This window comes from Arabidopsis lyrata, assembly GCF_000004255.2.
Source record: "Arabidopsis lyrata subsp. lyrata unplaced genomic scaffold ARALYscaffold_6, whole genome shotgun sequence".
Lineage (NCBI taxonomy): Eukaryota > Viridiplantae > Streptophyta > Magnoliopsida > Brassicales > Brassicaceae > Arabidopsis > Arabidopsis lyrata.
Genome location: NW_003302550.1, coordinates 7405242 through 7935038, shown reverse-complemented (window position 1 = coordinate 7935038; position 529797 = coordinate 7405242). Strand labels below are relative to the sequence as shown.

Genomic DNA, 529797 nt, shown 5'->3' with positions numbered 1-529797 from the left:
AAGATCATGACAACTGTGGAAAACTCGGCAACACGAGGGGTCTTCTCCCGAAGATAATTGATTTCACACACGCAGATGAAAATCTGTTGAGGGATGAGAACGCAGACATCGCGAGGTCATGTGTTCTGACACTGAAACGGTCACTTCAGCTTGTGAAAATGTTAGCCAGCACAACAGGGAACACAGGGAAGTGCCTCCGGAGAGAGATCTCTGAGATTGTATTCACAGTTAGCAACGTGAGGGATGTACTGAGACACGGGGCGAGATACCCAAAGCTGCAGAAGCTCGGGATCGGGATATTGACCAACCTTGCGCTTGAGGCCGAAGCTCGGGAGAGAATTGGCGGAACTGGTGGTGTTCTGAAAGAGTTGTTCAACATTTTCTTTAAACGGGAAACACACGGGGATGAGGGGAATGAAGGATGTGTGAGGATCGCTGCAGGAGAAGCGATAGCGATGCTTGTGTTGGAGAGCAAGAGCAATTGCCTCCATGTTCTTAGGCTTGGGGTTATTGGAAGACTCGTGGAAGCACTTGAAGTTCCTCCGATCCGTGTGAACGCTGCAAGAGTGTTGAGAAACTTGTGCTTGTACTCCGGGGATGAATGCTTTCATGACCTGAAGTTCGTTAAAGCAGCAGCACCAACAGTTAGTATTCTGATATACAATTTCGATTGGAAAACTTACGGACAACTCGAATCTACTAATCTAGTATAACTATATTGAGTAACAAGTCCGGAAACTTATTTTCATTTTGTTGCAGGTCTTGAAGTCAATAACATCAGAAGACAACAAATTACAGGAAGTGATGGTGGGATTAGCAGCCCAAGTGTTTAGATTCATGAGTTCAAAAGAATCGAGCTATGTTTTCTTGGATTCAGGCATCAAGAGACGAGAACTGGCAAACTCGTTGGTCTCAATTCTGAAAAAGAACGACAAGCCCGCGATTAAGGTTCCAAGAATCAGGAGGTTTGTAATTGAGCTGGCGATTTGGATGATGGAAGATGATTTGGAGGATAATGTAGCATTGTTTAGAGAGATGGGTCTAGAGAAAGAGCTTGAGAAGGTTCTAGAAACTACGGCTGAGCTCGAGAACTTTGATGTTTTCTCCGGTACTGTTGGACTAAGCCGTCATAGCAGAACTGTGCATTCGCTAGCCGAGCTAGCCTTGGAAATTCTTAGAGGATAAATGAACCATACACCTCATCCTGCAAGATATCTTCAAAGCTCTGCATTAGAGCTGCAAATATGACTCAATTGTTTTGTAAGAAGAATGAATAAACAATGTACAAATGTGATGGTTATTGAATATATTCTTTAATTTATTGGTTTCAAGTAGAGCAAGCTTTTTTTCTCTGCCTCTCTGTTTTCCGGGAAAAGTTCCAACCTGACAGATTTTCCCGGGAAAAGGGTTTATAATATTAATATTTTTTTTTTTTTTCTCAGTCTCTATCTCTAACTATTCTTTTCTTCTTCTTCTGCGCAAAAGACAGCAAATAAACAAAACGAAAATTGAAGCTTAGGATTTGATTCTTTGTCCAAAGTTAAGGACAAAGTAAAGAATTGAAAAATGAAAACATTGCTTTTAGCTGAAGAAACATCTATTCCTATGAACTGGATAAATATAAATTACAAACATGACAAACACAGAGATCTTGTGATTATCCCAAGACAGAACCAGAGTAAAAGACCTGTCTGGTTTATTTAAGAAGTCTTTATATTTTTTTTGTCGGAAAATCTTATAGACATGGCTTCAGGAGGATCAAAGTCGGCAGCTTTCATGCTTCTGATGCTGAATCTTGGTCTTTATTTCGTCGTCACTGTCATCGCTTCATGGGCTGTTAATCACGGCATCGAGAGAACTCACGAGTCCGGTAATTAACACCTTAATTAACAAGATTAACACTTCTTAAATTATAATAATAAATCAATGTTTTAGAATCGAAAATGTCATCAATCTTTTTTGTGGTTTTTTGCAGCGTCGACACTGTCACTTCCGGCGAAGATCTTCCCGATATACTTCCCAGTGGGGAACATGGCGACTGGTTTTTTCGTAATATTCACGTTGATCGCCGGCGTCGTCGGAATGGCCACATCACTCACCGGAATCCTCAACGTTCTTCAGTGGGACTCTCCGAATCTCCACTCCGCCGCGGCTTCCTCTCTCATCTCCTGGTCTCTCACTCTCCTCGCCATGGGGTAAACAAAACTCACCATCCGGTTTATATTTTAAATCAAACCGGGTTTTTATCCGGTTCAATTTCTTTTCACTCTTCTAAGACCAAATCTAAACCGATATGATGTTGGTACAGATTGGCCTGCAAGGAGATCAACATTGGCTGGACCGAAGCCAATCTAGTGAGCTTTTTACTCTCTGTTTTTAAATTAAATTCTAACAAAATGAATTTGTAATATGTTTTTTGTGTTTTATTTTGTTGATACTTAGTTTTTCTGTTTTGTTGATTCTTTTTTGCAGAGAACTCTTGAAGTTCTGACAATAATTGTGAGTGCTACTCAGTTGGTGTGCACCGGAGCTATTCACGCTGGAGTCGGAGAAACAGTCGCCGCCGGTGAAAGGCCTCATCTTGGGAGAGTTTGAGTTTCAAGATTCTTCTTAAAAGCGGTTTTTCATTTGCTTAAGATCGTGTAATTTGTGTGCTGTGTCTTGCGTGTGTGTTTATTCTTTTGTTTTGTACTGTTTGATTATTATGATCATGTAAAATGATTAGTTGATGTGACGAAAAAAAAAAAAAAGAGACTGATAATAATATTACACATTACATTCTTTGCTGTCGCATCAAACGATTTGATTCTCTAAACATGCATGATCTGCATCTTCTCCGCCCATTCCCAAAAAAAAAAAAAAAAAAAAATCCTAATTCTGATCTGTTCTCACTTTCTCAGATCTTTTGGAACAACATAAACAAACACACAAGAGAACAAACATGCCACCGGAAGCGTCGTCACTACAATGATGATTATCATTAGGAACCACAAAACTCCCACCTCCACTACCACCACCACCTCTTGCAGCGACAATGATATCAAAACGGTTAAGACGGCGACCAAGACTTCATCTTCTTCAAGGGTAAAGCAAAAACACCTACAGCAACGATAACAACCTCTTAAATCTTCCATTTCTCACACAGGAAACTTCAACCTGTACAGACTTCAACAACTTTCAGACATGACACGGATGATCTTTAATTTCAGACATCAATGAAGATAATTGGTCTTACATGGTCAAGCCGAGTTCATCACCTCTGCCAACAAAGTTTCTTACCACCCTCACGCATGATTTCATAAGCAAGCTTATACTTCTCCAGAGACGATGTCCCAAACTCTATGTACTTAGAAGCAGCTTCCCTCAAACTCCAAACCATCAAGGCCTTAAGATCCTGAGCACTCACGCCTGATTCCATATCACGCACAAACCCAAACTCTGCGTTCTTGGTCCATCGGTGCAGTATATATCGAGATGGGAGCTCTCTTATGTCCAGCAGATTAAACACTTTTAAGATATGTCGACACAGAAGTCCTTCGTGCTCAAACAGTTGACAGCTGCAACTCGAATTGAGATTCGACGCACTGAAAGTCACGGCATGTTTCTCACTCTCGTTCCCGCATTTCCTCACCAGGAATCTACTGACTGCTCCTTCTTCATAAGTCTTTAAACAGAGGTAATTGTACGATTGGACGAGTTCATTCTGGAAGATTCTGAAGACAGTTAGCGTGTAGAGTCTTCTGCATTGTTCTTCCACGGGTTCTTTTGTCTGCAGAAACGGCTGCAAGTTGTAAGAATTGAAATCCTCCTTTCTTTCCTCTTCCCGTCTCTGCTCGAGTGCTTGTTCATATCGGGAAATGAATTCTCTGAGAGGCGTTAGAGCGTCAAGTGAAGCACCAAAGAAGGGCTCGATGGTTCCGTTTATTGGGATTCCAGCGAAGAAACTTGCTCTTAGATACGCGGGAACCCAATTCTCACGTTGTTCGTAGATTTCTCTGAGCCAAACATCGTCTCTAAGACCGTATTTGTTGATGAGAGCGTTCCAAACTGAGTCAAACTCGACTGTTGTCTGAGTCTGGTATATACATTTCTCATATTCATACTTAAATTCGCTTGGGAACGGTATGAGATTTTCCCGCTCTTTTTCCCTAATTTGCCAAGCTGAGTACCGATGATGTGCCCCGGGAAAGACTTGGACTAAAGCTTGCTGGATAGGCAAATCTTGATCAGCTACAATGGATCTAGGACGACGACCCGACATGGCACGAAGCCATGTCTGGAACAACCATAAGAAAGCCTCTTTAGATTCATCAGCAACCATGGCGCACCCAAGAAGTACGGGTTGCCTGTGATGGTTAAAACCGATGATAGTAGCAAACGGAACAGAGTAGCTTCCTTTTCTATATGAAGTATCGAAAACAACAGAATCACCAAACTGACTGCAAGCAAATCTTGCTCGGCTATCCGCCCAGAAAATGCTCATGCAGCTTCCATTATTGACATCCAATTCGACGGCATAAAAGAATCCCATGTCTTCGGTTTGTCGAGACTGAAAATAGTCGAGAAGCAGCGGATACCATTCTTTACCAATTCTATTTTCTCGGGTTTTCTTGATATGGTTGTTGCCGAAATCGTTTAGTTCAATAAGATCAACAGAATCCAATCCTCCTGTCCCATCGTCTGGTATCTTTTTCATACCAGCGTCATTCTTCTTCCCTGGTTCGAGGTCATGATTATGATCTTTATTGAGACGGTCGACAATCCAACCACCAGAGTCTTGTCTTTTGATCCTCATGTAAGCTCCACAACCCATTCTTGAAGGATGCTGAAACCCTTCTCTTGAACAAACAAACCGTCTTGATGTGATCGAACCGTCAACTTTGGATCGAAACAACTGACCTATACGAACTCTAAACCCAACAACTTCCGCATATGCCTGATAAAACTGGCACGCTTCATTAGCTGAACCAAACTCCAACCCTGCATACGGCTCAGTACCAGTAACCGCCTTAGGCTGCTGCGTTTGATGATGATCATCACTCACTTCTCCTTCACCACCACCTTTAAATCGTTTGAAACCACCCGGGCAGGACCGTGTTTCTCTATCAGACTCATCAACAACTTTCATCTTTGGTCTATGTGGATTAACAGTAACACCTAGCTTTGTAGGAGCTGGAGCTCTCGAAGGTCGCGGAGTCGTTTCCTCAACACTACCTTCACCTCCAAGCTCATGGTTATGCTCTTTCTGGATTTGGTCAAGAACCCATTTCCCCGTATCCCGTCTCTGCACACGGATAAACGCAGTACATCCAGTTCTCGAATTCAGCTGAAAACCTTCTTTTGAACAAACAAACCTCCTCGACGAAACCGTACCATCAGTTCTTGATCTATACAACTGACCAGTCCTAACCTTAAACCCCGTCCGAGCAGCATAAGCGTTGTAGAACTCACGAGCTTCCTCTGCAGTATCGAATTCTAGACCCACATAAGGTTCAACACCTGAACCTCCTTCTTCATCTTCACTTATACCATTGTTGTGATGCAAAATCCGTACAGGATATGCTTTAGCAACCATGTTGTTGAAACTAGTAAGCTCAGTATCTGCACTGCAATTGAAAAAAAACACACACAAAAGAGTGAATCAAAATCCAACCAATTCACAGTAACAAACAATACAATAATCAAAAATTGGAGCTTTATCCAAAACCAGAGAAGATTCGGTATCTAAGTACACTCATCATCTAATTCAGGGGAAATATAGAAACAAAAATAAGCCATAGTTTTTTCTCCCAGAAAATTACCTCTCCATTCTCGTCGAAGCGACCCAAAGACCAACCGAATCGGTAAAGGACGGAGATTGCGAGAAAGCTTGAAACTTTCAGCTATGTGTCGTCGATTGGAATTTACGAAGAAGCTTCATTTCACGACCATCCACATTCTCTTTGCGCGGGAAATTGATGGTTGTAGGAACAAATTAATTAGGGATTTCGGCGAAGACGATAGATAGATAGATAGATACAGATACAGAGAGAGAGAGAGAGAAGAAGAAGACGAAGCAAAAGCAAAGCAAGCCCCTTTTTTTATCCGTCAATTTGACCTTTTTTTTCCTTTTTTTCCTTTTTTTTTGAACTAAGACCAATCTAAAATCGATGTCGTCATAACATTATTGACAAATTATATTTGATGCTGTAATAAACTTATGTTTATTTACTCCAAAGTCCAAACCTTTTTCATCATCTCCTGGAATGACACAGAAATGAAATTGGGGATCAAAGTCTAGGGTTCCGGTGAAAGTATTCGACTTTCTTCTCCCGGAATAACTATCAAACCACCTTTCTTCTACGATTTGAGTCTGGCTCGATTTCGAGTTTGCCCACGAGTTACGAGTTAGCGATACGCCATGAGTAGGGGTCAGTCGTATTTGATCAACTTCTTCAGAAACAGAACTCGACAGAACCCTAATGCCCAGATACGGAGTCTAACTGTCGAGTCTCGTGATAGTGAATCCAAGCCCGATGAGCAAAAATCGGCTGTGAGTTATACGGAGATGGCTAAAACTGTGTCTACGATCATGAGACAGAGACAGAGATGGCAACAAACTCTGGTATCTGATTTTCCCTCGTTCGATTTCGCAGATCCTTTGTTTTTCCGACAACTGTTGAAATCTCAGAACAATGTTATGTTTTCTTTGTGGTTCTTCCGGTGGTTGTGTTCCAATTATGATTACACACCTGATTCTGTTTCTTTAAATCTTCTGTTTGGTGCTCTTTTGGATGGAAAAGCCGTGAAAGCTGCGAAAAGTTTCCTTGATACCACTGGTTTTAAACCTGAGCCCACTTTATTAGAGCAATACGTGAAGTGTCTTAGTGAAGAAGGGTTGGTAGAGGAAGCTATTGAAGTGTATAATGTACTGAAAGAGATGGGAATTAGTTCTTCGGTTGTGACTTGCAATTCTGTTTTATTAGGTTGCTTGAAAGCGAGGAAACTCGATCGGTTTTGGGAACTTCATAAGGAAATGATAGAATCTGAGTTTGATTTAGAGAGAATTCGGTGTTTGATTCAAGCTTTGTGTGATGGTGGGGAGGTTTCAGAAGGCTATGAGCTTTTGAAGCAGGGATTGAAACAAGGGCTTGATCCAGGACATGATGTGTATGCCAAACTGATATCTGGATTCTGTGAGATTGAGAACTATGCTTGTATATCGGAGATTCTTCATACGATGATAGCGTGGAACCATTTCCCGAGTATATATACATACCAGAGGATTATAAAGGGGTTGTGTATGAATAAGAAGGAGCTTGAGGCTTATTGTATATTCAAGAATCTGAAAGAGAAAGGCTATGCACCTGACAGAGTTGTGTATACTACAATGATCCATGGATTCTGCGAGAAGGGATGGTTAGGGAGCGCGAGGAAGCTGTGGTTTGAGATGATAAAAAAAGGGATGCGACCAAACGAGTTCGCTTACAATGTGATGATGCACGGGCATTTTAAAAGAGGCGAAATTTCGCTTGGTGAAGCATTCTACAATGAGATGTTGAGAAATGGCTATGGAGAAACAACGTTAAGCTGCAATACGGTGATAAGGGGTTTATGCTCACATGGAAAATCAGACGAGGCCTTCGAGATTTTCAAGAAAATGTCTGAAACAGGGGTTACACCCAACGCAATCACGTATAATGCTTTGATAAAAGGACTTTGCAAAGAAAACAAGGTTGAGAAAGGCATGAAACTATACAAGGAGCTTAAGGCCTTAGGGCTGAAGCCTTCTGGTGCGGCATATGCTGCACTAGTGAGAAATCTGAAGATGTCTGATTCTGTTGGAACTTCTTTAAATCTAAAGATTGCCTGACAGAAACTAATTTTTGTTGGGAGTCTTGTCTGACTCTAGAACTGTAACATTAGGTTGATTCATATCCACAAAAAGGTCAATTCCCTTTTTTTGCAGATCTTTATTTTTTTGTTTCTCATTTAGGAAATAAAACAAAAATGGTTTCATACTTTCATTGAATGATTTGTTAAGCGGGTAGGTCTTATCCATTTCGAAGATTACATGCAAAAGCACAATCTTCATGTAAAAGATATTAAAAGGCAACAAAATGTTATGGTCTTTAAATATGGGACAAGTCATGAATCTGAACAACTCAGCGACAACACAGAATATCAAAAGTTACATTACTACACTCACTAGAAAAAGCACCAGTTTCATGTTAAGACGAGCAGTTATGAAACTTTGAACACACAGAGTTCTCTAGAGACTTCATTTGCAGGCTCGGGATCACCGAATGGAACAGAGAGAGATGAGCAGGCAAAAGAATGTTTAATGTTCGAGGTTTTTCAAGCCAGACATTTTTTGAATCTCCTCGATGATCAGCTCCTTTTCCTCTTCGAATTGATCATCTTCGGAACCTAAGCAAGATTTTTAAGTAACGGAATGAGTCTAGTTTAGAAGGTAAGATTTATAGAATTTAGTATTGAAATAGTTTAAATCATACCTTTACCAGGGGACAAATTGTTGAGGAGTTCGAGTAATTTCTCATGGTTTCTTGCCAATATGATTTTCACTTCTTGCGGCTTATTAGGATTCGCAACAAAGATCTGTAAGCACACAAATATATAAGGTTTAAAAGGCTTCAAAATCTAATAATAACTTCATCCTCAGTTGTTACCAAATTAACTGCACTTTTAAGAAAGCGATCTGTTACCTTAAATATATGGAAGGCTGATACTTGAATGTTCTTGCTCGAATCCTACTCAAAAGAACATGAACCATTAACATGAAATAACGTATGAGTTTGTGAAAAATTAATCGAAAAATAAGAAAGATGAGACCACAAATTCATCGCCCACCTTCAAAAGTGTCATTATGACTTTCAAATAACGAACTTCTAAGATGAATTTCTTCATTATGTGGGAATTTGGAGGCTCCAACAGGAAATCCGAGAGAAGCTAAATCAACCACGAATAGTTCATTGTTAACTACACTATTTCAGAGATAAACATAGCACCAAAAAAATGATTTGTAGGGAAGAGAACCTTCAGTGATTGTCTTCTCGTCACATAATTTGAAGATGTCAAAAGTCTTTCATAAACATCAAAGAACTGAAATAACGATAAATAAATAGTCTGTCAGCTAAAGGAGAAGAAGCAAGTGTTCATGATGTATATTACATTTCACTATAACATTAAATGCTTCTCATGTTTTCATCTAAACTTGAAAAAGATGCTGAAACAAACCTCACTGTAATGAGAGGTGAGAAACTCAGAGACGACAGAGTCATGTTTTGTAAGAAGATCCTGCGAGAGAGGTAAGCAAGTACAATGAATAAATAGGCAAAATCTGAAACAATCCCAAGTCAATAATAATAGTGATAAATATCACCTTGAATGTTGAAAATGCATCAGAAGCAACATCAAAGTTTGGCAATTCCACAAACTTGAAGAATAACTCAAAGCAGGCAGACTCTAAAATGTACCTGAAAAGGCACTACGTAAAACTTAACCGTCTGAAAGAAAAATCTCGACCATTGCACGTCAGTGAACTCATTAAACAGTGTTCAAATCACATTACAAAGAGAAAGCAAGATATTGGGTTTGTCTTACTTAGCAAGACTTGGGAATTTAATGCACTCCCGAAGCATACTTCCACAATGCAGAGCTATCTCCTTGTTGTCATAGCTGCTCATAAACAGTGAATTATCAGTATTGAGTCAAAAGGTACAGATCAACTCAACTATAGAAAATTTTAGCCAGCTAAGAAAAAAAGAAAAACAAATCTTTACAGTATTTACCATACAACCAAAGAGTCGAGCAACTCGAAATGCTCTTCAAAGTATTGCACACAGCAATAAGTCTCGCCGACTTTTTGCTTCAACAAGATAGACCAGCAATGCAGTAAATCTTTTCTTGCCTGCATCATTACTCAACGGGTTCATAACAGATTCTATTAAACACACACACAAAGGGAAACAAATCTAAACATCTCACTTACTTCCCATCCCAAAATGTGTAGCTTATGAATAACAAGAGAAATGACATCTTCTTTGCAAAACTCTAATGCTAATTGTACAGCTTGATCAGCATTTGGTTCAACTTCACCATCTCCAGAAAGCATTCCTCTCAGAGAAGAAATATTCTTCTCAACTTCTTCCAAAGCCTAAAAAGACAAGAAGATAATACATTTCTCAATTCTTCAATAAAAATCCCACATAACCAAAACGCAAGCAAACACGAATCAAACAAATCAGTAAAACCCATATCGAAAATTGGCATAAAGGTACAAACTTTTTGTAGAGAATTAAGAAAGAGAGGAAACCTTCTCGAGGGCTTTAACTTCGACGACGGTCTTGGTGTCGAGAGCCATAAGACTATCTTTGATCGCTTTAACGACCTCTTGAGGCGTTTTAGGCCTAGAGGGCTTGAAGAAGGAGAAGGACATGAGATCAGATTCGGATTCCGCGTTTATGATGATTCTGAGCTCAAAGTCGGAATCGTGGATCGGAGGAAACTCATTCAATAGCTCTACGAACACAAGAGAAAGGGTAACACTTTCGCTTCTCTCTTCTTCCTCCGAGATCGTCAAATCATATGCACATTATTTTTTCTTTTTCCTAATTACGATTTTCTGACAAATTTGACCAAACGAAAATGGATAAATACCATTCCCTTTACTGTTTACAGGCAAACATCTTCTCTAATCTTATCTAAAAATCAATTGTGAGGATTTTTAGTCCACTAATTAGCAAGGATTATAGATAATTTTATCCTGTTGTAATATTTTGGATAATTCGAATTTGGGGATATTTATAATCATAAGTTATCTATGAGAATTGGTGTATTAGAATAATAAAGAAAATATTTCATAGAATGACATCTTTTAAGTTTTAACCACACATAATTAATGACACTCTTATGGATTATAAAATGTAGAATTACTCTTACTTAAAAATAGTGTTTTTGTGTAGGTAGGTATACGTTGTACTTGTACTAATATCGACGCATATAAACATAAACATAGTTTAGTATTCAATTTCATAATGCGTAAATCACATGTATTAAAAGGTTAAGATCTAAAGCACTTTCATTATACCGTAAAAGTAAAACTAGAATTCCTTAAATTTTAGGTTTAGTTTTAAATCACATGTTTATATTTCTTAGATTAGAGATTTTTTCATCTTTTTCTTTTTTAACATCTAAAGCACTCTCATTATACCGTGAAAGGTTGATACACATATGGAAGCAGCCAAAGCCAAACAGGAGGAATAGAGAAGGTTTGGTACAATGAATTAATAGCATGAGCTTTCCGAGTTAGAGCATCCACTACTGCATTCTGTTCGCTGTTAACATGTTCAAGAGAAGCATGAGGAAGCTTCAACATCCAATGACGAATATCATACGTGAGAGTATCTTAATATAAATGATCATTGGTTCGCTCTTAGAGATCCAATGGACGGACGCAACGCAATAGACGTATATCTTTATTCAATTCAATGTCGGCCCAACAAAGCCCAACTATTTGTCATTACAAAAACATTAGACCTTCCTGTTTCGTGTATACTACACGTCGCAAGCAACCTTCTTTTTATTTATTCTAGAAACCGATACACTTACCAATTCCTACAATACATTCAGTGGATACATGTCTATAAGTTCCCTATATTGCTTAGACTATATGGTTATGATTTGTCTACCTTAGAGAGTTAAAAAGTGGAACCCTAAAACCCAAACATATGTGTTTATTGCATAGGAGTTAGGGCTTTTGATTTGGAGACACTGTCATATCAATGTGCCCCTTCTCTATCAAACTCTTCATATCCCCAGCAACATCATCATCATCATCATATAAATTCCTCCTTTATCCCTTCCAAAAATTCCTCATTGCTCTTAAAGTAATGTTTTCAATATACGCAAATTATATGGTGTTCAGAGAGAGGACATATATATAGAGTAAATATATGCAAATGAATATTTCAACAAGATTACTGACGGATATTTATCCAGTTTTTCTAATAAATCTAATAATGTGTTTTTCAGTAACAAATTTACCTCCTTTTTTTTGGTGTTTCTGAAAAACTAGTAAAACCGAAACCTAATTGAGAAAATTAAATATGAAATCATTTGTATCCTGTAAAATTATATATATAATATATCAAACCCTAAAAACTCATATGAGGTAACCGATTGTTAATTAATAAATAAAATACATAATTAAGTTTATTTAGCGTTCCTTCAAACTCTCAAGTTTGAGTCGATATTCACATGCATGACAATTTGATTGTCGTTACTATATAGGGGCGTAGTAGGATAATCATAAACTATATATATTAGTTAGAATAAACATATAAAGGAGTATGAGCCATGGTTTATAAGCAAATGAATGAGCCCACAAGCCAAAGCTTAGATGAATATTCTAAAACATTGCACAAAATAAGTAATTATGAGGTATACATGCATAGGTTTATACTCTAATTATATGCATCAACGGATCCAGATTCTTTTTGAGCAAAAAATAAAAGATTACTACTTAATAACTGGTTATTAGTCAGTGCATCATATATATAATTTAAGAGTTCCAAGATGATGTCCATAATCCTCCCGTTAGGAGCACATCTCAATGCGAAATTCAAAGTGGATTTTCTTTTTGGCAAACAATACTTTTTTGGACAAAAACCCAAGATTAACATTTCGAATAACTATTTTCATTTCCCAATTGAATAACTAAAATAATTTTGAAAAAGTTATTATACGTAAATTATTGAAGAGGCTATGGAAGATATAGTGTGTGGGGTAAAATGAATCTAATGTACAAAACTGTACAATATGTTTTTTTTTTTAACGAGAGAATCATATACCTTTTGAAGAGGACAAAGGGTTCGGTGAAGAGGGAACATGATGGCCTCCATGCCTCACCCTTCTCTCATCATCAGCTATCTTATTAAAAAGTAATATATAGAAGAGAAAATAAGATAGACGACTGAACCAAATCTCTTGTGAAAGTCTCTCCATTACAAAAGTGTAGCGTATAATAATGTCTTGTTGGATTTGCATAATATGACAAAGAGATGACGCATGCTTACGCCAGCACGTCTCATTATTGTGGAAACTGTTCAACTTTATATAAACAAAACTATGCTCAAGAGATGACGACGATGTACTTGTGTTTCTAGCTAGAGTCTACGGCTTGTTATGGTTGAGGCATGTTATTACCAGAAATTTTTAAAATATATATGTAATGATTGTAGTTATTATGTTTAATTTGTTTTACTGATTTCCGATCAAATAATGGTGGTCCTAGAAATTTCATTAGCATAACAAAGTCTAATCGTTTAAATTTAATTTACAGACTTAAATCATAAAGCAAGTGTTGGTCCAGGAGTCGAAAGTATAATGCATGCATGTATTAGCCCTTTCAGTGGTATGATTCTTGCGTGGAGAAACCACAAGGGTCCATCAGATTCTTTCCTCTTCTTATTATTATTATTTTAAATTCTCAACATAATCAAAATTTCAAAATAATTATTCTGATGTTTATTATAAAGAAAAACACAGCATAAGAGGCACGGGGAATGATTTGCATCGAATAATAAATTGCCTCATATGTACCAAACAACCTCATAAGAATAAAAATACTCTTCATATGATTATATATTAAAATAGCAATAACACTATCGAGTGTCGAGATTGATTCTAGATTTGGTTTTTGGGCTCGAGGCACATCTTAATCTTATACGCATCGTCTGCTTTCTCCACATGCGCTTCTCTTTATTCATCTTCCTTGAAGATTAATATAATTACTGCAAGAATACTTCTTTTAAAACCCTAATAGCTGGAATCGATTGAAGTTATATTAGTGTCTGAGCGAAGTTTCTGTTTTTGGTGTAATTTCAAAGTTTGATCCTAGCGTTGCAGCGGAGACTTATCAAAAAATGAAAAATGATCCGGAGTGGTCATGATTTCCGACTAAAGAGGAATGAGATATATGTTCACAATATCTATAATATGTACGTTTGATAAAATAAAATAAAAACAAAAAAAAAGACATAAATATGTATAGACAAAAAAGGATAATGAGAAAGATTATTAGGAACACAACATGAGATAGTGATGAATTACCATATGGTGTGTGTGAAGGAGAGTGGGCCTCTTTCGCTAATTAATTTTGGATATAAACTTGTGTGCGCATGATACAGTAGCACTCAATTTATCCTCATTAGCCTGATAGTCTCATCTTCCCCTACTCCCATTTTAGTTTATGCTCCATCTACTAAAAAAGATTTAAACTAGAGAACTTAATTAAGTATATAGCTAACGTTGTTGTTTTTCAGTGAAAATGTTAGATTGAAATATATATGCATGTCCGAATTTTATTCTAATAATTATCTTTTGTATACATCATCATATTTGACGGTTTGAATCATGGTCATTTTTGGTAACTTGTTAATGTGTATTTTTTTTTAGATACCATTTTATATATAATAAACACTATATCTACAGAGGTGCCTTTCTGCACAGATAAGGACATTTGTCGTTCAATAAAAACAATGCTCATAAAAAGGAGAAGAAAACACAACTTGTTAATGTTTTGTAGCTCTTAATTATCTTTGTAAGCAAAGCTATGTTACACTTACATACAGATGATTAGATTAGAGTACGTATTAGTAGTTGTAGTTTATTAAACCCATAAATTTAATTATTTCTTTGAATTGGATTAATGAAGCCCGCACTACAAAAATGTTCATCCTACCCTTTTTTTCTTTTGTTTTTTCAGTTTGGTAAAGTAACATCAGATTTTGAAAACACAAGAGAGTAAACACTAGTGGAAAAAAGGACCTTATGATTTGATGTGACTTAAATCCACCTTGAACAACGTTAGAACTGAAATTTTGCCCGGTGTTGGTAAGTTATATAAAATTAAATACAAAAATTTATTCTATTTTTTTGCCAAATATGAAAAACAGTTAACTATATTTGAATAAATCGTAATACATAAAATGACCATATACTAACCAATTCACAATTTTTTTTTTTTCTTGGCTTCCGCCAGAGGTTCAGAAACTCGAAATCTATGTTTTACAATATTTTTGGGGTTGAAAAATTAATGTTTACGATTTCTTTGTAGTCTAAAATATAAAGAAAAAAACGTTTGCTTCAATATTTTTTCAGCAATCAACTAATTTTTTATTTTGTAAATAAAACAAACATCAATCAGTTTTTGCAACTCGATGTTAGTTTGGGGTTGAGTTTTTTGGTATTATTTTGTAGTATTAAGCTTTGGTTGGCTTCAATACTTGTTAGTTATGGCGTTGAAAGGTCTTGCGGTTCTCGATTATCTTACGGTTCATCCGGAGACCCGTGACAAGGCATTATTTGAAAAAAATGTATCATTTTTCGGAGAAAACCAAGTTCCACTATCTTGTTATCGCTTTAAGTGTTGAAGGCGTCTTCATCGATTGTTGTGCGGAAAGTCTTTTTGGTGAGCTTAGTTAGTCTTGAGACAAGATTAGTTTGGTTTTTGCAATGTATTATCGAAATCTCCCTTCCTCTTATTGTAGGTTATGGATCGAGCATTGTATCTCTTTGTAATTTAATCTCTTCTTTTCTCATGTATCGTAAATTTTCTGAATCTAATATCAATATCATTTAGTGAAAAAAAAATCAGTTTTTGCAACTAGTTATATTTCTTTATCTTAAGAAAATACAATACAAAAAAATAAAAATACAATACAGAAAAGAAAAAAAAGAAATATGCCAAACATGCATAAGCGTAGTTGTCATCCAGAGGAGTGACTTATGTAGGGTCACCATGTTCACATGTCACTGTCTTAAGAAATCAGACTTGTTAGTTGTGGGACCTAACTTTCCTCTTTTGCCCTCGATTCAGGGCGCACTTCCAATGATACTGTAAGATTCTCACACTTCTGTTCTGTGTGTGGCTGTGGCCGTTTTCCACGTCGGCGGTTCCATCCAAATTGCTGGCTCCACAACATATGTATTGAGTAGACGACTCGTATCTAGGCGATAGTATGTCATGCTAATTTTCACAATCTTTGCGATAATTTTTTTTTCTTTTTTTCCATTGATCAAAAAATTTCTAACAACGTAAAAAAAAAAGCTACGAAAATAAAAATGATGGAAGAAGAATTTGATTATATAGGTCTCCATCGCCGAAAGAGATCTTTAAAATAAACAAAACAATCTTAGTTTTTATTTTTCCTTAAATAGTTTCTATTCGAGGTCATTGGAGTTAAGACTTTGGATGAAAGAATACCTACCAGGTAAATACGGCACGCGGCTTTAAAAGGGGAGAAGAAAAGAAGATAGATTTTGTGGAGAATGGCTTTTTCGGTATCGCAGACATTTTTTAAAAGAGAAATCGTAGTCTTATTTTTTATTATATTGTAATGTAAGGTTTAATTGAGTCACGTGGTACAACTATGTACTGGATATGCGTGGTTGACCTTTTAGAGCCATGTAGATACAATGTCTTCGAAGTTTAAATCCATTGCTCCAAGGACTTTCACTAGCTCAATTTTCAAAAGCTAACATGATGGGTTTACCCAAAACAACCATAAGCCTTTGATGCCAGAATAAAGAAACTATCTTTAGTGTAATTATTTAACTTTGTATACTCTATATGTTTGAGATGAAACCTTTAACAGAAATATAATGTTCAAAAAGACTTTCAAATCAAAGTTTACTGCAAAAAAAGCCTATAAAAATATGTTTTATAGTTTGTAATTTAGTTCACACCATTAATAAAGGAAATTCTATATATAGACGAAGGATTTTCGTCTCAAAATACATGTTTCTTCTTTGTTTTACGTCATAAAGTTCATTTAAGGATCACCCGAATTCACCAATATCATAGAATTGACTATTGAGGGTTTGCATGTTGAACAAGTATAGATTTAATGTTAAAAGGTAAGTTTTTATATAATTGGGTCTTGTTTACAAACAAACTAGTTGGTCTTTTGTTCGGAAGTACTTTTGGACAATCCTAGAAACTTAGTAATGAATTATTCCAAATAAAAACTGTCATGAAGATGACATGGGCACGCTTGGAGTGATCCACTATATCCTTGGTTCCATGTTACATAGCTAATTAGGATAAGTGGTGAAAGTGATATGTCTAATCTTATGAAATTCAAATTTTGTTTATTGGCTAACTAAGATATGGGTGTGGAATATTCTCTTTTTGGTATATAAAATTGTAAACTAACTAATTAATTAATTGATTGATTAATAAATAAGGATGTGTGGGTGATGGGGTGATGGAGTGATGGAAGAGACAAGTGAGAGAGAAGATTGGTGGGTGCGCGTGCAGCTCTCTATTTGTGGGATTGTGGTCATAATGCTTACTGCTCTCCTACCAGTAAACCTTTCCTCTCTTTTTTTTTTTGTCTATTTAGATTAATCCATTCTATGAAATCTTAACCATGAACATATGGTTTTATTTGAAGATATATATATATATATATATATATATATATATATATATATATATATATTTGATGTTTATTCTTCCTCCAAAGTTAAAATAGTTAACTTGTAGTTTGTTGCTATTTTATTCAGATTAGTCCACACTATATGTTGATTTCATTATCTTTGCTTTGGCCTGATCAATTTGACTGAAAGTTGGCTCTAACCCAAAGTAAACCAAACTGTTTTTGGGTATGTTTTAATTTATTTAGTTTAATTTGAATCAATTTTTGTTTATTTCAGTTTAGAGGCTACACCTATATATGTCTGTAATTCTAATCTTTCAAAACATATATCGTGTACATGCTATTACAACTAAATTTTAATGAATCCATGGTAAAAAAAAAAAGGATGAGACATGAGAGATTGTTTTCTAGCGAGAAGCTACCTAGTCCAAAGGATTTGGTTAATAATACATCACAACCAGTCATGGATAAAACTTCATTGAATGCAAAGAGTCTTAAAGGGATATTGAATATAATTGCTGTGTTTTATATATGTCAACCATATGTTAAGAATGGTAAGAATAGTTCTAGTTTTTTTTTTTAAAACTATCTTAAATTAAAAGCTAAGAATAATACTATCTATAGTAATGAAGAAGAAATTTTAAGCATTAGATCAATCGATTATTTTTTCCTTTTTAGTATATAAAGTTATTGACAGATTATCTGGTCCCAATTCCCAAACCCTTTCACCTATAGACTTGTATATTGGTGACTATGTAATAATCGTAATAATTTAGTCTAAATTAAATGGAAACATTGATTATAATAACATCTAACAAATTGAATGGAAGAATTGATCAAAAGGGTATTGTCGGCTCAATTCAACGGATTCATGCATTAACCGAATATATCCAGGGCCGGTCCTTAACTTTAAGTGGCCTAAAGCAGAATTAAGTACATGTGGCCTTCCGTGTATACTGCTAATATTATAAATAAAAAATTTATACTATAAATTTAGAAAGGTATTAAAATGATAAAATATAGCTGATAAAAAATCATTAAATATTTTAACAAAGTAAAACAATTTATGAAAATTAATTTTTCTAACTTTTTTCAACTAATAAGTGAACTAAGGAAAAATAAACCACCAACTAAAAATAGAAAAGTATAAGAAAAAAAGGATGAAAAAGAATGCCAGGAAAAAATAAAAGCAAATAAAGTCAATAGAATGGATCGAACCTGTGTAATGGAACTAAATGTTGGGATAACTAACCACTGCCCTACTTAATACTTTTTAAAATGTGGCCTTATAATTTACATAATATTGTGTGGCCTAAAGCAGGTGTTTTACCTGCTTTATGGACGGGCCGGGCCTGAATATATCCCCCCTTCTTTTTGGTTATATTAAACCAAAACGGATACATAGCTCAACGCCTAAGCGATCGATTTGTTCTATAGTATAGTTTTTTCTTCCACTTACCAAATTAAAGAAAAACCTTCATGCTTTTTAATCATCCGAAAGGATAATTCGGTGTTAACCCATATTTTATCCATTGGAATAAATTACCAATAATTCTAGAATAATTTTGATTATTTTTACTCCAAGAGTATGAATAATTTGGATTAGGTAAAGAAAGTTTAGAGACCAGACCCAAAATACATGTCTAATGAAAACCTCTGAAAACATATTTCATGAATGGAGCTAGGGGCAGTAATATTTGCTTACAAATCAACAACGAGTCGGTCATACTTTTGCTTGTATGTACAGACATGTATAATGAGAAGTATTTTCGTTTGTCAATATGACAGATTATATATATGTAACAGAATTATGTAATAAAAATGGATAATGATCATGCCGGAATTCAGAGTTAGACATAACACTGCATGGAGAATAGAAATGATGTTGAAAGGGCACTTTTGGTATCACGTAACGAAGCATTCATTTCATTCAGTCCTAACTAAAATTGAAAAAAGGAAAAATATATAATTATCAAGTTGCCACGCCTGATCATCTTTTATTTCGTAATTTCCCGCTCGATAATTTTGTTAAACTAGAGATCTAACAACATGTGTTTTTTTTTGTCACGTAACCACATACCACGTTTTGTCGATTTACTTCAATTTTTGCTCTCAGTTAAATAAACATACATACGACAAAATATTAGTATTGTTTTAATGAAGAGTTGACTACTGCTTTAGCCGTGGTCGTCGGCAAATGTTATCAATTTTTATTACGGTTACACCTGCTAAATTTGTACCAAGTTCTTAATCAATCAACACATTTGTTGACATTAACTTGCATGAAAAAAGAAAAAAAGTTCATCTTCTTTCTCAAAATGAATTAAAACTTACAGGTAAAAGAGTTACGTATAGTGATTTTGTAATCTCGATTTGATATAATTAAATTTAGTTGGAAAAAGAAATATAAAAAAAAACACAAAAATGAATATATTAACATATAGCTGTGTACTAAAGAAAGTCTACATTACAAGAGTAAATTCTAGAGTTTAGTACAAAGGGATTCTATATAGTTGCAATGATATTTTTTGTGAGTAGCTCCATAGATTTACTGGATGAATAAGTTGACTTTAAGCATAATCTTACTTGATCTCGATTTCTTAACAAGACTATACTTAGTCTATACAGTATATTTGACGACAAAAACAACAAGAGTATATATTATTTATTTTTATATTACGATTCACAATAATTAATTATGTGCATATCACATGGTTAATGTGTAATGTTGCAGTGATCAGGGTTATTTAGGAATGTAGCATAATTTAACCTAAAAACTAATTTAAGAGTTAAAGATTGTCACATCCTATATATATTGCCCAAAGATCTTAATCTTAGCAATGTGAGACATTCTAATAGGCCTTCTCGAGATGTGGGTGGGAAACAGTCCAACGGAAAACAGTCCAAGCCCAACATTTCGGAAATTCAACAAAACATGCCACTTGTATGAGCCACATAGGTGAAAAACCATTTTTGTGGGAAATTTGCTTGTTTGGCCAACCTGGCTCTGATACCATATTAGGAAGGTGGCCTAACTTAATCCAAAAGCTAGTTCAAGAGTTAAAGGATTGTCACATCCTATATATATTGCCCAAATATCTTAATCTCAAGAAATATGGGACATTCTAATAGTGGCCTAACTTAACCCAAAAGCTAGCTCAAGAGTTAATGATTGTCACATCCTATATATATTGCCAAAAGATCTTAATTCCAAGCAATGTGGGACATTCTAATAGTCATTGGTAGTGGACAATTATAAGAGTGTTTAATTTTGATAAACTGTTTTCAACTGGTTGAATACAATCCCAAGTAACAAATTTCAATGTAATATATTTATTTTCTATATCTGAAAAATTGAAACGCTGAACCAAACTGAAAAGAATACTAATATTTTTAACATTGAATTTATTTGAAAAAAAATATTCATTAGATTAAAACCGCATTCGATGTAAAACTAAAACCGATAAATATTTTAAATTAATTATATTTTGGTATACGATTATTAATCGAAATTCCGAAAAATCAAATAATTTAAAGAGAAGAAAATCGAAATCTGTATAAAACATACCAAGAAGTGTGGTGATGATGGACTAGCGACTATTGATAAATACTGGTCCGTCTCGATTAAAATTTATCTCTCAACCTATAGCTATACCCATTTTCTCTTTTGGTGATCACTAAATTATGTATGATTATATATCTTTTGTTTCAACTTTATTTATTAAGTTTTAGCAGTCTCGATCCCTTTCTGGATATGACCAAACTAGTTGTGGTCAAATGAATTGAGGGGTAAATGGTGAATGATTCTTATTAAGGCAACAAAATGGAGTCTACTTATGATTCAAACTTTAATAAGGTCTCTCTAAAGTTAGCCCCCCAACAAAATCATCTTCAAATTAGCACACGATTTATCATTTCTCTTTCCAACAAAAAAAAAAAAAGAGCTTCAATTCCAAATTTTTATCTTATTGTCGGAAAAATATCTCAGGCCGTTATTCTTATTAATTTAACTAGTATACCATGATTTTCCTACAACTTGAATAATAGTATATATTTTGTTGTATAAACACGAACTTTTTAAAAAATCAACAAAAAAGGGGAACTTTTGCGGGTTCTGTCCATCCGCACTCCAATGAGACAGAGTAAACCTTAAAATTTAGATCAAGAAAGCCCATAAACAAAAAAGAAAAAAATTATAGTATAAAAAAAAAATGCGACCCATTTTTTCAAGATACAAGGCATGCTCACCAACTAGTAGGGGGAAAATAATGCTCCGTCTAATTATGTACTTTGTTAAAATGAAAGTTATATACTAGTTTACGTGCATATATGTCTTTATATATGTATATATTGAAGAGATTAATTTAACCTTTTATGTGCATTAGCGATTGTTTGATACGCAAGCCACTAAACTTGATGTTTCTTGCAGACACTTGTTCCATTGCCTTCCCAGGTCTTTTGTGTCTTGTCCACGATATAGTGTGTGTGTGGCTAATCAGATATATTATTTAATATGAGCAACGTAAAGAAAGATGGGTCCTTTATTTTTGGAATGATGAGTGTAGTGATACGTAACGGGTGATTGGAAGTTTGGAACCAATGTAGGAGAGGCTGATTACCTATTTTTTTTTTATATAATAAAATGTCGAATTTATTGGAAAAGAATAACGTTTTTACATTAAGTGTATCGTTTGGTAAAAATATTACATAGAAATTTCTAATAAAACTACTTTTCTTTATGTTTATTTTGAATCAAACCAAGTTTCCATACATCCATCGTTTTTTTTTTTTTTTACCCATAATATTTTATATCTCTTTATTCGCATATAAAGAAGATCCGGGTTCCAAACTTGTTTGTCGAGATCTCAAAGCAACTGTGTTGGTGGCAATGGTGTTTCTCCATGTTTCATGTTGTTCTGTCCTCTCTATATTGTAAACACGGTTTTTATTTTCGTAATATTTTTTTTGCTGAATATATTTTTATAGGTCAAGTTCGATAGTATTTGTTTGTGTTGTATTTTCGTTTGCTAAAATATTTTTGAACTTTCCTTTAGGTTTGTTTTATGTATCAGATCGTTCACAAATATTGACATCCATGAAATAACAAAGAAAATGATATTACATTTGAGAATTTTATGGACAAGCTCATTTGATCAATAAACCTGCGCAATGATCGTTTACTTGAGAAAGTATATTAACTCTTTGAAATTTCTTTCTTCAAAACATATCGATTCCAATAATTTTTTAAAAATCCGTTTCCACGTTTACAACCAAAACAGCTTCCGATTTCATGCAATTTAGGCAAAAAAATATACATTTAATATATTTATTAAACCGATTTAATTAATTACTCATATATATTTTATCAACTTCAAACCCTAGTATTCATTAGGAGAAATAAACTCTCCCCTTTAAATTTTTGGATGGCATAAACCACCTCTAAAAAACTGTTAATGAATGACATCAATTAATGTCATCAATCTTTTAATAACATGATTGGTAGCTTTTGTAGCGAGACATTTTATGGCTAACATTTGGAATGACTAAATATAATCCATTTCGTAATTCAGTAAGTTCAATGATCCAAAATAAATGATTTTCACAATTTCATAGTTCTTTTTTTTTTTTTTTTTTTTCGAAGGAGTTAAACCATGTTTCTTGGTATAATTATTATGTAGTCTATTCTACATTTTGTTTCTTTTCATGTTTTTGCATTTCTGCAATATTATCAACTAGAACTAACAAATCAGTCCTGCAGTATTATCAACTAGACCTAATGGAAGATGAAGATAAAGAAAGATTTAATATTTAAAAATAGAAGAAAAAACATCCAAATTTGCATGCGCATACATAATCCATAAATCTCCTTCTGATTACAGAACACAAGAAAACAGAACAGAATCAGACGCACACTAACTAGATCTCTCACATACACAGATACATACATACATACATACACACAAACTCTCATCATCTTTCTCGTTCATTATGCTTACAATCATGATTCTTGGTCTCTTAACCCGCATGCTCCTTCTTCTCTATCCTCCAAAAACTCTCCTATAAATACCACTTCTCTCCCACTAATCACCACTACCTCTCACTTCTCTCTATACACACACACAAACACATTTCCCCTGCTCTGTTCTTGCAACTTCCTCTGTTCTAATCGTAACATCTTCTTCTGATCTTTGCAATGGCAGTGTCTGGGTTCGAGGGTTTCGAGAAAAGACTCGAACTTCGGTTCTTCGACGATGACAAACCAATCACCAATAACCCTATGGGACTCCGTCTAATAGACTTCGAATCTTTAGACCAAGTCTTAAACGAAGTACAGTGTACGGTTGTCTCCGCCGTAGCGAATCGTAGCTTCGACGCTTACGTTCTCTCTGAGTCAAGCCTCTTTGTCTACCCAACAAAAATCATCATCAAAACATGTGGTACCACGCAACTCCTCAAATCAATCCGACCGTTGATCCATCTCGCACGTAACCTTGGCCTCACGTTACGCGCGTGTCGCTACTCGCGCGGCAGCTTCATCTTCCCTAAAGCTCAGCCTTTCCCTTACACAAGCTTCAAAGACGAAGTCATCGTCGTCGAAGAAAGCCTTCCCAAATCTCTCTGTTACCGTAAAGCCTCTGTTATGACGCCTTCTAATAACCCCTCACGTGCTTGGCACGTGTTCACAGCCAGCGCTGACGTGGAATCCGACGAGTCAGTCGTTGTCGTTGAAGTATGTATGACGGAGCTCGACAGAGTCAACGCTCGGAGCTTCTTTAAACGGAAAGGCGACGAGAAAAACAATAGTGATTCCGCAGGGAAAGAGATGACGCGGCTGAGCGGTATCGATAACATAAACGCAAACGCGTTTATATGCGATTTCGCTTTTGATCCTTGCGGTTACTCGATGAACGGCGTCGACGGAGACCGTTACTCAACTATCCACGTAACGCCTGAAGACGGTTTTAGCTACGCCAGCTTCGAGTGTGGTTTGTCTCTCTACGACGACGGTCACGAAGATATCTCTGAGGTTTTAAGCCGGGCCATTGATGTTTTCCGGCCAAGTGACGTCTCGATCGCCACCACTTACGGCGGCGAGGATTACAACCACGAGGTGACGAAGCGCGTGGAGCGCTTGTTGGCTAAGAAGCTTGGTCTTAAGTGCCGAAGCCGTATTATGGATGAGTTTCCAGGCTCCGGAACAGTCGTTTATCAGTCGTTCACGCCTCGCCGGAAATAGTCTTCGCCGGCGGAGTAAAAAACGAAAAAAAAAGGTTTTAATTAGGTTTAAATTAGCTGAGAGGAGAAAAAAAAAACAGGTGATGACGTGGATGGAGATGATTGGTTGATTTGGGTTTAAGGAGGGATATAAGTGGGAACATATATGATCATGCACCCCACTTTGCGCTTGTGGCAATGTCACGCCTAAGCATTTTTGAGGTTCAGTGTTGTAGAATTTTAGTGGGGGAGGGTAAAAATGGTTTGGTCTGTTTTTTTGTTTCTTTCTTTTATTTTCTTTCTTTTCTTCTAATGTTTGTTTTTATATTTTCCATTTAAATTATCCTAAATCTCTATATCAGACTGTTGATATACGGTTTTAAACTTTTAATCGGTCTTACTTTATATGGTTACAAATTCATTCACCACCCTAATTAGTCATAAGAAGTATTTTTACGTAAAAGTAAACTAATCATGCTGTCAAAATATGTTGTAAAACAACTTCGATAGATCCTTCTTAACTACTGTTCGATATGTTTTGTCGTTACCAAACATATCTTAAGTCAGGATTAGCACCACAATAATATTACCGACACTAATATTTGACGTTACAAATTCGTTCAAGTTATTGTTAGCATCGTTGTTTACTTTTACAAATTTGTAGTATTGACGGCTGTATAATTTTGTTGCTTGTCTCCGACTCCGACGTTTGTCATTTTAATTTGTCACTGATTCTAGCGCAAAACTTCTACTATACCGAACCCGGTCACGTATTCAGGTTCAACTAATGAACTGAATCAAAAACTTATGCACAAATTTTTGGGGTCCAAAATTTACATAATATTGTAGGATTAGCCGTTGGCGGCCTAAGGCAAATGTCTTTTTTTTTTTTTTTTTTCTTAATGCGTTTGACATTTAACATTACGAAAAGTCAAAAGAATGAAATAAAAAATTGCCACACTACAAAAATTAAAATGCAATAAATAAAAAACTCATAGTTAACAAAAGAAAAGGCAAGAAAAGTAAGGTTACACTTTTTGTTGCTGACCATTTAAAAACACAATAAATATTGTTTAATACTCCTCATATATGTTGGGGAGGAGTAGTAGTATGTAATTACTTTTAATAATCGCGCATGTAAATTTTCCCACCCCAACATATCAAAATCCAGTTTGCACGTGACAATAATGGGCTAAAAAGTAAACCAGAATTTTTATTATTTCCACTGTCAAAACATACTTATCTCCAGTTCATAAGCAGTAACCAAACTCAATCTTTCAAAAAGCTTCTTTGCTCTTCTTCAGTCACCAGTCAATTCGTATAATTTCGTACCATCAGACGGTTTCATGCTCTAATCAATAACAAAGAGAAGCAGCATGGAACTATAAGAATATAGCTTTTGGGAGAGTGATGCACAAAGGTTCTTTCTTTGCAAAGGAGTCATATGTAATAAAAACCAAATTTAACTAGGAAGACAACAAACCAAGCTGTCTGAAGTCTGAACAACACCACCATTGCTGTTTTCTTCTGTGAAATAATAAGCCTATGACACTTTAAGTTAAGTCTCAAGAGAAAGATTCTGTGCAATGAACCAAAATCAACGAGCAACAAAACAAAACCAAGATTACATAGTATGAAAGCTTGTACATTTTGGAACACAATCAGAGGAAACCGTTCTTTTATTCAATTTTTGCAAGACCGTGAACATATAAATGTCATACTTATATGGTTTCTCTATAAGAAGAAAGTAACTAATCAGGTATTGGCTCATCTCTATCATTTCTTCATTCTCCTTTCATGACATTCCTTCAAAGCTTGAACATCTTTAACCAAATTACAACAACAACAAAAGCTAATCAACAACATTGTCAATAAAACTGCCCTCACCTAAGTAAAATCCAATCAATCCATCAGTTCTTTGATCAATCAACTAGTTCCTCACTCAGATTAACTAGTCAACAATAATCCCAATTTCATTCGAATAGGTAAAAAACCCTCTAAAACACTCAGATTTCAGAATTTAAAAATTGAGATAGAGAGAGTGACGTACGTTTTTGGCAAGACTTCCAGTCCCTGTTGCTATCAACAAGACAATCCTACAAAATTAGGAGAAAACAAATCGAAATCAACGATTTAAGGAATTCGATTGGGGGAAATCAAAGAGGTGAGAAACACAAACCTGTAAAGACAAATAGAGAGAAGAACACTCCTTGAGCTGTTTCACATTCTCGTCGTCGTCGTCTGCATCCATTTGATGATTCGGCGGAGGAGGAGGTTGCGTCTCGGAATTGGGATTCTCCGTCACTCTCTTCTCCATTTTGGTGTTCTTCAGCAGACAAGAAGATTCAGAAATCCAAAGTCTCCGTTTTAAATTAAGGGCATCTTATTCTTTTGGGCTTTTATTGAACCTAAAGCCCAGGCCCGTTTAGTTGTTGTATTGTTTATTTTTTCACTTTTTATTATAAGAAGAAGCTTTCTTCATAAGTGGTCAACATGTAGATAAGTCGAAGACTCGAAGTTGAACAAAAGACAAGATTGTTGTCTCAAAATGACTTCAGCTCCACTAACCTTTGTCGGGTTACTGTGCCACGTGGCGTTAACCCACCAACGTGGGAGCTATCACAATCAATTGTGATTAAACTATCACTCAAACAATTTTTTTCCATTCTTGAATATCGAAGAAAATGTCATTGTTTTTGTTGCAAACCAATTTGACAACTAAAAGTCTAAAACGACATTTATATTTCGTCTAAAATTAGGATTTTTAACGTTTATCAAACTATGGAGAATATTCTCTGGCAATTTTCTGTCTAAAATGCAAAAATGGATTTTATATTAGATCTAAAATTAAGAAAGAGAGAAGAGGCGGATTTTCAGTTAATAACAGAAGAGAAGATGAGGTGGTGTAAGAGAAAACCAATGATCATGGTTACTTTCTCTCTCTTTCCTTAGTCTTTGATCTCTTCTCTCTTTCTCTCTCTTTCCCTTTTTTGTCTCATTTTTTGTCTTCAATCCATGGAAGGCCTTCGAGACTCATCCTCACAAACTCTCTCTTCCACGACGTCGTCTTCTTCGTCTCCCTCCTGGTAATTTTTCTTTCATTTTTTTCTACAGATATACTGTTTGATTGTTTCAGAAACATCTTCAAGATTTGCAAATGATTTTGTACCGTGTCTCACAAGTCATTTCATATGAAAATATACAACCTCAGCGATGTAGACGTTGAGAATCGTGGAAAAAAATTAACTCCTCCATCTACAAGAAGATCTCGAGCCGGTTTCTCTGATTCTTTCTCTTCTCATGGTAATTAATAATAAATGCATCATTAGGTACTTTTACAAAGATCTCATTGACTTGAGATTGTCCTTGTCCTTGTCCTTGGCATGAATTTCGTTTTCTGTGCAACAGATTTATCATCATTCTGTCGAGATGAAGAAATAACAACATTCTGCCCCATCAAATCGGAATCAGACGATGACTTATTAAGGAGCATAGAATCCGAAACTTCATCTTCCGTGGTGAGCACGTCAGACTCATCATCATCAGAAGCTCATCACCATCACCGTCATCATCATTCGTCTGGAGGTCCCAACAACGGTCACTGGAGAAGAGGTTTCTTCCGATTACTTAAGAAAGGATCATCCGCAATGCCATTCAACACGTTCACACCTCTCAAAGGAGTTCCGAAACTGACCAGACGGAAGAGCAAACGCATAAGGGACAACATGGTTCCCGTTATACCTGCTCTTGACACTGATGACTTGTTCTACTTCAAACCCTCCTGGAGGAACTTCTCTCTCCAAGATATTCAAACTGCCACAAATGACTACAGCCGTGGTCCGGAAACCTCTAAAGAACCCTTTGTTACATTTTCACTAGATAAATGCTTGTTTATGAAGTGATGTAACATGAACACATGTGGATATTATGGCAGAAAATCTGATCGGAGAAGGAGGATATGCAGAGGTGTATAAGGGACAAATGCCAGATGGGCAAATAGTAGCTATAAAGAAGTTGACTAGAGGTTCTGCAGAAGAGATGACGATGGATTATCTGTCCGAACTTGGGATCATAGTTCATGTAGATCATCCAAACATTGCTAAGCTTATTGGTTATTGTGTTGAAGGAGGAATGCATCTTGTTCTTGAGCTATCTCCTAATGGAAGCCTTGCTTCTTTGCTCTACGGTGATAGTTCCTTTTGTTTTGATGTTTTCCAATGTCATCTCAAACTATAATTTGGATCAAAAACCTAACAAAGATCCTTGTAACATTTTGTAGAGGCGAAGGGGAAATTGAATTGGAGCATGAGATACAAAGTGGCCATGGGAACAGCAGAGGGACTGTACTATCTCCATGAAGGTTGTCAGAGAAGGATCATTCATAAAGACATTAAAGCTTCTAACATCCTTCTCACTCAGAACTTTGAGGCTCAGGTAATGTATTAATTAAGGAAAACCTAAGATCTTCATATATACCTAATACCCTAATTAATAGTCTTTTAAAGATATGATTATGAAACAAGCATGAACTCAAAATCGCCTCTATTTTTTTTTGCGAACAAATGATGACTGTAGATATCTGATTTCGGGCTAGCGAAATGGCTACCGGACCAATGGACTCACCATACTGTATCGAAAGTCGAAGGAACATTCGGGTTTGGAATCTCTCTCTTTGTTATATTAGATCATATATGCGGATTGAATAATCTTTTGTGTTTCATAATATATCTCTATCTCGTATATATATGTTCATCGAGCAGTTACCTTCCACCGGAGTTCTTCATGCATGGGATAGTAGACGAAAAAACAGACGTATATGCTTATGGTGTCCTGCTTCTAGAGCTCATTACCGGTAGACAAGCTCTCGACAGCTCACAACATAGCATTGTCATGTGGGTATGTGATGTAGCCCTCTCTTATACCCTAGCTAGATAGAATCCTGATCTCGTATACTTTCTTTAAAAGCGATTGATTTTGTTTCCATTGTGAAATCAGTAACATGGGTCATCTATGTTTTTGTAGGCCAAGCCATTAATCAAAGAGAACAAGATCAAACAACTTGTTGATCCGATTCTGGAAGATGACTACGACGTAGAAGAGTTGGACCGTCTTGTCTTCATAGCTTCCTTGTGCATACACCAAACCTCCATGAACCGGCCTCAGATGAGCCAGGCATGCATAACAAAACATTTAATACCATCATTTAGTAACCAAGTTTCTTTTACTATGAAGTGATTAATTAATTTGATCACATATATAATGATGTTTGTTTATGATTATACAGGTTGTGGAGATTCTGAGGGGAGACAAGTGCAGCTTAGATAAGCTAAGAGAGCGAGAAAACTCCAAACTCCAGAGGACTTACTCTGAAGAACTATTGGATAACGAAGAATACAACTCGACACGATATTTAAACGATATTCATCGACACATGGAGACCGTTCTCGGAACATCTAAGGATTCTTGAAATGTCCTAGTTGCTAAATGCAAGACAAAAATTTCATTGAGTCCATATTTGTTCACTATAGAATTTCTATGATTGCTGAGGATTGCGAGATGAATCCGATCAGGATTGGATATTAAGTTAGAAGAGAAAGGACTGAAAAAGTTCAATATTGCTAAAAATACGTTGTACCTTGGTGTATGTATTTGGTCATGGTCATGATCTTGATGTATTGATGTTGTGTTCTTTCCTTTTTCCCATATTTGACTTCAACTATTGTTTGTTATTGTTTTTTTGTATGAATTTTTGTTCCTCGTTTCGTATTCACCTACTATTTAGGAAAAGACGCGGATTAGATATCTTGAATATTTATGGTCCGTTTTACTAGTTCGTTTTCAACAAGTATTCGATCCACTCTACTCTAGAAATAACTAAAAAATGTACCAAAAATTACAATTTCATAAAAACCTGGAAAAAAAGTACAAACATAAAATAAATTCCGCCATTTTTGAAAGTTTCTTTAGTTAATTATTTTTCAAATGTTTCCACAATTTTATTATACAATCTTTTTTTTTTTCTTTTCTCAACCACAATTTTAGGTCTCCGTAATCGGAAGGAGCCGGTTCGGTTCATAACCATTTCCCATCGAGTGATAAAAAAAATAAAATCTCAAAAAACCGAAACGCAAGCGACGTGTGCGTTTTGTCATATCGTTAGGCAGAGCTTAAACTTGTCATCACCGTTGAACACTTTCCCGAGAAAAAGCTTCTCTCATCGTCTTTTATTTTCCCGGAAAAAAAAAATCAAAATTTTTACTCTCTTCCGATCTCCTTTCCTTCTACCGACTCTCCAACATCTAGATCCAAGCGATTTCGATGGCTCACCGTGGATTATTGTTGTTGTTCTTTGCTATCTTCTCCGTCCTGCTTCAATCTTCCACTTCCCTGATTAGTTCCTCTAGCGTCTTCATCAATCCTTCCAAAGTCAAGCAGGTTTCATCGAAACCCAGGTTTCCTCAAAAACCCTTAACTGATTTTGGGAATTTCAAAACTTTGAATGTTAACAATTCTGAAAAATTCGATTTTTTATTTTCTTGTGTTCAGGGCGTTTGTGTATGAAGGGTTTCTCACGGAATTGGAATGTGATCATATGGTTTCTCTTGTGAGTTTTTTTTTTCTTGATTCATCTTCGGTTTTGAGCTTAATTTGGAAACTTCTCTTTGTTAAGATTCTAAATTTCGATGTGTTGAAAAGGCAAAAGCTAGCCTGAAGAGATCTGCTGTTGCTGATAATGATAGTGGAGAGAGCAAATTCAGCGAGGTTCGAACCAGCTCTGGCACGTTTATCCCCAAAGGAAAGGTTCGATTTTTCCTTTGTTTGCTTCCCTAATTCCAAGTTGAAAACTGGATCTCTCTCTCAGACATGTTCAATTTTGGAATAGATCGTGTTTCTTAGCTTTTGCAAATGACAGATTTGATAGTTCAAACTTTAATGTGTGACCAGCTTATGCTCCTTAAGCAATCTGTGACATTTATCCTTTGAATAATTGGATCATGGGCTTTGGAAGATTGTCCTCATGATATTGTTAGATTGTTACTTAGCTAACAAATTAATCCCGGACTTACTTAAGTTTTTGTGTCTAAATGGTAATCAATTATGAAATTTTCTGGATTCAGATCTGTAAATGTTGTGTCATTGTTATGATTACCTTGATCTGTTGCTCTATCACCTGAAGTTTTCTCTGGTGAATTACAGGATCCCATTGTTTCTGGTATAGAAGACAAGATCTCCACTTGGACATTTCTTCCAAAAGGTACAATACACTCTGAATTTTTTAAAAAGGTCACAACTAAGAGTATTGAAAAATCTTGAAAGCTCAATATGTTGAGTTCTTGAAAGATTTCAGAAGATATTCTTCATTAAGTTCTTTACTTTTCGTGGTGACAGAAAACGGGGAAGACATTCAGGTATTGAGATACGAGCACGGTCAAAAATACGACGCTCACTTTGACTACTTTCATGATAAAGTCAACATTGTCCGTGGTGGACATCGCATAGCAACGGTTCTTATGTATCTATCCAATGTGACGAAAGGTGGAGAAACCGTATTCCCTGATGCGGAGGTTAGTGCTATCGATGAGTTTTTGCTTAACATTTTCCCCAAAAGATCACTCTTGGGTCATTCTCTCTTATAAAGATCTGATTCTTATAGGTACCTTCTTGCCGAGTACTCTCTGAAAACAAAGAAGATCTTTCTGATTGTGCTAAGAGAGGAATCGCCGGTGAGAAACAAAACCGATAATAATACTACTTCTTTTCCTGGAAAGAAAGAAAAAGGTATAAGTAGAAAATTTACATCTTTTGTGGCTGTATGGGTATCAGTGAAACCAAGGAAAGGGGATGCTTTGTTGTTCTTCAACCTCCACCCAGACGCAATTCCAGACCCATTGAGCCTTCACGGTGGATGTCCCGTGATCGAAGGAGAGAAATGGTCGGCAACAAAGTGGATCCACGTGGACTCATTCGACAAGATTGTGACACCAAGCGGAAACTGTACGAATATGCACGAGAGCTGTGAGAGATGGGCAGTTCTTGGGGAATGCACAAAGAATCCAGAGTACATGGTTGGAACTACAGAGCTTCCTGGCTATTGCAGGCATAGCTGTAAGGCTTGTTAGACTTGATTTTACCTCTTCTTCTTCTTGTTCTGTGCCATAAAACTCTCAAAGTTTTCTGTTTTTTTTCGGAGTTTCTTTTGTTGTTGTTTCTTGTAGAGTTGTTGTCGTTAATGAACTTTGTTCTAAGGGGAGTTTTGTAAAACTATAACTGTTCCTGAAAAGAATATAATGTAAACACATAGATTCAGTCAAATACTTTATAGGTTATGTAATATGTGTGTTTTTCTTGGTATTGTCAACTAAGTACCATGTCTGGCCAGTGGCGTCAACTAAGTACCATGTCTGGCCAGTGGCACAAACCGTTTAAGGTATCACTCTTTTCTCGTATTGTTGCAATTTCTGTGGAGTATTATTGTCGTTGATAAACGTCTCTGGAAAAGAGCTCTGTACTAACTCGGTTTTTGTCTAATCAAGCATTGATGTTTCTGAACTTGGTGGTGTGTTCCATTTCTTTCCCTGTTCTTCAAAGCTTCCTATGACTGCAGATTGTTTCTTATCATCGAGTCTAGAAGCAAAACTCACATAGCAGCCTCTGAGATCTACTCTTTCGAGTATCTTTATTTGTTTTCCACGCAGTTTATCAATCAATATCTGACCATCTTTTGATTCATCCCCTTCAGCGATTACTTTTATGTGCTCAACTCGCAGTTTCGGCTTCAATGAAGCGTGATCTCCTCCCAAGAAAACTGCTCCAAGAATTTCCCCTAAGAACATGTCCTGCAACAACATTGTAGGGTTAGTTTGAAAACTAGACGAGAAATCTTGATAGTTTTTTTGCCTTTGCGTGTTTGAAAACAATCAAAGCCAAAATCATTTTTGTCTAAGATGAAACAGAATGAGAAGAGAGGCTTTACTATGTGCGTGTATCTCCTGTGATTCTGATGAAGAGCTTGCAATCTTGCAAGCAGCCGTTTCACAAACCGAGCTTCCGGTGTTTTCGCCGAGGAATAGAGTTTATTAAGCATTGGTTGAAAAGAAAACTTGCGTTGGGTTGCTAGAGGGATGAGTATGATGTTTAGACCTGATTCAAGAATGGTCTTAGCTGCTAAAGGATCAAGAAACATATTGAATTCAGCATATGCATTCGAAGGAACTGTGAATACGTTCCCTTTGTCAGATTTTTCACGGCTTATATGTCCACCGACGATGTAAACTTCCTGCAATTTACAACAGAAGCCATCTATTACATCTCGGATCTTGATGGAATTCATCAGAGAGAGTATCAGAAGTTCTTGCCTTGATTAGCGAGGGTGATTTTTTAACTGATGAGATAATCTTGGCTAAGCTAGTCAACGGTCCATTGGTTAGTACAGTGATCTTTGACACTTCATTAACAGATTTGGTCAGATTTTGCCAAACTTCAAGTGCCAGAGGTTGTCGGATTTCAGTCCGATCAGTGTCCCTCGGAGCTCCATTTGCCACTGAGTTCTCTGCAGTGTTTCTGAAGTGACATTACCAACACTGTTTTGCTGCATGGTGTATATTGCTACATGGTGTATATATAGGTACCTGCGAGGGCTTCTTGGGAGGTCACGAGCAAGACCATAGAGAGTGTCGGAATCAAGAAAACCACCACAGCCTTGGGGAACCGCTTTGGCGTACTTGCAGTCTCCAGCAGATGGAAAACCCGGTTCAGATTGGTTCAAGGCGAACATATCTCCTAGACCGATCGGAATGTCATCGCGTCCCATCATATGAAGAAGATCGTAGACCACATCAATTGTCGCTGCATTAGCCCAACCAGTTGGGCTCACGATAACCGCCTGGAGAATTCAGACTGATGAGAGAGCTGAAGTGTTACTTGTGTAAAAAGCAATAGTTATTTTATTAGGGTTACTTTTTCACCTAGTAACTTATGTAGCAAGAAATGATTTTAACCCCTTACCTTCAAATCTATAATTTCCACTGGAACTTTAAGGAGATAGAAGAGAGAGAGGAAATCTCCGGCGCTCATGTCCATATCGAAAATAACAGGCTTTCCTCCGAGCTGTGTGTTACTAAGATTTGCTATGAACAATTCTTCTCTATAGTACAGAAACTGAGTTGAAAAGTTAAACCTCCCTGTTTCTCCAGGCCTGTTCAAAACCTGTTCATTATATAAGTGACTCGGTTAACATAAAAGAAACATTTTTGATCTCTCATATATTTTTAGGGCAGATTAGATTATATTGGCCTCATGAGAACATAAAAAACTTACTTCCAAAAAGTCGTCATAGAACTCTCTATCCAGTTCACTGTTGAAGTTCTTGCTCGGTTTAGCTCGTGTTGCGACAAGTACACGAACTGAATCAGGCCCGAAGGTCTCTTTTGTGTAACCATCCTAATTTGAGCATAAATAAAAGAGAGATTGATTGCATTTTGTACTCTAAAACTGAAAAAGGTTTAGGGAAACACGTGTATACCTTGCAGTTTCCTTTTCCGCTTCTCGATATGCAGATTGGGTCGCGCAAACCCCTCTGAACATGACCACTGTGAACTCCTCCAAGGGTTAGGTTAAACTTTGGAGTTCTTTTTTTATAAAAGAATGGATTTGAACTGTCGGGTATTCCATAAGGTTCGTTTGAAGTAACAATGGTTATGTTCATATACTCCATCTCCGCGAAATCATTCTCACCTTTATTGTTGTTCTTATTACTATTACCAGAGTTTCTCATGATCGAAACTGCAATGCCAGCCGTGAAAGAATCCCACATGAAGTACCGCTGAAAACAATCCAAATCAACTTAGACAACTTTCAAACATCTTGATGGATTCTAAAGGAAACAAAAATGATAATTAAGTAACAAAGTGTCACCGTATAGAATTTTTCGGGTAACAAAGTGTCCCTGATGATTTTCAGAGACGAGAAAATGTATTGAGCTTCGTATGTTCTTTGATTCTTCTCGAATGTCTCAAAGAACTTTTTGTTAATTGGTATTGTATTGGTCGCATCTAAAGGAACCATAGTAATCGGAACACCTGAATGAAACACCTGTAATGAACACATAACACATGACATTAAACAACATTGAAGAAACACAAAACACATGCATTACTATAATATCTTTGACTGATCTTAAAACCTGGTAAGCAGCGAAAGGATCAGTGAAGATGTTGAATTCAGCGTAAGGATTACTTGTGAAATCTGTGAACAAGTTCCCACAGAATCCGGTGGGGTTTGGACAGCGTACACTACCACCCATAACGTAAATGTGTTGGATGTTATGTTTGAGGTAAGGAGTTGACATCATGAAGAGAGCGAGATTGGTGTGAGAACCGATCACGAAGATGCTTATTGGACCTTGAGAAACTTTGTCGAAGATTACTTTTTGTGCCGTTGGTTGCTCGAGAGGAGTGTATCTTCTGTTCCCCTGTTTTATGTACAACTTTTCGTTACATAATAGCATTAACTTTCCTTTTTTGGTGATTTATTTGTTGACATCATATTTTAATTATTGCACACAAAAAAAAAACATATTATAATTATTTATCAGTAAAGAAATTCAGTGAGGAAAACAAATTAAAACAGAGTGATCAATGGCAAAACATATCATGAACCACATGACTAAAAAACATCTTTGAAATAGAAATATATGTCAGAAGATCAACAGTTATCTCCAGTCTCCACCAATATGTGGTCTAATTGGACAATTTAATTTTGGGAGACTCACAAAAATGCCCCTTTTTCAATACCCCTTTTCAAAAATGCCCCCTATGGATGTCCATTTTTAAAAATACCCCTTTTATGTATAAAATGACTAAATTACCCTTCTTTTAATAAAAGATATCATAAATATATAAGGAAATATAACAAAATTAGGTCCACAAAATACAAAATATTTTTTGGCGGGAAAAGTGATCCCCCAATTTTTCCCGCCAAAACACTTGTAAAAATTTGTAAAACCTTTAAAATACCTTGTAAAATTTTCCCGTAAAATTTTTTCCCGCAAAATTCCGCAATTTTTTTGGCGTTAAATTTTTGGCGGGAAAAATTTTCTCGCCAAAAATTTACAAGGTATTTTAAAGGTTTTTTACAAGGTATTTATAAGGTTTTACAATGTATTTTAAAAGGTTTTACAACGTATTTACAAGGTATTTATAAGATATTATAAGATTTTACAAGCTATTTTATAAGGTTTTTACAAGTTATAAGGTTTTACAAGTTTTTTATAAGGTTTTACAAGTTATAAATACCTTATAAAACCTTAAAAGTCCCTTGTAAAACCTTTTAAAATACATTGTAAAACCTTACAAAACACTTGTAAATACCTTGTAAAAAACCTTTAAAATACCTTGTAAATTTTTCCCGCCAAAAATTTTCCCGCCAAAAAAATTTTGCAAAAAAAATTGCGGAATCACTTTTCCCGCAAAAAAAATTTTTTGGCGGGAAAATTTTTTGGCGGGAAAAATTTTTACGGGAAAATTTTACAAGGTTTTTTAAAGGTTTTTACAAGTGTTTGGCGAGAAAATTGCGGGATCACTTTTTCCGCCAAAAAATATTTTGTATTTTGTGGACCTAATTTTGTTTCAAATAAGGGTAAAATAGTCATTAAAAATTAAAAGAGGGCAAACTTAAAAATAAACTCTCAAAGGGGGCATTTTTGAAAAGGGGTATTGAAAAAGGGACATTTTTAACAATTTCTCTTTAATTTTTATTGTTCTAAACTAACAAAAAGAAAGACGCATCTAGAATTCTAGACCTAAATTATCTTATTGAGAGAATAAAATACCAGAGGAAGAAAATGTTTACGAAATCCATAATTGGAGTCAACGTCGAGTAGGCCTTTATGACCTTTTGGAATGGATTGTCTGTATCTGCATCCTCCTGCTGTTGTCATCCCCTGAAATCAAAAATAAATTTAATATAGTTTATCATAAAAATATGAAACTTTTGAAAAGATTATACAATATATTTTTATATGTATATATAGAGTAAATTTTTGATATAATTAATTTTAACATATAGAAATATATTTTTGTTTGTTTATCAGCCCTATAGAGAGAAAAGGACCAAGTATTCATAAATAAAAAAAAAATTTCTATGGATCATATTGATTACCATTCATTCGAAATTTTTATTCTATTCCTCTTCTACAATTTTTGTCTCTTAATTTTTTTTCAAATTTTTGTATATATTAATCATACTCGATTCATATTGTTACTGTGGTGAACACCACAAACTAATTTGTATTGGATACCACTATTTAGGAACGTGTTCAAAATCTTCACTTGAAGCATAACCAATTGTGTATGCAAAAATGTTAGAAACTTAGAGAATCATGAAGAAAACCTGCTCGATGATCGGAAGATAACCACCGACGTCAGGAAGAATAGTACCTATTAACTAGAGAGAGAGTGTAAAAATATGATATTAATCTCCTTGATTAGAATGTTGATACACATGTTCCTTATATACACTTAGAGTAAGCTAAAGGAAACTTTACTCCAACAATAACCATTATACATATATGTTAATAGCCCCCCTCAAGCCGAATTACTTATGAGGAAGGAAGAGGCTTGAAACACCAAGACGACCAAGTATGGATTTGAAAGGACCCGGATGTAATGGCTTGGTGAGTATATCCGCAAGCTGATTCTCAGTATCAACATGATGCACTTGTAAGAACCCAAACTTCACTTGATCTCTAGTTGTATGACAATCAATCTCAACATGTTTTGTTCTCTCATGGAAGACTGGATTATTCGCAATGTGCATTGCAGATTTATTGTCACAGAATAACTTGGCCTTTGTTTCAACCTCAATATGTAAATCTTTCAACATGTAACTGAACCAGAGAAGATCCTTTGTAGCTTGAGCCATGCTGCGATACTCAGCCTCTGTACTACTACCACTGCAAACCTCTTGTTTCTTAGACTTCCATGAAATCAAAGAAGTTCCAAGAAATATACAAACTCCAGATACTGAGCGTCTTGAATCCAAACAGGTTCCCCAGTCAGCATCAGCAAAGCCATTGAGGCAAATATCTGTTTTAGCAGAGTAGAATAGTCCTTGACCAGGATTACCTTTAAGGTACTTCAAAACATTCTGAGCTGCATGCATATGCACATCAGTAGCACATGAGAGAAAACGACTCAGCTTATGTACCGCAAAGGTAATGTCTGGCCGAGTTACACAAAGGTATAGAAGGCGGCCTATCAATTCCCTGTATGATGTTGCATTCTCAAGTAATGTACCAGTCTCTGTTGTTAGAGAAACTTTTGGATCCATAGGTACAGAACGAGGTTTACAGCCCAATAATCCTGCATCAGTAAGAAGGTCCAGGCAATATTTCCTTTGACAAACAGAGATGCCTTCTGAATTCCTAGCAATCTCAAGACCAAGAAAGAATCTAGCCTGACCTAGATCTTTTATCTTAAAATGATCTGCAAGATGTGCTTTGACTGAAGTAACATGCTCATTATCATTACTGACAATGAGAATGTCATCAACATACACAAGAATGGCAATGAATGATGTACCTTGCAGCCTGACAAACAGTGTTTCATCTGAGTGAGATTGAACGAATCCTGCATCCAAAAGTGCTTTAGAAAGACACTTATACCATTGACGAGACGCCTGTTTCAATCCATAGATGGACTTATGAAGCTTGCAGACTGGATTAGGAGGAAGAGAACCAGAAACTGGTGTATAACCCTGCGGCAAACTCATATAAATTTCTTCATCAAGCTCACTATGCAGGAAAGCGTTAGTAACATCCATCTGAGTTAAGCTCCAAGCCTTCTTAGCAGCTAAACCAAGTATTAATTTGACACTGGCCAATTTAGCAACTGGTGAGAAAGTGTCAAAATAATCCACTCCTTCTTGCTGAGTGAATCCCTTTGCTACTAAACGCGCCTTGTACCTTTCAACAGTACCATCAGGATTGTATTTAATCGTGTAAACCCACTTACACCCAACAACATTCTTCCCTGGAGGCAAAGACACAAAACTCCAAGTTTTATTCAATTCTATAGCCTCAAGTTCCACATCCATCGCTTTAGTCCATTGCACAGATACAATAGCTTGTTTAAAGGTTTTGGGTTCTGTTTCAATGGAGTAAGAAAGAGTAAAAGCCTGATATGGGGATTTTAAGGCAGAGTAGGATAAAACAGAAGAAATGGGATATGGTGTGGTAAAGACTTTGAGTGGAGGGAAAGATTTTTTAGGTGGAGAAGAAATTTGTGTGAAAGAACAGTGATAGTCAGTTAAGTAGCTAGGAGCCTTACCTGTGCGTTTTGGCCGAGCAACAGGAAGTGAAACAACAGCAGTCTCTGTTGTAACTGTTTCTTGTGAAATAGGTGTGACACTAGAGTGTGTAAGTGATGATGGTAATGTAGATGATGCAGCTGAATGATCATTAGGCAATGATGATTGACTAGATGAAGCATGCATATTATCTTGCAAATCATTATGAAGATGAATAGGTAATGGTAAAATAGTGTTACTAAAAATCTCAGAATTTGAAGATGCTGGATTATCATGAAAAGGGAAAATAGTTTCATGGAATATAACATTTCTAGACACCGAAACAATGTTAGATTCAAGATGAAGTACTTTATACCCTTTATATCCAGAAGAGTAACCTAAGAAAACACATTTTTCTGAACGAGGAGTAAACTTTGTTCTATCTTTTTGTAAAGTGGAAACATAACAGAGACAACCAAAACATTTTAAAAAATCATAAGTAGGTTTTCTTTTTGTAAGAAGTTCATATGGTGATAAATTTTTGAGTAAAACAGATGGTAAACGATTTATAAGGAAAACAGCAGTTAACAAGCAATCACTCCAATATGCAATAGGAACATTCGATTGAAACAACAATGATCTTGCAACATTTAGTAAATGTTGATGCTTGCGTTCTACTACAGAATTTTGTTGAGGTGTGTATGCACAAGAGAATTGATGTATCATTCCATGTTCTTTAACAATAGAAGTAAATGCAAGCTCAAGAGCATTATCAGTTCTAATCATTTTAATGACAGCTTTATATTGTGTAAGAACATGCTTAATAAAAGATAAGAAATGTTGTGTAACTTCACTTTTATTCTTCATCATATAAACCCATGTTACACGTGTACAATCATCAACTATTGTAAGAAAGTATTTATATCCTTCTACAGACTCTATAGAGAAAGGACCCCACACATCTAAATGAATTAGATCAAATGGAAGTGAAGACAAATGATTATGAGACTCATAAGACAATCTTTTTTGTTTTGCTAAGTGACAGATGGAACAATGAGATGGATGTTTAAAAACAGACTTAGACAAAGAAAGAGTACCAGAAATGCATTGTAACTTGTCAGCAGATGGGTGTCCAAGGCGTTGGTGCCAAAGAATTCCATCAGCCATCAAGGATCCAGAGAATTCATCATGAGTAGAAGGTGGATCAAGTTGTAATATGTAGAGATTATGCAGAAGTATGCCTCTACCAATCGTCAAGCCCTGAATAAACTCCTGAATTATACAAGAATCAACATAAAAATGAGCAGAGCAATGATTTGTTTTTAAAAGACTACTCACAGAAATCAAATTGAATTTGAATGAAGGAACATGTAAAACATCATGAAGAATGAGTGAATGAGATAGTGATATTGTGCCCGTGTGTGTGATATTTACTCTAGTGTCATTAGGAAGTGAAACAGTTACTCCAGAAACTGTAGTAGTTTCACCAAACATTGCTAAGTCAGAACACACATGTGTAGTAGCACCACTATCTATAATCCAACTACCATGAGGAAGATTAGAGTATAAAGATGAGAGACATTGATGTTGGAATGTTAATTGATCATTTTCATATCGAAGAGATGAAGAAGGAAAAGGAATTATACCCGATGATGATTGAACAGCCATTATACCATGTTCTGTGACTTTTGATGTGGATGGGGAAGGTGCCAAAGGCTCTGAAACTTGAATATGACTTGAGAGTTGTTGAATCAATGTCTGAATTTGATCTCCATTCAGCTTGCTAATATCCAAATTCATAGCATCTATTGCTGATGGTGGAGTATAGGGAATAGGACTAGTCATCACATTGGCAACTGAATGAGGTCTAGAGACAGTGTTTGGAGAATATCCTCTAGGCTGGAAATTAGATGGAGCAGATGATCTCTGAGGTTGATAGTTAGAGAAAGTGCTCTTAAATCCTGGAATGTAGCCGGGAGGATATCCATGAAGCTTAAAGCATTTTTGTATAACGTGACCAGTTTGACCACAGTGAGTACAGATAGGTCGTGGTGCACGAGGACGATATCCATTCTGAATAGCAAAAGCTGTATTATCCAGCTGACCTTGATATGAAGAAACATCTTGAGAATAATGGTTGGATGATCCAGATGCTTGATTTGGTCCTGAAGTTTGAAAAACTACAGGTTCTGATGTAGAAGGCTTAATACTTCTCTGTCTTTCATCCTGAGTCACCATATTAAAAGCATCCTCAATAGTTGGAATCGGTTTTAACATCAAGATGTGTCTCCTTGTAGACTCATATGACTCATTCAGTCCCATAAGGAATTTGGTTACACGGCTCCTCTGCTGCAGTTTTTCCCATAACAATGCAGCATTACACTCGCACCTACCACAAGTGCAAACAGGTAGCTCTACATAATTTCTATATTCTTCCCATAACGTCACAAGTTCAGTATAATAAGCACTTACATCCATAGCACCCTGTTGAATAATACTCAGACGCTGTTCAATCTCATAAACCCTAGGTGCATCATCTTGTTTAAATCTAGCTAAGAGATTATTCCAGATTCCCTCCGCAGTAGATATAAACAACAAGCTTTGACCAATCTTTTTACACACAGAATTCATCAACCACGTTGCAACCATGTCATTGCAACGTGACCATGAGCCAAAATCACGATGATCAGATGATGGTTTAGTGATAGTACCGTCAATGAATCCAAGTTTATTGCGCACATTGAGTGCCATTCGAACAGATCTTCTCCAAGAATGAAAGTCAGCTCCAGTAGTGAGACGATCGGATACAAGATTCAGTCCCGCATGATCTGAGCTGTGCAAGTAGAAAGGATTCTCATATTGATCAATCGATGGACGCGAGCAATCCAAATCGGAGCCTGATATCGCCATTAGACAAATTCAAGAATCGATGAAAAATTGATGTTAGAAATGAAATCGTGTTGAATATACGATCTTTCGTGATGAATCAGATAAACGAATCGATCAGAAAGATGAAAGAGATTTAGAGCAATTGCTTCTGTGATGAATGGAAAAATGATTCGCGAAATCGATTGCGATTATGATGAAATCGAGATCTCCATTGATGAAATTGGAGCTCGACGAAACAAGAAATGGAAGATTTAGGATGATAACGATGGTGATTTCATTGATTTGAGCTGAAATCGAAGAAGAAGAAGAAGAAGATGATGATATTGCGGAAGAAGCTTTGAGATTTCTGTTATAGAGAGAGAAAATCTCAATTTTGCTCTGATACCATATTAACTAGAGAGAGAGTGTAAAAATATGATATTAATCTCCTTGATTAGAATGTTGATACACATGTTCCTTATATACACTTAGAGTAAGCTAAAGGAAACTTTACTCCAACAATAACCATTATACATATATGTTAATAGTACCATCATCGAGAATCCCACCTTCACCTCCAATACCAACGGGGATATCGTCACGACCCATCATGTAAAGAATGTCGTATATATGATTCACTCCATGTCCTGCGTTTGTCCAAGCGTTGGCACTTAATGTAATCCCCTGTTTCAAAAAACAGAGCATTAACAGAATTAAAGAAACGTTCAAGAATAGAGTGTAAGAATGACGGCGAAGTGATGTGCTAAGGCTCACGACTAGATCGAATTCTGTTTTATTGAGCTTCAAGAGGTACAACAGAGCGATGAAGTCGTCTGTGTCGACATCTGTGTCCAATAGAATACGGTGTGGGCTAGACAGAACACATGTGAGGTCATGACCTAAGAGTCCAATAATGGTGACGACTAGAACAAACCTTTGTGGGTTAACCATCGCAAAGAAGAAGAAGAAGAAACTCAGAGAATTCTGTTTCTTGTCTGTATTTAAAATCAAAACACTAAGAAAAAGGACAAAAAGGTTAACAACAAGGTTACCATTTTAAGAAAACATCATCTTACCTTACACTTTTTAAGTAACTAATCTTAATATTATGATTATATATTTTTATTGTTGATAATTCTTATATATTTAGAACTAATTAATGGATAGCTAATGCGGGTTGAGGACTAGTCCTCAAACTTTGAATTATAAAATACGCATTAGTATAGAATCTAGACAATCAGATTATCTATGTTTTTTCCATATATATTTTGCAACATTTTAATATTTTATAGATTGAACACGGAAACAAATATATATAGAGTACCAGAAATAAATTTGATGAACCCTAGAAAAGGAATACACTAGTTAAAAGAAAACAGTCTAAAAACAAAATTGAATAGAAAATAATCTGGTTTATTCTTGTACATAAATCTATGCCAACATGTTTAGTCAGCTTGGTGGTGTGCTCCATTTTTTCTTTTGTTCTTCAAAGCTTCCTATGACTGCTGATTGTTTCTTATCATCGAGTCTAGAAGTAAAACTCTCAGAGAAGCTTCTCAGATCTACTATTTCAAGTATCTTTATTTGTTTGCCGCGCAGTTTATCAATCAATATCTTACCATCTATCGATTCGTCCCCTTCAGCGATCACTTTTAAGTGCTCAGCTCTCAGTTTCGGCTTCAATGAAGCGTGATCGCCTCCCAAGAAAACTGCTCCAATAATTTCCCCTAAGAACATGTCCTGCAACAACAGTTTCCGGTTAGGTAGAAAACCAGACGAGGGTCTTGATTGTTTTTTGCCTTGGCGTGTTTGAAAACAATCAAGGCCAGAATAATAGTTTTCTTATAATGACAAGAGAGGCTTTACCATGTGCGTGTATCTCCTGTGTTTCTGATGAAGAGCTTGCAATCTTGCAAGCAGCCGTCTCACAAACCGAGCTTCGGGTGTTTTCGCTGAGGGATTGAGTCTATTAAGCATTGGTTGGAAAGAAAACTTGCGTTGGGTTGCTAGAGGGATGAGTGTGATGTTTAGACCGGATTCAAGAACGGTCTTAGCTGCTAAAGGATCAAGAAACATATTGAATTCAGCATATGCATTCGAAGGAACCGTGAATATATTCCCTTTGTCTGATTTCTCAGGGTTTATATGTCCACCCACGATGTAAACTTCCTGCAATTTACAACAGAAGCCATCTATTAGATCTCGGATCTTGATGGAATTCATTAGAGAAAGTATCAGAAGTTCTTGCCTTGATTATTGAGGATGATTTTTTATCTGATGAGATAATCTTGGCTAAGCTAGTCAACGGTCCATTGGTTAGTACAGTGATATTAGACACTCCGTTACCAGATTTGGTTAGATTTTGCCAAACTTCAAGAGCCAGAGGTTGTCGGAGTTCAGGCCGATCAGTGTCCCTTGGAGCTCCATCTGCTACTGAATTCTCCGCAGTGTATCTGCATAAATATGTAGATATATTATCTTGCTTAAATGATATTATTATAGCATTGTATAAATATTAACAAACTTAGGAGTTTTTCACATCACTCATTATCAATTGGTTTTTTGATATACATATACATACATACCTGCGTGGGCTTCTCGGAAGGTCACGAGCAAGACCGTAGAGAGTGTCGGAATCCAGAAATCCGCCACAGCCTCGTGGAACAGCCTTAACGTACTTGCAATCTCCAACCGGTGGGAAAATCGGGTCGGATTGGTTCAATGCCAACATGTCTCCCAGACCGACTGGGATGTCGTCCCGACCCATCATATGAAGCAGATCATAGACCACGTCGATTGTTGCTGCATTAGCCCAACCAGTTGGGCTCACAATAATAGCCTTGCGAGTCAAGAGAGAGTGGGTGTTAGGATATTGAAGAAAACAGCATACTCACCAAGTTACTTGTTTAACAAGCCTAGTGACTTGTGTAATAAGAAACTGTTGTAATTGAGCTATTTGTTACACAATAGTTCCGCAACACGGATAAGCTAGATCTCTGTAAAATAGACCTTCAAATCGATTTCTTCCACCGGAACTTTGAGGAGGTAGAAGAGGGAAAGGAAATCTCCGGCGCTCATATCCATATCGAAAACAACAGGCTTTCCGAGACGTGTTTTGCTAAGATCTGGTCTAAACAGTTCTTCTTTGTAGTATGGAAACTGAGATGAAAAGTTAAATCTCCCCGTTTCTTCAGGTCTATTCAAAACCTGTTCATTATGTAAGAAACTCTGTTATATCAGTGTACCACAAAAAAAAAAATTCATCTAAATTTTTCCAGGTTAGATTTGTCTTAACATATGAAAACTTACTTCCAGGAAATCAACATAGAACTCTCTGTCAAGTTTACTTTTGATGTTTATGTTGGGTTTAGCTCGTGTCGCGACAAGAACACGAACAGAATCAGGTCCAGAGATCTCTTGTGTGTAACCATCCTAATGTTAATCATTAAAGAGGTTAAAATTGTATTGTTTACTCTGAAACAAAACCAAATAAGAGAACTAAAAAAAAACGAAGAGTATATTAAGGAAACACAAACCTTACACTTTCCTCTTCCTTTTCCGCTTTTCGGTAAGCAAGCTGGATCTCGCAAACCCATCTGAACATGACCACTATGAACTCCTCCAACGGTTAGGTTAAACTTTGGAGTTCTTCTTTTATCAAAGAATGGATTTGAGCCATCGGATCTTCCATAAGGTTTGTTTGAAGTAACAACGGTTATGTTCATATACTCCATCTCCGCGAAATCGTTCTCACCATTTTTGTTGTTACCAGAGTTTCTCATAATTGAGACTGCAACACCAGCCGTGAAAGAATCCCACATGAAGTAGCTCTGGAGAATATCACAAATAAAATTCAGAAAAAAAGAAGAAGAGAGAAACATTCTTGATATAATTTAGTTTGGTGAAATGGATTCACAAATGTAACCTTATAGAATTCATCGTCGAACCAAGTGTCTCTGGCGATTTTCAGAGATAAGAAAACGTATTGAGCTTCGTATGTTCTCTGGTTCTTCTCGAATGTCTCGAAGAACTTCTGGTTGATCGGAATAGTGTTGGTTGCATCTAGAGGAACCAGAGTCACTGGAACACCTGAATGAAACACCTGTAATAAACCAAAGACAAATGTTACGTCTAGTTTTGAAAGACCTAAGACAAATATCATATTTATTTATAAAACGTTACAGACTTAAGAAAATTAGTAGTTTATAAACCAAACAAATCCTTGTGAGAAGATTAAAGAGTAGGAGAATGAACCTGGTAAGAAGCGAAAGGATCAGCGAAGATGTTGAATTCAGCGTAAGGATTACTTGTATAATCTGTGAACAAGTTTCCACGGTTCCCACACTGTCGAGGTTGACATTCCGCAGCAGTGGAGTTCGCCGGACAGCAGCCGGTGGGGTTTTGTGACCGGACACCACCGCCCATGATGTAGATGTGTTGGATGTTGTGTTTCAAGTGAGGGTTTGACATCAAGAAAAGTGCGAAATTGGTGTGGGATCCGATCAGGATCACAGTGGTTGGACCTTCGGAAATTTTGTCGGCGATCACTTTTTGTGCCGTTGGTTGCCGGAGAGGAGTGTATCTTCTGTTCCCCTGTTTCCCCACAATTACATAACCAACCAAAAAAACCGTCTTTTTAATATTTAGTTAGATACTCGTTCTGTTTCACAAAGAGTGTTATTCTACCATTTTGCAAACAAATTAAGAAAAACATTTAATTTTTTTTTACCCTTTATTAATACACTAAAATCGTTTCTCTCTCTAATTAATAAGTTGAAAAAACAGATATAAAAATGAGATTTGATTTAAAAATCTGTATTGAAAACACAAAACGATACTCTTTATGAAACAAAAATAAAACCTCAAAACGACACTCTTTGTGAAACAGAGGGAGTATAAAACAACTTACAATTACTAAAATTTAAACAAATGGCTACTACCGATATTTTGAGCTTTTTTACTCTTATTTAAGACAGATTTTTGAACTAACACGAATTTTATCAAAAATATAATAATTCTGATATGAAAAATATCACTAGACAGTATATATAAAATACAGATTCTTAAACGTTCAAGTAGGCGTCTAAGATAATTTAGGAAAGGTTCGTAATATTTTGTACAGTATATTACTAAAAGTTTTAAGAAATTGCGATATCATTAAAAAAAGTGAATAAGGGAAACTTTAAATATTTACAAAGAAACCAATTATTAATCTTATATTTTTGTGTATGGATATCACGACACGACCAATCCTAAACATCCAATTATATGTGTCACTACTATATCGAAATCTTATTAGTTGCCGACAAGGCGACAAGTGTTTGGATGTACAAAGTCAGCTACTTCAATTGGAATCCCACCATTACTATGATTCTAATTTCTAACGACACGTGTAGCCGAAGAGATACCAACACAAATGTCCACACAAAACCCTCCACAAAGTTTGACAAAGTATAAAAAGATTCTAATGGTGGTTGCAATTAAAAGTAGCTTAGTTGGTGCGATGGGATCATGCGATCTATATGATATAAAATATAGCTAATATAGTTCTTTAGATAACCGACGCTATTATAGTTATAGTGTATACTTAATACGATCAGTGTAGTTAAAACTTAAAAATAGTGCGGTGAAGACGTTTATGTTTCACAGCTCAATTTTTGCAGTTAAGTAATTTATATATGAAGTTAATTAAGAAAATCACTAATTTTCTAGAAACAGGAAATTTTCAAATTCATTGTTTTCGTTTTTTGAAATTTTGTCAAAATATAATTACTGTAATTGGATTTTTCTAGGGTCTTTGAATAGTGACGAAAAGTGTCTGTTTTTGTAAATTTCTATTTATGTATACAAAGTCAAAATTTAATAAAATACCTGAGGAAGAAACTGTTTACGAAATCCATAATTGGAGTCAATGTCGAGAAGGCCTCCAAGACCTTTAGGAATGGCTTGTCTGTATCTACATTCTCCTGTTGTCGTCATCCCCTAAACACACCGATTTTTACATTTTCAAAACCAAACTAATACCAAATCTTATTCAAGAAAACAAATAAGAAGAAGAAGAGACCTGTTCGATGATCGGAAAATAACCACCGACGTCAGAGTGAATAGTACCGTCGTCGCGAATCCCACCTTCCCCGCCGACACCAACGGGGATATCGTCACGACCCATCATGTGCAATAAATCATACACTTGATTCACGGCGTGTCCTGCGTTTGTCCATGCATTCGCACTCAATGTAATCCCCTGTTTCAAAAACAGAGCATTATTAACAGCACAAGTTAAACAAAGCTGGTGTGGGGGATTAATAAAGTAGCAACGGGCTTACGACTAGATCGAATTCTGATTTGTTGAGTTTCAGGAGGTAGAGTATAGCGAATAAATCGTCTGTGTCGACATCTGTATCCACTAGAATACGGTGTGGAGTAGACAAAACACAAGGGAGGTTTTGTCCTAAGATTCCAAGAATAGTGACTACTGTGGTGAACAAGAACCATAAACTCTTCAAAGTTGGGCTCGTCAACATCATTAGAAGAAGATGAAAGAAAGTTTGGTGTTTCTATTCCTTGTCTGAATCTGAAACAAACCCAAGATCTGTTTCACCAAATGGCAAGAGAAGCAAAAGATTCAGATCAAGAAATCATTACATGAACTAAAATCAATGAGAGGTAAAAAGAATGAGGAAGGTGGTTCTTCAAAGCCTTACAAATTAGAAATTCATCAAGCTAAGTGACGAATCAGCTCAAATCAAAGGAGAGAGACTGTTACATCAACAGTTCTGTGACAAGTTAACAAGCCTAGCCTTACAGAAACAGTTCTGTGACAAGTTAACAGGAAAACAAAGATCAAGAAAAGATAAACAGACGTGCAGATGCAGAGAGAGAGAGACGAAAAAAGGAAAGGAGATATGGTTGGCAACGAGGGACCATAATCGATAGTATTAAAAAAGAGAAAAAAAAACGTTATTGACATCTAAATTAGGTAATACAGTATAAAAAGAAAAGTACGGAAAAACTTGTAGTCAACTTCCTTCAATGTGTCTGAAGGTTCCCCCGGTTTTTTTAGTGTGACTAGTGAGGTCTTTTTTTCCCCTTACTTCTTTTAATTTTCCGGTCAATATTCTTTCTGCTCCTCAATAATACGTGCATAAATATATATTTTTCATGGAAAATATTTGGGTTCGGGTGAACCTCTCTATTCACCTTTTCTTTTTTTTTAACCAATAAAATTATGACATGTGATATTATATTTAAATAAAATAATAAACTAAATCTAAAATCAGAAAAACAAGGAAACAAAACTTTTACATAAACTAACGTCAATGTTGACGTCTTATTTTGACGTTAAGTACCTTTTTTAATATAATAGAGAGATATAGATTAAGGTTGGATGTATATCTTTGTATAAAATAAAAAAATATTTGGGTTTATTATTAGAGATGAGTCTTTTTATTTATCTCTTTTTTCTAACCAATTAAAATACTGATATTTTATTTAATTATTTGTAAAATTTAGTCTGCTACCAAAACGCAGTTACATATCAGTTCGGATTTATAAAGAAGAGTTAGGATATATATTTTATGATTAAACAAAGTCAAATATTGGTTTAGGTTTATAAACGCATTTAGATTTTACAATTAAACAAGTTTAAATATTGGTTTAGGTTTATACAAACGGTTAGGGTTTAAATTTTATAATTAAACGAGGTTAAATATCGGTTTGGGTTTATAAAGAACGGTTAGGGTTTAGATTTTATAATTAAATGAGGTAAATATCGGTTTGGATTTATAAAGGAGGATTAGGGTTTATATTTTGTAGTTAGACGTGATTATATGTCGGTTTGGGTTTATAAAAGATGATTAGGGTTTAGATTTTATAATTAGACTTGATTATATATCGGTTTAGATTTATAAAAGAGGAGTTAGGGTTTAGATTTTATAAATAAATGAGTTTAATTTTTTATTTTAAATGACATATTATGATTGGTTAGAACATCCTCATTGGTAAGTCTCTTAATTTGGAATCCTAAACTAATAAATATTAATATTTTAATATAATTCAATTATCTATTTAAAATTAAATATGTAAAAGAAAATTATACCATTCAAGAGTTGGCATATGTCCATGAAAACTCTTAAAGAAGGATTTATGGGTCCTTAAAGAAGGATTCTTCACCTTCTTTCTCCAAATTTTTAATATTTTATTATTATTTTTGAGAGAAACCCACGTTTAAATCCTTCCGGGATGGTCTTAGAACCTTAAGGTGAATAAAAACCCAAAATTGTTCATAAAATAAATTGTATTAAAAAAAGATGTTTGTAACGTCAACGTTGACGTTAAGTACATATAGATTTTGTTTCATTTCTTTTTTTTCCTGATTTTAAATTTATTTGTTTATTTTGTTTAAATGTGTCATATTTTTATTGGTTAAAGAAAGAAGAGGTGAATAAAGAGATTCATCCCTAGGGGTGAACCCAAGTTTTATAATTATATTTTCATACCAAGAAAAGTTTGAATTTCAAAACACAAAAAAAAAACCAACCACGAGACTACCACCCTTTTAGTTACGTACATAAAATTCTGTTTAATTTTTTTTTTTTTAATCACGTCATTAGCGACATCATCTATGTGATTCTTGTTTATGAAAAAGGTTAAAAGTACATGAATTTATGTACCTAAAACGGGAAAAGGGGATTTTCACATTGTATCAAGTATAGGGTATGAGATTCAAATTTTATTAAAGTTTAGGTTGTAAAATACCCTACAAAATTGTTCAGGTATGAAAATCCACAGCTCAGACAGTACGGGTATGAAAACGACATCGTTTTGATACACGTCAGCGTACACGTGTACGATGACTCAGCACCGTAACGGAGTTGACTAACACCCGTTAGATTGACTCCGATTTTTGCCCGTTGTATCAAGTATAGGTATGAGATTCAAATTTTATTGAAGTTTAGGTTGTAAAATACCCTACGAAATTGTCCAGGTATAAAAATCAACGGTGCAGATAATACGGGTATGAAAATCCCCTTTTTCCTACCTAAAACTTAATATTCACAAATTGAATTTTGGTTCCACGTACATCCGACCATAAATGAAAATTTTGAAGAGTAAAAAAAAATTAACATGATTTACGTGCGTGTATTTATATATTTCTTATGTTTCATACATTTAGATATTTATTTTGGTCACCAAAAGAGATCAATATCTCTAAATTTCCTTGGTCACATGATATATAGCTTTGTGATGTGTTTACCAAGTTCTATTTTCGTTTAATTTTCTGGGATGTGATCGTATTTGTTACAAATAGACAAATAGTACATGAGATCGGATATTCATCAACGATAGTTTTTTTAATTGATATTTTTCCAACTTGTGATAACGTTTTCTTCTAAGTATTAGTCAAAAGAAAAAGATTCGGATCCGTCATCCAAGAGAGTGGCCATCAACAAAAGGAACAGATCACACAACTTGTGATTAAAAGATGTATACAAACTTTGAAATAGAATTCAGTGAGAGAGAAAATTCGGGAAATGTGTAACCACGAAACTCGTTATGGGGGTGTGTGTTTATTTTAATTTAAAAGATTTTCTCCGACATATTTTTTTGTTTGACTTGATTTTTTCAAACAGTTTACAGAAAAATAAAAGTGTTGACTTCAATAATCACGTGGAAAATACGACGTCTAGATCACGTGACGTGATCGGTTCTTGTTGGAAAGTCCACCGATGGAAGATGTCCACATATCCCAAGTTTTATTTTAGTTTAATGGAGTATAATTAGCTCTCCTTTTTTTGTATTTTTGTTTGTAATTAAATCGGTAAAATTATGCTTTTCTGTGACCCCTTTCTTCTAATTTTTTTGTTTGCTCAATTTTTTAAAAAATAAAGCAGTCAAAGTCGTTTTCGTAATGTGATGCGTGATATTTATTTGTAGGAAATGAAATGATGAACGGACCATTTACATAGGGAAATTGTTAAAAATGCCTTTTTTGGTGTGCTCTTTTTCAAAAATGCTCTTTTTAGATGTCTATTTTAAAAAATGCCCATTTTTAAATCTAAAATTTTTATAAAGTTTTATTAGGTTTATAAGGTACTTATGAATTGTAACTACTACTTGAAGACTCGATCCAAGTATTTATAAGGTTTTATAAGGTGTTTTAAAAGGTTTTACAAGTTATTTTAAAGGATTTTTAAGGTTTTTCAAAGGTTTTACAAGATATTTTAAAGGTTTTTAAAGGTATTTAAAATGTATTTATAAGGTATTTATAAAGTATTTATAAGATTTTAGATACATAGAAATGTAGTTTGTGTATGTTTTAATAATGTTACATACATATTTGGGTAAATCTTATATTTTTAAGAGTATTTTTTATAAAGTTTTATAGAAAGGGCATTTTTGAAAAGCGGCATTAAAAAATGGGCAATTTTGCAAAAGCTCCAAATTACTCCATTAATATGTATATATGGAAGACTAAATGAATAGAAGACTTAACCACAAAATATAGGCATGCCTAACCATTAGCTTATTGAATATAATTTTTTTTTTTGGTTAACAACATGTGTAGGATATAAATTTAGATTTGGATAATAACACATTGATGGTATATAGTAGTACAAACTATTAAATTATAAACTCTAATAGTGCCTTACCAAAAAAAAAAAAAACTCTAATAGTACGGAATACCATTTCCATTAGCTGTATTCAAACTTTAATCCTCTACAATCGTAATTATACATGATCGATATTGATGTTAATTTCAAAGTTTTGTTGATTAAACTTGAAAAGGCTTAAAGCCCACGTAACATAAACAAGTCGGTTTATGTTTAGGAAGCTTCTAGATAGATTTTAAAGACCTAATCCTAAGTGTGTTAGGATTATCTCTCTATATAAGGAGTGCCAAAGATGTGGTTAACCCTAAGAGCGTTTTAAGAGTTTTGAGAGATTAGAGAGATTGTGAAAGCTTGGTTTTGAGTTAGTTTCCAAAGCAATAAAGAAAGTTGTTCTTTATAAGTCATAATCCTTAAATCTCAAAGTGTTTGATTCAATAATTGGTATCATAGCATATTGAATCAAGACACAAGTTGTGATACGAAAACATGGGAGACATAATCCCTGTTGATAAGCCGAAAGAAATCGGTTCTTCCTCTATACGATGTCCAATGCTCACATCCACACATTATACGGTTTGAGTCATGAGGATGAAACCGATGCTTAGGGTAAACAAGGTTTGGGATGCTATTGATCCCGGATCAACTGATGCAGACAAGAATGATATGGCGAAAGACCTTCTCTTCCAATCCATACCAGAAACCTTGATTCTACAAGTTGGTGAGTATGAAACTGCTAAAGAAGTATGGGAGGCCAGCAAGTCAAGACATCTAGGTGCAGATCGAGTCAGAGAAGCCAGACTTCAAACCCTCATGTCAGATTTTGATCGTATCAAGATGAAAGAAACAGAGACTATTGATGAGTTCTCCGGAAAACTCTCTGAAATAGCCACCAAATCCGCAGCTTTAGGAGAAAAGATTGAGGAGATCAAGCTAGTCAAGAAATTTCTTAGCTCCGTACCAAGGAAAAAGTTCATACACATCGTAGCCTCGCTTGAGCAAGTACTTGATCTCAAGAAAACAAGCTTTGAAGACATTGTAGGGAGACTAAAAGCTTATGAAGATAGAGTCGTGGATGAAGAAGAAGATCAACCGAATGATCAAGGGAAACTCATGTATGCAAATCATGAGTCTCAGACATACCAAGGTAACTATGGAGGAGGAAGAGGCAGAGGAGGTAGATATCCTCAAACAGGAAGAGGACGAGGCCGTTTTGGGAATCAACAAAACGGAGGATTTAGACAAGAGAGAGATAAATCCAAAGTAGTGTGTTATCGTTGTGACAAGCTAGGTCACTTCGCTTCTAATTGCCCGGACAGAATGCTTAAGCTCCAAGAAGCACAAGAAAACAGGGAGGATGACACTCAACAAGCTGAAGAATTGATGGTACACGAGGTAGTCTACTTGAATGAAAGGAATGTAAAGCCGAGTAACTTTGAAACACAAGCTGATGGAAGCAACGTGTGGTATCTAGATAATGGTGCAAGTAATCACATGTCCAAAAATAGAGAATATTTCTCCAAAATAGACGAGACAGTCACTGGAAAAGTGAGATTTGGTGACGACTCTCGAATAGATATAAAGGGAAAGGGCTCTGTTTTGTTTGTAAGCAAGAACAATAAAAGAAAAATACTAGCAGATGTGTATTTTATACCGGACTTAAAGAGCAACATCATTAGCTTAGGTCAAGCAACTGAAGCAGGGTGTGATGTGAGGATGAGAGATGATTTTCTCACAGTTCATGACAAAGATGGAAAACTGTTAGTAAGAGCTAAAAGATCAAAGAATCGACTTTACAAAGTTTTTATGGAACTTGAACCAAAGAACTGTCTACAAGTAATAAGGCTGAGTGAATCGACAAGATGGCATGCAAGATTTGGGCATATTGGATTGGAAACCATGAAAACAATGATGAAGAAAGAATTGGTCACTGGCTTACCACCAATAAAAATTGAGAAAGAAACTTGTGCCTCCTGTTTACTTGGTAAGCAAGTAAGAAAAGTCTTCCCTCAAGCAACCTCATACCGTGCAGGGGAGAAACTTGAGCTCATACATGGGGATCTTTGTGGACCCATTGCACCTTCAACAATCGCTCGTAACCGGTACGTGTTTGTGCTAATTGACGATCATTCCCGATACATGTGGACTATACTCTTAAAGGAGAAAAGCGAAGCTTTTGAAAAATTCAAGAAATTCAAAAGTTTAGTTGAGCAAGAAACCGGAGCTACCATCAAGACGTTTAGAACAGACAGGGGTGGAGAATTCATGTCTCAAGAGTTCCAAACTTTCTGTGATAATGCTGGAATACAGAGACATTTCACTGCACCTTATTCTCCACAACAGAATGGTGTTGTTGAAAGAAGAAACCGGACACTCATGGAGATGACAAGAAGTATTCTCAAACACATGAATATGCCAAACTACTTGTGGGGTGAAGCTGTAAGACACGCCACTTACTTAATAAACCGAGTTGGAACAAGAGTCTTGAGTACAAAAACTCCATATGAAGCTTTCAAGGGAAGAAAACCAAATGTTGAACACTTGCGTGTATTTGGTTGCATTGGATATGCAAAAACAGAGTCTCCACATCTGAGAAAGTTAGATGATCGATCTAGGGTTTTAGTTCATCTTGGCACTGAACCAGGTTCAAAAGCTTATAGATTGTTGGATCCGACTACTCAAAAGGTCACCGTGAGTAGGGATGTAGTGTTTGATGAGAATAAGAGCTGGAAGTGGAACCATTCAAGAAAAGAACCCGATACAGAGTTTCAAACATTTACAGTGAGCATTGGAGAATTTGGAAATAATGGACTACAAGAGGATCAAAACATAGAAAACCAAACAGTTGGAGAAAACATCATCACTGAGGAACGTGATGAGGAGGGAAGTGAGTCTGAGGATATAGAGAAAGAAGATGATCCTAGTGCGGAAGAAACAGAGGAGGTAGCTGAGAGTCAGGAGCAGAGTCCTCAACAAATACAGCCTCAAATTTTGAGAGCCTCACAGAGACAAATTACAAAACCTAAGTACCTAAATGACTATGTTCTTCTGGCTGAGATTGAAGGTGAACTTCTCCTAATGGCTTTAGATGAAGAACCATGGAACTATGAGGAAGCAAAACATATGAAAGAGTGGAGAGAAGCATGCAAGGATGAAATCTCGTCGATTACAAAGAACAAAACATGGGATCTTGTTGATCTCCCTGCCGGAGCTAAAGCGATTGGACTTAAGTGGGTATTCAAAATCAAACGAAATTCAGACGGGAGTATAAACAAATATAAAGCTAGACTAGTCGCTAAAGGATATGTGCAGAAACATGGAGTTGACTTTGACGAAGTATTTGCACCAGTAGCACGAATAGAGACTATCAAATTCATCATTGCTTAAGCAGCTTCAAATGGTTGGGAAGTGCATCATTTGGATGTAAAAATGACATTCCTACACGGAGAGTTAAAGGAGATAGTGTTTGTTTCACAACCAGAGGGTTTCATAACTGAAGGAAATAAAGATAAAGTGTACATGTTGAATAAGGCACTTTACGGGCTTAGGCAAGCACCAAGAGCGTGGAACAACAAGTTAAACAAGATACTTCAAGAATTGAGTTTCATAAAATGTTCAAAGGAACCCTCCTTGTATCGGAAGCAAGAGAATGAGCATCTTCTTGTTGTGGCTGTTTATGTTGATGATCTACTTGTCACAGGATCTAGCTTGGATCAAATCAGTGAGTTCAAGAAAGGAATGTCTTCAAAATTTGAGATGAGTGATCTTGGCCTATTGACTTACTATCTAGGCATTGAAGTGATTCAGCATGAGAAGGGTATTATTATGAAACAGGGAAGATATGCAGAGAAAATTCTTGAAGAAGCCAAGATGAGAGAGTGCAATCCGGTTCACATACCAATGGACTTTGGTTTGAAGTTGTCAAAAGCAGAAAAGGAGAAAAGTATCGACGAAAAGGAGTTTAGGAGGAACATTGGATGTCTTAGGTATTTGCTCCACACACGACCAGACCTCTCTTACTATGTTGGTGTGTTAAGTAGATACATGCAAGATCCAAAAGAGTCTCATGGTGCTGCGTTAAAACAAATCCTTAGATACTTGCGTGGTACTCTTTCTTATGGACTTTCTTTTTCTCGGGGAACAAAGCAAGGATTGATAGGGTATAGTAACAGCAGTCACAACGTGGATGAAGACGATGGTAAAAGCACTACTGGTCACATCTTTTACCTTGGAGACTGCCCAATTACTTGGTGTACGAAGAAGCAAGATACGGTAGCTTTGTCCTCCTGCGAGGCAGAGTTTATGGCCGCAACTGAGGCAGCTAAACAAGCCATTTGGCTTCAAGATCTTTTGGGAGAAGTCACTGGTGAAACTATTGAACGAGTAATGCTTCAGATCGACAACAAATCTGCAATTGCTCTTGCTAAGAATCCCGTGTTCCATGGGCGAAGCAAGCACATACATAAGAGATATCATTTTATACGAGAATGCGTTGAGAACGAGTTAGTGGATGTGGAGCATGTTCCGGGAGAAGAACAAAAGGCTGATATACTAACTAAAGCACTAGGAAGAATCAAGTTTAAAGAGATGAGAGAACTTGTTGGGATTCAAGATGTGTCAAGATGTGACTTCAAGTTTAAGCGGGAAAATGTTGATTAAACTTGAAAAGGCTTAAAGCCCACGTAACATAAACAAGTCGGTTTATGTTTAGGAAGCTTCTAGATAGATTTTAAAGACCTAATCCTAAGTGTGTTAGGATTATCTCTCTATATAAGGTGTGCCAAAGATGTGGTTAACCCTAAGAGCGTTTTAAGAGTTTTGAGAGATTAGAGAGATTGTGAAAGCTTGGTTTTGAGTTAGTTTCCAAAGCAATAAAGAAAGTTGTTCTTTATAAGTCATAATCCTTAAATCTCAAAGTGTTTGATTCAATAAGTTTAAGAAACCTATGCCTTTTTTATTTATTTTTTGCGCTTTGATATGCAAGAGTGTACACTGACGGGAACTTTCCACCGTGACCAGCAAAAAAGGTTTTAAAAATACATCACATGATACATTTAAATATTCATAGCATAAAACTATAAAATATTCATAGCGTGTAACCATGTAATTATGAATAAGAAGATTCGACTTCAATAAGCAAATAAATTTAAAGAAGATAAGTCGCAACATAGAAAAGAAAAGAAGAAGCGAGAAGTCAAAATCGGAAGATCCAAACTTTACGATTCTTTTGGAATTTCCATTATGGTTTCAAGGAGATACGCCAATGAAGGAGTTTGTCCAAAGGGTGGTAGTTTTTATATAAAAGGATAAAACGATATATTGGTGTTATTCATACGATAATTTCCAACATCTACGTTTTGGACAATATATCATGTAACCTGTTAAACGAGAATCGATATTATTTGTAATTACTCTTAAATCTTAATTATGTGGATCGAAATAAGCTTAACAAATAACAAAGCAGGAACCCGCAAAATTATACTCCCTCTGTATTTGAAAAAATGTCGTTTCAACTGTTTTTGGGTAAATTAAGAAAGGGCACAAAATTACAAAACTAACCTTATGAGAAACGATTATTTATAATTATATTTTTGGTATATGTAGTTTTGGTAATTTAGACTGATTAATTATGATCAATTAATTAGGGGTAATTTAGGAAATTTTATGCAAAAGTTGTTAAAATGACAACTAATTAAAAACACAGAAAAAAGGCTAGAACGACATTTATTCAAATACGGAGGGAGTAGTTCTCTAAGTCGAATGGAGGTCCCACATTATCTCTTTCAGTCTTTCATCAATAATGGATAATTTATACAAAAGACTTTATAATATGTATAGAAAAATGTCGAGTTGGTTTGGTCATAGGCTCATAGCTATGCATGCTTCGTTCTCACCAAAAAAAAAAAATAGCTATGCATGCTTCGCATCACTACAAAGTACTCTCTCTTTCATTATATAGGATATTTTAGAGTTTTTATTATGTTTCATTATATAAGATATTTTACAAGTTTTAATGCAAATTTTAAATGTATTTAATAGTTTTTATTATATAGATTATGCAGTCTTTTTTTATAATTAGTTGAATTTTTAAAAGTCAAATATTAAATGATAACTTTAAAAAGAAAATTAAATTTCTTAAACAATGTGCTTTTAGCTAAAACATCATATAATTTGAAACAGAGGGAATACAAACTAAAGGTGAGAACTGATATAAAAAGGGTGAATTATAGCTTTAAATTAATATTTTGCTTGATCTGACTTCTGTTTGGAGATCACTTACACTTTGAAGCATACACAAAATACAACGCAATGTTACAGTGATCTTGTTGAAGACCGGTAGAAAAGCATCACGGGCATTTTATAGGTTTTGAGACAAATTTCTAAAACAAGTTTATTATGCCCATAAATTTAAAAATAGATCTCTTTTGCTCATAACATTTTCTTTTGGGCTTTTTTTTTTTCTATAAATAGATATCTTTTTAGGCCCCTGTTGCTTATAATTTTGTTCCTTTAATTTTTTTGGTCAGAAATCATTATTTAAAACTGTTTTTGTTAAAATAAAGAAAATAATATTTCTTATGTTTCACAAAAAATTATCATTCTACCATTTTTCACATAAATTAAGAAAAGTAAACAAATTTCATTTTTACTTCATATTATCTATCTAATTAATAAGCTGAAATAGTAAAGATAAAAAAAAATTTAGCCTTAAAAACTGCATTGAAAACACAAAACGATATTTTTGTGAAACAAGATTAAAACTTTAAAACGACACTCTTTGTAAAACGGAGGGAATAGATCTATATTAATAGACTTGGAGTTATTGCACTACTAGAGCCCTATACTTAACCCAGCTCTGGTTACATTATGTAATTGATGTACATACAGCCCCGGCTTAGAGGGGGGGCGGAGGTGCGACGGCCCGGAGTTTTTTTTTCAAAAAAAAAATTACATATAAAAAAGGCCCAAATATATTTTTAAAAATATTATTAATATAAAATTTATATTTTAAAAGGTCTAATTTTTTATAAGAAAATATATAAAAAAGCACAAAATTTTTAAAATAACAAGTTTTACTAAAAAAAATTATATAAATTTTTTCTTTATATATAATAATAGGCCAAAAATTTTTTTTTTGCCCTAAAGCTCCCAAATATATTGGACCGGAGTTGTGTACATACTCTCCAATACAAATACGGATATTATCGACCACCGCTACTGCAAACATATCAATTCATGAGGTAAAATAGTAAATCAACATATCGAAGATACAACTTGATATATATATATATATATATATATATATTGGGCAAACTTCATAAAAGAATTTTCTCGTGTGCACCAAAAGGTGCCGTGCTTTGTTTTGTTGGAGTTTGATGATTCAGTTTGGTCAAAACCCACTTGAGTTTTTGGCCCATAATGATAATAAGTGTAAGAAAGACTCTTTTTTTGCTTGACCTAAGTTGTTTAATGGAAAGAAATACTTGAATAACCAAAGTGCTTACGTCTATATCATCACTAAACAACTTACATTTGTCTCCACCAAGATGAAAATCATACATATACATCTATCCTTTTGCATACAGCCATACATTATTAGTATTTTTTTTTTCTCTTTTTTTTTGCTTCCATCATCATTGGATAAGATCTATCCCGCACAAAAACATCAAAATATATCCCTGCTGAAAAAACAAAACATCACAGAAGCAAAGAACAAACCAAATGAGTAAAATCTCAAAACTTAATAGCAAAAAGCTCACAAATCTGCAAAAGTATAAGCCAAACAAAATCCATAACTTTTTTGTTTCTTTTCAAAATCCATAACTTTTTTGATTAAATCTAACATATAACAACATATCACCACAAAACGATACACGAAAATGTTGACCTAAAAAACATTACACAACACTAGTACAAATTATTTTCGAAAACTTGAGAAAGCAAAGGAGAAAATTTCTCACTGATCTCCAACAAAGAGAAGCCTCCTAGATACGGCGACTCCTGATTTCTTGTGGTGACCTTCCCGGAACCCTGAATCTGACTCGTCGTGATACCATCCGACCGATCTCTGCGCTTCGTGTACGATCTGCGATATACCTGTATCCAAAAAACACATCGCATCGGGAAAGTTGAAGAATCCATCGAGAGATAGAAAGTGATTGTGTTTTACCTTCTCTGACCGATTGTTTGTTGTGGCGGATATCGTGGATTGTGGCGGAGATCTTCCAGTAAAGAGGACGACCAACATAGAAGAGAACCACCATTAAAGAGATCAGGATCACTGTACGGAACCAGATTCTCGTTTTCGGTGACGATGATGGAGATGCCATTAACCTTCTTCGAGTAATCCAAATCCAGAGAACAGAGAAAACTCAAATTCCAAACAACAAAAATAAATATATCAATAAATGTTTGCCACGTCATCAACTTAATAAAATTCGAGAAAAGAGGGGTATTATGGTAATTTCGAGTCTTTTGATAACATTCCCATGCCTCAGTGTATTAATTTCCACGAACGATTACACAATACCGACATACACCAATCAAAAACCTAAATGATGAAAACTTTAACGTGAACAGATAGACAAATATAAATTAAACCTATCCCTAAAACATTCATGCAAAACCCTTGTCGTCCGACATTCATGAGCTCACCACCGGGAATAGTTCGAGTCATTTGATAACATTCCCATATAAATCGATTGTATCATTCCGCCTTATGTTTCTCTTCGAATACAAGCTTGGATCTCTTCCAGTGTCTTCCCTTTCGTCTCTGGCACCATCTTCGCCACAAAGATTATCGTTGCGGCTGCAAAAGCAGAGTAAATATAGAATGTACCTACACAAACAAAAAACTCAATTAAGAATTTCTGGAACGCGGTTTTCTTGCGGTTAGATCACATTTTTCTAGCAAACATGCCCTTAAGAGTGTTACCTGGAGAGCTCCAGCTCATGAGGAAGTTGAAAGTGTAAGAAATAGCCCAAGCACCCGACCAATTCACTAGTACCACTAAGCTTCCTGCGATCCCCTTAATGTTTATCGGAAATATCTGCGTTTTTTTCATCCCCAAAAAACAGAGCACCACTTAAGTACACTCTTCTAAAAGCATTGACTCTGTTTTTAAATAAAGTTACTTGCTTCAAAAGTAACAAATCTGTTTCAAAATAAGGTTGCTTTCTACACAAGGAAACATACCTCAGACATTATCACCCAAGGAACAGGTCCCATTCCGATAGAGAAAGCAGCTACATAGATCTAAAATAGTGAAGAAGAGACGAGATTGTTAATAGTATCATCACGAACAACACTATTTCTTTAACGCAGAGCTCCGTTCTTGAATTCTGTTTTTAGTAAAAAGTAAGAACTAACTAAGTTTTACTTACAAGTACACCTCCAACTGCTAAGGTAGGTACCCATTCAAGCAACAAGCTTTGTCCCTGAATCCAAAGTAAAACAGAGTTGATGTGGCGAACGTTAACGCACAGGTTAATAGATTTCAAAGTGAAAACAGGGTTTAGCTAGGGTTGATGATATGTACCTTGAGTAAGAAAGATGTGCCTGTGAGTATACACCCCAAGAAGATACCACCAGCTGAAATCTGTAGCAACATTTGTATATATATATTTAACATTGAACTTTCGACTCGGAAAACAGATGTCGTAGATTAAAAGATTGTACCATAATTAGTGGTCTTCGTCCAGATTTATCTATCAAGATTGTCCCAAGAACAGTTATGGGAACCTGATAAAAACGATTCAACCTGTGTTAAACAGTAGTGAATATACAATCATTATAGAGAAGAATATAGAGTGAAGCAAAAACGTCTATGCACCTGAATACAAGCGATTGCGATTGTTCCGAGTTTCCCAGACGAAAATCCTGAAAGTGTTTTAAACATATATGTTAGAATCTAAAATGAATTTGGTTCTGATACAAGAAAAGATATTGAGGTCTATCTTATATACCGGCTTTTACAAACGTTTCGCTTGCGTAGAATCCGATCCCATTGATTCCAACAAACTGTTGGAATACCATCAGGGAAACACCAATCTGAAGAATATACAGTCACAAGTGAGAAATAATACATTTAATCTTCTGAAAGATTTGAGTTGAATGAATCAAATATACACAAAAGATTGATAAGTTCTTGTGTTTTGGCTTCTAAATTACACTTACAATGACAGATCGAGCATATTTCTTGGACACAAGATCTTGAATTCTTGCTTGTGGGAGAATCTCTAGAGCTTGAATCGAGACTTGAATACCTTCTGCTTCATTTGTGATATCTGCATCTTTTCCTCGTAGCTTTTGCAGGGCTAAGCGAAACTCTTTCTCACGGCCTGCTTTTGCCTGGAAAAGCAAGCGAATGAAAGATTTAGATCTTTTTTTTGGAAACTTATATTTAAAAAAGACCCATGAAAATCATGAATTGGATAGAGAAAATTACCAGCCATCGAGGAGATTCAGGTATGAAGCACAAACCAAAGAACAAAACAATGCAGGGAGCAAGTCCTTTAAGACCAAAAACATATATTGATCAGTTTTCAAAGGGAATTTCTATAAAGAGTAACCAAGAAACAGAGAGAAATTTACCGGTTAGGGCAAGAGCTTTCCAAGAAATGAGAGATCCGATCAAGAAAGAAACCGATGAGCCGATCACAATCATGAGTTGGTTCAGTGTTGTGAGTCCACCTCGGAGATTCTTGGGAGATATCTCAGCAATGTACACAGGGACCTGTTTTTGTTGATTTAGTTACTTTGGAGACTGAGAGTTTTATAAACATTGGTTCATAAATATCAACATGTAATTTTCCCAAAAAAAAACAGTAGAATTAGAATCACACCGATTTACATTTGACTACTACATAAAAAGTTGATTTCAAGAGTTATTATACAAGATTTACTTGGTGAAAAAAAGAGAGTAAATTACCACATAAGAAAAAACTCCAATTCCAAATCCTGTAAAGAACCTTCCTACATCAAGTAACAATGCACCCTGCACCACATTTTAACATCATATTAAGATCAAAATCCATACTAATTTCAGCATATGTAGTTTCGGTGTTGCAAATAGGTATTTATTTATATGTGTAAAGTTAAATACCTTGGAGAAGAAGACAGCGAGCCAACCTGTAATGCAGAAGCAAGCTGACGTTCTCATAGCCTGAAATGAGTTTTACCATATATAAGCATTGATCTTTTTTGGAATTTGTATTTTTGGCCTGGCCCCTTAAGTTTAGGATTTGCAAGATTTACCCCTTTTCGGCCGGAAAAATCTGAAATTTTCCCACTCATAACAGCACCAAGCATTGCACCGATTGTTAAGATGGATCCAAACATTGAGAACTGCATATTTTTACACAACACACAAAAATGATCTCACATATACTGTGATCTGTAATTAAAAATATATAGTTAAATTAATGGCTTGGTGGAATATAATCTCGATTGAGATCTTGTCTTATAGATGATTGCTGTAGTCCTAGTTGATACAAACCTCTGCAAGGGAGAGATTGAGATCTTGTCTTATAGATGACTGAGTAGGCGCTGAGTATCCAACCTTTAACAAATAATTGATTACAAAAGAAAATCTGAGAAAATAGTTTGGTGAACTAAATAAGACAGAGGTTGGCAATCATTATAAAGGAAACCTCTGATGGAAAGAGAGTGTTCTCTCTAAAGGCAAAAACTTACACAAGAGCCAAACTCAAAGGAGCCACAGACAGCAACAAAAGTGCTGAAGAGAACCATCAAATAGGATTCATTATTCTCACTCTCTTTTTCATCATCTTGATGAGTCAAAAATGGTTTCCCTAGACCCTCCTCTACCTTATGTACTATCTCACCCCTCTCTTCGTCTTTGATTTCCCTAATTGCCATCTTCTCTCTCTCCAACTCTTTACTCTTTGAGAGCAGAAAATTTGCAAGGAAAGAGAGAGGTGATGTGAAGAGTTTGGTTTGTGAATTGGGTATTTATAGGTAATAGATGTAAGTAAAGTCTCGACATGGGACGAAGATTTTTAAGATATTTGTCCTTAGGCGGCAAAATAGATAAATAAAATATTAAATGCGATAATGATTGAGATTAGTACTGACAAAAATAGTTCATGTGGATGAAGCTGTCACTGACTTGGCTCTGATGTTTCCCCTAGAGTTAGTCATCTCCACTTCATTCTCTTCTTTTTTTACTACCTAATAAGTTTTTTTTTTTTTTTTTTTTTTTTTTTTTGGTAAAAGAACCTAATAAGTTTTCTTTTTGTTCTTTCACATTACTACTATTACTATTTAGATCTAATCTTTAAAGTAATGCAATCTCATATAGTCATATTACTACAATTTTCCTTTCTTGTGAGATTCAATGTAATATGTAACTGTATACATCGAACAAAACATATAATGTTTTTTTTTTCACGTTTTAACTCATTCATTATTATATTACACAAAAACTAAAACAATGGTATCGAAAAGATCCAAAAGTCTAATATTCATGACATGGAAAGAATTCATATTAAAAAGAAATGATCATAAAATTTTAACTTTTACTCTACAATAAACCTTTGTCATTCTCTATCAAATTGTTTTGAAAATAATTTCGGATTTCATGTTGATATCTTACCATGTGGGTCTTTGTTTTCTAAACTAGCCATCGTGATTGCGACCACATACGCCTGTCAGCTACATTTGTCCACATATATACTTATATAGCTAGATATGTTTTTATATTAGCTTTGTTTGCGTTTATTGGCTTCTTAAGCTTTATTACGTAATTTTGTATATTGTAATATCTTACCTTTTGTCAGCTTTCAACCTCTCGATTGTTCTCAATAAAGAAAAAATCTTATCAAAAATCGTCTTTCCACAGATATTTGTGTCTGCGTTCTGTTTATGCCGTAGATATGGGATTTCATGCATGGACTTTTCTAATCCAATGGTTTATCTTACTTCTAGATAATTTTATTATCATTAAATTAATAAACATGACCTAAATTAAAGCACTTTTTTTTTTGTAATTTCAAACGAAATTTGATATAACTGTTTTGCTTATTTAAAAAAAAAAAAAAATGAAATCTTAAGACAGTGATTTTAGGCTATCATACAACTCATTTGGTCATGGCATATCATTTAGTTCACTGAATCATGTGATGTGTTGTTGGGCACAAGTTCTGGATTTTCCAATAATATAGGTACACGTACGGTCGGACATAATTTTGATGTACCAAATCATATGTTTGAACGCCTGAAGTCACTAGTTTGGTGTGCGGAATAAGATGAGTTCAGCATTATATTTTTCTCTTTCGAAAATATATAAGGTGTTATTTAATTTCTTTTTTCTTATAATAACATAATTATTCATTGCAAAACTGAAATGAATTTATACAAATATCTCCAATCAATGAGACAAATTTAAAGTACAATTTCTTTACGTTAGTTGTTGAACAAACGCAGCAACCACGCAAAAATGAAATGAACTTATACAAACATCTCTGGTCAAATTGTATCTTTTGCAGACGTCCAAGTAATCAATCTCTAATAGTTTTCTTTTGTTAGAGAGAAAGGCTTCTTAGTTTAAGCAAACTTTAAAAGGCAAAATAGATTAGTATATTTGTTCAAATCAGCACGTTAAAGCTAGCGTTTGATATGTTTAAAGAAAGGTGAATACTATTTAGCCAATTAATAAAATGTTAGAATGTTGTCGTTTACCAAAATATATGACTCGAAACTGACGCATTTCCATTTATGTGTGTCTCTTCATTGTTTTCAAATCTCATCTCCTTTGTCTTTTTCTACCCATTTGCCTTCTATGTTGCAATCAATCTCAGTGCCGATTTCTCAATCCAACATGCTTCTTATTACCTTAATACAGTTGGTACTTCAAAAAAGGAAAAAAAAAAAAGAAAAGAGAGTCAAATTATTATCTTTCCACAAATCAAATTATTATGTTACTTGTTAATCTATTGGACTGACAATAATAATAAAAATTCAAAGTTAAAACTTGATCATAGAGGTGATCAAACAGTTTAGAGAGATCTCAAGAGCCAAGACAAGACATTGCTTGAAGTAGTAGAAAATTACGATTAGGGTTTGTTGAAGAATCATTTCTAAGACCAAGAAAAAAATAAACAAGTTCCATTGCGCAAAAGTAAACCCTAATATACAGTAAAAGTTATTCGATGAGGCATAATCAATCATTAATCAGACCATTTCTTGTTATTACAGTTGCAGCATCACCAGTATTAAAGAAATTGGGAAGAAGAACACACAGAAAGAGCAAGAACTAATCTGATCATTAACCATCTTGTCTCTTTCTGAAGGGAATCTCTCTGAGAAGCTGTTGTAGCTGAGCTCTGTTGAAACCTGAGACAAGCTTTTCATACAGCTCTCTTCAAGCTTTTTGATGAACACACGTTAATGAGAGTCTCTGCTATTGAACTTTTATTCAAATTTTGTGTACCAATCTCATTCGGATTGCCACTGCAAGCTGTGTGACCTTGTTTGGATGGTAGAGAACCGCACAGACCGCAAAACAGACAGCAAACGTAGCGATTAAGAACACGGTTTGACGGGACCTGAATGTTAGAGCTGAGTGTGCTGTTATACAGGACTTCTTCCTTGACCAGTCTCCTATGTCATTTACGTTCATGACAACCTCGTTGTTTAAAAGAGGATCAGTCTCTTTTCCACCACTATCTGGTGAACAGTCCGCCTGTATTCTCTCTTTACAATCTAATCCTGCTTCAGGATCCTGTCAACATGATGAATGGCAAACATTAATAAAGGAAATTATGCAAAAAAAAAAATAAACCACGAAACAGACACAAGATTGTGCGCAGACTCCAGGACTATCGTCATAACGTGCCAAAGATACCATGAAACAAATTTATCAGCAGTGGAGCAAGAAACCAAATGTGCAAGACAAGTGAAGATTGTAGGCAGAGTCCAGTATAGATCAAACAGGAAAATGGGTTATCAGTTATAGTGAAAAACCTGATTAAAGTTTAATATTCTTGATGGTATGTCCTTCTGGAAACTGCTCACACAACAGCAACCTGAAGAAGGAAGAACATTCCCTGGATTCATCTTTGACTCTTTATGGCTTTGATGCTTTCTGTGAACGTCACTAGCCAAATCCATATTTTCATGTAGAAGCCTCACATCGCAGTCACAGGTACAATGAATTAGGCTGTCTGGCTCCATTTTTTTCACCAAAGTTTCCAGATTGTGCAGTACGCTTCCTAAGATTGACGCTGAGTTATTCTGTATCAGATAATTCAACACTCTGTTGTATCTTTTTATCTGACATCGGTTCACAGGTTGCTCAGTGCGTTCTGCAGAGGGCACCTTCACTGACCATGCAATATCTAACAAGAGGCCACTAAAGGTGCTCTGTCTCTCCCCAAAATCCCTGCAACAGCAAGTCAAAGAAGAGCAAACGGTAACTCCTTGTTCTTCTGGAAAGAGTGTAGCATTGAATTTCTGCTCTATTAGTTTCATTTCTGAGCATATAGCTTCATCTCCAATAATTAGAGGTATGAAATTTGATAGTCCAGATTCATTTTCAACCTACAAAAGGATTAGATGAGGACCATATTAAAAAGAGCTACCAGTAAAAATGTATATCCGCAAAAAAAATGGGTACCTCAACAAAGGCAGGGCCAAAGAGATTTGGGTCAGAATTCACAACATTGATCTTATAGAACTTGTTATTACAAGAACGCTTCCCATCCTGGTCCGGTGCAGGTATAACAGAATAGTTATGTGGTAAGTACTTCCCAGAAAAAGACACGAGAAACCTACAATGAAACCATTATCTGTAAGCAGCATGTTGTTCTTTCCTATCTAGAACATTATAGTGGTCACAAGTGAAAATAATCAAACCAAAAAATGATGGGTGGTAATCGAAATGCAACATTTTGAAAGTTCTTGCAATATCAGCTTTCTCATATGAGAAATAAGACAGAACTAAAAATGCGAGAGATGTCCGAAGCATAGATCAAAATAAGGGTTGACATTCATACCGGCATTTGGGTTGCAGAAGGTTTTGTCCACAAACAACGAGTTCAATTGGTTTTCCAGCTTCAAAACATGTAGGATACACAAACTGAAGTTTCGGTGACTCTAATTTTACATCGACTCTCTTTAAAGTTGTTCCACCTGTCAAAACCAAAACAAATAAGTATTAGTTCACATTAATTGTAAGCTCACGAGATTATGGTTATCCAATAAGATAGGGAGTGAAATAAAGCACACCAACTTGCCTTTAATAAGACGGAAAATCATGTTGTTCAAATAGACCGTCATCGAGCCTCTTCCAAATAGCATCTTTCCAGGTTTAAGAATAAATTCATCCAGATATGCCACAGGATCTTTAGACAACTGTTTAAAGGAACAAATTGGAAAAGTTTAGTACAGTGCAAAGTCAAAAGAGAGCTCACAGGAAGAAGATACTAAGTTTGTATTTTCTCCCTCCAGGACACAAGCTTCCAAATAATACACAATTTTTAGAAACAAAAGAACTTTAGGCCACACAAAAACGTAAGAGCTTTAATGTGTATAAGGTACTTATGAGGGTAAGGTGTATAGAGACATAGAGCACATCTCGAGACTACACCCTACTGAAAAGAAACAATTTCTTATGTTGTGTCGCAGCAGCAAGAACATGGAAATGATGAGTAAAAGATAACAGAATGTACCTTCGCCCACATAATCTCTGGCATTGCTATAAAGACGGTCAAAATTGTACATCCAGGACGGATATAGCCCTCCAGCTCAACAGGCATGTTGGCCAACCATTGGAATATCTGCAAATTCAATTAATCACATGCTATTAGTTCTTTGAGATTTTGAAAACGGTAAACATAGTCTCTGAACACTAAACTGTAATATATAATTCTTGAGAATACTTGATGACGTAGTCTCCGTGGGAACTCCGCTGGATTCCAATCGTAGAGCTTGAAAGAGATCCGACCAGTTGGGCACTACAATGAAATGAAAAATTAGTTCATAAAGCGCACAAACGTTTTTGATGTTAGAGTGGCTGAAGAGAAACTCACAACAGTTGAGTAAGCACTTTTGTTGTCGCCATTGGAAGGTGAACGTTCAAATTTTGTGTCATTCATTCCTTCATCTGGTTGAGCTTCACCCGAACCTGTAACAGAGACAAAGTTGTCTGCGTTGATGCTTTGGGTAAAAGGTACAGAACCCTGAGTGGGAATATGCCGATCTTCAAAAATCAACGAAGGCTCTTGTTCTGCTCTCTGGTCACTAGAGCATGCATTATCTGCTTCAAAATGATAGCATGGACAAGCGAATCAGCTTGAATTTCCAAGAGAACTCAAAACATTGGTAACTAGGATAGTATGCAAAGCAAACAACTAAAATAAAGAAACCACATGGTGATATGATTTGTGCTGTTCACTTATACCTTTTCCATCCTCAACATCAATGACGCTGTTATCATTCTGTGATAGCACTTGCTGTTGTTTTGCAGCAACGCCTCCTTTATCTACAGGTTTCCTTTTCCGTCTGTTGTTGTGACGCTCTAGCTTTCTCCGACAGCTGCGCTTTCCTTCATCAAAGTCCGGGAGCACATGAAACCTGCCAGATAGTCCTCAATGATGGATACAGCATAGATAGGAAAAAATAAATACATAAACAATAATACTGACTACTAAACAGTTGGTAACGGCGAAAAAAACCAGTTAAGCTCATTTAATGATTCATGTGAATTCCGTGGAATCATTCAAATCTCTCCCCAAGTTATCCAATTTCCTAACGAATAGATTCAGAGTTTCTATCCCAATCAAACAGACAACAGAAAACCATCCCGATCTTCGATGATTTTGTGCTGCAAATCAAATCTCAGGAACAATTCTGAACAACACCTAAGTCAACCACAGATAAAAAAGCCCAGGAGATGCATAGGAGATTAACTAAGACAGTTGCCGCTGGATTCAGCTATCAAATCCAATTCTAAATTCCATGATCAAATCTCAAAGCCAAGTTAAGAAGCAAGAAAAGAAACATACTTTCCACACTGTTGACAGTATCTCTTATTCTCTCCATCAAGGACAACGGAGCTGGCGTTAGCACACCGGAGACAAACCCTATGCCTCTTATGGTACCCTTTGAGCTCGCTAATATCCGCTTCACAATCCGGAACCTGACATCGAGCCACCCCCGACCCGCCGCGAACCCGCTTCTTCTTCGGCAGCTCGGCGTCCTCCAATTTCTGATCAAGCTCAGGACACGAACACGGAAGCATACCTTCAATGAAATTGGAACAAATCAACCTCGGGTCTCGCTTTCTAACCCGATCCGAACCAGAACCCGATTCTTCCGGAGAAGGATACAATTCAGATTCCGCCGGAGTTTGCGTCGGAATCAGCGGCGGAAGAGGAGGAGAAGGAACGGGAGGGAAAGGAGTTTGATCGGAGTCTAAAGAGAGAAGGCGTTCATCGGCGGCGAAGTCAAGGAGATCTCCCCAATCCCACAAAGCGGAGGAATAAGTGGAAGGATCATCGTTAACCAATGCCGGCGGTTGGACATCCATCTCCGGCGGGGTTGGCGATTGCGACAGAGAAGACATCTGAGTCTTTCAATTCAGAGAAATATTGAAAGGTCCATCGGTTGTTAAGGAAGTTGGTGATTTTGGTTGAAAGATTTTAGCTTTTAGGTAAAATTGCAGAAAGTCGTCAAATTCTGGGAACATAGCTTTTTTACCAAAACTTTTATTTTACTTTATTTTTTATATATGAATATATTGTAATAACAAAAAATAAAATAAATTATCTAAAATAGTCTACATTTTTATTTTATGAAATGACTCAATCAAACATGAACTCGTTGAATTAATAAACACAATCATTTTTTTTGGTAAGCAAAGGGAGGCTCCCATATTATTAAAAAAGAAAATACAAACTACAAACGGACATTTCGCGGATGCGATAGTCCTATAGAATCCTCAAACAGAATCGAACTAACACACTCTGGTGGAGCTTCCAACAAATGGAATCCAAACGGTAAAGAGAACGCATAGTTAGCTAATCCATCTGCAAGACGATTAGCCTCCCTATACACATGCGAAATACGGACAATCCAGTCCTTCGCGATGAAGCCGTAGCACAAACACAATCATGATTATTACTTTAATCGTGCTTTAATAGTTTATTCACATATTCTTTCCTTCTTTTGCCTAGATTATAATTCACATTCTTTGTCACAAAAGACAAAATCCGAATATTCATTATATAGGACTACTATTTTCAAAATCATAAATTTTCAAGTCAAAATTGATTCATAAAAATTAGAATGATCCATTTTATTTTCAATGTGAAAAATGATTTTTGGGTAACATTATAAATTTTCTACTATTTAAAGATTTTTTTACTGCATATACAATACAACGAAAATATATAAAATACCGAAATCTACGAAACAAACAACATTACGCAAATACTACATATATAAATAAAATCAGTGAAAAAAGCATGTTTTGGAAGAATGCATAAAAAATCATTTGTATTGCAAAGAGTGAACCGCGATCCAAGGCTAGTCTTTAATACATCGGATCAAGCGGTGCTAACATTTTTTCCTAGCAAACTATCAAATGCATTAACCACGACCATGAACGCCACCACCTTATCATCAATTCACATCGACGAGAAAAAAAAATCTCAAGATGTAGAGTAAGAAGCGATGGCCAATGAATGCCAACTCCACGACCACCGAAGAAAAGAACAATGCAAACCCGCCATAAAGTAAAACACCGAAATTTCACCACCACAATGTAAAATATTTTGACATAGAACAACTTAATACAAACCCAAAATAGTTTCATAACACAATCGTTTTCGAATGGGATAACTGCATAATGGTTGGACTTAATACTACATCTTGTTATAATATCCAAAAAGTTTTACAATCATAATGGCATTATATGTTTCATAAATCAATCTTTAATACGAAGTAGATGCATTAAGTTTTTAGTTAATATCTTTTATCAGAAAAAAAGAAGAAGTTAGTACTAATTAAACGGGAAAAATGTCATTTAAATCATCAGTTTACAATTTTCGTTGGTTTAAATCATGAACACTAGATCTGATGATTTAAATCCTTAATTTTATATTGATTTTCAATTTAATCATGAATTCTCATTGACAAAGCCAATTGAGTATATTGCTAACTGGCTAAACAGATCAATAAGACGATGTCATTGCATAACTGGCACTTCGAAGCCATCACATAATTTTTCTTCTACATCAACATGGTTTCTATCTTCCCTTTCGTCTGATTGCTCCGTTTAGCCAGTTAACAATGTGTTTCAATTGGCTTAATCAATGAGAATTCGTGATTAAATTGAAAGTCAACAGAAAATTGAGAATTTTAAATCACTAAATCCATATAAAATTGAGGATTTAAATCATCAGATCTAGAATTCATTGTAATCTCATGATTTAAATGACAATTTCACCCTAATTAAACCAGAATTAGGCAGCTTGCACTTTTGCTGGGCATATCTCTCTCTGTGTTGTAGGGAGGGAGTGTCGGGGCGTGAGAGACACGAGCTATACGGTGGCAGCACGTGATTGGTTGAAAGGATAGTCGCGTGTAAGCTACGTGAGTTTGAGGAAATCAACGGTTCATCCATCGTTATCGAAAACGACGTCGGATCAGTGTTACTTGGGAGGTGAGCGACCCCAAAGTGCTCTCTCTCTCTCTCGCTTTTTTTTTTTTTTTTTCTCCAATAATAACGGTGGAATTGTGGTCTTCTCCTTCCAAGTCATTTAGACATTTACCAGCAGAATATAGACACGTCTCTCATCTGCCATGTGATGTATATTATAACCTTCGGTACTACTAAAACATTACTTTATTTTGTTGTCTTCTTATAGAAATAACATTTTTGCATGACATGGTTAAATTAAATGATTGGGGAATAAGAATATTGGAGATAAGCCCACTTTTCAGATGGGCCAGTACGGGCCCAAGAATAAATGATGACACCATGAATGATTGAATCACCAATATAAAGTTGAATCCGGGGAGAACAGAAGGGTCAGGTGAGATTGAGAAGTCTCTATATATAGTCCAACGCCCAACGGGAGAGCAAATTACGAAGTACTGATGGATGGCTTATTGGAATAGACTTTCGAGTACCATTGAAATTTGAAAATGCTTATTTGACTTAATCGTTGGCTTATTGGATGGATGATGAAAGATTACGTAAAGACATAGTAATAAAAGACAATGATATAAACGATATCTGTATAATGTCTATCATAATAAAAAATTTTTAGGGTTTTACAACATAGGAATCTTGCATTACAAGGCAATCTTCTTGCTTTGTCGGATAATTTTGAGGCTTACAACAAGCTTGGCTTCAATAGTAAGCAACAATGATTCCAATAATCTTTTGTCACACTCTGCACATATCATTGCATCACAGATTTTGATGTTTTAGCTAAAAACAACAAAATCAACCACCATTTTTGAGCAAAGGTTTCGATTCAGACAAAATCGGCTGAAAGAGTTTGGTTTTTCTGCTTGTCACCTTTGGTGGTGTTCATGAGGTGGGTATGCCAGGAACTTGAGGAACGGCAGGTTTAGGCTGCTTGATCTTCTCCACAAGCACTGCTTGAGTCGTGAGAACAATGCCGGCAACAGAAACCGCGTTTTGGAGGGCGAATCTTGAAACCCGACAAGGATCTGCGATTCCAGCGTTTAGAAGATCCTCATACTTTCCAGACATTGCGTTGTAACCACTTCTCCATTCAAGTTCTCTGGTTTTCTGCACCACAACTGATCCATCAACCCCGGCATTGGTTGCTATGGCCATTGTAGGTGCCGTGAGTGCCTGCAAATAATAAGTGATTTTAACTTTTGAAGGTGTTTTAGCAAAACCTGAAATGGTTAAAAAAAAAAAACCCAGGTTTCACTTCATCATTACCATTGCTACTATATCTGCTCCTATTTGTTCGTATGAATCTTCCATTAGATTCTTCTTGATTCTTGGTATCTCATCTAAAAGATGGATATAAGTGGCACCACCACCTGGAACTATACCTTCTCTCATGGCTGCAAATGTAGCGTTCTTCGCGTCCTCTATTCTTAGTTTTCTGTCCTCAAGTTCTGTTTCAGTGTGACCTCCCACCTAAATTAAGACAGGGTTAAGCTGATATCTTCAAGAGGACTCAAAAGAATCGAGGGCTGAAACAGTTTTTTTGTGTCTTACTTAGGTAGAAATTAATTTCTGATGAAAGCCCAAGTTGTTGCAGCATATTACAGAGAAAGAAAGGTTATTGTAAAATCGGACCTTTATCACAGCCACACCTCCAGTGAGCTTAGCAATTCTCTCTGCGATTTTTTTTGAAAGATATGAATTATCTGTCTCAGCTAAATCCTTCTTCATCTGAGCAATTCTTGCCTGAATCTCCGGTTTAGTTGAAGCGTCTGCGACTATAGTTGTTGAATTAGCTGTAATTAATACTCTCCGAGAAACACCCAGCTGATCTGAAGTTGCACCCATGAGAGTCATGCCTAAATCTCCGGAAAGATAATCAGCTCCTGAATTATATGATTTGTCATGTTAGAACTGAAAATTGTTGGTGAAAATCCACTTGGAAAGTACAAATGATTGAGAAAAACCTGTCATGAGTGCAATGTCTTGTAGCAGAGCCTTTTTCCCATCCAACATCCCAGGACATTTCACAACAGCGACATTGATCAAACCTTGCTTCTTGTTCACCACCAGTATCTCAAGCACTTCTGCTGAGATATCTTCAGCAATTATAAGGAGCGGAACACTCAGTTGTGAGGTTTTCTCCAGTAACGGAACTAGTTCTTTGGCTGAAGTGATTTTTTGATCCGTCACAAGGATTTTAGCCTTGTTGAATTCCACAGTAGATTTCTCCTGATTTGTGATGAAATGAGGCGACATATAGCCCTTGTCAAACTGTACAAAAGAAATATTCCTCATGAGACTGCAGAAAACTCAATGGTTTGATAATCTTAAAGAAGGTAAATGTGAAACTGCCATTGTGAAGCTTTTAAAACATCCAACTAAAGTTTGAAACTAACCTTCATTCCTTCCTCAACTATAACAGACGTTTCTGAAGTGGAAGATGATTCAATGGAGATGACGCCATCAGGGCCAATCTTTTCCACAGTTTCAGCAATCAAGTTCCCCACAAATTCATCGTTACCAGCAGAGATTGAAGCCACGGCTACAGAACATAAAAATCCCTTTTGAAAATTATTTCAAAACTAAGACAGGAGTTGGATCAAAACTTAGCTATGGTAATAAGTATAAAGCAACCTTTAACATCATTCTTCCCTTTGACAGGAATACTTTTCATCTGCAACACTCTGACCAACTCTTTAACAGTCTTATGCATTCCATTCTTCACAGCAACAGCATTAGCTCCAAAAGCAATAGCCAAAGAACCAGCTTTGATCATTTCTCTAGCCAAAATGATTGCAGTCGTTGTCCCATCACCCGCTGAGTCGTTCATTTTAATCGCAACCTACACAAGAAATAAAACTCGCAGGGTTCAGGTTACTACTAATTCATATCATGTAGAGCTCAAACAATGAAGTAACGAGGAGAAGAAGGGGAATATTTAGCCACCATGAATGAATAACCTCTTGGATTAATGTTGCTCCAGCGTTCTCAATCGTGTCAGGAAGCTCAATAGATTTAGCAATGGTGACACCATCGTTAATCACTTTGATTGTATCTTTTTCAGCAAGCACTACATTACGCCCTGCATCGTGAATTCCACAATCAAAACAAAATCAATTCAAGAATCGGTAACCAAATTCGAAATCAATTGACTCACCTCTGGGCCCTAAGGTGATGGAAACAGCATCAGCTAACTTATCGATTCCGGCTTGGAGTGCCTCTCTGCTATATTTTCCGTACAGTATTCTCTTAGCGCCTGCTCTCACCACCGAGAATTTTCGAGGTTTGTTCATCTGTCCACTGCGGCGCTACAAGAGCGAGAGAAATTGTTCAGTCAGAATAAGAAAACTCTAAAGGGGGATAAAATGGGGGTGAGGGGAAGAATTGAAACTCACCGGAGAAATGATTGTCGGCGAGAAGGACGACGGTGAAACGGCGAACATTTCGTCTCCTCCGGGTTGTTATGGAAACGATGCGAGGGAGGTTTATCGAAGGGTTTTGATTTTTAATTTGGGTGACCGAGTTTAGGAAATTCCATGACCCGGACGAGTCAGAAGGGACGAGTCCGTAATATTATTATTTTCCAAGCCGGCCCTTTTAAACTTTTTTTTTTCACAAAAAGTTGATTTTATTAATTACAAAGTAAACCACAGTACAGTATTACATCATATTAGTAGGAGCATTATTACAAAGCTAGCTTCAGAGAATGTTAAAACCTTTGTAACTTCTGCTTCAAAGAAACTAATATGAGGGATCATACTTCTTAAGCGTACAGCTTATGAGTATCTTCCAAAAAAACCCTTGGCAGTTTAACTGTGACTTCATCAAGCAAGCACCTATGTCCAAAGCTACCAAACAGTATGCTACACACATCAGTCGTTTATCCAGACCTATACTACACCCATCAACCTTTATTTCCATTTCTATACTACAACCATTTTCCGTTCAAACTAAACTAAGGACTGTAATTAAAGGTAACCGTAAAATCTGCAATCCATTGCAGAGCCAAAAAGTGTGACCGAATTTTTCTTGAGTGGAGTGATCATTTATCCCAAGTACTTAACGTTTCTTGGGTGGCAGCTGGCTTTCTGTTATTATGATACCTGGATACTTCTTCTTCATTCTTTGGTCAGACACCGGAGGTGATACACTTGAGCCCTTTCTTTTGGAAGACTCCCCTGGCTCTAAATTTGTAAATCCCATTGAAGGAACACATCCATCAGAATGGAGACTACTATGAGAGTGCTCTGAAAGATGTCGCCTTCTATGACAAGAACGTGGTCCAGGGACTGTAAAGACGTCAGTATCATCAGCACTAGAACCATGGAAAGAGGGGAGAGCCTCTGACATATCATCATAATCCGCCGGTGGAGTAGACATCTGAGGAGGCTGGGAAATTGGACTGGCCAAAGAGCTATCAGAGAGTTGGGATTGTGAGTTCAAATCTGATCTATTCATCTCATCCATAACCTCATGGCGTCCATTCACAGAGCGATCAGGACCTTCAGGACTGTGTCTTGGAATAAGAAGGTATGGACAGTAGCTCCGGTGGTGAGTTAGCCTAAAACAGTGACTACAAATCCTACGTAGTCTCTCATACTGAAAACTAACCAAGGCTCTTTCACCAGATTCAAACCTTATCCTTCTGAAAAACCTAAGACTATCCGTAACTTTTTAACTTTTAAAGTAAAAACGTGGCAAAATATAAAGAAAAATCTTTTTTTTTTTAATACGATAACACATTTAAATATAGCGATTCTTTTTGAACGATCAAAAATATTATGTTTAAATTTGCGGAAAATGTGATGATGCATAGTAAAATACGGCAAATGCTTAAAGAACCACAAGGCTCATATGGGCGGTCATTGTTCACTAGATGGTTGTGGCGAGTTCATGGCAGCCGGCGAAGAAGGAACCCCAGAAGCTCTCTCTTGTGCCGCATGTTGCCAAGTGCCACCGCAGCTTTCATATGGTAAAAAGAAAATTACATTCGGGTATTCTGTCCTAACTGTTTTGGAGACGATTGTAGGGGACGATAACCGAGGAATTGCGTTCCAAAGTATACCCGAATGTCATTTTCTCTTTAGTTTCTGAATAAATTGTGGGGAGACAAGACTCGTACCGCACTCAGAAAAAAGAAAGAAAGAAAGAAATGCGATCATGTCATGTTTTTTTTTTTTAAATCCATACAAATGATAACAAAATATAGAATGAGCTGAACATAAATTAAAATAATGATATGTCATATTTATATATACATTTTTGGAGTACATTTAGCAAATAAATCCTAGCTTTCACTACTATTTACAATGGAATGTCACTGAAGTTAATTCTTAAGATTTGCAAAATTAAATAAAAGATATTAATAAACAATTTTCGATCCTAAAATCTTGCTTAAGTCTGATGTTTCCTTTTTTTTGTTAACGATTTTAAAACTACGTTCCTATAATCTCATATTTTTGGTTATGGTTTTAAGGAATTATAATTAGTTTAAGAAATTTCTATAAAAAAAATCTAAATAGTTTCCTACATTTTCGTTTTAGTACTAATTTAATAGTATATACATATATAATAAATATAAAAAAATCTAAATAGTATCCTACATTTCTGTTTTAGTACCGATTTAATAGTATACACATATATACATATATAATAAATACTATCCAAATGTAAATATAATTAATGAAATTCGGCTTTAACACCAACAAATCTTTTGTTGGAAAGATTTTTTTTAGATTCTCTAATTTGTTATCAAAAAGAAATATAACAAAATGATGTTCAATTTCACGGGACGGGGTTATATGGTGGGACGGGTTTTGGTCGATATTAATATGGAACGGTATACGACGGGTGAAATCCTAGAATTAACAATCAAATACAATTATATAATCTTAAACACTAAATAAAACAAATAATATTAACAAAACAAATGCAATTTAATATTTAAAAATTTTAGTTATAAAAAATAGATCCAAGGTGTACAGCGGATAATATAATAATATTAATATATAAATATATTTAATCAAACAAAACAATAGGTTATATCTATAGATAATCTTAAAAAAAAAATCAAACTTTTGTTTAAAATATAGTCCCACGGTATACCGCGGGTTAAAATCTAGTGTAGATATATAAATTGCTACAAATCAATTAAACGATTAGAATTTGATAGTCGTTAATTATACAAACGATTAGTTACTTTAATTTTTTGCGGCATTTTGAATTCAATCAAATGGTTGATTTCATTACATATCCAATAATATTCAATTAAATACTCAAATCTGTAAATTTTGATTAGATTAAGCCCATAATATTTAAAATCTGCAAGCCCATAATATTTATAAATCTATAAGCCCATAAACAAGCCAGACCATAGCAGCTTCCGACAACTGTTGTTTTGAAACTTTCAGACAGTCGTCGATTCCTTCCTCTCTCCCTCCAAATTTCACTCTCTAACTCGTTTCCCGATAGGGTTAGGGTTTCGCGATTCAATTACTCCGAAGACCTAAAGCAGAGGAAACTGTGAAATCTTCGATGGCTAGAGCTAGGAGCCGGAGCAGAAGCTATAGTCCCCGTCCTCTTGACAGGTCACCACCACCGCGTGCGCGGAAAAGCTACGACGATTATCGCCACCGTGAACGCCCATCTTCTCGCGACCACGAATCCTCTGGTCCTTCTGGTTTGCTCATCCGTAATCTCCCTCTCGATGCTAGGTCTTCCTCTTTCTCTATTGTTCATCGACATGTGTTGATTTTCAACGAATTGTTGATTAATTGGTACAATTTCTGCCATGTCTGTTCTTTTTTTTTTTTTTTTTTTTTTTGTTTTCAGGCCAAACGATCTTAGGGATTCGTTTGAACGGTTTGGTCCACTCAAGGACATATACCTGCCAAGAAATTATTATACTGGGTATGTCTCAAGCTTTGTCTTTTATAATCAGATGCTTATATACATTTCCTAGATCGATAGAGCTAGTTGGTGTTGTTTGAGCAGGTACCTATAATTTCGATTTGATGATGTTTTTGTGGTACAGAGAGCCGAGAGGGTTTGGATTTGTTAAGTACTGTAATGCTGAAGATGCAGCTGAGGCGATGAAACGAATGAATCACAAAGTTATTGGTGGACGTGAGATAACCATTGTTTTCGCTGAGGAGAACCGCAAAACTCCACAAGAAATGCGTACTACTAACCATACAAGGTGGAAATTCCGTTTTTTCTTGTATCTATATCAATTTTTCATTTTAAATGTGATTGACTTGTATGTAATTTCTTCAGTTACTTCCTACTTCTATTTGGTTTAATATAGTGGTCGACATGGGGATTACAAGAGGACTTCACACAGATCACCAAGGCGCAGATATCGTTGTAAGTAGCTTTGTCTGCTTTTAACTTTTTGATATGTCTAAGGACAACTACAGTTTATGGTTAGAACAATACCTATGTACCCTGTGATGTTTACTAACTGAGTCGGTGAGTCCTTCCTTTCTTGTTAATCAGCTCATTCACGTTCACGTTCTCCTCCAAGGCGAGACTCAAGGTTTGATTCTCATCTATTAGTCATATGTTATTGTTTATGCTCACTTTCTATTTGATAAAATGTTTTTTTCGTGGAACTCGTTAATGTGAATCCAAATGGCAATCATTCGGTCATTCCTAGCCACTTAGATTGTCTACCACTTGTGTGGATGCTACAAGAAGAAGGCACATATTGGAGACTTCTAAGTTTATAAGTCTTGTAGAAAAATGTTTATTTTGGGTGTTAGTTCCTCCTAAAACCTAAACCTGGAGAGTTATTTCACCAAGAAATCATCTTCACTAGCTTTAGTTAGCTAGAGCTCGAATATCACCTGGTCAAATGGTTATCTATAAGTTTAGCAAGAGAATTCGTAGGTACTATCCTTACTGAAATGAGCTTGACTTGTGTTTTGTTTTACATATGCCATATTATCATCTAGTCAAATAATAAATATATAGACTTACAGTGGCCAAATAAAGAATGATATTTGGAGAAATGGAGCCATTCAATGTTGTGGACAGTAGAGAAATTTTACAAGAGTAAAGATAGGTTTTTTTTTTCCATAAAGTCGGAGAAATGAGAGATTTTGGAGCGCTTTTGCTCCATAAAACTTTTATGGCAAAAGTTGGAGAAAAGAGATCTTTCAAGTCTTTCAGTGATGGCATTGTAGATCCTAGAACAGGTTGGAATACCACTAGTTATTTCGATGTTATCTTCCAGAAATGTGGAGAATGTACATGTTAGGTAATGTAACAATTTGTTTTAATCAGTAAGTGAAGTGGAAGAGTGTGAGAAGAATCATAAACCATCTGAATAACTTTCGTAATATGTTTGCATTTCTATCTGTGTATGTTTAGGGAAAAAAGTTAATTGTCTCAGCATGTAAAGTGTTTTTTTCCTTTTTTTTTCACATTTTCACAGGCACAGACACAAAAAAGTACGAGAGGATGATTTGTACTCTCCTCGAAGGTCGAGATCTATTTCCCGTTCCCCTTTGCCCCGAAATGAGAGGGAATACAAGTCTAGCAATGTGTCTCGAAGCCCAAGGAGAAACTGTAGAAGTCCTGGAGAGGAGAGTGTGCTTACTCCAATTAAGTCTCGAAGTCTGTCAAGATCACGCTCTCGATCCTTGAGGTAAAGAGCTGCATTGTTATTTAATCAAAACGCTTTCCTGAGTTTGAGGACTTGATTGAGTTGATTTCATCTATATTGTCTGTGTCTCTATCTCTATTAACGTGGTTCTTTGCAGTCGTTGAAGTTCTAAGATGTTCTTTTGGCTTTGAAGAAGGCAACTTTCTCAGTGGACATAAGATCTGAAGTTTTACTATGAATGTGTTTCACTGCCTTTTTTGCTCTGTGTTTTGTTTGTTTGTTTCGTTCTTAGTTTACCCAACTTAAATTCCCCTTTCTTCTTTTGTAATGTACCTTAAATTTATAAATTTATTCTCGGAAAGATGATTTAATCAAAGTTTATGCTTTTCCAATCCACAAGCGTAACCTTAATAATATCACGGCATTATAGGGTTCTCTATTACTAGTGTCAACTTTCAAGCATGGTAGAACATAAGCAGATAAAACCATTATTCCTTGGGACAACTTAAATTGAGTCATTCTTTGAGAACTCGCTATGAAAGCATTTGAGAGGAAAAAATGGGATAACAAACAAACAAGAGAGTAACGCTCATTCAAAAATGAACATTTTGCTTTATTAGGGAGATACAAATCAAAACATGACAACAACTTGTGATTTTCATTTCAAGGGGCACACTTTCTCGAAGGCTTCTTGCTCTTTCCTACACAGATCAAACTCGTTCGTGTAGTAATACATACACCCAACATAATCATCCATCTCCTTTTGGCACTTCTGGTGAAGATCCTTCAGCCTGCAAAATACAACAGAAAAAGTAAAAAAAAAACTAATGCTTTACCGGAGGTAATCATATGATGTCTGAACGTGGAGGACCTAACATCATTAATCTACGGTCTGAGTGATGCAGATTGCTGGTCACTATGCTCAAAGAGTTCAAAGTCTTTCTTATTTTGATATTATACTATCAGAGCACTACATCATATTGTATACGAGTAATCAACTTATAAACATCAATGCTAAGTCTTAGAAGAGCAGCCGGAGGGAAAGTAAATGGCCGCTTAATGGCTTTTAGTGGTATAAATCTATCTCTACTTGGCCAACTATGAGAGTAGAATTATTTCTTGGTGTGTACCAGTACAAGAAAACATGATGGGGAAAATTACATGGCATGAGTTGCGGAATCAAGGATTTCACAAATGCTGAAAATGCAAGCAAGCCACGTATAGCTCTTTCTGAACTCTAAACCATATACAAACTTTGACTCGTTGATTAATCATGTTCAAAACGACCTGAGCTCTATGAAAGATTTGATGGCTGATCTAGGTGACCCTATGGCTAAGAATAGTTCAAGCTTGTTGGAAAGAGAATCCACGAAACTGTATTCAGATACTTTTGCTCAGTTAGTGAAAGTACAGTATTTCAGAAAAAGAACTAAGTAATCCCTGAAGTTCCTAATTGCGTGAAGTCCTTAAATCAACACCGAAATCTCGACCCGTTCGGCTCCCATTTCTGAATCCAAGCTTACACACTAAGATTGGAACCCTAAATCAATCATGTGATACTCACTACCATATTCAAAATCAACACAAAGGCTTCCTTAACACAATCAACCAAAGAAAGCCTGAACTACTAAACTAGTAAAAGAGAACCAGAAAATGAGTTAAAGATTACGTACAAGCCAAGCACGCAGCGAGTGACGTCACGACCTTTGTCGAGGCATTTCTCTGGGTTTGGATCATTCTTCTTGCATTTGAGGAACGCAACATTCTCCGGCATACACCTCATACCTATATGCTTCGCCGATGCCGTCAACACCGCCGACGTAGGGATCGGATTACCCGTAGCGTCCACCGCACTCGACATCGCTCAGAAATTGGAAAGCCCTAAACCAGAATCCGAATGGAGAAATTTAAAATTAATCCAATCCAATCTACAATTCCTTAGCTAAAAGCTAAAATCCAAACACAAGAATCCACACCAGAAGCTAACAGGAAGATAACGAGTAAAGGAGCAGAGAATGAACATTGACGATACCTTTTCAACGGATCGATTTGGATCTTCTTCTTCTTCTCCAGTGAGTCGGACGGGAAATAGAGAGAGAGAGAGAGAACAAAACCAAGTGAGTAGCAGCAGAATGAACATGGGCCACATTGGGCCTAATCAGAGTCTTAAAAAGTGCACCGTTTCAATTTAATGGGCCGAATGAAAATAATTTAGTGACTGTGTTATTCCTTCTTCTCATTCCCGTTTCATCTCCGCCGTCCTATCGCCGCCGTGTCGTCGCCTTTTACCATCGGTAAGTTTCCCAGTTTCTGTTACTTTTAGATCTGTACTTAAACATCTGTGAGTGATTTTTTCTTGTTGAAGTTGCATTTGGTGAATTTTAATGATACCATTTTGTGATAAGCGCAAGCTTTGTTCTATGTTTCTTGCCGAATTTCTTCGAGTGATCTTTTTCTTTGCATCTTTTTGTTAATTCAATCGAATCTTTCAATGCTATTGAAAAACAAAAGTCCGTGATTGTACTTTGGTCTGTTGTTTAAGTTTTAAGGTCGCGTGATGCAAATGTTGAATTGAGATTTGGATTGTTAATGATCTTCTCTATGGTGTAGTCAAAGTGAGAAAATGGGGGACAAGAGGAAGAAGACGTTCATGTTCATCCGTCTTGTTTCAGCTGCTGGAACTGGATTCTTCTATGTCAAGAGGAAGAGTACCAAGGGCCTTCTTGAGAAGCTCGAGTTCCGTAAGTACGATCCTCGAGTCAACCGTCATGTCCTCTTTACCGAGCAGAAGATGAAGTGACGGAATTCTTTTGTGTGTCATTACATTCCAAGAACCCTGATCAAATCTCCCCAACTAGTTACTTTTCAATCAAATAACTTCTTAAGTTAATGTTGAGGTTTAGACTTTGTAAGTTTCAGTTTGGGCATTCTTGAGGAGAAATAGTGAAATACATTCATAAAAAGCAAAAGACTTTATCATAAACCAAGAATAACTATGTGTTGCATCGACAACGTGCTGTCAGATAATGACTAGTTGACACAAACTAGAGCACCTTGGAGATTCTAAGAGTTGTTTCAAGAGACCCGGCTCGTGTTTATCTCGACAAGACTGATTCAAACGTAGAACAAGCTTCTTCAGTGTTGTCGAGTTCTCCAAAAAGTAGCTAACCAGTTTCAGTTCCGTTGCTTTATCCGTTATCGGGCTTTCGATATCGACAGATTCAAGGGATGAAATCAAACAACGAGGCGGGGCAGTCAAAAGTCCACTTGTCCCTTCTGTTACTAGAGAATCATGAACCAGTTCCTGCAAATCCCAAATCGACAACATAGAAACCAAGGTGAGTGAATAACATATAGGAAGCTAACTATCTATCTAAGAACTTGTAAAAAGTTTAAGCAAATCATCACCAAGGTGAGGTGTTTCAGATTTGGGCATGTCTCAAGAATGACTGGCAACATTTCCGGAGAGGAGTTTGAGAACATAGTAGCACGCAAACGAGCCAAGTCATGAAATTTGAATCGTGGCTTCAATTCCAGGTGACGATAGATGAACTGCCAGATAGAGTAGAGTAGATTGAGTAAAAATTCTGAGGGAAAAGTTTAGAGATCAGTTTGTGTGTGTATATATACCTCAAGACTCCTCCTTGAGATGGTCATATATCTGACATTTGAAACACAGGATAGAAAATCACAAATAATATTTCTTTTCGACAATACCGTACCACCTATCACTTCAAATACGACATCAACATCAACCTTGACATCTTCACTCATACTGACCATCTTGAAGCCTTTGCATTGGTAATCTTTGAGATTCAGATACTCAAGTCTCGGAGTATCGATCACAACTGTAAATCCACCATTGTCAACATAATCACGATCCGATAGTTTCAAAGTGAAGCTCTTTAGTGAGGCAGAGCAGACGCTTAAAACTTCGACAGCATCATCTCTACTCTGGCTTATTTTCAAGTCTCTAAGAACCGGAGAGCATGAGATTAGTGCCTCTGCAGCCTTGTCACCCGGAAATATAACCTTTTCGAAGTGCATTATCTCGAGACAGGGTAAGGAAAGAGACTCGAATTTACTCAGAATTACGAAACTGAGTTTCAAGGTTACCAATGTGTGACACATTGAAAGGATCAAAGGCATCATGAGGATACAAAAGCCAAAAGAATTCTCGATTTCAAAATGCTGAATCTTACACTTAACAAGTCCCATCAGACAGGCCTCGAGTGTAGAAGTGTCATAGACATCGTGGTCAGTGTTTAACTTGAATCCACGCAAGTAAGATTCACCTCGAAAATTCAGAAACTTATCGACGAAACTGGCAGAGGGATTGTCATCTGAGAAGTCGGATTTGTCCAAGTCTAATCTAGGAACCCAAAGCCAGAGATCTCTCCATCTAGAGGACAAAACACTTGTCCTAACAGAATCTTTAGTCCTAAGAAAGCTAAGTATATGACATAACAATGGTTCAGGTAATATGCTTAACCTGTCTTCCCCACTTGTACCAAATCGTCCTCCTTGCATAGCTTTTGTTTCAAGATTTTCTTGACAACTACAAAGACACCTGAAATTCATTCAAAAATGACCAGATTAAACGAATTTCACAGTTTACAAACCTTAATTTCTCAAAATTTGGCCTCTGATATAAGCATGCTTGAGAGATCCTTGTGATCCCGATCGTTTAAACTAAAAATTGACCAACAAAAGATGAAGTGGAAGCGCAAACATGGTGAAATTTAACTCAAGCATGAAATATTTCATGAGATGAAATTTAACTCACCGGAGATGAAATATTCCGGCGGAAATGAAACTCTCCTCTTATGCTTTTAGTCGTCTGCGGTTGACTACGTTTAACTACGTCAACTTCTTGTTAGTCGTGTGTGCCTTAAAAGATCTGGTAGTGGTGGGGTTGCGTAAAAAACAGTAATTTAATAGACAAAAGAAAGAGAGGAAACAAAATGAGTATTAGACTTTGAATTATACACATGATTTTTTTTAAAAAAAATTTAGTGAGTTATTTGAAAAGGATAAAACTATAAATCAATATATCTAGTATATCATATCCTGTATAAAAATTGATATATTAAAGAAAAATTAACAATCAACCATAAAATAACTTTTTAAATGTTAGGATTCATTTATGTTTGGGGTTTGGAACTCAAACCAAAAGAGGTGATCATAAAACGTACGATTTTATTAAAAAAAAAAAAAAAAAACTCAAGCTCAAAACCTGTAAACTACAGCATCAAGTCAAAGAATGATAATTGACACAAACTAGAGCGCCTTGGAGCTTCAAAGAGTTGTTTCAAGACACCAGGCTCGTGTTTTCTCTCCAGTAGACTCATGATTCAGACGTAGAACAAGCTTCTTGAGTGTTGCTGAGTTCTCCAAAAAGTATCTGACCAGTTTCAGTTCCGTTGCTTTCTCCGTGATCGGGCTTTCCATTTCAACGGATTCAAGGGAAAATACCAAACAACGAGGTAACACTCTCGAGAGTCTAGTTTCCTTTTCCACTAGATGATCTTTAACCAATTCCTGCAATCACATATTGACAAACATTAATCCAAACTAGATTTTTTTTTTAAGAAACCTTTCTTGTAATTAAAGTAAAAAAAAAAAAATTGCACAGTTTAAGTAAAATCATCACCAAGGTAAGGTATTTCAGATTCGGGCAGCTCTGAAGAACGAATGGCAACAGTTCCGGAGACGCATATGAGTGCATAGTAACGCGCAAATGAGACAAGACATCAGATTTGGGTAATGGGTTCAAGTCCTTGATATGATGTTAGCACTGCCAGCAAAAGAAAAGGTGAGAAAGAGTAAAAATAACATAAAAGAGTATATTCTACAATACGAAATGACTAATAGAAAAGTTTAAAGATCGATTGTGTATATATACCATAAGAGCCCCCCATGAGATGGTCATATCTCCAACACTTGAAACATTGGCGAGAAGATTATAGATGGTATTACTTTCCGTTAACCTATATGCATTAGTCAAATCAAAGTCCACATCAACATCAACCTTTGACCAAATCACTCACATTGATTATTCTGATGTTTTTTGTGTTGGCACTTTTTGAGACTCAGGATATTTGAGACTCGGAGCATCGATCACAATTTTACGATCGCCAGTAAGTTCCTAATATTGTCTCCGTCCTTTTGCTGATAGTTTTACTATCTATGGATTTGTATGTTGGTAACAGTTTAAAAGTTTTTCCATGATGATTTGGAGATTCTCACATATCCCTTTAACAATATTACAATCTCCTTCTGATGATTGTGAAAAAAAACACATCTTCCATATTGTACACTTTCAGAAGACCCAACCCAAGACATTACAAAATATCAAAAACTCTTACCTTTGTGGCTTCTTTAGCATATCCAGAAGACTCTTAAATAATTATATCTTTAATAACAACATCCATGAAAATTCATACAAAGTAGTTTTACAAGCCCAAGCGATGTAAAAGAATGGCATGAGGTAGTGGTAAAGTTTTGGACTAGACCGTCTAGCCTCCCTTTGTCGAATGCAACTTTGATGTAGGTTACAACATAGACATAACAAAAACAGAGCAACATAAAAGGAAGCCATGAGAATTTCATCAGCAATAGCACTAAAGAACTTCAAATTGGGTTTAGAACCTCTGTGGTTTTACATAAATCCACCACGGTTCCGGATTTGGAGGCACTGGAAGAACTTCAAATTGACACAAACTAGAGCGTCTTGGAGATTCAATGAGTTGTTTCAGGACACCAGGCTCGTGTTTCTCTCCAGTAGACTCATGATTCAGACGTAGAACAAGCTTCTTGAGTGTTGCTGAGTTCTCCAGAAAGTATCTAGCCAGTTTCAGCTCGGTTGCTTTCTCCGTGATCGGGCTTTCCATTTCAACGGTTTCAAGAGACGATACCAAACAATGAGACAGCACATTTGAGAGTCTAGTTATTACTGCCACTGGATAATCATTAACCAATTCCTGCAAACACAAATCAACATAATCCAAACCAGAAATGAGTAGATAGAAAACCTTTTTCTTAGGTGAGAAACTTGCAAATCATTACCAAGGTGAAGTGTTTCAGCTTCGGGCAGCTCTCAAGAACGATTGGCAACACTTCCAGAGAGGCGTTCGAGAACATAGTAGCACGCAAACGGGTCAAGTCGTGAAATTTGGGTAGTAGGTTCATGTCCTGCAAACTATAGATAAACTGCAAGCAAAGAGAAGAGTAAACACAACATGAAAGTGAGAACTAGAAGAATGATAATGGGGAAGTTTAAAGCTTGTAATCAGTTTTACTTTACATACCTTAAGAGTTTTCCATGAGATGGTCACATCTCTAACACCTGAAAAATTGTTGAGAAGATTATAGATGATATTTCTTTCCGATAAGTTATCACGCATCAGCTCAAAGTTGACATCAAGATCAACCTTGACAGAGTCACTCATACTTAATATCTTGAAGCTTTTGAATTGGTAATCCATGAGACTCATATACTCAAGCCTCGGAGTATCGACCAACACTGTATGTGCACCGTTTATAGCATAAACAGGATCCTTCCGTTTTAGAGTGAAGCTCTTTAGCGACTGTGAGTAGACACGTAAAACAACGACATCATCATATCTATTGAGAGATATTTTTAAATCTTCAAGAACCGGAGAGCAAGAGATTAGCATCTCTACAGCCGCATCGCTAGGAAAGAAAACGTCTTCCAAGTACATGATCTTGAGACAGGGTAAAGAAAGAGACTCAAAATCATTAAGCCTTACTAAATGGAGCTTTAAGCACACCAATGCCTCGCACGCAGAAAGGGTTAATGGAATCTCATTGGTGTTCCAATGTTCAAGCAGATCACTCTCAACTTGGAAATGTCGAATATTGGGCTTCTTAATCACTACACCGAGACACGGCTCATAAAGAGATACATCACTTCTATGGTCAATTCTTAACTTGAATTCGCGCAAGTAGGAATCGCTCTGGAAATTCAGAAACTTGTCGATGAAAGCCGCACAAGTTTTGTCACAAGGGAATGGGAAATCAGACGTGTCTAATTCTAACGTAGGAACCCATTTCCAGAGATTTCTCCATCTAGAAGACAAAACACTTGTCCAAACAGCTTCCTCGGTTGTAAGAAAACCAAGTATACGATATAGCAAATGATCAGGTAATGAGCTTATCATATCTTCCCCTCTCCAAATTTGTATTCCTGGTCGACCAACCCTGAAATTCAACGATTTATTACAAATGGAGAGAATCAGAAACCCTAATAAGTTCTGAATCCAACTTCCTTATAAAAAAGCAATTTCCCGAAACCTAACTACGAAATTGTCAAATAATAATAATAATAATGATATGAAACAGGAACTTACCGTTTTGCGAACTTCCGAATGAGATTAACCATTTAATCTCTCTTCTGTTCTTGAAAATGTTAGGGTTTGAGAGCATTACCGTAACTGTTGGTCTTCTCTTTTTATCTCGCGGTTCTCTTCTTTTTTTCCGTCAGCAAATATTTTCAGCCCAAAAATGATTTAATGGGCTATCCGGACTCAGACTGGTCGGCCCAATAGATATCGCGGGTCTCAATCTTGAATTATTGAATACTGAGCGGTGAATACACTCTCCGTTTCGTTTTAGTTGTCGTTTTACGACTTAAATTTTGTTTCGTAATAGTTATCGTTTTAGATTTTCAATGCAAATGTTTGGTAAAAATTCCAGTATTATCCCTATTGTTTTAATGTTTTGACCAATGAAAAAATTTATAAGATATATTAATAAAAGATAAAACTGAAAATTTAATGTTTTTCTTAATTTGTGTGTAAAAACCTTAAACGACAACTAAAACGAAACGGAGGGAGTACTAACTAAACTCTCATTTTGTGTTTGGTAAGTGATAGTGATGGGAAATAAATTCCTCGTACAAACTTAGTCAAAAATACAAAAACAAAACTTGATTGTGTGAAACGCATCTGATCTATTTGAGTGTGAGATCTTAATCATCATTATTATAAAGACAACTAATTAGTTACGAAGATGAAATTTAGAGTCATCCATCCAATAATTATCTTGTGCTTTGATCATTGTTGTTGTTTACCACTTGAAATTAATTGTACTATGCATATTTGTTTGGTTTAGTTCGGTTTAAGTACAATTGAAATTAATATGGTTTGGCCAGATATCTACTTACGAGTCAGATTCTGGTCCCATCACATCTAATTGATTGGTAGAGTTAGTTAGTGCTGTGTATATAAAAACTCAATGGTTTAAGGCTTTAAACATACATATGAACATGTTTGATCATTTATAAATAGATACATATGAACTGTGCATAGCGGCAACGATATTGATGGACGGTTCTTGTTATATAATGGTAGAAGAAACAGCTGATTCCGACACGAGTTTTGAGTTTTGCGACGAACCTAGTTTTTCTTACCATCAAGACCACGACGATAACGATGCAAAATCGAGCAACTGTAACACAGGTGACATTTACAAGGATCTCGAAGCCAATTGGGACGATGATCTTCTAGTGCCGCTACTTGCCAAGGAACAAGAGGCAAGTATCTCGGGGGTCGGAGTAGATCATTTCACCCCGGAGGAGGAGGAAGAAGTAGAAGTAGAAGAAGGAAACAAGTGGTGGAGTAAGGAAATGATGATGATGATGGAGGACAAACTCTTCTGGGAAATGTGTATCGCTTTTGGGTATCCATAATTTGTAAACCGATTAAACTATGTATTTTTAGCCTAAAGTGTGTTTTTTTAGTAGTAAGTTTTAATTATCATTCATATGTAGAAAAAATAAGAATGGATATCGAATTTTTAAAAATATAATCGTGGCATTGAAATATATACTATTTCTATAAATATATGTGTGTGTATTTTAATTTTTTCATAATATAGCTAAGTAAAAAATTTGTTTTTGTTGGTTTTGGGGGTCAACGTTTGTAACTTTGAAGTTTTAAGGGAAAATACAATTAATGCGAAGAGAGTTTGACTAATGGATTTTCATTTTAGTAGAATTAAAAGTAAATGGGTAACTTAAAGAAGAGTGAGTTTGTTTGACTGGTAATTGAATTAAGCGGGTAATTAAAGAGCAGTAAAATGCTGGATTCTTCTGATGCATGAATAGTTTGCATACATACACACACATTAATAAACGACAAATTTCTCAAATCTCTCTAGATTGATTGCTTGCTTTTCTCCCTGGCTCAGAATTTTTGTCGATCAAACTTGATTTCTTGAAAAATTGTTTTGGTTTCGATTGTCATGGAAGGATCTTCAATAAGGAATTTTGTTCTCGCTAAAGATTCTTCATCTTCTTCTTCTTCTTCTTCTACTCCTCCTACTTGTTCTTCTTCTCAGGTATTCGAAATCTTGATTTTCTTTTGGTTGATTCTAGGGTAAAGTTGAAATCTTTATAATCCAAAGTCTCTGTTTTTGCACTAGTGTTTAGGGTTTATTATATAACTGGTATCTGAAATCAAGCAATCAGAAAGAAAGGAAATAGAGAATTGTATAATTAGTGTTCTTCAGTCCCTTATTACAATGATTTGTTAAGTTGGTTGCTTCACTGTAGAAAGATTCTTTATTTATCAGTATGAGTTTTTTAATCATCAGGCTAAAGAACAATCTGTTGAAGATGAATCCAGATCTCAGCCAAGTGGAAGCCAGTTGGATGTTTCTATCCAAATACCACCAAAACCGACGCCCAATTTAGGAATCTTGCGAAATTTGAGTCTGAAAAGGAAAGCTTCTCTACCAAACTATGAGAGAAGATTGCTACTAAGTCCCACTGTTTCAGAAACCAGTGAAAGGCCTCTTGTTGCAAGTCCGATCACATCGCCTTACTGGAAAAGATGTTTGTCACTTCCTTCTACTAATGCTGCTAAACTGTCTCTGGCTGTATCTACACCGCCTGTTTCAGCTGTGGTGCATAGTGAACAGCCTAAGTCTAATGTGAGTTATCTGTGTGTTTACAGTCTCGTTTCGATTCTAGTGAGCTAAATTATATTTAAATTTTCTTCAAAAAACTTCTTTTCAAAAGTATAAGATTAGAATTTTGTTGGTGCAGAAAAATGGTGTTCATGCATCAGTTTCAAGATCCTTGTCCATGAACAGAGTGATTGTACGAGCTGTCTCTTTTGACGACAACAAAAATCACATTTCTAACGAAGCAAATGGCGGTATATTGCTAACTTTCCTCGATAGTGTTGAGCTCTATTTGTTTTTGCCGACTGCTTTTAGAATTCATGGATAAATGATATGAGGAATAGATTGATTCACAAGATGCTTTATCAGTTCAAAGAAATTTGACTTTGATCAATGAAATGGCAAGTTCACACTCCTATGTTCCTTCTTTCTTCTGTTTTCATTAGCAGATCAAATCACCCCGGTTCCTGCAGAAGAAACAGAAGAAGAAATCCCTGAAGAAGAAGCAGTATGCAGGATTTGTCTTGATGTGTGCGAAGAAGGTAACACATTGAAAATGGAATGCAGTTGCAAAGGTGACCTCAGACTCGTTCACGAGCATTGTGCCATTAAGTGGTTTAGTACAAAGGGAACGCGAATCTGCGATGTTTGCAGACAAGAAGTCCGGAACTTACCAGTGATACTGCTTCGTGTCCCAACTATTAATCAACTTACCAATAGACGGGAACTCACTCAGCAGAGTTCACAGCCACAAACCATTAGGTAAATCAGACGCTATATAAACTTTCTCCTTTTTTTCCTTTTCCAAAGTTCCTTAAAGAAATCTAACAATTTAAGTTCGAATAACTGGTGCAGTGTAGGGCAAGAGTTTGTAGTGCTTGTACTCATCAGCACCGTCTGTTACTTCTTCTTCCTTGAACATTTACTGGTAATGCTTCCTTTTTCTTACCCTGACTATTCAGAAACACAAACTTTTCTGTATTTGATTACAAATATCCTATCTTTCATTACAAAGATCTTACCTTTCATTACAAAGACAACATAACAAGGAGTCTTATCTATTCTGTAGATTCGTGACTTGAATTCACAGGCAGTATTTGTCGCAGCGCCATTTTCATTCACCCTAGCTCTCTTAGCCTCAACTTTCGCCGTCATCCTCGGTATAAGACCACTCCCTAAAGAAAATTTTCCAATCTTTATTGTTCGTCCCCTAACACAATTACGTAAAACTGTTAATTATTATCATCCGGACTTGCAGCGATCAGAGAATACATATGGACATACGCAGCTCTTGAGTTTGCACTAGTGGCACTGCTTGTTCATCTGTTATATGCTACAGTAAGTAATACTAAACCATATGTCTTTAGGCTTCGAATTACTTAAAACACCTAATCTCATATTGGAAAAAGTTCTCATGTAAATATATTTTTTTGCAGCTTGGTGTGCCGGTTATCTATGCAATGCTTTTCGCGGGGATTCTGGGTTTCGGGATGGCAATGTGCTTAAACTTGTTGTGCATTTGTTATTCCTCTCGGCCTGTGCGGTTTCCGCAGAATACAAACTTAGTATAAAGAAAGTCTCTTCCTTTTTAGTTCCTTCTGTTCTTAAAGTTTGAAAAGGCAAATTGCTGCATAGATAGATGGGTTCCCCTTAAAACTTTGAGACCTGTAGATATATACAAGATCTTTGTACTTTTGTATGAAAAGAGAGAAGCTTTTGTGGAATTACAGTGAGAATGTGTGATTTGTGAAAGTACATCAAGTGAAAGAGGCAAAGAGCTGTTGTGAATGAGTTTTTTAGGTTCAAGAATCTTTTGAAAGTTTAAACTTGTCGATTCGTGAGAACTGAGAAGTGTTCCTTGTCAACTTCATTAAAATGTGTAAAATGGGGCGTTCCGAGAATCGAACTCGGGACCTCTCGCACCCAAAGCGAGAATCATACCACTAGACCAAACGCCCTTGTTGTTAGATAACAGCATTCAATCGGTAGTTAGATGATTCTTCACTTACCTTTGTTTTAGTTTCTCATCAGCCTAAACGGAAAACGACCCAAGTGAAGACAGAAATTTGACAGGCAATAATGTCTGTATTACACAATTAAGACAGAGCAAGAGGCACATATAAGCGAAAAGGTTTTTTCACCAACACATATTTTGATGGAAGTTAACGTCTGAATCTAGAACTGAAAACTACACATTTCGAGAAAATGTAAAAGCCATTACTACTAGTACTAACAAAGAAACAAACCTCCCTACAAGAATTAGTCTAAGATCTGCGCAAGTTACGGGGCAACGCACTTGGATCGAGCTCAACATAGCCTCTAAGAGCTCCATCTCTCTCTCCAGTTAAGCGGAATGCAGGAACATAATGTGAGAATCTCAACAATTCACACCTTGGGATCTTCTTCTTGACATCGATACCTCCTTCCACTTTTTCCTTGAATACCGAAATAAACCCATCCACCCGTTCCAACAGCATAACCTCTATGTGGCTGTCATTGTCATCAAGAACTTCAACAACCTCATATTCACACTTCTTCAAGCTTGCGGCCTTGATTGTTTCACTCCAGTTCTTGTACATTGCCCAAATTTCACCGGTCTTTGGGACGACAATGTACTCGTTTTTCCTGAAATGATTTTCTGCCTTAATCTGATGTGAAAAATCAGTCACGTTAGTGAGTGTCTCGTCCCGGCTTTCCTTCAAAGTGAAATTTCCACAACTGACTGGCATTCTTTTGTCATGCCACTGTATAATGTTCTCAAGAAATGATTTAGGCTCTAGCCGGTTTATCTGCAATTTGAATACCGGCCTCCATACTATCTGCTGAATCTTAGCGTAACACTTGGGCAAGCCATCCTCTTTGCTGTTCAATGACCATATCTGACCAGGTGCAAACTTTCCCTCTAATCTTTCAGCACTGAAGTTGTTAAACTGGAAATTAGGAATGACGATACAGTCTGGCTCCGATGAAGGTGGAGAGTGATGATGGACTTGGTTCAACTTGGCAGCTTCTCGTAATACAGGAACGGCTTCTTCTTCTTCAATTTTATGTGGTAATGCAGCTGTATCGAGCTCATATGAACCAATGGGAACGCCATTTCCTTCTTCTCCTGTCAATTTGGTTGAGGGGATGCTATGGGAGAATCTAAGCAACTCATGAGGCGGAATCTGAATTGTGTCTAATCCACCACCTGGTGCAATTCGACAAAATACACTTGCAAAGCCTTTTAGTTTACGCAAGAACGCAACCTCTATTGCAACCCCTTCAACATATTCTGACAGGATCTCAACAAACTCATACTCATACTCATGCTCATGGGAAGAACGCCGACGACCAGAGGACCAATTGATGTCCCAGTTCTTGAAGAGAGCCCATGTTTCTCCTATTCTTGGGTATACTCTGACAGTATCCTTCATGCTTCCTACTCTAGAGTAGATCAGATGAGAGAAACATGGAGTTTTCTCTATGTTCAAATTTCCACCAAGTTTGAACTTACCAATAGAGATGGGCAATTTTTTACGAACCCACTGTATTGCTTTCTCATCATCTGGTCTAGCCTCTAGCCATTGTATTTTGAGCATGAAACTAGGTTTCCTTATGACTTTTCTGATGAGGGCATAGTATCGAGGCATTCGACCCATGTCATCATACATTGCCCATGTCTGACCAGCTTTGAAACACGTCACTTCCCTCGACTTCTCAAAGTTACTGAAATCAGGATCAGTACACTCAATTTCGGCATCTGATGCACTCCCTGAACTTGAATCCTTTGCTGCATTACAGGCACCAGAATCCCGAGAGCTTCCCACTTGGTCTCCTTTTATCTTCTTCGTCCTGTTTATACCATTTGGCAAGGTTTCTGCAAACAGTTGATCCTCATGTGACTTCTTTCTAAAATCAGACTCCTCAGCACTTTCTGCATCCTCTTCTTTATTGTCATCATCGCTCTTATTCTCTTTATATGAAACCTGCTGCTTGCTACGGACTGACCTCCGAGAATGCTGTGCACCGCTGGACCCAGAATCTTGTCCACCAGCTGGAACTTCTTTGCACTCAATACTGCTCTCGCTGCAAGAGCTGTCACTGGATTCAACTACCTTCTTCCTCTTTCTCTTTCCATTGATGTTCTCAGCCGAAACACCAGAGCTTTTGGCTCTAGAACCCTCTTTACTTAAAGAACTTTTAGAAGAACTTTGCGGCTGCTTCTCCACTGCCTTGCCTGCCTCTTGTGTTGGAACCTTGCTCTGTTGGAAGAAGGGGAAAGTCGCCTGAACTGGTGGACCCTCAAAGTTTTCTTCAATAGCAATGTATTGCTTACCGCATCTCATACAATTCATTCGTGTGTTGATTAATCCCCTTTGATATTCATACTTCTTGTGACAAAAAGGGCATGAGGTACAAAACCTGGAGTCACCACCAAACACAGTTGGTTGAACTTGAGGTTTCTTCTGGTTTTCAGGTCTCTTCCTTTCCGCATTAACGTTTGTCTGGAAAACACGCTGAGTGAAAAAAGGCGTGGTCGGGGCTTGTTGGGGTTGAAATGACGTTGCTGGTGCTGGTGCTGGTGCAGGCCGCCTAAAAACGGGTTTCCGTCTCATGTCATGAAACCTCCTTTTATCTTTGTCCAAAAGAATCCTCTGAGCTTCACCAATGGTTTTGAAAGCAGATTCAGCACCAGGGAGTTTGTTTTTGTCCGGATGAAGATGAAGGGCAAGCTTCCTATACTGTTTCTTAATGATATTTTCATCTGCATTTTGCTCTACTTGGAGAATCTTGTACCAATCAGTCTCATCCCCAGATTTCTCCAATGCTGCACAATGCACATCACACACCATAATCATGCGAGCAACAACATTCTCCAGACTTGCATCCATTTTCTGAGCCTTTAAAGCAATTCTACGAGCAGTTGTGAAATCTGACTTGCTCATCCAATCTTCTGCTAACTCTTTGGCTCGTAGAGCCTCATCTTTGTTGCTCATACTAATAAAATCTCCCAGATTCCAATCTCGTCTCTTGCACTGTAAACCCTACACAGAGAAATTCGAAATTCAGCACTGTAAAAAAATGCAAAAACCAAACAAGTTTTCCAACAAAGACATTCAATTCAGACATCTTTGTTGCTCATACTTAAAAAAAAGTCCCAGATTTCAAGCTATTCTTTTGCTAAGCCCTACATGTAAAAATTCGTAATTCAGCACTGTCAAAAGAAAAAAAACGAAAGAACCAAACATGTTTTCAACAAACACAGCGAATACATTCAATTCAGACATGCGAAACATACAATAAAAGCGGCGAATTTCTCCGAAATGATGGTAAAATTATGAGCTTTTTGACAAAACCAAAGACTACTTATAGAAGACTAATCGATTTCAGAAAACAGAACCGCACTGAAGAGTAAGAGAATGGCACAGAGAGAGAGAGAGCGTCGGAAACTCACCGGAGTTGAGAGAAAGAGAGAGAGAGAGGAAAAGGAGGAGATAGGTCACCGTCAAAGCTCACGTCGAGGCCTAACTGCCTCTTTGACTGGAATCTGTCTTCGTCTTCGTTTGTGGGGAAACACCTCACGGTTTATATGGTTCTCTGGTTTTACTGTAATTTTTTAGAAACTTTAAGGTCATTTGAACTTTCTATTCTTATTTATTTACGTAAAAGCCCTTCAAATTTAGCTAAATTGCTACTAATTTGTGAAGAAAAGAGTATTTTGGTCATTTTGTTTTCTGCGGAAAAGACTTTTATACCCAAACTAAACATTTTAGGGGTATAAAAGTCTTTTTTGATAAGAGTAGATATTTTCGTTTTAGGGTTTTAGAATTTTTTTTTATTTGAATAAACTAAACAGAAAATCAAACCAAATTCGTGTATACTTACATGAATTCACTGTTAAAGTATTTGATAAATCGACACCGCTTTAAAATCCAAAAAAGAAAATCCACAACTATTTTTAGATCCATGTATTTGTTTAAAAAATGAATCCAAATAGAAATTTAAATACACTTAAACTAAACTATATTGGATTATCTTTTACATTAGTTAATAACTTATTATTATTGAGGCAAAAAAAAGTAACTTATTATTATTGAAAACTTCAAAACGCAACAATTTGATATGAAAATTAAGTAAATCCTTGTATATGCCATAAGTAATTAAACTGTAATTAAATAAATAATTAGATCAATGTTACAATTATCTCAGCAAAAATTACGAGTATATGTGCAGACTATGCACATCATCACTAATTTGCATTGCGAAATGATTTGAAAGAAGTTCTCTTACCCACGATTAACTTGATTATCTTAATCCAAAACATGCATGCAAAGGAAAGAGAATATGTCGTGTTGATTGTAGAGTCAATGTCAGAGCACTATGTTTATTATACCTTAGGTATAGTAGTCCTTAAACTATAGTATATGAAATTCAAGTACATAATACAGTATACTGTATCTTGTTTGCAATAAGTTAAGACTTAGGAGTGCTTATAAGCAAGCAATGTTTATCAATTATCAGTGTCCCTTCATCACCGCGCCATTGGAAGTTTTTCCTATGTTGAGTTTGTTTTAATTTCTCATTAAATCTAATCAGTGTATCTTTATGTAAACCTTTTTTTTTAAGCAAGTCTCAAATTTGAGAAAACTAAGTTTCATCAACATATATAATAATTAAATTTTGAATCAATATGTACCTAGGACTCATCATTTCTTTGGGCCGTTCATGATCGAAGCACACAAGTAACTTACCGATAACAATTTCTGGCGGTGGAGTATTTATGTATGAGACTCAAAATGTTGAATCAATAATGAATAATTAGCATGTTTAAGAACACAAATTTTGTTAGTACGAAAAAACATCTTTTCTTAAACCAGAATGTAAATTTAAGAAAAATAAAGTTCCTCTAAATAATATGAAATGTCGAATTAATAGTGAATAATTAGCGTGGCCTAGAAAACCCAAATATTTCAGAGATCTTGGTCAATGTTTGACACAAGGCAAGTATCTCTTATTTTAACTATACATACTTTGTTAAAAACATGTATCCACAATTGTTGGGAGTGGCGATGGTCCGAGCCTAATGATAACAGAAGTCCAAAATTTTATTTTGTTTTATATTTTAAAAATAGTATTTGTTGAACATATACCAAAATCAGATGTACTCACTCTTCAGTTTCTTCTTTACATCCATGTACCCTGTCTTCATTTTCTTCTTCATGGAGTCAACCTTGGTCAAAAATAACTCTCTCTGCCTAAATACGCTCCAGATCCTGCTCTTGCTCATCAACAAGAGCTTTAAGCTGATTCAGAGTCTCTCCAGTTTAAACACAATTTTTTTTTTTTTTTTTTTTTTTGAATAAAATGTTAAATTATATTCAAAAAGAAAAATAAACTTTTTACATCAGCTTTTTTTTACTCTTGAATTTAAATAGAAACAGAGATTTGAAAAAAAAAAAAAACAGAGAAAACAGAGATCAAAATTAAACCACAACTTTTCTCTCTCAAGCTACTTCAATTCATGGCTCACACAGACCAACGACCAAACCATCCACAATAAAGTACAAACATGTAAGTATGTCCTTAAAAAGGATCAAAGTATGTTACTCCTTACATTTTGATGGATCAACATAACAACAACAAAGTAAAGTTTTAATTTTTTGCCTTGAACTATCTATTAACTGAAGCTTAAGCTATGTTTTTCAACAAAACGAGCATGAGCTAACCTTTGACTATGCTCGTTTTACTGAAACAAATCTAATTTTATAAACCAAACAAAGAGCCAAGGATTTTATAACTGTAAATGAGAAAGTGGACAAGGTTGACCGTTGCGATCTGCAGAGAGATCAGTTAAGTATGAAAACCACATTACAACAACACATAATTAAACTTCTTTTAACTCAAAATACACATTTAGTGAAAAAAAATTTCAGACCAACCTGCAGATACTTCATGTCTCATATCTATAATTAAGAACATTCTTACATCATAGAGAAGATTCTTAGCCAAAAAGACAAACCCTTTTCACAAAATGCACCAAAACCTAACAAAAAGGAATCCTTGGCGCTTCCCGTCCCTTTTCTTCTCTCAGTTCCTCTGTTCAACAGTGTATGACGTTTATAGGTGTTGCCCTATAATCAACACTTAAAAACTCTTTTAACTCTCCAAGCATCTCTTTGGTTACACGCGAAGCAGGAACCTTATTCGAGAATCTGATCCTTTCCGACTTTGGGATCGTAAATATTGGTTCCGACCCTTCATCCTCGTTATAAGTATACTCCGTACATGCCCTGAACAACCTATTCCCAGTTCCATCATCATCATCATCATCATCATCATGAACGGATTCATACTCCAGCAGTTGGACCTTATAGTCCAAAGTGTCATCAAGAATTTCAACTGTCATAAAGACCAAACTCCAAGTCCTCAACATCAATGTGACTACTCCAGTATCTATATATCACCCAAACTTCACCAATCTTGGGGAGAATGGTATATTCAATGCCATCCAAGGAGGTTTGAGGAACTATCTGATGTGAAACCTCATTTGGGGTGATTATTTCTAGAACTTTTCTTGAGTAGAATGTTCCACAACCAACAGGCATTTGCCCGTCTTCCCAGTCGACAACATCCTTAGGGGAACGGGTAGCCTTTAGCCGACCAATGTGTAGTTTAATTACCGGGTCCTGCTTAAATGCATGAGTAAAAGTTATCTTCTGAATCCTACCATAGTAGAGAGGCAAATCATCATAACCACTGTAAAATGACCAAATCTGGCCAGTCTGAAAAACCTTCCCCTTGCTAACAAAGTAGGTGGCTTGGCGTTTAGGCTTTATATTACTCTCAGAGTTTGAAGGCACGATGATCTCTTCAATTGTTTCTGGTAATGCAGCTTTGTCCAGCTCGTAAGCATCTTTTGGCATACCTTTTCCTTCAATTTCAGTCAGTTTGAAGGAAGGAACCCTATGGGAGAACCGATACAAACTCTGAGGTAAAATACGAAATATGCCTTCATAACCAGTTCCCATTCGGAAGAACACACTAGCAAACCCTTTTGCTTTATGCAAGTATGCAACATATGCACCACCTTCATCAGAATAATCTGACAGAATCTCGACAAATTCATACTCATATTTGCGGTGAGAATCTGGCTCTGAAGACCACTTAATATCCCAGTTCTTGAAAAGCGCCCATGTCTCGCCTTTCCTAGGAGATACACTAAAATGACAAGTTTTGATGAAACGACAAGTGACGCTGAAACATAGAGTATTGCTTTGTTCATTGCAATGAATAACATGTGAAAATATTGAACGATCTTGTGTGCTCTTATTTTCCCCAAGCCTGAACATACCAACAGAAACAGGCAAGTCTTCTTCAAACCATTGGAGCTCTTTCTCACCATTTGGATCTGGCTCTAGATATGTAATCCTAAGCTCAAAACAGGGAGCTGAAACTTTTCTGATCTGAGCATACAATCTAGGCATCCCATCCACTGTATCATAAACAGCCCAGGTCTGCCCAACTTCAAAGTTTACTTCTTCCCTCAGCTTATCAAAGTCGTTAAATTTCAAACCAGCACATCCAAAAATGTTTTGTGGTACTGCACCTCCTGAACCTGAATCACATAAACCAGAGTTTTGATCCACTTCAAGATTTCCAGAGATCCCCACTGCAGCTCCCACTTGAGCATCTTGTTTCCTATCCATCTTCCGATTCGTGTTTATGGCATTTGACATTGGGTTTCTAGAACAATCAACCTCAGTGAGTTGCTTTCCGCTTCCAAACTCTTCCGCCGCATCTCCATTATCACTGAACACTCTTCTTTTCCTGTGTACAATCATGTCTTTACTTAAATTTACAACAGCATCTTCAGACTTGCTGCGATTCTCAGTATTGCAAATGTCGTCACACTCGTTCCACTGTCTCTTCTCACCAACCTTAACTGTACAATTACTCAAACCAAAAGAATATTCTTTTCCACTGAAATTTGTGCCGGGACTTTTAGTTGGGACATCTTTCTGTTGTAGCAAGGAGAAAGCTTGAGCTTTTTCCTGATGATTCGATACAACCAAATCACTCCTGATTTGATGATTCAAGACAGCTTTTTTCCTTCTTAGAAGCTCATTTACAGTGTCATCCATCGTGAAACAAATTAGAAACTCAAGAAGACAACTTTCTTCTCTAGAGTTCCTGCAAGTAGTTTATATAGTTAGAATCGATCTAAATCACAGCGGAAATAGTTAATAAAGGTCTAATTTTTGAAGTACCCAGAAGCATTTCAATCAAAGAAATTAATAAGAACCCTATTTCCTAAATCAACCTCCCTATATATTAATAAACTAAAATTCTACAATCGGCGGATATGCGAGAACACGTAAACGTATAAACCCTAGACTCAGATGCAACTACAAACAGTCGACGAACCAGTTCGATCAATAAACCTTACCCAACAGAGAGTGACAAAAAGAGAATCGGAATCTTCGGCGGCGGTGGAGAGACTTTCGCCGGGAAAGTGTTGAAATAAGAGGATTAAAGTTATTTTATTTACTACGACTAATGTAAATTAGTAAATCTTGATTTAACCTGGAAACCATTTTCCCGGTAAATGTTGGTTCATTGGCTATATATTTTGGCGGGAAACCAATCTAAAATTATTAATCAAACAAAGAGCCAAGTATTTGGAAAAAGAATTGAGTAGGGTTGAATCTGTAGTCTGCACTCTGCACTCTGCACTCTGCGGAGAGATTACTTTTAAGTCTGAAAAAGCAGAACAGCAAAAACCACATCACATTATAACTCAAACTACCAATAAGTGAGAGAAAATTACTACATACCAAGCTACAAATATTTGATGTTTTATATCACATATAAGAACATCATCATAAAAGAAAGTCATATTTCGTTTTCAAAAAAAAAAAAAAAGAGAAAGTCATAAGATTATTAATCAAACCCTACACCAAAAAATGTACCAAAAGCTAATTAGAAAAGAATCCTTGTCACTTCCCGTCTTTTCTTCTTTCAATTGCTCTGTTCAACAGTGTATAACGTTTATAGGTGTTGCCCTAAACTCAACACTTAAAAGGTCTTCCAACTCTCCGGACATCTCTTTCGTTACACGCGTAGCAGGAATCTTATTCGAGAATCTGATCCTTTCCGACTTTGGGATCGTAAATATTGGTTCCGACCCTTCATCCTCGTTATAAGTATACTCCGTACATGCCCTAAACAACCTATGTTCCATATCATTACGATCATCAGAAACGGGTTGTTGCTTCAGCAGTTGGACCTTATAATCCAGAGTGTCATCAAGAATTTCAACAATGTCATAAAGACCGAATTCCAAGCCATCCACATCAATGTAATGACTCCAGTATCTGTATATCGCCCAAACTTCACCAATTTTGGGGAGAATGGTATATTCAATGCCATCCATGGACGTTTGAGGCATTATCTGCTGTAAAAACCTCATTTAGAGTAATTATTTCTAGAACTTTTCTCGCGTAGAAAGTTCCACAACTAACAGGCATTCCCCCGTATTTCCAGTTGATAACATCTTCAGGGAAACGAGTAGCCTTTAGCCTACTTATGTGTAGTTTAATTACCGGATCCTGCTTAAATGCCTGAGTATAAGTGATCTTCTGAATCCTACCATAATACAGAGGCAAATCATCATAACCACTGTAAAATGACCAGATCTGGCCAGTTTGAAAGACCTTTCCCTCACTAGCAAAGTAGATGGCTTGGTGTTTAGACTTTTTTTTACTCTCAGAGTTTGAAGGCACAACAATCTCTTCGATTGTTTCTGGTAACGCAGCTTCATCCAGCTCATAAGCATCCTTTGGCACACCTTTTCCTTCAATTCCAGTCAGTTTGAAGGAAGGAACCCTATGGGAGAACCGATACAAACTGTGAGGTAAAATACGAAATATACCTTCATAAAAGGTTCCCATTCGGAAGAACACACTAGCAAACCCTTTTGCTTTGTGCAAGTATGCAACATATACACCACCTTCATCAGAGTAATCTGACAGAATCTCGACAATTTCGTACTCAAATTTGCGGTGAGAATCTGGCTCTGAAGACCACTTAATATCCCAATTCTTGAAAAGCGCCCATGTCTCGCCTTGTCTAGGGGAAACACTAAAATGACAAGTGTTGATGAAACGACAAGTGATGCTGAAACAACGAGTGTTGCTTCGTTCACTGCAATGAATAACATGAGAATATGGAACGATCTTTTGTGTTCTGATTTTCCCCAAGCCTGAACTTACCAACAGAAACAGGCAAGTCTTCTTCAAACCATAGTTTCTCTTTTTCATTACCTGGATCTGGCTCTAGATATGTGATCCTAAGACCAAAACAAGGAGCTGAAACTTTTATGATCCGAGCATACAATCTAGGCATCCCATCCACTGTATCATAAATAGCCCAGGTCTGACCAACCGCAAAGTTTGCTTCTTCCCTCAGCTTTTCAAAGTCGTTGAACTTTGGACCAACGGATTCAGAAATCTTTGGTTGTACTGCAACTTCTAAACTTGTATGACAAAAACCAGAGTTATAATCTACCTCAAGATTCTGAGAGATCCCTGTAGCAGCTCCCAGTTGAGCATTCCTGTTAATGGCATTTGGCAAAGTGTCTTTGCAAAGATGAACCTCATGGAGTTGCTTTTCACTTGCAGGCTCATCTCCTGCACCTCCAAAATCATCTGCCACTATTCTATTGCCAATTTTACTTAGATTTACAATAGCATCTTCAGACTTACTGCCAATATCAGTACAAACAATTTCACCATAATCATTCCTCTTTCTCTTCTCACCAACCTTATCAGCACAGCTCAAACCAGGGGAGATTTAATTTCCAGAGAAATGTATGTCTGGATTCTTACTTGGGACTGTTATCTGTTGTTGCAAGGAGAAAGCTTGAGCCTTTTCTTGCTGATTCCTTGGTGTGGCTGCAACCAAATCACTCCTAATCTGATGGTTTTGGACAGCATTTTGCCTTCTAAGAGACTCATATACAGTGATATCCATCATCAAACAAAGTAAAAATCGAGAAGACAAATTCCACCTTTATGGGTTCCTAGAGAAAATACAGCTTCTGGTTACAATTGGTCTAAAACAGAGACGAAAATACAAACACCAAATAGACAAAAGATATGTGTTAAAAGCATTTGAAATCTAAATAAAGTAATAAGAACCCTAAATCAACCACCATGTACAATAAGAAACCACAATGGGCGAAAACCCTAGAAAATCAACTGCAGCACAGAGACGACATCAAGCAAAAAATACAATCGACGAATCGGTTCAATCAAATTACCAATTAATGGTGGCGACAAAATGAAATCGCAGTCGTCCGCGGCGGAGGCTTTTGTCGGGCTAAGTAGTGAAAGTGGCCTCCGGATAAAAGTAATTATTACATTCAGTGTTAATTATTTCTCGATTTAAGAAAAGAAATCTAAAATTCTGTTCGCGGTAATTAAAGTTAAATTTTTTGGCGGGAAACTAATGTAAAATTCTCAACATGGCTGCCTCTCTCAGACCAAAAGACCAACCATCTACAGTAACGTACAAACCTAAAAGGATGTCCTTGAAAGTGTTGTATCTCCATAAATTTAGAGAAACCTTTAGACAGAGGTTATTATAAACCTTTAGAGAAACCTTTAGACAGAGGTTATTAGTATAAAATATGGAGTAAGTATCAGGTGTTAATCTTAAACCAGCAACAAACGAGTTTTGACTTAAAAAGACCAAAAAGCTAGCATAAAAAGGAATCATTTGCTCATCGTCAAAATATATTTTATAAATCAAACAAAGTGCCAAGGATTTTATATTTGTAAATGAGAAATTGGACAAGGTTGACCATTGCGATCTGCAGAGAGATAGATCACTTAAGTATGGAAACCACATCATATTACAGCAACAAATAGTTCAACTTCTTTTAACACAAAATACACATTTAGTGAAAAGAAATTTTCAGACCAACCTGCTTGTTCATATCCATAGAATAAGAAGAACATTCTAACATCATAGAGAACGTCTTAACGATTCTTAGCCAAAAAGACAAACCCTTTTCAGAAAATACACCAGAAGCTAACAAAAAGGAAACCTTGGCTTCTTGCCTCTTTTCTTCTCTCGGCTCCTCTGTTTCACCTGTGTTTAACGTTAAAAGGTGTTGCCCTATAATCAACACTTAAAAACTCTTTTAACTCTCCGTCCATCTCTTTGGTTACACGAGAAGCAGATACCTTATGCGAGAAACTGATGATCCTTTCCGACTTTGGGATCGTTAATATTGTTTCTGACTTGTCATCCTCGTTATAAGTATACTCCTTACCTGCCCTAAATAACATATATTCAAAGTTATCACGATCACCATCAACGGCTTGTTGCTTCAGCAGTTGAACCTTATAGTCAGAAGTGTCATCAAGAATTTCGACAATGTCATAAACTTCATTTTCCAAGTCCTCAATATCAGTGTGACTACTCCAGTATCTATATATCACCCAAACTTCACCAATCTTGGGGAGGATGGTATATTCAATGCCATCCAAGGAGGTTTGAGGAATTATCTGATGTGAAACCTCATCTGGAGTGATTATTTCTAGAAGTTTCCTTGCGTAGAATGTTCCACAACCAATAGGCATTCTCCTGTCTTCATACCGGATAAGAGGCATTCTCCTGTCTTCATACTGGATAACATACTCAGGGAAACGAGTAGCCTTTAGCCGACGTATGTGTAGTTTACATACAGGATCCTGCATAAATGCCTGAGTAAAAGTGATCTTCTGAATCCTACAGTAGTACAGAGGCAAGTCATCATTACCACTGTAATATGACCAAATCTGGCCAGTCTGAAAAACCTTCCCCTTGCTAGCAAAGTAGATGGCTTGGCGTTTAGGCGTTAAATCACTCTCAGCGTTTGAAGGCACGATGATCTCTTCTATTGTTTCTGGTAACGCAGCTTGGTCCAGCTCGTAAGCATCTTTTGGCACACCTTTTCCTTCAATTCCAGTCAATTTGAAGGAAGGAACCCTATGGGAGAACCGATACAAACTCTGAGGTAAAATACGAAATATGCCTTCATAACCAGTTCCCATTCGAAAGAACACACTAGCAAACCCTTTTGCTTTATGCAAGTATGCAACATATACACCAGCTTCATCAGCGTAATCTGACAGAACCTCGACAATATCATACTCATATTTGCGGTGAGAATCTGGCTCTGAAGACCAATTAATATCCCAGTTCTTGAAAAGCGCCCATGTCTCGCCTTTTCTAGGGGATACACTAAAATGACAAGTGTTGATGAAACGACAAGTGAATCTGAAACAACGAGTGTTGCTTCGTTCATTCAACTCGTTGTTTCGTTCATTGCAATGAATAACATGTGAAAACATGGAACGATCTTTTGTGCTCTTATTTTCCCCAAGCCTGAACTTACCAACAGAAACAGGCAAGTCTTCTTCAAACCATTGGAGCTCTTTCTCATCATCTGGATCTGGCTCTATATATGTGATCCTAAGCCCAAAGGAAGGAGCTGAAACTTTCCTGATATGAGCATACAATCTAGGCAACCCATCTGCTGTATCATAAAGAGCCCAGGTCTGACCAACTGCAAAGTTTACTTCTTCCCTCAGCTTTTCAAAGTCGTTAAACTTTGGACCAGCACATACAGAAGTCTTTGGTTGTACTGCAACTTGAGAACTTATATCAGCAAAACCAGAGTAATCATCTGCCTCAAGATTATGAGAGATCCCCATTGCAGCTCCCACTTGAGCATTTCTGTTAATGGCATCTTGCAATGTTTCTTTGCAAAGACGAACCTCATGGAGTTGCTTTCCACTTCCAGAGTCTTGTACTGCATCTCCAATATCACCTGACACTCTTTTATTGCCTAGATTTACAATAACATCTTCAGAATTACTGCGATGTTCAGTGTAAACAATTTCATCGTACTCATTCCTCTTTCTCTTATCACCAACCTTACCAGCAGGGCTCAAACCAGGGGAGCATTCGTTTCCAGAGAAGTGTATGCCTTGATTCTTACTTGGGACTGTTATCTGTTGTTGCAAGGAGAAAGCTTGAGCCTTTTCTTGCTGATTCCCAGGTGTGGATGCAACCAAATCACTCCTAATCGAATGGATCTGGACAGCATTTTCCATCATCAAACAAGTAAACAGTCGAGAAGACAAATTCCACCTCTATGGGTTCCTGCAGAAAATGAGAATATGCAGTTTCTGGTTGGAATCGGTCTAAAAAGAGACACAAAAATACAAACCCCTAATAGACAACAGATGTGTATTTGCAGAAAAATCACGCAGAAGAAAAAAGATAAAAGCATTTCAAGTCTAAAGAATGTAATAAGAACCCTAAATCAACTTCCCTTATACCAAATAGAAAACACCTAACCCTAAATTCAGAGACGACATCAAGCAAAAAAATACAATCGACGAATTGGTTCGGTTCCATCAACTTACCAACAATAGCGACAGAAGCAAATCGTCGTCGGCGGCGGAGACTTTTGCGGGGGTAGTGACAGTGAGCGTATAGAGTAAAATATATTCAGTGTTATTTCTCTCGATTTAAGAAAAACTATATAATTCTTTTGGCGGTAAAAAACTTCATTAACAATATATTCGGCGGGAATTAAATGTAAAATTATAAACTAAACAAAAAGGCAGATATGTGATAGAACAACAACATCACATTACAACAAATCTACGACATAGTTAACTTACAAATTAGAAAACACATTTAGAAAGAGAGAAATTCAGACCAAGCTGCAAATACTTGCTAATTGCTATTATTTCACATCATAGATAAATAAAAACACACTTGCATCAAAATGCACCAAAAGCTAACAAAAAGGAATCCTTGGCTTCCCTCACTTTCTTTGTTCAATCAAAATCAAAGTCTCAAGTGTTCTGCAGGTTAACAGGTAGTGCTGCTGAAACAACTTTTATAAGGTCTTTTAACTCTCCGTATATCTCTTTGGTAACACGGGAGGCCGGAACCTTATGCGACAATCTGAGCCTTTCCGATTTTGGGATCGTAAATATTGGTTCCGGCCCATCAATCAGGTTAGACTTATACTCCTTAACTGCCTGAAAATGCAGTTTTTCTGGAAGATGCAGAATATCAACAACTTTATCGGAATTGGGCTCATGCTCCAGCAGTAAGAGCATCCGCAGTGGAGCAAGCTGAAGGGTGTTAGAGGTAATAAAAAAAGAAGAAAATTGTCTCTCTCCTCACACCCGGGTGTAACTTTATACTCAGGTGTAACACACACTCTCCCTCTTTCTTTTTCTCTCTCTTTTCTATCTCTCTTTAAATTATAATAATAATAAAAAGTTTACACCCACTTTCACACTTTCTCCACTGCCCATGGTCTAAGACCTTATAGTCCAAGGTATGATCAATAACTTCAACAATGTCATAGCTCAATAAACCAACGTTCTCAGAATTCCAAGTATTGATACCAGTATCTGTATATCACCCAAACATTCCCAAGTATTGATACTCAGTTCCATCCATGGAGGTTTGAGACACTATCTGCTGTGAAACATCATCTGGAGTGATTTCTAGGAGAGCTTATATTATAGATACAACAAACTTATCGGAGACATATATCGTAAATCTATATGTGATCCTGGAAAAATCGATTTTGTAATACATTGAAACTTCAAATGTTGCATGTAGATAGATTTTTCTGTTATAGAAGATAAAATCATCATTCAGATACTACTACTTCATATATAGAGAAATACCAACGGATCAAGTGACTAGTAACTACTAAAAATGGAGAAAGTTCAGTCCATTTCTCATCCTAATACATAACCACTGGTTACCCTCTTGACCAACAAAAGAAAGCAAAAAACAAGTATTCTCCTACCTTTTCAAAATACATGATTTTCCACAGATTTCGAACCAACAAAAGAAGCACATGCTTTTTAAATCCATGGAGAAAGTCTAAATAAGGTTCAGGTCTTACATCTTAAACCAAAGAACAAACCTTTTGACAAAATGCACCAAAAGCTAACAAAAAGGAATCCTTCACTCACTTTCCTCTTCGGCCATTGAAGGTAATGCTTTAGAATCAAGAACTTCAAAAAGCTCTTTCAAATCTCCGTCTATCTCCTTGGTTACTCGGGAAACAGGAATCTTATGTGAGAATTTGCGGTTTTTCGACTTAGGGATTGTAAATACCACTTCTGACTCATTCTCCAAATCATGTTGCCTGCGCTCAGCTGCTCGCAAGAATTTTGTTTTTCCTTCATCTTCATTAACAAACAACGCAGGCTCCAACGCTAAAACCTTATAGTCCAAGGCGTCATCAAGGACTTCGACAATTTCATAATCATACCATCTTTCCAAGTCCTCATCAGTGTGATGAGACAAGATTGTGTATATGGCCCAAACATCGCCAATCTTGGGATGAATGGTATATTTATTTCCATCCATGACGGTTTGAGGCACTATCTGATATGAAACATCATCAGGATCGATGACTTTGGTACCTTTCCCAACCAAGAAAGTTCCACAACTAATAGGCATTCTCTTGCAGAAAGGAACAGGCTTTAACCGAGTTACGTGTAGTTTAAATACTGTTGCCTGCCCGAATGACTGACTAAAAGTGATCTTTTTAATCCTACCATAGTACACAGGTAAGTTCCAATTATTACTGTAATATGACCAGATCTGGCCAGTTTGAAAAACCTTTCCCTTACAAAGAAAGCAGAGAACTTCTGGTTTAGACTTCAAAGCGGTAGGCACTGCTAATACTTCTGGAGGGACTATTATCTCTTTGATAGGTTTAGGTAATACAGCTTCTGGTTTAGGCTTCAAAGCGGCAAGCACTCTTAATAGATGTGAAGGGACGATTGACTCTTTGATAGTTTCAGGTAATGCAGCTTGGTCCAGCTCGTAAGCATATTTTCCTCCCATTTCAGTGAGTTTGAAGGAAGGAATCCTGTGGGAGAACCGATATAAACCGTCAGGCGGAATCCGAGATATGTGTGCATCACCAGTTCCCATCCGAAAGAAGACACTTGCAAACCCTTTTGCTTTATGCAAAAACGCAACAGATACACCAGCTCCATCAGTGTAATTTGACAAAATCTCAACAAAGTCATACTCAAATTTGCGGTGAGAATCTGGCTCTGAAGACCAGTTAATGTCCCAGTTCTTGAACAGAGCCCAAGTCTCGCCTTTTAATGGGGAAACAATGAAATGACCTTTCTTGCTTACTTCATTGTAAATTTCTCCGCAGCAGATTACATGAGAGAATATGGAACGATCTTTTGTGTTCTGATTTTTCCCAAACCTGAACTTACCAACAGAAACAGGCAAGCCTTCGTCAAACCATAGTATTTCTTTCTCATGATCTGGTTCCGGTTCTAGATACGTAATCCTAAGCCCAAAGGAAGGAGCTGAAAGTTTCGTGATCCGAGCATACAATCTAGGCATCCCATCTGCTGTATCATAAATAGCCCAGGTCTGACCAAGTGCAAAGTAAACTTCTTCCCTCAGCTCATCAAAGTCGTTAAACTTTGGACCAACACCACATTCAGAAATCTTTGGTTGTGCCGCAGAATCTTCTCCCCTGCCTGCATATCCATTATCACTAGACCCTCTTGTATTGTTAGGTAAAGCACCGCGATTACTAGCATTGCAACTGTCACCATACTCGTTCCTCTTTCTCTTATCGCCAACAATCACAGAACAACATGTAGAAAATGTTGAAGAACCGTCAGAAGAAGTAGTATCCATCATCAAACAAAGAAACAATAACCTGCAGAAAAAACAATTATATATATGCACATCAAGATACTTTAACATTGGTAAGATAAGATAATACACTAAAATCACGCAGGTTAAAGTTTTTAAAAAGGAGCTTAATTTTCAATTGCCCAAAAACAGTGTAGAAAGTGTGAAGCTTTTCAAACCAGAAGAACGTAATAAGAACCCTAAATTAAGCATCTTTGTATTTATGTAACCCAAACCTCACGATTGGAGAATATGCAAAAACACCTAAACCCTAGATTCGGATGGGACTTAGAGATGCATAAATTAAGAAAAACAAAACATACCGATTCGATAAATTTACGCAACCAAAGCAAACCTCAGTCGTAGTAGTCGGCGGAAGCTTTTGCCGGAAAAGAGAGAAGTGGATTTAGTAGAGAAGCATCGTTGTGTATCTCTCCAAAGAAAATATCCCACTTTTCCCGAGATTTTTCCATTTGGCGGGAAAATTAATTAGCCCAATTAATTTCCTGATCATAAATTCTAATATATTAATTAGGTCAAGAATTCTAATGTTTTTAGTTTTTAAAAAAAAAAGTAAATTCCCCTACGAATATTATACAATTAGGGTAATATAATTTTAAAACTTTTCTTAATTATACACAAGAAGTTGGGGGTTTATAATTTTTGAATTTTTCTAATACAAATTTACTTATAATTGATAAAATAATTTGAGACAGCCTGGTATTTAGGCCATGGATTAAGGTTTGATTATGAGAGAACATATGCACCAAAAGTCTAAAGACCATATGTTTATCATTTACTTGTGAAATAAAGGATGTATTTTACATGATGATTAGTAAGAGATAGCATGGTGTGTGAAACTTTTTGGGCAATTATAGTCGATGTTGGAGAAAGTTTGAACTGATGTGAAGCTGATGTGAAGAGATGAACTGTTTCAAAGTTTGAACTGATGCTAAGTTTGAACTGATGTGAAGCTGTAAACGGCTGAAATCACCTAAAGGCCACATGCTCTTGAGATTACTACTTTAGCTTAATCGCACATATATGCAAGTGAGTTTTAAACCATAAGATACTGCTACTTCATAACTTCAGTACTACTAACAGATCAAGTAAACATGGAGAAAGTTCAGTAAATTTATCATCCTAATCTACACCGCTGGTTATCCTTTTGACAAGAAAAGAGATGCAAAAGCTAGTATTCTCCAACCTTCTCAAAATACAATGACTTTCCATAGATTTGAACCAATAAAAAGAACCACATGTTTCTAAACCATGGAGAAAGTCTAAATAAGTTTCAGATCTTACATCTTAAACCAAAGAACAAACCTTTTGACAAAATGCACCAAAAAGGAATCCTTCTCTACCCTTCCCTCACTTCCCCTTTGCTCAGTGGTCTTGAAACCCTCACGTTTGTAGGTAATGCTCTAGAATCAACTTCAAAAAGCTCTCTCAACTCTCTGTCTATCTTCTTGGTTACACGGGAAGCAGGAATCTGATGCGAGAATCTGAGCATTTTCGACATGGGGATTGTGAATATCACTTCTGACCCATCCTCATCATCACAATCAGGATGCCTACTCTCAGCTGCTCTGAAGAATGTCTTTTTTTCTTCCTCTTCATTAGAAAACAACGCGGGCTCCAATGCTAAAACCTTATAGTCCGAAGTGTCATCAAGAACTTCGACAATGTCATAGGTGCAGGAACCAATGTCCTTGAACTCATTGTGACAAGTCCAGGATCTGTAAATGGCCCAAACATCCCCAATCTTGGGCAGAATGGTATATTCATTTCCACCCATGGAGGTCTGAGGCACAATCTGAAGTGAAACATTATCTGTAGTGAATTTTCTGAAACATTTAGTCACGGAGAAAGTTCCACAACCAACAGGCATATTCTTGTCCTCCCACTGAATGACATTCTCAGGGAAAGGATTAGCCTTTAACAGATGTACACACATTTTGATTTCTGCTTCTTCCTCGAACACTTGAGTAACGGTGATCTTATGAATCCTACCGTAGTAGAGAGGCAAGTCATCGTTGCCACTGTAGAATGACCAGATCTGTCCAGTTTGAAAGAGCTTCCCTTTACTAGTATTGGAACTTTCACCATTCTCGTTACCCTTTCTAGTCACAGAACAACTCAAATCAGGAGAGAGAAAATTACCAATACTAGATGAAGAAAATGTTGTAGCACCGTCAGAAGAAGAGACATTCATCGTCAAACAAAGAACTGATACAGACTTAAGAAGGCAACTTCCTCTTGTAAGGTTCCTGCAGAAGATACAAATACATAAATTGCCATCAAGATAATTTTTCAGTGGTAAGATAATAGACATGGAGACTTAAATCTATGTTTGTGTAAGATGAATAAGACCACGCAGATCAAAGTTCGAAAAGGGGCTAGCTAAACACACACAAAAATATGAAGTATCTCAAATTAGAAGAAAGTACAATGAGAACCCTAAAACAAGCGTCTTTGTATATATGAAACCCAAATCTCACCTAGACCCTAGATTGAGCAATACATTGGGGGAAATATGCGGTAATCATTAAACCCTAGATTCTGATGCAGATACAGAAATTAGGCAGCGAAAGCAAACCTCAGTCGTCGGAAACTTTAGCCGGAGAAGGGAGAGAAGTATCTAAAGAAAATATCTCACAGAACCATCATCATTGCATGCATTGAAGACGAATATACTAAGCACATTGGTTGAAGAAAATCTCGGCGCTCGATGAAGTTTGTGCTCTCAAACCTCATTTCAGCTACAATTACTTTTCTCTCTCTCTCTTTATCTATAAACCCCAAAGCATCTTCCTGTTACTTATTATTTCCATAGGTTACAATATTATTAATTCACTCATTCCACATACGTATATACTTTGACAAATCACAAACCACATGGACTAATTCAGTAAACTTGGAGAACCACTAGTAACCTTTTTGACCAACAAGAGTGACAAAAACTAAGTCCACAAAATACATGATTTTCCATAGATTCGAGCCGACAAAAGAAGAACATGGAGAAAGTCTTAAGTAAGTTTTGATGTTATAAAACACAGGCACATATACTAAAACAGAGACAAATTACTAGTGTTTAATCAAGTTTCAGGTCTCAGATCTTAAACCAAAGAACAAACATTTGCTCAAGGGTCTTCAAACCCTCACGTCTTCTTCTTTTTTCGGGGAAACAAACCCTCACTTCTAAGGTATGAAGAGAAGATCATTGAAGTAATAGCTCTAGTATCAACTTCAAAAAGCTCTTTCAAATCTCCATCTATCACCTTGGTTACTCGGGAAGCATGAAGCTGATGCGAGAATTTGAGCCTTTTCGACTTTCGGATCGTAAATACCACTTCGCAGTCACTACTCTCAGCTGCTCTAAAGAATGTTTTTTCATCATCTTCATTAGAGACCGACACAGGCTCCAACTCTAAAACCTTGTAGTCCAAGGTGTCATCAAGAACTTCCACAACGTCATAGTCATACCATCTTTCCAAGCCATCAACTTCAAAGTGAGGAGACCAGGATCTGTATATGGCCCAAAGATCGCCAATCTTGGGAAGAATGGTATATTCCTTTCCATCCATGGAGGTTTGAGGCACTATCTGATGTGAAACCTCATAAGGCGTGAGTCTTTCGATACCTTTCATCACCAAGAAAGTTCCACAACCAACAGGCATTCTATTGTCATCCCACTTGACGACATCCTCAGGGAAAGGAGTGGCCTTTAACCGACTTATGTGTAGTGTACATACTGCATCCTGCTCGAATGCCTGAGTTAAAGTGATCTTTTCAATTCTACCGTAGTACCGAGGGAAGCGTTTGTATAGCCTATAATAAGACCAAATCTGCCCAGTTTTAAAAACCTTTCCCTTATTAGCAAAGCAGAGAGCTTCTGGTTTAGACTTCAAAGCGGTACGCACTGCTAATAGATAAAAAGGGACAATTATCTCTTTGATAGTTTCAGGTAATACAACTTGGTCCAGCTCGTATGCGTCTTTTGGCAAACCTTTTCCTTCAATTCCAGTCAGTTTGAAGGAAGGAATCCTGTGGGAGAACCGATATAAACCATGAGGCGGAATTCGAGATATTTCTGCATCACCAGTTCCCATCCGAAAGAAGACACTTGCAAACCCTTTTGCTTTATGCAAGAATGCAAGAGATACACCAGTTCCATCAGCGTAATCTGACAAAATCTCAACAAACTCATACTCAAATTTGCGGTGAGAATCTGGCTCTGAAGACCAGTTAATGTCCCAGTTCTTGAACAGAGCCCACGTCTCACCTTTTCTTGGGAAAACAGTGAGACGACTTGTGTTGCTTCCTTCATTGCATTGGATAAGATGAGAGAATCTGGAACGATCTTTCGTGTTCTGACTTTGGCCAAGCCTGAACTTACCAACAGAAACAGGCAAGTCTTCTTCAAACCACTGGAGCTCTTTCTCATCATCAGGATCTGGCTCTAGATATGTGATCCTAAGCCCGAAAGAAGGAGCTGAAACTTTTCTGATCTGAGCATACAATCTAGGCATCCCATCTGTTGTATCATAAAGAGCCCAGGTCTGGCCAACCGCAAAGTTAACTTCTTCCCTCAGATTACCAAAGTCATTAAACTTGGGACCAACAAATTCAGAAATCTTTGGTTGTATTTGTACCGACTCTTCTCCCCTTTCTGTATCTCCATCATCATTTGACCCTCTTCTATTGGTATGTACAACACCGCGATTTCCAGTATTACTACTTCCACCATATTCGTTCATCTTTCTCTTCTCACCAACAATCACAGCACAAGCTGAAGAAAATGGTATATCACCGTCAGAAGAAGTTCCTTTCATCAAAGTCTCTGAATCAGCTTTCCTTCTAGGAAGCTCGTTTGAAGTGGTATCCATCATCAAACAAAAAGAACAATAAGCTCTCAAGAAAACAAACTTACTCCTATAGGGATCCTGCAGAAAATACAATTATATACATGGCCATCGGATACTTTAACATTGATAAGATAATAATAATACACACAGAAACAGACGCAGATAAAAATTAGGAATTGGACAAATATAATTCTATATTACGCAAATATAAGTTCAAAAAGGGCTAAACTTTGAAGCGCTAAAATCACAAAAGTGTCGAAAGTGTGAAGCATCTCAAACCAGAAGAAAGTAATAAGAACCCTAAACGGCTAAACTAAACACTCTTTGAATTTCTGAAACCCTGGGAAATTAAAAAAAAAAATGCGAGAACACCTAAACCCTAGATTCTTATGCGACATAGAGATACATAAATTAACAATCAACTAACCGAATAGCTCAGTTTACGCAACCCAAGCAAACCGCAGTCGGAGGCGGTGGAGGCTTTTGCCGGAAAAGGGGGAGACGATAAATAGGCTAGTGGGTTTAGTAGTTAAGTGAAAATATCACACTTTTCCCGACAAGAGTATCAATTTGTTTGGCGGGAAAATGATTTAGCCATATGGTGCTAATTATTTTGTTTACCGGAACCAAAGAACCAAACTGAACCGAATTGACCCAAAAAAAGAGACATATGACGGATTTGTTTTAATTGACCCAAAAGCTTTTTACAAAAATTTAAGCTCAATTTGTCAAAGGGTCATTTGACGAATCAAGCAAAAAAACTTGATGGGATTTTTGTTAAGTTAGTAAACAAAAAATCATGTCAAAACACATTATTATTAACAGTAGAGGTCTGAGTGATTTGTATGATCCAAAGGCCGACCACCAACCACATGGGGATGGGGTTATATAACTTGAGAACTTATGGCCGAAGCCGTGAGCTGCTGCCTGAGATACACTCCACATGCTCTTCAGATTACTTAGGTTTGTTTTCTGTAGTAGGAAGGAGAAACCTTGAGCTTTTTCTTGTTGATTCTTGGGCGTCGATGCAACCAAGTGCCCACCAAAATATGTAAGAAATAGTTTAACTACTTATAACTAAAAAATCACATATAAATTAGTGAGATAGAATTTCAGACCAAGCTGCAAATACCTGCTGTTTCATATCCATAGAATAAGAAGAACATTCTTACACCAATAGAGAAAGTCTTAATGATTCTTAAACCTGGCAAAATGCACCAAATGGTGTGGAAACCTCATGTAATCAGGTAAAGCTAACAAAAAGGAATCATTGGCTTCCCTCGCTTTCTTTGCTCAATGATATGAAGACCTCCCCATCCCTAGAACGTAAAATGGAACCATATCCCAAACCGTTTGATCAGGACATATGATCAGGTAATGCTTTTGATTCAACTTCTATAAGGTCTTTTATCTCTCCTCCGTATATCTGTTTGGTTACGCGGAAAGCAGGAACCTTATGCGAGAATCTGAGCCTTTCCGACTTTGTGATAGTAAATATTGGTTCCGAACCATCAATTTCATTATGCTTATACTCCGTGACTTCTATAAAGAACTTTTTTTTCTTTCTGAGTAAACGGGAGAGCAACTTATCATCTTCATCTTCATCTTCATCTTCATATTCATCAGGACCGTGGTGGCGCTCCAGCAGTTGGACCTTATAGTCCAATGTGTCATCAAGAATTTCAACAATATCATAGCTGCATAAACCAACCTTGTCGAATTCCCTGTATTCACTCCAGAATCTGTATATCACCCAAACTTCCCCAATCTTAGGCAGAATGGTATATTCATTTCCATCCATGGAGATTTGAGGCACTATCTGTTGTGAAACATCATCTGGACTGATTATTTCGAGAGCTTTTCTAGCGTAGAAAGTTCCACAACCAACAGGCATCTTCTTGTCTTCATACTCGATCACATCCAAAGGAAAACGAGTAGCCTTTAAAGGACTTACATGTAATTTATATACTGCCTTCTGCTCGTGTACCTGAGTAAAAGTGATCTTCTGAATCCTACCGTAGTACAGAGGAAACTCTTGATAAAGACCGCAAAATGACCAAATCTGGCCAATTTGAAAAACCTTCCCCTTCCTAGCAAAGTAGATGGCTTGACGTTTAGACTTTAAATCACTCTCAGAGTTTGACGGCACGATGATCTCTTCGATTGATTCTGGTAACGCAGCTTGGTCCAGCTCGTAAGCATCTTTTGGCACACCTTTTCCTTCAATTCCAGTCAGTTTGAAGGAAGGAACCCTATGGGAGAACCGATACAAACTGTGAGGTAAAATACGAAATATACCTTCATAACCAGTTCCCATTCGGAAGAACACACTAGCAAATCCTTTTGCTTTATGCAAGTATGCAACATATACACCAGCTTCATCCGCGTAATCTGACAGAATCTCGACAAATTCATACTCAAATTTGCGGTGAGAATCTGGCTCTGAAGACCACTTAATATCCCAGTTCTTGAAAAGCGCCCAAGTCTCGTCTTTTCTAGGGGATACACTAAAATGACAAGTGTTGATGAAACGACAAGTGACGCTGAAACAAAGAGTGTTGCTTCGTTCACTGCAATGAATAACATGTGAAAATATTGACCGATCTTGTGTGCTCTTATTTTCCCCAAGCCTGAACATACCAACAGAAACAGGCAAGTCTTCTTCAAACCATTGGAGCTCTTTCTCACCATTTGGATCTGGCTCTAGATATGTAATCCTAAGACCAAAACAAGGAGCTGAAACTTTCCTGATCTGAGCATACAATCTAGGCATCCCAGTTGTATCATAAAGAGCCCAGGTCTGACCAACCGCAAAGTTTACTTCTTCCCTCAGCTTACCAAAGTCGTTAAACTTTGGACCAACAGATTCAGAAATCTTTGGTTGTATTTGTACCGACTCTTCTCCCCTTTCTGTATCTCCATTATCATTAGATCCTCTTCTATTGTTACTTACAGGACCGTGATTTCTATCATTGCAACTATCACCATACTGGTTCCTCTTTCTCTTCTCGCCAACACACACAGCACAAGCTGATGATAATGTTGCAGCACCGTCAGAAGAAGTCCCTGTCATCAAAGTCTCTGAAACAGCTTTCCTTCTAAAAAGCTCGTTTGAACAGGTATCCCCTAGAGACAATATCAAAGGTTAATATTGGTAAGATCATACACATAGAGACAAAACGTAAATCTATGTATTGAACAAGCATATAATTCGAAAATCACATAGATCAAAGGTTATAAAGGAGCTAAATTTGCAAGTGCCCGAAAGACAAAGTGTAGAAAGAAAGTGTGAAGCTTCTCAAATTAGAAGAAAGTAATCAGAACTCTAAATTAAGCCTCTTTGGTATTTATGTAACCCACAATTCACGATTGGGGAAAATGCGAGAACACCTAAACCCTAGATTCGGATGCGACTTAGAGATACATAAATTAACAAAAACAAAACATATAGATACGCAATCAACGAACCGATTCGATCAATTTAGGCAACCGGAAGAAACCTCAGTCTTCGTCGGCGGAAGCTTTTACCGGAAAAGAGAGAAGTGGTGAATCGTGGTCGTGATGTGACTTAAATAGTCCAATTTGGCGGGAAAATGATATAGCCCTCTATTTATCAATTTTTCTGATTATAAAAATGATTTCCAATGTATTTTTCTATAGATGCTATTTCTTTTTTGAAGCTTTTGGGCAATTTTAGTCGATGTTGGATCATTTTATGAGAAAGTTTTGAATTTTCAAGTTATTATTACTAGCTTTTAGTTTTGTACTGATGTGAAGCTGTGAACGGCTGAAACCATGAAACAATGCACATGCTCTTGAGATTACTTTAGTTCAAACGCAGATACTGCTACACCATTAGCCAACGGATTAAATGGCTAATAAACATGGAGAAAGTTCAGCACCATTTCTCATCCTAATCTAAACTACTGGTGTTACCCTTTTGAACCCAAAAAAATATGAGAGCAAAAGCTAGAATTCTCCTACCTTCTCAAAATACATGATTTTCCATAGATTTCGAACCAACAAAAGAAGCACATGCTTAAACCAAAGAAACAAACATTTCCCTTCCCTTCCCTCACCAAAAGTTAACAAAAAGAAATCCATCTCTACCCTTCCCTCACTTTCCTCCCTTTGCTCAATGGTCTTTTAACCTCACGTTTGTAGGTAATGCTTTAGGATCAACTTCATAAAACTCTTTCTTATCTCCATCTATCTCCTTGGTTACTCGGGAAGCAGGAATCTGATGCGAGAATCTTAGCATTTTTGACTTGGGGATTGTAAATATCACTTCTGACCCATCCTCATTGTCACAATCAGGATGCCTACTCTCAGCTGCTCTGAAGAATGTATTTATATCTTCCTCTTCATTAGAAAACATCGCGGCCTCCAATGCTAAAACCTTATAGTCCACAGTGTCATCAAGAACTTCGACAATGTCATAGCTGCAGGAACCAATGTCCTTGAACTCCTTGTGACAAGTCCAGAATCTGTATATGGCCCAAACATCCCCAATCTTGGGAAGAATGGTATAATCATTTCCATCCATGGAGGTTTGAGACACTATCTGATGTAAAACATCATCTGGAGTGAGTACTTCGAAACATTTCCTCACCGAGAAAGTTCCACAGCCAACAGGCATTCTCTTGTCCTCCCACTGAATGACATTCTCAGGGAAAGGATTAGTCTTTAACCGACTTACAGATAGTTTAAATTCTGCTTCCTGCTCGAATGCCTGAGTTAAAGTGATCCTTTGTATCCTACAGTAGTATAGAGGCAAGTTAACGTTACCATAGTAAAATGACCAGATCTGGCCAGTTTGGAAAACCTTTCCATCACGAGGAAAGTAGAGAGCTTCTGGTTTAGGCTCTGCTAATAGATGTGGAGGGACAATTATCTCATCGATTGTTTCAGGTAATAGAGCTTGGTCCAGCTCGTAAGCATCTTTTGGCATACCTTTTCCTGCAATTCCAGTCAGGTTGAAGGAAGGAATCCTATGGGAGAACCGATATAAACTGTGAGGTAGAATCTGCGATATGTCTGCATTACTAGTTCCCAATCGAAAGAACACACTTGCAAAGCCTTTTGCTTTACGCAAGAACGCAACAGATACACCAGCTCCATCAGCGTAATCTGACAAAATTTCGACAAATTCATACTCAGATTTGCGGTGAGAATCTGGCTCTGAAGACCAGTTAATATCCCAGTTCTTGAACAATGCCCAAGTCTCGCCTTTTCTTGGGATGACAGCAATATGACCAGTGCTTCCTTCACGGCATGCGATATGATGAGAGAATATGGAACGATCTTTTGTGTTCAGATTTTTCCCAAGCCTGAAGTTACCAACAGAAACAGGCAAGTTTTCTTCAAACCATTGGATCTCTTTCTCGTTACCTGGAACTGGCTCTAGATATGTGATCCTAAGCCGAAAACAAGGAGATGAAACTTTTCTGATCAGAGCATACAATCGAGGCATCCCATCTGTATCATAAAGAGCCCAGGCCTGGCCAACTGCAAATTTTACTTCTTCCCTCAGTTTATCAAAGTCATTGATCTTTAGACCGGCACATTCAGAGGTCGTTGGTTGTACTACAACTTCTGAACTTTTATCACAAAAACCAGAGTTTTTAGCTGCCTCGAGATTCAGAGAGATCCCCGTTGCAGCCCCCACTTGAGCATCTTGTTTCATACTCAGCCGACCATTCTTGTTCATGGCATTTGGCAATGTTTCTTTGCAAAGATAAACCTCATGGAGTTGCTTTCCGCTTCCAGACTCTTCTCCTGCATCTCCATTATCATCCGACAGTCTTCCATTGCCATCTTTACTTAGATTTACGATAACATCTTCAGCCTTGCTCCAATTTTCAGTATTAAAATCTTCACAATACTCATCCCACTTTGTCTTCTCATCAACATTCATAGCACAGCACAAATCTGGGGAACTTACCTTTCCAAAGAAATTTGTGTCTCGATTCTTTCCTGAACCTGGATCACATAAACCAGAGCTCCCCGAAGCATATTGGTTTTTATTCAACTTCTTATTCGTCTTTATGACATTTGGCAGTGTTTCATCAGAACGATCAACTTCATGAAGTTGCTTCCCCCATCCAGACGCTTCTAGCCTTCCTGCATTTTCATTATCATTGGTTCCTCTTCTAGTATTGTGTACAGCACTGCCAATAACATCTTCCAACTTGCTGTGATTTTCAGTATTGCAATTTTCACCATACTCGTTCCTCTTTCTCTTCTCACCAACCTTCACAGCAAAGCTCAAACCTGGAGAACTTTCATTTCCAAAGAAATGGGTGCCTGGATTCTTACTTGGAACTTTATTCTGTTGTTGCAAGGAGAAAGCTTGAGCTTTTTCGTGCTGATTCTTGGGTGTCAACACAAGCAAATCACTCCTACTGTCGTTAAACATTGGACCAGCACACTCAGAAGTCTTTGGCTGTACTACAACTTCAGAACTTGTATCACAAAAACCGGAGTTTTTATCTGCCTCAATATTTTGAGCAATCCCCATTGCAGCTCCCACTTGAGCATATTGTTTCTTATTTAGCTGACCATTCCTGTTCATGACATTTGGCAATGTTTCTTTGAATAGGTCAACCTCATGGAGTTGCTTTCTGCTTCCAGAATCTTCCCCTGCATCTCCATTATCAGCCAACACCCTTCTACTGCCATTTTTACTTAGATTTACAATAACATCTTCAGAGTTGCTGCAATTTGCAGTATTGGAAATTTCACCATACTCATTCCTCTGTCTCTTCTCACCACAGCTCAACCCTGGGGAACTTTCCTCCCTAGACAAATGTGTGCCTGGATTCTTACTTGGGACTGTTTTCGGTTGGAGCAAGGAGAAATTCACTTCAACCGCATGAAACTTCTTCTTGCACTTCTGACAATTGAGCCATTTGTTGATATACTTTCTCAGAAAACGATACTTATTCGCACAGAATGGACACATAGTCCAAAAGCTTGGACAGGATCTGAATGGAACTGTCTGAGGTCGAGCTTTTTGCGGCTGAAGCTGGTTCTTGGGTGTCGAATTAGCCAAATTGCTCCTAATAACATGGTTTTGACTCACTGCAGTTTTCTCCATAGTAGGCAAAGTTGTCTGACTTGTTTTTTCCCCTGGTGTAGGGCCTTGAACAGGGACTTGGTTCCCAAAGAAGTTGATGTAGCAAGATTGACACCGGCTCGGTCTGTTGAGAAGGCTTTTATAGGATCTGTACCTAACAGTACAAAATGGACATATAGTCCAAAACATGGGACGATCACTGGAAGGAGCTTGGAAATGAGCTGTAGTCAAAGTCTCTGAAGCATCTTTTTCTCTATGAAGCTCGTCAATGGTGATATCCATCATCTAACAAACTTTGAAACCAGAGTGGACAAGCCCTCGAGAAGATAACTTTCTCCTCTTGGTTTCCTGCAGATGAATACAGTTTATGGCCATCAGATAAGGATCCTTCCAAAATCAGCAGAAAGTAATAAGAACACTAAAAGCAAGTGTCTTTGTATCTAAAAACCCAAACCTCACAATAGGATGGGACGAAATCTATAATCCTAGATTGAACAAGAACAATCAGCCTAGGTTCTCTCAGGTTACAGAAATTAACAAAAAGAAAACATTTAGATATAATCCACTAACCGATTCCGGAAAAACAGCACCAAAAGCGAACAGCGGCGGAGGCCTAGTTGTTGCCGGAAAAGGAAAGAAGATTCGTCGTGCACTAGTGCGATAAAGGACCTAAGTAAGGAAAATGTATAATATCCCCTTTAGCGGGAAAAGTTCATAGGCAATGCGCGGGAAACAAATCTGATATTATTTGTTGTGTCACAGAGATCAAAAATGAATTTTCTAAATTAATGCAAAATTGTGTCAAACTTAAGTACGATTAAAACATTCCCAAAAAAAAAACGGTCTTGTCTTTTATTTTCTTAGATCATATTATCAATTTAGTTTGTGTGTTTATGATATGCAAGTAGACCAAACTGCAAATACTGCTACTTCATAGATGGATAACTTACAATGGATCCAAGGGCTAGTGAACATGAACAAAGTTTCTCATCTTAATCTAAACCACCAAAAGTACCTCTCTTGACCAAAAAAAAAAGCAAAAACAAAAAAAGGGAAGTTAACTTTCTCTCCCTTTCAGTTGATCCACTGTATTGTTTCAGCTTCAGTCATAGAATCAAGTTAACGGGTAATGCCTCAATATTAGGTTCATAGACTTCTTGCAAAGCTCCATGTATCTCTTCTCTCACTTTCGAAGTAGGAACTTGATGCGAGAATCTGAGCAGTTCAGCTTTCGGGATTGTAAATCTCACATCCGCGCCATCGATCCAGTGCTCAGTAGCAGCTAAATACACCGAACCAAAACCTGCACGATCGGCTAATTTAAAGCCTCCATCAGGCGCCAACAGCAGAACCTTGTAGTCCTGTTTATCATCCAGAACTTCCACAATATCATATGTCTGGGATTGAAGATCAACGACATCAATGTCATTACTCCAGTTTCTGTAGATAGCCCAGATATCACCAGTCTTTGGCATGATACTGTAATTATTTCCATCCCCGGATGAGTCTGGGCTAATCTGACGTGAAAATACATCAAGATCGGTGAATATTTCAAGAGCTTTTGTTGCCCGGAAATTCCCACAGCCAATGGGCATTCTCTTGTCAATCCACTGGATGACACCTTTGGTTGGTGTAGCCTTTAGCCGACCTACATGCAATTTAACTACCGGATCCTGCTCAAATGCCTGAACAAATGTGATTTTCTGAATCTTGCCATAGTACCGGGGCAAATAATCCTCACCACTGCAAAATGACCAGACTTGGCCAGTTTGGAAAGTCCTTCCCTTACTAGCAAAGTGCACGCATTGCGAATGCATATTATTCTCAGAATTTGACACTTTAGGCTCTGCTAGTAGATGTAAAGGGACATCTATCTCTTTGATATTTGCTGGTAATGCAGCGGGATCCAGCTCATAAGCACCTCGAGGCACACCTTCTGCTTCTTTCCCAGTCGTCTGAAATGATGTAACACGGTGAGAGAATTGATATTCATCGCCACAACAAATGTAAGATGCAACAACTTTCTCAGTAAAGCGACTAAACAAGCTTAAAAAGCCTTTTGCTTTATGCAAGAACCCAACAGATAAATGTTCCCTTGGTCCAGCATTTTCTGACACGATTTCGACAAATGCATACTGATATTTATTTGGAGAATTGGCATCAGCTAACCAATTAATTTCCGAGTACTTAATCTTGTAGCGACCCTTGATGATAGCCCATGTCTCTCCTTTTCTTGGATATAAACTGAATTTACCCGCGCTAGTTACTTCATTGCAATGAACCTCGTGAGAGAACCTTCTGTGATCTTTAATAGTCTCATCTTTTCCAATTTTAAACCTACCAACAGAAACAGGCAAGTCTTTTTCATACTTCTGTATTGGTTCCTCGTCATATGGATCAGGCTCAAGCCATGTGACACTAACATCAAACCCAGAAGCTGAAACTGTTCTGATCTGAGCATACAATCTAGGCATCCCATCCACTGTATCATAAAGAGCCCAAGTCTGGCCAACTGCAAAATTGCTTACTTTCCTCAGCTTATCAAAGTCATTGAAAGCTAAAACCTGCTTTGCTCTTTCTGGTTCTTCTCCTACTTCTTCCTTTCCCAAAGACCCTTCACCATTTCTGTTGCTTTGTACATCGAAAGCTTGTTGCTTGCTATACACAGACCTCTGAGACTGCTCTCCTCCATCAAAACATAAATCTTCTATAGCTTTAGTGTCACCAACTATAATAACTTGTTCACTCTCGCTGCTGTTTCCAGTTTCACATTCTTTTCTCACCAATCCTTCTCTCTTTCTCTTCTCACCAGACTTCTGATTGTGATGAAGTGGAGCCTGTTCGAGACCAGATGAAGGAAGCTCTTGAGCACCATCAGGGTTAGTCCTCTCCATCACAGCTTCAGCCTTGAGTGACTCCTCCAATATGATCTCAACTTGTCAAGGTCAGTCCTTTTCATTAACAACAATGAACAAAAAGTAATCAAAACCAAGCAAATGTCAAAACAGTATGCACAAGATTAAGTGATCTAAGCATTTATTCCTCAGTCATATACTCAAAATTCAACGCAGAGAAGATAAGAGGAGTAAACAACCGAAAATTCCAAAATCGGAAGAAACTTCTGAGTATCCTACTAAAAGAACCCACATTTGAAAAAACCCTAGCGAAGTAGCGATAGAGACTACAATACCCAAACAGTAAGGGAATCAGATACAGCGTGTTAAGCCGATTAACGAAATATCGGCAGCGAGTTTCGCCGGATAACGAAAACTAAAGAAGACGAAGAGTAAGGGCAGATTAAGAAGCTTACTCTGTCTAAGCGGCCGACGTCGGAGAGAACTGTGGTCCGGCGAGGGTTACGTCGTCGCTGAAGGAGAACGAAAATCTAAAACTCTTTTTACTTTTCTCTGCCAAATTTACCCCTCTTCTCATTTCACGGCGGTAAAAAACCTTGTTGGCAATTTAGTTTTGGCGGGAAAACCTTTCATCGAGAAGAAATGGGCCAACGATTCATTATGAGCCCAACAAGCCCAGCTTCAGAAACAAATGGATCCGGTGAAACATTTATCTTCCTTATTTTCAACATATAATAATTATTCTAAATTAGTCCAGTTTTCTCCTTAGGGTTTGAATTTTGAAATTGTCCATTTTCTTCTCTCTACCAATTTCCCCCTCTGTTTCTCTCTCTTCCCAAATCCATTCGACAACGGCCACTGATTCTCCTTAGAGCTGAGAAATTCCGAATCAGATCTCAGGCGACTTGAAGCTCCGGCGATGAATCAGTACCACATATACGAAGCTATTGGACATGGCAAATGCTCGGTAATTTACAATCTCCACCGAGAACTTTTCTTTCTGAAATGTTTTGTATAGTAACTTCTTGTTCAAATCGGTTCGCAGACTGTGTATAAAGGAAGGAAGAAGAAGACGATCGAGTATTTTGCCTGCAAGAGTGTGGACAAGTCGCGGAAGAGCAAGGTTCTTCAAGAGGTAATCTAATCAGTAGATCTGTCTTCTCGATGCCGAATGCTTGGGCTACCTACGATTTTCCTGCGGTTTTGCTTTAATTTCTTGATTGTAAGGAGTTTATCTCTGGATTGTGACGGATTCACTCTGGATTTGTCAAATCGATGCTCTTAAGTTTCTATTTCTGGGTGATGTTTGCGAATTGATTTTTCACTATCTCTAGTTTTTGAAGTGACTTGGATACTGACAAATTTGGTAAGTATGCACTTCCTTTTCAGGTCAGGATCCTTCACTCGCTAAATCATCCAAACGTACTCAAGTTCTATGCGTGGTAAAACTTACTAGCTATTATCTAAACAAATTGTTTGGCTCCCTATATGTATACATTTGTTTCTAATTGTCGTCGTCCTGTGGTCTCAGGTATGAAACTTCTGCTCACATGTGGTTAGTTCTGGAATATTGCGTTGGAGGTGATCTCAGGACATTATTGCAGCAGGTATTGCTTGTAGTTTGGCTATGTTTGTTGATGATATATGGTCACAAGTTTTCTGAAATTCACTTGTTCTGCAGGACTGTAAACTGCCAGAAGAATCAATCTATGGTTTTGCTTTTGATCTTGTTATAGCTCTGCAGTAAGATCCTTTTTAAACCATTTTGACACGACTTCTAGGTGCATCTAGAAAATATTTTCTCTTATGGACATTGTTTTCTAAATTTCTCAGGTACTTACATTCAAAAGGAATTATATATTGTGATCTGAAACCATCAAACATCTTACTTGATGAAAACGGGCATATTAAGGTACGCATGTTTCTGTCTGGTGTGTAGTTTATGATGATAGTTTATATCGTTTAAATTATCTCATAACACTGTGTGTTGCAGCTGTGTGATTTTGGATTGTCAAGGAAGCTGGATGATATTTCTAAATCTCCTTCCACGGTAAATAGTTTTGTCCATCGTTTTTTTCTAGTGTTAGTGAATCTATGATCTCAAATTACATTGGAAATTGTGCGTCGTTAATGCTCTATATCTCTTGTGATAACTTGCATCAGGGAAAACGTGGTACCCCGTATTATATGGCTCCAGAGCTATATGAAGATGGAGGGATCCATTCTTTTGCTTCTGATCTGTGGGCACTTGGTTGTGTATTATATGAATGTTACACAGGAAGACCTCCTTTTGTGGCAAGAGAGTTTACCCAGCTTGTGAAATCTATTCATTCAGATCCAACTCCTCCACTCCCTGGAAATGCAAGCCGTTCATTTGTCAATCTCATTGAGTCTCTTCTTATCAAAGACCCAGCTCAAAGAATACAATGGGCAGATCTCTGTGGTCATGCATTCTGGAAGAGTAAGATAAACTTAGTACAGCTGCCTACTCAGCCTGCTTTTGATAATATGATTGGCATATACACAAAGCCATGCCTTTCCGAGCGAAATGGAGACAGACCAAATAAGACCCCTCCAAAGTATCGGGAGAAAGATCCAAAAGGGGGTTCAAAGCAAAATGAGAACTCCGTTCAAGGTTCAAAAGGCCATGAGACGCCGATAAAGGGTACGCCTGGTGGTTCTAAAGCTCAAACAAAGCTTCCTAGTAGAGCAACTGAGGAAAAGCATGGAGGTCGTCCTGGTGCTAACAGACAGATGAATATTCTGAGATTGTCAAGGATAGCAAAGGCAAATCTTCAAAAGGAAAATGAGAAGGAAAACTATAGGAGACCCTTACCTAATAGCAACGAGAATTGTGCAGAAGTGAAGATTGAGAACACTGACATGGAACTTGATTTTGATGAAAACAATGATGATGAGGGACCTGATGAATCAGAAGGAACCGAGAACACCTCTTGTGCACAAGAAGAAAGAGTTGTGAGCCAAAATGAGAGTCACAGAAGACAAGGAGTTCTAAGCAGTAATGTGCCTGATGAGAACTCATCTGCAAATGAAACACCAATCTCGGGTGAAGCAAGAGATTGCCATGAAGAGCAGTCAGAGCCAATGGACGTGTCAGCTGCGCCACCTAGTGCTAGTCCTCAACTTAAAACTCACCGAGGAAGAGAAATTTCTGGGGTTGCTGTTAATCATGACTCATCTAAAACACCTACTAGCCTCACTGACGTCCTTTGGCATATAGCTGATCTTTCTGTTAGGCCTGTCATGCCCAGCAGAAAATCTGACAAAGAAGCTGTGCCTTCTCTCTCATTCGAAACACCACAGCCTTCTGATTTTGGTAAGATGGGAAAGCAAGAATTAGAACCGCTTAACACTAGGATCATAACAGTTCTAAGTGGGAGCAGTTCTGGCCTGTCAGAGAAACAGAATTTGATCAGATACCTCGAGACATTGAGTAGCAATGCTGATGCAGCCAACATCCTGACCAACGGACCAATAATGCTTGTGCTTGTTAAAGTTCTGAGATTATCCAAGACCCCAGCATTTCGTGTACAAATTGCTTCACTAATTGGTTTGTTAATTCGGCATTCTACTTCAATCGAAGATGACTTGGCAAATTCTGGTATTTTAGACTCTCTTACTAATGGCCTCAGAGACAAGCATGAAAAAGTGAGAAGATTCTCTATGGCAGCTCTAGGTGAATTGCTATTCTACATCTCAACTCAAAATGAGCATAAGGATTTCAAACCACCAGAATCCCCATCAAAAGAAACCCGGTCTGCATCGGGTTGGCAGGTCAGCATCTCTGAATTATTACTCTTAAATGTGGATCATTTGGCTTTTAATTTTTATGGTGTATTTCTAATGGACCAAAGTCCATTGCTTAATCTGAATGTTCTATCTTTCCATTGTTTCCTATCTAAACAGATCCTTGTTTTCTTAAACTAGGTTTCGAATGCCTTGATCTCTCTTGTATCATCTGTCTTACGGAAGGGAGAAGATGACCTGACTCAGCTCTATGCGTTAAGGACGATAGAAAACATCTGCAGTCAAGGAGCTTACTGGGCCACCCGTTTCTCCAGCCAAGATTTGATTAGCAACCTCTGCTATATCTACAGGGCAACTGGGAAACAGGAGAGCATGAGGCAGACGGCTGGATCATGTTTAGTCCGTCTTGCTCGCTTTAACCCTCCTTGCATTCAGACGGTCGTGGAAAAGCTTTCATTGAAAGAAATAGCTTCGTCATTTGTCAAAGGCAGCGCACGAGAGCAGCAAGTCTGCTTAAATCTTCTGAACATGGCTATGATTGGAAGTCATACATTCACAAGCTTTGGAAGGCATCTTGTGACATTGACAGAGGAGAAAAATCTTTTCCCTAGTTTGCTCTCCATCATAGAGCAAGGAACGGAAGTTCTGAGGGGGAAAGCTCTTCTCTTTGTTGCACTTCTCTGCAAAAACAGTAGGCGTTGGCTGACAAATTTCTTCTGCAATGCAAGATTTCTTCCTGTGGTGGACAGATTAGCTAAAGAAAAAGACAGTTACGTGCAACAATGTCTTGAGGCATTTGTGAATGTAATCGCCTCCATAATACCGGGCTTGCTGGATACAATAACCAATGATATCCAACAACTGATGACAGGAAGACGCCATGGACCTGTCTCTCCCCTTAACAGTCGAGCTCCTTTAAAGACTAATGCACACCTGTTCCCTGTGGTTCTTCATCTTCTCGGAAGCTCTTCGTTTAAGAACAAGATGGTAACTCCACAAGTCGTAAGGCAGTTGGCAAATCTTACAAAACTTGTGGAAGCATCATTTCAGGTCAGTAGTTACAACATTGCCATCCCCTTTTATATTTAGTGAAAGCTCTCTGAAATTTTATTTTGCACTAATGGGATTGGTCAATTGCTCATCAACGTTGAAATTCCTTACTTTCACTATGATAATTACTCACTATGATTATTTTCTTGTTAATGTTGCTTCTTATAGGATAGGATTAAGATTTTCATACAACTATATCAGAATTTTCAACTAAATTACTTCTTTCCTCTGTTCAGTATAGATATATGTTTAAGATACTTAGATGTTTTAAGAATCTTCTCTGTTAGCTCTCTTGTCTTAACCACGGGTTATGAAGGCAAGAACACAGTACACTCTCTATAAAACACTTGGTTCAAATTTTCATGACTTGTAAACAATTTTGCAGGGAAGAGATGACTTCCGTATAACCCTTCTTCAAGTTCTAGAATGCATAGCAGGAGATGCGCCTCTGGTTACACAAAATGGTGAGATTATTATCCGTGAGATTCTCCCATCTCTGGCTGCAATTTACAATGGAAACAAAGACGGGGATGCTCGGTTTCTCTGTTTGAAGATCTGGTTCGATTCAATGACCATTCTCTTAACTGAGTGCACTGAAATCGAGCAACAAACATCTGAAGATTTGAAATCAATATCCAACTCTCATTTCCTCCCACTCTACCCTGCACTGATCCAAGACGAAGATCCAATCCCAGCTTACGCTCAAAAGCTCCTTGTCATGCTTGTTGAGTTTGATTACATCAAAATCTCCAACTTATTGCATCATAATACAGTTTCACAATGCTTCGAGTTTCTTCTCGGAGACTTATCAAGCGCAAATGTGAACAATGTCAAGCTCTGCCTTGCCTTAGCTTCAGCTCCAGAGATGGAAACTAAACTACTCTCTCAGCTCAAAGTAGTGAGGAGAATCGGAAATCTGTTGGAATTCGTGAATGCCAAAGACATGGAAGATTTCCTCGAACCCACTTTAAGTCTCTGCAGAGCTTTTCTGCTACGGTCACTTGGGAACAAGAAAGGTCTCAGCTCCAACTACACAAAAGAGCCAACGCTTTTATCAGAGACATCTTTTACATTCGAGGTTGATCCACAGGAATGCATAAGAGACATTGCAGATTTCGGTAGCAACATTGGCCTGTTCTTGCACTTTGCAGGTTTAGATGACGACACAAGCATCGCAGTCGCAGATATTGCCTCTGAATGTGTTGTATTGCTACTCAAAGCGGCTTCGAGAGAAGCCACGACGGGATTCTTAACCAATCTTCCTAAGATCACACCGATTCTGGACTCGTGGCGCAGGAGGAAGAGCACAGAGCTACACTTGTTGGTTCTGAAGAGAGTCTTGCATTGTTTGGGTTATGCTTGCAAGCAGTATCTATCGCAGGCGATGATTTTGTCGATATCAGGACACGATGTCTCGAAGATCAACACCATTGTCTCTGAGATGAAGAACTCAGACGTCACTGGTCTTAATAGCGTTGCCACCCTCGTTGCTATGGAATTGCAGAGATTGCCTCGTTGAGTTTGAAGTTTTCTGAACAAAGGTAATAACAGTTTATTGATAATTAAGTTGTTTTTATCAGTGTTAAGTCTTTCTACAATTTCTTTATCTCTTGTTGCTAAACCAGGATTAACAACAATGACGCTGAGCTGTAGACTTGGAATACGTACGAGGTAAAACAAACGCAAAAAAATGTGACAAATTGAAACCCAGAATCGAGATTTGTCTCTTTTTAATGTATATTTCTTCTCTCCATTACAAATTTTGTACCACTAGTACAATCTACTTCCTTAATATTATCTTCATTTAGACACACATTTGTTGAATGTTTGAGATTAGATTAAAAGGTTGATGGTTAATTAAGATTAACGTAGACTTGTCAATTAAAAGAAGAAGAAAGTAAACATACACTGATCTAAGAAAAAAGGTGAGTTTGCTTGCTTTGAGTAAAAATATTAGGATCTTTTTCTTAGATTTTGCTGAATTATTTGTGTGTTGATAGATAAAAGAGTTCAATTATAATATCATGATGTTTGTATTATTTATAGTAAAAAAAAAAAAAAAAAAAAAAAAACTGAAAGAATCATCCATCCCTTGTGGCTTGTGGAAAGTCTTTCGCTTTTTTCCGGAAAACGATCTATTTCCCCACGAGAACTATCACATCATAACAGATAGAGCCCAATCTATGACCACGTGCTAGATGTCCCCGAAAAAATACTTCTCAACTTATATGTCCCCGAATCCATAGTTTAAAACCTATTTATCCCCAGAATAATAGTTTTCACCTGATTTATCCACAAACATTGGTTTTGTTCGGTTAACTGTTTGCTTAACCAACTAACGAAGACACTAAACCGGAGTAAACCTAATCTAAACCAAATATAATTAAATTATTAGTTAATTGAATAAATAAGTAAAAAGAAAAAAAATACGATGTTCCGGTGATGTCGTCTCCGGTGATGGTGGCTCTGGTGATGTCGGCTCCGCCGCTCCGGTAATGTCGTCTTCGGCGGCTCTTTGCCGAGATTTGCTGGATTGGCTCACTGCTCAAGGAGTTTTGTCACGAAAATAAGTTTCAGGAGGTCGTATCTCTCTTTGATTCAATGGCCAACATGGGATTCAAACCTAATGTTGTCATCTGCAATATTGTGACTAATGGTATTTGCAGAAACAGAGATGTGGATAACACCACACTGGAGATTGTTTACAATTTCTTTATTTTAAAAAAAAATAAAAACTCTGGAATTAGGAGAAGAAGAACGAAGAAGGCGAAGAAAGGGGATAAAACATTTTTATTTTGTTTTAAAATTATTTTATTTTGGTTTTAGTTATTAAAACTCTCTAAATTAAAAGAAGGTTTGGTATAAATGGTTTAGTATCGGCTCAGGATAGTTTTCTATTGGGTTTAGTTTATAAACCGATTAAACCTAGATCTATGGAGAAATAGGTTTCGAACTATCGATTCGGGGATATATAGGATGAGAAGTATTTTTTCGGGGACATCTAGTACGTAGTCATAGATTGGGCTCTATCTGTTATGATGTGATAGTTCTCGTGGGGAAATAGATCGTTTTTCCGCTTTTTTCACTAAATTCTGAGTCTTCAATTATATCTTCCAAACACATCAACCGTTCAAACATCGCCACGTGGTTAACGAAAAGAAACCACTTCGGCACTTCCCCTCCCACTGAACCAACTCCAATGTTATAGACTTTCAACGCAGATGCAGTATTATTTTCTTAGCCAATTAAATTGTATTGTTATGGAACTTTACAATCTTTTGTATAATATAATATGGGGATGATGTTCACAAAAAAAAAAAAATTGGGGATGCAGAAGCAAAAGAAAAAAGAAAAAAATTATTTTATTAGCTATCACACAGTAGCAACCAAAACAAAACTAAATCCATTCTATATCATGAATCATTCATTATTCGTTACTATAAAAAATAACATTAAAAAAAAGGTACTTTATCGATGAAAAAAGGGTATTTGATTGGAAATTTAAAAATAAATATATACATACAGTTTTGCAAACAAGGTCTTCTCTTTAGTCTTTTCCTCCAAAAACTTATTACTCTCTCATTTTCAAAATATAAAGCGTTTTACCTAAAAGCACGCCGATTGAGAAAATTTACTTTTTAAAAGTTCAGCCAATAATAAAAGAGACTGCATAAGAAAAATAATCATAAAATATTAAAATAATATATAATTTACATAAAAACGTGAAAACAACTTATATTTTGGGAAAAAAAAATTTCCAAAACGCCTTATATTTTGAAACGAAGTATTTTTTAAAGGAAAAAAATGAGGAAAGCTTCTTTTATATAGAGACATCATCATTACAACTCAAAATGCACTCCGATCAGTAGATAGAGAGATAGACAGATCCAACCAAAAAAAAAAAAAAAAACTCAACTTTGATTTTCATCATTTAAACAAAAGAAATGGCTTTCTCTTTTCTCAAAACATTTCTCATCATCATCTTCATCTTCATCTCTCTCTCATTTCCTTGTCTCTCTTCTTCTCCGACCATTTCTTCCTTCCAAGAGCTTTCGCCGGAGATCGCCCCTCTCCTCCCTTCCCCCGGTGACGCTTTACCTTCAGACGACGGGAGCGGCACAATCCCATCTTCACCAAGCCCTCCTGATCCCGACACTAACGACGGCTCCTACCCTGACCCGTTGGCCTTCGCTCCCTTCGCTTCTCCGCCGTTTTCTTCTCCTTCTCCGCCGTCTCATCCTCCCGTTGGAGTTTTACTCCTCACCGTTATCTTCTCCTCCGCGTCGCTCGGGCTTCGTAGCGTAATAACACTACTATAGTTCACTTGGCTTATACATCAACGGACGTTTTGGTATTCACGTGTTTGTCCAAATGTATATCGTAAACTATATATATTACATTTTTTTTTGTTGCTTCTTCACGACAATGCGAGATGCTAATCATTTCGATTAAGCAATCATTTGCTTTATATGTAATCACAACGATTAAGTTCACCATTTAATATATTAGGACCAATTGACGGGAAACAATTTACATCGTACAAAATCAGTAAGCATTTGTTACTGTTATTTATGTACATATGCATTATATGTCGTTGTTTAAAAGAGCAATTAAATAATATTTTGGTTAATTAGGAGAATCAATGTTTAGGTGAAGTTCATTTGTCTGTTTCTGCTGTTGCTTTTTCTGATAAAGGGCCTTTTGAAAAAGTTTAAATTATACAATAATATGAAATGCTTTACGAATTTAAAGACCTAACTATATGACTAATGAGTGTATAAACTATATACCAAAGTTATTTTGTTCATATGGTAAAAAACCAAAAGATGAAGAACCTATACATATGTTTACTTCTTGTATTAATTAAAAAGATTTGTGTACTACTACTTTAAAACAAAACAAAAACAAAAAAAATATGAGTAAGATATATGAATCACTCAAATAATTAAAACATGGATATGCAGATTGATTAAAGATAAGATTCTTATTATAAAAATATCATAAATAATATGTAACCATATAAATATAATCAACTAATTGCATTATTCCAAAATTCCAAAGGGTTAGAGCATGCATGTGAGTTGCTCCTGAGTCTTGAAGATGCCAAAGCATAAAAGTGTTCTTCTCCTGTCTCACAGTACTTTTAATTACTTTCTAATTTTCTTAAAACTTTATGTCAAATCAAACATAATAATTTAGTATATAGAAATATATGAGTATAAAATTTAAGGTTATGTGCGTGACAGATTGTATAATCACTAGAATGTTGTGTTGGTGTCCACTTATATTTTGTTTGTCCTTATTGGGAGAATTATGAAGCTCCAACATATATAACGAAAGAACCCACACTCATCAAACTTTATAATCTCTTCATGTTGTTTTTTCTTCGTAACAACTCAACACATGATAACATGTTTAAATATGGAGAGAGCCTTGATGAAGATCGATGTCGAATTTGTACAGAACAGATTAAGGAGAAAGAAAACAATTATTATATTTCAATTTTGATAACCAATGTAAATACTTTAAACATATATTGATTTTTCATATGCCACGAAGTTTGTTTTTTTGATTCGAGATCCTCAATTATATATGAAATAAAATAAAATTAAATAAATGGAAGAAAATACCAGAAAAGATGGGGAAAATGGAAAATTTGATATGCAGGATTTACAATTTCAGCTCAATCAGCGTGACTGTGTGATTGATCCTACATCTCAACCAAAAAACACAAGAACTAATTATTTCAAAACTAAAATTATCATAAAACTCCACAACTGAAGTTTACTCAGTTATGATTCAACTCACGAAATCATGAATACGACTTACATGCACACCACAAGTGTGTTTGTTTCATCTTGTAACAAACACTAAACCGATACCATCCTAAGCTTCAAACCAAGTAGCATACCAAAACATATCTCATATGTCATATCTATCTATTTTGGACAACAAATGTCATATGTTTGATACAGACCACATAAGAAGCCCAAGCCCAGGCCTGTATTCAAAACCCATTAACAAAATCGGGTTTAAGAAACTCAGAAGAAACGCTCCCAGATCCCATATTATTATATCATCCTCTCCTCTGAGTGTGTAGTAAATTACTATGGTTTTGTTTGCATAAGATAAATGAAAGGAATAATGACGGTGACACTACAAAGAGACGTGACCGAGATCATGGCCGGTTTAAAAAAATAATGTATATTAGCTATTAACTATTAAAAAATGTAGATTACAAACTGAAACAGTGATTTTGGAATGCACATAGATAATCAATCATTTGTGGACCACACTGTACTCTACTGTTAAATATACAATGCGTGGAAGTACTTGGAAGATGAGAGGATTAATTAACTGAATTAAGCATCCATACTTATCCAGCTGATTGATTATTATTTTTATTGATATCATATATGCCTTTTCCAATTGTCAACAAATTAGTTAGGTTTGGCTTTAAAAGAAGAAAGGGACAAAACCACGAACGATTAACATTAAAGAAGCCGCTTTTGTTTATCCATCCAATCATTCGCATGAACAAAGCAAAGATGCTAACCCACGCTACTTAGTACTAACCCACCCCAATGTTATTTTTTATATATATAAAGAAATGATCTAAGATTCTAAATATGGTTAATGAATCATAGATATGTGTTATTACAATGGTTAATGTAATTTTTTTTGTCTCGAATGTCTATGGATATGAATATATTGTGTTCAAAAAATATATAGTGTTTGATAAGTTTTGGTTTCTGATTGTTATTTACCCTTTTACATGTTTAAAACTTCAACAAAAAAAAAGTAGTACTTGTTCAGTTGTTGTAGAAATTTGTTTAAAGTTTAAAATTCTGTTTTTTTTTTGGCCTAATGTTATTTACTTAAGGAATGTAAAGCAGACAGATATACGGATGGAATGTTATTTAGAAGTCAAAGTACACAAGTATAGGGAAGGGGTAAGAACTTAAACACCCCCTCGATTTGTATAGCTTTTGTTAATTACTTCTTAGATCTCTTTTAATTCTTCTCCATGATCTAATAATAGTCGAATCGAGATTGCTACACAAAAGAAAAGGAATGACATTGAAGGTTAATAAATAGGAAGGGACCAAATGAAATCGAGAGCATGGCCTACTATGTACTGGTTAGGGCCGTGAATGATGGTTAGATATTTTTAAGTGGACCATAAACCTTCTCATATACTAATATATATACTTTTTGTATAATTTATTATATAGCCCACATGAGTTGTCTTTTTTTTTAGTATGTACGTATTTTAATCAAATACAAAAATTCGATTTTTTTGTAAAAATAAAAATAATTCTGATAGTATTTTATGTGATATGATTTCTTTTTAAGGTAAATCGAACTTAAAAAAAATTTGTCGACACAAATATTTCTAATTCTAACTAATATATTTTAATTTTAAATATTGTGTTCCTATTATAAGCGTTATCTTATCCAACCCACCCATTTTCTCAGCCATCGTTGGTTTTATTAATTTCTTAACTACCATAATTGTATTTTTCCTAATGGTATTGGTAACATAATATTTAAACTGAAATAATATATATAGTCATGCTTTCCTACATTTTGTTATCAGATAAAATTTGTTTGAAACAAATTACATTAATTAAATGCATAAATGTCGTCAGTTGGAACAGAAGAATAGATGTTGTTTCTGTCATTTTATGGATTTATGAAGATGATTCAACATCAACAAAAAATAAACAATTTCAAGTAAAGTTAAAAGTTTTTTTTTTTTTTTGTTTTTATAATGTACCTTTTTTGCCGACTGGTATAATAATATTTACCTATTTAAGAACCAAAAAAATGCAAAAAAACAAAATTTTCTTAGAATGTAATAAAACGTTGATCTCAATAATTGTTGAAATCAATCAATCTACTTCGTTATTCTCAACAACAGCACCACCACCACTTCTCCTTCTTCCACCTAAAACCCGATCGATCATCATCTAAAAACCCATCCTTTAAGTATCCCCACAAGTCGTATGACCTTACGTAGCTTAATCCTTGAGATGCGTTCGAGGCCACATCGTGTGGTCCACGACCTTGCCGCCGCCGCCGCAGCTGCCGATTCCACTCCTGGGTCATCGCAAGATTATCGCTGGTCAGATATCCCTGAAGAGCTTCTTAGAGAGATTCTGATTCGTGTTGAGGCAGCGGACGGTGGTGGATGGCCGTCACGACGCAGCGTGGTGGCTTGTGCCGGCGTTTGCCGTGGCTGGCGGCTACTTGTGAACGAAACCGTCGCTGTCCCTGAGATCTCTTCTAAGTTGACTTTCCCCATCTCTCTCAAGCAGGTTCAAATTCTATTTATCTCTTTCCCTGTCCATTGCGATCGAATTAAGACATAAAGTTGCGATTTTTATTGATCATTTTCAAAATCTTCAAGACTGAGTTTTGAAAACGCTGCGTTTGCATTTGTATTTGCTCTTAAACTCAGAGAGGCTCTTAAACTATGATATTGATTTATGAAACAAGAGATATAAGATCATTTGATTGATTGTTGTATAAGTTTGATTACTGTGTAGTCCTTCTAAAATGTTTGTTTGTTGGTGTAACTTTTTTTGCAGCCTGGTCCAAGGGATTCTCTGGTTCAATGCTTTATCAAACGTAATCGAATTACGCAATCATATCATCTTTATCTCGGATTAACCAACTGTGAGCATCAATCTTTGTTTAGCATGTTCTTAGAGAAACAAACAATATCTATTTGGAGTCTGTTTTCTTATCTCGTGTTTCTGTTTTCTTTTTGTGTGTTCTTGTAGCTTTAACGGATGATGGGAAGTTTCTGCTTGCTGCGTGTAAGTTGAAGCACACAACTTGTACTGATTACATTATCTCTCTACGTTCTGATGATATGTCGCGGAGAAGCCAAGCGTATGTTGGCAAAGTGAGGTGTGTATATATGATCAAACTAGCTCTATTTCATTAAATATGACACATTGGTTACTAGTTTTAACCTATTGGAATTCCAAATTTGTGTGAGAGTGTACTAAAAAGGTTTCAAATTTCTAGTATTGATTAAGAGTGTTATTGGATTATTAGCATTTTGAGCTTGGCATTGATGGATTAGAAGTACTTAACATGATTTAGTAAACTAAATGCAGTTTCACTAAAGGTGCTTTGCATGTTTGTAATTTGCTTTTTCTATCGAAACTCTTGTTGATATGTTGCTCTTTCTAAACTTGTCGAAGATCGAACTTCCTGGGAACCAAATTCACCGTCTTTGATGGAAATCTGCTGCCTTCAACGGGAGCCGCAAAGTTGAGAAAGAGCCGATCTTCTAATCCCGCAAAAGTTTCACCAAAAGTTCCTCTTGGAAGTTACCCTGTTGCTCATATCACATACGAGCTGAATGTCTTAGGATCCCGGTAATGATTATTTTCAGATTTAATTTTCCAATTCGAAAAATTCTGTCTCAACTTAATTACTTTTCTTCAACATCTCTTTGGTCTCCGGTAGACTAGTCGTAGTTTTAAAAATCAAAATTATAGATTCTTGAGAGTTGCTGAAATTGGTACGGAAATTTCCCTTTTGGAAATTTCAAAAAATTATGAAATATAGAAACTTATAGCATCCACTTCAGTTTTAGAATAATATATATCTTTGCTTTTTGGAAGATTTTTCAAAGAATTTAGGTTTTAATGAGTTAATTTGCATGATGTATCTTTGGTTCCAAACTTCCATTTTGTTTTGCTTAAACCGGATAGGTAACCTATGATTTCAATCAAATCTGATTTGTAATCTCTTGATGGCACTGATAGGGGACCAAGAAAGATGCAATGTGTAATGGACACAATACCTACAAACGCAATGGAGTCCCAAGGAGTAGCTTCAGAACCATCAGAGTTTCCCTTCCTCGGTACTCGGTCAACTTTCTCCAGGTCTCAATCAAAACCTTTACGCTGCAGCTCAAGCCACCTGAAAGAAACACCATTAGTGTTGAGCAACAAGACACCACGGTGGCACGAGCAGCTACGTTGCTGGTGCTTGAATTTCCATGGCCGTGTCACAGTAGCATCAGTGAAGAACTTTCAGCTCGTGGCAGCGGCAGCAGCTAGCGGTGGCGGTGGGACGGGATTGTCACCAGAGAGGCAGAACGAGCGGATTATATTGCAGTTTGGGAAAGTCGGGAAAGATATGTTCACGATGGATTATGGATACCCGATCTCAGCTTTCCAGGCTTTTGCCATTTGCTTGAGCAGCTTTGAGACTAGAATCGCTTGTGAATGATTTATAAGACTTTGTTAAGATATCCCTGTATTTTTCTTTTAAGAGCAATTTGTAGCCTTCTGTAAATTGTGTTCTTTTAAGAAAACAACGAATCGTTGTCTTGTATTTGATGATGTCACAGTTCCTTTTGTTTTGTAGCATTTTTGTAATTTGCGATCTTGCAATAACATCAACTCTATTGCTATATTGTGCCATCATACAAACAAGATCTCTCTGTCTTAAGCTTCAGGATTTAAGTTTTGTGAAGACATGGTTGCAATTACAGTAATATGACAATCTATATAAATGCTAAAACAACAGGAGACTTTTCTTATTTACATAAAAATACGATTTTACATTTCATTAAGCGGTTTGCAAACTAGGTGCACCAGTGCCTGAACCTATGCTCACTGTCTCGTCTTCAACATCTGCTGCTTTATCGTCCGAGGACAACTCGAATTGGCTCAGGTTCCGGACAAAGACTGTGAAAGCATGGAAATGCTCTGGAGAGAAGAAGAGTGCTCCCATTCTCTGGTAAGTGAACAGATCAATTCCTACATTCTCATCCTTCAGATTCTCAACGATCCTCTCAAACCCACCAGGCAGCGGGGTGGACGAGTTTTGCCCTGAAACAACGACTCCTTGTTTCTTGCAGGATGCTTTGATGTGGGCAAGTAATGACTCGGGGCTCGAGAGAGATTCAGGTGATTGATGTTCGTCAGATAGATCCATTCCCGGTATTATCACTCTACAAGAGTTCTTTGCAAAGATCTCTGCAATAGCCTCGTACCTGTCTTGACCATTAGAGCTGTAGAATCCAGCTGTTAACTCAGAAGGCTGAGATCTTAGCTTGTGCCATTGGTGTAAGAGAGGTAGCTTCCCACATAGAGGCACTCCAATCCCGCTAAATGCAGATGAAGTAACAGAGAGGACTCGGTCTGCGTGAGAGGTGAGAAGAGACGAATACCAAGACAAGAAGAAATCGCCGTACTGAGATTCCCAGGACCCGCCGTCTGAGAAGAATGAGGAGGAATTAGGCTGCTGATCGTAAGCAGGAGCATCGTGTGGACCACCGAGACCCCAAAGAGGGTTTCCAGTGGATTCAGCGTAGGCTTTGAGAGCGGTAAGCATGTGTTTGTCGTAACACTGAAATTCTCCCGCGCCAGAGCACTTGACATCTTGTTGATGAGAAGGATATCTTAGCTCACCGTCTGGTCCCAAACCTAATGTGATTCCCTGCAAAACAATGTGCAAAAAATCAGGAACTAAAAACCAGAGTAGATATTAAACTCAGAATGTAAGTGCAAAACAAAGATGATATGACATCATACCGTGATTGTGTTGCCCATGTAATCTGAAAATGCAGACTTGAAGCTATCGCAGAAACCTCTGTACACCTCCATAGGAGTCTTCCCATGAAGAACAGGAACATCATCAACTGCAAACGACAAACAATCTTTGTACTGTTGTCCATATCTATCTGTAAAATATATCCCAGGTTCAGCTTCACCGATCTTTGCCACCCAATCAGGAAGACCTATCTCCGGATGTTTCGATCCGTGGAAAGAGAGTGAAGCATGAAGCTTAAGTCCCACTTTCTTAACAATCTCAGCTACTGCCAAGTACCCTGACCATTCATATCTCCCAACAGCTTCTTTCTCAACAACTCCCCAGAAAATTGGTAACTCAATGCCTTGTACACCAAGTAGCTTCAAAGCTTTGAGCCCAGCTGTGATGGCTTTCAAGTGATTCACGTTATTGCAGTCTGAAACTGTGTCCAGTGGAAGCCCAACGAATAATTTGACACTCTCGAGCTGCAAACAAAGAATAAAAATGAAAACTTATTTCAGAATTCGATAATCAATAGGAAAAAAGATTAAGTCTTTCTTAAGTTTCTATGTTCAATAGACTCTAATCTGAATTAGTATCACCTAAACACTCACGGGAAAGAAAAAAGAGATTTTTTTTTCTTCGATTTCTGCAGATTTTCCAGAAAATGATTGAATTTTGATTTCGTATAAAGTTTAAGAACAATAGCAAATCGAAGGAGGAGAGAAGAGAGGGTTATTTACCGATTTAGATTTTGAAGTGGAATTGAGAAACGGAGGAGCGTCATCGGAGACGATGGCTTCACATTTGACAGATCTGTGAGAGCAACGAATCGCGATCTCCTTCCATTTAGAGCCTTGGTTGCAGAAAGTAACCCTATTTCTCGATTCACCGGAGATTACAACGGAGCCAAATCTAAATCCGAGCTCTCTGTAAGCTAATTCTGCTCTGAAGATCCTCGCTTGAGGATTTCCAATCACTGAAACTTCCATTTCACAAAAAGATCGATACAAAAATCGAAGAGGAGATTATGATTTTATCCAAATCAACCAAAAAAAAGACCCAAAATTATAGCAGAAGATAAAAATGGATTACGTTAAATCGCAAAAAAAAAGCGTTTTGAAATTTGAGTAAAAAGAACCAAAGAAGCTTTTAGCTTTAGGATTATGGATATCGTGAGGATTATGGATTTGGTTTATATAAGAAAAAAAAAAAGGGAAACGTTAATCTTCTTGCTTATGTGGGGTCTACGAGATGAAAGGTAGTGGATAAACGTTGCCTATTTGGACTTTACACGTGTCGTCACCACAATGCTTCCATACTTGTAGCCGCTTAAATTTTCACTTTTCATTTTTTTTTTTGCATTTAATGACAATACTAATCTTCAAGTGTGTGACCACGGAATGAAAGGAAATTAAATCTTCGTTTTTTCTTCAACGGAGAGGATACATAATAGTATCGTTTTCAAAAACTTCATAAGTATTTCTAGTGGTATAGTGTTCAATCGAGAAAAACGACAATACAAATTTATCATGGAACAATTAAAATGCTCGGTTTTAATATCGCGAAATTGGAAAAAGGAGGATTTCATTGGTTCAAACAAACGATTTGAAGTTTTTGTGGATATATGATATTTTGTAATAACATTTTTGATTTTTCTCTTAAAATTTATAAATTTATACAATTCATTAAGAAAATAGTCAACTATTTAAACACTTAAGGCAACCTCTAATTAGTAATTATGGGTGGTAAATTTTATTTTATTTTATTCAACTGATTATTCTCCTATCATCTATATTCATTTGCATTATTACCATCATAATTTTTGCCAATCTGTTAGGAATAATAGTTAGAATATCGAGACGATTGGAATCTTATCCAAGTTAACCGAATAAACCTATGATTGCAAGGTTCAACGAACAATATCTAGAAACGTTCTGATTGGTGAATGATATACTAAATATATTAAATAATTATTTAAATTATTTTTGTGAATGATTTGCTTGCCAATTATTGTGATGGGCTTGGCCAGTTGGCTAGAGCTAAGGAACAACCAATTATCTCCATGCATCAAATGGAAAAACACAATCATATTCATAGGTTGTTTGAAAATTGATGTTACGTTAAAAACGGAAACAGTAAGTGGATAACATTTGTATTGTACCGAGAAACCAACGTGGTAATGAGAAAAGCCACGTCATGTCAACTTGTCATTGACGAAGATGTGGATCTTTTAAACGAACGTACTGGTTCAGACAGGTGTACACGTGTCGTAACATGGGAGGTTAAGAAAATCCATGCTGAGTCAGGTCCATGCAATTATGTTCCTTTAGATTCTCTCTAGTACTGTGAAGCTGCAAGTCTGCAACTATTGATTTGTTTATCGACCACATCCTCTATCTATCTCTGCGTCTCTAATATCTATATGTGGTTACTGGTTTTTATCATTTCTAGTTTAAAAATATATAAACTGAGTGTACATGTTGTGGATTTTCTGCATTGATTTCTTAGAGAAATTTCAATGTATATGGGCTTGATATGAGATGCCAAATTAAAGGAGACGAAAGAAACTATACCGTCGGTAATTATTTTTGATAACCCAGTGTCCAGACCATACTGTGATCCGACTAGCACACTGGGCCTAAGTCCGCGTTCCTTGGATTTTTAAGCCTCCACTTAAGGGCCCCTCGGATCTGGTGGTCTGGGACGCTGCGCCCCGTAGGTAAATTGCGCAGTGACCGGTAATTACTTATCTATTTTCTTTATCACAATAAAAAATTATTTATCTAATTTACAAGTTGCGGTATAAATAGCTATTATTAGTTTATTACCCAAGATATTGAACTTTGATAACCAAAATAATTCCTTTAAAGTATACATGGTGTAGCGTTTTATTTCCCAAGACTTTTTAAACGAGATACTTAAAACAATTTAATATTATAAAATTAGTAAAATAAATAAAATTGTCGCATTATAGGAAAATATGCAATAAGAGGCGTCGTGGCACTATATGTGTCACTAAAACTTAAAACAGGAAATCGGCGTTTGGGAACCAACAAAAGGCCTTTAGGTCCGTGTTAGGTGGGTTTGAGTTTGAAACATTTGGAACCAAGTAACAATTTGTTCCACTTGCCACTTGACAGTTGCACTTGACGATGCGTATACGATTCACACATTTTCCAAATTCTTAATCTATTTAATTTGTGATATAGAATAAAGAACAACTTGGAAAAGGAAAAAAAAAAAGAAAAAAAGGTATTTGGTGAAATGGGCTTTTAAATATGTAAACACAAGCCCAAATATATTAAAATTGAATGTGTATTGTGTGCTCCACACGTCTGCCACATTCACGTTCTTTTTTCTTTTTTTTTTTCTTCCAGCCACATTCACGTTCAAATTTAGTTAAAAGACAGTTGTGACACTGTGCCTAAGGGTCATCATAGAATTAGTCAATTGGACATAGTGGTCCTAAGCAATCTCTTTATAAAGTTGTAGCAAGTCTTTTGTTTATGTGGAAATTTATGAGAAACCTGATTAGAAAAAAAAATGTTCTTAGAAAGGGTCCAAAGGGAAGAGACTTGAACCCATGATTCGAGAGAAATAATTGGTCATTTACAGTTTATCAATGCTATGTGATATGGTATGGTAGTCTTTTAAAACTTAAAAGTCCTACATAATAAATAGAGTCCAAAAATATGTTTTCTCAATAACCGAAAATACCAATTTGAAGTCTATAACAAACACACAAGACTTAACTCATCTTTTTAAAAACTTTTTTTTTTTTGATAACCCAGTGTCCAAACCACACTGTGATCCGACTAGCCCACTGGGCCTAAGCCCGCGTTCTTTGGATTTTTAAGCCTCCACTTAAGGGCCCCTCGGATCTAGTGGTCTGGGACGCTGCGCCCCGTAGGTAAATTGCGCAGTGGCCGGGACTCGAAGCCGGGTGGCGGGTGCCTCAACCGAGGTTCCTATACCACCAGGAGACAAGCACCCGGTTATCTTTTTAAAAACTTAACATCAAGTAATTTTGGTTAGGTGAAAACACATTAGTTAAATAACAACATGCATGTCAACGACTATTAATTATACATTGACGAGAGAATATGTCTAGAACATTTAACATTTTCGAACAACACACCAAATTAACAACAATTTAAAAATATTTATACATTCATAGTAAATAAAAACACGAAGTTGGCTGATTCAAGTCCAACAAAAAACCATTTTAAAACACAAAGTACCAATCAAAAACTCATTAAAGACGGATCCTTCTCAGCTAACTTCATTTCCTCTTTAATTCTCATCTCATCTCCCTTATAAACTCATCATCGGATCTTAAGGACACAAGAAGAATGGGTGGGATGAGTATGTCTTGTTGTGGTGGTGGTGGTGGTGGTGGCGATGATGGTTCAAGTCTATTAACACATCTCGTCTTAATTATTGTCATTTGTCTCTCTGTCATGGCCGTTTGCACCTCCAACGAACGCCGTACAGCCGTCCGTGTCGTCCGGTGCCGTTGACCGACCGGTATAAATCATCTATATATCAGATCACATCTCTACAAAAGATTTCTTCGGATTCTCTTTATATATGTATGTATGTGTTGGTTCTTAATTAGTGATGATGAATTACGGTATATGGTTTTTGTCTTTTTTTTGGCCAAATTGTATATGGATCAGAATAATTAAATCACATAATATACACCGAAATTTACCATTTAAGAAAGTATTGGGGTATAAAAAGAAATAACGTAAAATACTTGGGTTGTTGTGGAAATTATATTATCTGTGTTTGAGGATGAAGAAGAATGGCCTCACGCTCGGTCTCTCGAATAATTTTCCTTCACTTTCTCGCACTTTCCCACTAGTTTTCCCGATCGTCAAAACAACATTGTACAGAGATTTCAAAGAATGTCACTTTGTTCTTCCTTCAACGTTTTCGCTTCATACTCACCAAAACCCAAAACCATTTTCAAAGATTCCAAATTTATTTCACAATTTCAGGTAAAGTCGTCTCCTTTAGCTTCAACATTCAAAACCCATGAATCCTCAGAGACTCTTAAGTTTAAAAGAGCGAGACTCAAACCAATTTCTTCTCTAGACTCGGGAATTTCAGAAATCGCTACATCGTCTTCCTTCAGGAACAAAAGCCCTAAAGATATAAACGTTTTAGTGGTTGGTTCAACTGGTTACATTGGTAGATTCGTAGTGAAAGAGATGATCAAAAGAGGGTTCAATGTGATTGCTGTTGCGAGAGAGAAGAGTGGGATTAGAGGGAAGAACGACAAGGAAGAGACTTTGAAGCAATTACAAGGCGCCAATGTGTGTTTCTCTGATGTTACTGAGTTAGATGTTCTTGAGAAATCTATTGAGAATCTAGGGTTTGGTATTGATGTTGTTGTGTCCTGTCTCGCTAGTCGTAACGGAGGGATTAAAGATTCGTGGAAGATTGATTATGAAGCTACCAAGAATAGTCTTGTAGCTGGGAAGAAGTTTGGTGCTAAGCATTTTGTGTTGCTATCTGCGATTTGTGTTCAGAAGCCTTTATTGGAGTTTCAGAGAGCGAAACTGAAGTTTGAAGCCGAGTTGATGGATTTAGCGGAGGAGCAAGACTCGAGCTTTACTTACAGCATTGTGAGACCAACGGCTTTTTTCAAGAGCTTAGGTGGTCAAGTTGAGATTGTGAAAGATGGGAAACCTTATGTGATGTTTGGAGATGGTAAGCTATGCGCTTGTAAACCGATCAGCGAACAGGATTTAGCAGCGTTTATAGCGGATTGCGTGTTGGAAGAGAATAAGATCAATCAGGTTTTGCCAATTGGTGGACCAGGGAAGGCGTTAACGCCGCTGGAGCAAGGAGAGATTCTGTTTAGGATTCTTGGGAGAGAGCCTAAGTTCTTGAAAGTACCTATTGAGATTATGGATTTTGTGATTGGGGTCCTTGATTCTATTGCAAAGATTTTTCCTTCGGTTGGAGAGGCTGCTGAGTTTGGGAAGATCGGGAGGTATTACGCTGCAGAGAGTATGTTGATTCTTGATCCAGAGACTGGAGAGTATAGCGAGGAGAAGACACCGAGTTATGGGAAAGACACGCTTGAGGATTTCTTTGCGAAAGTGATCAGAGAAGGAATGGCGGGTCAAGAACTCGGTGAACAGTTCTTCTAGTGTGAAATTTTTATGCAAAATGAGTTTGGCTGTGTAGTTTGTAACTGATGAGATTATAAATATAAAACCTGTGAATTTGAGAGATTTGTTGATTCAAACAACAAAAAGAAACCACACATTGCAGAGATATATAATGGATCTTTTGCAGAGAGAAGCAGGAGATGATGTAGAAGAGTGTCAAAAATTGGAAAATGAGATTGAGACAGTGACAATTCTTGAAGCTTGTTCGTGATGTAAAATTACTAAATGACAATTCTCACCCGCTATTATCTGTTCCTATAATTCGACATAAACTCGCAAAACAATTGAGTTTTCAAAAAATCCCTGAAAACATATCATCCAGGTAACTTTTCCTGGATCAAGAATATATAGAGGAGTATATTATACATAATCCTCGCTTGCCAACACCCAAACACAAATTGTAAAATATAACAGTATAAGAACAACAACAAATCAAATGAAGAAGACAAATGTGTGTTTTGCTTTTGTGACCAATGATCAAATTGATCATCAATCTTTTTCTTTTTTTTTCTTTGTTATGATCATCAATCTTTTTGCCTCAGTTTTTTTGCAACAAAAAGCTTTTGTTAGCTTTCTGGAGGCAATACATGGGGAAGATCTTGGTTTTGTCATTGAGGAAGAACAGGAGGCGCAATCGCTCGTGTGTTGTAAGATCTGCAATGTCCACATTTCTGTCCTATTATGTGGAAGTACACTTCTGTTGTGTCGTTACAATCGTTGCATAGTATCCAAACCTGTGATTTTCACATAATCTTGTTAGAAAGTATACAACTTTGGTGTATATCTTTACTCTTCTTTTGTTAGATTCTCTAACGCTGCAACACTATCGAGCTTAAGGGACAGAGAAAGAAACTTCATTACCTTCTTGTCGCGGTAATCTGAAGGCATAGCAGTCGCTTCGATCTAAGGAAACCAATAAAACAATTTGGTATTCTTCAGCAACTAATTTGCAAGATCTATCATACTTAAAAGATTCAACAATGGATTTTAAACTAACCTCTTCATCCAGTCTCTGCCATGTTTTAGACATATCAATCACTGACCTCGAGCAAATCGGACAACAAAACCTACTCAAAATTCACACATTTTCAAACCATCACAATCAACCAAAAGAAGAAACCAACTTTCTGGTTGAAAGAGACATAACCACAGGGAAATGTTTAAATTACTTGTCACGTTTGATCATCTCGTTGTAGCATTCTAAGTGCATTGTGTGCCCGCATTTCATCACATTTGTGTCCTTTAGAGAGTCAAAAAGGTACTGCATTTCACGCGCACGCAGTTAGCTAAAACCGCGATACGTTTTGCTGAAAATTTTCACTTGTTCTTGATAAAGTTTTGCCTTAACACACATACCTCGTAACAAATGGGACAGTGATGACGCATTGAATTCTCAACGCAGCGATGGTTGTTGCGCAGACCAACCGCATAACAAGATCCTAAAAGCAAGTAATGGATAATTTCACGAGTCAACGACACATGATTGTGTTAGTCTGAAACTGAGCATAAGAAAACTTTGTTGTTTTTTTTGCGTTTACCACACTTCTTGCAATGGAAGAAATTCTCACGCCCACCAACTCTGCAACACACAGAAATGAAATGTCAACAAAACAATCATTACACAACTACAAACGAATCACCACTATAACATTGTATGAAGAAAGATTCTCACCTGCAAATTCCACACTCATCGCAATGGAACTGTTGTTTTTCAGTCTGAAACAAGACAAATAGGAGCAAATAATCATAATCAGATACAAAGAAGGAAAAGATTCAAACAGGTGTAAAACCAAAGTTGTTTACATCATCATCATAGAATTTGCAGATGTTGCAAAAATATTCTCCCATGTTGACACCACAATTCGAACAAACTTCAGCTACCTGAAAAAACACATTGACACAAACTCAATTTTATACCAAAACATCAATAAGCGAGTGATCAATGATCATCACAGCTCATAAGACAGTCCAAACTACAGTGATGGGAATTACCGGCTGCTCTGTATCGCAAACAGAACAAATCACCTGCCAAAAAAAGAAGCCAAGAGATGCAACAAATTAGTAAAAATGCAAACTTACTAAGATAACATAATTCTATTAAGAAGGATCATACTTGTTTAACGTCTTGACGAACAAGATCGTGACGGTCGTAGATATTGCGCAATGTGCTCTGAAACACAATACAGAGTAACAAAAAAAGAGTGTTTAGTTTTAATAAGGAATTAAGGGAAAAGTAATTAAGAAGATGAATTGAGAATATAAATACAGTGCTCTCGTTGTGACAATGGCGACAATCGAAGACTTCGTTGCAACATGGAGCTCTGATTTGGCATCTCCTCTTGTAATGCTTACACCTAATACACATAGAAGAGAAACGGATCTACATGGATCAGAATCAGTTCAATGGATTACAATTTTTTGTGGATCGAGACAGATCTATGATTTGGAGTAAAGAAACGAATCGGTTGTTTTAACAGATGAAAACCCATGAATCAGAAACGGAAAAAGGAGCAAACTTTGTGAATCAAATCTTAGAATACTTGGAATCTACGGATCAATAAGAACAAGAGACACATCGTCGTGGACCAAACGTGAAAACAAGAAACCAAGAGATCTGTCAAAGCAGAGGATAAAGATTTCAAGAAACAGAGTAAAAAACAGAGGATTTGTTTTTTTTTACCCGAAACCCATTTTGCCAAAATGAAGTCGATCATTGGGTGAAGCTTCCATGAGAACAGGAGGAGAAAAGCCAAAGAGACAGAGAAGGAGAGAGAGAGAGAGATGGAAAAAAGAAGGTAAACTCTCTCTAAAAATATATATATATGTTTGAGAAGTGGATTTGGATTGAATGAGAAGCTGAGAGTTTTATCGGAATCGCAAGGCCAGAAATGAAAACAGACCCCACGTCTTTGTTTTTATAGAAGAAGATAAACAACAAATTCTTCCATCTTCTTCAAATTGCAGAACTGAGAAAAGAAAGAAAAAGGTTGGATCTTTTTCTTTGCTTTATTTGTTTTCTCTCTCTCTCTCTTTGTGAATGTTGTTAGCTCCGGAGTTCGTGAGAGAGCTTTAAAGAAATGGGAATAATTAAAGAGAGAGAGATAAGAGAGTTGTGATGAAGATGGGATGATGACATGGATGCAAACCGTAACAGAGAGCGCCGATTTATTGACCAATCATAATTCTAGATCGTTATCTCTATTTATTTCCCAACACTTTCTTAACTACATTTACTTTTGTTGTAAGTTGTAAAATTAGTAAAACGATAATAAATGACCTTTTTCTTTACCAATTGGACTACTAAAGTTAGTAGTACTTTTTTTTACTTCTCCTACTTTATTTTAATCTTCTTCAAAATATTTTTCTTCCACTTTCTCCATTATTTTCTACTATATACATATGTGAAAGAAAAAAATATACTATATACATATAAATTTAATGTGTTAAAGACTAAATTACTGAATTTATAGCTAAATTTGGATTTTAGTTTATTACCAATATAAGTTTTATATGATTTGTTTTTGTTTTTTTTTTCTGTATTTTTTTTTTGTGCAATTTTTTTTTTTTCTGTATATGATTTGTTTATCAGTTCATTTTGTTTTGTTTTAGATTTTATTATTTCTTTTGTTAGGTATTGGTATATATGGATGACGTCTTTTTTTTTTCTTGATCAAAATGGATGATGTCAAATTTAATTAAAATGGTAAATGGTAGATTTTGGTAGTTAGCTGAAAATTTCAAAACATGCTAAATCGTAGTATCATGCAAATGTATTAAGAACTTTATAATAATGATACACACAAATCACAACCTAAAGTGTTCGTTGCTTGAGTCAGTTACATTGACCCCACCAAGCCCATGGACCACGTGATGGTACCACGAACCTATCCATTATAACATTTTATGATTATTAAAAATGGAAATAAAATTTATAAAAACACACTCACATGAATTTCTGAAAAAATGGAAAAAAGATTATGCTTTAATATCCATCCATAGGCTGCAAATAGTACATGGTTGAAAAAACATACGTTAAAAAAAAAACACAAAAAAAATGCAAGAAAGAAAACATAAATGGGGAAAAAACTCGAAAAAACCGTCATCTATTTTTTTTTTGGCCGTTTAATATATGTGTTTTTAAATTTGGAATAACAATACTTCATTTAATTTCGATTGCCTTTTAAAACTACCGTTTTTTTTAAATTGGTAATTTCGAACCCGACACTTAACAGTCGTTACTGAGCGTAACAAAATTATTTAACGGCGTTAGATTTTAACCGGAAAAAAACTCGAAACAACCACCATCTATTTTTTTTGGCCGTTTAATACATGTGTTTTTAAATTTGGAATAAAAATACCTCATTTAATTTCGATTGTCTTTTAAAACTATCGTTTTTAAAAACTTGGTAATTTCGAACCCAAAACATAACAGTCGTCATTTGACGTAACAGAATTATTTAACAGCGTTATATTTTAACCCCACGTGTTTATATAAATATATACTATCGGTTTGTAAAACTTTATGTGATAGTTAATGTGGTTTGGCGGTTGCATGTCAGTTTTGTAAACCTCAGGAGCTGGGTTCGCTCTTCAAGACTTCAACCTCATTTTTTTTATTAATTTCTTTTTGTGTTCTTCGTCTTCTTCGCCGGTGGTGACGACAACTTCTTCTTCTCAGATCTCCGATGATGCAAACTGGTCTCTCTCTCTTTCTCTTCTTCACTCGAATCTCTTTTTGATAATGAGTTTTTGCCGTGATTCATCCCATTTATGTATAGATCTGATCTGATTGATGTCGATTTAGTTGCTGTTCTTTTTCAATGGTAGATCTAATTGCAGAATTATTAGCTCAGCTCTAGATCGATTTGTTGAAATTGCTCTATGATTCATCTTTTGTTTGTATTTCGAGTCTTAACTTTGTACTGATGGGAAGTTATTCGAAGTGGAGAACAAAGGAAAAAAAAACAGGTTTGAGATTCAAACCCGGATCTAGTGGTTTAGAAAAAGACACACGCTACCACCAAGACACATTGATATTCTCGTAATGTGTTCTGAGCAGTTTGTATATATTTATATAAACACGTGGGGTTAAAATTTAACGCTGTTAAATAATTCTGTTACGTCCAGTGACGACTGTTAAGTTTCGGGTTCGAAATTATCAAGTTTTTTAAAATGATAGTTTTAAAAGACAATCGAAATTAAATGATCGAAATTAAATGAGGTATTTTTATTCCAAATTTAAAAACACAGGTATTAAACAGCAAAAAAAAATAGATGGCGGTTTTTTCGGATTTTTTCCCGGTTAAAATTTAACGCCGTTAAATAATTCTGTTACGCCCAGTAACGACTGTTAAGTGTCGGGTTCGAAATTACTAAGTTTTAAAAAACGATAGTTTTAAAAGGCAATCGAAATTAAATGAGGTATTTTTATTCCAAATTTAAAAACACAGATATTAAACGGCAAAAAATAAGATTGACGATTTTTTTGGGTTTTTTCTCTAGAAGAATAAATTTCCTTATCCACCTCTTTTTTAAGTGGCAATAATGCCTAAAGGTTTTTCTAAAATTTCGGAACTTTTTTTCTACAAGGACTATAAACAGTTTTCTGCCAATTCTTCATCAACATTTCCAGTCATATATCTTCGCAACCAACTTCACAATAATCTCCTCTGACTTTTAGCAAACTAGACATTGACAACACACAAAAGACAACACCAAAAACCCCAACTTTATGGTTTAAAAACATGGATCCATGAAAAAAGAGTCAATCACTTGTCACTCTTAATCGATCATCTGGCAGTAATTACTCGTCACTAGTAAATCATCTAGCAGTAGCTAGCATTCTACATGCATCTTGTGTCCACATTTCATCACTATTGTGTCTATGTTTGGTAGTTAATTGAGATATTAAAACATGCTAAATTTTATATTATGCAAATATATTGAGATGTTTATTAGTATGATAAACAGTAAACACAAACGTTACTAAAAGTTTTCGCTTAGGTCATTTACATTGACTCACCAAACTCATAGACCACGTAAAAACCAAAATATAACACTGTATGATTGTTAAAAAATGGAAATAGAAAGTAAAAATAAAACTAACATGCTTTTCAAAAAAAAATTGTAACGTGGGGATGTGGAGAATGTTAGTCAAAGGCTACAAAAATATTCGTTTCGTGTACATCTTATTCAGGGCATGCCACTTGATATTCGGATCCCCGTCTCTTTTAATACTTTCAAGGTCGTCTTGGAACATGCTTTTATATTATAAGCTTTTATATTATAAGTAACAAAAGAAGAACAACGATTTCGAGTAACGTTCGAGACAAAACTAATATTAAATGTTGTGGTTTCGGGCCTAGTGGCTTACGGGATTTGACACGGAACATCTTGATATTCAAAAAAAAAAAAAAAAAAAAAAACAAAAGAAGAACAAATAGCTCATATTTTACGACATGTAACCCGCCGTGGTACAATGGTTGAAAGATTCATTATGGTAGCAGGGTGTTTTTAAAACTATGGTTTGATACAAAAAGATAGGGTTTATTACGGAAATGGGCATTTTTTGGGCCTAAAATTTGAGATAAGACATTTACTGTCTGGGCTTGCAGATTTAGGTATTTGTGCAGACGGAAAAAGACCGTTATACCCCTGTCTTCTTTACCTTGCTGAAACCAATCTCACCGTCGTGTTCTCGCTTCCGACCACAATAACCTAGCTTCTCCGATTACGACCATCGGTTCTCACCGTTGTGCTCGCTCCGGCTCTGCCAAATATTTTGCCGCCGTCACTTTCACCTCCATTAACACCATCTCCTTCGGCGACTTACAAAACGTCTCTGGCCACCAACACCATCTCGTCTCCGCCACCAACACCATCTTGATTGATTGTTTTTAAATAAAGAAATCTAAACCCTAATAACAATTTAGTAAACCCAAGGGCTGTAATTATAAACATTAATTGAATCAAAACTTCCAATTGAATTGAATAAAAACTTTCAATTCATCTTCTAATTTAAATCAAATTGAAAATTACATGTTTGTGATTGAAAAATCTTGGAGAAAGCTTTTAACACTGTTCAAGTCACCATCATCAAGGCTGAGCTCACCATCGCCGCTGTTATAAGTCGAGATTCAAGATTTAGTCGTTCTTAATCTTACCATCACCTTCTTCTACTTGCTTCTCACCACGGTGCAAGCCGCCGTTGTCACCGGGTCTCATCATCACCACAACCATCTCATTTACAGCGTCGTCTTCTTCTTCTCTTCATCTTGACCGGATCTCATCATTATCACCGGATTTCATCGTTGCAATGACCATCTCGTTCACCGGAATTCTAAAACAAAGCTCGACATCATTTTTGTTTTAATCAAAAATCAGATTAAAACTGTAAAAGAAGAAGGGCAAAATTGTATTTTCGTCATATGAGAAATGCTCAAATACGCAAGTACCGGTGAACTGTCCTGATCTCGTAATTATTGTTGAAGATAATGCCAATCCGGTAATTTATTCCAAAAAGATAAGGACAGAATATTATATAATACAGAAATTCATCATCCACAGCAATTGGATATTCATTCACATATTTACAAAGCTGAGTCCACTATCTATGTGATCATGGGTTTAAATTTAATAACAATTGCTACAAGGTATCAATCTACGACTTATTTACAATGTCTTGATTGTCATTTGTTCACTTTCTTTGACGACCACACAGAATTAAAGAACCCTTCTTCTTCCTGCACATCTGAATCTCCCAACCTCCATTTCAAGCAAGTATTCTTGTTTGAGACTCAAATCAACCAACTCCTATAGACTAGAGATTCCGGTTTTAAATATACTTTTTGTTTTGATTACGTCCGTGGAAGGAACTGTCCGCGACAGGAATATGTTACCCTTCGAATCTTTCCTGCTGTAATTCTCCATCTCATGGCTCATCACTATGTTGCATTGTCTCCAAGTCTCACCCATTAACTCCACTCCAAAGTACGTTAAATGGTCGGATATGCTACTTCCCATTACCGATCTGAAACAACAAGAGCCAATCATAATACTGGATACTTCTAAAAATTGTTCTGTATCCAAGTGAAAATATGAGACATAAGGGGTGTTGTAACAATTCCTGAACAATAGACGATGGCTCAGGTGAAACGTGGTAGTAAATAATGATCTTATGTTTCTATTAGCAAGTTTGTTCTCGCTAGTGTAGGTCAATTGCTGAGAGTATTAATATCATCAAGTTGTTTCAGAGGGATCAAGTAGAAAACCAAAAGAGAGTTAGTTACCTGCTGCACGTAGGATCTTCACCGGTGTTGTCACAAACTTTCTCTACACCACGAATAACAATATTCAAAACACTGAGTTCTGTCACCCACACCTGCAATCCAAAAGATACATTACCAAATGTTGCATGAAAAATCTAAAAACAGTTACTGTGATGAACATCAAGTGATTAGAGGACGCTATAAAAATAATGAAAATAAAAACAGAAAAAGACGTTACCTCTGTTGGGAAGTGGTGGTATGTTTTTTGAGGGAAAAGATGATAGTAAGGAGGCAGATGAGGAACTATATCATGGTCATGTATGATCCTGAAGGTATTAGGCACAAGCAAATTGTAATAAGATGCAAAAGCAGCATTCCCAACACGGGGTTGCCCAAATGTCATAACCTGTACGTTTTCTTCATCTTCATTTACCTGCGATTTACATCCCAATTGACATCACTAACAACTTTAAAGAACAAAACATAAGAAAAGAAAAAAAAACTAGTTCAATCCAAGGATGTTTACAACTAGGTCTAGCGCACAAAAGGAAGCCATGGCTCCTCCCATTGAATGACCAGTCACCATGATGTTGAGGTTTGCCCCATATGATTTCTTCGCTCGTTTTACTGCATCCAAAACCGCAGGCCGTACAGTTGTATTGTGATAAGCACTATAAAATCCATGGTGCACCTGCCAATGTAGATAACTATTACAAATTCCACCGTACTACATGACCAACTCAATGATTAAAAAGCTTGCGGCTTAAGTGTACCATTGCATCTGGCATATCAGGGTAATTCAAATCGAGCTGTTTCCAGAACAAGTCTGAGACCCAATTTTGTATGCTGCACAAGTTTTTGGATGATCAAAAATCAACCAAATTTAGACATAGGTGTAGCTTTTAGATTACATGATTAGAATAACACCTGTGTTCTTGAGTTCCCCGAAATGCAATGATGATAGCATTTAAATCCTTAGCCACCCCAACATATGCCTGTTGTTACAAGTTACATATACTGATATCAATAATTGTTAAATGAAAAAACATCATGACAAGATGTAGCTTATGATATCAGGGCAGACCTGTAAGCAGTGCTCAACGTCAACTATTATCTCTATTACCTCAAAACCCTGCAACATCCTTAAAGACGTTAGAATACCCAATTAAAGCTATTAGCTTTATACATACTGTGGCTTCAAACGGTGATCTGCTTCAGCAAATGTTATACCTTTGTCAAACCGTTGCATCTTTCGCACGTCCAAGTGAAGAGTTCTGACAAATCAGACATATAAACCTGCATACATATATAAATCCATTTGGTGCACTATATCAGCATAAGCTCTCTTCTCTAGTAATGGTAATTAAATGAAAATAAGAGGACAAGTGCTACAATTTCCTTCATATCTTGCAGAGATAAAATGAAATGCATACTGTAGAAATCTGCCATTAACTTACTGCAGAAGTATACTCCACAAGTGTTATGGCAAGCGTGTGGTTGTAAACAGGTCGATCATCATCACTCTTCAACTTGAGAACTGCAATAAAAAGAAAAAAAGTCCCCATAAATTCACTAAGTTCTGTCTTGATTCATTGTAGCTGAGGCTACATAAATAAATCAAAACTATCCCAGATTGAGAATCCAGGTCACATTGTTCAGTAGCAAGAGTAAATTTGTCATCTTTCCCAATCACTATCATCATTCTACAGAAATTTCAAATTTTTTTGATTAGGCTCAAAGAGACTCAGAGGGAGGGAGAAGTTCCATTATCACCTCTACCACATGAAGATGAAAAAAGACAAGCAAAAACTGCCAGCAAGAAGAACCATCTCTTTTGTCCCATATTCTGCAAAAGGACAATTACACACAACCACATCATCTTCTGTATCATCAACCAAATTGCAAAATTGAGCTAAGACAAAGCAGAATCCAGAAGCAAATTGGCCAAAATCACAGTTTAGCTTATAATACGAGACTCACACAAGCCCAAACTAACGAGGATTAGAGCAAAAGCCACAGGGGATTTCAGCAACCAATTTAAGTCCAGAAAAAAAAAGACAGACCTTTGACAAAACAGAGGATCAAAGCAATCGAACCAAATCCGTGAAGAACACACAAATAGAAATCTCGGAAAGTGATCGGAGAAAATTACCCGTTGAAAAAAAACTATGTGGAATGCGAAAAGAAACGTCGATGAAATACGAATAAATCTATTCCAGTTTCATTTTTTTATACGCAAAGGCTGATGAAGGAAGGATACGTGTTGGCTCTTAGGAAGGGGTATTATTGGAACTGAGAGTGAGAGATGAGATCTGATTTAGTAACTACGAGACGAAAGGAAAGGAACGACAACCGAGTCGCAGAAAGATGCGGTTCCCGATCAACAACGGAGATTCGATATTCTGCGAAAGACTCTTTACCGCCTAGAGGTTTCCAATTTTTTCTTATCTTAGTTACATTAAAAACACCTGTACAAAAATAAATTAATACTCGACAAGTTAAGAAGAATAAAACACCATAAAATTAGTATAATCTTGTTCTTGTCATGAATCATTGCAAAAATTCATGTTCTGTCTAAACTCTCAAGTGTGTGTCAACGTTTGGTGGAGAAAAAACATCTGTATTTTATTTTATTTGATTTTTAATTGATTACATGTGTTTAGTTTTTCAATAAGACATGTCCATTATATTGCAAAATAATTTGGGAATTATGAACTAAAATGATACTACTATAAATTGACACAAGAAATTGATGGATACGAATTTAAAGATTCGAAACTATTCTGCTACTGTACAATGTCATTATTCATACACATACTTACATACAGTATATCGTTGAATCCAATATCTATATGATCATGGATTTAAATTAATAAAGATTTAACATGCTACATGCGACCAACCTATAGGATTTATTTACAAAATCATTTGTTCACCTTCTTTTACGAACACAAAGAATCAAAGAACCCTTCTTCTTCTTCCAACACAACACTGAACCTCTCAAACATCCCATTCCAGCAAGCTTTCTCTTGTTCAAGACTCCAATCAACCAACACCTATGGGCTAGAGATTCCGGTTTTCGATTGCGTCCTTGGAAGGAACTGTCCGCGACAGGAATATGTTACCCTTTGAATCTTTCCTGCTGTAACGCTCTACCTCCTGGTTCATCACTATGCTGCATTGTCTCCAACTCTCACACATCAACTCTACCCCAAAGTACCTTAAATGGTCTGAAATGCTAGTTCCCCTCACCGATCTGAGACAACAATAGCCAAGAGAATTATACTGGATTCATGTAAAAAATGTCTGCTACCTTAATCTAAAACAAGAAACAAAAGGTGTATTCTAATGATTTATCACGTCATTTCTCTGTTGAAATCTGGTAGTTAATAATGAACCTAAATTTTTGATTTGCAGGTCTGTTCTTGCTACTGTAGGTGTATAGCGGAGAGGAATTATATCAGTAAGTTGTTTCAGAGGGATTGATAGTTACCTGCTGCAAGTAGGATCTTCACCGGTGTTGTCACAAACTTTCTCCAAACCAAAAAGAACAAAGTTCGAAAAACTGAATTCTTTAACCCACACCTGCAACCCAAAACACACCATTACAGCTTTCTTTATTTCTTTTCCATAAAGTTAATAAACAGAGCGGAGAAATTATGTCCGACATTGGAAAAATCATTGAGTATTCCAGATTTTTGCATAAAATAAGTTAAATTAAAACTGTTATTCTGATAAACATCCAGTGCACTGAGAAAGCGATGCTACCTCTGTTGGGAAGTGGTGGTATGTTTTTTGAGGGAAATGGTAATAGTAAGGAGGCAGATGGGGAACCATATCACGGTCATGCGTGATTCTGAAGGTATTAGGCACAAGCAAACTGTAATAAGAAGCAAAAGCGGCATTCCCAACACGAGGTTGCCCAAATGTCATAACCTGTACGTTTTCTTCTCCTTCATTTACCTGCGATTCATATCCCAATATAAGTCATTAACTACTTCAAAGGACATAACAATAAGATATAAAAAAATATTTCAATTCAAGGATGATTACGACTAAGTCTAGCCCACAAAAGGAAGCCATGGCTCCTCCCATTGAATGACCAGTGACAATTATGTTGATGTTCGCCCCATAGACTTGTTTCGCTCGTTTTATTGCATCCAAAACTGCAGGACGTACAGTTGTATTGTGATAAGCACTATAAAATCCATGGTGCACCTGCCAATGTAGACAACTATTAGAAATTCCACCTTACTATATGACCAACTCAATGATTAAAAAGCTTGCTGTTAAAGTGTACCATTGCATCTGGCATATCAGGGTAATTCAGATCGAGCTGTTTCCAGAACAAGTCTGAGACCCAATTTTGTATGCTGCACAAGTTTTGGATGGATTAAGCATTAAAACCAAGTTTATGTGAAGGTGTAGGCGTGTAGCTTTTAGGTTACAATGAGGAGAATAATACCTGTGTTCTTGAGTTCCCCGAAATGCAATAATGATAGCATTCAAATCCTCAGCCACCCCAACATACGCCTGTTGTTACAAGTTACATGTACTGATATTAATAATTGTTCAATGAAGAAACATAATGACCAGCTGTAGCCTATGATATCAGGGCAGACCTGTAAGCAGTGTTCAACGTCAAATATGATCTCTATTACTTCGAAATCCTGCACCATCCTAACGAACGTTAGAACTCAATAAATGGAGCTATAATACATATTGTGGCTTCAAAGTTCCAACAGTGATCTGCTTCAACATATGTTATACCTTTGTAAAACCATTGCATCTTTCGCAAGTCCAAGTGAAGAGTTTTGTCAAATCAGACTCATAAACCTGTATACATATTACAAACTTGATTCACCCATCTGATGTACTTTATCAGCATTATCTCTCTTGTTTAGTAGTGCAAATAATGATAAATAAATGAGAATATGAAGAGGGCAAAGGTTACACATCTAGTAATTCCATTGATACAGGACTTTTTGCTACTAAACTAATCTGCCACTAACTTACCGCAGAAGCATACTCCACAAGTGTAATGGCAAGCGTATGGTTGTAAACAGGTCGATCATCATCGCTCTTCAACTTGAGAACTGCAATTAGAAGAAAGAAGTCACCATAAATCCACTTGCTTCAGTTTAACTCACTTGTAGCCTCACAACTAATATACCAAGTACACGAAATTGTTGGTTTCTTTGCATCAAATAAAGTTCACATTTTATTGTAGCCAGATTAAATTTTCTATCTTCCCAACCACTATATCATTACACAGAAGTTTCAAATCTTAATTAAGCTCAGAGAGAGACTCAGGAGAATCAAAAACTGAAGTTCCAATAAAGGAAACAGACACGGAATCATAAATAGAAGCTGCATTACCACCTCTACCACATGAAAAGGAAAGGAGACAAGCAAAAATTGCCAGCAACAAGAACCATCTCTTTTGTCCCATGTTCTGCAAGAAGACAATAGACACAACCACATCATCTTCTGTTCATCAACCAATGTTAAGGGTCAAATTGAGCTAAAACAAAGCAGAATTCGGAAGCAAATTAGCCAAAATTATAGTTTACCTTATAAAACGAGACTCACGAAACCCAAACAAACGAGGATTAGGACAAAACCCGAAAGAGATTTCAGCAACCAAAAGAAGAAAACTGGGGATCCAATTGAACGTCTTTTACAACGAGTTGGAAATTTCCGGCGATGATCGGAGATTATTCCCGGCAAGAAAATTATACGGCGACTTATATATATATATTATTATATAGAAGCCGTGATCTGCGAACGAGAAGGTGATAGAAGAAACGGCGATTAAAATACGAATATTCTGTTTTTTTTCTTAACTTCCACTTTCATCCTTTATACGCAAAGGTGCATGAGACAAGCGTGTGGGCTCTTTCTAAGGGTATTATGGGAATTTCAGTTGTGTAGCGTGTCGCAAATTCGAGTGCTGAGGTGTCAGTTACGTGATTCGGCAGGATAAATGGATAAGGCGGTTATAAAGAAGAGAACGAGAAGTTGACCTTTTGACTTTCTACTTTCTTCTAAGTTTTACTTATGAGCCCACGGGCCTTTAAAGCCCATTAATGCAAACCAAAGTCCAAGGCGGGAATTTCCGAAACTCTTATTTCTCAAGTGGCGGGAGATTCTTTATAAGTCAAGCCCATGTGGCACATCTCGTAGCCGTAGATTTGATCTCTCGAAATCAACGGGTGTAAAATCGAAGCCTACGGTCGTTTCAAACGTCGGTTTTGTTGCTTTTAATTTCACTTTTGTTTATTTTCACTAACCAAAGCAAAAAAAAAACTCAGGAACCCTCGATTCGATCTCAGACGAAATCAGGATTCGTAGAGGCGCGTCGATGGCTAGAGCTTCGAAGCGGGAAGTTTCTTCGGACGAGGCTTACTCGTCGGAGGAAGAGGAGCAAGTTAACGATCAGGCCAATGTGGAAGAAGATGATGAAGAGCTCGAGGCCGTCGCTCGCTCTGCGGGTTCTGACGAGGAAGATGTTGCGCCCGACGAAGCACCTGTCTCTGACGACGAGGTTGTCCCCGTAGAAGATGACGCTGAAGAGGTATGTCTTCGCTTCTGTTTTCCACTCTTCGATTTACATTCGCATGTCGGCTGTGATTTCGCGGATTGCTGTATTTGGATTTCTGAATGTAATTGAAGTACTGTTAGGGTTTCCTCTGAGCGTATAATTAATGGTGTTTTTGGGTCGTGTATTCGATATTTGGTGTCTTTTGAGTCTGGTCACAGGGTTTCGTTTCTCTCTGTCTCAAGGTTTTTGCTTAGAAGTATGGGTGGACGCTCATTATGATGGTACATCCATGTGACTCGTGAGGATATTTTGGTCACTTTTTCATAATTTGATGATTATTATGTAGGACGAAGAAGACGAGGAAAAAGCAGAGATCAGCAAACGTGAGAAGGCTAGACTCAAGGAAATGCAGAAGATGAAGAAGCAGAAAATTCAGCAAATTTTAGACTCCCAAAATGCTTCCATAGATGCAGATATGGTAAGCTAGTAAATAACTGAGCTGCTTGTCTTTTAGTGTACAGAGATATTGAAATAACTCAATCGTTCCATTTATTTAGAACAATAAAGGAAAGGGGAGATTGAAGTATCTTCTGCAGCAAACTGAGTTATTTGCACATTTTGCTAAAAGTGACCCGGCTCCGTCCCAGAAGAAGGGGAAAGGAAGGTGTGTTCAGTGCAACTTATCTCAAAACAAATTGTGGTTATTCGTTTGAAGTTTCCAGAAATACAATGAGCGCACAGTCCCAATGTTTAATTTATTGGGTTTCACGTTGTTGTCAGGGGTCGCCATTCTTCCAAACTAACTGAGGAAGAGGAAGATGAAGAGTGTTTAAAAGAAGAAGAGGGTGGTACAGCTGGATCTGGAGGCACACGGTTGCTCACACAGCCCGCTTGTAAGTACCTATGTTTTGCTCCTAATATCTTGATATGGCGTATGTTTGCTCTAGTCCTATTGTGAGTCGAAGTTATTATAGGATTTGACACCTTATGCCCACTTCTCTGATTGGTAGAGTTGTTTGATTATATTCTTCAGTTGCGACCTCACAATTTCTAGGTAGTACTGCATAAATTTTGTAGAATTTAGAGATCTGAGCTTTGTACTCTTCATATTGCAGGTATTCAGGGAAAGTTAAGAGATTACCAATTAGCTGGTTTAAACTGGCTCATTCGGTTGTACGAGAATGGCATAAATGGGATTCTGGCGGATGAAATGGTAAACCACTTCTCATCTTAGCATATAATAAGATTTGTCAGCTCTCTATGTTACCTGATGCTAATCTTTATCGTTTTTGTTCATGGTCTAGGGTCTGGGGAAAACGCTTCAAACCATTTCTTTGTTGGCTTACCTGCATGAGTACAGGGGAATTAATGGCCCTCATATGGTAGTTGCTCCAAAATCAACCCTTGGTAACTGGATGAATGAAATTCGCCGATTTTGTCCTGTCCTGCGTGCTGTGAAATTTCTCGGTAATCCCGAGGAAAGGGTAAGTCATAATGCCTCTGACATTTGAATGGTTGCATTTATATGCACCTAGCAGGATTCTGAGATATCTTTTAAATAATGCAGAGACATATTCGTGAAGAACTGCTAGTTGCAGGGAAATTCGACATTTGTGTTACAAGCTTTGAGATGGCTATCAAAGAGAAGACATCATTGCGCCGTTTTAGCTGGCGATATATAATCATTGATGAAGCTCATCGAATTAAAAATGAGAATTCACTCCTTTCGAAAACCATGAGACTTTTCAGCACCAACTATCGGCTTCTTATCACGGGAACCCCCCTTCAGGTATTTGTCAAATCTTTTGATCTATAATTGTTAAGTTCCTTCAATTTTTCTGTCAGATTGCTTCTGACTATGTTGAAACTACTTTTCTTGCTTGAGTTTGTGGAACCTAGTTTTTTTTTTACTTTGTGTTCTTTAGACATGCTTCTTATTATCTTCTGTACTTGATTTGCTTGAGATAATACTGTAATCATTTGATATGTCTCATATATGTTTCTACTACAGAATAATCTCCATGAATTGTGGGCCCTCCTCAATTTTCTTCTCCCTGAGGTTTTTAGTTCAGCAGAAACTTTTGACGAGTGGTTTCAAATTTCTGGTGAAAACGACCAGCAAGAAGTTGTTCAACAACTTCACAAGGTATGTACTCATACTTATGAATGTTATTCTCTAAGTTCTTATGATAATCATTTACCTCATCTTTTTTTAGGTTCTGCGACCATTTCTTCTTCGGAGGTTAAAATCAGATGTAGAGAAAGGCTTACCTCCGAAAAAGGAGACAATACTCAAAGTTGGCATGTCTCAAATGCAAAAACAGTACTACAAGGCTTTACTGCAGAAGGATCTTGAAGTGGTTAATGGTGGTGGAGAACGCAAACGTCTGTTGAACATAGCAATGCAATTGCGGAAATGCTGCAATCACCCTTATCTCTTCCAGGGTGCGGAGCCTGGTCCCCCATATACCACAGGAGATCACCTTGTAACAAATGCAGGTAAGATTTACATTACAAGTAGATCCTTCAGATATAAGTGGCAATTGGCTTAGTTATTTTCTTTTACATTTTCTTGTTTCTAGGTAAGATGGTTCTCTTAGATAAATTGCTACCTAAGTTGAAGGATCGAGATTCAAGGGTTCTGATATTTTCTCAGGTAGTCATTAACTCATTCTTTGTTTCCTTTTCTCTGAGTTATATTTTTAATGTTTCTTTGTGTTTATTCTAACGATTTTGCTCATCTATATCAGATGACAAGGCTTTTGGATATTCTTGAGGATTATCTAATGTATCGCGGTTACCAGTACTGTCGTATTGATGGAAATACTGGTGGTGACGAACGAGATGCTTCCATAGAAGCCTACAACAAGCCAGGAAGTGAGAAATTTGTTTTCTTGTTATCCACTAGAGCTGGAGGACTTGGTATCAATCTTGCTACTGCAGATGTTGTGATCCTCTATGATAGTGACTGGTAAGGCTCTTTTTGTGTCTATTGTAGTATATGAGTGTGTTCTTTTATGCCTACTGAGATGGGTGGATTATGGCAGGAACCCTCAAGTTGACTTGCAAGCTCAGGATCGTGCACATAGGATTGGTCAAAAAAAAGAAGTTCAAGTTTTCCGGTTTTGCACCGAGGTTACTCTTGTACCAATGTGTAGAAAGAATGACATTGAGAACTTGAACTAATTCTGCATTGGTCTTATGCAGAATGCTATTGAGGCGAAAGTCATTGAGAGGGCTTACAAGAAGTTGGCACTTGATGCTCTGGTTATTCAGCAAGGGCGATTGGCAGAACAGAAAAGTAAGTGCTTTTGACTGAGGTTGTTAAATGCATTGGATTTTCTCTTATATATATAATGATTTATTTTCTTTGCTTTCCAGCTGTTAATAAGGATGAGTTGCTTCAAATGGTGAGATATGGTGCTGAAATGGTGTTTAGTTCTAAAGATAGCACAATTACGGATGAGGATATTGACAGAATCATTGCCAAAGGAGAAGAGGCAACGGCTGAACTTGATGCCAAGATGAAGAAATTCACTGAAGATGCAATACAGTTTAAAATGGATGACAGTAAGCGTGCCATTTATCTCTTTTTCCAATGGTAACTCCCTTGCATGGGTAATGGGATGTCCAAATAAGATATTTTTTGGTTTGTTGCAGGTGCTGACTTTTATGATTTTGATGATGACAATAAGGTACTCTTGGATAATTAATTGAATGGTTGAAGGAAATGTTTAACGCATACTGTGGTTATACAGTTTTTCGAATATCGGATTGCTGATTTCTTTTTTAATTTTGTTTGGTAGGATGAGAGCAAGGTGGATTTTAAAAAGATTGTGAGTGAAAATTGGAATGATCCACCAAAAAGAGAGAGAAAGCGCAAGTAAATATTACTTCTACTTTTTTCGTTACGTGGTCTATCCTGTCTTCCTAAACAAAATCTAACTTTAACAATTTACTTCTCTACCCACCCTTTAGCTACTCTGAAACTGAATACTTCAAGCAAACACTGCGACAAGGTGCTCCAGCTAAACCTAAAGAGCCTAGAATTCCACGCATGCCCCAATTGTGAGTACCATAATTGTCTCCACTCTGCATTTAGCCTTTTCCCTGTCTTATGTATAGTACATTTATCATAAAAATCTAATTTCTTGTCCATCCCGCAGGCATGATTTTCAGTTCTTTAACATTCAGAGGTTGACTGAGCTGTACAAAAAAGAAGTGCGCTTCCTTATGGTGGGAATAACAAGTTTATCAACTTGTTATGTAATTTATGCAACTTTTGTGTCTGATTAGTTCTAAATAGCAACTTGTTTCACTTTGGTTTCAGCAAGCACATCAGAAAACTCAAATGAAAGACACAATTGACGTTGATGAACCTGAAGGTCTTTCTCAATCTTTGCCCTCTTTTCTTACATTATTTTACTGAATCTATTACTGATTAAGAAATGTTTTCACAGAAGTTGGAGATCCCTTAACTGCTGAAGAAGCGGAAGAAAAGGAGCTATTGCTGGAAGAGGCAAGCGAAACCATTTGACCTTACTGTGGGTTGACATTTGTTTTTGATGGGTTTTTTATTATTGAATGGAGTTGATATTTTTTAGGGTTTCTCAACATGGAGCAGAAGAGACTTCAATGCCTTCATTAGGGCTTGTGAGAAGTATGGCCGGAATGACATAAAGAGTATTGCCTCTGAGATGGAAGGGAAAACTGAGGAAGAGGTTGAACGATATGCTCAAGTTTTCCAAGAGCGATATAAAGAGCTGAATGGTTAGTAACTTTAGACTGTTAATGAGTGTTTGCAGTACAACAAAGTTGATATTTTGCCACACAAAACAATCTTATCCTAAGTAAGCTTTGCCTCTTGTTTTACTTTGTAAAAATTGTAGATTATGACAGAATCATCAAGAATATTGAGAGGGGGGAAGCAAGAATCTCTAGGAAAGATGAAATCATGAAAGCTATTGGGAAGAAACTGGATCGCTACAGAAACCCGTGGCTGGAACTGAAGATTCAGTATGGTCAGAACAAAGGGAAGCTGTACAATGAAGAGTGCGACCGTTTCATGGTCTGACATCTCTTTATCAAACTCTGTGTGTTGAGATTTCATTGTTATTGTTTCATTCTAATATGACAATGACCCGATGAACTTGTGATTATCAGATATGCATGGTCCATAAACTTGGGTATGGAAACTGGGATGAGCTAAAGGCAGCGTTTCGGACATCCCCCTTGTTCAGGTTTGACTGGTTTGTAAAATCCCGCACAACTCAGGAACTTGCAAGGAGATGTGACACACTAATCAGGTTGATTGAGAAAGAGAATCAAGAATATGATGAGAGAGAGAGGCAAGCCCGCAAAGAGAAGAAACTTGCAAAGGTGAGGACTTGAAGGAACAGTATAAGTTAACATTTTCATTTACTGGTGAGAAGCTGTGGAATTGTCTCATGATCTGTTCTACAACTTGTTTCAGAATGCAACGCCATCAAAGCAACCTTCGGGTAGGCAAGCAAATGAGAGCCCTTCATCTCTTCTGAAGAAACGAAAGCAGCTGTCAATGGATGATTATGTGAGCTCGGTACGCAAAATCATTTCCAAAACATAAAGAGTTTTTCATATTGCTGGTTAAGTCATGCAAAGCAGACAGACCATTCCTTAGACAGCACAATCATATTGGTCCCGACTATTTCTGATCCTAACTCAGAAAAAAAAAAAACTTCATGTCTCTGCAGGGAAAGCGTAGGAAATAAGAAGGCCTGTGTTGAATCCATCACTAAGTAATCATAAAGATATATGATTATCTAGGTGCGATTCCAAATCGGAGAATTAGTTAGAAAAAGCTTCTTAGTGACAAGGATCTTATATTTTGTACTCGCAAGCATTACTGCATTGTCTCCGACTTCTCTTATTTTTCAACGTATATTTTACTTGAATTTTTTTATAGAAATATTCACCACATTCCTAGTAGTGGTTTTTAGTAAATCTCAAATCAACTTTTGTGGTCGGATTTGAACAAAACATAACTCTCTTTTCTCTCCTCATGTTGTCACAACTTCCCAAGGGAGTGACAAATGTAGATGATAAGAGAAGTCTCTGTTGTTTCTTTTCCTTCTGTCTGTAGACCCGAATCCATTCACAATGAGACATTAAAAAATAGTACAGAAAAATTATAAAAATCGACTCAAATTCTCCCTCCCATATTACATATACAACCCATTGAACAAGAAAAGAAAAAGCCCAAAAACATCACCTGAAAAAAAAAACTTTTTTCTTTCCCTCCTAATCGCTCAACTACGCATCATTCTTCTCCAACTCTCTTCCTCATATGTTCTTGAGCTTCAACCACAATATTGAAGAGTCCTCTTTCTCGACTCAGACATCAAATCCGACAACTGACCGACCCGACTCGACAAAATGTTCATATGAACCCAAAGCTTCTCTCCCTTTGCCTCTTGGCACAATGACAAAAGTTCTCTCTTTTTCAAACACAAAGCTTTCCTCTTTCCCATTTCAGTCATTCGTACTATCAAAGCTGCCCGGTCCATTGGTAGCTCTCTTCCTCTCCCTCCAATTCTCTCCCCACACCTTTGCTTCCGCCACAGCCCTCTCTCTATCTAAATCTCGGTTCCTTGGAGTGCCTCTTGATGATCTCCCAACACTCGCCGGGCTCCCTCTCTGTGAATCTTGCCCTTCCAAATCGCTTAATCCCCATTTTCTCCCTGACCCGCCTCCTGTCTCGCTTCCACCTTCTGATCCTGCATTGACTTCCCTCACCATATCCCTTCTTCTGTAATCAGGAGAGTTCTTGTGAGTCGCTGGTGACCCTAACCGACTCCGAGTCTCTGCAGGACTATCCAAGCTACTCCCATCTCCCAAGCTCCTCCGATCATCCCTCGTTCTGATAAATGGCGGCCCGCTACCGCTTCTACTGTTTTGACCGCTTGGTGCGTTTGGGTCAAACGTTTGCGAAGCTAAGTAAGTTAGAGCTGTCACCACGTCGCCAATAAGCGGTCTTGTCGCTGCTTGTTCTTGTAAACACATTGCTGCAACTGCAAGTGCTTGATATAGACCACGCATTGGGTACCGCCCTTGCAGTGATGGATCCGCCATCTTTGGGAACTTTCTACGATCTTTGAACAACGGCCTAGCCTGTATAACCAAGCAAAGACCAACAAGCGAAAGAGAACCCCCAAAACAGTTCAAGTCAGTAAAGACGTGTCAGATCCCAAACGTTGACTATAACACATGAGAGCTCAAAAAAGTTGTGATTTTTCCCTTTTGGTGATATAGAGAAAGTTGAGTAACATACCCATGCGACAAGGTTGTGCTCTCCGGGTGCTCGAGCATTATCAATAGCTTTTCGACCCGTGATGAGCTCAAGAAACACAACGCCAAAGCTATAAACATCGGATTTCAATGTGAGTTGTCCGGTCATGGCATATTCCGGTGCACAATAACCATATGTGCCCATCACACGAGTTGACACGTGTGTTTTATCGCCCACGGGACCTAACTTAGCTAACCCGAAATCAGATAACTTTGGGTGATAACCATCTCCAAGAAGAATGTTGGATGATTTCAGGTCTCTGTAGATCACAGGCGGGTTCGCTTTATCATGCAAATACTCCAGTCCCTTTGCTGCTCCTGCCGCTATTGTCATTCTAGTACTCCAGTCTAGAGGCTCTTTATCAGGTGGAAGATCTGAAAAACCAAAGTTTTAATCGTTACATGTACTGCGTAGAACTATTACAAGCTAACATTTCCATTTGTTCACCATAAATAGCCTTTGAAGAACAGATTAAGAAAAGTAAAAGACTTTCCCAATATATCAAATACAGTAACAAAGCATCCTTCTACAATACAGTAGACAGTGCCACGGATTCTGTGCATGATAGTTTCAAATAAAAGTGCTAAGGTTTCTTATTTTATGGAAAATAATGCAATCCTTTTAATTCCAAATGCAATACCATGTTAAGAGTGGGGAAATATCAATAGGCTTACCGTGCAGATGATCCTCCAGTGATCCTAGTGGCATATACTCATACACAAGAAGACGCTGGTCACCATCAGCACAATAACCAATCAAATTCACAAGATTGGGATGATGCAGAAGGCTCAGCATAAGAACCTCGACAAGAAACTCTCTGTTTCCTTGTAGACCGTTTCGATCAAGCTGTTTAACAGCTACTATCTGCAAAACATAAAACCAATTAGACGAGTTTGATTATGAAAAACAAAAGAATGATTCTGATATTTGATTTACGAACTGCACCTGTCCTGTGGTCTCTAGACGACCCTTGTAAACACGTCCGAAACCTCCTTCTCCAAGAAGACATTCCGGTCGAAAGTTTTTAGTGGCAGCAGCTAACTCTCGGAAAGTAAACGTTTGTGCAGCGATATGAGCGGTAGGCCCTTCTTTTGGAGCAGCTAGCTCCTTCTTCTGTTCAGGACCTCGTCGAGATTTTGATTTATCTACAAAAGAAAGAAACTGTTAATACTTTCTAAAGAGCAATGTGTGGGAAGCAGCAGATAAAGTGACAGACTAATAAGAAAGGGAACAAGATAACATTAACCATCAAAATCAGTATATTCAAATTTGAAAAAATCATAATCAACTAAAACCCTAAAACTTTTCAGGTTCAAAGATAATGAGCTTTCACATTCAACTTCAATCAACAGAAAACAAAATTCATATCTACTATTGATAAGGATGTTTAGAAGTAGAGAACATCCTTATCAATAACTCTTCATTACTGAAACCCTAAAGCTAACATTTTTATGATTCATTATTTGTTGGATAGAGAACTAATCCTAATTTGCGATCCATGTACATAGAGAATTAAACAGAATCTGGACACAAACAACAATTTGGAGCTAAATATAATGAAACCTCCCAAAACACATCAGATCTCAGGAATTAAAGTCCACAAACTCCATAGCTCACAGCTCTCACAGATGAATTAGATCAGAAACATCAACATTTCTACCCAAATCATTACCAAAGATACAAACTTTATGAGAACCCAGAAACGAAAATCGATCTAAGACACGAAAACTCAACAGATCCCAAAAAAGTTTGAATGAAAAATTTCACCTAAGCTGATATGGTGAGACTGGGTCACTGAGCCGTCTTTAGCTGAAAGTTCCTTCTTCACAGAATCTTTAGAAGCAGCGTCTTTAGCCGAAGATCCAAAGCAAGGCAAACACCCACTCATCTCCGAAGCTAAGTCCCTCGGAGAAATTGAAATACCAAAAAAAAAAAAAAAAACCTACCGACAAAATCAATCAACCGGAGAATCCCAACATAAGCTCTCAACAACACATCTCGAGTTTTTTTTTGTTTTTTTTGGTTACTGTAACCCGAAACAAGAAACTGGAGAACTAAAGACGAAAAAGGCTCAGCCTTTTTTTCAATGCATCTCTGTGTCTCACTTGAGATCTTTGGAGAGAGATCGAGACCAGCGGCAGATCAACAAATCGAGGATTTTTTTTTTTTTTTTTTTTTTTGTTGATGTGGGTGCTACGCGAGAAGAGAAGGGAAGGTAAAGAAAAGATATGAATTTTTTTTATTTAATCGATTTTGACATTTAATAAATTATCAAAGCGAAAATCTTTTTTTTTTGTGAGAAAAGTTAAAGACAAAATTAAGGGAATCATTATCCGTTTAAATGTGAGATTAATGTTAGATCTCTTGCCTATTATTGTGTTTTACACATATAACAAGTTTAGCTGAACCAGATGTGGTGTCAATTACGATAATGAAATGTGTTACAAAAATAGTAAAATATATAAACACAAGTATATCACAACTTGACATGTAATCACCATAAAATAGTGGATATTGTTCAAACGTATTAGACATTTTAAAAAATTCTTTTAGAATGAATGCATGACAATTTTATACTCAATGTTAATATACAGTCTATGTAAAACTATTAAAAAAATAGAAATACATAAATGGTTTTGAGTAAAAAAAAAATATGTAGTATAGTGACTATGATAGTAATGTTGCTATGTACAAGGCTCTAATCTTCTGGTTTTAAAATCTATTATTTTTTATTAATAGACACATTTTCTATAAAAAATAGTTTTTTTTTTGTTTGAAAAAAATTACACTCAATTCAAATAAAAAAAATGTTGCTATGACACCATCACGTTTCAATTCAACATAATGTATCTTGTTGATAAAAAATGATCTATAAAAAGCATTTGGTTGTGGTGCTCGTTTATATAAATCTTGATACAGAGATATATATTAGCATTGATTAAAGTTGTTACAGTACTTTTTTTTTTTTTTTTTTCATCAGTTGTTACAGTACATTTATACACTCTTTGTTTCTCTTTTGTTGGTTGGTTTGTTCAATCGGATTCAATATAGTTTCTGATATTAAAATGTTTCCGATATACAAGCTGTATATATCGTTCTGAGGTGCAAAGACATTATATTATATGTTAATCGAATTCATTTTTGTTGATAACTAATGTTAATCGTTTTTCTTTTATTATTAATGTTAATCGATTTCATTCCGTAGCATACAAAGTTCTTACTGAAACTAATGTATATAATTCTTGATAATTCTATTTCTTAAACATTAATAGAATGACACAACTCGAGAGAAAACACATATGGCTTTTTGAAATTGAACTCAAAAACAAACATAAAACAAGGTAAACTACATTTAGAGGCTAAATTAACGGCGTCGGGAGGAAAGAAGAATCATCGCGGTCGGAAAGTAGGGCCCACGTCTAGGATATGCCCTCACGCTTTGTGAGCAACATTCTCAAGCCCACGCTTTCTTTTTCTTTTTTCCTCCTTCAAAAATATACGTTAATTATTTCCATATTTTTTTGTTAAATTAATTATTTCCAGATACAATGACAAATTTACATGAATATCATTTCTTATTAGTATTAAGTACTGTTGTTTTCTTTAAAAAACTTGCAAATACTTTATGGCGTATGCATTAAGTATAAGTGTATAACTAAACAGTATTGTATACACTAATATGCACATTTTTGTTGTATTAATATATTAATTAGTTATACATTTTACTATAACTAGATTGTGATAGCTAATAGAATCAGAATTAACATACCTTCAGTGCTACATGATTTAGAGATCAATTTTAAAAAAAAAAAATTATTATTATTATTATTTTTTTTTTTGATAACCGTGGTCATCCTAAAGGCTTTCTAGACCTAAAGACTAATCCACGAGGCCTTGCATCCGGGTACGCTTTATCCCATCGTTAAGGGAGCGGCTAGGTGGCCAACCCGAATCGAACCCAGGAGAGGGAACTCACAGCCGTGAGCTCTTTACCAACTGGACTAACGTGGGTTGGTTAAAAAAAAAAAAAAAAAATTATGTCTGGACAATTAACTTGAAATGATTATTGGAACTGTAATTTTAATTTCTATTCGTTTGTATTTGACCAAGTATTTTTAAATTCATTCGAATTTATTAATTAAAACAAACGTGAATGGTCATAATAGGAAAAGTTTATGTTTTGTTTTTTAAAGAACTAGATCTGAAGTTTTTTTTTCCTATATAGATTCGGATTTAATTAGTAGGATTTCAGTGTAAAATACCTACAATTAAAAAAATGTTAACAAATATCCGGAGTAATAATAACCTCCAATGTCTTATTGACACAAAAAAAACAGGAATCTTGTCGTATTTGAAATAAGTCATTTGGTCAAATTATAACGTCTATCAACTTTAAAAATAATTATGGCCTCTATTGTTTATTTATTTCAAATTATATAATCGAGTTTTCCAGAAAAGGAAAAGGTCTAATTTTAAATGCCGGCTCAAAAGAAACATCAAACGAGTTGACTCACGAGTCACACAAAAAAAAAGGCTATACATTTATTCCTCCAGCTTATTATTAACCGTTCCTTAGTCTTTATATTTCAAAATATTAATCCAAAGATAAATTCACGTCTAAAAGTATAGTTCATATTTGGTTAAACAAACATGGTAGTGGTACAAACACCGAATTATTGACAAATAAAAAATTTAACGAACAAATTTGTCATTTTGAAGAGACGTTTTTTTTCGTTTTGGTATTGCATCACTGATTTATGATACTTTTTAAAACTAGGAATTTCCATATTTATATTCATACATTTTATAGATCATCATTTGACTTATATTGTATTTTTAAATAATCTTCATCGATCAAAATATACTACACTCCGAATAATTTAACAACACTTATGTCAAAAAAAAAAAAAAAAAAAAAAACTTAAACAACACCACTTTAATTTAATCGCTTGGGTTAAGGGGCGGAGCCACTTTATCAATAGGGGGGTCAGCTAACCCCTACTAATATAGTAGGCTACTGATTTGCAAAATTATACTACATATTTTTAACATTAATCCTTATGATCCCAATTAAAACTTTTATTTGAACCCACTGATCCAATTAATTTAAATACATGAAATGCATGCAAATGCCCAATATCTTTAAAAATTAGACTCACGTTGAAAACAAAACCCAAAAAAATAGTGAAATCTTTATAATTTACATGGGTTATTAAACGAATTCGGTCAAATTAATTAATTTTATGCCAAAATAACAAAAAAAAAAAAAAATTTGTCTCTTTCTCAAAACAGAAAAAATCTCAAATTTAATTATTGCTGAGCTAACTCAAAATATTTTTCTTTTGCCTTTTATACTTGTAGGATAAAAAATCTAAAATATTAGTTATTACTTATGAGCATGCAATTGTAGAATTTTTTTTAATATTTTATAAATTAATTTGTTTGATATATTTTTTTGACTCCAATAAACAATATTTCTAGCTCCGCCACTCGTTAACGGCTTCGTAGACAATGCAAATTTCATACTTATCTTCTTTTTTTTCTTTACTCATGTTGTCCATGAAACGTTTTTTCTTTTGAGTCAAATATGAAATATCAGTAAGTTTTGTAACGAATATATATATTTATATATGAAATATCAACATTCAACAAGTTTGAATGTGCCAGGGTGCGTCGTTAAGAAAATTTGCATGTGTGAGTGCCACTCTTCACAATTACGTAATCTATAGTATAATTTACAATCGAATACTTATTATATTTCGGCCAAAAATTAATTTAAACCACTACCTCCGGACCGGGATTTAGGAAAAGTCAAAAATATAGCTGAGCTAAGGGATTATCCTGTGGTTCTCGATACACCGTAGTCTCCATGTTCCACTGTTAAAGATTGAACGACACGTGGCAGTTAAACAGCTAACGAGAGTTTCTTAACAAGACAATGCACATGAGCGTTGTGGATAATTGCCTCCGTTGTCGGAAAAAAAAACATTATGGACTCTGTTACGTGATCAAGATGACGGTTTTTCTTTTCATTTTTTTTTAATAAATAAAATGATGACCACCGTCGATCCTCTCACCATATGACACGTGTGCTTAAATTTTACAAAGATGTAATTAACAACTTTGTAATTTCAATTGTAACACAGATTCGGTGGTTGAACTTGTAATCTTTTAATCTGTTCATTTTTTATGAATTGTTTTGGTTCCCACAAAAGCAAAATCATACTCTTTTGAATTTTGATAGAGTAATTAATTATCCCTGCACTAACTTAACAACTGACTGTTGAAAAATATTCTTATATAGAAGTTCTCGTTGGGCAAATTATAACCATACAATTCTCCTTTCCACATTATAGAATAATATATGTGATCAATTGACTAGTGACCAAATTTATAATCAGACTGACATATACTAAACTGACGTATATATCAGTAAATTTGATTATACATTGAATGCACTTAAATAAGTATATGATTCATAATTAAATCAGAAATCCATTATCCATTCTTTACTTTGCTTGAAAGAGCTTGGTCGGGCAAAAGAAAAAATAAAAAGAGTTTCCCAAATATCACGTAATATAGTTAAAAAGGAAACGCGGGACCGAATTAATTGAAGCGTATAGTTACATTACACGTAACCAGGACTAATAGTGTAGAGGGGTTCGCTTAATTTATTAATTCCCGTATTCATGACAATACATTATCGAGCCACAAAACATATACTCTCTCCGTTTCACAAAAACTGTCATTTTGACACATTTCACACAAATTAAAAAAATTTTGAATTATACATATATGTCCCTATTTAATAAATGATTAATATTTTAAATTTAATGAGATTAACTTTAGGTTAAGGGTAAATCAGGAAATTTTCACATTGAAAATATAAATAACACTTTTGGTGAAACAAAAAAAATTAACATTTTTTTTTTTTTTTTTGACAGCAAAAAAAAAAAAATTAACATTTTAGAAAGACACTCTTTGTGAAACAGAGAGAGTATTAATTAACCATACAAATACATATAAATAAGAATTATGACTAGCATAAAGTTTATATCAAAGATGGATAAAATTTTACCGGACGCAAATTTAATGTGAAGTAGTAATATACACCTTAACAAATAGTATTAACAATTGGTATGGTAGTTGTGCTACAGGGATTAGTTTAGCTAAACTCCGGTCATCCAGAATATAATTATATTCCCAAATCCCAATTAGAATTTACGTTCTGATGAATTTGAAAAAGAAAACAATGATATGTCTTTATATATATGATGATGAAAGTTGGAAAACAAAGTGAGTAAGTGACGTGTGTGGCTTTGTGCTAATGATCCAATCTACCTAGTTTTATTTCGACTTTCGAGGAACCGTGTGGTAGACGTTGTCAAACCGCTGCCTAAAGACTAAAGTTAGCGTTCCAAAACAGTGAAACACGGATCTACACGTAACCTTTGAGTCATTTTGTTGTTCTTGTATGAATTATTTGACCTTTTTTCTGTTGTGTGTTTCAACTTCTCGTCTTGTCGGAAGAGGAATAAGTCTGTGAGCGAGGAGGAATAAAAATTATACAATCGTAACTACAACCAAAAAAGCATGCTCCTATCCATTATGATCTTGAGTGAACTTTACTCACATAATCACATTCTTATTTAATTGGATTAGGCAAGCATTTCTTGGGTCATATGGGCTTCATCTTGTACCACACAGCTTATCCGGAAAGCTAGGCCTTTTAAAAATAATGAATTAGTTAAAAATGAAAATAGTTGCAAGAACAAGAAATAAACTAAGAAGTGAACGCAAATGCTGATTCGAACACGCGAAACCACGTTCTTATTAGGATTAAGCCGTAATGGTGCATTGGCACTAGGACACGGCGTTTGAATATTAAGACACTCGTTTTGCTGCCTGCAAATGCACTATATGGAAGCTTAGAATTAAGACGATCAATATGATGAAGTAAATACTATTTATAAAAGTAAGTGTTGTATATATGTATAACCGTTACATGAAATGAATTTGGGTTCAGAATTTTGAATGTTTGCATGCGCATTGCTGTTTTGTATACCATGATCTAATTTTGATCAAACATATGCTTCTTATCTGGTTCAATGATAATTTTTCGATGTTGTTTTCCATATCCAAATGAATTGCTTGGTTTTAAGACATACACATCAAAAATTTAATACGTTAAAATTCTAAATACTGATATTGCCCTTTGGGATGACTATATAGCCAGCACTATGTTTATCTATATTTTAGGCGCAAAAGAATCTATAGTTTTATATCGCAAAAGGTGCATTTGTTTGACGCCAAAAAAGGAGAATTCATTTTATTTGGGGCAAGAAAAAAAATGTGAGGAATATGATTCCGAATCGTATGTGGGAACACGCGTTTCTCGGTAGCGGGTTGGAGCATTTCTTGAGCTGACGCCAAACTCATCTTTATCAATCTCATACCTCCACGTAATAATAGAGATATGTGGAGAAACACACGAATATGTGTAAAGAAAATTTTGTTTTTCAAATTTTTTTTTTTTTTTTGCATCTATATATCTCTTATAATTGGAAATTTAATTTAATATTTAATTCATGAATCGGTCGGTATATGTATTCAATTTGATTTGCAACCACACGACGTAAGGACGACATTACTGCATGTTAATATACTAATATGTGACGCCGCGATCCGTCCTCGCTCTTTATTCTTAATTCTTATCATCGTCGACATTGGTTATTAGCTTAATTTACTAGGTTTATTTACAATTTTTAAAACCATAAAAGTGTGGCATACATGTAAATCACATGATTTATTATATAAAAAATATAATAGCGCATTTATTCTATATATAGGGCTGTTCACGACATATTCAAATTGCGTGACAGAAAAATATCACCTTTAATTTCTAATATATCCTGTATTTTTAGTATTGAAAGTTGACATTCTTTTCCTATTTTTATATTGTATAAATAAAACATATCTCATATCCTTTTTTTTGGTGAGACGAAGGCATATATATATATATATTGATCTCCATATATCTTAGCCTTTGACAAAAAAAAAAAAATCTTATCCTATAACGTACATTTTCTTTCTTTCCATATATAATCTACTTTTCACTAACCAACTCAATTATTTGTGCGCACCAGTGATTTTGGTCCCTCTAAACTTAATTCATCAATGGTCAGTATATATAAACCAAAACTTTAGGAGTATTTTTTTATTCATGTAATAGTACTACAACACGATACATAAATGATAAATCACTTTATTTTTGTTATCTATAAGGGTGATATATCATCTATATTTTGCAAACTAAGAATGATATATTGTAGGCATTTCCACCATGCATGCATGAACCCAAATTTGGCCATTGGTCTTCTAGCAGGCCAACTTTTCAGGTCCAAGAGTCGTACATGCAACCATCATCGAATCTATTAGTTATCGTATTATGATATATGTAAGCAAGTCTAGAAAGGAGCATCTGTATAGTTTGGAAAAAGAAAGGTTCGTTTATGTATTGGATAAATGTTCTTTTCACGTGCTTGTAGCCATCCAAGGATTCGGTGGAATTATTAAAAGGACAATTACTTTTAAGAAGTTATAAATAAATCTTAGAAAATCAAGAATGACAATAGTTCTATATTATAAATGATCTGATTAATTAGTCCATTTTCGTTATATATATTTTGGTTGTTAAAACCCTTTAGGATGACAATATATATATATAGTAAAAAAATAATTTAATATCATGTTTGCATCTCGAAACAAAAGCTCATGCAGTAACATGCACCCTATTTCAAAACAGATTTAGTTATTTGGAAAATTATCACATACCAGTTATGTCTTCTTCTGTTATAAAGCTGTTGAGTCGAACCATTAATATTTTATATGTACATGCATGTGATTAATCTCAAAATGTTTGGCATGTTGCAATGGACCGTACGTCTAGGTCACGCATCTTATCCGACATCATGGGACCAGATCACGACATGGTCTTAGTGAGAATATATACATATATATATATATATATATATATATCTAAAATGATCTTGGTCTGATTGCTGATGCAATGTTTTCTCACATCTTAAAGATCATGGGTCTAATTGATCTTGGCCGGTGAGCTTTTGAAAGGGAGGCCGGAGGGGAATGACCATTTACTGAGTTCGACTTCTACCAACAGATTATTTAACATGAGCAATTTCTGGTCCAGATACTATAACTCCTCACAAGAAATTAAAAAATCATGGGCACAATGCATGTTTTTGATGTTTGTGTGCATTAAAAACACACACACACACACACACACACATTATTAAGAAAGCGTTTAGATTGGACTTTTAAGATAACCAATAAACCATGATTAACTAAACCGCATGTTGCCTGGGGAAAAAGTTATTTAAACGGGGACCTCAAGGGCATATATAAGTATGTGTTCTTACTTTCATACGTATTCTCCATTCGTTGTCCTTAAAATTCGTTAGTCACCATGAAAGCAAATGAAATGCTTAGCTCATACGAAGAATCTTTCTCTCTTCCTCTCACTTATTATTATTACAAAAAGCTTTTTCTTTGTGAGTTGCAAAATGTGGAAGTGGCGAGTCGGGAATAGAATCCTCACGTTGGAGAAGGGGACGTGGCCTAAAGAAAAAAGAGCCCTTATTTTGGATAACTATTTCTCCAACTCATAAGATGCCTTCTGATAGGCTTTACATATTCCATTTCTAGAGAGAAAGAGAGAGACTCATATTGAACAAAATGCATATGCAAGAAATCCAACTTAGCTCTAAACCTTCTAGTTAATAATTATGGTAGGAAAAAATTTGGAAACTTAAAACGTTTTTTTGGTTCGTGACACTTAAGGTGATTAGAAGATCCTAATTAGATTAACTTAATTCGAATTTAAAGTCCAGAACCAAATATCATGAACTCTTTTAGATGCTAATCCTCTATGGACAAGGTGGCATGTATACTAATTGTACGTATAAAAATAATTAACGACATTAGATTGAGTAGAGTGCTGGATTTACCGGATTAAAAAAAAAAAGTACTTATGAATGTGCATGCATGATCCAGTGACCTACCAATGGAATGTCTTATGTCTATCTAGTCACTTGGGTTCGACCCATGACAAAAAATCCGTGAGTTTATCTGAATTTTCAATCTACGCCATTTCAAAAAATATGTGAGTAAATCTTTGTTGAGCCACAATGAGTAATAGCCGAGAACAATATAAACCTTTTTAAAAAAACAAGGCTAAAAACAATCATTTAGGTTTTTTATTTATTATTACTTGAGATCGACTATAAATCGCTTTATGGAACCGTACGGACATTCTCACCTTTTAGCCATGACTATATACATAGGTCTAAATGCCTAAATGGACAATAAAAATAATATAAAAGAAAAGATAAGTTCGAAAATTATAGATTCTCAATCACTTACATTTTGTGATCCAAAATAAAATTGAACTTGTGTCGCTTTCGGACACGATATCGTTAGAAACAAAATCCAAACATCTTTTCCCATCTAATCCAATAATATCATCGTCTTCTCTGCCTCTATATAAACAAACACTTACTCACCTATTTCATATCAACACAACATTACAAAACCCTTATTCTCCACGTAGAACCAAGAGTTTTCTTTTCCTTAAATCTCTACAAAAAAAAAATCGATCTATAAAGAGCACATACATATTGATTCATAAACCTATTTAAGAAACGACTTAAGAAGCTGTTGGATCATATATACCATATAAAATAGCAATGGATATGATAACGAAGATGGTGATGGAGAGACCGGTGGTGATATACAGCAAGAGTTCTTGTTGTATGTCTCACACGATCAAGACTTTGCTCTGCGATTTCGGAGCCAATCCAGCGGTTTACGAGCTGGATGAGCTACCTAGAGGGAGGGATATCGAGCGGGCGTTGTTGCGGCTCGGGTGTAGCCCCGCAGTTCCGGCGGTTTTCATCGGTGGAGAGTTGGTCGGTGGAGCCAATGAGGTCATGAGTCTACATCTTAACGGATCCTTGATTCCTATGCTTAAGCGGGCTGGTGCATTGTGGGTTTGACTTATTATATTTTTAACTAGTTTACTTAACACTAAGTTAAGTACGCAGAATAAAAATTTAACACATCTATGAGCTATGGCATGGTGATATGATAAGTCCACGTCGGATCAATAATCAGTGAGTTGTCTTTTTTTTGTTTTGATGTTACCTTACTTTTAAATATGTGTTGACTTGTATGAACTTTTACGAAAATAATAATATATCGACCTGCATAAACTAATATATGCAAAGTAAGAATACATATTTGGGGGGCATCAAAGAAAAATTGTACCGAGATATCAATATTTGACTTTTACAACAACAAAAATTTGAAAGTAGCCAACAACATATTACTCATAATAATCCATTTGTCTTTCCTTAAAAAAACAAAAAAATAATAATCCATTTGCCTAAAAAATTAAGTTGACTTTTAAGGTTTGATTTATTTTTCTTCATATAGATGAAACTTTTAATGAATTTATTTAACAATTTTTTTTTTTAATCTAAAATCACTAAATTGTAAAAATATTTTAAATAAATATACTATTCTCTGTTCCTAAAAGTTTTTTTTTTTTTTTTGATAACTCGGGTGTCCGGTCCCACCGAGGTGAAACCGACTAGCGTGGGACCCACATGCGTCATCTGCCCTAGGGTACCCCACATCCCGGGGAGCTGGCGATTCCCTCATGTAAATCCGCCAGTGGCCGTGCCTCGAACCCTGGTGGCGGAAGTCACAGCCGTGACCCCTTTACCTCTAGGCCACAAGACCCGGTTGTTCCTAAAAGATTGATGTTCAAGCATTTGTTGTTTGTTCTATAAAGATTGATTTTCTAGCATTTTTATTTTATTTTTGTTAGTTATATTAATAAATTATAAACTTCAAGATATTATAAATTATTAACTTTCGTATACAACTATTGGGTGATAATTATTAAAAATATTTAAAATTTTAAAAAAAATTATAATTATTAAACAATGATTGATAAAAACTCCAAAACATCAAACTATTAAGAATAGAGGGAGTATATTCTAAAAAACAATGTAAAAAGTAAAAACTAGCAAGTCCATATTTGAAAGAGTGGTAAAGGGGCCACAGCTGTGACTTCCGCCACCAGGGTTCGAGGCACGGCCACTAGCAGGTTTATATAGGAGAATTGCCAGCCTCGTGGGATTAGTTTTTGGGCCTAAGAAGCCTTTGGGAGACCGCGGTTATTTAAAAAAATAAAAAACGAAAACTCATTTTTCGAAAAGAAGCTGGGACCCACAAAGGCGTCGCATTAAATATCTTCGGCGAACTCCTAAACTCCAATCACACACTTCCGCAGAAACAGACAAAACATGTCGCCATAACTCAACGAACCAAAAACCACACATGACACAACAACGGTTGTTCGGTTCCCATCTCTCTCTCTCTCTCTAGTCTCTACTCTCTACTCTCGAACGGCTAAAGTAAGCTCAGATCATTACAAGATTCGCTTTTTACTGTTCAAATACACGAACTTGGTCCCATTCATTAGTTATTTGCTTAAAGACAACATTTTTATTTATATGCTTCCGTAAGCTAAATCCATCTTCCTCCTTCAATCATTTTCCTGCGCTGGCCCCAGACAGCTTGCTAGGATTCAATACGACTTCGTTTAGGTTCGTCACCAGCTGTGGATAATGGCTATTCTCTGATTTTGATTCTATTCACTATTTTTTTACTGGGAATATTATCGGCAAACCAAACAGGTGAGTTTTGGGGTTGTTATGTGGATCTCTGTTTTTGTTGGATTCCGGTTTAACTTCTGAATCTCAGATTCGCAACAAGTTAAGAAAAAAGTTGAGAAATTTCTTGCTTTTGGGCATCTCACGATGATGACAATGTGAGCTTTTTGCTGCTCTGTGCAACTTTTTTGTTAGGGTTTATATTTCTTGTGGGGATTTCTGAGAAATTGGAAGAAAATGTTCAGCTTTTCTAAGAGACGCATGAGACTTGGCAGGTTAGTCTTTCTTTCTTTTACCCTTATGTAAAATCAGATCACCTTTTTGTGGGTCTGTCTAGATTTTCTGAAAGTTGGCAACTTTTTGGGGTTTCTTTACCTTTTCATTTTTTTTTTTACATTTTAAGCGGATTTAGGAATCACCTTTTGGAGTATCCTCCTGTTTAAGCTTACTGTAAAAGCAACTCCTTTTAATATTGTTTGAAGATCAAGTATTGGTCCTTTCTTTAGTCCTACCAAGTACCATTGATTCTTTGATTTGTTCTCAATTTGGGGGTTTCTATTTTTAGGTTGATAAGCTATTTTTTAATCAATATTTCGGTTCATGGTTACTATAGATTCTGTTGTTTATGCTTCTTTTCTGAATGTGGATGTAATTGATCAGAGTTAAGAAGGTACAGCTCTCGGAATCTGTTCAAGGATATAAGAGTCCTTTACGAGTGACCAAACTGGCTGATAACTCTAGTGTAAGTTATATAAGAAGACTGCAATACTTAACTGTTTTTTTTGGTAACATTGACTATTATCTGATCTGTAAGAAACATTATGCAGAATGAAGCTGCAGTGGCTGCAACTAGTTATTCTGATGAATTTGATTTCCAGCCTTCATCGGGGAATTCTGAAAATTGGATGGTGTTATCGGTTGGTGGGGCAAAACCCGCTCCACGCTTTAATGTAATGAGTTTCTCAGCTGTTTATTCCAGTCATTAGCTTCTGAAGTGTGAACTGTTTTGAAAGACTAATTGTTTTTTTTCTTTTTACTTTTATGCAGCATGCGGCCGCGGCTATTGGGAACAAAATGATAGTAGTTGGTGGAGAATCTGGTAGTGGCTTGTTGGATGATGTACAGGTAAAAAGTGTAGGGACAAATCAACGCCTAATAGTATCCGGTCAAAGAGATTAATATTCTCAGTTTTGCATTTACAGGTGCTTAACTTTGATTCATGTACATGGTCCACCGCGTCTTCAAAAGTTTACTTATCGCCGAGTAGTCTTCCTCTCATGATCCCTGCTTGGAAGGGCCATTGCTTGGTAATTGATTGCTGGTTTGAGCAAAGATGTTTCTGTTTTTGTGGTTTTACGCCTTTCGGTTTTTATTGTTTTTTATCTGTTGTCAGGTCTCTTGGGGTAAAAAAGTGCTATTGGTGGGTGGAAAAACAGATCCTTCCAGTGATAGAGTTTCAGGTAAAAAAATTGTTGTTTGGATTCTAAAGTTTTCACATTGTTGTTTGGATTCTAAAGTTTATATTTTTGATGTTTCGCTCTGCCAAATTGGTGTTGTATTTGTATATATTTTTGGCAGTTTGGGCATTTGATACTGATTCGGAATGCTGGTCGCTTATGGATGCAAAAGGAGACGTACCAGTAATTCTTACTCCTCAATACACATTTAGAAGTTTGTGGCTTTATGGTTTGGACTGTGAAGTGACTTGAGAAAAATTCTGATTTGAATATGAAAATGCAGGTCAGTCGCAACGGTCACACAGTGGTGAGGGCCAGTTCGGTATTGATACTTTTCGGCGGTGAAGACTCTAAGAAGAGGAAACTAAACGATCTTCATATGTTTGATCTCAAATCATCCACATGGCTTCCTCTTAATTGCACGTGAGTTTTTTTTCGTTTTTCTGATGATAGTTTACATTTAACTTCTACTTGTGATTTCTTGATACGTTTTTTCCTAAAAAACCAGAGGAACACGGCCATGTGCAAGATCGCATCATGCGGCCACGCTATTCGACGACAAAATTCTCTTTGTGTTTGGAGGTTCGGGCAAGAACAAAACACTAAATGACTTATACTCACTCGACTTTGAAACGGTAAATACTTTTCGCCCACACCCATCTTTCAATCTTATTTACTATAATGTTTTTTTTTTTTTTTTGACATCTTGTCACTGAACATTTCTTATCTTTTGGTGTCATCAAGATGGTATGGTCAAGAATAAAGATAAGAGGATTTCACCCGTCTCCAAGAGCGGGTAGTTGTGGAGTTCTTTGCGGTACTAAATGGTATATAACCGGAGGAGGAAGCAGAAAGAAGAGTAAGTTCTACCTCAAAACTGCACTAAATTCTACTTGGATCTTACAAGTTTGCTTTACTTTTCCAGGACATGCGGAAACATTGGTCTTCGATATCCTTAAGGTCGAGTGGTCTGTAGCAAACACCTCCTCTCAATCTTCGATCACATCCAACAAGGTGGATAAATAGAAAAATACCATATTATATTTAACTAACTTTTATATTCTTTCAACCGCCATCTGTTAAAGCTCAGCTATTGTCTCGTGGTATGTTTGGTATAGGGATTTAGTCTAGTTCTTCTACAACACAAGGATAAAGATTTCCTCGTAGCTTTTGGAGGAACAAAAAAAGATCCTTCAAATCAGGTCCGAGCCTCATCATTCTGCTGTATTGTTCACATTTTTGTTTCAAGTTCTCGATCTTTCTCCATGTATTGATGCAAAGTCTGAATCTTTTCTATGAAAAGGTCGCGGCTTTTATCGTTGACAAGAACAAGAGTGAATCGCCAACACATCCTCAAACAACTTCCAAGAAAAACCCCGGCCGGTTACTGTTTGGAAAACGATCTTCTTCCTCGGCAGTTTTAACCTCTGATGAATCGGTTAAAGCCTCCTCACAGAGGCTGATTGATTCAGTCGCCAGACAGAAACTTGCTTCAGCCATTGAAGAACATGGTGGCTCTGGTAGAAGGTCTTTATCAGAGATTGCTTTCGGTGATCATCGTAACCCATCTTCTGGAAATGTCTCTTTGCGTAAACAGTTTAGCACTGAAGAGGAGTACAGAGCGGTAATTGAACCCGCAAAGTGCTCAGAAGAAGAACTTTCCGTGCCTCAGGTATATATAGTTAGTTCACCTGCATTTACTGGCGTTCTTGAATTGCCTTTAAAACGTCTGCATTTCCTTGTCTTGGTTTCAGACCGCGGATGACAATAATGGAGGAGGAGCAAAGATTACAGGAGAGAAAACACTTTCTATGGTTTCAGACCGTGAAGTCTTAAATCTCCAGAAGCAATGTTCTGAAACATTTCCTTTAGAAAACGTGGATGGCACCTTGATAATCCAGGAAATGGATAATATCAATTTTGCAGGATCAGCGTCATCATCGAGCGTGTACCAATTCCATGAGGCGAAAATGACTGCTCTTATAAGAAGAAATGGGATTCTAGAAGGGCAGTTAGAAGCAGCATTGGCGGGAAGAGAGGCGGCTGAGAGGAATGTGTCGGTTGCGTTGAGGAGCAAACAAGAGACTGATAAAAAGCTATCTGACGCCATGAGAGATGTTGAATTGCTTAAGGAGAAGCTTACCGGGTTAGAGCTCGCTCAAGAGGAAGCTAATAGTTTGTCAAACATGGTTCACTCCGACAATGTCAGGCTCGAGCATGATGTAGCGTTCCTAAAAGCTGTCCTAGACGATACACAAAAGGTAAAATAATCCTTGTACAAGCGTTTTCATCATGCGGAGGATCAAAGTTTAATAGCGCTTTGTGTGTTATCGTTTTGTAGGAGTTGCATTCAACAAGAGGAGTCCTTGCAGGAGAAAGAGCAAGAGCGTTCCAGTTGCAGGTATCATCGTTATCATCATCTATAACTCTAATTCAAATTCAGTATTTTTCTAAAAACTTGAGAGGAACGCAGGTTGAAGTGTTTCATCTGAAGCAAAGATTACAATCTCTGGAGAACAGAGCTGCTACACCCAGAAAGCCTTTCCATGTCTAAACACAGACCAGAGACTACACAGGGACTTTCCACTTCCACATTTTGTAATACGACTGAATCCATGCCTTTGTTAGTATGTTTTGTGGATTAATGTAAAAAAGTAGAAGAATTCAGATATCTCAAAAATCAAATCAGACAAGTGACAATATAAACAGCCATTTCATTAAACGTCACCAAGCTTCTTAAAATGATACACGCACATAAGACTGGAGATGATACTGTTCACTAGGGACTTTGTTTTGATCTCAACGATTAGCTTTTTTTTAGGTAGACAGAGAAAATAACATTATCACTGAGACTCTTCCTCAGGTGGTTCTTCTTCTTCTTGAAGAAGGTTCTCACGGTTGTCATGGGCCCAGAAGCCACGCACATCTATAAGCATGCTCGCAACTGTTCCACCTTGTTTACATCCCAAGAGATCACTCAGAGTGATCTTTAATGGGTCAGACGGTTTCACCATGTCCCAGATCTCGTCCCGAACATCCTCTATGCACAGTTCATAGTTCCCACCTTCTATCCATTTCTGGTGAACATCTCTGCAAGTTAAAACAGATGAATTTAGAAGAGAGACAATGGCAGTATCACACATCAAGGGTGTGTTTGATGCGATAGTGTCTTTGCAGATATGAGACTCGCGGAACAAAGCTCAGCTTCCGCAAGCAGGAAATGCAGAGTATTTATTTAGGAAGATTGTATCAGATAACATCACAACTCTTTGATGCTCCCCTTCTTTACTTCCATGTCTTTAAACAAAATCTACTAAAAAGTAAAAAACCTAACAGATTCAGTCGCTTGATAGAGATTCATTACCTGAAAAGAGAGTGAATATCAGCAGTAGTGAGAAAGCCTCTCCCTTGGAGATCAAGACAACGGAATAAATATGTTAAACCCTCTGGAGTGTCTTTGTTCTCCAAAGCAAGAACAAAGTCGAGGAAACTGTCAAAGTCCATTTCCCGGGAATTGCCTGAGCCGCTTTTACCACGCCGGACATGCTCATCAAACACTATAAAAACAAAGGGGGAAACTATTATATACCCAAACACTTCTAAAATTATATTAAGCTTGTCTCGATAACTTTAGGTGAGTATCAATACCACGAGCCTACAATCACCAAAAGGGCTTAAATTTACCTCTTTCAATGAAAATCTCTGTTAGGGTCCCATCAGCATATTCTTTGAGTTCTTGTTTGCACAGCGATCCACTCATATCTTTATCAAGTGCGAGAAACATATCTACAGAAGAAAGAGACTCTAGATCAATTTTCAAATGAGTCTTAATAAGACATAGCGAGAGTTCTTTCCAGTTTCTCTGCAGCTATTAAGACAAAATAGCACACCCACCACATATGCGTTGAGCTGAAGTCAAAGAGAACCAATTTTCTGCCTGTTCAGTGTCTGTCACTTCCTCCTCGCTTTCCTAACGTAGAGTAACCAAGGAACAATCAGAAAACACAATCAAGTAGCTTCTGAAAGTGGCAAGTAATACGGTGACACAGCTGTAATTCATTCATCCTTCATCTAAACTTACCTGATGCAATTCCATTAGTTCCTGCAGACAGTTACTGAGCAGTATCTTTTTAATGCAGGCTTTTCCTGTACGCAAAAAAAAATATCACATTTAAGACATGGCGATTATATACTGGGTCAAACAAATATATAATTGCCTAACAATAATATATATTTTCGCTTACCTCGCCTATGGGGATCACAGAAGAAGAAAAACTTTTGTGAAGCTATGCGGCAATACATTTGATTAAAGGCCGGAGGCATATCCCTCAGTTGTGCCAGATTAGGGATTAGACCACCAATATAGGCCTCCATTTCCTATAATAACAACAGAAAGTAGACTAACTGTAAGGAACTTGACATCGCAGTCAGTACCGTTTGAAATTTGCAGGGAGCACGACTACTTAAAGCATCTTGGGCCAATTCTAAAGTCAAAGCTTTAGAGCCACTTGGGTGCTTACATGAGATTGAAGGAAACCATCAGAGTCTTCGTCAAGCTCACTCATATCAATCCTAGCTTGTGTAAGCGACACCTGAACAGTAATGAACATATATATGGTTAATCAAAACAAGTATTAACTATAGCTGTTTAAGCAAGGAAAAATCAAACTAAAAAACTTGAAAAACAATCATCCAAAACTAGGAAAGCTGGTGTCGACAGAAAGATACTCAGGCACAATGAAGAAAACTGTAATCCAAAGACATCAAATGATAAAAACATAAGGATACTCACCGTGCGCATCACATAAAGATAAAATGGTAAAATGGCAATCCTCCCAGCCTCATCCTTCTCAAATTTCATGAAATTGGAAGGGCTAAAAAACCGGCGACATTTGGGACCGATTTGTTCAGTACATACAGAGGCAATGTGACAAAAGTCTTCATAGTTCATCTACATGGATACGACAACGCAAATATCAGCATCATCATTAACATAGATAAACATAATTTCAGCTCTAGAGAAAAATCCTACAAAAGATGCACGTACCTTTTCTGCACCAGTGGCATCATCAATAACACAATTCTCTCTCAAACAAACCCACATAGCAGCCAAATCATCAGCGTTTAACAAAAGATCCGATTGTTTCTGTGGAAATTAATAAACATATCGAAGCGAGTAAAAACACTAAACTTCTTCTGAAGAAATAAGAACAGGCGATATACCTTCAAGAAACGGTATTTTGCAAGCCTCTGGACCCTTTGACTAATAGATCCTTCTTCTGGTTTCTGAACCAAGAGTAAAGGAACAAAATTTTATTGTCTAACACAAATACTTAAAGGAAAGCCAACTTTTATGAAGTGTATAACACAATGCAAGATTTTAATCAGGTAGTGCCGTGAAATGCAAAGGTAGTCATTTTATACAGAGTAAAATACTCATGTAAGGGACATGCCTTCTTGTAGAAGCTTGGTATGGTGCCTGCTTCTTGACTTTTCTGTTGCTTCTCTTTAAATATCTCAAGCAAGATTCTCTTCGTCTCAAGCTCTGTAAAACAAATGAACGCAAACCCTTATCAATCTCAGCAAAACCAACGAACTCCATCACGCTTAACAGTGTTACATTTTCTCCGAGGGCCCTAAAGTCAGGAACTTTTCTCATATCGAAAAACAACGAACTCAAAAATGTGGTTAAAAATTCAAAATATCCTGAATTTATGACATCATCATAAGCTAAAAGATAAAAAATAAAAAAAAAAAACAAAACGCAACAAATGGCAAAAAGAATCTTACCCATTAGAGCTTCGGATCCTAATCCGGCACCGGAACCAATATACCGCCGTAGATTTCTGACCCAAAGCATCGAAGACGCCGGTGGAATCTTCCTCTGCGTCGATGTATCATGACTCTCACCATCGCTAGATCCGCTATACATTTTCGGAGATCGTCACAACCCTCGACGAAAAATGTCAGTCACCAAATGAAGCAGAGAGAGATAAAACCCTTTAAGATGAAGGTGAGACTGAACCAGGAACTGCAGAAACCCTAGAGCGCCCCTTTCTCTCTCCCTCTCTCGAGCTCAAATCTGCGAGATCCAAGCTTCAAACTTCAAAGGTAATAAAAGTTTCTCCTTTTTTGCTATAGAAGTCCTCAGTTTTATACTACTTTTGATTTTAACCCCGTTACTTTAACTGATTATTAAAATTGTACGAAACTTAAAAAAATCAATATTTAGTACAAAATGTTGCATCCGATAAAGTCCCGTTAGATAGTTTTCTTTTGCAGAGAAACAAATGGCTTCCATATCCATAAACTGTTTCTTCACTCCTCAAGCTCTAGCCCGACCCAGCAGGACACGGAAGATCTTCGCTAAACCTGACAAAGTCTCGGGAAGAACCCGAAACCCTAGAAAAACGAAGCTCCAACGCGAAGTAGAGCTTAAATCTCGAGGCGGTGATAAACTCCAGCCAATTTCTGACGCCGGCGGCGAAGCCACCACTTATACACGTCTTCCTCCTAGGGAGGATTTCTCTGATGTCTCTCTTGTTTCTTCATCTTATTTAAAAGTTTCTGAAGAAGTGAAGTTATCTGAGTCAAATGTCGCGAGGGTTGAGGAAAAGATTGAAACTTTGGGAGAAAATGAGGAAGAAGAGAAAGAAAGAGAGGTTAAGAGCTATGATGATGATGATATTCGGGGAAATTATAGAAGATTGGATGTGTTTGAAGGTAATTCAGGATCAATTGATGAAGATGATGAAGATTGGGAAGAAGAAGTGTTTGAGTATGGTGATGATACGGATGAGAGTGAAGGATCTGGATTGAAGGATGGAGAAGTTTTATGTTTCTCGGGTGGAGAGGGAGAGGAAGAGGAAGATGATGAAATTGGGGTGAAGGAGAAAGGGGTTCCGGCGGTGATGAGGTGTTTCGATAGAGCGAAGATATTTGTTAAAGCTGGAGATGGAGGGAACGGTGTGGTGGCGTTTAGGAGAGAAAAGTTTGTTCCTTTTGGAGGACCTTCTGGTGGAGATGGAGGGAGAGGAGGGAATGTGTATGTAGAGGTTGATGGGTCTATGAATTCGTTGTTGCCGTTTCGTAAGAGTGTGCATTTCAGGGCGGGAAGAGGGGAACATGGGAGAGGGAAGATGCAGAGTGGAGCTAAAGGAGATAATGTTGTGGTGAAAGTGGCTCCTGGGACGGTGGTGAGACAGGCTAGAGAGGTTGGGAGTGAGGTGGAGGGTGAGGAAGGGGAGGAGAAGGAGGTGCTTTTGGAGTTGCTGCATCCGGGACAGAGGGCATTGTTGTTGCCTGGAGGGAGAGGTGGACGAGGGAATGCTTCGTTTAAGTCGGGGATGAATAAAGTTCCTAGGATTGCTGAAAATGGTGAAGAAGGTCCTGAAATGTAAGTGTTGTTTTTTTCTTCATTTTGAGTTTGGTTTCAGTTTAGGGTGTTTGATGGAACAAGCTTTGGTTTGGGAGCAAAGTGTAAGGTTTGGGAAACTAAAAAGTAGTAGAGTTTTCTGAAATGGATTCTGCGCGTGCTTCCTTCATTTGATCTTCTGGGTTAGGTTTAGTATCTCGGTTAATCTCCAGACGAAATCATCTTGTAGCTCACTATACAAGACTTTTCATATAGAAACAGATCCACAGGACTTTTTAAAATTCTTTTACTGTTGATTCTGCTAGTAGAATGGCTCATGTTGGTACAGGGATGTTAGAGTTTTATGAATGGATATGAGTTTCTGGGTTATCCGTGGATTAGATTGAATAGGCGTCGAGTCCAACACTATCATGCTGGTGGAGAATTATGAGACTGTGTTTGCTTTCCAGGAATTGTAATATGTGGTTCTTATATTTTGGGTTTTTTCCTGGGAGGCTCTGATTACGGATTATAAGTTTATATATTGCAATAGGTGGCTGGACTTGGAACTGAAGCTGGTCGCAGACGTTGGGATTGTGGGTGCTCCAAATGCAGGAAAGAGCACGTTGTTGAGCGTGATAAGTGCCGCACAGCCAACCATAGCAAATTACCCATTCACCACATTACTTCCCAATCTAGGTGTGGTTTCGTTTGATTACGATTCAACAATGGTAGTGGCAGATCTTCCTGGTTTGCTCGAAGGAGCGCACAGAGGCTTCGGTTTAGGCCATGAGTTTCTACGGCACACTGAGAGATGTTCAGCACTGGTAAAACAACCATCTTTAGATTCAATCTTTATACTTTATTTTTGTTTTTTCTAAGAAGATCCTCTCTTTTGGTGTAAAGGTACATGTCGTGGATGGTTCAGCTCCGCAACCTGAACTTGAGTTTGAAGCTGTTCGTCTTGAGCTGGAACTATTCAGTCCTGAGATCGCCGAGAAGCCTTACGTAGTGGCATACAACAAAATGGACCTCCCAGATGCTTACGAGAAGTGGCCAATGTTTCAGGAAACTCTTCGTGCCCGTGGGATTGAACCTTTTTGTATGAGCGCAGTACAAAGAGACGGCACACATGAAGTAATCTCGTCCGTTTATGAACTCCTGAAGAAGTACAGAGCAGCCAACGCAGAACCCAAAGGTGTGTTACACTTTTAATTTGGCATTATAGAATGAAACCGCGCTTATGCAGTGTATCGATGGGGTTTGTTTTCAAATTGGCTATAGCATTGTTCGATCAAGCAAATGAGAATCTGGACCATGTAGCTGAGAAGATTGATAAGGAACGACGAGCAGCCATTAATGAGTTTGAGATCTTCCGCGATAGCGGTACTAGGGCTTGGCATGTAGTTGGAGCCGGGCTTCAACGGTTTGTCCAGATGACTAACTGGAGGTATGAGTTAAACTACAGCCAAAATTCATGCAATCTAACGAACCAAGTGTCACTAACCAATGTCGATGTAATTTGTGTTTGGATAGGTACATGGATTCAGACAAAAGGTTTCAACATGTACTTGATGCTTGTGGTGTGAACAAATCACTGAAGAATATGGGCGTTAAAGAAGGCGATACCGTGATCGTAGGAGAGGTTTGTATGAGTTTCTCTGAATCTTTTGTCTGTTAACAGTGGTTAAGATTTGCGTTGATGAACGTTCACAATCTTTTTGTGTGTGTGAATAGATGGAGTTGATATGGCATGACTCAGCCAATGGCTCGAGCCGTCCTACGGATTCAAACAAGACTTCGACAGACTCAGTCAGATGGCCTCAATGGAAATGAACCATTTAAGGTCTCTCTTGGAGTTGGAGTTCTTTAACTGACGCAAGAAGTGAATCGCATTACTTTCTCGGCCTTTGGATTGAACCGGTTGCAGATCATTGAATCGATTTTTTTAAATGTACTATTAATAAGACTAGGGGTTGACCAGCAGTACATTGCCGGATGATTTGTAAATTGTATTTTTTTTAAGACATTTATATTTTATAGTTTACAATTGCCAATAAGTAACTGTATACCGTGGGACAATTTTTGTTTTATACAATCTTCACTAAATTAGTCAGATTCGATATGTCTAATAGTGGTAGTGTTAAACTTCATTGGACACCGGGGAAGAGCAATCTCTTGTTTTGTGAAAAAACAGAAAAGAGCCAAAATATTCTAAATAATGTTTAGTAGGCCACAAAAGTCAAAACAGTCCCTATGTGCATGCCATTGGGGTTTTAATCGATTTTTTTTTTTGTTTTGGTGCACAATGGGTTTTAATCGATAATAATGCAGAATTATCAAAGCTAAGTGGAGGAAGCCTGTTTAATGAGATAACTCGTTGGTATTGTTTTTAGTCAACAATGAAGTTGAAGCTAATGAATGGAAGGAGAAGTTTTTTGGAGAGGCTTCTCGGTTTCTGCTTGTTGTGCGCAACGTTCCAGTGAAGGGCGTACAAGAATCATGGATCATCTTTTTAAGGGCTATAAAAGACATGGTTGATGTTAAAAAGGTTGATCTTAAATTGGTGAAGCAAATTTTACTGGTGGTAACCAAAAATCAGGTTTACAACCATCTTGTGGAATGTCTCTTGATTCTTGAACCGACCAAAGAAGTGATTAAGTGAATCGGTTTACTTTGTCAGTCAATGGACTGAACCGATCGCAGATCATTGAATCAAAATTCTTAGATGTATTGTTAATGAAGTTAAAATGATATGTGTATTTTCAAATCAAAATAAACGATATATAATCATTTTCAACTGAGATTTGTTATGATTTGCAAATGATATGACCTTAAGTAAAGAAGAAAAACATTGTTTTATACCTTAAATAAAATTTCTGAGGATAAAGATATTAACATTTTATTAAAAAAAAAAAAAAATTAGATCAATACTTGTCCAACTGAAAATGAGCTGGTCTGTGCAAATTCTTGATTAATCGTTCCAATGTCTTGATTCTATTTCATTTTCTATTTAATATCACAATTAGTAACAACTTTACCGGTATTCAAATTAGCTGAAAACAAATCGGCCGGTTTATAAAAAAAAAAAACAGGAAGAGAAGAAACGGGAAGGAGGGTTATGGTCTAGAAAGAAAATCACCGAGGCAGTTTCAATATCAGCCGTCCAATCCAAAAATCAGACGGTCCGTACGAGAGAAGATCTTCTTTTTGACCACACACATCATCATCATATCAAACAGACACAACACAACTATCACTTCTCTCTTTGTTTTAAGTTGGAAGATCGTAGCCGTACGATGCAACGGACAACATCCATCGTTCAGATCACGACACGTAAGCAAAGTAGGTTACTTTTTTTGTGTGTTCCTCGTTGTCGCGTGCGGCAACAGTATCTTACGTGTCATCGACAGTGTCCCACATAGTATGCACGTACTAGGTTCGGTGGGGCATTTTCTTCCTAGCTTACGTGTTTACTTCTCATTGGTTTATTTGTTCCTTCCCGAAGTATCTGTCCAATGTCTTTGGTTTCTAAAAGTTGCCTTGTTTGGTTCCGTGTGTTTCGACTTTCCAACATACTACCAATGTTTTTTATACTCCTTTATTTAACCATAATAACATTCTTTCATGTTTATACAATTTTACTTCTAATTCAAATTCAGTAATTTATATGCCATGTATTGTCATTATTATACAAATTACTAACGATATAAGCAATCTAGTTATCATTTCAAGTTACTAGAGAGAGACAGAGAGAGAGAAGCACATGGAGAGCATGAGCATAATTGAGGATTATGATTATGATGTATTACTAGGTGCCACGAGTGTGTTTTGATCACCAGACCTTAATTAAAAAACTTAATACTCCAGTAACAAGAGGACCGGAGCTCTTATAATTACTTTCCAATAATCCCAAATTCTAGAACAAATTAATTATTATTTTAATTTACACGAGTGTAAATCGCACAGAAAAAAAAAGTAGCATCCTCTACTTTCTGAGCAAAATATTGAATAATACCGAAAGACATCAAACCATTAAACATAAAAATCGAAATCGTTAAATAGGATTATAGGAATATCATCATTCTTAATTTACACTTTCTTTATATGAAAAAATCATTAAAAAACATTACAGTACGGTTGTTAATATAAACGAATTTAGTAAAAATAACTATTGATACTAATTAATTTGAATCTTCATGACCTTATATTGTCTGAAATATATGTAATTCAATAGCAAATTAATAGTGAAGCCCCCACTTGGCTTTTTGGTCACACTGTCTGGACTCTCGTCAAAGTCCAAGTTTGTTCTAAGACAACCTTTACCCCTAAATCCCGGGGATGTCCTTTTGACACAAAAGAAAATTTTAAATCACACAACAAATTTATTAAATTTCACAAGAAAAAAGTTTTGGCTTTTTTATTAGCTGTTCAAAATTTTCTGTATATTTCCTTTGCCTTTTTTTGGAGAAATGTGAAGAAATTCTCCATTCATAAACCCAAGAAAGCCTCGATCACATGGAACTTGACTAAAAGATTTCCACCCAAAAGTGTTCAATACTTCAATAGTGCAATCCCAATATCGTGCACAAAGCCAATTGGGATTATCACATGTTATCTTAAATTATTTACCCATTTTTTGAAAACACGAATAAAGTTACAGTAGTTTGATTAATTTGGCTTCTCCGAGTTTTGGTAGGGAAAATTCAGATTAATAACTATAAATCTTTCAACCATTAAGTTCTATATTAATCATACCAAATGTAGGTAAACAAATCTCGTGCACCATAACAAAACTATTGAACTAGCCCATTGAACTATAACCACTTAACCAATGGGATAGTGTTATTTTGTAAACTCATAACTTTATTATTCATAATTCTTTTCAAAGGTTTGATGAAATATAACAGTGAAGCATAAATACCAAAAATTTATGTATTACTAGTTGCTATGAATTATACTCATTATACATATGTTGTGTATACAAAACACATTTAAAAAAATACTCCAAAACATTTCGACAAAATTATATCAATTTTTCATTTCAATTTAATTGATGAAATATTTTGACAAAATGATATCACTTTTATAAGAGAATATCTTCGTCTTTATATAAATATAATGAATCTAGGTCTAGATAAATTAACATATTTAAGAAAAACTACAGTAGGATGTGGATGACCATAAAAAGTGAATATGTAGTTAATTATGGTTGATCAAATTACATTATCACTGATTATAATTTCAGTGATAATAATACGTAGAAAAAAAAATTATTGTACACGGGAAAATAGTCAAATGTAAGGTTAGTCCCACATCAAGTTCAAAATCTGAGTGGAGTAGTCAAGGATCGTCTGATTCTTATATAGCTTAAGCTTGTCTTTAATAACCCCAATTCTTAAAAGGGATGACAATATTAATAAATTCATCCAATTAAACATTTATTACTTTATTCTAATCATTACATTTTAGAACTCTATGTAATATCCGGACACGAATTAAAGTTCTGTAAAATTTGCCTGCAGTTTTGATACAAACATTCCTACCTATACAATTGATTAGTTATATAGTACTACTACAGTACTACTCTATATCTCGCCCTAATAATCCGAAATCAATTTAAGTAAACTATTTATTTTGATAAAACTTCAGTGGTGTTGTGTCATATCTGGCGCACAACATTTGTGGTGTGTTTGGTAAATTGTATCGCTAAGATCGGGAACGGTTGCATAAGAAGACGATGACTACCGTGGTCCGACCACAATTGTATTACTGTTGTATATTATATTATTAGTTTGACTCATTTCTACTATGAAAAAGAATTATAATTTTCATTCCCAATGCCACCATTAAGCAATGTGCAAAAAGCTTTACGAAGAATCGTCACATTTCCAACCCTTAATACAAGGAGTCCATCACACTTTTGTACCGTAGCACATTCGGTTAAAAAGGCAAGGTCTTCGTTCAAATCTAATTAATTTGATTGTTGGTTTACGTGGCTTATATGACATTAAAAGGAGACGAAAGCCAAAAAAAAAAAAAAGAGAAGCAAAAGAAAGAGTTTAGTATTATGGCTACAAGTATACCTTTTCAGTAGAAAATATGATAAAATGTCAAAATATAGAAACCTTGGTAATAAGTAAAATTGAGTAACACTCTTCTTTTATCTGCGCGAGTGCACGGTGTGAATATTACAAAATACAAAAAAAATACGTAGTGGGGAATCCATACATGGTATATTTAGGCTGTAAATGGTAACATACAATTGTGGAATTGTTGTGGAATTACTGTGGAATTCCTCAAATGTTACATCATTCATATTTGAAGAATTGGTGAGGAAATCTCGGTGGAATTTTTGTTATTTGGTAATAGGGGTCCTACTCCATTCCTTTATTTACTGAATTAATCTAATTTTATTCTTTTTTTACCAAAAAAATGTAAAAATGGGTGAATTATATGGATTTGAATTTTTTTTATATTTCTCTATTAGAATTTCTCTTTTAAACATCAACCATCCTAAATTTAGTAAAGAAATCAAAGAAAAATATTTGGGTAAGAGTTCATCCACGCTTATAGTTCATAGTTTATATATGTTTGCTTTAAACTATATATTTGGATAAACTGATATGTGCAATTAATTATATCTTAGTATATCAAATTTGAAAAATAATATTAATATTTTTAACAAAAATTAATTACATCCACTCTTATTAGTTAATTTCTAAAATGTATTTCAAAATATTTACTTTAAATTTATTTTTAAGAAAAACTAAACAAATAATAAATAATTATAATGGCTTATTTTTTTAATATGATAGTTATGTTTAGTAAGCTTATTAAAAATAAAATTTCAAATTAAATATTTGCATATATTTATTTAACTAATATTATCCACAACAATTATTTCTTTAATTAATATTTTTATAAATTTAATTATATTATTACTTTTCAAAAATTCAGCTAGATTTAGTGGTTACCATTTAAACTTAAAATTATTCAGCTAGATTCAGCAAAAAACCACAAATATATTCAGCCAGATTCAGCAATTCAGCCCAATTCAGCCGGATTCAGCGGTTACCATTTAGTTTTAGTCTATTTTAAAAAATCTTTGCAGTTAAACATGTTCGATTTTATAACAATTTAACAAATAGTATATCCGCAATAAATATTTTTTATTACCATAGAAATGAAACAAAACACCGTAAAAACTTACGTAGTTATTTGCAGGAAATTAAAAATCTTTTAAACTTTTTGAAATAATGCATCATGCATGAATGCAACATCATATGAGGATTGACCTATACTGCTAAGTCTGCTATATACACCGTAAACGGACGTAAAGGCTAATGAAATGAATGAACATAGGCGGTCGTGATGTTTGGTAAGTATACCCTCATAATCAATAGTATATAGAAATATAAACATTTACCTGTTCTAAATTTCTAATAGACAGTATTAACAAAACAAAACAAAAAAGTTCATCTAACACAGGCAAGGATAATTTTGATAAGCAGAAGAAGTGTGAATTTCCGTTGTATATGAATCAAAATAATCTTCACACAAGTACTAACTTATCCATATGAGCATTAGCCTTTTATCCATTGAATACCATCAAAGATCTACTAAAGATTATCTAACACTTAACCAAAAAGATTTTAATATAGATCAAAGCTTATCACACCAAATCTATCTCTGTTTGCCTTTATTGAGTTCTACTAGAAGAAAGATTTTATATGTAAGTATATTCCTCTCAAGACTAATTAGTTAATGAAAATATGTACTCTCTCATTAACTACAACGTTCTATTAACTATATATTTTTTCGAACATGATATATTGATATACATAACAAAATCAATCTAAAATACTCAATGACTTAAACCTACGTGTGCTTACTCTTGTGGAAAGTTTGATTTAAAGTCTCTAAACTAAATGATCCAAAGTTCAAAGTTAGAGCTCATAGTCATTTTTGAATTGTTAACTGTTTTTTTTTTGGAACTCTTAGTTAACAGTCGTGTTATGGTTGACTATGAACAATTTTCTTGATTTCATCAAATATATCTGTTGTCGGGTAAGGCATTAACTTCCGAATGCAATCATATATGAAAAATAGTCGAAGCTCCAATGTATATATATAATATTCCTACAATACTACAAACACAAAGAGACTAAGACTGTTGTTGACTTGTGCTTGTTTGCAACTTTGCATACAAGGACATCAATACAAAATTGTCCACTGAGATATAATTAAAACCAAATTTATACGTACTTCCTAAGCATTTTAATTTTTGTTTGGTTCATCGTGTCTTTCTTTAAACCACTCCCATTGAAAAATTATTACAAGATGACAAAAAAAATTGTTCTCATTTCTATTTCCGCTTAAAATGCGGGTAACCATGTGATATGATCAGGGGTTGTAGAACTAACACTTTTTTTGTTTAACCAAATTAAACCAAATCAAATATGATAGGAAAAAAACTCGAATTTTCATGTCTTGTTTATTCGATGTAACATATTTTTTAAAAACGTATTAATTAAGAGAAAATTAAAGCTTGCTGATTTTAAAATATATATTTTTCAAACTGTTGATATATTTTGTTAGATAATAAATTATCGAACCTACCTGCACTCAAATTGATTAATTAGACATCCTTATCGTAATTAGCAATGCACATTACCTCAAGTATTTATCAATTAAGTAAGGGATTTAACCTAATGAAAAATCGATTCTTTTTACGTAGACCCTTGACCTTTAGGCTATGGTTTGTAGGGTTATTATGCATGTTGCACGTGACCACTAAGTAGATTATTTGAGTTAATCAATTAGCTTGATCTCATTGAAATAAAAGATTCAAATAGCATGATGTAATATATACATCACAATCAGGACTGATCACAATTACTTTTCCCAATATTTTTATTATTATTTATTATGTATTTATTTCTTGTTCTTTTTTCCAACTCAAGATTGGTTACTGTGACATTCCAGATTTTGCAGTATAGTTCTAATGATTCTTGGCCTCTGTTTTAGGCTTTCATAGCCATTCGTATATATATATATACTGTACACAGTTAAAATTAAGACTGTTTTAAAAAAACTAAATAATAATCAGTCAATTAAGCTGTTTTACATTTGTACGAATATATTTCAGCTGGTTAAGCCATATAAAAATCCAACTGATATGCCAACGTTTATTTTTATTTTTCTGTCGTTGATGCAAAATATAATATCTTTGGTAAAAGAAAAAAAAACAAACAAACAAAAGATGGTCTACTAAAAGCAGTTGAATCAAAAGTGAAGTCTCTCTATCTTCTCTCTCTATCAAGCTCATTGTCTCTCTATTTATAACAACACTTCACTTCCATTTCAAACAGCACCATCGTCTTTAGACAGAAGCAAGGCAAAAAAAAAAAACCTTACTCATCATAACACATCTTTAACCAAAACCCTAAAAGAAACCTCCTTTCGAAAAAACCATTTCTTCATCATCATGTCAACCTCCAAAACCCTAGATCATAATAAACCATTTGAGACATCCCAAACTCAAATGGGTTTTGCTCTGATCCACCAAAACACATCCACCAACACAACCACCACCACCACAACGGGAGAGAGAAGAGGCCGGAGATCAAAGCAAGCGGAGCCAGGCAGGTTCCTAGGAGTCCGGAGACGTCCATGGGGTCGTTACGCAGCCGAGATAAGAGATCCAACCACCAAAGAACGTCACTGGCTCGGCACTTTCGACACAGCTCACGAAGCTGCTCTTGCCTACGATAGAGCCGCTCTTTCAATGAGAGGCACTCAAGCTCGAACCAACTTCGTCTATACTCCAACTGATGTTCACACCATCCTTACAAACCCTAATCTTCACTCTCTCATTGTCTCTCCTTACAATAATAACCAATCTCTCTTACCAAACTCTTCTCCACAGTTTGTCATCGATCATCATCCTCATTATCAAAACTATCATCAACCACAACAACCTAAACACACTCTCCCCCAAACTGTCTTACCTGCGGCTTCTTTCAAAACGCCAGTTCGTCATCAAAGCGCGGATATTCAATCGTTTGGTAATAGTCCTCAAAACTCATCTTCTAACGGCTCGTTATCTTCTTCACTAGACGAAGAAAACAACTTCTTCTTCTCGTTAACAAGCGAAGAACATAATAACAACTCGGGTTACTTGGACTGCATTGTTCCAAACCACTGCCTTAAACCACCTCCGGATGCCGCCACCACCCAAAATCTAGCCGGAGTTAGTTTCACAACTCCGGCAGCAAGCAAAGCCTCTGAATCATACGGAGGGTGTAGTAATAGCTACTTCGAAGATGGTGAGATGATGATGAATCATCATCATGAGTTTGGTTCGTGTGATCTCTCTGCCATGATCACTAACTATGGTGCTGCTGCTGCTTCAATGTCGATGGACGATTACGCGATAATGGAGCCGCAAGATTTATCTTCTCCTTCTCTCGCTGCTTTTGGAGATGTTGTTGCAGACACTACAGGCTTCTACTCAGTCTTTTAGAATATTCTATATTACATTTCTGTTTTATATATATCCAATAATATTATTAGTATTTACGTTATTCGATGGTCGTTTGATTTTTGTTGTTAGCTATATGTTACCGACTTTATTATTTAAATCCTGCTTATTTGTTTCATGCACCATAAGGTTACCTTACCATGAAGTTTTGATTTGTTTGTTTTTTCTTTTAATTTGTATTATGGTTTTGATTAGCAAAAGGGATGATGCGAGTTGTATTAAAGACCACTTTTTGTCCACGCTACTTCCAACACACTCATTATGTATATAATAAGTGTTGTGGTATAATAATGAAATCAAATGACTTGCTCCAAACGGATAAATGACTAGGAGTGAACAACTAATACATACGTTAACACAGTATTAGGATTATAAGATTGGATGCAAAATACCCCAGTTTTCTAATTTTGATCAGTGTGTGATCAGATATTATGACTATTTTAGGACAGTTATAAATTTTGACATTAGTTTGAAAATTTGAATCAAATCATAATTAGTGAGAGTTTTGGTTATGATTTTTTTACAAAAATTAAGCTTATAGATAGGAGATTTTGTCATTAAATATTGCATGTTATTAAAAAAATATTAGTTAATGTGAGATGGACTTTTAGTGAAGTAGCATGATGGTGTTTTTGGTCTTTGGACATGTGTTTTGGTCATGACTTGTTTGGTCTTTCATTACACAATCACTGTTTCATGTCTCCCTCCTTTTGCCTATATTTTGCCTTAACTTTTGTCTACAACAACTCAACATCACAACTCTTTATTTCATTTTTAAATCTGTTTAAGGTTTTTGACTTTCTTTCATAAAACTCAGTTAGTCCCTTTTCCAATGTTGATCAACTTTTGTTTATGTTCTGTTGTTAAATTAAATCAACAAAGATCCAATCATAGCTTGTCAAACATATAGACGTTGGAATTCATCATATATTTACAATTTGTCTAGCTTCAAACAAAATAACTTCCCAATATTTGATAAAAAATTTTACTTCCAAATAGTTCACATTTTAATATACGAATAAATAAGAACAATTAACTAATATAGAGTACATATTATGTGAACATTTATAATCGATATTGTAATTTTAAAAAGAAAAAGACAATCCGTTAATATCTCCATAACTTTGTGAAATCTACTGTATTAATTATGGTAGATCTAAGAAGTAACTCAGAGAAAAAGCATTTATAATGATTAGTAATTTTTTTGGGTTGTTGAGAACTTTTGTTGTGATGTTTCAGTGAACAAACTCATGATTATGGTTTTTCTGTTGTTTGAGTAAAACTAGACGCAACGAACAAACCACACATGCACATGTTATATCACCAACACAAAGAACCAAGTACGAGAATTACTGACTACTACTTCCACATTAACAGTAGTTTTTTAAATTTATTTTTACTTCTTTTCATTTATATTTACGTTTATAGCTCATGATCAAATTCGTACGGGCTGATCAATGTAGAAGAAGAAGAACAAAAATAGAACCTAAAGATCTGTTCTGTTGTTCTGCTTTCTGTTTCTTCAGGCTCTCCCTCTTCTTGTTGCTCTTCCAAATAAATCTTTAGAATCTGATATATTGTTTCAAACGAATGTTGCGTTTGCGTTTACTATTTAACATATTGTATCTATAGTTAAAATTTAAGATTGCGATACTATTTTTCATGTTTGATAAAAACATTTAAATATTGTACATTTTCTATAAAATAAAGTCTTAGCATGAAAACATACACAAGCAAAGTATAAAAATTGGACTCTTAATTAGTTAATTCCAATATTCCATAAAACTTTTGAAAAATAAACAGGGGATTCTAAGTAATCAGATGATTGTTGTGAATATATATAAGGCCATTTTATTAATCAACGTTTCCAAAAAGAAAAGAAAAAAACAACAAAAGACAGAGAGATGGCCGTATGAAGGAATAATATGAACATGGTAAGAGAGACCTAAGAGGAGAGACATAACACAGAGGACTAGAGAGAGCTCCTTTTGTCTATCTCTCTGCTTTGTTTCCTGTTGTTGTCTCTCCGCCCAAAAAATATCCTTTTTATGTTCCTGAGTTCATGAAAGTTTGATGAAAAGAAGAAGAGAGAAAGAGAGAATAAGAGAGATAAATAATCTATGAAGATTAGAGAGAGATTCTCTTCTCTCCTTTGAGATTTGTCTCTTTAACTTGAAGTTTTAGCCTCAATGCTAGCTGAGTCACCTTTATTGGTCTCAGCAGGCTCGGGATGGCTCACACCGCTGGTCATAGAAGAAGAAGAAGAGACTCCAGCAGCCACAGTTTCTGAGCCACTTGTTGCTGTGGTTATAGGTTCAATAGAGCTGGAAGAGAGAAGCTCAGTGCGTTGGTCAGATGAGGATGATGATGATGATGGAGCTAATGTGCCGAGCGAGGAGGACCCGAGAGGGTAAGGTGCGACGGGCATGTCCGTGAGCGAAGAAGGGGATGGGCTGTAGCTTAGTGAAGAAGAGCCCAAGGAGTGGTCGAATTTGCAGGCAGGCCCAAACTTGCAAATACCGTGTTGCGCAAAGTGAGTGCATGGCACTGCGCCCTGCAAAAGTTATTATTTATTATTAGCTTTCTCTTTGTTATTAGATGCATAATTGTATAGAAAGAAGAATGAAACTTCAAAAAAACTTTGTCTGAAATAATGAGAAATCTACCACGGAGTTGTTTCTGTGGCGCAACAAATGAGGGTAAATGAGGGTGAGAAAAAAAAAAAACAGAGCTTCATAATCACATCAAGAAACAGAGTTTTCCATTTGAACTTCTCATTAGTCATTACTAAAACTCTACTCTTGATCATGAGAATTTTATGATTAATGGCGTATAAGCTAATATATGAGACTTACGGGACGAAGTGGGAGGCCAATGTGGCTGAGGGTACTTGCCTCGGGCGATGCTGCTTCCATAGGATGATGGAATCTGCATGAGGATCCGAATTTACAATCTCCGGTTCTCATAAAGTATTGACATTCGGGTTGTTCAGGTCGCTGAGGAAAAGTTTGTTCCTTATTTGTAACACCGGTAGAAGATGGACCGGATTGATAGGCAGGCGCTGAAGGAGATAACGGCGTAATTCCATAAACAGAGCTGGTTCCAATTGACGGTTGAGTCCCAGGAGAAGGTATGGCACTTACAGAAGCCTAAATAATTGGGATGAGGTTTACTAAGACAAGAGAAAGAAAAGTTAATAAGGTTTCTTTCAAGCATTACCTGGTAAGGGTTCCAGCCCGAGTATGGAACCATACCGGGAGGAATAACCATTTGACCGTAACCATAAGGGCTTTGAACATAGGAGCCAGGTAAAATCTGAGGTCTAGCTAGAACTACTCCGTATTGCTGCGATGAAGGAACGGATTGAGACTGAAGCGATGGATACATAGTTGGACCAGCAGATAACTGTTGTTGCTGCTGCGATGCAGCTTGCACACCAGGAGGGACGGGATGGTGATATCGACAGGTGGAACCGAATTTACACTGACCGGTTCTCATGAAATAGGAGCATTCTTTCTCCCCCTGCAAAATCCAATTTATAGGGAAACTTTTGAGAGATCATTCATTACAACAATACACAACAGGGAACCAGAAAAAGTCTGATGAAATCGAGAACACGGAGAGATTGAACAAACCGGGCGTAATGGAAATCCCATGTAATTTAGTGAGACAGGAGTAACAGAATCTCCTCCTCCTCCTCCTTGTCTAGGATGGTGATACTTACAAGAAGCACCAAATTTACATGTTCCTGTCCGCATAAAATGCTGTGCCAAGAAAGCATCAAAATGAGAAAAGACTACACTGAATCACAGTGTCTTAAACACAGAACAAAGAAGATGAATTGTCTTGTGCATTGCTTAACTTAGGAACCAATAAATCGATGAATCAAATACCTGACACACAGGCTGTCCCATTCTCTCAGGGAACTCTCCAGCTTCTGTTCTGAGACTTCCCAAGACCTAAAAAAACGAAACTAACAACATCCAATGAGAGCTTCCAAACAAATTAAAATAATCCAAGATTCTGTTTCAGTGATAACAGATCGTAGATTCAATAATGCATCTGATAATCTAAATCATCGCATTATCATCATCAAAGACACCATCAAATCAAAACGTATAGGAAGCAGACAAAAAAGGCAGTCACTTTATCAAAAAGAAAAAAGAAAACCCAGAAAAACAGAGAGATGAGAGAGAGAGAGAGAGAGTTTATTACCGGAGCACGGTTTCGTGGGTGATTGAACCGACATCTAGACCCGTACCCGCAAACACCGGTTCGTAAAAAATAGATACAATCGGGTTCATCGGGTCGCTCCGGGAACGATTCACCTCCACCTCCAGCGCCTCGCAACCCTAACCGCCACATCGAAGCTACAAACACCGCATTTTTTTAAAAAAAACCAACACTTTCAGTTTCAGTTCTGACGAAAACGCTAATCGTAGATTTAAGCCCGTAAGATCAGACATTGAAAGAAGGAGAGAAATAAAATGTATGAAACCCATTATCAACGTTACCTTCAATACCAGTTTCGGTTCCTGGAGCGGACCATTCATGTGATGGATCCGACCGCGACTCATCTTCTCCGGCGCCACCGTACCGCTCCATTTTTGTTTTACCCTAACCTTTAGTCGGAGCGGCGAAACAGAACCCACCAATGTCGAGCTCTCCGATCAAATGGGAGTGTCGGGAAGAAACTTTTTTTCTTCCTGAGATTGGAGAAAGGAAGAAAAAAAAAAAAAACCACAGATCGTGGTTGGTTCTGTCTCCACACCACTCTCAGTCGCTTGATCTCTTTCCTTAAAGCTGAAACTTTTTTTTTTTTTTCGGCTTCGATTTTTTTTGCGAAATTTCGAAAGGAGTATTTTTTTTTATTTTTTTTGAGGGATGGATTTTGGAAGAGGGATGGGGAAGTTTTGATCTTTCTTTATGCGTGCTCGCTTTTTTTGTGGGTGTTTTGCCGGTGGTGGTTAATATACGCGCCAAACATAGAATAAATGACTTCTTTCTTAATTTAATGCCTTTTATTTCTCTTTTTCCATCTATATTGATTTTCTCTGTTTCAATATTTTCTTAATCATGTTCATAAATCACTCATTTGATGATTAATTCAAAAAAATTAAATATTTTTTGGGTATATTTATCGTTCTAAATTTCATTTAGCTTAAACACGTTCTAATAAATTATTCTAGAAGAATTATTAAAGTAATTACGTATTTCGGTGATACAAGTAATCTGTAAAACTGTAACGGCTATATTCCGTCTTTTCGTTTAACGGTTGGTTTTTGAATTACATATGTTTTCAAACTGACGATCATATTCATCGATTCCGTCACTTTACATGATTAACAAGCAAATACTAAAAGAGATGGAAACTATTTTTTTGGGTATATTAATCGTTTTAAACCTAATTTTGCTTACACCTGTTTAACTAATAAATTATTCTAGAATAATTATTAAAAGTAACATCGTATTTCGGTGATATAAGTAATCTGTAAAGTTGTAACGGTTATTATCTGTCTTTTCGTTTAACGGTTGATTCTTGAATGACATATGTCTTCGAAATGACGATCATATTCATTGATTCCGTTACTTTTACATGATTAAGTTATATATGCATTGTTCCAAGTTTTTCATTAATTCAAATAGTTTTTTTTGTTTTATTTCAGCGTTCAATTCTATTTTTCTATACGAGTATACGAGATCATGATGTTATCAATTGGAACTAATGATCTACAATATTTTTATGTTTGTTCCTAAATTTATTTGATGCACAATATTAGATAGCTTAACTATTTAGTCAAAAAAAAAAACCTATTTAGTCATGATATACAATTTCATCATATGATCTAAATATTCTAAAAAAGAAATTTTTTTTTATTAACAATCACTGTTCATTTATGTGTGTACTTTTAGGGCTTCATTTGAACCTCAACTACTAGTATTTTCGTTCTTTGGAGTTTATTGTAATTTCTTACCACAGTTATGACTTATTTATGGAATTCTGAAAAATCTACCAATCACCATAGGTGTTCACAACAAGAATAACTGCGTAAGGAACATAAATATGCAATCAGAAAACCAAAAGAGAGACAAGATATAAACTTATGTCTTCTAAAAGAGAGAAGGAAAATTTGTTTTCTCTAATTCTATCACTTTTTAATCGTTTTATTTGAAGTTCAAAAATTTAGAGAAACAAATGAAAGTAAAAGTATTATACACAGATGAAAACTAATATTAAATTGCTATCTTTAATTATATATTTTAATCTTTTATAACTACATTTTACTTTTTACTGGAAGACCAAAAATATACAAGTCTAAAGCATCTATGGGAGCATTAAAATTGTCACTGCTCACAAACTAACCATTTGAAAACTCGTCCGTGGAGAAACACACAAAATATACAAATAATTGTTTAGATCTTAAGAAAAAAAAGGTCAAAGTGAGTAAAAAATAATAATAATAAGAATAAATTTAATAAGTCAAAGAAAACAAATTGTGTCGGCTCAAGTTGCAAATATAGCAATATGCCAATTTCTTTGTCAAAATTAATTCATGTGTTATTATTAATTGATGTTAACATTTTCAGTTTACTCAACTAACCATTCCATCTGCTAATTATTTTTTAATCTTATCTGAAAACGGAAAAAAAAAAAGTGTTTAGTCGCTACTCGCTACTACACTGGTCGGAACATGATGGTTAGATCTTTGTGCTAATTAATGTTGACCTCGACTCATCTGAGTATAGTATATTGTTAGGTTTGATATATTATAATTATCTACGCCTAAGCTTTTTGTGACTAGTTGTGTTTGTTGAGCCTGTCTATACGTAAGATAGGATATAATTTAGTTCTTGACAATCTGTTTCATTTTTTATTTAACATGTGAAGTTGTGAACGTTCCAAACAAGGCAGAAAATGCTATATCTATACGAACAAAGGAAAAAACATATCTACATGCATGCAAAAACTGTTAGAAATTAAAATATTATCGATAAAATAAAATAAACGAAGGGACAATAAAAAAACGTTACCTTTCGACATATACTATGTTTTGAAAAATCGGAGAGTGTGATGATGGTCTTAACCACATTGTTTGGTTTTGAACTAAATGAAAATAAGGAAACTAATTCTGTTTTATTAAACATCATCTTTGAATTGTTTATAGTTTGTCTTGATTTGGACTTAAGCTTAAATATACTAGTTTAGATAGCAAACAATCAAAATACAAAGGAACACAATATAGACTTTAAGGCAAATAAGAAAACTTGATTTGTTTTGCAACAAATAAAGAAGTTCCACGTGTTGAGAAGGAGTAGATATAAATACGGAAAGTATTTTTCTTGCACGCTCACGCAAAGAGTGTGAATCGCACTCAACACCAAACGTTTAAGAGTCACTTCACACTAGAAACCATATTGTATACTACGGATTGTAAATTTAATGCTTTGGATGATTGATTACAAAGGTCATCATTAGTAGTACAAATTATTTTTGTCAAAACGGATATAACTTTGTGGGAGTTTTTTCCCACCCCCACGTTATATTTGTAGAGTTGGATTTTACATTTTTGGTATGTGGAGAAGTACTGTATAGGTCACAAACAATGAATTTTGTTGAGTATAAAACCAAAACAAATAAAAATATGTTTATGGTTAATGATTGAAGCGCGTGAATTTAAGCCGCATGGAGGATTGTGTTGGGGCAAAGTAAGTATTGACTTTAAGATCACTTAAAAAGGCGACACTGTATTTTGATCAATCCAACGGGTATAAAGGGCATTGGTCTGAATATCAGACGGCTGAGATTCTCTGTGTGCTAAACTGCTGGACAAAAGAATAAGAAAGATGTCTTCACATACTTGGCGACTTGGCTCAGTAGGTCAACTTTAGATTAAGAAAAAATATCAAAAAAAAAAAAAAACAAATCGAAAACAACAATTGATGTGATTATGTGAATAACCAAAATTCCAAATCATTATACTACGTATATTAATTAGTTCAATTCATAGTGCATTTATAAACATGGTTTCATGAGAGGCTTGGCAAATTATTTTTATGCTTTATTTATTTATTTATGGAAATGAATAAAAATAGAATTAGAAGGTTTGACTTGGAGAGGAGGTATTGGCCACATGTGAGCAGCTTTTAGAGATTTTGTGTTATTCACCCAAAGATCTTTTTAGACCATAACATTCGTATCCTCCTCATCTACCAAATGTCGGCGAGGTCATTTTTTGTTTTGTTAGTGTCTTTTTTTTGTTGACACTTCTTTTTTGTTGTTTGTTAAAGCTCGGACCATGACATCTTTAATTTGCGCCATAATATATTATATGCTCGAGTACTTGAACTATATTAGCAATCAAAGTAATCATGTTTTAAGTAAATTGTAATTGTGATTTTGTATACTAAACAATAGGATGAATAAAAAACACTTTATAGATTTTTTTCCTGTTGTGATTTAAACATTGCAGAACACACAATTTTTCCCTGACACACAAAATAAACGTGTTTTTGTACTGGCTGATCTGTGAATTGTAAATAGAGGCTTTAATTTGTGTAAAGCAAAATGGGAGAATTGCATTGTTTTCACAATTAAACAGTAAATTCTTTTTACGCTCAGCAACTTTAAAATCTCTAAAAAAACACACTTTTAAAAACGACGACAAAAAAAGAGATTCAAAACTCATCATGTAGACAAGAAATTAACGAATCTAAGAAAATCATAAAAAATTAGTAATTTACTGTTTCTGTTTGTTCTCTCCCTGAATTAAAATTATTGTGTTTACTCTTGTCCCTTTGACGTAGGGACACACACTTATACCCATGAGCTCTGTTAGATAAAATGTTCCTGCAATGAACTTATGCAGATCATTACTAATTGGAACTGGTCTCATAACTAACAACACAAGCATTTAATCTTTAACCAAAATACAAATTTCAGATCCATGAAGCTATTCGTTCTAAAACCACAATCAACTCCAGTCTCAGATTTAACCGAATAAAGCCGGAGAAATCTAACTGACATAAAGAAGAAAGATTATCATGCTAATCTTTAGCTAACCATCGGACTAACAGATTCTTTGGATCAGACAGATACCAGTGATTGAGTTTGTTCTTCTAAAGTCCTTGTTAAACCGTCTTCATCAAATATGTGACCACTAATGTATAGCCAGAAAAAGGAAACTAAAGCTTCAACTTCTTATTGGGTTTCTTTAACTTGGCATCTTCATCGACCGTGATCTGTTGCTTTCACAAAAGTTTTCCACACACAGATATGAGCAACGGAATCCAGAAAGTAACGTATAAAGACTTTATAAAAATCTGTGACGGGAAAACGAAAAGCAAGTAGAAAGATGAGATAAGGTAAAAGGGAGTGAGGGAGATAACCTTCTGCTTTTTGTTGTTCTTCTTCTTTTTCTCATCTTTTTTCTTCTTTGCGTTTTTCTTCTTTTTCTTTTTGTTAAGCTTAGTGTTCTCTATCTTATCGTCATCAGAAGATACCTAAAACATGATGACGAAGGCGTAAGAACTGGTCACCAGAACATATTCTACAAGTTTTATTCCCTGTCCAGATAGAATGAAAGAGAGTACAGAGAATTAGATACCTCGACGTCTTCGAATGAAGCAACGTGTTGGATTCTCCTTCCTGAACTCGAAGCCCCACCTGAGACCAGTAGAGTATCATACAGATTACGCCTTCACATTCATACCCCAAAGCTTAAGGAAAATATCATGAAACCATATATATTCCTCAATAACATAACGGATACAGAATTTTTTTTGTACATATGGATTGGCTCAGATAAAAGCAAGTCTCTCCATGTCAGTGTGGTATGTTGCTTTCACCGACCATATAGGAATAACATGATTATTCTAAACTTTGAAGTGAGCTAAACGTAGTCGACAATTACAATGAACTTATAGTGTGAAAAAGTTTCGGGCAAATAGTCACTATGTATTTACATTTAACGAATGCTACATATGCTTTCCAAACTCTCTTGAAGCTAATTTTAAACTTAGTAAACCCATGGAATGCATCAATGCACAATCTTCATTGGCAATGATGTAGTGAAATTCCAATGCCATATACATCTCCTGCACTATCATGATCTTTGAAAAAAGTTCTACGCGAACTTCTGGCCAAACTTATAAGGTCTCATGTTTGATGCTACTCATTGTTTCTACTGACGTATCCCACTTTTCATAGTTCTCCTCCACCATTAAAGCTGAAAGTTAACCGTTTGTTATAGGTTCTTCTGTATTCCTTAACTTGAACTGAGCAGCTACAATTTCAGAAGAACTTGTCCCTAGCTCTCAACCCTAGTGCCCAATCAAAATACTTGAAAATCCAGGATACGAACCAGGTGTGATTCACTCTTTATTCACTCTCTGAATCAATTACAGAAGACTAACTGAAACAAATAACCAAACCAAAATCCTAAATCACCGCAACTCATTCCTCTAGCTCCCCTTTAAACCTTCAGTTCTCAACTAACAGATAACGCAAAACTAAACTTCCTTGCACCATCCGTAGGCAAGTTACAATAGTCCTGCATTTGGACTTAACAAGCACACCTTATCAATGCCTCAACAAATTTAGCGTAGCACCTCAGCTCTCAGCTAATGCTGAGCTATCAACCCATGACTATAATTTGCAAACACGAAAAGCCTCATACCCACAAGAGATGTCACAGGACAATGCAATTGCCATCTTTCAAATGCCTAAGCCTCTCAAACAAACAAATCCCTTTTCATTCCTATTCCAAATTCCAAACCTTTAGGCCAAACATTTATCAAGGAATCGTGTATTATAAAGTACTCACTCGAAATAACAGTGTCTTTAGCGTTTTTGACGGCCAATTCGACAAGAGCTGGATCAATGGAAGCTAACCCATTAGGATCTTGCAGCTTCCTCTCTAGAAACTTGGCTAAAGCCGCCGCTTTGTTCGTCTTCAAGGGCCCACCTGGATGAGCCAATCTATATACATAACATCAGAATTTCAAATCGAGAAGAAGGAAACAAAAACCCTAAGGAGTGATGAAAAAAAGAACCTGGGAGGCTTAGAGCGAGAAGACGAAGGAAGAGAAGTAAGAGGAGCGAATTTGCTTCCTCTGAGAGCTCTCTTCTCATCTTCTGTCAGCTCGTCGTCAATGGATCCTCCTCCCATTGCAATTCCCGTCGGCAAATATTCTCCGTCACCGAAACTTTGACGGCCGTCTTGATTTTTTTTTTTTTTTTTTGAAATTTTCTCTGCGAGAAAAAAGTTTTAATTTTTAAATAGTAAAATACAAACAAAATAAAGCAGCATTAATAATGGGCTAACTGAAACGACGTCGTTCAGGAGAAAACACGGCGTTTCTTGGCCGTGCCTTTTGTTTTTCAGGTCGCCGAGGCTGATCGGATCCATTCGACGTCTCTCTCTTCCTCCAAGAAAGAAGGGATGAGAGGTGAAGCAAGTGACCTTTGCTTCGATTGCCTCGATCAACGTATCAACTCTGACTTCTCCGACCAGATCGTCTTCGCTTACGGTGTCTCCGATTCGCCGCTACCTTTTGGATCTTCCGCCGTCGTTAAGGTCTCTCTCTCACTAGTCATATTTTTGAATTGTAGATTTTAATGGTGGAAGTATTTGGAATTAGAGTTGCTTTGAATGGTGTTTGTGTAGGTTTCTGACTCTAGCGAGGAATTTTCTGCTTCTTCTTCTTGTGAATCCACTTCGTCTCAGTTCATTTTGGAGTATCTCCGGAAAGAAGAACATGGTTGCTTAGCTAACTACGTGTACGGTCTCGTTTATGTTCTCCTTGGGCTTGAATCTATCAATATTTATGGTTGAGCAGATTTTTCTTTTTTTTGCAGCGATAGATGTGTTGTTGGGAATCGAGAGGGTGGGAATTCAAACGATGCTGTTGAATCTGATGAGTATTTGGATTGTTCATCCAGTGGCTCTCAGGTTATTGAAGATGATGATGACACAGAGAACATTACTTGTGGAAGTGTTACTTGCAAGCATTCAGGTAGTTTTTCATGTTGGAGAACTATAGCTGCACTTTTACCAATTGCTCAGATTAGCAAATGTTCTGCATCTGAACTTCAAAAGCTTGCTTTTAGTTTCCTTTATGATTGTCCAGAAGATCAAATTTTAGCCTCTTTACATCGCCTGATTGATGGAAAGTCATCTGGACAAGCAACCCATAGTTTCCTTCGTCTTCTTGGGTTACCGTTGTCAGAGGAGAAAAGAAAGCTTCAATGTTTTAGGCATCCAAATCTATCACCGGTCTTAGGACTTCTGACATCATCTGATTGTTTGGTCTCAGTGCTCCCCAAAGCCCCGTATACATTGGAAAATATTCTTCACTACAGCCCCTGTGCTATAAAGTCAGAATGGCATAGGAATTTTATGATATATCAGCTATTGTCTGGGTTAGCTCACTTGCATGGGTTGAGGGTTTCGCATGGGAACATTTGTCCGTCAAGCATATTGTTGTCTGATTCATTATGGAGTTGGTTAAAGATCTATAGCAAGCCTGATTTAGGTTCTGGAGATGCCGATTCATCTGCTTCAAGAAGAAGGTGGTGTGTTGAGGATTGTTATTCGTATGGCCTTTATGCTGATCTCAAAATTTCTTCACATTTGGACTGGCAGACTCACTTTGATAATTGGTGGAGGGGAGAACTAAGCAATTTTGAGTATTTACTCGTCTTAAACAAACTAGCAGGTCGGAGGTGGGGGGACCACACATTTCATCCGGTGATGCCATGGGTCATAGATTTCAGCAAGAAACCTGAAAATGATAGTAACTCAGGATGGCGTGATTTAAGAAAAAGCAAATGGAGATTGGCAAAAGGAGATGAACAATTAGATTTCACTTATTCGACATTTGAATTTCCGCATCATGTTTCAGATGAATGTCTGTCTGAGCTGGCTGTTTGCAGCTACAAAGCAAGGAGACTGCCACTGAGTGTCCTGCGAAAGGCAGTTCGGTCGGTGTATGAACCTAATGAGTATCCCTCTGACATGCAAAGGCTCTATGATTGGACCCCTGACGAGTGCATCCCTGAGTTTTACTGCGATCCCCGCATCTTTTGCTCCCTTCATCCTAGTATGTCTGATTTGGCTGTACCTCCATGGGCAAACAGCCCCGAGGAGTTCATTAGGTTTCATCGAGATGCCCTGGAAAGCCCCCATGTTTCATCTCTAATACATCACTGGATTGATATTATTTTTGGTTACAAAATGTCAGGAGAGGCTGCTATTACTGCAAAGAATGTGATGTTGTCTTCATCAGAGCCCACAGTACCGAGGTCAGTTGGACGCCGTCAACTCTTTTTCCGGCCTCATCCGGTGCGCCTTGGTTTCTCCCGCGAGAAGGAACAAAGTAGAAATGAGCTAGAAATGCATACATTTCATGGCTTTGGTGTGGACAACAAGAGGTCCGTCATTCTCCAAGCTGATGATTATCTGGAAGAAACTGAAGAGGCATCTGCATTTTCTGATCATGCAGCACATCTAAGTCCAAAGTATCACCTTCATGAAAACCTGGTTGAGTCTCCTTTGCATGTATCTTACAGTGAAAACACTAAAAAAGTAAATACTAGTCTCCCTGGAACTTCAAAAAACAAAGGTTTATCATCAAGGATAAGTTTGAATTATCTTTTGGAGCATATGGAGGTGAGAGACGAAGCATCGACTGAACTTCAGGAGTTGTTACAATGGCGGCAAGATTTCTGCACAGGAAACTTTTCCAAGGACATTGCAGGGGATATTTTTTCTATTGGCTGTGTCCTGGCAGAACTTTATTTGATGAAGCCGCTATTCAACTCAGTGTCTTTGGCTAATTATTTAGAAGGTGGTGACTTACCTGAATTGATCAAGGAACTTCCTCCTCCTACTCAGGTACTTGTCGAAGCATGTATTGAACAAGATTGGAGAAGGTACTTTTTTCTCACTCTTTTTGGGTTAAACCCTGGTCTTCTTTGATACTTCATTGTGTTTATAACTGTGTGATAAAAAACGTGTAGTAACACGTTTACTGTTTTTTTTAGATGTATGAATGTCTAATTAGTGTTTTTTTAGATGTATGAATGTCTAATTACTCTCTCTTCCTTTCAAAACATGCAGGAGGCCCTCAGCAAAGAGTCTTTTGGACTCTCCGTATTTCTCAGCTACAGTGAGGTCAGCTCACTTGTTTGCTGCTCCACTTCACCTTTTGGCCAAAGGTCAAACACGCTTGTGTTATGCTGCAAGTTTTGCCAAACAGGGAGTCCTGAAAGCAATGGGAACATTTGTGGCAGAGATGTGTGCTGTGTACTGTTTGCCACTGGTCACAACACCTTTATCTGACGACGAGTGTGAATTGGCTTATGTAGTTCTCAAGGAATTCACAAAATCTTTGACACCAATGGCTGTGCAGAGACTTGTCTTGCCTTCTATCCAGAAGATCTTACTGGTACGCTTGGTTCCCGATGGAATTTGTAAATCTAAACTTCTGTGTGGTAATAGTATTAACATCTTGTTAAGCTCAATTAATGTCTTCTGACAGAGTATCATATGTTAGACCACAGGCTACTCGCATTTGAAAGTTTCTCTTCTTCAAGATTCGTTTGTGAGGGAATTATGGAATCAAATTGGAAAGAGAGTATATCTTGAAATGATTCATCCTTTAGTCATATCAAACTTGTATAATTCTCCGGACAAAATCTCGGCTTCTGCAGCCTCTGTGCTTTTGATTGGTTCGAGCGAAGAGCTTGGTGCCCCTGTTACAGTACACCAGGTCAACAAATGATTTCCTGTTCTGGTCCTGCACTCATTTATATATAAATTATATACCTTTCATCGAGCATGTTAAGTGATTCTAAAATTTCTTATTTGGATGCTGACTTGTCCTTTAATACAGACTATACTGCCTCTGATAAGTTACTTCGGAAAAGGAATATGTACTGATGGGATTGATGTGCTGGTTAGAATTGGTACACCCTATCTGTTGGTTCATGCAACTTAGCTTTACCTGGAAATTTCATATCAAGCTAAATAATTGTTGTATTGTTAACTTTTCAGGGAGACTGTTGGGCGTGAACTTCATTGTCAAACAGATGCTGCCATTACTTGAAAATGTTGTTTGCTTCTGTATTGATCTTTCTTCTATGAAAAAACCAGAGCCTGTTCATAGTTGGTGTTCTTTAGCGCTGACTGATTGCCTAATCACACTCGATGGTCTAGTTGCTCTTATATCAGACGAGTTGCTCATACATGAGCTGACAAAAGTATGTTTTAGAATTTTCTCTGTCTGTCTTTACTAGCTTTACGTTAAACCCTAAATTTTTTGTTCTGTTGTTGTGGTTTGTCTTATCATCACATAGGGTAGGTTGTGCCTACATGTAAGAGTTCTTATGCAGAAAAATCTGGAGTTGCGGGTCCTTCAGGTATTCTTGATTTTCTTTTTCTTTTTATTTACCAGTAACTTTGAGGGAAGGATAATGATGTATAATCAAGATGTACGACCTGTTTTAAGTTGTCATTGAGTGTCTCACTGTAAGTGGTGAAAAAAGATCGACTCGAAAAAAAAGAAGATTTATCTTAATCTTAAGGGCTCTGTTGTGAAATATGTTCTATTGGTATTTCCATTATTAGACATGCATCAATCCCTTATTTATAGGAGGATCCATCATGGCACACCTCCGTAATGCTCATTGCAAGCATGGAAAGCCTTTTTAACATTTGATTTTCTTTTTAAATGTTGCTTTCTCCAATTTTCCAGTTTGCTGCAACTTCCCTGATGTCAATTTGCCAGCGGATTGGACAAGAGATGACTGCATTGCATGTTCTTCCGCAGTTAAAGGAGCTTTTTGATGAGTTTGCTTTCTCTGAGAAAAGTGCAGATGCATCTGACTCTTTAAGCTGGAAGATCAGGACTGCCGAACAAAATTTCCATCCAGAATCTCCAATCAAAAACCGTATGGATCTTGTGTGCGTATTTCACCTGAATCATCAGTTTATAACTTTTTTGTATGATTCCGTTTATGTCCTAACGTTATAGGAATTACAGGTTGCTTCTCTATCCTTCTTTTGCGTCACTTCTTGGTATGGAGAAATTACGCCAGAATTGTCCAACCTGGCTACTCCTGGAGCAATATCTGCTAAAGCATCATAACTGGAAGGTATCCTGTCATATATAGAACTCTGGGTTTCTGTTTCTATAATATCTATTATCTAATATACAGAATTCCATAGAGCTATAGACATGTGTCACTGAATCTATTGTGATTCAGTGGGAATACACAGGTCGATCTTCTAGATACAGTATGGAAGCTAGGCCTGTGTTAAACAAGGGCCCTACATCTAAGCACACTCCTAAGATGTTGCTCAATGGATCTGGACGGTCGGTTCCCCAGTTGCAGGGGTTAAGAAATTCCAATCACTTAAAACCTCATATACATGTCCCAGTTGAAGGACAAGAAGCAGTCCTAAACCCTTTGGTGCATGAACCCTGGTCATGGTTTCCTAGTCCAGTAGCTTGTTGGGATGGGATTGACATTGGGCGTTTTGGAAACCCCAAAGATGAGCATCGATGGAAAATTAGAGCATCTGTTTTGTCTTCTGCGCGTGCCTATCACGGAGCTCTAAGATCTTTAGTGGTTTCTGAAGATGAGTGTACAGTTTTCGCTTCAGGAATTGATCCAGGGTTTAAGGGAAGTGTTCAGAAGTGGGAACTAGCAAGCTTAAGTTGTGTATCTAGTTATCATGCACATGAAGAGGTTGGTTCCTTGTATTATTATAGCTTTCTTACGATAAGCGCATAATTATTCTCTTTTCCATAAAATAGGAAGTATGCACCTAATTATTCTGTATCCATTACACTAAAAAAATCAAAACAATTGAGCATTAGAGATAATATGCAACTATTTTGGTCAATTCCACTGCACAATTCAGGTTTATCGATCTAGCACGAGGCCAGAAGCTTCAAATTTGGGGAGGAGAACCTATTGAATCTGGATTCACTTCTCTCGTATCTGCTCTTTGTTCAGGAGGGTCTCAAACAAAACATGGAGACGGAGCTTCAGTATCACCTTCTTGGATTGCAGCTGGTTTTAGTTCTGGCCAGTGTAGGCTATTTGACTTGAGGGAAAATGGTGTTATTTCCTCCTGGAGAGCTCACGACGGATACGTGACAAAGGTTAATTGAGCTTTTTTGCCCTCCCAAAACCAATATGGCCTTTCTTCTTATCTTCAAATTTCGATTTTCTTGCAGTTAGCGGCACCTGAGCGGCATTTACTTGTTTCCAGCTCTCTTGACAAAACTTTACGGATCTGGGACTTAAGGAAGTGAGCAAAACAATCATTACGGTTTCCCCTTTTCTTTTAAGTTTTTGTTTTTGTTTTCCACGGTCCCTACATGTGGTTTATTATCTTTCTGGTAAAACAGGAGCTGGACACCACAGCCTTTTGTTGTCAAAGGACACAACGACGGTGTTTCCGGTTTCTCCATCTGGGGCAAGGACGTTATCTCTATCTCAAGAAATAACATCGGGATTTGCTCACTGTCAAATTTTCAAGACGAGGTAGTTTCTCACTCCTAACTGAGATTCACGTGATGAGTTGAAACATAAGCGCCTTGATCACTTTGGCTATAATCCTAAACTAAGATTAGAATTAGATCACTGAACCAAGGTTTTCAGTCTGTTATGCACAGAATCGTCATGAAACAAGGTCAAGTATGAGAATGACCGATTTTGTTCAACTGACAGGAGGAGCAACGGCAGCAGCAGCGGATTATACCACAGAAACTGTATATGGCAGAGAAGGGAGGAAGAGTCAAGTCGGATTTATCAACCATTTGTGTTTTACCATTCTCGAGATTGTTCATCGTTGGAGCACATGATGGTTACTTGAGAATCTGTTGTTGAAAATTATGTACAAACTATATACTCCATATAATTGTTTTCTTACAAATTTTACTGCCGCGTGTGTAATTTTTGTCTTTTAATTTTGTGTTTTGGAATATGGATAGTGCCAAGCACGATCACTGATACGATTGTAATGGAGACAAAGAGGAATGATTTGTTAATGGGCTAATGAGTAATGAGCAATGATTGATGTATTTTTATTTTCTTTTCGTTTGGACATTGGATAACCACTTTAATTTTGGTATAGTCGGTCTATTTATTTGAATTGTGGATGCAGGAGGTGAAATAGTGTTTCAGAAAGAATATGCATTGGAATGAGCACAAATGTAGACAAATTGTGAAGCACATGAAAATGATGATAGTATACTCTTTCAAATAAAATTTGCTACAGCCCCAAAATCCACATCGATTTAAAGCCATAAAAAGTGTTGATAACAAAGAAAATTTAAATGTAAAGAAGAACAAAAATTAACAAAAAAGGGAACAATAACAGTTGCAGTATTAGACGACTTTAACATAGACATACTGAAAAAAAAAAAGAAAAAATCCTTGCTTACCAAGAAAAATTCCTCCATGTTTATGCTTTTCAAAGCTCAAATTCTTCGTCCCTAAGAGCCAAAGCAGCAGCTTCTTCTTCATCATCATCAACAGCAAAGTACTCATTCTTCTCCTCAGGCCTAAACATGTGAAACATGATCACATAGAACACCAAACTCACAATCTCCTCCGCTGCAAAACTCACCCACTGGTACTTATAAGCCGCAATGGTTTTAAGCGCAAACACCACGATTCTAGTGAAGTAAAGATATCCGATGACAACAATGTAGAACTGTCTAAACAACGTGAGCTTCGACAAGTTCCTCGCAGCTTTACCATCGGTTTTCGAGGTCTCTCTCAAGGATCGAATCGACCAGACAATCGGGAAGATAATAGCACAGCAACAGATGATATCCACAAGCAAAAACACTTGGTTCCAAGTAACCCAATCTTTGATAAAAGGTCCAGTTTCACCAATGACAATGGAAGCAATGTTGGCTAATACCTGAAGTGGGATCACAATGATCAACACATTCTTCTCTTTCTCCTGCAAGAAAGGTTTCAAAAACGACCAGCCAGTTCCGATCAAGATGATCACGGTGAAGAGAAGAACAACACGGATGAATTGGAAGATGTAGAAGAGAATGTCCCAGCCATGAGGCGTTCCAGTGATCTTCACGTAATGTTTATCTTCAGCTGCACAAATCAGATTCAATGATTTGATTAGAAGCAGACCTGCCATGAGAAGATGGATCCGATGAACGGTTTGTTTGTTAGTCCAGCAAGTGTAGCTCCAGAAACCGAGGAAAGCAACGTAGCAGAGGAAGAAGAAGGAGTAGAGAGTTGGTAATTGAGTAGATCCAGCTGGTAGATAGTCTTTAGATCCGTTTGGATCTTTGTTATACATCTCTGTGCGGACCGCCATGGAAACTTTGGTTTCAGGGACGCAATTCGCGAAGAAGAGAGAGTATTCGTTTGGGGAAGTGACTGGGTAAGATTGGTTGAATCTGGAGTTTGGCGGAGGAGATAGATCTCTGAATGTGAAGAGATGAGTGACGTAGTGCGAATCTAGAACGCAGAATCTAGGGTTCTGTTGGATCTCGAGGAGGACCTGGAGAAGAGATTCTTCCGAGAGGAGGAAGAACCCGAGACGCGACGCTTCTGGATTTGGATCTGAGGAAGTGGAGACGACGGAGACGGAGGAGATTGAGACCGTGACGTGGCCGGTGTGTGTGAATCCGAATTTCTCGAAGAGGATCATCGGACGAGCGTCGTCGGAGATGACCAGGGATTTGATCTCCGCCATTGAAGGTGGAACCACGACGGCGAGGAAGAGGAGGATGAAGACGACGGAGAGGGGCATTTTCGTCATTGTGACTCCGGAGGGAATGAGAGAGAGACGTGTAGGAGGAGGATTGAATAACCGTCGGCGAAGTTTGTTTAACGAGTTTTATACTCTTCTTCTTCAGTTATCAGATCTGAATCTCTATCCATTTTAATATCTTTTAATTATGGAATTTAAGTTCGACCAATCAAAATTAAATACAATAAACATATAACAATTTTTGATTTTAATAACACATATAGCAATTTCAGATAATTATTATTTATAGCTATATACATATACTAGATTTTAACCCGCAGTACACCGCCGGATAATATATTTTTAAAATTAGTATAAAAATATTTTGTAAATTATATCTCTTTATAAAATATTTATTTATATTATATTTTACAATTGTTATTAAATAACGGTATACCACGAGTCCACGAGATAATTGTTAATAAACTGAAGATTTAACCCATATTAAAGCGGTATGTTAATGATATTTATAAATATTGATTCAAATTCGTCTGCCATATAAATCCGTTCCGAAATATAATCCGTTCCGTAATTTCTTAAGCCGTCCCGTATTTTGTTTTAATTATAAAATTTAATGATTATTTATTATATATAAAAGTTTACAAATCATATCATTCTCTAAGTCATTTATATTTTAATAAACTGAAGATTTAATTTGTATTAAAGCGGCATGTTAATGATATTTTAAAATTTTATAAATATTGATTCTAACTCGTCCACCATATAACTTCGTTCCGAAATAGAATCCGTCCTGTAACTTCTTAACCCGTCCCGTGATTTGTTTTCTAAAAGTAGTAATTTTTAAATTATAACGATTATTTATTATATATAAAAGTTTGCAAATTGTATCATTTTCTAAGATATTTATATTTTATAGTTTACAATTGTTATAAAGTAACATTATACCACGGGACAATTTTTGGTTTTATACAATTTTTTCTAAATGAGATTCATTTAATATGTCTAATATTGATGGTATTAAAAAAAATTAAGGATTTAATCCGTATTGAAGTGGCTAATTAATGATATTTAAATCTTTTTATTATTGTTTATTCAAAAACCCATCCCGCATAAACCCGTCCGGCCAAAAAACTCATTTATTTTATTAATGTTGATCTTATTTATGATATGATTCAGAATCATATATTGTCTAAATATTTTAATCGATGTAGAACGTTGAACCCACATTTTCTTCAATTGGATAATATATTTCCGTTTTAAAAATTTCGAATCACCGTATATGCAGAAAAAAATTGATTTGTTTTTTTACTTTATGTATTATATGATGATTCAAAACAGTTAAAAACAAATCAAACAAAGATGATAGGGTAATCATAATTCTAAAATCTTAATCAAATCTTTTAAATATCTAAATTATTAAATATGAAATATCCGGTGTATGAGACTGATGTTTTTTTTTGATGTTTTCGACTTTCAATGTAATTAATAATCTAAAATGAGACTGATGTTTTTTTTTTGATGTTTTGGACTTTCAATGTAAAATTAATTATTTTTTATTTATTGTAATTTACTATTGGTTGAATGTTGAGGTGGATCAGAAATTATGTTTTAGTTTTTAAAAAGTAAGCAAAATTCTTTAAAAAATTGAGAGAATAAATATAGATGTTAAAAAAAAAAAAAAATTGAGAGAATATATTTTCGTTAAATCTTATTGATGAAGAGTTGTCATTTTAATTTAGTGAGTTATTAACTTGCTAGGTTGCCATATAAAGCAACTGTTCGCTTTGTTCCGTTAACATTTTTCTCTGCCCATTTTCAACCAAAACTTGCATCTTCCTTTCGCCATTGACCCGTCAAAATCCCTACTTTTGACTGAATTTGTTGATACATCTCCTTCGTCTTGAGAGATGGAGAAAGCATCACCATTATCACTCACTGAGAAACTTCTCATTGAAGAGAGAGGAGAAGCTATGGTTTCTGAGGAAGGCCGTTCCTTGAGAAAAACCCATTTTCTAAAACCATTAACGGCTCTGTAGCCGAGCTTCCCCGTCGTGAAGATCAACAACGTCTCTCTGATTCTTGTTTGAGTGATTCCTCCTCTGGGTTTTGGGTTGCAGATCATCATTTCTTCCTATCTTGGCTTGGAAAAATGGAAGCTTTACATGAACCCATTTGGAAAAAAGCTGGGATTTTTGAGGCAATCAAAGCATCCACTTACAAAATCACAAAAGACCCGTCTTTGATTCTCTCAGTTGCTGAGAAATGGTGTTCTGAAACCAAATCTTTCGTCTTTTCATGGGGTGAAGTAACTATCACGTTAGAGGATGTAATGGTGCTTCTAGGGTTCTCTGTTTTGGGTTCTCCTGTTTTTGCTCCTTTAGAATGCTCAGAGATGAGAGCTTCCGCAGAGAAACTGGAGAAAGTAAGACGAGACAGTGTTGGCAAGGCTAAGCGAGTGAGCCAAAGATCATGGACTTCAAGCTTCATGGGTAGAGGTGGTCAGATGGAGCATGAAGCTTTTCTTGTATTGTGGCTTTCACTTTTTGTTTTTCCAGGTGACTGCTGTCGTTCTATATCTAGAAATGTAATCCCTATCGCTGTTCGTTTAGCTAGCGGTGAAAGGATTGCTCTTGCGCCTACTGTTCTCGCATTCCTATACAAAGATTTGGGTCGAATCGCTAGAGGAAAATGTGCTGGGAAAGTTAGTTTGAAGTCTTTGTTTAAGTTAGTACAAGTTTGGACATGGGAGAGATTCAGGAACATCGGACCAAAACCTAAAGATATACCCGTAGGTGAACCAAGAATAGCTCAGTGGGACAGTCTCATACAAAGATCTAAGAATGTGAGATTGTATTTTGATGATTTTGACTGGCGTCCTTACACTAAACCGTTGAAGAACTGGAACCCACTTCGGTTTTACGTTGAAGAAGCTATGTGGGTGACTGTTGATGACAATGTTGATGATGAATTTGCTTCTTTTGCTCGATGTGTGAAAGTTTCATACCTTGCTGGAAAAGGTTTTGTAGAGGCTTACTTCCCGCATCGAGTGGCGAGGCAGTTTGGTTTGGCTCAAGATCTTCCTGGTTTGGTTACTCGTCGTAGAAAATTCACAGAAAAGGAGGCTTGGGATGATTACAGTAAGTCTGTTGATGGTCTAAAGCTCTACATGCCTTCACGACTTGATCGAGGTTCTGTGACAGCCAGATACCAAGACTGGTGGTTGAAATCAGTTTCAGACTTTCTTGGTTCTGAAGAGATGCAGAAAGAATCGACTGAAGCTTCTGATGCAAGGAATACATTTGATCATCTTGGTAAAGATGGTGATGATGGTGATATTCATGTATCTCCCAAGGTACTTCCTTTGAGTCAAGTAGTTCAGAAGTTGGAAAAAGGATTTCCTGCAAAACGCAGAAGATCGAGGAAGCATAGGTTACCAAAGAGATATAAGATATCTGAGTCTCTGCAGATGAAGCGAGCTCGTGAGGATGATTATGAGAGTTCTACGGATAAAGAAGATGATTGCATGACCGTTGCTCAATTGATCAGATCTAGGAACAAGTTTAGTGATGTAGAGAAAACTGGAGGTGATGCTTCTGAAATACTTGGAAAAAGAGGTAGAAGATATATGCTGGTGGCTAGCGATGATGATTCAGGGCCTTGTCAAAAGCATGCTTCGATGGAAGTAGAGCAAAGGAGTGTAGAGGATGATGGAACTGCTAAAAAAACAGAGAATACAAGGCAAACATGTGATGCTATAAACGGAAGTAAAAAGAAGACTATGATCGATGATGCAACCAAGGAAGAAGAGTCTTGGCTACATGAAGATAGAGAAATGAAGAAGAGATGCATCGGAAAGTTTTGCAGTGAAGTTAAAAAGGAAGATGATATTGACGAAAGATTAAGGCAGAGAAAGCTTGCAATAGATAAGATAGCATTGGAGCTGGAGACACGTATTATCAAGATGGAGAAGAGTTTGGCAGAGATTAGAAAATGGAAAACCAGAGGAAACCAGTCCAAACCTAGATTTCTGCTGAGCTAGTTTAGTTATGCCATTTGATCTGAAACTTCTCATGAGGATCTCAATGGAAACAAAACAAGAGTGTCATTCTCTGGAGAGAATTGTTCAACTTTTGTGTAGTCGATTATTAAAGTTAAGTTGGTCAGTCTTCAAAGACTTGTGTTTAAGGTAACAATATCTTCCACATACGTAATAGCCTACAAAACTTGCAAAAGCGTTTTCTTGGGCCAAAAACAACCTACATTTGTGGGTGTCCTATTTAGCTCCATAAATGTACTCCCTCCATTTTTACAAAGTAGATGTTTTAGAAAATAAATTTGTTTCATTAAGTAGAAAATTTTGTATATCCTATGCAAAAACTTGTGTAACATTTTCTGTTTTGTCCCTATTGGTTAGACTTAAGATTGAAACGAAATTTTTTATATTTATGTTTTTTGTTAAGTTTGGACTAATCTCCTAACTATGTGAAAACCAAATCTATCTTCTTATTACTAAGTATTTCAAGATCTTTACAACTACAAATTATGAGTAAAAATACTTTTAACCATTTGAGAGTTTGGTTACTGTTTCAAATGATAAGGTATGAAAAAATTGATGTACAGTCAGCATTTGAAATTAGTGAGGACTTGCTCGTTTAAAGCAACTGTTTTTTTTGTCTCTCTGCCCATTTTGAACGGAAAACTGCATCTTTCTTTTTCCGTACATCGCAATTCATCCGTCACAATCCCTAGTTTTTCGCCTGAATCTTTTGCTTTTTCGCCAACGATGAAGAATGCATTACCCTCACCACTAACAGAAGAGAGAGAAGAAGTGATGGTTGATGAGAAAGGCCATTTGTTGTAATTCTCACAATTTCTCTATCTTTCACACTTTCTTACTCGTTTGTGTTCACTTGTTCTAGAGAGAAAACAAGAACACATTTTACTTTAATTGTCTACATTGTATTAACTTGGATTCACTTCTTACAAAACACACATACACATACATATAGTGGTTTCTCTACTTACCACTTGCACTTAGACCATACTTTAGATCATCATAACTCTTACACACTAGACCACACTCCTAGTTACTAACTCTCTAATTCCCTCAATTCACTCTCTTAAGACACCTAGCTACTACTTAGACTTTAACCAAAAACAACTTTCTTTTTACTGGGCCTTACTTATTTCGTAGGCCCATTACAACACTCCAAAAACCACAAGCCCAACTTCTTCTTCCTTGTTGACTCTGTCTTTCTTCTCCTTTGTCGTTGACCTCTCTGTCACGACATCTTCTTCTTCTTCACTTGCTTCTTCTTTGCTTTGCTTCTTCATCTTCTGAAGCTTCTTCTTCTCTTTTGCAAGTTCAATCAAGGATACAATTCCAACACCATTGCTTGAGAAAAACCCAATTTCTTTCTACTTCCATCGATGGCCCCGTCGTGAAGATCAACGACGGGTGAAGCAACGATTACGTTAGAAGATGTACTGGTGCTTCTAGGGTTTTCTGTTTTGGTTTCTCCTGTTTTTGCTCCTTTGGAATGCTCAGAGATGAGAGATTCCGCATATAAACTCGAGAAAACAAGAGTAAAGAGTATTGGTTACGCTGGGCGAGTGAACCAAAGATCATGGACTTCGAGCTTCTTTGGTAGAGGTGCCTCAGATGGAGCATGAAGCTTTTCTTGTATTGTGGCTTTCGCTTTTTGTTTTTCCAGTTAGTACTCGTCGTAGTATTTCGAGACAAGTTATCCCAATCGCTGTTCGTTTAGCTAGAGGTGAAAGGATTGCTCTTGCCCCTGCTGTTCTCGCATTCTTGTACAAAGATTTGGGTCAAGTCTGCGATTTCGCTAGAGGAACATATGCTGGCAAACTTAATTCCAAGTCTCTGTTTAAGTTAGTACAAGTTTGGACATGGGAGAGATTCAGGAACATAAGACCAGAAGTTAGAGAGATACCTCAAGGTGAGCCTAGAATAGCTAGGTGGAGCAATCTGCAACAAAGGTCTAAGAATGTGAGATGGAGTTTTGATGATTTTGACTGGCGTCCTTACACTAAACCGTTGAAGAACTGGAACCCACTTCGGTTTTACCTTGAAGAAGCACTGTTGGTGACTGTTGATGACAATCTTGAAGATGAGTTTGTTTCATTTGCTCGATGCCTGAGGAGTTCTCAGCTTGTTGGGATTGATTTTGTAGAGGATTACTATCCTAATCGTGTTGCAATGCAATTCGGGCTGGCTCAAGATCTGCCTGGTCTGATTACTCTTCATAAAAACTTCACAGAAAAGGAGTCTTGGGATGATTACAGTAAGTCTCTTGATGGTTTAGTGCTCTATATGCCTTCACGCCTCGATCGAGGTTCTGTCACTGCGAGGTACCAAGACTGGTGGTTGAAATCAGTTTCAGACTCTCTAGCTTCTGAAGAGATGCAGGAAGAATCAACTGAAGCTTTTAATGCAAGTAATACATTTGATGTTGTTGATGATGATGATATAGATGTATCTCCCAAGGTATTGCCTCTGAGTCAAGTGGTTCAGAAGTTGGAAGAAGGCTTTCCTGCAAAATGCAGAAGATCTAGGATGCGTAGGTTACCAAAGAGATATAAGATAAGTGAGTCTGTGCACATGACGCGAGCTCGTGAGGATGATGATGAGAGTTCTATGGATGAAGAAGATGATTACATGACCGTTCCTCAATTGATCAGATCTAGGAAGAAGTGTAGTGATGTAGAGAAAACTGGAGGTGATGCTTCTGAATCACTTAGAAAAAGAACTAGAAGATATATGGTGGTGGATAGCGATGATGATTCAGGGTCTTGTGAAAAGCATGCTTGGATGGAAGTAGATCAAAGGAGTGTAGAGGATGATGGAACTGCCAATAAAACTGAGATTACAAGGCAAACATGTGATTATGTAAATGGAAGTTATGGAGAGAGGAAGGCAATGATCGATGATGCAATCAAGGAAGCAGAGTCTTGGCTACGTGAAGATAGAGAAATGAAGAAGAGATGCATTGGAAAGTTTTCCAGTGAAGCTAAAAAGGAAGAAGATGTTGATGAAAGATTGAGGCAGAGAAAGCTTGCAATAGAGAAGATAGCATTGGAGCTGGAGACACGTATTATCAAGATGGAGACGAGTTTGGCAGAGAATAGAAAATGGAAAACCAGAGGAAACCAGTCCAAACATCGGTTTCTGCTTAGCTAGTTTAGTTATGCCATTTGATCTGAAGCTTTTCAAGAGGATCTCAATGCAAACAAAGCAACAGTGTCACTCTCTGGAGAGAATTATCCAACTTTTGTATAGTCGATTATTAGAGTTAAGTTGGTGAGCCTTCAAAGACCAGTGTAACAGTCTCAGATAACAATATCTCCCACAAGCAAATTGCAAACTACACGTCGTTTCTCTCAAAGACTTAACATACATACCCTACAAAACCTGCAAATTGCGTTTACTTGGTCCAAAAGCAACCTACATTGCAAAACGTGGAGAAGCATAATACAACAAACAAATACTATACAAGCAACAAACGATGAACACTCACTCACTCTCTCTCTCTCTCCTTATTACAAAAGAAAAGAAACATCACATAACGCAGAAGATCTGGAGAAGAACCAAGGACTTGAAAAACTTCACATAAAGCTCGAGACTTTACGACAATTTACACCTCGATTATTTCCAGTGGCTATCCACCTTCAGGCTTTAGGTCATGGTACTCACTCTTGTCAGTGTCTGTGCTGTTCCTAGGAGGATCTGAATCTTTTGTTGTCCCGTTCTGACCCCTTCGTCTTCTCCTATCCTGAAATCCTCAAATTTTGTAAAAGCTTTCAGCACCAAACTCAACAAAAAGATCTATTTGGTTTATTATAGACATAATAAGCACTTTTCAAAGTTGTGATGTTTTTCCTTGTCCATACCTCTCTAGGTATTGGGTATTCTTCGGATTCAAGCATACGGGCAACTTGGCTCATCCTCGGTCGTTTCTCAGACATTGGATCAACACATCTCAAAGCAGTCAATAGTGTTCTTTTTAAAGCACTTGTAGATGGTTTTGTTTCAAGGTTTGGATCAATCACTTCTTCTGATCGTCTTTGTTGGACCATCATCTTCAGCCACTCCACCAAATGTACCTACAAAATGAAAAAGAAGAAACGTCAGGAGACTCTTGAGGCAGCAGAGTTTATGTGTGTTTTGAAGGTTCTTACGAAAAACTTTACCTCAGGTGGTGGACGAGCATAGTCTACCGGATATCTACCAGTTATAGCTTCCAAGAGTACAACCCCGAAGCTGTAGACATCACTTTTCTCATTCAGAAGACCGGAATTCGCATACTCTGGAGCTACATAACTGCCAAAAACAAAGGTAAGTTATTTTCCAAGACCAACAACATTTAAGTCTTCCAAAGTTTTATGTGAAATGATGTAAAGAGAGAGATGCCACAACTTACCCAAAGGTACCCATAACTCTAGTAGTTATAAAACTCTTATCAGCGCCAAGTAGTTTAGCAAGTCCAAAGTCAGAAATTTTAGAATTGAATTTGTCATCAATCAGAATGTTGCTAGACTTAATGTCTCTGTGCACCACTTTTGGCTCAATCGCCTCGTGAAGGTACGCGAGCCTGCATCAGCGCTCATTGCCTCAGATGAGAATAACGAAAAAACATAGTCAAGAACAAAATAAAAGATAAGCCGTCACACGACTTACGCTTTGGCTGTTCCAATAAGAATTTTTACTCGCGCCTCCCATGTAAGATACTCATGGTTTTGATTGTCTCCACGGAGCCATTGCTCCAAATTTCCATTGTTAACATACTCATACACCAGCATCCTAATTATGTGTTACCACATTTGATGTTTAGTGAAAATATCAGAAGAAAATCTGTAGATCATTCACAACAAAACAGACATACCTCTGTGTTCCTTCCATGCAATATCCGAGAAGGCGGACCAAGTTTTTGTGGCGTACATGACCTATAGCTTCAACTTCTACTCTGAAGTCTTTGTCAGCTTGCCCTCTAAGAGATACAAAACATCAACATTAAAAAAAAAAAGATTCAAGAAATGAAATCTTGAATCTTGATTCACCATTTGTGAAAGACTTACAAATTGTTGAGCAACTTTTTAACAGCAACAGGAGTACCATTAACAAGGTTACCACGGTAAACAACTCCATATCCACCATCACCGATGATATTATCCCTCGAAAACTGATTAGTAGCCATCTGAAGATCTCTAAGAGTGAACCAATGTCCCCATCCGAGGTGAGAAAACTCAGGAAGACCAGACAAAGGAGATGGAGCTGTCAAAGGATTAGCAGAAGATACGCTTGATCCATCTTTTTTCTCCAAGTGATTAAACGAGCCAGACCGGCTACTATCGCCATTTTCTGACTCTGCTTTTATCCCCTTTTCAGGTTCTTTATCGCCAAATTTCTCACTAATAGAGGGATATCCATTGCCACCATTGCTCGAAGAAACCTCGTCAACTCTTATCTCTTTTATTTCTTCAGGAACAGTAGGAGGAATCTGGCGACTAACAGGGATTAGTTTAGTAGAAGATCTAGAGGTTTTTCTCCTGAAAGTAAGCCAAAGCGATATAGCTAAAACTACAACGAATATCGCGGAGAGAACGATCACTATTATCTCCCATAGCTCCAAACCATTGTAGTTCCGAGATAATGTGTCGTTTAAACCAGAACCCATCTTCTGACCTCCGCTTTATTCACCTGAAATAGAGGAGGAAAAACCGAAGAATTTAAAACTCAAAACTCTTGTATAAACCAAAATTTAGCTGCTTATACAAAAATGAGGCAATCAAAAGAACCATTTATAGACCTGAATCAAAGTAATCAAACCCCAGAAAAGCTTATAGCAAATATCAGATTTGAGCTACTCAGACATAGAAATCTAACCAAACCCACAAAGAAAATGCACATAGCCTCTCTTTAAGGAAGTCAAAACTGGAAAGGAACAAGGAAAAAGACAAGAAATTGAACAAAGACTAAGAAAAATCAGATTCAACAAAACCAACATTGTACCTAAGTCCCAAGAATTGCCAGCTGCCAGATTATCCAGTTCTCAGACCAAACGCCAGCTAAACACTAAGCTGGAAAGACAACTACAGGTGAAGAAAAAGAAGAAAAAAACAGAAGCTAATCTAGATAAATCTCTACCGACAATAGAAACTATTCAGAAACTAATAAATCCGTCGCATTGTCTGATAAACACAAATCAAACAACACCAAAAAACAGAGTTTTGAGAAACTCAAGAATTGAACTCTTAAAATTAGAACTAGGGTTCATAAGTGAGAGAAGAACCAACCTGATGGGCCAAAAATTTGGGGGATTTCAGAGCGACATTGAAGGGAAAAAGTCAGATCTTAAGCAGCATTGACTAGAAAGTTTCCAGCTTTGGATCTTTTTGTAAAAGATCTCTCTAACCTAACAGACAAAGAACCTAAGCAGTGAAAAGAAAAGCAATCAAAGACCAGAAATGAATGTGAGTGGGAAAGATTGAAGCTTTACCCTTGTAGCTGTGTTCCAATAATAATATTAATAAACAGTAAGAAAAAAAAAAAGATTTAATCCAATTATTTATTCTGGCTTTTATTAGCTAGCAAAAGTGACGACCGACGAAGACAAAACAATGTGAAAGACTTTTTTTTTTTTTTTTTTTTAAGGGCAAAGGTGAAGACTTTTTTTGGTTTTGTTAGGAAACTAATAAAAAGAGTGAAGAAGAAGAAGAAGACTTCACCTAAAAAGTTTAATCTTGTTGTAACTGACAGAGTCTGTAACTAATGGGAGTGTCAAACTAAATCTAATTTACTCTTTGACTAAACACAACACTCATTTACTTTTGGTCTTAAATGAAATTGTTGAACATATGTTTTTTGGTTCTGTTTATTTATAAATAAATGTCAAACTAATGCCATTTGTATAATGCAGAAAAACGTCTGATGTTTTGTTTTCTCTCCAAATTTTGTTTATGCAAGTAGATTATTGGATAAATATAAAGACAAAATAAAGAATGAAAGACATTTATATATATCATTATCAGCAAATATTTGTAAGGAAACAAAGACATAATTTTTAATGCATGTGAAAGTACGAGTGTTACTTAATTTAAGCAGCTGAGACTTAATTTTGATATATCAGCAAATAACATTCCCCAATCTAGTTGATATATAATCAAATTCATAAAGTCCAAGTTGAAAATAAGAGAATGTCCAGTCTAGTTAGGCGGCTTGGTTCATTTTGAAGAATCTTTATAATAATAATCTCCACGACAAACTGACGAAAATGACTTTATGATTTTAGATAACGTAAAATTATCAAGTTGATGCCAATTTCACTAGTTTGATTAATTAGCCCCTGGAAAGATTAACGGTCTACAGTTACTAGATAGTTTCTCTTGAATCAATATAATCAATATATATTCTAACAATATTATGAAAATGTAAAACTTACGGGATTTTGTTTTTATGTTGACGTACTAAAACCAGTGTTCAAGAAAGCGCTAGGCGCTAAGCGGGCGGTGACCCAGTGCCTAGCGCCTAGAACGCCTAATCGGAGCCTAGGCGATTTTTTAGGCGGTTTAGACGTTTATAACATAAAACATTATAAATATGATATTATATATAAAAGTTATATAAAATATTTATATAAAACTAAAAATTATGAAATTATAAACAAAAACTAAATAAAACATTTATTTATATTTATATTAAACAATATATGAATATTTATAACTATATATATAAATAAAACTCTAATTGAAATTGAAAAAATACATTAAACAAGTTCTATGTAATTTTAGGCGGTCAAAGCGGTTATCTAGGTGTCGCATGAGAGCCTAGCGCCTAGTCGGGGCCTAGGCGACCGCCTAGACCGCTTTTTAGAACACTGACTAAAACACATCTTTTTATACCAACAAGTTGGAATCTTTTTATACATCTTTTTAATGTATCAATTATTTTTGAAAATAATCGTTTAATTGATGTTGAGGCTGTGGTGAAAGGAAAAACAATTCATCTCACTTTTGTTTATGGTGATCCGGTTCCGAAAAATAGAGACCAAGTTTAGGAACGGTTAACACGGATCGGCCTTAATCGGGATACACCTTGGTTTTTAATAGGTGATTTTAACGAGTTAACTGGAAATCATGAGAAAAGAGGGGGTAAGTTAAGACATGCATCTTCTTTTATCCCCTTCAATTTAATGATTCAAAACTGCGGCCTGTTGGATTTTCCATATATCGGTGATTGGTTATCCTGGCGGGGTTGGCGGGATAAAAAACCAATACGGTGTCGCTTGGATAGAGCTTTAGCAAACGAAGATTGGCATGAAATATTTTGTAATTCTTTCGTAGAATATTTACCAATGGTTGCTTCTGATCATTCTTCGGTGGTAGCTACGCTTATGGATAAGATACCACGTGGAAAACAAAATTTTCGGTTCGACAAGAGATGGATCGGGAAGGAAGGACTATTAGAGGCAATATCAAATGGTTGGAATTTTGATACTGAGTTGGGAGAAGAGAAATTTGTGGAAAAATTAACTAATTGTAGGCGGGCTATCTCGCAGTGGAGGAAAAAATTAACTCCATACAGGCGGCAATTAATTGAGGATCTAAAAAAGGAATTACATGAGGCACAAAGAGATGATAGGAGATCCCGGGAGGAAATTACAGAATTAACATTGCGGTTAAAAGAGGCTTATCGAGATGAGGAAATGTATTGGTACCAGAAAAGTAGGAGTTTATGGATGAAATTAGGGGATAATAATTCGAAGTACTTTCATGCTCTCACCAAACAAAGACGGGCAAGGAATCGAATTACGGGTTTACATAACGAAAACGGGATTTGGTCCGTAGAGGATAAAGATATTCAAAATATAGCGGTATCTTATTTTAAGAATTTATTTACTACAACTAAGCCTGATGCTTTTGAGGAAGCCCTGACAGAGGTTCAAACTCTGATTACGGATCAGACTAATAATTTTCTAACGGCTCCTGCAACGGAGTGTGAGGTGAGATCGGCTCTGTTTATGATGCATCCGGAAAAAGCACCAGGGTCGGATGGTATGACAGCTTTATTTTTCCAAAAGGCTTGGGTTACTATAAAAGCAGATCTTCCTTTTCTGGTCAACTCTTTCTTAGAGGATGGAATTTTTGATAAACGGTTAAATACGACTAATATTTGTCTGATCCCAAAGACGGAAAGACCAACACGGATGACAGAATTACGGCCTATAAGTCTTTGCAATGTTGGTTATAAAATTATATCAAAGATTCTTTGTCAAAGACTAAAGACGGTTCTACCTGCACTAATCTCAGAAACACAATCGGTTTTGTAGAAGGTCGTTTGATTTCGGATAATATTCTCATTGCACAAGAGATGTTTCATGGGTTGAGAACTAATATGTCCTGTAAAGGGAAATTCATGGCTATTGAAACGGACATGAGTAAGGCTTATGATAGGGTGGAATGGAAGTTTATTGAGAAGGTTTTAAGTAAATTGGGTTTTTGTGAAAAATGGATTAATTGGATAATGTGGTGTATTACAACAGTCCAATATAGAGTTCTCCTTAATGGACAACCTCGAGGACTAATAGTACCAGAAAGGGGGTTACGACAAGGAGACCCGCTTTCGCCCTATTTATTTATCCTCTGCACTGAAGTGCTAATTGCGAATATTCGGAAAGCAGAACGGAAAAAATTAATTACAGGTATCAAAGTAGCAAATGCAAGCCCTTCGGTTTCACATTTGTTATTTGCGGATGACAGTTTATTTTTTTGCAAAGCTAATAAGGATTAGTGCGGGGTTATTTTGGGGATTTTAAAGAAGTATGAAGCGGTCTCCGGACAGCAGATTAATTTTCAAAAATCCTCGATTCAATTTGGACATAAGGTAGATGATGCTATCAAGGAAGATATCAAAGCCACCTTGGGTATCACTAATATCGGTGGTATGGGTTCTTATCTCGGATTGCCGGAGAGCTTGGGTGGCTCGAAGACAAAGATTTTCTCTTTTGTTAGAGATAGGTTACAAACCAGAATTAATGGCTGGTCGGCAAAATTTTTATCGAAAGGTGGGAAAGAAGTCATGATTAAATCGGTAGCTGCAGCATTACCAACTTATGTTATGTCATGCTTCAGACTACCGAAAACGATCACTTCTAAACTTACTAGTGCGGTTGCTAATTTTTGGTGGAGTTCAAATGGTGATTCTAGAGGTATGCACTGGATGACCTGGAATAAATTATGCAATAGCAAATCGGAAGGGGGTTTGGGTTTCCGGAATGTAGATGATTTTAATTCAGCATTATTAGCTAAACAGTTATGGCGGTTGATCACGGTCCCGGATTCTCTTTCTGCAAAGGTCTTTAAAGGGCGGTATTTTCGGAAATCCAATCCTTTGGAGAATATAAAATCATACTCCCCATCATATGGATGGAGGAGTATATGCTCAACTAGATCTCTGGTTAATAAAGGACTTATTAAAAGAGTCGGATCTGGGACATCTATCTCAGTTTGGGAGGATCCCTGGATTCCAGCTCAATTCCCGAGACCAGCAAAAAGTAATGGTTCAATTGCAGACCCATTATTAAAAGTTCACAACCTTATCGATAGCCGGTCTAACTTTTGGAATATTGATCTCTTAAAAGAGACCTTTGATCCTGAAGATGTCGCGCTAATAATCGCTCTTCCAGTGGGTGCGCCAACGAGGGAAGATACCCTGGGTTGGCACTTTTCAAAATCTGGCAAATATATAGTTAAATCGGGTTATCATACCACACAGATAGAAAAGTCGGAGACCAATTTTTCGTTTATTGGTCCAGATATCAAACCGCTTAAAGCACACTCTTGGCAAGTGCAATGCCCACCGAAAATACGACATTTTTATGGCAAATTTTAAACGGTTGTGTACCGGTTACGGAAAATTTGCGGAAAAGAGGAATGGATTGTGACACAGAGTGTGCCAGATGTGGTGCATCAGAGGAAACAATCAATCATACACTATTCCAGTGCCACCCGGCACGGCAGATTTGGGCGCTTTCACAGATTCCAACGGCTTTGGGAAATTTTCCCACGGAATCAATTTTTGCAAATTTGGATCATTTATTTTGGAGAATACCTTCAGACTATGATTCTTCAGCTTTTCCATGGATTATATGGTATATTTGGAAAGCAAGGAATGAAAAAAATCTTTGAAAATATAGATAAAGATCCGTTAGAGGTATTACGGTTAGCAGAAAAAGAGGCACAATTATGGCAAGCGGCTCAATTAGAGCTCCAAGAAGAAAATCATGGTTATGTTGTTTCGACAACTCGATCCCGAGTGCGGGAGGTTTCTCTTGATTCGAATTATTCAGGGTACCGTTGCTTCGTGGATGGATCGTGGAAAGGAAGTGATAAGTTCTCCGGTACAGGGTGGTTCTGTACATCGTCAAATGGAGAGCCGCCAACCATGGGAGCTGCCAACCTCCGTATAAGTCTGTTTTCCCTACATACAGAAGTCGAGGCCCTTCTCTGGGCGATGAAGTGTATGATTGGTGCAGATAATCAAGAGGTGGCGTTTTATACAGACTATTCTGATCTGGTGAAGATGGTGTCTTCTCCAACTGAATGGCCGGCGTTTTCAGTGTATTTAGAGGAATTTCACAATGACAAGGAAGAGTTTTCAAGCTTCTCTTTATCTTTAATTTCTCGTAGTGCTAATGTTAAAACGGATAATCTGGCACGAAAAGTTCGTACAGAGCCGTCTCACATCACTTATGTAAACAACATTCCTCAGGAATGACTCTTTTGAGCTTATAATTAATTACGGATGACAAAAAAAAAATACCAACAAGTTGGAAAAAAAAAAACTAAAGATGTGTTTTAGACTTTTAGTACGTTTTAAAAAAAAAATCGCAAATCTGAAAATTGGTATAGAGTAACATTGATTAAAAAAAGGGAGACTCACAAAAATGCCCCTTTTTCAATACCCCTTTTCAAAAATGTCCCTTTTGGCTGTCCATTTTTAAAAATACCCCTTTTATGTACAAAATGACTAAATTACCCTTCTTTTAATAAAAGATATCACAAATATATAAGAAAATATAACAAAATTAGGTCCACAAAATACAAAATATTTTTTGGCGGGAAAAGTGATCCCGCAATTTTTCCCGCCAAAACACTTGTAAAAACTTGTAAAACCTTTAAAATACCTTGTAAAATTTTCCCGTAAAATTTTTTCCCGCCAAAAAATTTTCACGCCAAAAAATGTTTTTGCGGGGAAAGTGATTCCGCAATTTTTTTGGCGTTAAATTTTTGGCGGGAAAAGTTTTGGCGAAAAAAATTTACAAGGTATTTTAAAGGTTTTTTACAGGGTATTTATAAGGTTTTACAATGCATTTTAAAAGGTTTTACAACGTATTTATAAGGTATTTATAAGATATTATAAGATTTTACAAGTTTTTTTATAAAGTTTTACAAGTTATAAATACCTTATAAAACCTTATAAGTACCTTGTAAAACCTTTTAAAATACATTGTAATTGTAAAACCTTACAAAACACTTGTAAATACTCCGTAAAACCTTTAAAATATCTTGTAAATTTTTTCCGCCAAAAATTTTCCCACCAAAAAAATTTCGCCAAAAAAATTGCGGAATCACTTTTCCCGCAAAAAAATTTTGTTTGGCGGGAAAAATTTTTACGGGAAAATTTTACAAGGTATTTTAAAGGTTTTTACAAGTGTTTTGGCGGGAAATTTGCGGGATCACTTTTCCCGCCAAAAAATATTTTGTATTTTGTGGACCTAATTTTGTTTCAAATAAGGGTAAAATGATCATTAAAAATTAAAAGAGGGCAAACTTAAAAATGGACTCTCAAAAAAGGCATTTTTGAAAAAGGATATTGAAAAAATGATATTTTTAACAATTTCTCTTAAAAAAAACTGAGGGTGTGACTAATATACTAGCGAAATCACTTTCCAATCTGTTTCTTCTTATATTTCAGGCTTTGTTTGTTCTGATTCCTTCCTCCTCATAACTCTTTCTTCTAGTTTTCTTTGGTTGTATTGGTCTTTTCTTGTTCTGTAAACGTTCTCTTTATTTAATTAAGAAAACCTTTTAACAAAAAAAAGAAATCACTTTCCAAAACATGGAAATTACTAAGTAGTATACCACACCTTAATCTTAGAAATCAGAGAATGTTTTCACTATTTTATGTTTAAATGAAAAAAAAACTATATGGTATTTAATATGTCTGAAATTACTCGGAGTTTTAATTTCTTGCTTATAGAAAAACAGTAGTGGAACTTTCCAAAACACACTGATACAGAAGAAAAAAAAAATGAAAAGTGTGGCATTAAATACAATCTAACCCGCACTATGATAAAACTTGTAAGCATTATTCTTCTTTGCGGATAAGCAAACAAATAGAAGAATTACAAAAGTATAATCCCAAAACTTTTATTAATGCAATTTTTGATTAAAAAAAATTCTGAAAAATTATCGTAAACTGACATTATCAAAACCAATGTTTATTATTTCAAGATAATTTCTTTTTGGGTATTCGAGATGACATTTTTTTTTTTGGATAACGATTCAAGATGACTAATTGTCTGTATATTTTCTTGACAATTGGTTTTGTTGGGGGTGATATTTGAATTATTTGTAAATACAGGGGTCTTTATAGAAAACGTTGAAAGAAAGGGACAAAAACTGAAAAAGGAATAAAAGGACAGAAAAAAAATAAAAGGGCCAGCCAAACTCCAAAGGCACACCACCATTGAACTTCCCCTCCTCCGTCTATCACACGCAAGTAGTTCACCCTCTCTCTATCTCTTCGCCACAAATCGCCGATTTGCTCCGGATAATCTGAATCTCGAAATCAAACGATGTTTTGCGATTGCTTCTACTGGAACAAATCAATCACCGAGTTGGAATCGGAATCGTCCGAGTCAAAGCCCTTCTCGCTTCCGTCTCCTCTCCCTCGATGGCCACAAGGTACAGTACTATCATCTTTATTGGAAATTTCTAATTATCAAACTGTTTACTTTAGGCTTCTATTTTTATTTCTAATTTTGGATATTTTCATGATTTTTAATCAAAATTGATGTTTAATTTTCCATATCATCATGATACTCAGTGTTGTTATGTTTTCTTAATTGTAAAATTCGTTTGAATATTCAACATTGGCACCTGTTGTTGTCTGTTTTACTGGTTCCTCGTTACACATTTGATTCAAGGTTTTTGTTCCATGGTCAACGTTACTGAACTATAATAACATTTAATTGAACTGAAGAGAAAATGTTGTACGGTTCAACATTATTACTATTAGTTACTGACTTTTCAGCTAATTAATCTTCACATGTTTTGCTACAAGGTAGGTTTTTGAGCTTCAATAATGTATGTATGACCTCAGATAAAGACTTATTATTTATTAATGTAGCACGATGAAGATGGATATGGTATATTACTCTATCATAGTGTAGACATATTTTGATGATTCTTTAATTCTTTATCAAGTCCCAACAACCCCGTTGGATAATGTTGAGTAATGGTTGATGATGATAACGTGTTGATAACTCAATTGTGTCGTTGTGGTTATTCTATCTTAGTTTAGAATGCTGTCAAATTATCTTTCATTTGAATCCGAATTGGAATTTTTGTCTATAATGTTGGTTTGCCTTTGTTTCAGGCAGCGGTTTTGCTACCGGAAGGATAAATCTTGGAGAAATCCAAGTGGTGAAAGTCACCGAGTTCGATAGAGTTTGGAAATGTGGCAGGTCGCGTGGTAAATCGAGTTGCGCCTCTTTTTACAAACCCGTGGGGATACCTGAAGGTTTCCATTGCCTTGGTCATTATTGTCAGCCAAACAATCAGCCATTGAGAGGCTTCGTTCTTGCAGCTCGGGCTAACGAGCCCGGTCATCTTGCGGATGATCATCGCCCTCCCTTGAAAAAACCTGTGAATTATTCTTTAGTTTGGAGTTCAGATTCAGATTGCTACTTCTGGTTGCCTAATCCTCCGGTTGGTTATAGAGCCGTGGGAGTTATTGTCACTGATGGATCAGAGGAGCCTGAAGTTGATGAAGTGAGATGTGTAAGAGAGGATCTTACGGAGAGTTGTGAAACCGGTGAGAAGGTTCTTGGTATGGGATCTTTTAATGTCTGGAGCACTAAACCGTGCGAGACAGGTATTTGGTCTCGGGGAGTGGAGGTTGGGTCATTCTTTTGCTCTACTAATGATATGTCTTCTAATTATAAAGCTGCCATGAACATTGCGTGTTTGAAAAATCTCGATCCGAGCCTACATGGTATGCCAAATCTTGACCAGGTCCATGCACTTATTCAGCATTATGGACCGATGGTCTACTTCCATCCCGAAGAGACTTACATGCCTTCGTCTGTGCCATGGTTCTTTAAAAACGGAGCTTTGTTGTATCGGTCTGGGAAATCGCAAGGCGAACCGATTAATTCTACGGGCTCAAACTTGCCTGCGGGTGGAGAAAACGATGGGAGCTTCTGGATTGATCTCCCTGAAGACGACGAAGTTAGAAGTAATCTAAAGAAGGGAAATCTAGAAAGCTCAGAGCTTTATGTCCACGTGAAACCCGCACTTGGCGGGATTTTCACAGACATTGTGATGTGGATTTTCTGTCCATTTAATGGCCCTGCCACACTCAAAATCGGGCTTCTCACCGTACCCATGAACCGCATTGGAGAGCATGTTGGTGATTGGGAACACTTCACTTTCCGGATAAGCAATTTCAACGGCGAGCTTACACAAATGTTCTTCTCGCAGCATAGTGGTGGAGGATGGGTTGATGTATCGGATCTTGAGTTTGTCAAAGGAAGCAACAAACCGGTTGTCTACTCATCCAAACACGGCCACGCGAGTTTCCCACACCCCGGAATGTATCTTCAAGGCCCGTCGAAGCTTGGGATTGGAGTGAGAAACGATGTTGCAAAAAGCAAGTATGCGGTGGATTCTAGTCAACGTTACAGAATCGTAGCAGCGGAGTATTTAGGCGAAGGAGCGATTTCAGAACCGTGCTGGCTGCAGTTCATGAGAGAATGGGGACCAACTTTAGTGTACGATTCTGCAGCTGAGATCAATAAGATAATTGATCTTCTTCCACTGATTGTGAGGTATTCTTTTGAGAGTCTGTTTCCTATTGAGCTTTATGGCGAGGAAGGTCCTACAGGACCAAAGGAGAAGGATAATTGGGAAGGAGATGAAATGTGTTGAAAACAGAGCTCCTCTGTTTCAATGAAGCTTGTTACTAAGTGTTTGTGTAAAAGTGTGTAGATATGTTGTTAATTGTAAACAAATTTTTGATTCGGTTTGATCATTTTCGATCTTACGGTCGTTATTAATCATATATATTCAATCATTGTCCTTAATCCAGTCTTATGCATAATGAGGTACAGATAGATTCCAAGTGATAAAAGTTGTCAATTCATAGAGGATTAGTGAGTGAACATGTGCTTTTTAGCCTGTTACTACGTTTATTGAAACGACGTCGTTGTAGTAATTAACATTAGAAATCTATGTTATGGTAGACTTCGTCATAGGTTATAAAATCTTTTCTCAGTTTCTAAAACGACGGCGGTGACAAGAAACAAAGGTAAAAGTTCCAGACACAGAACAAAACAGCAAACGAAGAAATTTCAAAATCTATTTCAATTCAACGTATACTTTCCTCAAATTAGGAATTAATCTTCAATTTTTCTCCACAAAATTGAGATCCGAATAACTATGGTGAGACTCAAGACGAGTCTCTGGGTTCTTCTCCTCGCGCTCGTTTCATCAATTCAGTTAAAGGGTTCGTTTGGATCTGAACCAAGTAAAGTAGCTTATGTCACACTTTTGTATGGAGATGAGTTCTTATTGGGAGTTAGGGTATTGGGCAAATCGATTCGTGACACTGGATCCAAAAAAGATATGGTCGCTTTGGTTTCTGATGGTGTCTCAGACTACTCTAAGAAGCTACTCAAGGTTTGGTTTTTATTGTCTAGTTTTAAGATCTAAAGATTTCTCTTTTCGATTGAGTTTGAGCTTGAATTTGATTAAATACTGCTTTGTTTAAAGTTGTTTGCTTTTGATTCTATAGGCTGATGGATGGAAAGTTGAAAAGATTAGTTTACTGGCAAATCCAAATCAAGTTCATCCGACAAGGTTCTGGGGTGTTTATACAAAGCTTAAGATCTTTAACATGACTGATTACAAGAAAGGTAAGAGATTTCTGCGGTTTTTTTTCTTTTGGATTCCGGTTTGAGAACTTAAATCTCAAAAAGCTTTGTTTTTTTTGTGTGCAGTTGTGTATCTTGATGCTGATACTATTGTGGTAAAGAATATTGAGGATTTGTTTAAGTGCTCGAAGTTTTGCGCAAACTTGAAGCATTCTGAGAGGCTAAACTCTGGTGTTATGGTTGTTGAACCATCTGAAGCTCTTTTCAATGATATGATGCGGAAAGTGAAGACTTTGTCGTCTTATACCGGAGGAGACCAAGGGTTCTTGAATTCCTACTATCCAGATTTCCCAAATGCTCGTGTTTTCGATCCGAGTGTAACCCCTGAAGTCTTGAAAACCAGACCAGTTCCTGCTATGGAGAGGCTTTCAACATTATACAATGCGGATGTTGGTCTTTATATGCTTGCTAATAAGGTATTTGGTTAGGAAACAAAGTTGTAGTTAGTCTCGTTGTGTCTATTTGGTTCTGTTTTTCATTTTGCTGTTAAAGTCTATGGCTTACTATGAAATCGATGTGATCTTGGAATATGTAGTGGTTAAGTTGGGATTAGTTTAAGGTATAGTTGTCTTTTTCTTCAGCTGTTTGAATTTTGAGTTTTCTCATTATTTCTGCAGTGGATGGTTGATGACAGTAAACTTCACGTTATTCACTACACTCTAGGCCCTCTTAAGCCTTGGGACTGGTGGACAGCATGGCTTGTGAAACCTGTTGATGCTTGGCAAGTAGGTCTTCTTCTTCACTATGGTTTTTAGGTTTCTTTTTAGTGAATTTCTCTAAGTCTGATTTCACCGTGAACAATTTCAGAGCATTAGGGTAAAGCTTGAGGAAACTCTTCCTGGAACTGGAGGTGGCAAAAACCAACATGATGAACTCGTTGTCAAGTTCCTTTTCTTGTTACCTCTTTGTGCACTTTTGTTCTGCATTTACCGATCCATCCAGGTAAAGACTTCTTTGGTACCTCCACCTCTGCTACATTCATCATTTTTGGATCGTAATTTGATTTTATGTTTTCTGATTCTGTCGCAGGGTCGTGAGGGTTCATTGTGCTGGAGCTCGTTCAGCAATCAGATTAGATATCTTTATTACCAAATTAGATCTAATGGAACACTTGGTTATAGCGGTATATCTACCATGAATCCCAGCTATCAAGTGAGTTTCAACATCAAATCGTTGAGGTTAACTTCTTAAAAAAATTGATCTAATCTGAACAATGTTAATATTGCTTCTTGTCGACAGCCCCACAGTGGCAGCACACAGTCCAAGGTTCCTCAACACTTGGGCGCGGTTGCAGTTGTCGTCTGTTTTACTGCTCTTCTGTTATCTCTTGGAATATCCTTTGCGATTGTGCCGAGGCAAATCATGCCATGGACTGGCTTGGTCTTGGTGTATGAATGGACTTTTACAATCTTCTCTCTTTTGTTTGGTTGCTTCTTGCTTTTTGTGCATCTACATGGAAAGAAAATAGCAATACAATCAGAATCATCATCCTTGGATGATTCCGCAAAAGGTATGTACATGAGAAGAAACTAAATTGTGATAATCGGTAATCGTAGCGTTGAGAATTAAGAAGAGTGCTGATTTCCACCATTTTTGTGGTCTCAACAGTTCATCAGCGAGCAGGTGTGTCTTGTGACGTTACTACATTGTATTATGGATTAGGGATGGCTTTTCTGGCTATTGCTGCAGTTTCTTTACCTTACATTTTAGGGATCACTGCTTTATTCACGAGGTAAATTTTGTTAATCAAGTCCGTTAAGAATGGTTCTTGCTATTTGATTCAACACATTCTTGTCCTTATATTTTTACTTGATACATTCCCTAAGATTTGTCATGATTGAATCATATGGAACAGGTTGGGTTTAATGGTGGGTGTAGGCATAATTCTAGCTGCCTTCATGACTTATGCTTCAGAGCACCTCGCGGTCAGATGGTTCTTGAAAGGTCTAGAAGACCGTCGCGACACGACGAGATCAAATTCCTTATGTTTCCTCTGCTGACAACAAAAAAACAGCCGAGTAAAAGTGTCACCTTTGTAACTTGCAGAAACAACAGAGCCTATCTATAATCCTGAGTTATTGTAGTTCTTCTGTTCTTGTCTTGAAATGGATAAAGCTTTGTTCTTTCTTTGTCATTATGTCTCGTAACAACACAAGATTCTAAACCGCGAGAATTCAGCAAGAACCAGAAGAGACATTTTAAACCAAACCGCGAGTTAAACCATTTGTTGTCCGAACCGTACCGATCGCGATTTAATTTTAAATTAACCGAACCGGATTTCCACCAACGTCGTCTTCTTCACTCGTCGTCGTCAATCTTCTCTCCTCAGTCCTCCCTCCACTCGACATCTCCGATGAGTTTATTGATTTCGTAGTTTTTGAACCTTATTTCTCCCTCCGGTGGTGCCGTCAATCCAATAAGGTATGACATCGAATCTCTGTTTCTCCATGTTCAATTGAATACGAATCGATTGTTTTAGGTTTAAAAGAAGTAACTTTGCTCTTCTTCATATTTTTTAACCTAATTTAACAGTCTTCTTCTCCCGATTACAGAGGAGAGATACAATGCGTTTCACAACTTCGATAATCAATGAGCATCGCCGGTTCTCATCATCGTCAAGATCATGGGTATCTCCCATTTGCTTCTCGGAGAAGAAGAAGAAGAAGCTAGACCCACCACCTGAATCCTCAATCTCAACTATGGAAACAAACCCCAAAACCAAGTTTATCTCTCACGAATCTACTGTCAGTTTGATGAAACGAGAGAGAGATCCTCAACGTGCGCTTGATATCTTCAACAAAGCTTCTCAGCAGAAAGGTTTTAACCATAACAATGCTACATACTCTGTTCTTTTGGATAACCTCGTTAGGCACAAGAAGTTTCTAGCTGTTGATGCTATTCTTCATCAGATGAAGTACGAGACTTGCAGGTTCCAGGAAAGTTTGTTTCTTAACCTGATGAGACACTTCTCCAGGTTTGATTTGCATGATAAAGTTATGGAGATGTTTAACTTGATTCAAGTGATTGCTCGTGTGAAGCCTTCTCTCAATGCCATTAGTACTTGTTTGAATCTCCTTATTGATTCAGGGGAGGTTGATTTGGCCCGGAAACTACTCTTGTATGCCAAACACAATCTTGCATTGCAGCCAAATACTTGCATTTTCAATATTCTAGTGAAGCACCACTGCAAGAATGGGGATATTGATTCTGCGTTTCGAGTTGTGGAGGAGATGAAAAGATCTGGGATTTCGTATCCCAATTCGATCACTTACTCAACCCTTATGGACTGTCTGTTTGCACAATCGAGGTCCAAAGAAGCGGTGGAATTGTTCGAGGATATGATCTCGAAAAGAGGGATTTCACCGGACCCTGTGATTTTCAACGTTATGATCAATGGATTCTGTCGTTCAGGAGAAGTTGAGAGAGCCAAGATGATTTTAGACTTCATGAAGAAGAATGGATGCAACCCAAACGTATACAATTACTCGGCTCTAATGAATGGGTTCTGTAAAGAGGGAAAGATTCAGGAAGCTAAACAAGTCTTTGACGAGGTGAAGAAAACCGGGTTGAAACTCGACACAGTTGGTTATACCACATTGATGAACTGCTTGTGTAGAAATGGTGAAATTGATGAGGCTATGAAGTTACTTGGAGAGATGAAAGCATCCAGATGCAGAGCTGATGCATTAACATATAATGTAATACTCAGGGGCTTGTCCAGCGAAGGAAGATCAGAGGAAGCTCTTCAGATGCTGGATCAATGGGGATGTGAAGGAGTTCATCTTAACAAAGGTAGTTATAGGATCATACTGAACGCGTTGTGTTGTAATGGCGAGCTCGAGAAAGCGGTAAAGTTTCTGAGTGTGATGTCGAAGAGAGGGATTTGGCCTCACCATGCGACTTGGAATGAATTGGTGGTTCGGCTTTGTGAATCCGGGAATACAGAAATTGGGGTTCGAGTTCTGATTGGATTTCTTGGAATAGGTCTCATACCAGCGCCCAAATCTTGGGGAGCTGTGGTTGAATCAATTTGCAAAGAGAGGAAGTTGGTGCATGTCTTTGAACTGCTTGATTCTTTAGCTTCTTGATAAAACCCTTTATTGATACGAGTCTGGTTACATAATTACTCGTACAAGTTGCAACCACACATCACTTTACAGAATCAAGAACATAAGTTATTAAATTGGAGTTGAAGCTATCATAATGGACAAACTTTGATCCTTTTTCCCAATATTGGCATCCATCAGGAAAGGCTTGGAAAGCTATGCAAGAACAGTTTCTCCAGCAGTTTCCATGACAGTCGCTAAGACCAGCGCTTAAACTATCATCATAGTAAAACGGATAATAACCGTTATTATTATCCATCATGTATCCTCTTCTCGGTTCGAAATACTCTGACCCTTTCCTACAAGCCGTTGGCTTCTCCTTGATGCAGATTGCTGAACTGTTCTTTAAATCCGTCTTGCAGGGTTCACTGCTTTCGGAAATCCAGTTGCTGCTTTTGTTGCTGCTGAGCACATTGGTTACAGTGATTTGGCCTAGAGTATCCAAGAACCAGCTGGACAAGACTGAATTGTTAGCTTCCTTGATTGAGTAGCTGAAGTACCTCATGTACTTATTTGAATCGAACTTGAATTCATAATCAATGTAGTGTCTGGATAGCTCTAAGGTCAAATGAGAGCTTCCATTGTTCGTCAAGATTCCACTGGACCAGTAGATTTCACCGCGGCGCCAGACGAGTAACTGGTTTGCTCCTGATGGGTCTAGTCCTAGTCTGAATGCTCCTGGGACTGGGACTTGGTCACTTATCCAAGAAGTAACTGATACTTCTTTCTTGGTTCTAAGGTTAAACCCAATCTTCATCCCGGGAAGTAATGTGTTTGTGGGATGGTCAAAGCTTTGCCATAGAACACGACCCGGAACTCCTCCTGGCCTGATCTCTCTGACCACAAAGTTCCCGGAATCGAGTAAAGTGGCAGACACATTCCCGGACAATGAAAGCTGCCTGGCTGGTCTTTGGTTCACCAAGATTGGAAAAGCATTTTCTTGTGTTATCTTTAGAACCCCATTGGTGTCAATGGATAGAGCACCAGATGAATCAGAAATCGATTCGATTGGGTTACCCACCCACACTGGATTTATTGGAATCCTTTGAGGCCAGATACCAAGATATCTAGGACCAGCTGACCCGAGTTCGGAAGTAGATGATTCTTTAGGTGTAAAGAATCCGAGAGCGAAGATACCACCCGCAGAGATCAACTGCTCCCAGTCTCTGAGCTGCTGCCCTGGTTTTAACGTATCAGTTTTGAGTGGTGAAATGGCGAAAACCGAACTGAGAAAAGTCGGTATGAGAAGGAAAATAAAAGGAAAAAGAACGAGTGAAAGAGCCATTTGTTGTTTGCTTGGTTAAGTGTTTGTTTAACTTTTAGCTCTCTTTATAGAGAGATTTATAGCACCTTTTGTCCCTTTTACACTCTCAAATCTTTAATGAGTTTTGTAGAACTTTGAATAAGTGATTAGGAATAGTCTTTGGTCTCTGCTTGTAACATAACAAGTCTCATAAGCTTTAAAATATATGATGGCGACTACCTAAGAAATTTCTTTCGAATGGTTCTATTGGAGTCTCTTTCCGAGGCAGAAGTTTCAAAGTCAGACCAAAGATTGGGTTAAGGTTGAGGTCATATCTCTGTCATATGTATTTGGTCCTACTTCAGGTTACATTGGTATATAATGCTAGATCAAGATTTGCAATGGTAAACCATGGAGAGCATTGATCATAAATTCTAATTTATGTTTTTCAAAATATTTTTAAATATAAATTTAGCGAATATATAAACAATCACACGATAGAATGAACAAGTTCACAGATCGAAAACTCAAAAACAAAAATTCAACCTACTTAAAGTCACTTGTATACGTAATGCAAAATTGTAAATTAGTTATTGAGATATAAGCTTTGATTGGTGTGGCAAATGGAAACGCGTCGTGGGGTTCTTTCGGTGTGATGTGGCTGATGGAATCATGGAATAATGATGATAGTTACTCACTTATAGTTACAGCTGATTCGGTCAGTCCCGGTAGAAACACACCGAGATGCTACAGAGTAGACTATTTCCGTGGTTCAACGGTTCAACGATTCAATGGATACCATGAACTCTGAGCGAACTTAGGTCGAACGGGCATAATATTCATGAAATCCAGAATTGGACTATCATACTGCCTGATCCGAATTTGAAATATTTTCTGACTAATGCCAAAAGGTAATCAGGCTAATAGTTACTTGAGGAATAATTTTCAAAGTCTTCCAATATCAACGTGTATAATTTTCAAAGTCTTCCAATATCAACGTGAATAATTTTCAAAGTCTTCCAATATCAACGTGAATTGCAATCTTCCACACAAACGTCTTTACTCTTAAATTTTTTTTTTTAGGTAAATGGAAATATTATGGATTTTCAATTCATACGTCTCTCTAAAATCATGACTATTTTTCTACATATATAATATTTATGATCGATACAAATAGATGAATGTCTCTATGACTCTATATGTAGTGTTAGAGTGTTACAGAACTACATTACATTATAAATGCTATTTAGAAGTTGAAGTACATTGGATCATGACTCTTTTTTTTTCGGTTTCTGTAATCCACTATGTAATTGTATATTTTGAAGTTTGAACTCAAATCGCTTGGTGTAAGAACTAATAAGCATGTAGCCAACTAACACCACCAAGTGTTTTCACATTGTAAGTGGGATAAATGATGGTTTACAAAAAAAAAAGAAAAAAAGAAAGAAAGTGGGATAAATGATTTCGTACGTACAATCAATCACAAATCTTTGAAATATTCACCTTTCATTACAACTTTTTTACATTTTGCCATATCTTTTTTTCTCTTTAACTAGAGGCGAGAGCTGAGAGATTATTTTCAAACCGATTTTAGACCATCTCCAATGGTGTTTCAAATTTCAATTTTTCCTTCATTTTGAAGATAAAAAAAAAAAAGTTTTCTCCAATGGTGCTTCATTTTCACCTTCAAAATGAAGGAGTGAATAGTGTATCTTCATATTTGAAAGTATACTATTCATATCTTCATATTTTGAAGATGAACTTTTTTATTTACAAATGATCCTTTAAATTATAAGTATTTATTTTATACCAAACAAATTATTTATTTTTATTTTATCCAATCAACTTAAAATGCAATAACAATATATATTAAATAGAAAAACAAACACATATCCAACATAAATTTAAAATACATAATTAATACTAACATTAAATATAAAAAAAAATACCATAGCATATATTAAAAACTTAATAATATGGTAATTCGTTTCCGGATCCACTAAGATAATTAAAATATTGCCCAAATGAGGTTGATCTAGATGGAGCTTGTTGATTATGTTTTTCTTTATTTCTTTTTTGTAAAATGCGAGTTTTTTTAGCTTGAACATTTGCACGAATCTCTGGATCTTATATGGAATTCAAGTCTTGAAGTAACATTTTGTTGTCTCCTTTTAGTTCTTTCAAAGCATAATTCTTACTTTGAATCTCCAAATGTTGTTGTCTTTGAGCACTTGTCTTCTTTAGTTGCTCCAAAAGTTGTTTATTTCTTTCTTCCAAAGTGTTGATAAAAATTGATGTTTGATCATCAATTTTTCTTTTCAGTTTGGATTTTTTTACTCTCATTGGACGTTGAGATGGAGATCCGCCAATGTTGTCATCATCACCATCTAAGTTCAAAAAAAATAAAGACAAACCTGGAGATGCTTGTGTAGCGGAATCAGGAGTATGAGAAAAGCATGATCTCGTGATATAATGACTCCATGTATAATTTTACATAATATGATAATTGAAGATGAGCGTGATCTCGATGCGCCAATTGAAGTTGGAAGAGAAACTCCACATCCGGATGTTGAAATAGAAAATAATGAAAATATCTGATTCCAAGAATTTCTCGCTCGATTCAGAAAAATAAAGGATAAAGAAACTCATTTCTCACTTCGGAATGCATTAATTGATCATTTGTAGGAGAAGTTTTACAATTGCATCACAAATATATGTTTTTAATTAATGTTATGTACTGTGATAATAATGTACTTTAAATAAAATTTGTTGAACTATTTGCTTACTGTAAAGTAAACAGGTTAAAATTCATATGTTTAGAAAGTAAAGGTTTGTTTATAATTAATAATAAAACATAGATAGAATATATTTAGAATATTCTTTTTGAAGTAGAAAATGAAAGAAACCATTGGAAAAGTCTTGCTTCATTTTAACCTTCAATTTTTAAAAAACTTCAATTTTAAAGATATATTTGAAGGTAACCATTGGAGATGCTCTTAGATCCGAAGATTAACGCATCTTAGAAAGCAAAAAGAAAATTTATCTCATACTTTCATTATTGCATACACACTTCTTTTTTCTATGAGTGCAATAAATTACTAGATTTAAACCAACAACGACAAATCAAAAACAATAAGCCAATATTCAATTTTCACTACCCATAATTGAAAAAATTACATATTCGACCCCTTTTTTTTTTTCTCCACTCCTCCAACCCCCAACTATATACACTTTAAATTTCAATTACACCTAGGATTAAACCCCGGCCCACCATAGTAAAAATAAGTTCCCCATTCATTACTATGCGAACTCTTAATGTCGTAACATTCGGTGTTCTCGGCTAATATCTTGACATCACGCACCGGTACGAGACTGTTGTCTGAATCTACAACTTCCAAATTCCGAAAGTAACTTGCTTTTCCAAACCCTTCGTCTGGAAAATGACCAGAACCCATTTGGGTTGTCGTGTGCCGGCCTGAAGCTCGTGTGTTCACAACCTCACCGCCCCATTCCACGGTAGTCGCGTGGTCGGCTAAGTGGGTGAATAGCTCGGCTGGCCAATACCCCACTAGTGTGCTGTCCCCTAAACCCATCCACCAATTCCCCATTTTCGGATCCTGCAATTGTCATTGAATATAATTCCTTTAAACATTACACAAAATAAAAGTGTAAGTGTATACGCACGTTTCTATATTAAGTTATATAGATGATAAACAGAGATCTCGTAAGAGAAAGAAAGACTAACCTTCCAAATGAGTATTGTGATATCAAATTGGTTTCCTTTGAAAGTAGAAAGAGGAGAAATGGCTGCTCCAATGGCAATCTTGTTATTTGTTTGGATAAATCCAGAACATAGAAGATTGTAACATCCTGTTGCTTGATATGAATCACTCTAATAACACAAGATTATTATTAGTTTAGGACAAGCTCAAAACCAAAAAAAAAAATGATTAACCAAAGTATTGCCAAGAATTGATCAAAAACCAATTTAACATATATTTTTCAAAAATTACGACCAAATATTTGTGTAAATCTGTCATCCTATTTTTAGCTTTTGGACAGAACCAAATTTAATGATTTGGAGAGTAGTACAGAAATTGGACTGGTATCAATCCAATTGATAATATGTTATTAATGCAATAATAAATGCTCTACACCAAACATTATCATGATGACTCTGTTCTATCATTAACTTGAAAATGATCAATACTACTACACATTAATGGAACCTGTAAGAATATTACAAATCAAAATCACCTTCATTTTTATTGTGGCATAAAATTAGTGAATTACCTTCAATTTACCCTATCATAATTTTCATGCGCAGTATCACTGAATTTCTAGATAAATTTCTATTTCAGAAAAGGAATATATACATAAAAAATAATATTGGAAGAAGGGTGCCTTCAAAGCAATATTTGGTAAATCTGAAAATACAATCTATATACCAAAACTAGACATGAACAACACCTAGAAACTACTCCACTGTCACATGAATGTCCTTAAAAGCAACACATTAAAGTCAATCTTCTTCTTTCAGTTTATACCACAAATAATATTAGGTTAAGATTCTTGAATTAAAACTAATGAAAGTGATTTGCATCATAATATAAAAAGCAACAAATAGAAAACAACAACATACCGTCCAATAAGTGAACAATCTTGGTCTGTTGTCACCATACAGCTCCGGACTGACCTGACTAGTAGAACAATCACAGCTTTAGATATAATCCTATTGTTAAACATACTTAATAGTCGTTCTTAAAAACAAAATTAAAAGATTATGAGAAGGGTAAAACAGTAAAAAACAGTACCTGCCAGCCAGCTTCTATACTATTGAGATCAGGACCGACGAAAGATCCAGAGAGAATCCAAATCTGAGAGAGACTAAACTCATTCACTTCTTCTATCTTTGGATCCCAAACGTTTATCGTCGCCTTTGCTCCATATATCTCCGACGATGTTTCCGTATACGCGATCGCATGCTATCATTCCCCACCACAAGTCATTAAAAATAAATCAGTATTCAAGTCTTAATTATTTTACTTCGAGTATTAACTTGTAAATCACATTTATAATCCCAATATATGCGAATGAAATGCCGTGCATTTATATATTAATCTTTTATGATAGTTGTATCTTTCAAGAATTATGATAACGAGACCGGATCTTAAAATCCATTGAATGCTTATGTTTTAATGTATTTTATGAATCTGATTAATGTGAAACTGACATTGGAAACTGTTATATGGGTCCATAATTAAATGATTACATAGACAATTCACATTAAACATTGATATACATATGTAGGTATCGTATCTATAGGTAGGCCTTGGCAAAATACCCGGAACCGAATATCCGAACCGAAAAACCCGAACAATACCCGAACCGAACCCGAACCCGATTTTTAAAAATATCCGAATGGGTCCTAACCTCCTACCCGAAAAAAACCCGAACCGTACCCGAACCGAATCCAATACCCGAATGTACCCGAATACAAATATACACCTATAAATATTAGTTATATTTATATTTATAATACCCGAAATACCTAAAATTACAATCATAAATCCGAATATATTAGGTATTTTAGATATTTTTGGTTATATTTGGGTAAAGAGTAACCATTGTATTTTCGATAAATCGAGTATTTCGGTTAGATTTGGGTATATATGAGTTAAAAACCTGAACCCGACCCGAACCCGAAAATATTTCGGGTATTTTTGGTTATTTTCGGGTATTTTGCTTATTTTATTAAAATACCCGAACCGACCCGAACCCGAACCGAACCCGAACCAAATTTTTAGAATACCCGAATGGGTCTTGACCCCCTACCCGAATAGACCCAATACCCGAAAAAAAGAACTGAACCCGAACGGGTACCCAAATGCCCAGGCCTATCTATAGGTATGAACAAAATACGTATATATGCTGTAAAAAAGAAAGATTATAATCAAGTGTACCTCATGTCCATTAGTGCCGAGTGCATCAGGCTTCTCTGTCTGTCGATCAAGGTCAATACTCCGTCGCTTTTTGCCAAAGTCAAACAAAGACTTGGCTCTGAGCACATCGTTCATTGTGTTGCGTCGTATGGGAACCGTCCCCTTAGGACACCTCGTGCCGTTCACGTGCCACATTTGCCATGCACCTTCCAATACATTCTCTGCTTCTTTAACATCACCATCTTTTTCCTTCATCTTCGGCATTTTCTTCGGTGCTTTCTGCATTATTTATCATAATCAATTTCTTCTCATCGTAAAAATGGCTTTGTATCATAATCAAAACGACACTTTTTGTACTATTCAAAAAGTATTAAAAAAAACAATGAGCTTATATGTAATCTGTCACATCCAATTCACCAAAAATTTCATAAATTTACATTTGGAAGCTACCTAAAAAAGTGTTAAATTATTTAATAAAGTTTTTTTTTTTTTTTGATCAACAAACTAAACTATTTGTTTTATGTTAGTAATAAATAAAAGAAAAAGTTGCGTGGTCAGCATTACCTGAATCTTGTGATGCTTTAAGAGTGGATGATCCAAAGCTGGCTGCTTTATTTTGGGTACACAATCTATTACATCACCATCTGGACTCTGTAATTTATTTTTTTATAACAACAAAAGTTATATATTTCATATAATGATAAAGTTTAGACGTATCAAATAAAAAGTGCATTTGAAGAAACTTGTACATATATATAACCTGAATGGTGAAGACAGGAGACTTGTTGATCCTGTTCAAGTGCTTTTGGATCCTCGCAAGTCTCAAGCTACTGACTTGTCTGTATGGTTTGCTGTCGTTAAAGGCAGAGATATGTATGACCTTCTGGCTCAAAGAGAGACTTACAATAAGAAGAAAAAGAAGAAGACTTCTCTTGGATGCAAGAACAACAACCTCCATCGATCGATCTTTTAAAGCTTTCTTCTTGTATATATGTATCACATTCAGTGTCCAAAGAACGAGAAAGTGAAGAAATTGGAAACTGAGAGGAGGTCAGATTCTTATTAAAGTTAAGGTGAGAGGAGGACCATTTCAAGAAAATGGAAAGAGATATTAGAGAATTACTATAGCTAGCCCAAAATATATAAATGTTTATATTTGTGAGTTATAAATGGGGAAGAAGAGAAGTGGGTGAAGAGATATTATGAAGTGTAAATATGGAAATCGAAGAGAAGAAGCAGAAGCAATGAGGTTTTCGAGAAGAAGATCAAATCAAGATTCATCATCATTGCCCTGCATTGGTTTCATTTTTATATAGATGATGGATTTAATTCTTGTCTTTTCTTTCTTATGAAAAAAAAAAAAAACAGAAGAGAAAATATTCATTTTATACATGTGTGTGAGAGAGATTAAAGCAATATTGATAAAAATAAAGTTAAGGGAAATAAATGAAAAAAAAAAAAGCAAAGGAAAACTATAAATACAATAGAGAGAGACCTACCCAACTAACTAAACATTTCTTCCCTTTTATGACACTCCTTCAATGTTTTCATCTGTCACTACTCTTTTCTTTTTTCTCTTTTTTTTTTCTTTCTAAAATTCAAAATTTAAACTTAGAAAAATACATTATATCCGAAGATGTAAGAGTACTTAGTTTTGGTATTGTACTTGTACGTCGTAAAATTTGACTCGTGTGAATTGTATAACTTGTCTATACAAACCAGTAATAACCAAAATTGTTTACCTTTTAAAAGTGAACGAATTCTTTTTGGTTTAAGTTAGTTTGGAACTATCCATACCAAAGAGTCAAAGTAGAAAGTGTTTTGATATGGTTGAGTTCATTTTCCTTTTCATAGTAAAACTGTTTTTAAATCCAAAAGACTAGTAGTTCAATAAGAAATCTGGTTAGGGTCCAATAAAGTATCATCACATTGCTTCATTTACAAAGATCTAGTAATTAAGGTTCTAGTGGAAATGCACGAGGCAGATCAAAACAAGTCACATGATTATAATAATAATCTAATCATTTTGAACGATTTATATTTAGCAAAACTTTATGGGGACTTTTAATATCTTTGCTTGAGAGTCTCTCAATCGATCCAGCTTTTTTAGTTACATCATCTAAATTTGGTAGTTTGTCCCACGTGGCGTCCTTTAATTGCGTACACATACACACCGATTTAATATCATTATTTTGTGTATATGCTTATAAGTGCACACTCTGAATGTGATGTCTGAACCAATTTCAACGAATGAATTATGAACATACCAACTGAATTCAAAGTTATAATCAATTAAAATTTTGTCATTTTTCTAAAATTTATATTCCATTTTGTTTTGTGCAACTTAATAATATTTAATCTCTCGTTGACCAAAAAATGCAAATGTTGTTTAATTCTAGGACAAGATTAATTTTTCCCCTATTCAATTAAATGTATGTCTTAAGTGTTATTTAGAAATGAAAACATAATTGTGCTTAAGAAATCTAAAACAAATTGCCTGAAATTTGCTCTATTTTATTTTCACCACTATGTTTTATGCTTTGGTCTATATTGACTCTGTTTTAGCATATAGTTAGTCTCAAAATCAGGTCCTTCTCCTTTTACATAAAATTTTAAAGTTGATTTATAAGTTTTAACATTAAAAAAACAAAAAAAAACAGTGCCCGTAATATCTAAATACATATAGAACTTACAGTTCCTTAACCAACTCAATCAAATGATATGTACAAGTCAAAGTTTAAAATAACAAATGCGTATATAAAGTCACAGTGGACTGTTTTATTATAGTGGTCCATGACAGATCGTCTAGTAAAATTTACACGTTCATCAATTGGGTCAATATCAATATATCCGGTTCGAGTTTATCCGAACTTAGTTCGAAAAGAATTATCAGATTCAATTTGATCTGATCTTTTTGGGTTATATATGGATCATGTATTAGAAACATTATAAACAATACCAATTAAGCGTCCCCAAAATTTGTAGTTTAATTTTTTTTAAGATGGAAAACAGATTCTGATCCGGCTGTTTCGAACGAGGGATACATTGCACTTTAACGTTGATTTACATGCATATCTATCATTCGCATGAAAAAAAACTTATGGAAATTTCATTAAAAGGTCTGATCAAAGCTTGTTAATTATAAAAAATAATTGTATAGAGTTTTAAAAGCTTTTTAAATATTTTAAGAAGTTAAAATATTTTATAATCTTTAACAACAATTACGATAATTTTAACAAGTTTATGCGTTGTGATGAACAATATACACCGACAAAATAGTTAGCAATTGTCCCAAACATCAATTTGAATTTCAGTATAAATCTGCATTACTTACATATTAAAGTCACCTAAAAATAAATGGATGGATCTCATATATATGTATATAATGTTTTGGAGCGCTGTCAAAAAAGAAAGAAAGTATATACATGTTTTTAATCAATGTTCACGTGGGTGAAATTATATGATATGACTTATGTAATTTCAAAATTACTTTGGATACATTATCATAAGATTGCATATAAGTTAATTACAAAAAGAAAGTTTGTTGGGTTATATTAGATAAGATCCATAAGATTAGAAGAAAACGAGTAAGCCAAGCATATATCTTCATCCGATGGTCAAGATGAACAAAAGAGGTTATTATAATGGTTTTTCTTCGGACTTTGCTCAAATCCCAATTTTAGATGCTTCTGCTTCGTCTGATTCGTAATACTAGTTGCATGTATTAATCATTAATTAAATCACTATGTAATTAGTATGAACCTTCCTAGCTATATACGTCACCAGATTCAGGTTCTTAACTACCATAATACCTTTTTCTTACGTAGAACTTCAATGATACCTAGTACATAAATATATGTATTATATTTTTCGTTACATACAGCCTTAGCCAAGCCGAAATTTCTATATAAAGTTTTAATTTTAAATAAAATTAATAGAAACAAGGGACTTTCAAACATTAGCGGTATAATTAAGTAATGGTCGCCCGAGAAAAAGATATACATGGCATGAAAATGATGGACTTTCAAGCATAGCAAACGCTGGGCCAAGATCATATATTCATGTCTTGTTCACTTTGCCATTGTACGTTGACAACGACGATTACTAACATGTTTTGATGTTAGTTTTGCAGTTCAGGTGATAGCAATCATATTTTAAAAAATAATTATCGATAACAACTAAGACGTTATATATCGAATGATTTTACATGCTTTGTTCATTCATGTTGGAAGAATTGAAAGAAAACTGTATAACGCTGATGTTGAGATATTTTCCTCTGCTTGGATTTAGCTTCAATAAACATATATTTATTGCACAATAAAAAGAGATGTACATGCTATATCGCACATGTTAAGTATTGAAGAGTTTCAACCAAACTGCATGCGATGGGTAATCTGTGGACCAACATATCATAAATAATTATTAATGATAAATTTGACTGAATTGATGAACATAAATTTTGATCATATATAATGCGAAAAAAGAACAGATATATGAAATATCTTTATGGACAAAAAGAAAGAAATATCATATTATCATTCTATAAAATTTCTTACTGGACAGAATGAAATCCAGAAAACTGATCAAAGAAATGACGATCGACGTGGCAAGTCCCGGTAATATGTTTGATGAGGCCACAATATGAGTCGGAGTCAGCTTAGAGCATCTCCAACGGCATGTTTATGTGGAATTGAAATGAGGTTCTCTTGATTAAAGTGATTAAAAATAATTCAAAACAAGTAATTATGCAGAGAGTCGGCTCTGAAGAGAGAGATTTGAGAATCGACTCTCTCCCTCTTTTTCTTTCTCTTTCTCGTATCTCTGGTGATTCTGCAACCCTTGAGAAAGGAAGACGGAGGATTAGTAGCAGAAGAAGAAGAGTTTAGCCATATCTACATATAAGGAAGATGGCCTTTTCTCATCAAATAAATCTCTCGCCTTTTCTCATCCAAGTAATTTATCTTTCTCTCTTCGCTACCCTTCTTCTTCCTCTACTTGTACTTTGTATCTGACTAGTTTCAAATTTTATCTTACCAGATTCTGATGCCACAAAGCTAGCCACAATCACAAACCCAATTTCTACTTGTCGGGTTCATGTTCCCAAACTTGTTGGAATCCGATCCACCTTCGCTTCTGGTTCTCCTCTTTGTACGTCTTCCTTGGTCCTGACCAATTCTCCAATTCTCTAAATTTAAGCTTTAGTTTGAAAATTAGGGTTTCTGGGTATCCTAAGCAGCTCAATTTTTGATAGTTTTGATTCGTTTTATAGACTGAATTGTTCACATATGAAACAGAGCATAAACAATTGGTTAGAGGTAAGCTTGAGATTAGCTTGGATGAACATCAATAGTGGCAAGAAAAGAGGAATCAAATTGAAAGAGAAATTGAATGTTGTTGCGGCAGCTAATGCGTATTAGAGGAAGAACTTAGCATTGTGAGAGAGTGATCTTATTGATTTAGTGGTGTTGCATGAACTTAGCATGTAAGAATTGAGCTCTGTCTTGGTTTTTAGTGGTGAAGGGTGTTCAAAAACCAGTGACTTGTGTCGTGTAGGATTAAATTCTAGGAGGATTGGTTTGGAATTGGATATGTATGAATTGGATATGTTCATTATACATGTAGCCATGTTTCTGCAGGATGGATTAGGTTGAAAAAAGAAGAAGCAAGTTTTAGTGTTGTTTACATGATAAATGTAGTAACCGGTGCTTGAGATCTTTATTTTGGCTTGGTGATACTAACAGAAGATGATGAGGAAGAACACGAAGATGTGGTAACATTAAGCAGAACACAGAGATGATGTTTGAATGGCTAGGGAAATGGAATGGACTAGTTTGGAATTCAGATGAAGTGGGTTTTGTAAAGGTCATAGGTGAGTTGTTCCTCTGATCTTTGCATTTGTACTTAAAACTAGATGCATTTCTAGCTGCACTTGTTAGATATGCAAATTTAATAGTAAATGTGTGTTTTTGCAGGAGACAACAAGAAGTTGGATACCATATCTGTAGGTTTCAGTTACGATAACATTGGAAGCGAATAGTTAGGTAATAGGTAAGAATTATCCTCATCTGCCTCAGTTGCACTCTTTTTGAATACACCTTCCTTTTCTCTATATATACAACACTACTTCTTGTTATATCAAAACACAACACTTGTTCTTGTTATATCAAAACAACACTTCTTCTTATTATATCAAAACACAACACTTATTCTTGTTTTACAAAGACACAAATAACATTTCTTCTTGTTTTACAAATATACACCACTTTTTGTTTTTCAAAATTTAAATGATTTATTCTTAAGAGAACCCCACCATTGGAGGAAGACAAATTTAAGCTCTCTTAAAAAATGTTCTTAACTTTAAATTTTACAAAATTTATATTAAATAATTGGTGAGAACCTATGTGGGGTTCTCACCATTGGAGATGCTCTTATAAGTTATATGTTTAATGGAGTACATGGCTTACGCTTTTTGAGGTACAGTAAAATGTAAACGTCATGTTGGTCATGATGACGCACTGTTCTAGATGAGGGTGTTGGATCAACTTGGGCTCGTATCATGAGATTCTCTTGAATTCGAACCGATATTGTTATCAATATCAAGCAGGCCCAAATAACACACTTGCCCGAAAATTCGAGATTCAATCAAAGATACCTCCAAAGATTCAAGTGGTGTGGTCGGGATGACCAAATGTAGAATAACCAAATGGAGTTAGTTCAACTGGTAAAGATTTTAGGCGAAATTTAGAAGCTAAATCGCTGGTTTGAATGATGTTTGAGACGAAACTAATAATACATATTGTAGTTTCGAGTTTCTGGTATTAAAAAAAAAAAAAAGAAAAAAAAACAAATTTTGTTGTTTTTAATAAACTTTGATAATAGTTTCTCTGAACATGAGGTTTCCGTACCTATAGGATTTTCAATTATGACTTCCAAGAGAGTAGCGGAAAAGAAGAAAACAAGTGTCGGACTCTCAACGATATGTAAGAGTGACACGCATCCCCAGTGCCACCTCTTAGTATATCTCACACTTGCTCTTTCTCATGCAATCTAAAGCTCATGTTTTTATACCGACTACTGTTTTCTAGAATATGCATGCAAGATTATGTTACATCTTTCGACAATACTTCATAGTTCATACCAAGTTAATGAAAGTACCAATGATTTAGTCAATAACAAAACCCTTAATTTTTGTTTGATTCGTTTTCTACGAAAGTCTTTGCTCTATGCTTTTTACATCGTCAACACTTCTTTTTTTTCTAAATCTTTTTAGTTGACAGCATATTCAACATCGGCTAGGGAAATAATTTTTGAGTTTCAATCATTATTATTGGTCGTAAAGTCCAAAACATTTTATATAGTATTAGTTAACTAATTTGTTCATGTGGATTGATAACATTTTCTCCAAATAGCCATGATAGAATGTTGATTAGTGTAGTTAAAATGCGTGTGTAATAATCATCATACAATCTACGTAAGTCAAATATAGAATGAATACAAAAAATATTCGCATTTATAAATAAGTCAAATCTATGCAAGAAAATAAGTCTTTTCAGAAATGCGAACTAATAAAATATAAAGAAGGTCGATCGTTTATTTTTCATTTCAACTTGGAAAATATACTACACGGTTTAAACAAAAAAAAATAGAGGATTTAAATAAGTAGAGACTTCGAGCCGAAGCACCTAATGAGTGGTAGAGCCATGTGTTCCGAGTCGTTTACTAGGACACCCTCGACCTTGACACGTGGCCTGTGAAAATGACATATTCCATTTTCGCATCTACGTAGACATTATATACATCGTCTTTACTTTTGTTATTTATCTTATATTGTTACTCCTAGTCAAAAACCAAACGGTGAAACTTATAACCTAAGTAAAAACCTCGAAAACAAAAACCTAAAGAATCTTACATAATCCGTAAGTATTACATACGGATATGACTTGAGCTATTTGGAGAGTGGTTTTATTCAAGTTTGAGTAGTCAATTTGATATGGGTTGAAAAACAGTTTTCGGAATATATTAAATTTATTAGTCTATTTTATAGGTTCGATTGGCAACACATAATTGTACAAAATTTTTAGCTGTCAGTTGGAACTGTAAATTTTTTCAGAATAGTGAAACTGTAAAAAAAGATATGAGAAAGCTGTACAAAAAATCTGACAGTAAAATTTTTATTAACGTTTTTGATAGAACTTTTGTGATTGATAACTGTTAAAGCTATATATCCTGTACACTTTGATAATGAATTACCATTCAAATCTTATACTTTCTCTATTTCATGAAATTTGATGTTGTGAGGTTTTCACACAAATTAAGAAAAAATAATTTTTATATTTTTAATTATTATTTTGTTTGTTTAATAATATCAGTTCTACTTCTCTCCTTTTTTTATTGGTCACACATAAAAGTAATAATAAAATTGATATAAAACATCAATCTTTAGAAAAAAAAAAAAACTCACAACATCAATCTTTATGGAACAGAGAAAGTATTTTTTAAAATTATAATATAATTTTCGATTATGCATATGTATTTAAAATATATATGGGACTTATATTTCTTTAGTAAAAGTTTTAAGATGTTCTTTACTATTAATAAACAAAGGAAATTTATCTTTTAAATTTAGTTATATTGTAGTTTATTAAAGAATAATATGAGATTTTTTGTTCTGGAAAGAAACGTGCAAGCATATATCGGATACATTTCTAACAACATCAGCTAAAAACATTTCAGAATGTAAATTTCACTCGGATAACTGACAACAAAAAAGGATGGTTGAAATTTCAATGTCGATACTCATATATATATATATATTTTCGATACTCATATATTATGTATTGAAAAGGTACGATTTTCACTTTTAAGGAGAGGGGCTCAGAGAGAAACACAAACACGTGAGTCATCATCAAGACAGTGGTCGGGAGTCACTTTCGTGTAACACAGACATTAAATCAAATAAACAAAACGAGAGTTCCCTTACCTTAGTGTACTTATATTACAAACACTCGTATATACATATGCCACGTGAGAATACGTATACTCATGACGTGTCCACGTATATATATATACACACGCACACTTCAATTCTTCATTCACTAAACCGGATTCTAAACTCTCAAAGAAACACCATGGAAGAAGAGCAACCTCCGGCCAAGAAACGAAACATGGGAAGATCTAGAAAAGGTTGCATGAAAGGTAAAGGCGGCCCAGAGAACGCCACGTGTACTTTCCGTGGAGTCAGGCAACGGACTTGGGGTAAATGGGTGGCTGAGATCCGTGAGCCTAACCGTGGGACTCGTCTCTGGCTCGGCACGTTTAATACCTCAGTCGAAGCCGCCATGGCTTACGATGAAGCCGCTAAGAAACTCTATGGACACGAGGCTAAACTCAACTTGGTGCACCCACAATCACTACGACAACAACAACAACAAGTAGTAGTGAACAGAAACTTGTCTTTTTCGAGCCACGGGTCAGGTTCTTGGGCTTCTAAGCTTGATACGGTTCCTGTGTTGGACCTTGGTCTCGGCCCGGCAAGTGGTTCACGAGGTTCTTGGTCAGGGAGATCGAATTTTCTACAAGAAGACGATGATCATAATTATAATCGAAGACCGTCTTCAAGTGGTTCGAATCTTTGTTGGTTATTACCTAAACAAAGTGATTCACAAGATCAAGAGACCGTTAATGCTGCGAGTGGTTGTGGCGTTGAAGGCGGTGGTGGCTCTACGTTAACGTTTTCGACCAAGTTGAAACCGAAGAACTTGGTGGTGAGTCCGAATAATGGATTATATAGTGGAGCTTGGTCTAGGTTTCTTGTGGGGCAAGAAAAGAAGACGGAACATGACGTGTCATCGTCGTGTGGCTCATCTGATAATAAGGAGAGTATGGCGGTTCCTAGTGGCGGTGGAGAGAGAATGCATAGGCCGGAGGTGGAAGAGCGTACAGGGTATTTGGAAATGGATGATCTTTTGGAGATTGATGATTTGGGTTTGTTGATTGGCAAAAATGGAGATTTCAAGAATTGGTGTTGTGAAGAGTTTCAACATCCATGGAATTGGTTCTGAGAGTTTTTATTTATTAGTATTATTTATCATAAATATCTCTTATATTATTTGATTTAGGATTGTTAATTTGCTATACATCAATCGTGGGATTTTTTTTCTCCTTGCATGTAGTCCTTATGTGTGTAATTAGGTTTGAGTATGTTGTGAATTTTCTTAAACGTTATGTAAAAAGAAAAATTAATAGATTTAAAGCAAGTTCAGACTAGTATCTAGAATGTGAGAGAACATCAATGGTTGAATCCTTAAAAGAATTTTTAAATATTTTTTAATCATAAATTATGACAATTTTAAAGTTAAGAGGTTGTGATAAATTTTTAAATATTTTTTTGTCCAATGATAGAATCTCTTTAAGTAGTTTTTTTTAAAAAAATTTTTTTAATGAAATTTATAAATATTTTTATTTGATAAAACTTAATAAATATTATAATTTCTTAAAAAATTAAACATACAAATCATAAACGCATATAAAAAATCAAAATTTTGTCATATACACTTAACAAAATCAGCTTTCAATTGTTGGTGCATAGTCCAATCACGAAAGTTCAAAAGTCCATCATATTACTAAGATTTTGAAAGCATATTTTTTTTTGTCTTTTATTAATATTTTTGATCTAATCAAAAAACAACACTTATAGACTTTTAATAATCCTTAAACCTCTTAACAACCTCTATATTAGAACCAACTCTTAACAATCCTTAACTTTTTATTAGCACCCCGAGAAGACTAAATGTTGCAAGGTTTTGAAACAAACTATAATTTTTTTTTACCCTCAATGTTCCATGTATCAGGTTCTTTATCTTACTGTTTCCTGCGGACAACATATCTTCAAAAAAGGAACACATGATATTAGATCAATATCACAAATCCTTGTACTCATGTTTTTGATCTTACAAACTTAAACATCATCATCGTCATCACATGAGTCATCATCCTGATCCTCATCCACATCCCACATCCACATCCACATCCACATCCACATCACTAAGGTCATCGCCAGTTTCTTCTACCGTAATCAAAGGTAACTTCAGAGGTTGCTCTGGAAACTCCTTCAAAAATGAATTCATTACCATGAAGCGGAAGACCTGTAATAAATGGATTTTGTCTCTCTTTATGTTTGCGCTTAGGAGCTTCTCAAGCAATGTAGGTTTTTTAGTCGTCATGGGAGATTCTTGAGATGAATTTTTGTCATCGAGTCTTGGTGTCTTATCAAACTTGTCTTTTCTACCATGTCTTCTCTGCTTATGTCTATTGTTCTGGAATTTTCTCTTTTGCCCATCCTTGCGTTGAAAATTTCCATAGTTGGCTCCATTATCTCCATGAACTCGTTCATCTGTATTAGATAAATAATGTGAAGGAACATCTGCAACTTCAATACCTAACTCAGCCTGCTTTGCTAGAACTTCCCGGAGTTGCTGCAATGCAAAAGTAAAAAGATATATTATATTAATCCGGTGTGTCTAGCATCATAACCATATAAGATGCGGAAAAATACAGGGGTACACGAAAATATAGAGTACCTGACGACGCATTTTTGCTTCCTCGTCAAGGATGCTGGCTGAAACATTTTTCTTTACTTTCTGCAAATAGATAAACATTCAAAATTTCACGGAAGGAGTGAATTTCAACAAATCAAAGGTGGTGGGAGAGGGAGACTCAAACCTTTTCAACATTGAGTCTCGTTGGAAAATTCTTACGCCGAGCTTCACGCCATTGGTTAACATCTTTTGGTGTATACATCAAAGCATATGATCTTCTCTTGGAGAAAAATAACATCAAAAGAATAATATTAGAGACTGGACTCAATGAACTGACATGAGCTTGAAGAAAAATGATAACAAAAGATGTAATCCAGATAATAATCCCATTCAATAAAAAGAGTTATATGGATCACACTGCTTTATGAACGTGGAAATTTAGGGAATCATAATGGCTTAAGAACCAAAAGAAATTCAATGAGCCAAACAGGAAGGTGCAATGCTATTGTGAGAACTAGCAGTCTAGCACTACCTTTTCTTCTCCTTAGCTATGTTATCAGCATCAGATCCATCGAGCCCATTTTTCATCTTATTATAGTTCCCTGTAAATGAAGTCATATATGGAGAGATCAGAAAAGACAAAAAAACACCTTCAAAATTCTCAAATGTTTCAGAAAATCTGAGGAATGGAATACAGAAATATTGGCAATACAAGGATTATACAACAACACAACTAACTTGAAATATATAAAAAGTTTGGAATTAGAAACTCTAAAGAGCAGTGAAAATTGTCATTTCTAATGCTAACTTTCTTAACTAATGTAACAACTATAGTCAAGAATCCTCGCCCTAATGAAAATTGACATTGCCAAGGGGAACTGAAAGAGTTCGAAGTTTATACAATTTTGACCAAAATTCTAACAATGTGACCAACAACCCATTATCTTTCCATTAAAAGACAAACCTTTGCCCCTGTGATCCTTATTGAATCCAGACTTTCTCTTTCCATTATCTGCTTGATGCAACTGAGGTCTCTGGAATCTACAATAACTCAGAATACATATAAACAAAGATTCTAGCAAACAAATAATTGAAAGGCGAGCGAGCAGTAGGAACATACCCTTGACCAGGGCCTTTGAAATTTTGATGTTTGGTAAATTTATTTCGAAAATCATTCCCGTTAGAACCGGAACCATTGGTTCTATCGTCAATTCCTACTGACTGCCCCTGTGGAAGCTCAAGTTAACTAAAAGAACAAAAAGTACTGGAGACAACTTAGACAAGTCTCTCTCTTGATAGAGAAAAAAACAATGTAAATGAGAAGTTTTACTTGTGGTCTTGGCTCTGAGAAACCTGGAGGCCGCAAATGGTGATTTGGAACCGGAGGATAAGGAAGAGAGTTAAAGGAATTAAGCTGTGGTCGAGAAGTGAAAGCAGAAGGTTCAAGATTAGGCTGGAAAAAATTGGGAAGAGAGTGACCCATAAGGTTACTATTAGCAACTGCAAACTGAAGATTGCCCAAGAGATTGGGAAGTAACTGGTTGATATGGTTGGGCATAGCAAACTGATGAAGTTGTTGTTGTTGAGGCATATTGTTAAAGAACTGAGGATGTATTGGCATATTAGGCATTGGAATGGGATTGTTCATGTGACCCATCATTGGATTACTCATCATCTGTGGATTCATCATCCCTAATTGATTAGAGTTCATTGGGTTCTGATACCCATTGTGTTGTTGGTGGTGATTAGAATACCCATTGTTCTGTATATGGCAAAGTTCAAACACAGAGATATCAATACAAAAAGTCTTTGATTTTGATTGAGTGGCAGAGAAATAGAAAGAGAGAGACCTGTTGTTGTTGTTGATGTTGCGGTCGATAAGGACGAGCTTGAGGCTGGAAGGAATTGAACGGAGGTCGCATTATGAAGGATTTTGCTCAGCTAGGGTTTAGGGTTTTACGATAACTTATGAACTCCGATAACTCTTAAGCTTTAAATCTCTGCTCAGTGACAAATCAAGAAGATAGGTAACTCGAGACGATGATCGGTAGAAGAAATTTGCTACCTTGAATCGTGGATTTCGTCGGCGTTGAAGGCTTGAAGCTCGTCACGCGACTCTGTCGGAGTGAAAGAAGAAACCTAATTAACTCTCGAGATAATAGAGTCTGTGTTTTGTATCTCATTCTCATAATTGAACCGCTAACCAACCGGTACGAACCGGTAATGATTTGCTTGAAGACGTGGCGCGGTGTCCGATTGATTATCCACGTGGCTGACAGCTAAGGCTTTTGTCCGAAAATATTGAACGTGAAGTGGGCTAGGATGTTTGCTTGCTTATGGGCTATATCGGTAACCCAATCAAGCCCAAATATCGTTAGGACAGTGTTCTAACTTCTATGTGAAGCTGTCATACACAAGCCTCATGTGAGTTCTTCTTGTTTAGAAATAAGAATGAATAAAAAGGTTGTCTCTCCCAACGCTTTGGTTCGTTCCTTCTTGTGAAACTTGAGGTTGCATTAAATAAAAGTCGTAGACTTAGAATGGAAATAATCACAATGGAAAACAAAATATATGAAATCCAAAATAATCACTAGTTCAAAAAAACAAAAAAACTATAACATACAAATTACAATAATAAACAATTGTAGAAAGGACTTTAAATAAAATTGTTATAGCAGTTAGTGACAAAACAATAGTAGAAAAAGGATGTGAACTTATGTACAACAACAATACATAAATGAACGATACTATCATTCTCTTGGACCACAAATAGCAAGTACTTATGAGAAATCTACTATAGTCATGTTCTTTTTAATAGCAAGACTGTAAAAAACTAAAAAAAATTAACATTTTTGGCTGTCATAACACGGGATTGAAGACATTATAATAAATCACATGAAAAGTGAAAACCAAAAAATGAACTATATAAATTCCAGTCTTCCTTCACATTTTTAAATTGACGAAGTAAAACAAACAAAAAAGTGATATTATGATGATCTCAACTAGAAAATTTGAACTATTGGTTATAGCCTACGTGTCTCTGTTCCTAGTATTGGTTATGTCTAGTCTGACCATGGTCGAGGCACGTGCTTTTTTCGTGTTCGGCGACTCGCTTGTCGACAGTGGGAACAACAACTATCTGGTGACGACTGCACGTGCCGACTCTCCGCCGTATGGAATCGATTTTCCTACTCGGAGACCAACGGGCCGGTTTTCCAACGGTCTAAACATTCCAGATCTTATCAGTTACGTTTCGTTACTAATCTCATTAACCGGTTTAGAGTAATCTTGATTCAATGTTTCAATTGAGTATACACATATTTAGTCATAATACGTAATTTATATACCAAAATTCATAATAATCAATTGGTTAATATTGGTTAGGTGAGGCAATCGGCAACGAAGAGCCCCCGTTACCTTACCTTAGTCCAGAGCTAAGGGGCCGAAGGCTTCTTAACGGTGCCAATTTCGCCTCGGCCGGTATCGGAATTCTCAACGATACCGGATTTCAATTCGTAAGTATAGAAAACCGGTTCTGACATCAAGTGAAAAAATTCATTAATTTATAGATATAAATTTTGGTATGCAGATCAACATTATAAGAATGTACCAACAACTCGATTACTTCCAACAATACCAACAACGTGTGAGTCGCTTGATAGGGAAACCACAAACTCAGCGGCTCGTGAGTCAAGCACTTGTATTAATCACGGTCGGTGGAAACGATTTCGTGAACAACTATTTCTTGTTTCCATATTCCGCTAGATCACGCCAATTCTCTCTACCGGATTACGTCCGACTCCTTATTTCTGAATACAAAAAAATACTACTGGTAAGTGGTTACAACAGTTCTTATGATATAATTTGGTTCATTATTGTATGACCAAAACTTTTAGGCTTTCGTTAAGTTTGTTGGTATGGATACAAAAATGAATTGGATTGATTTCGTCTCCGGCATTTGAACTCATGATTTCAAGATCTTTCACCTTCTTACGTACATTGATTTGAGTATTTTTGCAAACAATTTATTTTGTGTTATTTCTAGAGATTAAATTCACTTGGAGTTGGTCGAGTTCTAGTGACCGGAGCTGGACCACTAGGATGTGCACCGGCCGAACTGGCTAGATCAGGCACGTCGAATGGGAGATGCTCGGCCGAGCTACAACGAGCTGCGTCTCTATATGATCCACAGCTACTTCAAATGATAAATGCACTTAACAAAAAGATTGGAAGAAATGTGTTTATTGCTGCAAACACTAACCAAATGCAAGAGGATTTTCTAAGCACTCCACGAAGATATGGTAATTACCGCAATTTTTCCCTTTCTAATTATCTACTTTTCGTTGAGAAGAAAGGGGTATAACAATTATATATTTTTGTTATAGGATTTATAACGTCGAAGGTTGCTTGTTGCGGACAAGGGCCGTACAATGGGATGGGTTTGTGTACAGTACTATCGAATTTGTGTCCGAACCGAGAGCTATACGTGTTTTGGGACGCGTTTCATCCGACTGAGAAAGCAAACCGCATGATAGTTCGTCATATCTTGACCGGTACCACCAAGTATATGAACCCCATGAACCTTAGCTCTGCTCTTGCCCTATGAGCCAAACATCCGATCATTTAAAGTTGAAGTGGGAAACTCCATTTCGTTTATTTTGATTTATGTTTATTTGATTCGCAAGATGTATGTATGGACTACCGAGTACAAGAGAAATAAGATATCTCAGTCCGAATTTAGCTTGTTCTTGTTGTGAACTGTGTCTTTCATTAATAGTATAAGAGATATATTATACAAGGATAATAGCAGGATACAGAGAATAAGGTAAAACTCTAATGGGCCATAGGCCGGTTATGGAGTCCATCCATATGGTTTATAACACTCCCCCTTAGAAGACATAACCGTACCCGATACTAAACCGGGATCTCTATAATGCGCTGGGGAATGTTGCCTCATTAAAACCTTACCAGGAAAACTCAGTGGGACAAAACCATGGTGAAGGAAAAAGAGTACAACACGCATTACTCCCCCTGATTTGAGCATCACTGTCGATCCTTAAGTCCGCGCATCCTGATCTGATGAATGAGCTTCCGGAACGTTGAAGTCGGCAATGATTTGGTGAATAGGTCGACTGAATTCTCACTTGACCGGATCTGTTGAACTTTGACCTGACCGTCCTTCTGTAATTCATGAGTGAAGAAGAACTTGGGCAGAATATGCTTCGTTCGATCCCTCTTAGTGTAGCCATCCTTGAGTTGAGCAATACATGATGCGTTGTCTTCAAATATGATGGTCTTTGATGTAGTAGTAGATGCGCCTTAAGGAAGGCTGCCTACGTATCCTTGGAAGGGATCAAGCCACACGTAATTCCTATTCATTGACCATGCCATAATCTGATCTTATGAATATCCTGCATTAGTAAATCAAACTAAACCAAAGCAAACTGGACCTTCTTTGGTTAGATCAGTATAGAATAAAACCCAAGTAAACAACGCAGGAAAAATAGACTTTAAAACTTAATCAAACCTTCCTTTAAACCTTTCCAATGCCTTTGGGTTGATCATGAACTAAATTTAGATAGGAGACTCACGGCAAAACAAATGTTTGGTCTAGTGTGTCTAGCCAAATTCATTAGAACTCCTATGACACTGAGGTATGGCATTTCCGGACTGAATGGATCACTATCCAATCTGAGGCTTCTCACCACCATTGGGCCTGGACAATGGGCGGGCCTGGTCTTTATTAAATCTCCTTGAGTACTCTTTCAGTGTATGCCATTTGATGCACAAGGATTCCATTATTCACGTACTCAGGTTATAATCCCAAACAGAACTTAATTATTGCCTAGGTCTTTCATTTGAGATTCTTTCTTTTGATATACTCAACTGTTTGGGCGATTATCCAGAGGTTTAAATCATTCATATACACTGCTATGATTACAAATCCTTTGTTTGCAAACTTCTTGATAAAAATACATGGACTGATCGGATCGTTTTTATAGCCTTCTCTGATGAGATATTCGCTTAACCGGTTATACCACATACGTCCGCTTTGTTTCAGTCCATATAAGGATTTGTCCAGCCTTATGTAGTGCTGTTCTCGAGAATCTGTCTTATCTTTGAGCTCAATACCCTCTGGTAATCTCATATATTATCCAGTGGACTTATATAAATAAGCAGGCATTACATCCATTAGCCGCAAATCTTTCTCTTTTATATAGCCAGACTTAACAAAGATTTAAATGTCTTAGCATCCACCACATGGGAGTATATCTCCTCTATTTCTGGTCTTTGTGTGAATCCTTGTGCGATAAGCCGTGTCTGATATATCACGCTTTCACTATGTTTATTTCACATAATCACAAAGACTCATTTGTCCCACTGGCTTTACATTGAATGGTGTCCTTCGTATTGGACCAAACACATTCTTCTTCTTAATGATTATTAGCTCCACGTTTTATGGTCTTGTACCATTTTAATCAATCAGGTCTTTGAGTGCACTCTAGTATAGACGTGGGCTCATGATCCTCATTTATTTCAGTTGCTACCTTGTGCACAAATATTTTATCATTGATGTCGACATCTTTTCGGTTCCATTTTATTCTAGACATGATATAGTTTATAGAGATCTCTTTACACCTTCAGGACCTTGAGGTTTGGCGTCCCAAACCTCATTGATTGGTACCTTAGGGTTATGTCTATTAGCCGGCCATGTCTATGGTTTCTTGAACCTTCTCGGTTTCCCTTGCACCTTTTTTTGATTTCCGAGGGTTCTTGTCTTTGGAACCTTTTGGGTCTACCACGTTTCTTACGTGTTGTAGCCTCTGTAGCAACTTGATTATGTTCCTTGTGAACATCAATATGTACTGGTGTATTACAAGCTGGTATGTACGATTTTGTTACTCTCTTTGGGTCATTATAGGAATCTTGGCAACTGTTTTAGCTAGCTTTTGCAGATATATAGTCTTTTGGATCTCTGATGGAGTCCGAGGATCTTGCCATGTGAAGGATGTTTGATTCCATGTAAGTTCTTTGACCAGCTTGTTAGTCTCTCCACCCAGTGTTAGGAAAACAGATTCATTGAGATGACAATCCTTGTATCTGGCCTTTGGCTCGAGATACTTAATGATGGTGGGAGAATCATTTTTAACGTATATTCCCATCCCCTTTTGAGGTCCCATCATTTGCTCTCTGTGGTGGTGCTATGGGTAAATAGGTGACACACCCAAATGTCTTTAGATGGGAAACGTCTGGCTCATGACCCGTTAGCAATTGGGATGGGGAATATCTATGCTCACTAGATGGCCGAATGCGTATTAGTTCAACAGCGTGTAAAACTGCATGTCCCCAAGCTGAGACCGGAAGCTTCAACCTCATGAGTAATGGTCGAGCAATTAGTTGATTTCGTTTAATGAGGGATTCAGCTAATCCGTTATATGTATGGACATGTGTCACATGTGTTCCACACTTACCCCCATGGCCATACAATAGTCATTAAATGCTTGGGAAGTGAATTCACCAGCATTATCTAAACGTATGGTCTTAAGAGGAAAATCTGGAAAATGGGCTCGCAATCTGATCATTTGGGCCAATAAACTAACAAACGCTTGGTTCCTAGAAGACAATAGGCAAACATGCGACCAGCGGGTCGATGCATCGATTAAAACCATGAAGTACCGAAATGTTCCACAAGGTGGATGGATCGGACCACATATGTCTCCTTGAATTTGTTCCAGAAAATGTAAGGTCTCTTTAGACACTTTGACTGGTGAAGGTCGAGTGATAAGCTTCCCTTGTGAACAGGCTATGCACGTGTGGTGCTTAAGGAAAACTCGGTTTTCTTTAAGGGTGTGCCCTTTAGAACTTTGAATTAATTTACGCATCATATTCGAACCGGGCTGGCCAAGCTGGTCATGCCATTAGTGAATTTCTCAGTAAACCCTTTTGTTTACTTTATTAGCCTTTATCATATTGACCTTGGCATAGTAAAGATCTATGACGCGGGTATAGTCTCTAAGACCTTCTCATGGTCTTGGGTGCTCTTAGTAATATATAGGAATCCTTTGTTCCCTTCACCTTTAGTTTCAATGTGGAAACAATTCAAACACATTTCTTTGAAACTCAACAAGCCCCTTTGGGCTGGGTGAATATGAAGCATCTAATGATGCGTGCCCTTGGGAATATGGGCCTGCCATGAGCCTGCCCTTAGCCTTCACTAAATTTAGCTATAACCGCAATTTGGCTAATTAACCATGTCTTTAGATATTTTGTTTATTGAATTCTCATAATCATCTATCTCATGGTCGAAATCTTCTTCACCATCGTGATGAACTAAATGAGCTTCTAGATTCTTTTCAAATTCTCTTGATAGAGATCAATGAGATGCTTAGGTGTCCTGCACGTCTTAGTCCAATGGTTTCCCCATTCCTCAACAGTGGCAAACAAGTTTATTTGAGTGTTGTGGTTTGGGTATACCGTGGCCTCTACCTCGATTACGACCAAAGTCGGGTCGGCGGCCTTAACCATATGAATGGTTTCCTTGATCATATAAATTATAATTGCCACTTCTACCATGTTCATTCCATTTACCATGATTGTGGCCATGATACTTATCTCTTTGGACGTGGTTAGACTCTTTAGTCTCTTTAGGCTCTTCAGCCCAATGGGCTTCTTATAATGGGGTAGGACCAGGAGGTCTCATTTCACTATTTATAACTCATTGTTTTGCTCAGCAAGTAGCAAAACAAGAGTTTAGACTTGCATATGTGGTAAAAACTTTTTTCACGATATTGTTGCTGAGGCAATATATTGTTTGTGTGAAAGGTCGAGAATGCTTTCTCTAGCAAGTCATTCTCAGTAACTTCCTCACCACGGAATCTCAGTATTGACACTATTTTAAATAGTACTGAGTTATACTCATTCATGGATTTGAATTCCTGGAATCTGAGATTCTTTCGATCGAATCGGGCTTTTGGGTAATAGCACCGTTCTTTGGTGGTTATATTGATTTTTTTTTTTTTTCAACTCTGTCCTGAGGTCCATAGGATTCTTAATAGTGAGGTACTGATTTTGAGACTCTCATTGAGGTGATGGCGTATGTTAGTAATCGTCTTATATCTTTCTCTTCTGGTGACATTGTTTCCTTCCATAATAGATTCACCAAGCCCTTTTTCCTTTAGGACAATCTCAGTGTCCAAAGCCCATTTTAAATAATTGTCACCAGAGGCATTGAGTGCCGTGTATTCATTATAGTTGATTTCTGATATCTATAATATATAGAGTTAAATGAGAACTCATGTAATCGGTTAGAACAAGTCATGCGGTATTTAAGACCGAGCCATGCTTGTCTTCAACAAGTGTTTTCTAAACAATCATGTTATATATATATGGATGAAATCAACCCTAGAAGATAGATCTAGTATGCAACAACCAAACAATCGGATCATACTAGATTAGGATATTAGGATTTCGCAGTTAAGTTTTAGGGTTTTAGCATCCGCGATTTATAGTACTAGGGTTTTTGCTAGGATTTCGGTTTTATGTATGGAACTTTCTATTTATGGAAACTTTTCTTATATGGAACTTTCCTTTTATGGAAAATTTCTATTTCTCATCTAGAAAGAAATCCTAAACAATTATGTACTTTAGGGTTTTGGAATATTTCCTTATGAAGGGGTTTCCTATTTTGGTAACTTTCCATTTTGGGAAACTTGCTATTATAGGGAACCTTTTATTTTTAGGAAACTTGCTCTTAAACCGTGACTTAGGGTTTATTAAACCGGTTTAACCTAGGATTTAGGGTTTCGGTTTACTTTCGGTTTAACCTAGGGTTTATATTAAAACATTCAATCTATCATGCTATTAAACATCTTTCCGTTCACTAACTTCTCAATTAATTCTCCAATCATAAATCAAATCACATGTGCCAATTTTCATGCAAATTTTATCTTATCAAACTTTAATTGGATCATGTATATAAAGCATAATAAATAAATAGCACTTATCTTAATTGGAGAAGTGAAACAGAGACCCGAAATCTGATACGGAGATTGAAAACAGTTATGTCTCTTAGCTGATTGGGACCTCCTTGATAATGAGCAATGATGGTGAGATTGGAAACAGTTATGTCTCATAGATTGGGGATATCACGTAAACGGAAAACGGTGTCCGCTAACGATTTTGACGCATTCTCCACATGAAACCATAATCAACATATCCAATAATTAAATTATGAACCAAAGTATATATTATAACGACATATTCCTCTTCATAACAAAACTTTTAAAGCATGACCAATAAAATTGTAAAGCATTAATCGATCGTGAATGGAACAAATAATAAACTATTAGCATGTGAGAGAGAAATTGGAGACTTACGAATCAAACACGTATAATGAAAACATATGTCATGAAACATAAACAATATTTCATAAAGCAATTAAGCGTGATGAATAATAAGTATGTGATTGAACATGTTTGACTAATAAGAAATCATTAATAAATATTGCCGATTTGATCAATCTAAGCATGAGTTGATTAATTATGAAAGTCTGTTTATAAACTATACAACCATGAAATAATTAAAGCATGCGATCAACTTATCTAATGCATGGAGGTTGACAAGAATTTGATCGGAGATGGGAGACGTCATCGTAAAACGGAGACGGAGATGGTGTCGGCTAGAGATTCATAAATATCTCTTTTAGCTTTTAGGATGAGAGGCTATCGTGCTGATAACGTGTTGTGAACTGTGTCTTTCATTAATAGTATAAGGGATATATATACAAGGATAATAGCAGGATACAGAGAATAAGGTAAAACTCTAATGGGCCATGGGCCGGTTATGGAGTCCATTCATATGGTTTATAACAGTTCTTTAATTTAAGGGATTATTGTTGATTTTGCCATTTTTTACCAAAATCTTTTGAAAATGCCATTTTTGCAAAAATCTTATGGATTTGCCATTTTCTAACACTTAAAAATGTATGTATTTCGGATTTTTTTTGGTAAAAATACGTAGTTTATACAAAATACTAAACCCTAAGAACAACCACAACCGACTAAACCCAAACATAACGAATAAAACGCATGTTTCCGTAGCCTGAAAAAGGATAAAATCCATAAACTATTCAAAAAGGGCAAAATCCACAAATGTCATCCCAAAAAATGGCAAATCCGTAATTGATTCTTAATTTAAAATTTCAATTGGAAAAACTTGTCTTTGATTTGATTTACTTAATAAAGTATTTGCATTTTGCATCCAATGACATAGAATGAAAATAACAATTAAGTAAAAATAGCAATGGTAAAAAGAAATTTGGTTAAAAGCAAAAGAAATATATAATATGATAGAGTGTTTATGTAACATTTTTTAAGTGGATTTATTCAATAGTTGTTAGAGTTTAACCCGTGTCGCTATCTAATCAATCAATTGATTATTTATAAAATACATACATATATACATGCATATATCAATATGACATATATGTGCATGTGTACCTTCACTATATATTAAATTAAATGTAGAAGTAAAATTAATTTGGTTATATTTGGTATTCAATTTGATATGCATGTACATCATATATCACTTTAACATGTATGTGATATACAATTTTTTTCTGCACATTTACCATATAAAATAAAAAAGTAACTTTAAATATGACATATTTTATTTACATCTGAAAAATATTGTGTAAAAGACACATCAATGAAGGGACATTAATGATATTTTGCATAAAATTGGTAAAACACGTAATCATTTTTAGAAACGACAAAACTTATAAAAAAGTATGACAAAATTAATAACTCGTAATAACAAAATAGTCTAAAACCTAAATCTTAAAATTTAGTCTATCTTCAATCCTAAAACCTACAATTGTACATTTCTTTGTTATTTACTTTTATTCTGATTTTTTTCATTGAAGTTATCCCTATTACAAGATTTTTTTTGGCCAAACACCCTATTATATGAACTAAAATATTAATTATGATACAATCCTTGTAATGTATTTCCAAAATAGAGATATTAATTTTACAAAATTCATTATAAACTTACCAAAGTTAATAAAGTAACTTTAAATATGACATAATTTATTTACATTGAATATATTGTGTAACGGACATATAAATGAAGGGACATTAATGTCATTTTACATAAAATTTGATAAAGCAAGCAATCATTTTCAGAAAGGATAAAATTCATTAAAAAATGTGACAAAATTCATTGATACGTAATAATAAAATAGTCTAAAACCTAAATCTTAAAATTTAGTCTAAATTTTCAATCTTTAAACCTAAAAATGTATATTTCCTTGTTATTTACTTTTAATCTGATTTTTTCATTGAAGTTATCCCTATTATAAGATTTTTTTTTGGTCAAAAACCTAATTTATGAACCAAAAATATTAACTTTGATTCAATCCTTTTAATATATTTCCAAAATAGAGATATTACTCATTAAAACCTTACCAAAGTAAATAAAGCTGTGAGGAAAAGACAAATTACCAAAAGTGGCCTTGACTCGAACCTTCTGAGTGAGAAAGAGGTATAAGGTCTATTTCAGAGATGAAACTTTGAAAATAAATAAAATCCCTACAGAGATTTGAGAATTGAATTTGGGAATCCAGGTTTAGGATCAACGATGATGATTATGAAGATTGAAGAGTCGGCGATTGTTTTGTCTCTGCTCAAATCGGATCTCCGGCCGATGGATGACGTTTTATCGGAATTCAACTCCAAGTTCGATGATAGCTCTCGTTTCTTCAGTGTCTGCAATTCTCTTTCCATGATGTTGCAGGCATGTGCTCGTTCGCTCGCTATATTTCTCTTCTTAATTTTCTTTTGAACTTTCTCTCGATGCTCGTGTTCTCGATTGTGTGGGACAGTAGCGAGTTTTAGGGGTTTTTGGATGTTTCACTCGAAGGATTTGATTTGAATCTAGGGTTTTCTTTTGAGCTTTGGTTTCGTGTCTGCTGAAATGATATATTTTGTGTTTTCATGGTTTCGTATATTGAATTCGTTGATAACTTTGAGTGTTTGAGTGTTCTTCTGCTCATTGTATACACAGGGGATAATTCGAAAGTGATGATAAGAAGTATTTTTGAGGCGTGTTTTACATGTGAAAACCATTTCTAATGTCTGTTCTCAGATTGGTGGGACTAATTGAATGAAGTTTTGTTCAATTTCAGGATCAGAAGATGCTTCAGAATACTGAACGTCTAATTGCATTTGCTATCATACATCAGTGTTATTCTTCTCAGAAGCCATCTCTCAACCCGTTTTTATCTGAAATGATGAGTGTAAGCACCCTTCATTGTGCCTCTAATACATGGTATAAATGCAATTTTCCTTTTACCTGCTCAGTTGTGTTGAGTTGTTGATTGTCTCTTAACGTAATAAGTGTGTTTTTAATCCTGGAGAATCGTAGGTACTGATATAATTTGGTTTTCATAAGCATTTTTAAGTGTTAAGCTTGGTATTTAGTATAGGTCATTTGTTTCTCGAACAGTTGAGAATGATGAGTTTCCATGAATTCCCTGAGGCTAAATTTTATCTATAGATTAATGCATGATGTGGTCTTCTCGTATGAAAGAATAACGATATCTATGCCTTTTGCAGGCTGCTTGTAATGAGCAACTAGAAAAGTCTGAGAGGGCATTTCTTCTCCACCTGTTACAATGGAATAGTTACAACAACGTGAAAGAGGTAGGATATAGCTGCACTTATAGACGTTTCCTTGAGCTGTTTGCCTGCTTCTTTTTCGCTTATCCATGAAAATTCAAAACTTATGTATAAAGCTGTTATGCAATTCCTTGTTCACATATACTCTCTAAGACTACTATTTTCCTTAAAATTGTTTGCTGGGCTCACTTATTTTTGTCATAAATAAGTCCATCACTCCGATCAGGCGTATTCTAACCCTTCTTTTGTTTCTCATATCATTTTCAAGTCCCGATTTGCATTAGTTACTAAGTAAGTATTCATGATCAATTAAAGTAACGATAGTTTACTCCCTTGCAGATTCTCAAACAGTCAGCTGTTGATTATATCAGATCGTTTGATCCTTCAACTCATGTAAGAGCGGTTGACGCATTGATATCTTTTTTTTCCAATTATATCTCTAATATATATTATCTTCATCATAACTGTTCCTTTATTATGCCTAACATTACCTGGAGAAACCTTTTCTGGTTATTGATCTAATATGGTGATGATCTGTCAGGATTTTCCGGAACTAAGAGAGCTGCAACGAGAGTATGGTGACAAAGCCGATCCTGGACCATCTAGTCACATTTTTGCAGACTATTCCCTCAAAAAGCTATTGCATGATCCTGATGTTCCTCGTGGGTGCGATCCTAACTCTCCAGAGTATGTAACCTATGAGCTAGGGGATTCTGTTTCTTTCTAAATGTTATGTACAGTTGAATCTGATCTATTTCTCCCAAGCTTCCAGTTTTCCTCTCAGCTTAATGTTCTGTGTATAATTAATGTGCCAATTTTAAGTTGATTTTATGGATGACCAAATAATTTTATAGGTTTGATGTGCAACCTGGAGGGAACCCCAGAATTGGATCTGGTGATAGGGATGAGGCCCTGTCTGGATTCTTGGGAAATTCGACAATGGGGGGATTAGCTCCTAGGTGGATCCGTCCATGTCCACCAAGGTACCCAGTTCATCAGAGCGAGGTAAGGCTAAGATTAACCCATTATTCAACCAGTTCAGAAAATTATGGAACTGACCTAAATGGTTCAACTTCTTACAGTTGCTTTGGATTGATCCTGATAACAAGCATGAGCTTGTTTGGGATGATAAAATGTGTGCTGATACAAGCAGAGGTGCAACAGTTAGAGACTTGCTTGTTAAGGGTTTAAAGGTGACACTTTCACCTATGGAGCAAGAGGTATATTATTGCTCATTAATTCTTGATATGCGCATTAAGTCATTACAAGTGTTGACCATTTTATTGCCTATCTTGCTCTTAACACTTATAAGCGAGTTAACATAGCAATGGGACAGTAACTACATATGCACAAGTTTTAAAGGTTTTAAAGGCAGCCATTGTATGGCAGATATACTCTAGTTTTGAGAGAGAGTCGTGCTATCACTCTAGTCTTTCCTTTCTCATTGGATTTAAAGATCTAGGATATTAAAAAGGAACTGACTGCAGTAAGAGTTTATGAAAAATAACCATGCAATAGATAAATAGCGATTGTGATGTTTTATTTCATCAGCCTTGCCCGTATAGCTGATCAATTTAGAAAACCTAGATCTTTTGAGTGAAGAAAATAACAAGTTTTATTCATTTACTGGCCAGGACATCACTACAGAATTGGCAAATGACCCAAAGCTTGTCTATCACTGTGGAATAACTCCACGGAAGCTGCCGGTATGTGATTTCATTTTCTGGCAGGTGCTTTTTTTTTCCTTTCTTATCGTCTCTCCTATCATGTGATCTAGTTTCTTATTCTCAGCAATTAGTAGAGCATAATCCTCAAATAGCAGTTGAGATTCTCACCAAGTTGATTAAATCCCCAGATATTGCTGAGTAAGTCATCACCTTATCGGTTCCACCATTTACTTTCGATCAAAATGATAACTCTTAAAGTGGGATTCTGAGAATGCTTCTGCAGCTATTTTACAGCTCTAGTAAGTATGGACATGAGCCTGCACTCAATGGAAGTTGTGAATAGGCTCACTACTGCAGTTGAACTTCCCAAGGAATTCATAAGGATGTACATCACTAATTGCATATCGTCTTGTGGGAACGCTAAGGTATTAAAACAAAGCTTTCTGTTGTTTTTCCTTTAGGTATTTTATAAAAAGCTTTCTATGCATAGCTATAAAGCCATCCTATAATTTTGTGTGAAAATCTTCTGTCGTGCTCTGCATTATTTACTATGATAATAGGATTTGTTGATTTACAATGTGTACATTTTCTTCTGTATAGTGTTTTTTTTTTTTGTTAATGGTATTGTTTTCGATCTGTAGCAGCAAGACAAATACATGCAGAATAGGCTTGTACGGCTTGTTTGCGTATTCTTGCAAAGCTTAATTCGTAACAACATCATCAACGGTATGTAGTCTCTGTTTCTGACTGATTGCTATCAAATTTGGCATTTTGCTCTGCTAATAACATTCACAGAAGTAGTTATAGTCTATAATTATGCTGTACACATGGGTGATTTATGTTATTTGTTTTGGTAAATGTAACAGTGAAGGATCTATTCATAGAAGTTCAAGCTTTCTGCATTGAGTTTTCTCGGATTCGAGAAGCAGCTGGCCTCTTCAGGCTTTTGAAAACATTGGAATGAATAATCTCTTTCTTCTTCTTCTTCTTCTTCTTCTTCTTCTAATCATCTTTGTCTCCATTTTATTTTATTATCTATTTTTGTAGCTAAAGAAAGTACTTTTTTGAATCCAAGACAGTTTTCGGTTTTCTTAGAGTTTCATATCTCTCAATTCATATGTTTTGACAACAAAAAATTCTGGTTAGACTTAGACGAGACGGCATGTCCTTTCCATTGGGCTAACCGGCTAAGGCTACTAACACTTATCCGGATTGGTTAAAACCTTAAAAGTTGTTATTTGATTCTACAAAGTGACTTATTTTATGTTCTATGTATAATTGTATATCTATATTGTTTTGTTACAGGTATATTACTCTTTATGTATTTTCCCAATATAAGAAAAAGAAATGGTTGAGGATAAAGGAATCAGTAAATAATGATTTTAGCTGTCATCAAGTTTGCTTCATAATAAAGACTAAAGAGAGACACAAATATAATGCTTCGTCTCAAAGCTTTAATGTTGGGTGAATATGTAAAACTAATTTTGGAAAACTAGATTATTTTACTCTCTTCTCTTTTTTTTTGGGGGGCAAAAACTAGATTATTACTCTATGTAGTAGTACATAATCGGATTGAACAAATACATAATTAAGAAAATAAAAAATCTTAAACGTGAAAATACAAACGAGGACCCAAAAAGAGACATTTTTATTTAGAAAAAGAAAATGAAAATGAAGAAAGCTTCCAACTTTGCGAAATTTTTGGTTCAGACAGAGTAGCAGCGAAATTCTCGATCTCTGTCCGTAAAGAATCAGAACAAAAGCCGAATCAATCGGCTTGAAGTAGTAGAGCAGCTCTCTCCTCTCCTCTCCATTGTTGTTGGGTAAGAAACTTAAAGTTGAAAGCTTTCTCCTTCAGTCGCCCAATGTTGCTAATTGCTTCTTCTTCTTCTGATCTTTCTAGCTGAGTCAATAGAAGACAATGGCAGTTCCTGTTGAGGAAGCAATTGCAGCTCTTTCCACATTCTCCTTAGAGGTAACTCCGATGTTCAAGATTTTGGTTAAATTTAGAAATTGTGGGTTTCTGGATCATTTTGATTACAAGAGTTCATATTTCAGAAAATTTGACTAGAAATGATATGACTTGTTGTTTCTTTATTTTTCCATTTCTTGATAAATTATTTTCGTGTAAAATTATCACATTTAGTGTTTAATCACGTATTTGTCTGCGGATCTTTGCATAGTTAGCAGTAAAATAGGTTTCAACGAAATGTTGAAGATTTAAGTAGCTTCTTGAAAATTTTGAAGTCACTGTAGTACATTTTCTTGAATCATTTTGAATTTTGTTATAGGATGAGCAACCAGAAGTCCAAGGACCGGCTGTAATGGTTTCAGCTGAAAGAGCAGCAACCGATAGTCCCATCGGTATGCATTTTTACTTCTCTTCGTCACTATTTTACCATGAAAGACAACTGAATTAAGATGGTTTTTTGTTCAATTTTGTAGAGTATAGTGATGTTGCAGCATATCGTTTGTCTCTATCAGAAGACACAAAAGCTCTAAACCAGCTGGTATATGGTTCTATAATTTGATAACTAAAGTCTTTTCTTAGTGGGTGTGATCTTATTTTATTTCAATATCTCAAGTAAGTTTTCGACCAATTGTATGCAGAATACACTTATACAAGAAGGAAAAGAGATGGCGTCAATTCTATACACATATAGAAGTTGTGTCAAAGCACTACCTCAGGTCCTTGTGAAATATGTCACTATACTCCATTGCATATCTACCTTTAGACATTTTATCATAAAATGAACTTTGAGAATTATGCTATGAGTTAGTTCTTTATTCATTGTATTTGAAATCTCGTAGCAACTGTATGAGAATCTTTTTTGAACTACAAAGTATAAATAATAGCGAATGATAGAAATTACTGAAATAAGATTCAATACGTTACCTGCTGCTGGGTCTTCTTATGTGTATCTCTTCCATAATACCCATAACTTTCTTTATTAATGATATACACGCAGCTTCCCGAATCTATGAAGCATAGTCAAGCGGATTTGTATCTAGAAACATATCAAGTTTTGGACTTAGAAATGAGTCGTTTACGCGAAATTCAGAGATGGCAATCGTCGGCTTCAGCTAAAGTGCGGTTTATATCCTTCTTCGTCCAACCCGCTTTATATAATTTCCTGTATCAGAAGTAATATGCCTATATTCTCTATGTCTGTGCAGTTAGCTGCTGACATGCAGCGGTTTTCCAGACCTGAACGGCGCATCAATGGCCCCACAGTCACACATCTTTGGTGGGTCATAACTCTTCTTTTATGTTTTATATAGATCCTCAGATGTTTAACACTCCCGTGTATATAATTTAACTGTGATTTTACTTAACATAGGTCAATGCTAAAGTTGCTTGACGTCTTGGTTCAGCTGGATCATCTTAAAAATGCTAAAGCTAGTATTCCTAATGATTTCTCTTGGTATAAGAGGTGAAAGATATAATACTTTTATCTTTCCTATCTATTCTTTCTTCAGATAGGACATATGGTTGTTACTAATCATTTCAGCTACTAAAGCTCTCTTTAAGAGTTGAATTAGTTTTCTAGAAGGTTTTTTTTTGTAGTTTCTGTTCTTAAGACAGTTTCACTCTTTTCAGAACATTCACTCAAGTCAGTGCGCAGTGGCAAGATACAGATACAATGAGAGAAGAGTTGGATGACTTACAGGTGTGTCATGGCTTTTTTATGCAATCATTTCTTAATGCCTTCCCCTGTGATTTGTCGGAAATGAATATGTGAGTTCTTATGTATGCAGATTTTCCTGAGCACAAGATGGGCTATTTTACTCAACCTGCATGTTGAGATGTTCCGTGTAAACAAGTATCCTTTCTTCCAAACATTTATTACCATCCTGTGGCTGTTAAAGATATTATCATGGGTTTCTCTATTTGAGATACACATGCTGCTCATGTCCTTTGTGATATTTGACAATATTGCAAGCTTTTGGATTCCTTAGTAAAATCAGTGTGGAAGATATTCTCCAAGTTCTCATAGTCTTCATCGTTGAGTCTCTGGAGTTGGATTTTGCATTACTTTTTCCTGAGCGTTATATTCTTCTCCGAGTTTTACCTGTTCTTGTTGTCTTAGCAACACCATCTGAGAAAGATACCGAGGCTTTATACAAGAGGGTAAAACTCAACAGATTGATAAACATTTTCAAGGTATTGAATTTCATGTTATACCTGTTTATGTTTCGTATATGCAACCATTATACCTTAAAGCCTCGTTTCCAACTCGCTAATTGACATATTTGTTGTGTTTTTTTCGGTTATCAGAATGATCCTGTCATTCCTGCGTTTCCAGATCTCCATCTTTCCCCTGCTGCAATTTTGAAAGAGTTGTCGGTATACTTTCAAAAGTTTTCATCACAGACTCGCCTTCTGACTCTTCCAGCACCTCATGAGCTCCCTCCACGCGAAGCTCTAGAATATCCTTTAAGATTTCCACTGTTACTTGACTATTTAACTATTATCTGGATTATTATAACTTGTACACATGCTTTGAAAATTGCAAGCCTTTACATATTTTACATATCAGAGACACTATTTGATAGTCAATCATATTGGAGCTCTCCGTGCCGAGCACGACGATTTTACAATCCGATTTGCTTCATCCATGAATCAGGTGCTCAAGCTATTTCTATCCCTGGAACTCCAATTTCTTGTTCTTATCTTGAGTCTCTAGGATGTTTTTCTAACTTGCTTTCATGCAGTTATTGCTGTTGAAGTCAAACGATGGAGCATATACTGAATGGTGCAGAGAGGTCAAAGGAAATATGTACGATATGGTTGTTGAAGGTTTCCAACTGTTAAGTAGATGGACAGCACGCATTTGGGAGCAATGTGCTTGGAAATTCTCTCGCCCATGTAGGGATGCAGGAGAGACTCCGGAAGCCTCCGGATCATATTCTGATTACGAGAAGGTAATACTTGTGAAATATTTTCTGAAAAGTTTATCTTTTATGGTAACAAGTTTTGGATTCTTTTTAATAGGTGGTGAGGTTCAATTATACTGCAGAAGAAAGGAAAGCCTTGGTAGAACTTGTTGGCTATATAAAGAGTGTAGGATCGATGCTGCAGCGCTGTGACACATTAGTTGCAGATGCTTTATGGGAGACAATACATGCCGAAGTTCAAGATTTTGTACAGAACACGTTAGCCACAATGTTACGTACCACCTTCCGAAAGAAGAAAGATCTCTCAAGGTGAATTAATTTTCCTTTATTTTCTTTCTATTTCAAGTCTTATTCTCTTAAACTTAAGCTTTCCATATTGTTAACTGTATTATATGTATGGTTGCATTACAGGATTCTTTCTGATATGCGGACACTTTCAGCTGACTGGATGGCAAATACCAGGCCCGAACATGAGATGCCATCTTCACAACATGGAAATGATGAAAGCAGAGGGAATTTCTTTTATCCGAGGCCAGTTGCCCCAACAGCAGCACAGGTTTGGGTCCATTTCAAGATTATTTTAAGTACAAGTACAGATGGTAAGACCCAGTGCTTGAACTTCTTGCTGTTTTGTTGTTTCAGGTGCATTGCTTGCAGTTTTTGATATATGAGGTTGTCTCTGGTGGAAATCTGAGGAGGCCAGGGGGATTCTTTGGAAATAATGGCTCTGAGATTCCTGTTAATGACTTAAAGCAATTCGAAACGTTCTTCTACAAGCTCAGCTTTTTCTTGCACATATTGGATTACTCGGGTAAGCCACATGCTAAATGTCTTTTTGGTTAGTTTATTGAGCCATATCTATAGCTTTGTAAGCTGACTCCTCAACTTCAATTTATGATGTCTGCAGCAAGTATTGGAATATTGACTGATCTGGGGTTCCTATGGTTTAGAGAATTTTACCTGGAGTCTTCACGTGTTATTCAGGTACGCGGCATTACGAAAAGGTTATACCTATATTTTGCCAATTTTGTTTTCATTGCAGGCCTGACTTGTTCTTACAAATAGTTATATGTTCACCACTGCAGTTCCCGATTGAGTGTTCACTACCATGGATGCTGATAGACTACATTCTGGAAGCTCAGAATTCAGGCCTTCTTGAGAGTGTTCTGCTGCCTTTTGACATTTATAATGACTCAGCTCAACAAGCTCTGGTTGTTCTGAGGCAGAGATTCCTCTATGATGAAATTGAAGCTGAGGTAATTAGAGTTCAATTTCGATCTCAACAGCTATAAACCTATAGGTCTTCTTGCATGAAAAAGTTCCTTGAACAAAATTATCGGTTCTTGTACCCTGTCTTCTTTCTGTAGGTGGACCATGGTTTTGATATATTTGTTTCAAGGCTCTCGGAGTCTATATTCACATATTACAAAAGTTGGTCAGCAAGGTACCTGATTACATGGTTTTTGATATATTCACCCCCTTCACTGTTAACTAATGAGGAGCTAAAGCCTTTTATCGTCAATTGTTGAGTTCAACAGTGAGCTTCTTGATCCATCATTTCTCTTTGCCTTGGACAATGGTGAAAAGTTCTCCATCCAGCCTGTGAGATTTACTGCGTTATTTAAGATGACAAAAGTAAAGGTGAATAATAATACTGCTCTCTGGTTATATAGAAAGTCACAATAGTTGAATCTTTAGCTCCATTGTTATGACCTAACATAGGATTAGATTATGCTTCAAGCAGTGGTTCTAATTATGTGTGGGTTGGCATGTTTATACATTCTTCTTACTGAGTTTTGTTGTGACATGCAGATACTTGGTAGAACAATCAATTTAAGAAGTTTGATCGCTCAAAGGATGAATAAAATCTTTAGAGAGAATCTGGAGTTTCTTTTTGACCGTTTTGAGTCTCAGGACCTATGTGCTGTAGTGGTAAATTTGTTTTTCTTTTTCATTTTCTTGATTCTATATGTATTACCATTTCTTTTAAATATACAAAAGTGGATGCTCTCTTCAATTGCAGGAATTGGAGAAGCTGATAGATATCTTAAAGCACTCGCATGAATTGCTTTCACAAGATCTTTCCATAGATCCTTTCAGCCTCATGTTGAATGAAATGCAAGAAAATATATCTCTTGTCTCATTTTCAAGTCGACTTGCTACACAGGTCAGCCGTACAAATTATAAGTCCTGACTATATTTTTTCTTACCTTTTCTCAATCTTTGATTTTTTTTTGTCTGCTAGATTTGGTCAGAGATGCAGAGTGATTTCCTACCAAACTTCATTCTTTGCAATACCACACAACGATTTGTCCGTTCATCGAAAGTTCCTCCTACTCAGAAACCATCAGTGCCTTCTGCTAAGCCTAGTTTCTATTGTGGCACTCAAGTAAGGAGCAATCTCTTAGGCCATTTTTTCTCTTAACTTGTTCAGAGACAATCTTATAGACCCATTTTTTGGTTACCTCTATAGTGTCTTTGGTCTCATTATATTTTTGTTGTCATGCTTTATTTTTTCTCTGGTAGGACTTAAATGCAGCGCATCAAAGTTTTGCACGATTGCATAGTGGATTTTTCGGGATACCACATTTATTTTCCATAGTTAAACTTCTTGGATCAAGATCTCTGCCTTGGCTTATAAGAGCTTTGCTGGACCATATATCAAATAAGGTATATTTGCACTTTTTGTACCATTTATTCCTTTTGTCTAGGTACTAACTATACAAAGGAACCAGCTAAAATAGTTCTTTTGCCTTAAACCTTTCAGATAACAACACTTGAGCCAATGATCTCTGGATTGCAAGAAGCACTGCCCAAGTCTATTGGATTGCTTTCTTTTGATGGTGGTGTTACAGGTTAATGCCTGGTTGCAGATTCTTGATGTGTTTCGATTTTCTGTGATATTATATCTACTGATGCTTTTCGCTGTTTCATTTAAAGGTTGTATGAAGCTTATACGAGAGCAACTAAACTGGGGCACTAAGTCAGAACTCAAGTCAGAAGTTCTACGAGGAATAAAGGAAATTGGAAGTGTGATATATACAATGGGACTTCTCGATATCGTATTGGTCAGTCCTATCAGACAGATTGTAAAGATTTAAGCTAAAGATTCTTATGATTTAGTCTAACAAATGTTTATAATAATTTTATTACACAGAGAGAGGTCGACACAAAGCGTTTCATGCAAACAGCTGCATGGCTGGGATTAATCCCAGGTGCTGAAGGACAGATAGTTAATGCTCAAGACGGCGAAAGCCCTCTTGTCAATCTCCTAAAGTCAGCAACTTCTGCAGTTGTGTCAAGTCCTGGTTGTCTTAATCCAGCTGCGTTCTACACCATGTCCAAACAGGCAGAAGCTGCAGGTTAATTAAGAGCTGTAGGCTGTAGCTATTCAATTACCAGTTTCTCTTTTATTTTTTAATTTTTTTGTGACAAAGTTTCAATCTTTTTGGTATTATATTATATGTGCAGATCTATTGTATAAGGCAAATATGAACGGTGGAAGCGTTCTTGAATACACACTTGCATTCACAAGTGCGTCGCTCGACAAATATTGTAGTAAATGGAGTGCTCCTCCAAAGACGGGCTTCATTGATATTACAACTTCAAAGGATTTTTACCGTATATACGGTGGTCTTCAGATTGTAAGCCATCCAAAACCGCAAACCTTATTAAAACATCTTTTTTAACCGCAGAAACATTCTTCTCTTCTCAATTCTTATATAAAGTTTGCAATGAACTCAGGGATATCTGGAGGAGATAACAGCTCCACAGTCAGCTCAACATGAAGTCCTCGGTGATTCGATTGCTTGGGGTGGTTGCACCATTATTTACTTGCTCGGCCAGCAACTTCACTTTGAGTTGTTTGATTTCTCGTATCAAGTACTCAATGTCTCTGAGGTTGAAACTGTCTCTGCTTCACATACTCACAGGAATCCTCAAATCCATCAGGTAGATTTTCCTCTCTCCATCCTCTCGTTAAACTGTTTTTATGTACATATAGTTATATTTCGTTTTGTTGAATCTTCTCATTCTCCATTTGAATATCTTTCTTTTTTTATGTGTAAGAAAGGGATGGGAAGGTTTGTTGGAAGGGATGAAGAAAGCTCGGAGGCTGAACAACCATGTCTTCTCCATGCTTAAAGCTCGTTGTCCTCTCGAAGACAAAACGGCTTGTGCCATCAAACAGAGTGGTGCACCGCTGCCACGTGTCAGGTTTGAGAATACTGTGTCTGCTTTCGAGACTCTACCTCAGAAAGGTACCGTTGCCTGATGCAATTTGTACAAGAACCAACCAGAGTGTTTTTAATGGGTCCATTTGGTTAGACTCATTACCTTCCCATAATCTTTCACCTTGTTGCTTGTATTCAAAACATAACATTTGGATTAATTGATATACTTTGTTATTTATTCTATTAGTTATAGAGAAATTATCAGTAACCATCATCATATTGGATATAATAATTGCAAATTTCTTACAACTATTCACCACCAGTATTAATAGAACATCGACAAACAAAGCCTTGACAAAAACGAGGATATTTATGCATTCTAAAACAATAACGAGCACACTTGTAACAAAAATCAGCTGATGCAGGACCTTCCACCACAGGCTTGTAAGAAGAAGGAACCGTCGATGTACCTAAAAAGATATATAGGAAAATAAACTAAACTATTAAATTAAAATCTTAATCGTAAATGTTATCAAAAATATAAAACATGATAAATGTTTGTCTTAGTTAACCGAAAATCTACTTACATAATGAAACAAATATTAGAAGAGTTAAAACAAAAATAGTAGTCTTCATTGTCTTTTGCTTTTTGAGATTTTAAATATTTTTGCTAAGCGCTTTAAGTTATTGAGATGAGATAGTGTCATATTTATAAGTATATCTTTTACTTATGTTACAAAATAGTTAATATTATAAGTAACGTTTTTTTTTTACAAGTAGTAATTTAAAGAAACATACTCCTTTAAATTACAGTTTTTATTTTTTAAGGTATTAAATAGCATAGTTATGGTTATTTCAGATTAGAAAGATAATAATACTCACAAACTTTTTGATTGTTTTGTTTATAATCTTTTTATATATTAAGTGATAAACAAAATAAAAGTACAATCGGTTGGTTCAAATTAATGCATATGTAGTTACATTTAGAGGTATCGAATCCTCTCATTCTCTGTCTGAATGTCTTCTCCATGCTTAAAGCTCGTTGTCCTCAAAGACAAAACGGCTTGTGCCATCAAACAAAGCCGCTCACTGCTGCCACGTTTCATGTTTGAGAATGATGTGTCTGCTTTCGAGACTCTACCTCAGAAAGGCAACGTTGGCTGATGCTATATGCACTAGAACCAAAGTGTTTCCTTCTTTCTTGCTTAACAAGTGACCTGGAAAATCGTTTGTATATCAATGGAGTTTTTTTTGTTGTTACTTAAGATAAACGCATATTAATAAATATATACACTATGTGGTTCGAGTAAATAGGGATGATGAAAAGCGAGAGATAAACAAAGCAAGATTAGTTAGGGTTTTGCTTGTGAAACCTTGTTAATATAGCAACTTTGCATGAACCTACAATTTTCTCAAAAAACTCATGTCACACAACGTAAAACCCCAAAATGAAAATACCATAGGAATTCGCGTTTTGGCAACATTCATGACGATTGTTGATTTGTTTCTTTATATTTTGATATATAAAAGATGTGTCCTTTATTTCATTACACGACCAAAAAACCTGCTAATTTTTTTTTGGAAAAGTTACTAGATTAACCCAAATAATGACTTTAATTACTAGAATGTCTCAAAAGATTTGGAGGTTAAATAGGTTATTTTCATGACGATTATACTCTTTCTCTCTTTGTTAGGAAAAAAAAGAAGCCAAATTTACCCTTGTATTTTTTTGAAAAACGTCGGAAAAAAACTTGGAAACTTTTTTGGTTTTTTAAAAGTCTGCTGGATTCGTTATGACAAGTTTATTTTCCATGGTAGACTTATTTATTTACGACAGATTTTTTATCTCCCACATACTTAATTTAAAAGGTTACGACAGATATTTATTTTGTTGTAGGTGGTGTTATTCAATGATGAATTTTAATAGAATTGAAATCTAACACTAATCCAGTGTTATTCAACTAATGATTATAAATCTAACGTTAAAATCTGGTGTTATTAGATCTTATACTTCATTAGATTTTAAAAGTTTGGTGTTATTCAATGGTGGAGTTAAAGTCAATTCTTTAAAGTTTGTAAAATCCAGTGTTATTCAAAACTAAAAGACTTGTAAAATCTTTGTATATTAAGTCATTTGAAATTAAACCTCTTTGGAGTTTCATGAGTAAATTATTAGAATCAAAATCCAAGATATACTACAGAGATTTTGAAATCCACACAAACAGATTCTTAAAACCAATATCAGAAAACAAATCTAAACCTTAAAGAATTGACTTTAACTCCACCATTGAATAACACCCCCTTAGTTTTTTACCCCACTATAGACTTATTTTTTGATGACACCACAGACTTTCATTACTTTGACAGATTTATTAAAAGTAGTGGCAGATTTATGTTTATAGTGGCCTCAGACTTTCTATTTTCATAAAAATATCTGTCATCAAGTGACAGATTTGTTTTTGAAAAATAATTACTAGAATGACTTAGTAGTGATAACATATTTTTTTAGTGTTATGACAGTTTTTATTTTTTAAACAAAAAAAACTGTCGCGTAATAGATTTGTCATACAAAAATAAAAATTGCTAACATACAATCGCAAATGAAATATTTATGTTATGACAGATTTTATTTACATTACAACAGATTTAGGAATAGTTAAAAAAATATGTCACATGTTAGGAGTCTTAGTGATGAAAAAAACAATTGCTGGAATGACTTCATATAGTGATGACATATATGTTTTAAGCAATGACAGATTTAAATTTTATTCCTATTATGACAGATTATATATACCTATTTGATGACATACTTTTCATGATGGACTACATATTTTAAGAATGACAGACTTTTTTAGACACGACAGACTTTTTGTATTGAATTTCCATAACTGAAAACTAATAAATGACGAGATAATCTAACGTACCATATTTTCCTAGGGTTTTGGGCTATCCTAACCGTTTCATATCTATCTTCCACGACGCCACAACACGTTTTTTTATCTTCACCAAATGTCTCAAAACAAAGGGTTGGAGATGGATCAGGTGATTCTCGTATGTGGCAAATGAATTTTTGAGAATAACAAATGGTTATTCATCATTGATACAAATAGAGGATGTCGAGTTCTGGAAGCAAATCGAGAAACCAGTTACTCGAACAAAAGACCACCGTCGTCTATGGCTGTTGTTCTGTAATTGGTAGATTCGAGTCTTCGTCGGAGTCGTGATTTCGACTCAAGTCTTCGTCGGAGTCGCGAGTTTGATTGAGTTTAGTCTTCTGAAGCTGAAAAAAAACCGAGAAAGTCAGTCTTTTATTTTAGGGTTAGTTGTTTTTTTTTTTGTTTTTTTGGGTTTAGTAATTTTAGTTTAAATGTTATATTGTTTGATTTTTTTTTAAGACTACTAAAATTGAACTAGGTTTTTGGTCATTTTACCCAAAAATTGTGTTAGTCTGGTAAACTACAAACTAAGGTGTCAATCTAATTATTAATCTACATATTTGAGTCAATCTGAATAATTTTCAGAATAATTTATCTTATTTTTTGTTATTCGGTATTTAAATATTCATTTCTTCTCACTTTTTCAATTACTCTATTATTATTACCGGTCAGAGCTTATATAAAATATTAAAACTATATATTTAATTAATAATATAAATGATTAATAACCATCATAAAACTAGGTATAACAATGACAAAGTTTTTGCAACTACGGACCTAGCACCGGCCACGTATGGGTGGAAAATAACAACGACAAAGAAAGCCTTTAGGCCCTTTACAACTAAGAAAATGTCTACCCCTTCGCATACAACGAACGACGTACACAATCGTAACAAAAATCATCTTCAACTGTTGTTGGGCCTTCTACCAACTTCAAATCAGGATACATTTCTTTTGAGCCAGGTACTATCACCACTTTCTTTTTCTTCGATTCACCTATTTTTATAGTACAAGAATACTATTACTTAAAATATTACTAGAGAAAGACAATATTGTTATAAATATACAATATATGATATACGTTTGATTCTAGTTAAGTTATAAATACTTACATGATATTGATGAAACTAAGATTAGAATAGTGAGAAAACAAACAATTCTCTTCATTTTGTTTTCCTTTTCCTTTCGAGATTTTTTTTTTCCCTAGAGATGAATGAGATAGTGTCACAATGTCCTATTTAAGTACCATTTATTTATGTTACGAAAATACAGTGGTTAACGTTTTTTTTTTTCTTTTCTTAAAAGTAGTAATTACAGAAAATATCATCCTTTAAATTACAGTTAAATTTAAGTGTATTAAATAGTTATGGTATTTGCTGTCAAAAAAAAAAAAAAAAATAGTTATGGTATTTTAGTAATTAAATAGTTGTGGACCGACTTGAATAAATTCGTAAACCCGGTTTGACCAAACCGCGTTATAACAGAACCAAGAAAAAGGAAGGAGTCGAGAGAGAGAGACAAAGGTCAGAAGATTTGATTTCTCTTATTCCTCTCCAAAGCCAAAGAATTTACAGAGAGATATATATTCTTTTAGGGTTTTTGAGTATCTCGCGAGGTTTTACAGAGATTTCTCCAATATGGTGAGTTTTAGGCTTCTGTTGTCTTTCTTCAATTTTATTTTCTGATTGTTGTTCCTCAGATCGATTTCTGTTTCTATGTAATCTTTTATACTCGCATGCATATCTTGTTCAATCTCTAAAATTTTTAGCCTTTTGTTGGATGATTTGTTTCTCTTGATTCATTTGCATGTCATAAGAGCTTTGGGCGGCGAAAATTTTCATCTTTAGGTTGTAAAACGCAATAAAAGTTGTTAGCTTTTTGTGTTTGTAGCTTCATGATCTGTGGGATTTTATTTTCAAAGTTTAGTCTTTTAATGTTTGGGTTTTTTTGTTTTGTAGGATTCGATGGTGAATCAGAAGACTGTTTTGGCTGTGACAGATGATGTGGTGTTACCTGTTAGCTCTGTTCTAACTATTATGAAAGAGCTTGGCAAGGAAGTGATTGAACGTTTTGATCCTCTGATTATTACTCAAGCATCCACAATAAGTAAATCTCTGTTCCTCTTTATTCTCGTGTTAGTTGTTTTAGCTCAGATTATTAGACTGCTCAGTGAAGCTTGTAGTAGTTAGCATATGGTTAGTCTGGAATTTATGTAGATAGGAAGCATCATGTCTGTACTATATGGAGAGGTTAGCTTTTGTTGGGTGAGAACACTTGAAGACATGCTGGGATATTCTTTTGTGTCTTCTTCTCATTGTGTTGGAATATTGATCATTTTTGCAGATCAGTTTCCTTTGGATGCTTCCTCAGTGGACGCGGTTTTAGCCATTTCCAAAACATCTGATTTTCCCAGTGATAAAATATGTGGTGAGTTCTCAAGAATCTTGAAGCCTGGTGGCACGGTTTTTGTGTGCAAAGTTTTGGAGGGTGAAACGGGAGAAATGCAACAGGTATGTGTCGTGTATCTAGTCAATATGTAATGGGATTTCTTTGAACTTTTATTTCTTGATCTTATGGTGTCTTACTTGCAGACTATTCAAAGGAGAGTGACGTTGGCTGGTTTTCTGGAGCCTCAGTGTCTTGATTTGAAATCAATTAAGTTGTCTACGTTCAGTTTATCCTTTGGGGTGAGCACTTTTACACGTCTTTTCTGTCTAAACTTTCTTTTAGTATGAGGAAACGTTTCTTCTTCCCCGAAAATAAGAATAAAATCTTGCTTTATGGGTTCAGGCTTATTCTAGGCATTTAACATGAAGGATAAAAGATGTTCCTTCTACGTATCTGTCAAACTTGCATATATGCTCTCACTTTGGCTCATCCACATAACAGTGAAACATGTTGTCAAATGCAGATTAAGGCAAAGAAACCTTCTTGGAAGATTGGTTCATCATTTGCTCTCAAAAAGCCTGCAAAAGTTCTCTTAAAGGTTAATCTAGATGATGACTTGGATCTTATTGATGAAGATTCTCTTTTAACAGAGGAGGACTTGAAGAAGCCACAGCTTCCTGTTGGTAATTAAAGACAGCCACATGATATTTGTTATCCTTATTTCATCCCTTGTGTGTGAAATATCTTGTATTTTCTGCAGCCAGCGGTTGTGAGACCACCAAAAAAGCTTGCAAGAACTGTGTCTGTGGTAGAGCTGAGATTGAGGAGAAAGCTGTCAAGCTGGGCCTCACAGAGGATCAAATCGAGAATCCACAATCATCATGTGGCAGCGTAAGCTTCTTTACCCATCTCTTTCTCTGTATGCGTTGGATTTTTGGTTCCAAGAGACTGAAAATTTCTTAACCAATCATTTCAGTGTGGGCTCGGTGATGCCTTCCGCTGCGGTACATGCCCTTACAAGGGTCTGCCACCCTTCAAATTAGGCGAGAAGGTAACTGATCCTTTATATCTATCACCATTGTAAAGTCTTGTAAATCCTTTTAAGAATACCCTTCATTCGTGTAACTTTTTCTTCCTCTTTAGGTATCCCTATCTCAAAACTTCCTTGAAGCTGACATATAAGCATGTGAAAGGTGCATCTTCATACATGGTTGTTTCTCACCGAAGCCAAAACCTTTTGCTAATCGCAGAGTAGTTTCATCATTTACTTTGTTCTCTTTCGTATAATTTGTTTGTTGGTACTTTTATTTTGTGGCTCTAAAGGCTTATAGAAGATTGTTGGTGTTGCCCACAAAGCACAAACTTTAGTTTCAATGAAGAACAGTTATACATTTCGTTAAATAATGTATTAACACCAGAGCTTGTGTTGTCTGAAGTGCTTCACTGTTTCTTTGGTAATGTGAGCTCTGTAGATTCATCTGTAGTAATCAATCTTTGGTTCTTACTACGTAATAATGATCTGACAGATAGATCTAAAAACAATAGCACAACAAAATGTAATACTCTTTTCCTGGAAAGAAACTAAACTCAACCCCCAAACTCAAGTATAACCTAACAGTTAGACAAGCTTGGACTACAAGATACAATTCGGTTATCATTACCAAACCGAATCGAACAAGGGTAGATCAATGTAGAAGCAGCTGAATTTCCTACAGAATCCCATCAGAGTTGAGGAGAAACCTCAAAACCCTTTCTAAGTTTAGCAATATCAAACTCCTCTAAGCTGAACTTCCAACTGCTCTATTCGCATAGCCAAATCATGCTTCCCGCTATTCTTCAACCCATCAGTAACCATATCAAAACACCGTGATATCGGAACCAAACCCATCTCTGTCATCTCAACCAAGTAATTAGCTGCATCCACGAATTTCCCACCACGACCACACATTGTTATCAGCATTGTGTAAACCGGCCTATTAGGGGGATGAGCTTTCACCTTCATGTCACTGAAAAAGCTAAAGGCATCATCAAACATCCCATTCCTACACATTCCCTTGATTATCGGAGCATACAAACTCGGAAACGGCTTATGCCCATCTTCCACACAATTGTTCAACAACCGAAACGCCTCATCGATCTTTCCAATCTTTGAAACCGCAGGTATAAGTGTCTTGTAAGTGTCGATATCTACACAAAGACCTAACTTGCAAGCAGTATAATACATCTCAATGCAAAATTCAACTTCCCCTGATTTAGATATAGCTTCAATCAGAGTATTAAAGGTTAATATATCAGGAACAAACCCTCCTTTGGTCATCTTATCCACTATCTCTTTAGCAGATTCCAAGTAACCAGCATTTAACAAACCTTCAATAAGCAAATCACGTCCACGAGCCGGTGGATTAAACCCTTTCCTACTCATTTCATCAAGAAACTCTTGAGCCTCCTTCATTTTTCCGGCGGAACACCATCCGTTAACTAAGATCGCGTATGTCCGCTTATCCGGCTTAAGACCTTTCCTAATCATTCGCCGGATCAAAGCATAAGCACCATGGAACATCTTCACATCACAAAGCGCATGGAGCAAGGCATTGTAAACATCAACAGTTTGTTGACATCCTAGAGTCTTCGGGACGCCATTGAAAAGCTCCACGGCTTGATCTACATGACCGTTCTTACCGTATTGCTCAATGATGAAGCAGAGAGTCTCGCCGGAGATGTCGAGAGACAAATCCTTCATCTGTTTGAGGATCTTCCACATCGATTCGTATTTTTTATGTGAAGCTAAGGATTTAGCAAGCTCTTCATATTCCATGGAGGTTGGTGTGTAGCTAGGGTTCGATCGTGCCCAATTGAAGAAACGGAGAGAATCATTGGCGGAACGAGAGGTTGCGCGGAGGACTCTGAACACGAACTCAGAGGTTACAGGGAGACGGAGACTGTTCAATGATCTCTCTGGATGAATCTCACGGCGGACGATGTTGACAACGTGGTTGATCGCGGCGAAGTAATCGCCTTTAGTTGGAGTCGAATCAGAGCTTTGCAAAGGCTCGAGACTAGTGAAATGACGAATACTAGATTCAATAGAGGTTCTAACAGTGAAGATCGAGTAAAGTCTCCCGCCGGTATAACGCCGGAGGAGGAACATTTCCTCACTGGGACAATCTCTCCGATGAGATGAGCTTAGAGAGAAGTGACGTGGAATATTGATTTTAAATTTTTTATTTTATTTATTTATCGAACAGTTAATCAAAACGCAGCGTATTAGAGCGGATGCCCTAGTTTAATGTCTAGGTATAAAAACCCTATATTTGTCATTTCTCCTCCACTCTCTGCATTAGGTTTCATTTTAGCGGCAGACGAGAGCAAAAGCAAGGAGAAACCCTAACCATGGCGACTCAAGCAGCTGCTGAATCTGTCCAATGTTTCGGAAGGAAGAAGACCGCAGTGGCCGTTACTCACTGCAAGCGTGGATCTGGTTTGATCAAGCTCAACGGTAGCCCAATCGAGCTTTTCCAGCCTGAGATCCTCCGATTCAAGATCTTCGAGCCGGTTCTTCTCCTAGGAAAGCACCGTTTCGCAGGTGTCGACATGAGGATTCGTGTCAAAGGTGGTGGTCATACTTCTCAGGTTTACGCCATCCGGCAGAGTATCGCGAAGGCTCTTGTTGCGTTCTACCAGAAGTATGTGGATGAGCAATCGAAGAAGGAGATTAAGGATGTCTTGGTGAGGTATGATAGGACTCTGCTTGTGGCGGATCCGAGAAGGTGTGAGCCGAAGAAGTTTGGTGGTCCTGGTGCTCGTGCTCGTTTCCAGAAGAGTTACCGTTAAGAAAGCTGGTTTGTTTTGTTTTTCAATTTGGAATCATCTTAAGTTTTTTTTGGAGTATGGACTTGTGAGACTCTTAGAATTTATAATTTCAGTTTTATTATGCTTTTTGGATAATGGTGATTCTCCAAGAACTTATGCATTGTCATGTTTACCCGTTTGCTATTTTAAAAGTCTTTTTAATTATATGACATTGTCTTCCTTTCATTGCTTGTTATTTCTTGTGCTGTGATGTATGGCATTTGCATAGTTGGGTCGAAGGTTTTGCTGCAACACAGATAGGTCTTGATGTTTTGATTATTTGAAAGCGTGTTACTGAGCTATAGCTGATCAAATATCGCCTAACAAAGCGTGTTTTGCATTTGCATAGTTTGATCGAAGCTCTGTTTGCGAGTTGGTATCTCCACTTTTTGATCTAACAATCTCTGTTAAACAATTGCTCGAAATTTTAGTGTGGCTCAGAATTTCAAGGCTTCATTTCAAGACATTTAGGCTATTCTTTGGAAGCAAGTTGCATTGTTAGTCTTTTGTTTTACCTATTGGGTATATTGCTTATCACATTTTTTTTGTCCTCTGTGACTTGGTGAAATTCGCAAAACTTAATCTTTTGCAAAGCAAATTTGGCCTTTAGTCCTTGTTTAGGACACGATTATGTTCTTGTAAAGAAGATCAGAAGTCGGGACTGTGAATTTGACCGATAATCAAAGAACCAAATAACTTTTTATCTAAAAAAAGAGCAATTGATAACCGGAGGATCTTTTTTAATCTAAGTTTTCTCAACCTTTCTGAATTATGACGAGGTATGAGAACTCCTACTTGGCCGTTTTGTGCGTTCCACTACTTCTAAAGTCAAAACTCTTGTATCGGTAGAAGCAAACAAAAGGCAAAAAGTCAACCTTCTTGACGTGCAAAGCGTTTCTCAAGTTTCCAATTTAATGTCCAGAAATGTATCCACTTAAGATTTGCAACTTACCTTTCTAAATATACAAAGGATTATAAGCTCTTGTTACTTTTTAGCATTTCTCATGGCAGTTTCTTCATCGTTCTCATTGCAGCCTTGCCATTGGAGACACCATGTGTTCCCAAGCTTCAGCGGCGAAGACGTCCGTAGAACCTTTCTCAGTCACCTTCTGAAGAAATTCCAGCTAAAGGGAATTCGCACTTTCATGGATAATGATATCGAGAGAGGCCAAATGATCGGTCCAGAGCTCATACAAGCAATCCGAGAATCTAGGTTTGCGGTTGTAGTATTGTCGAAGACATATGCATCTTCAAAGTGGTGTTTGGATGAGTTGGTGGAAATAAAGGAAGCTAGCAAGAAGGTCATTCCAATTTTCTACAATGTGGAGCCATCTGACGTGAAGAATATAGGGGGAGAATTTGGAAATGAGTTTGAGAAAGCATGTAAAGAAAAACCAGAGAAATTGGATAGATGGAGAGAAGCCTTGGTCTATGTGGCTGATATAGCCGGCGAGTGTTCTCAAAACTGGTAAGTTGTCCTGATTCCATTGATCGAAATATCTAAACTTTGCTTCACATGAATGAAATGAATTCTTGGTCCTCCTTGTTAGTCATGGATGTGCCAATGGTATTGGGTTATTTTGATGATTTGATGGAAGCAATCTTCTTCTTCTTGATAGGGTCAGTGAAGCAGATATGATTGAAAATATTGCTATGAGCATTTCAGAGAAATTGAATTCTACACCATCACGAGATTCCGAAAATCTGGTTGGAATCGACGCTCATATGAGAGAGATGGATTCTCTGTTATTTTTGGAATCAACTGAAGTAAAGATGGTGGGGATTTGGGGTCCTGCAGGTATTGGCAAGACAACAATTGCCAGAGCGCTATTCAACCGGCTCTCTGAAAACTTCCAACACACTATTTTTATGGAGAATGTTAAGGGAAGTTATAGGAGAACGGATCTCGATGACTATGGCATGAAGTTGCGTTTGCAAGAACAGTTTCTGTCTGAAGTTATAGATCATAAGCATATGAAGGTACATGATTTAGGTTTGGTAAAAGAAAGATTGCAGGATCTAAAAGTTCTTGTTGTTCTTGATGATGTTGATAAACTAGAGCAACTTGATGCTTTGGTGAAACAATCTCAGTGGTTTGGTTCTGGAAGTAGAATCATCGTGACCACGGAAAACAAACAGCTTTTGAGAGCGCATGGGATCAAGCTCATATATGAAGTTGGTTTTCCATCTAGAGGTGAATCTCTTCAGATTTTCTGCCTATCCGCATTTGGACAAAGCTCTGCACCACATGGTTTTATCAAGCTCGCTACTGAAATAACAAAGCTTGCTGGCTATCTTCCTCTAGCGCTGACGGTTTTGGGGTCATCTCTGCGAGGGATGAACAAAGATGAGCAAAAATCAGCATTGCCTCGACTCAGAACCAGTCTCAATGAGGATATAAAGAATGTTTTACGAGTCAGTTATGATAGTTTACATGAGAGGGATAAGTCTATATTCCTTCACATTGCGTGTTTATTTAATGGTGAGAATGTTGATTATGTGAAGCAGTTGCTTGCAAGTTCTGGCTTGGATGTAAACTTTGGACTTGAAGTCCTGACCAATAGATCTCTCATAAACATATCGGGATTCAATCGCACCATTATGATGCACACTTTACTCGAACAATTGGGTCGAGAAGTTGTTTATGAACAATCTATTGTCGAGCCTAGAAAACGTCAATTCTTGGTGGATGCTTCAGATATCTGTGACGTACTTTTTCATGACAGTGTAAGTCAAAATTATTTTCTACACATTACTCATATTTTTAAGTTCACTATGATTTTGCACAAACATTATTTTTAATTGGTACCTCTATACTGTTTCAGGGCGCTCGAGCTGTTTCAGTTTTGGGCATATCTATGGACATATCTAAGATCAATGAGTGGTATCTGAACGAAGAAGCTTTTGCTGGGATGTTTAACCTGATGTTTCTCAGATTCTATAAGTCCCCTTCAAGTAAAGATCAACCCGAGCTGAATTATTTACCTCTACGCTTGGATTATTTGCCCCACAAACTTAGGCTGCTGCATTGGGATGCATGCCCTATGAAATCTATGCCCATGAGTTTTCGTCCAGAGTTTCTTGTTGTGCTCAATATAAGAGAGAGCCAGCTTGAGAAGCTGTGGGAAGGAGCACCAGTAAGTTCATTTTGATAGTTCTCCCATCTCAATTCATAACATATTGATCTGATTGTTTCTTTTTTTTTTTCTGGTGTTTTATGTGTGTTTCCCTTAGCCTCTTAGAAGTCTGAAGTGTATGGATTTGAGTATGTCTGAGAATCTAAAAGAGATTCCAGATCTTTCAGAAGCTGTAAATATCGAAGAACTCTGTCTCAGTTATTGCCGAAGTTTGGTGTTGTTACCTTCCTCAATCAAGAACCTTAACAAACTGGTTGTTCTCGACATGACGTACTGCTCAAATCTGGAGTCTTTTCCGAGCAATATCAAATTGGAATCTCTCAGCATCCTCAACCTCGATAGATGCTCACGATTGGAAAGTTTTCCAGAAATTTCTTCGAATATTGGATATCTCTCTCTATCAGAAACTTCAATAAAAAATGTTCCCGCAACAGTCGCGTCTTGGCCATATCTGGAAGCATTGGACATGTCAGGCTGCAGGTACCTCGATACATTTCCATTTCTGCCGGAAACTATAAAATGGTTGGATCTGAGCAGGAAAGAGATCAAAGAAGTCCCCTTATGGATCGAGGATCTAGTTCTGCTCAAGAAACTATTGATGAACAGCTGCATGGAGCTAAGAAGCATCTCTTCTGGGATTTGTAGACTGGAACATATCGAAACACTAGATTTCTTGGGTTGCAAGAATGTTGTGAGCTTTCCACTAGAGATCTACGAGAGCTCCCGGTTCTGTCATAATCTGGTGATGGAGATGAGAAACATTCAAAACCCTGATCTTCCTCGACCATTTTATTTCAGGAATAGCTATATCGACACTATTCCAGATTGTATTACACGTCACTGCAAGCTGCCTTTTCTGAATTCATCCGGATCAGTCTCCAGCAATATAGAGAATGATTTCATCTGGTTCGACGAATAAATATCGGTGAAGAATGGCATGATAATGATGAGCCAGATGCAGTTTCATCTTCAACCTGCTCATTACAATTGTAGGTGACATCATTTGACTTATGTTGAATAAAGTACATTGTAAGAATTAATAAAGAGGGTAAGGAGCAATTTGTAATAAGTAGGAAATTGAAGGTGTCAACATCGTTGAATTTCTTGCATCTATTTCTCTCCTTGTAAGTCAACTGACTTTATTCTTATCTAGTTACTCGTATTTGACTCTTTTCTGTGGTTGTACCTTTCTTTGTCAATAAAAAGCCTCTTGGTTATTTCTTAAAACGTTTTTTCTTTCCTCGTGCTCTGATTCATGGCTTCTTCTTCATCTTTGTCTCGCAGTTGGATGTGTTGGTTGATAATTGAGTTTTCAGTTAACGGTTATAAGTTTGTGTTGTTTCACTCAAAAGTCACAAGTACGAAGAGACACAACTCTTCATGTGTTGTGTCTAGTTGTTTTCTATTTAAACTCATTATATCGTCATGTAAAAAAAACAAGAAGTTTCAGTTTAATCAAAAGAGTTATTTTTGTTCTTGTCTTCTTTACAAGAGAAGAGACAAATGTCTCTTGCACTCTGTTTCTTCTTTCTCTCAATATTCCAACAGGATGTACCAAGTCTTCCCGAGCTTCTGTGGAGGAGACGTACGCAGAGCCTTTCTCAGTCACATTCTGAAAGAGCTCAGAAGCAAAGGAATGACACCCTTCATTGATAATGAGATAAAGCGAGGCCAACTTATCGGTCCTGAGCTCGTACTAGCAATCCAAGAATCAAGGATTGTGATTGTCTTGCTCTCGAGTAACTACGCTTCTTCAAGCTGGTGTTTGGATGAGTTAGTGGAAATCATGAAGTGCAAGGAAAAGAATCAACAAACAGTGATGGTTGTTCTTGATGAAGCGGATAGCTTATGGCAACTAAATGCAATGGCAAACCAGCCTGGATGGTTGGGTCGCGGAAGTAGGATTATTATTACAACCGAATATAGAAAACTTTTCAAGGCACACGGGATCAATATCCAACTAGAGATGAGGCTCTTCAAATCTTCTGCCTATATGCTTTTGGTCAAAAGTCTCCATATGATGGTTTTGAAGCGCTTGCTTGGGAATTACCGCTAGGCCTCAGAGTTATGGGATCGTATCTACGAGGAATGTCCATGGACGAGTGGATAGACGCACTACCAAGGCTCAGGTCTAGCCTTGACAGAGAAATTGAATCAACTTTAAGATTTAGCTTTGACGTCTTAAGTGATAAAGATAAAGCTCTTTTTCTGTATATTGCATGTTTCTTTGGTGGTTTCGAGGTTGATTGCTTTAAAAGATGTCTTGCAAACAGTGGTTTGGATGTTAACCATGGGATTCAAATCTTAGCTTATAAGTCTCTCATATCTACAGACGATGGAATCTTGCGCGCGGATGCATTGTTTACCGCAACAAATGGGTAGAGAAATTGTCTATAAACAGTCTTTTGATGAGCCTGGAAAGCGAAGATTTGTGATTTATTTGATGAAACTACTGTAAGTTTTTCCCATCTTGTAGTCTTTTGTTTCCTTGGTTCGTAAGCTTATATTTTGTTCCTTTTACATGAGGGTACTAGAACTGTTCTAGGCATAACGTTCCAACCTCCGGACAGAGAGAAAGTCGAAATAAGTGAAAGTGCTTTCGAAGGGATGAGTAATCTCCAGTTTTTAGCAATCTACTCTAATAGCTTATGCTTACCCGAAGGTCTGAACTGTCTACCCAACAAACTCAGATTCATTAATTAAATGGGATTGTTTTCCAATGAGATTTTGGCCTTTTAAGTTCTCTGGCAAGTTTCTTGTCGAACTTATCATGCGACAAAGCAAACTTGAGAAGCTGTTGGAGGGAATCAAAGTAAGTACTTGGCATTTAGTCATTTCTATAAAACGTAGCAAACGTCTCTTTTTTTTTTTGTATAGCCACTCCAATGTCTCAAAAGCCACTAATCTTGAGGAACTAGATCTCTATTGCTGCTCAGGTTTCCTAGAGCTCACCAACTCCATTGGAAGTGCTACTAAGCTCAAGAGATTGAACCTTGGCGGTTGCTGGCTTTTGAAAGAGCTCCCTTTCTCTATCGGCAATACCACAGATCTCCAATATTTGGATCTTTACCATTGCGCAAGTTTGGAGGAACTCCCGTCTTCCATTGGTAGGTTAATTAATCTGGAGGAGTTGGAACTCAGTATTTGCTCGAAATTGGTGAGGCTCCCCTCCTCTATTGGGGACCTTCACAAATTGCGTGTTGAGTATGAGTGGATGCGAAAAGCTAGAGACGTTTCCTACCAATATCAACCTGGAATCTCTCTCTGAAATTGTTCAAGAAACATTAAAAAACTAGATCTGCGAAATTCTGCTATAGAGGAAGGGCCATCATCAATCAGCTCTTCTTGGTCTTGTCTCTATAGATTGGATATATCAGAGTGTAGAAACCTCAAGGAGTTTCCAAATGTTCCTGACAGCATTGTAGAGTTGGATTTGAGCAAGACAGGGATAGAGGAAGTTCCTCCGTGGATTGAGAATCTATTTCGTCTGTGTAAACTACTAATTATGTATGGATGCAAGAAGCTGATCAATATATCTCCAAACATTTCCAAGTTGGACAATATATGTGGTATTGATGGAGATGATGATGATTGTAGGGGTAATGAGAACGATAATGAAGATGGTGATGGTGAAAGTGGTGAGGATGCAGATGACGATGATGGTGAGGATGCAAATGACGATGATGTTGAGGATGATGAAAGTCTTGTAGATACCGTCAGTGATCATGGTGATAATGATGAAGATGGTAGGGATATAGAGGGTGATGTAGATGATGATGATGATGATGATACTGGCTTCTTTGATGCAATAATCGAGTGGGGGGAGTTGGACACTACGACCAGACTTTAAAGTTCACTACATTTTACCGATATGTCTACCCGAGAAGGCCTTTACATCTCCAATATCATTATGTTTCCGCAGTAATGGTTTCATGGCTATTCCAGATTGCATCAAAAGTCTCTCCGGACTAAATAAGCTTGACATCAGAGAATGTAGAAAGTCTCTTCGTAGCACTTCCGCGTTCCCTTTTGTTATTAGATGCAGAAAACTGTGAATCCTTGAAGAGAATAGACTGCTCGTTTCTGAATTCAAAGATTTGTCTGAATTTTGCTAACTGCATCAACCTGAATCAAGAAGCGAGAGAGATTATTGAAACATCAGCTTGCAAATATGCGCTCTTACCTGGTATAGAAGTTCCTGCACACTTCAGTCACCAAGCTACTTCAGGCTCCCTAACGATCAACTTGACTACAAGGCCTCTCCCTTCATCCTTCAAATTCAAAGCTTGCATCTTGCTGTCAAAAAGCAATATTAATCTCGAGGATCACAATGACGATGAGAATTCATTGATGTGGGTGTCTTGTCGTGTCAGGGGTAAACAGAATGGCTTCATTGTTCGATATGGATCAAACCAGCTCCCTATACCAGCTCTTCTTGAAGAAGTTACACGGCATCTGTATATCTTTGAAGATTATTTCTCTCTAAACCAGGATTCCCCTGAAGCCGAAGAAGTCACTTTCAGCGAGCTTCATAGTTCACGATAAAACCTGGAAGGTGAAAGGCTGCGGTGTAAATCTTTTGGAGGTCCTTCACCATATTCTTGACGGAAAAGAAACAGAAGACGAAGACTGTATGGACAGAAACAAGATAGAGAAAAATACAGAAACTGAAGAAGAAGAATCTGGAGGTGATGATGATGCAGAGATATGGATCAACCAAGCACCACTTACAAGCTCGTCTTGAATTGGATCATCTGTATATATGTTTGAAGCTTCCTTGTCTCTAAAAGAAGGCAACAATCATGAAGCAGAACTGGGGTTCCTGCGATCTTTTCTTTGAGTTCAAGATCCAAACTAAAGTTTCATTTATATGTAGGTGCCGTGTGCACATCATCCCTCATGTTCATGAAGCTATCAATATAGACAGCAAATCAGAGACAAAGACAGATTCAGACATTGATTAGTGACGATGGACACATCTACTTTTGGTAAGATTAGAAGGGACAACCAAGAGCGGAGGAGGAGGAATGCTGTTAGCGCTTAAGTAAAAACCGGATAACTGGTTTTTCTGATCCCTGACCAATCTGCTTTTTGAGGATCATGTCACTGCAAAGTCATGGCATGGGAGTCACAGATCTCATAAGCAGGCAGAGTGATAACTGAGATCAAAGATCATGTCATTGGATCCAGATCCTCTTTTTTTGTAACCTTAACCATGTTTTCTTTCATCCTCTAATGCATCAACATTTTTCTTCACCACAGAGAAATATTTTCCTCATTTGTCTGCACAGAATCGTCTTTTACTTCTAAAATGCTTTAATTCTCTCTACATTTTCCATAAAAATTTAGCATCCGATGAAATTATTTATTTTATATTTTTAATGACTTGGTAAAAAAAATGGTCCAGATTAAAAACCACTTAAGAAAGTACAAATGTAAAAATAAAGAGAAATTGTTAAAAATGCCCCTTATTCAATACCCCTTTTCAAAAATGCCCCCTTTGAGAGTCCATTTTTAAGTTTGCCCTCTTTTAATTTTTAATGACCATTTTACCCTTATTTGAAACAAAATTAGGTCCACAAAATACAAAATATTTTTTGGCGGGAAAAGTGATCCCGCAATTTTCCCGCCAAAAAATTTTTTTTGCCAAAAAACCTTGTAAAATTTTCCCGCCAAAAAACCTTGTAAAATTTTCCCGCCAAAAAACCTTGTAAAATTTTCCCGCCAAAAAACCTTGTAAAATTTTCCCGCCAAAAAACCTTGTAAAATTTTCCCGTAAAAAATTTTCCCGCCAAAAAATTTTCCCGCCAAAAAATTTTTTTTGCGGGAAAAGTGATTCCGCAATTTTTTTTGCGAAATTTTTTTGGCGGGAAAAGTTTTGGCGGGAAAAATTTACAAGGTATTTTAAAGGTTTTACAGAGTATTTACAAGTGTTTTGTAAGGTTTTACAATGTATTTTAAAAGGTTTTACAAGGTACTTATAAGGTTTTATAAGGTATTTATAACTTGTAAAACCTTATAAAAAACTTGTAAAACCTTATAACTTGTAAAAACCTTATAAAATAGCTTGTAAAATCTTATAATATCTTATAAATACCTTGTAAATACGTTGTAAAACCTTTTAAAATACATTGTAAAACCTTATAAATACCTTGTAAAAAACCTTTAAAATACCTTGTAAATTTTTGGCGGAAAAAATTTTCCCGCAAAAAATTGCGGAATCACTTTTCCCGCAAAAAAAAAATTTTGGCGGGAAAAAGTTTTACGGGAAAATTTTACAAGGTATTTTAAAGGTTTTTTACAAGTGTTTTGGCGGGAAAAATTGAGGGATCACTTTTCCCGCCAAAAAATATTTTGTATTTTGTAGACCTAATTTTGTTATATTTCCTTATATATTTGTGATATCTTTTATTAAAAGAAGGGTAATTTAGTCATTTTGTACATAAAAGGGGTATTTTTAAAAATGGACATCTAAAGGGGGCATTTTTGAAAAGGGATATTGAAAAAGGGGCATTTTTGTGAGTCTCCCAAAAATAAAAGAGGGTATAAGCCTATAACTTTTTTTTTTTTTTTGTCAACTATAAGCCTATAACTTATTATTCGCTTTATTTTCATTTTAAGGATTTTTTACACATAAAAAAACTATTAGAAGATTTATTATACCTTATACCAATTTAGTCTAAAAACTTATTTTTTTTTTTTATAAAGTGACATTAAAAACAAAATTGTAACGAAATTCTGAATTTGAACATAGCATTAGCATGGAATGAATTTAAGAATTTTACTATCAATGAATCTGAATTTCCCTGACCATATGTCAGCTAAGCTTAAATTTCCCAGAAGCGGGTATGACGTGTGAGCCTATATACACAGGTGGCATACATAATTAAAACAAAATGAATTAAAATCAAAAAAGAAGCAGAGGAAGAAGAATAACAAACTCATCTAAATTTCCAAACAGAAAACATTCCCCCCCCAATTCTCCAAGTTTCTAGGGTTTTTGCTTTGAGCTCTCTGCGTTTATCGAGAAATCTCCGGCTGAAAATGGCGGATTCGACGGCGGACGCGACGGAAACAAACGCAGATACTCTGAGTCTGAGGCGGGAGTTGAAGAAGGTACTGACGGAGAATTTATACGACGACGGAGGAGTCAAAGATGGCGTTGAGACTGTGAAATCGATTGATGAGGCGATTAGAATCCTGAATTGTCTGAAAAGAGAATCGAAGAAGCGGAAGCGGGAATCTGATATTTCTCCGGTGGAAGTTCCGAAAGAGTTCAAGTGTACACTCTCCAAGACGATCATGATCGATCCTTTGATCATTTCTTCTGGGCAGGTTTGATCTTTTTTTTTGTTTTTGTTGGTCCATACATATTTCTGACGATTTCTTGTGATTCTTTAACATCTTTTAATTTCCATATATGCTTGTGTCATGATTCATAGCTAAAGAAACACATAACTGCGTATACTCTGAGATATTTCATAAGAATAGATACGTCTAGATTGATAGCTATGAATACAGCAAATAATTGGGTCTTTATGGATTCTGGTGTTTGTGCTGATTTTGCTCTTTACTTGTTTTCAGACGTATGAAAAGAGATATATCACAGAATGGCTCAACCATAACCGTACATGTCCCAAAACCAAAGAACTCCTCTCTCAAGTGCGTATGACACCCAACCATTTGATCAATGACTTGATTACGCAATGGTGTCTTGTTAACAACAAAGTTGATCGGCCAAAACCACAACCATCTGATTTTGAAATAGTAGTAACTGAGATGGTCACTGGTGACATCGAACCATTGCTTCAGCGGATTTCCTCTCCTTCCTCCTCGGTTGCAGATCAGATGGAAGCTGCAAAAGAGCTTGCCCTCCAAACCTCGAAATTTGTCAATGTCCGTGACTTCTTTGTCGCCAAAATCCCTGATTCCATCACCAGGTTGCTCACTCCTCTCTCTGTTTTGGGCGATGACGTAGACTCGAATCCCGAGCTTCAAGAGAATATCATCACATCATTGTTCAACATGTCTACTTTTGAGCAGAATAAAACACTACTTGCTGAAAACCCTCAAGTGATCCCACTGCTTGCAAAGTCTTTGAAGCAGGGGACAGTTGTGACACGAAGAAACGCTGCAGCGACTTTAATGTCACTTTCAGACACTGATTCTAACAAGATCATCATAGGGAACTCGGAAGCACTCAAGGCTCTGATAGATCTAATCTTGGACTCGGATGACTTATCAGCCACCAATGAAGCTGCTAACGCTATTTTAAACCTCTGTTATGATGAATTGGAGAACTGCAAAAAGGCAATCTCGTTGGGGTTGGCTTCTGCCGTAACCAAAAATATCAAAGCAGGAAGAAATGTGGATGAGTTGTTAGCTGTCTTGGTATTGATCTCTCCACACGAACGTGTTGTCGAGGAAATGGATAATCTAGGGGTTATCTATGATCTGTTAAGTATCTTGAGGAAAACAAGTTGCTTGGTGACTTGTGAGAACGTTGTAGTGATTGTCCACAACATGTATGTTAAAAGCAGAGAAAGGTCTATTTTGAAATCCCTGGCAGAAGAGGAGAATCAACACAAGACATTTACAAAGCTTGCAAGCCAAGAATCAGTTCCTGTGGTGGGGAGAGCACAAGGGATTTTACAGGGTATTAGGGCATTCGCTGCTGGTAAAGAGACACAGAGGGCATGACGGAATCATCAAAAATGAGGTCTTGTTAATACGTAAATAGTTTCGGCAAAGTTACATTTGATACATATACCGATCAAAGTGTAGAAAGAAAGAATTTGAGACTTGTAATCTAGGGCTTGTTGCTTATATTGCTTAATATAGATATCCTCTCTTCTTGTTTAAAAATACTCAAGATTGAACCTGAACTGCTCCAATCTTTAATGTATAATTGTGTATATCAAAAAAATAATTATGTGCTAACCAACCGTTGATAAAACAAAAAAAAAATAAAACCCAATTACTCCCTCCGTTTCGTTTTAGTTGTCGTTTTAGAATTAAAATTTTGTTTCATAATAGTTGTCGTTTTAGGTTTTCGATGCAAATGTTTTGTGAAAATTTCAGTTTTATCCCTACTGTTTTAATGTTTCGGCCAATGAATTTTTTTATAATATATTAATAAAGGGTAAAACAGAAAATTTAATGTTTTTTTTAATTTGTGTGAGAAAACCTTAAACGACAACTAAAACGAAACGGAGGGAGTATACGACAGTAAAACATTACAAGGAATTCTTAATTAGAGCATATAGCATTGCTTAAGATTTTTTATTAAATCACCGAATCTGAGATTTTCCAGACCAATCAAAGGCGTCTGTCAGCTAAAGCTAGCGAGAATGCGGATATGACGTGGCAGACAGGTGGCGTTACGTAATTAAAACCAAATTAATGAAGAAAAAAGAAAAGAAGAAACAGAGGAATAACAAACAAACTCATATAACAGTTTCTTGGCTTCTCTCTAAATTCCAAACAGAAAACTTTCCCTCCTAATTCAAGTTTCTAGGGTTTCCAGTTCTTTGTGTTGGTAGAGGAATCTCCGGCTTAAATGGCGGATTCGACGGCGGACGAGGCAACAAACGCCGATACTCTGAGGCGGGATTTACAGAAGGTACTGACGGAGATTTGGTACGACGGAGGAGGCAAAGATCGCGGTGAGATTGATGAGGCTATTAGAATCCTGACTTGTCTGAGGAAAATAGAATCGAAGAAGCCAGAAGAATCTGATATATCTCCGGTGGAAGTTCCAAAAGAGTTTATATGTAAACTCTCGAAGAGGATCATGATCGAACCTGTGCTCATCGCTTCTGGCCAGGTTTCTGAAGATTTCTTGTGATTCTTGCTTGAGTTTGTTGATCATTTTTATTTGCATGTGTTTTAATTTCGATATTCCCTTTATTCGTATAAGCATATAAAGTTTCAGTATCAAAGAAAAAGAAAGATCCATATATCTATGATTCTTGTGTGTTCATTTTTGTGTTAAGCAAATACAGAGACCGATCGAAAAGTTAGGATCCAAGACAGAGATTCTGGTGTTTATGCTGATTTTGCTCTTTTGTTTTTTTTTTCAGACTTTTGAAAAGAGATATATCCTAGAGTGGCTGAAGCATGAACGTACATGCCCCAGAACCAAACAAGTTCTTTACCACCGTTTTTGGATACCAAACCATTTGATCAACGAGGTTATTATGCAATGGTGTCGAATTCACAACTTTGATCGGCCAAAACCATCTGATGAAGAAGTCATTGACCTGTTCACTGGTGACATTGAATCATTCCTTCAGCGTATTACCTCTCCTTCCTCGGTTGAAGATCAGACAGAAGCTGCAAAAGAGCTTGCCCGCCAGGTCAAGAGATATGCCACTGTCCGTGACTTCTTTGTCGCCAAAATCCCTGATTCGATCACCAGGTTGCTCACTGTTTTGGGCGATGAGGTAGACTCGAATCCTGAGCTTCAAGAGAATATCATCACATCATTGTTCAACATGTCTACTTTTGAGAAGAATAAAACACTACTTGCTGAGAATCCTCATGTGATCCCACTGCTTACAAAGTCTTTGAGGAAGGGGACAGATCAAACAAAAAAAGTCTCTGCAGCGACTGTGTTTTCACTTTCACATACTGATTCTAACAAGAACATCATCGGGAACTCGGAAGCACTCAAGGCTCTGATAGATCTAGTCGAAGAGGGTGATTCATTAGCCACCAGTGAAGCCTTTTCCGCGCTTGCTAATCTCTGTTTAGTAAAGGAGATCAGGGAAAAGGCAGTTTCAGCGGGTCTGATTCGTGCGGCAACCACAAAGATCAAAGCAGGAAGCAATGTGGATGTGTTGTTATCGTTCTTGGCATCGATTTCTACACACAACCGGACTATCGAAGAAATGGATAACCTAGGGTTTATATATGATCTGTTCAGTATCTTGAGGAACTCAAATAGCTTCGTGAATGAAGAGAACGCTTTAACCATCGTCGTTTACATTTGTAAAGGATACAGAGGCTTGCGAGATGTGGTCCAGGAAGAGGCGACAGGGAATGTGGTCCTAGAAGAGGAGAATAAACACGGGACATTTACGAAGCTTGCGAAGCAAGAAGCAGGTTGTACGGTGAGAAAAGCACAAGCGATTTTACAGTGTATTAAGACATTCGCTGATCGTAAAGAGCAACGTCAGAGGAAGAGGGATGATAGGCCTTTAAGAGTATATGTGAGAAGAAATAAATGAGTTGGTGCAGAAGAAGAATGAGGTCGTGTTATTACGTAAATAGTTTTGCAAACTAACTCTTGATAATAGTCATTGAAAACTTTGTATATATAGTTTTGCTGCTCTAAATTGACTTGTTCTTTCTGATACTTTAGCAACAAGAAAAAACAAGCATACAAGTTACACGTGTAAAACATTATGTTAAATAAAATTTTTAAAAATATATGCAAAAGAGTAAATTTTCAGTCATAACTTAAAAAATTAAATTCATAAAAGGTTCAAACATATGTAAAAAATGGTCCAGATTTTTAAAACCACTTTACAAAATAAAAATGTAAAATAAAAATAAAAGAGGATATAAGCCTATAACTTATTACTGTATTAACTTTATTTCATTATAAGTGTCATTTTAAGGTGTACCATCACCGAATCTGAATTTTCCCTGACCAATCATTTTAAGCTTATGACGTGGCAGCCAGGTGGTGTACGTATTAAAAAAACCAAATAAATAAAGAGGAAAAAAAAAAAACAGAGGAAAGAATAACAAACTCATCAAAACAGAGATACATCAGTTTCTTTGCTTCTCTCGAAGTTTCTGTGTATTCTTGCGTGAGTTTATCGAGAAAATCTCCGGTTGAAAATGACGGAGTCGACGGAAGCAAACGCCGATACTCTGAGGCTGGAGTTGCACAAGGTACTGACGGAGATTGTCCACGACGGAGTAGGACGAGGAGGAGGCAAAGATCATCTAGTTGAGACTGACGCAATTGATGAGGCTGTTACTAGAATCCTTACTTGTCTTGGGAAAGTAGAATCCAAGAAGCCGCCGGTGGTAGTTCCGAAAGAGTTTATATGTAAACTCTCGAAGACGATCATGATCGAACCTGTGATCATTGCTTCTGGCCAGGTTAGATCAGTTTTTAGTAATCATTCGTTAGAGATCATGATCTAAACTTTCTGACGATTTCTTGTGATTCTTTCTCGATTTTAGTACTCATCTTTTTGTTTTACTTGTGATTCTTTCTTGATTTTACAAGCTCTTTATGTATCATAGAAAAAGATCCATGATTATGAATGTTTCTATCAAATGCATACTCGTATACAGAGAAATTTCATCAGAATAGATGGATGATTAGGTATTCAAATGTGTTCATTGAGTCTTATGCAAACACATGGAGCGATTGAATGTTTCTTGACAGTCAAGAATTAGGGTTTACGATACAGAGTCTGGTGTTTGTGTTGATTTTGCTCTTTACTTTTTTCAGACTTTTGAAAAGAAACACATCACAAAGTGGCTGAAGCATAACACTACATGTCCCGAAACCAAAGCAGTCCTCTCTCACTTGTGTTTGACACCCAACCATTCGATCAATGAGTTGATTACGCAATGGTGTCTCGTTAACAAATATGATCGGCCAGACCCACAACCATCTGATGAAATAGTCATTGAGATGTTCACTGGTGACATCGAACCATTGCTTCACCGGATTTCCTCTCCTTCCTCGGTTGCAGATCAGATAGAAGCTGCAAAAGAGCTTGCCCTCCAGACCTCGAAATTTGTCAATGTCTGCGACTTCTTTGTCAAGGAACTCTATGATTCGATCACTAGGTTGCTCACTCCGCTCTCTAACTTTGGCGATGACGTAGACTCGAATCCTGAGCTTCAAGAGAATATCCTCACATCATTGTTGAACATCTCGACTGTTGAGAAAAGTCAAAAAATAATTGCTGAAAATCCTCTTGTGATCCCTCTGCTTACAAAGTCTTTGAGGAGGGGGACAGATCAAACAAAAACAGTCTCTGCAGCGACTTTAACGTCACTTTCAGGCATTGATTCTAACAAGATTATCATCGGGAACTCGGAAGCACTCAAGGCTCTGATAGATCTAATCGGGGACTCGGATGACTTATCAGCAACAGGTGAAGCTGGCTACGCTGTTTTAAACCTCTGTTCTGATGAATCGGAGAACATGGAAAAGGCGATTTCAGAGGGTTTGATTCTCGCAGTACTCAAAAAGATCCTAGCAGGAAGAAATGTAGAGAATATGGTATCTATCTTGACATCGATTTCTACAAACAACCAGGTTAAGGAAAAAATAGAGGAACTAGGGATTGTGTGTGATATCTTAAAGATCTTGAGGAACACAAGCTGCTTGATGACTGGTGAGAACGCTATAGAGGTCCTCTTCAAAATGTTTGATGGAATCAGAGACACGGCTAGGCTGGGAATTCTCCAAGAAGAGGAGCTTCTATACAAGACATTTACGAAGCTTGCAAGGCAAGGATCAGATCGTGCGGCGAGAAAAGCACAAGAGATTTTACAGTGGATGGAGATGTTCGCTGAGAAGGAAAAGTGCCAAAAGATGCTTGAGCTTGCTGCTCTTAATTGACTTGTTTGTTTCTAATACACTGAGATCAAACTCAAAGTTCATGTCATTGGATCCATACCTTAGTTTTGTATACTTAACCATGATGTGTCTTACATTCTATTATTTGCATCAATATTTTCCTCAACCATGATGTGTCTCCCTTGGTTTTAGCTTTAAAGTAAACTACTTCTCTCTAGATTTTTTTATAAAGAATGTTTTCTTGGCTTCAGGTATTTATTGATTAATTTATAAGATTATATACGTTTCGTTGTTTGTCGACCGTTAAAAGTGATGCAGAGGAGTTAGTTGAAAATTGGGACCAAAAGTAGCATAATCATGACACATGGCCATAGTAAGACACCGACCTGTAAATGTGAGTCGCACACAATGGAGGGAGACTGCGTAAATACCAAAGGAAACAGCAAGTCATGTGGATGTTTTCTCTTGTATTCATTCTTCCAAATGCTCTGCTGTTCGCTGTCATATTCACGAAACGGCACACACTTTGATCCCTCCCACTCATTTTTATTCCCTCTCAAGCAAGAACTTTTTTTCGTTTGACATCATCATATTTTTCGTATAGCTTATTTTATCGTCTAAAACGTGTTCAATAAAGCTTATATTTTGGTTGGGATCAACAAACTAAACTTCTTGAAACTATATAGACCACACTCATCAGCAAGCTATATAAAATTGAAGGCATTTTCTTTTAATACTCGCAAAAAAAGTTACATACTTGATACTCCAACATGTTGCTCATTTTTCGTATACTCAAAACTATAACCACAAGAAATGTAAATCGTGTGCTTTACATTACATCTTTAATAGTTATATATAAGTTTTTGTGTACAAACCAAAAACTTTAAACAAGTATAATAATATATAATATTTATAAATCAATAAAAATGATAAAGTTCTATTTCTATATATCGATGGTAATAATATAAATAGAGACGAGGAAGATAATTGTTTAGGAAATACAATGTGCGAGCCAGCAATATATATGAATAGTGTGAACATGTCCCTATTCAGTAAAAGCCAATCTGAAATTAAGCTCTTCTCTAATTTTCGTTTACATATTAGAATAGTAAACCGAGTCGTATAAGTGATCCATATAAATAAATAAAAAGTATGTTATATAAAATCATATACAAATTATAATGCAAAAAAAAAGCTATAACTTTCCAATCAAAAAATAAAAGAGTGTCTCTCGTATGAGACTTCCTAAAAAAATGAATTAAAGGAAAATAGTCTAAAAAAATCTTATTTAGTGGGTTAATGAAGTGACAGTAAAACACTACACGGATTTCTTAATTTAGATCACAGCATGCTTAATATTAATAATACATTGAACTTAAAGAATTTTTATTATCACCGAATCAGAAATTTTGCTGACCAATCAAAGTCGTCTGATAGCTAAACTATTCCCAAAAAAGAATGCAGAAAATGCGGGTATGACGTGGCAGCTATATACACAGGTGGCGTACGTAATTAAAAACCAAATCAAAAATTAATTAAAGATTAAAGAAAAAGAGATTGAATAAACTCAAACTAAAAAAGCCAACTGATACTTTGTTTCTTCGCTTCTCTCTAAATTCCAAACAGAAAAAATTTCCCCTAATTCTCGAGTTTCTAGGGTTTTTGCTTCTTTGCTTTTGGGTTCTGTGTATACACGCGTGCGTTCGTCGGCTGAAATGGCGGACGCGACGGAAACGAACGCCGATACTCTGCGGCGGGAGTTACAGAAAGTATTGACGGAGATTTTTAACGACGGAGGAGGCAAAGATCGTGGTGAGACTGAAGATTGTTTTGGATTTTTGAAAGCGATTGATGAAGCGATTAGAATCCTGACTTGTCTGAGGAAAGTAGAATCGAAGAAACCGGAATTTGATATTTCTCCGGTGGAAGTTCCCAAAGAGTTTATATGTACACTCTCTAATACGATCATGATCGAGCCTGTGATCATAGCTTCTGGGCAGGTTGTTTGATTTTTCTCTTCTTCTTCTTTTTTTGCGATTTCTTGTGATTCTTGCTTGAGTTTGTTGATCTTATAATTTGCATGTGTTTTGATTTCGATATATTCATATGAATTGTATTTATGTCTATGTATAAATGCAGCTTCTTTATGTATATGCATACAAAGTTTCAGTTTCAGAGAAAACAAGAAACAGAGTTATAATGGTTCACATTGCCAATAAAGATTCATGGTTGTGTATAGATATTGGATGATTATGTAAACAAAATGTGTTTATTTTGTGCTATACGAATACAGAGATTGATCCAATTTCTTGAAAAGTTAGGATTCTGGTATATGTGCTGATTTTGCTTTATTCGCTTTTTGTTTCTTTTTCAGACTTATGAAAAGAGATATATCACAGAGTGGCTGAAGCATGAACGTACATGTCCCAAAACCAAACAAATCCTCTCTCACTGTTTGTGGATACCAAACCATTTGATCAATGAGTTGATTACGCAATGGTGTCGAGTTAACAAAGTTGATCGGCAAAAACCATCTGATGAATTAGCCACTGAGCTGTTCACTGGTGACATCGAAGCATTGCTTCAGCGGATTTCATCTTCCTCCTCGGTCGCGGATCAGATAGAAGCTGCAAAAGAGCTGCGTCGCCAGACGAAGAGATTTCCTAATGTCCGAGTCTTCTTTGTCGCTGGAATCCATGATTCGATCACCCGTTTGCTCAGTCCGCTCTCTGCTTTGGGCGAGGCAGTAGACTCGAATCCAGAGCTTCAAGAGAATATTATCACAGCATTGTTCAACCTCTCGATTCTTGAGAATAATAAAACAGTGATTGCTGAAAACCGTCTAGTGATCCCTCTGCTCACAAAGTCTTTGAAGCAGGGGACAGCTGAGACACGAAGAAACGCTGCAGCTACTTTATCGTCACTTTCAGCCATTGATTCTAACAAGATCATCATTGGGAACTCGGAAGCAGTGAAGGCTCTGATTGATCTTATCGAAGAGGGTGATTTGTTAGCCACCAAAGAAGCCACTTCCACGGTCTTTAACCTCTGTATTGTACTGGAGAACAAGGAAAAGGCGGTTTCAGCGGGTTTGATTCCTGCAGCAACCAAAAAGATCAAAGCAGGAAGCAATGTGGATGAGTTGTTATCTCTCTTGGCATTGATTTCTACACACAACAGGGCTATCGAAGAAATGGATAATCTAGGGTTTATCTATGATCTGTTCAAAATCTTGAGGAAACCGAGTTGCTTGCTGACTGGAGAGAACGCTGTAGTGATCGTCTTCAACATGTGTGACAGAAACAGAGACAGGTCGAGACTGAAAGTGGTAGGAGAAGAGGAGAATCAACACGGGACATTTACGAAGCTTGCAAAGCAAGGATCAGTTCGTGCGGTGAGAAAAGCACAAGGGATTTTACAGTGGATTAAGAGATTCGTTACTGGTAAAGAGCCACAGAGGGCATGAAGGAATCATCAAAATTCAGGTCTTGTTAATAGTTTTGCAAACTTGCTCTTGATACATATATACCGATGATCCAAAATTCTTCGTAAATACTAGATAGTAGTAGAAGGATTAGAAAGAAAGAAGGAAAAGTTGTATAGTCTCTCTGAGAACGATAAGTGTGCCTGAAGAGGCCTGAGTTTTACTACTCTTAGTTGACTTTCTGATTCATGATCGTGAAATGAGGGTTTTGAAGGATTAGAAAAGCAGAGGTTGTCTTTTTGTAGTGAATGTCGTAATGGTCATATGTCGAATCCAAAGGAAAGGCAATGGCATTACCGTAAATATAAGTCATCTGAATGGGTAATATAGGAATCTAACAATAGGCGGCTTCTTATGTATGGCTAATAGTAAGTCGACTCCAATTAACCGAAAGCAACATTTAAAGGATTAAGACAATTAATTACTTGTTAAAAAGTATTTATGGTGGGGTTGACCGATCGTGATTAAGGTAATTGGTGGAGCTAATGCGGGGCTAAAATTGGAAAGAAAAGAAAAGGACTAGAAAAAGTGGCGATGTAACATGGAGAATCAAATCAATGTGATAACGTTGTAGCAAAACACCACACTCACCAATCACCATCACTTGTATCTTCTTATCCACCGTAGATTAACACGCATATACATTCTATATTCAAAAAGTGGAATTTTACCCACAACTTGATTAACATTTGTATGCTTATAAATTAGGTCACGGGATGATCAAAAATCAAAAGTTGCATGAGTGATATTTGACTCCAAGGAAACCGAAATATATAGTGGGGTTGGTTAGGCCATCTACCAATGACTTTGTTACTCTTATGTGTTTTCGGATCTTTTTCACCTTAGGAATAGTTACAGTAAAGTTATTATTAGTTCGATCAACAACCATTATCAAAGGTGTTTTTCCTTCCAAAATTGAATTTAACATCAATACTGTATTAATTCATTATGATCATATATATTCGACTATACTACACATCTATTTGTGACTTTTGTGATTTTGATGAACTAGTAAAGCATAAAAGAGAAGAATAATAAAATTGGGATAAATAGTCTTTTTAAGAGTTTTCTTTTACTAAATCTGTGATCATGCAAATAAAGATGTAGTCTTCTTTAAAACTCTCTTACAAAACACACACAAAAAAAAATGTTGAGAACGTACGTGACAAAAACGAGATAAAATCTTATAAAGTAGATATGTAACAAGACAAAAGGATTACTCTAGTTTACTACGATATTACTTTGTTACTCCTTTTACTCTAAACCATTCGTATGCTCTCTTTTTCTGCCAAACCACGTATATATTATATATGTATATTAAATGAAATTAGAAAGGAAAACCAAAAAACAAAAAACAAAAAAAAAATTACATTATTCATTCGTAATCCTATTTTTTATTCTTCTTCTTCTCTTCATTCTTCCTTTTCAATTCATGCGCATGGAACCAAACAAGCTAAAAAGCTAGGCCTTCTCTTCTGCAACACCAAGTTTATTTTAAAACTCTTTTAAAATAACAATAGGTAAAGAAAAAAAAGTGGTAAAAATTTGTAAAGTTGTTTTGAAAAAATAGAAATTTTATTATAAGCACAGTAAGAAAGGTTATGTGCGAGATGGTGCACTTACCCTTGTTGAAGAATGAATAAACTCAGGAGGAATCTTGTAGAGATCTTCATCAACGGGCTTAGGTGGCTTCGAAGTCGGAGCAACGTCGTTTTTGAACTGCTTAACACCGTTGACGTCAATGTAATACTTGTCCGACTGTGCACTGACGTCACGCACACGCCTTTGTGGTCCTCTTTTTTCCTTCGTCCCCGCCGTCTACGCCAAGTCATTAATTACACAAACAACGCGTTCTTGTTTAGATAACTAATAACGAGTTAATTATTATAGAATTAAGAAAAACAAAGTAGTGATTAAATTTAATGAACCTGTCTTGGACGGGGACGGTGAGAAGCAAGCTTTAGGGCTTCTGCAGAAGAAGAAGAAGATGAAGAAGTAGTGGTAGTGGAAGAAGCAGAAGAAGTGGTTGTGTAATGGTGACGAATCAGACCAGCTTGTCTTGGATTCTCAAAGTATTGTGTTATTGGCATCTCATTTGCTTCCTCCCATTCTCCAAACCTAGGAATCTGTCCACTTTTCTTCTTGTAATTATCATATCTCCCCTGTTCCCATTTATTCCTTAATTAGTACATATAAATATGCTAAATCTCTAATCAAGAACCCATAAAGAAGACTCAAGAACCCTTGAAAATATTTAGATATTCAAGAATCGAGAATCAAGAACAAGAATCAGGGGAATCAAGAACCCACAAGAATCAGGGATTCAAGATTCAAGATTCAAGAATTCACAAGAAACAAGGATATAAGAGTCAAGAACTATGAAGGGACAAACACGTGACTAAGTTTGGCACTTAGCGTATCAATGAACGTGGATTCTAAGTAAGAGAGATGGAGAGAAGACATTATTAGGCAGGTTTTGACGATCCTGATGAAGAAATTAAACGGTTTGCCAAAAAAGAGAGATGGGGAACTTTTAGAATGTTAAAGGCGACAGAAAGAAACAAAGATAGAGGATTACTGGATTAGAGAAGTTTCACTTACATGAGCCATGGCGATTTCTTTCTCTTTCTTTCTATCTCTCTCTCAACGCACTAACACACAAAATAAGAAAGAGTGATCTCAAGAAAGGTTACTGTCTTTTATAACAAGAGTGGGGTATGTAAGCAAAGAAGATATTGTCCTTACCTCTAAAAGTCTAAACAGTCAACTTTATGAGAGAGATATACAAAGTTTTATTTTTCATATCTTTATTAATTTTTTTCCTTCAATTAAAATTAGTGGAGAGTTGAGTTTCTTCTAAGTTGGTTTGATTGGAAAATAATCATAGATATTAAATTTATGTGTTTACGTTTCAAAAAGTTTATGTGTTTATGGTTTTGATTTTCGTCCATTCCACTTTACTAGATTCACAGTAATATGAAAATTCATTGTACATATTTTTGAAAATTTGGAAAAATATAATAAATGTACAAAGAAAAATAGATATTACATACTATATATATATATATATATACAGATATTAAATACTATGATATTTATTTTTTAGAATTATTACTATTAGAGTAATCATAACTCTCACATTACTATATAGGTCGAAACTTGAGAATTTTTCGGATTAAAGAAGAAAAACAAAAAACAAAAGTGAAGAGTGTAGGGGAAGGTGGGAAAAAGGAGAGAAGAAACGCGTTATAGTCCACGGCTTTTATTAATTAGGTTTTGTCAAGCTTTTTGTCAGTGACACATTTACTTTACGTTACAGTCCATTAAAAAAATCTACCCATTTTGTTGACAAAGATGTCCACTTTATTAAAAGAAAAAAGAAAAAACAATCAATTAGCATTTCATTATGTTATATGAATACGCATCTAACTCTATGTTACATTCTCACTATTTGTGATGATTGACTATTATATTGTCGGTCCACTTTTCTTTTCACATGGAATTCCTGAATTTTGTTTTATGATGGATATAATTTTTAATTATTAGCTATTATTAATACTTAGCTCATTGATGTTTCCTTATCATGATCTATAGTTCTCCATTATGTTCAATCAATGAGAGCCTATACTAATAAATGGAAACAGTAGTAAGTGTTTACATTTGAGTGTGACTTTGATATACGAGTATACAATTATTCATAAATGAATAGTATATTATAAGCTGTCAAATAGGATATCTTAAACTAGTAATATCTCCATAGATTCCATGCAATTCTACATTTAATTTTAGAAGATATAATCTGGAAAATTATTTATTGGTTCAAACTGAAACCAGACGTTGAGTTGTAGCAGCCTGGCCTCGTGGAGTGATATACGGTCAGAATTCAGAAATAAACAAGTCTTGACTTTTCTTTGTCTTTGACAACATTGGATTAGAAAATTACTCGCAACTATTCAATCCATTTCTTTCGTAATTTCAAATATCGAGATTAATCTACAAACCTTAAATCATTTGACCAAATCATAGCCATCTTAATTTCTTGTCGTAATTAAAACATAGCTATTGATTTCGATAAGAAAAAGTATCATAGCTATTGTTTTTTTCTTATCATAGCAAAACTAATTTTCAGGATTTGAAAAAAAGAAAGTATTATTTGTCTTTTACATTACCATAATCAACCATAGTTACAATGGTAATATAAAACCTTTAATCCTAATTTGGATACCATATTACTTCTTTTCCCCTAAATGTAGCTACTGAATACTATCCACCATTTGAGTAACTGACTCTTTAGGAAAAAGTTTTTATAGATTTATGTTTTGCATTTAGATTAAACGCACGCCTTAAAAAAAGAAGAAGCGTGAGCCAGACCAGACTATCAAAGAAAAGTTAAGTTAATTTAACCAACTAATGAAAATGTTTCAGTTACCAAATAAAAAATAACTTTACATTTGTTGACAAAGCAAAACAAAAAGAATATGGGAGTTACATTTGAAAAAGTAGCTTTTATTGTTTATGCGTTACCTCTAGAAAAATGATAGTTTATGTGTCATAAATAAATATGGTTGGCGTAAGCTTGACGATGACGGTGAAGAAGTTGGGAGTTTTTGGGAGATTCACAGTCAAACAAAGTTCACATTTTAAAAGTCCCTTTTTGCTGCCAATCCATACCTCAACCAACAAATTTGTCAGTTGTGTGCATTTATCTGTCGGCTCAATTTGGCTTTTCATAGAGTAAGTATAATAACAAAAGTTGAAGCACCTACATGTTTATTTTATAAACTTTATCATATAAATATTGTAACGAAATAAAAATAATGAGATTTGCAAGCTTTAAGAAAAACAAATCTAACCGTTATATTTGAGTTTGTTATTACAATACAATTTCAGCTGTTTATTGATACTGGGGTTTTGGTTTAGTGATTTGTCCAGATTTTGAAAAAAAAATTAGACGTTTCCTGCTCACCCTTATATTAATCTATAACTAAAAAATCTAAATATTTCATTATAAAAAATGTTTAGAACACATTTAAAGGTGAATTAGGATTAATATTAATTATTAAAGAATCGTAAACGAAAACTCATACTATGTCTTTCCATCTACTCCAAAAATATACACCAAAAACAACACTAGACCAAAAATCTATTTGGTATTAGAACATTAAATAAAGATGTTATTTTTTTTATTCTCTTACATAAGACTAATTTCATGTAATATCATATTTTACTAATTTTGATTACTAGTCCCAAAAATACACACATGTAAGCTAAATTTTTCAAAACCGAGTGAAAATAAGGTAATTTGATTAAAGGCAGTTAATTATGGCCCATTGGATGGATTCTTATCTCAGATTCTCAGCTTATTAATTTTTAGCTCAAGTGTTTTCGACAATGTTTATCTCCTCTTCACACAAAGTTTGAAGCGCTTCTCTAGGCAATGAGATCCCTCACATCATTATCTATTTTTAATATTGCCTTTGAGACAGATTGCAAGGAGCTAACCCAGCTATTGGACACTCCGGATGAGTGGTCCGTTTTTGCTTCGGAGTTAGAAGATTTCAATGCTTTAAAACTTGGTTTCCTTCGTTTTTCTTTAGATTTCATTCCACGTTTAAACAATGTCCGTACCGATTGTCTTGCTAAGAAGGCAAGGGCACGTGATTCTATCTTTTCCCATGTAAGTTCCTCAACTCCGGACTGGTTTTCTCCCGTAGAAAACCGCCCGTTCCTAGCTTAATTGGATGAATTTATTTTGCTCTAAAAAAGGTTAATTATGGCCCGACATAAGGATCAAACGGCCCATACAAGAATTCATACATTAATTTATAGAAGAGATGAAAACAAAAAGTGGTGTTGTTTCGTACTGTACTTCTGTGCATGGTTAATGCATGGTAGTTTGAGTGGGCTTTATCTTAAGATTATAGTGGATCCGTTTGGTTTTTAACCTTTCTTTCTTAATCTTGACAAAACTGAACAAGTATTTTCTCTAAGGTTTGAGATCACCAATAAAATCTCAAGGCCGACGCTAAAACCCTATACAGGGCTTTATTCAGGTCAGATCAATATTTCATATGAAGGTGACAGACCGCATATACGCGTATTCCTCAAAACATGAGAAGATTCTTCCGTTTGAGAGATTCTCCTCTAATATTTCTATTTTTTAAAAGCAAATTTTACTACAATCGAATCTTCAGACGAAGAAGAATCCACCACAATCAAATAATACAAAAAAAAAAGGAAATCAAATAGCAATATATCTTTTTGTTTCTTATCTTTTATATATTGATTAAATAAGAAAACTAGTGGCGAAAAAAATAAACAAAAAAAAAGAAGAAAAAAACAAGAAAACTATCAAACTTCCTTTTTTGTTGAAACTACGCGTACAAAAGATAAGTTCTTATCATAAAAGTTTGTTGAAAGTTGAAACATGTTTCCCTTTTATAGGATTTGGATTTAGAGTTTAGATACAAGCTTTATTTCGAATATTTCACAAGTAAATATTAATATATCATTATTCTCATATTAGATTTGAATGGAGAATGGTACTATCTTCCTCGGAAAAAAGGAAATTAAACATTCTTTGTGTATCTATGAAAAAGAAAAGAAAACATGTGAAAAGTTGCAAAGCTCCTCATAAGAAACTTGAATGATCTTTATTCCTTTAAATAAACAAGAAAACATCTGAGACTCTCCTCGACTTAAAAGTGTACACTAATGAATAAAACGAAACATCAAAATAAACAAGAAAACATCTAAGACTCCAGAAGAATCTTCAAACGAGACACAATGAAATAAAATAATGAGTAGCTACCTAAAAAAAAGAAAACCAAGTCATCGTCTTCCATAATCATTATAGGGATGTTCACGGTCCTTTGAGGTGGCAGAGAAGTTGGTTTTGGTTGCCGATGGAAGAATACTCTGTCATGGTCCAACCACTCCGTTCACCTTCAACGTAGAAACTGCGATTTCTCTTCTTCCCAATCACTTTACCGTTTTTTTTGGACAAGACATCTTTCAACCCTCCAGTGGCTTTCCAACCTTTAACTTTGCGGTTTGTCTTTTTCACGAAGTAAAACCACTCGTTAGGTTCAAAAATACCATTCTCTGTGTGTTTAAGCCGCCACGGCACTTTGGCGTAGATCTCGTCCTTGTCTTCTAATAAATATATCGTTTTTGGTTGGTAGAAGCCAAGCTTAGGTAGAAGATAGTCGAGTATGAGTTCTTCTTCTGAAGGATTAAATCTAAAGCCAACCAGCTCTTCCTCTTCATCGTAAAATTCTTCAACCATCGACATCTTCTTCTTCTTCTTATATATTTCCTCGAACCAAATAAGATCTCAGGATATTGAAAACAAGAACGTGCAATGAGAGATAATCAATGAACGGTATCAACCTCTAACAAGGTTTATATAGTGCCCTTGAACGCCGACTATTGAATATAAATTTGGATAAGTTTTTACAAGGCCTTTTTTCTGTTTTTATAAAAACAAATCCACTAAACAATTTATATAAGTTTTCTATTACATTATCGTAAATATAGATTAAAAATAGATATTAATTCAGTTACTATATGACCCAATATAGAGAAAAGATTGGCCCATACAAAAATCCAAACATCAATTTTTGAGAAAAAAACGTTACGTAGAGGAGATACAAAAGGAAACAAAAACTTTGCATGGGTATCGTACTGGGCCTATATGGAGTCCAATAGTCAGCAACGGTTTGGTTAACCTTTCTTTCTTCCTTAACACTAAATAGAGTAATAGACCACAAGTATTTTTCTAAGGTCAGACCCATAAAATCTCAGGGCCGACCCTAACACCTATATTCATAATCATATCCTAATTCTTATTAGCTAATATTGTTTAACGAATTTATGCTACTAATAACCTTCGATCTAATTACTTGAGTATCAAGATATCTAACAAACTCCTCTTTTTCGTCCCAAGAGGGTCTTGGGTACATTTTTACAGAACCACAAATTATGTTTGTCATCTTCGGTTTGCCTTTTTTGTTTTTATTTTTTAATATCTCAACTAACTACCGAATTTTTTAAGGTTTGAGATCCAAAAATCTCAAAACCGGCCTATATATATCTATTTTTTTAAACTCTAATATATAGTGGACAAAGAAAAGTTTTTGTATATGTTCAATTCATATAAACTAATTTTTATATGTATCTGTTCTCAATAGTGTCTAGATTCATCTGGTCATTGTACACTAGTACAATAGAAAAAGAAAAAGAAAAAGCAGTAGTCTTTCCATAGTCAGAGTCAGAGTTCACCAAAAAGGAACCATGGTCCTTTGAGGTGGCAGAGAAAATGGAAATGAACTCATTACATATTTATACACAAAACCCATTTTGGAATTAAACAGGCCCTCTATAGTAATAAGCGTAAGAATCTTTTTCTCTACAAACTTTCCATTTATCTTTTTATAAAAGTTACAGAAATATATTTGTTTTCTATATGAATTTGGGATAATCTATCTACAATTCTATAAAATTCAGCTAACCGTTAGGTGAGTCACTCATACATATCTTCCTTCTCTATAAAAAAAAAAGAATATAGTTTTTGAGTGGACTGATAAATATATTCTTTTCAAGAAGAAGAAAACAATCTTCTTAATAAACCCATACGTTCAAGAAAAAGAAAAAACGATACTAACGATGAGTGCGGTAAAATCGGCGTTAGGTGATATGGTGATAACCTTTTTGTGGGTTATTCTCTCGGCGACGTTTGGGATACAGACGGCGGCGATTGTTTCCGCAGTCGGGTTTCATGGCATCACTTGGGCTCCTCTGGTGATCTCAACGTTGGTTGTTTTCGTCTCCATCTCGATTTTTACGGTTATTGGAAACGTTCTTGGTGGTGCTAGCTTCAATCCTTGTGGAAACGCAGCGTTTTATACCGCCGGAGTTTCCAGAGATTCTCTCTTCTCCTTGGCCATTAGATCTCCTGCTCAGGTGTGTAGCTATAATCTAGCTAGCTTTTGAAACCGAAACGAGACTTTTTTTTTTTTTGTTATGAACTTATGATGATCTTTTAAGAAAAACATTTGCAGTGTGAAACTCAACCTAAAGTACTCAACGAGCAATAAATAAATAAAATCAAAATGATACAATTTCACATAGATTTTAGTTGATACTTGTAACATCTTTTTCATACGAGTATTCGCTTTTGTGTCTTGTCTCTTCAAATTATAATCTATTATTATCCTTACACATCGTTTGTGACTTTTCTTCTTTTTTTCTTATAATTTTTTTTTTGTTAGATCAATGTATCTTCTTTCGTTTGTTGGCTGGCTCTATGTGAAGTTTCTGGTGTGTGGTCCATGTGTGATGTGTTTTTGAATAACGTAAAAACTTTTTTAATTGGAGATTTTGGCCCAACTGGTACTTACTGGCATGTTTGTTTCCATATGTGATGTATCCTATTTTATATATCTCAGGCAGTTGGTGCGGCAGGCGGTGCGATAACGATCATGGAGATGATACCGGAAAAGTATAAGACTAAGATTGGAGGAAAGCCTTCGTTACAAGTTGGTGCACACAATGGAGCTATTGCTGAAGTAATCCTAAGTTTTAGTGTTACATTTTTGGTGTTACTAATTATCTTAAGAGGTCCTCGAAAACTGCTTGCTAAAACGTTCTTGCTCGCTCTCGCTACCGTATCAGTGTTTGTCGTAGGATCTAAATTCACTAGACCATTCATGAATCCTGCCATTGTAAGTTCATTCTTATTGATCCTACTCAATAATTGTTGGTATGATCTTGATATATAGTCATGTGGTGTATATTGGAATGCAGGCATTTGGGTGGGCATATATATACAAGTCTCACAACACATGGGACCATTTTTATGTGTATTGGATCAGCTCCTACACCGGAGCTATTTTATCTGCGATGCTCTTTCGAATTCTATTTCCGGCTCCACCTCTGGTTCAGAAAAAACAGAAGAAAGCTTGAGAAAACAATGGAAAAATATATCTAAAGTAATAAATTTCATGAATCATAATCCCATTTGTTGTATGTTTTATGTTGTAGTGGTATTTGTACTTTATAGACTCGTGTCTTTTTTATTCTTTGTGGATTCGCAAGGCCGTCACATTTTCCCGGTTTGTGCGTAATCTACAAATTCACTCTCGTCCGGTTTATATTATTGGTTTTGTTCGGTTCGTAAAGGAGAGTAAGAGTGGGTCAATCCGGTTTTGGTTCATTTTTTCGGTTTACAGTTTCTAGTAACCAAACTAAAACCGAATTTCATACGGTTCAGGTTTATATGGCTTTGATAGTTTTGATTTTCACCAAATTATATTCCAAGTTTCACATTCACAAAACTTGCAAGAAAAAATAATTATATAAAGTAAAATCAAACAAAAATCTATGAAAAATTAGGGGTGGTTAATGAAAAATTGAAAATCACTAGTGAAACTTAATTACTAAATTACTAGAGTATTGAATAATGTCAATTGTAGGCCTGGGCATTCGGGTACCCGTTCGGGTTCGGTTCTTTTTTATCGGGTATCGGGTCTATTCGGGTAGGGGGTCAAGACCCATTCGGGTATTATAAAAATTTGGTTTGGGTTCGGTTCGGGTTCGGGTCGGTTCGGGTATTTTAATTAAAAAAAAAGCAAAATACCTGAAAATAACCAAAAATACCCGAAATATTTTTGGGTTCGGGTCGGGTTCGGGTTTTTAACTCATATATACCCAAATCTAACCGAAATACCCGATTTCTCGAAAAGACATTGGTTACTCTTTACCCAAATATAACCAAAAATATCTAAAAATACTAAAATTACCCAAAAGAAAACTACATCATTAGTTACTTTTTAACCAAATATATCCAAATGTATCCGAATTACTCAAAAATACCTAATATATTCGGATTTATGATTGTAATTTTAGGAATTTCGGGTATTATAAATATAAATATAACTAATATTTTTAGGTGTATATTTGTATTCGGGTACATTCGGGTATTGGATTCGGTTCGGGTTCGGTTCGGGTTTTTTTCGGGTAGGAGGTTAGGACCCATTCGGGTATTTTTAAACATCGGATTTGAGTTCGGTTCGGGTATTTTTCGGGTTTTTCGGTTCGGGTATTCGGTTCCGGGTATTTTGCCCGGGCCTAGTCAATTGTAACTAATTTTTGCGTAAGCTCATTGTGGGAGTTACCCATCTCCCGCAATCGTAACCCATAACGTCTTTTGTTTGTATCTATCGCTCCTCTAATACAAATTCAGATCTGAAGCACACAAGCTTTGGAATCCAAAGCTTTTCTCCAGAATCAAAATCCGCATCTTCCAAATCCACCGTCGATCTGGAGCCGTTACAGGATCCGCCGCAGACCACGGCGTCCTCCGGTACCGGCAACGGCAACGGTAAAATACGCTACCGTTCGCCTTCTTCCACTGAGCTTCTGGAGTCTGGAAACCAGTCTCCTACATCCGACTCTGTTGACGGAGGTAAGATGACGGCGAAGCGTGGGATTGGACGGCATGAATCTCTTGCTGATAAGATCCAACGCCATCGTGGTCTTATTCTTGTGATTTCGGTTCCCATTGTGTTGATCGGGCTTGTTCTTCTGCTAATGCCTGGGAGATCGACTTCTGATTCGGTCGTTGAAGAGTATACGGTGCATAATCGCAAAGGAGGTCCTAATTCGAGAGGTCCGAAGAATTACGCTGTGATTTTTGATGCTGGAAGTTCTGGTAGCCGTGTACATGTTTACTGTTTTGATCAGAATTTGGATCTTATTCCTCTCGGGAATGAACTTGAGCTCTTCTTACAGGTGATACATTGGTTTCGTTTTTCTCTTCTTATCTGCTGTGCTTGATAGATCTTGTGTCATTCCCGATATTTGATTCAATTTCTTATTGGTGATTCGTGGTACATTTGTGTTAACTGTGTTTATTCGTTGTTGTAGCCAGAACTTGGATAGAGCTAAATTGACTTTGTTTGAGATACATTCAAACTCTATCCCCTGACCCAACGATCTTATAACTGAAAACATGTGAAATTTGCCATTAGAACACATTTCGTAAACGTTTGAAAGAATGTATGAGGTTATTTGTTTGGTGGATGAAGAAGGATTTTTAATTCTTCAGGTTTCTGTATTTGATCCTCCTCTAGATTTGATTATAGCAATACCTCTTTCCCTGAGGTAAAGCTCAACAGGATTTACGGGAAGCGTATAACTTTGCATTCAGTGTATAGAATTGACTTGCACTATGTGTTCCTGGAATGCTAACATAAAACTTGAACTCGCCTAGCTTGCGTCGTTTAGTTCGTTGTTTCATTATATTGTTGTGGCTTGACTTTCTTGTTTAATTTGCAGTTTAGTGGTGCTAGTTGAAACTTTGGTTCTAAGCTATTTACTGATTTGATTTTCAGCTTAAACCAGGGTTGAGTGCATATCCTACTGATCCCCGACAAGCAGCAAACTCTTTGGTGTCTCTTCTTGACAAAGCAGAAGCTTCTGTTCCCCGCGAGCTGCGCCCGAAGACACCTGTCAGAGTTGGGGTATGGAAACGAATTCTTTCCACACGTAGCATAATTGAAGTTATTTTGTATTATCATTGTTTTTTTTTGTGAATCAATTGAAATGTGTTTTCCCTAAATCTTTTCAGGCCACTGCAGGTTTGAGGACGCTGGGTCATGATGCATCTGAGAACATTTTGCAAGCGGTAATTTGATTTCCATAAATTTTTCAGGCACATTCGCCAGGTCACTTAGCTCTTATACTGTATTATAATTTTGTTTATAAGGTTAGGGAACTCTTGAGAGATAGAAGCATGCTGAAAACTGAGGCAAATGCTGTTACTGTACTGGATGGTACCCAGGAAGGTTCTTATCAGTGGGTATGTTGTCCCACCTTTATATTCATCACCTCCATTCCCATTCGGAGAAGTAATTCTGGACTGGGATCCTTTCTAGTTTCTTTTTATCCAATAAGAAGTGTTTCACTATGGCAATTGTAATAGTTTGAAGTCTAGTATGTAAAATAATAGCTGTTGGACTCTAAGCAACCTCTAATCTAGCTGACATTTTGTCTTAATGGGCTTCGAATTTGCAGGTAACTATCAACTACTTGCTAAGGAACTTGGGAAAACCATACTCAGATACGGTAGGAGTGGTTGATCTTGGAGGGGGGTCTGTTCAAATGGCATATGCTATATCCGAGGAAGATGCTGCAAGTGCACCAAAACCATTAGAAGGAGAGGATTCATATGTCAGAGAAATGTATCTGAAGGGACGGAAGTATTTCCTCTATGTACACAGGTTTGTCACCTCTTATGGTTTTCTTTATTTCATTTCTTTGAATTATCTTGTATTAACGTCTCCCAAATAGCGGGCAGTTTTAGGCTTTTCCACGTCATCTGTATCTTCTAGACTACTGTACTCGTTAGATATTTGGGGTCTTCCTTCCATGCTAGCACACATTTTTTAAAATTCATAATCTTTAATGTGAGGTGTTATTGGATTTTTTTCGTGCTTGTAGTTACCTACATTACGGATTACTGGCCGCCCGAGCAGAGATTTTGAAAGTTTCTGAAGATTCAGAGAACCCCTGCATCGTGGCAGGCTATGATGGTGAGAGATTATTGTTTTATCATGAGAGCTGTTTCTTTCCTCGTCATATGACACATGTTTACATTTGCCATTATCTTCGCCATCCTTTGCTTCTGGATATGAAATTTCTCTTAGCATATTGGATCAACAGTTTTCAATTTCTTCTAACATACTTTATTCACTGTAGGTATGTACAAGTATGGGGAAAAGGAATTTAAAGCCCCTGCTTCACCATCCGGTGCGAGTCTTGGCGAGTGCCGAAGGGTAACCATCAATGCACTAAAAGTGAATGATACACTGTGTACACACATGAAATGCACATTCGGTGGAGTCTGGAATGGTGGCCGAGGTGGTGGTCAAAAGAATATGTTTGTTGCTTCTTTTTTCTTCGATCGTGCTGCTGAGGTAATTCAACCAAAAAACACAGTTTATCAAATCTTTCACACACAACCTGTTTCTTTGCTAAACACCGTATAATGGCACAGGCTGGATTTGTTGACCCGAAGCAACCTGTTGCTACAGTTCGTCCCATGGACTTTGAGAAAGCGGCAAAGCAAGCTTGTAGTATGAAGCTGGAAGAGGGGAAAGCGAAATTCCCACTTGTGGAGGAAGAGAATTTGCCTTACTTGTGCATGGATCTCATTTACCAATATACTCTGCTCATTGATGGATTCGGTAAGTTTCTCCCCTTTTCTCACCTTCAAAAAAACAATTCAATTTTCAAGAGAATCCACTATTTATTTTAGGTTTAGGATAGTAGAATTTGTTCAACTCTGGCTCTAAGCACCAAATACATGAAGGAAAAAGTGTTACATTTAGGATGATCTGGTCCAAGTTTCTGTAATCTCCTTCGTATGTATTTCATTTGTCTAATTTTGTTTTTTCTTGGGTGTAAAATATTAGGCTTGGAGCCATCACAGACAATAACTTTAGTGAAGAAGGTCAAATACGGAGACCACGCCGTGGAAGCTGCTTGGCCATTGGGTAGCGCCATAGAGGCCGTTTCCTCGCCGTGAGGGGCATTCTGAGAATTACACAGAACCTTATTCTTTTGATATCTACCAAAGTTTTTTTTTTCCTCAGTTTTTAGACTTTTTACCATCCCTTAAAGCATAGTACATTAGTACTTAACATTTTTATTACAATATATCGTATTTAGAAAAATTGTTTTGTTGCTTATATCTCCTTTTTCAGATCTTTGATTCTTTTTTCTTGTAAAATAGAGTACTCTTATTGTCCATGTTTCTTATATTTTTATGAAAAGATTGCAACATTCTTACTTTTTTGAGTTTCGCGTATTTTTCAGAAGAAATGAGGAGTTTATTAATTAGTTTCTTATTTTTTTTAACTCTAGCATTGTAATTATAGAAATATAATTTACTAAACCTGAAAAATACGGGGGTATACACTATACTCACAAACTTGCTAGTCGTTTTGTTAATGTTTTATTTATTGAATGATAAACAATATAAAAATAGAACCTTTTCTTGTTATCTATAGTTCTGGACATCATTCATTGAATCCAGTGCTGGTCTGGTAAAATTTGGGCCGAATATGAAATTTTTTTTTTGAGGTTTTTTTAAAAAATAGAAACTTTTAAAAATTTTATTTTTACTAATTATGGGGCATTTATAATTTTTATTTAACAATTTTTCTTATTTTTTAAAGACATTTTTGTTAATTATGGAACTTTTTGTTAATTTTGAGTCATGTTTTACTAATTTTGAGGCCTATTTTATAATTATGGGGTTTCAAAAAAAAAAAAAATTCTTCATAAAATAGGCTTCGAAAATTTGAGATCCAATATAAATGATTCACCAAAATGGGTGAAAGGCCGGGCCTGATTGAATCGTAACGTGCCAAAAAAAACTTGTGTTCTTGGCTCCTTGGGAAAATATTTCAGTTTTGCATGTTTATATGTTTTCAATGAAATAATATTTGACAATGACGCCTGCTGTGATTGTGGTGTATCGTAAATCCACGTGGTGATCGAACTCCAATTATTGTCTCTCGCTCATGTCCCTCGAAAGAAAGGCAATTACTTGCACACAACAAATGGTGAATCATCATTTTATTTGGCTTTTTTTCATAAAAAATATAGTATTAATCTTCAGTAAATATAACAAAAACTGTTTTCCGATATTGTATCAAGAAGTAATTTCTTAAAAACCAAAAAAAAAAGTAACAATATTATAAACTGTATATAAATAAACAAAAATATTTGAATATTTGTATCTTTCAAAATTTTGAAATCTTTTAGCGTGGGTTATTTCCTGTTATCACTTATATCATTGTCATTAACTTTTTGTAACCCGAAAATACCATCCCTGATATTAGTATAGGCAGGGGCGGAGGGAGTGTAGACTCATAGGGGTCAATTGACCCCGGTGGAATTTAAAAAAATAGTTGAATTTTTATATAAAAAAAATTATTGATCCCAATCCAATAAAAATATTGACCCCTATAAAAATATTATGTTACAAACCCAATAATTATATTATACATATAGATAATATTAAGCCTATTAAAATTTATTTTAAGTAAATATACTACAATTAAACCCATTAATATAACCTAATATAATATTTAAACATTTATTTTGAGTTGATCTAAAAACGTTTTACCTTCTTCTCCTTTTTTTTTTTTGTGTTTTTAATCAATTTTCGATAGTGTGATGGTGGAGACAAGAAAACATCTTTCACATCTTTTAGTATATCGACTTATGAAACTATCTTTCATTCATCTTTTAGAAGAAAAAAATATTTTGACCCCGATAAATAGATTTTCTGACTCCGCCACTGAGTATAGGTTACAAAAAATATATGTTTTTTTGTGATAAAATTCTATCGGCTGATCCGGTCAACCCCGGTAGAAACGCACCGAAGTGTTTTAGAGTGGACTTCTCCCCGAAGGGCCACTATACTGTCTGTCCCGAGTTTGGAATGCTTTCCGACTAATGCCAGGGATAGCCAGATCGCCTGTTACTGGACTACCAGGTACACTGCTTGGCCCAAGCCCAGACTTCCCACACATATATGTTTTTTGTTTCCAGCGTGGATCGAACCTGGGTAAGTTCTTCAAACCTTTCTCCAATTCTCAACTACCAATGGACCACAGCGGTGTGGGCAAAAAAAAAAAAAAAAAAAATTGTTAAAGAAGGTATTTAAAAGAAATACAAAAACTCAATGACCTTTTGTATGGGCTGAGAAAAACATTATGAACACTGAAGAATGAAGTTGTTGTACCCATTTCGACTGATCCGGCTTAAAAAAAATAATGTATTATTGAATTTAAACCAGCTATTCTCCACTGGAAAATTTGCACACAAACAAGAATAAAGGAATTATTTAACTTTTCTCTCTTTTTTTTTTTTTTGTTTTTAAATATATTTTACAGAGGTCGAAATTTTACGTCATGTGTGTCAATGTTATATTAGAGATAGAGTTCACCATTAACGAACATCGTTGTGGTTTCTTCTTTTTGACCAACGTAAATGCATTAAACGGCAAAAAACACTCAATTTTAAGTATTATTTTGGGTTTCCACTCGTGATCTACTATAGTTATATCAATTTAATATTAGATTTGGTTCGGGAAGAAATTTAGCCCCTTGTTATATGCTTCATGGAGACAAAATTAAGTTTTAGAAAAACGGAAAAAAACGAAGTTCAAAGTTAAGAAGAAGGAGAAAAACGCTCAAGATCTTTTTCGGATTTGGATCACTATATATAACAGGAAATAGTTTAAACTCATTTCCATTTCCATTTGTTTGTAAAATATTCAAATATTAATCCATGGTTAAATCATTTGATACTTAAGAAAAAAAAATCGGGATTCAAAATTACATGTATGTCAATATATATCTAGGAAAAGGGGAATATTTTTTAAGCTTCATGGTGAAGCTAAGTTTTATTTTTCAATGAATTATTGGGGAATCATTTGAATTTTAACAAATAGAATAAAGCAAACCCAATAATATTAATTTGTCCATAAAAGTGGCGACATATAACATATTTATTTTCAAAGAAGAATCGTAACGGTTACTTTCACATATTGAAAAGACAACTCCTCGATGAAATGATAATCAATCTCTAGTTTTTTCAGTAGTTTGATTATGGTGGATAAAAACATTTCAAATTAATCTTATATTGAAGATTATTTTTGATATGAAGGTTGGATATAAAAATAAATTGAATCGTTGTATCATTGGATTCAGACTAAAGAAACGCTTTTTTCTTCCTACGTGTAATTTCCGTATAAGTTGAATATCAAAGTACTGTGACGTAGAACATGCATATGAGTCTGAACCTAATAAAAAGAAAAAGGAAATAATTATCTTAGAAGGGGAAATTCGATGAACACGCATGAATAAGTATCATGTTTTGATTGGTGACCTAAATAATTTTATTGATGTGACACTTACTTATTATGACCCATGCATTAGCCAAAATAATTGAACTGTGGAATTATTATCCTTCGTTTACTTATTTTGTTTACCATATTTTGGTGTAGATGCACACAACACAGATGGGTTTATATCATTTGTTGGAATAAGATTTGATTTCCAATGCTTAATGCTTTGTATGTCCACATAATGTGTGTGTATGTGTGACGTTAAGAAAATACATGTGTATAGTTGTCTTGCAATGGGGAGCAATTACACGGAAAGATCGAAAAGTCATTTTCTAGTTTAAGTTAATCACGAATTAATTGAAGTCATAAGATAAAAGTAAAATTATCAAAATTGACAATCAATATTTAACTTTAAATACTCATAAAATACAGAATAGAATAAATTTTCCATGTAAATGAATGCCATAGCTTTTTTAACGCGTTCAAATTAAATTCTATTAAAAATTCTGATTTTTTCAATAACTCTTTATATATATTATCAGAAATTCAGAACTGCATCATAAATATTTACATAAACACTTTTGAAATATCTTTTGAAGAATTTAGTTATGTATTTAAAATTATTAACATATAAATATTTTATTATAATATTCAAAATCTTACAAATTTTGATAGTATTTTTTTGTGATGCTTTACACTATTCTTTTTGGGCGTGCTAATTGTAAAAATAATAATATGAGCGGCTTAATTACCCCTAGTTAGGTATGATAATCTAATTATGCTATTGTTTGCACGTATAAACTCACATTTTAATTAACAACATATATACGTGTTTAGGATATAATGAATACACGTACATGTATACTTCTTCAAAGCATTTTGCTAGTTAATCATTTTTTTTATCCACCATACGATATGCGTATGTGAATGTGATCATATTGATTTTTTTTTTGTAAGGAGCTCCCCAAATTTATTCATAATAAAAAGAAAAATTATAAGCGTATATTCCGTGGTCTTGTAGACCCGCTAACATCCTCTAACATAGTAAACTTCACACAATCCGGCGGCAATATGAATGTGATCATATTGATTTTGGACATAAAAAAATTCTCAATCGACAATTCTTAGAAGAGATTATATGCATATAGAACAAGTTCAATATTTTCATTCTTATCACTAATATATAATATATATACCGATTTGGAGTTATGAGATGCATATAAACGATACTATCACAAACCCCACTAAACTACAAATCATAATCTAAATTAATATTTTATTTCAAATGACGAAATCGTAGAGATTTATGACAGTTATACGCATAAAGCATATCAGCTTAAAATTTATTTTGTCAGTAGTTTATATTTTCTGAACTCTTAAGAAAGAAAATTGGTGGTGTAATTAAGAAAATTTAAAATAATTTTTGAGAATAAACAAATTCAAAAAAAAAGATATACTTATTCGCCACTCCTGAGAATTGTAGTATGAATAATACATTGACCAATAATTATTAGTATACATGTCAATGAAGATTTATAAAAAAAAGAAATATGATGATCTATAAGTCTTTTTTTTTTTTTTGGGCAAAAGATCTATGAGTCTATAACACTAGACTCTCGACAAATATTACAAGTTTTACGGAAAGATGAACAAATTGTTAAAACATTGCGATCGCACTGGCAAAAGATCTAGAGTTGTGACTGAATATCAGGATATATCTAATGATTTTTTTTTCATCTATATATATTATGATTTATTGCAACGAAAATTACACTTTCTTGATAAGTACTTAATTAATTCCTTGAGATAACTAAAATTTAATCGTTTGTTGATATATTCACATCTATAGAAATGACAGCGGCCTAAATGAGAAATCTATTGTTTAAGCTATTTTCATATTTGCAACGTTATGGTGGCTACAAATTAGTATACATTTTATCATGTCTTTATTATTCTAAACACAAATAATAATTTCGTATATATATATATATATATATACGAATATGTATGTATATATACGTAAGACTATGGAGAGGTGGAACATGTATGACAGATGGTCTAGTCTATTTAATCTGCTAATTAAAAAGCTCTCCAAGGAAAAAAGTTGGCAATTGACTTTCAAAATTTACAAATCAAATTTCCAAACCAGTTGATATGATAATCATTAATTGTATGTTAAATAATCGTTTAACAATATTATCTTTGTTTTTTCCTCCAAATGACGCAAGACTGCCCATCATATTTAATGTTCTAGTGAATATACAGATGGGATTACTAAAACATACTCTAATGTTCAAAAATACAACTGTCAACATATTTAGATTTGATCCATTTGCTTAAATGTATATAGAAACTACGTATACAACTGCAATATCATATGCGTTTATAAATTATATATGATTTATGAACAATTTTGACTATAGTCTTTCATCTTACTTTTTTCGACAACTCATTTTCTATTTAAACAAATGTTTTAATATACCATTGTGCGTACATTTCACTTTAACCAAAGTGCGATAATCGAAATATAACAACTTCCTTTAGCTAGTTACTTTACAACAATCACAGAATTTTAAAAAAAAAAACAGAAATAGCTGTTAAGAAACTCACAGTAATAATAATCAAGCAAACCTTATATATGTATAAATTATGATCTGCTAAACTGGAAATAATTAACCATATAGTTATACATTATAATAATAAATTAGATTCCCACACCAACAATAACAATAACATCCTAACTTCTTGTAGTTGCAAGATACATAAGTGGTCTGTCTCAAACTACGAAACAAACAATTTAGTTGTATATTTTATTTGAGTTATTGGACTATACTTATAATAATAAGCTCGTCAATTTGATCCACAAGTACATATATAAACTATTTGTTTAATTAGTGAGATTAACTTCTAAGATTTCCAATTTACAAATAAATGATATACAACACAAAGAGATGTGTATATGCCTGATACATGGTGGTGGTGGCCATGACTTTGAGCAATGTTGAATGACATCATATCCATCATCATCATCTTTTCACATTATGTTACATATTACACCAACTTTACATATAAGCATATATGTCTTTTGTAACAACTAGCATTTTTTTTTTGTAATCCGTACGTATGTATATATTATATAGGATTCAGTATACGTGATACATATTCATCACGTATTGTAAAACTTATCGATTATGAAAGAACTTAATATTCTGGTATTGTGAAAATCGTATCACTTCTTGTGACTCGTATCATGCAATACTCTCGTTCTCTCGAATATGTTATCGGTGGACAGCTTTATTACTTGTGTATATTAGATTAGTAATAGCATAGTTTCCACAATAATATTTAATAAACCATAAACATAACAAAAAAGAAATACAAAAAGAAAAAATGCGTAAACTACAAAAGAGCATTGACGTTTTCTGTTGTAATTAAAATAAACAATAGAGAAGAGGCTAGGCTCTGGGTGATGACATAATCTAAGGGCCGCACATCTCAACGGCTTATGGTAGGTCCACGTGGCCCCTTAAGATCCGTTGAAAGGGATAGTGATGACGCCATAGTTGACGTCAATGAGCCCTCATCCACCAATGATGTAGCTCCTTCGCTTTGCAGTCTCGTCTTCGGGATCAAAAGTCAACCTCCTTAAGTTACACCTACACACATATTATAATTCCTCCAGAGGGTCCACACGTCGAAAAAAAATTAAAATAAAAAAACAAAAACTACCAAGTAAGGAAACAGTATTTATTTTATTTTAATCCCTGATTTCATTCCATATCTTTCGGTCCACATCATTATATTTTAAACAAAACTATCTTAATCTGTAATTATTATTATTCTTATCCATTTTCCTTAATATATGCTCCACATATGATCACCAAAACGCGTTTAATCGAGATAATTACGGACAAAAAACATACACTGCCCACATTTTTCATTTGGAGTTTTGGACCTTACTAACATTTTACGACAAAATCAGTTATATAAACCAATTTTCAACGGCAGGTAAATAGTGATTAGAAAGTTATGTTTTTTTTTTTTTTTTAAACGAATCAATTTTTGATATATGACCACTGTATTATAATGCACACAATAATCTACATTCAACCAAAAAAATATTCTACATTCAACAAAAAAAAATGTCAATACAAATATTGGAACACCGACGGTCAATAATACGAACAGATCAAACGAAATAAATTAAGATTACTAATTAATAAACTAAGATAAGATGCAATAAATAAACTGATGGGTAATTTAAAAAACAAATGCTGGAACCAAGTCGGTGATTTGTTACGACGTATTAGTTACTGACTAAAACGACTTTCCAATTTAATCTGAGTCGGCAATGTGTAGATTACTACTGTACAAATATTATATTAAAAATGTTTGTCGCATGTTAATATTTCCAGAAGATTACAGGCTGGAAAATCAATGTATTTTTAACTTTTAAAATGCGTACAAAAGACTTAATACAATTTCAAATTAGTACTATTATTCTTATAAAATCATTATGTACTTTTCTATTTAACCGTAATTAAATTCTGATTTCCTTTTAGAACTTATATACGTACATAACTTTATATGAAGCTCAAGTAAACGATGATAACCTTGATCATAAATATTTAAACTAGTGACTAGATTTAACAAAAAAAAAAAAACTAGTGACTAGACTAGACCGTGCAATATAATAGCGAGTGAAGACAACTATACAGTTAATTTGGTTGGAGATTAGGCGTCTTAATTAAAAAAAAAAATCTAGAAATTTTTGGTCTGATGATTGTTCACTTAAGAAGAAAATGACATGCGAATATTAGAAGAAAAAAATATTATTTTCTTAATTTTTGAATTTACAGATAATTTGTGATAGACAAATTACACGTGTCTACTTTTTCACTTTGTCTACTAAGAAATATACTACTACTATTTTTTACTTTGTCTACTAAGCAATAACTACCTTTTTACTTTGTCTACTAAAATAACGGATTGTGACGACGAATCTACACTGAGTCAGAGTGTCAAGACGCCAAACTCATCCATACAAACGTATTAGTGACATTGACAAAATCCAATGTATCCACATTTACTTTCAATGTCAGCTGATAAATTAATTAGAGTAGCTAATTATTTTTTCGTATTGATTGCTTAGTTGTATTGGTGGGGAATAGTTCTCGGTAATTTACACAAAAAAAGTCAGACGAAGTATTAAATACTTAGAATACATAGCCGCACTTTTCTATTTCGATGATATATGTATGTGACCTAATTTTTGTTTGCCTTTTGACGTCGATATATATGACGACCTAATTATATTTTCTACATGAGTAGAGTAGTCCATTATATTGGTATTGAAACTAAAATATTATATACCAAGTTTCCAAATATATGCAAAATCTCAACTTCGTGGTTGGACATTCCTTATATGTTTTTTAGTCGAGAACTTGGTGTGGTGACTTTACTAGTGAATATATATATATTCATCAACGCCATAATTCCAACTTTAATCTATAGTTCACGGATTTCGAACAATCATACGAATAATTATATCACGTGTTAGTGTTACTATTATGCGACTAGCAAAAAGTTACAGGTTTTGTGTGATGTTTGGGTTTTGGTAGAACAATAATTAAACACAAAGAAAACGAAAGGATCCAGATTAACGTACATTGCCACCAATTGATTACTTAATATTCTATCATTTTCGTCTTTCTTCGGCTTCACTGAAAAGGCTAAAACAAACACCACAAGAGTTTGGTTAAAAAAAAAGAACACCACATAAAAAGACCACATCCTTTTTAAGTAGAGGAAACGGTGCTAAACGATTAAATAATACTCAGCTAATTATAAATTCTCTAATTAACATACACGAAAACATTATATTTTATAACCGTAGTATTTCTCGACTTCATGGAAACGATAGCATAATAAGGATGATTATCCACATTTCACAACTTTAAGATTAATATGAAACTCACTATTAATAACTGAATACAGAAAAGAGGAGATTTCTTAGGGCTTTCTTTCTATAGGATAATAATCAAATTAAAAACAAGAACAATCTTTAATCACGGGTCCACACATCAAAAGCTATACACTTATAACCCTTTTTAGAATTTTGTTTCAACACGTTTTTTGTTTGATATGGTATTTTTTTTCCAAGCGTTCTTCCCGAATTCCTATCCCCACAGTATGAAAACAATCAACATATAATTAAGAATATATACACAATCAAAAATATTTGAGTAGCAAGTATTTTTTTAAGGAATAATTTAAATCTCAATGGTTTTGTTAAATGTATTATCAACGACTGAGTTTGAGCTAAAAAAACTATTAATCGGAATTTAAAACTTCTAAAATTATATGTATATATATATATATATATATATATATATATATATAAATTTAGATAATAATCCAATTGTTGTCTATGTGAAACTTGTTCAACAATTCAGGAAGTTGCTTGGAGCCTACGTATCTTTCTAAATCACCAAAAAGAAGGAAAAAAAGAAAACAATAAATAATTTTATCTTTTAGTTAATTACAAACAAAGCTCCTCCATCTCCTCTATTTAAAAGCCATTCTCTTTTTTCCACCCTTTCAATACTTTAACTGCCCAAAAGATTCTCTCCCAGCTAGCTTTCTCATATCATTTTCTTTCTTCATCTTCTTCTTGTGTCTCTTTCCCTCTCTCTAAATAAGCATATCACTCTTACAAAAGATTTCTGGGTTTCTGATATTGTTCTTGTTCTTGAATCTTTAATACTTTCAGAACATAGAAATTATTGTTATATATATATATATAACGATGGCGGTTGTGGTCGAAGAAGGCGTGGTGTTGAATCATGGAGGTGAAGAGCTTGTGGATTTGCCACCTGGTTTCAGGTTTCATCCAACAGACGAAGAGATCATAACATATTACCTTAAGGAGAAGGTTTTAAACAGCCGATTCACGGCGGTGGCCATGGGAGAAGCTGATCTCAACAAGTGTGAGCCTTGGGATTTGCCAAGTAAGTATTAGTCAATTTTCATTAACCTAAAACAAATTTCAATTTCTTCTTTTGACCATTCAAGTGTAAACACATAAAGCTAGCTTCTTGATTAAGATTTATCAAATTCTTGATGGCTAGCTTGTTTTTGATCAGCTTTTCAAACTTCGAAGCCAAATAAATTTCAATCTTCTTTGACCATTTCAACACACAAAAGGCTTCTTGATCAATTAAGATTCTGATTCTTGATTTTTTTTTTTGGTTGGTATAGAGAGGGCAAAGATGGGGGAGAAAGAGTTTTACTTCTTCTGTCAAAGGGACAGGAAGTATCCGACCGGGATGAGGACGAACCGTGCAACCGAGTCCGGATATTGGAAAGCGACCGGGAAGGATAAGGAGATCTTCAAAGGCAAAGGTTGTCTCGTTGGGATGAAGAAAACACTTGTGTTTTATAGAGGAAGAGCTCCAAAAGGTGAAAAGACTAATTGGGTCATGCATGAATATCGTCTTGAAGGCAAATATTCGTATCACAATCTGCCCAAATCTGCAAGGGTAAGTTTATGTTACAAAACCAATTATTCTCAATGTTTTTCTCATTTTGACTCTAAAAGGAGAAAAATCTTTGATTTATTTGATTATTATTCTTACTTTTCTGTAACCAAAAGTGTGTTAAATTTGGTGGAAAACATAAGTCCTTTTCAAAAGAGTTTGATTCGTTTTCATATATCCAATTCAAGATTGAATCCCAAACTCATAAATAAAATAAAATCTAATCTATATTTTTTTTTTGTTTATGATCTTTATTACAGGACGAATGGGTCGTATGTAGGGTTTTTCACAAGAACAATCCTTCTATTACAACCCAACCATTGACGAGAATACCCATTGAAGATCTCACGAGGATGGATTCTCTAGAGAACATTGATCATCTCCTAGACTTCTCATCTCTTCCTCCCCTCATAGATCCAAGTTTCATGGGTCAAACCGAACAACCAAACTTCAAACCCATCAACCCTCCGACTTACAATATCTCATCACCAATCCAACCCCATCATTTCAATACTTACCAATCAATCTTTAACCACCAGGGTTTTGGTTCTGCTTCGGGTTCTACATACAACAACAACGAGATGATCAAGATGGAGCAATCACTTGTTAGTGTATCTCAAGAAACATGCCTAAGCTCAGATGTAAACGCGAACACAACTACAACCACGGAGGTATCCTCGGGTCCGGTAATGAAACAAGAGATGGGGATGATGGGAATGGTGAATGGTAGCAAGTCGTATGAAGATCTATGTGACTTGAGGGGGGTCTTATGGGACTTCTAATTAATTATTTGACTGTGGTGAAAGAGTATATTTGTTGGGATTTAAATCATGTAGTTAAATACATATACATATATAGGATTTACTAGAGTGTTAATCCTAGTTATTTCACTTCATTGATATTATTTAATTAGTTGATTGTTTAATTAGTTTATACTATATAGTGTGGTTCAAAAAGAAAAAGGATTGTGATAATATGGGATTTTAGTGCGTAAGTTATATCTCAATGTAAACTGTATTTGTATACATATAATTAGTCTTCATAAGGTTTCTCATAGAGTTTTAACTATTAAGATTTACGATTTATATTCTAACGTTGTTAGTTCAATTCGATATATACTTATACAAGCTGGATAACATTAGTGATTTTACATTTACAATAAGTCGACATATATATCCGAATATACCAATATACAATCCACACTCAAGTAGAAACGTTCTCATTTAAAAACAGAAGAAAATGATTATGATTACGTGAATGTCATGTATTTTTTTTACGGCTGATAAAATACAACATAAATTGCATTTGAATACGGATAATAACATAAGTACGCCACTAATATTTAATTAGATGTTAATAAAATGGGTCTCACGAAGCTTTACTGTTTGTATCATTGATAGTCACTCAACAATCAACATAATGTTTACCCAAAAAATAAAACAATCAACATAATATTTTGAGAAATTAATATATTAATTTAGTTTTCTCTTCTTTTTGTTTGAGAATAAAAAAATGAAAAATACAAATAGATGGAATCTTAATAAGTAAAACTCAGAGAGAGGAAAAAATAACACAGCTCATGAAGCATGTGAATGTTCCCCGAATCTGGGCAGCATATTAGCATTTTCATATGCCCAATAATTTAGAGTATTACTATGAATTCATGACACACTATACAATATATATAAAAAAAAAACATTTCAACTAAGAACAGTGATTAATGATGGGTTTCTTGTAAGAATACAATACCAGATCCCTAAATCTTATGTCTTAAGGAACTTGGTTATTACATCAATCACATTACGTTTTCCTACTTATTTTTTTAATAGTTGAAAGTTTTTAGTACGTTACATAGAATTAAAAATTCCAGCACTTGTTATTTCCAACATCTGTCAATTAATATCGTAACTACATAATCGTTTAATCTTGATGTTTAGATATAATATTGTATCTTAAGGAATTTTTTCGTCGGGCCCGAAGCACAAAGCTTGTCTTTACATAGAATAAGATATGGCTGCAGATCTGTGTTTAAGATTTGGCAGCAGATCTGTTTTTTGGTTGAATGTAGTACTATAATATTCTTTGTTTCGAATTCTTGATATTTTTAATATATAAAACGACAAAGATTATACATTTTTAAAGAAAATGCACCGATATGAATAACACCAAAGGAATAACATCTTACATCTTTAGTAAGGTTTATTATTAAAAGGCATGAACATTTTAGATATACAAACATAATGCCATGCAAAGACATAGTTTTCAAATTTTCTTGATTTATAGACTCTTATGTATATTAGTTATTTCGTATTCCCATATTACCATATAATGGTCTCAGAAAAGTTTCAAACGGTTCATACACAGATAAGGAGATAATCATCTAACGGATTATAAATAAATTAAAACCCAATTAACCGTATGTAAATAAATGATGACTCTGGTTCAATGTACTAAATGATGATGATTTGCATAAAAGCGTGTGAGTCTCTTCCACCTCAAATTCAGGACACAAATCTGATTATTATTATTTTCAATTTTGGACTTGAAATTAGCCATAAACTTTTTGGTGTATAAACATATCATTGCTTAAAATAGTTACAACTAGACTAAACTAAAGATCTTTCCGCCACAATAGATTAGAGAATAATAATTCCTTTTTTCATATATAGATTCTTCATTTTTTCCACTATAGTATTAAGTTTTTATCTTCTATATATTCTATATAGATTTTTGGTTCATTTCCTATGTTATTATTTATGAATGATTTTATCAAGTGAGGAATCAATATAAAGATGAATAAAATATTTATAGTTTGGAAAAAAAAATGCATGAATGTGATCAGGATTATTAAATTGCGCATAGAAAGAGGACTTTCCATTTAAAGCGAAGCTTTTAGATCGATACTTGCAGCAAAGCTAACCGTTCTCTTCCCTTTTTTCTGTTTCTAGATGATTACCATCGCTTCGTTTCTTTTGTCTCTTTCTTCTCCTTTTACTTTTAACAATTTATTTTACTATATATACAAATGTACATACATTTATTATTGGTGTAAAAAAACCCGTAATTTTAACTAGGGTGATTTGCAAAACTAGCTACTTTTGATAACTTAATTAAGAATATAGCATCATATATATATATTTATAAATTAAGAAAATAGCATGTAAGGGGTAGAAAAAGACAATTTTGGTGTAGAAGTTGTTGTTGGAAAATGTCTATGGTGGGTTACGAGAAATTGAAGAAAGGAAGAGAGGAATAGAGAGATGAGTGATGATGCTATGAAAGAGGATTTAGTAACACTTAGCTTAATTTTCACCCATTTGCATTTTTTTGCTATATATCTTTTTTTAAACAATAGATTCCAAATCTTAAATTTATTAGACAAAAATGTATGTTTTTTTCTACATACAGCATAGTTTAAATTTTTAAAATCGGATGTAAATTTATGAAATGATGAATAATGTTTGTAATTAAAAATATGTTATACTATTTAGGATGTATAGGAATAGAATGGTAGTGGTGGTGACTGGTGATGGTGGCAGCAGTGTAGTGGTGACTGGTGATGGTGGCAGCAGTGTAGTGGTAACGAAGTGGTGACGGTGATGGTTATTGCGGTGGTGATGGTAACGGTGGTCGGAGTGGTGACAACATGGCAATGGTGATCGTTATTAAGGTGGTGTTGATGATGATAGTGGTGTTGGTGGTTGCAGTGGTCGTGGCTAATGGCAATTATGATGGTGATGGTGGTAGTGGTGCAACGTGATGGTTGTTGATATGGGGGTGACGGTGGCAGCGGCGGCGGCATGGCGGTGGTGGAAATAGTGGTGGTTGCGATGATGGTGATGACATAGAGATGATGGTAATTGTAGTGTAGTGCAATAATGACAAAAAAAACAAAGAGAAAATAAAGGTATGTTAGTATATATTGTAGTTTATATACAGAATATCATCCTTCTTTTGTTTTTTGGTTAGTTTCTTAATTATAATTTTTTTGTTAGTTAGTTTTGCAAATTTCCCTTTTAACTAGCTAGACATCAAAACCATACTATAAAATACCATATGTAGTCAGGAAAAATACACATTAAATGATATTTTGTTGAAAGTGAACTTTTTTATTGTTACCACCTAGAATCAAAACGATGGACACCTGTGAATACAAACATCTTACCATTTGGAAATTTTTTTGATTAACAAGTTATTTAGATGGAATCGATTTTCTATGTACATCTGTTGCTTATTTTTACAGCTGATTTAGTTATCCCTAATTGATATACATTTTCATTTTAAAAAACATGTAGAAACAAAAACATGACAAACGATTAGGATTATATTTTGGTTGCTTTAGTTTTCACCTTTTTAGTGGATCAGGTTTAGACAATAAACAGCTATGCTAGTGCCATGGACCATATGTTTGACCAAAGAAGGCCTACATTATATGTTGGGCCTTTGTGAAGTCCATTAGCTTAGTTCATTAAAAGACAAATTCAATCTTAAAGTTAAATTTAAGACAGTATTCAACAATAAAAAAAGGCAAACTGTTTTTCCTATGCAAGTGAACCTTATTTTTGAAAGACAGGTATTAAAAGTTTAGATTGCTGATTCATCAAAGGCGTCAATTGCTGTGAGGAGTAGCAAATTACTGCGTAAAGATTCTAAAGACTCTCGGAGTTAGCAATAGTGCAATACTATTAACCAATTATTTATTCGTTAGTTGAGGTTAAAAGTTGATTTTGATAGATCAATCAATATTGGAGTAGGCACTAGCGAAAATACCTTTATTCGATGATATCAAATTACTGTACCAATAATTGGTTTTCGTATAACGACTAGTTTTGACTTTTGAGTATGGCCAAGTTTAATCGCACAAGCTATTATGCATTTATAGGAAATTTTATTAAGTAAAACGTTGTTACTATTTCAAACCTTACAACTTAAACCCGGATAGAAAACCAAAATATGAAAAGATTTTTGTATTTTTTGTTTTTGGAGTTCCGAAGCAAAGCGATCCGATTACAAATATTCTTGTCGATGATTTGCTTTAGTTTTTGTGCTGGTAAAGGATCTTCTCCGTGCTTGCGATTGTTTCGTTCCGCCAAATTGTGTGGACTGACTGTAATTTGAAGGCCGTTTCTCAAAAGCAAGAGCGTGTTCTGGTGTATCAGAAATATTATATGCATTTTTTTTGAGCAAAGAAAAAGAAAAGAAACAACAACAAAAAAGACCAAATGATAATAATTAGGAAAAAGATTAATAATGGGTTAATAATTGGCCAATCTCATTACAGAACAGAAGTCATAGCCGTCGTCGTCTCTGTCTTGTCTCTTATTTCAAAAGAAAAAAAAAGAGAGACAAAGAAAAAGGAAAGAGAATTGCGCTCTCTGTTACTCTCATCGATTCTACAAAATCTCCGTCCTCTCCAAATTACAGGGTTTCTTCCTCAAACCCAGATTATCACTTTCCTAAATTTGAAGGTTTTTTTTATTCGATTTCAAAATCTTTCTTTTTTTTTGTATAATCTTTAGTCTGCTTTCACCGACACTTGGTTATCTTCCTCGAGTTCTCTCAATGGTTTTTGTTTCTTTTGGTTTCTCTATCAATGAAATGCTTAAGCTTTTGCTGTCTTACTCTATATTGTTTCTGTGATTATAAGAGCTCAAAACAAGCTGCTACGAGTCTAAATCTAGTGTTTGGTCTTAAATGTGTTTCTCTTCTAAAGTGGCGTAAGTTAAATTTCCATTTTTTTTCAGGTGTTCCCATCGCTGCAAAGCCTTGGTACTCATGAAAGTGTTCTTTAGTTCTTAGTTATATTAATCACTAAGCTCGGGAATTTTAACTGTATAATCAAAGATTTTAATTATTAAGTAAGATTACAATCATTAACTCATCTTCCCACAGAGTTTACAAGTTACAAAAGTTCTTGATGTAGAAGTCTTCTCTTCCTTTTGGGTTTTGGCAGTATTTTTGGCCTTCAAGGCGTTGAGAACAAACCAGAGCTCAAAACGGGTGCACTCTGTTGTATCGTGGCCTCAAGGCCACTGGTTACAACAAAATTGTCAGTACGCAGCGCAAGGGATATTCCTCAATCAAGTCAAGCCGATGCCATGCAATGGCGGACGAATTTCAGCTTCTCACCTGCTGGATATACAAGAGATGGCTTGGAACAGGAAATGGGCGATGAGAGTCCCGCTTTTGCATTCTACTCAAGCAGCAGTAGACAAAGAAAAAGTTTGGAATTCAGGTTTCAGGAATCGCCAAGATGGGCTTCAAACTCATCTGCTTCTGGTGGGAATGAACAGAAAACGTCCATTGTTGATAGTATATCAAGACCAACTAACTCAAATACTCAATGCATAAACGAGGTAATTCAGGTCTTCTTAACACATCAAGTACATTAATCTTGAAGATGAGCTTTTCTTGATTTCATCTTTGGCTGAACCTTGTCGCTCTTTGATGTAACTGTGTCTCAGGAGAACGGTTTTGATAGAGACAGTACAGCCATCTCAACGAGTTTCAGATCTTTGCTGTCTCTTTCAGAGTCATCTGCCCCATGGGAGACTCCAAGTAACCAGTCTTCCAGCCTTACTCACTGCTCTTACCCTCGAGTCTTCTGCAACCCGGTTTCAGTTTGTGAGAATCCTGAACCCAATCATACACAAGAAGATTCGTCCACAAATCCTGATTCCAGTTTCATAACGTCCACAAGAAACCACCAAGTAGAGGAAGAAGTATCACCAAACTCGAACAGCAATGACATGTTGCTAGATGTTGAAAGGCCCAATGATACAGAAGTCGAAAACCCGAGATCTGAACCAGGTTCAATGACACAGCAGAGATGCGGGATTTGCAAGAAGCTTTTATCTCAGAAATCTCCATGGAGCTCATACAAGATACTGAGATCAAGAGACATGCCAGCCGCTGGTGTTTTCCCCTGCCATCACGTCTACCATGTTGAGTGTTTAGACAAAGTGACCCCAACAGCTCAAACCCGAGATCCGTCTTGTCCTGTTTGCTCAAACACCATTGGAACAATGGAACAGCCACTGATAGCACCTGAAACATTGCAAATGGCTCTAAGATCTCTCAGAAGAAGCCGCACAACTTTGGAATTAGAGACAGTAAGTATCCCTTGCAATAACAATCAAAGAAGACATAGAAGCCAGAAATGGGAAAAACTCGGCTGCTGTTTGAATATAAGCTTCTCATCTTCTTCCTAGAATCCAACATTACCCGATTCCATTAGGTTCTTCTACAAACCTGACTTGGATCTAATCCTAGTTTTAACCATAATTTGATTCAGTACACGCCATTATAACAGAAAGGCAAAATCTTCTTGGTGTCTCTAGAGAATGTTTAGGAAACTACAAACAGAAGCATATATATCTACTTGTAGACCAAAATAATTCCTACTATGTATTTGCAGGCGTGAATTAGATTTCTCAAAGAATTATGAAACAAAGAGCAACGACAATGGACTCTGATATGAGAGATTAAAACCCACAAATTCGTATAATCGATGAGAGTGGACAAAAAATCAAAAAATAAAAACAAAAACACAGAAAGAAAAAACCTTTGAATCAAAATCTAAAATTTTCGAAAACACATAAATATTGATGGGTGTTAAAGCTCGCAAAAGCCATCACAGCACCGAGTAAATCGTGAGCTCAGGCAGCAAGCAGTCTTCATCGCAGAAAACAAAGGGAAATTAACGATTAGGCAATCGAAACCTTTCACGTCACCGGAGCCGCCAGCCAAACCCTCGAAAGTGAAGGAAATTGGGGTTGCTCGTTGGCCGGAAAAAGGTAGAAACCCTAACGATAAACCCTTTTTCTCAGCTCAGATAAGATCAAGTAGTTTTGAAGCTTTGAGTGATTTGGTTGCTCGAGTATTATAATGCCTTTTGGTCAAAAACCCTAACCCTAATCCCCTAAATCTCTTCCTGAAATTCCAACTTTACCCTCGTGAAAATTTTAACAAAATAGAGCCAAAATTGTTCAAATACTAAAAAGAAACCCCATAGATTCTAAAACAACAAATTATTCCTTATACCACCAAACCATAAAGCCCGTGACATGGTTAAGCCTTTTTTTTAGTACCAGAGAGTTGTATAACACCAAGAAGTTCTCTCTCAAAGAGAAGATTTGACATACAAAATGGAGAGAAAGAAAATAAGAACAAAAGAGAGAGAGCTGTGCTGTGTGATTTACAGAGGAGAAGTTGTAGACTTTTGCATTTTGTTATCCTTTTGTGCTTGTGGTGGCTGAGACGAATGGACTGCAGCTCGGTATGAAGATGAAGCGAGCTGTGCCAGTGCCGGTACAGTGCCACCTGCAAACATTCCCCCCAAAAGAAAGATGCAGCATCAAGAACTAGAGCTTATTGACACAAAACCAAGATTCATATGATAAGACCGGTTTCATTCGTCCCGTGATTGAAATTGATCAAAAGTAGTGAATGAGGAGAGGAAGATCTCAAACCTGCTAGTCCAGCACAGGCTGATGAAAGAACTATAACAGGCGGTGCCTGCATCGATACATAAATGAAATAAACATCAATAGTAGAATTTGAGTAAACAACTTACTGGCTTCTTTGCGGACAGTTTATGTATGTAACCAGCGCGGAACACGGAAAGAAGAGAACATAAGAATGAAATTTTGCATCTTTGTTGATAACTTACCCCAACAAGAAAATGTAACCACATGGGTCCTTTGATCCACTTGCGTACAATAGGCATTGCTGTTTCCATCAACAAGAGCATTAAAATGATTCAGACTCTTTCGAGCAAGCTTTAAATCTAACTGCTAACACTATTAACCAAAACATAGTTAGAAAACAAATACTGATAAAAGAACATCGATTGTTACAGCAGTGGAACATAATCCACATGATTACTTATTGTCTTTGAGACATTCTAACACATTCCAACACTCTTTGTATCTCCAAGGCATACAAGAATCATAATAACTAGCGCATATTAGAAGGTGGAAGTTGATTACACAGGAATACACAATCAACAGGAGAAGAACAAAACTCGAGAATTGAAAGAAATAATCACAATCAACCGAGATAACAATCAATGAGAGGTTAAAGTCAGAGAAACTCTGCATACCATGGTTAAATCCAATGAATGCACTTGCCGTACCACCAACAGCTGATCCAATCTAAGAACAAGAAACGTAAAGCTTTAAACCATAAAATAAGTAATCCATTTGATCCATATGAAATAGAAACAAAAGGAAACTTTGCATATTCAAAGACCTGCGGTTAGAGTAAAAGAGTGGGACTTTTCTTTCCCCTAAAAAATTAAATTTTCTTGAAAGAAACTAACCATCGAAAAGCTATCCCTGATGAACGGAGCAACAGTCCATTTACTGGTTTCCTGAAATCAATCAGCTTCCAATAATTTTTTAAAAAAAGAACGAATCTTACTCTATAAATCTGTATATGATGGATGCAGAAAATACCAAATTTTTCGTAAGAGGGCCTGCGCAGTGATGGCATCTGATATCGATATCATGCTCAGAATCCGTCATTTACTTAGACGAAGAAAGCTCGAGGAACCCAGAACAGATTTGTTTTTGGGTCGTAGGGTTTATACTCTGTTACTGTTTCCTTCTTCCTCTGTTCAACAAGAAAGAGAGTCCACCGATCGATCACCTGCGGTTTAGACCATTTTAGCTCCGTAAACCGAGTCGGTCCAACCGTAAACTGTGGAGACATTCTTTGGACCGGTCAGAACCGGTTTATTCAGCTTCATCATCTATTTTTAGCTTAAAACGTTGATGTTTATGCCATTCCAGAGGGTTAAAAAGTATTATCCAAATATGGAATCTTACTTCTCCATGTTCCAAAGGGTTTTAGAAACAACTTTTGAAATAAATGTTTAAAAGGAATATAAAAAGAATGTAAACGAACCAAAAGAATGTATCAAAATGAAAAGAAGAAAAACAAGAATGGATACCACTACCAACTACTTGCAACTAGACAATCAACTCTTTATAATGATCCAACTTGTCGAATTTAGCCAGCATTTGCGTTTGCAACCAGTCGCGCCATGCCTTCTTCGATTTTTAATAGTTTCATAATATTCAAATCAAAATCACAAAACTGCTACATGATTCGGTTGGATGCAGACAACACTCTCTTGTGGTGTACACTAAACTCCTACCATGATTCTCTCAATCTTTTGTTGTGTGCTTATAAGAATCACAGTTCATTAAAATATCCACAAAAATCACTGAGTAAAACGAGAATAAGTAAAAGCGGAAAGAAATTGACCCGAATTGTCCCTCTTTTCTCTTGGGTTCGGGTTGAGATGAACAAAAAAAGATTCTTGAGTTGAGAATGCGACTCACCAAGCTTTCTTTAGTTTTGGATTCCCATATTCTCATTCTCTAGAATCTCATTAACCCACTTTTACTCTCCATTTTCTCTCCAAAAGAATATAATTCCGCGGTCATTTCCCGCTTCCTCCTGTTTTATGTATCCAATCCTCTTTCGTTCAATCAAGCGAATCACTATCCCACGTTATGCTCCCTACGGAAGATCAAACAGTAATTAAAGTAAGTAAACAAGAATCTGTCAAAGGGAAATGAACGTACAAGGAAGAACATTTTGTCTGTATCACTCTTTTCTTTCACTGAAACAGTAGAAAGACTTCATAATTAAGCACAAAGTAGTATAACACATGTGACCAAGATTTAACAGTTACAAAAAAAGGCGATCACATTTCGTAAAAATGAGTTAAGCTCTAGTTCTGAAAAAACACATAGCATCTTATATTGACTGATATTATCAGCCCAAAACCTGGAACAGACCCTGCTATAAAAAGCATACACAAAATTTGATATTTTCTGTAACTACATTTTGATAAAGAACAGAGGATTATCTATAAATATCTGGTAAAAGTGAAACCAATCAAAAGAGTTCAACACATTGTTTGCTTGTTCTAATTTACTTTTGATGGTATTCAAATAGACTTTTGAAACTTGCAGCACACAATATGAAGCCTCTCTTTGTGGAAGCATATTCCCACTCACATGCCAATCAACTATTTAAGCAATATGCTCAAATACTTTTAACTGAAGGTTATGAAAGGTTCTTCACCAAACAGAATAAAGTGTTAATGAGAAATCAGAACCATGAGATTTCACCAAAAAAAGATTGAAAAAAATGCAAATATATCATTCAAGGAACATAAGATTTGTTTTTTTTTTTTGACATTTTCCTTTCAAACAATAGACCATATTTCTACCTAGTTTTATTTTTTTGTAAGGCATCTATCAAACTCATTAAGATATGTGAGACTCTATACTAGATAGTGGATATATTCTCAATTGCACATAAAGAAGCCATAATTTCAGCATTTGGCAATCACGACTTGTATATTTATAAATCTTTATCTATGAACTTATTCTATATAGCTGTATATCATATAGGAGAGTGTCTCTATACTTAATCAGGCAGGAGAAATATAATTGTTAAGTCCAAATCAAAATCAGATCCAACACCACAATATGATCTTAGAGCTAGTCGCCACTAAAGTAGATTCAGGGAAGTACACTGTAAGAAAGCAGCCAAACATTACATGCATATATGCTTCACGAACTTATACATATATACATGTAATAATATATACACAAGCACACACAAACAATACATACAAATATGCACTATGACATGTTATGTTGCATTCAGAACAGACAGAAAGGTTACACACATACATAAACACAAACATCCATGCATACATAGATTAACAAATGCTGGATGAGCCAAATATGCTGTGCCAATCCAAGAGTGTAAGATATGGACCCCCACTAATTTTTATACTATTTAGAGAGAATAGGTACTAAACTTGTTGAAGGAGACAGCATGAAATATTCTACATTCGTTCTCAATTATCCTTCAAGACAAAACAATGTTGAAACATAAACTTTCATCCCCTAGCTATCTATCACATACTTGGGTAATCTTCGTGATAAAATAATACAAACATAATCACTATACCCACTTCTATTGAAACATGGCCAAACAAGCCATTATTGATTTTGGTCAAACCTAACTTAAAGTTTCAATAGAAATTGTTTAGACTTAAGATGTATGTAGAGACTGAAAAAATGACTTTCAAGTAGGAACAAAAACAATACAGACAAGTGGAAAGCATTGAGAATATACCTCAAGAGATAGAGAGGTTAGAGCTGTGGACTTTGAAAATATTGAGGAATAAGGAAAAAGAATGAATTCCCCTGCCCAAGTAGAAAAGTTGTCAAAAAGATTTGGAGAATAAGATACTTTCATATACCAGAATGGTGAAAGAATGCGCATATGATGCACTAATTGTGGATCAATTCCGGTATCTAATGCAAGGCTCGAATTGCACTGAAAAGTTGTAGTCCAGAGGAATCAAAACAAGAAAAAATAATGTAAGCACACAACGTACAGTTTAAACGATAAGAACACAAATAACAAAGCAACGATTGGACCAGTTATTCATATTCCATACCTTAGTTATCATCCTCTAATTTGCCTTTTTTCCATTCAACTTTCTATATAAAGCAAAGTTGCAAAGACTTTTTACTCTTGAGAGACCCCGGCCTGAGAGAAAAAGAGCATAAATAAGGAAAGCAGCAAAGACATCTTCCCAAGTTGGTGGAGTTGCAAACCATAGTGTATCTCTGAACTGAGAGCAGCAGGTTGCAATTAAAAACTAAAGATTGTGTCAGGTAAAAGAAAAACATTTGGTCTTTACACTCATTATTAATGCAGTATTGCTAGGTGGGATAAACTTACCTTTTTATTTTGAAGACAGACTTATGTATTACCAAAACCAGCACCAAGGAAAGAGCATCCTCTCTTCATCGAGAATGCCCATTCATTCTGAAAGGCATCCATTCCTCAGGGGAAATGGCACAGGAGATTCTGGACTCATCCTCTCAACTGATGCAAAGCCAAGACTAAAATGGACTCCAGATCTTCACGAGAGATTTGTTGAAGCGGTCAATCAGCTTGGAGGAGGAGATAGTAAGTTATATTATAAGCAAATGAACCATCTTTGACAACCAGGCTTTTTAGACATAATGTATTAATGTGTATACTTTTGTCTCTGCAGAGGCTACTCCTAAGACAATCATGAAAGTCATGGGTATTCCAGGCCTTACCTTATACCATCTCAAGAGTCATCTTCAGGTAAGCCATCAACACTTTACACAGTCAAATGGTTCCTCAATTCGCTTGGTAGAAAACTGTTAAAGTAGCACAAAAATGACAGATATGTCAAGATGTGAAAAATCTTTAATATCTGTTTTTGCTTTTACAAAGATTATTAATATCATGATTTGACTACCAGAAATATAGGCTAAGCAAGAATCTTAATGGACAAGCTAACAGCAGTTTAAACAAGACAAGTAAGCTTAGTTATTCATTACTCAGATACAGGAATAATTACATCTATTAATTTCCTTTTTTCTCATAATATTTCCTTCAAGTAACTAAAGGTATCCTGGTTTAGGTGTGATGACCATGGTAGAAGAAAACCCCCCTGAAGTAGACGAAAGTCACAGTGAGAGTTTAAGCATTGGACCACAGCCGACCATGTAAGAATATGGCTATTTTCTTACATAATCTAACTTACTAGATTTTTTAAAAAATGACCTATATTTGTGCACGCAGGAACTTGCCCATAAGTGATGCCCTTCAAATGCAAATAGAGGTTCAGAGAAGGCTACACGAGCAACTTGAGGTATCATATACTGTTAAAAGCAGCAATCAGTGTTGGTAACAACAACAATGTTTGGAATTTCTGTTCCTATATTTGTTCACACAAGACCAACCAAGATGAAAAAGATATCACAAACTCTCATAAATATGTGTTGTTCATTTATCTTTGAATAGGAACAATTTACAAATTATACTCAAACATGTAGAAACACATAGATCAGCGAAAATCATAGGTATAGAGGCTAGAAGAAGTATATAGAAACAGAGAGAACAAAGCATTTAGTTACGATTTCATTAAAAATATTTTAAACTGAGCCAGGTACAGCGACATTTGCAGCTCAGGATAGAGGCTCAAGGAAAGTACTTGCAATCGATTCTGGAGAAAGCACAAGAGACTCTTGGAAGACAAAACCTAGGTGCAGCTGGTATTGAAGCAACAAAAGCTCAACTCTCAGAATTAGTATCTAAAGTATCAGCAGAATATCCAGACTCTAGTTTCCTAGAACCGAAAGAACTGCAGAATCTACGCCATCAACAGATGCAAACAACCTATCCACCTAACTCCTCCCTGGACAGTTGCTTAACCTCAAGTGAAGGAAACCAGAAAGCCCGAAAGATGCTTGACAACAGACTGGGATTAAGAACATATATCGGAGATTCAACTTCAGAGCAGAAAGAGATAATGGAAGAACCATTCTTCCATCGAATGGAGCTCACATGGGCAGAAGAAGAAAGCCTCAGAGAGAATAACAATAGGCCATATCTGTCGACAATGGTTAACAACACAGAACCGAGAATCTCGTCATCAAGAAGAAGCCCTGGAAGATTGTCAATAGGAGTGGGATTACATGAACACAGAGGAGGGAGTAGCAACAACAGTGAGTATACAGAGGAAAGATTCAACGAGAATGGTGAAGATTGCAAGCTTGAAACACACACAAGAACAGCTCTAGATCTTAACACACGCGACGAAAACTATGGCACAACACGTCCTAAACAGTTTGATTTGAATGGATTCAGCTGGAATTGAGAAGAACATAGAAGCTTAAAGACTGCAACAACCTTTTTATGATAATCACACAGGAAATGAAAAGCCTTTGATTTCCTTTGTTAGATTGAGAGATTCGTCTAAAATTGAATTATATTAGTTGAACCAAAAGAGACAATCTTGTGCAAAAATGTGTAACACCATTAATTTGCGTAGTTATGATCTCATATATATATATATACAGATAAATTTACTAACTTCATGGAAGATATCGAAATTCTTGAGAGAAGGACGTAAAGTTCCGTGCTTTTAGTCAACTTCGGAGATCAACAAAGCAAGAACATACCCATGAATGGTTAAGCATTCTTTTGCTTCTGAGAAGCAACGTTGCAAATCGGAGAGAAACCGGAAAGTGAGGAACGAACGGCCGTTCAACGACGAGAGTTTGGGACTGTCTAACGCCTTTTTTTCAAACCGGGTCGGTCGGGTTGGATTAACCTGGTTTTATCCGATTTGGGGCAAGAGGACCCCATTTGTTTCCTCAAAGAGTGACAATGTCATGTTTCGTCCCTGAAATTTTAGTAGGCGCTTAATTTCACCCATTATATTTTTCTTTTGACCACTTAACCAAACATTGCAATTTTGATTTATTTTGTCGATAAAATATACTTATCAAGTTTTTTTCTTCATTTTATTGAAAAAGAATTTGGTTTCATTAATTCATTTAATTACGTTTAATATTGTAGAAAAATAAAAGGAACTCAGTATTTTTTGATTAGTTTAAATAATTAGTTATGATCTGATATATAAATGTTTTAAATTTAGAGTAAAGTAAAATCGTTTTATTTCATCCGCAATAGAAAAATAAAAAAAAATCAGTTAATTATATGGTTGTGTATTAAAATGTTGATAAATTCATATGAAATTAAATATGTCTTGTACACATTTGTAAATATATGTGTTATATCTAACCGTGGTGGGTAAAAGTAAGTCCGTTAGGTATTAATAAGGTACATTTATGTTTAGATTTTCTAACGCAAATGACGATGCCAACCTATACAAATCATTGGGTACGGGAGTTCGACTTTACTTTTATGCAAAAAAAAAAAAACATAAAATATATTTATTTTTGCACGGTAAAATAATACCATTAAAAAACTAGGTAGAAAAAAAAAAATATATGTCTCGCGCCATAAATTTAAATCTTCCATAATTGTTGTACATTATTCCATTTTTATGTTTTCTTTTCATACTTAAAAATATATACTTTTATCACTTTAGTTTTAGTTTGATCAAAAATGAGACCATAAAATTATTATAAACATTCACATTTGGAAAAAGGAATAAAAATAGTGGTATGATTCAGAAAGTAGTAAAAGTATGAGGAGCAAATCGGAGAATAAAAAGCCCGGTACTCTTTTAATATGGGCCGTCAATGTCGAACTCGAAACTCTCGTTCGGATTTTTGTAATCATCCATAAAAGATCCAATCAAAATTCATTCATCCATCCATCATCGTTAGTTACATACACATCATCTCCTTCCTCTCGCTCCCTTCTGATAGCGAAACCCTAAAATACTATCAGCTGCTACTTTCCGAAACCAAATTCCGACGAATTAACTTTTTTTTTGTTTTTTGGATAAAATCATCGGAGTCTCTTCTCTGGTTCGGCTGTGATGGGTGCGAGCCGGAAATTACAAGGCGAGATAGATCGGGTGCTGAAGAAGGTTCAAGAAGGTGTTGATGTTTTCGACAGCATCTGGAACAAGGTATCGTTTCCTCTCTGCCCACAATTTCGTCTATATAATTCCAATGATTGATTGTTTTGTCTTTCTTTCTCAATTGTTCATCGTTGATGTCGAGAATGCATGAAGATCTATAGGAAAATAAACACTGTGTGTAGTTTTGGATTGCGATTGTTGGTTCATGCATTGGCTCTTAATCGATGATACTTAGATTGTGCTTGAAGAGATTGGAAATGTCTGTGATAATTGTTTGATTTGCTAATTTTTTTTTTGTTGTTTATAACTTTTTGTTTGTTTTGTTTTGTGAGGTAATTTTCCAGTGGAACTCAATATCGAGCTCCGTTTGTTTTTTATGCAGTGGAATGTGAGCAGAATGTTTGTTTTCGAAGCAGAAAAGTTTTTTACTGGACAGAGGAACAACTCGGTTTCGGACTTTTTTGGTGTTTCAGGTATATGATACAGACAATGTTAACCAAAAGGAAAAGTTTGAGGCGGACTTGAAGAAGGAAATCAAGAAGCTGCAGCGGTATAGAGACCAGATCAAGACTTGGATTCAGTCCAGTGAGATCAAAGATAAGAAAGTCAGTGGTCTTCTTCATCTTCAGTGCCTTTTTTCCTTTTTAATTGACTAATGAGGCGACTTGGCTCCCTTGCATTCTCTTAAATCTACGGCTGTGTTTAGTTATCTCTCCTGTCTAAAGTTCATGGTGATGATTCATGTTATAACTAAAGCTTTCCTAACATCTTAAAGAAAAAGTCTGATATTTTATTCATTTGAGTAAGGTGCTTTCACCGGTGGTTTTGTCTGTCATACTTTTGGCTACCCTCTAGGCTCTAGCTAGTTTAATTTTGGTTCATATAAGCTGAAAGGAGTAGCTTCATCTCTAGTTTTACTTTTACATTCCTTAAATATTGTTCTGTTTTGAAGGAATCTTAATACCCATTTGTTTTTAGACTGAACTGATCAGATTGTCTGTCGTTTGACTTAGGTCAGTGCATCATATGAGCAATCCCTGGTTGACGCTCGGAAGCTTATTGAGAAAGAGATGGAGAGGTTTAAGATCTGTGAGAAAGAGACCAAGACAAAAGCTTTTTCCAAGGAAGGACTGGGTCAGCAACCTAAAACTGTAAGAATTTCTCTACTTTTCTGGTTTACCCCAAATAATAATGTGAAATTGAAGTGTTTTCCTACAATTTTTTCTTCTTAAGTTTCTAACATATCATTGAGTTTCTATTAAAACATTTCTGGTTTTGTGAAATCTGTTGGATATTCCTAGGTGGTTATATATATTAGCGAAAACTCTTTTCGGTATTCAGGCTACTGAGTTTGTCAGCTTCATGTTTTATAGGACCCAAAAGAGAAAGCAAAGTCAGAGACAAGGGATTGGTTAAACAATGTGGTGAGTTGTTTTGGCGTATTCGTGCCTAATTATTGATTCTTGACCCCTTCCTTTAACAGAAACGTCAAAGAAGACTAATGTTAATGGTGTTTTTGAAATATGGTTTATGTGCGAGGGAAACTAGGTAATTCGGTCCTTATGGATCATCTTCTGTCAGTGCTATAGCTGATTCGTTTCTTATTTTCTTGCTTTTGATAGGTGAGTGAACTGGAGTCACAGATTGGTAGCTTTGAAGCTGAATTGGAAGGACTGTCTGTCCAAAAAGGAAAGTCAAGACCGCCCAGATTGGTAAGACCTGAAAAATATGCATTGGTATGCAAATGCTGTAATTTCTTCTCTCGTGGTGAGTCATGTCATTTGGCTTGTTTTCCCCTTTCAGACTCATCTTGAGACATCTATCACAAGGCACAAGGAACAACAAAACCTAGGTGCAGCTGGTATTGAAGCAACAAAAGCTCAACTCTCAGAATTAGTATCTAAAGTATCAGCAGAATATCCAGACTCTAGTTTCCTAGAACCGAAAGAACTGCAGAATCTACGCCATCAACAGATGCAAACAACCTATCCACCTAACTCCTCCCTGGACAGTTGCTTAACCTCAAGTGAAGGAAACCAGAAAGCCCGAAAGATGCTTGACAACAGACTGGGATTAAGAACATATATCGGAGATTCAACTTCAGAGCAGAAAGAGATAATGGAAGAACCATTCTTCCATCGAATGGAGCTCACATGGGCAGAAGAAGAAAGCCTCAGAGAGAATAACAATAGGCCATATCTGTCGACAATGGTTAACAACACAGAACCGAGAATCTCGTCATCAAGAAGAAGCCCTGGAAGATTGTCAATAGGAGTGGGATTACATGAACACAGAGGAGGGAGTAGCAACAACAGTGAGTATACAGAGGAAAGATTCAACGAGAATGGTGAAGATTGCAAGCTTGAAACACACACAAGAACAGCTCTAGATCTTAACACACGCGACGAAAACTATGGCACAACACGTCCTAAACAGTTTGATTTGAATGGATTCAGCTGGAATTGAGAAGAACATAGAAGCTTAAAGACTGCAACAACCTTTTTATGATAATCACACAGGAAATGAAAAGCCTTTGATTTCCTTTGTTAGATTGAGAGATTCGTCTAAAATTGAATTATATTAGTTGAACCAAAAGAGACAATCTTGTGCAAAAATGTGTAACACCATTAATTTGCGTAGTTATGATCTCATATATATATATATACAGATAAATTTACTAACTTCATGGAAGATATCGAAATTCTTGAGAGAAGGACGTAAAGTTCCGTGCTTTTAGTCAACTTCGGAGATCAACAAAGCAAGAACATACCCATGAATGGTTAAGCATTCTTTTGCTTCTGAGAAGCAACGTTGCAAATCGGAGAGAAACCGGAAAGTGAGGAACGAACGGCCGTTCAACGACGAGAGTTTGGGACTGTCTAACGCCTTTTTTTCAAACCGGGTCGGTCGGGTTGGATTAACCTGGTTTTATCCGATTTGGGGCAAGAGGACCCCATTTGTTTCCTCAAAGAGTGACAATGTCATGTTTCGTCCCTGAAATTTTAGTAGGCGCTTAATTTCACCCATTATATTTTTCTTTTGACCACTTAACCAAACATTGCAATTTTGATTTATTTTGTCGATAAAATATACTTATCAAGTTTTTTTCTTCATTTTATTGAAAAAGAATTTGGTTTCATTAATTCATTTAATTACGTTTAATATTGTAGAAAAATAAAAGGAACTCAGTATTTTTTGATTAGTTTAAATAATTAGTTATGATCTGATATATAAATGTTTTAAATTTAGAGTAAAGTAAAATCGTTTTATTTCATCCGCAATAGAAAAATAAAAAAAAATCAGTTAATTATATGGTTGTGTATTAAAATGTTGATAAATTCATATGAAATTAAATATGTCTTGTACACATTTGTAAATATATGTGTTATATCTAACCGTGGTGGGTAAAAGTAAGTCCGTTAGGTATTAATAAGGTACATTTATGTTTAGATTTTCTAACGCAAATGACGATGCCAACCTATACAAATCATTGGGTACGGGAGTTCGACTTTACTTTTATGCAAAAAAAAAAAAACATAAAATATATTTATTTTTGCACGGTAAAATAATACCATTAAAAAACTAGGTAGAAAAAAAAAAATATATGTCTCGCGCCATAAATTTAAATCTTCCATAATTGTTGTACATTATTCCATTTTTATGTTTTCTTTTCATACTTAAAAATATATACTTTTATCACTTTAGTTTTAGTTTGATCAAAAATGAGACCATAAAATTATTATAAACATTCACATTTGGAAAAAGGAATAAAAATAGTGGTATGATTCAGAAAGTAGTAAAAGTATGAGGAGCAAATCGGAGAATAAAAAGCCCGGTACTCTTTTAATATGGGCCGTCAATGTCGAACTCGAAACTCTCGTTCGGATTTTTGTAATCATCCATAAAAGATCCAATCAAAATTCATTCATCCATCCATCATCGTTAGTTACATACACATCATCTCCTTCCTCTCGCTCCCTTCTGATAGCGAAACCCTAAAATACTATCAGCTGCTACTTTCCGAAACCAAATTCCGACGAATTAACTTTTTTTTTGTTTTTTGGATAAAATCATCGGAGTCTCTTCTCTGGTTCGGCTGTGATGGGTGCGAGCCGGAAATTACAAGGCGAGATAGATCGGGTGCTGAAGAAGGTTCAAGAAGGTGTTGATGTTTTCGACAGCATCTGGAACAAGGTATCGTTTCCTCTCTGCCCACAATTTCGTCTATATAATTCCAATGATTGATTGTTTTGTCTTTCTTTCTCAATTGTTCATCGTTGATGTCGAGAATGCATGAAGATCTATAGGAAAATAAACACTGTGTGTAGTTTTGGATTGCGATTGTTGGTTCATGCATTGGCTCTTAATCGATGATACTTAGATTGTGCTTGAAGAGATTGGAAATGTCTGTGATAATTGTTTGATTTGCTAATTTTTTTTTTGTTGTTTATAACTTTTTGTTTGTTTTGTTTTGTGAGGTAATTTTCCAGTGGAACTCAATATCGAGCTCCGTTTGTTTTTTATGCAGTGGAATGTGAGCAGAATGTTTGTTTTCGAAGCAGAAAAGTTTTTTACTGGACAGAGGAACAACTCGGTTTCGGACTTTTTTGGTGTTTCAGGTATATGATACAGACAATGTTAACCAAAAGGAAAAGTTTGAGGCGGACTTGAAGAAGGAAATCAAGAAGCTGCAGCGGTATAGAGACCAGATCAAGACTTGGATTCAGTCCAGTGAGATCAAAGATAAGAAAGTCAGTGGTCTTCTTCATCTTCAGTGCCTTTTTTCCTTTTTAATTGACTAATGAGGCGACTTGGCTCCCTTGCATTCTCTTAAATCTACGGCTGTGTTTAGTTATCTCTCCTGTCTAAAGTTCATGGTGATGATTCATGTTATAACTAAAGCTTTCCTAACATCTTAAAGAAAAAGTCTGATATTTTATTCATTTGAGTAAGGTGCTTTCACCGGTGGTTTTGTCTGTCATACTTTTGGCTACCCTCTAGGCTCTAGCTAGTTTAATTTTGGTTCATATAAGCTGAAAGGAGTAGCTTCATCTCTAGTTTTACTTTTACATTCCTTAAATATTGTTCTGTTTTGAAGGAATCTTAATACCCATTTGTTTTTAGACTGAACTGATCAGATTGTCTGTCGTTTGACTTAGGTCAGTGCATCATATGAGCAATCCCTGGTTGACGCTCGGAAGCTTATTGAGAAAGAGATGGAGAGGTTTAAGATCTGTGAGAAAGAGACCAAGACAAAAGCTTTTTCCAAGGAAGGACTGGGTCAGCAACCTAAAACTGTAAGAATTTCTCTACTTTTCTGGTTTACCCCAAATAATAATGTGAAATTGAAGTGTTTTCCTACAATTTTTTCTTCTTAAGTTTCTAACATATCATTGAGTTTCTATTAAAACATTTCTGGTTTTGTGAAATCTGTTGGATATTCCTAGGTGGTTATATATATTAGCGAAAACTCTTTTCGGTATTCAGGCTACTGAGTTTGTCAGCTTCATGTTTTATAGGACCCAAAAGAGAAAGCAAAGTCAGAGACAAGGGATTGGTTAAACAATGTGGTGAGTTGTTTTGGCGTATTCGTGCCTAATTATTGATTCTTGACCCCTTCCTTTAACAGAAACGTCAAAGAAGACTAATGTTAATGGTGTTTTTGAAATATGGTTTATGTGCGAGGGAAACTAGGTAATTCGGTCCATATGGATCATCTTCTGTCAGTGCTATAGCTGATTCGTTTCTTATTTTCTTGCTTTTGATAGGTGAGTGAACTGGAGTCACAGATTGATAGCTTTGAAGCTGAATTGGAAGGACTGTCTGTCAAAAAAGGAAAGACAAGACCGCCCAGATTGGTAAGACCTGAAAAATATGCATTGGTATGCAAATGCTGTAATTTCTTCTCTCGTGGTGAGTCATGTCATTTGGCTTGTTTTCCCCTTTCAGACTCATCTTGAGACATCTATCACAAGGCACAAGGATCACATAATAAAGCTGGAACTGATCTTGAGGCTTCTAGACAATGATGAATTAAGTCCAGAACAAGTAAATGACGTCAAAGATTTTCTGGATGATTATGTTGAACGAAATCAGGTCTGTTTTGTTTATATCCTGGAATATTTTGCTAATATGTGTTATACTCTTGGTTACCAACATTAAAGTACGCTGATATTATCCTGGACTGTGTTTAACTTTTCTCTATGTAGGATGATTTTGACGAATTCAGTGATGTCGATGAGCTCTATAGCACGTTGCCACTAGATGAGGTGGAGGGTCTTGAAGATCTAGTTACTGCTGGCCCCCTTGTCAAGGTGACTTTTTGTTATAATATCTCAATTTGCATAATTTTCCCTCTCTGTGGAAGTTCTGTATCTGTCCGGTGAAAAGAGTGCAGGAATTCAGCAATTTATTCGGAGTTCATGACATTTTCACTGTAATTACCAGTCATTAGGTTTAGATTAAGAAATAACATGATTTACATTTGTCAGGGTACTCCTTTGAGCATGAAGAGTTCTTTGGCAGCGTCAGCATCTCAAGTTCGGGTAAGTATTCCTATATCTCTTTGCTTGAAGATTTTTTGTTTATGTTTCTTTATTTTTGCGTTGTTTCAGAGCATAAGTTTGCCAACTCATCATCAGAGTACTTCGCAAGAGAAAACAGAGGATCCATCTTTACCGGATGGCAGTGCTGAGATGGTTCCAAAAACCCCTCCCCCAAAGAATGGCGCAGGCCTTCACTCAGCACCATCAACACCTGCCGGGGGACGTCCAAGTTTGAATGTGCCTGCCAGTAATATCTCAAATGCATCAGTTACCTTATCAACTTCTATTCCTACTCAAACTTCCATAGAAAGCATGGGGAGTTTGTCTCCCGTGACTGCCAAGGAAGAAGACGCAACAACCTTGCCTTCTCGTAAACCACCCTCATCTGTTGCTGATACTCCATTGAGGGGCATTGGTAGAGTTAGTATCCCCAACCAGCCCCAACCAAGCCAGCCTCCGTCTCCAATTCCAGCTAATGGATCTCGCATTAGTGCAACTTCAGCAGCTGAAGTTGCAAAGAGAAATATAATGGGAGTTGAGAGCAATGTCCAACCTCTAACTTCTCCACTGAGCAAAATGGTATTGCCACCAACTGCAAAGGGTAATGATGGAACTGCCTCTGATAGTAACCCTGGTGATGTTGCGGCTAGTATCGGTAGAGCTTTTTCACCATCTATTGTATCTGGTTCGCAGTGGAGGCCTGGTAGTCCCTTTCAGAGTCAGAATGAAACGGTGCGTGTTTTGAATCCGATTATATTTTATGAATCCCTGGGACATTTACATTATACTTAAGATGGTAGTCTGAGCAATATGATGGCTTTACTTGTTAGTTTTTCTCGTATTCTGGAACATACTTCAGAAACAACTTCTGATTCTTGTTATATAACTCTGTGTAGAATTGGGTTTACACTCTAACATAATCCTAACCAGGCTCTTTTGAGATGTATTCCTAGGGCTATATACATCCCATGGGCTTGGTTAATGTTTGTTGTCTTGTGGTTTGGTTTTTTCTACTGTCTTCTTTTTCTCTATTAAATATGTACATGTTTTGGCTTTTAGGTTCGTGGGAGAACTGAAATAGCACCAGATCAAAGAGAGAAATTTTTACAGAGGTTACAGCAAGTACAGCAAGGCCATGGTAACCTCTTAGGCATGCCTTCTCTATCTGGAGGAAATGAGAAGCAGTTTTCTTCACAACAGCAAAATCCTCTATTACAGCAGGTAGCATATTTTATAAAATAATCACATGCTTAATAGTACTCAAAACATTCCATCATAACAAGAGACTATCTTTTCTAATCTGTTTCTCAGAGCTCTGCCATTTCTCCTCATGGAAGCTTGGGAATCGGAGTTCAGGCACCAGGTTTTAATGTCATGAGTTCTGCCTCCTTACAGCAGCAGTCAAATGCCATGAGTCAACAATTGGGTCAGCAGCCTTCTGTTGCAGGTACAATCCACTGTTTAGGTTATCACTGTGGTTTATGATATGATTGTTAATGGACACTATTTCTGGGTTTAGTAACTAGCATCTATGGCCAAATGTAATCTAAGATTTATATCATTTGATGAAAACTTAACTTTGTTAAGGAGTTCTACATCTTGGCAGTTACTTCAATACTAGAGTTGTTGGAGCCTCAGTTTTAGGATTCGAGTTTTGAAACTACAGATGAAAAATATTAGCAAAATAAGGGACCTGTTCTTGATGTTTGTGCAGATTTAGACCATGTCAGAAATGATGATCAACCGCAGCAAAACTTACCTGATGATTCAGCTTCCATAACAGCTTCAAAAACTATTCAAAATGAGGATGATTCTAAAGTTCTATTTGATACTCCGGTAAGCAGGAATAGTCCTCTGCTCACTTTTATTAGAGTCTTTAGTGACTCTTTGATATATGTTTCCATCAGATAGGTTTATTAGAGTCGTTAGCAACTCTTTGATATATGTTTCCATCAGATAGGTTTTTAATGAAAAATTTTAAGTAAAAAAAATTATTCTGTCTTTGTTGGTGTTGGTGAGTGTTTTGATTTGTCATTCCTTCGCTTAAAATTCACATATGCAATTCAATAGTGAATGTGGTTTATGGATACACATAATAATAGCTGTATTCTATAAACCAAACAACTAACTAAGGGTGGCCTCTGATCCTACATGTGTGTTTTCTGTTTTATATCTTCAGTCCGGAATGCCCAGCTACATGTTGGATCCAGTACAGGTATCTAGCGGTCCTGATTTCTCTCCTGGACAACCCATACAACCAGGTCAATCTTCAAGTAGCCTTGGGGTCATTGGCCGGAGAAGTAACTCTGAATTAGGAGCCATTGGTGACCATTCAGCTGTAGGGCCAATGCATGATCAAATGCACAATCTCCAGATGCTTGAAGCTGCTTTCTACAAACGTCCTCAACCCTCAGATTCAGAACGTCCTAGACCCTATTCTCCGGTACACCATTGTTCTGAATTCTCCTTAAGTAATATCCGCTTAAATTTCATATTCCCTATGATTTTGAACAGAGGAACCCAGCAATCACACCTCAAACATTTCCCCAAACACAAGCACCAATCATAAACAATCCTTTGCTCTGGGAACGTTTAGGCAGCGACGCTTATGGGACGGATACTTTGTTCTTTGCGTTCTATTATCAGCAGGTACCAAAATCTCAATGCTCTGTTCCATCTTTTATTTATCTTCTTTTTCCCGGTTCCCGTCAACCTTACCGGCTTTTTTGCCGTGTGTTTGTGTAGAACTCATACCAGCAATATCTAGCGGCAAAAGAGCTGAAGAAACAGTCATGGAGATACCACAGAAAGTTCAACACTTGGTTTCAGAGACATAAAGAGCCAAAGATTGCAACCGATGAATATGAACAAGGAGCCTATGTTTACTTTGATTTCCAAACCCCCAAAGACGAGAATCAAGAAGGAGGATGGTATGATTTCATTCATGTTATCGGATTATAGATTGTTGTTCTTCTTTGGAGATGGTAATCGTAATGCTTTTTCTTTAATGTCTGTGTAGGTGTCAGAGGATCAAAAACGAGTTCACATTTGAATACAGTTATCTTGAAGATGAACTCGTCGTATAGAATAGAGAGAGATATACATGTTTGTATATACTCTTGAGCAAGTGTTATTTCCTGCGTCTATTTTGTACTCTTCTTTTCAATAAACTAATTACTTTTAGTTTCAAAGTTGGCATTCTCCGATGATGACTCTTAACACACAATAAAAACCAGAGTATCATCATGAAATCTTTAATGCTTAAATTGTTCCAAAAGGCGATTATTTCAACAAAAGGAAAAGAAAAGAAAAAAATAATCGGGGTTATGCATTAGAGATTTTAACATTTTTCAAGTTGTATACAGTAAAACAAGTGGAGCTTATAATATTTTATTAATTTATAGTGAATAATTTATATTTTATATTAATAAATACTTCTCCCGTTTCAAAATATAAGACGTTTTAGCTAAAAGCACGCCGATTAAGAATATCTACTTTTTAAAAGTTCAGTCGATCATAAAAGAGACTGCATAATAAAAATAATCATAAAACTACTTATGAGTGGGATGACTTATATTGATGGTAAGTTAGATCTCTTAAAATAATTAGTTTCAGTTTTGTAGCATTTATATATATGTTGAAAAAGCTGAATTAACCTTTTATTTTTCTTGTGTGTGTTTTTTTGTTAAGTCTTTTAAAAATTATGCGACATATGAAGGAAGCTACACAAAAACCTCTCATGTTGTTCAGTGGTTGTGGGAGGTGATGTTATCTTTAGACACAGTTTGTGACTCGATTTTTAGGTTCATAATAGCAACCCCACGGGTAAGATAAGTGGTGAAGTTATTATGATAATGGAAAAAAAGAATAGATCTTTCTTTTGCTGGAAGTATAATTTATATCGGATATGTTTTTGATCTCAGATCCTGTCAGAAGGCTTTGATTTTGGTTTTATGGCAATATAATTCAACTCTTTATACTTACTTTGATTTCACTGTGTGAAAAATATTATGGTTCTAAATTTGTACTTTCAATGGAATAAGGTTCAACGTGAAAATAATATTATTGTTATATCTTTGATTATGATTTCATCGTATGAAAATATTTTTTGCATTTTTTCATCTTATTAAATTGAATAAGATGTAAAATGTAGAAAATAAAAATATCATGATACATATAGATGTAAAAACGTATTAGAATTAAGAACTACTTTCTGTGAAGTGACTATAAGCCATTATGTTCTTTAGTTTCTTCTTCAATGCATCATCTTAAAAACACAAAGGTGTTGAAAGAAAACACAAAGAGAGATGTAAGAAAAAAACAAAAAACAAAATGAGACTTACTTGCATGAAACTTGAATTTTCGAACAGTCAATTTGCTAGTGCGAGTTAGTAACCCATCCATTAGCGTATTTGATGCAACGGTCAAGTACAATATCTTTGACAATCATCGTATATATGAAAGTTGGCTAAGCGTCTCCATATGATTGACACATCATCACTTTAGCATTTGCCATGTGTCCACTAAATAGTTGATGTAAGTTCTATATCTTTTATTTTATAGGTTAATGGTACATTTATTATTTAATTGTATATATTATTTAATTTTATATATTTATTTATACTAGTACTGACATAATTTTATTATTATATATGTTTTTCTTCAATGAAATTATTTTATTGATTTTCTCATATTCATGAGTTTTTTTCCGCTAATTTTTTAATCTAAACTCAAAGTATGAATAGATAATAGTGGATTAGTTAATGGTTTAAGTAAATTATTCTCTTAAATTTTTATTTATTTAATATATCACTAAGGGTGAGAAGTACTTAAGGAGCTCCATCATCAAGTTTTTGAGGTTTATATAATTCCAATATTACTATCTAAAAAATTCGTTGAGAATGAAGATTGTTTAAGAATTGTGTGTGAAATGCATTATTGAAAATGTTGGTAGAAAAAGTATTTTAATACTAAGAGTAGTTGCTCATTGCATGAGTGAATAATTAGATAATTAACAATTATATTTATCAAAACATAACACTAAACAAAAAATCCGGAAAGAACCCATGGTGTAGCACAAATGATCACCTAAATAAGTTAAAATCTGGCTAATATATAACATTAAGCTCAGATTTGAAATTATTTCCAAATTATTACGCTAAACGAATTGGTGGAGTCATTTTTATTGTGCAGTTAATTATATCAAAACTTCTCGTCCTCCCTACCGATATCTGAGATCATAAGTCATTTCTTCAACTTTATGAATATAGTTTTTACGAGGTTTGATGTGCATTTTGTTTAAGTTGAAGTGTTCAGTAAGTTTCTCAAATGTCTAGTACAGAAATGTGCATGTACCGAAGATTATGCAGCGTCGGTTTAATAAAATTGGGAAAAAAATGTAAAATAGAATGAGTTATGACTTGTGTGTGTGCGCTATTATGGGGCTTGTCTAGCGGATCGGGGAAATTTGGTTATTACAAGCATGTGGAGTTTGTCGTTTTCGGGATTTGACCTGAAGAACGGAGTCGTTTTCGGTGCCAATCAGGCAATCCCTTAGACCCCAAGCAATTCTCTTTGCGTTTTGCTTAATGTAGTAAAGACCGACCAAAGAAAAATATATACATAGATTAAGAACCTCATAGATACATGTACATGACCTCCATAGATCCACATTTATTACATATTTCGATACTAATTGATATATCACTTCTTCTCTGTTTCTTACTTGTTACTTCAGAAACAAGAAAAAAAATTACTCGAATTATTGTTTTTTTCTCCATTCTTTTTTCATAACTTTCTCTTCGATTCTTCTCACAGCGTAAACCAACAATACAACAACCAGTTTTTTCTCGCGCAAAGCAAAATTAAAACATTACCGGTTGATCATCAAAATCCCAAAACTTAACAATAGGCGGCCAAAAACAGAGTACATCCAAAATGAGTAACCGACGGAAACAGAGCACCACTGTCGGCATCTTCCTATGCATCACCATCTCCACCTTATCTTTATTATCCGGCGACGTCTCCGCCTTGGGAGTAAACTGGGGAACGATGGCAACTCACCAGCTCCCTCCAAAGACGGTGGTACAGATGTTAAAAGACAACAACGTTAGAAAAGTGAAGCTTTTCGATGCGGACACAAACACCATGGTAGCTCTTGCCGGCTCCGGTATCGAAGTTATGGTTGCAATCCCTAACGATCAGCTCAAAGCCATGGGAAGCTATAACAGAGCTAAAGATTGGGTTCGAAGAAACATCACTCGTTTCAACGATGACGTTAAAATCAAGTAAACAAAATTTGATCTTTCACCCAGAAAAATTGAAGAATTTTGGATACTAAATTAGTTTCTTTGCAGATACGTCGCCGTTGGAAATGAGCCGTTTTTGACAGCTTATAATGGATCATTCCTTAACCTAACTTATCCAGCACTCTTCAACATCCAGAAAGCATTAAACGAAGCCGGAGTTGGAGATTTCATCAAAGCCACCGTACCTTTAAACGCTGACGTCTATAATTCTCCGCTGGAAAATCCAGTTCCTTCCGCCGGAAGTTTCCGACAAGACATCTTTGAAGAGATGAAACTCATAGTCAACTTCTTGGCTCATAACAAAGCTCCCTTCACTGTCAACATTTACCCTTTCCTAAGTCTTTACCTCAGCAGCGACTTCCCTTTCGACTACGCCTTCTTTAATGGCCAGAACACCGTTAGTGATAATGGTGTTATCTACACAAACGTCTTTGATGCCAATTTCGATACCCTATTGGCTTCGCTTAAAGCATTGGGTCATGGAGACATGTCAGTTATAGTTGGAGAAGTTGGTTGGCCAACGGATGGTGACAAGAACGCTAATATCCCAAACGCAGAACGCTTCTACACAGGTCTGCTTCCGAAGCTAGCAGCCAACAGAGGAACACCTATGCGTCCAGGTTACATTGAAGTTTATCTCTTCGGATTCATTGATGAAGATGCAAAGAGTATAGCTCCTGGTAACTTTGAACGTCACTGGGGGATATTCAAATACGATGGCCAGCCAAAATTTCCAGCGGATTTGTCAGGGGCAGGTCAGAAGAAGATCTTAACCGGAGCTCAAAATGTTCAGTACTTGCAAAACCAGTGGTGTATGTTAAACCCGGATGGCCTCACTTTCAGTAACAACACTAACCAGCTCGGGGATAACGTAAACTACGCGTGTACCTTCTCTGACTGCACAGCTTTGGGGTATGGTTCCTCTTGTGGTAATCTCGATGAGGTCGGGAATGCGTCGTATGCATTCAACATGTATTTTCAGGTGCAGAATCAGAAGGCAGAGGCTTGTGACTTTGAGGGCCTTGCGATTATCACTACCCGGAATATTTCTCGAGAACAGTGTAATTTTCCTATTCAAATCGGAGATCCAACATCGGGACATAGTGATCATAACCATAGGTTCATCGGCTTGGCTCTGGTGAGTATGTTGCTACTCTTTATGGCACTATGAGCTTTTCCAGTTTTGCTTCTTGGTTGGTTTTATGCATTGTAGTATATTGCTGGTTCTTGAGTCACCACCAAATTAGAAGAAATTGAATTCGATCTAGCAATTTGAATCCTGCAGTTTCAAACTTCTTTATGGATAATTAGAACACAACTTCAATACTTTCAACTTTTCAGGTAAAGAAACATATTTTCTCTCTGATAAACGAATCCAATATCTGAAAAAACCATATTCATTTGAGGAATGCACCATTAGCAACAATAACTTGTCCATTGATCCACTCACCACCATCACTAGCTAGGAAACCAACAACAGAAGCAATATCTTTAGTCTCACCAAGCCTACCAAAAGGACTCCTCTCAATGATATTCCTCACCGTCTCCTCGCTCTTCCCGTCAAAAAACATCTCAGTCGCGACAGGCCCCGGAGAAACACAGTTTGCAGTGATTCCTGAACCTTTAAGTTCCTTAGCAAGAATCTTCACCATTGCTTCAACAGCAGCCTTTGATGCTGTATAAGCTCCTTGCCCCGGGATTAACGCCTCGGTTAAAGACGAGGTTAGCATTAGAATCCGACCACCGCCTCCACGTTTTAGCCTTTTAGCAGCTTCTTTACAGCACAAGAATGATCCTCTTGTGTTCACCCTAAACAACAACAAACAACACTTCAAGAAAAACTCAATTTGTTGTGATCACTTAATAATAAAATATTATTCCAACGAAATGTAGCGACGAAATCAGTGTAAGTAATGTGATCTTAAGCAAGATTATTGATAATCATAATCTTAAATCTTAATCACTACAAGGAAATTAACTCTACAAGTTTCTTAATTACTTGAAGATGCGATCGAAATCTGCAATGGGAGTGTTAGCGATGGTAGGGTAATTGGGATTGAGGATTCCAGCTGAGTTAACCAGGATGTGAACCGGCGAGTTAAAAGCTTTCTCCGCCGCGTCGAAGAGAGACTTGACCTGGCTTGGCTCTGAGATATCGGCGTGGAATACGAAGGCTATCGGTTCCTGACCGGCGCCGGCAGATGAGTTGATTTCCGCGGCGACCTGATCAGCTTCAGTGGATCTGGTGGTGTAGTTGATAACTATCTTAGCACCGAGCTCGGCGAGGTGTATGGCTATGGCGCGGCCGATTCCGCGAGATGAGCCGGTGACTATCGCGACTCGGCCGGCGAGAGACGAAACTGACGAAGCTGCTGCAGCCATGAATAATCAAATTTGGTCAAACGAAAAATTGCCTCAGCATCTTCTTCGTTGACTGTGTGGCTGTACTCTGTTTGACTATGGAACTGAACAAGACGCCGTGTTCGTTGCTAAACGATGCCGTTTTCGGGTCTAAGATTTTGGACTTCTCAAAATTCTAGTATACTTTGTACTTATTGAAGGTTAAAATCTCTCCATCTTTCATTTTTACAGAACTTGGAACTCTGTAAGTAGAGCCAGAATCTAACTAGTTCTTATTGATCATATTTGTCTAAAACCCAACCAGAAACTTGTCACCACACCTATTCAATTGCAATTTCAATGTTGGAAGGAACCAAATCACAGGCAGAAGAAGAGAAAAGTCGGGTGTGTATACTTACTGAACTTTTCTAAGAGGGATAAAAAGAAACTAAAAAAAGTTATAGAAGAAGAGAGAGAGGGTTTGGCTAAGAGGTGTTTGTTATAACAGCTTAGTCTTCATCCATGCCTGCACCAGCGGCTGCAGCTGCATCTCTCCTCGGCCCACCTGCTGGTTTAGCCATTATAATCTGCCATTTATAAGCACCATAGTTAGCCACACTTTGCATATATTCATTGTAACCAAGTGGAAAATTTATTTACGGTGGAAAAAGTTTCATGCAGCCACAAAACTGTGAAGGGTTCTTAGCGTTACCATTGATAATTAGTTTGGTTTTGTGCACTAAAATGGAAGATTCTCTGTTTTTTTTTAATATTAAATGCGTATAGAAGGGACATGTATTTTACCTGGTCTACGCGTAGCACGGTGCATGCAGCATCTGCAGCATACTTAAGAGCGAATAACCTGCACACAGACTTGGCTTCTTAGTTAAAAGGAAATGTACTACAACAGAGAGATTTGATGGCAGAGTGACAAAGGAACTTACTTGGTGGAATAAAGATCCCATACTTTTGTATCTGAGACGTCTTTACAAACACCTTCCTCTAAGTCGATGCCGAGTTTTGCGTTTCCAGATCCATGTCCAGTGTACAGAGAAGCTGTGATCTCCATTGCATTGAGGCCGGCATTATCTGCAAGGGTTTTAGGCACAAATTCAAAGCTCTCTGCGAATTTGGAGATAGCGTATTTGTCCAACCTGACAATCAAATAACAAGTTTGAAGTGAAATGACTGTAAAGTATAAGCCAAATTTAGCCAAACCATGTCAAACAAGAAAACATATTGGTGAAACTACTTGTTACAAAGTGTTTGAGAATGTGAGTTATGAACCATATTTTTTATCATTAGTTTTTTCAAGCAAATGAAGTAAATAAGGTAAAATACCCAGTTTCTGCATTGGCATATTTCTTCAATCTTTGAGCCAATTCTATTTCAGTAGCTGCAGCTCCAGGAACAATACGGCTATCTCTGCACATGGCCTGAGAAGACGAAGATGGTTAGTCATAGTAAGAAATCAAACATTAAACAAAATGACAGAACAAATGTATTTCCAGAATATAATACCTTGTATGTATTAACTCCATCATCCACAGCTCTTTCGAGGTCATCCAATATGCTATCTGTGCTTCCGCGCAATACTACTGTAGAAATGGAGTTACCACCCTCCTCATTTCTTGCAATGGTGACCTAAGAAATCATAGTCACAGAAAGAGTTGACAACGATCAATAAAAACCACAATTAAACCAAAAGATAAAATTTGATTTTCAAGGGAGAACTTACTCTCACACCACCAATTTCCTCTACTGATATAGAATCAACATAGCCAAGGTCATCAGGACTTGGTCGGTTAAGCTTCAACTGTTAGACAGGTAAAAAGTGATACAAACTATGAGACAAGTACACACAAACTCAGAAACTTATCTAGCCTACGAATGAAAAAGACATACCTGAGCGACTGCCCCGGTTGTACGACAGAAACGCCGCAATTCAAACTTTGAGCTGATTTTTAAGACCATTAACCTGCCAAGAAGATGGTATTGGAAGTGAGTATGATACGTGTATATCATAGAACCTCTGATGGAATAAGGTTTAACTAGGAATTGGGATGGAGAATGTGAGAGATAGAACACAAATTAGATTAGACTACAAAAAAAAGGGGTCTCTGCATACTTGTAGCGCTCACAAAAATGCAATGCCATTTCACCAACTGATCCTCCGCTAACAATTACTTTAGCTCCTGATTCAGCAACGGCTTTTATCAATTCCTCAACCTTAGCTTCTTCTGTTTTCGCATAGTTCTCCAGCTACAATACCAAACAAGAGATATAAAGTTGACGTTCAGAGACAAGCTAATTTTTGCATAGTTCTCTAGCTACAAGACCAAACAAGAGAGAGAGATTTAAAGACCAGAGACAAGCTAAAATCATAGTAATGGTGATATTAAAAATGACTGAATTTCAATATAAGAAATACAAGAAACCAAGATTAAACCTGTCTCAGATACACAATAGTCAAAACAACATCTATGATAATAATTAATCAACAAAGATACTAAGTTTCAAAGAGGAGGTTTAAAAGACCAAACCCATCTCATACGCATCAAACACTTAATACTTAATACCAAGGTTAAACCTGTCTCAGATACACAATAGTAAAAACAACATCTATGATAATAATTAATCAACAAAGATACTAAGTTTCAAAGAGGAGATTTAAAAGACCAAACACATCTGACATCTCATACGCATCAAACACTTAATACCATCAGCCAGTTTGATCAATTTTGAAAGCATAGAGTAAGAAACAATAGAGATGCCCAAATATTCAGTACTCTAGCAAAGAAAACTAACCTGCTCAGCACTGTGAATCAGGACAGTTCCTTTCGTCTCAGTTGCAGTAGTATCAACACCATCAGCAAACACAGCAACCTGCACAACAAAATGTTACTTTAAGATACTAAAACCACCAAAAAACGTAGCCACAAAGCTAATGGGTGAAGGTCAAAAGGCTAATAATATCATGCACAGAAGAAAAGTAGTTCTCACCTTCGCCTTCTCCATTCGCTTAATGCTCCCAATAGCATCACTTTTTAAGACCATGCCACGGACTATACACGAGTTGTGCAAACCTCCTCCCAAAAGTTTCGCAATACGGACATTATCCAGATTAAAATTTGTTGGATTTTTGGGACAGACTTGAATGCACGCCTAAAAGTAAATAAACCCATCAACCAGAAACTAAATTTGCAAGAAATTAGATAAACTAACAATATGGACAATGAGGAAACCAAAACAAAGTGATAACAAATATACTTACATCAGCTACTAAAGAACATATAATCTCCTCTTGACCAAATTGCTTGCTAGCAACAGCTGCTCTCATCCGAGACACAACTTCCTCTTTATTACGTACATCCATAGACTCAGAACCACTCTCAACAAGCTCCTCCAAATATTCAACAGCCTACACAATAACCATATAGCATTAACTAAAGCACACTGAAAGATTATTACACGGTCAACGTTTCACCAACCTTATTGCTTGCTTTAGTATATCCACTAATGATCTCACTCGGATGCAATCCCATCCTAATAAGCTCCTCAGCGTTTTGAAGAAGCTCTCCAGCAAAAGAAATGGTCAGATTGGCTCCATCTCCAATCTCCGCTTGCTGGGCCTTAGCAGCTAACACCAGAATTTTGGCTGCTGGGTGCTGAATCTCAAGTTCATTCACAATAGTGGCAGCATCATTTGTGACAAATAGCTTATCCAAATGATTGATTACCATTTTGTTCATTCCTAACCAAAATATTGAGATTTCAGAGAATTAATCATAAACAGATTCTACCATTACAAAAACGATAGATTTTGAATCCGGCGAGGAGAGACAAACCATTGGGGCCAAGAGAAGTGCGGGTAATGGTAGAAAGCTCCTTGCAAGCTTCGATGTTTTTAATGACGGCCTCATCGAGACCGGAGAGATGTCTGTAACCTTCTTTAAGCATCGACTGAATTCCGTGAGACTGCGTCGAGATTCCCATTGTCTCCGACGAAGATCTACGCCTTGATCTGAAACAAAGAACGAAAACCCTAACCCCAAGCAAGCTCTCTGTGTTTTCTTTCACTCGCTGTTTTGAGTTTTGAGAGAGAAGGCTCTTAAATTTCCCTTTAAAACATTTCGCTTGTTCAGGGACTCTCTAAACGGCGCCGTTTAACCGTTCAAGCATCGTTTGGTTTGGTTTGGTTTGGTTTGGTTTGCTTTGTTGGGGTAAATTTATTTGTTGCTGAATCTTAAGCTGATCCTGATATAAGCTTGAAGGAAAGAACACATCAAGAGTATATGATATTTGTTTTACGAAGAACTACATGCATTGTTTACAACAGTGTTATTTGAATCAAGCTGAAACATCCTCCTCTTCAACAGAGGAGAAAAAAGACAGTGAATAGTGTTTTCTAGAGACCTGCACATTAGGCCAACAACTCAACACGAATTATTTCAATCAGAACCTTTGACACTAAAAACCCGGTTTCAAGTAAGGCTAACTTCCCGCATAACCTTTGCTACATCCTCTGGGAAAACTGGGTTTATGTAACAACCTGTGCCAATCTCAAACCCGCCTACCCCAGAGAGCTGCGGTACAATCTGTAAGAACCAGTGCGTATAAGGTAGTTGTGATTCTGTGACCTTGAGGGGAGAAGTGTGGATCATATAATTATAAGGGGGATCGTTAAGTTGCTTGGCTATCTTTTGAAGCATGAGTTTCAGAAGTCCTCCAAGGTCAACAGCCTGTTAATCATCAAAATTAAGTGTTTACTAACGTGATAATCCAGTAACTTGCATTGTATCTAACCAAACCATAAATGGAACTTAGTAGCAGTAGAAAGGTTAACCTTGACGTCATCGAGATGATGGAAATGGGAAGAATGATCATTTGGAATAATCCAAATCTCAAAGGGATATGTAGCAGCGAAAGGAGCAACGGAAACAAAATGGGACGACTCATCAATCACAAAATGTTTTGACTTAGCTTCACAAAGACAACATTTCCCAGTCTCGTCGAAATAATCTTTAGTACCATCAAGGCGTGAAGAAACTGTTGGAGGAACAACTGGTAGAGCCATTATCTGACTGTGGGAGTGACTCATTGATGCTCCAGCCGACGCACCCTGGTTCTTGAAAACCTTCAAAAATACGAAAACAAACGTACACAAAGAATGTAACTATGCAAGCAACCCAAGTATCCACTCATTACACAAGCATTGATGTCTAAACAATGGATACATTCACACTAATAGAGCTTCTTCATTGAGAAATTTTAATTACTGAGTCAAATATAGCTTCTTTTTTTGGTATAATTGAGTTACAATTTAGGATCTATGGAGAACACTTACCTGAATGTAATTGATGGAATCATGTTGCCCAATCTGATCGATCCTCTTCTTATACGCGATCAAGACATCGCCGATACCAACCGGATCGATATCGGAGAGCTGAATCGAATGAACAGGGGATTCGATCACCACGTCGTGAAATCCGAATCCGACTGTAGTCCGACCCGTACCCGTCTCACCTTGCTTCGCTTGGGTCTCGAGATTCCTACTTAGAGCCGGGTAGAGATTCTCGATGACCCGGAGTTTCCAATTCGGGTCATGATCTGGCACACGAAATATCTCCGGAGCACACTCTTGCTCACGACCGATGCAAAAGGCGCACGAGGAAGGTTTAGGATTAGGGTTCTGGGGAGATTTGGATTTGAAATCAGTCGGTCTCTTGGCTCGGGCGGGAGAGAATATGACCCAGCGGTTAGTTACCGGATCCTTCCTGAGCTCAGGAGATTGATTCTCGACCGAGTCGCCGTCGCTGCCGCCGCCATCAGGGGCATGACTCTGTGACGTCATCTTTCTCTTCTTTTGTGATCTGTAGCTTCGACACTTGTGCAATTTCGTTACCGTTGGCGTTGGACAGATATTTAGGAATAGGCAATTCCGGTTTAACGTAATCGAAAAACGAATGGTTTTAATGAATTCGAACCGATTGCTTTCGAAGAATTCCAAATCGGATTTATCGGTGTAATCCAAATCGAACCGAGTTCATATATTCGGTTAACAAATGAAATGAATATTTCTTAGAGGGTGTTTAGCAGAAAAAAAATTATATAGCATCACTGCATCATACAAATGATATCTCACAAGCTTCCATAATTATCAGATTTTTAATTACTATCGAATTGGTCAAAAACTCAAAACAAAAAATCTGATCTGCAACACAAAATGATTCAAAGAAATAGGATAAAATGTAGCAAAATAATTAGTAACAGTCAAATATATTAATAAACTATAATTTTGGTTATTTTCAATAAAGTCAATATTTTAATGAATTATGAATTATGATTGGTAACCATCAAAACTTATAGTTTTTATTGTTGCTCATTTTTGATCAAACAAAAAATAAATAAATTATGCCTAAAAATCAAGATTTACAATAATTGTCAGATTTTTTTTTTATCAATATTAAGTATTTATACCATTTTCGCAAGTTTTTGACAATAGCTAAAGAGGATATTAAAAAAAAAAACGAAAGCTACATAAAAAAACCACAAAACTACAACACAAAACAAGCTGGAAAACAAGAAAAAAGCACAAGCGAAAACCCTACAATTAGAGACGCGAGAAGAAATACTGATTCAGAACGACATTTGCGTCAAATTTACATATATTCGATTAACATGCTTTTTAATGAAATTTCTTAGGGGTCTTTGAGAAAAAATAAAATTAGTTATCATATCATATAAAAAATTTCTCATAAGTTTCCAAAAATTTCAGGTTTTTTTTAATTACTATCGCATTAGTCGAAACAAAACATCAACCAGTGCCAGACCATATAAATATGAGGCCCAATACAAAACAATTTTTTTTTGTGGATTTTATCCATAAAAATTAAAATTTGAGACCAACTCTTAAAACTTCAGAAAAATGAAGCTTATTTTTGCAATAATAAATAGATCAAATTTAAAATTTGAGACAAAATCTAAAACTTACCTCTTTTTGCAATAACAAAAACTTTTGAGGCATAATTTTGTTACTAAAAATCTTCAAAATTTTGGAGGCCCAATACCCATATATCTTAGGAATGTGTGGTGGACCGGGCCTGTCTGTAACACAAAACAATTTTAAAAAATAGCGATAAGATGTATCAAAATAGTTAGTAACGGTCAAATATATTAATAAATGTTATTTTATTGGTATTATCTTAAATACGGTCAATATTTATGTTTTTATAATTGGTAATTATCAAAACTTATAATTTTATTGTTGCGATGAGATCGATTATAAATCAAGCCAAAAAACATTAATCCAAAATTTTAATAACTTTTAAACAAACCCAAAATAAATAAATTATGTCTAAATAATCAAGATTTTATATTTTTTTAATATTTTTGAATCGACAAAATCTGATCTATAACCAATCTTTACTATGCGGGATAACACGACTTGGGAAAGTATAATTTCCATGAAAAAAATAGGTCAAATAGACTTTAACACTTAACTAAAAACACATTTCATCGAGATTTGATACTAATCGACAGTTTTAATAACTTCTGTACAAGACGTTTGAGGATGTGGTTATTACATTATAATCCCTCCTTACACGTGCGCTTTACTGGATACAAGTACAACATACCAGTCCCATTTTAGACGTACGAATATACTGTATATTAAACGTATTAAATTAGTATATTAATAAATTTAAAATCATGCGAGCAAAACGAAGCAAGCAGCGATATTAATAAGACCATTACCATTCGAGAAGTACACAAGCTTTTAGTATTTTCAAAAAATTAAAGCAATGAAATAAAATAAAAAATCTACCAAATATTTGCCAGAAATTCTTCTAAAGTTGATCAATCCATCCAAGAAAAAAAAAAGAATTGGACCCAAAAAAAAAAAAAAAATTCTTGCCCAAATCTGCACCTCCTCTCATCTTCTTCATCTCCTTGAATCTTCATAATCTAAAACGACCTGAAGCTTTCTCTCTATCTATCTCCATCTCTAGGTGTGCTTCACAGCTAGAAAGTTCTCACATTTAAATCGCCGTAGTTGGAGAAAGCCGTCGGTTTCTCGTTTTGAAATTTCCAAGGAGATCTGAAAGTTTCAATTTTTCGGATCGATTTCATCGTTATCATAGTCCGATCATCGTTTCTTTTTAAGGGTTAATCCTAAATCGTTCATCTGGTAAAATGTTTTTGACATCTCGTTTTTTGATTCTGTGGTGGTTGTTATGTTTTGATGTTTCATATCTTTTTCTAATGATTATCTGGAAAGATCTTGTTTTTTTGATGATGATCGAACATATTTTTTTTTGTCTCAAACTGTCGCTTGGTTACACTGATTCTGTTGAATCTGTATTGTTGGTTTTTAATTGATATATTTTGAGTAGTGAATCGTTTTTCTTCATAGATTCTTTTGATGTATTGGTCATCATCATCATCGAAGAGCCTTCAATGGCGTTTCCTCGACAGTAACGATGATTTTGATATTCTTGAACCAAAGTTGGTGTGAATTTGGTTGCAGATGCTTGTGATTTTGATTGTTTATCTGTTTGATTGGAAAGTGCTTCTGTATAAGGATGACTATTAAGTGATTTTGATGGAAAGACAATGCTCTAAGTGCAAGCCGATGTTTCTTGTATTCTGTTTGATTGTATTTTTACTTGCTATCACAATGGATTGGTGTCTTCTCTTTTGGATTGTGAAGGAAATGCCAATGAAATTGGTCCCGTTCACCTTTTTATCAACTAACTAAATACTTACTCTGTGCTACCTCTCTTTATACTGCAGGTTAGTTAAAGAGGTTTACCGAAAGCAAAATACTTTCTTACTCTTTGTATGGAGTAAGAATGCCAGAGTTAAGAAGTGGAGCACGTAGATTGAGACAACCTAGCCCTCAGGTAACTGGTCAGGCGGATAATATTGAACTTCCTCCTCAGCCTGTAACAAGGAGAAGAGGTGGTGGTGGTAGAGGAAGGGGAAACGCTGCTGCCAAAGGTGCTGCACCTCCAAGACCCACTGGTGGTGCCGGTAGGGGTCGAGGCATCAGGTTAATAGATTTAGAGGCAGAACCTTGTGAGGTTCGTCCAGCAGTAGGTGAACCCGCTTTTAATCAAGTTGAAGGGGTAGCTGAGAAGGATATTGCTATGGAAGGTGGTAGCGCAGAGAAGATAGTTGGTGTGGAAGAAGATTCTAGCACAGCTCCAGTCCCTGAAAGGGTAAAATTTATGTTAATGACATTCAATAACCAGGTCTTTTCATTTGAGAGAGATGTTGATTTTGATTTCATTTTACGTGTATAGGTACAAGTTGGAAATTCTCCTGTATATAAGACTGAGAGGAAACTCGGTAAAGGAGGCTTTGGTCAAGTGTTTGTTGGTAGAAGGGTGAGTGGTGGCAGCGATAGGATTGGGGCCGATGCAATTGAGGTATGTTGTACAGAAGCATACTAAAGATTTATGAGGGATACAGACTAAAGATGTCTAATCGTTAAAAAGTTTATTGTTTTTCTTTTCAGGTGGCCCTGAAATTTGAACATCGAAATAGCAAAGGCTGCAATTTTGGTCCACCTTATGAGTGGCAAGTGTACAAGTAAGACTTACTTGCATTCTATCTGAATTTTTCTGCCAAGTTTCTCTGATCAACTTATTTGTCATCTCACTAGTTTCCTTTTCCTCTTGTTGTAAAGTACTCTCAATGGTTGCTATGGAGTTCCTGCTGTACATCATAAGGGTCGTCAAGGAGATTTTTACATTCTTGTATGTAATTTACAATGAGTGTTGTTAAATAAACTTCGATATTGATTGTGTTATCATGTATTGAGTAACGTTATAATATATATTTCAGGTCATGGACATGCTTGGTCCAAGTCTCTGGGATGTTTGGAATTCTTCGGGGCAATCGTAAGCACTCTTCTCCTTTCACCACACTTCCTTCTGTTTGCAAGATTCTTCATTTAATTCATGTTCGTGTCATGTGGCAGGATGTCTCCAAACATGGTAGCCTGCATTGCAGTTGAGTCCATATCTATTCTTGAGAAACTTCATATGAAAGGGTTAGTTAATATATTTTCTTTGTAACTTCTTTGCAACAAATCGTTTCATTCATTTCGCTGAAACTAATTACAATGTATTGTCTTTCATTGATCTGATTGTCATGCTATGTTCCATCCCCATATCAAACTAGGTTTGTCCACGGAGATGTGAAGCCGGAAAACTTTTTACTCGGTCAACCGGGAACAGCAGATGAGAAAAAACTCTACCTTATCGATCTTGGTCTGGGTGAGTATATTCTTATGAAGAAATTTAAACAATATGTACTGGTTTTTTCTCTTATGATGCTACATCGTTTATGGGATATGTAAATTGGTACTCCTATTTAATGTTGGCATTACTGTTCACATAAATTTCTTTTGTTTCAGCATCAAAATGGAAAGAGTCAGGCCTGCATGTGGAATATGATCAAAGACCTGATGTGTTCAGGTATATTTGTTAGTTTATGTGTTTTTGCTTTATAATATTTATATGTGTTTACATGTTTATTATGTTTCAAATGCAGGGGAACGATAAGGTATGCAAGTGTTCATGCGCATCTAGGTCGAACTGGAAGTAGAAGAGATGATCTGGAGTCGTTGGCTTATACTTTAGTTTTTCTCTTGAAGGGAAGATTGCCATGGCAAGGATATCAGGTCTGTTTTTTATTTCTCTTGACAACCTTACAATTATATCTGATTCATATTCTACATTAATTGCAGTCAATTTTATGTATATATTGTTGACTTTTTTTGCAGGGTGACAACAAGAGCTTTCTTGTTTGCAAGAAAAAGATGTCAACTTCTCCTGAATTGATGTGCTGTTTTTGTCCACCCCCATTTAAGCTATTCCTCGAGGCAGTTACTAATATGAAGTTTGACGAAGATCCCAACTATGCAAAGCTTATTTCTATTTTTGATTCTCTTATTGAACCGTGTGCACTATCTAGACCAATTAGAATTGATGGGGCTCTTAAGGTTGGTGGCTATTGTCTCGTTCTTATGCTTAATTATTCATCTTGTTATAAATAATTCTGAAAATGCTGATTTTGCTTCTTTTGGTATATAGGTTGGGCAAAAACGAGGAAGATTGCTTCTTAATGTGGAAGAGGATGAACAGCCAAAGAAGAAAATCAGAATTGGCAGTCCTGCTTGTCAGTGGATCTCAGTCTATAATGCTCGTCGTCCCATGAAACAGAGGTCAAAAAATTTTATATATACTTAAGAGTTTCTAAAACCTTCATTAATCAAATTTCTCACCACGTTTTAGTGCCATTTTTCTTTGTGTAGATATCACTACAACGTTGCAGACTCAAGGCTGCACCAGCATGTACAGAAGGGTAATGAGGATGGCCTTTTAATTAGCTGTGTAGCATCAGCAGCTAATCTCTGGGCCCTCATAATGGATGCCGGGACTGGATTCAACTCTCAAGTTTATGAATTGTCAGCGGTCTTCCTTCACAAGGTAATAATCACTTGAAGAATTTAGGAATCAATCAATTTTGTAGTAACTCACCATTTGTTTTTTTTTTTTTTGGCAGGACTGGATTATGGAACAATGGGAAAAGAACTACTATATCAGTTCCATAGCTGGTGCAGATAACGGGAGCTCATTAGTTGTTATGTCAAAAGGTTGGTGTTATTGGTAGTAATCTGCAAATATTTATGTCACACTTGAGTACATAATAACCTTATAACATGAAGTCTTTTTTACTAATTTCTTCGTGCTGTAAATTGGTAGGAACGTCTTATACTCAGCAATCTTACAAAGTCAGCGACTCATTTCCTTACAAGTGGATAAATAAGAAATGGAAAGAAGATTTTCATGTGACCTCCATGACAACTGCTGGGAATCGTTGGGGTGTGGTAATGTCGAGGAATTCTGGCTTCTCTGATCAGGTTGGTTTCCATCTCGTCACCTTAGAATGACAAAATCTTTAAACATTTTGGCATTTTTCCTGATACTCTTGTTTTTTATTTGTGTGAAAAGGTTGTGGAGCTCGACTTTTTGTACCCAAGCGATGGAATACATAGGAGGTGGGAAAGTGGGTATAGGATAACATCAATGGCAGCAACTGCAGATCAAGCAGCTTTCATATTAAGCGTACCAAAACGTAAAATGATGGATGAAACTCAAGAGACTCTTCGCACCACCGCCTTTCCAAGCACTCATGTCAAGGTGGGTTTCTTTAGTTTTGAACAAAGATTGGAAATTTTGGTTTGTTTCCATAATACTGATTAGGACCTGCGCGGTGTTGGTTGATTTTGCAGGAGAAATGGGCTAAAAATCTGTACATTGCATCAATATGCTTTGGGAGGACAGTTTGCTGAGGTACTTAGCATCATATGTGCTGTTACAAAGCCAAAAAGACAATTGGAGGATAAGGATCATAATACGATCAAAAAGGTGAAAACCAGACGCAACCTGTTTGTTAAATGTAATGAAATGGATGCGTCTTCGTATGTATGTAGAAGTATGAAAAGATAGAAATGATGGTAACAGAGAATTGGATTAGCAATAGAAAGTTTTGAGGGCTTTTTAAGCCTTCAAGTGTGCTTTTTTTTTTGGTTATCATTTGTGTTGTTTGATGCGTCTCTAAAGTTGTCTTTTTTTTTTTAAGTGTCTAAGTCTAATAATGAAATGTGCCAAACCAAACTTAAACGGACATAAGCATAAATAATTAAAGAATAGCTAATTAATTACTATGCACGTTAAGTTTTGCGGTTTAATGAGTCGTAACCCGGTCTGCGATTTCTGAAAACCCTAGTGGTTAACCTTTTTCTTCTTTTTGTTTTAAAAGCAAGTCACTACATCTTCTACACTGCAAATTGCTTCCCTCGCTAAAAACCCTAAAAAGTAAAAACCTCTGAGGAGCAGAGCCCAGTAAAGAACTGATAAAACCAAAAAGATGAGACCACCACGTGGCGGCGGGAGTTTCAGGGGAAGGGGAGGAAGAGATGGCGGCGGACGTGGATTTGGTGGCGGTGGACGCGGACGTTTTGGTGACGAAGGACCTCCCAGCGAAGTCGTTGGTTCGTTTTCTAATCCTCTTTGACGATTCTTATTCTTGGTTTGTTCTTCTTTTACCAATCAAGCAGATGATTTTATTGACAAAGTTCTCAGCTTTGACATTGATGAGCACTTGTTACTGAAATTTGACCCCAAAAAAACAAAAATTTGGGTAGTTCCCATTGATGAATTGTGTTCCTGTTATTAGGATTTTGTTAGATTCATCTTTAAAGTTGAGTTTTATGACAGTTTTGAATTTAACTAAAAGGAACAAACTTGTGAATTGTCTCCATTATGATAAAGTTTCTTTCTTGGTTATACAGAAGTTGCAACCTTTCTCCATGCATGTGAGGGAGATGCTGTGTTCAAGCTCTCCAATGTGAAAATCCCACATTTCAATGCCCCAATCTACCTACAAAACAAGACCCAGATTGGGAGAGTAGATGAAATCTTTGGTCCGATTAACGAATCTGTATGTGTTATCTTTCTCCATGTCTCTGTTGTCTTCTTGGATCACTGGCCTGCTCACTAATATCGAAAGCATTGGTTCTTACTTTTTCAGCTGTTTTCTATCAAAATGAAGGAAGGTATTGTAGCAACCTCGTATACTCAAGGCGATAAGTTCTTCATTAGCCCTGAGAAGCTTTTACCTCTATCAAGATTCCTTCCTCAACCAAAGTAAGCTACACTTCTTAACCCAAGATCACTTCTTTCTGATCTTTTTATCCTTGTTGAGTTACCAATTCTTAGGTCCCTTGAAGTAGTAGAACAAACTTGTTGAAGTGTTAGAAAAAGTCTATAACGACAGTCTTGTTCTGATCTTCTTGCAGGGGGCAATCAGCAGGCCGTGGTGGAGGAAGAGTCCCTCCCCGTGGTAGAGGGCCTCCCCGTGGTAGAGGGCCTCCCCGTGGTAGAGGGCCTCCCCGTGGTAGAGGCAATTTCAGAGGTAGAGGTGCTCCCAGAAGTGTTAGCAGAGGGTTTCATCAAAGAGGTGGTCCTCGTGGAGGCTTTAGAGGCCGAGGGAGAGCCTAGATTCATATTCTATAGCCTTAAGCTTTTATCTTTAAAATGTTTTTTTAAGAACCATAATGATGATAATTGTTTTCTAGCTTCTAGTTTTCTGATAACTTGGTTTTAACCAGAGAGTAAAAAAGTTGATCATCAACTATAGAGTCCAAGGTTTTATTACATACAGAAGATCTGTTAACTCAGGAGGACCTCTAAGCCAAAGTAGAGGAGAAAACAAAAAGTGGATTAAAGGTTGGCTCGTTTTATTCAGGAGCTTCATAGAGATTAGATAAGATTAGATAATCTTAAGCTCCCCATCCCCTGAGAATGGTAGCCTGAGCAACACGATTAACACCGAGAGTGAAAGCTCCCATCCGGAGATCGCAGGAGTGAGTTTTGCACATCTCTTTTAAGTCCTTGAAAGAGCGAGTCATGTAAGTCTTTAGCTCCTCGTTCACCTTCTCTTCCTCCCACATAAACCCTTGAATATTCTGCACATCACCGGAAACAACTAATCTGATCAAAATCGATTTGATTCGGGTACTTGGTTTGTCCAAAGTAAGTGGTTGAGAGACTCATACCTGAACCCACTCGAAGTAACTGACAGTGACTCCTCCAGAGTTTGCATATATGTCTGGGAGAATTACCACACCTTTCTTACTCAAGATCTGTAATACAAGAGTCTCCATTACAGATTCACTATGAGAATTTCCGAAGTAAAAGAAGAAGAAATCAAACCTCATCCGCGTCGGGATCAGTTGGATGATTAGCAGCTTCTATGATGAACTTTGCTTTAATCTCATTCGCATTTTCCCTTCAAACCAAAACCCAACTAACTGTTTTACAAAAGTTTCAAAACAATATGTAAGTTTTTGTACCAAAAAAGCTTGAACCTGTTGATGACACCGCCAAGTGCTGCAGGGACGAGGATATCGCAATCCTCGACCAGTATGGAGTTTGGATCGATCGAATCTGCACCGTCAAACCCTTTGACACCTCTGTGTTGTTTAGTATGCTTAAGCAAGGCCGGGATATCGAGACCGTCCTTGTTCTTGATTGCTCCGGTAATGTCACTCACTGCAACAATCTTCCCACCCTTTTCACTTATCAGCTTTGCCGCCCAAGAACCCACATTCCCAAATCCCTAATGAACCAATATGTAAAAACCAGATTAAGAAAAGTTTCTTTGGCTCTCAAGAAACCGCAATAAAGAAAGGTAACCTGGATGACAAAACGCTGCCCCGATATGCTCTTGCCGTGCTCGTTAAGCAAAGCTTCGGTTCCAAACATCACTCCTCTTCCAGTAGCCGCGTCTCTCCCTAGAGATCCACCAAGATCCTGGTTCATAAACATCATTAAAAATTCGGGTGCTTAAACCAGTGATTAGCAAAAACAAAACAGTGATTACCGTTACTTACAATGGGTTTTCCAGTCACAACTGCAGGCGAGTATCCATGAAACTTAGAGTACTCATCAAGAATCCAAGCCATTGTCTGCAAATTCCACCAAGTAAAAAAGTTGAAAGATGACCCCAAAAAGAAAAAGAAAAAAAACATATATGGAAACGTTTTGAAGAGACCTGAGGACCAGTGCCCATATCTGGAGCTGGAACATCAGTCTGAATCCCAATGAGATCATGAATCTTCTGAGTGAAAACTCGAGTCAACCGCTCGAGCTCGGATATACTGAGCTTGCTCGGATCACAACCAATCCCTCCTTTGGCTCCTCCGTACGGAATCTTAGCCACTGCTGTTTTCCATGTCATGAGCTGAGCCAATGCGTTCACTTCATCCGGATCAACCTGCAAAGAGGTGATAACCAATAACCGGTTAGCATCATACCAAAACCGAAATTGTATACTGGTTTGTTAAATTTGATTTTGGTTCAAAAGTCAAAGTTCAAACCTCGGGATGATATCTGATTCCGCCTTTCATGGGACCTCTTGCATTGTCGTGTTGAACTCTAAACCCAACGAATGATGCTAGTGTCCCATCGTCTTTCGGTATGGTACATTCCACCTACAAAAATTACAGAACCGGTTGATTAAATTGGTTCGTTCCGGTTATATTATTCAGTAACCGGATCAGAGTAATTGGATCCAGAATTAGCGGGTCGGGTTTTAAAATGCCCCGAATCATTCAGAAATCATATTTCACTAAAATCCGGCGCGACGAATCATCGCCGGCGCCGGCGAAAGCACGAAATCAGCCGATCAAGGTTAATAAGTTAAAGAAAGAAGTTAAATATGCGAACCTTGATTTCTCGGAAGGGGATGAGAAGACTTTTCTCGAGCTTAGAATCCAAACCAAGAAGCCTAGCAGCTAACTTGAAGTTTCTGTTTGTTGCTGCTAAAGCATTCATGGCTTCTTCTTCTTCTTCTTCTTCTTCTTCTTCTTCTTCTTCTTCTTCTTCTTTCTCTCTGTCTACTTTAACTCTTCTAGGCTTTGATCAGAACGCTGTAATAAAACGACTGTTAAAAGAAGAAGATTGGTGTCAGTGTGATAGTAACTTGTTAAGTGTGTGTATTTATTTATACACAGGCACGTGATCGATGTTTGGGTAAGATTCAGTGGAGGTCGAGCCTATTAAGGTGGAGCTGATTAAGTAATTTAAAAAAAAAAAAGACAAGACAATAATCATGGTTAAGAGTTAAGACTATAATTTTGATAAATTAAGACAAACATACTTATTACCTAATAGATTTTTTCCTTTACCTACTAACTGTCTAACTCTCTTCTGTTTAATTTCTAGAACAACATATACTTTTGAGTTTAGTTGTATATAATTTGACGAAAAGATACTTGTGTTTTATTTGTAACGTACCTAAAATTTGGGATTAACTAGACTAAAATTCTTTGGATGTTTTTGTTCATATTTACTGTTGGGTATGTCGACATATTTGGGATGTCACTGGTAAATTTTCCAATAATATAACAAATATTTTGGGAAAACTAAACATTGTGCTATGTATTGTCAAAAAATAGTCTAGCCGAATAAGAACATTCTCATAAAAGTTACATGTGATATTATATATTATATGGCATCTCAGGCTAGATGGATATTCATAAGTGAAATTAGTGGAGAATGTGAGACATAATCTTTTGATTTGGAGAGATATGGTTGCATCGTCATGGTCGCATCAAATCGGAATTTATTTGATTTTTCTAAATTGCTGTATGTTGACTTGTAAACAATCTTATCCACTAATATGGGTCCAAGTCCAACACACATATGTACGGATTCAAAATATAATTAAACTTTTGGTTAAAGTTTGTAACAATGTATAGTTTAAGATCAATTACATTTTGCTTCTAGGATACAACAAGTACCACGTCTGTTTTTATTTCTTCTGGAGGCTAATGCTATTGAAGATTTTTATTCTTCAGTCTTATCTTTCTTTTTTTTTTTTTTTTTTGATCAACAGTCTTATCTTTCTGTGATACGAATTTGATCTTTCAATTGTGTTTGTCAGTGTTGGTGTTGGATTGGTGGTGAAGTCACTGTAGGAGACAAAGTTTTTGTAAGAGAAGGAAACAAAAAGACAAAGGCATGAGTTTTGACCTATGCAGCAGCCTAATATAGCTTAGGCTTCATCTTTTATACACGTATCCTAGAATCTTGAGCTCGCTTATGAATGTTCTCCATATCATCAGCTAAAATTTAATTACCATAATAGAGATTGATAGCTAGCATAAATGTAGGTAATAGTCTTCAGAGCAGAGCCCACATTGTTTATAAGACATGCATGTTAGGAATTGAGATATATTCAAACTAAAGAATGATCAAATTATGCCAAAGCCCTACAATGGAAACGGATAAGGATTACAAGAAGAATCTATCAGAGAATCATAAACTTGCATATAAGTAGCTATGGTTCTTTCTATGGAAAACAAAACAAAGCCCTTCTCAAAATCAGTTGTTATGATTATTGGTCTCTCACATCCAAATTGAGAGTAAACTATATAGTGTTATAACACTGTGTATAAGGGACATGTCACATATGTTATTACATTCATTACCAAATGTTATTGAACTGAAGGCTCTTAAAACTGCTCATGGTATCAAAGTTCATGGCACAAAATAAATTCACTAGCATTAGTAATAGACTAATAGTCCCAAAATTTTTTCTCATAAGGTACCATAATAAAACCACTCTCTTGGTCTTTCACAGAGATCCATAAGGCTAATCTTCGTATTCTCTAAGCTGTAATCTTCTTATGAAGATTTCAAGTATTTCGTATGTACTTGTTTAACTTTAGGACAAGAAGTCTCTTTTCTATTTTTGAGAAAAGGATCACATGAAAATTGCTAGACATAGAACAGAAGAATCTTAGGTTCAATCTTAAACACATATTACAGTCTCTCTATGTGTAGTTTTCTTCTATTACATACCAACTATAGCTTGTTTATAAAGTATCCAGATTAAAACATATTGGGATCTCCAATGGGATCAATCAATCAGTGGTTACAAAAAGGATTTAAAGAACACTCATGAAAGCTCTTAAAATGAAATGAAACTCTCAATGTGATTTGGTAAAACATAAAAGTCATTCACAAGATCAAATCCAAGTCTATCAGGTTGCCAAATCTCGTTACCCGTAATTCCTCGAAACTTAGTCTCTCTTATACTGCTTTTCTTCGGGTCAAAATACACAACACAGAACGATCCATTCAAACTCACTCCTGTATAAATAAGCTCACCACCATCAGTAACACCCCTAAGATCCAACCACTTCAGATATTTGTTAGGAGGAAGACTTAAATGAAACTGTCCATACGACCACTTTTTATTCCCTGCATCCTCCAAACTCCATATTTCAACAACAGAGCTAGTGTCACTTATCAAAGCCAACCTTCCCTCATAAGAGACCATAAGAAAGCGGTCATAATCACGCATCGGAAAATCAATCAGTTTAAACTCTTCATATCTGAGATCAAAGCTAATTATAGCATGCCTTGGAGCCATATCAAACGCTTTATAGTAGATTACTCCATTAATGCATCGTCCAGTGTCTTTAGTAGGCCAATGGAAAAAGCCACCTTTGGTTACTACTCTCCATGATTCTTGAACTCCCAATGTAAGAACTTGAGTGTTCCATCCTCTGACAATGCACAATGCTTTGTATTTACCCTCAACCGGTTCATATCCCAAAAACCCTCCTACGTAGTATTCGTCTCCGTTGCCTTGAGGCTCAGGTAAAGTAAAGAATCGTTTCATGGTAGGGTTCCAAATCACGAGCTGTTTAGAACCTTCAAAGCAAATCAACCCGTGAACGGAATCAAGACGACGGATGAAACCATTCTTGGGGATTTCGATGTGATAATCTTCCACATAAGAATAAGTATTCTTGTGTTGCGGGGACGAGAACACAATCAGCTTGTCGTGTTTTCGGAAGATTAGTAGAACACACGGTGGTGATGTCTTCTTGGACCGAGTCTTGATGAACTCTGGTGTGGTGGTAATGAACGACCAGAGCTTAGAGACGGAGCGATATCTCACGATTGATTTGGCAGGAAGTCTTGAGAGTATCTCAAAGGTTATGTCGAAAGGAATCGAGTTTGACTGAGATTTGTGATTACCATGTGAGGATTGTCTTGTTTTCAATGTAGATGAAGATTGTCTTGTCGTCAATGTAGATGAAGATTGTCTTGTTCTCTGCTTTTTCTCTTCTTGTTCGTCCATGGCCGATCGTTCCACAATCTTGCTTTCTTTAAATTCACCTAATTAGTTCTTTCGTTTTCTTTATATTAACGCTTATTTGTTCTTTCGTCTGCTACTATCATGCGTTTTCTATGTATATATATATATATATATAGTCCGCTAGATGAATTAGAAATAAGTCAGGTAAACTTGAAAAGAAAAAAATGGCAAACGGAAATTTAGTAAATGGTAATGATACAAATTAATATTTCATGATTTCTATTTTAGTAAACTTAAAACTCTTTGGTGTTTGAGGTAAGGATGATGAGGTAATTAACACCCTTCAACTTCCATTTTTTGTAAGGAACTTAACAAAAGTGTTTATATGGCCGTTTTGTGGTTTTCTGCATCCTCCAAAGTTCATAATTCAGCATCAGAGCCAATGGAACTTAACAAAGCTATTCTTCCCTCATAAAATACAAAAAAAAAAAAACTGCGATTGCCATAATCCATCGGCTATTTAATAAAATTGAACTTTTAATTTAGATCTGAGATCAAAGCTCATTAGTCATTACATATGGCATGTTTTAGAGTCAACTTGTGATCTTCAAGAACAGAATTTCATATGGTTCTTATAGATGTTAGTTAATCTTGATGGACTGTGGAGCAATTAACATGGTTCTCTTCTTCATGTTTTGTAATTATTTTCGTTGTCCTACTCTCAAAACTAAAACAAGAAGTTCTGTTTATGATTTGCCAAACTTTTCTACAGTGGCGGATCCGGAAGAATTATTAGCCTAGGGCACATATTATATATATCTAATAATTATATTAAAATTTGCAGTAAAAATGAGTAAAAAAAAGCAATTGGAGGCATCGAATACCTTACCAACCATAATAACAGTGCATAAACGTTACCAACTGATCCAACAAAGAACCATGGAAAAATGATCTAAATAAAAATTAATAATCAGTGTCGGGCACGTGCCCCAGTACCTCACACCGTAAGTTCGCCACTGCTTTTCTACATAACTCTTAAGTTGGGACTTGAAGTTATTCAACGTTTTAGAACAAGAAGTCTCTGTCGTTATGCAGCAAAATAGTTAAGTCTCTTTCTTTACATGCTTGTACTTTCTTTCTTTTTTGGTTAAGGTATAAACTTATTTAGCATGCATGTTTATATTATCTTCCTCCATATCACAATTCATGCCATTGTTTCTAAGAAATTTGTTATTACCTTGTGAGGATGTTGTCGTCAATATAGATGAAGATTGTCTTGTTCTTCGCTTCTTTTCTTGTTTGTCCATGGCCGATCGCTCCATGGTCTTACTTTCCTTAAACCCTAATTTGTTCTCCGTTTCCTTTAAATCCTAGCTAATTCAGCCTGCTTAGTGCTTACCATCACGCTTTTTATCTTTAAATGTATAAGTATCCACTAAACCCTAAATCCTAAATTCTAAGCTCTAATCTCCATTTAATTATGAATTAAACGCGCACATAAATTAGTTTTTTTTTTTTTGCTGTTGTTGTTGCCTTCATTCCTTGGTATAAAAATATGGTTCACAAAGCAATATGGTTTAGTTTCGATGTGTGGTTGAAATTGCTTATTCAAATATACAGAATGTTGTTTGCCCATCAAATCTTCCATGACTTTTGAGTTATAAGAACCCGATGTTCTACCAAATAATCATTTTTTGATCTAACAAGAATTTGCATTAAACCAACATAATCATAACAATCATATGACAAACAACTAACTCTATTACATATGACATTGACAATTTCTAGAAAGTCCCTCAAATTGTACAAAAGAGAAGAAGACTTTTTTAGGAGAGCTATTTCAATTCTATAATTGCGTCCCGTTGACAAAAACTTCATCATACGTATGCTACAATAATACAACTACACAAGGTGGTAGTTGAGGTCAACCTCTTCTAGAGAGGATCATATATTATATTTACTTATTTTGGCTTTCTTTTACCCTTAATATAATAACCATTTCATATAGATCCCCTACTTTTGCATGGTTACCTCAACACACCTCTAAATTGTTTTCTCTCAAGTATACCACTGTTTGGATAAAAAAAGCTAAGCTATAACAATAGCACAAAAAAACAAAAGAAAACAATACAAATTCATTATTGTTTCTCACTTAATCTTTGGTAAAAATCTAATAATTGTATCTTAAATTATGTATTTCCCATCAATAGTTACTCTTTATAACCATCCTATTCAAATGATTTAAACTTCAAAACTTCCCTTCAAATTTTCAACATAAAAACAAAATTCTTTCAACTCAAGACAGTCTCATAGATATTAGGGTTTTTATTGGAAACATTAAAAAGTAATGGGGCTAATTTATAGAAAATAGAGACATTGTGGGTATTTGACGTATATATCCAAACACCAATTCCTAAATTTTTCCTCATTGCTGAAAAATTCGGAAACGCGTTTCCTTTTTCTCGTAGTGAGAGGGAGACATGTAATCTCAATCTCACCCCTTTTATATTTCTTACTTTTTGTTTCTCTCTTTCTCACATAATTCTTCGTTTCCCAGAATCTCACCAACCCTAAAACTTCTCTCTTCAGGGAAAAAAAATTATGTGTCCGATGAGGTTCTTATTGGTTTTCTTCTCAGCTGTACTCGCCGGATATTTCGCGTGGAAGACGGTGAGTTCTTCGCCGGAATTCGATTCACCGGACGAATTGAACGAGAAACAAGAACTCAATCTCAAACAGGTAAGCATAAATCTCGTTCCTTTTTCGTTAATGTCTGGTGATTTGTTCTAATTTCTCTGTTTCATGTTCAATTGCGATTTAACAGAAGATGGAGAATGGGTTTTGGGTGTTCGTCGATATGGCTAGCGGAAGATACCTTTGGAGGAATCTTAAGGAAATGAGAGAGAAAACTCAATGAAGACGATGATTGTTGAATACGTAAAGATTTCATCTTTTTTTTTGGTTTCTTCTTTGTGAAGAAAGTTTCAGAAACAATAATAATGATACTTAGACGAGTTTAATAGTATTCGTTTGTTCTAATCTTTCTCCTGAATTTTTGTAACTTTGATTCATTGATTTGTTATCTTGGAAAACGATAAACAAAGAGTGTTGTAACCCTTCAAGCAATTTCTTCTCTTTACTACTATTTCGATTTTCTCCAATATCCCAATCATAGGACAGAATAGAGAACAATGTAATCTAGCTATTTACAACCTAAACGTAGTGGAAACTTAGAGAATAAGATTCAGGTTGAGTCAACTTGAAGCTTGATTGACATGTAGAGGAGGGTGAGAAGAGCTCCTTGTGGAAGAGGAGCATGTCTAGCTAAATTCGAGCCAACCCACATTGCCACTACCACAAGAACCACCACGCTGCTGCTTGCTTTCCCACAGAGCCAGCTTGCAAATGTTAGGCAGAGAGTGAGAAGGATGCCGCCTTTTCCGCCTAGTATCCAAGCGATCATGAATCCGACTTTGTAACCCATGTCGAGTTCCTTGTCGAGCAAAGCTGTGAATGTGCTAAATGTGAGAGATGCTAGGCAACCGAATGTATATAGAAGAAACATCGATAATAAGGCGGATCTGAGAGCTTCGACAAAGGAGTCTCGCTGGTCTTGTGCTGTTTCTACTTCTTCTTCTTCTTGCGGCTCAGTCTCAGTGTAGAAATGTGAGTTTGGATATGTAGAATATTGTCTGGATCTGTGTCTTTTCTCATACCAGCTGTAGTAATAATTCATGGCATCTTCAACCTCAGGGGTGTAGTTGTGCCTTTTCACTCTATGGAACCGGGAATTTTCTTGAATTTTAAGTGCACGGTCGTACTGAGTCCTCGTAGCTTCATTAGATAGTACCTTCTCAAGAAAATACAGGTAAAGCGAATAAGATTCAATCGGTTGGTGTTACATTGGCTCAATACTTGTGGTTGATAACTTGATATGAGTAAGAGAATGAAACTAAGCTTAAGAAGGAATACCGACTTCGTAGGAACAACGAATGGTCTTGAATAGCTCGCCGGCTTTAGAGTCCTTATTAACATCAGGATGAAACTGCAATAGCAACACAAGGATACAGTCAAACATAACCCAACCAAAGCCGACGAACTGGAAGAAGATAAGATATTCATGCTTTATACTCAGGATCCAAGTGTACAAGAGCTAGATTGAAATATAAGAATACAGAGAACAGATTCCACCAAACTCTTAGACAAAGGCTAATACCACCAAACTGTTCTCCTCCATCACTGAACTTCTGAGGCTAAAAGAAAATGGTGGTGTTCCCAACTAGTCTTATCTCAATAAAATCTGATACTGATTGCAAATTTCGAATCTTTACCACAGAAATCAATCAAACCAACGATGCCAAAGCAGAGAAATAAAGTGAAATTCCTCGTCGGAAGCTACAAAACGAAAAGAGCTTACCTTTCGAGCGAGCAGGCGATAAGCCCTCTTGATGTCAACTTGTGTAGCGTTACGAGCGATGCCCAAAACAACATAATGGTTCTGCCCACCGGTATTAGAAGCCGAAGAAGACGACGAAGAATACGCCGCAGAAGTAACCGTCGTTTTCGAGCGAGTGCGGTGACAGCGAGATCTGCCGTCGCGGTGCCTTCGACGGTGGTGGTGTTGTAGATCTCCGCCGAAAGGATTAGACGACGGAGGGAAGAGATCGCCGGAGAAGGAGGATGAGAATCGACGGCAGCCCTTGAGTGGGATGGGTCCCACCAAAAGGTGTGTCTGCATTATCTTCTCCACTCACAGTCACAGGTCTGTCTGTCAAACGGACCACTGACGTTAAGTGGTGGAAGAGAAGAGCGGCGACTTTGACGGAGGACCGTTAAAATTAACTGGCGGGTTAGATTATGGGCCTTTTGATATTGGGCTTGGTCTTATTGTTGATGTAGCTTGCACTAACTGTTGTCATTGTGTCATCGCCGATTTATTACGTTTTAAAGTTTAAACCAAAAACACATCACTAGAAGCATTTGCGTTTATAACATGAGATTTCGTCAGTCGTCTTTGAATTTTCTTTTAAACCACGCTATTTTTTGGAAAAATTTAAACCCTCAAAATCCAGAAAATAAGGTAAACTATTCAATTCCGGATCTTTCTCACCGTTAAAATCGTTTCTATGATAGCATTTATATATATATATATATATCAATAATGTTGTATTATGTGGGTTTGAATTTGTATAGTGACTCGATATATACATCATTTTAGACTTTATTGTTGCAAAATATTAGGTTTATACTTTCATAAGTATATATCTTGTTTTTCTTCATCTTCAATGTATATCGTTTACCTGTTGTATTTTCTACCAATCAACAAGTATATCATGGTTCACTATAACTTGATGTTGTATGCATTCGGACAAAAGAATACAAAATTTACAAACCTTATTTTATTGAATATTCTAAATTCGTAAATACATAAGCTATAAAACCCATTGGTGATTAAGCAGAAGACATTGGATCTGATGTACTGATTTAGTTATGGGTATGATTCAAAGTGCATCGTAGTATCCTCCAAAAGAGATCTGAGCTCTTGCCACTGGAAGACCTTTCATCACAGAGATTGCTTCATTTATCTTTGTTGCATGTTTCACTACTTCGTTCATTCGCTGCAATAACGAGTTTAAAAGCAGTCATACATCAACGAGTTTTAATCATAAAACTATATATCAATAATGGCTAACTCGGTCCCAAACATCTCTAAGCTCTAGCTTATTATTGATATGCACATAAACTTGTAAGTAAATGTAAGTGACAATGACGTTATTATATATAAACGTGTTTTGGTTCAAAGTGTGAGGGTGACGCAAGAAAAGATAAACACAAAACGTACAAAGACAAAATAAGAATCTTTTCTATAATTATTGATTGTTCACTTAGACACGTAATAGGCCACACCGCCAAACGCATCCTTATCACTCTCGTTGTATCAAAGACACAGACAACTTTTCTAATCAGCAGCTTCTAATCAATCAAACAGTTGCATATGTATAAGTTGAGATCTAACTTTAATAACAATTAGCCACCAAAATTAGAAGCAAAACAAACTTAATAGCTAAATTGTCTTGATTTATTCTATTCTATTAGATCAAAATCCAAATAATTTTATCTTCTGTTTTTATGAATTAGTTCTAAAAGTAATATATATGATTAGATAATTGTATGTGGGATTAAGCATCTAAACCATTAGAACAAAATCAGATATATATCAATTATCAAATATAGTGTATTAATAATAAATTAATTTTCCTTAACTAGTTGACTTGTAACAATTATTTACCTTATTATCATCAGAGTAAATCTGAAACCTTAAGATTTGGTTCTTGTTCCGACCACCTTGGATGCTACTGTTGTGTCCAAGGAAGAAGACACATATGGTGGCTGCAGCAGCTGCAACACCAAATGAACATATAGCTCCAATTCCATTAAGACCTTTTTTCCACAGATTCACTTTTTCACCTTCATCCCACTCAACCTCTTTCTTGCTCCTCAAGTCACTACCTTCTTCAACCTCTGATCCCATGATCTCATCATAGGACTCGCCTCCTAACCCTCCTTCTGAGTCAGAGTGTTTCTCATCGTTCCGAGGCAGGGGACTAGTGAACCTCGCTGCTGGTGAATCTATTTTCATGTCGGCAAATTCGGTTTCCTTCGTTTTCTTGAAGGTTATTCTCGGCGACGGAAGAGACTCCGTCAACAGTTCCGGGTCTGGTTCCGAGAAATCCGGATCCGGGTACTTCTTGTGATCTTTGTTGTCGTCCACGGGGGATAAAGGTTCCCAAGTTATGGGAATTTGGAGGAGTTGTGTGGGGACCACGCTAGATCTATGATGAAGAAGCTCTGTTTTCCCGACAGAATCTTGAATTGGGCAGATGAAGTAATCACTGTCGAAGCTTTTTCCGGTGCTTCTCATCATCTTCGTAGCTTCATGATCGTCTTCATGACCGAGATCAAGATCGAGACCCTTGTAGATGTTTCTAGGGAGTAATTCCCACTCTTCTAGATCCATCTCCTTCGAGTTGTTGTTGATTGATTTCTCGGAATAGGGTTTTAGAAAAAAGGAGGACTCTTGAAAAGTTTTGTTTGGGTGAGAGTGATTTGTTTCAGTTATTGGAGCTAATTGTGTTTGGTAATTTTGAGGAGAGACCTATCTCTCTCATCGTTTCGAAGTGGTTTCTCTAGATCCTTAAATAGATGATCAAAGAAGAAGAAGAAGAAGAAGAAGAGACGGAAAAGGCAAACTCTCTTAAATGGCTGATTGACGCATTTAGTATTGTAACTGTTAAAATAGGAAAAAATTATAAAGTGTTGATTAGTGATTTTTGTTTTTGTCGGGGATTAGTGATTTAAAAATGATAATTACACAATTTCAGCAGAATTTTTAAAGAGATACAGTATTTTTTTTATTTTCTGATAAATTATTTGTGGAGAATGTAGATTAGTCACATAATTTAACGGATCTTTTTCAAAACAGTGTAAGCTAAACATTGTTTTAACCATGATAAATATTAAAATATGATTTGGTATGATGAAAAGTCAGAATGCACATTGTTTTAACCATATTAATCTCTATGTTAATCGTCGATTTTTTTTTTTTTTTTTTTGGTGAGGTAAGACAGTTAGAGCTTATCTACACATGAAATGACAAAAAGAAGATGTTGCCATTTTATGACCCACGTTAAGAAGTGTCGATTGTCTTCTTTGATAGGGTCCCTTCTCTCCTTGATATTTTATATTTCCTATAACCATGATTAATTTTGGACAATACTTGATTATAAGATATTTAGTGATAAAAACATGATTTAGTTACATGATGATTAAGAAGAATTTTTCGAACTAAGTTTTGAGTTTTTTTCATTAGTTATGGATTAAGACGTCTACCTAGGCGGGTATTTAAATTTCTTATATAATAATACAAAAATTATTGGTGTTAATAACTTATTGAAGTTTTTCTAGGTAGAGAGAGGTAAAGAAGAAACTTCAAGCATAAACTTGGTACCAACACATGAACGTTTTTCATATTTTCGGCTTGTTTATTACTATTAAAGTAAATTATACCAAACTTTTGTAATTAACCAAAAAAACGAAAGGAAGAAAGAGAGAAGATGATGTGTTATACAAGTTACAAGTTTAAAGTCCTTTTCTAGGGAGAAAAATGATACTAAAAGATAATAGTGGAGGTTGCTTGCTCGCAATTACTAGTGTAATTATTCAAGGAAAAAGCGACGAAATTTTCATTTAACAAGTGTATAAAGAGCAAGTCGTTTAAGAACACCTAGAATCATTTATTTAGCTTATTTATGATTTTATCTCATCCCGATATGATCCTTAACGTGATAATAGAATTTTTTTTTTTTGTTATTAATAGAAAATATTTGAGCAAAGCTTTTCTTTCAAAAATCAAGATTACAAAATTTCAAAGATTTATAGCAGCCCGGCCGTTGTACAAAGAGCAATAATCATTGTATGCTTATTTAGCACACAAAATTCAATTGCAAATTAAAAGAAAAAACTCTAAATCTACAAGAAAAGAAACTTCATTCATAACATATACTCCATCTGTTGTTAACGATTGCATTTGCTTTTGCTTTGCTCTACCTTTTTTCACCTCTTTGTGCTTCTTTGTTTCCCTACACTTTTAATTTTTGAAGATTGCTTCTTCGATTTTATGCTTTTTTTAAGTCTGTTTGAGCCTGAAACTAAGCTTAATCTCATAACTGTAATAAACGCTAGAGAATCATTTTTGGTATAAGCTTCTCAACTAACTAAGGAGTAAGGATTCCTAAGTTGAAAATATCTAAATAGAGAGATTCAACTGTCAGACACATACGCAAAAGCGACAGGAAAACGAAACTTCAAAACATGTGAACCAGAGTGATCCACAAGTTGGACAAGTTTCTTTCACATATACAACCCAAGTGTCCATCTCTAACACCTATTAAACCAAACCAACCATAATCAATATAGACAAAACGTAAGCACAAGGAAGGGGACCAAGAAGAAGAATATTCAAAAGGAAGAAAAATATTCACAAAAGAAGCAAAAACAGGATTTACATACAGAGACAGACAGAGGAACTCCAAAGTTATAGAAACATGTCAGTCAAAGGATCTCTCACAAGACAGTAAAGTAATCTAAACTAAGCTCATCGACAGTGTGAAGTATTTCTGAATCACCCTTTTAGGCTGATTGTGATGAAGATTTTCCTAGCGAGACCGATGCAAGTGCGTTCTTTGCTCTTTCTTGGAAGTTCCTTGTTTTGGTGAGTCTCAGTTTCATCCATAGTCTCCTCACATCGATCATGTGTAGGGCACGGCCAAACAGTTGGCTTGTCTCACCGAGTATAGCCAAGCTCAGATGCGGAACATACAATGCCCATAACGTTTTCAAGCGTGATCCCATAATGGGGAAGATCAAAATTGCCAGTTTCAAAGACAGAAACATCAGTGCAAGTACCATATATGGCTCTCTTTCTGCTACTTCTCTGATAGATGACCCGTTGTGTAGCCACGTGATCAGGTTACCATCAATGTCCAAGCTTGTTGGTTCACCTTCATCCACATACTGGACAGGTTTAAGACCTGGAAAGCCGTAGAGATACACCAAGTGGAGCTTGTTAGAATAAAAACTAAATGATTGAACATGTTTCTAATGTAGTCAGATACAGAAGAGAATATGAGAAGAAATCAGAAACAGAGACGCAGTCTGGCATTTCATGATGAATGCTCTCACCTGTTGTTTCCTTGTAAAACTGAATCAGGGATGCAAGATCCTTTTGACCATGGTATCGCATCTTCATTGTTTGATTCACCATCAGGATTGAAGGCAAGCTATGGATACCATACCTAGAAAAGACACTGCAATAATGAAAATCATGAGATCAATTAACATGGACCAAAAAAGATGCCAAAACAAAAAAGATGAAAACATTTAGCATTTTAAAGGATAAGCTACTCATGAAACAACTTCATCAGGATCAAAGGTCCAACAAACTAACTAGTCTACATTTGATGACCACCCAAATAAACTAAAAAATAGCCGCTAGAGAAGCTGTAAGAAAGATACAACAAAACATACATAACATTCATTATCCGTCCTCTTATTGAATTATTTGTCCTGTCTTACTAAAAGTGTAAAACTAACTCTTTAAGCCGAAAAAATTTACTGATCAGTGTAAAACAACGGTTGATTATTGGCAAGTACTGAGAAATCTGACAATAAACTTAAAAGTCATTTTCTTCTGCACCCAAATTTCTGGTAGTGTACAATTCAATTGAAAAGTTCTTACGATGGTAAAGCCTGAGATTGCTCAACAATCAAGTGCTTTATGTGAGGAGACATTGAACTCAGAACATCAAACTTTGGGCGTACTGCACGTGAAAACGGACACCATGAGGCATAAAATAGTATGGATGTATAAGCATTTCCATGGTTTGTATCCATGAGTTTGTCTAGCAAGTCTCCATCTACCTGCATTAGCAATAACATAAATTCTTGAGTTACAAAAACAAGCACAGATCCAAGTCCACACCCCATGGAGAAGAACACACACATATATTAATTTTGCAATAACAACATCTTTGCTGCAATTTCAACATTAGAATCTGAACCTAATACTGTGCAGATGACATGATGAGATTCTGTTAGTAGCTTTACCACTGTTGACACAAATAAAGGCCATTCATTGAAGAACATAAGTATACTACTGTCATGAGATAAACGAGATCCCAAATGTCAGAGAAACAAGTATGATCGTCACAGATACATCATAGTTAATACTATTTTCCCACCTAAACAATCCAACCATTTAAGTAGATTATTTCATCATGAACTAACATATTGACTGAAAACAAACGTATATCCATCAACTTCTTTTTATAGCAAGGGCCTCTATATCCATTGACCATTCCTCAAAATTCTAACTGCACTACCACAACCAAAAAGCCTCAAGCCTATACCGTTCTCATTAAGCTTTGCATAATAAAAACTACAACAAAAAGTTGAAAAAAGAGACTCTGTTGCCACCACCACAACACTAAAGAGTCTAAAGTGACATGATGCCAAACAAGCAAAAGAGAGCTCGAATCGATCCTTGCAATTCACATTATCGAAGAGTTATAATCTGAATTTTCAAGAGAAGAGAAATCTAAGCAAATTCTTCTACTTTAAGCAAGCACACCAAACGCATGCCTAATCCAATCGAAGATAAATAAAAATATTCGTTTTGCTAACAAATCATAAACCTTTTGATAACTATGATGACGAACCTCGAAAGGAGGACTCGGATAGAGAGAACGAGGACATATTTGCTCGATCTCGCATCGAAACACCTCGAAATCGTGATTGCAAACGTCAACGTAAGCGAACCCACAAGGTAAGCATGATCCAGCTATCGCAGATAAGAGGATTATGGAGGAGACCAACAAATTCATTAAATCAGAAACCTAAATCTACGGCAAAACAGAGAAACACAGATCAAATCCGCTAAGAGAATCAACAGAAACTTTTTTCAATTTACAAAACAAAAAGATGAGATCAAGGTGAAATCGAATCAGAAATGGAGGACAAAAGCACGAAATCAAACCAAAGGGAAACCTTAGATTTGAGCACGAGAGAGCTTAAAGAACACAAATTTAAGAGAAAACTACAGGAAATTTTAAAAAATGGCTTCTCAGAAATATAAATTTGGGGAAATTCTCAGATCCATGAAAAAGTTTTTATTGTCACTTGTTTTTGCAGAAACATACATTACAGATGGAGAACGCCGTTTTCAAAAAAAAAAAAAAAAAAAAAAAAAAAAAAGATGGAGAACGCCAAAATCGATTCTTTTTTTAATTTTCTTTTTGACAAATCGCATTCGTCACATTCTTTTTTTCTTTTTTTTTTCTCCACTACACCACTTATTTTGCCGTGATAAGTGCATGTGTTAAGACAAATCTCTTTTGTTTCGGTTGGATTAGTTTATCTGTTTATGTAATAACCAACGACTACTAATACATTTTGTTCACTTATTAATTTTTATAGTTTAAAAAATACAAAAGAGATTTTTGTGAGGATTAATTCAGCCAAAAAAATAAAATTGTGAGGATTAATTCAGCCAAAAAACTAAAATTGTGAGGATTAGTACTATTAACTAATTTTAGAGAGACGATGTGACCCAAAAGTACGACATTTTTGGTCCGGATATCAAATCTCTGAAAGCTTATGCATGGAAGGTGAAGTGTCCACCAAAACTACGATATTTTTTGTAGTAAATATTATCAGGTTGCGTACCTGTTACGGAGAATCTGAGAAAGAGAGGTATAAATTGTGACACCGGATGTGTTAGATGTGGCGTTGTGGAGAAAACAATTAATCACACACTTTTTGAATGTCATCCTGCGAGACAAATATGGGCTCTTTCTCCAATCCCTTCGGTTACAGGGATTTTTCCCTCGGCTTCTATTTACGCGAACTTGGATCATCTTTTCTGGAGAATTCCATCAGAGATTGATTCATCTTCATTTCCATGGATAATTTGGTATATTTGGAAAGCGAGAAACGAGAAGATTTTTGATAATGTGGATAAAGACCCATTAGAGGTTCTACATTTAGCGGAGAAAGAGGCACAAGCTTGGCAGGTTGCTCAATCTGAGCTACATATTGACAACCAAGGTTCTTTAGATACTGTAACTCGAAATCGCGTGAGAGAGATTTCATTGGATTCCAGTTACTCCGGACATCGGTGTTTCGTGGATGGATCATGGAAAAGGACATATATTTTTTCAGGAACAGGGTGGTATTGTACATCGGCAAATGGAGAGATGTCAACCATGGGAGCTGCAAACATCCGGCAAAGTCTATCCCCCCTACATACAGAAGTCGAAGCTCTACTCTGGGCGATGAAGTGTATGATTGGTGCTGACAACCAAGATGTAGCTTTCTTTACAGACTGTTCAGATTTGGTGAAGATGGTGTCTTCTCCAACCGAATGGCCGGTCTTCTCAGTGTATTTGGAAGACTTGAAGAGTGACAAGGAAGAATTCTCCAATTTTTCTTTATCTTTAATTCCGCGTAGTGCAAATGTAAAAGCGGATAATTTGGCACGAAAAATTCATACCGAACCGCATCATATCACCTATGTAAACAACATTCCCAGGAATGGCTCTTTTGAGCATCTATTTTATTTAAGGTCTTGACAAAAAAAAAAAAAAAAAGATGTGACCCTAAGGCCCATTGATTAGACCTAATAAGGCCCATCGATTAGACCTAATAAGGCCCATAAGGCTATTTTTTTCTCCAGAATTTGACGTTTTATGTATTTGACCGAGTAGAGAAGTAAAAGAGCTCTTCTTCTCTTCTCCTCTTTCTTCTTCCTGATTAGATTTTTAGGGCTTTTGAAGCACGAACGCGTTAAGCTCTAATCGAGGAAAAAATGGAGGTTGCGGATAGGAGAGACGAGGAGATCAGGGACTCTGGAAACATGGACAGCATCAAGTCCCAATATGTTACCGACTCTGTTTCCGAAGAACGTCGCTCTCGTGAGCTCAAGGATGGTCTCCATCCTCTACGGGTTTGTCCTCTATCCTTAGAATATCGATTCATTCGCAATTTGATTCTGATCTTAGGTAAAAATTTGATTCCTGTTCGTTGAAGATTTGTGAACTTTATATATGACGGTTTATAGCTGGAGTAGTGGAAGATTCGGACTCTAAATCTTTGTTTGTTGGAGTTTTTGTTTTCGAATTAGGTTTACGACTCTGTTTTGATGTATGTGAGCTCAAATGTTATAGGATTCTACTCTAGTGTGGTTTTCATATTCGTGGTACTGATATTAGCTAGAACAAGTCAGATTGATTTAGAGAAAATGCTGGCTCAGTGACTCTAGGACTTTTGGTAATGTGCAGTACAAGTTTTCGATATGGTACACTCGTCGCACACCAGGGGTTCGGAACCAATCTTATGAGGATAACATTAAGAAGATTGTGGAATTCAGCACTGTAAGTTTAAAAATACTAATGGAAGTTCATTCTTGAAGCTGTTTGCAATATTATCTTGTTCGTTTCTGAGATATGGCTTTGGTAATTTAGGTTGAAGGGTTTTGGGCCTGCTACTGTCACCTTGCTCGTTCTTCTCTCTTGCCTAGTCCAACAGATCTTCATTTCTTTAAGGATGGGATTCGTCCGTTGTGGGAGGTAGGTGTTTCAATGTACTGATTTTTCTTATTGTGTCTTTTTATGTGGATCATCGATAGAGCGGGAATCTTTTATGCAGAAAAGGTTTCTCGAAAGTTGTATCTCTTACAATAAACCAACTAAAGTAGCTAAATTCATCTCCTTCAGGACGGCGCCAACTGCAATGGAGGAAAGTGGATCATTCGTTTCTCAAAAGTTGTATCTGCTCGCTTCTGGGAGGATCTGGTGAGTTTATTTTCTTGTGGGCACTACTATTTGGAGTATTGACACCTTTCTACTTCATCAAAAAGAAACCCTTTAGTCAATGTTCTTTATTGTCCATTTTCCATACTTAGGGTCTGGGAATCATGTTATATACTCTTCCATTTGTTTGTTTTCTTTAGCTTCTTGCATTGGTAGGCGACCAGCTTGACGACGCTGATAACATATGTGGGGCAGTACTGAGTGTCCGCTTCAATGAGGACATCATTAGTGTATGGAATCGCAATGCTTCTGACCATCAGGTGAGAAAACTGTTCACAAGAAGAAGTTTCCCTCTCTCTCTCTCCCTCCTTTTGTTTGGTACTTACACAGTGCAATGTTTTCTTTAAACAGGCAGTGATGGGTTTGAGAGACTCAATCAAGCGGCATTTGAAGTTGCCCCATGCATATGTCATGGAATACAAGCCCCACGATGCTTCTCTCCGCGACAACTCTTCCTACAGAAACACATGGCTGAGAGGATAGGCTCAAAGTGGACGATTGTATCATGTAATGTGGAGAAGATTTGGGAAGCTCATCTGCAACCTGGGAAGATATCTGGATTGAACCCTGTATCCAATACCATACTGTACCGAAGGCTTACAATACCAGAAAAAAAAAACAAAATCCCGGCAAATTCTGTGTCAGTATGTGCTCAATCGTTTTCTTGTTTCTACATCTTGCTACCTTCAATGGTTTGACTCTTGTTCAAAACTTCATTTTCAATGAAAACTGGAGATTACGTACTGGTTTACATTATGACTCATGTCTTAAACAGTAACAGGATGTCAATATACAATTTCACTTCGTACTATGGTCTCTAATGTACAATCTACTGATGAAAAACTGAGTGTGGCCCTGCTCTGGATAGTCCATTGAACTCAAAAGCTACAGTTTAGCATCTGCAGATGATTGAAGTCCGATGATACCTGGTTCAACATCAAAACATAGAGTGAATTACTTAACACATTGGAAACTAGAAAATAAGAGAAAATGGTGTTGCTCTGTTTTTTTCAAAATCTTAGTAGCAGTACCGCATCCAACTCTCGAGCCTGCGTTTCCCGTTGATTTGCTAAGCTTGTGCCCTCCTGCAGTAACAATCGCAAAAAGAGATCATGGCTCTTTAGCATCGATAAAGCACATCAACCTAAGAACTAATGCCTGGTACTTGATGACAACTACATGAAACTACAGTGATTGCTTTTGAGATAAAACTTCTACAACTCAATTTGCATATTGTGATATTAGACCATATGGATATCCAAAGGCTAAAAGAAGTTCCTACCTTTCCCAAGGTCATCAGGATCAGCATGCACAACAACCGCCCTCCCCAGTATAGAATACTGCCCACTAAGTGGTATCTGTGAATTCAAAGAGAAGTTGAGATAAATGGGGAAACGTCAGAGAGATATATATATGCACAATCTAAGAAGCTTAGGATTTCCAAAAGTAACCGAAGATGTTATTTTGCCAAACATTAAATGGTTGAAAGAGGGAAAAAAGAAGATAATATACCTGTTTGTCTTTGATTGAGATTTCAGCAACACCTGAAAACAAGTCTCATCCACAGAATACTAGCATCATTCTTCAAAGAGCACAAAACCATATATAGAGATGAGAAAAAGATTATACCATCTGATCCTGCAAGAATGTTACCCAAATCGCCTGCATGACGCTCTTCCTCATTCGGTGGCCCGTGAACTCGATTTAATGGATTGAAGTGAGGTCCTGAAAGTTATCATTTTCATGAGAACTCAGTCATATATCACAAAGGAGAAAAACCAAGTAAAAGCAAACATTCATAGCTGAGATTTTTTAAGCTTTGTCTCTGGTTCTATTGTCAGCTAACCAAATTGTTCCTTGAGCCAATTCTTTGGCAACACTAAGAGCCATCCTAAATTAAAATTATGATCCAAACCAATCCATTTACATCAAGATCAAGCAAGATTACTCTTTTCACATGTATATATGTGTTTCAGTCTTTCAGATAAAGATTATTTAAGAGAAACGGTTATAGAACAAGCTACCAAAAAAAAAAAAAAAGTCATCAGAAAGTAAATCAAACCCAGCAGAACTAAAATTGAATACAAGAAACCAACAAACAGAGAAACAGAACCAACCAGTTGAGTTGCAGCCATTTGTGGTATCACCAAAAGAGTGAATATGAAATCCATGGAAGCCAGGAGAGAGTCCTGAGATCTTCCCGGTAACATGAGTGGTCCCTGGTAAACACACAGAGACCACAGCCAAAGCCCAAAATGAGTGACATATAAAACAAGTCCTCATAGATTAAAATGTTTGACGCCGATAAAGGCAGATCACCGAAAGTGTCTTGTACGAATTGAAGACATCCCCGGACGTTGTTGTCGCCGGCGATAAGAGCCACCGCTCTCAGATTGCCTCTAGGAGCTTCCATCGGTTCTGTGTGTTTGGTAATTGATACAAAATGTCTTTATCGGATTATACTAAAACTAAAATTGAGTATTGGTTAAAAATAACTATAAACCGAATCAAACCGGAGCTAAAACTCTCGGTTAAGAGAAATTATAATTCCAAACCGGAGAGAAACAACACAAAAGGTCTCGAGAGGAAACAATGTAACAAACAACAACAATAAGTTAATAACACCATATATAATTAGTGCAGTTTGTTCCTAACACATAAACTAGATTTTGAGAGAGTGATCAAACAACTTCATCATCTCTTATTTGGAGACTTTAACAAGCATCTCGGTGGGTTTGATGAGTGTGAACGTGCAAACATCTCCAATCACTAGACCTAGTTCTTTAGCCAAACGAATCCATCCAGCACAGAATCTTGATTGTGTACCAGCGAGCTTATACATAACATCCCATGACCTTTTTCCTTCCGGATCATGAATCTTGAACATTGTTGCTTCCCTTGGCATATGCAACTCCTCAAACATCTTCGGAACCCCCTGAATCACAAATTTCCTTATTGGATTCATAACTCACATTTATATAACAAACCAATTTGACATTGTAACCAGCATGTTTTTGTCTATCTTACCAAGAAAAAGAGGTATGATTTCTTTATGGTGAGGGTAAATTCTGGAACAAGAGACACATTGTCGTCTTCAGAATCGTTACACATTGTCATCTTCTTCTTCTTCTTTGTAACATGCTTTTGTCTTCTTCCTGTGGATTCAGCTGCTTTGAGACCAGGATAGCTCGATTCAGACCAAGACTCTATCTCTTCTTCCTTCTTCACATCTTCGTAGATGTTCTTCCTTTGTTCTCTCTTGTTCCGACCTGTTTTCATCAAAATCAACCACAAAAGTAAATTAAACACTGTCTCCTTCTTCTTCTCCTTAAGCATGCAATCACATAGATGAACACTTACCGGAACTAGAAGCAATGGTTGCAGATCTGCGCGGTGTAAGTAGCTCCTTACCGTCTATTTGATAGATGTCTACACTAAAGCACATATTTCCTTGGTGCGTGAAGGTAAGAAACTCGTTATTACCTAAACCATTGTCGCTCAAAAACTGATCCCATCCTTTTTTCTCCATAAAGTAGAAGCTTGGGTTTCTACAAATTTTGATAGGCCAAGAGCTTCCCCATGACACTTTTAGCACCATCTTATGCGAGAACTCTTCGTCCGAGATGCTTTTGATGAAGTTTAGAGGGATCCCTCTCTTACAACATACAACAAGAAAAAGATTTGTCAAGAAAGAGTTGAATTATGCAATTAAAGTGACAATCACTGAAAACTTCACATCCACCAAGCACATTGAGGCCAAAGTTTCAAACTTTTGACCTTAATTGATTTGGTCCGATCATTTCACACACAAACCTAACAAGAAATCGGAAAGGAAAAAACAAAACAGAGCAAAATTTCACCAAGAACAGACAGATCTAAGTTAATGAAGACCACATTTACTTTAGAGACCCATTATAACCTTGTAATTACCAAAAGATATGATCTTTCAAATATAAGCTAAATCGGTGATGAATTATGAGAAAATTAATAGAATTAACCATGATTTCAGATGATAAATCTGCCGGTCGAAGGATCTTGAAGAACCCTGGATTCTCTGCATCATCCATAATCTGACCAAAAGCTCTGTTCTTCATTGTTCTCTCTTTCCTTAACCTCTCACTCTATTTCTCACTACTTTTCTCTCGCTCTCTGATTTATGACTCACTAATTCTCTTTCTATTTTTTTCTTCCCTCATAGTACTAAATAGAGGAACTGTGTTTTGTGACTTCAAAGACACGCAAAAAGCAGAGCATTTTGCTAGTTTTAGTAACTTAATTTACTACAATGACAGCGACTAACAACTTCATTTACTCTTTTAAGTCTTAAATATTTCTATTGTTACTGGTTTACAGCCAATTTTTACTTAAATTATATATTTTTATTTACTTTTTAATCTTACACTTTTTTTTAATCTTACACAAAACAGATCGAATTTCTAAAAATTTAAGAACAGATACATTGTATAAGATAGTGCGGAAGATGTAACCTGCATGTATTCCACATCTAATCCGTAGTTAATGCGTAACGTGTCATTGTGATGTTTATGTATAGGATAAAAATGTAATAGAAGTTGGAATCTCTATGCTAATTTTTGTTTCCTATTTTTGGTTACTAAATATTCAAATTTTGATTTATATGTTAGTCTTTAACTAGATATAGATGTGACCTTACGCTTCACGTGGGACTGAATTTGAAAGTTTGAAATTGTTTCTAAACTAGTATTTAGTAAAATCACTTTAAGAATATTAACAATATAAATGAATAAATTTTACGTAATCGAGAACGAATTAAAAGTTCCAAGTGGTAGCAAAATTATTTAGGCCTTTGTTTATCCTCTGAAAATACCTTTTTGTGGCACAAAAACATGCGAGTATGAATTGAAGCTAGCCTTGGCCCTATGACGTTGATTTCGCCGGTTGTGAGTGAGCTGGTTTAGACTTTCGGTTAAGAGTAATTAGATTACCAAACCAGAATAGCCTCCTGGTTAAACCGGATGAAACGAAGCTAAAGCGAAGGGCACAAATGGAATAAGCAGTTAAAACAAAAAAAAAAAAAAGAAATCCGGAGTAAAGTTCGGGGGATTGAACCCGACGTGAATCGAACACGCAACCTTCTGATCTGGAGTCAGACGCGCTACCATTGCGCCACGGATCCGGTTGTTACATGTTACACTTAATTATATTTAATGAAGGTTGAATTAGATGTTAAACACTACAGTTTATTCTATTTAATCAAGGTTGAATTTGTAATTAGAGTAGTTCTTCAAATGGTGAATTTGGTGTTGTCTTTCTTTTTCAACGATCGATCCAAAATGTATTGACATGAATCGTTTCTGTTGCATAAAAATGGTATTTACTCTCTAAACTTTTAGAACAACTCTTTCAAGAAGAAAGAGTAAAAAAGCTCATCTATTTACAATGACTAAATCTATTTCAAACTATGAAGAAAAAAATGTTGGATCAATCATCATTGGAGCCGAGAAGTCACATTGATGAATGTATCTTCAGGACAAGGAATCGTTAAGCCACCCATTGGATGATCAAATCCAAACTCTTCCTCGGATTTACTGAGAAGAGCTTGAAATGAAGGCTGGTTCAAATAGGATATTGGCACCAAATATCTCTTCTTTTGGCTCTCTCCTACGTACACTGCAAGAAAACCTTTTGGTGCTGCAGAGGGTGCTGCGGTGGAGCGGCTTAGAATCTTCTTTGCTCCCAAAAGACTTCTCACCAAAGCCATTTTTTTTTTTAATCTGAAAAGTTTGGATTCCGTTTGAAGCTTTTGAAGATGTATGAAATGATTCAAGTTATTGGATTGCTTGTTGTTGGTTGATGAAAGAAAGAATGAGTTTTGTGTGCTTATATAGAAAGATCAACGAAGGAGTTGAAACCTCTCTGGAAAAATTATTGAAACTTGTGGTCTTGAAGCGTTGGACAGACTAGAACAGAGAACATGGCTTTGTCTATACTATTTGGAAAAGATGCATTAATGAAATTTGTGTTGATGAGATAATCAATTGAGTGTGGGACAATAAACTATAAACAAACTCCATATGCAATTCACAAGGGACTGTTTTCTCAATGTTTTCTAGATAAGACATACTATAGTCAATAATAAAGGCCAGCAAGTTTCTCTTTTCCATGTTCTGTGATGATCCTATTCTCTAATCTCTTTGGTCTAAATGGATTTAATAACAACATAAAGTGGGGACCTGAAGTTGCTCAACAACAGAACAACATTCAACAAGTCTCTGTCACTGGTTAAGTTGGTTCTTTTATGATACCCACAATAGGATATTACATGAAAGTTGTGGTGAAGTCACTGTCGGAGACAAAGGAATGAGCTAAGTTCCCTCTTTAAGGTTTCTTCAAGTACACCATTGTTATGATCTTACTATAAGTAGCTGCTACTGATTCCTTAACAACTATCTTTCACTTACACAATTTCAGGAGAAGAAACATTCAGTTCTTAGAGCTTCATTAATAAGAAATAAAGAGTAATGGCATTGCTGGTTCTTTTCAGGAAAGCAAAGCATGTTTTGGTTTACTTTGAGAAGAGGGAACTTGAGCTAGAAGAGAAACAAAGTAAATCACAAGAAGCAGCCAAGGAAGACAAGAGAAAATGTCATTCGGGTTATAAAAAAGATGTGAAAGCTAAGAGATGAACAAGAAAAACATAAAATCTTCCATTAACATACTCCTGCAGAAAATTCAGATGGATTTTTAGCTTGAACCAAGGAAGCTTTTGACAAGCTGAGCCACAGAATTAGCCAAAGAATCAGCAGCTTCTTGAGTGGATGCTTCTGCTTCACTAATAAGAAAAAAGATCAATGCTTTTGCTGGTTCTTTTCAGGAAAGTAAAGCATGTTTAGGTTTACGTTGAGGAAAGGGAGCAGAAGAGCTAGAAGATAAACAAAGTAAATCACAAGAAGCAGACAAGAAAGACAAGAGAACATGTCATTCGGGTTATACAAAAGATGTGAAAGCTAAGAGATTAACAAGAAAAACAAAAAGTCTCCCATTAACCAAGGAAGCTTTTGACGAGCTGAGCCACAGAATTAGCCAAAGAATCAGCAGCTTCTTGAGTGGATGCTTCTGCATATACTCTCACCACATCTTCTGTACCTGATGGCCTTATAAAAGCTCTGCCACGCGGGTACTTGTTGATTTCAGAATTAATAGCATCTTGAATCCCCAAAGGTCTCAGAGCCTCCGTTTCTTCGCTTGTGGTCACAACCGCTGTTCTGTCTGGAACTTCGACCTTGATCTGTCTGCTAGGAAGGTCCTTGTATAGTACATTCCACTTCTGTATTGACGATCCCATGTGTTGCAGAATCACTTCAACCAAGAGCACTCCACTTAGAGCATCACCAACCGCTTGGTTGATCAGGTTACTCACCGCTACTAGTCTAGAAACCGCTTTGTGTTCTTCTGAACCACCCTGACCTTTGTCCGTAAGATCTTTTTGTTTGGAAACTAACCAAGATATGAAAGATTCCGAGAAGAGTATAGTCCCGTGGCCATTAGCTTCAAAGTAGATCCCGATATCAAACTCTGCTGCTTTCTCGTGTAAATGCTTTACCCCAGTTTTAGCGAAAACAACATCTAAACCCAACTGCTTTAGGTAATCAGTGGATGCACCATTCGCATAAGCTGTCTGCACAACACCAAGACGAGACTGCTTCCCTTCTTTATCATCACCAAGAATGTTTAATTGCTCTTTGATGAAGAGAGCAAACAAAGACAGAATCTTATCGCCGTCTAGTAGCTCAACCTTTTCAGAAGACTCTGAAGGAATGTAAAAGTAAACCAATCGATCTGCATCACCATCCAAACTCGCACACCTCATCCCAACATCCTTAGACCCAAATCCTAAAGGCAAAACCTTTTCTTTCTGCACAAAATCAGCACCTACACCTTCATTAAGCACACCACCATCTCTCCCTGTGTTACGAATCTCAAGATCAAGATTGCTCAAAGACCCTCTTAGCTCCTCAATCTTCTGTCCACCTACACCATTAGCACCATCTACAAGCAATTTGCTAATCTCTAACTTATCATTTCCACTAACTGGAATCAGATCAATCAAACACATAAATGAAGTAGAGAGATTCTCAAAGTAATCATTCTCAGTTGCCTTAAGACCTTTATTCTTAGCTCTAACCATCCAATGCAATTGCGGAGTTGTCAAAATCCCAATGTCAATCGCTACAGATCCCAAAATTGAACCAACTCCAATCTCCGCAGCTCGGAGAAGCGATTCACCACTAGGTCTTGTATCTCTTCCCAACCAAACCTCTGCACCTTTATTCTTCTCTCCGATCATAATCTCTTCCTTCTCCATGAATTCTCTAATCAATGAAACGAGTTCTTGAGGAGAAGATGCGTTAGCGATCTGATCTGCGAAAGGCTCCCATTCCTGAGAAAGCATACCTCCAGATGGATCTGAAACTTTAATGCCATTGTCAGAGACTTTGTTATGCGAAGCTGTGATCATAAGCCCGACGGTGGCTGATCCAAGCTTAAGCGATCGGAGAGCTGAGAGAATCCCAACTCTATAGACAGTTGATTCAAGCAACTTTGCATCGCCTCGGAACCCAGCTGTTCCATACGAAAGCTTGACGCTTTGAGGAATCGGAAAAAGCTCAGATGATTTGAGGAGTGAAGCAATTTGGATCTCGTCCATGGCGCTTGTGAGAGAAACAGAGAGGAGGACAAAATGAAGCTAATCAACGTATAAAGGAAGCTTTTGTATTTGATCTTTTTGACATAAAAAGGAAGCTTTTTTATTTGACTATAAATGTTACATTAGTCTAGTGGAAGAGTTTTATATGTACAAGATTGGTGACTAACAAGAATAATCGTTTGATGGTTATGTGTTTATCCTTTTTCCTGTTTCTTTTTGTATATAAAGATGATTGCAAAGACAAAGATCTTCCTGCTACCTGAAGAAGTTTTGAGACGTTTATGCGCACTTGTAGGAACTTCTTTATAGATGTGTTTCACTTGAAGCTATCTGATTTGTCTTTTCTGGCTCAGAGAAGCTCAGCTAATTTCAACTCTTGCTCAACATTTTGATCTCATCTGATGGTCACTCTGATCGTGGTGGTTGGATGAAGAAGCTGAAGTTCTTGCAGATATATCCACATGGATGTGACAACCTGACAGGTTAGTCGTCCTTGCATTTCAATCAATTTTAAATTTCATCACATGAGATTATGTCCTTTGAACATAAATGTGTCATTCTTGTTCTCTTGGTAGGCAACTTGAGGTCCCACCACATCATTAAGAAACTAACCTGCTAATGTTTTATTATAGACAAGAAAAGATTGCAATATTATATCAATTAGCTTTCATTGCTTGTCAATTGTCATATATCATATCTGGAAAACAAAATCATGTAAAACTCAGTTCTTGTATGTCCCACGCTTGTAGACCACAGTTTTATTGATTTCAGTGTGGGTTTAACTCCTTCATTGATCTATTTATACATCCAGAAACAGAACCAGCTCTTCACATCACCAAGAAGTAAAGCAGTATCCAAAGCTTGACTCTAAGCATTTAACTTGTTATCCTCAATCCATCTTTAGTTTACATTTTGAGAGATTAGATATGGCTCTGGTGCGAGGTCTTTTCGGTGCAAAGAAGATTCTGAGCCGTTCTGTAACGGCTACAACACCAAAAGGATTTCTTGCGGTGTATGTGGGTGAGGACCAGGTCCAGAAGAAGAGATATATGGTGCCACTCTCATACTTGAACCAGCCTTCATTTCAAGCTCTTCTCAGTAAATCCGAGGAAGTGTTTGGGTTCGATCATCCGATGGGTGGCTTAGCGATCCCTTTTCCTGAAGATGCCTTCATCTCTGTAACTTCTGCGCTACAGGGAAGATGATCCGGAAAGAAGATAGGTCTAACATTACTTAGCTCGAGTTAGAGATATAGTTTATTCAATGTAAATAGGTCAAACCTTTTTCCTCAAAGAAAGAGTTGTTCAAGAGGTAACCAATACTCAAATGTGAAATGTCAATTTTTTTTGTGTGGGAAACAATGGTGCTAATGCGAATTGCAGAAAGTTTTCAACGAATAGCTTCATCTTGATGATTGGGATTTGGGAGGTGCAATGCCCAATTGGTGTCACATTTAGCAGATGGATAGTAGCGATAGATAAGTTCTTAAACATATGAAAGTCTCATAAAACAATCTTATCTTCAGACCACAAACAGGGTTTCACAACAAGCATACGGTTTTCAAGATACTTAAAAGCAGAAAATAAGTCTGATAAAACATTCTTAAAAAAGGACCAACATAGAGGTTCCAGAACTAGAAGAACTCAGCTCTTGTTTAGTTGACAGATAAGCGTGGGATACAGAAGTCAACAAGCAGACCTGTTGGCTCTTTCACCTGAGACTCCTCGTCACCATTAAGCTGGACAAACATACGCCTCATACACACTTTGACAAATGAAGTCTTCTTCTTGTAACAGATCTTCACCGTCGCAACAAATTTTCCCTCAGACTTATCCACTGCGACTATGATGGCATCTCTAAGTCCAACATAACTTGATCCATTGCTTGACGGGCCATCGTAAAGCCCCTACCACACAATAAAAAGTTGAACAAGATTAGATCAAAACTTTGTCAATAATCTCTGAAAATTTTGAAATTGAACTAACAACACTTTACCTCTCCAACACGATCAATCTCTGGACTGAATAAATGGAGTCTTGCTCCCACCGGTTGTTGCTTCAACAGCTTCAATGCTTCATCCAAACTCTTAGTCTCAACCACTTCTCCTTTCATAGGCACGCGAGGAATGTGACAAGCAAATGGTGGAGCCTTGAACGTACATCCCACATGTGCCCAATGTTCTCTTCTCGGTAGCCCTTTCTTGAAAGCACATTCAAGGCAGTCTTTGACGGTGAGATGTTGCTCCCTTTCTCCCTGTACATCTTCCCTCTTGTTCCAAACGTTCGCCTCCATATACTGAAGGAGGTTTTCGATAGTGAGCTGCGAGCTTTGTTGATCCATTTCTCCCTGGTCGTCTTCCTTCCCAGCGTTATCCACCAAATACTGAGCTGAGTACTCAGTATACCCAGAGTCAAGTTTGAAGATAACCCGTGCAGAGCTAATCAGATTCACCGCTACCATAGCTGCATGTTGAGATGCATCTGCAAGACAAAAAGAGATGAAAATGTTGTAGTCAATCCATATGATTCTTTCAAAGGACTAGACTGAACATGTTATATTAAAAACAGGAGTAAACTATCAGTTAAACTCATTCACAGTTTCTTTAAATGATACGAAGAAAGTAATTTTCTCTAGATTCAAGATTTGATAATTTACCGTAATCTTCTTGCTCACTACTTGCTTTTTCGCAATCTGGGTGACAGAGGCCACGAGTCCTTGACATAGATAGCATGAATAGCTGATTCATATCCATCTTCGATTACTTATCCCTGGTTTGAAGTAGAATCCAGAAGAAGAACAACATTCAGAAATCGAGCAGAATCAAGTAGATACAGCAAAAGGAAAAACAAAACAAGACCTAACTAGCTAAAAGCATAAAACAGGGTTTCAAGTTTTGACATAAACATAACCATTTCTAGTTGTAGAGGAAAAATCGTCGAAGGAGAAGCTTTAGACTAAACCAAACTAACGATGATAGCTTCCTTTAACAAGGAATAACTCTAACCTAACGAAGGATTCAGCATCGATCATCCAAGAGAAAAAAGTTAGAACCCTAAAAGTTCATTTCTGTTCACAAATCGCACTGAGAAAGGCCAAATCACAGAGAAAAATCCTTAACAAACCCAAAACAAGCTAAAAGAATCCAACAGAGAAAGAAAAATTCGAGAGAAAGTTACCCGAGACACAGAGAATCAGAAGAGACACTCGCAATCGCAATCGCCGTCGCGTAGAGAGAAAATCAGAGAATGTTCGCGAAACTCTCACAGCCCTCGCGAAACCCATTTCATCTCAGCTTAGTCCCGAAACGACGTCGCTGTGTGACTTCAACTTTATTCCTCAATATGACGCCGTTTGCCATATTTCCTTAACGACGCCGTTTTATTTTGAGATTGCCAATGTTCCCAAGTCTTAAACAACAGAGCTTTTAATCTTCTTTGCACCCAGTAGACTTCTCGCCAAAGCCATTTCTATATTTTTATCTGAAAAGTTGAAATTCTTTTTAAGCTTCTGAAGATGTATGAAAGATTCAAGTTATTGGATATATTGGTTGGTGTTGGCTGATAATAGAAATAGTGGGGTTATGTGTGTGTATATACAGAAATATCAATGAAGGAGTTGAAACTTCTCTGAAAAAATCATTGAAACTTGTGGTCTTGAAGCGTGGGACAGACTAGAACAGAGCTCACATGGTTCTCTCTTTACAATCTATAAAACATGCATTCATGAAATTTGTTTTGATGAGATAATTAATTGCGTTTGGGACTATAACTAAAAACAAACTCCATATGCAATTCACAAAAGGACTGTTTTTCAATGTTTCAAAAGATAAGACATGTTGTTATGTTGTTGAACAACATCAGTACCCACTATAATTTCTTATTAAATCCATTTAGAATTTTAGACCACAGATATTAGAGACTGGGATCATCACAGAACATGAAGAACAAAAACTTGCTGGCTGTTATTGACAATTGCATGTCTTATCAAATATTGAGCAAACAGGTCCTTGTGAATTGCATATGGAGTTGTTAATTATCTCATCAAGACAAATTTCATTAATGCATCTTTTACAAATGGTAGAGACAGAACCATGTGAACTCTTGCTCTAGTTTGTCCCACGCTTCAAGACCACACGTTTCAAGGATTTTTCGGAGAAGTTTCAACTCATTCATTATCTTTCTATATATACACACATAACCCATTCTTTTTATAATCAACCAACAACAAGCAATATATCCAGTAACTTAATCTTTTCTTTCATCTTCAGCTTTTGCTTCAAAAAGAAAGAAAACTTTCAGACAAAGAAAGAAATTATAAATGGCTCTGGTGAGAAGTCTACTGGGTGCCAAAAAGATTCTAAGCCGCTCCACCGCAGCAGTCTCAGCGGCACCAATAGGGTTTCTTACAGTGTACGTAGGAGAGAGCCAGAAGAAGAGATATTTAGTGCCACTCTCATACCTGAACCAGCCTTCGTTTCAAGCTCTGCTCAGTAAATCTGAAGAAGAGTTTGGGTTCGATCATCCGATGGGTGGCTTAACGATCCCTTGTCCCGAAGATACCTTCGTCAATGTGACGTCTCGGCTCCAATGATGATGATCCAGCATTTGTTTTTCCGAGTTAGACATAGACTTATTCATTGTAAATAGATCTTTTCTCTTTCTTCTTGAAACAGTAATTGTTCTAAAAGTTTAGAGAGTGGATGCCATTTTTGTGCAACTGATACACACGATCATGTCAATACATTTTGGAATGATCTTTGAAAACTAAAGACCACAACATTTGAAGAACCTTTAGTTATAGTTAAATCATGGTTAGAAAAATATAAGTTTCCCTATTTATCATCTGGATCCTTGCCGCAATGGTGGCACGTCAAGTTCAAAATACCGATCACTTTCTCTCTTGTTATCCGCTATCTTCATATTACCCCAATATCTAGCTAAAGATTGTTACATAACCAAATGCTTACAGGTGCAATTTCAAAGACATGCAAGAAAATCCTTGTGGTGCCATTGAGGCTGCGAATAATCTTTTTTGCATACATAAGACTTCCCATCAAATGCATTTCCATGATTTTAAAAGTCTAGGAGTTCTAAGATTATTCTGAAGATTACTATTCAATATTTTGGATTGCTTGTTGTTGATGACATGATGAGTTTGTTTTGTTTCGGTATATAGATGAATCAACGAAATCAGATGAAGTTGTGGTTTTCAGATGTTAGTTAATCTATAAATGGATTACTGATTGACTGTGGGACAAGCAACATTGTTCTATTAATTCTCCATGTTTTGTAATGATTCTCTGGTTGGTCCTTTCCCCTATAGAAAGAGTTGTTCAAGAGGTTACAATACCCAAATGTGAATGTCATTTTTTTTGTGTGAGAAACAATGGCCAAATGGTGTTAATGCTAATTGCAGCAAGTGTTCTACGAAAAGCTCATCTTGCTGCTTTATATATAATGTATAAATGTTCTTATCAGTCCAGATTTCCTCGAGGATTTGCTTATATCTTCATTAAGTTTTATATAACAATCTCGATTTGGAGTAATCTTGACACCTCACTTGGATATAAACAGTAACAACGAAATAGCTATAACTATTGTATACAAAAATGGCATGTTCCATTGTGTTAAAATCATGGTGACTCCCTGCACAATAAGACCTACTTTTAACCAAAAAAAACACAGCCATTTAAAGGTGACTAAGAAAAGGATGATGATTGGGATTTGGGAGGTAATTGGTGTCACATTAAGCAGATGGATTCTAAATAAATATGAAGAAAGTAGCGATCCACTTCTTAAAACACAGATAAAAGTCTCATAAAACAATCTTAAATTCTGACCACAAGCAGAGTTTCACAACAAGCATACTGTTTTCAAGATACTTAAAGCAGAAAAAAAGTCTGATAAAACATTCTTAAAATAGGACCAACAAAGAGGTTCCATAAACTAGCAAATACTTCCCAAGATTTCAGCTCTTGTTTAGTTGACAGATAAGCGTGGGATACAGAAGTCAACAAGCAGACCTGTTGGCTCTTTCACCTGAGACTCCTCATCACCATCAAGCTGGACAAACATACGCCTCATACATACTTTGACAATTGAAGTCTTCTTCTTGTAACAGATCTGCACTTTCACAACAAATTTTTCCTCGGACTTATCCACTGCAACTATCATGGCATCTCTAAGTCCAACATAGCTTGATCCATTACTTGACGGGCCATCGTAAATCCCCTACCACGCAACAAAAAAGTTGAACAAGATTAGATCAAAACTTTGTTATCAATCTCTGAAAAAACTTCGAAATTTAACTACCAACACTTTACCTCTCGAACACGATCAATCTCTGGACTGAATAAATGGAGTCTTGCTCCCACCGGTTGTTTCATCAACAACTTCATTGCTTCATCCACAGTCTTAGTCTCAATCACTTCTCCTTTCATGGGGACGCGAGGAATGTGACAAGTAAATGGTGGAGCTTTGAACGTACATCCCACATGTGACCAATGTTCTCTTCTTGGTAGCCCATTCTTGAAAGCACATTCAAGGCAGTCTTTGACGGTGAGATGTTGCTCCCTTTCTCCCTGCACATCTTCCCTCTTGTTCCAGACGTTTTCCACCATATACTGAAGGATGTTTTCGAAAGTGAGCTGAGAGCTTTGTTGATCAATTTCTCCCTCGTCGTCTTCCTTCCCAGCATTATCCACCAAATACTGAGCTGAGTACTCAGTCCTCACAGCGTCGAGGTTGAAGATAACCCGTGCAGAGCTAATCAGATTCACTGCTACCATAGCTGCATGTTGAGATGCATCTGCAAGACAAAAAAAAAAGATGAAAATGTTGTAGTCAATTCATATGATTCTTTCAAAGGATTAGATTGAACCTGTTATATTAAAATCATTCACAGTTTCTTTAAATGATGCAGAGAAAGTAATGTTCTCTAGATTCAAGATTTGATCATTTACCGTAATCTTCTTGCTCTTTACTTGCTTTTACGCAATCAGGATGACAGAGGCCGCGAGTCTCTGCCATAGATTGCATGAGTAGCTGATTCATATTCATCTTCGATTACTTATCCCTGGTTTGAAGTAGAATCAAGCAGAAGAACAAATTCAGAAATCCAGCAGAATCAAACAGAAACACACGCATTCAGAGTTCCAGCAGAGAAAGCAAAAGGAAAAACAAAACAAAGACCTAAGTAGCTAAAAGCATAAACAGGGTTTCAAGTTTTGACATAAACATAAACCATTTCTACTTGCAGAGCAAAAATCGTCGAACAAGTAGCTTTAGACTAAACCAAACTAACGTTGATAGCTTCCATTAACAAAGAATAACTCTAACCTAACCAAGAAAAAAAGTTAAAACCCTAAAAGTTCATTTCTGTTCACTAATCGCACTAAGAAAGGCCAAATCACGGAGCAGAATCTGTAACAAACCCAAAACAAGCTAAAAGAATCCAACAGAGAAAGAAACAAATGAGAGAAAGGTACCGGAGATCTCACAGAGAGACGATAATCAGGAGACAGTCGCAATCGCCGAGAGAAAGCTACTCAGAGAGTGTTCGCGAAACAGTCACAAAGCCCCTCGAGATGCCCTATTTCACCTCAGCTTTGTCACAAAACGCTGTCGCTTTTGTGACTTCCAACTTTTAATCCTCGAGACGACGTCGTTTGCACAGTTTTACGTAAAACGGCTCCGTTTTGAGATTGCCAATGTTTCAAGTCTTGACCAACATGGACAACGATCGTATAAGTAATTTCAGTGATCTCACTACACAACTAAATTACTCCAAAGCTAGCTAGAGATTGTTATATAATTTCCGTGATCTCACTTGGTTTTTTTTTTTTTTTTTTTTGATAAACCCTATCGGCTATCCGGTCGGCCCCGGTAAAAACGCACCGAGGTGCTACATAGTGGACTGGTCCACCGATCTCACTTGGTTTTATTTAACAACAATTATAATATAATAAAAGAGTTCTTCAATTGGTGTTATACTTTCTTTTTCAATTATCGATCCAAAATGTGTTAACATGAATTATGATTGTGTGTATATAGCATCAAAACTGCTTCCACTTCCAAAAAAATAATAAGAACTCTTTCAAGAAGAAAGAGAAAGAAAGGAAAAGGAATAATCCTCTATTTACAAGGAACAACTCTATATCTAACTCGAAGAACACTATGTTGGATAATCATCACTTGAGTCGAGAAGTCACATTGATGAAGGTATCTTCGGGACAGGGGATCGTTAAGCCACCCATCGGATGATCGAACCCAAACTCTTCTTCGGATTTACTGAGCAGAGCTTGAAAAGAAGGCTGGTTCAAGTATGAGACCGGCACTAAATATCTCTTCTTCAAGCTTTCTCCAACGTACACTGCAAGAAACCCTTTTGGTGCCGACGAGGTTTCTATTTTGCTCATAGAAGCTGCTGCGGTGGAGCGGCTTAGAATCTTCTTTGCACCCAATAGACTTCTCACCAAAGCCATTTCTATTTTTTTGGGTGAAAAGTTTTGAAACTTATTTAGATGTATGAAAAGATTCTAGTTATTGGATATATTGCTTGTTGTTGTTGGTTGATGATAGAAAGAATGGGGTTATGTGTGTATATATAGAAATATCAATGGAAGGAGTTGAAACTTCTCTTAAAAAATCATTGAAACTTGTGGTCTTGAAGACTTGAAGCGTGGGACAAACTAGAGCAAGAGTTCACATGGTTCTGTCTTTACAATCTAGAAAATATGCATTAATGAAATTTGTCTGGATGAGATAATTAAATGAGTTTGGGACATTAAACTAAAAACAAACTCCATATGCAATTCACAAAGGACTGTTTTCTCAATGTTTTTTAAAGATAAGACTTGTTGTTCTGTTATTGAACAACATCAGTACCCACTATAATTTATTATAATCCGTTTAGAATTTTAGACCACAGAGATTAAGGAATGGATCATCACAGAAAATGAAGAACAAAAACTTGCTGGTTATTATTGACAAATTGCATGTCTTATCTAAAAAAACATTGAGCAAACAAGCCCTTGTGAATTGCATACGGAGTTTGTTATATATCTCATCAAGACAAATTGCATTAATGCATCTTTTCCAAATGGTAGAGACAGAACCATGTGAACGCTCTAGGTTGTCCCACGCTTCAAGACCACAAGTTTCAAAGGATTTTTCAAAGAAGTTTCAACTCATTCATTAATCTTTCTATATATATGCACATAACCCATTCTTTTTTATCATCAACCAACAACAAGCAATATATCCTATAACTTGAATCTTTTCATACATCTTCAGATCTAGCTTCAAAAAGAATTCAAATTTCCAGACAAAGAAATAAATTATAAATGGCTCTGGTGAGAAGTCTACTGGGTGCAAAAAAGATTCTAAGCCGCTCCACCGCAGCAGTCTCGGCGGCACCAAAAGGGTTTCTTGCAGTGTACGTAGGAGAGAGCCAGAAGAAGAGATATTTAGTGCCACTCTCATTCCTGAACCAACCTTCTTTTCAAGCTCTGCTCAGTAAATCCGAAGAAGAGTTTGGGTTCGATCATCCAATGGGTGGTTTAACGATCCCTTGTCCTGAAGATACCTTCATCAATGTAACTTCTAGGCTCCAACGATGATGATCCAACATTTTGTTTTTTCGAGTTAGATATAGACTTATTCGTTGTAAATCGATTTTTTCTCTTTTTTCTTGAAAGAGTTGTTCTAAAACTTTAGAGAATGGATGCCATTTTTGTGCAACCAACACGATCATGTCATGGTTTCATTTATTTGGAGAGCAAGAAAATATTTAAGGCATAAGCTTTCTTCAAGTACTAATTATGACATGATAATATGATCTTCTTATACAAGTATCTCTTCTCTCACTTAACCATTTCAGGAGATAAAAAAATCTTCCAATCTTTGAACATTATTTAGATAAGTAAAATAATAATATTGTATTTTGTTTCTTGAAAAAAGATATAAGAAAAAATAAGTTTAAAAGAAAATAGTAAAAAATACCACACGCTAAAACCGAAAATGAATACAAATTTAAAAAGAAAAAGTGTGATATTGGCTAACTTTATCCAATTTAATTACTCGTTTCTTAGCTTTACTTACCTTGATACTTTATCAAAAACGCGTTGGATTTTAAGAAGTCCAACCCTTAAAATCCACCTATATATACGAAATCACTTTTTCTATTGGCCTAGCTGAAATCAAGTCTTCAACGCGTTTTTTTATATATTCGATCTTCCTACATCTCTCAAAAGTAGTTTTTTCAGTTTTGCTCTAAAGATCATTCGTTGTTCCCCTTAGATTATTCCTATAATATATAGATCCTTGAACTTTTGGTCTGATTTGCGTTTTCTTTGTCTCACAGAACAAGAAAAGAATAAATATGTCGATGGTTAAATACTACGATAAAGAGGAACATATTGGGTTTCGGTTTCATCCTTCTGACCAAGAACTCATCCTCCGTTATCTCGGGCCTAAGGTTGCCAAAAGATCAAATAAAGAATTTGAACTAGAAGACAAGACCGACCTCTATGCCAAAGAGCCGTGGCGGTTGACTCACACAGAGACTGACTTTTTCGAACCTAACGAGTGGTTCTACTTCGTAAAACTGAATCATCTCTCTGAAAATGTCACTGGAAAACGCATGAGCCTCAAAGTCAAAGGAGAGACGTGTGATGGATGTTGGAAACCCTCTGGGAAGTTGAGAGATATCGTGTTGGAAGATACCGGTGAAGTGATTGGGAAGAAGAGGAGTCTCAGTTTCTACGTCAAAGGTGAGAGTAACGCGAGTGGTTGGACCATGACGGAATACTATCTCCAAGACGGTGGCTCATTCCATTATCAAGTTCTCTGCCACCTTAAAGGACCATGATTATGTGTCTTGGTGAATTTTCAGTGAATAGGATGACTTCTACTTCTATTTTATTTTACTATGTTTAGTTTGAAAATTACTTTTGTAGGCTTATTTATTTAGATTCCTCATAAAAACTTTAAATGTAAGGAGAATCTCATATGTTTTCTTCTTTATTTAAAGACATAAGATCATTAAAGTTTTTATGAGGAGCTTTGTAACTGTTTACCTGCAGCTTGATTTCATAAACGGAAAAACATTTTCTTAATCTAATGAAACTTTTGAATAAACCTTGTATCCATTTTCAAAGCTTTTCGAACAACTCTTTCAACAAGAAAGAGAAAAAAGAAAAATAAAATCCTCTATTTACAAGGAACAAGCCTATCTTTAACCCGGAAGAACCAAATGTTGGATAATCATCATTGGAGCCGAGAAGTCACAGTGATGAAGGTATCTTCAGGACAAGGGATCGTTAAGCCACCCATTGGATGATCGAATCCAAACTCTTCCTCGGATTTACTGAGAAGAGCTTGAAATGAAGGTTGGCTCAAGTATGAGAGCGGCACCAAATATCTCTTCTTCTGGCTCTCTCCTACGTACACAGCAAGAAACCCTTTTGGTGCCGCCGAGGCTGCTGCGGTGGAGCGGCTTAGAATCTTCTTTGCACCCAATAGACTTCTCACCAAAGTCATTTCTATTTCTTTTGTCGGAAAGATTGAATTCTTTTTGAAGGCCCAGCAAGTTTCTTTCCTCCATGTTCTGTGATGATCATATTATCTCATGCCTGTCTGTGGTGTAATTTAATAAGAACTTAAAATTGGGACCTGTAGTACCTCAACAACAGAACAACAAGTCTTTGTCAAGGGTTAAGTTGTTCTTTTTTGATATCCACAAAATAGGACCACACATGACAGTTATAAGTAAGAGATTGAATATCTCCTTTCTTCTCTGCATTTATTATAAAAACATGGAGAAAACAGAATCATGTGAAATTCTGTTTATGTATGTCCCAGGGTGGTTTGAAGCCCATCAATCTATTTATACATCTAGAGATAGAACTAACTATTCAATACGAAGCTTGAATCTGAGCATCTAGATTTTTCTTAGAAGCTTCAAATTTAGATTTTCCAGACACAAGAAATGGCTTTGTTCAGAGGTCTCTTGGGTGCAAAGAAGAGTATCGGTTTTTCTGTAGAGGCTACCAGCAAAAGGACAACTTCAGCACCAAAGGGGTTTCTTGCGGTGTACGTTGGCGAAGACGAGGTCCAAAAGAAAAGATATTTGGTGCCAGTCTCATATTTAAACCAGCCTTCATTTCAAGCTCTTCTCCGTAATTCCGAGGAAGAGTTTGGGTTAGATCATCCAATGGGTGGCTTAACTATCCCTTGTCCTGAAGATACCTTCATCAATCTGAATTCTCAGCTCTAATGAAGATGTTCCAGAAGAAGGAAAAACTAACACTAGTGAGAGATAGAATATTCAATGTAAATACTTATATTAGCTCTTTTCCTCTTTCTTTGTGAAAAGAGTTGTTCAATAGGTTACAATAGTCAAAATGTGAATGTCATGTTTTGTGTAAGAAACAATGGCGTCAATAATAATACTTCATCTTGCTGTCGTGTATATAATGTGTAAATATCCTTATCACCGAGAGGATCTTGACGTTAAGGCTAACATCACAGTGATTTCCTCACGATGTTTACACTTAAGTACTTAAGTTGGTTCAAAGACAAGCAAGGCATGGAAGATCTCATTACTGTTATACTGTTGTAAGAAACTCAAGGGATATCTATTTTGATGAGTGTGTGTGTTCTTTTTCTGTTTTATCTAACAAAAGATTGGATACTCTTCTGGAATCGATTAATGAGATCGAGAGATGATTGTTAATAACATGGCCCCTCTGTTGAACAACTTTCTTAATGTGTGATTCTATTTGGATATATTATCAAAAAATAACAACTTAAAGAGTGACAGAGACTAGTTGTTCTGTTGCTGAGAAAATTCAGGTCCCCACTTGTAAGTTCTTATTAAATCCATTTAGACCACCGAGATTAGAGAATGGGATCATCACAGAACATGGAGAATAGAAACTTGCTGGTCAATATTATTGAGAGTAGCATGTCTTATCTAAAAAACATTGAGAAAACAGTCCCTTGTGAATTCCATATGGAGTTTGTTTTTAGTTTAATGTCCCACACTTAAATTATCTCATCAAGACAAATTGCATTAATGCATCTTTTTCAAATGGTAAAGAGACAGAGCCATGTTCTCTGTTCTAGTCTGTCCGACGCTTCAAGGCCACAAGTTTCAATGAATTTTCAGAGAGGTTTCAACTCCTTCGTTGATCTTTCTATATATACACTCATAACGCATTCTTTCTTTCATCAACCAACAACAAGCGATCCAGTTTCATACATATCTTAAGAAGCTTCAAAAGAAGTCAAACTTTTCAAACCAAAAATAAAAGATGGCTTTTGTGAGAAGTCTTTTGGGAGCAAAGAAGATTCTAAGCCGCTCCACCGCAGCAGCCTCAGCGGCACCAAAAGGGTTTCTTGCAGTGTACGTAGGAGAGAGCCAGAAGATGAGATATTTGGTGCCAATCTCATATTTAAACCAGCCTTCATTTCAAGCTCTTCTCAGTAAATCCGAGGAAGAGTTTGGGTTCGATCATCCGATGGGTGGCTTAACAATTCCTTGTCCTGAAGATACCTTCATCAATGTGACTTCTCGGCTCCAATGATTGATCCAACATTTTTTTCTTCATAGTTAGAAATAGACTTATTCATTGTAAATAGATGAGCTTTTTTACTCTTACTTCTTGGAAGAGTTGTTCTAAAAGTTTAGAGAGTAAATGCCATTTTTATGCAACAGAAACGATTCATGTCAATACATTTTTGGATCGATCATTGAAAAAGAAAGACCACTTGAAGAACTACGTAATTATAATTTGATCATGATTAAAAAGAATTAAGTGGAACATATAACATCCGGATCCGTGGCGCAATGGTAGCGCGTCTGACTCCAGATCAGAAGGTTGCGTGTTCGATTCACGTCGGGTTCAATCCCCCGAACTTACTTCCGGAAATCATTTTTAGCTCCAGATTTTGTGCTTTTGTTGTGTTCCACAACGAGCTAACATATTCGATAATCTATTTTTAGATTTTTGGGTTTATCAAAAACGAAATTAATATGCTTAAACATAAATATTACAGTACGACTTTAAAAGCGATATTATTGTAGTCTGTTACTAGCAAAAGGATACATGTTCATCTGTATATTATCTAGAAATTAGGGTTTGATGAAAGTATAATCGTGTTGCGATCCGCCATGGATTCAGAGAAAGAGAAAACGGGAGAGATCATCCGAGGAACATCACAATCTTCCTCGCTAATACGACCACTCATCCAGTGGTACCTACCCAACAGAGGAATCTTCTTAACCGAAAATGCTGCTTCCGTGGCAAGAAGCTTCTACGCCAAGCACACGCAGTCAAGCCCTAAACAGTTAAGGACATCCTTACATGATGATCAAAACCATGTCACCGAGAGAAGATTCTCTGGCTCTATTCCTCTGGATCTATCGTGGGAGATACTCTCAAAAGTGCCTGCCAAATCGATTGTGAGATCTCGTTCTGTCTCTAAGCTCTGCTCTTCCGTCACTACCCATCCATATTTCATCAACTCGTTTCCTGCTCTGTCCTCAAAGCCGTGTGTTCTGCTAGTCTTCCAAAAGGGTGAGACGCTATTCGTTTTCTCGTTTCCGCAACACCAATATCCCATCGATCCTTATTCACAAGTGGAGCGTTATGAAGTGATAAACCCTAATAATCGTCACTTCGCCTGTTCCGATTCACTCCGCGGCTTGATCTGCTTCGAGAGTTCTAAGCAGCTCGTGATTTGGAACCCTACCATGAGACGGTTCTTAACTTTACCTGAACCTGAAAACAGCAGTTTGAGATACGTTAGAGGGTTTTTAGGATATGATCCAATAGAGTGCCAACACAAAGTACTAAGCTTTCTTGCAAACGAAGGGATTCGAGTTCTAACATTGGGAGCTCAAGAATCATGGAGGATGATCGAAGCTAGTCCTCTACATTATATTTGCCTGCCCCTACTAAAGGCTACGCGCAATGCATTAACGGAATTTTGTACTATGAAGCTTTTTGTGGTTTGACTCTGAAGCATGCAATAATGAGCTTTGATCTCAGGTTTGAAACGTTCAATTTAATTGAATTTCCGATGAATGATCACATTCGCGGTTTATTGGTAACTTATGAGGGAAGGTTAGCTCTAGTTAATTCTATGCGCACTGGTATTAAAATATGGATTATGGAGGATGGAGAGAATCAGAAATGGTCATTTAAACACGTTATGTACCCTACCTCTGTCAAAATTTCGCGGACTCTAGATTTGAAGGGTGTTACTGATGATGGTGAGCTTGTTTATACACCAAGGAGTTTGTCTAAGTCGTTCCATGTTGTGTATTTTGATCTGAAGAGAAAGAGTATAAGAGAAACTAAGTTTAAAGGAATTGCATGTGACTTATTTAGGAAACTTAAGGGACTTGGATATGGTCCTCTAAATGATTTAGATGTTTTCCCAAATCACATTGAGAGTCTCTTGTCCTTGTAAGAACATTCACATGCATCTCGTTGCTCTTGATCATTCATCTATGAGATTTTGAGATTGTTTGATGTCTTTAGGTTTTCTTGTAAAGATTTGTAATCATTCCTTAATTTCAATATATATTTATCCCAGCATGTTACATAACAATGTGGATAGTGCAAACTATATTGTTGAAGTCTGTAAAAACAGAGACTGCTCTGTTTTTGACATTTGTCATGCGAGCCACGTTTCCTTCTTCATATTCAAGAACGGACAAAAGCAAACAAAGAGAATCACAATCAAGAACAGAACTTGACAGCCATTTGATTTGGAAAAGACTTAATGAAAAAATGTAAGGAACATTTGGTACTAGTGTTTTAAGAAATGAACTAAACAGTTAAGTTATAAAAGTTCAATAAGAAAACAAAATGATAAAGTTTATACAAAGTATTGAAATTAATAATATGCAAACATCTTATATTTTGTTCTTCCAATAAAATATTGATTTTTATATTAAAGTTGGGAAAAAAGGAAAAAATATATTAATTTTGTACTTAGATACGAATTAGGGTTTAAGTCTTGTCAAGCAATCCGCCATGGATCCAAAGGATGAAAAAGCGGGAGAGATTTACAGAACTTCACATGATGGTAATGATGATGATAGTCATGATAGATCTCATGACGTCAATAGAATAATCTCAGACTCCATTCCTCTTGACCTAACCTTGGAGATACTCTCAAGACTTCCAGCGAAATCGATTGTGAGATCTTTCTGCGTGTCAAAGCTCTGGTCCTCCTTCACCAAACATCCAAGTTTCATCAACTTCTGCGCGACTCGTTCCTCTGCACGCCCGAGTCTTCTGCTCACCTTCCACAAAGATAACAAGCGATTCGTTTTCTCATTTCCTCAACACCAGAATCTTGACGGGTCTTATCCTCCTGTCGAAAGTTATCATCAAATGGATAACCCCAAAGATTGGACCTTTACGCAACTCGAGTCCGTACATGGCTTAATCTACTTAATTAAGAGATCTCAAAATTTGGAACCCTACCATGAGACAGTTCTTTAGCTTACCCAAACCCTGCTCCCTGAGTGGACTACATCTTTTAGCATACGAACCTTTGGAGGGTAAACACAATTAAAGTATTGTGTATATCCTTCCATTATCCCCAACACCCTTTGGTTCTCACGATAGGAGCTACTCGGGAATCATGGAGAAATACCGAAGATTGCCCTAAGCATTATCCTACATTTTCTACAAAATGCATTAATGGGATTTTGTATTATAAAGCTTTTTTCGGTGTTGCACATGAAAAAGCAGAGATAGATAAGGCACACGAGAATTAACGAGGTTCGGCAACGTGCCTACGTCTTCAAAACAATAACTAGATTCACTTAGACAATCTTTACAACAAGACCTTGCCTAACTGGAATTACACGACACTAAGAACCTCTTAGTTCGACACCAAACAATATCTAGTTACATCCAGTATTAGAACAACTAAACCCGTGTTCCAGCAAGCAGCTCGACTTGCCTACAAAAGCACCGAAACAGAGCAATTCATTTTTCTCTCTCTCTTTTCGGCTAGCCCTAGCAACACACATCTCCCTAGTATATATACCCATATACCTATGAGATATGTCACCCTAGATTTTATCCCGATACAAAAGGAAAATATCCTCTTCTAAATAAAAGAAACAAATCTTCAATAATATTCTTCTCCAAGAATATCTTCAATTGCACGTTTCTTCTGATTTGATCTCTCTAAATATCTTTCTGATATTTATCTTCAACTCCACGAGCCACGTCAGCACCAACCAAGCAATCCCAAACTTGTTCCAACAGACCGTTTCTTGTTCCAGCAAGATCTGCACTTTCATTCTCCCCCTTTTTAACTGAGTTTTACAACTCAAGCTCACCATAATTATCACGCATCCCCAGCAAGACATCATTGTGGATGTCGGATTCACACACTCAAGTATTTTGTTAAGTGGGAAAGATTATTCTTGAGGGACAAAAATGAATATGTAAAAACTTTTAAATTGATATGAAAATTGCTATAGTATTTCTCTCTTGAGAGGAAGATCCCCTTTACATGGCCATTGGCCTCTATATTTATACATAGATGAGCGACATTAAAATGAGTAATTAAGTACAATTATTTCTTCTTAAATGTGTCCGTTTTGATTCTTCGGCTTTAATGCTCAACGTTTGAATTTGAGTTGACTCTGATCTTCGTGGGCCTCGCCTCTTTTGGCCCAAGTGTCCTTGAACCGACTTACCCGTGTCTTCTACACCGAACTCGTGTCTCAGTGCAATCACTTCGAATTCTCGAGATGGTGACAACCACTTCGACCGTCCCTTCGGCCCACGGGTTCAATGGGCTTTATCCTTTATGGGCCATTATCTTGATTACGTGGCAATCTTTGGTTGGTCTCGTACTTCTGGTGCGGGATCCGACACCAACAATTAGCCCCCCAAGTTCTTCGAAGTGCTATTCCAATTCGGAGGACTTTAAATGCTCAAGTGGCCAAAGATTGCGCTCGAGAATCTTTCTGATTTCCCGCCGAAAATCTCATCACTCCTTTAATTTCGGCACTATCCATTTTTAACCGAGTGACATCTGTCATCATTATGACCGTATATTGATTAATTACTATTAAAACGGGAAAAACCTTCCCACTTCCCACACAACTTCCGAGGCGGTTTCATCATTAGCTTGAGGTAACTTCTTTTCACCATTACTCTCTTCTTTTACTTTTGTACTTTAATCAAAAACTCTCTCTTTTCTTCTTCACGAAAAAACCTCTCTCCGCCGGATCTTGAATTTTTCATTTTTATTCGATGACTTCTGATTCTGAAAGACCCGAATCTCCGTCTTACGATGAGAAGCGTTCTAGTAATGACGAATGCACTCGTCCTAACGACATCGCCGGTCCTCATTACAAATCCACCTGTACTCTTCAATCCCTTGAGCGATTGAAGGGGCTTTGTCAAATTCCTCCTGGAATTATAGCGGAGGCGCAGATAGCCGACCCTACGGAATCTCCTGAGAACCACCGTGCCGGCTACTTTTGTGTTTACGAAATTTACTTCAAGAGCTGCGGATTGACCTTCCCCCTTCCCGAAGCCCTAATTCGATTCTTGGCGGCTCTCGAGGTCGCTTTACCTCAATTAACCCCCAATCTCCTCCGAACCATCCTCGGGATTATAACCGTTGCGGCGGAGGCCGGCTACGTCATTGGAGTCCCCGAGTTGAATGAACTCCTAAGCGTAAGGAGTTCATCAAAGAAAACTGGGTACTTCTCAGCGTATCCAAATGCCAATAGAAACGTCATCTCACACCTCCCGAACAAGGATGAGAACTGGCACCATCCTTGGTTTCTGATTAAGAAAACTCCCGCTTCGATTGGGAATCTTTCCGATGTACTCCCATCGAAGTGGTCTGCGAAACCTGGTAGAGACTAGGTCGTATATTCCTTTTTTTGTTTATTATTATTTTTTTACCGACCGAATTCGTTGTTTCATTTCGCAGCTTTCATCGCTTCAACTCTCCCGACCGAAGAATTTGTCAAGTTCTTCAAAACAATCCTTGAAGGGGAAACCCTTTGGAATTCTTTCACCCTCGACCGGTTTGTCGAGGCCAACCGGAAACTCAGGATGAGTCCTCCCAATCTACTTCATCGTCTTCCGCCTCCTCCCTCAACTCAGGGAATGTCAGCTCGGGCCCTCGCTGCCCAGCGTAAGAAGCTCTCCAAGCCGATAGCAGAGGCTTGTGATGAAAACAAGGCGTTCCTTGCGACCGTCATTGACAAAAAAGATTACAGCAGGACCCTGCTGGTCGATGACAACAGCTCCGAGGGAGCCAGATCCGTTGCTGCTTATAGGTTAACACCTCGCCGCGAGCGCCGCGACGAGCGTTCTCCTCGGAGAGAGCGGTCTCCTCGTCGTGATTCTCCTCGTCCTCCCCGAGACGATTTTAGCAACGAACCACTTAAGAATTTGGTTCGTAAGAAGAGGGACAAGTCGTCCCATGATGACTTGTCTCCGCGAAGGGAGAAATCAAGGGCCCGGACTGACCGTTCACCTCGATCCTCCCCTCCTACTGAACCAATGGGTCCTCCCCGTCCTGTTGACATGTCTTCTTCTTCCCAGCCCGTCAGCGAAAAGACTGCTCGGAGTGCATCCCCTAAAAGTGGAGATTCTGAATCTCGAGATGCTTCCTCGAGGCTGAAGCCTGCTCTTGTCCCTCAAGTCAAATCGCTTTCAGGTTTGGTGATTTACACATGCTTAAACTTTTTGTCTTTATTAAAATTCCAATTTTTACAATTCTTCCTTCTTCGCAGCTATGGAGACAGAAGGCAGCGTCTTCCGATGCTTCAAGACCCGTTCGGGTTCGATCTTGCCAGATTTCAACAAATGGCGCCCTGCAATTCGTGAACGCTATTTGCTTCACGCTTATCATTCATCTCGGGTTAGTTCCGTTTTCTTCCCCCCTTTTTTTTGTTTATTGTATTGCCATTCTGCGAACTGACTCGCCACCCCGGGTTCATGTATGATGCCATGCTCATAGCGAACTTAACGACATGATCGAACATTACGAAGGGTTGGTCATTGGACGGGAGAAGGAGATTGATATGTGGAAGAAGAAATTCTCAGCTCTTGAGACTGAACTCAATTCTTCTGCTGGCTCCAAGCATGATCTGGAGGATAAGGTCGACAGGTTAACATCCGAGCTGGCGCAAGTAAAGGGGGAGCTGCAAGACTACTACGACCGGAATTACAAGCTCCAGGACGAACTTTCTGGTGTTCAGGGTAGACTTCATGAATCCGAATCAACCGCCGACACCCTGAACAACCAACTTATCGAGCTTGACGCGAAATACAAGGCGCTAGCCAAGTTGCGTGATTCTGAGTTGGCAAGGTCGGTATCGAAGGCTAGAAAGGAGGTTAAGGGACGCGGGATGGAGTTGATCCAAGGGGCCATTCGCTTCATGCAAACCGAGAAGGCTAGGTCGGACTTAGAGTCAGACATCAAAGAGCATGAAAGCAACCTGATTCTGCTGGATCAAATCCATGAAGCAGATTTCTCTAAGGAGCAGGAGAGGACTGAGCTGTCAACTAATCTTTCTGAAAAACGGAGTCGCTTGGCAGCTCTTCCCACTTCGACCTTCAACCCGCTTGACTTCGAGGAATTCTTTACTGAATCACCTCCTATAAGTGAATCGGGTTTAGACTGGGCAGGTAACGCTTGGCTCCCGAGGCTTACCTTTTCTTACCTTGTACCTTTGATTGACTGGAATTATTATTTCCAGGTTCAAGCGAGACGGAAGGCATTGTCCCGCCCGTAGCTCCTGTGGTACCGGAGGTCACTCCGAAGGTTGGTTGTACCGCGGAGGGTGGTCAGGGAGCTTCATCTGATCAAGCACCAGCCAAGGAGGTGAATGAAACTTTGATTGCTGAGCCGGAGTCCGAGGTGGAGACCACTCCGTAGTGGCTGTGTCCACTTTAAATTGGGGATTGTCCCTTTAATTTTAAGACTTGATTTCGAACTTATTTTTGGCCTAAGGAGGCTTTATTGTTTCTTTTAAACAAGATATTTGCCTGAGGAGGCTTTTAAACCTTTCTAGGTTATGACCCAAGGGGGTTTGGTTAAAATTATATGCGGGTTTGCAAAGTCCGCTTTTAACCTTTTGTGGCCTTGTGGTTATGCTTTTGAGATTTTTAGGCTGATCAGACCTTTCTCTGTAGAATGCGAGAACTGAGCTCGGCTTAAAGCGAGTTCCCCACTTCGGGTTTAGTCAACTCGGTAAACTTGTTGGGCTTGGGCCTTAGAAATTTTTGTAGTTAATGCGACGTTTGCGCTTTCCCTTCTTATAAGTAAGGAAAACGGCTCGTCTTTAATGCAAAAAGTACTTTTTCTCGATTTCCAAAAATGGTTTAAACCACTCGGACACACTACCATTATTGGGTTTATGGTTCCAAGACAAACCCTAAATCATTATAAATAAAGGCTTACCTACTTCTAAGCTTTATTTAAACATGACTTTAGAATCTTACTTGAGAAATATTTTGAGAATGGAAAACGAAACAGTAGCCCCCGTTGATCCCGGCAGCCCACTCTTTTTGTCCGGCGACGGCTTTGAACCGGCCGGCGTTCTCTTCCCTCACGCCGTCTTTCACTTTCCTCCGAAGGAGAAAAAAGAGGCTTGCGATTTTATTGACAAGGTAAATATTAAAGTTTTTGATTTAAAACTTCTTGTTTCGTCTTATTCACTCATTTTTATGTTAAGTTGCCGACAAGCACCGTCGCTTGTGTGAAGAGAGGCAGCGGCTGGGACTCAAAAGGCAGACGCTCGAGGCTCGCATCGCTCGGGTGGAAAGGAAGATACGGGCCTTGGAGAGTGATCCCTTTCAATGGGAGTGGCGGAACTTCGACTCCGTTGCTGAGATCCCGAAGATGCTTCGGATGTATCTCCGCGCTAGAGGAGTCCCGGGTCCCGTGAACGCTCCTGTCTCTGCCGTTCCATCCGACAGTGAAGGGGAAGAGGACTTGGAGGAGGAGGCCAACAACTGCCGGAAACGCGTTCGGGATCGTTCCGAAGTGGATGCCAAGAGTTGAAGTGTTCTGCTCGTCAACAAGGTTTTCATAGTTCGAAGTGTACGATGTGGGACACTTTGTTTTTTTTTTTTTTGAATAAACGCTTTGTTTCCAATCTCTTGTATGTTCTCATAGCCGAACCTTCTTCCTTTAATAAAGAAATAAAACAAACATTTTATTAATAGCTGAACTCGTTTTCGAGCTGCCTACGTACCCATTTCGGGATCAAGCCGAATCGTAGTTCATGTACATAAACAATGCATGTAGCTTTTAAACATAAAACTTCTTTAGGTTGATCACATTCCAAGGTCGCTTGACCGGATTGCCTTCTAAGTCTTTCAACCTATAAACACCGTTCCGAACCACTGCGGTAATAATGTAAGGTCCTTCCCAATTAATACCGAGTTTACCGGCATCTTCTTCTTTTCTGTTGTCAAAGACGCGCCCTAATACATAATCTCCCACGAAGAAAGGCCTACTTTTAACCTTAGAATTGTAGTACCGGGCTGCTGCCTGTTGGTAATTCTGGATCCGAATTAGAGCTTGATCACGCCTTTCATTTATGGTATCCAGTGAATCATTAAGCATTGCTGAATTTTCTTCTTCATTTAACGGTGCTTCTGTTCGACGAAGTCCGGGCACATTGAGTTCAGCTGGTACTACCGCCTCCATACCATAAACCAAAGAGAATGGAGTTTCTCCTGTAGGTCGCCTAGGGGTTGTACGATAGGCCCACAGGACGGGTTGGAGTTCTTCATACCATCCTCCCTTTAGATGATTTAGGCGCTTCTTGAGGTTGCTTAATATTGTCTTGTTCGCGGCTTTAGCTTGACCGTTTCCTTGCGGATATCGTGGAGTAGAATAACTAACTTTAATTCCCCAGTCCGCACAAAAGGCATCAAACTCGTGTGAAATGAATTGCGGTCCATTATCAGTGACTATTTCGTACGGAACTCCATGTCGACATATAATGTTTTTCCAAATAAAGGTCTTCACCGCCGAATCCTTGATACCAACATATGCCTCAGCTTCAATCCATTTCGAAAAGTAGTCCATAAGGACTAAAAGGTACTGTACACCTCGAGTTGATTTGTGCAATGGTCCAATGATGTCCATTGACCACCTCATAAACGGGTATGGGGCGGAAATGGAGGAGAATAACTCCGACGGTTGATGGATTAATGACGCATGGAGTTGGCAGCGTTTGCATCTTTGGGCAAACTTAACACAATCTGTGATCATAGTGGGCCAAAAGTACCCCATTCTTTTAACTTTAAAAGCCATAGCTCTTCCTGATGAATGACTTCCACATAATCCTTCATGCACTTCGCTCATGACGATTTCGACTTCGGGCCCAAAAATGCATAATAGGTAAGGGTCACTAACACCTCGTCTATATAACGCATTTTTTGATAGACAAAATTTCGCGCTGACGACTTTCATTTTCCTGGCCTGCCATTTATTCTTTGGGAGCTCGCCTGTCGTGATGTAGTGCTTTAATGGCTCCCTCCAGTCAGCCCCCCAGTCTTTAGCCGAAATTTGGTCAAATTTGTGAAATATCCGTGGCTCTGGTTCGGGATGTTCGTTTGGTTCAAGAATATTCTCCTCGAGTAATGGCTCGGTTTCTAACATCATTTCTGGAATCATTTCTTCAGCTAAGACAACGGGTTCCTTGTTAGATGTATTTGATCCCTTTGACTTTCTTCGTTTGTTGGGTGGCGGTTCGATCTCTGGTTCGCCACGGTCGCGTGCCGCTGCTCGAGACCTTGTAACGACGAGGGTTTCCTTGCTGTCTTGAATGCTTCGCTCCAAGATGCATTCTACTGGAATAACTCTCTTTAACTCAGGATCTGATGTTGACGCCAATGCGGCAAGTGCATCTGCAGTTGTATTCTCTCCCCGAGGTATACGGATTAATTCAAATTTCGAGAAATTTTTAGATAGATCCTTCACCACTTCGAGGTATGCTTCCATTCTTGAATCTTTGGCCTCATAGTCTCCATTAAATTGGTTAACTACTAATTGCGAATCGCAATAAGACAATATTTCCTTAGCTCCAACTCCTTGTGCTAGTCGAAGTCCGGCAATAAGGGCTTCGTATTCTGCCTCGTTGTTGGAGGCATTGAATAACAATCGGAATGATTGTTCTAGAATTTCTGATGTTGGAGATTCCAACTTGACTCCTACTCTGGATCCTTGTTTTGTTGAAGACCCGTCTACGTGTAATTTCCAAGTTTGGTTCTCCGGTTGCTCTATCGTTCCAGGTATTGGTAGTTCGGTCAGGAAGTCTGCTAAGACCTGAGCCTTCATACTGATCCGGCTTTTGAACTCTATGTCGTACTCGCTTAATTCCACCGCCCATTTCGCCAAACGTCCGGACTGACTTGGACTATGAAGTATTGTTCGGAGTGGTTGGTTAGTTAATACTTCAACCGGATGGGACTGAAAATATGGACGCAGCTTCCGAGCCGAAGTTACCACCGCGAGTGCAAGTTTTTCCATCATTGTGTATCTGGTTTCCGGATCCGTCATTGACTTGCTCACGTAGTAAATTGGTTTCTGCTCCCCACGGTCTTCCCGAACCAAGACTCAACTAACCGCGTGGTTTGAAACTGAAACGTACAAGTAGAGTTTTTCATCCACTTCCGGTTTGGACAGTATAGGTGGAGTGGTTAAGTATGCCTTAAGCTGCCCAAAAGCTTCTTCACACTTCTCATCCCAAAGAAATCCTTTGTTCCCTTTTAGAATTTGGTAGAAAGGCAACGACTTATCTGTTGATCTCGAGATAAAACGATTCAAGGCCGCAATCCGCCCAGTCAACCGTTGTACTTCTTTGAAGTTTCTCGGAGATGGCATGTTTAGAAAGGCGTTAATTTGATTTGGATTGGCTTCAATCCCTCTTTCTGTCACGATATAACCAAGGAATTCTCCGGATGGGACTCCAAATGTGCACTTCGCCGGGTTCAGCTTCATTTGATATTTATTGAGAATATCAAAACATTCTTCCAAATGTTTAACATGATCTTCTTTCTTCAACGATTTAACCAACATATCATCTATGTAGACTTCCATAGTCTTCCCGAGGTGATTGTGAAACATTTTGTTCACCATCCGTTGGTAAGTCGCTCCTGCATTTTTCAAACCAAAAGGCATTACCTTGTAACAGTAGATACCTCTATCTGTGATAAATGACGTCTTTTCTTGATCGTCGGGGTTCATCATTATCTGATTATAACCCGAGAAGGCGTCCATGAACGTTAACAGCTCATTTCCAGCGGTGGACTCTACAAGTCGATCTATATGCGGGAGCGGGAAACTATCTTTGGGACATGCTTTATTTAGGTCTGTAAAGTCGATGCAAACCCTATCTTTCCCATTCTTTTTCTTGACAACGACAGTGTTTGCTACCCACTCCGGATATTGCACTTCTCTTATGGACCCTATCTTCAAAAGTTTATCCACTTCGTCGTTTACTATTTTTGCCCGCTCCACTCCAAGCTTTCTTTTTTTTTTGTTTCACCGGTTTGAAGCTTGGATCTACGTTTAGTTCATAACAAATTATACTCGGATTTATGCCCGGCATGTCCGCTGCTGACCATGCAAATGATGCTTTGTTTTTCCTTAAGAGTTCGATCAAAGCTTCTTTTATTTGGCCAGTCAAAGTTGCTCCAATTCTAATTTTCCGGTCCGGCTTGTCTTCTTCCAGTACCACTTCGACTACTACATCCTCTTTCTTCTGCCCACTAGGAAATTTTGTTTTTAGTCCTTCTTTTGCGGGCTTTGTTAATTGCTATTGAATCTTCATACGGTGGCTAGCTAAGTAACAAGTCCGCGAAGCTTCTTGATCTCCCCGAATCGTTTCCACCCCATTTGATGTTGGAAATTTGATACATTGATGGTATGTAGAGGGGACTGCTTTCATTCGATAAATCCAGGGAGTCCCGAGGATGATGTTGTAAGCTGCGGGCTTATCGAAAACAACGAAGTCCACGATCTTCGATACCTTCTTGGCAAGGACCGGAAGCTTGATTGTTCCGAGAGACATGGCTGACTCGCTTGTGAATGCAATTAACGGAGATGGGGGTCCTACTATGTCTCCTCGGCTGATTCCCATTTTTTCTAGAGTACTTAAAAAGATTAAGTCGACCGAACTGCCAGTATCTATAAGGATCCTCGATACTTCGAAGTTGGCGACATCAAGGGTAATGACTAGAGCATCATCATGAGGCCTTTCGAGGTACCGCGTTTCTTCTTCATCGAATGATATTGATGCACCTTGAAAATCGACTTCTTCGCTTAAGCTTGCTTTGAGTAAGACATTTCGTCTATGCTTTTTGATTGAACTTATTGAATCTCCGCAAAATCTGGATCCTCCTAGAATCACATTGATCTTACCCTTCGAACTCCTTGGTTCTTCCTCGTTGGATAACCTTGGTCTTTTGGAATCTTGATCTTTGGAGTTTTCTTTTGCTTCGTGGTATTCCTTCACAAAATCTTTTATATCGAATTTAGAAAGATCGCAACTAGCCCAAAGCTCTGCGAGGTGCTTTTTAAGAACGCTGCAATCCTTGGTTAAATGTCCGGTTACTTTATGAATGTCGCAATATAGACTTTCATCACGGACCCAAGTGTTTGATCTCCCTTTCCCTTGGAATTGTTTTCCAACGGTACTGTTGAAGGGTTGCGACCCAAATTTCCTTGGTCCTTTGCTTTCCCTAGGTTCGAACTTCTTGGCAGGGACGGTGATTGCTGGCTTTTCTTGCTTACTTCTTTTGGCGAAACTTTCTTTTTTGTCCTCTACCTCCATCCAATTGTTCGCGCGAAAGAGTGCATCCTGAATGGTGTCCGGTTTATGAAGTATTAAGTCTTCTTTAAACCTTGAATCATGTCGCAATCCATTTCGTAGGGCAGATAAAGCTGATTGCTGTGAGATTCTTGGGAGTTTTGACAGCACTCCTTTGAATTTGGTGATGAAAACTCGAAGTGACTCACTAGATCCTTGCGATAAGTTCCAAAGATCAGCATCCGAAACACTTTTATCCATAAGAATGGAGTATTGCTTTAAGAATACGGCTGATAGTTCGTCGAAATTGCTGATCGAACCTGGCTCTAATTGGGTGAACCACATTAGAGCTTGGCCACACAGATTCTCCGAAAAAAGCTTGCAGTAACCTGCATCCTCATCAGCTTCATCCAATTCGACTCTTCTAGCAGCAACCAGAAAAGCTGCGAGATAGCTTTTTGGATCCTCCAATCCGCTGTAAGGGTCCAACTTGAGCTTCCGGGAATCTTTGATCCTCAAACTTGCAATTCGCGGGATAAAAGGGGTTCGCCTAGCTTCTTCAATGACTCGATTGATGTCTGGCTCCGAACTTGTAGCCTGATGAAATTTTGATTTCATTTCTTTTAATTCCTGGCTAACCTTCCTCATGGTCTCGAACTGGTCGAGGTTCTCCTGCTCGTACTGAGCTGCAAGTTGTTCTTCATCCCCGAGCTGCGTCTCTTCTTCCGACGTCTGAGCTACACTATTAGTAGCACCGGGAGTTGTTTGTCCGCTGGTTTCATTTCGTGCAGCGGAACTTGGCGAGTTGAATATCCCTCTTCGGGTTCCCACCGGGTTTCCTGCACTTAAAGAGCGAACACGAGTTTGTATATTATTGACGTTTTGACTAAGAGATACCTGGGATGTTTGCAACGTATCGACGGCCTTCTCCACATCCGAGAACTTTTGTGATATGTCCGACATGATTTGCTGCATAGCTTTGAGGGTTTCGGCCAATGATGTCTCAACGGCGTCTCCTCCGGACATTGTCGCTTATCTCGGAAATGTAGAAAAGAAGAAATCTGACAACTCAAGAATCCTGATTTCCCCACAGACGGCGCCAAAATATGGATGTCGGATTCACACACTCAAGTATTTTGTTAAGTGGGAAAGATTATTCTTGAGGGACAAAAATGAATATGTAAAAACTTTTAAATTGATATGAAAATTGCTATAGTATTTCTCTCTTGAGAGGAAGATCCCCTTTACATGGCCATTGGCCTCTATATTTATACATAGATGAGCGACATTAAAATGAGTAATTAAGTACAATTATTTCTTCTTAAATGTGTCCGTTTTGATTCTTCGGCTTTAATGCTCAACGTTTGAATTTGAGTTGACTCTGATCTTCGTGGGCCTCGCCTCTTTTGGCCCAAGTGTCCTTGAACCGACTTACCCGTGTCTTCTACACCGAACTCGTGTCTCAGTGCAATCACTTCGAATTCTCGAGATGGTGACAACCACTTCGACCGTCCCTTCGGCCCACGGGTTCAATGGGCTTCATCCTTTATGGGCCATTATCTTGATTACGTGGCAATCTTTGGTTGGTCTCGTACTTCTGGTGCGGGATCCGACACCAACAATCATGATATACAAACTCCCCCTTAATCATATATCACTGTGATAATTAACTCTCCATGGATCTTCTACTCTCCATGGATCTTCTACATTCTCCCCCTGCTTGAGTGATAAAACTTTGTTAAAAAAATACTTGCTGGAATATTCTCCTCGATCAGAATCGTCTTCCACTTGGATCTCTCCAATAACTCTCATTTCTAAATCTGAACTTTTTCTTCGCAAACTTTGCTTGATCATTTGACATGTGCTTCAAACACCTACATGTGCAGTACATCATCTTCCTTGGAGTATTGGTTGATGACTTATGAGACACATCACCATACAAATCCATCTTCTTAATCCAAACCTTTTGAAATCTCCTTGAATCTTGAACAAACTTCTTTTGCTTTAATGTACATCTAATCTTGTCAAGGAACTTATAGCAGTAGGCCTTGATATGCCCTTTCTTTCCACAATAAAAGCATCTTGAAGTACAAAACACTTTTTGGTGACTCTTCTGGGTTTCAGTTCCAACAGAATTCAGCTTGTTCCAGCTAACAACACATATTCTTAAATTTGATGAACTTTTGTTGCATCCACGAACATAACTCATCTTCTTCTCATCAGAAATACATGGACTGGTACTTTTGACTTGTACATTATGCTCATCCATCGGAGTTATGATGAGACTTTTTGCGGTCGTCTCCAACAGGTTTTCCCTTGTTCCAGCAGATTTCGACAGATTCTCTTGAACAAAAATAGTCTTTGAATCAGATGTACCTCCTTGATAACCAAGACCAAATCTTGTTTTCTCTGTTCTTCCCATGCTTAGTATTTGATCTAGGTTCTTTGTTCCATTATTCAACATCCTCAAGTACTTTTCATTCTGCATGAGTTCATCCTCCAACCGTTTGGATTTTTCTTTTTCTGCTGCAAGTTCCTCCTTCACGTTTAGCATATGAACAACTTCATGATCTTCATTCTTCAAAGCACAAGAACACTTTTGATTTTCAGCAAGCTTGATTTTCAATTTCTCTGATTCTTCTTTCTCAAGAGTTAGCTCTTTCTCGATATTCTTCATCTTACTTTCCATCAACATCTTCTCATCGATTAGTACCATGTAGTCTTTACTTTTCTTAACCCAACTCTCATAAAGACTTTTGAATTCAGCTTGAAGATCCACCTCTTGATCGCTTTCTAAATCGCTGCTTGTGTTGGAGTATTCGCTACTTGTTTCAGTAGTTGATATAGAATCAAATATTTCGCTTCCTTCTTTGTGCTCCACGAATGAAGGTAATGCCACGAAGTTGGCTAACTCCTCTTCATCATCTGTTTCACTCTCACTAGAGTCTTCATAGATATTTCTTTTTATCTTCACACCGTCGACACACTCAGATTTTGTATGTCCATAACCGTTACATCCTAAGCAACGAACCTTTTTCTTCTTCTTGATACTCGGACATGCAGACTTGATGTGTCCAAATCCTCTACATTCATGGCACTGTATACCACGTCTTCCTTCTCCCACATTTTTGTATGTGCCATGATCATTTTCCAAAGAGTTCTTACCCCTTTTTCTAACGTCTTTAAGAAGTTTCCCAAACATCTTCACAAGTGAGCTCATAGATTCTTCTAAATTTTGTATTCTCAACTTGTCATCATTCTCATATAGAGTTGGTCTATTGACACTATTTGAAATGACATCCTGTTGGTCCATCTCATACGCTTGTAGTCTCCCAACTATTTCATCAAATGGGGTCTCATCCGTGTTAAAAGCAGTTTCCATAGCCGCCTTTTGTGCCTCGAATCTCTTAGGCAAACATCGCAGCAACTTCTTGACAAGCTTCTTGTCTTTGTACGTCTTCCCAATCACATGTGCTTCATTAGCAATCGCACACAGCTTAGCACTAAAATCTGTAACATTTTCGTGCTCATCCATTCGTAGATTCTCAAATTGAGAAGCTAGCCTGTCAATTCTTGATATCTTCACACTTTTTGTTCCTTCAAAAACTTTTTCTAGCTTATCCCACGCTTCTTTGGCTGATTCACACCCTTGAATCAACTTGAATTGATTCTTGTTAACCGAGGTAAAAATAGTAGATAAAGCTTTTGCATTATACCTTGACATAGTCTTCTCATTCTTTGTCCATTTAGCCTTTGGTTTAGTGACAATAGAACCGTCTCTTTCTTCAATTTTTGGGACTTCATAGCCATCTTCCACAGCCGTCCAAGCATCCTCATCAATACCTTGTATGATTGCCTTCATATTCAGCTTCCAATATCCATAGTTTTCAGCATCTAACGCAAGACTTTTAACTGCCAACCATTCTCGAAATATATCATCCATCTCTTTCCTCAGGATCCTCACCCGTTTATGGAGTCAGACTCTTTACAGATGCCCGCTCTGATACTAATTGAAAAAGCAGAGATAGATAAGGCACACGAGAATTAACGAGGTTCGGCAACGTGCCTACGTCCTCAAAACAATAACTAGATTCACTTAGACAATCTTTACAACAAGACCTTGCCTAACTGGAATTACACGACACTAAGAACCTCTTAGTTCGACACCAAACAATATCTAGTTACACCCAGTATTAGAACAACTAAACCTGTGTTCCAGCAAGCAGCTCGACTTGCCTACAAAAGCACCGAAACAGAGCAATTCATTTTTCTCTCTCTCTTTTCGGCTAGAGCTAGCAACACACATCTCCCTAGTATATATACCCATACTGTTAAATTTGGGCTAATTATGGGCTTCCAACTAAAAACCAATTGACAATTAGTGGATTGGCCCTAACCCTTTATATATTATTAATTGTCCCATCAAACTTCCGATGTAGGACTTAGATTGTATCTCCAACAACGAATGGATGCATAAACACTTTGTTTTACCTCTTTCTGAGATAAACCCAAGACGAAGGAAACATCTACGTTTCAAGGGTGTTAGTGATGCTGGTGTGCTTATTTTTGCTCCACCGAGTTTGTCTGAATCGTTTTATATTCTACATTTTGATCCGAGGAGAAACAGTATTAGAGAAACTTTTTTTGAAGGAATTATTGGCGATGAATTTAGGTGCCGTTATGGACTTGGTAAAGACGCTTTATTCAACATGTATGTTTATCCAAACCACATCGAGACTCTTGTGTCTTTCTAAAGCAGCGCCTTCATCGCTCAATGATCCGTGAAATTTACTTTTGATTACAATTCTTTTTATATCTTTGATTTTTCTTGTCATCTTTATTTGATCATTCTTTTACAATTGATTTGCCTTTGGTGTTTGTGATCTTTATTTGACTATTCCTTGATTTTGTGTGCCTTTTTATATTTTATATATATATATATAGACGCTAGCTAGCGAATAAATCTCTTAGAAACAATGGCATGAAATGATGAAAGCGAATAAATTTCTTAGAAACAATGGCATGAATTGTGATATGGAGGAAGATAATATAAACATGCATGCTAAATAAGTTTATACCTTAACCAAGAAAGAAAGAAAGTACAAGCATGTAAAGAAAGAGACTTAACTATTTTGCTGCATAACGACAGAGACTTCTTGTTCTAACGTTGAATAACTTCAAGTCCCAACTTAAGAGTTATGTAGAAAAGTTTGGTAAATCATAAACAGAACTTCTTCTTTTAGTTTTGAGAGTAGGACAACGAAAATAATTACAAAACATGAAGAAGAGAACCATGTTAATTGCTCCACAGTCCATCAAGATTAACTAACATCTATAAGAACCATATGAAATTCTGTTCTTGAAGATCACAAGTTGACTCTAAAGCATGCCATATGTAATGACTAATGAGCTTTGATCTCTGATCTAAATTAAAAGTTCAATTTTATTAAATAGCCGATGGATTATGGCAATCGCAGTTTTTTTTTTTTTGTATTTTATGAGGGAAGAATAGCTTTGTTAAGTTCCATTGGCTCTGATGCTGAATTATGAACTTTGGAGGATGCAGAAAACCACAAAACGGCCATATAAACACTTTTGTTAAGTTCCTTACAAAAAATGGAAGTTGAAGGGTGTTAATTACCTCATCATCCTTACCTCAAACACCAAAGAGTTTTAAGTTTACTAAAATAGAAATCATGAAATATTAATTTGTATCATTACCATTTACTAAATTTCCGTTTGCCATTTTTTTCTTTTCAAGTTTACCTGACTTATTTCTAATTCATCTAGCGGACTATATATATATATATATATACATAGAAAACGCATGATAGTAGCAGACGAAAGAACAAATAAGCGTTAATATAAAGAAAACGAAAGAACTAATTAGGTGAATTTAAAGAAAGCAAGATTGTGGAACGATCGGCCATGGACGAACAAGAAGAGAAAAAGCAGAGAACAAGACAATCTTCATCTACATTGAGGACAAGACAATCTTCATCTACATTGAAAACAAGACAATCCTCACATGGTAATCACAAATCTCAGTCAAACTCGATTCCTTTCGACATAACCTTTGAGATACTCTCAAGACTTCCTGCCAAATCAATCGTGAGATATCGCTCCGTCTCTAAGCTCTGGTCGTTCATTACCACCACACCAGAGTTCATCAAGACTCGGTCCAAGAAGACATCACCACCGTGTGTTCTACTAATCTTCCGAAAACACGACAAGCTGATTGTGTTCTCGTCCCCGCAACACAAGAATACTTATTCTTATGTGGAAGATTATCACATCGAAATCCCCAAGAATGGTTTCATCCGTCGTCTTGATTCCGTTCACGGGTTGATTTGCTTTGAAGGTTCTAAACAGCTCGTGATTTGGAACCCTACCATGAAACGATTCTTTACTTTACCTGAGCCTCAAGGCAACGGAGACGAATACTACGTAGGAGGGTTTTTGGGATATGAACCGGTTGAGGGTAAATACAAAGCATTGTGCATTGTCAGAGGATGGAACACTCAAGTTCTTACATTGGGAGTTCAAGAATCATGGAGAGTAGTAACCAAAGGTGGCTTTTTCCATTGGCCTACTAAAGACACTGGACGATGCATTAATGGAGTAATCTACTATAAAGCGTTTGATATGGCTCCAAGGCATGCTATAATTAGCTTTGATCTCAGATATGAAGAGTTTAAACTGATTGATTTTCCGATGCGTGATTATGACCGCTTTCTTATGGTCTCTTATGAGGGAAGGTTGGCTTTGATAAGTGACACTAGCTCTGTTGTTGAAATATGGAGTTTGGAGGATGCAGGGAATAAAAAGTGGTCGTATGGACAGTTTCATTTAAGTCTTCCTCCTAACAAATATCTGAAGTGGTTGGATCTTAGGGGTGTTACTGATGGTGGTGAGCTTATTTATACAGGAGTGAGTTTGAATGGATCGTTCTGTGTTGTGTATTTTGACCCGAAGAAAAGCAGTATAAGAGAGACTAAGTTTCGAGGAATTACGGGTAACGAGATTTGGCAACCTGATAGACTTGGATTTGATCTTGTGAATGACTTTTATGTTTTACCAAATCACATTGAGAGTTTCATTTCATTTTAAGAGCTTTCATGAGTGTTCTTTAAATCCTTTTTGTAACCACTGATTGATTGATCCCATTGGAGATCCCAATATGTTTTAATCTGGATACTTTATAAACAAGCTATAGTTGGTATGTAATAGAAGAAAACTACACATAGAGAGACTGTAATATGTGTTTAAGATTGAACCTAAGATTCTTCTGTTCTATGTCTAGCAATTTTCATGTGATCCTTTTCTCAAAAATAGAAAAGAGACTTCTTGTCCTAAAGTTAAACAAGTACATACGAAATACTTGAAATCTTCATAAGAAGATTACAGCTTAGAGAATACGAAGATTAGCCTTATGGATCTCTGTGAAAGACCAAGAGAGTGGTTTTATTATGGTACCTTATGAGAAAAAATTTTGGGACTATTAGTCTATTACTAATGCTAGTGAATTTATTTTGTGCCATGAACTTTGATACCATGAGCAGTTTTAAGAGCCTTCAGTTCAATAACATTTGGTAATGAATGTAATAACATATGTGACATGTCCCTTATACACAGTGTTATAACACTATATAGTTTACTCTCAATTTGGATGTGAGAGACCAATAATCATAACAACTGATTTTGAGAAGGGCTTTGTTTTGTTTTCCATAGAAAGAACCATAGCTACTTATATGCAAGTTTATGATTCTCTGATAGATTCTTCTTGTAATCCTTATCCGTTTCCATTGTAGGGCTTTGGCATAATTTGATCATTCTTTAGTTTGAATATATCTCAATTCCTAACATGCATGTCTTATAAACAATGTGGGCTCTGCTCTGAAGACTATTACCTACATTTATGCTAGCTATCAATCTCTATTATGGTAATTTCATATATATAATAGTATAAAAATGATAAATTTTACAGGCAAATTAATAATATATTTTTGGTTATATAAAAAATAGCAGGTTTTAACATTACCAAAAAAAAAAAATAGCAGGTTTTAATAAAATATTAGTTTTACATTTTTTGTGAAGGATTTAATTATGAAAAAAAAAACACGAAGGGGAATATAAAAAGAAGAAGGAAGTAGGGTTTTAATCCAACAAGGTATTATTGTTGAGCAAGCTGCCATGGACGAACAAGAGAAGAACAAGGAAGAAATCGAGAGAACAACAAGTAATGATCAACAAGACCCGATTCCGGTCGATCTAATCTTGGTGATACTCTCAAGACTTCCTGTAAAATCAATTGTGAGGTTTCTGTGTGTGTCGAAAATCTGGTCTTCCATCACTACACAGTCTACACTTCCAAGTTTTATCAACTCATTCTCGAGTCGGCCACGGCGCCTTCTCCTAACCTTCTTAAAAAAGAAAAAGCGATTCGTTTTCTCCTTTCCTCAAAACCAGAATCATGACCGGTCTTATTATCCGGTGTACAGTTATCAGGTGACAAACACAAACTACTCTTGGAGCTGTAATACTTCATCTGAATCCGTCCAGGGCTTGATTGTATTAAAAGGATCCATAGTTTGGAACCCAACTATAAACAAGTTTTTACCCTTGCCAAAGCCCAATAGAAAACTCCGGGGAAACGGATGGTCCTTTTTAGGATACGATCCATTGGAAGGTAAACACAAAGTTCTGCGCTTATATTCAAAACAGCATGGGGTTCTTACATTAGGTGCTCAAGAATCATGGAGAATATTTTCCCAAGATCTCCCTTCTCATTTTTGTGCGGGATATTTTGGTTGCGTTAATGGAATTCTCTATTATAAAGCTTTTTTTGGTGTTGGTGGTGAATGTTGTCTAATGAGCTTTGACGTAAGATCTGAAAAGTTCAATCCTATAAACTTTCCCGAGGGCTCTTCACATTTTTATATGATAGTACCTTATGAGGGAAGGTTGGCCTTAGTTTATACTACATATCTCCCTAATATATATGTGGGGCTATGGATTTTGGAAGATGCAGATGGACACGAATGGACGTATAAAAGCTTTAGTGTACCTCCTTCTACGAGAGGATGGAACAATTCTAACCTAGAGTTAAAGGGTGTTACTGATGCTGGTGAGTTTATTTTTACACCAAGGGCTTTGACTAACTCGTTTTATGTTCTATATTTCGATCCAAGGAGTAATAGTATTAGAGAAGACTTATTTGAAGGAATTTTTGGTGATGAATTTAGATGCCGTTATGGAATTGGTAACTACGACAGTTTACACAGCCAAACATTCAACATAGATGTTTTCCCAAATCACATTGAGACTTTCGTGTCTTTGAAAAGTTAGCGGCTTCATCGCTCAAATTCTCTTCGTCAATGCTTTTTTTTTCTTTCTTTGTTTTCCCGTTCAAGTGACACTTCAAATTTATGAAACTTGTCTTTATGTCTTTGATTTTTCTTGTGAACTTTATTTGATCATTTCTTGATTTTATAATGTGCATATGCATGCTATTGCATATAGAATAGATTCTAATGACCAAATTTCTTAGAAAGAATGGCATGAATTGTGATAATATGGAGAAGATAATACAAACAATCTAACTAAGGATTGTAAGTACGTAAGAGAACGAAAAAGAAATTTTGATTTTGTTCTTGTTGTGGCAAAGACTTTTTCTCCTAAACTTGAAGAATTCTACACCATCGATTACATTTACATGTTATCTGCATTCTGCAGACACCATATTCTTCGGCCACAGAGAGCCACTTCACATTCAAGACCAGAACAAAAGATAGCAGATAATCACAAGAACAGAATTTGTCAGCCATTGTTAACCACGTTCAAATATATATAACGAACACAGAGGAAAAATTGATGGCTCCTTTTAGCTTTCCTTGTTTGTTAGTTTTGTTTTAACATTCATTTTATTAGCATATGGAAGACAAAACCTTGTGAATCTCTGTTTTCTCAAATGATCCACATTTATTTCAAAATATTTTAGATCATTCACTGATCTATCTAGTTTGTGTCTACCAGAAACACAAACATGTATACGTCTCACAACTTTCTCACAAAGAAAGAGGGAAAAATCTAACCTATTTACAATGAATAGTTTTATCTCTAACTAATGTTAGTTTCTTCTTCTTTTGAGTACATCATCATTGAAGCCGGGAGGTCACATTGATGAAGGTATCTTCAGGACAAGGGATCGTTAAGCCACCCATTGGATGATCGAATCCAAACTCTTCCTCAGATTTACTGAGAAGAGCTTGAAATGAAGACTGGTTTAAATATGAGATTGGCACCAAATATCTCTTCTTCTGGACCAGGTTTTCGCCGACGTACACCGCAAGAAACCCCTTTGGTGCTGAAATTGTCCTTTTGCTTGTAGTCTCTACAGAAAAGCCGATAAGCTTCTTTGCACCCAAGATACCTCTGAAGAAAGTCATTTCTTGTTTCTGGAAAATCTAAATTTGAAGCTTCTTAATAAAGGTTAAGAGCAGATTCAAGGTTCAAATTGCTTTACTACTTGGTATTTTGATTTGGCTCTGTCTCTGGATGTATAAATAATAAATAGATCAACGAAGGACTCAAAACCACCCTGGAAACCATTGAATGTATGGGACATACATAAAGAGATTCTCACATGGTTCTGTCTTCTAGGTATGATAGATGACAAATCGACAATCAATGAAAGCTGAGAAGTATTATCTGCACTTTGTTTTCTCCATGTCTGTATAATAAATAAATGAAGAGAAGAAGTGAGATATTAAGTCTCTTATATTTGTCATATGTGGATATGAACAAAGAACAACTTAGTGACATGGACTTGTTATTCTGTTGTTGAATAACATTCAGATCCCCACTTCAAATTCTTATTAAATCCATTTCGACCGCAGAGATTAGAGTACACTATAGGACAAAAAACTAACCACCTAATCATCACAGAATTAGCTGTCTTTGTTTTTGAAAATATAGGGCATACGTCTTATCTCAGAAACATTGAGAAAACAAGGCCTTGTGAATTGCATATGGAGATGATCCAAGTAGACAAATTTCATTAATGCATCTTTTCCAGATGGTTAAGACAGAACCATGTGATAATCTGTTCTAGTCTGTCCCACACTTGTACACCACAAGTTTCAATGATTTTTCAGAGAGGTTTTTCAACTCATTCATTGATCTTTCTATATATACACCCATAACCCCATTGCTTGCTTCTATCATCAACCAACAACAAGCAATCCAATTACTTGAATCTTTTCATACATCTTCAGAAGCTTCAAAAGAATTCAAACTTTTTTATTCAAAAGCAAAAAAAAAATAGAAATGGCTTTGGTGAGAAGTCTATTGGGTGCAAAGAAGATTATAAGCCGCTCCACTGCAGCAGCTTCTATGAGCAAAACAACAGCCTCAGCAGCGCCAAAGGGGTTTCTTGCGGTGTACGTAGGAGAGAGCCAGAAGAAGAGATACTTGGTCCCAGTCTCATACTTGAACCAACCTTCATTTCAAGCTCTTCTCAGTAAATCCGAGGAAGAGTTTGGATTCGATCATCCAATGGGTGGCTTAACGATCCCTTGTCCTGAAGATACCTTCATCACTGTGACTTCTCGGCTCCAATGATGATTGATCCAACATTTTTTTCTTCATACTTAGAAATAAACTTAGTCATTGCAAATAGATGAGCTTTTTTTTCTCTTTCTTCATGGAAGAGTTGTTCTAAAAGTTTAGAGAGTAAATGCCATTTTTATGTAACAGAAACGATTCATGTCAATACACTTTTGGATCGATCATTGAAAAGAAAGACAACACCAAATTCACCATTTGAAGAACTACTCTAATTATAATTCTAACTTTGATTAAATAGAATTAAGTGGAGAATCTAACATCCGGATCCGTGGCGCAATGGTAGCGCGTCTGACTCCAGATCAGAAGGTTGCGTGTTCGATTCACGTCGGGTTCAATCCCCCGAACTTACTTCCGGAAATCTTTTTTTTTGTTTTAACTGCTTATTTCCATTTTTGCCTTTTGCTGAATTTCCCCCGGTTCGGGATTTTTATTACTCTTAACCGAGAATGTCAGATTCGGTTCTCTTTTAGTTTTTTAGGAAGAATGTTAGATCCGGTTTGATCCTGATTTTAGTGTATGTTAGCTCCTGAGTATATGACCACTTTTAACTTACAAAACTAGGGGAGGTCCCCGCGCCCAGCGCGGGGTTGTATGTTGATTAAGACCAGAATTAATAATCAATATTTAGGGTTATCAAGTTAGGGATATTTATTGATTTAATTTTGTCAAGAGTCTAATTTTTATAACGACATTAATATAGAATTATGGTAAAACCCTATAACTTTTGATATATATTATTAGTAATCAACAATTAATAGTGTTTTTGAATCACAAACAATTATTAGTGTTTATATCTTGATATATATAATAAAATTAAATATAAAAAATCTATATATTTAAACCAACAATATATTAGCAACGCCCCGACGGCCGCCACTGTCCATGGGTTCCCACGTCCAGTCTCGGTCTTTAGGCCCATCTTCTTTGTTTTGTCGTACTCTTGATTTTATGACATATTCATGCTTACTCGTTTCTTTCATATTAGCAACGCCCCGACCGCCACTGTCCGTGGGCTCCCCACGTCCAGTTTCGGTCTTTAGGCCCATCTTCTTTGTTTTGTCGTACTCTTGATTTTATGATATATTCATGCTTACTCGTTTCTTTCATATTTGTAATGCCACGACCGCCACTGTCTGTGGGTTCCCACGTCCAGTTTCGTTCTTTGAGCACATCTTCTTGGTTTTGTAGTACTCTTGGTTTTATGACATATTCACGCTTCCTCGTTTCTTTCATATTTGTAACGCTCCGACCGCCACTGTCCGTGGGTTCCCCACGTCCAGTTTCGGTCTTTAATTTGGGCCCATCTTCCTGGTTTTTGTTGTATTCTTGATTTTATGACATATTCATGCTTTTAGATTGTATGTCACTGGAGTTTTTCGTAGTTGGAAACAAATAATTGAAAAATATAATCTCTTACCATATCTCTTACTTATCAAGTAAGTCATCTTGCTCTTTGAAGTAGTTATGTACGTAAAATTTCAATGGTATAGAAACAGGCATCTCCTTTGTATATATCGTGTCATATTTATCGTCCCTATTGTAGTATCTTTGTCTCTACCTTCGCCATTGGTCGCTGCGTAACCCTTCAGTTGATCTCTTGTTTATAAAACCCATATAAAAAGTTGTAAGAGAAATATCATTTTCTTAACTGTATCGTATATGTATTTGTAGTATATTGATCTGAGATTGCAAAGATGTATGCCTATCAAGAAGCTCTTAGCAAAGTAAACACTGAAGATAGGTACTAAAAATGAGAGGGTTACAGAGAGCAAGTATCTATCCCTTAGAAACCACTATGTGCAACTGAGAATAATTCATATATGTACATACATACACATGTATACAACGTATTGAAGCTTTTAAATTTAAATATCGAATGCTACAAAACTGGAAAATTGCTTGTGGAGAAAGCAATATGAACATGGCCACATATATAACAAATAACCGATTATGCTTGTCGTAGATCATTCTCTTTCAAACCAAAAGTTTTACCTAAACAACATATCAAGTGACTCACAAGAGATACATAAGAGCCATATCCTAAAAATATCCGGCAAAGCAAAAACGCTCCAGGTTCGAGAAGGAAGTCATTGGAAAATTTGAGTATATACCAAACTGGAGAGTAATTCGGCTACAAAGAGAGATGTGTTGGCTTTGAAGAAAAAGCTATGTGATGCTCTACCTTTTATTTATGAATTTTATGCTATGAATATATGTTTTTGTTAGGGTTCAACTTCAGTCTCCGGATTAGAGACTTATATTCATCCGACAAACAATTCGATGTCACAATCAACGCTACAAAATTGGTGGGTTCTCTCTATTAACAAACAAAAAAAATTTCTGGGGTATATATATTTTTTTTTTGTTTTGTTAGATCCATACGACGAAGAACATGACGAAGAACACCAAAAATTCTCATCAATCCGGTACGTTTGATCTTATTTTTATTAGTTTAACAATTACGGTTATGTCCGAATCTGAAATAACCATGGCTCCAGACTCCTTCACACCATGGCCACATATCACCGGAGTGGAGACGATTTCAAATTCGGAGCTTCTCTTCGCATATAAAATCATACATATGGTCTCTTTGTTTCGGGTTCCCTCTACAATAATTAGTACATATTACAAAACTGAGCTACAAAAGAGCACATTGGATTTTGGTAAACATCAAGATTGCTTCCTACCTTCCAAGAAACATGATAGACTAATTCACATCCAAGACCAAACATTAGCCGCCACATAAAGCCTGAATCAAATTAAACGATCTTAGGATGCTCTTCATAATCCGTAAGTTAAAGAGACTTGCATTAATATTGCAAATTAGACTCTAGAGGTCCACAATGGTTAATCGGAGTGTATCAAAGACGGCGAATAAAGCATGAATTAGAATATCAGCAGAGGAAGCACACAAATATTCAATAAACGTAATCAATCACTGAGAATAGCATGGACCCAACTTTTGAAAGATTCATAAAAAAGGAAGATTTTTCCTATGCAACAATATTCAAACAATGAGAAGATCAATGATTGATGACTAACCATACAACCGAAGCAAAGCCATAAACAGAAACGAAAGTACTAAAGAGCCACAACAGCAGTGATACGACATTTGTTTCCTCACACTGGAAACAATGACGTGCTTCCATAAATCAAATCTAGTTTTTATGGAAAACAAACCTGCATTCATAATAAACACTACTATTAATTAATATTTTTTAAGCAAGAATTAAATGGCAGTATAAAAAATTCAATGGTTAGTGCCGAAAAAAAAAGCAAGGAGATATCAAATCAAAATTAAATATCAAGCAAGGTATTTACATAAAATTAAGGCAGTGGAGGATCTAAGAATTTCTTATATGACAATATCTACAACTAAACAAAGAAAATTTATATATTTTTAAAACAGAATCATTATTTGTTTTTTGGTAAGATTAAAACCGAATCATTATCATATTAGTAAAATTATCATTTATTACACAAATATTCAATAAACGTAATCAATCACTGAGAATAGCATGGATCCAACTTTTGAAAGATTCATAAAAAAGGAAGATTTTTCCTATGCAACAATATTCAAACAATGAGAAGATCAATGATTGATGACTAACCATACAACCGAAGCAAAGCCATAAACAGAAACGAAAGTACTAAAGAGCCACAACAGCAGTGATACGACATTTGTTTCCTCGCACTGGAAACAATGACGTGCTTCCATAAATCCAATCTAGTTTTTATGGAAAACAAACCTGCATTCATAATAAACACTACTATTAATTATTATTTTTTATGCAAGAATTAAATGGCAGTATAAAAAATTCAATGGTTAGTGCCGAAAAAAAAAGCAAGGAGATATCAAATCAAAATTAAATATCAAGCAAGGTATTTACATAAAATTAAGGCAGTGGAGGATCTAAGAATTTTTTTTTGACAATATCTACAACTAAACAAAGAAAATTTATATATTTTTAAAACAGAATCATTATTTGTTTTTTGGTAAGATTAAAACCGAATCATTATCATATTAGTAAAATTATCATTTATTTATTATTATCCACGTTAATTTAAAAGTTTAAGAGAATATCTGCTTTTTTCTCATAAAAGGATGGAATAATAACATAACTCTTTTAGATTTATAACTATATTTGACATTATCTTATTAAATCTATTAAGATAAATATATTTCTTTTTGAAAAATATAAATAAAATGATAATATAATTATTATAGATTTACAATTATATTATTATCCATGTCAAAATTTTAAAACATTTTACTTTTTTCTCACATAGGAAGATAGAACAATAACATAACAGTTTAAGATTTACAACATAAAAATAATATCAGAATTGGAACGCCAAATCATAATCAACACAATTAACACAACTCTAATGGGAAATTAGAGTTATCTTGTGATTAAAATACTAAACAAACAAAACTAACCGAAACAAAACAAAAGTCTTTCTTTCAAAATCATTAACGTGACGGATTGCTGACTGATTAAGTTGAAGTTTTAGGCATTTAAAGATCTAGAAAGATGATTAAGGTTAAACATTTTTATTTATTTTAAACAACGTTTGAATGTTGACAAAAAAAGAAGAAGATAGTGTTGGGACCATCGGGAGAGACAACGTTGAGCAGCTGCGAAAGAAGCCAACGTTGTCTATTATGTTCCTCACAGTGTTTGATTTGACTTTTGATGACATTACACTCCTATCCACTTGTTGTCTCGAAAGTTCATACAATGGAAAATTATTAAACAAAACAATTTACTTTTATGTATAAATCCTAGGGAAGAACCGATCAAGCTAAGATCAATGGTTGTGGTTTTAGTACCGTATACTTCTCAAATATACCCGTTGAATAACGGAAATCCGCAAGACGGGGAGGAGACGAAGTCAACCTAGCTGGCAAAGGAGCTAACCCAGCTCCTTTGGTCTTATTTATGGTCATATGTATTTAGCAAAATATGGTATACAAACCGAACCAATCAACAACAAAACCTGGTTTTAAATTGTTGTATATTTCTCAAAAGTCAAAACCCATAATAACCAATGGAACAGAAGAAGCTAATGCAGAGCATACTTACACTTGGAGTAAAGAGTGATGCAAGCTTCCATTGGCACACCCGAAAATGCATCAGAGCATGGAAAGGAACCTAAAAACCAATAAATTAAACAATAATTAAATCTTAGTGCATAGAAAACGAATCCTATACATACCAAAGTCCGAATCTCAGTGCCTTAGAATGACCTCGATACCAAAAACTTTAAGTTACTACTTCCATATATGTAATATTTTAGTTTGGGGAGAGAGATTGGCAACGAAGAGTAATTCCTGAATTTAACAGCCAAGTTTGTTATCCCGAATCTAAAGAGAGGAATACTTAAATTGTATTAACGACAAAAATTAGCCTCCTCTGAAGATTCATCCCTGAAATAAGTCATCTTTCTGACTTTGTGGCAACTGTGTTATCAAAAGTGGAGTGTTTCTTCTGAAAAAGACATATTTGAAAATAATAAGAACATGTACCTCAACAAAATCGGGAGGTACCTCATCTTTTTACAACAAAAAGAAACATACCAAACCATCGATGATTACCTTCTCAAAAGTTGAAACCAAACTTTTTGATTATAAAAATTGATTAGTGGTGAAAATAGTGAAACCATAAATACAAAAAAAAAAAAAAATCAAATTTGTACATATAAACTATAAGATCACCTGTTTATTCATTGAATTAGGTCCAAATTTTCCATACACCAGTTCACATCGTCTCCTCCATACATCCACCCTACAATAAAAAAGAAAAATTAAAATTAGGTAGAAGCAAAAAAAAGTTTGAAAAAAAGAACAAAAAAAACAAGGGTTAGTTATGATCTGAAATTGAATACCATGAGCAAGGTATTTATATTGAATAGGAGGCTGTGCATGATTTAGGGTTTCTAAATTTTTCGACGATAAATACAAAAAAAGAAAAGAAAATTTACATATTTTAATAAGCAAATCACTATCATAATAATAAATATTTGTAAAACTGCCATTTATTCATTGTTATCCATGTTTATTTAAAATAATATTTACTTTTTTCCGTAAAAATATAGAATAATAACAACTATTTTAGATTTACTACTATATCTGATACTATCTTATAAAATATATTAAAATTTAAGGGAAAATTCCTTTCTGTTTCAAAAATAAGGCGGAACAATAATATAATTTTTGATTTACAATAGATAGACATGCATGGTATCCATATGCGTCATGTCACGCTGATCCATATTTTTTTCCAAAACTCGATCTAATTGCTATTATGTGCAAAAATCACCGCCGTTCCAGTTCATGTTCACGTTAGCACTCCATACCTTAATTCACATGTAAACCTCTCTGCCTATCTCTGACTTCAGCTCTCTCATCTTCGAGTCTCCCCAAGAAAGTTTTGACACCACACCAACATTTCATTCGTCAAAATTAAATCGAGTTTGCACAAGGTTACAACCGATTAATAGGTGGTCTTCTACCTTCTATTTACGATTTTATGCTATGAATATATGTTTTTGTTAGGGTTCAAGTCAATCTCCGGATTAGAGACTTATAATCATCCGACGAACAATACGATGGCGTGATAACCGTTTCTAAATTGGTGGGTTCTCTTTCATTGATCTACATATTATTTTTTTTGTTCGTTTTTTTTTTCAAATATTTAGATTGAAACGACGACGAACACGACGATCATACCAAAAAATTTCATCTATTCCGGTACGTTTGATCTTTATTTTAATTAGTTTAACAATTAATAGCCGTTTATGATTAATTTCGGATATCTAAATCTTATTAATTTGAGTAAGGTTAGAATAGTAATTTTTTATGTTTATATTAATGCTCCGATTAATAATTTTCGGATATTTGACATTATCATCTTAAATATATCAATATTATAATAAATATTTTCCTTTTCCGATTTTTTTTTTGGTATAATTCCTTTTCCGATAAATTATGAAACGGATCTGTTTACACAAAAGGTAAAAAAGAAAAAAAAAAAAAAAAAAAAAAAAAAACCCATCAACCGTCTCCATTCACACGTTTCTTCATTATGATCACGAATTCACGTTCATGGAAGCTTCATCATACATTAACACTTACAAGTTTCTTCGTCGAGTTTTTATCCAAGGTTTCTTCGTCAACTCTATATCCAAGGTAATAAATATTTGTTCTTTTCATTGGTTAGAATTATAGGGTGCAAGATAGTATTGACGTCTTAAAGACATAACATGGGCAAGATACTATGAGACGCTTGACTATTCTGCTTCGACAGATCAACAGGTGAAATTCTATCACTAAATTATTAGATCTCTGTTATTGCTATGAATATATGGTTTATGTTAGGATTTCAAGTTTTGCCTTCGTTTAGAAGAATTATATTCACACGACGAAGAACACGATGAATTCGATTAAAGCTTCCTAACTGGTACTTCGTTGTTCCTTTTTTTTTTGTTTGGTTAATTATCATGTTTATTGTTTCCAAAATTATTTTTTCCTGGTTAATTCCGAAATTCAATTTAATTTTTCCAAAATTAATTAGATTTCATTAAGGGTAATTAAGTAATTACGTAAAATCAAGGACTCAACAAGAGCCGAGAGTCCGACACGTCAGCAAAAACACTTCTCAAATATTGTTATATATAGAATATAGATATATAGATTGTTTCAGTGGCTGGCTCTTATGTATTGTGTATGGGTTACATTTAGTTGAAGTCTGAAGTGACCATTTAATTATAGTTTTCAAAATATTGTTTCAATTTACCATAGAATTTCCAACTTCTGTTTGAATTTTATCCTATAAATAACATTACTTCTCCTTCTAAATTATAAAGACACGCATTGCCCAAAATGGAAAACTATAGAGACACGCACTTGTTAGGGTCGATGTGGATTGGATCCCTTTCTTCGATGACATATTGATACATCGATATATATACATGTTTCTTATGGTATTTAAGAGTACTAATGTATAGGCTATGTGACCCCAAAAAATAAATGTATAGACTATGTTATATTTTTTAGCTAAGTGAACTTTATACTATCTTATAAGTTTCCAAACATTTAGCATGTTTAAAGTTAATAGTTGTATGTGCTTGACAAAAGTTTACGGACTAGCTTGTAATATTTAGGAATGAGGTTTTAAAATTAACCAAAATTTGCTGTGAATATATTTTATAAGGTTAATAGTTATGCAACCAAAAAAAAAAAAGTAAAGAAAGAAATACATGACGCTGTCTTTATTCAGAATTCAGTTACTTAAAATAGGAATTTGCTCTGCTTTTTACGTGTCTACGAAGTCACGAGCTTATTGCTGTTTCTGTGTATTATTACAAAATCAAATTACGATAACAAAAGTTTGATGATTCATGGGAATCTTTTTCAACTAACCAAATTTAAAATTAATGCTGAAGTTAATGCAGAAAAATAAAACACTTTGGCTGTTTTTAGAGATAAAAGTGTTAAGAGAGCTCTCTTTTTCCCCATTCTTTGCCCATAACCACAGAGAGAGAAAGAAGAAGTAGCGAGAGTGAGTGAGATAGAAAAAATGCGAGTGAGTGAGAGGTTTTGAAGAAAGAAGGATTTCAAGTCCAAGGATAGAACCAGAGATGGTGAGAAACGGAGTGTTTGGTCAGGTTATGGAAGAAAGAGATAATCCAGCATTCTTCAAGATTCTTCGAAGGGAAGATTTTTCGTCTGAAATGATGGTAAGTCTCATAATTTCTCATACTTCATCACTTATTTTCTTATTAGCCTTTTTTTCTTATGTTTAAAGATCGAATCTTTTTGTCCTTCAGTGTGTTTCTTGTAGTCTCATGAACTTAGATCTGTCTGTTCTTGCTCTTAACTAAGTTTACTGCTTTTTCCGATTTCTTGTTGAGTTCTTGTGTGTGAAATAATCGGATCGAACCACATCGATTTAACCAGTGAAAAAAGGTTGAAACTTTGACTGTATTTATCACTGAAATTGAAGAATGTGGCTTCATTTTACCATTTCTTGATGTTCTTTCTTTTGATATTTCTTGATGTTGTTGTCCCTCTGAAGAGAATGATTCCGCATCACTTGATAAGAAGCATCTCCGACAAGTCTTCGTCGTTTAAGATGGTCTTAAGAGTACCATGGGGAAGCTCATGGCAAGTTAAAATCTCCAAGAACCCAATTTTTCACTACATGGAAGATCGTGGTTGGAACCAGTTTGTGAATGACAACGGCTTGGGTTTAAACGAGTTTCTTACTTTCACTCATGAGGCAAATATGTGCTTTAATGTAACCATATTCGAGGCAGATGGTACGGAGATGCTTAGACCAAGACAACCTTCAACCATTGCTTCTAGTTCCGGTAAGTATTCATCTATGTGATTGCTTTTTGAATGTTTATAAACAAGAAGAAGACAGTGTTTAATTACTTTTGTGGGTGATTTTGATGAAAACAGGTCGGAACAAGAGAGAAGAGAAGAAGAGCATCTACATAGATGTGAAGAAGGAAGAAGAGATAGAGTCTTGGTCTGAATCGAGCTATGCTGGTCATAAAACAGCTGAATCTACAAGTGGGAGATTGAAGCAGAAACAGGAGCTTAACTTGAGAAAGAAGGAAGCCGATAAAACCGAAAAATCCAAGAAGAGGAAGAAGAAGAAGGTGGATACTGTTTGTAACGATTCTGAAGCCGGCACTTCATCTCTTGTTCCAGAATTCAAGCTCACCATAAAGAAATCACACCTCTTGTTCTTGGTAAGATTAAGCAAGAAAAGACCAGTTACACACTATGGAATGTGTATTAATCTAATGAAAATCTGTGATTCAGGGGATCCCGAAGAAGTTTGTGGATATGCATATGCCAAGTGAGACAAAGATGTTCAAGATTCATCATCCGAGAGGAAAGAAGTCATGGGAGGTTTGGTATGTGGTCAATGATGTACAATCAAGATTCTCTGGTGGATGGAGTCGTTTGGCCAAAGAGTTAGGTTTAGTGGTCGGAGATGTTTGCACGTTTGAGCTCATCAAACCGACCGAGATGTGTGTCAAAGTCTCCAAAGAATAGACTCCATGATGATGATATGTGAGGTGTAGTTGGAGAATTAGTGAAGAACTTGTGCTCAATGTTAGGACTAATTTCATAATTGTGTTTTTTCTACTTAATGCTTAGGTGTGCTTGTGTATCCATTGATGAATCTCATCTCAGTTTGAGTAAAACAGATTCATTCACTTTATTAAAGATTATTGTTGTAATGTTTACATGAAGAATGCGTATCTGTCTCTTCTCTCTGGTCTCTTCTTTTCTTGCTTGACAAAAAAAACTAAAGTTACAAATGCTTCCAGCGTCTTCCTTTGGCACATTGCCTTGATCTTCATCTACAATTGCAAAGGTGATCCGTTGAATACAATATCGTAAGCCTCTCTGGTCACTGAGATTTCTGAGCTAAGTTCGAGATGTTTATCCATGAATCAAGCGTCTTGATAGCTTTCCCAGACGATTGTACTTCACGTGCCAAGGTTACTCCTTCAGCTAGCGTTTGAACTCGGTTGCTAACCAGAAGAGCTGCAGCTGCGTTTAGGATCTGAAACAAGATTTTGAAAAAAAAACAGATGAGAACAAATTGCAGAAGTTCACGAAAAATGGGAAAGTTTTCAGAGAGAAAGAGAATGTTGAATCCGCAAAACAAAACATACCAATGAATCTGCAATTGCTCCACTTTCCCCTGAAAGCACACGTCTTAACACATCCGCATTGTAGTCTGGATCTCCTCCTCGCAAATCCTCAAGAGTACAACGAGGAATGCCAAAGTCCACTGTCAAAAAGAAATAAGTTTCAATTTAACTAACTCCCCATATTTGACCAAGCTGCATCTGCAATCTTCATGATAGAGAAGTGATGAAAAGCTAGAGGAAAGATAAATCTTTACATGGGTCGAATGAGAATTCTTCTATCTTTTCCGGGGTTACATCATAAACTAGTCCTCCTCCTGTTTTTCATTAAGCCATGATTGGTTAATAATCGTTGGATAGTAAAAGTCATCACTTTTGGGAAGAGATAATCTTACCTAACGGACTCATTTCGTCTAGACCATATGAATGAACCACCAGTGCTCTTTTCATTCCAAATCGTTGCAGCGCCTTTGCCATCTTAACAACCTATGAAACCACACAAGCAAACGGTTAGTAAATGTCTTGTTTTTGTTGATGAACAAGCTAATTTCAGCAGTAAGTAAATGTACCAGATTTTTGTGGTATACACCAACGACAGCATAAGACACTCTAGCAGGATTAAGCATAGGTCCCAATATGTTAAAAACAGTTTTTATTTTAAGCTTTTTCCGGACAGGACCAACGATCTTCATAGCTGGATGATACATTGGTGACATCATAAAACCGATCCCTCCTTCTTCAACACATCTTTTAATGCCCTCTGGTCCCAGGTCCAGCACCACTCCTAATGCCTCTAGTACATCAGCACTTCCACAAGCAGAAGAACTCGAACGATTCCCTTGCTGCAAAATAAATATTCATGGTTAGACGACCAGAAAAAAGAATGAGATAATTTACAGTTAATGCAAATTTTCGAATTTAAATATATAATTCTTTTGAGGATTTTCTCATTCGTTATACCTTTGCTACTTTTGCACCACAAGCTGCAGCAAGTATTGAAGATCCAGTTGATATATTGACTGTGTTTGCTCCATCACCACCTGTTCCAACTATGTCCACAGCATCAACTAATCCTTCCACTTTCCTGGCATGCTTCATCATTGCCCTAGCCAACCCCACAATCTATCCGAATGTTTACTTATTGAAGTGCTGTAATATAGGATAATGTAATATAAGATTGACTTGATTGATACTTACTTCTTCATATGTCTCTCCTTTAGCTCTCAGCAAAACTAGAAAGGCACTAATCAGGGCCTCGTTTGCCTCGTTCAGCAAAAACTCAAGAGATGATTCAGCCTCAGATTCAGATAGATCAACCCGATCAATCAAAGTTTCAATCAACTGAGAAAGAAAAAACAATAGAACAGAGCAAGCACATAATGAGAACATAGTAATCTCATGATCTAAATCTCAGTCTTCAAAGCCATTGGAAGCTCAACCAAAATAAAAATGCTTTAAACCTATTGAGTAATACACTTTTACTCAAATCCAGAAAACCATCAACTTCTTCCAGCCATACAAATGAAATTTAAAGAACACACAGGACCAAACATGTTTAGTCAACATGAAGCTCGAGATTAATCCAACTCAGAACACAGATAAAAATGCTTTAAATTATCAACTCAATCCAACTCAGAACGCAGATACATACATTAACTACTAGATTAATCAAAACCCTGAACAGTTCAGCAATCAAGAGACTTAGAGACAAGAGATCAAATCACAAACTTATCCTGAAAAAATCTGTCACCTGGTTGAAAGATTTGATGGAAGGAGGGCTGGCATTTTCACAAGCAGGTGGCAGAGCTTCAGCTGCACTAAAACCACCGCTCAAACCGAGATTCTGAGGGAAAGCGAAAGAGCTGCAGCAATTCAATGGATCAAGAGCACAACCAATTAACCACAAACAATTTCAAAGGATGTGTTTTACTCTAATAAGCAGACACCTAAACCCAAAAATCGAAGCTTTACCTGCGACTAAAGGAAGATTGGGCATGCCCACGAATTGGGGACAAAGCTCCGATAGATGAGAATCTTCGCCGACTCAATGTCGGAAAAATTCTAACTCCGGTCAAGTTGGTTCTTCTGCAACTACTTGACGCATCATCTACGGCGTTGAAAGAAGTTAAGATCCCTGAAAGCTTGATTCCGGAAACTATGGAGCTCGTTGCCGCCACCGCAATAACCATCGCTCGATTACTTAACCAGAAACTAGAGAAAATTGAAGGAGGGAGAGAATTCTATGAAGGATGTATTGTTTACTCTCTATGCCTCTATGGACTAAAGCTAGCGCCTTTAACCAAATCTTAGAATATTCAACTGTTGGACTTGGATTTTTAAGACCAGTTTATTATTTTATTTTTCTGGAATATTGATTATTAAAATTAAATGATGGGACGTGCTTTTAGTCAAATGGATAAGTACAATTAACTCCGTTTTTTCTACTGGAATTCGATTCCACTAAATCGCGTTAATCTGCCTAGTAGAGATTGGATATGGATCGGGTTTGTCGATCCAAAAATGTCAAAAAAAAAAGTAGTGGATAACTTACTTATTTTAGTCAAATTTACGAATATTGTTGTTGGTGAAACAGTACTTACGAACTTGAGCAGTGGATAACTTACTTATTTTAGTCACCAACAACAATATTCGTAAGTACTGTTTGGTTTCATTTCCGCACATTTATCACTCAGCTAAAAAAAAGTAGGTTCATAATTTTGTCATATACCAAACACGTTTTTGTTTAGACAACGTCAAATAAAGCACCTAAATAGGAAATGATATGAAAACCAATTAGTGGCCCATATAACCCAATAATAAGGCCCAATAAGTTTAAACGACCCAAAATATATACATCAGCTTCAAAAAAACACCAAGATCACATGAGCCGATCAGATAACGAAGGTAGTCGCCGGAAGAAGTTTAACACAGGAGAAGGTTTCCGGTCACGGAATATAGGATGCCGGAAGTAATAAAACCCTGACGCCATAGCCACCATCTTCGTCGGCACAAGATACAACACCAACGCCACAAATAAACACAGCCCAACGAATATACCCGTCGCTCGTGGGTCTCGCCACGTCACCAAAGCTTGCATTTTCTCTCCTTGCGCCGCTACTTCACCAAGAATCGTCTGAACTCGAGCTCCGACATTTCGTAGCTTATCGTACCTCAACCTAACCATCTCCGGCGGCCGGTTGCTCGGTACGACGTCAAACTCCTCGTCAAGCTCTTCTCTATCGGCTGCATCAGCCAACGAGAGTCTTGGATCAAAGTGAGGAAGAGCAGCACGTGACCTGAATCTGTAATTCCACGCGCCGATCACGAACAAGTAAAACGCTAATGTCGGAACTATGAGATCCGGGAACCAAATCAGCATCACGACAAGAGCGTGAACTAGTAAAGTCGATGTCGGATTCTTCCAGAAACGCGTGTCATCCACCCACCGCACTATGTCGACCATTCCGGCGACCACGTTAACAATGCGGAGCCAATTTGCTCGGACTTTACGCATACTGAAAGTGTGAGAATCGGCGTCGAGCATGTACCGTACGATCTCCGGCCTTAAAGGCGGCTCAGATCGTGACAAATGAGCGGCCAAAATCTTCACGGCAGCGTTCCTCAACATCTCTTCTTGAATCAAACTCAACGGTTTAATGTGATGCATCAAAGGCAACAACGGTTGAGTATACACGTGTAAGAAATCCAACGGTGGAGCTGATCTCACGAATCTAACGGCCAATTCTATCTCTCCCAGTTTTTTAACACCGCCGTTAACTAGCATCAGAAGGGGATACGTATTTCTATACGCTTTACCAGTCTCCAGCGTAGATATACGTATACGAACTTTACCGATACGGAGATCCTGACGCGTGGCTTCCTTTCCACCGTCGATTTCGAATACTCCCCAGCTATCGAAGACTCCAATCGTCAAAACCGTACACGGATCGTATACTTTCCACGTGTACTGTTCGTTCCATTTCGGATCTAAAGAATCCGACACGGTTCGGGTACGGACCCATTTAGTACCGTATTTCGCCACCGTGTACGCATCCGTGGAACCTTTTCCGTTCACCGTCTTCATCGGCAACAGATTCTTGCAACCGATTACACCGAGCTCGACGATTCCTACCGCCGGTTTCCATAACTGCCTCGCCGTAGGTCGATAATCACTGCACACGTGTACCGCCTCGTCCATCACGTGATAACCACCGTCGAAACAGAGTCTCAGATGTACTCTAGATCTGTTTCCTCTTTTCTCGTCGTTTGGATCTTCGAATCCGAACCATCTCGAAGCCACCAAACGATCATCGACGCGTCTCTCGATTGAAGTGAGAGGCACGCGCGCCATACCGACGGTGACTGGCCCTTTCGATGTTCGATACTCCAGTGTGAAAACAAGCTGATCGGAGAATGGCTCGGCGGCTACGAAGAGTAGATCTTCGTTCCATGACGGCGCTCCGTTACGAGTAACGGCGGATTTGGTTTTCTGCACTTGGAAACCTAACTGAGCTTTTAACTGAAACGACGCCTCTTTAAACTCCGTTAACTGTGGCGGTAACAAGTCTTGTGCTTCGATCACGGCGGCGCGTAGATACCACAGCTTCGACGACATGTAAACCTTCGCCCGTGCGGTTACGTTTCCGGCGGTATCTGTTTTCCAAGCGTCGGGAAATGATTCGTCTGCTTGAGTTCCTGTCCACGTGGCAAGCATTAGATCACTGTTGTGAGCTCCACCTCCTTCGAGACGGTACCATTGTGGCGCCAATGGACTATCCGGTGGATCTCGGAGCGGAATCTCTGACACGTCAAAGCAAATTCCACCGAGGAATTGGCTAGTTTCGAATCCCGTCGATGAATCCCACACGGAGATCTCTAGAATTGGAGAAGAAGATAAATCCGGTGAGTCACGGAGGAAGGCGAAGGTTTGATCCCACTCGAAGCAAGAGGTTTTTCTGGCGGGTTTTGATTGGATCATTGTGCCGGAGAGTGAGATCTTTGTGATTGGACTCCCGGAGGTTGGTAAAGACCGAGCTTTCACGACTCGGACGAAGACGTAATGCATTTTCTCCACCAAATCAAACGTGGATCGTTCGATCGTTGACACGTCGGAGATCTCTGATGTGTAGCTGGCTGTTTCCGATATGCTTCTCCGTAGTGGTTGTGGTCCGTTTTTGATTTCTGGTATGGAACCGGAGACAGATCTTGAAATGATAACTTCCGGTGATCGCGGCGCCGAAGCCCAGCTCATTGAATCTTCTGACTCAAGTACAACATCTTCACCGTCTGGTTGGTTCTGCGGTGGCTCTTCCACCGGTTTCACGTCTGCTTTATTCTTATCTGATTCCGGTGGCAGAGTTGGTTCCGACGCCGCTGGTTCTTCTCCACCAACCGTAACATTTTCTTGTAACGGTGGTGAGGCTTCCTCGTTTGGCTTAAGACCCTCGGCTGGCGAATTCTCCTCCGGTGGCGGTTGAGGTGGTTCCGGGGTTTCTTTAACTTCAGCAGGATCATCATTAGTCTCTGGTGGTGGCTGAGACTTGTCTGGACCGTCTGCCATCGTCTCCTCCGTCTTTTCCTCCACCACCGTCTCAAGAGGAGCTACCGTCGGTTTCAAAGGAGGAGGCTTTTCATCGGCGTAGTAAACCCTAAGACCAATCTCACCTTGCACAAGATTAAACAAACTCTTCTTCTCCAAAGGATAATATATCAAAGCCTCTTCTCCTTTACCAACAAACTGATCGGGCCCAAGTCGGATCCTACCGAGAAAATTGTTCCTCCGGGTTTGCCCAAAGTTCTTGTCATGGTACATGTCAAGCTCAAGAACATCGGCAAAGAGCTGATGAGAAGGTCGCTTTGCGAGACTGAACTCGAGTGTCTCGTTCCAAACAGGGTTTAAGTCACGGACTATGGTTCGTGTTCGTCGTCTTTGGCCGTAATAGTCGACAATAACGTACGGGCTTGACGTTCCATGGCCGTCTTTTGGTGTAAGATCCTTTGCGTCTACTACTTCTACGACCAACTTCCGAGTTGTTGCCATTTTGTTTTTTCTTATGAAAACTGTGTGTCAATGCATGCATAGGATTTAACTAGGCTGAATTTGTCTGAAGATGGCTTTGTGAAAAGATAGAAAAGATAGAAAAGAGATAGAGCGTGTAAAGAGAGAAGAGGTTTGATTTGCAGGATTAGTGGCCTAATAATGGTAAGAAAAAAGTGTGAAAGAATCAAAAAGTAGGACAAGTTAAATTAAATTATTTTAGGTGCATCTGATAGGAAAGAGCCTGTGTTTTTGTGTTTATATGTAAAAATAGTAAATATGAACTGTAGTTTTATTGAGATATTCACTGAAGATACTTGAAGAATGGGAGAAAAATATGACAGATGTCGCAGTTGTTGCATGCACATTCAAAACTGTTCAATCGAATCAGTGTTTAAGAATTTGTGAATTTTCATTTTTGTACTGAGTGTAAAGATTTTAGTTTTCGACCATACATATTTTGAGTTAAGCCATAGAATTTTTTTTTTTTTTAATACGTGAGATTCTTAACTTGATATAGAAGCAACTCCTGTCAATTCACACTTTGTTTACTATTTCTTTTGTAGTTTTCCCATTTTGCTTTCCCTTTTTCGGTTTGTTAATTGAAATACATTCATATGTTTCTCTTTCTGGTCACAGATTACGTAATTCTCTTACTTTCGGCTTTTGTTTTTCTAAGTTGCTTTTGACTAATTGAAGATTCTCTCTTATGGTTCTTTAATAGCTTTAGACTTTAGTATACACAAGGAGATTGAAGGTGGGTGGATGACACTCAATGCCACCAAGGACATGTCAGATTTTAAGCAAATTGCTTTTGTTCTTTCTTCAAAAGGTGATTGGTCTATTTGTCTCTCCTTTTTCTCGAATCTCACCGACCTTTAGCTTAAATAGCTCCTCTCAATCAACCATTCAGCGTCCCTCATATTCCAATGTGAGACAAGATATATTAAGTTTGGTTCAATTGTATGCATAGTAACTATATATATGCACTATATTAATATGATCACAGGAAGGAAATTATGAATTTGTTTAATCTCTTCTTGATTCTCCAACATATTGTTTAGTCATTCCTACTAAAATTATGCTTTTTTGTAAATTGTTGATGAGTCTGACTACCAATAACTTCATTCACGACTTTTTAGACTTGGTCTTTTGCCTATGCAGTCTTTCTAGCTTTTATATTAGTTCTTATGAGCTTAGATTACCAAAGTTAGCTTGGAAATATTAATGTTTAGCTTGCCTAAGCAAAAAAATTAACATGGACCAAGACATAAAACAGATCATTAGAGAAGAAGAAGAAAAAAACAGAGCATTGAGGAGTCCAAAGATAGAGGATAAACATTTGCATCCATCACTAAGTGGTTCAAATTATTCTTCTTCTTTTAGCCGAGATCACACAGATTCTCACTGATGCACACACTATGATAATGCAGAGTTAGTATAGGAGGCTCAATCACCTGGTTACCCAAAAACAGAAGAGATTTTTCATCCATATCACTACTCTTCTTCGAAATGTTCTAACTCTGCTATGTGGATCTTTCTTTGCAGTCCTCCAAGACTTACCTCTCGAGTTGAGACTCTTCTCTCTACTTTGTTCTATGCAGGTAGAAGTATTTAAATAATGGATACAGTTTTTTAAAAAGAAGAAGTGAAGAAACAAAAGCTATGTACCTACAAGGAAGCTGGCGCAAGATAATGCACCAGAGAGTCCTTCTCATACTTAATCATGTGAGTTCAATAGAGCTACAAGCTTTGAGAAATCTAATTCAGCGTCTTAGTCTTGGAAGTAAGATTATTGTGACAAATAAAAATATATCTACATAATAACGGGATCGACCAGAAATGTAATTTCTCTTTTATTAAACCCTAGACCCCAATTGATTGAGCAAAACTGAGCCTTCACGTTCTAATTTTTAAGGGTGTTCTAAAGGGTGTCACAAGATGAGGCAAAAAAATCTCTAAGGCAGGACATAATCCAAGGCGGGCCCGAGTGGAGAGAATGATAGGATGGGTTTCTCCACAGGTTGGATGGATGAAGCTTAATACGGACGGGGCTTCGAGAGGTAATCATGGTTTGGCTATTGCAGGAGGAGTTTTACGGGATGGGGATGGCAATTGGTGTGGAGGATTCGCGTTTGATATTGGGAGATGTTCCGCACCGCTGGCAGAATTATGGGGTGTGTATTACGGTCTTTATATTGCTTGGGAGAAGAAAGTTACGAGGGTGGAGTTGGAGGTGGATTCGGAATTAGTTGTTGGGTTTTTGCAGACAGGGATTAATGATTCACATCCGCTGTTTTTCCTGGTACGTTTGTGTTATGGCTTTATCGTAAAGGACTGGATAGTCCGAGTTGTTCACGTGTATAGGGAAGCTAATCGTCTAGCAGATGGATTAGCAAACTATGTTTTTTCTTTACCTTTGGGTTTTCACTCTTTTGTTTCTGTTCCATTGGAACTTGATTCGATTGTAAGGGACGACGCTCTAGGGTCTACACGACCAAGACAAATTCCTGTTTGAGTACGTTTTTTAATTTTTAAAAAAAATCTGGGATGTGGCAAAAAAATTGGCATGTGGAAAATTTTTAAAGGATGGCCGGCGTCATTGACTTTACAAGATTCCCCACTTGAAAATGGCATCATCGTTCGTGAGATAATTGTCCGATTTGATTGGCGAGAGTCAATAAAAATAAAAACTTCTCTTTTAGATCTTTCTCATGGCTGATTCCTCTGTTTGTTATCCTTCTTCTTCATCATTTCATTGGTGGAGATACCATGTCTTTCCGAGCTTTTGCGGAGAAGATGTCCGTAAGAACTTTCTAAGCCATCTTCAAAAGGAGCTACAACTTAGGGGAATCAATGCATTCAAAGATCATGGAATCAAGAGAAGTCGATCCATATGGCCTGAACTTAAACAAGCCATCTGGGAATCAAGGATTTCTATAGTCGTTCTCTCAAGTAACTACGCTGGTTCAAGCTGGTGCTTGGATGAGTTGCTAGAGATCATGGAATGCAGGGAAGCTGTGGGACAAACATTGCTGACAGTTTTCTATGAGGTGGATCCATCCGATGTTAGAAAACAGACAGGAGCTTTTGGGAAGGTCTTTGAGAAAACTTGCTTGGGAAGAACAGTTGAAGAGACGCAGAGATGGAAGCAAGCTTTAACAGATGTTGCTAATGTCTCTGGCTATTGCTCTGAAAAATGGTTAGTGCAATAATCACAGTAATAAATAAAATCGCTGGGTCATCTCTTTGATAGACAAATCATGTTTTTTATTTATGCTTTTCGTTTGTCGTTTTATGTATAATTTTGAGATTCATTATAATCATTTGATAGACACAACGGTTTTTCTATCTATTAGGGACAATGAAGCAAGTATGATTGAGAAAATTGTTGCGGATGTTTCGGAAGAGCTGAATTGCTGCACTCCTTCAAAGGATTTCGACGATTTAGTTGGATTGGAAGCTCATGTCGCGAAGTTGAATTCGATGTTATGTCTACAGTCTAATGACGTGAGGATGATAGGGATTTGGGGTCCTATTGGAATCGGTAAGACCACCATTGCCAGAGCTTTATACAATCAACTTTCTTCTGATGGTGATGAATTTCAGCAAAATCTTTTCATGGAGAATGTTAAGAGAAGCAGTAAGAGAAACAAACTTGATGGTTACAGACTGAAGCTGCATTTACAAGAAAGATTTCTCTCTGAAATGTTCAACCAAAGGAATATAAATATAAGCCATTTAGGTGTAGCACAAGAAAGGCTAAAGAATCAGAAAGCTCTTATTGTTCTTGATGATGTAGATGATGTAGAACAACTACATGCCTTGGCAGATCAAACTCAATGGTTTGGTAATGGAACCAGGGTTATTGTGATTACAGAAGATAAACAGCTTTTGAAAGCTCATGGGATTGATCATGTCTATGACGTGTGTCTTCCATCTAAAGATGAAGCCTTTCATATCTTTTGTCGATTTGCTTTTGGAAAAACCTCGGCCCCAGAAGGCTACTATGATGTAGCTGTTGAAGTTGCAAAACTTGCTGGAGATCTTCCCTTAGGTCTCAGCATTTTAGGTGCATCTTTGCGAGGGATGAGAAAGGATGAGTGGATAAACGCGCTACCTAGGCTTAGAACCAGTCTAAATGGGAAAATCGAAAAACTATTAGGAGCATGCTATGATGGGTTAGATGAGAAAGATAAGGCTCTGTTTCTTCATATCGCGTGTTTGTTCAATGGCGAAAAGGTTGATCGTGTGAAGGAATTGCTTGCAATTAGTGCATTGGATGCAGAATTTGGACTTAAAGTCCTTAATGACAGATCTCTTATACATATATGTGCTGATGGATATATAGTAATGCATTGTTTGTTACAACAAATGGGTAAAGAAATTACTCGGGGACAATGTCTCCACGACCCCGGGAAAGGTAAGTTTATAGTTGATGCTTTGGAGATTTCAGATGTACTTGCAGATGAAACCGTAAGTGTTGACACATTCTTTCCATGTTCCTACTCATCACAATGTCCACTTTTGCTAATATGTTTCATTAATTAACTGCGTTCTTTCTTTTGGTATATATGCAGGGTACAAAAACTGTTTTAGGAATATCATTAGATATGTCCGAAATCGATGGTCAAGTGTATATAAGTGAAAAAGCCTTTGAGAAAATGCCTAATCTCCAATTCTTGAGGCTATACAATAGTATTCCTGATAAAGCAGCCGAGTTTGACTTACCTCACGGCTTAGATTATCTACCACGTAAACTTAGATTACTACATTGGGATTCGTACCCTATAAAATGTATGCCCTCTAAGTTTCGTCCTGAATTTCTTGTCGAACTTACTATGCGAGATAGCAAGCTCGAGAAACTTTGGGAAGGTATTCAGGTATGCTTATCATATCAAAGTTTCTAATGGGATAATCTTATCCTCTTAAAATATTCTCTCTGTTTATTTCATCTGGCTGTGTATGTTTCCAGCCACTGACAAGTCTCAAGTATATGGATTTGAGCGCATCCACAAACATTGGAGATATTCCAAACCTCTCAAGAGCAAAAAATCTGGAGAAGTTGTATCTTAGGTTCTGCGAAAATTTGGTCACAGTTCCTTCTTCTGCTTTACAAAATCTTAATAAGCTAAAAGTGTTGGACATGTCTTGTTGCATAAAACTGAAGACTCTTCCAACCAACATCAACTTGGAATCCCTCAGTGTCCTTAATCTGAGAGGATGCTCGAAGCTGAAGAGGTTTCCGTTTATTTCAACGCAGATTCAATTCATGTCTCTTGGGGAAACAGCGATAGAGAAAGTGCCTTCGCAAATCAAGTTATGTTCTCGGCTTGTTTCATTGGAAATGGCGGGTTGTAAGAACCTTAGAACAATACCACCTTTCCCTGCAAGTATAGAGATTGTGGACTATCATGGTCAGGAGTCGAGCTAATATACATTGAGTATCTGCATAAGCAGTACGTTATTGATCAATTGCATGTACCGTTTCCGTACGTTTGCATATTTGAAAGCCATCATACATCGGGTATGCCTGTTTGTTGGGAATTGAGTCCTTGATTAAACCTGCAACAAAGAGAAAGCTTTAGCAGAGCAAAGAGAAGAAGAAGAAGTCGACAAAGAGAGTCAACGACAGAAGACAAGTCAACAAGGAAGTTGGGCTTGGTGTTTTTCTGTTTGGTGTGATGGGCCTACAAGTGAAAAGGCCCAAACTAGTGAAGAGTGTTTTGTCTAAATGGTTGTTAGTAGGAGTGGTAAGAGTCTACGAGAGTTGTTAAACGTTGCTTGTATGACTTCTATCTAGAAGTAAGGTCAATAGTTAGCCTAGTGTTTAGGAGTATGGCTTGTGTAAGAGTCATGATTAAGGTTCATGTGTCTAGAGTAGCAAGTGGAGATAAACCACTATATGTATGTGTTATGTGTGTTGTGTAAGAGTATCCTTGTGATCCAATTAATACAATGTAGAAGATTAAAGCAAAAACGTTTCTTGTGTTCCTCTCTAAGCAAGAACAAGAACATAGTGTGATAAAGAGAGAGACATAAAGAAAGAGTGAACTAACCTCAATGAGGTTAGATGTAAGAATTACAACACTGTTAGATACGTATACATGTAATGTATACATATATATTAAACTGAAAGGAAAAAGTTAAGTTTATGTTCTTATGATTGGCAAATCTTTTGGTTTGTGCAAATCTTAGTTGTTGCAAAGTTTCTTTTAGTTTTGGTTTAATTGCTGTATTGTTTCTAATTTTCTATGATGTTAAGATCCAAATAAATCATTTCACATCGAGCACTCTTTAGGCTCGAGATATGTATAACAAAGGGTACTAAATTCAAAATTTCGATTTTCTAGACTGACACGTGTCCTCGACCCATCTCCTCTACCCAATATTGGTAAACTGCAGTGTTCAGCTTGTTCGCGAATGTCCACTGGTTTCAAGTATAAGTGCACTAAAAAGGATTGCCAGATTAATTGGTTTAAGATAGATGTTTGCTGCTTTTTAATTCCTGAGTATAGCACCAACAAAGTCCATGAACATCCTCTATTCATCGCTCCATTCAATTACGACCATGAACCTTTTCGCTGCAATGGTTGTAAGAGAGGTCTTACCAAGAATCGTCTACAATGTAGTACTCTTTGCGAGTATTCCATTTGTTATGAGTGTGCTACGATTCCAAATGAGTTACACTATAAATACGATAAACATCCTCTCACTCTTTGCTATGGAGAAGACACGGACGGCAAGTATTGGTGTGAAGAATGCGAAAAGGAAGTAAATCCGTCCGAATGGTTTTACACGTGCAACATATGTTGCATCACTATTCATCGTAATTGCTTATTTGGATTTCACGTTTATCTGAAGCCTGGTAACACTTTCAAATATCATAATCGAAGAATGGTGGAAGTTCTTGACAACAAGAGTCGCACTCGACCGGTTTGCAGCCGGTGTGAGGATCGATGTCAGGGTTCCACTTACTTCAAAGTCGATGTGGGGACTGTTTGTGCTTCGTGTCTTTATAAATGTTTATAGAAGATTATTTACTTATTGTATCTATGATGCATCGCATCTTTGTTACTCTTTTTTGGTTGAACACACTTACCAGCTTGCACCGTGTTGGACCAAGTTGTTTTTGAGTTTTCTTCAGTTCCCGCATTTGCTTATGTGTTTGTTTAATTCCCTCTGTTTTTCAAATTCTGTTCTAGTCCGATGAGGACTATGTTTTCAGGACGTTCTCTTATTCTGTTGGCGGTTCTATGTAAGTTTACAATTTGATTGTCCCAACTGGAATACTCCATAGTCCATTATCTAACCGTAAAACTGGTTGTTTTAGAAACAAATTAAAGTTTATTGATTAAAACTCTCTTTTCTTGCAAGATTTTGAACGTTGCAATGTCATATTTTACTGATTGAACATCAGCTGAAATTTGAAAACGTGTAAGCACGTACAAGATTAATCAATTGTAGGGGCTCTTATATTATGTAGAACCTATTCACGTAGGCGAATACCAAGTCCAAAAGTCTTCTTCAAATATATTATTGGCCGCCCTATGTAAATTAAAAGTAAACATTGTCCTACGGCCAATTTTTCTTAAAAATTATCAAAATGCATAATTAACATGTCATGGTTTTATTCAAGTATGTATATGAAGAAATAATCGAGATGGATTTTTCAAAATTATACAAACCATAAACAGAGATGACAAAACATAGATAGTGAGGTTTTGAAAGATAAGTATACTTCTTTTTCTGAAAGCCCTTAACTTTGAAAATATATTTTTTTGTTGAAGAGACCAACTATGTACAAATATATACTTGTGTTGGCTATAAATTTGATTAAAAAAAATCTGATTTAAATGACAAGAAAATAAAAGACAACTAAGATAATTATTGTTGCTCTGTTTTAGTTTTGATGATTGCCAAAATGTTTACAATAACACAATTTTGTTTTAATTTATTCGCCTCCAGCCTCTGTTAATCTAGACACGGCTCTGATTATTGGTCATCGTACACTCAGAGTTACAAAGAAAAAAAAACATGTTCTTCGCAGGAATTCTCAAGTCGATCTTGAAAGAATCAAGAACTGATGATTACAATTTTCTTCATCCTTTCATCCCTCCTTCTTCACCATCATCATCAACACGTCAATACAGTTACGACGTCTTCCCAAGCTTTTTCGGTCAAGACGTCCGCAGAAGCTTTCTCAGCCACTTTCTTGAAGGGTTGAAAGGCAAGGGAATCAAAACGTTCGTAGATCATGGGATCATGAGGAGCGATTCTATCAACTCTGAGCTCGTAAGAGCTATTAGGGAGTCAAGGATTGCCGTCGTGATCCTCTCTAAGAACTACGCCTCTTCGAGCTGGTGTCTAAACGAGTTGCAGTTAATTTTAGAGTGCAGGGTTACTTTAGGACAGACTGTTATGACAATCTTCTACGATGTGGATCCGTCTGATGTGAGAAAGCAGACTGGAGATTTCGGGAAAGTCTTTGAGGAAACTTGTGATGGGAAGACAGAGGAAGAAAAGCAGAGATGGAGAAAAGCTTTGACTGAAGTTGCGGTTATTGCTGGAGAACATTCTGTTTCATGGTAATATATACTGTTTTCGTAATGAAGTTATTCCAACTTTCATTATGGTGAAGTTATTTTAGGTTTTGTATCGAGATATAATAGTGTCCTGTCCTCACTTCATATGAAACTGTCTTTTGTAGGGCTAGTGAAGCGGCGATGATCTCGAAAATCGTCATGGATGTTTTAAACGAGTTACCGTCTTCAGACTTTGATCGGTTAGTTGGAATTGAAACTCATGTAGAAAATATGAAATCAATGATATGCTTAGAATCCGATGAGGTTAAGATAGTGGGAATATGGGGTCCTGCTGGTATTGGCAAAACCACTATAGCTAGAGCTTTATACAAAGAAGTGTCTTGCAACTTCCAGCTTAAATTTTATAAGGAGAATCTTGAGGAAACGCATAGGATATTGCTCACACTTGACCACATTGGCTTGCAAAACCATTTGGAAAAAGAGATACTCTCTGGAGTTTTAGATCATCGGGAAATGAAGATACCCGACTTACAAGAGGCGCAATTTAGGTTAAAGCACCAGAGAGTCCTTCTCATTCTTGATGATGCCTGTTCCGAGGAGCTACAAGCTTTAGGAAATCTAATTAAGGGTCTTAGATTCGGAAGTAAGGTTATTGTGACGAATGTAAATCTAAATACATTTCGGAGGAACGAGATCAATCAGATATACAAAGTTGCTTTCCCATCAAGCGAAGAAGCTCAACAAATCTTCTCATACTCTGCGTTTGGGCAAAGCTCTCCACCAAGAGGTTACATGGAGCACGCCATCGAAGTAGCGCAGTTTGTTGCTCCTTTTCCACTTGGTCTCAAGGTTTTAGGATCGGCTTTACGTGGGAAGAGCAAAGAGGAGTGGCTAATGACACCAGCTAAACTCGAAACTTATATTGACGACAAGGAAATTGAGAAAGCAATAAGATATGCATATGATGGTTTATCTGAGAAACACAAAACATTATTTAATCTGTTAACTGAAAATATAAGCTTTGGTGTGAACGTGAAAGACGCCATATTCTCGCTTTCGGAGAAGGATTGGGACGTGGAGAAAGGGATACAAACCCTAGCTGATATGGGTCTCATCTCTATATCTAGGGAAAGAGGAATCAGCATGCACTGTTTGGTACGCTTAATGTCTATAAGGTTATGTTGGACCACCAGCTTATAATTTCATTTGTTAGAGCATATACATGGGTGATACCCATTTAGTATCATTAGGAATTTTTTAGTATTATTTATAATGTTTGTTTATTGTTTGAGATTTTTTATGATACTCCTACTAAATATGTTTGCATTGGTGAGACTGGTTTAATTATCATAAAAAAAAAAAAATTGCAAAATCAAAAATAAATATATTAAAACATAGGATTACAAAATGTAATATTACAATAAAAAAAAAAAACGTAGAATATAAAGCAAAATAAAACATAAAATTCAAAAAAAATGAAAAAAAACATGATGATAAAAATAATTTAGTCGCTTGTAGTCAATTACCTTGGCCCCATTTTTGCCAAATATGTTCAATCAAATCTTCTTTCAATTGTCGATGTGTTTGTTCATGACGTATTTGAGCTCGATTGGCCATCAAATTGTTCACATTTGTAGCTGTCTCTGTAGAAAAAGAGTTGTCTACTTGAGAAGTCCCGCTTCCTTCGCCTTCTACGAAATCAGATAAATCGAACTGAGTATCTTCGTCTCGTTCATCTTCTACAATCATATTGTGCAATATGATACATGCTCTCATTATCTTGCCCATTCGCTCTTTATCCCAAAACAGACCTGGGTTTCGAATAATAGCAAACCGAGCCTGCAAGACTCCAAAAGCACGCTCGACATCTTTTCTCACTGCTTCTTGACAACTAGCAAATAATGATGCTTTCGGTCCTTGTGGGCAGGTAATTGATTGGATGAATGTTGCCCACTTCGGATATATACCATCTGTGAGGTAATAACCCATTTTGTATTGATGTCCATTGACTTCGTACGTGAGTCGTGGAGCTCGACCTTCTAATATATCATCAAACACCGGTGAGCGGTCAAGAACATTTATATCATTACACGTACCTGGAGCCCCAAAAAAAGCATGCCAAATCCATAAATCTTGTGATGCCACGGCCTCTAAAACAATAGTGGGTTTTCCATGTCCGCGTGAATACTGTCCTTTCCAAGCCGTAGGACAATTCTTCCACTCCCAATGCATACAGTCAATGCTTCCTACCATTCCCGGAAATCCACGTTCCTTTCCAGAATGAAGTAATCGTTCTAGATCCTCACGTGTAGGCCGCCTCAAATATTCATCTTGGAATAAATTTATTATGCCATCTACAAAATTCTCTAGTGCTTGGCTCACAGTGGTTGCGCCCATGCGGAGGTATTCGTCCATCGCATCGTTTGCAAGACCATATGCCAGACGCCTAATTGCGGCAGTACATTTCTGTAGGGCAGATAGACCTTGCTTCCCAGTAGCATCCTCCCTTTGTTGGAAATATGGAAATTGAGAAAGACTTTGAACAATACGAACGAACAACGGCTTGGTCATTCGAAATCGCCGTCGGAACATGCGATCATGGTAAACGGGGTCATCCGAAAAGTAATCATTCCATAATCGAATATTTCCTTCTTCCCGATCTCTCTCTATATTAGCAGCCCTTTTTTTCTTTTTTTTTCCCGCTATACGTCTACTGTAATTATCTAAACCATCTTCAAAACAATTTTCAATCCTTTCCTCTATAATATCATCAAAAGAGTCATGATCATGAGAATGTGATGCCATTACTTTTTAAGAAGCAAAACGTACAAAAAATAAAAAGAGATTTGTGTTTTGAAAAGGAAAACAATTGAAAGAGAATTGGTTTTAGAGAAGGAAAACAAATAAAAGAGACTTGTTTATAGAGAAAAAAAACAAAGAAATATTTTTAGAGAAAACAAACAAATAAAAGAGACTTGTTTTTAGAGAAATAGAAGAAAGACTTGTTTTTAGAGGAATATGAGAAAGAGGAAGAATCGTTATGAGAGTTGTATTGAGAAATATGAGAACACAAAGACATATATATAAGAGAATATAAAATCATACATTGTGCATCATACAATATAAAGTAAAACATTGCCGACCATACATTGTCGAAAATAATACATTCATTCATACAATACAAAATAAAAACAACTAGGTTCTGACCATAGAAAAACAACCACTTGCCGACCATACATTGTGCCATACCAAAACAAAAAACAAGTGGCTTCTGCTTACAAAGTACATCCGAGTAAAAACAGTCACAGTACACTACAATAAAGCAAAAGAACCACTCAATCCATTCCTTGCCGACATCACTAGCTTCCAAGAGGAGGGCCTGCACATAATTAAGCAAAAGAAAATCAAATCATATGACATATTAAGTAAACAAAACAACTTAACTAACAACACATACCTAAAGACCAGAATATTCATTCTCAGAAACAAACACATTGCTTCCAGACAGATACTCTTTGATAAGAGTGTTCTTAAGTTCAATTTCCATCTCACTCAATCCATCAGACCTTCCAAGAAGGCTGTCAAGTAGCTTCTGCTTGGAGAGTCTCTCTTTGAAAGCCAAATCCTTCTCTTTCACTTCCCACAAAAGCTGAAGTTCAGCAGCAGAACTAGCGTCAGCTCCTCCTTCACTCTTTCCCTTACCTTTAGACTTGGCTAAAGCCTTGGCTGCCTTCACACCTATAGGCCTTTGGAGACTCTCTTCTTCTACAGATGAAAGTTTAGCTTTCTTCTTGGCAGGAAGTTTGGTCTCACACCAATTGCACCATTTCTGATCAGTCTTGAGGATTCTCCAAACATGCTCAAGACTAAATTTGTTTTTTTGATCTTGATGGTAAAGCTTGTAGGCCAGCACGATAATGTCATCTTCATTCTCTCCACTGCGAGGAGTCCGAGAGGCAAACTCATAACAGCCTGCAAACTTCATCACAAGCTCATTCATTTTTTGCCATTTCTGCTTACAAGTATTTGGCTCTCGGATGGTGAGCTTAGAGACAGCAGGACATGCAGCATAATATGCTGCAACCCTATCCCAAAAGGCAGCTGATCTCTGCTCATTCCCCACAACAGAGTCTTTGGATGTGTTGAGCCAGGCACTTGCAAGTGCCTTCTCTTCAGGAACACTCCATCTCACTCTAGACGCCCTAGCTAAGGATGTGGGTGTTTGGGATTCAGAAAAAGGAGGCTGTGAAGGACTGAGAGGCGTTGGGTTATCTTCTTGGCTAAACAAGAGATTGGTGAAGGATTGAGAGGAGGAATAGTTTAAGTTGGAAGCCATTTTGTGTTTTAGAAGAGTTTAAGTGGTTTGTTTAGTTCTCATTGTCGACATTATAAAGGAAAAGCCTCAATAAATAACAAACACAATACTAATTCAAGTTACTGAGACACTAGCCATCAACATAACTTTAATTTAGATGGCTAATGTCTCATCACCATTTTATTGAACTTTAAGTTTAAGTTCAGTTGCATTTAATTTTTTTTTTCTGTTTAAATTCACTCCATCTCATCACCAACGCCACAAATACATTAAACTTCAGAGAAACTATTGTTAAAGAGATCACAATAAATTCACTATCTACTTTTTCTGTATTCATTGATTCATTTAAAGACAACTACATTCTCAACCACATCTATCTAATCTCTACTAAATTAAAGTGGTCAGTTTCTATTTAATTTCATTGTTCCTAATCTCAATTCAATTCAATTTTACACACACAGAAATTAACAATTAAAGCAATTTAGGAGTGTACCTTTCACCTACGCATCTTCTCCACAACAATTGCACCATGAAGACATTCAGTAGTATCTTCACTTTCCTGCAAATATCAACAGACACATGGATGATGTCAATGACTGATATAAAGAAAATACAAAGTTGTTTGAAAAGAATTTTAAGACTATCAAATCAAATATGTTAAGCTAACCTCATCAGAATCTTCATCAGATGAATCTGAACTGCTTGCAGCCTTGGTAGCAACAGCCTTCTATTTAAACTAAACAAATACAACTAGTTTTAGTAATAGTAAAACACAATTCATAAGTGAAATAAGTGATCAACAAACAGAAAAATTTATCACCTCATCCTCAGAATCATCATCTGAGTCCTCATCAGAGGATGAATCATCTTCAGACGAACTCTCAGACCTTGGCCTTTTTAGCAGCAGCCGCAGCATGCTTCTTGGTTGCAGCCTTCTTGGCTGGAACTTTCTTAGCCTGTCAGATGTATTAAAGCTGATTAGAAATAACTCAATTCACATGCTCAAACCAACAAAAATAAATTAAGATAGTAAAAGTTATACCTTCTCATCTTCCTCAGATTCAGAATCTGATGAATCAGAGCTCTCAACCTTCTTAGTCACCTTCTTCACAGCTTTTTACTTTTGTACAGCAGCAATCACGTCTTCCTTCTGCTTCTTAAGACTCACTTTAGTATCAACATCATCTTCAGGCTCCCTCTTACCTAAAGAGAAGCAGCAAACAAAGTTTTTATCAATAAAACGTTCAATCTCATCATTAAAGGTTTTGAATTCATGATTGAAATATACTACAGAGATAGACAAATAACACCTATCGAATTCTAAGACCTATATTCCCAAACCAATCTTACGGGTTCATGAGACAAACAAATTACACAAATACTTCCATCAGACATATCAGAAGGAGAAACATAGATATAAAAATGCAAACTTTCAAGACCAAACTCGTTATGTAACAGAGAAAGACAAGACCAAAGCATTTAAGGTAAAAGGGAACCAAAGTTCATACCTTTCAAAGGCTTATTACTGGCCTTAACAGCAGAAGGAGCGGAGGAGAGGAGAGAAGCACAAATCAAAGCTCGTTAGGATCGGCGGAGGTGAGAAGAAATCGAAAATCGCCCGAGGAAATGTGAAATAGAATCGAGGAGATGAAGCCGGAGAAGAAACGGAGAGGTGAAATAGAATCGAAGAGATGAAACCGGAGATGAAACCGGAGAAGAATCGGAGGGAGCGGAGGCAGGAGATCGGCGGAGGAGAAGAAATCGTTTTCTCTATCGCGTTTCTAGGGTTAGCGAGAAAAGAAGAATGAGAATTTTTTTTTTTTTTTTTCCTGTTTTTAGAAAAAGAAACTCGTTTTCGGAACCAATAAGAAGCCGCCACGTCAATGATACTGGGTATCAAAAGTCTCACCCCAGTGATACGGATCAAGCCCAAAAATTGTGTCTGATCCATTAAAAAAATATATTTGGGCTTTTGATACTCTATTTGTTTCACCGGTGTACATGGTCTTATAATTTCAATCTTGTGGACACAACACGCAGTTTATAAACAAAAGAAATTTTCACGTTGTGTTTGGTTTTAGTTTAGAGTAAACATCAACCACAAAAGAAGTAAAGAAAACGAAATGGCCAAAAATTTGGCATCTTGGTTTTTAGGCCCAATAACTTGGCGGGCTTTGTTTCTCCATCTTCGTTATAACTTTAAAAATTCCACAAAAACCCTAATTTAAAAAACCCACTCCTTTCAGGTTTCGTTTCCTACTTCCTTTAATCACAGCGATAGAGAGAGCCAACACGAACAAGATTCGAATCAATTCTCGTCTTTCAAGTATTGCTCCATCTTTCTATGTGGATTTTTGATTTGGATTCTGTCGATTTCTTCTTTGCTTTGCTTCATTCTACATTGGGTCTGCTGATCATTATTTCGATTTCTAAGTGGCGTTTTCAATTTAGTTTTGTGCAATTATAGATTTTGAAACTTACATTGTCGGCGTAGTTTCATTGTTTTGTTGAATTGCTGTGAATGCTTAAGTTTTAAGGTTTAATAAAACTAGGGTTTAGCTCTACAACTGCAATGATTTCGGAGTCAGTGTTATATAAAACTGTAACTTATTCAGCTTAATGCTAAAGTTCTAATTTTTATCTTCTTTAGGTGTTTGCAGAGAATCTATTGGGCCAGCTAAACATGGGTAAGCTGATATTTTGTCTTAGTAATGCTCTTAGCTATTTTTCTGTTGGAGCTAGTATTTTGAAGAAAACTCCTTTTATTTGTTTTTGATGATCGCCAGGGAGCTCACGCCATGAAAAGCGAAAAGAAGCTCGCTTGCAGAAGAACCAGAAAAAACATGAATCTTGGCTTCAGCGTCAGGTATGAGCCAATCTTTGTTTTATTTAACTAAGGTGTAGTTTTCTTGTTTAATTGTTTGTTGATGGATAATGTTGGTTTGCTGGATCTCAGAAGTCCGAAAAGGAGAAACGAGTCTCATCATCAGCTCAGAAGACTGGTGAGGTGATCAAGTCTGAAAATTTTCAACAGATAAGTAATAGTGAAACTGAACATATGGAATCAAGTAGGCCTAGCGGAAACAAGGATGATGGAAAGTCTTTTATACATAAGAAAGAAGAGGTTAGAGTCAAATCAAAGGAGAAGAAGATGCAGAGAGTACAGAGAATGAAGGATCTGAATAGACCAAAGAAGAAGACTAAATTTGAAGAGTTTCTTGAAATGGATACACCAACTGTGATATCTGGTGACCAGGATGCTGAACTTGAGAGAAGGCTCGCAAAGAAGCTCAAGGTAAAGAAAGGAAAACTAAGGGGCTTGGATGATGGATTGAACGATTTGTTCGAAGGACTTCCATCTGTACTTGATTCGATGGAATCTGAACTTGGTGATTCTCGTAAGAAACGTAAGAAAAAGAGATCCGAAGAAAAACATGACCATGAGGATGTCGATAAGCTACCAAATGAAGATTTGGAGCGTGAAGAATCTGATTTTTCTGAAGAGCCTGCAGGAAAAAGAGACCGTAAACGGCATAAGAAGAAGAAGTCTGTAGATGAAGATCTAGAAAGTGATCCGATGAATATCACAGGTGATGGTGAGTCAGAGACTATTACTTATCACGATTCACCGTCAAGCTTGGAGAAAGTAGAACCTCCTTTGCACGAGCATAAGCCAGAGAGTAGCAGCAAGTATGTTGCTCCTCATTTGAGATCTCAGGCCAAAAGTGAATCTGAAGAACTCACTAAAATGCGTACACGGATAAAAGGTATAGCTAACAAAAGCTTTTTATCCTTTGTGTGTTTCTAATTCTGTAATCTTAGTTTGATATGCTTGGTTTGTGTTACAGGTCTTCTCAATAAGATGGCTGAATCCAATGTTGAAACAATAACTGCAGAACTTGCCTCAATATATCGTGTAAGCTCAAATATCCTTCGCATTATTTCCTCTAGAATTGTTTGATAGCTGCATGGTTGATATCTTGAGATTATCAAATCATCCTAGATTTCATTGTTGAAGTTGCTTCAACTCCATTTTGTTATTGTTCTTTCATATTATCTTTACTTCTTGTAACCCCTGTAGCATTTGTTAATGCAGTCTGTTGCGAGAAGTGTGTCCTATCAGATTTTTTGTGAAGAAGTTTTGACAACTTATGCGAGAGGCAATGAACAGTTAAGATCTTTACAACTTTCTGAGTGTCCGCTCATGTTACTGCTAGCCCTATAGTCATGTGTGGAACTACTTGAATACATTGACGTCCATATTAGTCGAGATATTGCTGAACAATTTGTTTTTCCTTGTTTAGGTACGCTGTATTTGCTTCTTTCATAGCTGGCATGGCGTGTCTAGTTGGAATGGATTTTAGTGCAAAGCTTATTGCATCACTTGCTAAATCTTTCGAGGTATGTCCCTGAGTTCTTCCTACATGAATTGTAAGCTAAATTCTCGATTTTGTTTAAGATTTTGTTTTCCACAATATATGTCACCACCTTGCTTGAAATAGTGCTTACTAACAAGTCCTTAATTTATTTTCAGGATGAATATCAGAAAGAAGACAGTCTCTCTTTAAATGGGATTTCTCTTTTGCTTTCTTATCTTTGCATATTGGGAGTTTGCTCCAGGTAAAATTTTCTTCAGCTACACATAGTTCAGTTTGATCTAGAGCAAGTGTAGTTATTCCCCACTGTTTTTAAATTTCTAGAATTGAACCAAGAATGCTGTTTACTTATCAGGTTGTTAGACCGATAATCTAAACACACATTTGAGTGATTTTCATGTATTATGGATTTTAGTTTTTCTTACAGCGATTTGTTTAATATGTTTTTACCCAACACCCAACCCAATCTCTAGTCCTCTCACTTAACAGAAACAAAAATGATATTTTTGGTTATTTTCTTGGATGAAATATGAATCTCGAATCTCTCTATATTTGTTTTGCAGTGATCTTATTTATGATTTCCTAATGACATTGGGGAAACGGCTGACTAAAGTTGATGCTTTCACTATCACAACTGTTTTAGATTGTAAGTTCTATTATTATCATTATTATCTTTCGATGGCCACTTAAGGTTTTTTGAGATGTTTATGTTCCGTCTCTCATATCTTGATAATGCTCTGGATAGGTTGTGGAATGAAAATAAGAAGTGATGATCCTTTGGCTATGAAAACATTCATCATCAGCATCCAGAACAAGGCAAATGAATTGAAAACCTCCTCCGATGGCCAGACACAAATGAGTAACATGATGGTATGGATTATATGAAAAATTGTCTTCTGGAGAAAATGTTATACTATGATTTTTAAAGTTATTTGTACAATGAATTTGCAGATGGAAAAGATGCTTGAAACCATTTCTGCAATAAAGAACAACAAGTTGAGAGCTAAAGAGGATTCCGTCCAGAACACAAGGGTAAAGAAGTGGCTTCAAAAGGTAATATTTTAGCGCTCTATTCCTTATAAAATGGACTCCTTCATGACAATCATAAACATGTACGCTTCTGCTTATTACCAGTCGCTTTTGGATTAGTTAGTTTTGAGTAAAATGCATTTGTTTTTGTCCTTTTTTTTGTATAATTTACCCAGTTGAGAGTGGAAGATGTATTGTTAAGAGGGCTTACATGGAGCAAGCTGCTTGACCCCGAGAAGAAGGGTCAGTGGTGGATATCTGGCGATTTGGTGGTTGACTCACACACCGCTGAAGATGTAGCAGAAACAATGGATGCAGAGGTTGTTGAGGCTCAGAAAATGTTAAAGCTAGCTGAAGCACAGAGGATGAATACAGATTCCAGAAAAGCTATATTTTGTGTGATCATGAGTAGTGAGGACTACATTGATGCATTCGAGAAACTTCTTAGATTGGATTTGCCAGGAAAACAGGACAGAGAGATCATGAGGGTTCTAGTTGAGTGCTGTTTACAGGAGAAAGCATTTAACAAGTACTACACAGTCCTTGCTTCAAAGTTGTGCGAGCACGACAAAAATCATAAGTTTACACTGCAGGTACTTTTCTACTATCTTATAGTTACGAAGCCGGTTTATGTAACCATTCTTTTTTCTCTTATCATCTTGTGGGTTTTTTCCTGCAGTATTGCATTTGGGACCATTATAAAGAACTAGAGTCGATGTCACTTCAGAGATCGATGCATCTTGCGAAATTTGTGGCAGAGATTATTGTGACCTTCAATCTTTCTCTTGCGGTCCTCAAATCCGTGGACTTGGCAAATCCAGTGGAGTTAACTCCAAAACGAATTATGCACTTTCGAATGCTGTTTGAGGCCATCTTTGAGCACCCCGAGAATCTTGTGTGGAACTTGTTCACACGCATAGCCTTGAATCCAGACTATGAAGGTCTGCGCGATGGCATCAAGTTCTTTGTGAAGGAATATGTTGTGAAAACTAATAAGGCGATCTCTGGGAAATTCAGGAAAGCGAAAGAAGCTCTTAACAACGCAGAAGGATTGCTCATGTGATTCGGTTGTTGCAATCAGTGTGCTAAGACCAACAATTTTGAAGCTCTTAAGAGTTCACTCTGATTATGTCATAGCGTCTTTATGTTGTTGTACACACTTTCTTCTAACTTAATTAAAGTTTCTACTTTCTATGATTCATCATCCACCATCTTTGATAAAAAAAACGTCTTGAAAACGATCTTAGAAGGTTGATGTTCTTTTACACTAATTGATTTTGATTTAGCAACTTGGTTAATTTCACACTATCTTAGAGAGAGAAATAAATATTTAAAAATGTAAATGAGCAAGAACTTTTCTTAGAGACCGAGCTACAATCTTTTTCTTGTTTGAACTCAAACAGACTTGATTTATTACGACAAAACCTGAGAACATACAATCTCAGAATCATAAAGCTTTACTAAAAACAAAACTTTCTACTTGGCTCCAAATCCAATGATACATAAACATCAACGAAGATGTTCTCCAAGGGAAAGAAATCTTCGAGTCAGAAGTGGTGGACCGTGAGACTGCAACCAAACATCAGCCACCACGCTCTTTGTGGGGGCAATTCAGATTTTTTTTTCTGCCAATAAAGAAATTTAATGGAAACAATCTGATACAGAAGCCAGATAGAGACATACAAAGGGGTCTACTTAAAGAACAGGCTACAAAGCACTGATTGCGTTGGAAAAAAAGTAGAGAGTTTAGGACAAGTGGACGACGCAAGCAAAAGTATTTGTATAAGAATCAATCCTCTTATTCCTTTTCAAGAGACTTTAGAAAAAAAGACATTCCATCAGAGAAATATATTGGAGACAAAAAGAAAATCACAAACATTGCAGCAAATCCAGGGGATGCCATATCATCCCTCTCTCTCAACAAGAAAGAAACCATATGCATCAAATCTAACTTCGACTAAAGATATTTTTAAGAAAGTTATTAAACCAAATAAAACACAACCATTTTAGAAAAAAAAAGACGTTTTCCTTGTTCAAATCAAGGTTATCTTCACTTGGCACTGGCGAGCTGGGAGCGGATGAGCTTGGCCGCATCAACCATGTTCTTGAGCGCAGGCTTAACCTCGGTGTACTTACGGGTCTTGAGACCACAGTCAGGGTTAACCCAAAGGATGTTCTGCTCTAGGACAGCAAGCATCTTGTTCACCCTGTCTGCGATTTCCTCAGAAGATGGTATTCTTGGAGAGTGGATGTCGTAGACTCCTGGACCAATTCCAGCACCGTACTTCACTCCTTCACGGAACACGGAGAGAAGCTTCTCGTCAGACCTGGAGTTCTCAATGGTGATGACATCAGCATCCATGTCGATGATGGAGTGTATGATGTCATTGAAGTGAGAGTAGCACATGTGAGTGTGGATCTGCAAAAAAAACAACAGAAACACACAAGTTATGAGCAACTGAGAAATCATTACACTACATGAGACTTGATATGAGAAGTTTTTATATAAGCAAACCTGGGTGCTGTCTTGGACTCCACAGTTGGTGATTCTGAAGGAGTGAACGGCCCAGTCCAAGTAGAAAGCATGCTCGGATTTCCTGAGTGGTAGTCCTTCTCTAAGTGCAGCCTCATCAATCTGAATGACACCGATTCCACCTTTCTCAAGATCCTCGACTTCGTCCTTGATGGCCAAAGCGATCTGGTAACAGGTTTCGTGCCTACAATGATTCCAAGATTGTTTTAGTGTTTTGTTCTTTATTTGGTAGTCATATTTGTTTTTAGATTATGGTAACATTATGTACCTGGGCTGGTCGTTTCTGACGAAGGACCAGTTGAGAATGGTGACGGGACCGGTAAGCATACCCTTCATTGGGCGAGAGGTCATGCTCTGAGCCATTGCGGACCAGAAGACGGTCATTGCCTTGGGACGGCTCACATCACCGTAGATAACTGGTGGCTTCACACAGCGAGATCCATAAGATTGGACCCATCCGTTTGCAGTGAAGGCAAAACCAGACAACTGCTCCCCGAAGTACTCAACCATGTCGTTTCTCTACAAAATTGTGAAAATATGTCTCATCAGAAACAGTAAAAAGGACTACCAGAAATAACTTTTGTACATTCCCTCCACTTCAAGGCTTCAGGCAAAAACATAGAATAAAAAACTCACCTCTGGCTCTCCGTGGACAAGAACATCGATGTCAAGTTCCTCTTGGAGGTCAACAACTTTCTTGATCTCTTCCTTGATGGCCTTAACGTAGTCCTCCTCAGAGACCCTAGTATAAGAGAGATTAGAGAAACCGTTAGCATCACAACAATTTAAGGAAATGTGTAACGCATAAGCCCAAGGACTAAATTCAGGAGACTAACTTTTTCGCCTTGTACTCACGGCGAACTCTCCTGAGCTCTACGGTCTGTGGGAAGGATCCAATGGTTGTGGTTGGCAGGATTGGGAGGTTGAGCTTCTTCTGCTGAGCATCTAGCCTAGCACTAACATTAGTTGCACGACGGTGGTCAGATCCCTTCAAAGCAGCAGCCTGAGATAACAAGAATAAGAAACTATCTCAATGAATACAAGATTAGGAAAATAAATCATTGAGTGAGAACAGTGCATCAGTTTGACATCAAACTTACAGCCTTCTGGACACCCTCGTTGGTGACTCTTGGGGAAGATCTCCTTGAAGCCAAAGCCGCAGCATTGGCAGAGAAAAGGGCCTGAAAGAGAAAAAATATTGAGTTCTAGTACTTTCGCTCATTTACAGTACAGATAATTCAAGGGTCCACTACTAGAGAAGCATGCGGGTAAAATACCTCATCCTTCTGACCAGCCAAAGCCTTAGCCAATGCGTTCACTTCAACAACCTTCTGAGCAGCAAACGCCAGCCATGACTTGATTTCATCATCAAGCTTAGTCTCATTGATAAGATCAACAGCGGTGTGGAGAAGAGAACAGGAGGTTGAGACCACAAGCTTGTCTGCATCAGATAGACAACAGATCAACATTCCATATATTTGTTTTTGAATAATTCCCTAGTAATGTCAGGTAAAAGGCAGATGATTTTGGAAGAACAATTACCTTTACCAACAATGCCCTCAAGTGCCTGCAAGGTGCTGAGAGACGCAGCAAAGTCATTGGCCCAGATGTTCCTTCCATCAACAACACCAGCAAAGAGGTACTTTCCCTCAGGGAAACCTGCCTTGACCAAATCAAGGGTCTTGGTGCCACGAACCAAATCAAATCCAAAGGCAGTCACACCCTTCAATGAAGTTAGGGTCTTGTATGCCTCAGCAGGGATATCAGCGAAGTAGGTCTCGACAAGAACATTCAAACCAGAAAGAGTGGATTCAAGTTCAGCATAGGCACCAGTAAAGGCCTGGAGTTTGTGACCCTCAAGATCCATAACAAGGACAGGCTCGTCAAGCTGAATCCAGGTGGCACCAGCTGCCTTAAGCTCGGTAATCACTTCCCTGTACACAAATCAAAGTCATCATGTCAGTGGTATGTCAGAGGATCATTCATAACATCAAGGATAAGGATGGAATAATAAAGAAAAATAATAAAGTGATTTCTTACTTGTAGATCGGGAGAATTTTAGGGAGAAGAGAAAGAAGATCAAATGACTTGTCAACACCCTTGGCAGCCTTGGAAAGCAACAAGTAAGAGACTGGGCCAACAAGTACAGGGACGGTGTCAACACCAAGCTGCATAAAGATCAAGTATATCAGATCAGAACTTTAAAATAGCAGAAAAAAACTACTACTTTAGGTTTACATAAGCCAACCAGAGCCAGATGAATTTTCTAACAGCTTCTATATTCAATGCATCCGAGTATATTCATAGCATATCAGCATCCTCAGTGAAACACCACTCAATGAATCTAAGCTCAAACACTAAATCCTCAAACCAAAGCCTATATGAATGCTAGTAACTAATCACCGAGCAGACAGTAATTTTCTACGAAATGGATATTAGTAAATAATGATACTTACAGCCTTGGCCTCCTTGTACTCATTCACCGCCTTGTGGGATGCGTAAGAGAAGTTGACCTCAGGGCCCAACTCAGGGACGATGTAATGGCTGCATCAACAAAGCATTATCACATTAGTCCACAACTCAAAAAAGACAATGTCAACACAAGGGACACAAGAGAAGAGCGGTGGAGACTCACTAGTTGGTGTCAAACCACTTGGTCATTTCCATAGCAGGCACAGAGGCATTTCCTCTGGCCATGGAGAAGTAAACATCGAGCCCGATCTCACCACCAGTGTATCCATACCTAGGTGGAACAGCACCAAGCATAGCGGTGGTGTCGAGAACCTGGTCGTAGTGAGCAAAGGTGTTGCTTGGGATGAACTTAGTCCCAGCCGCAGACATCTGTTTCCAGATAGATGACCTGAGATCAGCAGACACCTTCTGAAGATCCTCAGCAGTGCTCTTACCATCCCAGAAAGACTCCAAAGCAAACTTGAGCTCTCTCTTAGGGCCCATACGTGGATATCCAACAATGTGTGAAGCCATTTTGATTTTCTTTTACTGCATTAAACACACACACAAAAACCAAATCAAAAATCAATATCTATATATCATTAATATTAAATGATTAATATTAAAGCATCAATGAAACTGATAGAATTATAATTCACGTGTATCAAAAAAGGTGAAAAGTTTATGCAGCTTTTTTGAGTCTACCTACTACTACTTGAGAGTAGAATCGAAAACTTTAGATCAAAAACACATGCGACATTTATCGATACGGGATGATTTAAAAGCAGATCTAAACGAACACAAAAACACCAATCATTTTCAAAGAATGATCGTAATCAGATCCAGAACCAGATCTACGAATCGAACAACACGAAATATCCAGATCTGAGTCCGATGAACTCACTTAGCGAATAGATCTCAACAAATGAATAGATCGAGGAATCAAAAAAAACGATAAGGAAACGAATTACACTAAACAAGTAGTAATAACGTGGAGACGAAAAGGAAATGAAAAGCGAAAGGAAGCTAAATAAGAGAGACGTAAGGAAGACATAGAAACTCGGAGACGAACCTGACGGAGGAAGAATCGGAGAGGAGAAGGAAAAAGGGTTGGCTAAGAGAAGGCGAAAGAGAGAGCGAGGAACAAGAGTGGGCTCTGTGAGTTTATTTATAGCCAAAAATGATACATCGTTGGGCTCTGTGTAATTTGTGTAGATCTGGTGGTGCTGCTGGATATTTTCGGCATATTTAATATTTATTTTAATATCCCAATTTATTTATTTATTTATTGGGCTATGTGTATTTCTCTGAAATTAATGTTATTTTCAAAAAAGTTTAGGATTATTTCTTTTACAACTTTGAGTACAGTATTTTTTTCTTCTTCTTACAAATGTAGAAATAAATCAAGTGTTAAAATAAATTGTGTGCATTAGTAGAGAGTTAAACAAGTTAGAAATATAGTAAATAAATAAATATTGACATCTTTTATAGAAAAATTATTTCACTAGATGGCCCCTAATTTTTTTAGTTGGGTATGTATTTAATTTTAGAATGAAAACATAAATTGAACTTATAAATAAAATCTTAATTGATTGAAGAAAGTATCTTAACTGAAAGGTTTTAAAAAAAAATTAGGAGGTTAGAAATGAATAATGATTAGTATTATTAAGGTTCAAATAATTTAATTAACGTATAAATAAAAGTATATTAAGAGATTAAAACGTGAAAGGGAGTTGGTGTACGTGGGGAGATTAGTGGGTGGCAATGGGACCCACCGAGGTTGGTGGAGATTCACATTTGATTATTTTCACAGTTTTCTTCTATTAATTAATAATAATACGATGCCGTTTTTAGTGTCAGCACGAAAGAGTATCGAAATCATTGAATCAAGGCCTGTTCCGTAGCGTTTTGGGAACCTAGTAGGAGAACGAATAGGATTACATATTTATTGGAAACAAATATTTCATATTTCAATTAGGATTTTTTTTAAATTATACAATTACATATAGAAATTCGAATAGTTGTCAAAAATATATATATAGAGAGCTGAATATAGTGAAGGAAACAAAAAAAAAAAGTTGAATATTGTGCCGGTAGCCCAAAACCAGTAACACAATTTTACTTGAACCGGTAACGATCTTGCCTGGCCATTATTAGTCCACTGTGTCATTAGGATAAAAACTAAAAACACTTGTATGTTTTTGGTAAATAGAGTAGGTAAAGAAACATAAAATATGGACCCACTCTGTATATATTATTGTTTAAGATTCATAAGACTCTATGAGTATACGCGATGGATGGTCTTAATCTTTTTTTTTTTTTTTTTTTTGCTGATAATTTGGCTACCAAACTTTGATTCCTGACCTTTTACCTCATTGGTTCCCAATTTCATTTTTTTCCTTTCCTACTAAACCCTAAATGTAAAAAAAATTATTTGCGTAAGTCATGTTATTTTTTTAGTAAAGGAATTTTGTGTAAACATATTTTAAGTTTTATTTGTTCTTCATTCTGCATTAAAAATTTCATATATAGTGGTAAACTATGTTTTCACGTACTAGTACCAGTTTCAAAATCTATGAAAAAGGTATACTATATAACAACTGATGAAGTTTAACCATATCGTGCATATACTACGTCTACGTCAATATATTATAAGCTCTTTTGCGGAAACTAATAGGAATATTCTAAGTTTGGAATAAAAAATTGTCTTCAACCACTTCCACAACTAGTTTTGGAGTATCTTTCTATTTGTATAGGGAACTGGCGTAGGTGAATTTTGAGTTCAATAGGAATTTATCAAGAGATGCTACTGCAAACAAAAAACAAAAAGTCAACAAAATGTTTATGTGATAAACAAAACTAGTACTGTGTCTGGTAACTTTAACAAGTACTATAAATCAACTGGTAATCACAACAAATAAATTGAACAACATTTAATTACATGAGACTTTAAGTCTGCAGGACAGTTGCATATGCTTCCTCGACACTGGTTTGTCGGTGGATGTAGATCTAGTATGTACACAAATAAATATAATCACACAAACATTTAATGAAAGTGAAACTTTCACTATTTTTCAAACTTTTCAACAAAAAAAAAAAAAAAGTGAAACTTTCACTAATTTTTTCTATATACTTGTGGTACGACAGAAGAATTATACTTTTAACAATCCAAACAAAAAAAAAATTTCTTTAGGAATTATTGAACGAAATCATATGTGTATTATAAGTTACAAATTATTGGATCAATAAATTACTTGTTTACCAACTTTTATACACGAATCACAAGATCCAAAAGTATTCTTATTGCTGGCTTATAAAACTTTATGATTAAACTAGGAAAAGGCATGCTTTTAGACATGTGAAATAATAAAACCATATACGCAGACGTTATGCTTTAAATCAAAAAGTTGGTGATTTTTTGGAATATATTTAGATTCAAAGTTTATTTACATAAATTCTCAAACATAAGGCAATGCTTCATGCTAATAAGAGATTTACAACTAAATATGAACCACCAAAACATATCGTAAGCTTAATGGTGTTATCATCTTAGATAGAGTCCATTTATTATTTTACAATGCTCACAGAAAAATCCAAACGGCAGTACCTTTCTCATTTTTCAGGTCCAATACAAAATAATTTAGAACAAATTAGCATCACCAGGATTTAAATTCCAGGTAAAAATGAGTTGATAATGCATAGAAGCGCCAAAGATATTGTTACTTGAACAGAATTTAACAGTCTTATATAATATTGATTCCATTCTTACAAATACTAATCTAGATGGACATTACCGTATTCATTTAAAGCTATTCTCTTGAAATACCCATCGGTTTTGAACCCAAAAAAAGAAAATCTCATCAAACTCCTACCATGGACATTTGTAAATATGCTTTCGTAAATACAAGCAGAAAATCTTAATTGATCCATAATTGATCCGATACAAAGGACCAGATGTTGGCCACGAGCTTATGGTAGTCACAAAGCAATATCCCATTTTTTTACTACTGCGATTTAGAGAACTCAGACATAACTAAGTAAGATGTTTTTGACTACGACATACCACTTCTGCATCGTTTTGGATTAAAACTCAACTAAATGTTGGTGCGGTTTTAAGTCTCCCAATCTTTCATCTTCTTGCTCCCTTTTGGTTTTGCAATTGGAGCATCCATGCCTGCCATTTTCTTGTTGTATTTTTCCCGTAGAGGATCATTGGAAGTCCACCTGCACAATCATTCATTATGCAAGCAAATTGTCAAAACCTGCAGCTCATTAAACGAGAAAAACAGATGCAAGAATCTCTCAACACAACCCGGTTCACATTTGCATGCAATAATTCAGTTCAGTTCTCAGCTTAATGTTCAAATGCTAATAAATCAGATTTCAAAAGCCTAACTGAGAGCTATTTTCATATCAATAGTCTAGGCCTAACCAAGATGCTTGAAAAGAAACGCTAAAAGCTGAACACTTACGGGTTACTCCAATCTGTTGTGTCCTCATTGACAAGGTGAGTCCATTTAGTTCTTCCACTACGACCAAAGTGCTTGACTTGCATAACTTTTGGCAAGATCGATTTGTCCAACCTATCTTCTCCGGTTGGAGCAGAGAAGTCGCGCTGAAAGATACCATCGGTTCCAGCAGAACCTGCCTCATCATCAGGATCTGCCTGGAAGAAGGCACCCTTATGGTAGTATTTCTGCATAAAGTTCCATTTCTTTTTCGGTTGAGTTGATGAAGGTTTCGGATTCTTCCTCTCCCATTCTCTCCTCTCCTGCTCTGTCATATTCCTCAACTTCTCTATTTCTTCCCTCTCTCTCAGCATAGCTTCCCTTGCATCTCTTTCTCTCTTAATCCTACCGATCTCTCTTGTCTTCCAAACTTCATACTCCTCAGCTTCATTGAGTTCGTCATCAGTTTCCACATCTCCAATATTTGCTTCCTCCAATAGAATGTTCTTCCGTATCTCTTCATCTTTCTTAACTTCCTCAACCACTATTTGCTTTGTCTCTATTTTTCTTTTCTCCAGTTTCCTCTTTGCTAATTCCTCAAGAGCTTCTTCCTCGGCCTCAAGCCGCTCACGCTCTGCAATTGTATCTCTCTCAGCTTTCGGCACAAAAACAGGCTTAATCATGGCAATACCAGGCATCTCATCTTCTGAATCAGTCTCGTACTCGGACTCCTCCTCCTCCTCTTCTTCCTCTTGTAGCTCATCTTCTTCTTCTAAAGGAAGTAAAGCAGCCTCCTCTTGTGCTCTTCTAAGATTTTTCTCTCTAATTCTTCTTCTTCTTTCTTCCAAGGCATCTTCATCATCATCCTCGTCTCTAGTCTCTTGATTCCTCGAATCTTCTTCTTCCGTAGAAATAATCTCAGCCTGTCTAATTCGCCGATGATCAGCTCTAACTTCGTCACGGTTTTCAACTCTGGTCTGAGCTAAACGGCGCAGCCTTGGGTCATCCTTCCTAGCAACACCAAGATCATCCTGCTTTGGAAAAGATCTATCCAAAACAGAAGCCGTCTGCATCCTAACATCCTCATCTTCTTCGGCTTCCTCAGCCCACTCAGGAGCTTTTCCTGGCCAATACCTTCTCACTCTAGTCTGTCCAATACCACCTTGTAGCTTTGCCCTTACAGCAATTGCAGCATCACTCACTCCAGCTGTGACCGACATATTTGCACTTGCGAGTAACCAGACTCAATTTTATTAGCTATCTGTTTCTGAAACATAAAAATAATACAGGGATTAGATTCAGCTTTGCATCATTAGTATTCCACCCGGAAAAGAAAAAAGATACATCCCAAATCAAAGGCGAAAAAGGGATCGATCGATCTCTATCAAATCTGATTTATTTCTCAAAGCTTGGATCCACAGAGTTAGGAAGCTAAATCACAGCACAAATTAACAAACGAAGACGACACAGGTATACAAATCAGAATCGGATAAAACCTAAAACACGAAACTCGATGATTCTGTAAGAGAGAACAAGGAAACACATAAATTAACAAAATCCAAAAGAAATTGAAGGATAAAATAAACGAAATTACATTGTGGAGAATGAGGGGGTTGCAATTCGGAGAAACAATGCGAAAGAAACCCTAAGAAACTGTGGCCGGACGGAGGAGCAGAAGACGGGTGAGCTCGTGAAGCCGGAACAATAAGCCACGCGAAAATCTCATAATAATAATATCACAGTAATTTCTAGTGGGCTTTCATGGGCCTGTGGAATATTTGGTTTATTCGGCCCTTCAATTTAAATCGCTGTTATTTTTATCTATACTAGTATAATCGGGTAAAAAAGCTTTCGGATATATCGGATATCCGATCCATTTTAAAAATTCATTTACAAAAAATTTGTTGGGTCGGGTTATATTTAGCCCAACTCATACACCGGATATTCCATATTTAATAATTTAGATTTTTAGAAGATTTGATTAAGATTTATAATTATGATTCTCCTATCATCTTTGTTTGATTTGTTTTTAACTGTTTTGAATCATCATATAATACATAAAGTAAAAAAAAAAATCAATTTTTTTTCTGCATATACTGTGATTCGAAATTTTAAAAATGGATATATATTATCCAAATGACGAAAATGTGTGTTCAACGTTCTACATCGATTAAAATATTTAGACAATGATTCAGAATCATATCATAAATAAGAACATTAATAAAATAAATGAGTTTTTTGGCGGGATGGGTTTGGCGGGACGGGTTTTTGAATCAACAATAATAAAAAGATTAAAATATCATTAATCCGTCGCTTCAATACGGATTTAATCCTTATTTTTTTAATACAAATCATAGAACGGGTTAAGAAATTACGGAACGGGTTATATTTCGGAAATGATTTTATGGCGGACGAATTTGAATCAATATTTATATACCGCTTTAATACGGGTTAAATTCTCAGTTTATTAATAATTATCTCGTGGACTCGTGGTATACCGTTACTTAATAACAATTGTAAACTATAATATAAATAAATATGTTATAAGGAGATACAATTTACAAAATATTTTTATACTAACTTTAAAATTAAATCATCCCGCGGTGTACCGCGGGTTAAAATCTAGTTAGTGTGTAAAAATGCTTTTACTTGTTTCAAAATCGAATGGGAAGATAACAAGGTGTGTAATACCCTAGTTGCTTTCTGTTTTCTTGGTCCAACTAGGATCGGACCCGTGGTCCACCGCGGGAGAATATTGGTTTACATACTTTGCGTTTAATATTATGTGTGTTTTTTAGTAGAACGAATTGTGTAGTATACTTATAAATATTCATAATAACGAATTGTAGAGAAAATGTAAAATTGTTTATAAATATACCCATCATATTAATTATGATTTACAAAATAGAATTTTGTGTTTTAAAATTCTAAAATTAGACGATTCATGGGAATTAGAGCAGTCAAAATAGGTCAAAAACCGCGGGTCGAGCCCACATCATCTCACTATGGGGCAGATTTGGGAAAATATATTAAACCCGCAAATAAGCGGGCCACATGGATTAATTCGCAGTGGGTCATAAGTTTAATCGGTTTTCATCCGCGGGTTGGCGGATCAGCCCGCATATTAGTATTTATTGATAAAATTATAATTTATTCAACATGTGATAATTTAAACAAACTTTTAATTGTATTTTTATTTATTTATTTATTTTAGTAGTATTTTAAATTTTGGTTACTTTAAAATTATTTAAACAAAATCCATGGACAATCCCGCAAATCCGCATACATTCGTGGGACGGGTTTGTATTTCATATATGCTACCCGCGGGTCGTGCGGACCGACTAACACAAGTGAAAATATTTTTTGTCTATCGCAAAACGGACTCAACGGGACGAATCAACTCGCTTTGACAGTTCTAATGGGAATATTATTTAGTCATACAACAAAATGAAGTTTGGACATAGTAATAATAGAATATGTATCTTATTTGTTAGATGAGAGATTGAAAGATGAAGTATAATGATTAAAAATTAATTATTATTTTTCATGATTCACAAAATTTAATAAATACTTATCATCTTGTTGAATAATTCTAAAATCATATTCAAAAAATCTTTATAAATTGAAAATTAAACTTTTTTGGTAAGCTATAGGTATGAAAATATCATAATTTCGATTTAATCTAATTAAATTAAAATTAGTTAAATGGATTTCATATCTATTTAATTTACACAACCAAAATAAAAATATCTATTTAATTTACACGACCAAAATAAAAATATCAATTTAATTTATAAAACAGATGTGTTATTTGTGATAAATTTTCTAGAAATCTTTAGAAGCAAATAAAATATCTTTCAATTTGATAATTGGCTAAAATGAGCGAAATTAATGACAAAAATATTGATTGTTATGGAATTAGTCCCAAAAATATATGAACAAATTTATTATACGTAATTAATGTATAACATTGTTCGGAATATGCTTTTATTATTAGTTATCATAAGTACAATCAGATTTTATTTTATTTCCATAAATATTTGATTTTATTTCGATTTTTCATTATTAATTCGAATTTATATTCCAAAAAAATTTCAAAGATCCGATTTCAGAATTTCGGGTCAATTTTCTGATTTTAACCCGACCCATTTTCATTTGTACTTCTCTTTTAATAGTATAGAGATACTCCAATGCATGCCGTTGATTAAGTTTAAATCTACCTGACTAGTTTCTAAAGGTGTTGTTCGACTCTTCTTTGTATAATCAATTGATTATTTTTATTTTTCCTCTTTTTTCCGCCAAAGTGTTCAATTGATTATTTCTTTTTTTCTTTGTATAATCAACTAAAATGGATCAACTTGTTGAACACTTAGGCGGGGTTAGGAAAGGCTCAAAATCTTCAAGAATTAAATCTTGAAGGTTGCACGGCATTGAAAGAGTTGCATGGTCGATATGTGTCTTGTTTCCTTGAACCTGAGAAGATGCACAAGTCTCGAGTCTCTTTTAAAGATCAAATTGATCTCTTTTAAAACTCTCCTCCTCAGTGACTGCTCAAAATTTAAAACCTTTCAGATAAGCTGGAAGCTCTATACTTGTATGGCACTGCAATAAAGGAACTTCCTTGTGACATTGGGATCCTCCAAAGACTTGTTCTGTTGAACATGAAAGGCTGCAAGAAAGCTCTTGAAGGACTTATTCTCTCTGGTTGTTCAAAGCTCAATGAGTTTCCAGAAACTTGGGGAAACATGAGCCGCTTAGAGATTTTCCTTCTGGATGATACTCTCAGTGCGTCGTTTATGCTTAAGCAAGAATGAAAAGATCAGCCACCTTCCAGATCTCATCAATAAATTTTCTCAACTTCAATGGCTTGATTTGAAGTATTGTAAGAATCTTACACATGTTCCTCAGCTTCCACCAAATCTTCAGTGTTTAAACGTACATGGTTGTTGCTCACTGAAGACAGTTGCAAAACCACTGGTATGTTCTATACCGATGAAGCATATCAGTTCCACGTTCATTTTTACTAACTGCAATGAATTGGAACAAGCTGCAAAGGAGGAAATTGTAGCATATGCTGAAAGGAAGTGTCATTAGCTTTCTAGTGCGCTAAAAGGATGCGATGAGGTATCTCTCTTTCTCTCCCTTGAGAATTTCCTTTTGTGTAGTGGAACCGGGGTTAATGGTATTTCCCCTTTGTATAACTTTGCAGAGTTGTGTTCCTGAGATTTTGTTCTGCACTAGCTTTCCTGGATGTGAAATGCCTTCATGGTTTTCTCACGACGCAATTGGATCTATGGTGGAGTTCGAATTACCTCCTCACTGGAATCACAATAGGCTTTCTGGGATAGCCCTTTGTGTTGTTGTCTCATTCCAAAACTGTCAAAATCATGCCAACTTGACAGTCAAGTTCTCTTGTGAGCCAAAAAATGGAGAGAGCTCTTGCACCAGCATTACTTGGAAGGTTGGAACTTTGATTGAACAAGACAACCAAGAAGAAACAGTTGAGTCAGATCATGTCTTTATTGGCTACACCAACTGCTTAGATTTCATAAAGATTGTTGAAGGCCAAGGTCCTCGTAAATGTGCTCCGACCAAGGCATCACTGGAGTTTAGTGTGACAACTGGTACTGGTGGGGAAGCTAGGTTTGAAGTTTTGAAATCCGGTTTCAGTTTTGTGTTTGAACTTGAGGAGAACAAAGTTCCAATCCCAAGTAATAACGAAGTCAAAGGTAAAACAAAAAATAACGCTAATGGTTGTTTCAAGGATCAAGCAAAAGGTGATGAATATCCAAAGGGCCAATGGCAGACCTACATTGAAAGTTCTGGCAACTAACATCCTAGGTGAAGTATTTCCCATTATTCCCAAAAAAACTGGTTTTAATTCCATTCTTTTTAATTTTGTATTAAAATAGGCACCCAAACTTTATTTATTGAAATCTTCGTATTCGTGTCTTTATTTTGCATACATACCTCTCTCTCTCTCTCACACAACAAGAAAATTGTTGGTCAGGTCAAATGTATCCTCCTCAACTTATTCTCTGCAGAGAATAATATTACATACAGGAAGTAACATGACCATTGCCAATATGAGTTAGTTCTCTGTGCAACTTACTCTGATAACACCCGAGTTTCCAAGAAACTTCTCTCAAATTTTCTTTTCTTTATCTATGTATCCTCACATCTACACCACTCAAAAAGTTGGTTTTACATTAACAACAGATGCTCTATCGTAGAGCATAAAACAGTACATATATACCCTATACGTGGGAGACTTGAACCACTCATCGTGCCTCCAACAAAAACATGCTCAAATTAAAAGCTTTGTTTTTTTTTTGATCAAAATAAAAAGCTTATAAATTGATTTTACCTTGCTATCCCACCTCGAAAGGATACTACTGCCTTCAGACTTTACCTTGCTAGCCACATTAAAAAGCTCATGTGGATTGCTGAATGGAGGAGAACAAATAGTTGCCTCTGGCTTTTTCGGTAAAGGAGGAGGAAGCTCCTCAATATTACTTATATCCTCACTTGCTCTTGAAACTGCACTAAATTTTGTATCACCTGTTGAATCCATAATTACCTTGACATCACATTCTGTCACCGCGCAATTAGCACCCAAAGGCTTGTTTTCCCCACTTACTGTGTGGAATTCGAATACGAGTACATCAGATGACATGATTTGATCCATTCCTTCATCAGGACCTACTTGCATTTTGGCATCATACAAGACAAATATGTGATCCTTTTGAACTCCTGGAGCTTCTCTCGGAGCCCAACACTTATAAACTCTCTCAATTTGATCAAAGTTGCCTTTCTTGGTCTTCCATCTGCATATGCACCTAATGCCTAAACCTACGGCATTGTGGTAATCATCCCGAAATGATACTAAAACTGACATAGCAAACCCTGACAGAGCCTTTCGCATGCAAGGAGCAAGCGTTACTCTAACAAAATGGCTTTCTTGCCACTGAAATGAGTACCACGGGCACGCATCTGCAGGAAAACATACGTTGAATGCCGGTGCTTTAACGTGTTCCTGTTTCATCAAGGCCATATCCAATAAGATAAGCAATACATGTATGTGACAGTATGCTTATGTGACAAGAGAATGAGAGAAATACCTGATTTTGTTCTCTGTCTAACCTAATTACCCTAGTCAGACCTTTCTCTATAAATTCAACGGTCCTTTCTAAAGACAATCTAAAGCAATTGCTGAACGTGTAGTGTCGAGGAAGCTGCTCAAAGTCCAAACGAACTGACTTCAGAAGGCCACAATCATGAGCATTCAAGACTTCTAGACTTTCAGGAAACTCTGGCAATTCTCGTATGCTTGTTCCAGCAAGATATAGCTCTTTCGTATTTCTTGGGAAACACTTAATTTCCTCAAGGCGAGAGCAGCCAGACAGATCAAGAACTTGGAGAGATTCTAAATCGGACATGTCAGGCAGACTTCGCAACTGAAGACAATCTTTCATATTCAGGAGGACAAGCTTGCAAACACCTTGACTATATGAGCTACCTTTAATAAGATTTGTTACACTTTCCAAATCGATATGCTCAAGACCAGGGAAGTGTTTCATATGATTCATAAGCTCTTCGCAGTTTGGTTGGGAAGAGCGGGCGAGAATGGATATTGGTATCTCTTCTATGCTAGTTCCCTGGAGGTATAACTCCTCAATATTTGGTGGAAGCCCTGGGAAAATTGTAATGTTGCTGCAACCTGAGAGATTTAAAACTCGGAGATGCTGTAACTTCGTAGTGCCTGAAAAATTCTCCAATCTTGTACAACCTTGGAGATTAATCAGCTCGATATTTTGAGCATGTATACTAAATTTAACTAGCTGCCGGGAATGACAAAGCTTGATCCTCTTCAACATCTCAAGGTTCTGAACAAAAAATAAAATTAATAACAGAACTGTAATGTATTAAGCGGGTGAAAGATGGATAGATTGCCTACCTTGTTTGTTTCCCAGAGTTTCTTAAGCTCACTATAAGGCATATTGAGTTCGACAAGTTCCTGGAGGTCAAAACCTTGAGGCAAGGATTCGAAGGGATATTTCTCCCAGTGGAGGAGCCTTAGCTCACGAGGAAGATAATTGAGGCCATTGGGAAAGTTGAGTCCAGGAACATTTTCAGAGTAGGAGTTGTATATCTTCAAGAATCTAAGACTGACCATCTTCTTGAAGGCGTCAGGATTGACATCAAATATCAAGTTTGATGTGTCCAAACATATGCCTTCAATGTCTTCAGCAACCTGTAAGAACAAGGGAAGACGATAGATCAAGAAGTTGGGCTCATCTTCAAAGACTAAGTTATGTATTAATATAGCAGAATTAAACAGACCATAAGACATTTAGGAATTTCTTTGGGGTCTCCATCTGCTTTGAGTTCATCATCTTCTAGTAGATATCTGATGTGGGAAGTATGCCACAACGTCGTGCACCTCTCCATCTGTATCTTTTCTCCAGTGATGATATCTCGGATCATGTCTTGGATCATGTCATACATTTGCAATGTGTTTTCTGAAATAGTCACCAGACACTTCTCCACAAGAACATCTATTCCAACCCGTGGAAAGTAACCACACCACTTAAGCAGTTGCACCATATAGTCAACATTTTCTCCCTTGAAGAAACAAGCAATGTTCAAGAAGGTGTACGTCTCATTGTCACTAAGTGCACTATAAACGCTCTTTAGCCTATCCTGAATCTTTTTTGGAGGGCATTGCTGGAGCCTGAGAAATGCAGCCTCCATTTCTGACTTCTTCCCCTTCAGCTCTCGGCCATAAATGCAGAGGGCCAACGGATTTCCATTAGCATAGTCAATTACCTTCATTGACAGTTCCTTGTCATTCTGCTCTGGCACATCTTTTTCAAAGGCATTTTGAGAGAATAGCTTTAGAGCCTCATGCTTGTTTAAACCATGAACTTCGTATATTTGACTGATCTGACAAAGTGCAAACACTTGTTTATATCTGGAGGTTATGATTATCAGGCTTCCAGGACCAAACCAATCAAGCCTTCCAAGGAAGGACTCTGCAGCGAGAGGATTGCGCACATCATCTAGAACAACAACAATCCTTGTATCGCATAGCTTGTCCCTTAGGAGGCTCAGTCTTGTAATGTAAGAACTGCTTATGCCAAACTTTTCTTCCAGAATTCTACCGATTTTCTCTTCAAGCAAACGGTAAGGTCCCACCATACGAAGTTGTTCATCAAAGTTCTCGATAAAGCAAGAAGCGTCATAGTCATTGGACATGTGGTCAAATACTGCTTTAGCAAGTGTCGTCTTGCCTATGCCAGGCATGCCCCAGAGTCCTAATCTTCGGACATCCCAAGATTGCTCGCAAAGCAGGTTTTCAATCTCCATTAGCCTCGTGTAAATTCCAATTCGTTCTGTAGGACATATCTTCCCATAAACATCCCTGACGATATCTTCCACGAGTTGGGAGTCGCTGCTTCTGACATTACTTGAGTTCCTACCAAACAAAAGAGAAAAAAGCAGACCCACTTCCCCAATTCAAGATTCAAGAGGAAATTAAGAATTTATAAAGTCTCTTTCTTTATAAAGCTTCAATGAACTGAATCCTAAATATATGTATCCAACAAGGTTGAAAGTATAATTACATCGATTGGTGTCCTTCCATGTGCAATGGCAGCCAGTCGTGATTTGGGTTCACAGCCGATGGATCAACACCGTAAAACACTGGAATCACCTCGTGGCCGCTGTTGCTTCGAAGCTGGAGAATTTTGGCGAAATTGTCAAGCATAGGATGGGGGAAGGCGTAGTTCTCGGAGAAAACCACCACCGTAACCCTAGCTCCCTGATTCTGATCATCGAAATCTGTATCAGCAAACACACATACAGAGATGCCTTCGCGGTGTAAAGCGGAGGAGAGGTGGCTGACGAAGGAGCGCCGTACTGTCTCCTCACAGATGATGTTGACGCTGTGACTGCTCTTCTCGAAATCCACCATGATCGTGATTCGCGAGCCTACGAGACACAAGTATTTGGTGGATTCATAAAACCAATCTCTGTCGATTCTCCCGATTACACGAAACCCCTAATTTTGATCAATAACGACTTCCTTATGAAGAGAAAAAGAATTAAGAAAATAGCCTTTACTTTGTGTGTTGGATGTCGGAAAGCACGTGTAATTACACACATGCCCTTTATAACATGTTTTTTTCTTGAATTACATGTAATAGAATAATATATATCTTTTTATCATATTATTTTCTGGTTTTACACGTTATTTATAAAGAGCACATGATATTTTTTGAAAAAACACTCTATTCAGTTTAATATCTTTCTCTATCATGTTATTTTATAGTAATAGACGTTTTTTATTATGATCACATGTGATTTTCTTTAAAAAAAATATTATTATTTTCTAGTAATTCACGGTTTTTATTAAGATCACATGTTATTTCTTTGAAAAAACACTCTATTCAGTTTAATATCTTTCGCTATCATGTTATTTTGTAGTAATACACGTTTTTTATTATGATCACATGTAATTTCTTTAAAAAACGATTCTTATTTTCTAGTAATTCACGGTTTTTATTAAGATCACATGTTATTTCTTTATAAAAAGAATCTATTCAAGTTTAATTTTTCCGTAACAATGTTTTTTAAAAAAAAAACACTACGTAACAATGTTTTTTCTTAAAAATTCACTACGTTTTTTTAAATAGCATGTATTTTAGTTAAATATAACATGTGAAATTTAGATCTTACGTGCTATTTTGAAAAATATCACGAAACAATGTCGCCTACTGTAGATCTCAAAACAAACGGAGGATGGTTTTGTTATTTCACCTCTTCAGACAAGGTGGGTCCATGCTGTTTTCCGACATAATTTTCTCTCTCTGCTAGTTTCTTAATTTATGTGTCAAATTTGGCTAGTTAGTAATATTACCATTTTATGAATTAGAGATTGATTATTTGATTTCTTTTTTTTTTTTTTTTTTTTTTTTTTTGCAGCAATTGACTTGGTAACATTAAAGCCTCATTGGCGATGCTCTAATGAGTGTCTCACCAATATAATATTAATATTTTTATGTTTAATTTATTTAAAGAAACTCACACTAAAATTCTACTTCCATTAGTGAGATATCTTTATGGATGTCTCATCAATATAATACTATTTTTATATTAAATTTATTTTTTTAATAATATTTTTAAACATATCAAATTATATCTTAAATACAGTCATTCAAATAAAATAATTATATTTTCTATAGAAATAAATAATATAATGAATATTAATGCTTTTAAAAACATTAATTAATAGTACTATTCATTATAAATAATATATTAAAGAGGCTATTATTTTTAAAACCACAATTAAACATAAATTGAATTTTAAACAACATATAAAACCATAATAAAGATATATAAATTAAACACAAAATTACATATAAAACCATGATAACATAAATTAAAATGCAATAAAAACATACAAAACCAAAATAGATAATATATGTTTTACTTTTCACTTGATGCGCCAAACTTTTGCCATATATGCTCAACTAAGTCGGCTTTTAGTTGTTGGTGTATATCTCTATCACGAACTCGAATTCAATTGCCGAGAATGTTGCCCAAATTAGTAGGCATAGTTGTAGAATATGTAAAATCCACTTGTGCACTCTCATTTTCTTCTCTTTGATAGAATTGGGAGACATTATATTGAGTGTATTTGTCTCGTTCATCTTCGACTATCATATTACACAATATGATGCAAGCTCTCATTATCTTTCCTATTTTTCTTTTATTCCAAAAAAGAGCTGGATTTTTAATAATTGCAAATCGCGCCTGTAACACTCCAAATGCACGCTCTACATCTTTTAATTATATTGGACATTTTGTAAATAATGACAAAAGATAGCACATTATTTATCAAAATATCAAAATATTGACAAAATATCAGATTATTTATCTCAGATTTATTTTCTAATATTATAGTATTTTATTAACTAAAAATATTAATTTATATTTATATTAACCTTAACTAATATCAATCAAAAATAATAATAATAATAAAAATTTAAACTTTTGTATAATGGAGCTTGATATATAGATAATTTTATTTTATGAATTGTAGAAAAATAAAAAATAAAAAATAAAAATTTATAAACTATTTAATTGATATTATAAATCTTAGAGTAATTGAATTTAAAAATAAATTGCTAAACCAATGTAGAAGTGACATGTGTATGAGAGAAAGAGTTTCTCACAATGTCTCAAATGAGAAACGTGTCTCAAAATGTCTCACCTTTTTTGATTAAAAAATTAATTTTTATTTATTTTTGATTTATTTTTATTATGAATGTCTCATGGAGACACTACCATTAGAAGTGCTCAGTCAACTACAGTTTTGCCAATATCAAAAAAAATTCTTCAAGACTTTGGAAAAATAAAGTAAAATAATCTTCATGCTTGCCGTGGGCTTTTTAGAAATTCAAATTATATATACTCCTGTTTGCCCAAAAAAAATTTATATATACTCCTTTGTCCCACGAATATAAATTTTGTAAAAATTTCACATTTTTTAAAAGATAATGTATAATGACAATTTTAAAATTTTAACATTATACCACATTTTAAAGAGTATATTATTATTTATTGTTATTTAATAAGGGTAAAATAATAAAACTGTTTTAAATTTTACATTAAAAACACAAGACTTCTATATATGTGGGATAATTTTTTTTCCCAAAAAATCCAACTTTGTGGGACGGAGGAAATATATTTTTAATATGATCGTGAACTTGAATAATGTGTTCTTAAAGAATTCGCAATGACCAAAAATGAAGGCGAGGAAAAATAGATGTTTACAAAGAGAAGAAGATAATATAGGGATAATATGTGGATATGCTTTATGGAGAATGAGTTGCTAAAGCATGTGTGTAGAAGGTTACCAAAAAAAAAAAAAAAGCATGTGTAGAAAAAATCAACTGAATTATTGTTGGTTCTTTGCCTCTGTTCTTAGTAATAGGTTTCGATTTCTTTCAAATTTGGCTTTAAAATTTCTGCTTTGTAATTTTAGTGGTTGTTTCTTTTGCATAGGGCTTTGACTCCGAGAAATTCACGTCTTCCTCCGGTTTTGTTTCGGAGGACTTTTTTTTCATCCGTCGGCTCAGTTTTCCTTGTTTGGACCTTGTGTTGTAGTTTGGTTTCACAACAAGTTTCAATATTAAAATTTCAGGGGACAAAAAAAAAATAAAAAAAAATTATTGCCTTGCTCTTTCTAAAATGTTGATGATATAGACCCACCAGGCCACCAACTCATTTTCGTCAAAGATGTACATTTCAATTAGAGAAAATATTTATTTTGTTGTAGAAAAAATCAACTGAGATATATCCTTTTTGTGTAGTGTAAGAGGAGTTGGGTTGACTGACTATATTTACACTTTCCAATCTTGAGAAAACTAAAACCAGAGAGATCGAGAGAGAGCCTTCCATGGCAAGCTCCGGTAAGCCATCCCAAGACCAAGTGTTCATTAACTTCCGGGGAGTGGAACTGCGGTACAACTTTGTGAGTCATCTCAAGAAGGGCTTAAAAAGAAATGGAATCAATGCCTTTATAGACACAGATGAAGATATGGGCCAAGAATTGAATATTCTGCTCAAAAGAATCGAAGGTTCGAAGATTGCGCTAGCAATATTCTCCCCGAGGTACACAGAGTCAGACTGGTGTCTGAAGGAGCTGGCTAAAATGAAGGAATGCAGGGAGCAAGGCAAGCTCGTGGTGATTCCAATCTTTTACAAGGTTGAGCCTTCCACTGTTAAAAGACAGAAAGGCGAGTTCGGTGACAATTTCAGGGATCTTGTTGAGTTTATTGATGAGGAGACCAAGAACAACTGGACAGAAGCTTTAAAGTCTATTCCTCTCTTAACGGGTTTCGTGTTAAACGAGAATAGGTAACACATTAATTTGTTAACTCTTTACGATACCAAAAATTACTAAAGTTATAGCAATAATTAGAATCACATCATATCTCACTAGCGACGAGGACGATCTCATCTTCAAAGTTGTCAAGGAAGTTAAGAAAGCGTTGAATATCATTTCACGGGCACCTCCTAATCGCCTAGAAGGTACTGTTCTTTCCTCGACAGTACACCAGAAAAAACTTGAGAGTTCGTGTGGAGTTGACTTACGTCTAAAGCAACTTGAAGAAAAGTTAAGCTTCGGGTTTGAGGACACAACTCGTATCATTGGGGTTGTTGGGATGCCTGGCATTGGTAAAACTACTCTGGTCAAGAAGTTATACGAGAAACTCAAGAACGAATTCTTGAGCCACGTGTTAATCCTAGATATCCATGAAACTTCAAGGGAACAAGGCTTGAGTTACTTGCCCACAATACTCTTGGAAGATTTACTCAAAGTCAAGAATCCCATGTTTGAGACCGTCCAGGCTGCTCATGAAGGTTACAAGGATCAACTACTCAAAACCAAATCACTTGTTATACTCGACCATGTTAGTAACAAGGAACAAATTGCTGCTATACTCGGCAAATGTGATTGGATTAAACAGGGGAGCAAGATCGTCATTGCAACAGGTGATACGTCCCTGATACATGATTTGGTCGATGATATTTACCAAGTCCCTCAATTAAGCTATAAAGACAGTTTACAACAATTTACCCATTATGCCATTGGTGATCAAAGCAATGCTCAGAGTTTCTTGAAGCTGTCGATAGATTTCGTGCATTACACCAAAGGAAATCCACTAGCTCTAAAGGTATTGGGTGCTGAGCTTCTGGGGAAAGACGAGTCTCTCTGGAATTCAAAATTGGATTCTCTGAGTCAGCACCATAAAGGTCGAGCAAGAAGCTCTAGAAAGATACGAGCACAGAGCTCTAGTGAGATGCTTCAAAGTGTTTGGAAAGAGTGCTATGATGGTCTTAGTCAGCAACAACAAGATACACTTCTTGACATAGCTTGCTTCAGGTCGCTGGACAAGAACTATGTAGCAAGTTTATTAGATTCACATGATGCAAATTCCACTGAAGCTAGGATTGAAATCGAGAAACTAATGAACAAGTTTCTGATTACTATATCTGCCGGCAAAATAGAGATGCATGATACACTACATATGTTTTGTAAGGAAGTTGGTAGGGAAGCCACAGCTCCAGATGGAAAAGGGCGGCGAAGGTTGTGGGACTATCATACGATAATTGATGTGTTAGAGAACAATAAGGTAATATTAGCTTCTTGCATATATTATAGGTACTTTCAAGTTGTTCTGAATAAGCTAACTCTTTATTGTTGTTATGAGCTCATGTCTTGTTTGTTACTGATTAATAGGGAGTTTCTGTCAGATCCATTTTCCTTGATTTGGCTGATCTTAACATGAATAATAGCTTACACAGTCAAGCATTTAACTTGATGAGCAATATACGGTTCCTCAAAATCTACAACACTTGTTGTCCTCAAGAATGTGACCGTGACATTATGCTGAAATTCCCGGATGGGCTCGAGCTCCCATTTGATGAGCTGCGATGTCTCCACTGGCTGAAATTCCCACTGAAAGAACTTCCACCAGATTTCGACCCAAAGAATCTTGTGGACCTTAAGCTTCATTACAGCGAGATTGAACGAGTTTGGGAGGGTAATAAGGTGTGTGATCAGTTGATTCTTTTTCACTTCTCTTAGATGATAGGGCCGTGTTAATGGATGGCTGACTCTCTTTTTCATTCATGACAGGATGCATCGAAACTTAAATGGATAGACTTCAACCACTCAAGAAAGTTGTATACCTTGTCAGGATTAGCCGAGGCTCGAAATCTTCAAGAATTGAACCTTGAAGGCTGCATAGCATTGGCCACATTGCCCCAGGATATGGAAAATATGAAGTGTCTTGTTTTCTTGAACCTCAGAGGCTGCACAAGTCTCAAGTATCTTCCAGAGATTAACTTGATATCTCTGGAAACTCTCATCCTCAGCGACTGTTCAAAATTTAAGGTATTTAAGGTGATTTCAGAAAAGCTAGAAGCAATATACTTGGATGGCACTGCGATAAAGGAACTTCCTTCTGACATTCGGAATCTCCAAAGACTTGTCTTATTAAACATGAAAGGCTGCAAGAAGCTGAAAACACTTCCTGACAGTCTTGGCGAACTAAAAGCTCTTCAAGAACTGATACTCTCTGGCTGTTCAAAGCTCCAAAGTTTTCCAGAAGTTGCGAAAAACATGAACCGTCTAGAGATTTTACTTCTAGATGAAACAGCTATCAAAGAAATGCCAAATATATTCTCTCTGCGGTACTTATGCCTAAGTAGAAATGAAAAGATATGCCGCCTCCCAGAGAACATCAGCCAATTTTCTCGACTGAAATGGCTTGATATGAAGTACTGTAAAAGCCTTACATATCTTCCTAAGCTTCCACCAAACCTTCAATGCTTAGATGCACATGGATGTAGCTCACTGAAAAGCATTGTGCAACCACTTGCACATGTTATGGCGACAGAGCATATTCATTCCACTTTTATTTTCACGAAGTGCGACAAATTGGAACAAGCTGCAAAGGAGGAAATTTCAAGCTATTCTCAAAGGAAATGTCAGATACTACCAAGTGCACTTAAACTCTGCAATAAGGTATATCTTCCCTGTTTTTCTCCCTCTCTATCTTTCACAAAAGATTTACTGATTTAACTCCTCTACAACTTTGCAGGATCTTGTTCCTGAGATTTTGTTCAGCACCTGCTTTCCTGGAGGTGAAATACCTCCATGGTTTTATCACCAAGCAATTGGATCTAAGGTAAAGTTTGAATCGCCCCAACATTGGAAGTACAATAAGCTCTCTGGGATAGCCTTTTGTGCTGTTGTCTCATTCCAAAACTGTCAAGATCAGACCAGAACAGAACGAGAGCATACCAACTGCTTGTCAGTGAAATTTACTTGTACATCAACAACTGACGCTGAGCCGTGCACCGAAACGACTTGGAAAGTTGGTAGCTGGACTGAACAGGGAAACAATAAAGACACGACTGAGTCAGATCACGTCTTCATTGGATTCACTACCTGCTTACACCTCAGAAAACATCTTGAAGACCAGCACTCAAGTCAATGTGCTCCGATTGTAGCAATTTTTGAGTTTAGTGTGTCCAACGACAACACTAGTGGGGAAGCTAGGTTTGAGGTGTTGAAATCCGGTTTCAGTTTCGTGTTTGAACCTGATGAGAACAAAAGTCCATTCTGGGATGCAAACTCTGTTGCAAGTCCAAACGACGTCTCATGTGAAGCAACAATCATTAACGAAACTCCAAGAACTAACGGTTATCTCGTGGATCAAGCAAATGGTGTGACAAATCACAAAATGTCGAATGGCAGACCAAGTGAAGCTCATTTTTACACCACACTTCAGCAGGGATGACGATATCCAAGAAGGAATATATCCATAGGATTATGAATCTTATGGTGAATCAAATTCTTCCCAAACAACTGGTCATCTTTCCAAAAGCATTTTTTTCATCAACCCTGAATATCTCTCTTTTACACTGATGTCAGACTATTTATTCATTGATCTTTTTGTATTGGTTTCTCCATTTTTCATTTCTCTCTCTCTATGTGTTCATCTTAGAGCACCCACAATATCATACCTTACATTGCCGTATTTGCTCTCTTAGCCTCATCCGCTGTCCAGCTTGGTCCTGACCATTCACTCACCTAGCCATCATATCACCTAGCCAACATTCCTTGTTGCACCAAGGAGGTAAGCACTTTGCCATTTCACCTGAAAATGATATATAAAAAAAATTCAAATCTCAAATTGGTACTAACTCTTTAGAAACTACAGGAATATGACAAAGTCCAGCTCTTGTGATGATAAAGGGAAAGAGATCCATCACGACCAAATTCTTCTGTATTCAAAACCATTCCCACTGTTGTGCCAGCGAATAGAGAATTTGCGTGAGCAAATGCTTTGTTATCATCCAAGCATAATTGCTAAGAATAGAATTAACCAGAAAATAAGAAGAAACCAAGTCTTTTTATGAAAACAAAGAATAACAAGATAGATGACCATGAATGATCAGAGCTACATTTCCGCAACCAATAAACAGATAAATTTCATACTATGACTGTTCCTTCTCTACTTGGATTTCGTTGGCCTTGTTACTAATTTGACTCTCAAGATCAAACTCAATCCAAGTTTTACTTTAACTACTATATTTCCTTTTGGTGTTCATCGGTTCTTGACTTTGCATCATATCATAATGATGGGCATAAAGCTGAGACATTTAAATCCAAAACAGAGAAAAGCTTAAACCTTTAAAAATTTGCAGTTTGGTCCATTCATTCACCAGCCAAACATAAACCCAGAAGAAGAAACAGATAGCAGAAAACTGAAACACATTAACAGAAACAAACACCAACAAAAGTTCTCAAACTAGATTACAACCAAACCAGCAGATAACTCATATAACTAGGCAGCGCCTGAAACCAAATCTCCGGCAGGAGCAGCGGCGGTGGCACCACCGTCATCCGAAGCAAGAGTAAACGGAGTCCATTCCGCCGGAAGAGGAGGAAGAGGAGCATAAACAGTAGGCTTTCTCTTAATGTCCCAAGGCTGAGTCTTCTTCGGCCTCGACTTCCTGTGATGAGCCGTCGATTTCTTCTGTGGCCTCGACGAACACTCAATCACCATCCCTAATCCTCCTCCATTACCCAATGTCGGAACTTGAAATTGGCGGAGAACCGGAGAAGCAGCGACGGTGACGATTCCGGTACCAAAGATCGCTGACACAGACATTGTTTCCTTATCTTGTGCAACTGAGAAGTGAGTATGTGAGCCTCTTGCTTTGGATTAGAGAAGAACTTCATATCTTAGTTCTCGTTTTTATGGGCTTTTTATTGGGCTTTTAAGTGTCTGTTGGGCCTTAGTATACATGATATGTGTATAGTGGAAGATTTAGCCCATATGTAACTCATTTTGCTGCAACCCGATCAGTGAACAAGAATTAATCGTTAATTAAATGAAGTTAAGAATAGTCAAGCTGAATAGACTAGCTGATTAAAAAATGTATATTTGCAGAGATGTCATATATGATGATGTATTTGCAAGTAATTTTGATGTTTTATCTAACCTTAAACCAATAATGCTACTAGTCTACGAGATAGGTCCCTCGAATAAAATACATTATTTAGGATTCTGCATCTTTTAATACTTTATTTAAAATACATTATTTAGTAGTTTGAGTTTTCGGATATATAATAAAACTATGCTTTTAAATTAGTACATTCGAATTTTCTTAAATTTGTGGTGTTAGTTATCGAACTTAAGTGGAAAAAAAAGTTTTTAATTTCTAAAAAAACTATAAAATGTGAATGTTATCATAAAATAAAATTAAGCGAACATTACACGAGATGAACTGACATTCTAGTACATTCACTCTAGTGGCTTTTAGGGTTTTTCAATGCTGCCAAAGCGACCAATAAATATAATTGTCCAAAACCTGTCTAATACTTAAGGTTATGTATTAATTCAATAACAAGCCTAAATTAGGCTTCAAACTAGCTACTATCACCAACCTAACCAATTTAATTTCACATTGATTTCCACTTCCTATCTCTTTATCAAAATAATCAATTGACAGCGGAAATTGCGATTGCCATGAAAATTACTCTTCTTTACGTAGACTCAAAAACATTTGCTAAAATTATGGCCATAAAATGAGATTACTTTCTTCTACGTGACTTGCACTATCCAATACATTCACAAATCCACGTGCATCGGATTATCACCCCTTATTTTGTTGTCGACAAATTTGATTATTTGGTTAATTGGTTTCTTTATTTACAATAATAGTACTACGTATCTCTATATCAACAGCTCAGCCACTCGATTACTAGTACGAAGAGATTCTGTTGGTTAGATCAAATTAGGCATCACAAACCTATGGTACACATTGTTGCATTAGTATAAGTTTTGCAAACCTTATCCTTATCCTAGTACCGTTGAAAATTATAACCGCGAGATAAACTTATCTGATTTTTTTCCTCTAAAAACCCACTTACAATAAATTTCAATCATTATAATAAAATCATGAAAACCAGAAAAATAAAACATTTTTGTTTAAGTAAGAAGCCATCATCAGCCATGTATATTAGTTAATAGTTATACACAAATATAAAATATGTAATTTAAAATATAGTTTAATAAGCAAATATTAGTCTATTTACAGGTAAGTGTCTTGTATAAAGGCCTAATTTGAGCCAGTTTTAGTCATGTGATTGTTTTTTTTTGGGGGTAATCTTTGGTACATCGAGAAGAGAACCATATGAATCGAATGCTCTCGTCCCTTTGCATTATTGCGTTATTTTATTTTCTTGGAATTAGAGTTTATATTTTGTACTGCACTGCCCATGCCAGCTAGATGAATATACCAAGAATCTTTGGATTCTTTTTTATTTATCAATATTGTTATTTCGGACCTAAATTAAAAGAAACTGATATTGGTTGGAAATATTATCTAGAAAATTTTAAAAGATATAAAACAAACTTTTTATATAAAAAATGATTATTATTTTAATTATAGAAAAGTGTAATATTTTCATATAAAAAAGGAGAACAATTTTGAATAGAAAGAAGAAAAATATCAGTTACGTTGCATAAAGATTCATCTGACAACAAATCATCGTTGTGTCAATATAGAGTAAATGACATAAGTGCTAAAAATACAAAATGAATAACTAATTTTCACGAATATGGAAAATAGACTAATAACGTATTTTTTTCTTTTTTTGTTAATTAATAATAATAATGTCTTTTCAACCATCTCAAATATTACAAAGAAGCCGGCCGTTTTTCACAAATCAAAAAAAAAAAAAAGAAGAAGCCGGCGGTCCAAAATTTATCAAATTAATTAATGAACTTTTTGTTTGCATCATTTATTAAATTGTCATATGTTTATTCTTTGACGATGCAATATAAAATATACAAGAAAATCATAAGAATGTGGATATGATTATGTTTGAAAAGTCGTGATCGGTTGGGATTGCGTTGCAAAGTGGTCTACTCTGCCAAATACTTATTTATTATATCAATCGACCTTTAAGTTTGGAGTTTTCTCCATTTTAAATTTTTCGAACCCTAGTTTTATCAATCACATGTCTTTTTTTGATAACTGATATATAAGAAAATCAATTTCTTTTTAGTCTAAAACGTTAGGCAATGTCCAGATTTTGATGGCCGTCGAAAATTATAAGAAAATTTATCTAGATTTTTTAAGAAAATTTGAACTACATTAATCCTCAAAACTCCTTATATATTGTTATTGTCACAAATATACTGTTATTATCAAAATATATATATATATATATATATATATATATATACTGACAGGTGTGATTTGCATGCCTCGCGACAATCACACTAGAAAATTGGACTACAAGTTGGACCCTAGAAAAATAAAAACACTACATACAAATTGTAGTACATGAATATCTCGTAAAAACCAATACTAGTAGATAAAGAGTTCTATGAAAACACTTTATCAACTTCGATTTTTCTTCCTTGTGTGAATAATTGAATGTAACCTCCCCCACTTAAAAATATTTCGCATAAAAAGACAATAGTTTCCCCTACCCACATCTGCATGAAATAAAAAGGAATCTTATATTTTTTCCGAAATGTTAGCAATTCAAAAATTCCACAACAAAATAATAAAAAAATACTACAATTTTTCTCATTATTATATCAGAAAACCTAACGCACCTCATTATTGTTCCCACTTCCTACCAATTTGCTTCCTTGAATGGCAAGTCTCTTCTCCTCACGTCTCAGCTCTCATTCCCTTTCTCTCCTCATCAACATCTTCTTCATCTTCCTCATCTATCTCCATTTCGCTTCACAAAATCCTTCTCCCTCTGGATCCATCCAAACCTTAAATTCTCTCGCCGGCGGTGACAGTGACAGCTGCAGCGGAGGACTCGCCAGCCTTGACGACCACCGTTCCAAGTGTTCTTACATTAGATCTCAATCAAAATGTGGCCCACAAGGTTACATAGACTATCTCAAGATTTTCTTCTGCATCTTCGGAGAATCCCCTGTTTTGGGCCATCTAGTTTTATCTGTCTGGTTGTTTGTTCTGTTCTACTTGCTCGGAGACACGGCCGCGAGTTACTTCTGTCCTTCTTTAGACAGCTTATCTAAGGTTTTGAAGCTGTCTCCTACAATGGCTGGAGTCACGCTTCTTTCTCTCGGCAACGGTGCACCTGATTTGTTCTCAAGTGTTGTCTCCTTCACTAGATCGAATAATGGCGATTTCGGGCTCAACTCTATTTTAGGTGGTGCGTTCTTCGTCTCAAGCTTCGTTGTTGGGACGATTTGTGTGTTGATTGGATCTAGAGATGTCTCTATCGACAGAAACAGCTTTATCCGCGACGTGGTTTTTCTTCTGGTCGCTCTTTGCTGTCTCGGTTTGATCATCTTCATAGGCAAAGTAACCATTTGGGTCGCTCTCTGTTACCTCTCCATTTATCTCCTCTATGTAGGGTTCTTATCGGTTTCGCATTTCTTTGACCGCAAGAAACGTATGTCCGAACAGATTCTTCGAAGCAGAGAGGATTTAGCCGAGATGGGTGTTCCGTTGTTAGGCGATATAACAGAGGAGAAACTGGTTTTGCCAGAGAAAACAGCTCAAGAATTCAAGATTGTGTTTGAAGATCCTCCAAAAAGGCACCGATCTTGCTTCTCGGTGCTAGTGAGCATCATCGGACTACCTCTATATCTCCCCAGGCGGCTCACAATTCCCGTTGTTCGCGAAGAAAAATGGTCAAAGCCTTGCGCTGTGGTTTCCACAGCCATCGCGCCTGTTCTACTAACGGAACTTTACTGTTCTCATTACAGCGGATCCAAAAGAAACCTAATCTTGTACATAGTATCCGGATCTATCGGGCTAATCCTCGGTATCTTAGCTTACTTGACGACAGAAAAATCACATCCGCCGAAGAAATTCTCATTAGTTTGGCTTCTAGGAGGCTTCACGATGAGTGTGACATGGACATACATGATAGCACAAGAGCTAGTCTCATTGTTAATATCCTTAGGTAATATCTTTGGTATAAGCCCCTCCGTGCTAGGACTAACCGTCCTAGCTTGGGGAAATTCTCTAGGCGATCTAATCGCAAATGTGACCGTGGCGTTTCACGGAGGTAACGACGGTGCTCAGATAGCCCTTTCTGGGTGCTACGCAGGTCCGCTATTCAACACGGTGATTGGACTAGGTGTACCACTTGTCATCTCCTCGTTGGCCGAATACCCCGGGGTCTACATCATTCCTAGTGACAGTTCGTTGCTTGAGACACTAGGGTTCTTAATGGTAGGCTTGCTTTGGGCACTTGTGATAATGCCAAAGAAGAAGATGAGACTTGATAAGCTTGTCGGTGGGGGCTTACTCGCTATTTACCTCTG

The 529797-nt window shown here is 36.5% G+C and overlaps 132 protein-coding genes, 2 long non-coding RNA genes, 4 other non-coding genes and 2 pseudogenes across 184 annotated transcripts in view; 69 read left to right on the top strand and 71 right to left on the bottom strand.

The window, feature by feature from the left end:
* The window catches only part of LOC9309989, a 3440-nt gene extending 2106 nt beyond the window's left edge, over positions 1-1334 (top strand). The window contains exons 4-5 of the mRNA XM_021022817.1: positions 1-644; positions 760-1334. The exon at positions 1-644 is cut by the window's left edge and continues 281 nt beyond it. Coding sequence (XP_020878476.1) covers positions 1-644; positions 760-1185 — 1070 coding nt within the window. The 3' untranslated portion in view covers positions 1186-1334. The remainder of the gene's footprint in view (positions 645-759) is intronic.
* A 300-nt stretch (positions 1335-1634) lies between these two features.
* LOC9309988 lies at positions 1635-2869 on the top strand. The gene is made up of 4 exons (XM_002873875.2): positions 1635-1870; positions 1976-2195; positions 2309-2354; positions 2473-2869. The coding sequence occupies exons 1-4, from the start codon at positions 1744-1746 to the stop codon at positions 2593-2595; spliced, it is 516 nt and encodes a 171-aa protein (XP_002873921.1). The 5' UTR covers positions 1635-1743; the 3' UTR covers positions 2596-2869.
* LOC110227123 (protein FAR1-RELATED SEQUENCE 12) lies at positions 2742-6077 on the bottom strand. 3 transcript variants are annotated; one of them, XM_021020432.1, is made up of 3 exons: positions 5802-6077; positions 3236-5606; positions 2742-3099 (listed from the first exon to the last, which is right to left on the bottom strand). In XM_021020432.1, exons 1-2 carry the CDS (start codon positions 5807-5809, stop codon positions 3254-3256), a joined length of 2361 nt encoding a protein of 786 aa, XP_020876091.1. In that variant the 5' UTR covers positions 5810-6077; the 3' UTR covers positions 2742-3099; positions 3236-3253. The 3 variants fall into 3 exon arrangements, with proteins under 3 accessions (XP_020876091.1, XP_020876093.1, XP_020876092.1); XM_021020434.1 differs by having other exon boundaries at positions 2743-3099; positions 3236-5601; positions 5802-6031; XM_021020433.1 differs by having other exon boundaries at positions 2756-3156; positions 5802-6031.
* A 125-nt stretch (positions 6078-6202) lies between these two features.
* On the top strand, positions 6203-7947 carry LOC9307921 (pentatricopeptide repeat-containing protein At5g18950). Its single transcript, XM_002873874.2, has one exon. It carries the CDS (start codon positions 6401-6403, stop codon positions 7850-7852), a length of 1452 nt encoding a protein of 483 aa, XP_002873920.1. The 5' UTR covers positions 6203-6400; the 3' UTR covers positions 7853-7947.
* A 102-nt stretch (positions 7948-8049) lies between these two features.
* On the bottom strand, positions 8050-10795 carry LOC9309987 (calcium-binding protein 39). The gene is made up of 11 exons (XM_002871805.2): positions 10316-10795; positions 9992-10156; positions 9792-9910; positions 9604-9678; positions 9383-9476; positions 9238-9297; positions 9037-9102; positions 8851-8949; positions 8706-8750; positions 8496-8598; positions 8050-8409 (listed from the first exon to the last, which is right to left on the bottom strand). The coding sequence occupies exons 1-11, from the start codon at positions 10436-10438 to the stop codon at positions 8321-8323; spliced, it is 1038 nt and encodes a 345-aa protein (XP_002871851.1). The 5' UTR covers positions 10439-10795; the 3' UTR covers positions 8050-8320.
* Positions 10796-22233: 11438 nt separating this feature from the next.
* LOC9307920 (S-adenosylmethionine decarboxylase proenzyme 4) lies at positions 22234-25087 on the top strand. Its single transcript, XM_002873873.2, has one exon. It carries the CDS (start codon positions 23638-23640, stop codon positions 24679-24681), a length of 1044 nt encoding a protein of 347 aa, XP_002873919.1. The 5' UTR covers positions 22234-23637; the 3' UTR covers positions 24682-25087.
* Positions 25088-26239: 1152 nt separating this feature from the next.
* LOC9309986 lies at positions 26240-27017 on the bottom strand. The gene is made up of 3 exons (XM_002871804.2): positions 26839-27017; positions 26710-26755; positions 26240-26482 (listed from the first exon to the last, which is right to left on the bottom strand). Exons 1-3 carry the CDS (start codon positions 26974-26976, stop codon positions 26436-26438), a joined length of 231 nt encoding a protein of 76 aa, XP_002871850.1. The 5' UTR covers positions 26977-27017; the 3' UTR covers positions 26240-26435.
* Positions 27018-27504: 487 nt separating this feature from the next.
* Positions 27505-30421, top strand: LOC9309985 (receptor-like cytosolic serine/threonine-protein kinase RBK2). The gene is made up of 9 exons (XM_002873872.2): positions 27505-27745; positions 27871-27962; positions 28068-28496; positions 28594-28845; positions 28939-29093; positions 29235-29314; positions 29420-29555; positions 29682-29831; positions 29944-30421. The coding sequence occupies exons 1-9, from the start codon at positions 27675-27677 to the stop codon at positions 30124-30126; spliced, it is 1548 nt and encodes a 515-aa protein (XP_002873918.1). The 5' UTR covers positions 27505-27674; the 3' UTR covers positions 30127-30421.
* Positions 30422-30826: 405 nt separating this feature from the next.
* LOC9307919 (probable prolyl 4-hydroxylase 4) lies at positions 30827-32972 on the top strand. Its single transcript, XM_021022943.1, has 7 exons — positions 30827-31111; positions 31206-31263; positions 31356-31460; positions 31857-31914; positions 32049-32224; positions 32314-32383; positions 32484-32972. The coding sequence occupies exons 1-7, from the start codon at positions 30978-30980 to the stop codon at positions 32777-32779; spliced, it is 897 nt and encodes a 298-aa protein (XP_020878602.1). The 5' UTR covers positions 30827-30977; the 3' UTR covers positions 32780-32972.
* Positions 32973-32987: 15 nt separating this feature from the next.
* Positions 32988-35700, bottom strand: LOC9307918. Its single transcript, XM_021022944.1, has 7 exons — positions 35182-35700; positions 34977-35099; positions 34665-34865; positions 34270-34542; positions 34016-34207; positions 33634-33936; positions 32988-33496 (listed from the first exon to the last, which is right to left on the bottom strand). Exons 1-7 carry the CDS (start codon positions 35470-35472, stop codon positions 33185-33187), a joined length of 1695 nt encoding a protein of 564 aa, XP_020878603.1. The 5' UTR covers positions 35473-35700; the 3' UTR covers positions 32988-33184.
* LOC9307917 lies at positions 35686-43842 on the bottom strand. Its single transcript, XM_021020131.1, has 4 exons — positions 43364-43842; positions 38049-38095; positions 37489-37599; positions 35686-36129 (listed from the first exon to the last, which is right to left on the bottom strand). The coding sequence occupies exons 1-4, from the start codon at positions 43761-43763 to the stop codon at positions 35686-35688; spliced, it is 1002 nt and encodes a 333-aa protein (XP_020875790.1). The 5' UTR covers positions 43764-43842.
* Positions 40783-43006, bottom strand: LOC110227696. Its single transcript, XM_021022942.1, has 2 exons — positions 41591-43006; positions 40783-41216 (listed from the first exon to the last, which is right to left on the bottom strand). Exons 1-2 carry the CDS (start codon positions 42852-42854, stop codon positions 41188-41190), a joined length of 1293 nt encoding a protein of 430 aa, XP_020878601.1. The 5' UTR covers positions 42855-43006; the 3' UTR covers positions 40783-41187.
* A 263-nt stretch (positions 43843-44105) lies between the features above and the next one.
* Positions 44106-49881, bottom strand: LOC9307916. Of its 2 annotated transcripts, none has more exons than XM_021023328.1 (13): positions 49517-49881; positions 49139-49404; positions 48877-49056; positions 48684-48794; positions 47067-47405; positions 46738-46914; positions 46349-46642; positions 46122-46244; positions 45822-46019; positions 45398-45651; positions 45061-45265; positions 44679-44981; positions 44106-44552 (listed from the first exon to the last, which is right to left on the bottom strand). In XM_021023328.1, the coding sequence occupies exons 2-13, from the start codon at positions 49337-49339 to the stop codon at positions 44262-44264; spliced, it is 2676 nt and encodes an 891-aa protein (XP_020878987.1). In that variant the 5' UTR covers positions 49340-49404; positions 49517-49881; the 3' UTR covers positions 44106-44261. The 2 variants fall into 2 exon arrangements, with proteins under 2 accessions (XP_020878987.1, XP_002871847.1); XM_002871801.2 differs by having other exon boundaries at positions 49139-49386.
* An 11022-nt stretch (positions 49882-60903) lies between these two features.
* Positions 60904-61837, bottom strand: LOC9307915. Of its 3 annotated transcripts, none has more exons than XM_021023242.1 (3): positions 61593-61837; positions 61384-61519; positions 60904-61104 (listed from the first exon to the last, which is right to left on the bottom strand). In XM_021023242.1, the coding sequence occupies exons 1-3, from the start codon at positions 61750-61752 to the stop codon at positions 61089-61091; spliced, it is 312 nt and encodes a 103-aa protein (XP_020878901.1). In that variant the 5' UTR covers positions 61753-61837; the 3' UTR covers positions 60904-61088. The 3 variants fall into 3 exon arrangements, with proteins under 3 accessions (XP_020878901.1, XP_020878902.1, XP_020878903.1); XM_021023243.1 differs by having other exon boundaries at positions 60904-61101; XM_021023244.1 differs by lacking the exon at positions 60904-61104 and having other exon boundaries at positions 61198-61519.
* Positions 61838-61895: 58 nt separating this feature from the next.
* Positions 61896-65394, bottom strand: LOC9307914 (sugar transporter ERD6-like 16). Its single transcript, XM_021023241.1, has 16 exons — positions 65118-65394; positions 64921-64983; positions 64680-64769; positions 64528-64587; positions 64354-64419; positions 64017-64158; positions 63871-63935; positions 63600-63773; positions 63389-63473; positions 63256-63302; positions 63102-63164; positions 62962-63021; positions 62807-62860; positions 62619-62678; positions 62358-62472; positions 61896-62261 (listed from the first exon to the last, which is right to left on the bottom strand). The coding sequence occupies exons 1-16, from the start codon at positions 65301-65303 to the stop codon at positions 62140-62142; spliced, it is 1452 nt and encodes a 483-aa protein (XP_020878900.1). The 5' UTR covers positions 65304-65394; the 3' UTR covers positions 61896-62139.
* A 2140-nt stretch (positions 65395-67534) lies between these two features.
* LOC9307913 (squamosa promoter-binding-like protein 7) lies at positions 67535-72219 on the bottom strand. 3 transcript variants are annotated; one of them, XM_021022576.1, is made up of 11 exons: positions 71450-72124; positions 70846-71018; positions 70475-70701; positions 70325-70399; positions 70115-70222; positions 69680-69797; positions 69440-69575; positions 69061-69214; positions 68409-68984; positions 67876-68166; positions 67535-67778 (listed from the first exon to the last, which is right to left on the bottom strand). In XM_021022576.1, the coding sequence occupies exons 1-11, from the start codon at positions 72007-72009 to the stop codon at positions 67635-67637; spliced, it is 2562 nt and encodes an 853-aa protein (XP_020878235.1). In that variant the 5' UTR covers positions 72010-72124; the 3' UTR covers positions 67535-67634. The 3 variants fall into 3 exon arrangements, with proteins under 3 accessions (XP_020878235.1, XP_002871844.1, XP_020878234.1); XM_002871798.2 differs by having other exon boundaries at positions 67535-68166; positions 71450-72219; XM_021022575.1 differs by having other exon boundaries at positions 67535-68166; positions 70475-70704; positions 71450-72117.
* A 2435-nt stretch (positions 72220-74654) lies between these two features.
* Positions 74655-77665, bottom strand: LOC9307912 (chaperonin 60 subunit alpha 2, chloroplastic). Of its 3 annotated transcripts, XM_021023247.1 has the most exons (9): positions 77499-77660; positions 77261-77411; positions 77064-77185; positions 76738-76945; positions 76500-76645; positions 76068-76374; positions 75736-75986; positions 75370-75573; positions 74655-75276 (listed from the first exon to the last, which is right to left on the bottom strand). In XM_021023247.1, the coding sequence occupies exons 1-9, from the start codon at positions 77544-77546 to the stop codon at positions 74986-74988; spliced, it is 1728 nt and encodes a 575-aa protein (XP_020878906.1). In that variant the 5' UTR covers positions 77547-77660; the 3' UTR covers positions 74655-74985. The 3 variants fall into 3 exon arrangements, with proteins under 3 accessions (XP_020878906.1, XP_020878907.1, XP_020878908.1); XM_021023248.1 differs by lacking the exon at positions 77499-77660 and having other exon boundaries at positions 77050-77185; XM_021023249.1 differs by lacking the exon at positions 74655-75276 and having other exon boundaries at positions 75485-75573; positions 75655-75986; positions 77499-77665.
* A 47-nt stretch (positions 77666-77712) lies between these two features.
* On the bottom strand, positions 77713-79179 carry LOC110227054 (uncharacterized protein At4g02000-like). The gene is made up of 2 exons (XM_021020127.1): positions 79113-79179; positions 77713-78773 (listed from the first exon to the last, which is right to left on the bottom strand). The coding sequence occupies exons 1-2, from the start codon at positions 79177-79179 to the stop codon at positions 78163-78165; spliced, it is 678 nt and encodes a 225-aa protein (XP_020875786.1). The 3' UTR covers positions 77713-78162.
* A 1272-nt stretch (positions 79180-80451) lies between these two features.
* LOC9307911 (serine/arginine-rich SC35-like splicing factor SCL28) lies at positions 80452-83087 on the top strand. The gene is made up of 7 exons (XM_021021009.1): positions 80452-80816; positions 80935-81012; positions 81137-81301; positions 81410-81468; positions 81601-81640; positions 82541-82753; positions 82869-83087. Exons 1-7 carry the CDS (start codon positions 80638-80640, stop codon positions 82873-82875), a joined length of 741 nt encoding a protein of 246 aa, XP_020876668.1. The 5' UTR covers positions 80452-80637; the 3' UTR covers positions 82876-83087.
* Positions 83088-83185: 98 nt separating this feature from the next.
* On the bottom strand, positions 83186-84841 carry LOC9309983 (NADH dehydrogenase [ubiquinone] 1 alpha subcomplex subunit 8-B). The gene is made up of 3 exons (XM_021021010.1): positions 84744-84841; positions 84385-84592; positions 83186-83502 (listed from the first exon to the last, which is right to left on the bottom strand). Exons 2-3 carry the CDS (start codon positions 84570-84572, stop codon positions 83370-83372), a joined length of 321 nt encoding a protein of 106 aa, XP_020876669.1. The 5' UTR covers positions 84573-84592; positions 84744-84841; the 3' UTR covers positions 83186-83369.
* Positions 84842-84918: 77 nt separating this feature from the next.
* On the top strand, positions 84919-85694 carry LOC9307910 (50S ribosomal protein L33). Its single transcript, XM_002873869.2, has 2 exons — positions 84919-85005; positions 85322-85694. The coding sequence occupies exon 2, from the start codon at positions 85335-85337 to the stop codon at positions 85509-85511; it is 177 nt and encodes a 58-aa protein (XP_002873915.1). The 5' UTR covers positions 84919-85005; positions 85322-85334; the 3' UTR covers positions 85512-85694.
* Positions 85665-87625, bottom strand: LOC9307909 (FBD-associated F-box protein At5g18780). Its single transcript, XM_002871794.2, has 4 exons — positions 87498-87625; positions 86342-87281; positions 86120-86263; positions 85665-86015 (listed from the first exon to the last, which is right to left on the bottom strand). The coding sequence occupies exons 2-4, from the start codon at positions 87239-87241 to the stop codon at positions 85731-85733; spliced, it is 1329 nt and encodes a 442-aa protein (XP_002871840.1). The 5' UTR covers positions 87242-87281; positions 87498-87625; the 3' UTR covers positions 85665-85730.
* A 1475-nt stretch (positions 87626-89100) lies between these two features.
* Positions 89101-91196, bottom strand: LOC9309982 (F-box/FBD/LRR-repeat protein At5g18770). Its single transcript, XM_021021008.1, has 4 exons — positions 91084-91196; positions 90022-90934; positions 89780-89923; positions 89101-89694 (listed from the first exon to the last, which is right to left on the bottom strand). Exons 1-4 carry the CDS (start codon positions 91113-91115, stop codon positions 89356-89358), a joined length of 1428 nt encoding a protein of 475 aa, XP_020876667.1. The 5' UTR covers positions 91116-91196; the 3' UTR covers positions 89101-89355.
* Positions 91197-92854: 1658 nt separating this feature from the next.
* LOC9307908 lies at positions 92855-95431 on the top strand. 2 transcript variants are annotated; one of them, XM_021022317.1, is made up of 8 exons: positions 92855-93073; positions 93329-93667; positions 93783-93894; positions 94087-94402; positions 94496-94568; positions 94710-94800; positions 94899-94978; positions 95077-95431. In XM_021022317.1, exons 1-8 carry the CDS (start codon positions 92978-92980, stop codon positions 95209-95211), a joined length of 1242 nt encoding a protein of 413 aa, XP_020877976.1. In that variant the 5' UTR covers positions 92855-92977; the 3' UTR covers positions 95212-95431. The 2 variants fall into 2 exon arrangements, with proteins under 2 accessions (XP_020877976.1, XP_002873914.1); XM_002873868.2 differs by having other exon boundaries at positions 92856-93073; positions 94090-94402.
* Positions 95432-95526: 95 nt separating this feature from the next.
* Positions 95527-95598, bottom strand: TRNAP-UGG. Its single transcript has one exon. It is a non-coding gene; the product is annotated as a tRNA-Pro (tRNA).
* A 138-nt stretch (positions 95599-95736) lies between these two features.
* LOC9309981 lies at positions 95737-99172 on the bottom strand. The gene is made up of 2 exons (XM_002871792.2): positions 99078-99172; positions 95737-98667 (listed from the first exon to the last, which is right to left on the bottom strand). Exon 2 carries the CDS (start codon positions 98617-98619, stop codon positions 95905-95907), a length of 2715 nt encoding a protein of 904 aa, XP_002871838.1. The 5' UTR covers positions 98620-98667; positions 99078-99172; the 3' UTR covers positions 95737-95904.
* On the top strand, positions 98705-99404 carry LOC9307907. Its single transcript, XM_002873867.2, is given in 3 exon segments — positions 98705-98721; positions 99034-99088; positions 99090-99404. Coding segments are annotated over 3 exon segments (387 nt in total).
* A 2138-nt stretch (positions 99405-101542) lies between these two features.
* On the bottom strand, positions 101543-104335 carry LOC9307906. The gene is given in 3 exon segments (XM_021023581.1): positions 101543-102024; positions 102026-103813; positions 104070-104335. Coding segments are annotated over 2 exon segments (2040 nt in total). The 5' UTR covers positions 103765-103813; positions 104070-104335; the 3' UTR covers positions 101543-101723.
* Positions 104336-104436: 101 nt separating this feature from the next.
* LOC9307905 lies at positions 104437-107051 on the bottom strand (annotated as a pseudogene).
* Positions 107052-107519: 468 nt separating this feature from the next.
* LOC9307904 lies at positions 107520-110781 on the bottom strand. The gene is made up of 2 exons (XM_002871789.2): positions 110104-110781; positions 107520-109837 (listed from the first exon to the last, which is right to left on the bottom strand). Exon 2 carries the CDS (start codon positions 109789-109791, stop codon positions 107773-107775), a length of 2019 nt encoding a protein of 672 aa, XP_002871835.1. The 5' UTR covers positions 109792-109837; positions 110104-110781; the 3' UTR covers positions 107520-107772.
* Positions 110782-111416: 635 nt separating this feature from the next.
* LOC9307903 lies at positions 111417-113846 on the bottom strand. Its single transcript, XM_021023550.1, has 2 exons — positions 113716-113846; positions 111417-113417 (listed from the first exon to the last, which is right to left on the bottom strand). The coding sequence occupies exon 2, from the start codon at positions 113396-113398 to the stop codon at positions 111680-111682; it is 1719 nt and encodes a 572-aa protein (XP_020879209.1). The 5' UTR covers positions 113399-113417; positions 113716-113846; the 3' UTR covers positions 111417-111679.
* Positions 113847-114590: 744 nt separating this feature from the next.
* On the bottom strand, positions 114591-118805 carry LOC9307901. The gene is made up of 3 exons (XM_002871786.2): positions 118688-118805; positions 115992-118338; positions 114591-115662 (listed from the first exon to the last, which is right to left on the bottom strand). The coding sequence occupies exon 2, from the start codon at positions 118282-118284 to the stop codon at positions 116554-116556; it is 1731 nt and encodes a 576-aa protein (XP_002871832.2). The 5' UTR covers positions 118285-118338; positions 118688-118805; the 3' UTR covers positions 114591-115662; positions 115992-116553.
* A 562-nt stretch (positions 118806-119367) lies between these two features.
* LOC9307900 lies at positions 119368-121860 on the bottom strand. The gene is made up of 2 exons (XM_002871785.2): positions 121729-121860; positions 119368-121386 (listed from the first exon to the last, which is right to left on the bottom strand). Exon 2 carries the CDS (start codon positions 121331-121333, stop codon positions 119618-119620), a length of 1716 nt encoding a protein of 571 aa, XP_002871831.1. The 5' UTR covers positions 121334-121386; positions 121729-121860; the 3' UTR covers positions 119368-119617.
* Positions 121861-122215: 355 nt separating this feature from the next.
* LOC9307899 lies at positions 122216-126169 on the bottom strand. The gene is made up of 2 exons (XM_002871784.2): positions 125909-126169; positions 122216-125686 (listed from the first exon to the last, which is right to left on the bottom strand). Exon 2 carries the CDS (start codon positions 125621-125623, stop codon positions 122396-122398), a length of 3228 nt encoding a protein of 1075 aa, XP_002871830.1. The 5' UTR covers positions 125624-125686; positions 125909-126169; the 3' UTR covers positions 122216-122395.
* An 84-nt stretch (positions 126170-126253) lies between these two features.
* On the bottom strand, positions 126254-128904 carry LOC9309980. 2 transcript variants are annotated; one of them, XM_021022343.1, is made up of 2 exons: positions 128649-128904; positions 126254-128289 (listed from the first exon to the last, which is right to left on the bottom strand). In XM_021022343.1, the coding sequence occupies exon 2, from the start codon at positions 128230-128232 to the stop codon at positions 126445-126447; it is 1788 nt and encodes a 595-aa protein (XP_020878002.1). In that variant the 5' UTR covers positions 128233-128289; positions 128649-128904; the 3' UTR covers positions 126254-126444. The 2 variants fall into 2 exon arrangements, with proteins under 2 accessions (XP_020878002.1, XP_020878003.1); XM_021022344.1 differs by having other exon boundaries at positions 126254-128273.
* A 13-nt stretch (positions 128905-128917) lies between these two features.
* Positions 128918-134872, top strand: LOC9309979 (serine/threonine-protein kinase RUNKEL). The gene is made up of 11 exons (XM_021022342.1): positions 128918-129160; positions 129239-129328; positions 129583-129635; positions 129725-129800; positions 129875-129936; positions 130027-130105; positions 130187-130243; positions 130357-131988; positions 132142-133011; positions 133397-134552; positions 134637-134872. The coding sequence occupies exons 1-10, from the start codon at positions 129113-129115 to the stop codon at positions 134528-134530; spliced, it is 4101 nt and encodes a 1366-aa protein (XP_020878001.1). The 5' UTR covers positions 128918-129112; the 3' UTR covers positions 134531-134552; positions 134637-134872.
* Positions 134873-136810: 1938 nt separating this feature from the next.
* On the top strand, positions 136811-137540 carry LOC9309978 (classical arabinogalactan protein 25). The gene has a single exon (XM_002873865.2). The coding sequence runs from the start codon at positions 136956-136958 to the stop codon at positions 137328-137330; it is 375 nt and encodes a 124-aa protein (XP_002873911.1). The 5' UTR covers positions 136811-136955; the 3' UTR covers positions 137331-137540.
* A 3282-nt stretch (positions 137541-140822) lies between these two features.
* Positions 140823-143452, top strand: LOC9307898 (tubby-like F-box protein 11). The gene is made up of 5 exons (XM_002873864.2): positions 140823-141332; positions 141606-141693; positions 141801-141930; positions 142230-142406; positions 142800-143452. The coding sequence occupies exons 1-5, from the start codon at positions 141021-141023 to the stop codon at positions 143266-143268; spliced, it is 1176 nt and encodes a 391-aa protein (XP_002873910.1). The 5' UTR covers positions 140823-141020; the 3' UTR covers positions 143269-143452.
* Positions 143453-143465: 13 nt separating this feature from the next.
* LOC9309977 (inactive beta-amylase 9) lies at positions 143466-145773 on the bottom strand. The gene is made up of 3 exons (XM_002871782.2): positions 145320-145773; positions 144579-145061; positions 143466-144483 (listed from the first exon to the last, which is right to left on the bottom strand). Exons 1-3 carry the CDS (start codon positions 145566-145568, stop codon positions 143611-143613), a joined length of 1605 nt encoding a protein of 534 aa, XP_002871828.1. The 5' UTR covers positions 145569-145773; the 3' UTR covers positions 143466-143610.
* Positions 145774-148724: 2951 nt separating this feature from the next.
* On the top strand, positions 148725-149229 carry LOC9309976. The gene has a single exon (XM_002873863.2). It carries the CDS (start codon positions 148932-148934, stop codon positions 149097-149099), a length of 168 nt encoding a protein of 55 aa, XP_002873909.1. The 5' UTR covers positions 148725-148931; the 3' UTR covers positions 149100-149229.
* Positions 149230-149326: 97 nt separating this feature from the next.
* Positions 149327-150827, top strand: LOC9307897 (divinyl chlorophyllide a 8-vinyl-reductase, chloroplastic). Its single transcript, XM_002873862.2, has one exon. It carries the CDS (start codon positions 149490-149492, stop codon positions 150741-150743), a length of 1254 nt encoding a protein of 417 aa, XP_002873908.1. The 5' UTR covers positions 149327-149489; the 3' UTR covers positions 150744-150827.
* A 210-nt stretch (positions 150828-151037) lies between these two features.
* Positions 151038-154010, bottom strand: LOC9307896 (E3 ubiquitin-protein ligase MIEL1). Its single transcript, XM_002871781.2, has 12 exons — positions 153445-154010; positions 153031-153118; positions 152878-152934; positions 152757-152789; positions 152568-152645; positions 152437-152480; positions 152303-152343; positions 152121-152203; positions 151934-152025; positions 151762-151831; positions 151626-151667; positions 151038-151498 (listed from the first exon to the last, which is right to left on the bottom strand). Exons 1-12 carry the CDS (start codon positions 153492-153494, stop codon positions 151373-151375), a joined length of 804 nt encoding a protein of 267 aa, XP_002871827.1. The 5' UTR covers positions 153495-154010; the 3' UTR covers positions 151038-151372.
* Positions 154011-158272: 4262 nt separating this feature from the next.
* LOC9307895 (lipase) lies at positions 158273-161451 on the bottom strand. Of its 5 annotated transcripts, XM_021022890.1 has the most exons (12): positions 161195-161451; positions 161095-161142; positions 160805-160877; positions 160489-160568; positions 160262-160327; positions 160116-160163; positions 159959-160026; positions 159805-159877; positions 159558-159722; positions 159270-159464; positions 159053-159144; positions 158273-158793 (listed from the first exon to the last, which is right to left on the bottom strand). In XM_021022890.1, exons 3-12 carry the CDS (start codon positions 160872-160874, stop codon positions 158577-158579), a joined length of 1074 nt encoding a protein of 357 aa, XP_020878549.1. In that variant the 5' UTR covers positions 160875-160877; positions 161095-161142; positions 161195-161451; the 3' UTR covers positions 158273-158576. The 5 variants fall into 5 exon arrangements, with proteins under 5 accessions (XP_020878549.1, XP_020878546.1, XP_020878548.1 ...); XM_021022887.1 differs by lacking the exon at positions 161095-161142 and having other exon boundaries at positions 161184-161451; XM_021022889.1 differs by lacking the exon at positions 161195-161451 and having other exon boundaries at positions 161095-161190.
* A 329-nt stretch (positions 161452-161780) lies between these two features.
* LOC9309975 (lipase) lies at positions 161781-164857 on the bottom strand. Of its 2 annotated transcripts, none has more exons than XM_021022892.1 (11): positions 164605-164857; positions 164411-164486; positions 164048-164127; positions 163802-163867; positions 163654-163701; positions 163497-163564; positions 163332-163404; positions 163085-163249; positions 162800-162994; positions 162525-162616; positions 161781-162287 (listed from the first exon to the last, which is right to left on the bottom strand). In XM_021022892.1, exons 2-11 carry the CDS (start codon positions 164481-164483, stop codon positions 162095-162097), a joined length of 1053 nt encoding a protein of 350 aa, XP_020878551.1. In that variant the 5' UTR covers positions 164484-164486; positions 164605-164857; the 3' UTR covers positions 161781-162094. The 2 variants fall into 2 exon arrangements, with proteins under 2 accessions (XP_020878551.1, XP_020878552.1); XM_021022893.1 differs by having other exon boundaries at positions 164414-164486.
* Positions 164858-165289: 432 nt separating this feature from the next.
* LOC9307894 (ISWI chromatin-remodeling complex ATPase CHR17) lies at positions 165290-171593 on the top strand. The gene is made up of 25 exons (XM_021022886.1): positions 165290-165608; positions 165922-166053; positions 166133-166239; positions 166356-166468; positions 166691-166788; positions 166880-167059; positions 167143-167364; positions 167587-167721; positions 167792-168074; positions 168158-168231; positions 168326-168546; positions 168623-168710; positions 168783-168876; positions 168957-169145; positions 169236-169270; positions 169382-169458; positions 169554-169643; positions 169742-169811; positions 169906-169960; positions 170036-170094; positions 170180-170345; positions 170465-170643; positions 170739-170954; positions 171049-171153; positions 171308-171593. The coding sequence occupies exons 1-25, from the start codon at positions 165396-165398 to the stop codon at positions 171323-171325; spliced, it is 3219 nt and encodes a 1072-aa protein (XP_020878545.1). The 5' UTR covers positions 165290-165395; the 3' UTR covers positions 171326-171593.
* Positions 171594-171687: 94 nt separating this feature from the next.
* LOC9309974 (serine/threonine-protein kinase PBL27) lies at positions 171688-175096 on the bottom strand. The gene is made up of 5 exons (XM_002871778.2): positions 174670-175096; positions 173848-174047; positions 173577-173766; positions 172885-173276; positions 171688-172724 (listed from the first exon to the last, which is right to left on the bottom strand). Exons 1-5 carry the CDS (start codon positions 174788-174790, stop codon positions 172086-172088), a joined length of 1542 nt encoding a protein of 513 aa, XP_002871824.1. The 5' UTR covers positions 174791-175096; the 3' UTR covers positions 171688-172085.
* A 9322-nt stretch (positions 175097-184418) lies between these two features.
* On the top strand, positions 184419-185198 carry LOC9309973 (monothiol glutaredoxin-S2). Its single transcript, XM_002873860.2, has one exon. The coding sequence runs from the start codon at positions 184668-184670 to the stop codon at positions 184974-184976; it is 309 nt and encodes a 102-aa protein (XP_002873906.1). The 5' UTR covers positions 184419-184667; the 3' UTR covers positions 184977-185198.
* A 1010-nt stretch (positions 185199-186208) lies between these two features.
* LOC9307893 (acyl-CoA-binding domain-containing protein 4) lies at positions 186209-190790 on the top strand. Of its 3 annotated transcripts, XM_021020470.1 has the most exons (18): positions 186209-186404; positions 186563-186686; positions 186858-186937; positions 187323-187404; positions 187490-187612; positions 187710-187787; positions 187865-187969; positions 188056-188122; positions 188241-188302; positions 188403-188542; positions 188628-188754; positions 188864-188978; positions 189045-189133; positions 189238-189321; positions 189423-189791; positions 189874-190380; positions 190461-190520; positions 190593-190790. In XM_021020470.1, the coding sequence occupies exons 3-18, from the start codon at positions 186900-186902 to the stop codon at positions 190671-190673; spliced, it is 2127 nt and encodes a 708-aa protein (XP_020876129.1). In that variant the 5' UTR covers positions 186209-186404; positions 186563-186686; positions 186858-186899; the 3' UTR covers positions 190674-190790. The 3 variants fall into 3 exon arrangements, with proteins under 3 accessions (XP_020876129.1, XP_020876128.1, XP_020876130.1); XM_021020469.1 differs by having other exon boundaries at positions 186209-186686; XM_021020471.1 differs by lacking the exon at positions 186209-186404 and having other exon boundaries at positions 186418-186596.
* A 21-nt stretch (positions 190791-190811) lies between these two features.
* LOC9309972 (probable serine/threonine-protein phosphatase 2A regulatory subunit B'' subunit TON2) lies at positions 190812-194225 on the bottom strand. Its single transcript, XM_002871777.2, has 12 exons — positions 193910-194225; positions 193573-193664; positions 193343-193405; positions 193167-193265; positions 192912-193070; positions 192640-192711; positions 192364-192496; positions 192201-192265; positions 192014-192089; positions 191804-191905; positions 191484-191676; positions 190812-191209 (listed from the first exon to the last, which is right to left on the bottom strand). Exons 1-12 carry the CDS (start codon positions 194049-194051, stop codon positions 190963-190965), a joined length of 1443 nt encoding a protein of 480 aa, XP_002871823.1. The 5' UTR covers positions 194052-194225; the 3' UTR covers positions 190812-190962.
* A 155-nt stretch (positions 194226-194380) lies between these two features.
* LOC9309971 (GTP-binding protein OBGC, chloroplastic) lies at positions 194381-197555 on the top strand. The gene is made up of 6 exons (XM_002873858.2): positions 194381-195515; positions 196027-196300; positions 196380-196671; positions 196758-196923; positions 197010-197118; positions 197211-197555. The coding sequence occupies exons 1-6, from the start codon at positions 194410-194412 to the stop codon at positions 197307-197309; spliced, it is 2046 nt and encodes a 681-aa protein (XP_002873904.1). The 5' UTR covers positions 194381-194409; the 3' UTR covers positions 197310-197555.
* A 6931-nt stretch (positions 197556-204486) lies between these two features.
* On the top strand, positions 204487-206526 carry LOC9307892 (ethylene-responsive transcription factor ERF086). The gene has a single exon (XM_002873856.2). The coding sequence runs from the start codon at positions 204964-204966 to the stop codon at positions 205999-206001; it is 1038 nt and encodes a 345-aa protein (XP_002873902.2). The 5' UTR covers positions 204487-204963; the 3' UTR covers positions 206002-206526.
* Positions 206527-207826: 1300 nt separating this feature from the next.
* Positions 207827-211017, bottom strand: LOC9307891 (zinc finger CCCH domain-containing protein 58). Of its 2 annotated transcripts, none has more exons than XM_021023107.1 (7): positions 210534-211017; positions 210235-210389; positions 209913-209978; positions 209655-209783; positions 209239-209541; positions 208875-209168; positions 207827-208573 (listed from the first exon to the last, which is right to left on the bottom strand). In XM_021023107.1, exons 1-7 carry the CDS (start codon positions 210622-210624, stop codon positions 208187-208189), a joined length of 1425 nt encoding a protein of 474 aa, XP_020878766.1. In that variant the 5' UTR covers positions 210625-211017; the 3' UTR covers positions 207827-208186. The 2 variants fall into 2 exon arrangements, with proteins under 2 accessions (XP_020878766.1, XP_020878767.1); XM_021023108.1 differs by having other exon boundaries at positions 208914-209168.
* A 3877-nt stretch (positions 211018-214894) lies between these two features.
* Positions 214895-217328, bottom strand: LOC9309969. The gene is made up of 5 exons (XM_021023404.1): positions 217072-217328; positions 216843-216997; positions 215625-215683; positions 215407-215520; positions 214895-215259 (listed from the first exon to the last, which is right to left on the bottom strand). Exons 1-5 carry the CDS (start codon positions 217185-217187, stop codon positions 215203-215205), a joined length of 501 nt encoding a protein of 166 aa, XP_020879063.1. The 5' UTR covers positions 217188-217328; the 3' UTR covers positions 214895-215202.
* Positions 217329-217358: 30 nt separating this feature from the next.
* On the top strand, positions 217359-222856 carry LOC9309968 (protein GFS12). 2 transcript variants are annotated; one of them, XM_021023403.1, is made up of 11 exons: positions 217359-217595; positions 217686-217798; positions 217877-219952; positions 220140-220467; positions 220576-220791; positions 220915-220987; positions 221076-221281; positions 221378-221440; positions 221776-221971; positions 222064-222175; positions 222287-222383. In XM_021023403.1, exons 1-10 carry the CDS (start codon positions 217461-217463, stop codon positions 222156-222158), a joined length of 3501 nt encoding a protein of 1166 aa, XP_020879062.1. In that variant the 5' UTR covers positions 217359-217460; the 3' UTR covers positions 222159-222175; positions 222287-222383. The 2 variants fall into 2 exon arrangements, with proteins under 2 accessions (XP_020879062.1, XP_002873901.2); XM_002873855.2 differs by having other exon boundaries at positions 217362-217595; positions 221776-221984; positions 222287-222856.
* A 53-nt stretch (positions 222857-222909) lies between these two features.
* Positions 222910-224123, top strand: LOC110227793 (protein GFS12-like; the record flags this gene model as incomplete). The annotated part of the gene is made up of 4 exons (XM_021023405.1): positions 222910-223191; positions 223267-223340; positions 223441-223576; positions 223694-224123. Coding segments are annotated over 4 exons (534 nt in total), but the record flags the coding sequence as incomplete, so codon positions are not given.
* A 136-nt stretch (positions 224124-224259) lies between these two features.
* On the bottom strand, positions 224260-225985 carry LOC9309967 (protein GPR107). Its single transcript, XM_002871774.2, has one exon. It carries the CDS (start codon positions 225828-225830, stop codon positions 224508-224510), a length of 1323 nt encoding a protein of 440 aa, XP_002871820.1. The 5' UTR covers positions 225831-225985; the 3' UTR covers positions 224260-224507.
* Positions 225986-227519: 1534 nt separating this feature from the next.
* LOC9307889 (protein MAIN-LIKE 2) lies at positions 227520-230629 on the top strand. The gene is given in 2 exon segments (XM_021022299.1): positions 227520-227801; positions 227804-230629. Coding segments are annotated over 2 exon segments (2130 nt in total). The 5' UTR covers positions 227520-227689; the 3' UTR covers positions 229822-230629.
* On the top strand, positions 230566-233030 carry LOC110227916. The gene is given in 3 exon segments (XM_021023936.1): positions 230566-230639; positions 231230-231437; positions 231439-233030. Coding segments are annotated over 3 exon segments (1827 nt in total). The 3' UTR covers positions 232984-233030.
* An 87-nt stretch (positions 233031-233117) lies between these two features.
* Positions 233118-236547, bottom strand: LOC9309966 (probable receptor-like protein kinase At5g18500). 5 transcript variants are annotated; one of them, XM_021022300.1, is made up of 9 exons: positions 236300-236406; positions 236097-236215; positions 234879-235500; positions 234686-234790; positions 234481-234603; positions 234224-234394; positions 233994-234123; positions 233694-233906; positions 233123-233575 (listed from the first exon to the last, which is right to left on the bottom strand). In XM_021022300.1, the coding sequence occupies exons 3-9, from the start codon at positions 235475-235477 to the stop codon at positions 233462-233464; spliced, it is 1455 nt and encodes a 484-aa protein (XP_020877959.1). In that variant the 5' UTR covers positions 235478-235500; positions 236097-236215; positions 236300-236406; the 3' UTR covers positions 233123-233461. The 5 variants fall into 5 exon arrangements, with proteins under 5 accessions (XP_002871819.1, XP_020877959.1, XP_020877961.1 ...); XM_021022302.1 differs by lacking the exon at positions 236300-236406 and adding an exon at positions 235610-235880 and having other exon boundaries at positions 236097-236292; XM_021022301.1 differs by lacking the exon at positions 236300-236406 and adding an exon at positions 235813-235880 and having other exon boundaries at positions 236097-236292.
* A 6977-nt stretch (positions 236548-243524) lies between these two features.
* On the top strand, positions 243525-246169 carry LOC9309965. The gene is made up of 2 exons (XM_002873852.2): positions 243525-243767; positions 244462-246169. The coding sequence occupies exons 1-2, from the start codon at positions 243659-243661 to the stop codon at positions 246012-246014; spliced, it is 1662 nt and encodes a 553-aa protein (XP_002873898.1). The 5' UTR covers positions 243525-243658; the 3' UTR covers positions 246015-246169.
* Positions 246170-246323: 154 nt separating this feature from the next.
* LOC9309964 (inositol phosphorylceramide glucuronosyltransferase 1) lies at positions 246324-249182 on the top strand. Its single transcript, XM_021023597.1, has 9 exons — positions 246324-246764; positions 246880-247000; positions 247085-247434; positions 247636-247743; positions 247826-247960; positions 248048-248170; positions 248258-248528; positions 248627-248750; positions 248874-249182. Exons 1-9 carry the CDS (start codon positions 246525-246527, stop codon positions 249016-249018), a joined length of 1617 nt encoding a protein of 538 aa, XP_020879256.1. The 5' UTR covers positions 246324-246524; the 3' UTR covers positions 249019-249182.
* Positions 249183-249283: 101 nt separating this feature from the next.
* LOC9307888 (pentatricopeptide repeat-containing protein At5g18475) lies at positions 249284-251125 on the top strand. The gene is made up of 2 exons (XM_021023598.1): positions 249284-249439; positions 249571-251125. Exon 2 carries the CDS (start codon positions 249583-249585, stop codon positions 251104-251106), a length of 1524 nt encoding a protein of 507 aa, XP_020879257.1. The 5' UTR covers positions 249284-249439; positions 249571-249582; the 3' UTR covers positions 251107-251125.
* On the bottom strand, positions 251091-252617 carry LOC9307887 (G-type lectin S-receptor-like serine/threonine-protein kinase At1g67520). The gene has a single exon (XM_002871772.2). It carries the CDS (start codon positions 252407-252409, stop codon positions 251168-251170), a length of 1242 nt encoding a protein of 413 aa, XP_002871818.1. The 5' UTR covers positions 252410-252617; the 3' UTR covers positions 251091-251167.
* Positions 252618-255391: 2774 nt separating this feature from the next.
* LOC9309963 lies at positions 255392-259725 on the bottom strand. Its single transcript, XM_021023077.1, has 7 exons — positions 259070-259725; positions 258874-258960; positions 258331-258588; positions 257182-257352; positions 257010-257063; positions 256113-256259; positions 255392-255984 (listed from the first exon to the last, which is right to left on the bottom strand). Exons 1-7 carry the CDS (start codon positions 259265-259267, stop codon positions 255607-255609), a joined length of 1293 nt encoding a protein of 430 aa, XP_020878736.1. The 5' UTR covers positions 259268-259725; the 3' UTR covers positions 255392-255606.
* Positions 259726-262963: 3238 nt separating this feature from the next.
* On the top strand, positions 262964-264520 carry LOC110227721. The gene is made up of 3 exons (XR_002331411.1): positions 262964-263261; positions 263347-264178; positions 264282-264520. It is a non-coding gene; the product is annotated as an uncharacterized LOC110227721 (long non-coding RNA).
* A 2392-nt stretch (positions 264521-266912) lies between these two features.
* LOC9307886 (dehydration-responsive element-binding protein 2G) lies at positions 266913-268519 on the top strand. The gene has a single exon (XM_002873849.2). The coding sequence runs from the start codon at positions 267327-267329 to the stop codon at positions 268368-268370; it is 1044 nt and encodes a 347-aa protein (XP_002873895.2). The 5' UTR covers positions 266913-267326; the 3' UTR covers positions 268371-268519.
* A 582-nt stretch (positions 268520-269101) lies between these two features.
* LOC9309962 (protein kinase 4) lies at positions 269102-272199 on the bottom strand. Of its 2 annotated transcripts, none has more exons than XM_021023470.1 (8): positions 271697-272199; positions 271177-271608; positions 270967-271067; positions 270811-270887; positions 270379-270448; positions 270031-270121; positions 269889-269948; positions 269102-269783 (listed from the first exon to the last, which is right to left on the bottom strand). In XM_021023470.1, exons 1-8 carry the CDS (start codon positions 271766-271768, stop codon positions 269310-269312), a joined length of 1377 nt encoding a protein of 458 aa, XP_020879129.1. In that variant the 5' UTR covers positions 271769-272199; the 3' UTR covers positions 269102-269309. The 2 variants fall into 2 exon arrangements, with proteins under 2 accessions (XP_020879129.1, XP_020879127.1); XM_021023468.1 differs by having other exon boundaries at positions 270967-271073; positions 271697-272072.
* A 553-nt stretch (positions 272200-272752) lies between these two features.
* Positions 272753-274590, top strand: LOC9309961 (GDSL esterase/lipase At5g18430). The gene is made up of 5 exons (XM_002873848.2): positions 272753-273091; positions 273231-273361; positions 273436-273678; positions 273892-274147; positions 274232-274590. The coding sequence occupies exons 1-5, from the start codon at positions 272836-272838 to the stop codon at positions 274450-274452; spliced, it is 1107 nt and encodes a 368-aa protein (XP_002873894.2). The 5' UTR covers positions 272753-272835; the 3' UTR covers positions 274453-274590.
* Positions 274591-282325: 7735 nt separating this feature from the next.
* Positions 282326-286288, top strand: LOC9309960 (CCR4-NOT transcription complex subunit 11). Of its 2 annotated transcripts, none has more exons than XM_021021169.1 (12): positions 282326-282641; positions 283033-283143; positions 283463-283549; positions 283865-283918; positions 284067-284212; positions 284380-284530; positions 284608-284745; positions 285160-285231; positions 285317-285390; positions 285476-285617; positions 285837-285918; positions 286059-286288. In XM_021021169.1, the coding sequence occupies exons 1-12, from the start codon at positions 282486-282488 to the stop codon at positions 286154-286156; spliced, it is 1311 nt and encodes a 436-aa protein (XP_020876828.1). In that variant the 5' UTR covers positions 282326-282485; the 3' UTR covers positions 286157-286288. The 2 variants fall into 2 exon arrangements, with proteins under 2 accessions (XP_020876828.1, XP_020876827.1); XM_021021168.1 differs by having other exon boundaries at positions 282443-282641; positions 285834-285918.
* A 565-nt stretch (positions 286289-286853) lies between these two features.
* Positions 286854-294506, top strand: LOC9307885 (protein PIR). Its single transcript, XM_021021167.1, has 31 exons — positions 286854-287015; positions 287096-287167; positions 287484-287556; positions 287638-287702; positions 287803-287880; positions 288162-288281; positions 288370-288440; positions 288534-288626; positions 288794-288863; positions 288952-289016; positions 289162-289357; positions 289472-289623; positions 289727-289820; positions 289909-290118; positions 290189-290400; positions 290503-290647; positions 290734-290902; positions 290999-291075; positions 291177-291347; positions 291459-291535; positions 291630-291732; positions 291904-292023; positions 292115-292258; positions 292337-292480; positions 292618-292761; positions 292859-292946; positions 293032-293159; positions 293249-293453; positions 293563-293735; positions 293836-294042; positions 294164-294506. The coding sequence occupies exons 2-31, from the start codon at positions 287114-287116 to the stop codon at positions 294362-294364; spliced, it is 3849 nt and encodes a 1282-aa protein (XP_020876826.1). The 5' UTR covers positions 286854-287015; positions 287096-287113; the 3' UTR covers positions 294365-294506.
* Positions 294507-294571: 65 nt separating this feature from the next.
* Positions 294572-294931, bottom strand: LOC110227304 (defensin-like protein 223). Its single transcript, XM_021021170.1, has 2 exons — positions 294851-294931; positions 294572-294733 (listed from the first exon to the last, which is right to left on the bottom strand). The coding sequence occupies exons 1-2, from the start codon at positions 294897-294899 to the stop codon at positions 294573-294575; spliced, it is 210 nt and encodes a 69-aa protein (XP_020876829.1). The 5' UTR covers positions 294900-294931; the 3' UTR covers position 294572.
* A 2947-nt stretch (positions 294932-297878) lies between these two features.
* LOC9309959 (defensin-like protein 218) lies at positions 297879-298366 on the bottom strand. Its single transcript, XM_002871769.2, is given in 3 exon segments — positions 297879-298075; positions 298077-298195; positions 298312-298366. Coding segments are annotated over 3 exon segments (273 nt in total). The 3' UTR covers positions 297879-297976.
* Positions 298367-298659: 293 nt separating this feature from the next.
* On the top strand, positions 298660-300988 carry LOC9307884 (anamorsin homolog). The gene is made up of 8 exons (XM_021023294.1): positions 298660-298839; positions 299158-299305; positions 299543-299709; positions 299791-299886; positions 300111-300270; positions 300348-300478; positions 300564-300638; positions 300731-300988. The coding sequence occupies exons 1-8, from the start codon at positions 298837-298839 to the stop codon at positions 300767-300769; spliced, it is 819 nt and encodes a 272-aa protein (XP_020878953.1). The 5' UTR covers positions 298660-298836; the 3' UTR covers positions 300770-300988.
* A 78-nt stretch (positions 300989-301066) lies between these two features.
* Positions 301067-302789, bottom strand: LOC9309958 (pentatricopeptide repeat-containing protein At5g18390, mitochondrial). Its single transcript, XM_021023293.1, has one exon. It carries the CDS (start codon positions 302733-302735, stop codon positions 301356-301358), a length of 1380 nt encoding a protein of 459 aa, XP_020878952.1. The 5' UTR covers positions 302736-302789; the 3' UTR covers positions 301067-301355.
* Positions 302790-302870: 81 nt separating this feature from the next.
* On the top strand, positions 302871-303603 carry LOC9309957 (40S ribosomal protein S16-3). Its single transcript, XM_021023298.1, has one exon. It carries the CDS (start codon positions 302978-302980, stop codon positions 303416-303418), a length of 441 nt encoding a protein of 146 aa, XP_020878957.1. The 5' UTR covers positions 302871-302977; the 3' UTR covers positions 303419-303603.
* Positions 303604-303690: 87 nt separating this feature from the next.
* LOC9309956 (putative disease resistance protein At4g11170) lies at positions 303691-307757 on the top strand. The gene is given in 5 exon segments (XM_002873843.2): positions 303691-304904; positions 305056-306163; positions 306262-306573; positions 306671-307484; positions 307487-307757. Coding segments are annotated over 5 exon segments (2778 nt in total). The 5' UTR covers positions 303691-304440; the 3' UTR covers positions 307567-307757.
* A 112-nt stretch (positions 307758-307869) lies between these two features.
* Positions 307870-311611, top strand: LOC9309955 (annotated as a pseudogene).
* Positions 311612-313477: 1866 nt separating this feature from the next.
* Positions 313478-315476, top strand: LOC9309954 (U-box domain-containing protein 48). The gene is made up of 2 exons (XM_002873841.2): positions 313478-313908; positions 314158-315476. Exons 1-2 carry the CDS (start codon positions 313618-313620, stop codon positions 315271-315273), a joined length of 1407 nt encoding a protein of 468 aa, XP_002873887.1. The 5' UTR covers positions 313478-313617; the 3' UTR covers positions 315274-315476.
* On the top strand, positions 313595-323842 carry LOC9307883 (putative U-box domain-containing protein 46). Its single transcript, XM_002873838.2, has 3 exons — positions 313595-313631; positions 321849-322131; positions 322506-323842. Exons 1-3 carry the CDS (start codon positions 313618-313620, stop codon positions 323595-323597), a joined length of 1389 nt encoding a protein of 462 aa, XP_002873884.2. The 5' UTR covers positions 313595-313617; the 3' UTR covers positions 323598-323842.
* Positions 315857-317912, top strand: LOC9309953 (putative U-box domain-containing protein 47). The gene is made up of 2 exons (XM_002873840.2): positions 315857-316399; positions 316656-317912. The coding sequence occupies exons 1-2, from the start codon at positions 316133-316135 to the stop codon at positions 317802-317804; spliced, it is 1416 nt and encodes a 471-aa protein (XP_002873886.1). The 5' UTR covers positions 315857-316132; the 3' UTR covers positions 317805-317912.
* LOC9309952 (putative U-box domain-containing protein 46) lies at positions 318133-320853 on the top strand. Its single transcript, XM_002873839.2, has 2 exons — positions 318133-318690; positions 319049-320853. The coding sequence occupies exons 1-2, from the start codon at positions 318424-318426 to the stop codon at positions 320171-320173; spliced, it is 1392 nt and encodes a 463-aa protein (XP_002873885.1). The 5' UTR covers positions 318133-318423; the 3' UTR covers positions 320174-320853.
* Positions 323843-324655: 813 nt separating the features above from the next.
* Positions 324656-326623, bottom strand: LOC9307882. 2 transcript variants are annotated; one of them, XM_021023297.1, is made up of 5 exons: positions 326217-326241; positions 326008-326100; positions 325544-325777; positions 325239-325433; positions 324700-325090 (listed from the first exon to the last, which is right to left on the bottom strand). In XM_021023297.1, the coding sequence occupies exons 3-5, from the start codon at positions 325703-325705 to the stop codon at positions 325046-325048; spliced, it is 402 nt and encodes a 133-aa protein (XP_020878956.1). In that variant the 5' UTR covers positions 325706-325777; positions 326008-326100; positions 326217-326241; the 3' UTR covers positions 324700-325045. The 2 variants fall into 2 exon arrangements, with proteins under 2 accessions (XP_020878955.1, XP_020878956.1); XM_021023296.1 differs by lacking the exon at positions 326008-326100 and having other exon boundaries at positions 324656-325090; positions 326217-326623.
* Positions 326624-330067: 3444 nt separating this feature from the next.
* LOC9309951 (NAC domain-containing protein 68) lies at positions 330068-331824 on the bottom strand. Its single transcript, XM_021023445.1, has one exon. The coding sequence runs from the start codon at positions 330907-330909 to the stop codon at positions 330478-330480; it is 432 nt and encodes a 143-aa protein (XP_020879104.1). The 5' UTR covers positions 330910-331824; the 3' UTR covers positions 330068-330477.
* A 110-nt stretch (positions 331825-331934) lies between these two features.
* On the top strand, positions 331935-333796 carry LOC9309950 (probable aquaporin SIP1-2). Of its 3 annotated transcripts, none has more exons than XM_021023443.1 (4): positions 331935-332009; positions 332308-332579; positions 333065-333340; positions 333423-333796. In XM_021023443.1, the coding sequence occupies exons 2-4, from the start codon at positions 332313-332315 to the stop codon at positions 333579-333581; spliced, it is 702 nt and encodes a 233-aa protein (XP_020879102.1). In that variant the 5' UTR covers positions 331935-332009; positions 332308-332312; the 3' UTR covers positions 333582-333796. The 3 variants fall into 3 exon arrangements, with proteins under 3 accessions (XP_020879102.1, XP_002873883.1, XP_020879103.1); XM_021023444.1 differs by lacking the exon at positions 331935-332009 and adding an exon at positions 332038-332134; XM_002873837.2 differs by lacking the exon at positions 331935-332009 and having other exon boundaries at positions 332021-332579.
* Positions 333797-334754: 958 nt separating this feature from the next.
* LOC9309949 (apyrase 2) lies at positions 334755-338470 on the top strand. The gene is made up of 9 exons (XM_002873836.2): positions 334755-335408; positions 336011-336139; positions 336247-336303; positions 336385-336477; positions 336693-336898; positions 337119-337210; positions 337377-337594; positions 337675-337864; positions 338093-338470. The coding sequence occupies exons 1-9, from the start codon at positions 335088-335090 to the stop codon at positions 338203-338205; spliced, it is 1419 nt and encodes a 472-aa protein (XP_002873882.1). The 5' UTR covers positions 334755-335087; the 3' UTR covers positions 338206-338470.
* A 9597-nt stretch (positions 338471-348067) lies between these two features.
* On the top strand, positions 348068-350131 carry LOC9307881 (NAC domain-containing protein 92). Its single transcript, XM_002873835.2, has 3 exons — positions 348068-348551; positions 348802-349082; positions 349340-350131. Exons 1-3 carry the CDS (start codon positions 348350-348352, stop codon positions 349859-349861), a joined length of 1005 nt encoding a protein of 334 aa, XP_002873881.1. The 5' UTR covers positions 348068-348349; the 3' UTR covers positions 349862-350131.
* Positions 350132-354930: 4799 nt separating this feature from the next.
* On the bottom strand, positions 354931-361667 carry LOC9309947. Of its 2 annotated transcripts, none has more exons than XM_021023173.1 (8): positions 361576-361667; positions 361248-361451; positions 358538-359609; positions 358402-358452; positions 358183-358234; positions 357751-357809; positions 357551-357596; positions 354931-357401 (listed from the first exon to the last, which is right to left on the bottom strand). In XM_021023173.1, exons 3-8 carry the CDS (start codon positions 358604-358606, stop codon positions 357277-357279), a joined length of 402 nt encoding a protein of 133 aa, XP_020878832.1. In that variant the 5' UTR covers positions 358607-359609; positions 361248-361451; positions 361576-361667; the 3' UTR covers positions 354931-357276. The 2 variants fall into 2 exon arrangements, with proteins under 2 accessions (XP_020878832.1, XP_020878833.1); XM_021023174.1 differs by having other exon boundaries at positions 361248-361318; positions 361576-361665.
* Positions 355155-356310, top strand: LOC9307880. The gene is made up of 2 exons (XM_021023165.1): positions 355155-355435; positions 355544-356310. The coding sequence occupies exons 1-2, from the start codon at positions 355178-355180 to the stop codon at positions 356288-356290; spliced, it is 1005 nt and encodes a 334-aa protein (XP_020878824.1). The 5' UTR covers positions 355155-355177; the 3' UTR covers positions 356291-356310.
* LOC9309946 (myb-related protein 1) lies at positions 361660-364034 on the top strand. Of its 5 annotated transcripts, none has more exons than XM_021023170.1 (7): positions 361660-361795; positions 361878-362093; positions 362182-362258; positions 362419-362476; positions 362581-362665; positions 362742-362811; positions 363127-364034. In XM_021023170.1, exons 2-7 carry the CDS (start codon positions 361886-361888, stop codon positions 363817-363819), a joined length of 1191 nt encoding a protein of 396 aa, XP_020878829.1. In that variant the 5' UTR covers positions 361660-361795; positions 361878-361885; the 3' UTR covers positions 363820-364034. The 5 variants fall into 5 exon arrangements, with proteins under 5 accessions (XP_020878829.1, XP_020878826.1, XP_020878828.1 ...); XM_021023167.1 differs by having other exon boundaries at positions 363109-364034; XM_021023169.1 differs by having other exon boundaries at positions 361661-361795; positions 361882-362093.
* Positions 362927-367436, bottom strand: LOC110227740. Its single transcript, XR_002331429.1, has 2 exons — positions 367348-367436; positions 362927-363201 (listed from the first exon to the last, which is right to left on the bottom strand). It is a non-coding gene; the product is annotated as an uncharacterized LOC110227740 (long non-coding RNA).
* LOC110227739 (myb-related protein 1-like) lies at positions 365239-368180 on the top strand. 2 transcript variants are annotated; one of them, XM_021023171.1, is made up of 7 exons: positions 365242-365547; positions 365882-365887; positions 365973-366104; positions 366513-366650; positions 366873-366923; positions 367122-367211; positions 367303-368180. In XM_021023171.1, exons 1-7 carry the CDS (start codon positions 365455-365457, stop codon positions 367963-367965), a joined length of 1173 nt encoding a protein of 390 aa, XP_020878830.1. In that variant the 5' UTR covers positions 365242-365454; the 3' UTR covers positions 367966-368180. The 2 variants fall into 2 exon arrangements, with proteins under 2 accessions (XP_020878831.1, XP_020878830.1); XM_021023172.1 differs by lacking the exon at positions 365882-365887 and having other exon boundaries at positions 365239-365547.
* A 1155-nt stretch (positions 368181-369335) lies between these two features.
* LOC9309945 (general negative regulator of transcription subunit 3) lies at positions 369336-375290 on the top strand. Of its 4 annotated transcripts, none has more exons than XM_021023348.1 (17): positions 369384-369693; positions 370028-370033; positions 370119-370250; positions 370659-370796; positions 371019-371069; positions 371268-371357; positions 371449-371595; positions 371709-371813; positions 371991-372044; positions 372141-372776; positions 373104-373265; positions 373356-373491; positions 373759-373880; positions 374224-374487; positions 374559-374693; positions 374790-374974; positions 375064-375290. In XM_021023348.1, exons 1-17 carry the CDS (start codon positions 369601-369603, stop codon positions 375128-375130), a joined length of 2523 nt encoding a protein of 840 aa, XP_020879007.1. In that variant the 5' UTR covers positions 369384-369600; the 3' UTR covers positions 375131-375290. The 4 variants fall into 4 exon arrangements, with proteins under 4 accessions (XP_020879006.1, XP_020879004.1, XP_020879007.1 ...); XM_021023346.1 differs by having other exon boundaries at positions 372114-372776; XM_021023347.1 differs by lacking the exon at positions 370028-370033 and having other exon boundaries at positions 369336-369693; positions 372114-372776.
* Positions 375291-377106: 1816 nt separating this feature from the next.
* On the top strand, positions 377107-379636 carry LOC9307879 (glucan endo-1,3-beta-glucosidase 8). Its single transcript, XM_002873831.2, has 2 exons — positions 377107-378331; positions 378401-379636. Exons 1-2 carry the CDS (start codon positions 377982-377984, stop codon positions 379521-379523), a joined length of 1473 nt encoding a protein of 490 aa, XP_002873877.1. The 5' UTR covers positions 377107-377981; the 3' UTR covers positions 379524-379636.
* Positions 379637-379686: 50 nt separating this feature from the next.
* On the bottom strand, positions 379687-380866 carry LOC9307878 (NADPH-dependent aldehyde reductase-like protein, chloroplastic). The gene is made up of 2 exons (XM_002871763.2): positions 380352-380866; positions 379687-380161 (listed from the first exon to the last, which is right to left on the bottom strand). Exons 1-2 carry the CDS (start codon positions 380732-380734, stop codon positions 379750-379752), a joined length of 795 nt encoding a protein of 264 aa, XP_002871809.1. The 5' UTR covers positions 380735-380866; the 3' UTR covers positions 379687-379749.
* A 98-nt stretch (positions 380867-380964) lies between these two features.
* On the bottom strand, positions 380965-384822 carry LOC9307877 (T-complex protein 1 subunit theta). The gene is made up of 13 exons (XM_002871762.2): positions 384541-384822; positions 384184-384446; positions 383967-384113; positions 383696-383857; positions 383501-383578; positions 382821-382954; positions 382598-382670; positions 382431-382508; positions 382214-382336; positions 382034-382128; positions 381637-381846; positions 381497-381554; positions 380965-381279 (listed from the first exon to the last, which is right to left on the bottom strand). The coding sequence occupies exons 1-13, from the start codon at positions 384686-384688 to the stop codon at positions 381202-381204; spliced, it is 1647 nt and encodes a 548-aa protein (XP_002871808.1). The 5' UTR covers positions 384689-384822; the 3' UTR covers positions 380965-381201.
* A 143-nt stretch (positions 384823-384965) lies between these two features.
* Positions 384966-386614, bottom strand: LOC9309944 (ADP-glucose phosphorylase). Its single transcript, XM_021023349.1, has 3 exons — positions 386040-386614; positions 385539-385829; positions 384966-385434 (listed from the first exon to the last, which is right to left on the bottom strand). Exons 1-3 carry the CDS (start codon positions 386544-386546, stop codon positions 385177-385179), a joined length of 1056 nt encoding a protein of 351 aa, XP_020879008.1. The 5' UTR covers positions 386547-386614; the 3' UTR covers positions 384966-385176.
* A 1832-nt stretch (positions 386615-388446) lies between these two features.
* Positions 388447-393297, top strand: LOC9309943 (casein kinase 1-like protein HD16). The gene is made up of 17 exons (XM_021021034.1): positions 388447-388880; positions 389486-389913; positions 389998-390123; positions 390213-390286; positions 390384-390453; positions 390542-390597; positions 390678-390749; positions 390881-390975; positions 391116-391176; positions 391253-391382; positions 391485-391703; positions 391795-391925; positions 392016-392190; positions 392267-392357; positions 392467-392624; positions 392716-392904; positions 392997-393297. Exons 2-17 carry the CDS (start codon positions 389545-389547, stop codon positions 393054-393056), a joined length of 2076 nt encoding a protein of 691 aa, XP_020876693.1. The 5' UTR covers positions 388447-388880; positions 389486-389544; the 3' UTR covers positions 393057-393297.
* Positions 393298-393390: 93 nt separating this feature from the next.
* LOC9307876 (H/ACA ribonucleoprotein complex subunit 1-like protein 2) lies at positions 393391-394923 on the top strand. The gene is made up of 4 exons (XM_002873829.2): positions 393391-393758; positions 394059-394207; positions 394298-394413; positions 394566-394923. The coding sequence occupies exons 1-4, from the start codon at positions 393635-393637 to the stop codon at positions 394765-394767; spliced, it is 591 nt and encodes a 196-aa protein (XP_002873875.1). The 5' UTR covers positions 393391-393634; the 3' UTR covers positions 394768-394923.
* LOC9307875 (glutamate dehydrogenase 1) lies at positions 394878-397309 on the bottom strand. 5 transcript variants are annotated; one of them, XM_021021035.1, is made up of 10 exons: positions 397152-397304; positions 396997-397121; positions 396648-396761; positions 396323-396544; positions 396162-396236; positions 395965-396081; positions 395637-395887; positions 395482-395557; positions 395325-395411; positions 394878-395234 (listed from the first exon to the last, which is right to left on the bottom strand). In XM_021021035.1, exons 2-10 carry the CDS (start codon positions 397102-397104, stop codon positions 395049-395051), a joined length of 1236 nt encoding a protein of 411 aa, XP_020876694.1. In that variant the 5' UTR covers positions 397105-397121; positions 397152-397304; the 3' UTR covers positions 394878-395048. The 5 variants fall into 5 exon arrangements, with proteins under 5 accessions (XP_020876694.1, XP_020876698.1, XP_020876697.1 ...); XM_021021039.1 differs by having other exon boundaries at positions 396997-397124; positions 397155-397304; XM_021021038.1 differs by having other exon boundaries at positions 396997-397127; positions 397158-397304.
* A 1884-nt stretch (positions 397310-399193) lies between these two features.
* On the bottom strand, positions 399194-400519 carry LOC9309942 (F-box protein At5g18160). Its single transcript, XM_002871759.2, has one exon. It carries the CDS (start codon positions 400424-400426, stop codon positions 399245-399247), a length of 1182 nt encoding a protein of 393 aa, XP_002871805.1. The 5' UTR covers positions 400427-400519; the 3' UTR covers positions 399194-399244.
* A 2274-nt stretch (positions 400520-402793) lies between these two features.
* Positions 402794-403506, top strand: LOC9307874. Its single transcript, XM_002873828.2, has 2 exons — positions 402794-403123; positions 403209-403506. The coding sequence occupies exons 1-2, from the start codon at positions 402986-402988 to the stop codon at positions 403299-403301; spliced, it is 231 nt and encodes a 76-aa protein (XP_002873874.1). The 5' UTR covers positions 402794-402985; the 3' UTR covers positions 403302-403506.
* On the bottom strand, positions 403491-405284 carry LOC9307873 (curved DNA-binding protein). The gene is made up of 3 exons (XM_002871758.2): positions 404802-405284; positions 404361-404429; positions 403491-404234 (listed from the first exon to the last, which is right to left on the bottom strand). The coding sequence occupies exons 1-3, from the start codon at positions 405120-405122 to the stop codon at positions 403629-403631; spliced, it is 996 nt and encodes a 331-aa protein (XP_002871804.1). The 5' UTR covers positions 405123-405284; the 3' UTR covers positions 403491-403628.
* Positions 405285-405711: 427 nt separating this feature from the next.
* On the bottom strand, positions 405712-407776 carry LOC9307872. Its single transcript, XM_021022537.1, has 2 exons — positions 406674-407776; positions 405712-406002 (listed from the first exon to the last, which is right to left on the bottom strand). Exons 1-2 carry the CDS (start codon positions 407400-407402, stop codon positions 405886-405888), a joined length of 846 nt encoding a protein of 281 aa, XP_020878196.1. The 5' UTR covers positions 407403-407776; the 3' UTR covers positions 405712-405885.
* Positions 407777-409331: 1555 nt separating this feature from the next.
* Positions 409332-412155, bottom strand: LOC9309941 (5'-adenylylsulfate reductase-like 7). The gene is made up of 4 exons (XM_002871756.2): positions 411661-412155; positions 410682-410863; positions 410126-410250; positions 409332-409974 (listed from the first exon to the last, which is right to left on the bottom strand). The coding sequence occupies exons 1-4, from the start codon at positions 411823-411825 to the stop codon at positions 409574-409576; spliced, it is 873 nt and encodes a 290-aa protein (XP_002871802.1). The 5' UTR covers positions 411826-412155; the 3' UTR covers positions 409332-409573.
* Positions 412156-413710: 1555 nt separating this feature from the next.
* Positions 413711-415566, top strand: LOC9307871 (eukaryotic translation initiation factor NCBP). The gene is made up of 6 exons (XM_021022142.1): positions 413711-413945; positions 414280-414372; positions 414463-414567; positions 414715-414792; positions 414951-415070; positions 415162-415566. Exons 1-6 carry the CDS (start codon positions 413808-413810, stop codon positions 415291-415293), a joined length of 666 nt encoding a protein of 221 aa, XP_020877801.1. The 5' UTR covers positions 413711-413807; the 3' UTR covers positions 415294-415566.
* Positions 415534-417260, bottom strand: LOC9307870 (superoxide dismutase [Cu-Zn] 3). The gene is made up of 7 exons (XM_002871755.2): positions 417130-417260; positions 416928-417029; positions 416440-416535; positions 416323-416354; positions 416093-416168; positions 415842-415895; positions 415534-415736 (listed from the first exon to the last, which is right to left on the bottom strand). Exons 1-7 carry the CDS (start codon positions 417221-417223, stop codon positions 415696-415698), a joined length of 495 nt encoding a protein of 164 aa, XP_002871801.1. The 5' UTR covers positions 417224-417260; the 3' UTR covers positions 415534-415695.
* A 48-nt stretch (positions 417261-417308) lies between these two features.
* Positions 417309-419167, bottom strand: LOC9307869 (B3 domain-containing protein At5g18090). Its single transcript, XM_021022138.1, has 4 exons — positions 418809-419167; positions 418171-418465; positions 417838-418079; positions 417309-417745 (listed from the first exon to the last, which is right to left on the bottom strand). The coding sequence occupies exons 1-4, from the start codon at positions 418902-418904 to the stop codon at positions 417512-417514; spliced, it is 867 nt and encodes a 288-aa protein (XP_020877797.1). The 5' UTR covers positions 418905-419167; the 3' UTR covers positions 417309-417511.
* Positions 419168-419893: 726 nt separating this feature from the next.
* On the bottom strand, positions 419894-419965 carry TRNAW-CCA. The gene has a single exon. It is a non-coding gene; the product is annotated as a tRNA-Trp (tRNA).
* Positions 419966-420127: 162 nt separating this feature from the next.
* Positions 420128-420652, bottom strand: LOC9307868 (auxin-responsive protein SAUR24). The gene has a single exon (XM_002871753.2). It carries the CDS (start codon positions 420548-420550, stop codon positions 420278-420280), a length of 273 nt encoding a protein of 90 aa, XP_002871799.1. The 5' UTR covers positions 420551-420652; the 3' UTR covers positions 420128-420277.
* A 1009-nt stretch (positions 420653-421661) lies between these two features.
* On the bottom strand, positions 421662-423677 carry LOC9307867 (phosphoacetylglucosamine mutase). The gene is made up of 2 exons (XM_021022120.1): positions 423606-423677; positions 421662-423570 (listed from the first exon to the last, which is right to left on the bottom strand). The coding sequence occupies exon 2, from the start codon at positions 423494-423496 to the stop codon at positions 421832-421834; it is 1665 nt and encodes a 554-aa protein (XP_020877779.1). The 5' UTR covers positions 423497-423570; positions 423606-423677; the 3' UTR covers positions 421662-421831.
* Positions 423678-423977: 300 nt separating this feature from the next.
* On the top strand, positions 423978-424861 carry LOC110227577 (auxin-responsive protein SAUR21-like). The gene has a single exon (XM_021022152.1). The coding sequence runs from the start codon at positions 424423-424425 to the stop codon at positions 424699-424701; it is 279 nt and encodes a 92-aa protein (XP_020877811.1). The 5' UTR covers positions 423978-424422; the 3' UTR covers positions 424702-424861.
* Positions 424862-424964: 103 nt separating this feature from the next.
* On the bottom strand, positions 424965-427050 carry LOC9309940 (protein HEAT-INDUCED TAS1 TARGET 4). The gene is made up of 4 exons (XM_021022139.1): positions 426673-427050; positions 426152-426264; positions 425492-425976; positions 424965-425402 (listed from the first exon to the last, which is right to left on the bottom strand). The coding sequence occupies exons 2-4, from the start codon at positions 426246-426248 to the stop codon at positions 425151-425153; spliced, it is 834 nt and encodes a 277-aa protein (XP_020877798.1). The 5' UTR covers positions 426249-426264; positions 426673-427050; the 3' UTR covers positions 424965-425150.
* Positions 427051-427685: 635 nt separating this feature from the next.
* Positions 427686-428264, top strand: LOC9307866 (auxin-responsive protein SAUR22). The gene has a single exon (XM_002873826.2). It carries the CDS (start codon positions 427814-427816, stop codon positions 428084-428086), a length of 273 nt encoding a protein of 90 aa, XP_002873872.1. The 5' UTR covers positions 427686-427813; the 3' UTR covers positions 428087-428264.
* Positions 428265-429261: 997 nt separating this feature from the next.
* LOC9309939 (protein HEAT-INDUCED TAS1 TARGET 4) lies at positions 429262-431174 on the bottom strand. Of its 2 annotated transcripts, none has more exons than XM_021022140.1 (4): positions 430995-431174; positions 430458-430570; positions 429819-430303; positions 429262-429726 (listed from the first exon to the last, which is right to left on the bottom strand). In XM_021022140.1, the coding sequence occupies exons 2-4, from the start codon at positions 430552-430554 to the stop codon at positions 429475-429477; spliced, it is 834 nt and encodes a 277-aa protein (XP_020877799.1). In that variant the 5' UTR covers positions 430555-430570; positions 430995-431174; the 3' UTR covers positions 429262-429474. The 2 variants fall into 2 exon arrangements, with proteins under 2 accessions (XP_020877799.1, XP_002871796.1); XM_002871750.2 differs by having other exon boundaries at positions 430983-431172.
* Positions 431175-431467: 293 nt separating this feature from the next.
* Positions 431468-432078, bottom strand: LOC110227573 (auxin-responsive protein SAUR21-like). Its single transcript, XM_021022146.1, has one exon. It carries the CDS (start codon positions 431976-431978, stop codon positions 431685-431687), a length of 294 nt encoding a protein of 97 aa, XP_020877805.1. The 5' UTR covers positions 431979-432078; the 3' UTR covers positions 431468-431684.
* A 656-nt stretch (positions 432079-432734) lies between these two features.
* LOC110227578 (auxin-responsive protein SAUR22) lies at positions 432735-433310 on the top strand. Its single transcript, XM_021022153.1, has one exon. The coding sequence runs from the start codon at positions 432840-432842 to the stop codon at positions 433113-433115; it is 276 nt and encodes a 91-aa protein (XP_020877812.1). The 5' UTR covers positions 432735-432839; the 3' UTR covers positions 433116-433310.
* A 317-nt stretch (positions 433311-433627) lies between these two features.
* On the top strand, positions 433628-434634 carry LOC110227572 (protein CUP-SHAPED COTYLEDON 1). Its single transcript, XM_021022143.1, has 2 exons — positions 433628-433747; positions 433859-434634. Exon 2 carries the CDS (start codon positions 433877-433879, stop codon positions 434363-434365), a length of 489 nt encoding a protein of 162 aa, XP_020877802.1. The 5' UTR covers positions 433628-433747; positions 433859-433876; the 3' UTR covers positions 434366-434634.
* Positions 434615-435081, bottom strand: LOC9309938 (auxin-responsive protein SAUR21). The gene has a single exon (XM_021022154.1). It carries the CDS (start codon positions 435034-435036, stop codon positions 434764-434766), a length of 273 nt encoding a protein of 90 aa, XP_020877813.1. The 5' UTR covers positions 435037-435081; the 3' UTR covers positions 434615-434763.
* An 85-nt stretch (positions 435082-435166) lies between these two features.
* Positions 435167-436145, top strand: LOC110227576 (auxin-responsive protein SAUR21-like). Its single transcript, XM_021022150.1, has one exon. The coding sequence runs from the start codon at positions 435485-435487 to the stop codon at positions 435770-435772; it is 288 nt and encodes a 95-aa protein (XP_020877809.1). The 5' UTR covers positions 435167-435484; the 3' UTR covers positions 435773-436145.
* Positions 436146-436714: 569 nt separating this feature from the next.
* Positions 436715-437250, top strand: LOC9309937 (auxin-responsive protein SAUR20). The gene has a single exon (XM_002873824.2). The coding sequence runs from the start codon at positions 436812-436814 to the stop codon at positions 437082-437084; it is 273 nt and encodes a 90-aa protein (XP_002873870.1). The 5' UTR covers positions 436715-436811; the 3' UTR covers positions 437085-437250.
* An 83-nt stretch (positions 437251-437333) lies between these two features.
* TRNAW-CCA lies at positions 437334-437405 on the top strand. The gene has a single exon. It is a non-coding gene; the product is annotated as a tRNA-Trp (tRNA).
* Positions 437406-456169: 18764 nt separating this feature from the next.
* On the top strand, positions 456170-457495 carry LOC9309934 (F-box protein At5g18160). The gene has a single exon (XM_002873821.2). It carries the CDS (start codon positions 456263-456265, stop codon positions 457442-457444), a length of 1182 nt encoding a protein of 393 aa, XP_002873867.1. The 5' UTR covers positions 456170-456262; the 3' UTR covers positions 457445-457495.
* Positions 457496-458479: 984 nt separating this feature from the next.
* Positions 458480-459782, top strand: LOC9307864 (putative F-box protein At1g50870). Its single transcript, XM_021022132.1, has 2 exons — positions 458480-459461; positions 459580-459782. Exons 1-2 carry the CDS (start codon positions 458528-458530, stop codon positions 459633-459635), a joined length of 990 nt encoding a protein of 329 aa, XP_020877791.1. The 5' UTR covers positions 458480-458527; the 3' UTR covers positions 459636-459782.
* A 489-nt stretch (positions 459783-460271) lies between these two features.
* Positions 460272-460940, bottom strand: LOC110227575 (auxin-responsive protein SAUR24-like). The gene has a single exon (XM_021022149.1). It carries the CDS (start codon positions 460780-460782, stop codon positions 460492-460494), a length of 291 nt encoding a protein of 96 aa, XP_020877808.1. The 5' UTR covers positions 460783-460940; the 3' UTR covers positions 460272-460491.
* Positions 460941-461552: 612 nt separating this feature from the next.
* LOC110227574 (auxin-responsive protein SAUR21-like) lies at positions 461553-462161 on the top strand. The gene has a single exon (XM_021022148.1). It carries the CDS (start codon positions 461663-461665, stop codon positions 461954-461956), a length of 294 nt encoding a protein of 97 aa, XP_020877807.1. The 5' UTR covers positions 461553-461662; the 3' UTR covers positions 461957-462161.
* A 63-nt stretch (positions 462162-462224) lies between these two features.
* TRNAW-CCA lies at positions 462225-462296 on the top strand. The gene has a single exon. It is a non-coding gene; the product is annotated as a tRNA-Trp (tRNA).
* Positions 462297-470379: 8083 nt separating this feature from the next.
* LOC9307863 (B3 domain-containing protein At5g18000) lies at positions 470380-472248 on the top strand. Its single transcript, XM_002873819.2, has 4 exons — positions 470380-470704; positions 471043-471337; positions 471432-471727; positions 471801-472248. Exons 1-4 carry the CDS (start codon positions 470606-470608, stop codon positions 472035-472037), a joined length of 927 nt encoding a protein of 308 aa, XP_002873865.1. The 5' UTR covers positions 470380-470605; the 3' UTR covers positions 472038-472248.
* On the bottom strand, positions 472179-474946 carry LOC9307862 (anthranilate phosphoribosyltransferase, chloroplastic). The gene is made up of 9 exons (XM_002871747.2): positions 474614-474946; positions 474393-474504; positions 473840-473983; positions 473603-473764; positions 473212-473484; positions 473038-473128; positions 472900-472959; positions 472667-472785; positions 472179-472554 (listed from the first exon to the last, which is right to left on the bottom strand). Exons 1-9 carry the CDS (start codon positions 474829-474831, stop codon positions 472399-472401), a joined length of 1335 nt encoding a protein of 444 aa, XP_002871793.1. The 5' UTR covers positions 474832-474946; the 3' UTR covers positions 472179-472398.
* A 390-nt stretch (positions 474947-475336) lies between these two features.
* Positions 475337-479365, bottom strand: LOC9309932 (protein QUIRKY). Its single transcript, XM_002871746.2, has one exon. The coding sequence runs from the start codon at positions 478680-478682 to the stop codon at positions 475521-475523; it is 3162 nt and encodes a 1053-aa protein (XP_002871792.1). The 5' UTR covers positions 478683-479365; the 3' UTR covers positions 475337-475520.
* On the top strand, positions 478536-484154 carry LOC9307861 (putative disease resistance protein At4g11170). 3 transcript variants are annotated; one of them, XM_021022117.1, is made up of 7 exons: positions 478536-478629; positions 479404-479511; positions 480284-480407; positions 480598-481881; positions 482039-483155; positions 483260-483562; positions 483655-484154. In XM_021022117.1, the coding sequence occupies exons 4-7, from the start codon at positions 481394-481396 to the stop codon at positions 484111-484113; spliced, it is 2367 nt and encodes a 788-aa protein (XP_020877776.1). In that variant the 5' UTR covers positions 478536-478629; positions 479404-479511; positions 480284-480407; positions 480598-481393; the 3' UTR covers positions 484114-484154. The 3 variants fall into 3 exon arrangements, with proteins under 3 accessions (XP_020877776.1, XP_002873864.1, XP_020877775.1); XM_002873818.2 differs by having other exon boundaries at positions 479404-480407; positions 480610-481881; XM_021022116.1 differs by having other exon boundaries at positions 479404-480407.
* A 2562-nt stretch (positions 484155-486716) lies between these two features.
* Positions 486717-488425, top strand: LOC9307860 (probable disease resistance protein RPP1). The gene is made up of 2 exons (XM_002873817.1): positions 486717-487267; positions 487390-488425. Exons 1-2 carry the CDS (start codon positions 486717-486719, stop codon positions 488423-488425), a joined length of 1587 nt encoding a protein of 528 aa, XP_002873863.1.
* A 284-nt stretch (positions 488426-488709) lies between these two features.
* LOC9309930 (nucleolar transcription factor 1-A) lies at positions 488710-493300 on the bottom strand. Its single transcript, XM_021022151.1, has 6 exons — positions 493049-493300; positions 492583-492743; positions 492361-492496; positions 492208-492267; positions 492041-492099; positions 488710-488946 (listed from the first exon to the last, which is right to left on the bottom strand). The coding sequence occupies exons 2-6, from the start codon at positions 492588-492590 to the stop codon at positions 488925-488927; spliced, it is 285 nt and encodes a 94-aa protein (XP_020877810.1). The 5' UTR covers positions 492591-492743; positions 493049-493300; the 3' UTR covers positions 488710-488924.
* On the bottom strand, positions 490292-491653 carry LOC9307858 (glutathione S-transferase T2). Its single transcript, XM_021022137.1, has 2 exons — positions 490683-491653; positions 490292-490604 (listed from the first exon to the last, which is right to left on the bottom strand). The coding sequence occupies exon 1, from the start codon at positions 491559-491561 to the stop codon at positions 490683-490685; it is 879 nt and encodes a 292-aa protein (XP_020877796.1). The 5' UTR covers positions 491562-491653; the 3' UTR covers positions 490292-490604.
* A 464-nt stretch (positions 493301-493764) lies between the features above and the next one.
* On the top strand, positions 493765-498149 carry LOC9307857 (nucleolar MIF4G domain-containing protein 1). Its single transcript, XM_021022118.1, has 13 exons — positions 493765-493866; positions 494191-494227; positions 494327-494406; positions 494497-495307; positions 495389-495456; positions 495637-495710; positions 495845-495941; positions 496075-496160; positions 496480-496562; positions 496662-496786; positions 496868-496969; positions 497122-497538; positions 497625-498149. The coding sequence occupies exons 2-13, from the start codon at positions 494224-494226 to the stop codon at positions 498006-498008; spliced, it is 2331 nt and encodes a 776-aa protein (XP_020877777.1). The 5' UTR covers positions 493765-493866; positions 494191-494223; the 3' UTR covers positions 498009-498149.
* A 573-nt stretch (positions 498150-498722) lies between these two features.
* LOC9307856 (5-methyltetrahydropteroyltriglutamate--homocysteine methyltransferase 1) lies at positions 498723-503152 on the bottom strand. Its single transcript, XM_002871741.2, has 12 exons — positions 503002-503152; positions 502114-502478; positions 501935-502022; positions 501519-501646; positions 501021-501412; positions 500756-500919; positions 500579-500659; positions 500315-500481; positions 500115-500220; positions 499747-499997; positions 499461-499662; positions 498723-499364 (listed from the first exon to the last, which is right to left on the bottom strand). Exons 2-12 carry the CDS (start codon positions 502461-502463, stop codon positions 498996-498998), a joined length of 2298 nt encoding a protein of 765 aa, XP_002871787.1. The 5' UTR covers positions 502464-502478; positions 503002-503152; the 3' UTR covers positions 498723-498995.
* A 2493-nt stretch (positions 503153-505645) lies between these two features.
* On the bottom strand, positions 505646-508184 carry LOC9309929 (microfibrillar-associated protein 1A). Of its 2 annotated transcripts, none has more exons than XM_002871740.2 (3): positions 507972-508184; positions 506402-507644; positions 505646-506153 (listed from the first exon to the last, which is right to left on the bottom strand). In XM_002871740.2, exons 2-3 carry the CDS (start codon positions 507595-507597, stop codon positions 506042-506044), a joined length of 1308 nt encoding a protein of 435 aa, XP_002871786.1. In that variant the 5' UTR covers positions 507598-507644; positions 507972-508184; the 3' UTR covers positions 505646-506041. The 2 variants fall into 2 exon arrangements, with proteins under 2 accessions (XP_002871786.1, XP_020877788.1); XM_021022129.1 differs by having other exon boundaries at positions 506402-507638; positions 507972-508074.
* Positions 508185-512505: 4321 nt separating this feature from the next.
* Positions 512506-516460, bottom strand: LOC9309928 (protein DA1-related 4). The gene is made up of 5 exons (XM_021022114.1): positions 516004-516460; positions 514721-515855; positions 514335-514631; positions 513499-514263; positions 512506-513413 (listed from the first exon to the last, which is right to left on the bottom strand). Exons 1-5 carry the CDS (start codon positions 516351-516353, stop codon positions 512685-512687), a joined length of 3276 nt encoding a protein of 1091 aa, XP_020877773.1. The 5' UTR covers positions 516354-516460; the 3' UTR covers positions 512506-512684.
* Positions 516461-519622: 3162 nt separating this feature from the next.
* Positions 519623-523969, top strand: LOC9307854 (disease resistance-like protein CSA1). Its single transcript, XM_021022113.1, has 5 exons — positions 519623-520303; positions 520389-521583; positions 521691-522002; positions 522090-522980; positions 523057-523969. Exons 1-5 carry the CDS (start codon positions 519843-519845, stop codon positions 523756-523758), a joined length of 3561 nt encoding a protein of 1186 aa, XP_020877772.1. The 5' UTR covers positions 519623-519842; the 3' UTR covers positions 523759-523969.
* A 659-nt stretch (positions 523970-524628) lies between these two features.
* Positions 524629-525221, bottom strand: LOC9309927 (50S ribosomal protein 6, chloroplastic). Its single transcript, XM_021022145.1, is given in 2 exon segments — positions 524629-525171; positions 525174-525221. Coding segments are annotated over 2 exon segments (396 nt in total). The 5' UTR covers positions 525207-525221; the 3' UTR covers positions 524629-524808.
* Positions 525222-527953: 2732 nt separating this feature from the next.
* LOC9309926 (cation/calcium exchanger 1) overlaps positions 527954-529797 on the top strand; it is a 2083-nt gene continuing 239 nt past the window's right edge. Inside the window, exon 1 of the mRNA XM_002873813.2 lies at positions 527954-529797. This exon is cut by the window's right edge and continues 239 nt beyond it. Within this exon, the coding sequence (XP_002873859.1) occupies positions 528140-529797 (1658 nt within the window). The 5' untranslated portion in view covers positions 527954-528139.

Bases quoted from the DNA above. Each gene is read 5' to 3' on its own strand.
- LOC9309988 (XM_002873875.2), top strand. From the start codon at position 1,744: ATGGCTTCAGGAGGATCAAAGTCGGCAGCTTTCATGCTTCTGATGCTG. The intron at 1,871-1,975 runs GTAATTAACACC...GGTTTTTTGCAG, and splicing joins CGAGAGAACTCACGAGTCCG to CGTCGACACTGTCACTTCCG. The intron at 2,355-2,472 runs GTGAGCTTTTTA...TCTTTTTTGCAG, and splicing joins GCTGGACCGAAGCCAATCTA to AGAACTCTTGAAGTTCTGAC.
- LOC9307921 (XM_002873874.2), top strand. From the start codon at position 6,401: ATGAGTAGGGGTCAGTCGTATTTGATCAACTTCTTCAGAAACAGAACT.
- LOC9309987 (XM_002871805.2), bottom strand. From the start codon at position 10,438: ATGTCCTTCTCCTTCTTCAAGCCCTCTAGGCCTAAAACGCCTCAAGAG. The intron at 10,157-10,315 runs GTTTCCTCTCTT...TTGTCTTTTTAG, and splicing joins AAGTTAAAGCCCTCGAGAAG to GCTTTGGAAGAAGTTGAGAA. The intron at 9,103-9,237 runs GTTTGTTTCAGC...TCGTTATTTCAG, and splicing joins TCACCTCTCATTACAGTGAG to TTCTTTGATGTTTATGAAAG.
- LOC9307920 (XM_002873873.2), top strand. From the start codon at position 23,638: ATGGCAGTGTCTGGGTTCGAGGGTTTCGAGAAAAGACTCGAACTTCGG.
- LOC9309986 (XM_002871804.2), bottom strand. From the start codon at position 26,976: ATGGAGAAGAGAGTGACGGAGAATCCCAATTCCGAGACGCAACCTCCT. The intron at 26,756-26,838 runs GTTTGTGTTTCT...CTAATTTTGTAG, and splicing joins CTCTCTATTTGTCTTTACAG to GATTGTCTTGTTGATAGCAA. The intron at 26,483-26,709 runs GTACGTCACTCT...ATTTGGTTAAAG, and splicing joins CTGGAAGTCTTGCCAAAAAC to ATGTTCAAGCTTTGAAGGAA.
- LOC9309985 (XM_002873872.2), top strand. From the start codon at position 27,675: ATGGAAGGCCTTCGAGACTCATCCTCACAAACTCTCTCTTCCACGACG. The intron at 28,497-28,593 runs GTCCGGAAACCT...ATATTATGGCAG, and splicing joins CACAAATGACTACAGCCGTG to AAAATCTGATCGGAGAAGGA. The intron at 29,556-29,681 runs GTATGTGATGTA...ATGTTTTTGTAG, and splicing joins AACATAGCATTGTCATGTGG to GCCAAGCCATTAATCAAAGA.
- LOC9307919 (XM_021022943.1), top strand. From the start codon at position 30,978: ATGGCTCACCGTGGATTATTGTTGTTGTTCTTTGCTATCTTCTCCGTC. The intron at 31,264-31,355 runs GTGAGTTTTTTT...TGTGTTGAAAAG, and splicing joins GTGATCATATGGTTTCTCTT to GCAAAAGCTAGCCTGAAGAG. The intron at 31,915-32,048 runs GTACAATACACT...TCGTGGTGACAG, and splicing joins TTGGACATTTCTTCCAAAAG to AAAACGGGGAAGACATTCAG.
- LOC9307918 (XM_021022944.1), bottom strand. From the start codon at position 35,472: ATGTGGGATTCTTTCACGGCTGGCATTGCAGTTTCGATCATGAGAAAC. The intron at 34,208-34,269 runs GTAGCAATATAC...AACACTGCAGAG, and splicing joins GGTACCTATATATACACCAT to AACTCAGTGGCAAATGGAGC. The intron at 33,497-33,633 runs GTAAAGCCTCTC...ATGTTGTTGCAG, and splicing joins ACAGGAGATACACGCACATA to GACATGTTCTTAGGGGAAAT.
- LOC110227696 (XM_021022942.1), bottom strand. From the start codon at position 42,854: ATGGCGATATCAGGCTCCGATTTGGATTGCTCGCGTCCATCGATTGAT. The intron at 41,217-41,590 runs GTATAATTCCTT...TGTATAATTCAG, and splicing joins GGCTGTTCAATCATCATCGG to GAGTTTATTCAGGGCTTGAC.
- LOC9307917 (XM_021020131.1), bottom strand. From the start codon at position 43,763: ATGGTTAACCCACAAAGGTTTGTTCTAGTCGTCACCATTATTGGACTC. The intron at 37,600-38,048 runs GTTTTCTTCATG...TTTTGATTTCAG, and splicing joins ATCTTCCGATCATCGAGCAG to GGGATGACAACAGCAGGAGG. The intron at 36,130-37,488 runs GTATTTTATTCT...TACATAAAACAG, and splicing joins GTAAACATTTTCTTCCTCTG to GGGAACAGAAGATACACTCC.
- LOC9307916 (XM_021023328.1), bottom strand. From the start codon at position 49,339: ATGATGTTGACGAGCCCAACTTTGAAGAGTTTATGGTTCTTGTTCACC. The intron at 46,643-46,737 runs GTTACATTTGTG...GATATTCTCCAG, and splicing joins TCGACGATGAATTCTATAAG to AGCTACTTCATGTGGGATTC. The intron at 44,553-44,678 runs GTAAAGCCTCTC...CTGTTGTTGCAG, and splicing joins ACAGGAGATACACGCACATG to GACATGTTCTTAGGGGAAAT.
- LOC9307915 (XM_021023242.1), bottom strand. From the start codon at position 61,752: ATGGCATCTCCATCATCGTCACCGAAAACGAGAATCTGGTTCCGTACA. The intron at 61,520-61,592 runs GTAAAACACAAT...TTTTGGATACAG, and splicing joins CAAACAATCGGTCAGAGAAG to GTATATCGCAGATCGTACAC.
- LOC9307914 (XM_021023241.1), bottom strand. From the start codon at position 65,303: ATGGCAATTAGGGAAATCAAAGACGAAGAGAGGGGTGAGATAGTACAT. The intron at 64,984-65,117 runs GTAAGTTTTTGC...TATTTGTTAAAG, and splicing joins CCTTTGAGTTTGGCTCTTGT to GTTGGATACTCAGCGCCTAC. The intron at 64,420-64,527 runs GTATTTAACTTT...AATGTGGTGCAG, and splicing joins TCGCTGTCTTCTTCTCCAAG to GGTGCATTGTTACTTGATGT.
- LOC9307913 (XM_021022576.1), bottom strand. From the start codon at position 72,009: ATGTCTTCTCTGTCGCAATCGCCAACCCCGCCGGAGATGGATGTCCAA. The intron at 71,019-71,449 runs GTATGTTTCTTT...ACTATCTGGCAG, and splicing joins TACTGTCAACAGTGTGGAAA to GTTTCATGTGCTCCCGGACT. The intron at 70,702-70,845 runs GTATAAGTGAAC...ATTTTGAAGCAG, and splicing joins TGATGTTGAGGATGGAAAAG to ATAATGCATGCTCTAGTGAC.
- LOC9307912 (XM_021023247.1), bottom strand. From the start codon at position 77,546: ATGTTCGCCGTTTCACCGTCGTCCTTCTCGCCGACAATCATTTCTCCG. The intron at 77,186-77,260 runs GTGAGTCAATTG...TTCACGATGCAG, and splicing joins CATCACCTTAGGGCCCAGAG to GGCGTAATGTAGTGCTTGCT. The intron at 75,277-75,369 runs GTAATGATGAAG...TATTATTTGCAG, and splicing joins GAGCAGATATAGTAGCAATG to GCACTCACGGCACCTACAAT.
- LOC110227054 (XM_021020127.1), bottom strand. From the start codon at position 79,179: ATGACATTCGGGTATACTTTGGAACGCAATTCCTCGGTTATCGTCCCC. The intron at 78,774-79,112 runs GTTAGGACAGAA...AAAGTTAAAAAG, and splicing joins CTACAATCGTCTCCAAAACA to TTACGGATAGTCTTAGGTTT.
- LOC9307911 (XM_021021009.1), top strand. From the start codon at position 80,638: ATGGCTAGAGCTAGGAGCCGGAGCAGAAGCTATAGTCCCCGTCCTCTT. The intron at 81,013-81,136 runs GTATGTCTCAAG...TTTGTGGTACAG, and splicing joins CCAAGAAATTATTATACTGG to AGAGCCGAGAGGGTTTGGAT. The intron at 81,641-82,540 runs GTTTGATTCTCA...ACATTTTCACAG, and splicing joins CCTCCAAGGCGAGACTCAAG to GCACAGACACAAAAAAGTAC.
- LOC9309983 (XM_021021010.1), bottom strand. From the start codon at position 84,572: ATGTCGAGTGCGGTGGACGCTACGGGTAATCCGATCCCTACGTCGGCG. The intron at 83,503-84,384 runs GTACGTAATCTT...TGTATTTTGCAG, and splicing joins ACTCGCTGCGTGCTTGGCTT to GCTGAAGGATCTTCACCAGA.
- LOC9307910 (XM_002873869.2), top strand. From the start codon at position 85,335: ATGGGGGACAAGAGGAAGAAGACGTTCATGTTCATCCGTCTTGTTTCA.
- LOC9307909 (XM_002871794.2), bottom strand. From the start codon at position 87,241: ATGCAAGGAGGACGATTTGGTACAAGTGGGGAAGACAGGTTAAGCATA. The intron at 86,264-86,341 runs GTATATATACAC...TCTATCTGGCAG, and splicing joins TCTCAAGGAGGAGTCTTGAG to TTCATCTATCGTCACCTGGA. The intron at 86,016-86,119 runs GTGATGATTTGC...TGGGATTTGCAG, and splicing joins ATCTGAAACACCTCACCTTG to GAACTGGTTCATGATTCTCT.
- LOC9309982 (XM_021021008.1), bottom strand. From the start codon at position 91,115: ATGGTTAATCTCATTCGGAAGTTCGCAAAACG. The intron at 90,935-91,083 runs GTAAGTTCCTGT...GTTGAATTTCAG, and splicing joins ATTCGGAAGTTCGCAAAACG to GGTTGGTCGACCAGGAATAC. The intron at 89,695-89,779 runs GTAATGATTTGC...TTGTGTTTGCAG, and splicing joins AGCTGAAACACTTCACCTTG to GAATTGGTTAATGATTATCC.
- LOC9307908 (XM_021022317.1), top strand. From the start codon at position 92,978: ATGGAAGGATCTTCAATAAGGAATTTTGTTCTCGCTAAAGATTCTTCA. The intron at 93,668-93,782 runs GTGAGTTATCTG...TTGTTGGTGCAG, and splicing joins GTGAACAGCCTAAGTCTAAT to AAAAATGGTGTTCATGCATC. The intron at 94,403-94,495 runs GTAAATCAGACG...TAACTGGTGCAG, and splicing joins TCACAGCCACAAACCATTAG to TGTAGGGCAAGAGTTTGTAG.
- LOC9309981 (XM_002871792.2), bottom strand. From the start codon at position 98,619: ATGAGCAACAAAGATGAGGCTCTACGAGCCAAAGAGTTAGCAGAAGAT.
- LOC9307904 (XM_002871789.2), bottom strand. From the start codon at position 109,791: ATGATGGAAAATGCTGTCCAGATCCATTCGATTAGGAGTGATTTGGTT.
- LOC9307903 (XM_021023550.1), bottom strand. From the start codon at position 113,398: ATGATGGATACTACTTCTTCTGACGGTTCTTCAACATTTTCTACATGT.
- LOC9307901 (XM_002871786.2), bottom strand. From the start codon at position 118,284: ATGATGGATACCACTTCAAACGAGCTTCCTAGAAGGAAAGCTGATTCA.
- LOC9307900 (XM_002871785.2), bottom strand. From the start codon at position 121,333: ATGACAGGGACTTCTTCTGACGGTGCTGCAACATTATCATCAGCTTGT.
- LOC9307899 (XM_002871784.2), bottom strand. From the start codon at position 125,623: ATGATGGATATCACCATTGACGAGCTTCATAGAGAAAAAGATGCTTCA.
- LOC9309980 (XM_021022343.1), bottom strand. From the start codon at position 128,232: ATGGAGAGGACTAACCCTGATGGTGCTCAAGAGCTTCCTTCATCTGGT.
- LOC9309979 (XM_021022342.1), top strand. From the start codon at position 129,113: ATGAATCAGTACCACATATACGAAGCTATTGGACATGGCAAATGCTCG. The intron at 130,106-130,186 runs GTACGCATGTTT...TGTGTGTTGCAG, and splicing joins ATGAAAACGGGCATATTAAG to CTGTGTGATTTTGGATTGTC. The intron at 133,012-133,396 runs GTCAGTAGTTAC...ACAATTTTGCAG, and splicing joins TTGTGGAAGCATCATTTCAG to GGAAGAGATGACTTCCGTAT.
- LOC9309978 (XM_002873865.2), top strand. From the start codon at position 136,956: ATGGCTTTCTCTTTTCTCAAAACATTTCTCATCATCATCTTCATCTTC.
- LOC9307898 (XM_002873864.2), top strand. From the start codon at position 141,021: ATGACCTTACGTAGCTTAATCCTTGAGATGCGTTCGAGGCCACATCGT. The intron at 141,333-141,605 runs GTTCAAATTCTA...CTTTTTTTGCAG, and splicing joins TCCCCATCTCTCTCAAGCAG to CCTGGTCCAAGGGATTCTCT. The intron at 141,931-142,229 runs GTGTGTATATAT...AACTTGTCGAAG, and splicing joins GCGTATGTTGGCAAAGTGAG to ATCGAACTTCCTGGGAACCA.
- LOC9309977 (XM_002871782.2), bottom strand. From the start codon at position 145,568: ATGGAAGTTTCAGTGATTGGAAATCCTCAAGCGAGGATCTTCAGAGCA. The intron at 145,062-145,319 runs GTAAATAACCCT...CTTTGTTTGCAG, and splicing joins CCACTTCAAAATCTAAATCG to CTCGAGAGTGTCAAATTATT. The intron at 144,484-144,578 runs GTATGATGTCAT...ATTGTTTTGCAG, and splicing joins ACATGGGCAACACAATCACG to GGAATCACATTAGGTTTGGG.
- LOC9309976 (XM_002873863.2), top strand. From the start codon at position 148,932: ATGGGTGGGATGAGTATGTCTTGTTGTGGTGGTGGTGGTGGTGGTGGC.
- LOC9307897 (XM_002873862.2), top strand. From the start codon at position 149,490: ATGTCACTTTGTTCTTCCTTCAACGTTTTCGCTTCATACTCACCAAAA.
- LOC9307896 (XM_002871781.2), bottom strand. From the start codon at position 153,494: ATGGAAGCTTCACCCAATGATCGACTTCATTTTGGCAAAATGGGTTTC. The intron at 151,832-151,933 runs GTAATTTAAACA...AATTTTGAGTAG, and splicing joins GAGATGATCAAACGTGACAA to GTTTTGTTGTCCGATTTGCT. The intron at 151,668-151,761 runs GTTAGTTTAAAA...TGGTTTCCTTAG, and splicing joins GGCAGAGACTGGATGAAGAG to ATCGAAGCGACTGCTATGCC.
- LOC9307895 (XM_002871780.2), bottom strand. From the start codon at position 160,922: ATGATACAGAAGATGATGTGGTTGTGTGTAATTGTCCTTTTGCAGAAT. The intron at 160,027-160,115 runs GTCTGCCCTGAT...TTGTAACAACAG, and splicing joins ACGTTGAGCACTGCTTACAG to GCATATGTTGGGGTGGCTAA. The intron at 159,723-159,804 runs GTACACTTAAGC...CTACATTGGCAG, and splicing joins CTGATATGCCAGATGCAATG to GTGCACCATGGATTTTATAG.
- LOC9309975 (XM_021022892.1), bottom strand. From the start codon at position 164,483: ATGGGACAAAAGAGATGGTTCTTGTTGCTGGCAATTTTTGCTTGTCTC. The intron at 163,405-163,496 runs GTATTATTCTCC...AAACTTGTGCAG, and splicing joins CGGGGAACTCAAGAACACAG to CATACAAAATTGGGTCTCAG. The intron at 162,288-162,524 runs GTAACTATCAAT...TTGTTGTCTCAG, and splicing joins GAAGATCCTACTTGCAGCAG to ATCGGTGAGGGGAACTAGCA.
- LOC9307894 (XM_021022886.1), top strand. From the start codon at position 165,396: ATGGCTAGAGCTTCGAAGCGGGAAGTTTCTTCGGACGAGGCTTACTCG. The intron at 168,877-168,956 runs GTAAGTGCTTTT...TTTGCTTTCCAG, and splicing joins GCGATTGGCAGAACAGAAAA to CTGTTAATAAGGATGAGTTG. The intron at 170,095-170,179 runs GCAAGCGAAACC...GATATTTTTTAG, and splicing joins AGGAGCTATTGCTGGAAGAG to GGTTTCTCAACATGGAGCAG.
- LOC9309974 (XM_002871778.2), bottom strand. From the start codon at position 174,790: ATGAGTGGGTGTTTGCCTTGCTTTGGATCTTCGGCTAAAGACGCTGCT. The intron at 174,048-174,669 runs GTGAAATTTTTC...TTTCTTTTGTAG, and splicing joins GTCTCACCATATCAGCTTAG to ATAAATCAAAATCTCGACGA. The intron at 172,725-172,884 runs GTATGTTACTCA...TTGGTTATACAG, and splicing joins AGCACAACCTTGTCGCATGG to GCTAGGCCGTTGTTCAAAGA.
- LOC9309973 (XM_002873860.2), top strand. From the start codon at position 184,668: ATGGATATGATAACGAAGATGGTGATGGAGAGACCGGTGGTGATATAC.
- LOC9307893 (XM_021020470.1), top strand. From the start codon at position 186,900: ATGTTCAGCTTTTCTAAGAGACGCATGAGACTTGGCAG. The intron at 187,788-187,864 runs GTAAAAAGTGTA...TTGCATTTACAG, and splicing joins GCTTGTTGGATGATGTACAG to GTGCTTAACTTTGATTCATG. The intron at 190,521-190,592 runs GTATCATCGTTA...AGAGGAACGCAG, and splicing joins CAAGAGCGTTCCAGTTGCAG to GTTGAAGTGTTTCATCTGAA.
- LOC9309972 (XM_002871777.2), bottom strand. From the start codon at position 194,051: ATGTATAGCGGATCTAGCGATGGTGAGAGTCATGATACATCGACGCAG. The intron at 193,665-193,909 runs GTAAGATTCTTT...TTTGTTTTACAG, and splicing joins AGGATCCGAAGCTCTAATGG to AGCTTGAGACGAAGAGAATC. The intron at 191,677-191,803 runs GTAAATTTAAGC...TTGTTTTTATAG, and splicing joins AGAGATTTTCATTGAAAGAG to TGTTTGATGAGCATGTCCGG.
- LOC9309971 (XM_002873858.2), top strand. From the start codon at position 194,410: ATGGCTTCCATATCCATAAACTGTTTCTTCACTCCTCAAGCTCTAGCC. The intron at 196,301-196,379 runs GTAAAACAACCA...TTTGGTGTAAAG, and splicing joins CTGAGAGATGTTCAGCACTG to GTACATGTCGTGGATGGTTC. The intron at 197,119-197,210 runs GTTTGTATGAGT...GTGTGTGAATAG, and splicing joins ATACCGTGATCGTAGGAGAG to ATGGAGTTGATATGGCATGA.
- LOC9307892 (XM_002873856.2), top strand. From the start codon at position 204,964: ATGTCAACCTCCAAAACCCTAGATCATAATAAACCATTTGAGACATCC.
- LOC9307891 (XM_021023107.1), bottom strand. From the start codon at position 210,624: ATGGAGCGGTACGGTGGCGCCGGAGAAGATGAGTCGCGGTCGGATCCA. The intron at 209,979-210,234 runs GTAATAAACTCT...TCGTTTTTTTAG, and splicing joins ACCCACGAAACCGTGCTCCG to GTCTTGGGAAGTCTCAGAAC. The intron at 209,784-209,912 runs GTATTTGATTCA...TTCTTGGCACAG, and splicing joins TGGGACAGCCTGTGTGTCAG to CATTTTATGCGGACAGGAAC.
- LOC9309969 (XM_021023404.1), bottom strand. From the start codon at position 217,187: ATGGGAGGAGGATCCATTGACGACGAGCTGACAGAAGATGAGAAGAGA. The intron at 215,521-215,624 runs GTATCTAATTCT...ATCATGTTTTAG, and splicing joins CTTCATTCGAAGACGTCGAG to GTATCTTCTGATGACGATAA. The intron at 215,260-215,406 runs GTTATCTCCCTC...TGAAAGCAACAG, and splicing joins AGAACAACAAAAAGCAGAAG to ATCACGGTCGATGAAGATGC.
- LOC9309968 (XM_002873855.2), top strand. From the start codon at position 217,461: ATGAGAGGTGAAGCAAGTGACCTTTGCTTCGATTGCCTCGATCAACGT. The intron at 217,799-217,876 runs GTACGGTCTCGT...TTTTTTTTGCAG, and splicing joins GGTTGCTTAGCTAACTACGT to CGATAGATGTGTTGTTGGGA. The intron at 220,792-220,914 runs GTCAACAAATGA...CCTTTAATACAG, and splicing joins CCCCTGTTACAGTACACCAG to ACTATACTGCCTCTGATAAG.
- LOC9309967 (XM_002871774.2), bottom strand. From the start codon at position 225,830: ATGACGAAAATGCCCCTCTCCGTCGTCTTCATCCTCCTCTTCCTCGCC.
- LOC9309966 (XM_002871773.2), bottom strand. From the start codon at position 235,477: ATGGGTTCTGGTTTAAACGACACATTATCTCGGAACTACAATGGTTTG. The intron at 234,791-234,878 runs GTAAGTCTTTCA...TGTATCTCTTAG, and splicing joins AAAAAGTTGCTCAACAATTT to AGGGCAAGCTGACAAAGACT. The intron at 234,395-234,480 runs GTAAGTCGTGTG...GCGCTGATGCAG, and splicing joins CTTATTGGAACAGCCAAAGC to GCTCGCGTACCTTCACGAGG.
- LOC9309965 (XM_002873852.2), top strand. From the start codon at position 243,659: ATGTTTTGCGATTGCTTCTACTGGAACAAATCAATCACCGAGTTGGAA. The intron at 243,768-244,461 runs GTACAGTACTAT...CCTTTGTTTCAG, and splicing joins TCTCCCTCGATGGCCACAAG to GCAGCGGTTTTGCTACCGGA.
- LOC9309964 (XM_021023597.1), top strand. From the start codon at position 246,525: ATGGTGAGACTCAAGACGAGTCTCTGGGTTCTTCTCCTCGCGCTCGTT. The intron at 247,435-247,635 runs GTATTTGGTTAG...TTATTTCTGCAG, and splicing joins TTTATATGCTTGCTAATAAG to TGGATGGTTGATGACAGTAA. The intron at 247,961-248,047 runs GTAAAGACTTCT...ATTCTGTCGCAG, and splicing joins GCATTTACCGATCCATCCAG to GGTCGTGAGGGTTCATTGTG.
- LOC9307888 (XM_021023598.1), top strand. From the start codon at position 249,583: ATGCGTTTCACAACTTCGATAATCAATGAGCATCGCCGGTTCTCATCA.
- LOC9307887 (XM_002871772.2), bottom strand. From the start codon at position 252,409: ATGGCTCTTTCACTCGTTCTTTTTCCTTTTATTTTCCTTCTCATACCG.
- LOC9309963 (XM_021023077.1), bottom strand. From the start codon at position 259,267: ATGGAGGTTGTTGTTCTTGCATCCAAGAGAAGTCTTCTTCTTTTTCTT. The intron at 257,353-258,330 runs GTACACTTGATT...GGGGAATGATAG, and splicing joins TCGGCACTAATGGACATGAG to CATGCGATCGCGTATACGGA. The intron at 257,064-257,181 runs GTACTGTTTTTT...TCTACTAGTCAG, and splicing joins GTATAGAAGCTGGCTGGCAG to GTCAGTCCGGAGCTGTATGG.
- LOC9307886 (XM_002873849.2), top strand. From the start codon at position 267,327: ATGCCACGTGAGAATACGTATACTCATGACGTGTCCACGTATATATAT.
- LOC9309962 (XM_021023468.1), bottom strand. From the start codon at position 271,768: ATGCGACCTCCGTTCAATTCCTTCCAGCCTCAAGCTCGTCCTTATCGA. The intron at 271,609-271,696 runs GTCTCTCTCTTT...TGCCATATACAG, and splicing joins AACATCAACAACAACAACAG to AACAATGGGTATTCTAATCA. The intron at 269,949-270,030 runs GTTTGAGTCTCC...ATCTATTTGCAG, and splicing joins CGAGACTCAATGTTGAAAAG to AAAGTAAAGAAAAATGTTTC.
- LOC9309961 (XM_002873848.2), top strand. From the start codon at position 272,836: ATGATGATCTCAACTAGAAAATTTGAACTATTGGTTATAGCCTACGTG. The intron at 273,362-273,435 runs GTAAGTATAGAA...TTTGGTATGCAG, and splicing joins ACGATACCGGATTTCAATTC to ATCAACATTATAAGAATGTA. The intron at 273,679-273,891 runs GTAAGTGGTTAC...TGTTATTTCTAG, and splicing joins AATACAAAAAAATACTACTG to AGATTAAATTCACTTGGAGT.
- LOC9309960 (XM_021021168.1), top strand. From the start codon at position 282,486: ATGATGATTATGAAGATTGAAGAGTCGGCGATTGTTTTGTCTCTGCTC. The intron at 283,144-283,462 runs GTAAGCACCCTT...TGCCTTTTGCAG, and splicing joins TTTTATCTGAAATGATGAGT to GCTGCTTGTAATGAGCAACT. The intron at 283,550-283,864 runs GTAGGATATAGC...ACTCCCTTGCAG, and splicing joins GTTACAACAACGTGAAAGAG to ATTCTCAAACAGTCAGCTGT.
- LOC9307885 (XM_021021167.1), top strand. From the start codon at position 287,114: ATGGCAGTTCCTGTTGAGGAAGCAATTGCAGCTCTTTCCACATTCTCC. The intron at 291,733-291,903 runs GTGAATAATAAT...TGTGACATGCAG, and splicing joins TTAAGATGACAAAAGTAAAG to ATACTTGGTAGAACAATCAA. The intron at 293,454-293,562 runs GTTAATTAAGAG...TTATATGTGCAG, and splicing joins CAAACAGGCAGAAGCTGCAG to ATCTATTGTATAAGGCAAAT.
- LOC110227304 (XM_021021170.1), bottom strand. From the start codon at position 294,899: ATGAAGACTACTATTTTTGTTTTAACTCTTCTAATATTTGTTTCATTA. The intron at 294,734-294,850 runs GTAAGTAGATTT...ATATCTTTTTAG, and splicing joins TCTAATATTTGTTTCATTAT to GTACATCGACGGTTCCTTCT.
- LOC9307884 (XM_021023294.1), top strand. The intron at 299,306-299,542 runs GTAAATCTCTGT...TCATTTTTGCAG, and splicing joins TACTCAAGCATCCACAATAA to ATCAGTTTCCTTTGGATGCT. The intron at 299,710-299,790 runs GTATGTGTCGTG...TCTTACTTGCAG, and splicing joins AAACGGGAGAAATGCAACAG to ACTATTCAAAGGAGAGTGAC.
- LOC9309958 (XM_021023293.1), bottom strand. From the start codon at position 302,735: ATGTTCCTCCTCCGGCGTTATACCGGCGGGAGACTTTACTCGATCTTC.
- LOC9309957 (XM_021023298.1), top strand. From the start codon at position 302,978: ATGGCGACTCAAGCAGCTGCTGAATCTGTCCAATGTTTCGGAAGGAAG.
- LOC9307883 (XM_002873838.2), top strand. The intron at 322,132-322,505 runs GTTGTTTGATTT...TTTCTTTTTCAG, and splicing joins TGATCATAGCTTCTGGGCAG to ACTTATGAAAAGAGATATAT.
- LOC9309954 (XM_002873841.2), top strand. From the start codon at position 313,618: ATGGCGGATTCGACGGCGGACGCGACGGAAACAAACGCAGATACTCTG. The intron at 313,909-314,157 runs GTTTGATCTTTT...ACTTGTTTTCAG, and splicing joins TGATCATTTCTTCTGGGCAG to ACGTATGAAAAGAGATATAT.
- LOC9309953 (XM_002873840.2), top strand. From the start codon at position 316,133: ATGGCGGATTCGACGGCGGACGAGGCAACAAACGCCGATACTCTGAGG. The intron at 316,400-316,655 runs GTTTCTGAAGAT...TTTTTTTTTCAG, and splicing joins TGCTCATCGCTTCTGGCCAG to ACTTTTGAAAAGAGATATAT.
- LOC9309952 (XM_002873839.2), top strand. From the start codon at position 318,424: ATGACGGAGTCGACGGAAGCAAACGCCGATACTCTGAGGCTGGAGTTG. The intron at 318,691-319,048 runs GTTAGATCAGTT...TACTTTTTTCAG, and splicing joins TGATCATTGCTTCTGGCCAG to ACTTTTGAAAAGAAACACAT.
- LOC9307882 (XM_021023296.1), bottom strand. The intron at 325,434-325,543 runs GTTCATTAAATT...GACTTGGCGTAG, and splicing joins ACCGTCCCCGTCCAAGACAG to ACGGCGGGGACGAAGGAAAA. The intron at 325,091-325,238 runs GTAAGTGCACCA...TTGGTGTTGCAG, and splicing joins TTATTCATTCTTCAACAAGG to AAGAGAAGGCCTAGCTTTTT.
- LOC9309951 (XM_021023445.1), bottom strand. From the start codon at position 330,909: ATGTCGATGGTTGAAGAATTTTACGATGAAGAGGAAGAGCTGGTTGGC.
- LOC9309950 (XM_002873837.2), top strand. From the start codon at position 332,283: ATGAGTGCGGTAAAATCGGCGTTAGGTGATATGGTGATAACCTTTTTG. The intron at 332,580-333,064 runs GTGTGTAGCTAT...TATATATCTCAG, and splicing joins CCATTAGATCTCCTGCTCAG to GCAGTTGGTGCGGCAGGCGG. The intron at 333,341-333,422 runs GTAAGTTCATTC...ATTGGAATGCAG, and splicing joins CATTCATGAATCCTGCCATT to GCATTTGGGTGGGCATATAT.
- LOC9309949 (XM_002873836.2), top strand. From the start codon at position 335,088: ATGACGGCGAAGCGTGGGATTGGACGGCATGAATCTCTTGCTGATAAG. The intron at 336,478-336,692 runs GTATGTTGTCCC...TCGAATTTGCAG, and splicing joins AGGAAGGTTCTTATCAGTGG to GTAACTATCAACTACTTGCT. The intron at 337,865-338,092 runs GTAAGTTTCTCC...GTAAAATATTAG, and splicing joins TCTGCTCATTGATGGATTCG to GCTTGGAGCCATCACAGACA.
- LOC9307881 (XM_002873835.2), top strand. From the start codon at position 348,350: ATGGCGGTTGTGGTCGAAGAAGGCGTGGTGTTGAATCATGGAGGTGAA. The intron at 348,552-348,801 runs GTAAGTATTAGT...TGGTTGGTATAG, and splicing joins TGAGCCTTGGGATTTGCCAA to AGAGGGCAAAGATGGGGGAG. The intron at 349,083-349,339 runs GTAAGTTTATGT...TCTTTATTACAG, and splicing joins ATCTGCCCAAATCTGCAAGG to GACGAATGGGTCGTATGTAG.
- LOC9307880 (XM_021023165.1), top strand. From the start codon at position 355,178: ATGCAATGGCGGACGAATTTCAGCTTCTCACCTGCTGGATATACAAGA. The intron at 355,436-355,543 runs GTAATTCAGGTC...ACTGTGTCTCAG, and splicing joins ATACTCAATGCATAAACGAG to GAGAACGGTTTTGATAGAGA.
- LOC9309947 (XM_021023173.1), bottom strand. From the start codon at position 358,606: ATGACGGATTCTGAGCATGATATCGATATCAGATGCCATCACTGCGCA. The intron at 358,453-358,537 runs GTATTTTCTGCA...GATTGATTTCAG, and splicing joins GCCCTCTTACGAAAAATTTG to GAAACCAGTAAATGGACTGT. The intron at 357,597-357,750 runs GTAAGTTATCAA...GTATCGATGCAG, and splicing joins GGTTACATTTTCTTGTTGGG to GCACCGCCTGTTATAGTTCT.
- LOC9309946 (XM_021023167.1), top strand. From the start codon at position 361,886: ATGTATTACCAAAACCAGCACCAAGGAAAGAGCATCCTCTCTTCATCG. The intron at 362,094-362,181 runs GTAAGTTATATT...TTGTCTCTGCAG, and splicing joins TCAGCTTGGAGGAGGAGATA to AGGCTACTCCTAAGACAATC. The intron at 362,477-362,580 runs GTAAGCTTAGTT...ATCCTGGTTTAG, and splicing joins CAGCAGTTTAAACAAGACAA to GTGTGATGACCATGGTAGAA.
- LOC110227739 (XM_021023171.1), top strand. From the start codon at position 365,455: ATGGGTGCGAGCCGGAAATTACAAGGCGAGATAGATCGGGTGCTGAAG. The intron at 366,105-366,512 runs GTCAGTGGTCTT...CGTTTGACTTAG, and splicing joins GTGAGATCAAAGATAAGAAA to GTCAGTGCATCATATGAGCA. The intron at 367,212-367,302 runs GTAAGACCTGAA...TTCCCCTTTCAG, and splicing joins AGTCAAGACCGCCCAGATTG to ACTCATCTTGAGACATCTAT.
- LOC9309945 (XM_021023345.1), top strand. From the start codon at position 369,601: ATGGGTGCGAGCCGGAAATTACAAGGCGAGATAGATCGGGTGCTGAAG. The intron at 373,266-373,355 runs GTAGCATATTTT...TCTGTTTCTCAG, and splicing joins AAAATCCTCTATTACAGCAG to AGCTCTGCCATTTCTCCTCA. The intron at 374,488-374,558 runs GTACACCATTGT...GATTTTGAACAG, and splicing joins GTCCTAGACCCTATTCTCCG to AGGAACCCAGCAATCACACC.
- LOC9307879 (XM_002873831.2), top strand. From the start codon at position 377,982: ATGAGTAACCGACGGAAACAGAGCACCACTGTCGGCATCTTCCTATGC. The intron at 378,332-378,400 runs GTAAACAAAATT...GTTTCTTTGCAG, and splicing joins AACGATGACGTTAAAATCAA to ATACGTCGCCGTTGGAAATG.
- LOC9307878 (XM_002871763.2), bottom strand. From the start codon at position 380,734: ATGGCTGCAGCAGCTTCGTCAGTTTCGTCTCTCGCCGGCCGAGTCGCG. The intron at 380,162-380,351 runs GTAATTAAGAAA...GTTGTTGTTTAG, and splicing joins GATTTCGATCGCATCTTCAA to GGTGAACACAAGAGGATCAT.
- LOC9307877 (XM_002871762.2), bottom strand. From the start codon at position 384,688: ATGGGAATCTCGACGCAGTCTCACGGAATTCAGTCGATGCTTAAAGAA. The intron at 382,337-382,430 runs GTAAGTTCTCCC...ATGATTTCTTAG, and splicing joins AGGAAATTGGTGGTGTGAGA to GTCACCATTGCAAGAAATGA. The intron at 382,129-382,213 runs GTATTATATTCT...TCGTCTTCTCAG, and splicing joins ATGGAGTTAATACATACAAG to GCCATGTGCAGAGATAGCCG.
- LOC9309944 (XM_021023349.1), bottom strand. From the start codon at position 386,546: ATGACGTCACAGAGTCATGCCCCTGATGGCGGCGGCAGCGACGGCGAC. The intron at 385,830-386,039 runs GTAAGTGTTCTC...GTATTTTTGAAG, and splicing joins ATTCCATCAATTACATTCAG to GTTTTCAAGAACCAGGGTGC. The intron at 385,435-385,538 runs GTTAACCTTTCT...GATGATTAACAG, and splicing joins ATCATCTCGATGACGTCAAG to GCTGTTGACCTTGGAGGACT.
- LOC9309943 (XM_021021034.1), top strand. From the start codon at position 389,545: ATGCCAGAGTTAAGAAGTGGAGCACGTAGATTGAGACAACCTAGCCCT. The intron at 390,598-390,677 runs GTAAGCACTCTT...GTCATGTGGCAG, and splicing joins TGGAATTCTTCGGGGCAATC to GATGTCTCCAAACATGGTAG. The intron at 390,750-390,880 runs GTTAGTTAATAT...ATATCAAACTAG, and splicing joins GAGAAACTTCATATGAAAGG to GTTTGTCCACGGAGATGTGA.
- LOC9307876 (XM_002873829.2), top strand. From the start codon at position 393,635: ATGAGACCACCACGTGGCGGCGGGAGTTTCAGGGGAAGGGGAGGAAGA. The intron at 394,208-394,297 runs GTATGTGTTATC...TTACTTTTTCAG, and splicing joins TTGGTCCGATTAACGAATCT to CTGTTTTCTATCAAAATGAA. The intron at 394,414-394,565 runs GTAAGCTACACT...ATCTTCTTGCAG, and splicing joins AGATTCCTTCCTCAACCAAA to GGGGCAATCAGCAGGCCGTG.
- LOC9307875 (XM_021021035.1), bottom strand. From the start codon at position 397,104: ATGAATGCTTTAGCAGCAACAAACAGAAACTTCAAGTTAGCTGCTAGG. The intron at 396,237-396,322 runs GTCTCTTCAAAA...TGGAATTTGCAG, and splicing joins ATATGGGCACTGGTCCTCAG to ACAATGGCTTGGATTCTTGA. The intron at 395,412-395,481 runs GTTTGATTTCTT...CTTGTATTACAG, and splicing joins CTGATCCCGACGCGGATGAG to ATCTTGAGTAAGAAAGGTGT.
- LOC9309942 (XM_002871759.2), bottom strand. From the start codon at position 400,426: ATGGACGAACAAGAAGAGAAAAAGCAGAGAACAAGACAATCTTCATCT.
- LOC9307874 (XM_002873828.2), top strand. From the start codon at position 402,986: ATGTGTCCGATGAGGTTCTTATTGGTTTTCTTCTCAGCTGTACTCGCC. The intron at 403,124-403,208 runs GTAAGCATAAAT...GCGATTTAACAG, and splicing joins AAGAACTCAATCTCAAACAG to AAGATGGAGAATGGGTTTTG.
- LOC9307873 (XM_002871758.2), bottom strand. From the start codon at position 405,122: ATGCAGACACACCTTTTGGTGGGACCCATCCCACTCAAGGGCTGCCGT. The intron at 404,430-404,801 runs GTAAGCTCTTTT...TTGCTATTGCAG, and splicing joins ATCGCCTGCTCGCTCGAAAG to TTTCATCCTGATGTTAATAA. The intron at 404,235-404,360 runs GTCGGTATTCCT...TTTCTTGAGAAG, and splicing joins CCATTCGTTGTTCCTACGAA to GTACTATCTAATGAAGCTAC.
- LOC9307872 (XM_021022537.1), bottom strand. From the start codon at position 407,402: ATGGATCTAGAAGAGTGGGAATTACTCCCTAGAAACATCTACAAGGGT. The intron at 406,003-406,673 runs GTAAATAATTGT...TCGTTATTGCAG, and splicing joins TTTACTCTGATGATAATAAG to CGAATGAACGAAGTAGTGAA.
- LOC9309941 (XM_002871756.2), bottom strand. From the start codon at position 411,825: ATGAATTTGTTGGTCTCCTCCATAATCCTCTTATCTGCGATAGCTGGA. The intron at 410,864-411,660 runs GTTCGTCATCAT...TTGCTAATGCAG, and splicing joins ATCCGAGTCCTCCTTTCGAG to GTAGATGGAGACTTGCTAGA. The intron at 409,975-410,125 runs GTGAGAGCATTC...ACGGCTTTCCAG, and splicing joins GTTTTACAAGGAAACAACAG to GTCTTAAACCTGTCCAGTAT.
- LOC9307871 (XM_021022142.1), top strand. From the start codon at position 413,808: ATGGAGGTTGCGGATAGGAGAGACGAGGAGATCAGGGACTCTGGAAAC. The intron at 414,568-414,714 runs GTAGGTGTTTCA...CATCTCCTTCAG, and splicing joins GGATTCGTCCGTTGTGGGAG to GACGGCGCCAACTGCAATGG. The intron at 415,071-415,161 runs GTGAGAAAACTG...TTCTTTAAACAG, and splicing joins GCAATGCTTCTGACCATCAG to GCAGTGATGGGTTTGAGAGA.
- LOC9307870 (XM_002871755.2), bottom strand. From the start codon at position 417,223: ATGGAAGCTCCTAGAGGCAATCTGAGAGCGGTGGCTCTTATCGCCGGC. The intron at 416,355-416,439 runs GTATAATCTTTT...ACTTGTTTTCAG, and splicing joins CATTCTTGCAGGATCAGATG to GTGTTGCTGAAATCTCAATC. The intron at 415,737-415,841 runs GTACTGCTACTA...ATGTTGAACCAG, and splicing joins AGGCTCGAGAGTTGGATGCG to GTATCATCGGACTTCAATCA.
- LOC9307869 (XM_021022138.1), bottom strand. From the start codon at position 418,904: ATGAAGAACAGAGCTTTTGGTCAGATTATGGATGATGCAGAGAATCCA. The intron at 418,080-418,170 runs GTAAGTGTTCAT...TGATGAAAACAG, and splicing joins AACCATTGCTTCTAGTTCCG to GTCGGAACAAGAGAGAACAA. The intron at 417,746-417,837 runs GTAAGATAGACA...TTTGTGATTCAG, and splicing joins AATCATACCTCTTTTTCTTG to GGGGTTCCGAAGATGTTTGA.
- LOC9307868 (XM_002871753.2), bottom strand. From the start codon at position 420,550: ATGGCTTTGGTGAGAAGTCTTTTGGGAGCAAAGAAGATTCTAAGCCGC.
- LOC9307867 (XM_021022120.1), bottom strand. From the start codon at position 423,496: ATGGACGAGATCCAAATTGCTTCACTCCTCAAATCATCTGAGCTTTTT.
- LOC110227577 (XM_021022152.1), top strand. From the start codon at position 424,423: ATGGCTCTGGTGCGAGGTCTTTTCGGTGCAAAGAAGATTCTGAGCCGT.
- LOC9309940 (XM_021022139.1), bottom strand. From the start codon at position 426,248: ATGGATATGAATCAGCTATTCATGCTATCTATGTCAAGGACTCGTGGC. The intron at 425,977-426,151 runs GTAAATTATCAA...TTTGTCTTGCAG, and splicing joins TAGTGAGCAAGAAGATTACG to ATGCATCTCAACATGCAGCT. The intron at 425,403-425,491 runs GTAAAGTGTTGT...ATTGTGTGGTAG, and splicing joins AGATTGATCGTGTTGGAGAG to GGGCTTTACGATGGCCCGTC.
- LOC9307866 (XM_002873826.2), top strand. From the start codon at position 427,814: ATGGCTCTGGTGAGAAGTCTACTGGGTGCCAAAAAGATTCTAAGCCGC.
- LOC9309939 (XM_021022140.1), bottom strand. From the start codon at position 430,554: ATGAATATGAATCAGCTACTCATGCAATCTATGGCAGAGACTCGCGGC. The intron at 430,304-430,457 runs GTAAATGATCAA...TTTGTCTTGCAG, and splicing joins TAAAGAGCAAGAAGATTACG to ATGCATCTCAACATGCAGCT. The intron at 429,727-429,818 runs GTAAAGTGTTGG...GTTGCGTGGTAG, and splicing joins AGATTGATCGTGTTCGAGAG to GGGATTTACGATGGCCCGTC.
- LOC110227573 (XM_021022146.1), bottom strand. From the start codon at position 431,978: ATGGCTTTGGTGAGAAGTCTATTGGGTGCAAAGAAGATTCTAAGCCGC.
- LOC110227578 (XM_021022153.1), top strand. From the start codon at position 432,840: ATGGCTCTGGTGAGAAGTCTACTGGGTGCAAAAAAGATTCTAAGCCGC.
- LOC110227572 (XM_021022143.1), top strand. From the start codon at position 433,877: ATGTCGATGGTTAAATACTACGATAAAGAGGAACATATTGGGTTTCGG.
- LOC9309938 (XM_021022154.1), bottom strand. From the start codon at position 435,036: ATGACTTTGGTGAGAAGTCTATTGGGTGCAAAGAAGATTCTAAGCCGC.
- LOC110227576 (XM_021022150.1), top strand. From the start codon at position 435,485: ATGGCTTTGTTCAGAGGTCTCTTGGGTGCAAAGAAGAGTATCGGTTTT.
- LOC9309937 (XM_002873824.2), top strand. From the start codon at position 436,812: ATGGCTTTTGTGAGAAGTCTTTTGGGAGCAAAGAAGATTCTAAGCCGC.
- LOC9309934 (XM_002873821.2), top strand. From the start codon at position 456,263: ATGGACGAACAAGAAGAGAAAAAGCAGAGAACAAGACAATCTTCATCT.
- LOC9307864 (XM_021022132.1), top strand. From the start codon at position 458,528: ATGGACGAACAAGAGAAGAACAAGGAAGAAATCGAGAGAACAACAAGT. The intron at 459,462-459,579 runs GTGAGTTTATTT...TGATGAATTTAG, and splicing joins AAAGGGTGTTACTGATGCTG to ATGCCGTTATGGAATTGGTA.
- LOC110227575 (XM_021022149.1), bottom strand. From the start codon at position 460,782: ATGACTTTCTTCAGAGGTATCTTGGGTGCAAAGAAGCTTATCGGCTTT.
- LOC110227574 (XM_021022148.1), top strand. From the start codon at position 461,663: ATGGCTTTGGTGAGAAGTCTATTGGGTGCAAAGAAGATTATAAGCCGC.
- LOC9307863 (XM_002873819.2), top strand. From the start codon at position 470,606: ATGGTGAGAAACGGAGTGTTTGGTCAGGTTATGGAAGAAAGAGATAAT. The intron at 471,338-471,431 runs GTAAGTATTCAT...TGATGAAAACAG, and splicing joins AACCATTGCTTCTAGTTCCG to GTCGGAACAAGAGAGAAGAG. The intron at 471,728-471,800 runs GTAAGATTAAGC...TCTGTGATTCAG, and splicing joins AATCACACCTCTTGTTCTTG to GGGATCCCGAAGAAGTTTGT.
- LOC9307862 (XM_002871747.2), bottom strand. From the start codon at position 474,831: ATGGTTATTGCGGTGGCGGCAACGAGCTCCATAGTTTCCGGAATCAAG. The intron at 473,984-474,392 runs GTGACAGATTTT...TTTCTTTCTCAG, and splicing joins CCATCAAATCTTTCAACCAG to TTGATTGAAACTTTGATTGA. The intron at 473,765-473,839 runs GTAAGTATCAAT...ACATTCGGATAG, and splicing joins AAGGAGAGACATATGAAGAA to ATTGTGGGGTTGGCTAGGGC.
- LOC9309932 (XM_002871746.2), bottom strand. From the start codon at position 478,682: ATGGCAACAACTCGGAAGTTGGTCGTAGAAGTAGTAGACGCAAAGGAT.
- LOC9307861 (XM_021022117.1), top strand. From the start codon at position 481,394: ATGGCTGATTCCTCTGTTTGTTATCCTTCTTCTTCATCATTTCATTGG. The intron at 481,882-482,038 runs GTTAGTGCAATA...TCTATCTATTAG, and splicing joins GGCTATTGCTCTGAAAAATG to GGACAATGAAGCAAGTATGA. The intron at 483,563-483,654 runs GTATGCTTATCA...GTATGTTTCCAG, and splicing joins AACTTTGGGAAGGTATTCAG to CCACTGACAAGTCTCAAGTA.
- LOC9307860 (XM_002873817.1), top strand. From the start codon at position 486,717: ATGTTCTTCGCAGGAATTCTCAAGTCGATCTTGAAAGAATCAAGAACT. The intron at 487,268-487,389 runs GTAATATATACT...TGTCTTTTGTAG, and splicing joins GGAGAACATTCTGTTTCATG to GGCTAGTGAAGCGGCGATGA.
- LOC9307858 (XM_021022137.1), bottom strand. From the start codon at position 491,561: ATGGCTTCCAACTTAAACTATTCCTCCTCTCAATCCTTCACCAATCTC.
- LOC9309930 (XM_021022151.1), bottom strand. The intron at 492,268-492,360 runs GTGATAAATTTT...TAGTTTAAATAG, and splicing joins ATGATGATTCTGAGGATGAG to AAGGCTGTTGCTACCAAGGC. The intron at 492,100-492,207 runs GTTAGCTTAACA...TGATATTTGCAG, and splicing joins CTGATGAAGATTCTGATGAG to GAAAGTGAAGATACTACTGA.
- LOC9307857 (XM_021022118.1), top strand. The intron at 496,970-497,121 runs GTAATATTTTAG...TAATTTACCCAG, and splicing joins TAAAGAAGTGGCTTCAAAAG to TTGAGAGTGGAAGATGTATT. The intron at 497,539-497,624 runs GTACTTTTCTAC...TTTTTCCTGCAG, and splicing joins ATCATAAGTTTACACTGCAG to TATTGCATTTGGGACCATTA.
- LOC9307856 (XM_002871741.2), bottom strand. From the start codon at position 502,463: ATGGCTTCACACATTGTTGGATATCCACGTATGGGCCCTAAGAGAGAG. The intron at 500,920-501,020 runs GTAATTGTTCTT...TATCTGATGCAG, and splicing joins TGAGGGCATTGTTGGTAAAG to ACAAGCTTGTGGTCTCAACC. The intron at 500,660-500,755 runs GTATTTTACCCG...TTTCTCTTTCAG, and splicing joins TGGCTGGTCAGAAGGATGAG to GCCCTTTTCTCTGCCAATGC.
- LOC9309929 (XM_002871740.2), bottom strand. From the start codon at position 507,597: ATGTCGGTCACAGCTGGAGTGAGTGATGCTGCAATTGCTGTAAGGGCA. The intron at 506,154-506,401 runs GTAAGTGTTCAG...ATGATTGTGCAG, and splicing joins ACAACAGATTGGAGTAACCC to GTGGACTTCCAATGATCCTC.
- LOC9309928 (XM_021022114.1), bottom strand. From the start codon at position 516,353: ATGGTGGATTTCGAGAAGAGCAGTCACAGCGTCAACATCATCTGTGAG. The intron at 514,632-514,720 runs GTCTGTTTAATT...TTGTTCTTACAG, and splicing joins AAATTCCTAAATGTCTTATG to GTTGCTGAAGACATTGAAGG. The intron at 513,414-513,498 runs GTATTTCTCTCA...TTGATGAAACAG, and splicing joins TAGACAGAGAACAAAATCAG to GAACACGTTAAAGCACCGGC.
- LOC9307854 (XM_021022113.1), top strand. From the start codon at position 519,843: ATGGCAAGCTCCGGTAAGCCATCCCAAGACCAAGTGTTCATTAACTTC. The intron at 520,304-520,388 runs GTAACACATTAA...ATATCTCACTAG, and splicing joins TTCGTGTTAAACGAGAATAG to CGACGAGGACGATCTCATCT. The intron at 521,584-521,690 runs GTAATATTAGCT...ACTGATTAATAG, and splicing joins ATGTGTTAGAGAACAATAAG to GGAGTTTCTGTCAGATCCAT.